Source organism: Rana temporaria, chromosome 8 (assembly GCF_905171775.1).
Source record: "Rana temporaria chromosome 8, aRanTem1.1, whole genome shotgun sequence".
NCBI lineage: Eukaryota > Metazoa > Chordata > Amphibia > Anura > Ranidae > Rana > Rana temporaria.
In genome coordinates this window covers 86700031-87276746 of record NC_053496.1, presented here as the reverse complement: position 1 = coordinate 87276746, position 576716 = coordinate 86700031, and the positions used below count along the sequence as shown (strand labels likewise).

The window sequence follows — 576716 nt, the reverse complement described above, 5'->3', positions numbered from 1 at the left end:
CTGACGACTTACGCAAACGACGTAGAATATTCTAAATTATACGCGGGAACGATGGCCATACTTAACATTGAGTACGCCACCAAATAGCAGCTTTAACTATATGCCGGAAAAAGCCGGAAAAAAATGACGTAAGAAAATGCGACGGCCGCTCGTACGTTCGTGGATTGTCGGAAATAGCTAATTTGCATACTCAACGCGGAAAACGACTGAAACGCCACCCAGCGGCCGCCGGAAAATTGCATCTTAGATCCGACGGCGTACTAAGACGTACGCCTGTCGGATCTAAGACAGATGCCGTCGTATCTGTTTGGTGGATACCAACCAAAAGATACGCGCAAAATTTGAAATTACGCGGCGTATCAACAGATACGCCGGCGTAATGTCTTTGAGGATCTGCCCCTTGGTGTTTACAAGTTAAAATCATTTTATTCGAAAATTGGAACCCCCAAACATATATTTTTTCAGACACCCTAGAGCATAAAATGGTGGTCATTGCGATACTTTGTCACACTGTATTTGCGCAGCAGTACAAGCACACGTTTTTGGGAAAAAATACACTTTTTTTAAATAAAAAAATGGGACAACAGTAAAGTTAGCCCAATGTCTTTTATATTGTAAAAGATAAATGTTACGCCGAGTAAATTTAACCCAACACGTCACGCTTCAAAATTGCGCCTGCTCGTGGAATGGCGACAAACTTTGACCCTTAATCTCTATAGGTGAGATTTTACAGGTTACCAGTTTTGAGATACAGGGGGGTCTAATGCTAGAATTATTGCTCTCCCTCTAACGATGTGTGATTTTCATAAACATCCTTTGTAATAGAAACAGAGCATGACAGAACCTCTCAAATGTGAGATCTGGGGTCAAAAACACCTCAGATCTAAGATTTACACTAAAATGCAGTAAAAAATCTAATAAAAAATGAAATGTCCCCTTTAAGACCATTGGGCAAAAGTGATGTTTGACGTCGCTTCTGCCATCCAATGGTGTGGAGCTGAGCGGGGGCCATCTTTCCATCACTCGGTATCCAGCTTGTGAGAGGACCCGATTGTCTCTGCCGTTACCTACGGCTCTGGTCAGCAGCGGAGACCCCCGATAAAAGTGATCTCGTGGCTGAGACCACTTTTATCTGAAAGCGGACTGCCCGCTGTTGAAGAGGATACTGAGGTTATGGCAGCTGTCTGCTGCCATAACAACGTTATTCCACTTCAAACAGCCGATGTACAACTGCGGTGGGCGGTCCTTAAGTGGTTAAAATGAAACAATAAAAATAAAAAAAATCTTTAAATATAGTTCTGGGGGGTCCCCTTAGTCTGCCTGTAAAGTAGCGCATATGTACAATGTATAGAACCTGCTGCAGCAAAACTGACATTTATAAATAATTTTTTTTTACGATTAAATGGATTTTCCCTGCAAGCTTTTTTTAATTGGTAAACACAGCTTGGGGAGCCAGTCTGTATGATGAGGCCACAATTTAGTGCACTTGGAACAAGATTAGAGATTTTTTGGGTAAATTCTGGTGTTTCTTTCGCAGACTGTGGATAGAACAGGTGCAGAAAAATTGGGCTTTGGGTGTTAGTGATGCCTTCACACCATAACCCTTGCTGTAAAAAAATTGAAATGTGATGCCCCCGTCACACAGTTGTGAAAAAATTGTTTTTTGGGTGGTGTTGGTGCCTTCATCCCATAACCTTCTAGAGGGACTCTTGATGAAAGCAAGAATTGGCCTTGCTGTAAAGAATTGAAATTTGATGCCCCTGTCACACAGTTGTTGGAAAAATTTATCTTTGGGTGTTGTTGGTGCCTTCACCCTGTAACTTTCTAGAGGTACTCTTAATGAAAGCAAGAATTGGCCTTTAAGAAAAAAAGAAGGTCATTTTGAAACTGATGGCTGGAACACATCTCAAAAAAATTGGGACTGGGCAACCTGGCAAAGTAAGTAATACTTATAAGAAAAAGCTGAAAGAACATTTTGCAAATAATAAAGGGTAATTGGCAACAGGTTAGTAACATGATTTGGTATAATTATAGTATTTTAGAGAGTTAGAGCATCTCAAAAGTAAAGATGGGCAGAGATTTGCCAATCTGTGAAAAGCTGTATCTAAAAATTGTCAAACAATTTCAGAATAATATATCTCAATGTAAAATTGCAAAAACTTTAAATATATGATCATCTACAGTACATAATATCATCAGAAGGTTCAGAGAATCTTGAGAAATCTCTGTGCACAAGGGACAAGGCCAAAATGCAATATTGGATGCCTGTGATCTTCCGGCACCTTAAAACCTGCAATATTCTGTAATAGACATCACTGCATGGGCTCAGGAATACTTTGGAAATCACTGGCTGAACCCAGTTTGCAGTGCCATCCAAAAGTGCAAGGCGTAAAGCTCTATCATGCAAAGAAGAAGCCATATCTGAATATGATCCAGAAACACTGCCATCTTCTCTGGGCAACAACTCATTTAAAATGGTCTGTTGCAAAGTGGAAACCTGTTCTGTGGTAAGGCAAATCAAAACTTGACAAATTTTTTGGCATCCATGGGCACCGCGCCCTCCAGACTAAAGAGGAGAGTGACCTTCCGACTTGTTATCAGCACTCCGTTCAAAAGCCTTCATCTCTGATGGTATAGTGGTGCATTAGTGTGTATGGAATGGTTTGCACATCCAGAAAGGCACCATCAATGCTGAAATGCTATTCAGGTTTTAGAGCAGCACATGCTCCCATCCAGATGATGTCTTTTTCAGGGAAGACCTTGCATATTTCAGCAGGACAGTGAAAACAGCATGGCTTGGTAGTAGAAGAGTCTGGGTGCTTAACTGGCCTGCCTGCAGTCCAGAACTTTCACTAGTTCAAAATACTTGGCACATCTTGAAATGGAAAGTAAGACAAAGAAGACTCAGGACTGTTGAACAGTTATGGCACATACCTACGATCAGACATTCCGACAACAAAACCGTGGATTTTTTTCCAACGGAATGTTGGCTCAAACTTGTCTTGCATACACACGGTCACACAAATGTTGTCGGAAATTATGGATGCCAAGAATGCGGTGACGTACAACACTACAACGAGCCAAGAAAGTTCAATGATTCCGAGCATCTGTCGAATTGATTCTGAGCATGCGTAGGATTTTTGTGCGTCGGACTTGCATACAGACGATCAGAATTGTTGTTGTCGGAAAAATTGAGAACCAGCTCTCAAACATTTGTTGTCGGAAATTCTGACAGCAAATGTCCGATGGAGCATACACACGGTCAAATTTTCCGACAACAAGCTCACATCGAACATTTGTTGTCGGAAATTTTGACCGTGTACGCGGCATTAGAATCCTATATCACGCAAGAATGTGACAACATTCCTCTCCCAAAACTCCAGAAACTGGTCTCCTCAATTCCCAGAAATTTCTTCCCAAGGTGTTGTTAAAAGAAGAGGGGGTGCTACACCATGGTAAACATGGCCCTCTCCCAACTTTTTTGAGATGTGTTGGTGCCATCAATTTCAAATTTACCTGATTTTTTTCCTAACATTGGTACATTTTCTAATTTTAAACATTTGATATGTTCTCTATTTGCTATTGTAAATAAAACATGGGTTTATGAGATTTGCAAATCATTGCATTCTGTTTTAAATAGATTTTATTAAGTATCCCCAAATTTTAGGAATTTGGTTTGGAAAGGGGGCCTATGATGTAAAGCGGGGCTGTGATGTTATGGGGAATGAGGACACTGATGTAAAGGGGGAGTGTGACGTAAAAGAAAAGTTGAGGACACTGATATAAATTGGGAAGCGGGGGACTGTGATTTAAAGGGGCGACTGAGGACATTCACATAATAGGCGTGATAGTGATTTTAAAGTGACCACTGTTATGTGAATGGAGAATTTGGGGACACTAATGTAAAGGAGGGTGGGGGGGGTGGAACTGTGATGTGAAAGGGGGACTGTAATGATAATGAGGGGGAGCTGTGATGTAAAGGATCTGAGTCATAGCCTAGACATAGGTTTAAGACCGATGCTGGAAGAAAATTTTACTGACTGGACCTCCATAAATTTCAATTCAAGCCAGGCTTCAGTTAGTTTCCTGACCAAACAACACTACAGCGTTGACACTGTGCGCATCCTATAGTGATAAAATGTCATATACCAGGTTAATAAATAAACATTAAAAGATACTTATTCCGGGAGGTATAGGGATAAACATTTCAATTGGTAGAAAATGTAACAAGTAGATTATGCGCAAAAAGTTTATCAGAGCATTGTTATCGGAGGCAGCATAGTCAGTCTAAAAAGTTGAAATCAGTGAAAGTTCCAGCTTTTTGGGGTGGTGATGGGGGATGTGCGGGTATGTTAGAATGGGAGTATGCACACAGGACTGCCGTCAATAAGGAACAGAAACCATGTTCCAATATAACAGACAAACAAGGAGAGAGGCGCCTCTGGGTGCAGTACTTAAAACAGTTTTTAAATTTAATTTTAAAAAACCACAAGACAAAATTGTACTAAAGATTCAGACTATATTCAGACTATATTGAACTCAGTCAACATCTGAAAAAGAAATTTACTGAGAAGCAATACCCAGAGAGCTTAACTGAAGATGCATTTAAACTCTATCTGAATGGAAAACCATCGAAACCCAAAAGAACTATGGACGACCATCCAGTTAGGTTCATGACCACATTCCACTACAAACACAAAAAAATGGAAAGCATATTAGTTAAACACTGGGATATCCTTTTACAGGACCCTCATCTCAAACCCATCCTTCCAGCTCGTCCGAAAATCACATATCGTAGAGCTCCCAACCTCAAAAATAAAATTGCTCCCAGCAAACTCAAACCCACTCCCGCCACATCGGTTACATCCACCCTCATACCACTAGTCGGTATGTACCAATGCCGAAAATCCCGCTGCAAAACATGTCACTTCGTTCAACATGGACAAAAAAATTTCCACACAAAAGGGAAAACATATCCTTTAAAAGACTTTTATAACTGCTCATCGGAATTTGTTGTATATGGTCTCAGCTGCCCTTGTGGCCTCCTTTACATAGGGCGAACCATACGACCCCTAAGAGAGAGGTTTGGAGAGCATAGGAGAAACATAGAAGGCGGCACAGACCCGCATAGTGTCCCCAGACACTTCACCATGCTACACCAACAATCTACCTCAGGACTCCAAGTTTGGATAATAGAACAAATTGATAAAACACTCCCCCCAGCTGAAAGATTCAAAAAACTGTGTGCTCGTGAGACATATTGGATCTACAGTTTGGACACCCTCTCGCCTGGCGGCATCAATGAAAGCATTGAAATCTCCACCATCCTATAACCACCCACCCTCTACCTACCCTTGACTAGCCCTCATCTCCCTCTCCTTCTGCCTTCCCCTTTCCCCCCCCCCCCTTTTCCACTTAACCTTATTTTTTTCCCCCCCTACTCCTCTCCCTCCCCACCCTTCTTCTTCTCTTTTGTCCCTCCTTTTCCCTATCTACCATATATTATGATCCATCTCTAATACCTTCATCACCATTTTTTACTTTCAGACCTACCTATAGTCTGGGTTAATTGGCGGGTGTTCATTCCTTATAGTCTTGACGGGTGTAAGTATCACCTTATATATCAAAAATTTGGATACCCCCCCCCCCCTTGTTCCCCGCCTCCCTCCCCTACCCCTTCCCCTCTCCTTTCCCCCCCCCCATTTCCCATCACCCTCAGTATAATATGCATTGTTTACCATATGGTTATGTATGTACCCTCCCTATATATATTTATATATGTACCCTCATCACCCGAATGTGTTTTGTTCATACCTATTTGTTCCAATCATACTAGCCCCCTTCCCCCTACACCCCATGTACATGGTTTACCCTATTGAACCATATTGTTGTTCATAATAATGTTCTTTATCCCTCGGTGTCATGGCTTCATGACCACAAAAATCTATCGTTTACCATTTTTCTTTCCCTATGTCCTCTTGCCCAATTTGCTACCATTCATGTTATAACTGCACCCTCGCAAGTCCCACCATAGCCTTCCTATCTTCACTTTTATTATTTATACTCATGTTCTCATTATTTTTCATTATTATTTTTCACTACTATTACTCCTTTTTTAACCTCCCTGGTACCAGTACCCTCAGCTCTAATAAAACACAACACCCTACTGTTGCCATAACAAAAAAAAAAACCTCCCCTCCCCCTCTCTTCCCCTCCTCTCCCCCTTTTTTTTTTTTTTCTCTCCTTTTTTTCTTCTTTCTCCCCTTTTTTTCATCTCCATACATCGTTCTGCCTTTGGCTTCCCTCCCCTTTCTTTTATTTATATACATATTTTTTATTTTTTATTCCACTTCTGTCCCGATTTTTATCTTACATATTTTTCATTCATATATATATATATATTTTTTCATTTTTTCATTTTTTTCATTTGTTTTTCATCATCAACTTTTAATTTTTCATTTTTCGTCCCGTCCCGAGATCAGCCCGCCCAGCTCTTAGTTCTAAACCTATTGCAGTCTGCTCCCGACTAGCTCCGCCCACTCCCCCGTCATACAAAGTTTAGCCCCATGCTCCGTATCAACAGCTTGAGAAAGGAATGCGGCAGCCCTGTCATTCGCGGCCAGCATTCAGAAACGCGTCGCTTTCCTGGTGACGTCATCCCCGCTCGTCCATCGGCACACACGGCTCGCAGCGCCTGCACAGGATCCCCCTGACAACCACCGCCGAAAATCAAAGACTTCACCAGCGGCAGAAGGACAGATCCCCTGCATCCCACAGCGCTGTACCAGGGACAAAGGGAAAGGACACCACCAGATGATACCTACCTACCCTCCTGAAAAATTGTTTCCACACGTTTTCGATTGACCACCAAAATGTGAGTGGCTTTTTCACTTGTGGTTTTTTAAAATTAAATTTAAAAACTGTTTTAAGTACTGCACCCAGAGGCGCCTCTCTCCTTGTTTGTCAATTGGTAGAAAATGGCTGGCACTGTGGTGCTGGTAAGGCTGCATTCTTATGTGGGCTGGAAATCCACAATCTGTAAAATAGGAAGGGAAGAGAAGAGAAGAAAAGAAAACGCTAAACTGGCATAGTGTAGCACAATTTAGTAAAATGCCATATAAAACAAATGGAACTCACAAGCAGGTGAGGGGGAGAGAGAAGATTACAATCCGCATTGGATAGTAATGAGCTGGGAGCTGTGTGGTAGTCCTTGGTAGAGAAGAAAGCCGGCTGTGGTGGGGAGCAAGATGAGCCTTGAGTCTGTGCAGGGAGATCAGCGACAGGCTGCCCTGTGTGGCCATGATGGTATCGCTGATGGAGGCATAGTTAAAGGGGTTGTAAAGGTTTGTTTTTTATTTTCTAAATAGGTTCCTTTAAGCTAGTGCATTGTTGGTTCACTTACTTTTTCCTTCCATTTCTCTTCTAAATGTTTTTTTTCTTTTTCTTTGTCTGAATTTCTCACTTCCTGTTCTTCCTCAGTAAGGTGTTCAGTAAGCTGTTCTAAATGACTTTCCAGCGCTCGGATGATGGTGGAAAGCTTACTGAGGATAAAAAAACAGGAAATTCAAACAAAGAAAAAAAAACATTTAGAAGGGAAATCGAAGGAAAAGGTAAGTGAATCAACAATGCACTAGCTTAAAGGAACCAATTTAGAAAATAAAAGACGAACCTTTACAACCCCCTTTAAGCTTCCAAAACACATCCCGATTGGCTCACACAGCGTTTGAACTCTCACTCTCAGGCCTCGTACACACGACCGAGTTTCTCGGCAAAAACCAGCAAGAAGCTTGCTGGGTTTTTTTTTTTGCCGAGGAAACCGGTCGTGTGTACACTTTTCGACGAGGAAACCGTCAAGGATCTCGTCGGGCCAAAAAGAAAGCATGTCTTCTTTTTCCTCTACGAAAATGGGAAAATTTGGCTCGAGATCCTCGGCGGCTTCACAAGGAACTCGACGAGCAAAACGATGTGTTTCGCCCGTCGAGTTCCTCGGACGTGTGTACGAGGCTTCACTCTCACTACTCCAGCTGGACACATCGTCTTTGGGCGGACACTTGATTTTTGGATATACTATCATGGCCACACAGGGCAGCCTGACGGTTCTCTCCCTACACGGACTCCAGGCTCATCGTACTCCCCACCACAGCCAGCTTTCTTCTCCACTAAGGACTATCACGCAGCTCTTAGCTCATTACTGTCCACTACAGACTGTCACCTTTTCTCTCCCACTCACCCGCTTGTGAGTTTCATTTGTTTTATATGGTATTTTACTTAATAAATTGTGCTATACTATGCCAGTTTGGCTCTTTCTTCCCTTCCCCTTCAGTTAGTTTCCAGCAGCTTACAAGCACCTGCCGTGTTTAATTAAATTTGAAGGTCTGGAATGCTGCCATTATCATGCTCTCCATAGAAAATAAGGAGGAGAGGAGCTGTGATTTCAGTGCATAGGTTAAGCTTGCTTTAAAGTTATTTTAATGCTTGTTCAGAATAGGTAAACAGTTGAACGTGTAAGGTATTGTCTGGGCACTGGTTCACTCTAAAGCTATCATCACATTAAAGGGCTAGTAAAACATAGTTGCCAACATTCTCCTAAAATTTTTAGGAACAGAGTACTATTTTAAGTAGGGGTGGGGCATTTGTTTGTAGGCATGGTCTAGCAGGATTTACAAAAATGTGGCACGCTTTGCAAAAATAGGCATGGGGGTTTATTTATGAAAGGCAAATCCACTTTGCAATACACTGCACGGATCCGAAAGATGCTGTTCGCTGGGTGGATAACCTGGGACCTCCTGACCCACAATGCCAGAACCGGCATTGTCCTCGATGAACGTGGTTTTCCTCCTTAAGCTTTTCTGTTTTTTCATTTTCAGTACTCCACCTGACTATCTGCAGAGAGGACAAACTCCTACATGTTTTCTCCCCATTATCTCTTACCTGAGGGGCTGGAGAAACCACTATGTGTCCTGATGTCTACTATCTTGACACCATTACTCCTGGATGGATATGGGAGTTGCTCTGTTGGTTATATTCTGCTATTGACTCTAGAATAATCCTACAGGGCTCAGGTTGCTTGATATCTTCTTCATTGCTTTGCAGTTTTGGTTATGGGAACAAAGCTCTCAAGTGTTTGGGTTAGGGGGCCGGGAGGGTTAGAGTTGCTTTAATTGTATTTGGGCTGTTACTTTCTTTCTTGCTATGTTTTTTTCTATTAACTGTCCAATCTGGTTGTCTTTATTTCCACTCAACATCTACAAAACCTATACAAAATAATTATTGCTCTTTATCTTATATATGCTGCTTCTGGCACACCCTACCATACTGAGGTTGCAAATCTTCATACTATGGTCACCTTTAGCACAATATAGGGATTATCCTTCACTAATACTGTGCCCGAATTGGTTATGTCTAAGTTGCGCTTGATCTCCTGGAATGTTAAGGCATTTAACCCCAAAGTCAAACGTTCATTGATGTTTGAATATCTAGCGCAACATAATCCACATGTGATCCTTCTCCGGGAAACCCAATTGCAGGGATCCTGGCTTCTTAAAAGGACCAAAATAGCTTATGCTATTCACTCTACATATTCCACCTATACCTGGGGCACCTCTATTCTAATAGCTAAATCTGCTCCAGTAACTATCAAACATATTAAACTAGATCCTGTGGGATGTTTTGTAATCATTGTACTAGAACTTCTTGGTAAACAGTACAATGACTAGTCTATATATTCCGCCACCATTTACAAAACAATTCTTTAATTGCGTGATGGGAGCAGTTTTTGAAATTGCTGAAGGCCCCCTATTAATAGCTGGTGATTACAACACAGTCCTCAATAACTCCCTTGACGGGTTTCAGTGCTCCACATTGCCCCCTTCTCCGTTCGTATCTGACTCAATTTGACTTGTGGAGGCCTGGAGATGGAAGAATGCAGATGTAAGGGAATACTCGTGCCACTCTGATTCTCACGGTACATTATCTTGTATTGACTTATGTTTTCTTTCCTCTGATGTACTTCACATGGTGAGTGATATTAAATACCTTCCCAGGGCGATATCCGACCATTCTCCTCTAATGGTGGACTTCGGTCTGGGAATCTCTACCTCCTTTCGGGTGTGGCGATTGAGTCCTCTGTGGCTGGCGGACTTAGCCGCCATGGATCAGGGACTGGTCAAAATAAAATCATATTGGGTTTCCAATGACCTGAGCGCCTCTGTTCCTGTGGTCTGGGACGCATTTAAGGCCACCATCGTGGCTCATTTGCTGCGGCTATCCAACAGGCTGATAAGATAAAATGTGGAAGGGGAGCTTTGGGTGGCAGAGGATGCCTACTGTGCACGCCCAGCTCCTGAGACCCACGCAGTCTGGCGACATAAGGCCAGAGAGTTTGACTTAGTGCTAGAGCACACCCCAAAGAAGTTGTTATCTCAAAACCAGTGGCTCTTTGAATTTGGGGACAAGAATAGTCGCCTGCTGGCTTATCTCTCTAGACCTGATTATTAGTCGTGTAACATCCCCAGAATTGGGATGAATGGTGTAATAGTGGAACAAAATAGTGATATAGCGAAGACCTTTGTTACATTTTGCACCACATTATATTCGACTAGGGCCCATTATACTATTACTAAACTGGACGATTTTTGTGTATGATATTCTGCTTCCAAAGTTGTCAGAACATCAGGTTTTGTTACTAGATGCTCCTCTGATGGCTGACAAAATAGGGGAAGGTATCCAATCCTTTTCTAGAAACAAAATGCCAGGTTTGGATGGATTCCCTATAGAATGGTATATGCAGAGAATTACTGATCCCACACTTGCTTAGAGTATATAATTATGCCCTGAAGAGAGGACAGATGCCGCTTTCTATGTCGGAGGCATTGATTGTCCTTGTTCCCAAACCCCATAATGTCCATCTTCACTGTGAATTATATCGACCGATAATCTCAGATGCAAAAATTCTGGCTAAAGTGCTAGCCCATAGACTAAATACAGGTTATACTACTAATATTGGAGCAGAACAGATGGGATTTATCCCCCGGCGAGCTACAACAATTATTGTACAACAAACCTAAGGCTAGACTGCGAGTGAATGCAGTCATATCCGACTCTTTTTTGATAAGGAGAGGTACTAGACATGGGGTGTGCTCTGTCACCACTGCTGTTTCGGGCTGGCGATAGAGCCTATTGTGGCACTGATAAGATCTATTTTGGCGGTTGTGGGCCTGACGATTGGGGGTTATAGGCTACTTCATTACAGGTAAATTATGTGACTGAACGTTTACCCAAAAAACTTAAAAATTAACTAGCCATATAACCTTATATGCTAGAGCCTGGTAACCATCTACGTAGTCTTGGAGTTTAGAGGCTGCAACAGTTTGATCTCTTTAAGCAGATTACACTTTCTCTGTTGCTTTTAATATCCTTCTTCTGACTCCCAGCTCTATTTAGGTTCCCATCTACATCATTAGTGTATTTTTTTCTATAGCTCTCAAAGATTTTCATTCGCCCTTTATCTCTAAGCCATCTAAGATTCTGGATTCCTATATCTCTTGCTATAGTTTTTAGATTTAGGAAAAAATCCTTTACTTCATTACTAGGGATGAACAAATCATTTTAAAAATAAGGTATAGTGGCCAATTTCAAACTTTTTCACTTGCCTAAATATAATTATACCAATTGTCTAACATACTGGAAATTATACAATTTATTTATTATAATGAATTGTGTGATTATGTGCAAATCTAATGCCGCGTACACACCATCACTTTATGTGATGAAAAAAAACGACACTTTCTGTGAAGTAAAAAATGACGTTTTTGAAACTTCAATTTTCAAAGACGAAGTTGCCTACACACCATCGTTTTCTCACAATGATCTTGCAAAGTGAGGTTACGTTCCACCACGTTTTACCATTGAAGCTTGCTTCATAAGTAGCTTCTGGGCATGCGTGGATGAAAAAACGTCTTAGAAAACGAAGTTTTTTGCTACACACGGTCAATTTCTGTGAAGTAAAAAGTGCACTTTTGAAAAACGACACATAAAATTGAAGCATGCTTCAATTTTTTTTGGTCGTTTTTTACAAGACATAAAACGACGTTTTCCCCCACACACAGTCAATTAAAGTGACGTTTTTAAAAACGTAATTTTTTTTCATCACATAAAGTGATGGTGTGTACGCGGCATAAGGCCCCGTACACACGGTCGGACCAAACCGATGAGACTGGCCCGTCGGACCGTTTTCATCGGTTCACCTCTGAAGTGGCTGTACAGCCTGATATGTGTACACACCATCAGTCCAAAATCCAATCGGGTCAGAACGTGGTGACGTCAAACACACGACGTGCTGAATAAAACAAAGTTCAGTGCTTCCAAGCATGCGTCGACTTGATTCTGAGCATGCACGGGTTTTGAAACGATTCTTTTCTGTACTAACCATCGGTTTGGTCCGATGGGGCAGCGGTCCATCGGTTCGGTTTTGAAGCATGTTTAGAAATTTTGGACCGAAGGAAACCAGACCGATAGCCTATACACACGGTCGGTTTGGTCCGATGAAAATGAACTTCGGTTCATTCTCATTGGACCAAACCGACCGTGTGTACGGGGCCTAAGAGACCTGTATAGAAATATGCAATTGAGCCTAAAAGTCTTACACCTTAACCACTAGCCGACCGCGCACCGTCATTATACGACGGCAGGTCGGCTCTCCTGGGCGAGAGCCCGTAGCTATACGGCGGCTCTTTGTATGAACAGAAGATCAGTGTTTCCCCTAGTGAGGCCACCCCCCCCCCACAGTAAGAACACACCCAGGCATACTTAACCCCTTCCCCGCCCCCTAGTGTTAACCCCTTCACTGCCAGTGGCATTTTTATAGTAATCCAATGCATTTTTATAGCACGGATCGCTATAAAAATGCCAATGGTCCCAAAAATGTGTCAAAAGTGTCCGAAGTGTCCGCCATAATGTCGCAATACCGAAAAAAATCGCTGATCGCCGCCATTACTAGTAAAAAAAATATATTAATTAAAATATCATAAAAATACCCCCTATTTTGTAAACGCTATAACTTTTGCGCAAACCAATCAATAAACGCTTATTGCGATTTTTTTTACGAAAAATATGTAGACGAATACGTATCGGCCTAAACTGAGGAAAAAAATGTTTTTTTATATATTTTTGGGGGATATTTATTACAGCAAAAAGTAAAAAAATATTATTTTTTTTTTAAATTGTCGCTCTATTTTTGTTTATAGCGCAAAAAATAAAAACCGCAGAGGTGATCAAATACCACCAAAAGAAAGCTCTATTTGTGGGAAAAAAAGGACGCCAATTTTGTTTGGGAGCAACGTCGCACGACCGCGCAATTGTCAGTTAAAGCGGCGCAGTCCCGAATTGCAAAAAGTCCTCTGGTCTTTGGGCAGCAATATGGTCCGGGGGTTAAGTAGTTAAACCTGAGACCCTTTCTCCCGCCCTCCTTGTACAGTTCCACCTCTTACTATATATTTCAACATTTTACTTCATTATAGCTTGTTTTTTTGTTTTTTATGGTTAATCCAGCAACACCTACCTATGCTGTTTGGACCAAGTGTATAGTGACAGCTGGTTCTGGCGTATGCTAACTTTCGTTACAACTTTCATTGAGGTTTTCTTTTCTTTTTTATACCCTTGGTATTTTGTCCCCTTTGTTTTTGGATACGAATAAACCCTCCTGTACCAAAATAAAATTTCTGGAATTTTGTTTTGTTTTCAACATTATTGTCCTTATTGTCCTCTATTGGGACACTGTAGTGTACACTGGAAACGTTCCATTGTGATCTTGTTTGCTGTCTGGTTTTTGCTAACACAATAAAGGAATTACAAAAAAAAATCAGCATAAATGAATGGTTCACCAAATTAAACTGCACATTAATCTCTTCACACTTCCCACCTGTAGGACATCATATGACATCCTATAGTTTCAGTGGTTATACCGGGACAGCTACAGGCATTTTCCCAGTATGAAAATTTTTTGGCCAGCTATGCTTTTTAATGTAAAACTAATCCTAGAGGATAGCCACTGAATTTCTTTTGCACGTGGTGGAAGGGAGTCCTCCAGCCCTGATGCCTTCCAGGTGCCTTTTAAGGCTCTCCCATCTCAAAGGGGAGCCTGGGACTGAAGCCAGCGCTTCTGCCGGCTTACCATAGAGATGATTTGAGTACTGAAATCCCTGATCATCTTTATGGTCTAAGAAACTGGAAGTGACAAGTATTTTGTCACTTAGTTTCACTCAGATATAAATATGTAGTTACTGGCTTGAGAAAGCATCTGATTAAACCGATCTTGGTTTGATCAGATGCTTAAAAGGGCAAAGGAGAGATCTGGGATCTAATAAAGTAAAGAGTACCTGTCAATGCCCATGCTATCATAAGGGATGCTTATCATTGCTTGTGATAGCAACAAAAGTGATCAACAGGCGCAATGATGAATGCATATGTAGGTCATGCACACATATGTAAATGGTGTTCACACCATACACGTGAGGTATCGCCATTAACATCAGATTGAGAGCAATAATTCTAAAACCTCCTATGTAAATACAGTATTTGTATGTCAACACAGTGTGGCCCTGTGGACATAAAATTGTACACAGTGCCTTGTCCTGTAATGGATAATATACAATCAATATATGGAGGAAAATTGACTTTAATGGCACAACAACACTCCAATTATAATTAAAATACAAAAGATTTTATTAATATACAAAACACGGATTAAAAAATATTGGTTTGTTTCCAAGTAAATCTCCCAAGGTAATGTACGCAATAGGAATCATGGGGATAATCCAAAATCTCTGAATACCCAGGGGTGTGAGTATGGGGGGCTGTGTGGGATGATAATGTCCAGTTGGGGGTCCTGCTCAACATGTTTTGCAACAAAGAGCTTCTTCAGGAGATTAGGAGTTAAAAATAAATTTTTCTAAACAAAATGAAAATAGTACAAAATAATACAATATACATAGTTGCTGCTGCAATTGGCTATGACAGTATAATATGTAATGTACTAGTGAGGCAGATGGAGGAGAGATAGGCAGCCATGCAGACTCAACTCCGTTTCCAAAGGTGAAAGTGGGGGGGTGTACCTCGGGGTGACAGCGAGGGTTGATACAAAGAGTTTCTCTTAAGAATTTATTGCAGAAAGCGTGCCCTAATACTGGGTCCCATGTACATAAATTCCGATATTATCTTAGAGTAGAAGTGGAAGGACTATACAGTCGGATAACTCCAAATACAAGGCAGAATCCTAAAAGGGGGAGGAGGGATAGGTAGTAAAATATTGCCTATAAACAAATACATAAGTAGGCAATGTAATGTGGTAATAAGCTTATAGGTATAAATGGGGAATAGATTGTTAATCTGCCTGAGCTGGGCTTTAAATTTGGTGGTTGCCTACCTTAAAGAGTAATAAATGATGGCATAGCTTAACTCTATATGAGGTGCACTTGTATGTAGTTCTAAACTGGAAACCTGTAAAGGATTTTTAAAGCGTTGCCTATAGAGATTGTTAGGTACTACAGTTGGCGCCGTTCTACAGGCATACACAATTTTAAAGCGTGACATGCTGGGTATCAATTTGCTCAGACTTATTGATGTTGAGATCAATGCTCTGTGGGAGCCAAACCATCACTTCCAGAACTCCGTTGTTCTTTACACTATACTGTAGACAGTTCTTAATGACATTAGTTGTATGTTGGGGGTCATTGTCATGCTGCAGAATACATTTTAAATGAATCACACGCCTCCCTAATGCTATGGCATGATGGATAAATATCTGCTGGTATTTCTCAGGACACCATTCATCCTGACCAAATCTCCAACTCCATTTTCAGAAATGCAGACCCAAACCTGCAAGTAACCTCTAACACACTTCACTGTTCCCTGCAGACACTGCAGACACTCTCCTGCTATAGTCAAATATTTCAAATGTTGACTCCTCAGTCCAGAGCACATGCTGGCATTTTTCTGCACCCCAGTTCCTATGTTTTTGTGCAAAGTTAAGTCGCTTATTCTTGTTTCCACAACAGAGGTATGTTTTTTTTTTGGCCATAATTCCTCCATGAAGAACTTCTGGCTCTGCTTCTGGTCAGACTTTTCCAGACAGTAGATGGGTGTACATGGGTCCCCCTGGTTTTGGCCAGCTCTGTACTGATGGCACTGCTGAACATCTTCAGATGTCAAAGGGAAGTAAGCATCTGGTGTCTTTCATCAGTTGCATTATGTTTTACTGGCGTCTATGGTCCTTAACCACTTAAGCCCCGGACCATATTGCTGCCTAAAGACCCAAGGGGTTTTTACAGTTCGGGACTGCGTCGCTTTAACAGACAATTGCGCGGTCGTGCGACGTGGCTCCCAAACAAAATTGGCGTCCTTTTTCCCCCACAAATAGAGCTTTATTTTGGTGGTATTTGATCACCTCTGCGGTTTTTATTTTTTGCTCTATAAACAAAAATAGAGCGACAATTTTGAAAAAAATTCAATATTTTTTACTTTTTGCTGTAATAAATATCCCCCAAAAACATATATACATTTTTTTTCCCTCAGTTTAGGCCGATACGTATTCTTCTACATATTTTTGGTAAAAAAAATCACAATAAGCGTTTATTGATTGGTTTGCGCAAAAGTTATAGCATCTACAAAATAGGGGATAGTTTTATGGCATCTTTATAAATATTTTTATTTTATTTTACTAGTAATGGAGGTGATCAGCAATTTTTATTGTGACTGGGACATTATGACAGAGAGATATGACCATATAGTGTGACCAAACCCCTGTATTTTTAAATATGTTCAGGTGTTTTTAACTAGCCTTGCAGGATAAATTTCATTTTTACATGTGTGCGCTATAATCTGTTTTGTATTGTTTACACATGCATCCCCCGTTCTGCCGCTCCGTGACACGATCATGGGACACCAGTGGACATCGAGTCCGCGGGTCCCACGGGCACGGTCATGGAGCTTGCGGCATGGGCGTGCGCGCGCACCCACATGGCGGCAAATTTAAAGGGATATACCTGTACGCCCATTTCCCTGTCCGTGCCATTCTGCCGACGTAAAAGTGTGTGAGCTGGTCGGCATGTGGTTAAAAGCAAAATGGAACTATTAATCGTATAAAAAAAATAACATTTAATTTCCTAACTCGAAAAATGTAAAAATGTTGGCCGCAATCTACTGATTACTATTGGAAGAATTTTATTTGCTGTTTTTTTTTCTTCATTAGACTTTATGCATGGTTAGCGGTATCCATAAAAACAATCTCCTAGACTGACTGTTTGACCTGATCTGGTGATGAAATAATGTTTCTGATTAGCCCTCAACTCTGTCCGGCAGAGGGAGCATTGAACATGTAGGTTAGAAAACCTACCCAAATTGTTACAGCACACCCCCCCCTCTTCAAATTAGCAGCGTTTACTACCAACACCAACCACTGCCCTGCTCCCTGTCTATTTACATGTACAAAAACATTCTACAGAGCAGAACATTCTTATTCATGGCCCTTTGCCCTATGTGTTTCGTCAGTCTGACGTCATCGGGAGCGTAACGGCAGGCTGCACTTCCTCCTTTATATAATAGATGGGTCTTCATGTGCGCATGCGCAGTATTTTTTATACTGATGGTCTGCGGTCTACCCACAACGTGGCTGCAGCGCAGTGCAGGCTAGCTGTACTTTTGCCATAGAATTATTTTATACAGTATCCTGTAGGTGTGGGGCACTTTCTGAAAGTGCACCACACCCACAGGTTTAACCATAAGTCTATGGCTCAGTGCAGGTAAGCTGCAGGTGCACTGCACTACACCTGCGGATCAGTTTAAAAGCAGCCCAGTAACCACTGCAGAACAGATACATCCATATATACGCTGTGATGTTAGTAATAAACTTGCTGTCCCAGGCAAAGTGCATTTGGTATCAGTCCACCTATGACAGGAGCTGGCGCTGTACAGGAAGCACTGGCTTATGCGTCTCTGCTCCGCAGTTGCTTGCTTTCGCTACCGCTGGCTTCATTCACAACACTGATGCTCTGGCGTGACAGTTAGGCAACCTGCAATCTGGGCTTGCCAACCCGCCATGCCAGAGCAGGAGGTCGTGGGCCATATCAGAGGGCTCTGCGGGCCACTGGTTGGGCACCCCTGTGTTAAGCCAAGAGTGCAGAACAGACATCTGACATTAATCTCATTATAAATCACATTTTATTTTATTGTGGAATATTTTATAACAATATACATTTGATTATTATCTCTAGGAATTAGCATAATGTGGTTCGTGATGTTAAAATAAAAGGTGACAAGCCATGATCAAAGTGACAATTTCTGAGAAATTCCATAACATAAATCAAATTCATCATATAATTGCTTCAAAATATACTGAGCAAAGCATGTATAATATAAAAGGTCACCATCAAATAAATATATAGTCAGGCCAAATTTTACATCTATAGCATATGACATGCTGTAATTGTTTCTTATAAATGCTCAGAGGAAATAACTTCAGATTAATAAAATCAGATTTATAATTGCATTGGGTTACTGCCCTTTTTACATTTTGTTATACCACTCACAGCTTTATATTCAACAAACTGAAGTAAATAAAAGCAGTGAAAAAAGCATAGGCAAATGGATTGTTCACTTTGCAATCGGTAACAGAAAAAAAGTTAATCTACAAGAAATAACATCAGTTTAGTTTCATCTATATATATATATATATATATATATATATATATATATATATATATATATATATATACAGCCCTCAAAATTTCCACTCGCCTACTAGCATTTGGCGAGTGGATTTAAGCTGGGGGCGAGTGATGACAGGGCTGCATGACCAATCTCCCTCCAATCTGTGCCAACACTTTTGGCGGCTGAAGAGGAAAGGTGCATGCTCGGGAAAAGTAGTCTGGTGAGCCGCGCACAGGCAGAGCAGTACACAGGTGCTCTACTTACAATTCTCATTAAGCCATGGGACCTAACAGTATGACCTCTCTGAGCCTGTGCCCCTCCCCCGGGCCCCCACCAATGTAGCTGGAGAGCAGAAAGTAATGAGAGAGGTGGAGGATTGCCCAAATTACCACTCCGGTGCAGCGCTCACTAAAAGTTGCCCTGACATGAGAGCGGCAGCCTTCTAGTTTGTGCAGTTTTCTTCTCCTTGTGCTCTATGTAAGTGTCCAACAGTTTAGCCTGAGCACTGTGAACAGACTGGTCTCAATGTGTGCTGTGCGCTGTCAGTGTGCGCTGTGCTATGGTGTCAATGGCTGTGCAGTTGTGTGGATCTCAGCACTGGATTGTACTCCCTCCCGCTGTGCTGCAGCTCCTCTCCTCTCTGCCAGCCTGAATAAAAGGGGGAAGTGGGGACATGCAAGCGTGGAGCCGCACACACAGGCTCCTGATGATGAGATGAATGCAAGAGAGAGAGAGGATGGATGGGAGTTGCAGAGGAGACAGCAAGAGAATGGGGAAGAGACCCAGTTCTAGTGCCCTGTCCCTCTGGTCTGCCCCCAGTGCCCTGTCCCTCTGGTCTGCCCCCAGTGCCCTGTCCCTCTGGTCTGCCCCCAGTGCCCTGTCCCTCTGGTCTGCCCCCAGTGCCCTGTCCCTCTGGTCTGCCCCTAGTGCCCTGTCCCTCTGGTCTGCCCCCAGTGCCCTGTCCCATTTTGTTAAAGTTGTTGTTGGTAATATTTAATTTTGTAACTTGATTCTGCATAAAACATTGTCGTTCCATGAGATAATCTACGAGGGCGTGTTTACGGGTGCAATTAGGCGCAGGGCAGTGTATGAATTAGGTGGGGCAACTGGTGGCGAGTAACTCTTGAGGCCTGGCTAGTAGCTCAGGACTTGAAATTTTGAGCCCTGTATATATATATATATATATATATATTCATATACATATATATATTCATATACATATATATATATATATATATATATTCATATACACACACACACAAGCTCCGCCCCCACAAAAGGGGATCAAAAAATGTCACTATATATAGTAACTTAGTGGAAAGGAGGGATATGAAAGAAAGAGGAAGGAGAAAGAAGGAAAGAAAAAGAAACCCCAACCACACCACCTACTGCGGTGAGGTTGCAATAGGTTGTGTGGTTGTTTTTCTTTCCCCCCACCCCCCCCCTTCCTTTCGCATCCCTCCTTCCCACTAAGTGACTACGAACACTAACGTTTTTTTGACCCCTTCCTGTCAGTATTTGATGTTGGTATTTCCTGTACATGGACTTTTTTCTGTTACCAATGTATACAGGAAAGCTTATGTTTCAGGCCTGAGGATACGGAAGTACTGTGAAAGGCATAGACTGAACTAGATATGAAGTACCAAGCTTTCTAGGTTTCATTTTTACTATAACACCTATCGTTGTAAACGGGACATTCTACTCCATGTTTTATATGTTTGCAGATACATTTATAATTTGTATATACAAGAAAAGCACAATAAAAAATTTAAAGCGGAGTTCTACCCTAAAAACGAACTTTCTATTAACAGCTTGCCTTTAATGTTAAAAAAAAATATCTGCCTAGTTTCTGGCCCTAGGTGGTTCAACTTCCTGTCCTAAGACCCTATTGCCTCCTAGGAAATGATGACACTCATTTCCCAGCAGTCTCTGGGCTGTACTGTGCCTAAAAATCGCCCAGCATGCACCTCTCCCTGAAAACCAGGAAGAAAAAGGAATTGGGCTTCACATGCCCACACATATGATGGATACGGCCACAACATGAGCTGGAGGATATAAGGCAAGTGTTTGCAATGATTTCTGGAACGATTGGGGAGCTATTAATATGTTTTAGGGACTATTTAATGTGATTCATTTTAGCTTGCAAAAAAAATAAAGAATTTGTCCGAAACCCCGCTTTAATGATGCTATTTTGTATGTCTTTTTACTGGATAATCCCAGGAGGGCATATTTAAAATCCAAAACACATTATATGGTTTGATATTAGTACCACTTGGGATGATGTCCCCTGGGACATATTCTACTCATATTTGGGGGTTATTTAGGAAAGGCAAATCCTCTTTGCACTACAAGTGCAAAGTGCACTTGAAATTGCACTAAAGGTGCTCTTGGAAGTGCAGTTGCTGTAAATCTGAGGGGTAGATCTGAAATGAGGGGAAGCTCTGCTGATTTTACAATTCAATCATGTGCAAGCTAAAATGCTGCTTTTTATTTTCCTTGCATGTCCCCCTCGGATCTACAGCGACTGCACTTCCATGTGCACTTTCAGTGCAATTACAAGTGCACTTTGTACTGGTAGTTTGTGCTTGTAGTGCAAAGAGGATTTGCACTACAGTTACATTGATCCCACATACTTATTGTTGTTTTTTCCTGTGCAAAGTGCAAGTTCCATTCCCAGCTGTTTTTCCTTTAATAAATCAACCCCCTTAAAGTTTTTGGGCCTGATTCACATACAAGAGCGCCGGTGTAACGTAACCCGTTTACGATACACCGCCGCAAGTTTCCAGTTTTAGTGCCCGATCCACAAAGCACTTACCTGGAAACTTGCGGCGGTGTATCGCAAATACGTCCGGCGCAAGGCGGGCCAATTCAAATGGGCGTGTGCCATTTAAATTAGGCGCGCTCCCGCGCTGGACCTACTGCGCATGCTCCGTTTTGCAATTCCCGTCGTGCTTTGCACGCAGTGACGTCATTTTTTCGAACGGCGACGCGCGTAGCGTAATTCCGTATTCCCGGACGGCTTACGCAAACGACGTTAATTTTTAAATTTCGACGCGGGAACGACGGCCATACTTTAGACAGCAATACGTTTGCTGACTAAAGTTAGGGCACCCAAAACGACGACTAACTTTGCGACGGGAAACTAGACTATCCGTCATGGATCGCCGTAACTCCTAATTTGCATACCCAACGCTGGTTTACGACGCGAACTCCCCCCAGCGGCGGCCGGGGTCCTGCATCGTAAGATCCGACAGTGTAAAACAATTACACCTGTCGGATCTTATGGATATCTATGCGTAACTGATTCTATGAATCAGTCGCATAGATAGAAACAGAGATACAACGGCGTATCAGGAGATACGCCGTCGTATCCCTTTTGTGAATCTGGCCCTTTGTACATAAGAATTGGCATATTAGAAAAATAACTGTTTTATTAGAAAAATCTTCTTTTCAGAGTGTGGGGATTATTTCTATATATGATTTATGATATACTACCACCCTCCCTAGGGCAATTTATTGAACCACCTCCTATGACTAAATGACATTGTAAAGTCAAGATATAATTGGGCCTTAAAAAGCAACTTCACCCTCCCCAGCATAGTTTTTCCCCTGCTTACCTGATGCTGTGTTCTGCACAGTAAAGGGAGGAGCAAAGTTATATTTAAGGGTGAAGTTCAGTTTTAAGTACAGCTCTCCAGGCCTGGATTTGTAGAAAGATCATAGAGATCATCCAAGTTATTTCCATATACAGTAAAACCGTGGATTGCGCGCATAATTCGTTCCAGAAACATGCTTGTAATCCAAAGCACTTGTATATAAAAGCAAATTTCTCCATAAAACATAATGGAAACTCAAATGATTCATTCCACAACCATTCATTCATAAGTCCTTCAGTTTATAGTCCTTATTAAAAAAAGATTATAGCAATGTGATCAGGTTGTGTAACCATAAAATGTCCATCCACAAATGGCAGCCTCCACAAGGGGATTAGAAGCAAAATCCAGCAGGAGCTACATTGCTAAATGTTGTAACTTCATTAAATGTAACCATATTGCGACACTTAGGCCGCGTACACACGGTCGTTCCAAACCAATTAGAATGGTCCGACGGGCCATTTCCATTGGTTCACCGCTGAAGTGGTCTGATGTGCGTACACACCATCGTTCCAAACACCGATCGGGTCAGAACGCAGTGACGTCAAACACACGACGTGCTGAATAAAACAAAGTTCAATGCTTCCAAGCATGTGTCGACTTGATTCTGAGAATGCGCGGTAGCGGTCCATCGGTTCGATTTTAAAGCATGTTTTAACATTTTGGACCGAAGGAAAACAGACCGATGGGCTATACACACGGCTGAACCTCGGTCCATTCTCATCGGTTTTGTCCGACCATGTGTACGCGGCCTTAGAGGCGCCTCTCTTCTTTTTTATACTCGGTTGTCAACATGACCTTACTTGTATATCAAGACATCGCCTGTATATCAAGTCAAAATTTATTAAAAATGTTTGCTTGTCTTGCAAAACGCTCTCAAAGCAAGTTACTCCCAAACCAAGGTTTTGCTGTATTTGTTTTACATATTTTCTGTGCAAATCTTTATGCATAGAATGTAGTTATGTTTTTTTGCCCCATGTTTTTTTTACTAATAAAGGACAATCAAAGCCCCATTGGATCCTGATGTCATCCAATGTGCTCATTTCACTGGACATTACATATTAGGTGATCTCCCTTATAGGGGTTGATGGGCAGCAGTAGCTCAGCTACAGTATATCAAAAACTATTGAATGTTTTCTAGCCTATCCGGGCTCTTATGCTTAATGTTGATCAGTTGTGATGATCTTTTAAACCATGCAGTTGCCTGCACAAATGTTTAGGAATCATTTATGTCTACAATTTGATTCTTTTAGGTGCCTTAACCTCTTGATTCTTTCTCGCTTCCTAATTCTCTCAATGTTCTTTCTGAATTTCAGTAATATAGAACCTTAAATGACTGTGCAGATAATGAAGCCGAATCTTCACCCTCATCTACTGTCTGAAATATGGTCATAGAAATCCCTTGAGTTTAGCAAAATCTTTATATCCCGCAGTCCTAGTAATTTACCCTATTTTTCTCATTTATGTTTATATCAACATAGAAATTGCACTCGCTGTACAATGGCCTTTCATTGCCAGCTATAGAAACACTGTAGCTAAGGAAATATACCTTGCAATGCTGTTCTTTTTACTATTCTTCTTCTTAAAACAAGCATTCATGTGGTTGTTTAGCAACCTGTAACATCCACATTGTAAAGGCATCTCGGTGGAGAATTCATGAGAGATTGTGAGTGCTTACTGTGCCGTCTAATTACATTATCCCTGTAATGTAGTAAATTAAAAGGGTTCTTTGATCCTAACATCCTAAAATAGATGGATAAAAAGAAAATGCTTCGGTAAAAGCTGAATACATTTATGGTGATTAATTAGAAAAGAGATGCTAATAGAGATACTAATTGTGCTTTAAAAGTAAAACATAGTTGGGAGAAATGTTTTTGTTTTTGTTTTTTGCATAAGTAATCAGAGCTTACTTAGTATGCCAGAATAGTTCATGAGGATTTGACCATGGATGGAGCAAGTCAACATATTGTTTTTTTTAAAGCGATATATTTTATTACACATTACAGTATATGGCATTTTTACTGAATGTATCACCATTGCTTCAAAATCAGTCCTTTATTATACTTGTGTATCTAAAAAAAATAGCAAACCTACTATTATTTACAGAAGCGAGTCATGAGATCTCCTATTACCAGCCCATTGCCAGCATCTAATGATTGCTCATTAGATGCCACACCTAGTCTCCACTGGCCTTCTTATACTAGCCAATAACGCAACATTAAAACTTCTGTGTTGTGTGAGGGGTTAGCTTGGTAGCGGGGTGTGTGACCCCTTGGATGGGTTCACCACACACTGAATTTCTACAGACTGGCAGTCGAAGACGGTTGAAAACAAAGTTTCTGGTTTATTTTTCCATCTTGCTGGAAAACAATTGCAAGCATTCAAACAGCATAAACAAAATTAAACATAAAAAAATCCTAGCCACTCTGGGCATCTACCTTCCACACAGGAACCTATCTATGAAGTCTAACACAGCCTACTGCTGGGTAGACAGTGCTGGTCATACAGCACACAACAATAGTCTTTTTTGATTTTTATCACACAGAAAAATCAATCCTCTTCTCACCTTTACACAAGTCTTTCTGGCACTGCTCTCCTACTCACACAGACTCAGGATATTGCAGCCAATTAGTGGTAATCTTTTGGACTTCTTATAGAGGCCTTTAATTGCCTCACTCTGAACAGCTGGAGTCTTCCAACGGCCCTTAGCCTTCCTGGCTATTTCTGCAGCCGACGCCCAATAATGATTGGTGTATTGTCTAAAGAAGGCAGAAATGTATGTTCCGTCTGTGACAACACCCACAGATTTACCTGACTTCCTGTCACAGTTGAAAAGCACTTTCAGCAGCTGATTTAATTACTAAGGCCCCAATTACACTTGTGGTTGGGGTGGTTGTAGAAAAATGCGCAGTTGAGCCACATTTTTTTTCTGCCCCAAACTGATCTCCCTTAACCTGAAAAGGCAATGGAGCGAGGTGTACATGTTCCTTGGCCACAATACTTTGCAGTACCACCTACCAAATGAGGCCCATTTGCCTCAATGGGGACACCCTGCATATGCGTGCAATGCACACAGTGCCTGCATACTAGTGCGGGAAATAAGTGGGTAAACAGGCTGCAAGTAGGCAATATAATGCTTCCTCACCACCTGTCAAAACAGGACATCACATGTGTAAACAAGACCTTTGAGTTTAAGCTGGTGCCTTGATTGCTGCCCCAGGTTTCTTGTTTCAGGGTGGCTCCTTTCTCTTGCAGCACCCTATGGAGTCACCCCTGCATGCATTAATAGAAACATAGAGCTCTACAGCCTAGCATTGCAAGGCCCGCCTCTACACCTTTATCCTGACTACTTTAATCTAAGGCCGCATGTACACGGAACACTGCTAAACGTATGTTTAGAGGCAGTTGGGCGCTTTTTTAAACTACTCCTGAACTCATTCATTGTTATCCTATGTTACCATGTACACAGTCTCGTTTATTGCCGTTTTTAGGCAGTTGCATTTAACAGCGTTTCTTTGAAAGCAAAAAAATGGGTTCAGACGCAGAAGGCTTCCACGTTTCAGACGCCAAACGTGGCTAAACGCGGCATGTAAATGCGGCAAAAACTGACGTTTTAAACGTGGGTTGCTATGGGCCTGATTTACTATGCTATGTGCGCTGCGCTGGTTCATGCGTTAATTAGTACTCCGGGTGGAGGCTTAATTGGGCGCATGAACCAGCGTAGCAGCCGGCGCATTGAAACTAATATGTAAAGCCGCGCCGAACTCCCTATAGAAGTCTATGGGAGAAATCAAAAGTGTTCATTTTAAAGGCTAATCTGCAAGTTTTGTCCTAAAAAGTGTTTGGGGACCTCAGTCCTGTCCCAGGGAACATGTATCAATGCTTTTTTTATTTTTTAAAACGGCCGTTTTTTCGGGAGCAGTGAAATTAATAATTCTTAAAGTGAAACAATAAAAGTGAAATATTCCTTTAAATTTCGTACCTAGGGGGGGTGTAATGTCAGCATGTGAAATAGCGCATTTTTCCCGCACTTAGAACTCCCCCTGCACAAAGTGACATTCAGAAGGAAAAAAGTCATTTAAAAATTCACACGCGGCTATAATGAATTGTCGGCTCTGACAATTCTAAAGGGATTCATTCATAAAACAAACAAAAAAATGTGTAGGGGTTCCCCCAAATTAAATTACCAGGCCCTTCAGGTCTGGAATGGATATTAAGGGGAACCCCGCCGTAAAAACCAAAAAAAAAAAAGACGTGCGGTTCCCGGCAAATATCCATTCCAGGCCCTTCAGGTCTGGTGTGGATTTTAAGGGGAACTCCACCCCAAATTGAAAAAAAAAATGGCGTGGAGTCCCCCTAAAAATCCACACCAGACCCTTATCCGAGCACGTTGACCTGGCCGGCCGCAGAAAAGAGGGGGGGACAGAGTGCGGCCCCCCCCCTCTCCTGAACCGCACCAGGCCACATGCCCTCAACATGGGGAGGATGTCCCCATGTTGATGGGGACAAGGGTCTCATCCCCACAACCCTTGCCCGGTGGTTGTGGGGGTATGCGGGCGGGAGGCTTATCAGAATCTGGAAGACCCCTTTAACAAAGGGGACCCCCAGATCCTGGCCCCCCCCCTATGTGAAATGGTAATGGGGTACATTGTACCTCTACCATTTCACCCCAAAAAAAATGTCAAAGTGTTAAAAATTACAGTAGCCGGTTTTTGACAAATCTTTTAATAAAATCTTCTTTTCTTCTTTCCTTCGGGTTTCTTCCGCTGCTTCTTTCTTCTCGTCCACATCTTGCCCGACGTCTTCTTCTATCTTCTCCGTCCGTCCTTCAGCCTTCTGGTCACGCATCTTGCCCGTTGTCTTGTCCTGTCTTCTTCTCCGTCCTTCCGCCAGCCTCCTCGCATCTTGTGTCTTCTCCGGTCTTCTTCTCGGTCCGCCAGCCTTCTCGTCCCCGGACCCAGCGTTTGAATTTGAATTGGGCCGTCGTGTTCCCGCTCCTGGGACCCGCCCCCCTCTGACGCCACAAGTAAACTCCTTAGAAGGTCATGTGCGTCAGAGGGGGGCGGGGTCACATGAGTGTGACACGGCGGGAACTTCTTCTCCGGGCGGCGCGATTGAAATTGAATTCCCCCGCTGTGTGACGCTCTGCGACCCCGCCCCCCTCTGACGCACATGACCTTCTAAGGAGTTTACTTGTGGCGTCAGAGGGGGGCGGGTCCCAGGAGCGGGAACACGGCGGCCCAATTCAAATTCAAACGCTGGGTCCGGGGACGAGAAGGCTGGCGGACCGAGAAGAAGACCGGAGAAGACACAAGATGCGAGGAGGCTGGCGGAAGGACGGAGAAGAAGACAGGACAAGACAACGGGCAAGATGCGTGACCAGAAGGCTGAAGGACGGACGGAGAAGATAGAAGAAGACGTCGGGCAAGATGTGGACGAGAAGACCCCGAGAAAGAAGCAGCGGAAGAAACCCGAAGGAAAGAAGAAAAGAAGATTTTATTAAAAGATTTGTCAAAAACCGGCTACTGTAATTTTTAACACTTTGACATTTTTTTGGGGGTGAAATGGTAGAGGTACAATGTACCCCATTACCATTTCACATAGGGGGGGGGCCAGGATCTGGGGGTCCCCTTTGTTAAAGGGGTCTTCCAGATTCTGATAAGCCCCCCGCCCGCATACCCCCACAACCACCGGGCAAGGGTTGTGGGGATGAGACCCTTGTCCCCATCAACATGGGGACATCCTCCCCATGTTGAGGGCATGTGGCCTGGTGCGGTTCAGGAGAGGGGGGGGCCGCACTCTGTCCCCCCCTCTTTTCTGCGGCCGGCCAGGTCAACGTGCTCGGATAAGGGTCTGGTGTGGATTTTTAGGGGGGACTCCACGCCATTTTTTTTTTCAATTTGGGGTGGAGTTCCCCTTAAAATCCACACCAGACCTGAAGGGTCTGGTATGGATATTTGGGGGGACCCCACGCCATTTTTTGGGGTTTTTTTTACGGCGGGGTTCCCCTTAATATCCATTCCAGACCTGAAGGGCCTGGTAATTTAATTTGGAGGGACCCCCTTTTTTTTTTTTTTTTTTTTTTTTAATGAGCAATGACTCTATTCTTTATAGCCATGAGTACTTTAACCACTTGCCCACCGGGTTAATTCTGGCACTTCTCTCCTTCATGTGAAAATCAAAAAATTTTTGCTAGAAAATTAATCAGAACCCCCAAACATTATATATTTTTTTTTAGCAGACATCCTAGGGAATAAAATGGCAGTCATTGCAATACTTTTTGTCACACCGTATTTGCGCAGCGGTCTTACAAGCGCACTTTTTTTGGATAAAAATCACTTTTTTGAATTAAAAAATAAGACAACAATACATTTTGCCCAATTTTTTTATATATTGTGAAAGATAATGCTACGCCGAGTAAAATGATACCCAACATGTCACGCTTAAAAATTGCGCCCGCTCGTGGCATGGCGTCAAACTTTTACCCTTTAAAAATCTCGATAGGCGACGTTTAAAAAATTCTACAGGTTGCATTTTTTGAGTTGCAGAGTAGGTCTAGGGCTAGAATTATTGCTCTCACTCTAACGATCGCGGCGATACCTCACTTGTGTGGTTTGAATACCGTTTTCATATGCGGGCGCTACTCGCGTATGCGTTTGCTTCTGTGCGCGAGCTCGTCGGGACGGGGCGCTTTAAAAAATTTTTTTTGGGTTTTCTTATTTATTTTTATTTAGTTTTATAATTTTTTACACTGAAATAAAAAAAAAAAAAAAAAATGATCAGTTTTCTTCCTATTACAAGGAATGTAAACATCCCTTGTAATAGGACTAGTGTGTGACAGGTCCTCTTTATGGAGAGAGGCGGGGTCAATAAGGCTGGAAAGCATGGTATTGAAAAAAAAAATAAAAGATCTCATGCTTTCAGCTGCAATCATGTTCGTTCACCACAGTGGTGTAGTGTATAGCACTTTGACCTAGCAGCAAAAGAGTCGTTGGTTCGAATCCCGCCTGTGACAGCATCTGCATGGAGTTTGCATGTTCTCCCTATGCCTGCGTGGGTTTCCTCCCACAATATAAAAACACGCTGTAAATCGGTTCCGGTCTAAATAAGCCCTAATATGCAGTAGTATATTTAGGTTTGGTTCTGCCCTAGGCCTGACTACATATCTGCACCTCCTAATAGAAAAATGACCCACCCCTTCCTGTCAAGGTCACACCCTGTTTTTGTATAACCCTGCCCAGTAATTTTCAGGGGACCCACACACTAGTTCTGGGGGGGCACTGGATTCCCTTAACCACTTCCATACCAGGCACTTACGCACCTTCCCGCCCAAGCCAATTTTCAGCTTTCAACACTGTCGCACTTTGAATGGCAATTGCGCGGTCATACAACACTGTACCCAAACAAAATTGGCGTCCTTTTTTCCCCACAAATAGAGCTTTCTTTTGTTGTTATTTGATCACCTCTGCGGTTTTTTTTTTTGCGCAACAACTAAAAAAAGACTGCAAATTTTGAAACAAAAAAACGTTTTTATTTTTTTAGGTTAATTTTTTTGTAAATAAGTTTTTCTCTTTCAATTACGGGCACTGATATGGCGGCACTGATGGGCACCGATGAGATGGCACTGATGGACATCGATGAGGTAGTACTGACGGGCACAGATGAGGTGGCATTGATTGGCGGCGCTGCTATGCGGCACTGATGGGCACTCATAGGCGGCACTGATGGGCACTCATGGGCGGCACAGATGGGCGGCACTTATGGGTGGCACTGATGGATACTTATGGGTGGCACAGGTGGGCACTGATAGGTGGGCACTGTGCATGGATGGGCACTGTGGGGTGGCACTGATGGACACTGTGGGGTGGCACTGATTTTCCCAGTCAGTGCCCATTTGTGGGCACTGATTGGCATCTTTTTTCTTATTTTTTATTGCTTTTTGTTTTTTTGTTCTATATTTTTTTTGTTTTTGCACACCCTGGTGGTCCAGGGTGGGCATCCCTGGTGGTCCAGTGTGGTGATCCGAGGGGGGGCTGCGCTGATAAACAATCAGCGCGAACGCCCCCTGTCAGGAGAGCCGCCGATCGGCTCTCCTATACTCGCGTCTGTCAGACGCGAGTGAGGAAGAGCCATCGATGGCTCTTCCTGTTTACATCGTGATCAGCCGTGATTGGACACGGCTGATCACGTGGTAAAGAGTCTCCGTCTCCGTGAGAGACTCTTTACCGAGATCGGAGATGCAGGGTGTCAGACTGACACCCCGCATCACCGATCGCCGCGCTGCGTGCCCCCACAGGCGCGTGCGGCATGAAATCCTGCAGGACGTCCTGTCAGGATTGTGTAACCACTTCCCGGACGTAAATCGGCCATAGGCTGGGCGGGAAGTGGTTCATTTGCATAGTTTTTCTCTCACTTCCTGTTTGGCTATGGGGCAGGAAGTGAAGGCAAATCTCCCCAATTGGACACAGATAATACAAAATAAACTGACAGGGCCTATAACCCTCCCTCACTCTATCCAAAATTAAAGAAAATAAAACTTGTTGATTATAGTTCTTGTCAGGGGCGGACTGACCATTGAGTCACTCGGGCACTGCCCGAGGGCCCCATGCCACTAGGGGGCCCCATCCGGGTTGCCAGGCTCAGTAAAACCAGGGACAGTATGTAAAAATCTGTGTTTTTTTTTGATCTGTCCCTGATATGTCCGAAAATGACATGCTTTTAATGTGAATATCCCAAGATTTTAGCTGCCCGCCTCTGCACTACCTCCTGGCGTGGTGGTCATCTGTAAGCCAGAGGGGCCCCATAATCTTCTATTGCCCAGGGGCCCCATGAGTTGTCAGTCCGCCCCTGGTTCTAGTTTAAGCACAAATTTCATAGAGTTTTATTGAGAGCCCTAAGAAAATATAACCATGCCAATAGGCCAGGATAGAGCGTTGCTAATATGTAGGAATGTGTGCGTTAGAGCACCCCACCCAATGTTAACTAAAAAATTATTAATTTGCAAATAAGTATTATCTGCTCATTTTTTTGGGGATGTCTGCACCCCTGATAGTGACAACATTTGTGAGGTGTCTTCACCCTTTCTAATTCATTCACTTCCTGTCACATAGCCAAACAGGAAGTGAGGGTAAAACCTTACTAATATCTTTTCTTGGGGACACAGAGATCAATCTAAATAGTTTCCCATTATGTAAATTGCACTCTAGCATTTTGCTGTGTACACCCCAAATTATTAGGGATCTTGGACTTTGGGGTCCATTGACTAAAGGCAAATCCACTTTGCACTACAAGTGCAAAGCAAGGAAGAAAGAAAACAAAACAACTTTGCTTCTACAGGATTGGATGTTAAAACCATCAGTGCTTCCTCTCTGATTTTCAGCAACTATGCTTGTACTGCAGAGTGGCTTTGCCTTTACTAAACCCCAAACTAAATAATCATTTGGGGCAGGGATCCTCAAACTACGGCCCTCCAGCTGTTTTAGAACTACACATCCCATGAGGCCTTGTAATGCACTGACATTCACAGACATGACTAGGCATGATGGGAATTGTAGTTCCTGAACAACTGGAGGGCCGTAGTTTGAAGACCCATGATTTGGGGTGTACACAGCAGTGCTGGAGTGCAATTTGCTTAATGGGGACACTAGTTAGATTGACCTGTGTCCCCAAGAAATGACACTGGTAGGGTTTTAACCTCACTTCCTGTTCAGCTGTGTGACAGGAAGTGAAGCCAATTTTAAGAAAAGGGACACAAAGCTCAACACAAAAATAAAAAAACACAAAGCAGGGGTTCTAACACTCACTTGGCTTCCCTCAAACACCCACAATTTGAATAGGATTGCCTTGCGCTAGATTTAAGCACAGTGCTGTAAATCAGCACGTCAAGCCTGTCCACCAATAGCAAACCCCCCCCACAGGCCATGTTTGCAGGTTTTCCTTCATCTTGCACATGTGCTTTAAAATACAGTCTGGACAGCAATTCTTGATAAGAGAAATCCCCAAAACATGTCCTGTCGGGGGTACTTGAGGGCTGAGGACCACTGCAGAATAAATAAAATACTTACCAGTTTTTGTCTTTAAAGTCATGGAGAATAAACATGGCAAACATTTCATGATTACACACCAGGAAAGAAGCTTAGACAAAAATCACACATAATTTGTTAGGCCCAAACCTAGTTCAGCTGCAGCTGTCAACATATGTAGCATGAAAAAGTAACAAAAGACAAACTTAACAATTTTAAAGTAATTTTTATTGGTCAACAAAACAAGGAAAGCAAAAAAAGACAAACAAACAAAAATACATTTCAAAATTCTAAATAACCATAGCTTCACACATTTTTCATAAAATAAGGCCACATAGACAAATACATCAAAGTGAACATCATTTAAAAATAAACCAAAACCATTGGCAAAATAAAACAAAACCCATGCAACAAACCACATTTGTGTTTAGCAACAGCATTTCTGCCAGCCTGCCCCTTCTGAGGGCAGCTGAGGACTGATCGATCCAAGCTTTTTATAACAGTGCTAGTAATGAAGCAATTGAAATCACATGAACAAATTGCAGTCTCTAGTTTGGGTGAGCTTGTAATTGGGCACACCTGCAATTAATCCAAACCACGCTCTATGAGCATCCAATGAGTGTTTTTCACCTTTTAAAAAGAAAGGATATTTTTTTTCTAAGTGTTTGAGCATGCTCAGTTCATCACACATGTAGGAACCAAGCTGCAATGGAATGAGAGCTTTTTTTTTTTTTGTTTCCCCTGATCTGATGCTTTCCAGCCTGAAGGGGAGGTGTTAAAGACAGAAGTAAACACGCACATTTAATAATCTATTTGTGTGAAAAAAAAGGTTGCCAATTTTGTTTGGGAGCCACGTCGCACGACTGCGCAATTGTCAGTTAAAGCGACGCCGCGCCGAATCACAAAAACTTGCCCGGTCATTGACCAGAAATATGGTCCGGGCTCAAGTGGTTAAAAATTAACAAAACACAAAAGTGAGCCCAATTTTTGGGGATAATGTGAAAGATGATGTTACACTGAGTAAATAGATACCTTACATGTCACGCTTTACTATTGGAAACACTCCTGCAATGGGGCCAAAATGAATTCCGTGAATATCCCCATAGGCGACCTTTTTCTTTTTTTTCCAGGTTACCAGTTTATAGTTACAAAGAAGGTCTAGTGGTAAAAGTATTGCTCTCGCTCTAACGCACGCGTCAATACCTCACATGTGTGGTTTGAACGATGTTTATATATGTGGGCGGGACTTGCGTAAGTCCCGCCCACATATGTAAAAATTATTTTTACTTTTTGCTATAATAAATATCCCCAAAAATATATATTCAAAAAACTAAAAAACCCCTCAGTTTAGGCCGATACGTATTCTACATCTTTTTGGTTCCAAAAAATCGCAAATAGCGTTTAGTGTTTGGTTTTTGCAAAAGTTATAGCGTCTACAAATTTTTTTTTTTGTTGTTTTAACTAGTTATTGGGGCGATCAGCGATTTTTATCGGTACTGCGACATTATGGCGGACACATCGAACACTTTTTTGGAACCATTGGCATTTTTCTAGCGATCAGTGCTGTAGAAAATGCATTGCTTACTCAAAAAATGCCACTGGCAGGGAAGGGGTTAACACTAGGTGCGAGGGAGGGGTTAAATATGTTCCCTGGGTGTGTTCTAACTGTAGGGGGGGGGACTGACATGTGTAAATGACAGATCGCTGTTCATGAAGGGGAACTCCAGACCCCCCAAAAAAAAATAAGGTGGGTTCCCTCCAGGTGCATACCAGGCTCTTAGGCTTGGTCTGGAACATAAGGGGTTAAACCTGCGCAAAAAAAATAGCGTGGGGTCCCCCCCAAGATCCAAACCAAGCCCTTATCCCAGGCACGCAGTCTGGTCAGACAGGAATGGGGGTGGGGACGAGCGAGCGCCCCCCTCCCTCCTGAGCCATACCAGACCACATGCCCTCAACATGGGGTAGTGTGTGCTGTGGGGGAGGGGGGCACTGCCCCCCCACCCCAAAGCACTCTTGCCCCCATGTCGATAGGGACAAGAGCCTCTTCCCGACAACCCTGGCCGTTGGTTGTCGGGGTATGCGGGCGGAGAGCTTATCAGAATCTGAGACCCCTTTAATAAAGGGGTCCCCAGATTCCGGCCCCCCACCCTATGTGAATGAGTATGGGGTACATCGTACCTCTACCCATTCACATGGGGGAAATGTAAAGTAAAAAAAACACACCACACAGAATAAAATATTTTATTAATCTGCTCCGGAGCCCCCCCTTTCTTCTTTAGCTCTCTTAGAAGGGGGGGTTTCTTCTCTCCCGATCTTCCGCCGGGACCCTGGGCTTCGGTGATTTCTGCCGGGGGAGGGCGCCATCCCTCGGTTCTCTCCGGAGCCTTCCGCCGGATGCCCCCACCCCATTTAAGCTCTTTTTCATTAGGGAGGGGCATCCGGACTTCGGGGTCTTCTGCCGGGGGATGGCGCCTATCCCCCGGTCTTTCCGGTGCCTTCCGCCAGGGTTCCGGTCTTCCTGGTCTTCTGCCGGGGGTGCGCCAACTCCCCGGTCTTTTCTCTTCTGTCTTCTCTGCTCCCTCTTCTGCCTGGCTCCCCCGCGGAGCCAGGGCTTTCTTCCGTCTTCTTTCTTCTCTCTTCCTTCTTCTGCCTGTCTCCTCCGGGAGCACAGGGCTTGTCTCCGCTGTCTTCTTCCTTCTCTTCCATTCGATGTTGACACGACGAGGTTCCGCGCTGACATGCCGTGTCAGCGGCGGGCATGGACTTATATAGGGCAATGCCACCATGTGACCTCAACCCATGTGACATCACATTCCCTGGGCATGATGGGAATGTGATGTCACATGGGTTGAGGTCACATGGTGGCATTGCCCTATATAAGTCCATGCCCACTGCTCAGACGGCATTCCAGCGCCGGACCTCGTCGTGTCAACATCGAATGGAAGAGAAGGAAGAAGACAGCGGAGACAAGCCCTGTGCTCCCGGAGGAGACAGGCAGAAGAAGGAAGAGAGAAGAAAGAAGACGGAAGAAAACCCTGGCTCCGCGGGGGAGCCAGGCAGAAGAGGGAGCAGAGAAGACAGAAGAGAAAAGACCTGGGAGTTGGCGCACCCCCGGCAGAAGACCAGGAAGACCGGAACCCTGGCGGAAGGCACCGGAAAGACCGGGGGATAGGCGCCATCCCCCGGCAGAAGACCCCAAAGTCCGGATGCCCCTCCCTAATGAAAATGAGCTTAAATGGGGTGGGGGCATCCGGCGGAAGGCTCCGGAGAGGACCGAGGGATGGCGCCCTCCCCCGGCAGAAATCACCGAAGCCCAGGGTCCCGGCGGAAGATCGGGAGAGAAGAAACCCCCCCTTCTAAGAGAGCTAAAGAAGAAAGGGGGGGCTCCGGAGCAGATTAATAAAATATTTTATTCTGTGTGGTGTGTTTTTTTTACTTTACATTTCCCCCATGTGAATGGGTAGAGGTACGATGTACCCCATACTCATTCACATAGGGTGGGGGGCCGGCATCTGGGGGCCCCCTTATTAAAGGGAGCTCGCAGATTCCGATTAGCCCCGCCCGCATACCCCGACAACCAATGGCAAGGGTTGTCGGGAAGAGGCTCTTGTCCCTATCGACATGGGGGCAAGAGTGCTGTGGGGTGGGGGGGCAGTGCCCCGCTCCCCCACAGCACACACTCCCCCATGTTGAGGGCATGCGGTCTGGTACGGCTCAGGAGGGGGGGGGCGCTCGCTCGTCCCCTCCCCCATTCCTGTCCGGGCCAGACTGCATGCTTGGGATGAGGGCTTGGTTTGGATCTGGGGGGGACCCCCGCGCCGAATCGGCGCGGGTTTAACCCCTCACGTTCCGGACCAAGCCTAAGAGCCTAATGTAGCCCTGAAGGGGGACCCGCGCCGATTTCAAGTTTGAAATTTGGCGCCGAGTTCCCCTTCAGGGCTGAAAACAGCTCGGAGATTCCCGTGCGCCGCGTCACGCAGCGCATTCACGGGTACGCCGCTTGGTATTTACCAAGATTTTCACGGCGTACTGACAAGGCGCACGGGAATCCCTGACTTTTCTCTCTGCGCATGCCCAGTATGCAAATGAACCTCCCGAGGTTCAGGCGCACTGTGCAAGCGTACGGGGATCTGTTTTCAAAAAACACTTTCCCTTTCAATTCGGCCCGCCAAACACTTCAAAACACATGTCACTTCACTTCCCCTGCATCCCCCCACCTCCCCCCCCAATAAACTCCCGCCCAAACCCCCGCAATTTACAGTTTAATGTGCCGTGCGCCAGGTCTGTACTGGTGCACAATGCACCCTCTCCTGGGCGCACGGAGCACATTAGTAACTAGGGAAATACACTGCACTAGCAGCGTATTTCTTTAGTAAATGGCCAAACGGCTGCTACTCCTGCTTTTACTCCATGAGTCATGGAGTAAAGGCTTGGTAAATCAGGCCCTATCTGTCAAGTTTATTCATTTAATAGCAGTTGTAAAAATGTCCTGTGTACATGGAGCCTAACAAACTGACTTGAGACTGTTAACTCTTTCCTGTGAAGACCAGAGGTTCAGGGAATCAGTACTGGGAGAGCAGGAGCCAGCAGCATTGAAAAGTCCTAAACTGCAAGTGTTGGGGTAAGAATTTTAGTGAATAGTTTACTGGGGAATGTTTTTATTTTCATTTTGGACAATGTGTTAAGCTTCATGATACTGTAATAGACTAATGCCCTGTACACACGATCGGTTCGTCTGATGAAAACGGATAGACCGTTTTCACCGGACGAGCCGATCGTGTGTGGGCCCCATCGTTTTTTTCCCATCGGTGAAAAAAAAATAGAACCTGTTTTAAAATTTTCTGATGGTTAAAAAAACAATAGAAAAAAACGATCGTCTGTGGGGAAATCCATCGGTCAAAAATCCACGCATGTGTTGTGTTTACACCGCTTCCAAAGCACCCCAAAAATGCTGCTTGCAGGACTTTTCAGAACGTCTTGCAAGCGCACCACTCCAGGGTCAAAAGTCACACTGAAGTTAATGGGAGGGGATTTTCAGGCGTTAGAGGCTATTTCTAATGCTAAACCGCCTGAAAAACGCTTCTGTGTAAAAGCAGCCTTACAGTTGACTTTAACATTTTCAATATTTTATCTAGCTGTAATGATACATAATCACCTGATAAATGGCTATTTATAGTCCTGCATTACTAAAAGTTAAATTTTTCAGTCTGTTTGCGCCTCCCCAAAAATTTTGAGCACCAGCCACCACTGGTTACTAGTGGAAGATTTCCTTCACTTTTTTCTTTGGTGACAACTCTAAAGTGTTTCATTTATTATAATTTTCAGTATTAATGATAGAGTTCACCAGGAAATGCAGAGTGTTAATCTATCCATCGGGGATACAGAGAAATGGGTGCAGAGGGTTCATAAACACTTGAGCTAAAAAAAAAGCTGCTTTTACAGGCGTTTGAGTTTTGTTTTTATTTTTTCTCTGTCTGTAAATGCCCCTCCATGTTAGCCTATGTGTTAGCCTATGTGTTTAGACGTTAATACATTCTAATGGCCAAAATACATTTACATTCTGGCCCATAAAGTGCACGAACACCAGACATATGAGAGTGTTTTAACGCGTACGCACAAACCCCGTTTGCTGTGTTTTTCTGCTGCTAAACTCCTGTAGGAAAAAGGGCATCATAATACAGTGTACATGTGGCCTAAATCGGACAGGTGTTCTAACGCTCTAAATTCTATATAAGACTAAAAAAAAATTGATAGCTATAGGTACACTTGATAATCAGTGGCGTCTCCAGCTTTCATATTTAGGGGGGCACATGGGGGGACAGGGACAAAAGTAGGAGGGGCCAACTATAAAATGCAATTATATATATATATATATATATATATATATATATATCCTGGGGCCCTTTACTACGATCCCACTATGGGCCCTTTCACATGTTCTGCAGTGAGCTCCCTTCCTACTATACTGGGGCCCCCCAGGGTGGCAGAAAACAAGAGATATATGTCACCAGCACACCAAGAAAATATAAGGGTCCAAAGCAGTGGGAGAACTATCAGGGTTGCAAAGGTTGTCTTGCTACCGGGCCCTGGTGTTCTGCCACAGTGGGGATCCCCAGTTGTCCTGTCCCTGCTATTTACAGCGCTGGTCTGGCGTCTGTCTCCTTGGCAGCGGCGGCAGTCTATTAGGACCTAGTGCTGGTGACATTATGGGTGCATGCAGGGGAAGGCTGGCACTATTGGTTATAGAGAGCCGAGCCCCCAGCTGGTCACCTAGCAGCAGTAATGCTGTATAACCTTCTCTGTTGACATGCTGATCGGCATGTGATCCAGGTGATGCTCCCAGTCAGATCTAATAAACACAGTATTTATTAGCATCAAGAGTACAACCACATAAATATAATCAACCGTATGATCAGCAGCCATGTGGGCTCTATGCCTGTAAAGTGTGGGCTTTGATCAATAAAATCTCTGATATTTATGACTAGGATTTGACTAAGAGCATCACCTGGATTGCATCCCGATCAGCATGTCAGAGAAGGGTACACTGCTGCTAAGCAACCTGCAGGGAGCTCAACTGTCTACAACCAATAGAGATGGGCTCGGGTGTGTTTGAAATCCCACATGCCCGATCACGCCAGGAAGCCGACACTCCACAGTGCTAATCAATGTATGGGCTGCCTAAGAGCTAAGACCAGCCATAGACAGTTTAAATCTCAGCTGGTTCAGCAGAAACTGGCTGAGATTTGAACCATTAATGAGCAGATTCTCTTATAATTATCACTAGTGGTTGCTGTATAGCAGTGTTTCTCAACTCCAGTCCTCGGGGCGCACCAACAGGTCATGTTTTCAGGATTTCCCTCAGATCAAACTGCTGTGGTAATTACTAAGGCAGTGAAACTGATAAAATCACCTGTGCACAATAATGGAAAGCCTGAAAACAAGACCTGTTGGTGCGCCCCGAGGACTGGAGTTGAGAAACACTGCTGTATAGTCACTAGTGATAATCACTGTTTGTCGGGAGAATACAATTGCTGGGCAGGAGGGATATTCCCGTCAGCAGTGTCTGTGTTGATGGGGGAATCATGCAAGTTTCTTTCCTGCAATCTGTGGATGCAGGAAAGAAATTTGCACCATATATTACCTGCCTAACTGATAGTGAAAGTAAATTGTGAATGTTTTGAAAGAACAGGAGAGGGGGAGGGAGACAGATGGGGGGGGAGAGAAGGGATGGAGATAATGTAGTTCAGTGATTACAGTGTACTGCAGTCTGCAGTGCACACACTTAAACACGGCCCAGGCTAGAATATCTGGTTGTGTGAGCGCTCGCATTATGCAGTGTCGGCGAGCACAGGGAGGGGGAGGAATCCCCCGCAGAGCTGACTGGGGATGCTCTCCCTCTCGGGGAGCAAAATACAAAAATTGCAAAAAAAAAAACATTTTTTTTTTGGGGGGCACATGGTGGGGCACAGCATGATGTTGGGGGGGTCAGGGCCCCCTCTGCCCCCCCCCTAGGGACGCCTCTGTTGATAATCCCTCAGAATGGGGTTGCTACTGCTGGAACAGATCCAGATAATATACAGTATATATGTGCTTGTGTAGATAGATAGACATAGAACGTGTTGGGCATTCAGGGCCAGATTCACAAAGGGGATACGACAGCGTATCTCTTTTTCTATCTATGCGACTGATTCATAGAATCAGTTACGCATAGATATCTCTAAGATCCGACAGGTGTAATTGTTTTACACTGTCGGATCTTAGGATGCAGTACCGCGGCCGCCACTGGGGGGGAGTTTGCGTCGCTACGTCGCCGCTAGTCTAGTTTCCCGTCGCAAGGTTAGTCGTCGTTTTAGGTGCCCTAACTTTAGTCAGCAAACGTATTGCTGTCTAAAGTATGGCCGTCGTTCCCGCATTGAAATTTAAAAATTAACGTCGTTTGCGTAACACGTCCGGGAATACGGAAGTACGCTACACGCGTCGCCGTTCGAAAAAATTACGTCACGGCGCGCAAAGCACGACGGGATTTGCAAAAGGGAGCATGCGCAGTAGGTCCGGCACGGGAGCGCGCCTAATTTAAATGGCACACGCCCATTTGAATTGGGCCGCCGCCGTAGTTTTCATCGCAAGTGCTCTGTGAATCAGGCACTTGCGATGAAAACTTGCGGCGGTGTAGCGTATCTACGATACGTTACGCCGCCGCAGTTCTATGTGAATCTGGCCCTCAGTTAGTATTGCAGAATTTAAAGAGATAACTGTTGCTCCTTTATTTGAGAAGAGTGTGCATGCATTTAGATTAATATCTATTATTCACTGAATCACACCATCCTTTCTTCAACCTAATAGGCATTAATTACCTGTCCCTCGTCTTTGTCAGTGTTTCTCGGTGTCACATTTGTCATTTGCCAAGAAACACTATCTGCTCTGAGCTATTAGCTAGACATTATTTTAACAAACGAAATGTGAGCTACAGCAACCGGACTGGTTTAGTTCAAAGGCATTTTGGCAGGGACCAAAGTGATTACACCTGCACTATTGCATAAATAGTCTTGATAATCGGGTCACATGATCAATATTTATTCACAAAAAAAAAAATATATATATATATATATAGATTAAACATTTTAAAAATATGCATTTAAGAACCCCTAAAATATTTTTCAGGTCTTGGGGAACCTTTACAAAAATGCCCCTGTTATTAGAAATAAAAAAAATAACAGACTTACTGGCTGTATCACCAGATGAATATAAAGCTGCACAATAGACTATGAAAAGAAAACAAATCCAGCCACCACATCAAGAATTGTTAAGCTGCAGTATATTATATTTTTGTTTTTGGGTTTTATTTACAAGTATAAACTGAAATCGAAGCATGCAACTAAATATATAGCTACATAAAATATTAAGCAGAGTAAAAAAATAAAATATTTCTAACACATAAAGATAATAATAATTAAAAAAAAAAACAATATAACCCATCTGTAGCCGGGTGCTTGGCTACAGAAATATAAAGGAGACATTGCACCATTCTCCTCTGGCCAGCAGGGGGAAAGCCAAAGCCAAGCAAGCCCATAGACTTTTATGCAGAGTGCTGAGAACCTTGGGACAACAGATCCCGATAGACACGGTGCTGTAGGGGGAGTGGAGCGAGGATTTTTTTTAAACTACCCAGGAAAGTTCTTCCTCTTGGTGCAGAGGAGAGAGAGAGAAGCAGAGCGCCTCTATCCAGTTATTCACCCGTCAGCAGGGAAAGGAGCTTGAGACTGAGAGTGAGCACATTCGGGGCAGCACAACACTTCCCACAACACGGACCCTGTACCTCTGAAGCATCCACTCACCCTCTTACTCATCACCGGAGGCTTTCAAGGAAAGACTGAGGAGGGCCCTTGTCTACAGTGGACATCCACAGCAGCATCCTGGGAACTGGTAAGAGGACTATCTGTCCATTATTGACCCTGCTGGTAGAGACTAGAGTTGGGCCGAACACCCCCTGGTTCGGTTTCGCTCCAGAACTCTCAAACATTGCAAAAGTTTGGACCCAAACCCTATTCAAATCTATCAGACCCAAACTAGAAAAATCAAAATTCCCCATTTTGAAGGTTTATATGCAAGTTATTGGCCATAAAAAATGGCATGGGGGCCTGGGTATTGCCCTGGGAGACATGTATCAATGCAATTTTTTTTTTAAAAATATTGTTTTTACAGGAGCTGTGATTTTAATGCTGCTTAAAGTGAAACAAAAAAGACGAAAAATTACTTTAAATATAGTGCCTGGGGGGTCCCCTTAGTCTGTCTCCAAAGTGGCGCATTTGTACTTGTAACGGTATGACCCGTGGGACCCAGAGGCTCTTGAAGGATGCGGGGTACTCCTGTGTCAGCTTCACCAATGACTCTTGTGTCTAGGGTCATCCTATGTCCACTAGGAGCATAGGATGACTGAGAACTGATATCATGGATTACATGAGATGGGACAGTAATGATAATTCATGTATTTCAGGATATCTTGAAATATTACAAGTTGTTCATTCTGAACACAACAGGTCAATAGAGTGTCTCCTTCAATGTGGAACATAGACTGTTGAGATGTTAATCACCTCCAGCTACCTGGCTGTAGTGATGAAAGCTTGCTGTGATTGCATTCTATTGTCTATTGTGTTAATTAAGCCTGGCTCCTAAGATATTTCATGGTGCTATGCTAACTAACCCTGTATTGTGTGAAAGTTCTATGGATGCTAAAATGTGTTGTGAGTTAACACACTCTAAAGGCCAGACGTCTGACTTATGTTCACTAAAGGAATGTGTATTGTGTATCAGGTGAGAATAACTTATCGCAGAGTCAGAAAGTCTGTCTAAGATGTGGATTGAGGGGGACTCGTTGGCACCCATTGTGTGATATTATGGGTGGAGTGTGTCATTTGATTACTGCAGCATGCTTTCTAACTGTAGATAAGAAACCTGAGTTTACCATTAAAGTCTGACTGTTTGGAACCAGAGAACAGAGCTGTGTCTCGTTATTCTGGGTGGAAATCCAATGGGTCCTGTCTGCTGGATTGTGGTGTGTCGGAAGCTGTCTTGGGATGGAATATCGTAACAGCGTTAACCCCTGACCGTTACAGTACTGTTCTGTGTATAGAACCTGCTGCAGCAAGACTGACATTTCTAAAGAAAAAAAATTACATTTAAATTGCTGGCAATACAATTCCATTTGTCAGCAATACGAAAAAAAATTGCACCCCCCCCCTAAAATCCATACCAGACTCTTATCCAAGCATGCAGACTGGCAGGTCGGGAAAGGGCGAGCGCCCCCTCCTGAACCATACCAGGCCACATACCCTCAACATGGGTGGGTTCTTTGGGGCTCCGCTTCCCCCACCCCAAAGTACCTTGTTACCATGTTGATGGGGGGTACCCCCTAAAATTTATACCAGACCCAAAGGACCTGGTATAGATTGGGGGACCCCCACACTGTTTTTTTTTGTTGTTTTTTTTATTGCAGAAATATGTTTTTTTTTTTTCATTCAGCTGTCAGCAGGGAAGCCTGTTGACAGCTGATGACTCATCCGTTGTTAAGGATGCAACGGTCGGCTTCCCGTTCCGCTCCTTAACCAGCTATTCACTTTGCCCTAATATAGAATGCACTGTGCAGTGCATTGTAGGGCACTCGTCGGCTGAGTTTATACCATACATATACTGTATGTGGCTTAACTGGGACTTAAGTGCAAAGACACTCTTAAAGGGCCCCAGCAATAGCTGGCAGAAGAACATCTAAAAAAACTGCCTCTCTTGTAATAACCTTCCATCCTCCTTTTCTTTTGGACAGTGCATACCCAGTCAGTCTATGACTAGCATTGCCATCAAAAATGCGCTCTGGCAATATAGTTCCAGTATTCAGTAGATTAAACATTACTACTGCTTACTGCTGCACTGGAGGTGGCCTAGCTACCGTTTATGATGATCTGGATTGCAAATGTCATCTTATACCTATCGTTTACTGTTAATCACGTAGTAGACTAAATTGTGTCATTTTGTTACCATTGTTGATCCATTTTATGCTTACCTACTTACCAACCATATTGGGTAAAATTTTAAAAGCTAACCTTTACTGCCTGGTTTGGTGCTTGGTTTAGTTACTGTCCTGGTTTTCTTTGCTATAGCACTACTGTCAGTGATTTTCTGTGATATTGTAGGCTTGTACACTCAACCTGGTGTGTCAGAGGGCCTGAAATTCTTGAGAAGGTTGAGGCAATGAACAGAGGATCCATCCTATCCAGCGGCTACTACAGGAGTTGCACTATACCTATATATGATAAATTGTGCTTCAATTGTGGCAAATCGCAACGTGCGATACTTGTTGCCCAAAAAAGGAGCAGGAGCTTCTTTTGAGTGACATCGTTATATGTTGCAATTTGCCGTGTTTGCAGCATGATTTATCACGCGATAAGCGATGCGATTGTGGTGACATTAAAAAGTAATGGCAACAAATAAGCGTCCCGCAATTTTCCCAGATTTGGAATAGCAGACAGAATCGCAGTTAGTTGGATTGCTCAGGTGTGTACTGAGCCTAAAGTAGCAGCTTACCGTCATAAAATAAATGTACAGGTAAACCTCCCCACCACTCCAAACCCAGATGTACTTACATTTAGGGTTGCTGAGGGTTGCATTCCCACAGCCACTTTAGTGAGTGGGGACTTTAAATCCCCACTCTTTTTCCTCCTCTCCATCAGCGCTTTCAGCATGGACCAGCTGGGTTCTGATTGGTCAGACAGATAATATTGACATCAACCCCTTCGCTACTGGAGGACCTGTAACCTATACCAGGTACCACACTTAACATCTGGTTGCTTGTAGCTTGTTTCTTGACTTGGTTAACCATAGCAACTATACTCCTCTTCATGTCTTGCTGAGGAGGTAACCTTTCATAGTAGTGCTACTTTATACCCCATTGTGCTTAGCACTATTGTCCAGGCATACCTCCATGAGGTCAGTCCATAATGGCATTGTCCATGGCTTGGATGTTCCCCACACTTCCCGCAGCACTCAAATTCACTGATACCACATTCTCGTACCTGCTCTGGCAGTGGCTCTTAGCTGATCCCCCTTTTTAGCACAGTTGAGCCAGCAAATACCAAAAGCCTGGAAACTGAGCTATAACACTTAAACCCTTCCCCAGCTTCTAACTAACTGAGCTGTATACACTTTTTAACCTGCCTACACGTGCATGCGTGCCCTGAATCCAGGAGAAAGGCCACCATGTACAGGTACATTGCTCGGCCTGGAGCTGCTGCCCGCCCGCAGTACAACTACTGTTGACAGGTGGGAAGTTAAACAATCCAGAAAGCTGTTCAGACAACTGCAAGGTACAACATTACAATAAAATCCCTCTTTAACTCCTTGCCAAGCGTACACACACATCCAGCCCTAATGAGGTGGGCCTTCTTTTGTGGGGCCGCATATCTGTGCTTGTGCTTAAAAACAAACAATCACATTTCTCCAACGCAGAAGCCCAGTTGTCACCAGATGTTTCTAGTCCTATACTAACAGGTGGGAGGTGGAAGGACTGGCTCTCAATCACATGATCACTGTTATAGCCTGTGATTGGCTATGACACTGATCACTCCCCTGTACTCTTTTTCCTCTGAGAGTAGATAAAGATACATTGACGAAAATTTATGGAGACTGGAGCAGCAATAATCTGGAGTAGCTGTGCATGACAACTAATCTCCTTAACTGAACAAGCCAAAGATGGAAGCTGATCATGGCTGCCAACCCCCATGATTTTTTTTTTACTGACAAACATGGAAGATTTACTGATAGAACACATTTTTTTATTGACATCCTGAAATATGACAAAAACTCCTAATTTATACTAAGACAATCGATATTTAAATAGTATAAACAATCTGTAAACATAAAAAATGCTAATAACAAGTAATCTGCCTCTTGCCTTTGCAATTAAAAGCTCAAAACGGAGTGACAAAATGTCAGCATGACTAGGATTATGAACGGCCTGGGGCACCCTGGCATAAAACAGAAAAATAATATCTGCATGTCAGATGTCAGAAGCGTGTGTGCTCTTGCTCCATCATAGCTGCTGGTTCCAGCAGCGGCATTTTCCTTGTCTGTCTGTCTGTCCACCTGCAGGGTGATTGATGTGGCCAGTCTCTGGGTGGATACCAAACCTGATTTAAGCCAGCCAAGCCGGCAGTCTCATGCTTGTGATATTGCATTTGTTATACGCTCCAAGCTCCCGGTTTGTCTGCCTGAGCTATGCTAGATTGCATGCTCTCATTTATGACCTTGGATCGCATATCGGACTACTCTCTGAATGATGCCTACGTTTTGACTATGTATTGACTTTGACTAATCTAAATTTTGCCTTAGCATTGTGTATAAGTCCTGGGGGTGACTGAATTCCAGTAGGCCTGTTTTGAATTGTGACATTATCACAAGCCTTTAAGAAAATGTGAAGATGGATTCTACACATGCTCATTTGTTTGCAGAGGAGATTTGCAAACTGACACGCCAAGCCCAGGAACTGGGCGAGTGTGTAAACGCATGTCCAGCAGTAACGCAAAAGCCCAGGGCTAACCTGCCTGACCATTTTACTGGTGACCCCCCCCCCATATGTTTTTCAACTTTAAAAATAGTTGTATGGTATACTTTAAAATTAGGCCGCACTTTTCTGGTTCTGAAGGACAGCGGATTACCCTGATTATTACATGGTTGCAGAATGACCCCCAGTCTTGAGCTTTAAGTCTCCCGTAGAAGATCCAGTCTGAGGGTTAGGTGAAGCATTTCTCAAGGCCCTGAGTTTACTCTATGATGATCCTCACCATACCCACTCAGCAAAAACCACCCTTAGGTCACTTCATCGGGATAAACACCCTTGGACGCAAAAAGGATAATTTTGGGTGTAAGGCCCCGTACACACGACCAAACATGTCCGCTGAAACTGGCCCGCAGACCAGTTTCAGCGGACATGTTCGGTCGTCTGTATGTCCGACCGGACAATTTTCCGGCGGATTGGACAGGTTTCCAGCGGACAAATGTTTCTTAGCATGCTAAGGAACATGTCCGCTGGAAGCCTGTCCGTCGGACATGTTCGGTCATCTGTACAGACTCACCGTACATGTCCGCTCGGCCCGAAAGCCCTCGCATGCGACGAAGCATTGACCTTCCAGGGCTGCGCACGTCGCCGCATCATCGTCGCGGCGACGGCGCGGCCACGTCGCCGCGTATCGTGTCCGCTCGGATTTCTGTCTGATGGTGTGTACAACCATCAGACAGAAATCTCCGAGTGGACATGTCCGCTGAAAACGGTCCGGCGGACCGTTTTCAGTGGACAGTCCGTCCGTGTGTACGAGGCCTTAGGAGTTCACTCCAAGTTTAGAGCTTTATGGACATTACCACTTGCTGATTTAAGAGCTGGTTTTGCCTATTTTTATTCAAAAGAAAGTTCAACAAATACAGTAGATTCCCTCGCAGGGGTATTTAGCATTCCAGTTCTGCTACAGAAATGAACAACATTCAGCCCACTTGGCTAATAACCGCAGCTCTCCTGCTCAGGCCTTACGCTTTAGGCCTTGGTCTGTCTCCCACAGACCGGACACTCAGCAACTTTGTGCTTATCGTTCGCAGCTTTGTGCTTAGGGTTGCCACCTGTTTTGACCCGGACAGTCTGGGTTTTGAGACATGTGCTGGGTTTACACCCGCTGGAAACCCGGGCACACATTCCACCATCATGTGGCCAGTGGCAGCGGATCTCTGGCCCCAGCCGCAAACATATGGAGAGAGGCGCCGCGCATCCCGTGCCCGCTATCACTGTCACGCAGTAACCGTGTCATTTGGTGTACATCGATGCACTCTCTGAGCCCAGCGGGTGCCCTGATTGACCGAACAGGTCATGACATGAGGGTCTGTGATTGGCACGGTGGACGCTGCTGGTCACATGTGGAGGCAGGGCTGGACTGTGGATAATCTCTCTGTCACCCCTCCTCCTCCTTTCTGATACCCCCTCCTCTCTGTCACCCCTCCCCCTCCTCCTCTCTGTCACCCCCCTCTTCCACCTTTCTGTCACCCCCTTCCTCCTGTCTCCCCCTCCTCCTCTCTGTCACCCCCCTCTTTCTCTCTGTCACCCCCCTCTTTCTCTCTGTCACCCCCCTCCTTCTCCTCTCTGTCACCCCCCTCCTCCTCCTCCTCCTCTCTGTCACCCCCCAATCCTCCTCCTCTGTCACCCCCACTCCTCCTCCTCTCTGTCACCCCCACTCCTCCTCCTCTTTGTCACCCCCTCCTGCTCTCTGTCGCCCCCCTCCTCCACCTTTCTGTTACCCCCCCTCCTCCTCTCTGTCACCCCCTTCCTCCTCTCTGTCACCCCCTTCCTCCTCTCTGTCACCCCCCTTTTCTCCTCTGTGTCACCCCTTTCCTCCTCTCTGTCACCCCTTTCCTCCTTTCTGTCACCCTTTCCTCCTCTCTGTCACCCCCTTCCCTCCTCTGTCAGCCCCCCTCTCTGTCAGCTCCCCCCTCCTCTCTGTAAGCTAATGTCCTGCAGCTGTGCGCTTTCTCTCTCCCACCCAGACGCCGGCGCTGATGCCACCAGAGACAGTGAATGGAATGCCACTATACTGGGATGCTTTTGCAGGAGAAAGCATGATATTACAGAATCCGCCCCCTAACAGGTTCACACACACATCTTTGCAGCGGCTGCTGGAAGGTAAGGTTTTTTTTGTCTCACTGTAATGGAGGTCTCTATTGGGGGGGCACAGGCACTGTCTGATATTTAATCTGTTATTTTCTTCTCTATTTGTGGGGTGCCTGTGGATTGCTTTGAATTTTTTGGGGCTTTTTTTGTAATTAAAAGGTGCTTGAAAGGGTTGTAGAATGCACAGTGCCACTTTGTGAACAGTTTGTATGGTGTTGGGTTCAGTAGAGCTGATTCAGGTTTTTGGATGGAGGTACACTGACCTACTTACAGCATCCACTGATCTTCTGACACCGTCCATTCTGATTACTACTCTCTTTGGGTAACCCCAAAAACAGGTATTTTAAAATCCTATAGCATGTACTACAAAAAAATTACTGTGCACCGCGAAAGTGTTCGGGTTTGGCTTGAAGAAAAGGTGGCAACTGGCTCCCACCTTCTGACTCCTAGGCCAGACTTACCATCTGCCAGGTTGGTGGAGCTCAGAACCTTCTTCTTATTCTTATTATTATTTAGGTACTGTACTTATAAAGGGCTACTTATATTCTTCTGGTCATTACTTAAAGCCATGAACACAGCTGACCAATTTGTGTACTGGCTGTTCACTAGACCTGGCAGGGTACTGCCCTGCTACATGGGGTTTTTGGGGGCTTTTTACTATCCTGTTTTTTTTTTTTTTTCATTTATATTTTAACAATGTTAAAAATGTTACTGTCATTGTGTTTGCTGCATCTTTAGTTTGTAAACCAGAACATCCATAGGGTTTTATGGTACCACGTAAAATGCATTGCACTGCAACCGCAGAGGTGTGAATACTGCCTTACAGGCTGTACTAACCTGCTTGATGTACTAAAAGCCTCCCCATAGCCTGTAGAAAATATGTCCCGGTTGATAGGAATGCCAGTCGTACACATGGCAATTTTCAAGCTTTCAAAAACCACCTGATGGATGACTGCAACCTACCATTAACATTTTCTGTTGAAACCCTGAAACAATCAAAGCTGCTGGTGATAGATTACCTCTCACTATGTTCATTGCAGAAGCTATCCTAGCTGACATCAAAATGCAGCGTTCAATTTGTTTTCTCTGTACCTTCTAACTTCTTAGAATCAATTCGGCATTCAAACAAGTGGATAGAAACACGGCAACATACACAAGCTGTTATTTTTACAACTGAGATGTCTCATATTTTGATTAGTGTGCCTGGTCTTTTGTGAGATTATGGTTATCTGCGCTCCATTATTTCTTCACGGTATATATTGGTAACCCTTAACTACTTCAGGGGCGGCATGTTGCACCCCCTTCCTGCCCAGGCCCTTTTTGCGTGCTGTGATGATTTGACTGACAATAACTCTATCATGCAAAACTACCCAAATTAATTTTATATAATTTTTTGAGACAGGCATATTTTTATTTTGGTGGTATTTAATAACCATTTAAATCATAATATCTAATTTTGTAACTTTTTTGGAAAAACGAAAAAGCATGCTGATATTGAGATGTTTAAAAAAATAAAATAAAGGTGTGCTTGGCTTTAAAAAGCTGGCCACTGAAGCTGTTCATTAAGTCTTCTGTTACTGATGGGAGAGATTTCCCTTGAGGATTACATTGAATTGTAATGAAATTACAATGTGTATAATGGCTAGGTCTCAAGAAATAACACTGTTTACATTAGTGATCTCTATGTGACTGACCATCACAGCGATCCCATCACACAGACCTGCTCCAATTGTCTCTGTGCTTTTAGCTGATGCTCTCCACAGTTTAAAGCTGAGCTATGGCTTGACAGTATATTTTTTTAGAGTTTTGACTCTTGAGTGTTCGCCCCTGCTAAGCCAAGGATTGACAGCTACAGATGTTAGTATTTGCAGTGCCATGCTGTTTGATAATAAACTCTGAGCCCAATAGCAATGAGCCAACAATTCAGCACTATATTACTGCTTTGTGTCAGACATAGCGTTTTCTTTGATGGCCAAAAAGCTCAATTTTAGTCTCATCAGACAAGAGCACCTTCCTCCATACATTTTGGGAGTATCCCACATGCCTTTTCGCAAACTCAAAATGTGCTATTTTGTTTTTTGCTAAAAGTAATGGCTTTCTTCTGGCCAATCTATGGAGCGTAATGCTTATTGTCCTATGTACAGATACTCCAGTCTCTGCTGTTGAACACTGCAGCTCCTCCAGGGTTACCTTAGGTCTCTGTGTTGCCTCTCTGATTAATGCCCTCCTTGCTCGGTCCGTGAGTTTTGATGTGCGGCCATCTCTTGGCAGGTTTGCTGTTGTGTCATGTTCTTTCCATTTGGTTATGATAGATTTGATGGTGCTTCTAGGGATCATCAAAGATTTTGATATTTTTTTATAACCTAACCCTGACTTGTACTTCTCAACAACATTGTCCCTTACTTGTTTGGAGAGTTCCTTGGTCTTCATGGCAGTGTTTGGTTAGTGGTGCCTCTTTCTTAGGTGTTGCAGCCTCTGGGGCCTTTCAAAAGGGGTGTATATGCAATGACAGATCATGCGACACTTAGATTGCAAAAAGGCGGACATCATTTCACTAATTAGGTGACTTCTGAAGGTAATTGGTTGCACCAGAGCTTTTTATGGGCTTCATAGTAAAGGGGGTGTAAATGTATACGCACATGCCAATTATCAGTTTTTTATTTCTGAAAAATAGTTTTATGTATATATTTTACTAATTTTATATGATCAACTTAGACTATTGTGTTTTGATCCCTCACATATAATTCAGATTAAAAAAAAACATTGAACTAAGGGCTGTAATGTAACAAAATAGGTAAAAAGCCAAAGGGTGAAATACGTTTGCAAGGCACTGTATATTACTATAGTTGGCATTTGGGAAAAGTCTTTCTTCAAAACTGTCATACCACACTTCCACAGTAAAGTACATTAATCTTTTTGTGCTTGATCTGCATGTTGGTTCTGGCTAATCTAAAGAACCAGAGTCTGTAAACAAACTATGGGGTATGAAGGAACACCACTATAAAGAGTTAACTCATAGAAAGGGTGGAGGTTTTGGGACTTTAAATGAGATGCGTTTTTAGCAGTATGCAATTAAATATATATATGGAATATAAAAAATGTTTCCATAATAGCTAGGCTCAAAGTTACCAACCAAAAAAACAGTAAACCAAATTAACCTGTCTAGCTGTATGCATTAAAAACAGAGGTTTCATTTTTTGACTAGCTGACCCAAGTTGATGTGGTCTGCCTTTTATTTGGTGGTATTTTGGTTTGGTAGGCATGTTTGGTTCCACTCTTGCATTTCTTTTGCTTTTCCAGTGCTCTTTTTTGCTAGACCAACTATAGGTAGGGGCATGGTCAGGTGATCACCTGCCCCTTATCTATTGATTAGCACTCATGTGCTCCTATTGAGGAGACTTTAAAATTCATAGTTAGGACTGCAGTACACGGAGTGCCTTGACGGGGCCTTACACAGGTATTTGTAAATTATGCAACTAAACCTCTGTTTTTAATGCATACAGCTAGACAGGTAAATTTGGTGTATTGCTTTTTTGGTTGGTAACTTTGAGCCTGGCTATTATGGACTTTTTTTTATATTACACATATATATTTAATTGCATGCTGCTAAAAACGCATCTCATTTAAAGTCCCAAAACCTCCCCCCCTTCTATCCATTTACAGGGATGGAGGCCTATGGTAGTTCTATCACATGCCTCATCTAAAGTCCCAACCTTATCCCCCCTTTTTTTAACTCAGCCAGACAACAAGAGGAGAGTAATTGTTTTGAGTAACCAAGTACAAGTTCAAGATACAAAGCAACCAGTTAGGCATGGCACCTGTTAAGGTGACAGGTCCTCCAGTAGTGAGGGGGGTCAGTATTCTGGCTCCCTCCCTAGTGGCATCCAATAGCAACTAGATCTGAACCCATGTTACAGAGATATGCTCTTTATATATTCACTGTATATTTGGTTCACCTCTATTTTCCATACACTGTATGACATTATCATTGAGGTTATTTTTTAATCACACTATTGACTATTTCTCAGTGTAGCTTTTTATGTCCTGTATTTTTTATTGGTGTTATATAACATCCTCAGTTGCAGCTTACTTTTAGAATTTAATAGCGCAGGTCTTTTCCATTTACAATAGCAATTTATGTGAATAAACATTGCTGGACGACACGATTGACAGTTGATGAACATCATGCAACATTTTTGTTTTTGTTAATTAAAGGACTTGTGAAAGTTATTATTTTTGCGTTTTAAATTTTTTCGTTGTGAATGAGTAGGGGTACTATATACCATTTACTCATTCACATGAGGGGGGGGTATCTGGTGGACCCCTATTGTTAAAGTAGGTTTCCAGATTCTGATAAGCCCCCCACCCTACAAAACACAGTAACCCCTGGGTCAGGATTGTGGAGATGAGGCCGTCGGCTTTAGTCACATGGGGACCATGTGCTATAGATATACTAACTAACCCCCATGTTTAGGGCATGTGACTTGGTATGATTTAGGAGTGGGGTTCATGCTCATCTCCCCTTTTCTGGCCAGCCATTCCCGGATAAGGGATTTTAGGGGGCCCCATGCTTTTAATTTTCTTGATTTATGCTTGGGCTTCCTTCTTTACTCTCTGACTTTCACTTAAATTAATACTTGGCCTGAAGCAGGATAAGAGTCTGGTAGATATGAATGGAATTCCCATCTGCTGTAAATATCAGTGTTGCTGTAGTAAGTTGTGTACAGTGCACATATGTGCCACTTCACAGGCAGGGTCTGGGCATCCACCAGGCATGTATTTTTTTTATAGGTGTTTATTTATTTAAATTTATTTTTCATGAAAACACAAACAATAAAACAATAATCAGAAAACATCAAACAAAACAGAAAAGACATAGGGGGTTATTTACAAAAGATCCAAGGGGGACATGCAAGGAAAAAAAAAAAAAAGCATTTTAGCTTGCACATGATTGGATGATAAAATCAGCAGAGCTTCCCATCATTTCAGATCTACCCCTCAGATTTACAGTGACTGAACTTCCAAGTGCACTTTCAGTGCAATTTCAAGTGTAGTTTGCACTTGTAGTGCAAAGTGGATTTGCCTTTCGTAAATAACCCCCATAGTCGGTAAATATCTCCAATGTACAGATTTAGAACATACAAAGGGTTAAACCAAGGATATCCCTTCCAGAGTCCACTCATTCCCAAGGAGAATAATGTAGATGGGTGGGGGAAGGAGGATGAACATCAGTGGTACCTTCCAGAAACCATGGGTGCCAAGTACCTCTCAGAAGGAAAATCAAGCACGCACACACATATTCACTCATACAACATACATACTAGCGCCATAGTCCCCTGACTGGCAAACAAATAGCGACTGGAAGCCTGAAGTAGCTAATCCCAACAGTGATTACAACCAAATATTAGAAACAATACATATATTTGAAGATAGAACTTCTCCCGAAAAGGGAGTGTTGCCATATTTTAGTAAATTTCTTAAAGCATGCCCTGTCCTTCTAAATGAATTTAAACTTGGGTAGCTCCCCATTCACAACATGATATACCCTTGAAGCTGTGGGTGGATTAGCATTGTTCCATTGTAACAAGATTACTTTACGTGCATAAACTAGTAACATAGGTAACAAAATACGAGCATGAGTCCTTGGAACAAAGTCATTTAGAATACCTAACAGTCCAACATCCGGGGGTTTGAGGTATTGGAAAATTAATTGTATGCTCAAAAAAATAAAATAAATTGCCAAAAAATCCATAGACTCTGACAATTCCAAAACATGTGAAGCAGATCTGCCTCAGCGAGTCCACATCGAGGACAATTAGCAGCAGATTCGAATCCCATTTCATCCAGTTTAGCTGGGGTATAGTGTGAATGATGAATAAACCTAAATTGGATAAATCGATCTGCTGTACTAATCATATCCTGAAAACAAACTTCAGTGGCTTCCTCCCAACACTCTTCAGAAAGCTCAGGCAGTAACAAAAGACAGGAATTCTGAAATGGTTTGGCCCCTGCCAGTTGAACACAACTATAAAAAGGTAGATACCTATTTAGTGACTACTGGATAAGATAATAAATCCTCCAGGGGATTCCGTGAACTCTAAGGTCAGAGTCCCAAACTGTATCTGGATGGCCGGGCGAAACAAAAGATATTTAGAGAAGAATGTATCATCCACACTGTGACTACCTTTTAGGGCTTCAAAGGACACAAAGATATTATTATTAACGATGTGAGAGATATAAGTAATACAATAGCGACTCCACCAGAGTGAGTCGGGATAACCATAGAGCTCAGAGAGATTGGGGTTATTCCATGAAGGGAAACGTGGCGACCCTCAGACATGTTATTTGATGGAGTTTTGCATTTTTAATGTTTCACTTTCAGCATTACTAAAATTGCTGCTCCCTCTAAATGGATTTTTCTTTACGTTTTTTGGCTGTGGTACATGTCCTCTAGGGCAGTGTAAAGCTCTCCATATATTTTTTTTTACAATGCCTTGCTTGTTAGCATGGAAAATGGCCAGAACAGATTTTTAACATTTGGCTTCTATTGACTTCAATGGGGTTTGGATTCAGGACAGAAGTTTTACTTATGTTTGCCAAACCATGCTTAAGCCAAACCCAGGTGTGTTCAGCTCATCACTAGCACCCACCTTTAAGCAGATAAGTGGTATCACTCTAAGGACCCTTTCAGACATGGCAGCTCCATCCAGCGGATCTGCCTGCTCAGCAGGGAATCTCTCCGCTGATCCCCCGCTGAGCAGGCGGATGACAGGTCATTTTCCGCTCCTCTGATGAAGAGGGGACACGGACACAGCCTACTGCTCTCCATGGGGCAGTCGGATGGAAAGGAACTATCTGTCCGTTTCCATCAGATCTGATCCTCCGAAAGCATAGGAAATGGATCCCCATCCGTTTGTTTTTAGCGGACTGGATCAGATGCCGGCGGGTGTCAGAGGACACATGTTTGCAGCTCCATAGAGAACAATAGGTGGTCTGATCGGGTCTGCCTGAAAAATGGACAGGCAAACCCGATCGGTCTGCTGGTGTGAAAGGGGTTTAAGATTAAATGTGTTTTACTGGCAAGGATAGCGCGTGAAAATAAAGGAAAAAAGCCACATCAGAGGACTGTAATATACTACACTTTTAGTGGAGGGGTTTTAGTCTGGTGCTGATGTCAACAGGCCACTTTACTTTTTAGCTTCTAGGATCAGTTCACAAGGCTATTACATGTATACATGTACTGTATGTGTGTATTTGCTATAACAGGCTCAATTTGCTAAGCTATAATGCATGTGTTATTTGCCACAACAATTATGTTTACCTCCCATTGGTTGTCATTTCTGCAGATAATGGTTCCTATGACAGTAAATGATTTTCGCAGAATAGTAAATTGAACCGCCATTGACTCTGGTATTAGCTCACCACACATGTTAAAGTCTGATTACACAGTTTCTTTTAGATTTACCAACAATATATAGTGCAAGGACCTGCTTAACCTCTTGACCACCGCCCCATGTCAAAAAGACGTCCTTTTTAAAGATGGATATCTCGGTAACGGCAGCAGCTGCTGCTATAACCGAGATATCCATCTCTTCAGTTGGCCGTCCTGTACACGATAACGGCGGTCTCCACGGCGGATTCGCCGCGAGATCGCCGTTATCGGTGGCGGAAGAGGCCCCCCCCCCTCCCGCCGCTCTCCCGCGCCCTCCGCCGCTTACCGGAGCCGTCGGTAGCGGCGGAGGCGATCGGGTTCGTTCGGCAGCTGACTGGGGTTGCGAGTGAGGGAAAAATCGCCCCCACCCGTCCCCATAGCTCTGCTGGGCGGAAGTGACGTCAACATTTTTCAATTTTTTTAATTTTTTTTAAGAGGACCTGTCATGCTTTTTTCTATTACAAGGGATGTTTGAATTCCTTGTAATAGGAATAAAAGTGATCAATTTTTTTTTTATTTCAGTGTAAAAAATTATAAACTAAATAAAAAAAAATAAGAAAACAAAAACATTTTTTTTTAAAGCGCCCCATCCCGACGAGCTCGCGCACAGAAGCGAACGCATACGCGAAAAACTGTGTTCAAACCACACAAGTGAGGTATCGCCACGATCGTTAGAGCGAGGGCAATAATTCTAGCACTAGACCTCCTCTCTAACTCAAAAAATGCAACCTGTAGAATTTTTTAAACGTCGCCTATCGAGATTTTTAAGGGTAAAAGTTTGACGTCATGCCACGAGCAGGCGCAATTTTTAAGCATGACATGTTTGGTATCATTTTACTCGGCGTAACATTATCTTTCACAATATATAAAAAAATTGGGCAAAATTAAAAAGTGCGCTTGTAAGACCCCTGCACAAATACGGTGTGACAAAAAGTATTGCAATGACTGCCATTTTATTCTCTAGGGTGTTAGAAAAAAATATATATAATGTTTGGGGGTTTTAAGCAATTTTCTAGCAAAAAAAAATGTTTTAGTCTCGTAAACACCGAATCTGAAAAACAAGCCCGGTGGAAAAGAGGTTAATTGGATACAATTTGATTAAATAGATTAGGTAGATCCTCATAATATGTTGTTTTGGTAAATCTAAAGTTGTTTGCCCAAAGATTGTATGGTCAGATTGTAACGTGTAGGGTGACCAATTGAGGTAGCTGAAGCTGTGTTTCTAGTCTCTTCCACCTGGTCTGGTTGTTATTAGAGAAAGAAAGAACAAACCCCCTAGCGGGGCTTTAAAGCCCTACAACACAATAGCAAATCATAATAGTGTGTAAATTAACAAGAGAATATTAAAAAAATTAAATACAAATTTTTATTAACAAAATAGTTAAAAACAGATAAGGCTGGTGTAAAGTAAAGCCAACATAGTGCGAATCACACAAAGGTATACAGTTCTACATATTCCAAAGATACTACGATAGACATCGTGGCAGAGAATACATGGAAAACATCCAACGTGTTTCAGAAGTTGTCTTTCCTCAGGGGTGTGTACATTAGTAGAACAGACCACTTATGTTGTCAGCAAATGGAACTTTCATACATCAGCCAAAGATGTTTAAAAAGACAGTGATAACCATCCCATTGCCAGGGAAGAGGGTAACTTGGTAGTAAATCAACACCATATGAGATCCAACAAGACCTGTCTGGGTGCATGCCAGAGGGATGGGAATGTAGATGTACAATTTGGTCTAAAGAGTAAAGCATTCAATTGCAGCCAATGGGGGGGATCCTCTCCCATAGACTGAGGGAATATTATTAGACTACACTGGGAGATTTTTTTACGAATGTTCATATGAAAATTCTCACTAGTACATTTGATAATGCTAATAGAGACTTGATGATTGTTGTTTGAAAGTACTACAAGATTTGAATTGCTGTGGACAAAAAAGTGTAGCGCTCTGATACAAAAAAAGGTATGACAATAAAATCAAAACCATGCGTGGTCAATATGCAACAATATGAAATGCACATGTATATGAAGACACAAATGTCATAACCATATATGTAAATGTCCAAAATGAACCAAGTGATGAGTGAATACAAAGTTCGAAATTGAAGAGTGAGATGAAATCTTCCAAAAATAAATGAGTGAATATAAGTGAATTTCCAAATTAAGAAATATCCCGTCACCAGTGTGAATGCAGGCTTACCGGAATGTGTGGACTCTGCGAAATGTATATTTCCAGAGTCGATCAGGATTGGTATAAACTGGAAACCACGGTGTGGAGTTACTTCAGGAAGGAGTCAGCGAATGATCTTAATACAATAACCTAGGGAGAACTGGAAGGTCTCTCGCTCAGGGAATGCAGGAGATGGTCATCCGTGTTTAAAGGTCACATGTAAACGTGGAAAAGAAAAGAGGGGATGCCATAGTGTAATACCGTCAGAAAATCAGTTTAAGTTTAATTAAAGGTTGCACTTACATGTCAGATGAGAATAAAGCGCACTTCAATATAATGATGGCAACATTGGAGTCATCCCTGACGCGTTTCGTGTAAGTACACGTTGTCAAAAGGGTACTTACACGAAACGCGTCAGGGATGACTCCAATGTTGCCATCATTATATTGAAGTGCGCTTTATTCTCATCTGACATGTAAGTGCAACCTTTAATTAAACTTAAACTGATTTTCTGACGGTATTACACTATGGCGTCCCCTCTTTTCTTTTCCACGTTTACATGTGACCTTTAAACACGGATGACCATCTCCTGCATTCCCTGAGCGAGAGACCTTCCAGTTCTCCCTAGGTTATTGTATTAAGATCATTCGCTGACTCCTTCCTGAAGTAACTCCACACCGTGGTTTCCAGTTTATACCAATCCTGATCGACTCTGGAAATATACATTTCGCAGAGTCCACACGTTCCGGTAAGCCTGCATTCACACTGGTGACGGGATATTTCTTCATTTGGAAATTCACTTATATTCACTCATTTATTTTTGGAAGATTTCATCTCACTCTTCAATTTCGAACTTTGTATTCACTCATCACTTGGTTCATTTTGGACATTTACATATATGGTTATGACATTTGTGTCTTCATATACATGTGCATTTCATATTGTTGCATATTGACCACGCATGGTTTTGATTTTATTGTCATACCTTTTTTTGTATCAGAGCGCTACACTTTTTTGTCCACATTCTTTTTTTTGCTTCTTGTTTTTCAGTAGCTGTGTATAGCAGCTTGATACATGCATATTTACCAGCGCAATAATTTACACCATAAGATTTGAATTGCTATTAACATTCAATTATGATATGAATGGAATTTCCCCTAACAAAAACCACATCCACTGTTGGAAACTTGCTTGAGAAAAATTTCTATCCTGTCTTTTGAATTTTCTCATCACTATGGATGAAAATGATCATCAATTTGACCCCACAAACAATTAGAAAATTAAACAAACTACCCAAAACATTTTTTTTTTTTAACAAAATTCTGCTCGTGTATAGGCCACCTTTACTTAAATGATGGAAAATGCAAGAGTCAAAGTGAAATTCTTCCTGTATAAAAAGAGGGAGGGAGACGCTCTGGTAGATGTGGGCACTAACATTATATACACCTGTACGTAATTCATCTCAAGCAAACAATCAGACTGTTTGTAAAATCTGGCAGTAAGATAATGCAGCATAAACACAAAACTGTGTCTCTTGGAAGGTCAGAAAATAGCCGGATGCTTAGTCATATTTCAAACCTCGAATACGATTTTCCTGCGCACTTGAGAGTTTAGCCAAGATTCTACCTCCCATTTCAGGCGTAATATACACATTCAATTACACACAACGGTACAGAGAGGCTCTCCTGCTTCTCTATATAATATTTCTTTTTTTCCCCTGTGCTCTTCAGACAGAGATTATCCCCGCTGCTTCTATGAAAGGGAATTGGTTTCCAACTTTGTATAATTTGAAGATCTGTCACTTTTACTACTTTCATTTATGTTAAATAACTGCCTGCTCTCTACACATATATGAAAATGATCGCACATATCAATGCATGCTCACAAGGGAAAATGTGCTGTGTGTTTTTCTAGGATGTTCACTAAAAGCTTAGGTAAATTCAAGAAAAACGTAGGAATACCATTTTTTTTTCTAAAATTGAAACCAGATCAATTCATAGGTTGGTAGATTATATAGAAGGAAAACTAAATTTGGGACTTTTAAATTATGCACACTGCTGAATTCGATGAAACAACTAAGGTAAACATATTTATTGATTACAAAGAGGGTATAACAAACACATGATAAAAAATCGATAGGTAAAATAGATGTGAATATCAACAAATAGAGTCTAGACAGTGTAAAATAATGCCTAATATTAGTAGTCTAGCATACATGGTAATGTATAGCAATCATAGATCACACTAAATAATTCTACCTAATACATAGTTGCAGAAATTCATCTTATAGTAGCAATAACATGATAGTAAACCTAGCGTCTGAGAACCAAGTTTGTAATGATAGCAAAATCAATATAGTAACAATAGTAGTTGATTCATTAAAATAATTTTAAAATGCAAATGGTAGACCTATACTGTGACATCTCATTATGAAGAATCTCTACGCGTTTCGTGGTTTGTACCACTCGTCAGGAGAAGATATACAGTATGAGGATGTCTATAATGGAAAAAATAGCCAAAATGATATATATTCTATTCACTCCAGCAGGTACCTCCACTTATTTCTATCCCCATTTTTACATTCCTACACTTTCCCCATGGTGCTCTTTATATATTTTTATGGTTTCTGCTTTTGCGGCCTTTTACTTTCTGCACTATTTTTCTACTCCTTACTTGATTGTCCTTTTCAATTCATCCGCTGTCACTTACTTAATTTTTATTCTTATTTTCATTTCCACAGATAATTCTGGGAATTTGATCTTACTATATAACCATTGATAATTACACATATTCCAGCTGATGTCTGGTCACCTTATACCTTCTCCAACATTGTCTGCTGGTTCTATTGCCGCGTCTCTGGTGCTAACCGCCTCCGTTCCCGGGGAGGATGCCGCCCACAGCCGCCCCTTATTATTAATACCAACCTATCTAGCCTACTACCATATTACTATGCTACTAATAGGTGAGAGTGTTTGGGACCTTTATTGCTCCCCCTCTTCCTTCTATGCATTATACATACTATATGTTATAAATATGTTGTTTACTACCAATATATCATTTTGGCTATCTTTTCCATTATAGACATCCTCATACTGTATATCTGCTCCTGACGAGTGGTACAAACCACGAAACGCGTAGAGCTTCTTCATAATGAAATGTCACAGTATAGGTCTACCATTTGCATTTTAAAATTATTTTAATGGATCAACTACTATTGTTACTATATTGATTTTGCTATCATTACAATCTCGATTCTCAGACGCTAGGTTTACTATCATGTTATTGCTACTATGAGATGAATTTCTGCAACTATGTATTAGGTAGAATTATTCAGTGTGACCTATGATTGCTATCCATTACCATGTATGATAGACTACTAATATTAGGCATTATTTTACACTGTCTAGACTCTATTTGTTGATATTCACATCTATTTTACCTATCGATTTTTTATCATGTGTTTGTTATACCCTCTTTGTAATCAATAAATATGTTTACCTTAGTTGTTTCATCGAATTCAGCAGTGTGCTTCATTTAAAAGTCCCAAATTTAGTTTTCCTTCTTCAACTTATCGGGGATGGAGGTACATACCAGGTATGGCCTCATTCTAAAAGTCCCAATTTAGCTCTAGTACAGCAATTTGCCCTTGGTAGAATACATATACATATACACACACACATACAGTATCTCAAAAAAGTGAGTACACCACCACATTTTTGTAAATATTTAATCATATCTTTTCATGTGACAACACTGAAGAAATGACACTTTGCTACAATGCAAAGTAGTGAGTGTACAGCTTGTATAACAGTGTAAATTTGCTGTCCCCTCAAAATAAATCAACACAGAGCCATTAATGTCTAAACCGCTGGCAACAAAAGTGAGTACACCCCTAAGTGAAAATGTCCAAATTGGGCCCAATTAGCCATTTTCCCTCCCTGGTGTCATGTGACTTGTTAGTGTTACAAGGTCTCAGGTGTGAATGGGGAGCAGGTGTGTTAAATTTGGTGTTATCTCTCTCACTTTCTCATACTGGTCACTGGAAGTTCAACATGGCACCTCAAGAGGATCTGAAAAAAATAATTGTTGCTCTACATAATGATGGCCTAGGTTATAAGAAGATTAGGAGGGACATGCTGAGCCTTGTCCATATCCATCTGTTTAGCGTTTCCGTTTCCATTACCATACCCTAGTAGCAGAGTGGGCCCAACTGGCTCCACACATGCACTTAACTCTTGCATTTCTGTACAGGATGGAAACCTCTGCAGCGCAAATCCATTCCTGTTGCTCTTGGAGACAAACAGCTGATAGAATAAGTGCCGAAACATCTACCTTGCCGCTAGAGGCGTTCCACCTATAACAGGTACACGCTACCAACAGGCTGCTGTAAAAGTTTTGTTGCCCTAGGCAACTGCTTGTGTCTTCACACTGCTCCATTTCATAGCACTGTCTTCATACTCCAACGTGTTTAAGAATCACTCGGTAGACTATGTGTGCCGATTACTTACATTCAGTGTTGTCAGTAACTGTGTTAAAGTAAACGCTGTTACTTTTGAGGGTAACGAGTAATCTAACTGATTACTCTTACCCTCATGGTAATGCCGTTTCCATTACTTGGGCGGCATTACCGCAATTACATCTACCGCCACAAGATGGCAGCAGAGCAGTTCAGTCTCGACATGGCCAGCTGGCGTGCTGTGATTGGGTCACGGCGGGTCATATGGCCACAGGCCTGAGCTGGCCTGTCTGTAATCGGCTGACATTGTCATTCTGTGTCTGTCAGATGAATCAGAACTGATGGTGCAGCTTCCAGACAAGATGCGGCTGGATTTGGCTATTGATGTGAATAACAACATTGTCAGCAAGGTGGTGCTCTTCCAGGTAAATGTCACATTTCATTTCCATAAAGGTTTATTTGTAGTACCAGTAGAGTCTGAGGGGGTCCTTGTAGTACTGGGTGAGCCTACAGAGATACTTTCAGAGTGGGAGAGTCTGGGGATCCTTGTTGTACCAGAAGAGCCTGGGGGATTATTTTAGTGTCAGGAGAGCCTGGGGAAATCTTTGAAATATCAGGAATGTCCAGTGGGATCCTTAGCAGAAGAGCCTGGGGAGATCCTTATAGTACCAGGAGAGTCTGGGGATCCTTGTAGTGTGGTGGATACATTCTGGCTTAGACGGTAGTGGCTTATTAAGTAATCAATGATATATAAGCTTTTAACATAATGGTATGCCACTCCGGATAAAATTAAAAAATGGTATCCGCTGACATCGGATTCATGTTGGAGATGTGAGCAAGATCAGGGCACCATTTTTCATATCTGGTGGGAGTGCCCTCGTTTGAGACCCTTTTGGGACAAGGTGTGCGAACTGATCAAAGTCATCACGGATACTACAATCTCTCTCACCCCTGCATGTTGCTTACTCCATATTGCAGACTGCTCCATGCAGCATTATAAAAAATCATTGACCAGATATCTCCTGAATGCAGCGAAAGTCTTGATTCCCAGGCATTGGAAATCAAAGGATATTCCTTCCATCCCTGAATGGCTTAGTTCCATAGGGAACATTTACCAAATGGAAGAAACCGTAGCCATTGCCAGGGAATCGTCAGAAAAATTCAACCAGATATGGTCACCTTGGGTGGCTTTCAGGTGTTCTGGTCAGTACTCACAACTCGATATGGGATGAGAGTGCGGTTCTGGCTTTGATCTGTTCTTATTTAACACTCTTTGGAATGTTGAGAGCGTAGATGGCCCGTTTGCACAGTGTCGTTCCACCCCCCCCTTTTCTTCTTTTTCTTCTTCTTCTTTTTTCTTCTTTTTTCTTTCCTAGTGTTAGCTAGTATCGGGTAGTATCCTAGGATGTGATGCTGTCCCTTTGCTTTCGTTTGTTATAAGACATAAAAATTGTATTTTCAGATATATTATGATTATGTGTTATTGTGCGGTACTTAGGTACCTTGGCTGTACTTTGTATTCTGATTTCCTTCTTTATTAAAACTTTAATGTATAAAAAAAAAAAAAAAAAAGTAATCAATGATATATAACTTAGTAATACTATACCATAATTGCATTGTAGAATATAAAAAAAAAAAGTCAGTTACTTTGCTGAGTAACTAATTACTTTTTCAGTGTAGTAACTGAGTCACTAACGCAATTACTTTTTCGGAGAAGTAATTTGTAACTGTAACTAATTACTTTTTTAAAGTAAGATGAGCAACACTGCTTACATTACACCCCTTTTAGTAACTTTAGACCAGGAAGGACAACATTTCAAATGCTTTACTTAGAAAAGTGCAAAAGGGCAACTACAGAGTCCAACATTCAAAGGCATAACTCTTCCCTAATTCCAACTACAGCCTGTGTGCTTCCCCGGCAGATCTGCAAAGGTAGTGTTTGTGTAATAATCCATCAGAGGCATCCTTCCAGGGCTGGTGTCTTCAGGGTGAAACCCCAGGTTCTGATGATTTTACATATAGGAAGTGATGAGCAACATCTTCCTGCTCCTCTTGGGTGTGGTTCTATTTTGTTATCCCTTATGTACACATCCTCAGCTTTCTGTAAGCCCTAATACTGACCCTGGGACCCCCTTGGATCTCTCAGCTCTCTAGGGGATGGGCCCCTCTTCCTTTTATATTACACAAAACCAGTGGGTCGGACCCAAACAGCCATGCAGATTTATTATAGGACAAATAAAAGTTAAGTTTTAACCCTTGGTGGTATGTCACAAAAGTGAGTACACCCCTCAAATGTTTAGAAATATCTTTTATCTTTTCATGTGACAACACTGAAGAAATTACACTTTGCTACAATGTAAAGTAGTGAGTGTACACCTTGTATAACAATGTAAATTTGCTGTCCCCTCAAAATTACTCAACACACAGCCATTAATGTCCTAAACCGATGTCAACAAAAGTGAGTACACCCCTAAGTGAAAATGTCCAAATTGGGCCCAATTAGCCATTTTCCCTCCCCGATGTCACATGACTCGTTAGTCTTACAAGGTCTCAGGTGTGAATGGGGAGCAGGTGTGTTAAATTTGGTGTTATCGCTTTCACTCTCTCATACTGGTCACTGGAAGGTCAACATGGCACCTTATGGCAATGAACTCTCTGAGGATCAAAAAAAAAAAAAAGAGTTGTTGATCTACATAAAGATGGCCTAGACGATAAGAAGATTGCCAAGACCTTGAAACTGAGCTGCAGCACAGAGGCCAAGACCATACAGTGGTTTAACAGGACAGGTTCCACTCAGAATAGGCCTTGCCATGGTCAACCAAAGAAGTTGAGTGCACGTGCTCAGCACCATATCCAGAGGTTGTCTTTGGGAAATGGACATATGAGTGCTGCCAGCATTGCTGCAGAGGTTGAAGGGGTGGGAGGGTCAGCCTATCAGTGCTCAGACCATACGCCACACACTGTATTAAATTGGTTTGCATGGCTGTCATCCCAGAAGGAAGCCTCTTCTAAAGATGATGCACAAAAAAGCAAGCAAGCAGTTTACTGAAGACAAGCAGACTAAGGACATGGATTACTGGAACCATGTTCTGTGGTCTGATAAGACCAAGATAAACTTATTTGGTTTAGATCAGTGATATGCAATTAGCAGACCTCCAGCTGTTGCAGAACTACAATTTCCATGAGGCATAGCAGGACACTGACAGCCACAAGCATGACACCCAGAAGCAAAGGCATGATGGAACTTGTAGTTTTGCAACAGCTGGAGGTCCGCTAATTGCATATCCCTGGTTTAGATGGTGTCAAGTGTGTGTGGCAATCAGGTGAGGAGTACAGACACAAGTGTGTCTTGCCTACAGTCAAGCATGGTGTTTGGAGTGTCATGGTCTGGGGCTGCATGAGTGCTGCCCACACTGGGGAGCTACAGTTCATTGAGGGAACCATGAATGACAACATGTACTGTGACATACTGAAGCAGAACATGCTCCCTTTGGAGACTTGGCCGCAGGGCAGTATTCCAACATGATAATGACCCCAAACACACCTCCAAGGTGACCACTGTCTTTCTAAAGCTGAGGGTAAAGGTGATGGACTGGCCAAGCATGTCTCCAGACCTAAGCCCTATGTGGGGCATCCTCAAATGGAAGTTGGAGGAGCACAAGGTCTCTAACATCCACCAGCTCTGTGATGTCATTATGGAGGAGTGGAAGAGGACTCCAGTCAGTGGCAACCTTTGAAGCTCTGGTAAACACCATGCCCAAGAGGGTTAAGGCAGTGCTGGAAAATAATGGTGGTCACACAAAATATTGATTCTTTGGGCCCAATTTGGACATTATCACTTAGGGGTGTACTCACTTTTGTTGCCAGCGGTTTAGACATTAATGGCTGTGTGTTGAGTTATTTTGAGGGGCAAATTTACACGGTTATACAAGCTGTACACTAACTACTTTACATTGTAGCAAAGTGTAATTTCAGTGTTTTCACATGAAAAGATATAATACAATATTCACAGAAATGTGAGGGGTGTACTCACTTTTGTGAGATACTGTGTACACGCACACATAAATACACACACTAATGGGTTGTACCACAATGTTCAGATCTGTTCTCAGATATACCTACAGTAAAAATAAGACATTGGACAGAGAAAAATGAAACTTTGAATAAGGAAGTTTCTGTATATTCTTATAAACTTGGCCCGACGCATTAAAACAGGTCAAGTGCAAGGGACTTTACTCATCAATTCCAAACAATTAGATCTGTGAAAGATCATTTTTGAACATAACAAAGACATTCCTATGCTCAGTTCATGTTGATGAGTCTGCACAAAGCATCTGAATTGTAGCTCCCATTTATCTTTGCTCACACAGCAGATAATAGGTAATCAGTCAGTCAAACTCGCAAAATATACTTGCATGTATAAACATTGTACTTCAACTGAGAATTACATTGAGGATAAAAATCATTCATAATCTTGCATAACATCAGCTTATTTTTCCACTTGTTCAAATGGTATACAATTGTATTATATGCAAGATGCTCAGTACTACATCTTTCAGAGCAATTGCTTTCTATATAATCGGTTTCTTTTGCTGGCTAACATATATATTATAGATATTAGATATTATGTATGCAATTGTTATTTGATATAATGACTGCAGTGAATATATTGTGGTTTAAAGCTTAACTCTAGGCAGAAATAAAAGACACAGATAATGCAGTTCATTTATACACAATGTAATTGTGTACATACCTCTATCTATCTGTCCATGATATCAGTCTCTTGCAGTACCTGTGTAGCACTACCCCTGTAGGAGCTGCTGGTTTAGATTTTGGGTCTACGCTCTGCCTCTCAACCCCAGAAGTTTGGCTCGAACCCTCCCTTGGCACAACTGGACCACACAATAACTGTGGAACCCACTGGCAGTTGGGAACCACAATGATATCAAACAGTGACAAAAATACAATTGAATGTTATTACCTTGAGCTGGCCACCTGTTCAAATGGTAATAGATAAGGCTCCACACAAAAATAGGATTTTTTGTACTCACCGTAAAATCCTTTTCTCTGACGTCCATGGACGGATACAGCTCCTTAAATCTAGACAAGTGGGTTATGTTCCCTGTTTACAGGAGAGGACTAGGCAGAAACATGTTGGATAATTAAATACATGTTACTTTAACAGAGTTGAACAGCCCCGCCCAGGGGGCAGTCCCTCCAGACATAACCCTCTTCCCTGCAGTATGCAGCCTCCGTTCGTAACAAGCAGTACAAACCTAAAAAGGAGGGGTGAGTGCTGTGTCCGTCCATGGACGTCAGAGAAAAGGATTTTACAGTACAAAAAATCCTATTTTCTCTTATCGTCCATGTCAAAAAGGGAGAGTGTAGCCTCAGTTAAGACTGATAAATAGTATATCAATGTGCCATCATCCAGAATATATAATTGAAAAAGTGGGACCACATGAGTATAGGGAAAAAGGCTGCTTGGGGCCTATTAACCATCAATAGTCACAGGTCAAAAAGGTGTTGGCTAGGATTTTCAAGGCACTGATAACATGACCATAGAATAGTATAAAAAATATTTATTAACATAAAACAATATACAAAATTAAAAGCATTAGGGACAAGCCCCCACAGATCAGAAAGGCAATGTAATGAAACAAAACCATCAATGTCTAATGGGTGGAGCCAGTCAGCAACCTCGACCGGTTTCGCGGTGATACCGCTTCTTCAGGAGGGTCTATAGAATACATAGAACATGTACAATAGAAACAAGCATATTACAATAGAATAACAAAAAAGCAGTACATTGTCAAAGGGATTTACGTATGCTCACCTATGCTGGTTCAATGATCAGGCATGGGCTCAAAAGAAACCTGTGGCGCACGAGGGGAATATTGTGAGAGGCTCTAATAGAGTAAAAAGAAACTTTTAATAATCTTGTTAACATGGACGAGTGACAAGGGAAAGGACCACCATGTGAAGGGATGAAGGACAACATGTGGGGATGAGGGAGTGATGAGGTGGAGAGGGGGGGAGGAAGAAAGGGAGGAAGGGGGAGGGGAGAGGAGGTGGAATGGGGGAAAGTAAAGGGGAGGAAGGGAAAAGGGGAGGGGGAGGAAGGGAAAAGGGGAGGGGGAGGAAGGGAAAAGGGGAGGGGAGGGAGGGAAGGGGAGAGGGAAAAAGGGCAAGGGGGAGGAAAGGACAAGGAAACGGATGGGGGAGGGAGGGAAGGGGAGAGGGAAAAAGGGCAAGGGGGAGGAAAGGACAAGGAAACGGATGGGGGAGGGGGAATGAGGGAAGAGAGGGGGAAAGGGGGGAGGAGCAGCTAAGTAGTTGGAAAAGACAAGCGGCCTGTGACTATTGATGGTTAAAGTGGAGTTCCACCCATAAATATAACATTACATCAGTAGTTTTAAAAAAATGTCATTAGTCCTTTAAGAATTTTTTTTTTTTTTAGATGCCTTCAAAGTGTTGTTGCTAGGCAGAATAGTTAATCTTCCCTCTTCCTGCACCTAGGTGCTTAAGCTTCCTAACCTACACCGCACAGACTCCTGGGAATGTAGTGGGTGTACCTTTCCAGGAGTCTGTGCACTCCCCAGTCTCGAAGAATCATGTGACTTGGACAGTACAGGTGCTGAAACCTGATCTGAAACCTATTACACTGCTTGTGCAGCACGGAGCATGTGCGAGATCTGCAAGGCTGAAATCCAGGAAGTCATACAGTCTGGCTTCATGATGCCCACACTTAAGATGGCCCCAGTCAATTTCTATTTTATAAAGTGTCTAAATGCTGTAACAACCTAACAAAACGGACCTTAGTTTACAGACTAACTTTACTAGAATACATTAAGCTTGTGTATTACAGGGGTATTTATATTTAAAAAGTGAAATTGTGGCCGGAACTCTGCTTTAATAGGCCCCAAGCAGCCAAGCAGCCTTTTCACATGGTCCCACTTTTTCAATCTTATCGTCCATGGACGGACACAGCTCCTTAAATCTTGAAAAGTGGGATGTCCCCAAGCAGTGTCAAAAACGAGGGGTGGGAACAGTAAAAGTAAAACCAATTGTAACTTCACCCCAAAACAAGCAGAGCTCCTCAACAGAGGAGGTGTAACAGTAAACAGCCACCTGCAAAACCTAGCAACTCACAGCAACCATGTAAAATCTGGAAAAAGTGTGAATGGACGACCAAGTCGCCGCCCCGCACACCTGTGAGACAGACGCATAATGTCGGAAAAGCACCAATTGCCCTGGTCGAAAGTGCCGTGACCGGAAAAGGGGCGCCTGCCCCCTAAGAGCATAGGTCTGTATGACAGCCTGCCTGATCCACGAGAAATGGTGGTCGACGAGACTGCCAGGCCCTTTTGTGGACCAGACACCGACACAAAAGGAGCGTCAGATCTCCGAAACGGAGCCGTAGCAGGCAGGTACACCCACAAAGCACGTACCATGTCTAAAGTAGGAAACATACTCTCCTTAGGATGCGCCGGCCGAGGAAAAAAGGATGGAAGAACAATGTCCTCATTCAGGCGAAAGGCCGAAACCACCTTCGGAAGCACCACCACGTTATCCTAATGGAGGATCAAGCATGGTGACTTAATTTTCTTGTGAAAAAAGCATGGTGACTTGCAAGGCAAGACCGCCAACTCAGAAACCCTTCTGACAGGAGTAATGGCCACTAAAAATGCCACCTTCCGAGAATCTCTCTGATGTTTCCAAAACGGAAGATTCCTGAAGAACCGAGAGCACTAGAGTCCAACCTCATGGGGAAGAGGTGAACCAAGAGGGGGAAGTATATGACAAACCCCTAGCACAAAAAGGTACCCACCAGAGAATGGGCCGCAAAAGGCCACTGACAAAAAACACAGCCAGGGCCGAAATCTGCCCCTAAACGGTGCTTAAGGCAATGTTTAGATCCATTCCAAGCTGTGAAAACAGCAGGACCCTGGACACCGAGTATGTCCCGTAAACGTCACCCCATCTCTTTGCACAAAGAGACGTAGGTCTTCTAGGTGCGATGGTAAATCCTCCTGGAAGGAGACTACCTTGCTTTCAGCATGGGTGAGATGACCAAGATGAACAGACCCCGGTCTCTTAAAGTCTGGCTTCCAACAGCCATGTCGTGCAAGCCAGCAACTGTACCACAGGAGGAAGTATGGGACTTTGAGACAGAAGGTCCTCCCGCCCTGACAACCACCAGGGTACATTGGCCACCAGACGCCCGGGATTGGTGTACCAAGGACGCCAAAGCCAATCTGGAGCGATTAGAATCATCGTGATCCCCTTGGCCTCCAGCCGAAGGAAGCAACTACAATGGAGGAAAGACATAAAGTAGCCGATACAGACCTCACAGGGCCACCAACGCATCTGACGCGTCCGTACAGGGATCACTAGACCTGGCCACGAACTCCAACACCTTGTGGTCGAGACGAGCAGCCAGGAGATCCATGCCCTGTGAGTCTCACCTCCTGGAAGGGAGCTGAAACACCTCCAAGTACAGAGACCAGTCACCCTGGTCCAGCATCTGGCGACTCCGGTAGTCCGCCTGTCAGTATACCTGATGGTAGACCAAAGCCGTGGCATTGTCTGGCTGAATCCAGATCAGGCAACCCTTCAACCTCCTCGACCACGGGGAGAGGCATAGCCTGATCGCCCAAAGTACTAGGACATTGATCGGTAGACAGGAGTCCACTAGAGTCCAGTGACCCTGGGCCGACTGGACCCGCCAGGCGCCCCCCTCAACCCATGAGGCTGGCAGGCTGCGGACTGTCGTAATCACCTTCCACTGAATGGGAAAAAACTACTTCCCGTACCGAAGAGTCGGGGATCCCAGCCACCAATTCAGAGAGACTGAGTAGGTGGCTCACCAGATCTGATGATCCAGAGACAAAAGAGATTTGTACCACTTGGACAGTGTCTCCCACTAGAAAACACGCGTGTGGAACTGGGCATACGGTACCGCCTCGAAGGAGGCTACCGACAGGCCCAGGACTGGCATGCAAAAACGGAGAAATGACCGATTGCATGAAGCAAACACCCTAACTGCAGACTGAAGTGTCTGCAATTTTTACAGGGGAAGAAAAACCTTTGCCACCGAGGAGTCCGGATCAACCCTAGGTACTCCAAACCCTGAGTCGGAACCGGGACCGACTTCAAAATGTTTAACACCCACCCAAATTTTTGGAGGATCCACAATGGCATCCTCCACTAATTCTGAGCCAGAAGCTGCTCTCAGAAAAAGGGCGTCTAAGCAGCCCATGATGGCAAAGCTTCGCTGTCCCAGCAAAGCTAGGATAAGTGCGAGCAACCTGGTGAAAACTCTTGGTGCTGGCGATAGATCAAAAGGAAGGGCCACAAACTGACAGTGGACCTCCCCAATCGCGAAGCACAGAATCTCTGTGACTTGTGCAAAATGGGACATGCATGTATGCGTCCTTGATGTCCAAGGATGCCAGAAAGTCCCCCGGATGAAGCGCAGCTACCACCGAACGAATGGATTCCGTGCAGAACTACCCTATCGTTCACAAAGGCATTTTAGGCCCTTGAAGCCCAAAATCGGATGGACCCCGTCCATCTTTGGGACCGAGAATAGATTCGCATAGAATCTCTTAAACCTCTAGTCCTGCAGGACAGGTAAAAATTACCCCGCAGCTTTGCAAGCGCCACACTGCCTCAGGGCAGACCGATGAGCCGCAAGACTCGAGGGGAAAAATCTGTTCGGTGGATAGGAAGGAACCCTATCTAATACTCCGAAGAGACCACCCCGCAGACCCACTGGTCGGCGAGCAGGGAGGTTCACCGAGCTGTGAACCTGCAAAGCCGTGCCCCCACCCAAGATACAGGCAGGGGGAGGCTACATACATTGGTGGGATAGGGTGCCGGCGTGTTTGGCTTACGCACCCAGGGACATTTCAGTCCCCCAGTTGAGCCTTTAGTCGTTCCGGGAGGGTCAACCCGCGGGCCCTGACTGACGCAAAAATATAGCTTCTGAGCGGGGACTGAAAGACCCGGCCCATGGCACGGCTCCGTTCCCCTGGTGGACTGAGGGAGGAGAGTGCTTTCACCCCCAGTGACATCCTTGATAATGTCATCCGAGGTACCAAAAAAACTCCCACCCCTGAAGGGTAAATTAGCCAGGGCATTTTAAGATGCTAGGTCAGCAGACCAGCAATTCAGCCAAATCAGGCAGTGCAAAACCACCGCCGAAACAGAGGCTCTGGACATCAAGGATTCCCAGTGTGGCATCACAGACATATAGAAGGCCCTGGACCAACTGGTCGGCCAGTCTAATAATTTTTTTTTTTTAAACTCTCCTCAAAAAGGGGAAAACCACAGGCACTGAGGAACTAAAAAGACTTCTGCTGCATTTCCCATTCCTTATAAATAATATTTTCTTTATCCATTGTTGGCCTCCCATCCTTGAAGGGAAAATCTGCCAGGGCTTTTTGTGGATGATTGGTCAGCAGACCAGCATTTCAGCCAAACAGGCGGCGCAAAATCACAGCTGAAACAGAAGCTCTGGATAGCAAGGGGGCCGCATTCAGTGTAGCATCACAGACATACACAAGGTCCAGGACCAGCTGGTCCGCCAGCCTAATAACTTCAGGAGGGAGTAGGTGCTCCTCCACAGTCTGGCGCAAAACCTTTGCCCATTCAGTGAATGTTTGAGACACCAGGGTTGCAGCCACAATACAGACCAGAGCATGGTAAACATGGAGCTGGTCAGCGCCTCGGACCTCCTATCAGTATGGTCCTTGAAGGCAGGGGTCCCTTCTATAGGGACACCTTAACCAACCGGGCAACCGGGGGGTCCACTACCTGAGGAAAAGCCCATTTATTTTCAAGGGGCTCTCCTCAAAGGGGTACCGAACCGCCATGCGCTGAGGAACTAAAAATTACTTCTGCGGCTTTTCCCATTCCTTATCAATGAACTTGTCAAAAAAGGACACATAAGGAAAAACCGTCACAGAGCGGTCTGATTTGTGTGACCCAAAAAAGACCGAGCCCATCGGTGGATGGCTCAGCTGCCCTATCCAGCATAAGGGAGTGCCTTACAGCATTAACAAGCGCACTGACAAGTGCCCTGTTCAATACTGAACCAAGTGAGGAGTCTCCCTCACAAGGTCCTGGTCCACTTCCTCCAACAACACAGAACCAGGGACCTGAGCCACAGCCAGGTCCTGGTCTGAGCCAGAGAATTCCCCAGGGATGGTGGGGGCGCTTTGCCACCTCTGGCATGTTTGGGAAAGAAGAACCAGACACTGACTTCATAACCAGACGGCTCTCAGGGACCCATTCAGACCTGAATAAAGCCCACCCTCTTTGCTGTGCTGACCGGGGGTTACCCAGGGGACTCCCCAAACACAGGAGGAGACTGTTCAGCGCCTCTGCCCACCCACAGAACACAGCATGTGTGTGGAAAAAAGCTGTGAGGTAAAATCATGAGGTAAAATCATGAGGAGATCTGTGCTGCGCGCTGTAGAAGCCAGCACTAGAGGACAAAACCACCTCCAAAAATGGCCGCCCGACACCTCAGATAGAGCAGGGCATGCCACAGTAAAATGGCCAACCGCAATAGTAAACTGCGCCATAGCCTGACCATAACAAAATGGCCACCAATGATATTTCACAATAACAGCAGACTACAAAAAAATGCCGCTGGCGCTGCCAAAATGGCGGCAAAACGCTGTGACGTGGATGAGAAGCCCTAGTGAGGCATATCTGAGTCAAACACACCCAAACAAAAATACACAGTCCCAGACACCCCACAGTCCCCTTGTGGGAAAAGGAGTCCCCAACAGGTCCACACCGACAGCGGCAGCAGAGCAATAGAGGGAAACATGACAGAGCAGGAAAAGAAGGATAGGAGGACCCCCTCACCCCAGGAATGCCCAGCCATACCAACCCGCCGAGGCGGGAAGGACTGTACTTGCCTGTCCATGCTGACGCATTCCTGATAGGCATACAACCGCAATGGAGTAGCTGTCGGCCCGGTCCACTGTGAGTGAGACAACACCACAGCCCAGTCATGTGTAGACCCTGGAGCAAAAGCTCACCGGCCACCCCAGGAGTTATGGGGTATGTCGTGGCAGACCCAGCCTCTTAGCAATGGTGTGCTCACGCTCGCTGGCCGGACTGAGGAGACTACAAGGATCTATATAGCCAGCCTGTGTCTCAGCTGACAGTTGATAGAAGATTCTCAATAAAATAAAGTAAAGAAAAGAAAATACAAATTTCCTCAGGGCGCTGGGCCCAAAGGGAGCCATACGTCCTTCTCCTTTGCTAGGCAGAAAAAAACTGAGGCTGCATGCTGCAGGAAGGAGGGTTATGTCTGGAGGGACTGTTCAACTCTGTTAAAGTTACATGTATTTGTGACAGAACCCACTGTCACTGTGTGTTTTGGAAAGGGACTGTGGGCGGGCCTGTTACCCACAGATTATGGCCCAGAATACTGGAAATACTGGAAATACTGGATATACTGGAGACCTGAAGACAAGCTGGCATTTAGATAATGTAATCCCCCCTTGTTGCTGTGTCTAATTGTCTTGGTTCATTGAACATAGACAATGGTCTGGACTGGAGACGTGTCTCCGCAGGGGATGTGTATTGAGAAGCTGCCTGCTTACCATAATCTCATTATGTTTATCTGTAGCCTGTTTCAATGTACAAATGTTCAGTTACCATTGGTTGTTCCTTGTCCCCCTCCCCTAATTGACAAGGCTAAGTTCCTAACTGTGTGTAAAACTGTATGCTTTGGATTTAATAAAGAGTTTGTGCTCTGCATGTTTAACCCTCAACACCTGTGTGGATTGTCTCGTGATTGAGGGGTTAAGGGCTGGTTATGCAGGCTGCTGGTGCGTTTGGAGGACAGGAGACACAGGTCTGGCAGATGTGCCCACCTTGGGTATTCGAGACCGGTCACAGTATTTAATTATCTAACATGTTTCTGCCTAGTCCTCTCCTGTGAACAGGAACATAACCCACTTGTCAAGATTTAAGGAGCTGTGTCCGTCCATGGACGATAAGAGAAACCTTGGTTTGAGAGCGTTTTGCAAGACATGCAAAATGTTTTAATACATTTTGCCTTGATATACAAGTGATGTCGTGATATAAGAGTAGCGTCATGTCACAACCGAGTATAAAAAAAGAAGAGAGGAGCCTCTAAGTGTAGCAATATGGTTACATTTAATGAAGGTACATTTAGCAACTTATTGCTACACTTAGAGGTGCCTCTCTTCTCTTTTATACCCTGTAAAAAAAATGCTTTGATATACAAGTGCTTTGGATTACAAGCATGTTTCTGCAACCAATTATGCTCGCAAACCAAGGTTTTACTGTAAATACAAAAAGTGTCTACCAAGACGGCACATCCACACAGATTTACAGTATAAGATACACCATGTTAAGGCAGTCCTAGAGAAAATATCAGTTTCAGTCTACAGGACATAATGGTAACTAGCCCTTTCTCCCCTGCTTGTCTTGTTTGGGCACAGCTTCCACAGTATAGAAAATTACAAGGAAAAAGGTGAAATTATGAATATAATAATGTTAATCGTAAAATCAGACCCCTAATGTCCAGCTGTAAAAAAATGTACTTCCCTAAGCAAAAAGAGAAGCTTGCTTGAAACAAGATAATTTTACTGTACATAAAAATAGCTTATTTTTTTAAGACCATAAAAGTATTATCAACATATGTTGTTTTTTTATGAGCCGTAGAAAATGATTTTTTATTATAAGTTACGCATATTTTATTTCCTGATGTGTGCTTTTTGATATTTTTTTAAATGTATTCAGATTGCTGGAAATTAAATGTACACTAAAATGTACTGAAAATAAGTCTAACCACTCTGAATATAAGTGTTAATTCCAAATAACTAAATGTGATTCTTAAAGTGACTATATCCTTTTTTTTTTTTAAATAACCCATATACATATATCCCACTATTTAATGTTCCTGTCAATAATTTTTCATGAAATTGTCTCTTATTGTGTTCTTTCACATCACAGTCCCTAGAGTGAGAAAGAAAGTGTGGCTGCGTTGCTGCTTACAGTGGGACCATGGAGAAAGAACGTAGCCACCCTATAACAGGAAAGCAGATAACAGCAGCAAAAAAAGACATAGAATGTTCTTTCGTGAGTTAATACACTAGCCAGGAGTGTCAAACTGGTGGCCCTCCAGCTATTGCGGTACTACAAGTCCAATTATGCCTCTGCCTGTGGGAATCATGCTTGTAACTGTCAGCCTTGCAATGCCTCATAGGACTTGTAGTTCTGCAACAGCTGGAGGGCTGCCAATTTGCCACATGTGCACTAGATTCTTGAATAGAATACTTTTTGTTTTTAAACCAAAATGTTTTTACTTTAAGACTAGTTAAGTTAACAATGCCGACTTGTCTACAAAGATCTACTGTCTACTGAAATTTGCCCAATTACATCAAAATGACAACACTGGCTGGCAAAATTTACCCATACGTGGGTATCTTCACCAAGCCTTAAAGAGACCTTGCTGCTTTGCCATTCATTTTAACAACAATCTACCTATACGATTATATTTCATATTTGTTATATGTGTCTGTTGTACCATGTGCTTGTATTAAAAAGTATACTATTATCTTTGCATTGCTTCCTTTGTGTGAAATTCCCAGTGATCCTGCCTGTGGGTGGGTGCAGTGGTAATAAAACACATAGTCCAGGTGGAATTAGTAGAACATTTATTGTGGTAAAGGCAAAACAAACAGTTCACAACAAACTCAGAGGGATAATAAGGACCAACCGGAAGCACCCATTAATGACAACTACGTAGCAGAGCAGGTATTAGCTGAACTGACGGCATCTGTCTGGAGGGTAAGAATGAAGCCTGGTCGTCTAGTACCCAAACAGAAAGATGCCCAAAAAGATTGCAAGCCTTAAGCTTTCCCTTCTCCTTTGGAACCTGTCCCTGCCGCTAATACTGTCCCTGACAGATGGTTGACCTGTCCCTATTATACCCACACATGAATTCATGCCAAACCCAGGGGCCAGGGACTTAAATAGACCCTGCTACACCCAAGATGGCTTACCAGAGCCACACGGGCGGCCAGCATCCAATTGGATCACTGCCCCAGTGACTCAGGAAACCATAGAGGAACCATGTTCCTTATGACTTCCTCTCCCTCTGCATTGTGGCTGCTGTTGAGCACCACCTGCAGTGGAGACAGCCGACTGCATCTGTCTACATGCCGGTCCCCCATGCTTTCCTATTTTAAACTGACCGCACTAGGCATTACCACATCCATCCCAGAGTGGTCGGTTTTCTGGCTGTGCTTGCTCTAATCCAATGGTCAGTCCTGTGCTGATGTGCACCCTTGCACTAGGAAGATCAGTGTACGTCTCTCCTTCTGCTTATGGTTGTCATGCCTCGCTGCAGTCTCCATTCCCAGCTCTCTAAGCCCCTTATGCAGCTTAAAACAGAGGTTATGTTATCACTTATAAAAATAAATAAATGATTATTCATCAAGTGTTTTTAAACATGTACACAAATGTTTCACCCTTCATTTCTATTTTAAACTGAATGGGTTGTTTTGCAAGGTGAAGGTTCACATATACTTTAACATATTTTAGGAATGTTCTTTACGTATAAATCCTCCCTTGTGTAGACCTCCATATGCCTGGAAACTGTTGCTGGGCGTCATTATTTTAAAGCAGAACCAAATGCTCCAATGCTTTTCAACCAAGGAAGCTCACATCTTTGCCATGTTGTAATCTGTTATGACATCATTTGATGGTTTGACAGCATTGGTTGCAAGCACAAGCATGCCGTGACTGAAACTTTTTTGAAACCATTAAATCGATGGGTTTCATTCCACTAAAAATGTGATGTCAGCTGCCTCAGCAGACTCCTAACTGTCACTTAAGTGACAACCTACAGTTTTCCACTTCTCCCCATCTGCAAGGTTATGCAGGGAGCTGAGGAGTGGAGGAACTGGGCCAGAACAATGAGTAATTAGACACGTTCCGAAGAGGAGAGTTAGGTCATTGCAGGAAGGAGGAAGCTGTGCTAGGAAACTGCCTAGTCAGATTTGCTAGCAAGTTCAGACGCACATTGCAAGTTAATAAAGTATTTTATGGAAGGGAAAAAGCAATACAAACAAGCACTTAATATACTCGACTCTTCTGTGATGTTATCTGCATTTTGTTAATCTGGTGACAGGGTCTATAAAGAAGATCTATACAGAGGAAGCTGTGCTAGAATGAGGCAAGCGGTACAGGGCAAGTACAAGTCACCACTTTTGCCTGTTGGCTCCCTGAAGCTGATCTTTTTACCAATACTAACAATGTTTTTTTTTATATGTGTGGAAGTGACCTTGCTGGTAGAGGCAGGGCTTTGCTTCTGCAATGTAAGAGCTGCCTGTAACTGGTAGGGTAATAATCAAAAAGCCACAGGAGATATAGAGAGAGGACAGATCTACAAAATAAATGAAGCAGAAGCAGGGAGTTGTACAGCTTTCTCTCCAGAAAATAATGCATTGGGCAGTACAGTAGTGACATCATCAAATCTCACCCCAAATCACCTGAGAATAGCAGTTAGAGACAGCCAGTGCCTTAAACTGGTAATACACTAGAACAGTGGGTTCTCAACTCCTGCCCACTAACAGGCCAGGTTTGCAAGATAACTGAAATACATCACAGGTGATATCATTTGCTGCTCAGTGATTGCAGTATTCTAGTCTGCATCTCCCCAAGGTAATACTTAAAATCCGGCCTGTTTGTGGGTCCTGGGGACAGGAGTTGAGAACCATTGCACTAGAAGAACATTCAAAGAAAAACTCTCAGTACATTTAATGGTATGAAGAATGTCATTCAAAAATAGCTAAACATTTTGATGGATTTTAACATTAAAATTTGAAATAAATGGACTTTACTGAACGAAAACCATATACACAGTTAGAAATTCATTTTGAGAAAAAAAATTGCATCACTTTGACCTCACTAAAAATTAGAAAATCGAATAAACGTTCCTAAAATTGTATCACTCTAGCGTAGAATGCAAGGCAATCTTTTGTTTAGGGTCTCACAGGCTGGGAGTTTGATTGCCCTGCCTCTGGAAGAAGCTTCCAGAACATAGGGAGGAAAATTGAAATGACCAGCCTGAATATTTATCATGGCCTATTTATCATTCTTGGAGAGAAGTGTCCAGAAGGTGATAGTCTGAAGCCATGGAGAGATTGTTCTCTCTTCCCAGGAGGGTTCTAAGCTATAAGAGGGGCTGCTGTGTATATGTTCTAGAGGCCTCAACAGTGTCAGGGCTTATGGCCTGGAGTGATCTTCCTGAGATATCTGTGGGACTTCACCATAGGGATCAGGTCTGGAGAAGATTTGTCTCCCTCACTGGACCATGTCTAGAAGAAGCTGGAAGGTGTGCAGCTAATGACCCTGAACTGATTCTTGGTGAATGTGTGTGCATTTGGCATATAAGTGCCAGAGGTAGCTTGGATTGAGTTGGATCTCACAGTACTGTTCATTCCCCTGTCCTCAGCAAAACTTGGAGTGTGAGCCTAGAGAAGGGTGTCCTCTTGTTACTAGTCAGCGTTTTGCAAGCAATACATTTCAAAAAGACATCCCATAGACTGAGCTATTGGAGCTAGAGTGTATGGACTGATGATTGTGGTGTTGGGCAGCCTTTGTACTATTAGAGAAGAAACAGCTATTACCAGCAGCCGTTGTAGGGGAAGCCCTACAAAATGAAAAACTTCAAATGAAAATCCACTAATGTATACGCAGCTTTAGATGATCTCATACTGCAGATATTTTGCTGTAAGGTTACAGATAGATATGTGCAGAAATTCAGGCAAATTAATCAATATCACAATAGGAATGTTTTTAAATGAATCCGAAATAGATTACAAAGAAACTAAATTTCATCCAAATTCAAATCTAAAAAAATCGAGAACGAATTTGAAATGTCAACATATTGCTGACTATTGCTAATTTCTTTCAAAAACTGTATGCAAGTGTACCTAAAAGAATTGATTTTAAGTCCAAAGCATATTCAAATATTGATTTCCTTTTAGATGTGTCTTCAGTTTGCTCACTCTGCATTGTTTAAATTTATAAACAAGTAAAATATATATGTAACGTTACTCCCGTAAGAGCCACAGGAATTACTGTCCAGGTCTTCCCAATTTCAGCCCCGCAGCTAGACACACAATAGGCTCATTCACTCCTTCCCCAAAGACCAATCTAAGGAATTTATTTTTCATTTTTGGAGAACTTGGATAGGGACGTGGGAAGTGGTGGGATACTCCAAGAGTAAGAACTAGGTATGACTGAGAACTTGTTTTTCTTTTTTAAGCAAGCTATAGTTAAGTCTGGACTTGTAACAAACAGTAGACTTCAGCTTAAGTCTAGAGCAAAGTTTGTCCTTTTTTAAGTGGACAAATATATATAACTATGCACCAGAGGGGTAGCTAAAGCACAAAGTCCCCAAGATATTTTAATTTCTGTACTCACAAGGCCCAAGGACAGATGGAACCTCCTTCCAAGTGATGCCCTCCAGAGATACCAGACAGATCTATGGCAGACAGTTCCCCTCAGTCAGCTTCTTCCAAGCATCAGGGTCTCAGCATTCCTCCCTCGCCTGAGGCCTCCTCAATGCAGCGTGCCCTCCTCAGGCTGGACTCCTTCACTCTGGGACAAGATCCAGGGCTCTGTGTTCTCCTTGAATAATAGTCTCCCTGCACAAGCAAGGTCCATAAAGACATAGATGAGCGAGTTTGGGGTGGAGGAACTTGGCTGGCCTGCACAGAGTCCTGCCCTCAACCTGATAGAACACCTTTAGGATAAATTAAAGCGGAGACTGCAAGCCAGGTCTTCTCATTCAATATCAGTGCCTGACCTCACAAATACGCTTCTGGAAGAATGGTTAAACATTCCCATAAACACAAACCTTGTGGACAGCCTTACCAGAAGAGATGAAGCTGTTATAGCTGCAAAGGGTGGGCTGACTCAAAACGGAACCCTACGAACTAAGACTGGGTTGCCATTAAAGTTTGTGTGCGTGTAAAGGTAGGTGTCACAATACTTTTGGTACTATAGTGTATGTTTGTCCTTGACTGTGGTCCTGAGTTTGATCTCACCAGGCACTATGCACCATGACTACACATACTGTACATACATGCACCTTATTAGTAAGCATTCCTGTGTTTGATCTTACACCAGGTACTATGTGCATTAAGTTGGGAAAGGTTTCTTCTGAATGCTCAGGATTCCTCATACTGTCGATGTAAAATGTATAGATTTCCAGTGTTTTTGTATGTTAATGTCAATTCACAGAAAATATTACGCAGGTTACATAGCTTGTTCTGCCGTTAGTTGTGAGATTCTATGAGATGTTGATTGAGGGGAGAAGAAAATAAAGCCGATTAAGAGGAAAATGGAAAATAAAATTTGTGTTTTATGGAAAAAAAATAATTGATTCATGCGAATGAGAGGATAGCAATAGTAAGATAACGATTTCATGAAAAAATAATTCCACACCTATACATTATTTATGTACTGTATGTGAATGAAATGTTTGATTGAGATCATTATTTGCAATTATTGAGATATGATTCCTACAGAATAGTAAATTTACCCTTTTGCATGAATATAAAAGTACTGGGAAGGATACAAGTGCAATTGAACCCTCACTGTTAATGAAGTCTGGCTGCATATATAGTAATCTATATATATAAAATTCAATAAAATTCAACGTGTGTGTGTGTGTGTGTGTGTATGTATGTATGTTCCAGCATCACGTCCAAACGGCTAAAGATATTAACATGAAACTTGGCACACATGTTACTTATATGTCAGCAACAAACATAGGATAGGTGGTTTAACCCTTACCCACCCCCATTTGCCATGGTCGGGGTTTTCCTTTAAAGTCCCATTCAACTCTATGGGAAATACATGTTCCTTCATAACTTCCAAACGGCTGTAGATATTTCGATAACACTTGGTCACATGTTACTTATATGTCCACTTAAACTATAGGATAGTTAATTTATCCCTTAACTACCCCCATTTGTGAGGGTCGGGGTTTTTGTTTAAAGTCCCATGCAAATCAATGGGAAATGTATGTTCCCACATAACTTCTGTACGCCTGGAGATATTTCAATAATACCTGGTACACATATTACTTATATGTCAAATAAAAATATATGACAGTTAAATTAACCCTTACCCACACCCTTATATAAAAGATGGGTATATTTATATTACTATGATTTTCCTCCCCAAAAGGTTAAGATAGCAAGACCGGCAAACGCCGGGTATTCAGCTAGTGTAGTATATAGTATTATGGAGTGTAGCATCAAAGGTTAAAATATCCATAAGATAAGATATTGTTGAGGTTCCCCTTGTCAAAAAATGCTCCAATCAACAGTGTTTTTCAAGAAGTGAGTGCGCTAATAAGTGGAGTTGAGTTTGGGGGATGTATTGGACTAATGGAGAGCCAGGCCACTGCTTTGTATGAGAGAGCCATGGTTCAACTCTCCTAAGTTTTGCTACTACAAGGTATGTTAAAAAAAAAGTTATTATTTAAACAAAAGAGCTCCATCATTATCATCATGCAATCAGACTGTATTAAAAGTTTTGATTACAAGGATTTAATTGGATTTGAAAGTGATATCAAAGGCATTTTTTTTTTTTTAATAACAACATGTCATACTTACCTGCCCTGTGCACTGGTTTTGCACAGATCAGCCCATATCCTCCTATTTTCAGGTCCCCCGCCGATGCTTCTGGCCCCTACCTCCTTTCAAGTGCCCCAATAGCAACTAGCTTGTTATGAGGGCACCTGAGCAGTCACTTCCGAGCCTGTGTCCATTCACACACGGAGCGTGGCTCGGCCACTCCCTCTCCTCATTGGCTTACTGACTGTGACTAATAGTAGCAGGTGCCGGGAGAGTCACTGTTCTCATGTACATCACTGGATCGAGATGGGGCTCAGTTAAGTATTAGGGTGGGCTGCTGCACACAGAAGGTTTTTTACCTACATGCATAGAATGCATAAAGGTAAAAAATATTGAGCCTTTACAACCACTTTAAAGCAAATCTCCAGGCAGATATAAAACACACAAATGACTGTAGATCTATTTTTATCAATAAACCATTATATGTATTTTTTGTATTAGGCAGTGTAAGTACTTGAATTTAACTTGCTGTTCGTCTTGTACCAATCCTGATGAGCAGCAGTCTGAGGGAGGGGCAGTAATGGGAGTCAATCAAATGTTTTCATAAGGAACATGCTGACAGAAAGTGAGAGCAGAGTATACAGAAGGATGACTCTATAATGGTTGATTTACTAAAACTGGAGAGTGGAAAATGTTGTGCAGCTGTGCATGGTAGCCAATCAGCTTCTAACGTCAGCTTTTACAATGAAGCTTTGACAAAAAAAAATGGAAGCTGATTGGTTTCTATGCAGAGCTGCACCAAATTTTGCACGATTCAGTTAATCAACCCCTATTAGTTTACCACTGCTTTTTTCACTGTCCAACAGCAGATTGGGGTGGATCACTTGTTGGCTTATGTTGTCTTAGTACTGGCTAAACAGAAATACAATTCTTTTGTTATGCAAAACAGAAATATATGTATTTCACCTGTGCATTTAGTGGTTTGCCTGGAGTTTAGCTTTACAAAGTTTATTTTTAATTTAGTGAACAAACAATAGCAAAAGATCTGCATGCAAATTAAATTTTTATACAAGCCAATAGATAAAACATTGCGTATGTATTAAACCATCTCACTGGTTTCTGCACCATAATAACTATCGGTGTATACAAACTTATACATGTTTATTTTAAAAAAAACGGACTTAAATATGTGATCAGCCATTGCTGACTTTTTCTTTATTTGATCTATGTTCACAGGGTCTGCAATATGTTTGATTTGTCATGGTGAGAAGTATGGCATACATTGGAAGTGCTGTGCCACGATCATGATTCCGGCGCACATTGTGGTTCGGGAACTCAAACTGAAGCAGAAAGACCACTTAAAGATGTAATTCATGTCAGTGATCACAGCACACCGCTGGAGGGCTCCGTTATATAGGCAAGTCTGTCATAATGTGTTAGTATGAAACATATTTTTACAGTTTACTACCGCTTTAACCTTCCCAGACCACGTGGTGTATACTATTCAATATAACTGCTTGATAAGTTATTTGTCCAATTCAATGTAGACACTTGCATCCAAAATCACGCAACCAAGTTCAAAAACACTGCCGCGGCTCAAGCCAGCCAGCTGGTGCATGGTGACGTCAATGACTGCTGCTCCACCCAACGCATTTCCCCAATTAAGGCATCGCCTGGGAATGGATGAGAACTATGTGAATGACCATCCGCATCTCAGTGAAAGTCACCAGAGACACAAATGTAGCTTCAAAGAAAGTTTAGATAGCTAGGTACCACCCACTTCAGAACATCTAATATAATTTATAAGTCCTGAGTTAGAGCAATACTTTTGAAACCAACACTATGTATTGTGCTGCTCTCCCTGCATGTAGGTTTAAGTACATACTTGTATAATAAATACATTTACTTTCCAATCTGGCTTCAGCGGTCAAAATGTTACTGAAACCCATACGTTTTGGAGTTTCCCCCACAAGGGTTTTAACAATTCTCTAGTCTATCCAAGGCTGAAACAAGTAAAAAAGTTATGGTCATCCTGAAGTATTTACACTTACCTTATGGGCATCATGGCTTTAAAAAAAAAAAAAAAAAAAAAACCTATGTGCAAAAATCCCACCTAGAAAATAAAGCACTGTAAAAGGTTTATGCTGAATCCTCTATGTGGAGACATAGGCTGTTGTAAGGTTCTCGTGTTACAGGGAAACACTGGACATTAAATGCAGACAGCAGCTCTCTTTCAGATATATAGCTGCTCATAAATATGAAAATATTGCTTCTCTCTCCCACAAAAGAGCTGAGCAAGGAACAATGGATTAATGGTAAGATTTTATTACTTTTGAAAAACATCAATATATGTCTATATGCTGCATTATAAGAACATTGTTACTTTTACTATACGTAGACCTTTCAATTGATAAACATGTAATGAAAATGTGAAATACAAAATATTTTTTTAGACAAGCTTTACAGATCAGTAAAAAATGTGGAACCACTGTGCAGTGCAAATGTATTTACACACTTTTTTATCTATGAACAAAAGAAGTCAAAGACACATTTTTTCTAAACAATGTTCACTTAACCACAGACCGAATTGGAAAATAGCAGATGTAGCTGAAGATAAAAAAAGCATAGATATTTTATATTTTAAGATTCTTTTTTTGCCAGTATTCTATTGTATGTCATGGCAGAAATAATGTAACTCTGAAAATAATATACCTAGCATGCAAACTTATGCTTGTACAGCTGCATACTGCTTACATCTAGATGTGTTCAAAGTTCTTGTTGTCATAAGGAAAATTAAGATAACAGGGGATTTAATGTTTAAAACTGGCAACCAATTGGACATCCACTTTCATTTTATGAAAGAAGAAATGGGTCACTATAGGCAACAACGTTTTGGGTTTTATGAGGCTTTATTTACTAAGCCATACAAAAATATATGCCAGTTTAGAGTCTCTAGTGGTTGGAAGAATTGTTTGTTAACCACTTCAGCCAAACAAATTTTTTCCTCAGTTTAGGCTTCTACATATTTTTGGTAAAATAAGCATATATTGATTGGTTTGCACATAAGTTATAGCGTTTACAAAATAGGGGATAGATTTATAGCATTTTTATTATTATTGTTTTTTTTACTAGTAATGGTGGTGATCAGCGATTTTTATCAGGACTGCGATATTGCGGTGGACAGATCGGACACTTATGACACATTTTTGGGTCCAGTAACAATTATACAGCAATCCGTGCTATAAAAATGCACTGATTACTGTATAAATGTCACCGGCAGTGAAGGGGTAAACGGTGTTCCCTAGTGTGTGTTATAACTGTGGGAGGAATGGGACTTACTAGGAGAGACGACAGATCAGTGTTTATAATCAGTATTAACACACAATCAGTCTCCTCTCCCCTGAGAAAACCAGGATCTGTGTGATCCCGGTTCTCGTTCTGTCACGAGTGATCAAGGGTGCCCGGCGGTCATCATGCCCACTAGGCACTCGCATTGGATACGGCGGCAAGCCGAGGGTGCGTGCCTCCGGTAACGCCCAGTAAGGTAACGCCATTTCGCCCAGGGAAGCCAACCTGCCGCAGTAAAACTGCGGTGGCTGGTTCGGAAGCAGTTAATATGGATTTAAAAAAATCAGGCTTTTTGAAAGTGTTCTGCAAAACAAACAGGTTCTTACCAGGTTACTGACAAAGGAGACTGAGGGAGGACAAGAGTGCTACAGTAAAGGCCCGTACACACGATCAGAAAATCGTACGTAAAATACAGATTTCGAATGTAAAATATTCTGATGGGATAAGCATGAAAATGTTTCCCGTACGATACCAGATCGTGCGATTTTCGTTTAATCAGTTGTCTTCCGAAAACACAATACAAATAAATGACAGCACATTACATCCCTTCCAAATTTTAATTCTGTCGTAAGAGAATTTTTGTTGGTAACCTCTTTTAGGTTTGATATGAGACTAGCATGCATCATTCGCCCGATAATCTCATCGCGTGTACCAGGCATAATGCCTAGATGAGAAACTAGAGCAAGAAGCTGCTGTTTTTATTTTCACTTTTTACCCATATGCATGCAGTCCCAAATTAAAGTCCTTGATGCCTGGGGCGTGGCCAGGACCAGCATGTGAAAAGACGTGTGTCTCACAGCTCCGCAGGGGGTCTGCCGAGCCGTCCCATGCAGCAGCCCAGAAGACATCAGAGTGGAGTACACTGCACACTGGCTGGCAGGGAGAGCCAGAAACTACTGCAGAGCAGCCCCCCTCCCTCCTTGCAGACACTGACAGTGAGGAACTTAATAATCCAACTCTGGCTGAAATACTTAGGGCTGTGCATGTTTGCACTCCCTCTGTGAATAACCTTAAAGAGCAATTTGGTGGGCTGAGAGAAGATGTTTCCCTGTTAAGGCAAGACCTACAAAAGATTACAGAGCGCACGACTGCAGTGAAAAGCAGAGTGAGCGAGATTGAATATAAACTCCTGCCAGCTGCTCGGGAGGCCCATGCCGCTCATCAGCTTGCCAAAGACACAAATGATAGAGCAGATGACATGGAAAATCGCCTGAGACAAAACAACATCCATATAGTTGGATTGCCTGAGAGATACCACCACTTTGTAGTATCCTGGCTGACCAAGATATTTGGAAAGGAGGCCTTATCCCCATTCTTTACAGTGGAGCTAGCGCATCGCACCAGGAGCCCCCCCAGACCCATTTTGGCTTGGCTTTTCCTGCACTACAGAGACAGAGAACGGTACTGAGAAACGCACAAGAGAAGGCCAATGTTCAAGTGAATGGGGTGAGAGTGTCGTTTTAGCGTCTGAGAGCTCTGCAGCTACCATATGCCATGCTGTACCCTGTCAAGCTAAGAGTTACAGCTGACAGACAGGCTCACTTCTTTGAATCGGCTCAGGATGCTGCCATGTGGCTGGATTGTAACAAACAGGCCCGCCTGATTCAACTACTACTAAGAGCACTCGGAGATCCGCACAAGTGCCTTACAGAAAGTTTGTTGAAAGCTCACCTATTGCCTCCTGGATTAAGCTGGTATTCCCCCTTGATCCTACCTTTACATGCCCCTTCCCTGTTCCACGTTTAGGTCTTTTTCCTTCCAAATCCCCCTGGATCCTATTCCTATGTTAGGAAGTTTATACATGTGAGGAATTTCCTTGCCTTATGCTGCTGGGAGTCATGATATTACCATGCAAACCGTGAGCTATCTTGTGAAGTAGGCAAGAAAAAATGTGTTCTCTCGTGAGAGATAATTCAAGAGCACCATGTTGGTTTCTGTTTCAAGTTCTATTACAACGGCTCGTCCTGTTGACGGCCTGGTTTTCTGTTTTTTTTTTATGCTTTGCTTATACCGAAAGCTCCGTGTACACGCTACTGCACTCTGCTGTTCTGCAATAACTGAAGTTACCGAAATAAGACGTTTGGTTCAAGCTTAATTCCCCCAACTGGAGACTGTACTGGCTGTCATTAGCCCCTTTTTTACACTTGCTACAGATCTCTCCAGGAACTGTACTGGAACTATACCTCTCTCGAAGGTCATGCATAATTTTTCTCCATGGCTGAATTACCAATAAGTTCCTGGAATGTGAGGGGCTTAGGCTCCACTTGCTTAAAAAAATATCACCCTATGATTTTATGTATGCAGGAGTTAAATTTAACTGCTGAAACTCAATGCTGCCTTAGATATGCCTGGGTGTTTGCATATTTTCTTGCATTGTCGGGTAGGAAATGTGCACTGTATTCTGATTTGTGTATATATACCTCCACCGTTTACAGTGGCGGTGCTTTGCCTACTGCTAGCTTACTTATAGGGCAAGCTGGATTTGCTGCTGCTGGTAGTGGGGGACTTTAATTGCTGGCTGAGTCCCTCCATAGACAGACACCCAAGTTTGGGGGATCTCTGCCTCATCGAGGGACTCTCCATTGCTATGACTGCGTAACGAGATGGGTTGGGTTGATATTTGGAGGCACAAAAATCCTGTAGATAAATAATTCTCCTGCTTTTCCAAAACTCACAGGACACTGTTCAGACTTGATCTTGCTGTGGGTAACCCTGCCATGCTCCCATCTGTCTTGGAATGGAGGTATAAAAACAGTATGCGGAAATACTCTTACCAAAACTTTTAACCGTGTTTAATGCGATCGTGGAACAACGGGTCTTGCCTTCCTCTTTGGCCACGGCCAATACCGTCCTCATATTGAAACCCGGAAAGGACCCTATAGAACCAGGCTCATATAGGCCCATATCTTTACTGTAGCGCCTGTGTACTTTTCAGTACAGGTGCTATGTCAAATTTAGTGGGATGAGAGAGTTATTTGATCTCATCTATGTTGATCTGTTTAAATTTGGCTGTTGCCAACCCTGAACTGTCCTGTGGGTCATTCTGTGCTCCGGAGATGTAGTTTCATCTCTGGATGGCAGGTGGGGCCAGAGGGGTCCAGGCGGAGGCGCCTTTTTCCCAGCAGCCAATCAGAGCAGTATTGAAAGAAAATAGTCTACGGATTATTCTGATCCAAGCGCTCAATGGTACCTTGAAAATTATTTAGAGCAGTAAAAAGCAGCTATTATAAAAAAGAAGTACTAAAAAGCATATGTATTATTAAAAGATATCAATAAAACATTAACAGCGCTAAAAAGCCTTTGTATCTGGCTCATGAGTCAAACCCTCATACTCTACAAACATCCAATAAATTGAATAAAATTGAGGCAGTGGGTGTGAATTGATAATGAAAATCGTCCCAAATGGGTAACTGTCACTCAAAAATTTGAACCTCGCAGAGTCCTATTTGAAAGATACGTCCAATTGACTCCTTGAATGCCAATTTGTACAATGCTGGTGGAATTCTCAGGGTGCAATCACTGGTCTCCTCAGATACTGCAAAAATCACTCTGCCGTATTCCCCTTCTCTGGTTCCCCTATTCTGGTATTGTACTCACCAGATTGTAGAAATTCTGGGCATTGTATGAATCCAATCAATACGACCAATCTCGACACTTCTCCTCAGGTGTATGATGATGGTATTCATATGGTGTGGGTGTGTAGCTCAGCAGACATGCAGGGGAGCAAAGGAGACTGGATATAGTGTAAAACCATTTTTATTTAAGTATTACAACCCCTGATACCCGCTCATGCTTACACAATATAAAAGAATAAAAGGCTTGTCATATAGGATGCTGCATCTGCTCACTCAGAAATATGGCTTTTCTTTCACCACAATATCTCCTCCGTGAGTCCCGGGTGGATGCTAGCCGCCTTGCAAGTTTGATCGTTGTGTAGCCACGCCCTGATGCGTTTCGTGATTGGTTCACGTCTTCAAAGGGCATGGATCAGAGGAGTGTTTCCCTCGCGGGGCATGCTGGGGGAGGGTATTTCTGTGGGGTTCTTAGCGGGTTCCTGGTTCCAGGTGCGGCACCCACCTTTAGGGTGTGCGCACATCATGGGCCCCCAGCGATATGGCCTACCAGGCCGGGGCGCACATGCTATGCAGAGTTCCTGACTCTGCGCCCTCATGGCCCGGAGCAAGTGATGCTGCTAAGGGGCCCCAGTGACTTACTGGGTCCCCCACCTCTATTAAGAAGATCCCAAGCGAGTTGTGCTGTTCGGTGGGGAGTCGGTCTGAGGTAAACCCGGAGGCAGGTGATCCAATAGGCCTTAGACAATCCATCGGGGATCCGGGTGACCAGACACTGACAGGTTGTATGCTGCAAACTGTCAGTCGGTGGCCCCAAGCTAACAAGCCTACCTGAGGAAGATTCAGGCGAAATTGTGTTTACTGGGAGGATTCGCTCTATCATCTATGTTCATGAGTACTGGGTCGGTGGCAGAGGCTCTTTACTAATCTTAATTCAACCAGAGCCAAGTCGGTGGCAGAGACTTGTTCCTTCCCCGAGTGACACCCTGGCTGCCAGGCCTGTGGGAGGGACCTGTCAGGAGGCACTATACCCACTCCGGCTGGAGTGGCGACGAAGCAAGATTAATCATTGGAGGCAGGACTGCTTCTTTTATCCATAGCCTGAATCTGCAAAGTTTTCTCCTTTTCACCAACCTATCCTATCTACCTCAAGTTGACTGTTGGTCATGTTTGACCCAAAATAAAGGCACAGAAACGTCAACCAATTGTCTGGACATTTCGTCATTGCTCTCATCATCGTCATTACCCCTAGACACATGACAGAGGTAACACAAAGTGATATTAAGCTCCTGGCTAAAATCCTGGCGATAAGGCTGAACGGTGCCATTAGGAGCAGTGTACACCTCGATCAGGCTGGATTTATGCCTAACAAGGAGGCTTTACCTTAACATGCAATACCCGGCAGATAATTTAGGACAGCGGGCCCTCACTGGACGATATGAAGGCCTTCGATGGCGTTGAATGGGAGCACATGTGGGAGATCCTTAGATGATTTGGGGACACGTATATCTCATGGGTATGCCTGCTGTATCACAACCCGCAGGCAGCTATTCAGGCATCTGGGACTATGTCACATGCCTTTACTCTAGGTAGGCGCACACGACAGGGGTGCCCTTTGTCACCCCTGTTGTTTACATTGGCCATAGAACCCCTAGCGATTAAGGTTTTAAATATGGAGACAAACAGGAGAAACTGATGCTATACGCAGATGACACTATTATTTTACTTGGTGATGTGGATGGCTCCCTCACAGAAGCCATGTCTACCATAGTGGAATTTGGTAGGTACTCAGGGCTTCACATTAACTGGACCAAATCCTCTCTGATGCTTATTGATGAAGGGGGGACGCCCCCACCACTAATACTGTTCCCCTGGCTACCTTGTTCAGATACTTGGGAATCCAGGTGATGCCTAAGATCCGGCAATATGGAAGATTGAATATATCCCGTTGCTACAAAGGTTTAGGGATGGAATTTACTGCTGAGAGTGGAAAATACCCCCCCACAGATTGTATATTATGGGTCTTATGTTGATGTTATTTAGAACTGTTTATAATTCCCTCTACCTTGACCAAGGCCCCTGTTCCAGCTGAAGAAAAACAGCCCCAAAGCATGATGCTGCCACCACTGTGCTTCACAGTGGGTATGGTGTTCTTTTGGTGATGTGCAGTTTTGTTTTTGCGCCAAATATATCTTTTGGAATTATGGCCTAAAAGTTCAACCTTGGTTTCATCAGACTATAACACCTTTTTCCACATGCTTTTGGGAGACTTCAGATGTGTTTTTGCAAAATTTAGCCGGGCTTGGATGTTTTTCTTTATAAGAAAAGGTTTCCGTCTTGCCACTCTACCCCATAGCCCAGACATATGAAGAATACGGAAGATTGTTGTCACATGTACTACACAGCCAGTACTTGCCAAATATTCCTGCAGCTCCTTTAACCACTTCCTTACTGGGCACATAAACCCCCTTCGTGCCCAGGCGAAATTTCAGCTTCCGGCACTGCGTCGCTTTAACTGACAATTGCGCGGTCGTGCGACGTGGCTCCCAAACAAAATTGGCGTCCTTTTTTCCCCACAAATAGAGCTTTATTTTGGTGGTATTTGATCACCTCTGCGGTTTTTATTTTTTGCGCTATAAACAAAAAAAGAGCGACAATTTAAAAAAATATATATATATTTTTTACTTGTTGCTATAATAAATATCCCAATTTAAAAAAATTCAAAAAATAAAAATTTCTCAGTTAAGGCCGATATGTATTTTTCGACGTATTTTTGTAAAAAAAAAAAAAAAATCGCAATAAGCGACTGGTTTGCGCAAACGTTATAGTGCTTAGAAAATGGGGGATAGATTTATGTTTTTTGTTTTTTGTTTTTTTTACTTGTAATGGCGGCGATTTGCGTTTTTTTTTGTCAGGGCTGCGATATTGCGACGGACGTATCGGACACTTTTGACACAATTTTGGGACCATTCACATTTATACAGCGATCAGTGCTATAAAAATGCACTAATTACTGTATAAATGTGACTGGCAGTGAAGGGGTTAACACTAGGGGGTGAGGAAGGGGTTAAATGTATTCCCTCATTGTGTTCCTACTGTGTGGGGGGAGGGGACTGACTGGGGGGAGGTGACCGATGCTGTGTCCCTATGTAAAGGGACACAGATCGGTCTCCTCTCTCCCTCACAGCACGTGGAGCTCTGTGTTTACACACAGAGCTCCACGTCCTGCTGTGTTACCGACGATCGCGAGTATCTGGCGGACATCGCGGCCGCCAGGCACTCGCATCGGCTCCCGAGCGATGCGCCGGGCACGTTGTTTCCCCGCTGCGCGCCCCCAGCGGCGCGCACAGGGAACAACAACAGCAGGACCTCCACCCGGCACTTGAGAGCCGCGCTGTGGACGTCTTTCGACCATAGCACGGATCTCAAATGGTTAATGTTGCTGTAGGCCTCTTGGCAACCTCCCTGACCAGTTTTCTTCTCATCTTTTCATAAATTTTGGAGGGACGTCCAGTTCTTGGTAATGTCACTGCTGTGCCATATTTACTCCACTTGATAATGATCGTCATAACTGTGTTACATGGTATATCTAATGTATTGAAAATTATTTTGTACCCTTCTCCTGATCCCTCTGATGCTTTTGAAGCTCTCTGCGGACCATGGCTTTTGCTGTAGGATGCGACAAAGAAAATGTCAGGAATGACCTACTAGAACCGCTGAACTTTATTTGGGGTTAGTCGGAGGCACTTTAACCACTTAAGACCCGGACCATTATGCAGGTTAAGGACCTTGCCCCTTTTTGCGATTTGGCACTGCGTCGCTTTAACTGACAATTGCGCGGTCTTGCGACGTGGCTCCCAAACAAAATTGGCGTCTTTTTTTCCCCACAAATAGAGATTTATTTCGGTGGTATTTGATCACCTCTGCGGTTTTTTATTTTTTGCACTATAAACAAAAATAAAGTGACAATTTTGAAAAAAATGCAATATTTTTTACTTTTTTGCTAGAATATTCCCCCAAAACTTTTTTTTTTCCTCAGCTTAGGCCGATACATATTCTTCTACCTATTTTTGGTAAAAAAAAAACCCGCAATAAGCGTTTATCGATTGGTTTGCGCACAATGTATAGCGTTTACAAAAAAGGGGATAGTTTTATTGCATTTTTATTAAAGCGGTGGTTCCCCCTTAAAAACAACTTTTTTTTATTCCACTGGCCCCCCACATTACAATCGAATTAAGGCTATTATTTTTTTTTTGCTGCTGTACATACCTTGATACAGCATCTTCACCCATGCATCCGGGTTGCGAGTCCCGCGGGAGTGGGCGTTCCTCACATGTGTTTGATTGACGTTTTTCGGAAAAACGAGCTCTCCCCCGTCGCGTAAGCCGCGTCACGATTGGCGAAAGGAGCCGAACGGCGATGCGCATGCGCAGTATAGCGCCGACTCGCCGTTCGGCTCCTTTCGCCAACCGTGACGCGGCTTACGCGACAGGGGGGAGCTCGTTTTTCCGAAAAACGTCAATCAAACACATGTGAGGAACGACCACTCCCGCGGGACTCGCAACCCGGATGCACGGGTGAAGATGCTGTATCAAGGTATGTACAGCAGCAAAAAAAAAATAATAGCCTTAATTCGATTGTAATGTGGGGGGCAAGTGGAATAAAAAAAAGTTGTTTTTAAGGGGGAACCACCCCTTTAATATATATTTTTTTCTACTAATGGCGATTTTTTTTTTTGTGTGACTGCGACATTATGGCGGACACATCGGACAATTTTTACACATTTTTGGGACCATTGTCATTTTCACAGCAAAAAGTTCTATAAAAATGCATTGTTTACTGTGAAAATTACAATTGCAGTTTAGGAGTTAACCACTAGGGGGCGCTGTAGGGGTTAAGTGTGACCTCATATGTGTTTCTAACTGTAGGGGGGCGGGACTGGACGTGTGACATCATTGATCCTCTTTCCCTATATCAGGGAACAGACGATCAATGACACTGCCACAACGAACAGGGAAGGTGTGTTTACACATACCTCTACCGGTTCTTCAGCTCCGGTGACCGATCGCGGGACAACGGCGGCGATCAGGTTCGCGGGTCCCGCAGCTGGGCTTAAAGAGACACGTACAGGTACGTGATTGTGACCAGCCGTGCCATTCCGCCAACGTATATCGGCGTGAAGTGGTCCTTAAGTGGTTAAATGATGGCAGGTGTGTAATGAATCCTATTTAACAGTTGAATAGTTGAATTTGATTGCCTAATTCTGAACACAGCTACATCCCCAGTTATAAAAGGGTGTGCACACTTATGCAACCACATCATTTTAGTTTTTTCGTTTTCCTCCCCCCTTAAAAGATTTCAGTTTGCTTTTCAATTGAGTTGCACAGTTTATAGGTCACATTAACCACGTAAGGACCAAGCCTCTTTTTGACACTTGTTTACAAATTAAAATAATTTTAGAAAATTACTTAGAACCCCCAAACATTATATATATATTTTTTCTAACACCCTAAAGAAGAAAATGGCAGTTGCTGCAATACTTTCGGTCACACCGTATTTGTGTACCAGTCTTGCAAGCGCACTTTTTTTGGAAAAAATACACTTTTTTTAATTAAAGAATAAGACAGTAAAGTTAGCCCAATTTTTTATATTGTGAAAATATAATGTTATGCCAAGTAAATACCTAACATGTCATGCCTCAAAATAGAGCCTGCTCGCGCAATGGAGACAACACTTTTACCCTTAAAAATGTTTATAGGCAACGTTTAAAACTTTCTACAGGCTACCAGTTTTGAGTTAGAGGCGACTAGAATTATTGCTCTCACTCTAACGATCGCGCCGATACCTCACATCTGTGGTTGGAACACAGTTTTCATATACGTGTGCTACTCACGTATACGTTCGCTTCTGCGCACAAGCTCGTCGGGACGGGGCACTTTAAATTTTTTTTTATAAAATGTTCTTATTTATTTTACTTTTTGTTTATTTAATTATTTTTTTGGAAAACTTTGTTTATTGGGTTTGGTCACATCTTGACATACATTTGCAGCGGAAGTGCAATGGTGACACAGATTTTATCATTTCAGTAGAAAACAGGAAAGAAACAATAAAAAGACAAAGTAACAGACATCAATATAACAATGTCGTTTGAGAAGAGTGTCTCTTATGTAGAGCCCACATATCCCTTGTGTTGCCATTGGCTTGTCATCTTAATGGTAGGCTTGAGTTCCCTGCCTCCAAGTAAGTAATGACCAACGGGACAGGCCACTATACACGGAGCCAGCCACCCATCCTGTATCGGCCTCCGCAGGTGATGGAGTTTGATCTTTTCCAGGTGCCACCAGACCCAAGGAGAGGGGTACCAGGACCTCCAACTATCCTCCAGCAGCCCCCCGAGGCCACTCCACACCAGGATACCTCCAGAGCTCCAGTGGGAGGTGGAACACTATCACAACCCACTTGGTCGCTAATTCCAAGGTAGGCAAACTTCATAGTACTTAACAGCTATAACAAAATAAGGGGACACAAGGTCCAGGTCCCAGTAGTATATTAAGAAAGGGGGATAGAAAAAGAGGGAAAAGAGAGATCAAGGGGGAAGAAGGAGGGGAATGAGTGGGGGGGAAGCAGGATCGTACCTTTGACCTCCTAAGAGTTTTACCGCACTCGCACTGGGCTCCCTACCACTGGGCCTCAGTGTCACTCGTCAAATCTGGGGGTGTACAACATCCTCTGTCAGTGTTCCTGCCTAAGGGGTGTAGGTTCCCCTACTACTGAGGTCGGTTGCAGTGGCCAAGAGTTGGCTCCGCTAGCACCAACAGTGTCACATCTAGGCTAGAAGGAATTTGAAAAATGGTCCGTCCACAGGAACCACATGTTGCTAAATTTATCACTGGTGCCCCTGCATGTAGCAATCCAGTCCTCCGCTTCTCTGGTCTCATTCACCCTGTGTATCCACTCCTTCCTGCTCAGAACCTGTGTTTTCTTCCAGAAGATAGGAAGTGTCCTCCAGGCTGCATTCAGTAAGTGGGCAGCGTACTTTTTTTATAGCGACTTATCGGCATGGGAGGAACGTGCAGGAGAAACTGAACCCGGAGAGAGGGGAACATCTAGCCCCAGGATTTCTTTAACCTGTTCTTTAATGTCCTTCCAGAAGGTGGGCAGTCCCACCATGTATGTAGTAATGATCCCTGGCCCCCACAGCCCCGCCAACATAACTCAGAGTTGGTAGGGTATTTCCGGGCTAGGTTAGTAGGCACCCTATACCAGTGTGACAGAATCTTGAAGTTCGTCTCTTTTGTTTTAGAGTCTATAGAGCTTGAGTGGGTAAGCTGGTTTAGGTGTGTCAGCTGGAGCTTGGTAAATTCTAGGCCCCAGTCTCTCTTAAGCCTGGATATAAATGGGCTTGGAGGCCGAGGATGAGGATCCCAATAGTTGGTAAAATTCCGATACCATATGTGGGATTGGTTCTTCCGCTATGAATAAGCCTTCAAAGTGTGTAAGCGAGGCAATGTCATGGAGCTACCATGTACCGCAAAACAGTGGTGCAATTGCCTGTACCTCCAGAAGTTCATATGAGGTCCCCCTGGTCTAAACGTCAGGGATTCAAAGGGTAGGAGTTTGCCATTCCTCAGTAATTTCCCGCAGCTAGCATTCCCATCGTCAACCTATGTTCCAAAGAAAGTCATGTGTTCCCCTGGGGGAACCAGAGGTATCCTCTCAGTGGCGCCAGCGGGGACACAGAGGGGGCCAAGTTTAGTGATCGGTTGATGCGGTCCCATGTCTTAAGAGCGTGATTCGTCAAGGGGGACGTATCCACCGACAACCCTCTGTGTTCGCGTGAGAGCCACAGGGCATAGGATAGGGTTCTTCCAGCCATATATTTCTCCATAGGTACCCAGAATTCAGACTGGGCATGAAAGCGCCAGTTCAGAATCCTCTGGAGCACTATACCTTGGTATTATCTCTGTATATCTGGTATTCCCAAACCACTGGATCGTTTCGAGTGTTTCAGAATTTTCATGGCAATACGCGGTTTCCGTGAGTTACATATGAAGTTGGTGAACATACTGCACAGTTGGGCTATAAATAGTCTAGGTAATAGGATAGGGTAGGGAGCATCTGCATATAAAACATGGTCAAGGCAGGGGAGAGCTGGATAGGCAGGATTTCAGATTTTGTGAAATTAATTTTAAAGTTTGAGAGCGTTCCGAAAAGCTGGAGTTCTTTAATTAGGACCGGCAGTGAAATTACTGGGTTTGTTAAATGGAATAAAACATTGTCAGCATAGGCTGAGAGTTTATGTTCCATGTTGCCTACTGTCAGGCCTGTGATGTCTGTGTTCATTCACACTTTATGCAGCAAGGGCTCAAATGTTAGAGTGAAAAGGAGAGGGTAGAGCGGGCACCCTTGTCTCGTACCGTTTCGGATCGAAAACCGGGTCAAGAAAATGCCATTGATTTTAACTTGTGTGCTGGGTTCCGAGTAGAGGGCTAGGATCCAGGCTAACATATTTGATCCCAATCCCAAGGTGTCCAAGATTTCACAGATGGGACCAGTTAATGCAGTCAAAAGCTTTTGTCAGCATCTGTGGATAGTATGAGGTAGGATGAGGGATCCTGCCTCTGTCTGGCCCAATGCATGAGTTGGATTGCCCAGATGGAATTGTCTCTAGCTTCATGCCAGTGATGAATCCTGTTTGGTCGGGGTGGATTATGTGAAGTATGAGGAATTTCAATCGGTTCGCCAGAATCTTCGCCAATATGTTCACATCAGTGTTCAGAAAAGATATTGGTCGATAACTCTGAGGGACAGTGGGATCTTTGCCTTCCTTGGGTATTACCGATATGTGTGCCAGTAGCACCTCTGGGGGAATGGCGGTGCCATGTGCTAGGGAGTTAATCTACCTACACATAGGGTTCAGTAGTATCGGGGAGAACGTTGCGTAGTACGCTTTAGTGAAACCGCCTGGGCATTTTCCATTGGGCAGTGATTTAATAGTTGCTTCAAGCTCTATAGTGGTGATCGGGGACTCTAGGTCTAACCATTGTTCGTCTGTCAGGGGTGGTAGGCCGTTCGTTGACAAGTAGTCTCGGATCTTAGTCAGCCTGGTTGTTCTTGCATCAAGGGTCAGGTTGGCATCTAGGTTATATAGCTCAGCATAATAGCTGCGGAACCCAGAGGCTATTTTAGATGACTGAAACACTGTTTCCCCAGAAGAGAAGCGGAGTTTCTGTACATGTCTGGGCATGTTTCATGCGTATGGCTCTTGCCAGCATATGGCTGCATTTATTGCCGTGTTCATAATATTTATGGGAGAGATGACGATATTTGCTTTCGTGTTTGGCGGTCTAGTAAGCGTGAGAGCAACTCTCTAAGCTCTATCAGTTTGTGCAAAGCCTCAGGGTGTCCCCCACCCTTATGCTTGAGTTCTGCTTGTTGGAGTGCAGCAAGTCTGTCTGTCATTCCCTTTTAAGTTTAGGGCCCAGGGAGATTAGTACACCCCGTATCACCTTATGGCCCTCCCAGATCGTCCCATAGCTAAGGTCATGTGTCAGGGCCTCTGTCGTCTTTGAAACTTCTACAGAGTCGTCCAGCAAGTTTTAGTTTAGTCGCCAGGACCAGACCCGATGGGTTCCTGAAGACAAGTCGATAGTTACAGAGACTGCGTGGTCTGAGATTGTGATGTTCTCAATGGACAAGTTCTGCAGGAGTTCCAAAGTGGGGGTGGTCTACATAGAGCAGGTCTATACATCATGCTCCTTAGAGTAGTAACTAAAGTCCCTGTCAGAGGTTTGGAGAACTCTCCAGCTATCTACTAGTCCAGAGGCCTGGAGGGATTTGGCCGCCTGTGGGATGTGTCTAGGGAGGGGTCGGGGCTTACATTGAAGTCTCCCCCAAGAATCAGGGAGTCTTCTTTAAACTCCGCCAGGTCCGCGTCGATTTCGAATTGGGGGCGCATATGGTGTGGTGGCAAAGGTGTATTTTGCACAGGCAATGGTTCCTTTCAAAAAGATGTAGCGGCCCTAAGGGTCCACCAGATCGCCCGTGTGTTGGAAAGGACATGTTTTGTGGATGGCTATCGCTTTCCCCTAGATTTGCTGACTGGGGAAGTACTGAGATACCACTGACTATACAGATGGGTGGGCAGTTTGGGTATTGACTGGTGTGTAAAGTGCGTCTCTTGTAAGAAGACAACCTGTGCTTTCAACTTCTTCAATTCCCACCATAACTTGCTACGTTTACAAGGGGAGCAAAGACCGCGAACGTTGTATGAGATTACCTTGAGATTAGCCATAGTGATGTAGTAGATCTGGCTGGTCCCATGGCGGGGTGCGAATGTTTGGATGGATCCTGAGAAAAAAAGGAAGGGGAAATAAAAAGAGAGAGACTCGGCATCCAGGCAGTGCAGTGACAGGACGCAATCGTCTCCGCCACTACTGACGGCTCTGGCAAGCGGCGGAGACGACCGTAGCATGGTGGGAGTGGGTGGGCACCTCTCCCACCACCAATAAAAGTGATTTTGCAGCGAATCTGCCGCAGAGATCACTTTTATCTGAGTTGAGCTCATCAGTCTGCTTTGTCTTCTTTCATTATCTAATCACAGAAAAGGCATGCAAGTGTTACTTAAAGCAGAGTTCCACCCAAAAATTTAACTTCCGCTTGTTGGAACCCTCCCCCCTTACGGTGTCACATTTGGCACCTTTCAGGGGGGAGGAGAAAGCAGATACCTTTGTAATAAAGGTATTTGCTTCCACTTCCGGGCATAGATCCCCACAGTAATTGTAGTGACCTACGCCACGTCCAGCGCCTACTTCGTCCCCCAGCTGTCTTCTGGGAGATGCACAGGTCCCAGAAGACAGCAGGGATCAGTGGGAACGCACAGCAGGGAACCAGGAATTAAAGCAGCAAGGCTTCACTTCCTAATTCCCTTACTAAAGATGGCGGCTGAAGCACCCGAGAGCCATGGGAGAGATCTGCATTGGGTGCTGACATTGCGGGCACCCAGAACAAGTAAATGTCCTAATATTAACCACTGGGCACTAACCGGTGTGTGGGTCCACATCTTACGGTAAGAGTACCCACCCTCATTTCTTGAGTCTTTGGATCACATCTCTCGATTTGATGTCCTCACTTCCATGTAATCAGGATCAACATACATTTTCCTGTCCCATCTGCTCCTGTACACCACTTTGCAGTTTGGAAACACCTACCCAGTGTTTAAGACTTTTCTCACATGAACTGATATATTTACATGAGATTTGTCTAGACTTTATCTTGCACAAGACCATTTGTGCTTGCACTATTCTTTCTTTACAACACTGATGTGTCACAATAATAGTGTCTTTCAGTTTTATATATACTTTTTTGTTGTGCTATATTCACTTGTATCACTGAGTCTGATGATTGACTGTTTTTATGCTGTGATATTTTCACCTTAATCACTTTAAATACCTTACGTATGTTGATCTTAACATATCCGATTCACCCCTTTAGCGCTGCACATTACACCATCCATTTCTATACAAATTCTATTTGTCTGTGCTAGCAGCTTGTTGTACTTTTTTTTACATTTTGTTCACATGTAGCAGTGCGGTAATTTCCTTCATTTTTCACATACCACAAATGACACCCCAAAAAAGATTCTCCTACTCCTCCTGAGTACGGCGATACCACATGTGTGAGACTTCAACAGCCTGGTCACATACATAGGCCGAGCATGTTCCAAGCATGACCGAGTATGGGCGAGTATGGCTGGGTACGGGTGAGTATGGCTGGGTACGGCTGGGTATCGCAGAGTATGGCATGGATAGCTGAGCATGGAGGGAGGGATGGATGGCTGGATCTGTGACTGCAATTGTCACGGAGCAGCACTGCTGCCACCGATCCCTTCCCCTCTCCTCTCACACATGATGCCGGTTTGTTTACAAGTGATCGCTCCATCATTTGACGGAGCGATCACGTGGTAAATGGCTGCTATCAACGGGCATTTACCATGATCCGTAAAGCGCCGGATCCTCTCGGACACTCCTGTGCGCGTGCCCGATTCTGGAAGGACGTCAATGTACGCCCTCCCAGAGTTATCGACCTGCCTTGTAGCCGTCATTCGGCTATGAGAGGGTCGGCAAGTGGTTAAAAGCTGCCAATTTTTAATACATTTTTTTTCGGAGGAACTCCGCTTTAAAGTGATACTAAACACACATACTGTTTAATTTACATTATCCCCTCTCTTTCTGTATGTGGATGATTATGGCACTGGAATTATTTTAATAAAAAACAGAATTAAATGTATTTTATCCATATATGCAGTTGTTTGCCTGGAGTTCAGCTTTATTGAACCCACTGTGATGTATAGATTTTTTTGGACATTTTTTGGACAATTCTTTTATATACAGTACCTTTAAATTTACAAAGTGCAAAATTTGAGTTAATTTGTCAATAAATTATCTGTTTTAGGTTTTTAGCATCACACCATATACCAGTCTTATAGACTTGACTTGAAAAAAATAAAGAAACCAGTTTACCACGAGTACAGCATTTAAAATTCTTTTTAAATTATTTATCCTTTAAGTTTTCTTCTTATTGCCTTCATAGTGTACAGCAATCTAACATAAAACACACACAGCGAGAATATTTCTTATTACTTTGCAGAAATGTGTAGACAAAGATTAGGTTCTATCCACATTCACAATAATGATATACATAAAACAATTAGTTTTATAGCATAATGTGAATCATAGAAAGAATTCATGATGGAACACTTGATTGGAATACAATTCAACTCAGTTTCAGAATAAAAAATAAAATATTGCAGGGAAGGCTGTTTTCTCCTCTCAGCTGTGGATAATATAAAATATAAAACTTTAAAATTTCCTGCACAGCTGAAAAAACAATATACAGTATATACCTCATATATGTACTTTAATATATTTTTATTCTGGAAAATCTAAAGTACATGAGCATTATCTAAAAATACAAGAATTTTAAAAATTGTTTCATTAAAAAGATCTAAATAAGCTATAAAGTAGTATGACAAACAAACCCAACTGCAAATCTTTCTTTCTTCTAGTTAAACCATCTCTGAACAAGGCCCATTTATTAAAAAACAAACTTTACATGAAGCTAAAGGGCACATGTCTGCTTTACTATCCAACAAAACATACAATGTATACACACACATATATACAGTGCCTTGAAAAAGTATTCATACCTCATTACATTTTCCACATTTTGCCATGTTACACCAAAACACGTAAACTTCTTTTATTGGCATTTTATGTGATAGACCAACACAAAGTGGCATATAATTGTGAAGTGGAAGGACAAAAAGGGCAATCTTAGAAGAAAACCTGTTAGTCTGCAAAAGACTTGAGACTGGAGCAGAGGTTCACATTCCAGCAGGACAACAAACCAAAACATACAGCCAGAGCTATAATGGAATGGTTTAGATCAAAGCATATTCATGTGTTAAAATTGACTATGCAATGTCCAGACCTAAATCCAATTGAGAATCTGTGGCAAGACTTGAAAATTGCTGTTCACAGATGCTCTTCATCCAATCTGACAAAACTTTAGCTAAATTCACTCTCTAGATGTGCAAAGCTGGTAGAGAGATACCCCAAAAGACTTGCAGCTGTAATTGCAGCAAAAGATGGTTTTACAAAGTATTGAAAAGTGTGCATGCCACACTTTTCAGATATTTATTCGTAAAAAAAATTTTTTTAAAACCATTTATCATTTTATTCCACTTCGCAAATATGTGCCACTCTGTGTTGGTCTATCACATAAACATGGAGACTTCTATTGTTAATGACCCACCTGTATATTCTGGTTAATTGGTTGTCATGCCAGCTCTCTTGCTTTTGAAAACAAATGGCCAGCGTAAAAGCCAGGCAGCCAGAATTTTTAAGAGGTGGTCCCCAATGGCAGCACTATATTTCTCTTCAGAAAGGTTAACCTTACAGGAAATTTGTGATGAAAAAATATGAGTGCTGCCATTGCTCAGCTGTCCTAAGTAGAACAGGCTCCAGGGCTTTCATTTTGACTTTTCTAACTGGTGAGTCACGGAAAAAACAAACGCAAAGTGTTAACGCCTAAATGACTAGGCTATAAAGGCAGGATCAGGTTAAGAGCCTCAGAGCCCGCACCTTAGAAGCAATTCAGCAGTGGCAGCTCCCAGCCCCCTACCCTATAAATTCCATTACATATGGTCCAAAAAAAACTACAGTCCTAGAAAACCATGTGGCCTGTCAAAAGTAAAATTGACAAAATATAATTTTTTTAGATCACAAACACAGGCAGTGTACTGCTATAAAATTGCACAGCGTAAAAAAATTACAAAGCAAAAAATATAGCTACAGCTTTCAGAGGTTCATGGAGCCTGCTCAACTGAGATTTAAGCTAAACACAGGTTACAGTTTACAGCTAATGCCGCATACACACGATCGGAATTTCCGACAACAAATGTTCGATGGGAGCTTGTTGACGGTAATTCCGACTGTGTAGGCTCCATCGGACATTTGCTGTCGGAATTTCCAACAACAAAAATTTGAGAGCTGGTTCTCAAATTTTCTGACAACAAAATTTGTTGTCGGAAATTCCGATCGTGTGTACACAATTCCAACGCACAAAATTCCATGCATGCTCGGAATCAAGCACTTGCTATTGAACTTAATTTTTCTCGGCTCGTCGTACGTCACCGCCTTCTTGACGTTCGGAAATTTCTGACATTTGTGTGACAGTGTGTATGCAAGACAAGTTTGGGCCAACATCCGTCGGGAAAAAATCCACGGTTTTGTTGTCGGAATGCATTCAATTGCAAACCCACAGAGATTGTACAAACAGATTGTAATGTGTGTCCAGCTTTAGGTCTGCCCAGAGATTTTCCAGGGTCATTGATGTGCTGAGGCCCGGCACAGTTCTTTTCTGTTATGATTAGTCCACAATTTGATTATTCCCTCTTTTTTTAAAAGGTAGAAATGCATCAAGCTTCACAAGACATTTTTCCATCATACTGGAAAGTCTTTCTGTGCAATAACAAACTCCAGCCACTGGAGACAATCATATCCAAGGAGATTAGAAATGGTCCAGTAGTTTCCAGCAGTGCTTAAAGCATGATACATTTCTTGTTAGGATTGTCACCCTGGTCATCTGCAGCATCTGATTGCTTCTTAACACTTATGCCGCGTACAGACGATCGGACATTCCGACAACAAAACCGTGGATACATTTCCGACGGATGTTGGCTCAAACTTGTCTTGCATACACACGATCACACAAATGTTGTCGGGAATTCAGCGTGACAAATGTGCTATCTCCATTACGAACGTTAGTTTTACCAGACCGAGTTGCTTCCGTCTCGTACTTGATTCAGAGCATGCGTGCAATTTTGTGCGTCGGAATTGTCTACACACAATCAGAATTTACGAGAACAGATTTTTTTGTTGGAAAATTTGAGAACCAGCTCTCAAATTTTTGTTGTCGGACAACAAATGTCCGATGGAGCCTACACATGGTCGAAATTTCCAACCAAAAGCTCCCATCGAACATTTGTTGTCGGAAATTCCGAGTGTGTACGTTGCATGAAACTGGTAAAACACCACAGTACAGGTGGTGTGAAAGACACAACTACCATTGGTAACAAATTATGTTTTTAATCATTGATGAAATCCTAGACTGGATATGTATAAAAATCTTAAATACATTACTGATGCCTAAACTAGAATGAATATGGAAAGCACTTCAATAACATACATACAAAATTGAAGCCTGGGGTATATCCGAACCCTTGGTCCACAAACAATTATATGATAGTCCAGAACTACTATTACAACTTAAAAGTAAAACATTTGATACATTTTTTAAGACAAAGTCCCATGTTTCTCTGGCCCTGTCCAATGTGGCAGGCTTAATTCTTATTTTTGGGATGCAGGTATGTTGATCTACAGAAAACCAGGCAATCACAAATTACAAATTGCGTGCTTCTCTGAAGAATGCACAAACCAGTATGCATATGATGAGAAGAATCAAAAATAAGCAGCTTGCCTGATTTGGAAAATCAAATTTGCTCATCACTGCTTAGAACCAGAACTGAATATTACAAAGGTTTAATAGAGGTTTCAAGTACATTGTAGATACTTTTATTTTGTGCCATACATTTTCATAGTCTATATAAAATACATTAGGGGCAGATGTATAACACATCTTATGAGAGGCATAGTATGCTATATTGACATTTCTGCAGCACTTGTCTTGGTTTAATCTCAGCAGTCCCGCTTTTACTCACAAACTGAATGGAATACAAGTGTGATTGGGAGATCTCCAGAGCAGGTGCATTTGCTGCGAAATTTGTTTATGTCATATTATGTTTGATTCCATTAAACCTCTTCAAGAGACCAAGCATCGATGTCCAAATATAAGAACTTTGTAATCATGAGGTTTCCTCCACTTGTTTTCCCTGAAAAACAAACAAAAACCATTAGATAACAATGATCCATCATTAAGCCTTGTGTATGTAACTAGTTTGGTAACAATCCTTGCTTATAAGCTGCAGCAGTACCACCACTGAATGTTACACCAACACCCTAGTGTCCCCAAAACTATGTCTAGGTCCAAATCATAAATGTTTTTTTAGAATGATGGTGTCCACTATAAAGTTAAATGGTCAAGATGTAAAGTTAAATGTTAATTTCCACATTGCATTTCAAATATGTCTAGCCTTTTCTTATTATTCTGAACAATCTTGAAGTTTGTACTTCTTCTTAAACCTTGAACTTTGTGGAGCTCCCCACACATTACCTTTATTGAATTCTGTGACTTGCATTGACTATGTCCTGTGCTGTGTCACAGAATTCACAGAGCCTGCCCTTTTAACTACAAAAGTTCTAAGAGGAGGGGTTTTGGGAGGGGGAGTCACTACAGGAATCACAGCTTTCAGGAAAGTAAGGCATTATGGGATATTTGGTTATTAGAAATTTAATTTGCACAGCAGAGAAGAAGCTTCAAAGCATTCAGGGAATCCAGGAAGTTGTGGGAAGAGATAGCCACCAGGCAGGCAATACTCACAACATGAAAGGAGATAAACGTATGTTGGATTGTTAAAAATAACTATTGCTTGTATGATTACAATGTTAGAAAATTAAATTGTATGCTGTGACCATAGATTTCATTTAAAAAAACAATATCCGTTAGAGTTCCCCAGAGTGTTACAGTATATGAAGCAGGTTTTCATACTTGTAACAGACCCAAAAAGTTATGGAGCATTGTTTTTATTTAAAAAGGTACATTAAAAACAGATGTAGGTAAATAGGTTTTTGATGTTGCATAAATATTTCAGGTTTTTGTATTTAGCCTGCAGTGCTTTAAGGATTTAATTTATGGTAGTTTATACATTTAAAACTCCTACACAACTGATAGTGGAGACATATAATGCTCATTATATTTCACTTGGTATCCTAGGGAATATGCCAAACCAGGATACCAAACTGGAAGTGGTCAGCCTTTACACAGTATAGTGAATTAAAAAAAAAACAGTCACTGTCTCATTATTGATATTACTACATCATATTATACATTTAATTTAACAGCTAAAGGGCCTTTCCACTGGGAACTGATATTTCAGTTACAGGTACATGCTGTTGGGCTGAACCAACCATTTGCATTTATATATATCAGGGTGTCCAGCAGGAACACCTCCATACTAGTTTCCCAACTCTGTACCACCTGCCATACAGTATCCATATTGCTTCAGCAGGGGAAGTCTCTTTTCTTGTTAACAAAGGAAACCTCTGGTCTACACGCATCAACAGAGGCAGGCCGAAGTAAGCAGGCCCCGGGCTGGCGGAGAGCGACCTGTCAGTTACTTCCTGATTCCAGGCCTAGGCAAATGATGTCATACAACCCAGGAGTCTTTGGAAAGGGAGAAGGGGTTTCTCAGCTAAGCACACCCTCCTGTCTGCATGCCTGAGCTAAGTGCAGATGGATTCCAGAAATAAAATGCTACATGAATCATCTGCCTTTACTCAAGATGGCTACGGCCAGAAATGCCAGGGGGTGTTTTTGAAAATGTTTTCTCTGCAAACATAAAGCTTGGATAGATATCACTGATCCGATCTTCTGCATACGTCCGTTTTTAACCTAGAGTCTTCAGGGAGACCTTAAACACCCCAGGCGCATACTGACCGCTGTGATTGTGGTCACTACTTCTGATACCACTGATCCGATCTTCTGCACACGTCCGGTTTTAACCTTGAGTCTTCAGGGAGACCTTAAACACCCCAGGCGCATACTGACCACTGTGATTGTGGGTCACAACTTCTGGTAAGGAGACTGCACTAACAGCTCTTTGGTGTCCCCCCCTGGTGGAAGGAGTGTATTTCTTGGTTTACCATGCAGTTTCTATATATATGAAGAATTCCTTTGGTTTATACACATTCAGTTGTGACTCATTGGGACTTCTTATATTATTATCTACAGTATATCACGTTCACTCATATATACACTTAAATAGTTTATAATTTAGTTTTACTTTCATTGTTATTTCATATATGTTTGTTTTTGGAATATTGTTCTTCATTCACGTATTTTATACATGTATGTTGTATATATTCCCAATTCCTTCATAGAAATTTTTGGGTATTACCAATATTATTTTTTTAGCACTGTACCTCATATTTAAGTACTTTATTAAATGTCACAAGAACCCGACAGCTGAGATTTCAATAAAAGCCAACTAAATATGACAACATAGAAATAAAATGTAATCCCTGTACATAAGAATGTCATAGAAGTAAATATTTCTAAATGTATTTTACAAATAGCACATGCATTTTTACCAGCACTGTTCTCAACAGGTTAAAACTCCCATAACCCCTAGCTACAAGACAAACATACAGCTTTTGTCGGAAACAAATTACTATGACATAGATATATGAATAAAAGACTTAACGTAACCGTTGACAACAAATTGATGTATAGCAACAGAAATACTGAAGGAGCTGTATGTAGTGCCTAAGAAGGCAGTTCTGGGGAGACTCCACTACATAAAAGCTTATGACAGTAATTACCACCTCTGTAATACTCAACTAAACATAGCAACAAGTATTAAGTCTAAAGTGATCTCTGCTGTCCTGTAGCTTATTGATAAGTGAGGCGTTGCTGGCCTCTCAGAGGAGTTAATCATGTTAAATACATATAGATTTGCAGCATAAATGAATAACATATTAAAATCAACTCCTATAATTGGCTTGGCTGCAATTACTAAATCACTTTATGTACTGCATATGACAGATTAAATATAGCTGTAGTTACATAACTATTCAAGCTCACTGAATCTGCTTCCTAGTGCCAAAAAGAAAATCCTAAGCAATTGTTTCTTGGGAAAAAAGAGAAAGCAATTAACCGAGAAAGTAAATGGGATAAATAACTCCTCTTTGTATATTCTAATTACGATAAAAATTATGTGGAAATGAAATATAACGGTTCTATTAATTTTATTTTTAAAAAGCTTCTAAAACTTTCTTTTTTTGTTAGCTGGCCTAAAATTAAAGTTACTCAGGTTTGCCAATGTGTTTTTAAAAAAGACACTGTGGAAGATGGTACAATTTTGAATGCCAGCTGATGCAATGTTTATCTAATTCAGCCTACAGATATACCAGACATGTTATGTCAGATCAATGCAATGTGCTTGACACTGCATTACATCTTGCTTCCTCCACAACTTTAGGTTAAGGGGCATAACAAAAGTTGTCACAACAGGGTGTACACTGTACAGGACACCGGGAATCAGGGCTGGTGCAAGAATTTTTGACACCCTAGGCGAAACCTAATTTTGCCGCCCCCCCCTGGCTCCACCCCGGACTCCACCCCCTTTGCCCTGCTTATGTATACCCTAACTTTTTAATGAAGCGCCCATCAAATACCTCCTCTCCAGCGTCCATCAAATAGTCTCAGCTGTGCCCATCAAATAGTCTCAGCTGTGCCCATCCATTTCACTTCACCTGTGCCCATCAAATACAGTCTCAGCTGTGCCCATCCATTCTGCCTCACCTGTGCCCATCCATTTCACCTCACCTGTGCCCATCAAATACAGTCTCAGCTGAGCCCATCCATTCTGTCTCACCTGTGCCCATCAAATACAGCCTCACCTGTGCCCATCAAATACAGTCTCAGCTGTGCCCATCTATTCTGCCTCAGCTGTGCCCATCAAATACAGTCTCAGCTGTGCCCATCAAATACAGCCTCATCTGTGACCATCAAATACAGCCTCATCTGTGCCCATCAAATACAGCCTCAGCTGTGCCCATCAAATACATTCTCAGCTGTGCCCATCAAATACAGCCTCATCTGTGCCCATCAAATACAGCCTCACATGTGCCCATCTATTCCGCCTCAGCTGTGCCCATCAAATACAGCCTCATCTGTGCCCATCAAATACAGCCTCATCTGTGCCCATCAAATACAGCCTCAGCTGTGCCCAAATACAGTCTCAGCTGTGCCCATCAAATACAGCCTCATCTGTGCCCATCAAATACAGCCTCACATGTGCCCATCTATTCCGCCTCAGCTGTGCCCATCTATTCCGCCTCACATGTGCCCATCAATTCCGCCTCAGCTGTGCCCATCAAATACAGTCTCAGCTGTGCCCATCAAATACAGTCTCAGCTGTGCCCATCAAATACAGTCTCAGCTGTGCCCATCAAATACAGTCTCAGCTGTGCCCATCAAATACAGTCTCAGCTGTGCCCATCAAATACAGTCTCAGCTGTGCCCATCAAATACAGTCTCAGCTGTGCCCATCAAATACAGTCTCAGCTGTGCCCATCAAATACAGTCTCAGCTGTGCCCATCAAATACAGTCCCAGCTGTGCCCATCAAATACAGTCCCAGCTGTGCCCATCAAATACAGTCCCAGCTGTGCCCATCAAATACAGTCTCACCCACGCCAATCACATACAGCCTCACCTGCGTCCATCAAATTCCACCTCACCCATGCCCATCAAATACAGCCACACCTGCGTCCGATCAATCACATCAGTGCCAATTAATGCAAATCAAGCTCTGGGGGGGGGGGCAGATATTTTAATATACACATACATTTAAAAAAAATTATTGTTACCACATACATAAGTTTTACTTTACTCACCACACCAACTTGAACGGTGAATGGTGGTGGCTGCCTGCCCTCGCACACACCACCTCTGCTGTTGTACAGTGGCACGGTGCCTCTTAAATGCTCCACCTGTCCCCCCCCCCCCAAGCCCGGGAGCCGCCAGTACCCATGATGCATCGCGCGGCATCAGGCTCCACACACTGTGACTGACAGGACTCAGGAGAGGGGGGGTGCCGGGGGGCGCTGTGCTACGGACGGTACACCTCCTCCTGTCACACACAGACTGTCAGTCATTGTGGACAGAGAGAGAGCTGAGAAGGGAGGGGCTGCTGCTGCCTCATGTCAGCCGGCTCTTTCTGCTGAAAAGGAGGATCATTGCTGGACACGGATGGACCTTTGGTGACACAGGAGAGGAGATGAGATGATGACAGTAATGGAGGGCGCCCAGGCTGGGGGGGACGACCTATCTATGCCACGTGTGATACACAGTCAGACTCACTCAGAGCAGAGAACTGGAGCCGCGCGGGGGGGATTTCTGCCTAGCGGCGCTGCTTGACATGTCAGGGCTGAGGACGCTGCCGCCTACCAGCATTTTGTGGAGGACAGTGCGGGAGTAATAGCGGTCGGGCGCCTCTAGGCGACAGTGCGCTCTAGGCGGTCGCCTAATCCGCCTAGTGGTAGCGCCGGCCCTGCCGGGAATGTGTCCTGAACAGCAGGTATATTTCCCTAATATTTGAGTTGTTGTCCCATTAAGGGGTAGAGTTTGAAGACTTGGTTGAATACTCAGGGATTCTCATCCATGCAGGGTGAGGGGTTCCAGGGTAATCCAGTTGGAAAGAGAGCATTGATTGTCAGTGCTCTCCTTATTGATTTGGTTCTTATTAGGGACCCGGAACTTCAGAGGTTCAAGGAGTTTTGGGAGGCAAGAACCTCCAAACTGACTACTACTGTTGTTCGCAAGATGAACCCTCTGGCAACGGAGATGCTGGTTGCTGAACCCCTGGCACCCTGTTATGTGAAGGAACCCTATTTCAGTACAGGGTCGAGAAATTGGCAGTGAGCCTGTGGTGTGCTTCCTTCTTATACCAGAACTACATATTGTTTTGCTTTACTTTTGGCTAAAGAAAGCTATTTAAGTATATTTGTTTTTGAGATACCAGCAAAAAGGACTACTTGCTTTTACCAACTCAGCTGTCTGATGTTCCTGGGCTACTTCATTTCACAATCAGGGAGGAATGTTTTTTTTTTACATTTTCCCCTGGCAGATAGTAAAAAACAGACATTCCAGTTCAACTCCTGAGAAACATCAAGCCCCTGATTCGTTTCATCAAACTCCACCCAAAAATATTTTGGCATCACCTAAAAAAAAGTCAAAATCTACCAGGGAGAAAAAAGCTATGTTGGGAATTTCTTGGCTTGCCAAATCATCTTTAACCACTTAAGGACCGCTCGCTGTATATATACGTCATTTTTTTCAAGATGGCTATCTCGGTAACAGCAGCAGCTGCTGCCACAACCGAGATATCCATCTCTTCAGTGAGCGGCCCTGTCAACGATAACGGTGGTCTCCGTGGCAGATTCGTCGCAAGATCACCGTTATCGGCAGCGGGAGAGGGAGGGGTCCTCTCCCCTGCTCAGCTGGGATACGAGTGAGGGCAAGATGACCCCCACCCATCCCCATAACATAGCAGGGCAGAAGTGACGTCAAAACGTCACTTCTGCCCATGCTTCTTAAAGCAATATTTTCTAGTTGTCATTTTTTTAAATGACAATTTTTTTTATTTTTTTTTTGCATTTTTGTCTAAATATGACATCTGAGTTTTTTTTGACCCCAGATCTCTAATTATTTAAGAGGACCTGTCATGCTTTTTTCTATTACAAGGGATGTTTACATCCCTTGTAATAGGAATAAAAGTGATCCATTTTTTGATTTTTTGTGTAAAAATTGTGTAAAAAATGTATAAAATAAAAATAAATAAGAAAACAAAAACATATTTTTTTTAAAAGCGCCCCGTCCCGACGAGCTTGCGCACAAAAGCGAACGCAAATGTGAGTAGCGCCTGCATATGAAAACGGTGTTCAAACCACACAAGTGAGGTATCACCGCGATCATTAGAGCGAGAGCAATAATTATAGCCTTAGACCTCTTCTATAGCTCAAAAGATGCAACCTATAGAATTTTTTAAACGTCGCCTATGGAGATTTTTAAGGGTAAACTTCTGAGGAATATACAGTGGTCAATCTCTCTGTAAAAATGTATTTGTATTATTGTTTATGTATTTATATGTCATTAAATATAATTTTTTAACATACTTCCTTGGCCTGAAAGTCTGACCATCAATGTCCACTTGCTAGATATTGTTTCTTTCCTAACTATTACTACAGATGTGGCCCATGTGAGTGCTATCCATATGTTTTTTTCTTCCCTCTTTTTCTCTCATCTATCCTTCTCCTCCCTGTTTTATTTTCCTTCCCTCCCCCTCTTTCCTCTTTTCCCCTTCTTCTCCTTCTTTGAATCAATATTATCTTTCACAATATATAAAAAAAATTGGGCTAACTTTACTGTTGTCTTATTTTTTAATACAAAAAAGTGATTTTTTTCCAAAAAAAGTGCGCTTGTAAGACCGCTGCGCAAATACGGTGTGACAAAAAGTATTGCAATGACCGCCATTTTATTCCCTAGGGTGTTAGAAAAAATATATATATAATGTTTGGGGGTTTTAAGTAATTTTCTAGCAAAAAAAAAATGTTTTAATCTTGTAAACGCCAAATCTGAAAAACAGGCTTGGTCCTTAAGTGGTTAAAGGGTCACTAAAGGATTTTTTTTTAGCTAAATAGCTTCCTTTACCTTACTGCAGTCCTGGTTTCATGTCCTCAATGTTCGTTTTTGCTTTGATGTTGCTGTAATTCCTCTCTGTTCTGGACACTTCCTGGTTGTCTGTTTCCTGATCACCACAGTACTGGGAGATTGTGATTACTGTGTGTCAGCACAATCCAGTTTAGTTTTACAAAGCATCACTGCCCTCTATTGGCTCTTTGTCTCTGTACATCAGAGAACCAGGAAACAACAGCAAAAACGAAACTAAACTGCAGGTACATTATATGATTGTTTTTTTATCTATTTTTAATCATTTTTAAAAAGAATCAGTTAACTATTATGTCTCTATACCATGTAAACAGTCATTTCAGCAACAAAAAAAAATTCCTTTAGTGACCCTTTAATAATAATAATTATGCTAGCCTTTGCCAGAGCTTTGTTCCAAGACTGTTCTGCCGCAAGTGTTTGTTATTGAACAACATACTGCAGCTTCATCAAAATCATTCCTGAAAAGTGTAAAGCCGCGTACACATCACCGTTTTTCATGACGAGAAAAATGCCATTTTTTTAATTGGTCATTTAAAAACGATCGTGTGTAGGCTCCAGAGCATTTTTCTCGACGTGAAAAATGGCCATTAAAAATTTAGAACATGCTCTATTTTTTCACGTCGTGAAAAACGGTCGTGTGTAGGCTTTAACGACGGGAAATAAAAACGTGCATGCTCAGAAGCAAGTTATGATACGGTAGTACTCGTTCTGGTAAAACTAGTGTTTGTAATGGAGATAGCACATTCGTCACGCTGTAACAGACTGAAAAGCGTGAACCATCTCTCACCAAACATTTACTAACACAAAGTCGGCAAAAGCAGCCCAAAGGGTGGCACCATCCGAATGTAACATCCCCTTTATAGTGCCGTTGTACGTGTTGTACGTCACCACGCTTTGCTCAAGCATTTTTTTTTCACAATCGTGTGTATGCAGGGCAGGCTTGACAAGAATCACGTTGAGAAAAACGTTGTTTTCTTCCATGAAATTAAAAACAGTCATGCGTACACGGCATAAAGAATGCTGCAATGTTGATCCTGGTCACAGGATCAAGTTTCTCCCAGGGTGGAGAGCCCCACACCAGGACATCTCTGACAGCAAGGACACGACATAAGTCACCTTAGAAATGTCAGTAGGGAAATGTTGCACTTGTAATCAAAAGTGGTTGTTGCACTGATTTACAAAACCTCGAGAGGCCTTGGAGTCCCCAGAGAAGCCAAAAGATGGCAGCAAGTGAAGGGAAGAAGCTGTCAGAAGCAATAGCTGTAGGTCAGTAGGTGGCAGAGGTTGGGCCAGCTGTTCAGGTGGTGCAGCAAGAAAGGCTTGGATTGGAGAAGGCCTCAAAAGCACTAAACCTTTAGAAGAGATGCTCATGGGATCCACTGATTTCTGTGAAGACCCTGACATGGTGGTTCAAGAAAACAGTCACAGATGCGAGTCCATTCTCACTAGGGAGCAGACTAAGTAACCAGGGTTTAGTTATAGCAGCTGGGGCAAGGAAGTAGCATAGGCCACAGATGAGAAACACCAGTGGAGTCTTGGAACGGCAGCATACCCAGTGGCACCCAGGAAATAGGACTCAGCATGCCCACACATTTGGCAAAGGTGGGGGCCCTTAGAAGGACCAAGGCGCACTGTCCAAGGTTTGCCTGGTGTTCACCAGAGCACCGCACAGAGGGTGAGGAGTTTTGCTGTTAACATTGCTGGTTTGTGGCTCCCTGACAGATATGGAAACAGCATATTACATATTAGTTAAAGTTGTTTAGTGGTCTCACAAATATTTAAGAATGCCTCCAAGCCTTAGACAAGGATTATACAGAACAAAGTCTAGTTACTTTTAGTTAAGTCATGTGAAAGGAATGTGTGATTGTAAACTGACCAAGTCATTGATGGGTTGGCTTAGGGGTTTTTGATTTCTTACATACAAGTCTAAATACCACTGCCTAAACTGTTATAAGTCCCCTCCAGTCTAAACCGCTGGCAACAAATGTGAGTACAAGTGAAAATGTCCAAATTGGTCCCAAAGTGTCTTAGTATTTTGTGTGGCCACCATTATTTTCCAGCACTGCCTTAACCCTTTGGGCATGGAGTTTACCAGAGCTTCATAGGTTGCCACTGGAGTCCTCTTGACAACATCATAGAGCTGGTGGATGTTAGAGACCTTGTGCTTCTCCACCTTCCGTTTGAGGATGCCCCACAGATGCTCAATAGGGTTTAGGTCTGGAGACATGCTTGGTCAGTCCATCACCTTCACATCATCTTCCTTAGCAAGGCAGTGGTCATCTTGGAGGTGTGTTTGGGGTCGTTTTGACATGACATTCCCACCACCATGCTTGACTGTAGGCAAGACACACTTGTCTTTGTACTCCTCATCTGGTTGCCGCCACACACGCTTGACACCATCTGAACCTAATAAGTTTATCTTGCTTTCATCAGACCACAGGATATGGTTCCAGTAATCCATGTCCTTAGTCAGCTTGTATTCAGCAAACTATTTGTGGGCTTTCTTGTGCATCATCTTTAGAAGAGGCTTCCTTCTGGGACAACAGCCATGCAGACCAATTTGATACAGTGTGTGGCGTATCGCCTGAGCACTGAAAGGCTGTCCCCCACCCCTTCAACCTTTGCAGTAATGCTGGCCGCACTCATATGTCTATTTCCCAAAGACAACCTCTGGATATGACGCTGAGCACGTGCACACAGCTTCTATGGTCCATTATGGCAAGCCCTGTTCTGAGAGGAATCAGTTCTGTTAAACCACAGTATGGTCTTGGCCACTGTGCTGCAGCTTAGTTTCAGAGTATTGGCAATCTTCCTATAGCCAATGCCATCTTTATGTAGAGCAACAATTCTTTTTTTCAGATCCTCAGAGAGTTCTTTGCCACGAGGTGGCAAGTTGAACTTCCAGTGACCAATATGAGAGAGTGAGAGTGATAACACCAAATTAACACACCTGCTCCCTATTCACACCTGAGAACTTGTAACACTAATGAGTCAAATGACACTGGGAGGGAAAATAGCTAATTGGGCCCAGAGGTTTAGACATTAATGGCTGTGTGTTGAGTTATTTTGAGGGGACAGCAAATATACACTGTTATACAAGCTGTACACTCGCTACTTCACATTGTCGCAAAGTGTAATTTATTCAGTGTTGTCACATAAAAAGATATAATAAATTATTTACAAAAATATGAGGGGTGTACTAACTTTTGTGAGATACTGTATCTGTAGTGTTTACTGATCTCTCTCCAAAGCCCTGTGTCTCGAGTCTTTCTGCTGCTGCTGTGCGGCAGCTGCGATCTGGTAACCGGATGTCTAAAGCACGGTCAGATTTTCGGACGACCCTTCATCCGTTTTTTGTTGCGTGCTAGTAACTAGTATTGTATGTATTCTTTCGTTTCTTAGGATTTTTTTCGTACAAAAACTGTACTATTTAAACATTGAATTCATGTATGACAACAATTTTATAGTCCGCACATCCAGCGGATCGTTCGTCGGATCACATTTTTTCTTCCGATTTTCGTTTCGTCTGTACAGGCCTCAAGACTCTGCTGTCCATCGCCAGATATGAAGGACTTTGACAAGCTTCTATGCTTTTGAATGCTTGGAAAGGAAAGTTTGATGTTCATACCAGATCCCTCAAAAAAAAGGGCTGAAAAACTCAGCTTATACTCAAGTATATACAGTAGTTAAAATTGTCTAGTGGTCTCACAAATTTTTAAGAATGCATTCAAGCCTTGGCTAATGATTATACAGGACAAAGTAGTTACTTTTAGTTAAGTCATGTGAAAGGAATGTGTGATTGTAAACTGATCAAGTCATTGAGTGGTCATTTTGCAAAAGGAGTTGAATTGGGGGTTGTTGATTCCTTACATGCAAGTCTAAATACCACTGCATAAACTGGAATAAGTTAGTCTCACACCAGAGCTGTGCATTATGCATGCGTCTGAATTTGGTCGGCCATGCTGCATAAAAGCAGGGGGACTCCATGGGGAAACAGCATCTTAAGTTAAGTATTCTTGTCATATTTTCTTTATCTGTCACTGGAGCAGAATACAGTCTGAAGTGCACAGGGTTACTGAAGCAGGATACAGGCTGGAGAGCAGAGAGTCACAGGAGGACACAGGCAGTAGTGCACAGGGTCACACTGCAACAGGATGCTGAGAACATGAGTTACAGATTGAAGAGCACAGGGATCACATCAGCAGAATACACTAGGAGACACTGGGGATCACAAGAGAAACAGGCAGACCAGAGGAGCACTAGAGATTGGTGACGAACTTCCATGAGGCACTGGAGTGTCTGGCTGTCAGTGTGTGGACTGTGTTGCTTAAATGCCAAACCACATCCCAGCTAGCCTTTTAATACAGCAACCACCTCTGTGACCTGCTGTGGTGCCAGCAGAAGCAAGAAGCCGGCAGCCCCACATAAAGGGAAAGGACCCAGTGCTGGAATGTGGAACAGGTCAGTATGAGAACTTTTAGTTCAGAAACATCTTTGTAACATGTACCTTTAATTAGGAATTACGTGCCTGACCTCACATACCGAAGCGAAGAATTTAGGAAAATAAATGTAAAGTTGCAAATATTTTCTAGGTATCACATTTAATAAAAGCAGACCATTAACTAATATCCATCGCCACCTAGTTTAAAAAAAATATATTGTCTGAGTTTTTTTTTTTTCCACTCAACTTTTACTCATGTACTGTAAGTACTGCTTGACTATTTCTCTTGATCAAGCATATCAAAATTACACTCTTAAAGAAGAATACACCATATTATTCTGGGTGGATAGGGACATTAATAATGAGCATCCGAATACCAATTTCCATACTCGACTGCATTATGAATTCTTTCAACACCTTTGTATAGACAAATCCAACAGGGAATAGTTTTATCTTACGGGGAAACATAAAAATAAATTTCAAATGTTGTTCTTCGACGCAAACAAATCCACTGGGGTGATTGATTGTTTTCTAAGGTTCTTTCTTATGTTTTATTATTCATGCCTTTAATACAAAATTAACACAAATTTGACAGGTCTCTTTAGTCTGTGTTTAGTTGCCTTACAAATCAGAGCAAGTGAAAGAACTTGTTAATTCCAATATGACTTCAAAAAGTTCAAATGTAAAATCACCCTTGCTGTGAGAACTTTACTTAAAGTTTTATTAAAGTTATTGTTTTCTAAATCACATATCAACAACATAACTTGCATGCATATGTTTTTTTTTTAATCAATTTCCTCCTTGAAGCTTCTTTTTGAACTTGCTATCTAGCCGCGCTGCTATATTGGCATTATATGTGACCCTTGTGCTACCTGGACCTAAGGAGTCCCGTAGGAGTGTCTTCTACATGGGCACTCCAGCTATGAACTACAACTGTACGTGCAGCAGTTCAGGGAGCCCATTTTTAATCCTTATTTCACATTCTCCATTACTTATCAGCATTACTTTTCAGCATTGTTCCTCAACACTCATACCTTTTTATATCTTTCTCTCACAATCTGTCCGATTTTTCTTTTCGTTTTCAATGCAATCCCCCCATTTCTCATTTATCCACCTCATCGCCTCAATCACTTGCACATGTTCACTTTCTGTCACAAACTACGGTGAACGAGAGTGAACCAGAACTGCGGTTGGGAAAAGGTTTCAATGCACTTCTCTATGTAATGTGATTTTCAGTACTGGACCCCAGGCGTCACTCTAATCAGAGAAAAAGAGTTGGGGGTTCACTACATCATTTCTCACACATACAGGAATGCATTGAGCCACTAATGGAGGAGGTATTACTACATACCTACAACCCCTAGCTTTAAAAAGGTATAAGCGAACATGTTGCGTTTTCAGGCCAGAAGCACGTATTCTATAATTAACAAGTGTCAAGCACATAGCATAAGAAAATATTGTATCCGGATATCATATGTTTGAGAGAGGCAACTGTTGGTTAAATGATTTAAGAATGTATGTCCCTAAAATATGCCACAATAGTAATATGAATCCTCAATAGCTAATCCCAAGCAAGGTGGTAGTTTAAACTTGAGCCAGGTTCAAATACAATACTTAGTAAATGCAATATGAGAACAGGGTAATTCTAGAGCAATAAATGTAACGTAGTAAAGGTACTTATCCGTTTGCAGAGCATCAGGCTTCTCAGTGATAGCAAAGTATTGTTGGCAGCAATGGGATTAGGTACTTGAGGGTCTGCTGGTGGTGGATATCTTTGGGTGTCCCCACAGCAACTGAAGTAAAAACGGCAGCGTGGACGCAGGTAGAGAATACTTAGCAGCAGTAAGCAGTAGCTTGATTGTAGCGTGGATCCGGGCTGTGGTAGTTTACTGCACAGGGTAGTTAAGCCAGTAGTTTGATGGTAGCGTGGACCGGCTATGGCCGACAATAATACAACGGCGTGTAGTGACAGCACCGTGTGTTTATAGCAGCAAAGCAATAGAGCATTGATTATGCTTGGCACTTCCGCGTTCCACGCAGAAATGCACGCGGCGCCGGGCGATGACGTCAGTGCGCGGTCGCCATATGTGTTCCACCGTGGAATGCAATACGGAGACAAAGAAGTCGTTTACACCTTCTCATTTTCACAGCCAGTAATGCACAAGTTCTACAATCCTGCCTCTGCCATTTACCTCTATGACAAAGCCCCGGAGGCAAGGTGAAACATGTCAGAGGACATGACGTGTTACGTCACCGACACGAACAGTAAGTCCGACTTCTGGAACGGAACCGTAACAGATAAGTACACTCGTAGGGCCCGAACCACACCCAGAGGATGCAAAGTGGCCTCCTCCTGGCATTTCGGCCGAGGACATAAGGATGGAAGAACAATGTCCCCATCAATGTGAAAAGCCGAAAAAACCTTAGGGAGAAAAAATGGCTGCAGGCCGCAGCACCACCTCATCCTAACGCAGTGTTTCTCAATTCCAGTCCTCAGGCCCCCCCAACAGGTCAGGTTTTCAGGATTTCCATTATTTTGCACAGGTGATTTGATCAGTTTCACTGCCTTAGTAATCACCACAGCCTTTTCATCTGAGGGAAATCCTGAAAACCTGACCTGTTGGGGGGGCCTGAGGACTGGAATTGAGAAACACTGTCCTAACGGATGACCAAGTAGGGAGCCTTGCAAGACAAGGCCGCCAGATCAGACAGACACACGTCTGATCGAAGTAATAGCTACCAGAGATAAAATCACCTTTTGTGACAATAAACAGAAAACCTCCCGAATGTCCTCAAAGGGAGCATCCCGAAGCACCGAAAGGACTAAATTCAAGTCCCATGCGGGTAATGGAGGGCGCACCGGCGGGGCCACCTGCCATACCCCCTGACCCAACGTACGCACCCAGGAGTGCGATGCCAAGGGTCGCTGCAAGTAAAACAGCCAGAGCAGAAATCTGGCTCCTAATTGTACTTAAGGCGAGAGCCTGAACCACTCCCTGCTGCAAAGACAGCAGAACCCTGTGCACCACGTACGTACGTACGTACGTACGTACGTACGTACGTACGTACGTACGAGGGTGCCATTTCATCTCCTCACACACAGAGATGTAGGCCTTCCATGTATTATGAGAAATCCTACGTGAGGTAGACTTCCGTGCACGCAGCACGGTAGAGACCACCAAGCCCCATAGGCCTCGGTCCTTCAGCCCCTGGCTCTCAACAGCCACGCCGCTAAAGCCGGTGGCTGTGAAACAGGGTGGAAGATCGGACCCTGTAACAGAAGATCAACTCCCAGGGGAAGATGCTAGGGGGCGTCTGCCACCAGACGCACAAGGTCCGCGTACCAGGAACGACATGGCCAATCTGGGGCAATCAGGATTGATAGAAGCCCTACAGCTTCCACTCTGTGCAGCAGGCGAGGAAGAAGCTTCCGAGAATTAGGCGATAGTGACCCCAAGGAGCCACCAACGCACCTGACGCGTCCGCCCACGGGCCTGTAAACCTGGCCACGAACCGTGTCGCCTACCGATAGAGACGGGACGCTAGAAGGTGGAGAGACCACTCTCCTTGGCCCAGTGTAGTGCGACTTAGGAGGTCGGCTAGCCAATTCCGTACTCCCGGAATGTACCCGGCCGATAGAGCCGGAACGGATCCTTCGGCCCACCGAAAGGACGTGCGCGTCCCCCGTCGCTGCAACAGAACTTCGTGTGCCTCCCTGATGATCAACCTACACCACGGCCGTGGCGTTGTTGGACAGGATCCTGACCGGTCGGCCCAGTAGATCCAGGGACCACCTGGCAAGGCAAAGCTTGATTGCTTGGAGCTCCAGAACGTTGATCAGTAGGCAGGACTCCACCTGAGTCCAGTGCCCCTTGGCTGACTGGGTGCCCCAAGCGCCCCTCCCCAACTGGAGAGGCTGGCATCCGTCGTGACCACTCTCCAGTGGCCTGCAGAAAAACGACTACCCGGCCCGAAGCACAGGAAACGCCAGCCACCACACCAGGGGAGACGAGATCAGATGACTCAATTGAATCTGGTAATCCAGAGATGACGGAAGCTAGTCCCAACGTGACAGCTGTTCCCTCCGAAGTACCCTGGCGTGGAATTGGGCATACGGAACCGCCTCGAAAGAGGCCACCAACGGACCCAGAACCTTCCTGCAGAATCGCAGAGATGACCGCTTCTGGGCCGGCAACTGCTGCACAGCAGATTCTGAAGTTTTTCCGTTAGGAGAAAAACACTCCCGCCCCGGCGGAATCCAGGACTAGTCCCAGGTATTCCAGTCCCTGAGACGGAACCAACCCTGATTTCAGGACAATCCAGAAACCAGCCAAACTCTCGGAGAGCCTGACACGTGATGGACACAGCTCCACCAATTCAGAGCTCGAAGAAGCTCGTAGGAGAACGTCGTCCAGACATCCCATGATAACAAACCACCCGCCGAATAGGAAGGACACCAATTGAAAATGGTTCCCCCCCGACCGCAAAGCACAGAATCTCTGGTGCTTAGAGGATATGGGAACATGCAGGTACATGTTCATGACATCCAAGGATGCCAGAAAAATCCCCCTGATGGAGTGCCGCTATTACCAAGCGAATCGACACCACCTGAAAGTTTGCACCTTGACAAAACAAACAAGGGACTTGAGGCCCAGGATTGACCGGGCCCCATCCTCCGTGGGGGGACACAAACAGAATGGAGTAAAACCCCTGAGACCGTTCCAACGAGGGAACTGGCACAATCACTCCCCCGACCAGAAGATCCTGGACAGCCCCTGACAGAGCCAACCGGCGAACGTCAGAGGCCGGAGGGAAAAAACCTGTTTGGCAGACAAGAGAGAAACTATCTTGTACCCCAAAGAAACCACTTTGCAACCCCAAAGGTCGGAGAGGAGAGACCTCCACCGAGCCACGAATGAGCGAAGTCAGTCTCCCACCCGAGACACGGACAGGAGCAGACCTTTAGGCGGAAGCAGGTATGTCCGCAGACTTGTTAGGCATGCGGTATCAGGTGCGCTGCACAGGGCGGGAAAAAAAATGCTCGGAGGTAGTCAAAGAGGGTCCTTGCACATGGCGAGGTCCCTAGCCCTTCCCAGACTGTGGGAACAGCATGCGCTTACCCCCTGTGGCATCCTCAATGATGCCATTCAGGGAAGTCCCAAAAGGACCGTTCACCCTTAAAGGCCATTCACCAAGGCCTACTTTGAGGACTAGTCCGCAGACCAGCTCTTCAGCCACACAAGGCGGTGCAGAACCACTGCATAGACGGAAACCCCGGATCATATCCATGGCGGCCTCGCAGAGAAATGTCTGACCCTGAACCAATCGTTCAGCCAGGTCCCTAGAGGACTCGGAAGCATCCCCTTCTTCCAGCTCCTGCAGCAGGAGCTTCGCCCATTCAGTCGGGGCCTGTGCCACCAGGGCCCCGGCCAGAGCCGGCCTCACCGCCGAACCCACCACCATGAAAAGGGAGCGGGCCACGGCCTCCACTCTCCTATCAGGAGAACGTGGTGGCCTTGCTCAGTCTGGACACAGGGGGGTCCACTGGCGGAGGAGAGACCTACTTTTTTTAAAAAGTGCCCCTCAAGGGGGTAATGGGTTGCAAAGTTTTTTGACAAACTTTTTGCGGTGCATCCCATTCCTTGTATAACATATTGTCCAAATAAGGAACACAAGGAAACACATTAGCGGTGCGTGGCGGTCTGCGGAACCACAAAAGGTACGGACACGGCTGGCGTCACCGCCACATCCTCTATTTTTAGAGTCTCACGCACCGCAGAAAACAAAAGCTCCAACAAATTCCTTGCCAGCAACTGACTCTGCAGCAGAGTCATCCTCACTATCCATGTGGAGTAAGCCCACAGCCTGACATAACAGAACTAGAAAACAGCAATTCTGTGTCAGAGACATCCCCAGAAGCAGGCTCAGGGAGGGGGCGCTTTTTACCCCCCATCCGGACACTAGCTGCTTCAAACCTGGCAAGAAACCCAGGACAGCCAACATAACAGATGTGGCAGGGGAAGGGGCGTTAAGGGTTAACTCAGGCATAGCTGGATAGGGAGACCTGGCCCAGGTTCCATAGTGTCAGCGCCGTGTCACCCACCCTGCAAAGCAGGACAAAAACCCCCACTGGTCACCTCCTTGCTGCTATTGCAGAGTATGGGGGCCCCTGGTACTCACCATTCCACCCGGTGCAGCGCGGCCCGAGAAGGACTAGGTGTGCTGAGAAGCCGCGCAGCGCTGTGTCTGTCTTCTCCTCAGACAGATCCGCGGTCTTTAGCAGCGCCAAAGCCGTCACACGAGGCAGACGAAAAAGCAAGATGGCCGCTGAATGCTGAAAAAACAGCATAGGACTCCACAGGAAAATGGCCGCCGAGCTATATAGAGCGGGGCTCCGGCAAAATGGTGGCCGTTGTGCAGCATTTAAAAAGACAGTGACACAGCAAATGCCAGCACAAAAAAATCACCTCACAACACACATGAACGGCCCTGTAGTGAACACCACAGCCTTCTGTAGTGACAACACACAGCCCCCGCTACACACACGGGTCCGGGTGCATATGAGCCCCAAAAAAAAACCCTCACACCTGCTACCCACAAGGGAAGGAGGGAGAGGAATAAGGGAGAGAGGAAAGCAGGGAAAAAACCCTCAGTCGACCTCCCCCGGGAACATTCCAGCCAGACCACTTACCTGAGTAAGGGGCCACTACTTACCCGTCCTGCGACTACCCGGCTGGAGGTATCCCAGACAGAACCAACGTCCATAAACGGCATGGCTGTCGGCCAGACACACTGTGACAAAGCCATAAAAGACCGGTCATATGTGTGCCCTAGAACCGATGTTCCCCGGCCGCTCCTGGAGCAACGGGGCCTGTCGTGGACATCCCAAAGCTGAGCTAAGGGCGGCACACGCTCGATGGCCGAACATCGGGGGACTACAAGAGTCGAGGACCCAGCCTGTCACCCAGTCGGCTGTTGATAGAAGAATCACAGGATTCAAAAATGCAGGAACAAAATAATAAAAGCGAGAAAAATCGCAAGAAAAAAACTCCAGAGTACAGGACTCTAGAAGTGCCTGACTCCTCTCCTGTCGTTAGGCAGAAAAAGACTGAGGCTCCTAGAGCAGGGTGTGGGTTATGCCTGGGGGAGTCACGCCCCCTGGGAGGAGCGGCACGAAAGGAAAGGTTTTAATGCTTTAAGTGCTGTTAAATTCTGCCTAAACTCTCCTGGTAGGAAGAAGCATAACCCTAATGTCAAAGAAGGCTGTGTCTGTCTATGAACGGAAGAGAAATAGCTCTAGCTCTGTCAAATTGGATGGAGAGCGTCTGGGAACAGCAATTCTCAAGTTTTGCCACAGATTCTCAATTGGATTTAGGTCTGGACTTTGTCTGGGCCATTCTAACACATGAATATGCTTTGATCTAAACCATTCCCTTGTAGCTCTGGCTATATGTTTAGGGTAGTTTGTCCTGCTGGAAGGTGAACCTCGGCCCCAGTCTCAAGTCTTTTTCAGACTAACAGGTTTTCTTCTAGGATTGTCCTGTATTTGGCTCCATCCATCTGTCTCTGCTGAAGAAAAGCATCCCTTACAACATGATGCTGCCACTACCATGTATTACAGTGGGGATTGTGTGTTTAGGGTGATGTGCAGTGTTAGTTTTTCACCACACATAGCGTTTTGCTTTTAGGCCAAAAAGTTCAATTTTGGTCTCATCTGACCAGAGCACCTTCTTCCACATGTTTGCAAACTGCAAACTGCAAATAGGACATCTTATGGCTTTTTTTCAACAATGGCTTTCTTCTTGCCACACTTCCATAAAGGCCAGATTTGTGGAGTGCACGACTAATAGTTGTCCTATTCTCCCACCTGAGAATCCCAATAAAATAAATTTATGTTTTTGGTTGTAACATGACAAAATGTGGAAAACTTCAAGGGTTATGAATACTTTTTCAAGGCACTGTACATGTTAACCACATAGACTGGATAGGGTTGAGCGCCGATTTTTTTTTTTTTAGTCCAGGGCCCCACACACACAGGCATCGCAAGTTGTACACACAGACATAATGTTGCAGCAGAGAACAAGGAATTTGCAGCTGGGTGTTTTCATTATTTTTTGACCTGGTACCAATCAGAAACATTAGTCACATCTGTTGAAGCGGATCTCCACCCTCATTTAAACTATAGCTCCATATTACTACCGCTCCTAACTAATCATGAATCGGCTATTTTTATTTTCATTAGCAAACGTGTACCTTATTTGAGCCTTGCTTTCGGTCTGCCCCCCCTCGGGTTTTTAACAGGTTTTTCTGCCGTTTCCTGCGCCGCGCTGTGCCTGCTGGGAGCCAGTGCTCTCTAATTGCAATATTCTGCTCTGTTATCAAACATCGCGCAACTTCATTGACAACAGAGACGCTCACGCCGCCGGGCACCTTCGCCAGTGCGCATGCACGAGATCGATCGGTGGATGCTGGGACAGCATCCACCGCAAATAGGAAGTAGCTCCTTGTGGGAATCAAGCGCCCAAAGCCAAGATGGCCACGGGACGAAAACGAGAATAAAAGTTTTTATTATGGACGGAAGAACAGCGGAGGGGTGGTCGGACACCGGAAACGTGAGCTTAGCACAGCAGTGCTAATACACATTTCAATAGCCCATAAAAAAAAAACGATTAAGCCGTGGGAGATCCGCTTTAAGTTAATATAAATAGAAACAAAAATCTAAAAAAATAAACAAATGAAAATAAAAAGTGGCAATGCCTCCATTGACAACGCGGTATCTTACAGCATTCGAGTACGCAGTAAGATACCTTACAGTGTTTAAAAAAAAAAAAATTAATTCACTAAACATGCCACTACTGTATTTTAGCAGTGAAACCTAATTTTAACACCGGTGGTTGTCGGCATCCTTATCAACCAGTAATTGTCATGGTTGTTAAGGAGAGGGCGGCTGCCACATTTTTAACAACCAATGAGTCAACAGAATTCCCAGCATTAAAAAATGCATGCATACCATGTTGAGGGTATGTGGCCTTGTATGGTTCAGGAGAGGGGGTGCTCGCTCACCCCCCCCCCGTTTCCTGGCCTCCATGCTTGGATGAGGGTCTGGTATGGATTTTGGGTGGACCCCATGCCGTTTTTTTTTTCAAATTTTGGCATGGGGGCAAAATCCATACCACACCTAAAGGGCCTGTATGGATTGGTGGTGGGACCCCACTCCGTTTTTTTCTTCAAATGTTTAAATGCCGGCAATTATTTTCTTTACATTCAGCTGTCGGCAGCGGGAAACCCCGCTGACAGAAGATGACTTATCGGTTGTTAAGCTGCTCCTCCCCTCCTCTTTGTTAAAGATGCAGTGTCTCCCATAGTTTATTATCTTTGGAGACAGCAGCTAACAGTATCATTTAATATGCCTTCACAGGGCAATCTTTTGAAATAATTAAAAAAACTCTATTTAATTTAACTATATCTTTAACCACCTTAATACAGGGCACTTTCACCCCCTTCCTGGCCAAGCCATTTTTCAGCTTCCAGCGCTGTCACACTTTGAATGACAATTGCACGGTCATGCAACACTGTACCCAAATGAAATGTTTATCATTGTTTCCCCACAAATAGAACTTTCTTTTGGTGGTATTTGATCACCTCTGCGGTCTTTATTTATTGCGCTATAAACAAAAGAAGAGGGACAAGTTTGAAAAAATAAAACACAATATTTTTTACTTTTTGCTATAATAAATATCCAATAAAAAAAAAAAAGACGGCGAGAGGCTCATCGTCTCGCTGTCATATGACGGCGGGTGGTGGGCTTGTGGTTAAAATACAAAATGAACTGCCTCTGAAAAGTTTTTCTTTATGTAAAAAATAAATTTCTTGCTATACAGTGGCATGGATTATTTGATTATCAAGGCTAGGTTTCTTCAATCGATTGACAGATCCTTCCCCTGGATCGACTGGCCGATCCTTCCTTCAATCGATTGATTGACTTTTTTGATCCTTCATTCCTATTATTGCTTGATCCTTTCTTCAATAAATCCTTCTTTCGATCAACCAAACCGTCCTGAGAAAAATCGACTGATCCTTCTTGCAAATGGTCGACCAATCCTTCTTTAATTGGATCCTTCATGCGATTCACAAACCAATCCTTCCTGCGATCAACCGACTGATCCTTCTTACAACCAATCCTCACTTTGATCGATTCATACATTATTCCATCAATCCTTCTTTTGATCCTACCTTGTTTCACTTGATCGGTTGATCCTTTCTTCAATTGAGCGATCCTTACTTTGAGCCTTCCTTCAACCAATCCTTCCATTGATCGATCGACCAATCTTCTTTGATCAATACATCCTTCATTCATTGCTCGATGCATTCTTCGATCGTTCCTTTCTGTGAATGACCAACCAATTATTCCTTACTTTGATCTTTTCTGCGATCGACCGACCAATACTTCCTGTAGTCGATGACTAATCCTTCCTTCAACCAATCCTTCCACTGATCGATCGACCAATCCTTACACTATGGAGCTTACTTTATTTTTCATGCTACTTTGATTATGCTGTGAGATCCTGTCTGCTGTTATTGATGTGGGGGTCGGATGGTGTTCCTGCTGATTTATCTTGCTGGTGGAGCCATTAACCCTTAGGCTCCATGCACACTGGGCTTAAAAATACGCCTGTTCTCTTGGGAGTAAAAAAAAAAAAACTCATATAGAGCATTTTTTGTACAAAGTCTAGACGAGTTTAGAAGAGTTCTGCCAGTAAGCTCCAATCAGAGACACGAACTAGAAGGTTTTTTTTTTTTCCTGCCTCTAAACATTGAGCTCAAAATATGCCTCTAAACATCCTAATGTACATGGACACATAGGATATCACTGAGTAGCTTCTACAGTCAGACACAAAACTCCTGTAGAAGCAACGTTTTTTAAGCCAGTGTGTGTGGAGCCTTAGAGCTGCAACATGCCATTACCATTATAGTCTTTGGTTATACATATCTGGTAAGCGTCTTGATCACAGTGGTGTGGAGATCACAGTGCTGTTTTTTTTAAGCACCTTGGAACATTTAAAGGAGTTCTCTGACCTAAAACTTTTAACCCCCGCTGTGCCCGGCCTGTAAAAATATACAAAATAAACTGTCACTTACCTGCCTACGATCCCCCGTTGTTCCGATATCGCCGTCCCGTTCTCCGGTCCCGGGCCCCTTCCGCTTCCTGTGTGTCGGTGACTCATAGTGCGCTCAGCCTATCAGCGGCCGCAGCAATGTCCCGTCGCGGCCGCTGATAGGCTGAGCGCACTATGAGTCACCGACACACAGGAAGCGGAAGAGACCGGGACCGGAGAACGGGACGGCGATATCGGAACAACGGGGGATCGTAGGCAGGTAAGTGAAAGTTTATTTTGTATATTTTTACAGCCCGGGCACAGCGGGGGTTAAAAGTTTTAGGTCAGAGAACTCCTTTAAGAAGGATAGTTGTACTTCATTTATTGGACACTTTTTGAATATTTATTTGGACTCATCGTCACTTTTTAATTTCATTTATTTATTTTATTGAATTTTTGTATGTATTTATATTATGTCACTAAATCAACTAAAACATATGTTTTTGCTGCCCATTTGATTATGACAAATGTGAGACAGCTGCTTCTGTTTTTAAGACTCAGAGTGTGGTAGTGCATTTGGTTTATAACTATATCTGTCAAGCTATCTGACACATACTATTGCTTCTAAACTTGGTCTGGGCATCTAACCTTAAAAAAAAAACCTCTGGTCCAAAAAAGGGTTAAAATGGTGACGCATAGATCACTAGGGAGCGTCCTTATAACCACTTATGCTTTAATACTATTTGATTTGGAGCAGTTGTCAAAATTAGTGTTACTCATACCAACGTCATGCTTCCTTTAATCTTTCACGCTGCATCATCATCTAGAATTTTCATTGGTCTCCATGGGCTGCACCTGTGCACCAGTTACTCACATTTTCCTTTGTATTATTTAGAAAAAGCCAGATGGATCAAAATTAGTTTTTTCTATGCTTTTGGACACTGACATTCTCTAAAAACAGTGTTAAACCAGACGTTAAAGTGGAGGTTCACCCAAAAAATAATTTTTTAACATTACATTCAGCCGAGTTGTCCCAATGACAATCGGCTGTTTTTTCCCCCCGTACATACCGTATTTTCACCGCCGCTTCCGGGTATGTCTTCTGCGGGACCGTCGCATACTACGCGTCACTAGTTGCCGAAAGAAGCCGAACGTCGGTGCGCAGGCGCCGTATAGAGCCACACTGACGTTCGGCTTTTTTCAGCAACTCGTGATGCGCTGTATGCGACAGTCGGAAACCTGTCAATCAGATAGGAACGCCCAGTCCCAGTCCCGCAGAAGACATACCCGGAAGCGGCAGTGAAATACGGTATGTACGGAAAAAAAACCCAACAAAAACAGCCGATTGTCATTAGGACAACTCGGCTGAATGTAATGTTAAAAATTTATTTTTAGGTGAACCCCCGCTTTAAATTTATCTTCCGATCACTGTTTTTACAAATGCTCAAGCTGTGCACAGCCACAACACTGAATGGGATATTATAATCTGTATATTAACACTTTCCTAGTCACTGAATGTTTATCCCACGTTTTTGTGATTATAGCGTATTGCAAGTTGTCATTTCATAACATTACTAACTCAGGGATGGTCACATTAATCCTTAACAACAATATTCACAAACACGAGTGGTACTTTATAACAGGGCAATAGCAATGTGCATAATGCTATTGTAGCCAATCAGAATTCACGTTAAAAAAAAAAAATATGTAATTGGTCACTATTAGAGTGCAGAGAATAACAATAATTATTTTCTATTAGAAGTGTACCCAATGTGCTTTGTTAGGTTGTAGGAATGTCACCCTTGCTCTTCTCTACCTGGTGAATCATAGACCTGGATTAGGTACGCAAAATTCACTGGCTGCTGGCTTGTTCTAAGTAGGAGGTCACAACATCAGAATAAGGGCCTGTGTGGATTGGCTTTGACCTTGTGTTGATTGCATCAGTATAACATGCCTCCGAGGAAATTTAGAATTCACTGAAAGGTGTATGCAACCTGCAGCTGACCACCTCCTTATAATGTTATATAGTTGATAAGACTGAGGTCCATTAAGTTACACCACGTGTCTATGTGTGTTATATGTGTTTGATCCAGAGGAAGGCAAAAAGAAAAACAAAACAAATAAATAACACTACAAGCATTGCTGCATCACATTGTGATCATATTGCCCCCTAAGCAGCTCTTCTCTATTAATTGTGTTGCCCTTCTCAGTATGCTAGTTCAAGGTCATCCTTTCTGTGGATTGGTAACAAAAACTGAACAATTTATTCAAGATAAGGCTAAACCAGTGTTTTAAAAGGGGTAGAATTATGGATGTATCTAATGAATTATGACCTTTGGAGCTACATTTTAAGTTAGTAAAGTTTTGTCCATACGAGAAACCGGACAAATTTCTGAAACAACCTTATGCCACAGCAGCTGTATAGAGAAAACCAGCAGGACTAGATCAGACCAGCTTGGAGTGGCAGGACTTGAATATCTAGTGCCAGGCAAAGTCCCTGTCTTCTTGCTTTTACAGAGGGAGTAGGGATATCAGCAGTAAGGCCTGATTCACACCTATGCATTTTTTGCATTTTGCACTACAGAACGTGTTCCATAGGAAACCATGTTAAATGGACGGCAAATCTGGAAAATGCAAAAAGCACTAAAAATGCATATGTGTGAATCAGGCCTAATAGGTGATTTTTTTTAATTATGAAGGTCTAGTAAAGGTTTTAAGTCCTTCCCGGACACAAGTGTTTCTGTTGCCACATATTGGTAGATGGTTAGTGAGGGTCCATCAAAATTGTTGTGCAGTATGCCTCTAGTCTTCAAGAGGTTCAGTTCCTTTTCTTTATTATAATGGAGTCAACATAGTACCTCTTGTGGCTATTCTGATGGTAGGCCGTGTGGGTTCAGTGTTCTGTGGACTCCTATAGCAGTGTCAGCTAGGTCAGGATCTCTGGTATCTTCAGGGAGATATTTTATGTAAGTTGTTACATTAAGATCTGTTTTTCTGATCCTCCATTTTGCACGTAAAGGATCTGAGGAGGGTACAGTATGTGTGTTAGATTTTTTCTTTAGGTGCTAAATCACCCGAGCATGTGATATTTGGGGTGGGGGGGTGGGTGGGTAGGGTTCATCATCTTCAATGCCATATATTAGGTGTTTTAGATAACTTTTTAGTGACGATACTTCAGATTTTAGTGCTATTGTAAGGAGTCTCTCAAACAGGTTGGTTGCAGCGAGTAGAAGAAAATGGCTGCTGTGGCCTGCTTGCCTCCACACAGTTGAATCTATGTATAGAGGAGTATTGGCTGTCAACTGTTCTTCCTGGGCTTCCAGATTGTGTCCTGGGGCTTTACTGCACTTCCCCATAAATATCTGCTGTCTCAGGCTGCTTTAAATTGTGAGCCTGGCCGTCCAACCAAGTCTATGGCCTCTGCAGTTATATACTGTTTACTTTGTTGTGCTGCAGCTGGTGTGGTGGTTGTGGAGGAGTTTTCTTTTACTTTCCATCAATCCAACACCCTTTGCTTTCACCACGTACTTGCCAACATTGCAATCAGCCCCATCCCCACCCTAGACCGTTCTGGAACTGGCATACTTTTGCTAGTGCATTATTAGACTGGAACTTTTAACTTTTTATTTAAATTGTATTCGCTTTTTTTTTTAAACAATGTGTAGAGTAGGGAGGATTAAAGCCTCTGTCCGGTTTTTATTGCTCTCTACATTCCACTCTGAAGATTTGCTATCACTTTTTATATAATGTTCACCAGGGCAGAAAGTGGCAAGAAATCTAAAACAGAAGAACAGAGATTATAGGGATGACTTGCACGCACTGGCCCTCCATTGCTGCCATTCTGGAGTTATGCGAGGCATTAACTATTTTGAATGTATTGTTACCATTCATATGTAATACTTAATATTTTTTTTTTTCATTTGTTTTTGTAGCAATACTTTATAAAAGTTATGTTATTAAACTAGTAAATAACTTGACCATGCTTTGTACTAGAATTTTTTTTAGTGTTAAATATAGAATAATTGTTAAACTTTTTATATACAGTAACACCAGGGGTTCTTAAACGTTTTAATCAAAGGGCCCAAATAATTAAATGATCATACAGGGACCCAAGAAGACAGTTATTGCAAAAAATGGCAGCAAAGCCAAACAAAGACTAATAATGACTGAATAATAAATTTCAGGTTCACTTCACCATTCCTGTTGTAGTAAGGAGATGAATGCTTCATTTTATTTCCTTCTGAAATTTTCAACTGGTGCTGGGTCTCTTCACCTCACAACCTTGTCTATATAATTCCTTCACCCCCCCCCCCCCAACTCGCATGCGCACTATTCCCTCAAACTTATCTATGCTCTCAATTATATTAGTTTAAATGTCACAGGTTTTGAGAGTGGTGGTGGTACAGGAAAAAATGTATTCACCATCATCCCAAAGAAATAAATGACCTCTGTGATAAATGATCCACATTTTTACAGGCTACTTTTTAGAACACAATAGTGTAGGATTTGAACCAAAGTGTGCCCATCACTCCCCACTGATTTTGTGCTTGGACAAACTAAGCCACATTTACAATGTAGAGATGTGGTGACCCATCACATCACCAAATCTTTGATGCACAGTTCAAGAAACACTGCAATAATCGTATTAAAATTAGGACTGCTCATACTAGAAGTAAAAAGGCTTCTTTGTGCCCCAAAACTATATATTTATTTGTTTTGGTATCAAAGTTATTTAAGGAACAGCAATAAACCTATTATGCCGCCCTAATGACTGACTTTAACCCCAGGTTTCACAAAGCTCAGGTAAAATGGACCTCTCTGGACATCTCCCTGATGGACGAGGACTGGTCAGAATTTAGTGATACGTATAAAACCTCTGTTATTGCATCCCGGGATCGCATCATACAGGTCAACATTTTCCATCAAACCCACCTCACTCCGGCTAGGTTACACAAGATGGGTCTCCTGCCCTCGGCTGCCTGTTTCCGCGGCTGTGGACGGGAGGCCGATTTCTTACACTGCTTCTAGACATGCCCGGTAGTCCAGGACTTCTGGGAAGAAGTGGGTGCTTTCATCTCATCGGCGCTAGGCCTCCCAAACATAATCCACCCCAAGAACTGTCTATTAGGTATTTTTGGTAAATTACACCTATCATCACATGCCAAGAGACTGCTCCGTATACTTTTTCTATGTTAAAAAAGCTATTTTACTGTTCTGGAAGGGCGCACAGACCTCTGAAATCCCTCTGGTTAAAACTTATTAATGACGCTATCCCACTGTATAAACTTACTTTTGAACTCCGAAAATGGAACAAAACCTTCCACAAAATTTGGGGTAGATGGTTGGCTAGTCCCCTAACCCTCTCCCAGCACTGATTGTACTACTCTTGCTTGACCATTGATGGGCCGTGCCTCAGGGATCTCTAATGTCTGGACCTCCGCTTTTGCTATATCCAGGTATTATACCTGATCCTTTTACCACTGTGTCTACTTTATATTTTGCACTGATGTCAGTTTATTTTTCCATGTTTGAGTGTATTGCCTAACGTTTAAGACCAGGTTGTCTGGTGTTTTTTTTTTTGTATGTTTTTCTGTTTGTTGGTTTGTCTTAAAAATATCTTAAAAAAAAAAAAAGGAACAGCAATAAAAATCAGACAGGTGTTCGAACACTATGCTACTCTAAACAAAACTATCACTACCACTTACAAAACTAGAAATATGAGATATTAGTAAAGTAAACGGATGGTACAATCTGCAGCTTTTAGTGCCAGACTCTGCACTATAAACTGTGATAACACAGTAAGAGTAACCTGACAGCAGGCTGTGTATATTATATTTCATTCCTCAGCGCTGTTCAGTAAACCTTATTTTGAGGACAGTTATGAGATAAAGATTTGTATACTTATTTACTTGTCTATGATCAGGGAAAATTGTTTACATCTTGCGATAAAATGTCTACAGATATATTATTTGCCAAGAACTACATTTTAGCACAAGCATGAATATTTATATACGGGGAGCTATATATATATATACATATATATATATATATATATATATATATATATATATATATATATATATATATATATATATATATATATATATATATATATATATATATACATATAACACTGTTATACATGCTTGAGACTCATCTTTAGTCTTTATTTCTGAATCTTTTCATGTGTCATGCACAATTGATGGCACTAATTGCACTGTAATCAGAATTTGAGATTTATGGTTTTCAATTGCATTTTTTCATTATTCACTAATACTGTGTTAACACACAGATTGCACTTTATTTGTTTAGAGCTGCTCTTTTTTCTTATATACTGTATAATATTATAAAATGCTAATGTGATGAAACTACCAAAATATAGAAAACTGGTCTGGTTCTGAAGAGGCAACAATAAACATATACCATATATACTCAAGTATAAGCCAAGTTTTTCAGCACATTTTTTTGTGCTGAAAATGCCCCCCTCGGCTTATACTCGAGTCACCTTTTTGCACCTGATTTTCCGGACTTTGGGGACCCGGTACCAGCTGCCAGTAGGTCCTCTGGACCCAGATCTTGGCACACATAGAGCCCCATTTCTCCTCTACAAGTGTACAAGGTTTGTTGTCTGGGCACCCTTTTCATAGACTCCCATGTTAAACGTCAGTCTAGTCATGGACACAGTGAGGCATGGGCACAGTGAGGCATGCAGATGGACACCCTAGGCTTATACTCGAATCAATACGTTTTCCCAGTATTTTGTGGTAAAATTAGGTGCCTCGGCTTATACTCGTATATACGGTAAATGAAAGAAAATACAAATATACATGAAAATAATAGTGGATCTGAACTGTTATTCTGTTTTTAAAACAAGGCATTTAAGTAAAAAATTCTCTTTAGATATAGTGATCCATTCCAGGAATATTGCACCAAAAACAATACAACTATTTAAGTTGGAGCTGTGAATTTAAACTAGGAAGCCGATGTTGTCAGAGATGTAGACACAGCAGGCTGTATGGGAGAAGTACTGACATGACACGGGCTACATGTCAAGCTGTCGTGATAATGTACCATTCTTTCTATCCGTTGATGTCTTACCTTGTTTAACAATTGGTATGCATGAGGCTGTAGGTCTTCAATGCACTCTGCAATTGGCTTATTAAGTGTTTCTGGCAGTAACAGACTCAGGAATCCTGCTGATATGCCGCTGATTCCAAATGCCATGAATGGCAGTGATGGATTAAGGGATTTCTGGAATGGAAATTGCAGAAAGAAATAGAATTCAAATCATATCATGCATACCAGTACAAAGGTTTGCTTTCGTTAACCAAGTAGGGCCCCCACAGAGCCATCGCAAAATCCCAAAATGTTAGAAACTGAGACCCAGTGAGAAATGGCAAAATGTACCTACAATAATATTCAGTATACAAGAACATACTGTAATATGTTTCTTCCAGCTGTTACTCTGTGCGTCTTCGCTAGATCAACACTGCTGGCCAAGTCTGTGAGTTCTCACACTGTTGCTCCTAGTTTAATGTAGAATTATTCCACTTCTGGTCATCACTTTCTAATACCTTATTTTATTACAAAACTGTCATTTGTTTTTTTCCTTTCTTTCAGTTGCCTAGGCTACAAAACAATAGAGGTAACCTGTGCCTCCCACATTCCTTGCTGGATATCAAAAAATGGTTGATTACCCAATGTGATCTTTATATGGGCTGTCAAATTGAAGCAGTCCATATGCTTGTTGCATTTGCGGAGTGTGGGCGTGAGAGTCTGTACCGGAATCTCATTATGCATGTCCCTTGCTCATTACCATTGCCCTTTTGAAGAGCCAAATCATGCACAACAAATACTGATGGGAATAAATGCCACACTTACCCACAACGATTGGCGTGCTGTGCAGAGTTTACAAAGCAGAGACTGAAAAAATACCTTTGTAATGAAGTTGTGCAGCAGTCTTCTCATACATCATGAATACATCAATCAGGTTATTTCTCATACCAATTAGACTGGAAAGTACCACTATTATTGAGATCAAAATAAATCTAAATTGGCTGCTGCCTATAAGATACAACTCTCACACTTAAACATAGCAGATTACAGGCATGTCCGTACCCCTGCCTTGTTTTTTGGAAACTGTAAAAGGCTAAATATTAATACGTTTATTAATTATGTCTAATATTACCTGTATTAAAAACTGTATGAAGGCTTATTTTATTATTTACTGCAATAAATACTTTTTAGGACACAAGGTAACTGCCAGGATTGACGTATAGGAGTCTATCAATATGTTTACATACGATTCACCCAACTTTCATTTATTTTTTATATAAGACAATTAGGCAAATGAGCGAACCTTGGGTGAAAGCAATGTGAATATTTGGCAAATACGTATCATATTGTTTTTATTTTAAGATAGCAAAATTCACTTAAATTACCACAGTTTCCTTTGCTATAAAAATCACCTGACCCCTCTTGTGGTGCTTTATTTAAAGTGTTACTAAACCCACAGCAGTAAAATAAGTCTATATATGCAGTAAAGCATGCCTGTTATACTTACTGTGGAACCTAAGGGGTTAATCCTGCACATTGTGTAAAAAGGCTGTTTGATCCGGTCTTCACTGATCCTGCCTTTCTTCCACAGTCCGTAAGCCATCTGCTGATAGAACAGAGCATTGGGGACACTCTGTACATGCTCAGTTTGGTGTTTATTGTTGGGGACACTCTGTACATGCTCAGTTTGGTGTTTATTGCTAGAGACTGTTTTTTTCTTCTTGGGAGTGCATGTGATCAGCACAGGGCCAAACAGCACTGTCCAGACAGAGGGCCAGGGGACCTGCAGCTTCATAGGACAATCAGGGGAGAATGAAAACTCCTCCTACACGTTTTAACCAGATAGAAGTCACAAGACTGCTATACACTGCTCATGAGAAAAGGTATTTAGCAGTTTATATTTACTAAAATAATTGCATTTCTATGTTCTCTGCACTGTGATATAGTGAATACAGGGTCCTGGGCTTAGTAACACTTTAAAGACACAAACTATGGCCATTTGGTAGTTTTAAAGTACACCTCCAACAAATGATCTAGAACAGTGGTTCTCAACCTAAGTCCTCAAGTACCCTCAACGGGCCATGTTTGCAGGTTTTCCTTTATCCTGGACAAGTGCTTTAAATCTTATTTAATGGCTTGGTACTTGAGGACTGTGTGTGTGTGTATATATATATATATATATATATATATATATATATATATATATATATATATATATATACATATATACATACACACACACACACACACACACAGTATCTCACAAAATTGAGTACACCCCCTCACATTTTTGTAATTTTCATGTGACTACACTGAAGAAATTACACTTTGCTACAATGTAAAGTAGTACGTGTACAGCATGAATAACTGTAAATGTGTTGTCCCCTCAAAATAACGCAACACACAGCCATGATTGTCTAAATCACTGGCAACAAAAGTGAGTACACCCCTAAGTGAAAATGTCCAAATTGGGCCCAAAGTGTCAATATTTTGTGTGGCCACCATTATTTTCCAGCACTGCCTTAACACTCTTGGGCATGGAGTTCACCAAATCTTCACAGGTTGCCTGGAGTGCTGGTGGATGTTGGAGACCTTGCGCTCCTCCACCTTCCGTTTAAGGATGCCCCAGAGATGCTTAATAGAGTTTAGGTCTGGAGACATGCTTGGCCAGTCCATCACCTTTATCCTCAGCTTCTTTAGCAAGGCAGTGGTGGTCCTGGAGTTGTGTTTGGGGTTGTTATCATGTTGGAATACTGCCCTGTGGCCCAGTCTCTGAAGGGAGGGTATCCTGCTCGGCTTCAGTATGTCACACTACATGTTGGCATTCATGGTTCCCTCAATGAACTACTTTACATTGTAGCAAAGTGTAATTTCTTTAGTGTTGTCACATGAAAGGATATAATAAAATTGAGGGTGTACTCACTTTTGCGAGATACTGTGTGTGTGTGTGTATATATATATATCTCTATATATCTCTATATATCTCTATATATCTATCTATTTTTTTTTTTTATATTACACACATAAAATAGTATACTAGATCCGACTTTCACATTATATTAATACACCCCTTGGCTGCACAATTATAATACTACATCCTGAGGCAGGATCCTAGCGCTGGACTTTTTGAACTCACATACTGAAATTCCCCAGGGGGCATTATTGTAGAGTCTTATGGCATCAAATAGCACTACAACCTTTGGTGGCGCAATTTTAATAATACATCCCATGACAGCACCATTTTAATACTGCATCCCGTGGACGCACCATTCAAACATGAATGCACCATTAGTTAGCAGCTTAGTCACTCAACATTATTTCAATAATATACCTATATACAATACTCATCTTATCTGGTACAAGAAGTAGTGACAGTCCTTTGCCAGTAGAGATGTTCCTTCAAAACAGTAGCACATGAGAAATCCCACAATATAGCAAATTTGTTTCATTCAACTCATTAAAGCAAAATAAGCTATTTTCAGGCAGAAGAGTTTCAGTGTAATCTTCTCCCCATGTCTAGCACATGGATACATGGAAATAGTTTGTCTGTCTGAGAGGCTGTTATATGGTTTTAACGAGCTAAAGAGGATGATTTTATTTGAAATACTGCAGGATTTGCTGTGCGCTTTTGTGAAGGAACTATTATGATTTTACATACCATGGTAGCACCATTATAATATTACATTTATTGGCAATACATCCTTCAATGACACTTTGGTTTATCTATCTTTCACTCTAACAAATGTCTACATAGGTGTGTTCCTTGTTTTATGTAAATATTAACCATTTCATGACCAGAGATCATCGATGCCCAAGTACCATATTTTGCAGCATCAGTCGGTTAACTTAACCACTTGCTGTCCCCAGGCCGTCATATGACATCCTGGGCTTTAAAGTGGGTATAGCTGAATGATGCCTGCAGCTACAGGCATCAATCAGATATCGGCTTTTTCAGCTTCCCTACACCATAAGAATGATCATAGCGGCTGGTCAGCCGATTGATCGTTCTTACGGGTGGCGAGAGGGGACGTCCCCCCTCCCTCCGGTGCTTCTACTGACTCACGGCTGCCATCGGTGAGTCTGAGGACGGATCCGTCTGCCCCGTATGTTTACCATAGAGATTTCCAGCAGACCAGATGGTCGCCAGAGTCTCTATGATCGTCGGAGGCTGGGCGCCACGCCCGCCCTCTGCATTTAAACAAATGGTGCCGCCTTGGCTGGCAAGCCAAGATCGTTTTTTTTTTTTCAGGCTTCCCAGCCTAGAGGTGAGATGTGGGGTCTTATTGACTCCATATCTCACTGTAAAGAGGACCAATCATGCCATATTCCTATTACAAGGGATGTTTACATTCCTTGTAATAGGAATAAAAGTGATCAACATTTTTTATTTTTTTTTGAAAGTGTCAAACTAAAAAAATTGAAAGTTGATTTAACAATAATTTTTTTTTTAAAGTGTCCCCTGTGTGCTCGCACGCAGACGCATACATAAGTCCCCCCCACATATGAAAATTGTGTTCAAACCACACATGTGAGGTGTCGCCACGAACGTTAGAACGAGAGCAATAATTTTGGCCCTCTGTAACTCAAAACATGTAACCAGTAAAAAAAATCAAATCGTCGCCTGTGGGGATTTTTAAGTACCAAAGTTTGCCGCCATTCCACGAGCGTGTGCAATTTTGAAACGTGACATGTTGGGTATCTATTTACTCTGCGTAACTTCATTGTCATGGATATGCAGTAGTGTTTGTCAGCTTACCTCCTCCATGTGTTCACCTTTTAGGCCAGCCACTCTCACCTGGCTGCTTAAGTAATCTCTCCTCTAGCATGGCTCCACCCCAGGCCCTATCAGGGAACTCTATATTAACCTCTGCACTGCAAGCCGGCCATGCTGATCAACAGTGTTTGTTAAGCTATTTTGTGTCTAAGTTCCTGCTTGCCGTGTGCTACGTCTGTCTCTGTTGTACCGATCTTGGTTTGTTCGACTATCCATGTCTGCTTGTGACCTTGACCCTTGGCATGTCATTTGTTTATTCTAGTATGCTAGTCGCCCCAACCTTTGGCTTATCCCCTCACTATCTCTTGTATCCCCTCTATAGCCTACTGTGAGCATGAGCTGGGAACTCTAGGGGCCGCGACCTGGATCCAGTTGCAGCCCAGTCCATTCTCACCACTAGAGGCTCTGGTGAACACCTGCTGGATCTTAGACTCTGCGCCCTGGGAAATCTTAGGCTCTAGCTCCCTGTGGGATCCCTGTTAGTGCTCCAGTGGACCTGCCTTCCTTAGCCACCCTCCGTCTGCAGCAGTTAGCCGTAGGGTGCACTAATTTAGCTGTGCACTCTTGACCCCAACGGTGTGCATCTGTCACCTGACCGCAGGTGACCGGACATTCATCTTTTACTTTATGCAAAAAATTGGGCTAACTTTACTGTTTTTTTTAACTCCTTCCTTACCGGGCCATTATAAAATTATGCCGGCAGGAACCCTCCCTCGATCCGGGTGGACGTCATATGACGTCCTTTCTTCCCGGCAATCTAGGGCTCACACAACGATGGAGGCGCGCGCACGCGGCAGCGATGGTGACCCGGCGCGCATGCCCGGCGGACGCAATGTCCGCCCTGCGCCGGTGATCACGGCAGGAGTGTGGATCTGTGTTCCCAGTAATGCTGTGTTCCCAGTAAAGAGGAACACACATCGGTCTCCTCCCCGTGTGAGTCCTCTCCCCCCTACAGTTAGAACACACTTTAGGGAACATATTAACCCCTTCAGCACCCCTAGTGTTAACCCCTTCCCTGCCAGTCACATTTACACAGTAATCAGTGCAGTTTTATAGCACTAATCGCTGTATAAATGTGAATGGTCCCAAAAACATTTCAAAAGTGTCCGATGTGTCCACCGCAGTGTCACGGCCACAATAAAAATCGCAGATCGCCACCATTACTAGTAAATATAAATAAAAATGCCATAAATCTATCACCTATTTTGTAGACGCTATAACTTTTGCGCAAACCAATCAATATACGCTTATTGCAATTTTTTTACCAAAAATATGTAGAAGAATACGTACAGTATCAGTCTAAACTGAGGGAAAAAAAATGATATTTATTAAATCAAAAAGTAAAAAATATTGTGTTTTTTTTTTTTTTTTAATTGTCGCTTTTTTTGTTTATAGCGCAAAAAATAAAAACCGCAGAGATGATCAAATACCACCAAACATAAAAATTTCATTTGGGTACAGTGTTGCATGACCGCGCAATCGCCATTCAAAGTGCAACAGCGCTGAAAACTAAAAATTGGTCTGGGCAGGAAGGGGGTGAAAATGTATGGAAGAGGTTAAAGTTTAAAACTGTTTCTCCCCCCCCCCCCAAAAAAACGCGCTTGAAAAATTGCTGCGTAAATACAGTGCAAAATAAAAAGTTGCAATGACCCGCCATTGTATTCTCTATGGTCTCTGCTTAAAAAAAAAAAAAAAATGAATGAATGAAAACTTATATAGCGCAGCACATGCGAACTTAATCGCCTCTGCGAACATACACAATGTTTGGGGGTTCTATGTAATTTTCTAGCAAAAAAATTATGATTTTTACATGTAGGAGAGAAATCTCAAAATTGGCAAGTGGTTAATGAATGAATGAAAACTTATATAGCGCGGCACATGCGAACTTAATCGCCTCTGGGCGCTTGTTGTTCCTGTCTCCTTTGGTATCAAAAGAGATGCGTTTTGATCTTTCTTCTGAATGCTAAGTGGTTCTCCTCCAACCGAATGCTGGTTGGTAAAGCATTCCATAGTCTGGGACCCTGGACCGCGAATCTCCTTTCTCCTTTGGATTTGTAGTTGGCTTTCGGTATCTGAAGAAGATTTTGATTGGTGGATCGCAAAACGCGATTGGGATTATGAGCTTTTATTTTTTTGCATAGATAATGGGGAGCATTCCCATGGATACATCTATGCGTCAGGCTGGGTTCACACTACTACACTACTTTCATCCTACTTTGCTCTGCTACATTGGTCCTACATTTATCCTACATTGGTCCTACATCCATCCTACTTTCATGAACAAGATACTACTTTGGTCCGACTTCAATGATATTCAATGGGCCTGAAGTAGGATCAATGTAGGACCAAAAGTAGTACAGGGAGCATTTTCAAAGTCGGACCGACTTGTGTAGGACGCTACAAGACGCTCTCATAGGGAAACATTGAACACAGAGCAAAGTAGGATGAAAGTAGTGTAGTAGTGTGAACCCAGCCTTAGACAGAGTGCTTTAAAAGCAATTCTGTCTTTTACTGGCAACCAATGAAGGGATCTCAGTGAAGGTGAGATTGATTCCCAGGGTTTTTTCCCAGTCACAAGTCTGGCGGCCGTATTTTGAACGACTTGCAGACGAGCGATTTGGTACTTGGGGAGTCCGAGGTAAAGGGCATTTGCATAATCCAGTCTGGAGTTTACAATTGCTAAGCAGTATTTAACCCAAAGGCAAACATTTATTATACTGCAGCTTACTAATTTTTAGATGTGGTGGTTGAATTTGATTTATTTTCTTAGGCCCCTTTCACACTGGGGCTGGAGGTGCGCTGACGGTATAGCGGCGTTTTTTTTTGCACCGATATAATGTCGGAATTGCGGCGCTATTCGGCCACTATCAGTGCGGTTTTAACCCCTGCTAGCGGCCGAAAAAGGGTTAATATAGGGACGCAGCAAAGAACTAAAACTTCAAGGGAGAAGGACATTTAAACTGGGATAGTTGGCACGTATGAGGCAGCTGCTTTGGGCCCCACAACTATGACAGGGCCCAAAGCAGCTGCCCCTTTTACCTTGCCTTAAAGACGGCCCTGCATATGCATACTTGCAACTGCACCCTAAAATATTTTTTTTCTGCTACTTCTTCTGAGTATGGTGATGCCACACGTGAGACTTCTATACAGCCTGGCCACATACAGAGGCCCAACATGCAGGGAGCACCAACAGGCGTTCTTGGAGCATAAAAAACACACATCATTTCTTGACTACCTCTTACACTTTTGAAAGCCCTGGAACACCAGGACAATGGAAACTCCCAAAAAATTACCCCATTTTGAAAAGCACACACCCCAATGTATATTCTATGGAGGATAATGAGACTTTGGGAAATGTCTTTTTTTTTACACAAGTTTTTGGAAGAAAATGAAAACGCATTTTTTCAACCAAAAAGTTGTCCATGTCTAAGATTTTTCTAACACATAGCATGTACAACATTTACACCCCAAAATATATTCTGCTACTCTTTCCGAGCATGGTGATACCACATGTGTGAAACATTTACAGTGTCTAGCCACATACAGAGGCCCAACATGCAGGGAGCACCGACACTTTTGTGAGGCACTGATGGTCACTTATGTGGCATTGATGAGGCACGGATGATCACTGATGTGGCACGGATTAGCACTGATGTGGCATGGATGAGCATGAATGAGCCATGGATGGGGATGGATGAGCCATGGATAGGGATGGAGGAGCCATGGATGGTAATTGATGAGCCATGGATGAGCCACGCATGGGGATGGATGAGCCATGCATGGGGATGGATGAGCCATGCATGGGGATGGATGGGCATGAATGAGGATGGATGAGCATGAATGAGGATGGGCACAAAACAGATTTTGTTAGTATACTTCTGCACCTAAAATTCCCCCAGATTAATAATACTGCTGTCCAAAAGTGTCTTTGTTGCTCCAACATCCAGAGTGGGGGTACTCTATTACAGGAGGTGTGTTACTGGTCAAATCACCAGGTAAAAGCAAAGTGGAAAAAAGGCCGAAAACAAATGCAGTCATCACATCTAATGACTGGTAAGCTACAATATATTTTTGGTTTAATACCACTTTAACAATAACTCTATGTACCATTCGCATATCTAAATTGTCTTTTTAAACATATCAACATTTTTTTTCTTTATATACAATTTTACATAATAACACAGATAGTATGTGTTCAGGCCATACACCTACATGGATGTCAGATTTAGAGCAGTGTCTGTGACCGTACAGCTGCCGTGTCCCAATTGACATCAATAGGACTACCTGCATGGAGATGCACGGAAGACCCGCGCATCCCCGTGTGGGTAACCATGACCCTCCACGAGTGCATGCTTTAGTATGTCCCATGTGAATGAGCACTAATAGTGCAACTGTATATGACAGTTGAACTAATAAATAGAACCGCAGTCTGAAAATGGCAGTGCCCATTTGCAGGTGGAAGTCTTTAATTTTTGTCATTGGTGCCTTCAGTCTGCATGAGATCTCTATTTCTGAGCTAACACATGATCAAGGACCACTTTGGCTTGTTCTGGATCAGAGGTGGGGACTGTGGGTGGGTGGCTGACTTTGAGTGCAGGAATACCACACAAACAGAAACCACACAAAGTGTTAACTGTTCGTTCTGAATGAGGAAACTATGGGCCAGATTCAGGTACATCTGCGGCGGTGTAACGTATCACATTTACGTTACGCAGCCGCAAGTTCTTTACGGGCAAGTGCTTGATTCACAAAGCACTTGCCTGTAAAGTTGCGGCGGCATAGCGTAAATCCCACCGGCGCAAGCCCGCCTAATTCAAATGATCCGGGTAGGGGGCGTGGATCATTTAAATTAGGCGCGTTCCCGCGCTGAACGTACTGCGCATGCTCCGTTTTGAAATTTCCTGCCGTGCTTTGGTCATTTTTTGAACGTCGACGTGAGGTACGTCCTTTCCTATTCACGAAAGACTTGCGCAAAAAAAAAAATTTAAATTTTGACGCGGGAATGACGGCCATACTTTAACATGGCAAGTCTAACTATAGGCCACAAAATAGCAGCTTTAACTATACGCCGGGAAAAGCCAACTAGCGACGACGTAAGAGAATGCGACGGCCGCGCGTACCTTCGTGGATCGCCGGAAAAAGCTAATTAGCATACCCGACGCGGAAAACGACACAAACTCCACCCAGCAGGCGCCGAAGTATTGCACCTACGATCCGAAGGCGTACGAAGCCGTACGCCTGTCGGATCGAAGCCAAAAGCCGGCATATCTTGGTTTGAGGATTCAAACTAAAGATACGACGTGGCAAATTTGAAAGTACGCCGGTGTATCAGTAGATACGCTGGCGTACTTGTACTGTGAATCTGGCCCCAAATATTCATACATCCTCGGCAGGGGCACTGTGTCAGGGAATGTTAATATATAGATTGTGAATGGAACGGGTTAAAATTTAAAAGGTTTCTTTTAAAATCTTCTCCAAATGAACTATATACCGTACATTTCATTCGGGGTAAATGGCTTTTTAGACATTTTATTGCAGAACCTTACCTGCTTCTTCTCCAAAAAAACAACGCATGTGGACCTTACCAACACTGATTGCCAAGTGGAAGGGTTTTACTTTACTATAATCACCTGATTAGGCTCATTGTTGTAATAAGAAAAAGAAGCAGCCCCAGCATTCCTCCACTCATGCAAGAGCATGAAATCTTATTGCAGAGGAGCCCAGTAATTTGACCTTAATCTTCCTGCAAATCTTTAGTCTATATCATAATTGATAGCAATTTGGTAAAATTCTGTACACAAAATACGGTTGCCATGGTTGTAGTTCGTTTTTAGGCATTTTTAGAAGGTTACAGCTGATTACAGACTGAGATGCCAGGATAAACTAAAACAAAAGTACAGTAAAACCTTGGTTTGAGAGTAACTTGGTTTGAGAGCGTTTTGCAAGACAAGCAACAGTGTTTAATACATTTTAACTTGATATACAAGCGATGTCTTGATATAAGAGTAGCGTCATGTCACAACTGAGTATAAAAAAGAAGAGAGTAGCCTCTAAGTGTAGCAATATGGTTACATTTAATGAAGGTACAACATTTAGCAACTTATTGCTACACTTAGAGGTGCCTCTCTTTTCTTTTATACCCTGTAAAAAAATGCTTTGATATACAAGTGCTTTGGATTACAAGCATGTTTATGGAACACATTATGCTTGCAAACCAAGGTTTTACTGTATAGGCTAAACAAAAATCCACTTTAAAATGTGTCTTCCCTATTGCCTCACATTTACCTGCATACAATTTAGCATAAACCACAATGTAAATATCCTATTTTGTAATTTGTCTATGTGGTCATGTGACCGCAAAGCTCTATCTCCTCTGTGTTATTGGTTGGGAACTCTCTACACCTTTGACAATGCTTAGAGCAATGGACGCTGGTGGGTGATATCACAGCTCTATGGAATTTAGTCCTGTTGTCTGTGCTCCATATTGCAGAGGAACCAGAGCTTTGCAATCAGGTGACCACATGGAAAAAGTTTGAAAGAAATTGTATTTACCCTGTGATTTGTGTTAAAATGTATGTAGCGGCCATTAGGAGGCAACGTTTTAACTGCTCCCCGCCCCTGTCATTGTAAAATGACGGATGGACAGGAAGGAACCCCATTGTTCTGGGAGAACGTTATATGATGTCCTCCCAAGAACGGGCCGCCACCGAACACAGCGGATGACTGATCACTATACCAGCCCACTGTAATGTGATCGCTGTGATCAATCACAGATATACCATAGTTTTTGAACGCTATAACTTTACTACAGACTAAATAATACACTGATTTTGGTTATTTTCACCAAAAAATACATTATTTACGTGCAAAATTTTATAACAAATGAAGAAAAACTTTTTTTTTTTTCAAAATTATTGCCATTTTTTGTTAATTTAGCAAAAAATAAAACGTGGTGAATAAATAACATCAAAAGAAAGCACTATTTGTGTGAAAAATAAATGATAGAAATTTTATATGGGTACAGTGTTGCATGACTGCGGGATTGTCATTCAACAGAGCTGAAACCTGAAAATTGGGCTGGGCAGGAAGGGAGTAAATGTACTTGATATTAAAGTATTTAAAGTAAGTGTATTGCTTATCCTTTCCTTTTACTTTCATCTTAAACCAAAAAGGTGGCTTGTGTTGCAATTATATAAATTGTTTAGGACAGCCTTTCTCAACCAAAGAAAGATCCATGGAACCCTAGATTTCCTGCAAAGGTTTCTAGGGGTTTCTTGTCACTGGGCACCAATGTAAGGAAGATTCTTCCCACTGACTATCAATGTAAGGGACATTCTTCCCACTGAACACCAATGTAAGAAAACACCTTTCTACTGACCACCAATCTACAGGAGCATTTTACTGAACAACCAATGGCAAATAATTATGTTGCATAGAGAAGCTCTGGGTGTCGAGTATGTCAGATTCAATTTTTTTTATTATGGCTATCAACTTACTGTTTACACCAGGGGTGCTTAACCTCTGATGTGGCCCTTGACGTAAAACCAGGGAAGCGGATGCGCATGCTCTGGAATAGTGGGTCTTCAAGACCAGATCATGATCAAGGGGTTGCCAACCCGCCATCCCAGAGCATCAGAGTGCATGGAGCAGGTGCCTGCAGCAGAGAAAGCAGGTGGCCCGAAGGGAGCAAGAGCCGCATAAGCCAATACTTCTGTGGAGCCGGCTCTTGTCCCAAGCAGAGTAATAAGTGCACTTCACCTGGGTCTTTTATAGTAGCCTGGAGAGTGATGCCAGCAGAAGCAGGAAGAGGAAAAGGTCAGTGTATTTAACGTCAAATACACAAATGCCATATTAGCATATTGAAAAAAGGGTTATTAGGCTGCTTTCACACTGATCCGCATGTGCAGCGCAGTCAGGGCCGCCATCAGGAATTACGGGGCCCCTCACATAGCTTCAGGCATGGGCCCCCTGGAGCAGAGAACCGGGGGGGGCCACCTCAAATTGAGAAGCGGGGGGGGCTGTGAATTGAGAAGCAGGGTAGGGCCATGAAATGGGGGGGGGTTTCCCTGGGGACCTATGGGCCCCTTACAAAAAATATATATATATATATATATATATATATATATATATATATATATATATATATATATATATGGGGGGGTAGTATATATATGGGGGGGTAGCCATCCGGGGCCCTGGGGACCTCTGGGCCCTTTAATAATAAGTAAAAATATATATAAAAAAGGGGGTTGCTATGCGGGGCCCTGGGGACCTCTGGGCCCTTTAATAAAAAGAAAAAATAAGAAATAAAAAAAAATATATAAAAAATAAAAAGGGTGGTTGCTATCCAGGGCCCTGGGGACCTCTGGGCCCTTTAATAAAAAAAAATGAAAAACATATATATTAAAAAAAATGTTTTTATTTTATTTTTTAGAAAAAAAATATTTAAAAAAAAGGGGGTTACCATCCGGGGCCCTGGGACCTCTGGGCCTATTAATAAAAATGAAAAAAATATATATCCGGGGCCCTTTAATAAAAAAAGAATGAAATTATATTAAAAAAAATGTTTTTATTAAAAAATTTTATAAAGAAATTATTTAAAAAAAAGTGGGTTACCATCCGGGCCCTGGGGACCTCTGGGCTCTTTAATAAAAATAAGAAATAAAAAAAATATATAAAAAATAAAAAGGGGGGTTGCTATCCAGGGCCCTGGGGACCTCTGGGCCCTTTAATAAAAAAAACTGAAAAAAATATATTAAAAAAAATATATATATTTTTTTTATAAAAAAATTATTAAAAAAAAAAAAAAGGGGTTTGCCATCCAGGGCCCTGGGGACCTCTGGGCCCTTTAATAAAAATAAGAAATAAAAAAATATATATAAAAAATAAAAAGGGGGGTTGCTATCCAGGGCCCTGGGGAAAAAATATATATTAAAAAAAATGTTTTTATTTTATTTTTTATAAAAAAGTTATTTAAAAAAAAGGGGGTTACCATTCGGGGCCCTGGGACCTCTGGGCCTATTAATAAAAATGAAAAAAATATATATATTAAAAAAAAAATATATAAAAAAAAAACACCTCTGGGCCCCTTACAGGTGTACTGCCTGTACCCCCCTAATGGCGGCCCTGAGCGCAGTGCACAGTGCACCTGCGGGTTAGCTACACTGAGCCATAGACTTGTATTATAAAGATAAATTGGAAGAACCGACACCGAAATCTATCCATATTCTTTATTCAGATAAAATCAAGTTACAAGGTAACTGGTGACATGTTCACAGCATAGTTACCAACATAAACAACACAGATATATGTATAAAATAAAGTGACCACTCCCATTAATTAGCAGTAAATGAGAACCACTGCTGCAAAGAGTCTCTCTAGGAATGAAAACTTGTCACACAAATGTATAAAAAGATATATATGGTGAAACACAAACATAATATACAGTACATGAAAGAAAGAAAAATTAAATAGACACAAGTTCAATAATTAAAAAAACATCAAATAAAATCATTCGACATAGATAGATCAAGACCAAGATCCCATAACAAACAAAGATCTTAACCACTTAAAGACCAATATGCTGCTAAATGACCCAAGGGGTTTTTACAATTCGGCACTGCGTTGCTTTAACAGACAATTGCGCGGTCGTGCGACGTGGCTCCCAAACAAAATTGGCGTCCTTTTTTCCCCCACAAATAGAGCTTTTTTTGGTGGTATTTGATCACCTCTGCGGTTTTTATTTTTTGCGCTATAAACAAAAATAGAGCGACAATTTTGAAAAAAATGCAATATTTTTTACTTTTTGCTATAATAAATATCCCCCAAAAACATATATAAAAAATTTTTTTTCCCTCAGTTTAGGCCGATACGTATTCTTCTACCTATTTTTGGTAAAAAAAATCGCAATAAGCGTTTATCGATTGGTTTGCGCAAAATTTATAGCGTTTACAAAATAGGGGATAGTTTTATTATTATTTTTTTTTACTACTAATGGCGGCGATCAGTGATTTTTTTCGTGACTGCGACATTATGGCGGACACTTCGGACAATTTTGACACATTTTTGGGACGATTGTCATTTTCACAGCAAAAAATGCATTTAAATTGCATTGTTTATTGTGAAAATGACAGTTGCAGTTTGGGAGTTAACCACAGGGGGCGCTGTAGGAGTTAGGGTTCACCTAGTGCAGGGATAAGCAATTAGCGGACCTCCAGCTGTTGCAGAACTACGATTCCCATGAGGCATAGCAAGACTCTGACAGCCCCAAGCATGACACCCAGAGTCAGAGGCATGATGGGACTTGTAGTTTTGCAACAGCTGGAGGTCCGCTAATTGCATATCCCTGACCTAGTGTGTGTTTACAACTGTAGGGGGGTGTGGCTGTAGGACTGACGTCATCGATCGAGTCTCCCTATAAAAGGGATCACTCGATCGATGCGCCACCACAGTGAAGCACGGGGAAGCCGTGTTTACATACGGCTCTCACCGTTCTTCAGCCCCAGGGAGCGATCGCGATGGGGCGGCTATAAACGATTAGCCGTGCCGTTGTCTCGGATTGCTCCCCGCGGGAATCCGACCGCCGCATGTAGCGCGGGGGGGGGGTCCCGATCGGACCCCAGACCCACGTCTAGGCAGGGACGTACAGGTACGCCAATGTGCCTGTACGTGCCATTCTGCCAACGTACATATACATGCGGCGGTCTGGAAGTGGTTAAAGCAAAAAAGTCAGAGAGATAGAGATAGGTGGAAGAATCACAAATTGTGGGTTAATGTATATAATAGTATTGCTAACGTTTAAAACAAATCTACATCATATCTGTAATTCATTCCAGCCGGTGTTTGCGTTTTTAAATTTAATAGCCACCAGACGAAGAAGTTTACGGTGGGTACTACCCCTCCCTAGGTGGATTTCTCACTCTCTCGAAACCATAGAAAGTAAAAGAGGACATGTCTCCAAGATGTACCTATTTAAAATGTTTAGACACATTTGACAGTCCTTTATCACTTTTGATACGAAGCGCCACGGAACTGGTCGCTTAGTCGTGTCCTAAGAGGTCTAATTGTGCAATCTACAGGATGTACACTCCACAACATACACTTCATTGGACGAGCCACAGTTCACATAATCCTGCAGAAAAATCTCCTTTCCTGTTGAGCAAGATAGCATTTTTTTTGTGTGTTTTTTACAAAAGCGACCGTGTTAAGGCTACAGGTATACGATCCATTGGTGTTTAACCATGTCCTCTCCTAACCTAATCCCAGGATTTTCGCCCGACGGCTGGAAAATCGACACCCATTTTTGACTAATGGAGAGAGATCACCATGTGTGAACAGAATAGGTAGATATTTCAAAATGATATCTTTATTTCAATTAAACTCCCCTGAGAAGGTAGTTACAAAAGTGAGGATACCATATTTCTTGCAAGATTTATGTTTTAATAGCGCAGATCTATCTCTATCTGCATCTGTAGCTATTGCTCTATTAACATCTTTAGAATTATATTTACATGCTACTAATCTCGAGGCTACTATATCGCACTCTTGAGCAAAGCTTACCTCAGTACAGCAATTCCTCCTAGCTCTTATATATTCTCCAAGTGGGACTGATCTAATTGTGTGTGCTGGTTGACAACTAGTCGCCAGCAGTACCAAATTTCCGGCACATTCCTTCCGATAAGTACGGGTGGATACAGTCCCACTTGCGGAATTGCCCTCCAAATTGATATTCAAAAAGTTGATGTCACGTATGAAGTCACAGCTAAATTCTAAGTTCAGATTACTTTTGTTAAGATACAAATTAAAAAGAGAGACATCTTCCGGGGTACCCTCCCATATAAACAGAAGGTTGTCTATAAAAGGACCATACCATTTAATATATCTGATGAAAGGGTTAGCTATGGAGGGGGGAAATTTCACCCCCATGGAGGCAACTCTACATTGAAGATAAATTATGTTATCAAATAAAAAAAGTTGTGTCTTAAAGGGTCACTAAAGGAAATTTTTTTTTTAGCTAAAATGACTGTTTACAGGGCATAGAGACATAATAGTTAACTGATTCCTTTTAAAAATGATTAAAAATAGATAAAAAAACAATCATATAATGTGCCTGCAGTGTAGTTTCGTTTTTGCTGTTGTTTGCTGGTTCTCTGATGTACAGAGAGCCACTAGAGGGCAGTCAGCCAATAGAGAGCAGTGATACTTTGTCTAAAACTCCTCAGCACCAATCCAGTTTCGTTTTACACACAGCTCCTTGATTAGTGACCACCGTGAGAAATCTCCCAGCACTGTGGTTATCAGGAAACAGGCAACCAGGCAGTGTCCAGAACAGAGAGGAATTACAGCAACATGAAAGCAAAAACGAACAATGAGCACATGAAACCAGGACTGCAGCAAGGTAAAGGAAGCTATTTAGCTAAAAAAAAAAATTCCTTTAGTGACCCTTTAAGAAATCCGCTGTCACCACAATAAACTCTGAGTATTTGTACCATTTTTCTTTCTTTCATGTAAATTATGTTTGTGTACCACCATATATATATTTTTATATATTTGTGTAACAAGTTTCCATTCCTAGAGAGACTCTTTGCAGCGGTGGTTCTCATTTACTGCTAATTATACTAATTAACAAATTGGTGGTCACAGTTTGTTTTATACACTGTATATCTATCTGTGTTGTTCATGTTGGTTACTATGCTGTGAACAAGGCTACTTGCTGAAACATGTCAGCATATACTAACTTGATTTTATCTGAATAAAGAATATGGATGGATTTCAGTGTGCAGGTTCCTCCAATTTATCTTTATTGAAGTGTTGTGACGAGTTGTGATGAGTGGGAGGTTGTCTGAACCTGAACACCTGAAGGGGAGTTACAAGTTATCAACTACTACATTGGAGGTTCTAAGGCTCCATTCACACTAATGCGTTTTTTGATGCATTTTTAAGAAATGCAGGGAAATTTTTTAACATGGTTTTCTATGGAACATAGAAAAAAAATAGAACCTGTTTTAAAATTTTCGTATGGTTAAAAAAAACGATAAAAAAAAAATGATAGAAAAAAACGATTGTCTGTGGGGAAATCCATCGGTCAAAAATCTACGCATGCTCAGAATCAAGTCGACGCATGCTCGGAAGCATTGAACTTAACCACTTGACCAGTAAACCCCCTTAATAACCAGACCAATTTTCAGCTTTCGGTGCTCTCACAATTTGAATGACAATTACTCAGTCATACAACACTGTACCCAAATGAAATTTTCATCCTTTTTTTCACACAAATAGAGCTTTCTTTTGGTGGTATTTAATCACCGTTGGGTTTTTTATTTTTTGCGCTATAAAAGAAAAAAGACTGAAAATTCTGTAAAAAAAAATAATTTTTCTTTGTTTCGGTTATAAAATTTGGCAAATTTAGTATTTTTTCTTCATTCTTTTGCATAAATGTGAAAGATGAAGTTACGCCGAGTAAATAGATACCCAACATGTCACCCTTCAAAATTGCACACGCTCGTGGAATGGCGCCAAACTTCGCTACTTAAAAATCCCCATAGACGACGTTGCAGGGTATTGTGGAGTATTGTGGGGTATTGTGGAGTATTGTGGGGTATTGCGGAGTATTGTGGGGTATTGCAGGGTATTGCAGAGTATTGCGGGGTATTGTGGGGTATTGTGGGGTATTGCGGAGTATTGCGGAGTATTGTGGGGTATTGCGGAGTATTGCGGGGTATTGCGGAGTATTGTGGGGTATTGCGGGGCATTGCGGGGCATTGCGGAGTATTGCGGGGCATTGTGGAGTATTGCGGGGCATTGTGGAGTATTGCGGGGCATTGTGGAGTATTGCGGGGCATTGTGGAGTATTGCGGGGCATTGCGGAGTATTGCGGGCATTGCAGAGTATTTTGGGGTATTGCAGAGTATTTTGGGGTATTGCACAGTGTGGGGGCATTGCAGAGTGTGGGGGCATTGCAGAGTATTTTGGGGTATTGCACAGTGTGGGGGCATTGCAGAGTGTGGGGGCATTGCAGAGTGTGGGGGCATTGCAGAGTATTGCACAGGGAGGGATCGATGGCTGGATCTGTGACTGCATGTGTCACAGATCCAGCCCGCAGCAGCAGCTGCTGCTGCTTCCGCTCTCTCTCCCCTCTCCTCTCTCACACTGTACCGTTCGGTACAGAGAGGAGAGGGAGGAACCGGCGTCATCACATGACGCCGGTTTGTTTACTAGTGATCGCTCCGTCATTGGACGGAGCGATCACGTGGTAAACCGCCGCTATCAGCGTGATCCGTGATCAGCCGGGTCCGGAGGACCCGGCGGTCACGGAGACTCCCGTGTGCGCGCGATTCTAGGAGGACGTACATTGACGCCCTCCTAGAGTTAAGCAACCGCCTTGTAGACGTATTTCGTCTATAGGGCGGTTGCTAACTGGTTAAAGTGGATGTAAACCCAATGTAGAGTATAAGATTCCCTATCATTTGTGCCCAGTCTTGCCACACAGAGTTAATCCAGCGCTGAGCAATCATCTTTTAACCACTTCCATACAGGGCACTTACGCACCTTCCCGCCCAAGCCAATTTTCAGCTTTCAGCACTGTCGCACTTTGAATGGTAATTGCGCGGTCATGCTACACTGTACCCAAACAAAATTGGCGTCTCTTTTTACCCACAAATAGAGCTTTCTTTTGGTGGTATTTGATCACCTCTGCGATTTTTTTTTTGCGCAACAACTAAAAAAAGACTGAAAATTTTGAAAAAAAATTACGTTTATTTTTTTCTGTAATTTTTTTTGTAAATAAGTAAGTTTTCTCTTTCAATTACGGGCACTGATATGGTGGCACTGATGGGCACAGATGAGATGGCACTGATGGACATCGATGAGGTAGTACTGACGGGCACAGATGAGGTGGCACTGATTGGCGGCGCTGGTATGCGGCACTGATGGGCACTCATAGGCGGCACTGATGGGCACTCATAGGCGGCACTGATGGGCACACATAGGCGGCACTGATGGGCACACACAGGCAGCACTGATGGGCACTCATAGGCGGCACTGATGGGCACTCATGGGCGGCACTGATGGGCACTCATGGGCGGCACTGGGCACTCAGGTGGCACAGATGGGCACTCATGGGCGGCACAGATGGGCACTTATGGGTGGCACAGATGGGCACTGTGGGGTGGCACTGATGGGCACTGTGGGGTGGCACTGATGGACACTGTGGGGGGGGGTGGCACCGATGCACACTGTAGGGGCGGCACTGATTTACTTATGTTGCCAGTCAGTGCCCATTTGTGGGCACTGATTGGCATTTTTTTTTTTTTCAGACTTTTTTTTTTAGACTTTTTTTGCCCCCTTTTTTTTGGGTTTGCCCTTCCCTGGTGGTCCATGTGGCGATCCAAGGGGGGGCTGTGCTGATAAACAATCAGCACAGACTGACACCCTGCAACAACGATCGCCGCGATGCGCACCCCCAGGGGTGCGCAGCGGCTTAGAATCCTGAGGACGTCATATGACGTCCAGTCAGGATTCTACAACCACTTTGCCGATGTCAATCTGTCATTGGCGGGCGGCAAGTGGTTAACCACTTCAGATCCGCGCTATAGTAAAAATACGTCTGCAGCGCGGACCTGAAGTGCCAAGTGGCCGTTTTTAAACGGCCTGTCGTTTCTCTGCTGGAAGCGCGTCCCCGCGATCGCGCTTCTGCAGAAAACTGTGTTGGCCGTGTCCCTCGGACACAGCCAATCACAGATCGTGCTGAATGGCCAATCACAGCGGCCATTCAGCACTCGATCGAGCCGTCCAATGAGAGATGATCTCAAATGTAAACATATGAGATCATCTCTCATCGCCGGCTTTCTCTCCTTACACACAGACCGCGTGTGAGGAGAGAAAGCCGTTTACAGTGTAAAAAAGTGAGTGACATAACACTACCCACAGTCCCTGCCAGTGCCACCTTACAGTGCCACCTTACAGTGCCATCAGCCAGTGCCATCAGCCAGTGCATTTATCAGTGCCACCTGCCCCTGCCATCAGTGCCACCATTTATCAGTGCCACCTGCCCCTGCCATCAGTGCCACCTGCCCCTGCCATCAGTGCCACCTGCCCCTGCCATCAGTGCCACCTGCCAAAAGTGCCACCTGCCAAAAGTGCAATCTGCCAGTGCAATCTGCCAGTGCCACCTGCCCGTGCCACCTGCCCGTGCCATCTGCCCGTGCCATCAGTGCCGTCAGCCATCAGTGCCACCTGCCGCCAGTGCCACCTGCCCGTGCCACCTGCCCGTGCCATCTTCCCGTGCCGTCAGCCATCAGTGCCACCTGCCGCCAGTGCCACCTGCCCGTGCCACCTGCCCGTGCCATCTGCCCGTGCCATCAGTGCCGTCAGCCATCAGTGCCACCTGCCATCAGTGCCACCTGCCGCCAGTGCCACCTGCCGCCAGTGCCACCTGCCGCCAGTGCCATCTGCCCGTGCCGTCAGCCATCAGTGCCACCTGCCATCAGTGCCACCTGCCATCAGTGCTACCTGCCATCTGCCATCTGCCCGTGCCATCTGCCAGTCCCATTTGCCGTCAGTGCCACCTGTCAGTGTCATCAGTGCCACGTGCCATCTTTTGTCATGGCTAAAAGATCTTTTTCAGTTACGGAGGCATACGAAATTATTGCGGCCGACGAGAGCAACGGGGAGCTCTGCGATTCGGATTCCTCCGCAAGGTCAGACGCCGGATCTGATGTTGACTATGAGCCGATAGTTAGCAGTGAAGAGGAAGAGGAGGAAGAGGAGGAAGAGGGGGAAGATGAGGAAGAGGAGGAAGAGGGGGAAGATGAGGAAGAGGAGGAAGAAGAGGAAGAAGAGGAGAAAGAGGAAGAAGAGGAAGAAGAGGAGGAAGAGGGTCCGCCCGCCAGACGAAGGCGTATTGCTAAGGAGGCAGTGCCATCCACCAGCACTGCTGTGCCATCCACCAGCACTGCTGTGCCATCCACCAGCACTGCTGTGCCATCCACCAGCACCGCTGTGCCATCCACCAGCACCGCTGTGCCATCCACCAGAACCGCAACACCTCGTCAAGCAAGGTCACGTACCAGTAGGTCCCATGCCAGCCTTCCCTATTCCCTTCAGTACCCCTTGTGGCTTCCTCCTAATTCAGGAGAAGCCAACATTCCCCCTTTCACTGCCCAGCCAGGAGTCCAAGTGGACACAGAAAATTTTGCCCCAATAGATTTTTTCAGTTTAATTTTTACTGAGGACTTGCTTTCCTCAATTGTTTCCCAGTCCAATCTCTATGCCCAACAATTTATTTCCAGTCACCCCACATCCTATTATGCCCGTCCCTTCCAATGGAGACCCCTTACAGTGGAAGAGTTTAAAATTTTTTTGGGCCTCGTATTCTGTATGGGACTAAACCACAAAAACGAAGTACGTTCATATTGGTCAAAACGCCCCATATACCACATGCCCGTCTTTTCCTCAAAAATGCCCAGGTCCAGATATCAAATGATTATGCGATTCCTACATTACAGTGACAATACCCAGTGCCCTCCCCGAGATGACCCAAATTTTGATAAACTTTATAAGATTCGGCCACTACTAGATTATTTTTCCCAAATTTTCCCCCAGTTGTTTACCCCGGACCAAAACATCTGTGTTGACGAGTCACTTGTCAAATTTTCTGGCAGGCTCGGCATAAAGCAATTTATGCCCTCCAAAAGGGCCCGCTATGGAGTGAAGCTCTACAAATTATGTGACCGTGCCACCGGATATACCTATGCCTTCAACATATATGAAGGAAAGGACAGCCAGCTACACCCCCCTAATTGCCCAGACTACATAGGAACCAGTGGGAAAATTGTTTGGCAACTCCTAAACCCGCTCATGGAGAAAGGCTACCACTTGTATGTGGACAATTTCTACACAAGTTTGCCCCTTTTCCGAAACTTGTATAGAAAGAAGACACCCGCATGCGGCACCGTACGGTCGAACCGGAAGGGCTTTCCTCAAAGCCTCGTCACCAAGAAGCTAAGAAAAGGGGAGACGGCGAGTGCACGCAATGAGGAAGTTCTGGCCGTGAAATGGAGGGACAAAAGGGATGTGTACGTGCTTTCTACCATCCACAACAATACATGCGTTACCATCAGAAGGAGGAATGGGCAAATCCAGAAACCTAAATGTATCCACGAATACAATAAGTTCATGGGGGGTGTCGATTTCAATGATCAAATGATCGAGCCCTACCTTTCCACAAGACGATCATACCAGTGGTATAAAAAAGTTTCAATTTACTTATTCAATTTGGCCATATACAACACGTACGTATTATATCGAAAATCCACTCCAAGACCCAAATCCTACCTTTACTTCCAGGAGGAAATCACCACTGCCCTTTTATACACCAGCAACCCACCAGCAACCATTCGATCCGATGTGGTAAGCCGACTCTACGAGCGCCACTTCCCAGATAAAATCCCTCCCGGACCAACAGGCCGAAATTCCCAAAAAAAATGCCGGGTGTGCTCCAAAGATGGAGTGAGAAGAGACACCCGTTTTCATTGTGCCCAATGCCCTTCCCAACCAGGCCTCTGCATAGGCGGCTGTTTCCGCCGTTATCATTCCTTACTAAATTATTAGTCACTTCCTGCCATTTACCTTTACACCCCTTATGCCTCTGCTTGCTCTGTATTTGACCCTGGCTTGTTATTTGACCACGATTCTGCCTACCGATTTTGTTTATACCTCTGCCTGATATGGAACTGACCCTGGACTGTTATTTGACCACGCTTATGCCTACCGATTCTGTTTATACCTCTGCCTGATATGGAACTGACCCTGGACTGTTATTTGACCACGCTTATGCCTACCGATTCTGTTTATACCTCTGCCTGATCTGGAACTGACCCTGGACCGTTTGACCATTCTTTTTGCCTGCCTCTTGGACTGATCTTTTACCCTGCCAGTGGACTAGTGGGATTCAAAGCACAGGGGTCTCACATGTGAGGGGCTCCAGAATTGTTTTTCTGGATGAAGAAAACTATTGTTTTTGTTTTCTCATTCTAGATTAGGGTCTGGTTGCCCGGAGGCTTCAAAGAGATTTGGGTGGGAGAAGCCTCTACCCCTGTCCCCATTCTGTCCTGAACGAGGCCCTACTTCTGCCTGCTGCCTGTAGGACCTATGCCATCATGCCTGTTGCCTGGACAATTGCATTTTCTTTTGCTGACCAAGTCCCTGCCTGCTGCCTGGACCAGTGCTATCGTCCCGTGGACAACTGCGCTACTAAAACCACAGGTACATTTTTTGTTTACCCTTTGCTTAGCATAATGTATTTTGGTGTGTAATTCTTGTCATGTGTATGCTATGTGTCCCTAGAACACCGGTTGGTCTTCCTTGCATGTTGGGCCTCTGTATGTGGTCAGGCTGTGAAAAAGTCCCACACATGTGGTATCGCCATACTCAGGAGGAGCAGCAGAATGTATTTTGGGGTGTAATTTTTGCTATGTACAGGCTATGTGTTGGCAATATCTTATAAATGGACAACTTTGCATAAAAAAATTGCGTTTTCATTTTTTTTCCACATTTTCCAGAAACGTTTGGAAAAAAATGAATCGTTCAAAAGACTCATTATGCCTCATAGATTATATGTTGGGGTGTTAGCTTTCCAAAATGGGGTCACTTTGTGGGCATTTCCATTGTCCAGGTGCTCTAGGGCCTTCAAAAGTGTAATAGGTAGTCAACAAATTAGATGTGTAATTTATGCTCCTAGAACACCTGATGGTGCTCCCTGCATATTGGGGCTCTGTATGTGGCCAGGCTGTGAAAAAGTCCCACACATGTGGTATCGCCATACTCAGGGGGAGTAGCAGAATGTATTTTGGGGTGTAATTTTTGCTATGTACAGGCTATGTGTTGGCAATATCTTATAAATGGACAACTTTGCGTAAAAAAAATGTGTTTTCATTTTTTTCCCACATTTTCCAAAAACGTTTGGAAAAAAATGAATCGTTCAAAAGACTCATTATGCCTCATAGATTATACGTTGGGGTGTTAGCTTTCCAAAATGGGGTCACTTTGTGGGCATTTCCATTGTCCAGGTGCTCCAGGGCCTTCAAAAGTGTAATAGGTAGTCAACAAGTTAGATGTGTAATTTATGCTCCTAGAACACCTGATGGTGCTCCCTGCATATTGGGGCTCTGTATGTGGCCAGGCTGTGAAAAAGTCCCACACATGTGGTATCGCCATACTCAGGGGGAGTAGCAGAATGTATTTTGGGGTGTAATTTTTGCTATGTACAGGCTATGTGTTGGCAATATCTTATAAATGGACAACTTTGCGTAAAAAAAATGTGTTTTCATTTTTTTCCCACATTTTCCAAAAACGTTTGGAAAAAAATGAATCGTTCAAAAGACTCATTATGCCTCATAGATTATACGTTGGGGTGTTAGCTTTCCAAAATGGGGTCACTTTGTGGGCATTTCCATTGTCCAGGTGCTCCAGGGCCTTCAAAAGTGTAATAGGTAGTCAACAAGTTAGATGTGTAATTTATGCTCCTAGAACACCTGATGGTGCTCCCTGCATATTGGGGCTCTGTATGTGGTCAGGCTGTAAAAAAGTCTCACACATGTGGTATCGCCATACTCAGGAGGAGTAGCAGAATGTATTTTTGGGTGTCATTTGTGGTATACACATGCCATGTGAGAGAAATAACCTATTACAATGACAATTTTGTGAGGGGGAAAAAAAAATAAAAAAAATATTCATTTTGCAAAGAATTGTGGGAAAAAATTACAACATCAAAAACCTCATCATGCATCTTACTAAATACCTTGGAATGTCTACTTTCTAAAAAGGGGTCATTTGGGGGGTATTTGTACTTTCCTGGCGTGTTCAGGGCCCCAAGAAATGAGATAGGCACCGGTACAACAGGTGTGATATTTTTTTTATGATTTGCACCATAGCTTGTAGACTCTCTAACTTTCACAAAGAGCAAATAATATCCACTAATTTGGGTTATTTTTACCAAAGACATGTAGCAGTATAAATTGTGGCCAAAATTTATGAAGAAAAATTAATATTTTGCTAAATTTTATCGCATAAACTAAGAAAAATTCATTTTTTTTCAAAATTTTCCGCCTTTTTTCATTTATAGCGCAAAAAATAAAAAGTCGAGAGGTGATCAAATACCACCAAAAGAAAGCTCTGTTTCTATGAAAAAAAGGACAAAAAATTCATTTGGATACAATGTTGTATGACTGAGTAATTAACATTCAAAGTGTGAGAGTGCTGAAAGCTGAAAATTGCTCCGGGAACGAAGGTGGTTTAAGTGCCCAGTAAGCAAGTGGTTAATGTTCAGTGAAAATGAACAGAATTCCAGATAAAAACTTGCCAAATTATAAAGTCTGTTTCTCTGTTCTTGCTTTGTGTTACAGGTTATTTACATATCTAGAGCTTGGACATGTTTATCATATGTTATGTTATGTTTATCATAATATGAGGTGATCCAAAGTTCATTGTATATTACCAGGATATGTAAATAACCTGTAACACAAAGCAAGAACAGAGAAACGGACTTTATAATTTGGCAAGTTTTTATCTGGAATTCTGTTAATTTTCACTGAACATTAAAAGAGGATTGCTCAGCGCTGGATTAACTCTGTGTGGCAAGACTGGGCACAGATGATAGGAAATCTTATACTCTACATTGTGACATCAAAAAAATAATAATTTTTTTGGGGGTTTACATCCACTTTAATTTTTCTCTGCACGTCGTTGTTTTACGTCACCGCGTTGGACACGATTGGATTTTTAACCGATGGTGTGTAGGCAAGACTGATGAAAGTCAGCTTCATCGGATATCTGATGAAAAAATCCATCGGTTCGTTTTCATCAGACGAACCGATCGTGTGTACAGGGCATTAGAGTCAGAGCGGTGCTTTTTGTGTGTTTATAGACTTCTATTATATCTTGCAGGTTTGGTGCGCTTTCAGAAAGTGCACCACACTCATAAGATATAATATAAGTCTATGGCAAATTGCAGCTAACCAGCAGGAAAGCCGCAGGTGCATTGTGCTGCACCCACTGTGCAGGTAAACTGCAGTGCATAAGTGTGAATGCAGCCTAAAGCCCTGTACACACGATCGGATATCTGATGGAATCTAATCCGATGGATTTTTTTCATCGGATATCCGATGAAGCCGACTTTCATCAGTCTTGCCTACATACCATCGGTCAAAAATCCGACCGTGTCCAACGCAGTGATGTAAAACACTACGACGTGCTGAGAAAGTTTAATACTTCCGAGCATGCGTCGACTTGATTCTGAGCATGCGTGGATTTTTGACCGATGGACTTCCACACAGACGATCTTTTTTTATCCATAGGAACATTTTAAAACATGTTCTATTTTTTTTCACAGATGGAAAACAAACCGATGGGGCCCACACATGATCGGTTTGTCCGATGAAAACGGTCCATCGGTCCATTTTCATCAGACAAACTGATCGTGTGTACAGGGCTTAGTAGAAGGCTCATGACAGTAATGGATCGTTTACATGTTACTTGTGGTTAGGGGGTGGTAAAACCCCATAGTTCATTGTGGCCCACGACTGGTTACCAGCTCACTTAGGTAGCCCTCGCTCTTCAAAAGGCTGAGCACCCCTGGTTTACTCGAATGCACCATGAAATGTATATATGTGTAATTATTGACAAGGGGTTCATGAAACCTTAACCACTTGCCGACCTCCTCATGTAGATATACGTCAGCAGAATGGCACGGACAGGCACATCAACGTACCTGTACGTGCTCTGCTTGACGTGGGTGGGGGGTCCGATCGGGACCCCCCCCCGCTACATGCGGCGGTCGGTAAGCCTCGGGGAGCGATCCGGGACGACGGCGCGGCTATTCGTTTATAGCCGCCCCGTCGCGATCGCTCCCGGAGCTGAAGAACGGGGAGAGCCGTGTGTAAACACGGCTTCCCCATGCTTCACTATGGCGGCGCATCGATCGAGTGATCCCTTTTATAGGGGAGACTCGATCGATGATGTCAGTCCTACAGCCACACCCCCCTACAGTAGTAAACACACACTAAGTGAACACTAAATGTTACAGCGCCCCCTGTGTTTAACTCCCAAACTGCAACTGTCATTTTCACAATAAAGAATGCAATTTAAATGCATTTTTTGCTGTGAAAATGACAATGGTCCCAAAAATCTGTCAAAATTGTCCGAAGTGTCCGCCATAATGTCGCAGTCACGAAAAAAATCGCTTATCGCCGCCATTAGTAGTAAAAAAAATAAAAATGCAATAAAACTATGCCCTATTTTGTAAACGCTATAAATTTTGCGCAAACCAACCGATAAACGATTATTGCGATTTTTTTTACCAAAAATAGGTAGAAGAATACGTATCGGCCTAAACTGAGGGAAAGAAAAAATGTTATATATGTTTTTGGGGGATATTTATTATAGCAAAAAGTAAAAAATATTGCATTTTTTTCAAAATTGTCGCTCTATTTTTGTTTATAGCGCAAAAAATAAAAACCGCAGAGGTCATCAAATACCACCAAAAGAAAGCTCTATTTGTGGGGAAAAAAGGACGCCAATATTGTTTGGGAGCCACGTCGCATGACCGCGCAATTGTCTGTTAAAGCGACGCAGTCCCGAACTGTAAAAACCCCTTGGGTCTTTAGGCAGCATATTGGTCTGGGGCTTAAGTGGTTAAAGAATATTTCAAGGGTTTCTCTTTGTTAAAAAGAATGAGAAAGGCAGATTTTGAGAAAGTAAAGTTCTCCTTTAAGAAAATAATATAGTCGTCTAGTAAAACTATATAGCCAAAGATATGATTTTTAATATGTGTAAACTACTGGCTGACCAATGACAAATCTGACAATAAAAGATCCCACCACTGATTTATAATTTATTGTATGGCCCCAGAGTATAAGTGAGCCTTTTTTTGCACATAGAGCATAAGAATGACTTTACTTTTTCAAAATGGCCACCGAGCCAGATTTAATAATGAAAAAAAAAACAGAAGGATTAGAGGAGCATTAAACGAATACACAGAATTTACGTTAGCTGCATGAAGCATAATGAAAACATTTGTTACACTGAGTTATAAGATTCCAGCATCTGTTGGACAACCTTAAGAAGAATGTGTCAGATTAAATGTAAAAAAGGTAATTTAGCTTTAGATAATGCAAGCTCCCTGCAAAGTCTTTATTAAAGACCTCGGGGGTCTAATTGGCAAAAATATATAAATTTAAATAGCTATTTTACTGAACTACTACAGTGAAATTAGATTATGTTGGTTAGTTAAATCCTAATTCTTAGGAAATAAGTAGATCATCCTCTGATAATCCTACTGTTAACTACAGTTTCTATCATCCAAAGACAGTTGGCGATGATAGATGGTGAGAGATTTTTGCCTTCAGGATTAAATAATACAATGTAAAGATATGTTTTAATGCTATACTGGCAAACCCTGATTGTTACACCTGTATACATGCAAAGCTACAAGAACATTACGGGCAAAAGTAGGCTATTTATCTTGGGAAGTAATTATGTTTTGAAAGGGTCTCCTAACTGCCTAAAGCAAGGCTACTTCCAAGTTATTATGAGACAATCCGCTCATCATTTATTCCTTAGTACTTTTCATGCTAATCTGGCCATGGCAAGGCACTGCCATATTTCATTTGAGCCAAGCAGAGTAAGAAGGTATGTCAGCTACCCTACACAATAATAAAGCAGAGTAATGTAAAGAGGCGCTCATAGAATAAGCTTTATTAAAAAGGTAAAATAGATATTCTTAACCCCCAAAAACAGAAGGATAATTCCTCCCAAAACTTTTTCTGGGACATTTAATGTTTGACTGCTTTGTCTATTGACGTACAATATTCTACTGGGGGGGGGGGGGGTCTTCCCACTCTCAGTTTAGTTATGACTGCTAGGGCTTGACTTGGCGCTATTCATTCTGAAATGCTACTAGGTAGTATATTCTTCATATACACCGATCAGAGGCACATTCCCTGCTGCCACCCACTGCTACAGCCCTATCATTTTAACGAAGCCCGAACAAACATCCACCAAAGAAAGGAGTGCCAGATTAAATGAAAAGAAGTACAATTTAATTTATCGGTAAGAACTTTAAAAAAATGCCAATGCATTTCAGGGCCAAAAACACCTACCCTTATTGGGGCTTCTGATAAAATAGGATTCTTGCTTTTAAAACAGAAGGCAAGAGACTCATTTTTGACACATGAGGCAAGGTACCATAGCCCAAATTCTTACCTAATTCTAGGGTAATCTATGTAAATTGTGATAAATTAAAGAAACGGTACACAGTATGTATAGGAATCAGAATGCACTCTCTACATTAGTGTTTAAAACCTTTATGCAGTGAAGCGCCCTTAAAAATTGTGCACAATGCCTGGCCACACCCGTCTGAGGGCTTGTTTACAAAACCGAGAGAGTAAGGATAACTTGCCACAAATTTGTGGCAGTGTTGAATTGTAAGTCTGTTAACTTGATGCACATTTTCACTGGCAAGTTGTACACTTACAGAGCACTTGAAGAACAAGTTCTAGTTGACACGTTTCCCAATTTGTAGCAAATTTGCTTGGCAAGTCTCTAGCAAGAACAAAGTTGCAGTAGTGAGTCGATAGCAAGAGCTCTGCAAATGTACAGCATGAAAATTTAGCCACAGTGACTCCTGTGGTGGGATGACTAGAGCACAACATAACTGAATCAGGACTTGCAGCAAACTTGCAGAATGTTTGCAAAGAAAGTTGATCTGGAGTCATGCAATGCAAACTTAATTGTGCATTAAACGTGTGAAGCCTGCCAAGTCTAACAATAACTTAGCAAGTAATTTTCAAACTTGCAGCACAATTGCTTGCTATCTGGGATGTAGGTGCGTCTGAGCTTGTACTTTTTTGCATTTTCTGTTTTTTATTAGGCTGCTCTATGCTCATGAAACATGGGGAAAAAAGTGTTGAAATGATTTTTAAATTGAGCCCCACCAAATTACATACCATGCAATTAAGTGGGCGCAAGCAAACATGCAATTGGTGGATGTGTGGGGGTACCAGCGCATCCCATTCCTCCACCAGGCTCTCTCCTCCTCTATGCTGCTATCTGTACTTTTTCTGGCAAAACTGAAAACTGTGTCCGGCCTGCTCTTAGCAAGCATTGACGTAATTGGTTGGTTGGATGCAGGTGGCTTAGACAGCTTTCACGTTTGGCAGCAAAAGTACAGACTGTACAGGATTTTGTGTCATTTTGCTACGGCACCCCTGGAGACTTTTTACGGCATCATGGACAAAAAACCCTGCTCTACATCATAAGTACTATATTCAAACTATCTTCAAGATGTTTAAATGATTTATGAGATATATCCCATGAACTGTGGTATACAATTCTGAACACCTTGAGTAGCAGGGAACACCCATTTAATGTCAGTCATTGTAAAAGAAAGTTCCATTCAGTTACTCAGTCCTACAAACGGCGGAACTGCTCCTCCAAAAATTACATCGACTGTACAGTATATGCATCTATATAACAAATTACAAAGGGGAGTGCATCCAAGAATACACCATTGTTAGCAAATGAGCCAGTGTGTAAGGCAAAACACGCTCACTTATATCCACAATGCCTATATTGCCAGATTGAACATGTGTTTCCTTACATATTAGTTCATTTCCTAGCAATGGTGTACTCTTAGATGTGCTCCCTTTTGTATTTTGTTATATGAACTGTAATATTGCAGAAATAATTATCTTAGAAAAAGTGTCCTCCATTGTAAATTAATGATACAGGTGTAGAATAGTGCTGTGCTATGCTCCATTGAAGTGAAGCATTGAAGCCACAGGAGCCCTGAGGATACACAGGTCTACAAACCCATCAAATCGTTTCCAAGCAGCAGGGGGCTCACAGCATGATTGCCAGCTTGGTGCGTCTGATAGAAAAATAATCATTATTTAGGGGATGTCAGACACATGGAGGGAGAGTGGTGAGCACAGTGTAGGGAAGCTCTATAAATGTATGTACTGCCACAGCCATTTAACTTTTAAACAGAACATACCTTTAATCTAAAAACAGCTGCTTTCAAGAGGTATACTTTTTAATTGCAATGATATAATCATCATTAAGACTAAGCGGATCACCTTTAACTTTATAAAGCACTTTGTGGGTATAATGGAAATGAAGGCTCCCCTGGCAATACACTTGTGCCGTGGGTTCTATACGTATCATCCCAAAGACAACACTCTGTATTATTCTGTGAAAACATCAACTATTGCAATAAAATGACTGCGTAATCCCATCAAAGATCAAATAAGTCAACGTGAAAGTGGGGTACATGTACTCATTTAATAATGGAGGAAATATGAATGAGTATTGTATGAATGAGTGTGATAAAAAAAGCTGTGTGCTTGATGAGTGCAAAAGGAATATGTGGTTACAAATACAATATAACAGTCTGCATAAAAAAAGAGCAAAATCTGATTGTTTTTTTCACCATTGCCTTCACTATATTGTATAGTCATTCAGTTTACTCTAAAGGCTTTTTGCCAAATGCTACTGCATCTTACAGGCAGATTTTAGTGGAGAATTCAACAACCTAATTTTCAGGTATAGATACAGTTATGCTACTGGTATAACGCTGCCTTTTTACACTCTTTCTCTTGATGGTAAGCCTAGAGGGTAGTGAAGTAGGATAATTAAGGGTATAAATAGTGTTGGAGATTTTACTCTCGGCGATCTCCAGCAAGCCTTGTGACACTGTTTTAGCCAAACCCCATAATACTACTTCTGGTCTGTTTCAGACTTGGCTTAATTTAGCAAGGCTAGCCTCCCATTTGATTAAGGTTACATGTGTTTAAACGCAATATTCCACCTCCCAAAAAAACAAAACACAAAGGCTTAAAAAAAGGGGTTCATGTATGTATTCTCTAGATGCAAACATCACTGTGACAGTGATCATCGTGATAAGATCCTCACATTATCTTTTATCATAGAAACAAGATGTTAGAAGATCACAGACCTGCCAGCACCAATTCAATTGCCCCCAAGTGCTGCATCCATTTAACAGTTCAAACCCTACCCTATAGGTAATAAAAGCAGACTCCACACATGAGTTGCTCTGCCTAGGAATACAGCTCTGTCATGGTGTTCTAGCCGATTTAAATCCCAATGGAGGCTGGCTCTTTAAAATGGGTTTATTTTTATCTTTCTCAGTGACCGGCACATAAACTTACATAACGCACACTCTTTTGGAGGGTTTTTAGTTTCAATGCCAGTATTAGGCCTCATACACACGGGCAAGAATCTCGTCAGGAAAAAAACTTTGTTTTTCCCGACGAGATTCTTGGCAAGAATCTCTTGCCTCCCGAGTGTACACACAGACCTTTCAAAAGAACCGCGTTTTCTTGAAAGGCAAAAACGCAGTGACGTCATCGCGTACGACGAGCATGCGCTCGTCACATTTGATGCCGTCGCCGCCATCTTGCTTCACCCTACATATGCCGTGGAAGCTACCGCGCATAAGTCAAAGTCATTTTGAGCGTGCGCGGGTTTCCACGGCGACAGGTTAGTATACGCACTCTCGGGTTTCTCATCGGGAAACAGGCCGACAAGAATCTCAACGAGAAAACAGAGAGCAGGTTCTCTATTTTTCTTGTTGAGATTCTGGCCAGATTTCCAGACGAGAACCCTGAAAGCCTCGTACACACACTCGGTGTGTACGAGGCTTGAGGGTCAATATTCATGGGCAGTTTTGTAATGTATTTTTAAAGGATCTAGAATACAGTGTTGAAATATTGAATGGGATAGAATGGAGACTGTTAATTTGCTGCTGGTGTTGGTTAGACTTCTCTCACCTAGGCAAGAAAATGGGGAAATGGATGTTATTTGGACAGGTAGGCACAGGCAAAAAAAATCCTGGCAGACGATCTAGCACTATAGATTGTGCTAAGTAAGTGTTTTTGTTACTGTCTGTCCCTGGAAGAGAAATTTATTATCATATTCTGCCCCTAAGATACCCTGCCACCAGGACATAATGTGAGGTTAATCTGTCCAACAAGGTCACCAACAGCTACGCTAACTGCATTGTATCTGTGGAAGAGCAGCACCGTCACACTAGACTGTTCTCTTTATTTAGAATATAAACACCTCCATAACATGGGGAGGTGTTTTGTAGTTCACATAAAATAGCTGGAAAGACAGAATTACATTGAGATTTCAGTGCAGTACATAGGAAATGTACTGGAATTTTGGCAATTTCAACAGGTATTTTTCTGTACTTACTAAACATATACTTAGTCTGAAAAAAGAAAATTAATGCAGCCATCAAGTCTAAGGACCAGTAAGCTGCAATACCTTACATTTTTGTAATTGGGTTTAGATATTCTTTAAAATAATAAGCATTTCCAGCTATAGGGTGACAACTCCCTCATTCAGTCTCCCAAATGTGCTCCTGCATTGTCACCCTGTCATGCAGGCTTCCAATGGAGACTACATGGGGCCATTTCAGCACACCCTACCCAAACATGGTCCACTCTTACCATCTGAAGCCTGCCTTGAGAAATGCCACCATCAGTGGAGTGCAAGTAGGCATGAAGTGACTGCAAAAAGACTGCAACTGGTCTGCAAGACTGAGACACAACAATGTCCATTGCAGGTTCAGGCAATATATGGCGCTCACTGCATAACCTGCCAACATGTTTACTGGACATTTAAAAAAAAAAAACAGAAAAACCCCAAAAACATATAAACATACAGTAACGTATATAAAGCAGGGGGAGTTGTTTTGTTATATTATTATTTAGGTACTTATATAGCGCCATCAATTTATGCAGCGCTTTACATATACAAGGTACATTCACATCAGTCCCTACCCTCAAGGAGCTTACAATCTAAGGTCCCTAACTCGCATTCATATACTAGGGCCAATTTAGGCAGAAGCCAATTAACCTATCAGCATGTCTTTGGATTGTGGGAGGAAACCGGAGTACCCAGAGAAAACCGACGCAGGCACGGGGAGAACATGCAAACTCCAGGCAGGTAGTGTCGTGGTTGGGATTCGAACCAGCAACCCTTTTTACTGCTAGGCGAGAGTGCTACTCACACCACTGTGCTGCCCATATGTTTTATCCTAGGCGTGTTAAAGTCAGACACTCAAATAAGAAACATTTTCAAATAAATTGTTAGAAAAATTATGTATTCTGCACTAGAAAATGGTATTTAAACAAAGTGTACTGCCAATTTGCTGCAAAAGAGATAGCATCAAGGTTAATGTTCAGTACTGGCATTTAACACTCCTAATAAGCTAAAACTTTTGTTGCATCAAGTTCAGTGAATATTCACCTACAGTGTCACATATAAGCTAAACAACAAGTGCTAAAAGCAAATAGCTTTGCATAAACAGTAGTAACAACCAATTAACGGTATGTCACCTATTAACTAATCTCACTGGCTGCTATGGGTCCTGCCACTATGTACTCAACTGCTATCTAAGCAAAACAGTCTTTTAGTTTGTATTGAAGGAGTTGTTTATATCTTTTAATGTAAGCTGTTAAAGCCTTATAAAGTATTTAAGTTGGTGTCGCGCAAATTAAATTGTGTAAGTGTGTAACATAAATATTGTACCCCCTATTATAACATAAAAATCATGAAATATATATGTAAATACAGATGAACATATACAGTTGTGCTCAAACGTTTACATACCCTATCAGAATTTATGATTTCTTGGCCATTTTTCTGAGACTATGAATGATAACACAAAAACGTTTTTTCTACTCATGGTTGGTGTTTGGCTGAAGTTATTTATTATCAATCAACTGTGTTTAGACTTTTTAACCACTTCCTTACTGGGCACTTAAACCCCTTCCTGACCAGAGGACTTTTTGCGATTCGGCACTGCGTCGCTTTAACTGACAATTGCGCGGTCGTGCGACGTGGCTCCCAAACAAAATTAACGTCCTTTTTTCCCCACAAATAGAGCTTTCTTTTGGTGGTATTTGATCACCTCTGCGGTTTTTCTTTTTTGCGCTATAAACAAAAATAGAGCGACAATTTTGAAAAAAAAAAAACTTGTTGCTATAATAAATAGCTCAATTTTTTTTTTACGTTTTTTTTTTATCCTCAGTCTAGGCCGATACGTATTCTACATATTTTTAGTAAAAAAATAAAATAAAAAATCGCAATAAGCGACTGGTTTGCGCAAAAGTTATAGCGCCTACAAAATAAGGGACAGAATTATTATTTATTTATTAATTTTTTTACTAGAAATGGCAGCGACGTTATGGCGGACACATCGGACACTTTTGACACATTTTTGGCGCCATTCACATTTATACTGCAATCAGTGCTATAAATATGCACTAATTACTGTATAAATGTGACTGGCAGGGAAGGGGTTAACACTAGGGGGTGAGGAAGGGGTTAAATGTGTACCCTAATATTAGTGTTCTAACTGTGGGGGAAGGGAGGTGACTGCGGGGGGTGACCGATCTGTGTCTCTATGTACAAGAGACACAGATCCGTCTCCTCTCTCCCCTGACAGCACCGCTGTCTGCGAGAGCCGGGAATGAGAGATGATCTCATATGTAAACATATGAGATCATCTCTCATTGGCCGCACATATCGCCTAGGAAACGGCCGCTCCGATTGGCCGTTCACGGCGATCTGTGACTGGCTGTGTCCAAGGGACACGGCCAGCACAGCAGTTCCCCGCTGCGCGCTCGGGAGCCCCCGCGGGGAACGTGCAAAGGGGCGGCCGTAAAAAGACGGCCTGTCAGAGATTGGGAGCCGCGCTGCGGCCGTACAAAGTCGTACGGCCGTCAGCAAGTGGTTAAATCATATTGGCAACATAAACTACCTATATGACCCTGATCAAAAGTTTACATACCCCAGTTCTTAATACTGTGTATTGCCCCTTTTAACATCAATGACAGCTTGAAGTATTTTGTGGTATTTGTCAATGAGGCTCTTTATCTCCTCAGATGGTAAAGCTGCCCATTCCTCTTGGCAAAAAGCCTCCAGTTCCTGAAAATTCTTGGGCTGTCTTGCATGAACTGCACATTTGAGATCTCACCAGAGTGGCTCAATAATAATGAGACCAGGAGACTAAGATGGCCACTCCAGAACCTTCACTTCACTTCCGGTCTGGAATGTCCTATGCGTTACGTCCCGGCATTGATGAAGGGGGAAAAAACAAACTAAATAAATGATGATAAGCGCTCCAGGTATGTGATAAATCACAATACAGTGTATAAACAAATGAATAAAACACAATCAAATAAAGGGAGTGAGTGACCAAACTCAAAATGTGCTGTGCGTGTCAAGAAGTCTGTGTAAGGACACCGTGAAACTCTTTGGGGGTGTCGCGTCCCCTGTGAGTCAAGAGTCACTACAATGTGCACATATGTATATAAATAATGTGAAAAAAATTATATAATAGTAATAGGTGATCTCTAAATAGATCTAAAGTAGGCAGCAATAGTGATGGTGATATGACAGTCTATTGGTGAGGATGATGGGATGTTCACATATGACAATTCCTGTATGTAAGGCAGTGATAGGGGGATCCTTATTAGTGTTGCAGTTCCCTTACCATGAAGGTGCTATATGTGCGCATATAGGGATATCCCTCAGGGTCTCCAATCGCCTATTTCCTGGGATCACTCAGTGCAGATATTTTCAACTGGTGTGTGCCTTGAAGGTGTTAATAATGTTGGTCCTCCGGGTCTCCAATTCCTTTATCTTGGGATCACTCGGTTGGTTGTAGCTGCTGCATAGCTCCAAAAGGGTCCAAATAGTGGTGTTCCAATAGGTAAAGCAATGGGATAGGGAGAAAAAAGATTGCCTCCGATTGTGTAGTGGGTTTAGGGATCCAAAAATTATTTATTAGGAACATAAAAAGCAGGTGATACAGAGGATAGCTCAGAAGACGGTTTTGTATTGCCAAACAGCGCTGGTGAATACAGTGCAGACGTGGCGTTTGAAATTACCGCCTACGTCCTGTGGCCTCCGGCTTGTGTGAGTGATTTCCTCGGTCTCGGCTTGCGACTCCCTACGGCGTTACGTCACGCACCTCGTGACTTCATCAGGGGATTGCTATTGGCTGTCGGGCCGCCGATTAAATACGCCCAAACCGGAAGTAAACAGGCTTCCATTTTCTTGTAGTCCATGTAGGTGGACAAATCTTGATTCAATGAGGATGGCTATAGGGACGTATTACCAATAATAATAATAGTAGGTACCTCGGAGTAGGCATCCCATTTGATATGTATAATAAAGTGCAGCTCTGCTGGACTTAAATTACATATATAAGATAAAATTGAGTTTAAAAATGTGCAATCTCACCGCCATCAGTGAGAGACAGTAAGGGTCGGTCATTTATATTGTAAAAAGATTACTATTTAAATAGCGACAAACATATAATTAATTTTAACCGGTGAATGGTGCAATACAATAAAAATGCTGTTACTGTCGGGAAGGACAGTAATCAATAATTTAATAAATGGTATAAAATTAAAATTAAAAGTAAATTGGTTAAAATTATCATAGAGGGCAATATATAGCATATGTTGAGGTATATTACTCACATAGTGATAAATAGTTGTTCAAGTATCTCATGCCCAGATGTGCAAATGGAAGAGAATTGCCTCGATGAGGTCATACTTATTTTAATTGATATATAATGGTAAAGGCGTATATAGGGATGGGAGTCGTAAGTGAGTGGGAGTCATAGGTGATAGGTTATAGTTCTTGCTGGGAAGTTGGCTAGTAAACACATAAGGACTTATGTCTCGTCGTGTGAGGGATCCTAGCTCCAAGTAATGGATGTAATGTTAATGGTGAAAGACCATATATCTTTCCAACTGAGTAAGAGAGGTGTGGTAGATGTATGGAATAGGGGGGGGGGGGGGGTGGGGGGAGGGGGGCCCCACATCGCCATCCCACATCCATTGACTCCACATGACCATATGGTACCCATAGGTACACTGATCCCTATAACGTAAGCTCAACCGACACTCCCACAAGCCTAAGTCCATCAGGACCAATTGAGTGACATATAAAAATAAGATAAAATGAAATCACAATAGACATATATCAGTACATATAGAAAATACTGTATAGTGCTGAAGTGCAGAATGAGGCTATAAAATGGTCTAAAAATTGTTTAAAAAGCAATTTAAGTCAAAGTCCACATTCATTCCTCCTGGGGTAAGTGTGTTTAATGTATGTATCCAGCGTGACTCTTTCTGACTAATGACACGTATTTTATGGCTCCCTCTCCATGATGCTTTATATTTTTCTATGCCCCAAAATTGCAGCATAGTGGGGTCCTGGTTGTGCACCTTTGCAAAATGGCGTGAAACGCTGTGTTTGGGGTAGCCTTTGGTTATGTTACGTACATGCTCTTCCATTCTAAATTTTAATTTCCTTTTCGTCCTGCCCACATATTGCAGGTTGCAACTACATTGGAGCACATAGATGACACCCTCTGTGTGACAACCAATGAAGTCTCTGATTTGGTGAGTTTGTCCTGTTTTAGTGCCACTGAATTCTAGTCGTTTGCCTTGAAAAGGCTTTGCATGTCTACAAGCAAAGCAATTTCTGCACGGGTAGAATCCTTTTCCTTCAAAGAATGAGAACATAGGTTTGGGGGGCGAGGCTATTACCGATTTCACCAGTATATCTCTTAAGGTGGGGGCCCGTTTGTAAATGACTTTGGGTTTATTTGGGAGGATTGTCTGAAGGTCTTTATCGCCCAATAAGACATGCCAGTGTCGTTGGATGAGTTTCTTGATTTCTCTATGTTGTACATTGTAATCTAATATAAGACATGGTGCCGCATTGTTCGGCAGTTCTTGCTTGGCTGTCTTATTCTCCAGCATATGATTTATGTCCAGTTTTTGTACATCCCTTACTTGTTCTTTTAGCCAGGATGTGTCATACCCTTTATCTTCAAATCTTTTCCCAATGAATAGGGCCTGCTCACTGAAGTCTTCTTCCTTGGTGCAGTTTCTTTTGAGCCTGACTAGTTGACCTTTCGGGATATTGTAAAGCCATGGTTTGTGATGGCAACTTTCTACCGACAGATAGCTGTTAGTGTCAACCGTCTTGAAGTAGGTTTTGGTGATAATTTTATTACCCTCCAGTGTTATATTTAAATCCAAAAAGTCCACTCCTTTGGTGTCTATTTTCCAGACCAGTTTGATGTTCTTCTCATTATTATTCAAACTATCCATGAATTTCTCCAAACTCTCTTTGCTGCCATTCCAAAGAATGATAACGTCATCTATATACCTTTTATACAGTATAAGCTCTACCGGCATATGTTGGTAGACGGCCGATTCTTCCCATTGGGCCATAAAGGCATTGGCTATGCTGGGGGCGAACTTAGCGCCCATAGCTATGCCTATGGCCTGCTTATAATAGGTCTGGTTGTGCCAGAAATAGTTAAATTTGAGGCAAAACTCCAAGCATTTGATCAAATACTTGCGTTGTTGGCACATCAAGTTGCTGTGTTTGCGTAGTAGCCACTTGGTAGCATGGCATGCATCATGATGGCCTACAATGGTATAAAGCGACGCAACGTCAGCTGTGGCAAGTATGGTAGTTCCTTCTGCCACAGGGATGGTAGCTAGAAGTTGCAGAATGTGCTTAGTGTCTTTTAGGTAAGCACGCGTGTTTTGTACTGGTGTTTGAATAAAAAAGTCAATATATTGGCCCATCCTAGATGTAAGTGATTCGATGCCATTTACTATGGGTCTTCCAGGCGGATTATCTTTGGATTTATGTATTTTTGGCACTGTGTATATTACTGGAGTTCTACAACATTCAGGTACAAGGTATTTGGCCTCTTTTTTGTTCAAGATATTTCTTTTGACACCTAGGTTCACCACCAGTTTTAATTCCTTTTTGTATGTGTTGGTGGGATTGCCTGGTAATTTGATATAAGTCTCTTCATCAGACAATTGGCGGTCTATTTCTCCCAAGTACTGTGCTTTAGTCTGAATGACTATTGCTCCCCCTTTGTCCGCCGGGCGGATAACCACATCTCTCTTTTCTGTAAGTGATTTGATTCCCTTTTTTATGTGTGTCGGATCATATTTCTTTTTGACTTCCAATGTTTCCAGGTCTGCAAGGACTAGCCTTTTGAAGACCTCTATGTGATGGTTGTCTGACACCTGTGGGTTGAAGGTAGAGTTGTTGCGTAACGTACTATGTGTTACGTCGTTGCTTGGTGGCTGCTGTATGGAATGTGGAAGTTTATCGTTAAGGAAATATTTTTTCATGTTGAGCTTTCTAATGTATTTTCGAATTCCAATATACGTGTCGAATTTATTCAGATTTTTGATAGGTGCATGTTTGAGACCACGATCCAGAACTGCTAGTTCTTCAACTGTCAGTTCAGTGGGGGTTAAGTTTACCACGTTCTCTCCTCGTCTTTTCTTTTTCTTTTGTTGTCCCTTTCCTGCTCTGTTTCCCCTCTTTTTTCTGGACTTGGTCTTGTTGTGTTTTCTTGTGTCTGTCTCCTGGGGGAGCAGTGGGGATCTTGCATTGATCTCCGTGGAGAGTGATCTCTCCTTTCCCTGTCTAAAAAAGAGGACCGTGGTGCTGTATGTTGGTAATAATCATGACCTAATCGTGAATCTTCATAATGCTGGTCTTGTTGTCCTCTAAGTGGTTCAAATCTATTGTGAACCATAGTAGGGGTTCTGTTGTACCCCCCATAGTATTCAGATGACTGTGGAGGTCCTCTGATGGGGTTACCATAGTAGTCATACATTTGTGATGGAGGGGGTCCTCTATAATATCCTCCATATGGTTCCTGCACTGGAGGAGGAGGGCCTCTATTGTCTCTAGGATTTCTTTCATTGTGTTGTCCGTTATTATAAGGTTTTTTGTTATTCGGCTTCTTATACGGTTTTTTCCATTGTTTTTTGGGTGTATGGTATACATATTGCCCACTGTTTTGATTTTCATACTGTGTTCTGGTATTGTCCCTGTATGCTGTTTGTTCCTCCCACCTTGGAGGTGGTCGCATTTGTAATCCTATGGGGTCTTGGATTCTCACTACTTTCACTGGTGTTGATTGTGTGGAATTAGACTGGGCCGATTCTGTTTTCAATTGCCATTTAAAAACACGGTCGGTTTTGTAATCTGCCACGTCTCTTTGGAATTTTTTAATTTTACGCTGTTGTACCTCCAGATCTTTCGCCACCAAATCCTTGTTTAGTAGTGTGGAAAGTTTCTGGAAGTCACTAGACTCTTTATGGGGGTCTAGTTTGGTTTTGATGTCTTCAATTTGCTGTTGCACTATCCTTAGTTTCTTTTGCTTCCTTTTCAATAAAAACTTAACCCCTTCTACACTCCTATTATTAAAAAATTCGAACCATTCGTCCAGTGATTCTTTATCATCAAGCCCATCATTGGGTGGCATATCCCATCTGACTCGCCTAGGTGCTATGTTGTCTTTTATATATTGGTCGAAGGTGTGTATGTCCCACCACAGGGATACCTTTTTTTCCATCAGATGTCCCAATTTTCTAATGAGACTATCTAGATCTGTGTTCAGTGTCATATTGCGTGTATTAAATACCTCTTCTAAATTTACATTTCTGTTCTCTATGAAAGTAAAAACTTCCATCGTGGCAGCAAGGGATGTGTAAGTGAATAACCAGTAAATAATAAATAATAAATTCCACTGCGCTACTGTGAGTAAACAGAATAATGAAAAAGTGGTGTGCAAATAATACCTGAGGCAGCTATATCTAATAGTGTTCACATAACACAATGAGAAAAAACAAACTAAATAAATGATGATAAGCGCTCCAGGTATGTGATAAATCACAATACAGTGTATAAACAAATGAATAAAACACAATCAAATAAAGGGAGTGAGTGACCAAACTCAAAATGTGCTGTGCGTGTCAAGAAGTCTGTGTAAGGACACCGTGAAACTCTTTGGGGGTGTCGCGTCCCCTGTGAGTCAAGAGTCACTACAATGTGCACATATGTATATAAATAATGTGAAAAAAATTATATAATAGTAATAGGTGATCTCTAAATAGATCTAAAGTAGGCAGCAATAGTGATGGTGATATGACAGTCTATTGGTGAGGATGATGGGATGTTCACATATGACAATTCCTGTATGTAAGGCAGTGATAGGGGGATCCTTATTAGTGTTGCAGTTCCCTTACCATGAAGGTGCTATATGTGCGCATATAGGGATATCCCTCAGGGTCTCCAATCGCCTATTTCCTGGGATCACTCAGTGCAGATATTTTCAACTGGTGTGTGCCTTGAAGGTGTTAATAATGTTGGTCCTCCGGGTCTCCAATTCCTTTATCTTGGGATCACTCGGTTGGCTGTAGCTGCTGCATAGCTCCAAAAGGGTCCAAATAGTGGTGTTCCAATAGGTAAAGCAATGGGATAGGGAGAAAAAAGATTGCCTCCGATTGTGTAGTGGGTTTAGGGATCCAAAAATTATTTATTAGGAACATAAAAAGCAGGTGATACAGAGGATAGCTCAGAAGACGGTTTTGTATTGCCAAACAGCGCTGGTGAATACAGTGCAGACGTGGCGTTTGAAATTACCGCCTACGTCCTGTGGCCTCCGGCTTGTGTGAGTGATTTCCTCGGTCTCGGCTTGCGACTCCCTACGGCGTTACGTCACGCACCTCGTGACTTCATCAGGGGATTGCTATTGGCTGTCGGGCCGCCGATTAAATACGCCCAAACCGGAAGTAAACAGGCTTCCATTTTCTTGTAGTCCATGTAGGTGGACAAATCTTGATTCAATGAGGATGGCTATAGGGACGTATTACCAATAATAATAATAGTAGGTACCTCGGAGTAGGCATCCCATTTGATATGTATAATAAAGTGCAGCTCTGCTGGACTTAAATTACATATATAAGATAAAATTGAGTTTAAAAATGTGCAATCTCACCACCATCAGTGAGAGACAGTAAGGGTCGGTCATTTATATTGTAAAAAGATTACTATTTAAATAGCGACAAACATATAATTAATTTTAACCGGTGAATGGTGCAATACAATAAAAATGCTGTTACTGTCGGGAAGGACAGTAATCAATAATTTAATAAATGGTATAAAATTAAAATTAAAAGTAAATTGGTTAAAATTATCATAGAGGGCAATATATAGCATATGTTGAGGTATATTACTCACATAGTGATAAATAGTTGTTCAAGTATCTCATGCCCAGATGTGCAAATGGAAGAGAATTGCCTCGATGAGGTCATACTTATTTTAATTGATATATAATGGTAAAGGCGTATATAGGGATGGGAGTCGTAAGTGAGTGGGAGTCATAGGTGATAGGTTATAGTTCTTGCTGGGAAGTTGGCTAGTAAACACATAAGGACTTATGTCTCGTCGTGTGAGGGATCCTAGCTCCAAGTAATGGATGTAATGTTAATGGTGAAAGACCATATATCTTTCCAACTGAGTAAGAGAGGTGTGGTAGATGTATGGAATAGGGGGGGGGGGGGGGGGGGGGGGGGGGGGGGGGGGGGGGGGGGGCCCCACATCGCCATCCCACATCCATTGACTCCACATGACCATATGGTACCCATAGGTACACTGATCCCTATAACGTAAGCTCAACCGACACTCCCACAAGCCTAAGTCCATCAGGACCAATTGAGTGACATATAAAAATAAGATAAAATGAAATCACAATAGACATATATCAGTACATATAGAAAATACTGTATAGTGCTGAAGTGCAGAATGAGGCTATAAAATGGTCTAAAAATTGTTTAAAAAGCAATTTAAGTCAAAGTCCACATTCATTCCTCCTGGGGTAAGTGTGTTTAATGTATGTATCCAGCGTGACTCTTTCTGACTAATGACACGTATTTTATGGCTCCCTCTCCATGATGCTTTATATTTTTCTATGCCCCAAAATTGCAGCATAGTGGGGTCCTGGTTGTGCACCTTTGCAAAATGGCGTGAAACGCTGTGTTTGGGGTAGCCTTTGGTTATGTTACGTACATGCTCTTCCATTCTAAATTTTAATTTCCTTTTCGTCCTGCCCACATATTGCAGGTTGCAACTACATTGGAGCACATAGATGACACCCTCTGTGTGACAACCAATGAAGTCTCTGATTTGGTGAGTTTGTCCTGTTTTAGTGCCACTGAATTCTAGTCGTTTGCCTTGAAAAGGCTTTGCATGTCTACAAGCAAAGCAATTTCTGCACGGGTAGAATCCTTTTCCTTCAAAGAATGAGAACATAGGTTTGGGGGGCGAGGCTATTACCGATTTCACCAGTATATCTCTTAAGGTGGGGGCCCGTTTGTAAATGACTTTGGGTTTATTTGGGAGGATTGTCTGAAGGTCTTTATCGCCCAATAAGACATGCCAGTGTCGTTGGATGAGTTTCTTGATTTCTCTATGTTGTACATTGTAATCTAATATAAGACATGGTGCCGCATTGTTCGGCAGTTCTTGCTTGGCTGTCTTATTCTCCAGCATATGATTTCTGTCCAGTTTTTGTACATCCCTTACTTGTTCTTTTAGCCAGGATGTGTCATACCCTTTATCTTCAAATCTTTTCCCAATGAATAGGGCCTGCTCACTGAAGTCTTCTTCCTTGGTGCAGTTTCTTTTGAGCCTGACTAGTTGACCTTTCGGGATATTGTAAAGCCATGGTTTGTGATGGCAACTTTCTACCGACAGATAGCTGTTAGTGTCAACCGTCTTGAAGTAGGTTTTGGTGATAATTTTATTACCCTCCAGTGTTATATTTAAATCCAAAAAGTCCACTCCTTTGGTGTCTATTTTCCAGACCAGTTTGATGTTCTTCTCATTATTATTCAAACTATCCATGAATTTCTCCAAACTCTCTTTGCTGCCATTCCAAAGAATGATAACGTCATCTATATACCTTTTATACAGTATAAGCTCTACCGGCATATGTTGGTAGACGGCCGATTCTTCCCATTGGGCCATAAAGGCATTGGCTATGCTGGGGGCGAACTTAGCGCCCATAGCTATGCCTATGGCCTGCTTATAATAGGTCTGGTTGTGCCAGAAATAGTTAAATTTGAGGCAAAACTCCAAGCATTTGATCAAATACTTGCGTTGTTGGCACATCAAGTTGCTGTGTTTGCGTAGTAGCCACTTGGTAGCATGGCATGCATCATGATGGCCTACAATGGTATAAAGCGACGCAACGTCAGCTGTGGCAAGTATGGTAGTTCCTTCTGCCACAGGGATGGTAGCTAGAAGTTGCAGAATGTGCTTAGTGTCTTTTAGGTAAGCACGCGTGTTTTGTACTGGTGTTTGAATAAAAAAGTCAATATATTGGCCCATCCTAGATGTAAGTGATTCGATGCCATTTACTATGGGTCTTCCAGGCGGATTATCTTTGGATTTATGTATTTTTGGCACTGTGTATATTACTGGAGTTCTACAACATTCAGGTACAAGGTATTTGGCCTCTTTTTTGTTCAAGATATTTCTTTTGACACCTAGGTTCACCACCAGTTTTAATTCCTTTTTGTATGTGTTGGTGGGATTGCCTGGTAATTTGATATAAGTCTCTTCATCAGACAATTGGCGGTCTATTTCTCCCAAGTACTGTGCTTTAGTCTGAATGACTATTGCTCCCCCTTTGTCCGCCGGGCGGATAACCACATCTCTCTTTTCTGTAAGTGATTTGATTCCCTTTTTTATGTGTGTCGGATCATATTTCTTTTTGACTTCCAATGTTTCCAGGTCTGCAAGGACTAGCCTTTTGAAGACCTCTATGTGATGGTTGTCTGACACCTGTGGGTTGAAGGTAGAGTTGTTGCGTAACGTACTATGTGTTACGTCGTTGCTTGGTGGCTGCTGTATGGAATGTGGAAGTTTATCGTTAAGGAAATATTTTTTCATGTTGAGCTTTCTAATGTATTTTCGAATTCCAATATACGTGTCGAATTTATTCAGATTTTTGATAGGTGCATGTTTGAGACCACGATCCAGAACTGCTAGTTCTTCAACTGTCAGTTCAGTGGGGGTTAAGTTTACCACGTTCTCTCCTCGTCTTTTCTTTTTCTTTTGTTGTCCCTTTCCTGCTCTGTTTCCCCTCTTTTTTCTGGACTTGGTCTTGTTGTGTTTTCTTGTGTCTGTCTCCTGGGGGAGCAGTGGGGATCTTGCATTGATCTCCGTGGAGAGTGATCTCTCCTTTCCCTGTCTAAAAAAGAGGACCGTGGTGCTGTATGTTGGTAATAATCATGACCTAATCGTGAATCTTCATAATGCTGGTCTTGTTGTCCTCTAAGTGGTTCAAATCTATTGTGAACCATAGTAGGGGTTCTGTTGTACCCCCCATAGTATTCAGATGACTGTGGAGGTCCTCTGATGGGGTTACCATAGTAGTCATACATTTGTGATGGAGGGGGTCCTCTATAATATCCTCCATATGGTTCCTGCACTGGAGGAGGAGGGCCTCTATTGTCTCTAGGATTTCTTTCATTGTGTTGTCCGTTATTATAAGGTTTTTTGTTATTCGGCTTCTTATACGGTTTTTTCCATTGTTTTTTGGGTGTATGGTATACATATTGCCCACTGTTTTGATTTTCATACTGTGTTCTGGTATTGTCCCTGTATGCTGTTTGTTCCTCCCACCTTGGAGGTGGTCGCATTTGTAATCCTATGGGGTCTTGGATTCTCACTACTTTCACTGGTGTTGATTGTGTGGAATTAGACTGGGCCGATTCTGTTTTCAATTGCCATTTAAAAACACGGTCGGTTTTGTAATCTGCCACGTCTCTTTGGAATTTTTTAATTTTACGCTGTTGTACCTCCAGATCTTTCGCCACCAAATCCTTGTTTAGTAGTGTGGAAAGTTTCTGGAAGTCACTAGACTCTTTATGGGGGTCTAGTTTGGTTTTGATGTCTTCAATTTGCTGTTGCACTATCCTTAGTTTCTTTTGCTTCCTTTTCAATAAAAACTTAACCCCTTCTACACTCCTATTATTAAAAAATTCGAACCATTCGTCCAGTGATTCTTTATCATCAAGCCCATCATTGGGTGGCATATCCCATCTGACTCGCCTAGGTGCTATGTTGTCTTTTATATATTGGTCGAAGGTGTGTATGTCCCACCACAGGGATACCTTTTTTTCCATCAGATGTCCCAATTTTCTAATGAGACTATCTAGATCTGTGTTCAGTGTCATATTGCGTGTATTAAATACCTCTTCTAAATTTACATTTCTGTTCTCTATGAAAGTAAAAACTTCCATCGTGGCAGCAAGGGATGTGTAAGTGAATAACCAGTAAATAATAAATAATAAATTCCACTGCGCTACTGTGAGTAAACAGAATAATGAAAAAGTGGTGTGCAAATAATACCTGAGGCAGCTATATCTAATAGTGTTCACATAACACAATGAGAAAAAACAAACTAAATAAATGATGATAAGCGCTCCAGGTATGTGATAAATCACAATACAGTGTATAAACAAATGAATAAAACACAATCAAATAAAGGGAGTGAGTGACCAAACTCAAAATGTGCTGTGCGTGTCAAGAAGTCTGTGTAAGGACACCGTGAAACTCTTTGGGGGTGTCGCGTCCCCTGTGAGTCAAGAGTCACTACAATGTGCACATATGTATATAAATAATGTGAAAAAAATTATATAATAGTAATAGGTGATCTCTAAATAGATCTAAAGTAGGCAGCAATAGTGATGGTGATATGACAGTCTATTGGTGAGGATGATGGGATGTTCACATATGACAATTCCTGTATGTAAGGCAGTGATAGGGGGATCCTTATTAGTGTTGCAGTTCCCTTACCATGAAGGTGCTATATGTGCGCATATAGGGATATCCCTCAGGGTCTCCAATCGCCTATTTCCTGGGATCACTCAGTGCAGATATTTTCAACTGGTGTGTGCCTTGAAGGTGTTAATAATGTTGGTCCTCCGGGTCTCCAATTCCTTTATCTTGGGATCACTCGGTTGGCTGTAGCTGCTGCATAGCTCCAAAAGGGTCCAAATAGTGGTGTTCCAATAGGTAAAGCAATGGGATAGGGAGAAAAAAGATTGCCTCCGATTGTGTAGTGGGTTTAGGGATCCAAAAATTATTTATTAGGAACATAAAAAGCAGGTGATACAGAGGATAGCTCAGAAGACGGTTTTGTATTGCCAAACAGCGCTGGTGAATACAGTGCAGACGTGGCGTTTGAAATTACCGGCCTACGTCCTGTGGCCTCCGGCTTGTGTGAGTGATTTCCTCGGTCTCGGCTTGCGACTCCCTACGGCGTTACGTCACGCACCTCGTGACTTCATCAGGGGATTGCTATTGGCTGTCGGGCCGCCGATTAAATACGCCCAAACCGGAAGTAAACAGGCTTCCATTTTCTTGTAGTCCATGTAGGTGGACAAATCTTGATTCAATGAGGATGGCTATAGGGACGTATTACCAATAATAATAATAGTAGGTACCTCGGAGTAGGCATCCCATTTGATATGTATAATAAAGTGCAGCTCTGCTGGACTTAAATTACATATATAAGATAAAATTGAGTTTAAAAATGTGCAATCTCACCGCCATCAGTGAGAGACAGTAAGGGTCGGTCATTTATATTGTAAAAAGATTACTATTTAAATAGCGACAAACATATAATTAATTTTAACCGGTGAATGGTGCAATACAATAAAAATGCTGTTACTGTCGGGAAGGACAGTAATCAATAATTTAATAAATGGTATAAAATTAAAATTAAAAGTAAATTGGTTAAAATTATCATAGAGGGCAATATATAGCATATGTTGAGGTATATTACTCACATAGTGATAAATAGTTGTTCAAGTATCTCATGCCCAGATGTGCAAATGGAAGAGAATTGCCTCGATGAGGTCATACTTATTTTAATTGATATATAATGGTAAAGGCGTATATAGGGATGGGAGTCGTAAGTGAGTGGGAGTCATAGGTGATAGGTTATAGTTCTTGCTGGGAAGTTGGCTAGTAAACACATAAGGACTTATGTCTCGTCGTGTGAGGGATCCTAGCTCCAAGTAATGGATGTAATGTTAATGGTGAAAGACCATATATCTTTCCAACTGAGTAAGAGAGGTGTGGTAGATGTATGGAATAGGGGGGGGGGGGGGGTGGGGGGGGGGGGGGGGCCCCACATCGCCATCCCACATCCATTGACTCCACATGACCATATGGTACCCATAGGTACACTGATCCCTATAACGTAAGCTCAACCGACACTCCCACAAGCCTAAGTCCATCAGGACCAATTGAGTGACATATAAAAATAAGATAAAATGAAATCACAATAGACATATATCAGTACATATAGAAAATACTGTATAGTGCTGAAGTGCAGAATGAGGCTATAAAATGGTCTAAAAATTGTTTAAAAAGCAATTTAAGTCAAAGTCCACATTCATTCCTCCTGGGGTAAGTGTGTTTAATGTATGTATCCAGCGTGACTCTTTCTGACTAATGACACGTATTTTATGGCTCCCTCTCCATGATGCTTTATATTTTTCTATGCCCCAAAATTGCAGCATAGTGGGGTCCTGGTTGTGCACCTTTGCAAAATGGCGTGAAACGCTGTGTTTGGGGTAGCCTTTGGTTATGTTACGTACATGCTCTTCCATTCTAAATTTTAATTTCCTTTTCGTCCTGCCCACATATTGCAGGTTGCAACTACATTGGAGCACATAGATGACACCCTCTGTGTGACAACCAATGAAGTCTCTGATTTGGTGAGTTTGTCCTGTTTTAGTGCCACTGAATTCTAGTCGTTTGCCTTGAAAAGGCTTTGCATGTCTACAAGCAAAGCAATTTCTGCACGGGTAGAATCCTTTTCCTTCAAAGAATGAGAACATAGGTTTGGGGGGCGAGGCTATTACCGATTTCACCAGTATATCTCTTAAGGTGGGGGCCCGTTTGTAAATGACTTTGGGTTTATTTGGGAGGATTGTCTGAAGGTCTTTATCGCCCAATAAGACATGCCAGTGTCGTTGGATGAGTTTCTTGATTTCTCTATGTTGTACATTGTAATCTAATATAAGACATGGTGCCGCATTGTTCGGCAGTTCTTGCTTGGCTGTCTTATTCTCCAGCATATGATTTCTGTCCAGTTTTTGTACATCCCTTACTTGTTCTTTTAGCCAGGATGTGTCATACCCTTTATCTTCAAATCTTTTCCCAATGAATAGGGCCTGCTCACTGAAGTCTTCTTCCTTGGTGCAGTTTCTTTTGAGCCTGACTAGTTGACCTTTCGGGATATTGTAAAGCCATGGTTTGTGATGGCAACTTTCTACCGACAGATAGCTGTTAGTGTCAACCGTCTTGAAGTAGGTTTTGGTGATAATTTTATTACCCTCCAGTGTTATATTTAAATCCAAAAAGTCCACTCCTTTGGTGTCTATTTTCCAGACCAGTTTGATGTTCTTCTCATTATTATTCAAACTATCCATGAATTTCTCCAAACTCTCTTTGCTGCCATTCCAAAGAATGATAACGTCATCTATATACCTTTTATACAGTATAAGCTCTACCGGCATATGTTGGTAGACGGCCGATTCTTCCCATTGGGCCATAAAGGCATTGGCTATGCTGGGGGCGAACTTAGCGCCCATAGCTATGCCTATGGCCTGCTTATAATAGGTCTGGTTGTGCCAGAAATAGTTAAATTTGAGGCAAAACTCCAAGCATTTGATCAAATACTTGCGTTGTTGGCACATCAAGTTGCTGTGTTTGCGTAGTAGCCACTTGGTAGCATGGCATGCATCATGATGGCCTACAATGGTATAAAGCGACGCAACGTCAGCTGTGGCAAGTATGGTAGTTCCTTCTGCCACAGGGATGGTAGCTAGAAGTTGCAGAATGTGCTTAGTGTCTTTTAGGTAAGCACGCGTGTTTTGTACTGGTGTTTGAATAAAAAAGTCAATATATTGGCCCATCCTAGATGTAAGTGATTCGATGCCATTTACTATGGGTCTTCCAGGCGGATTATCTTTGGATTTATGTATTTTTGGCACTGTGTATATTACTGGAGTTCTACAACATTCAGGTACAAGGTATTTGGCCTCTTTTTTGTTCAAGATATTTCTTTTGACACCTAGGTTCACCACCAGTTTTAATTCCTTTTTGTATGTGTTGGTGGGATTGCCTGGTAATTTGATATAAGTCTCTTCATCAGACAATTGGCGGTCTATTTCTCCCAAGTACTGTGCTTTAGTCTGAATGACTATTGCTCCCCCTTTGTCCGCCGGGCGGATAACCACATCTCTCTTTTCTGTAAGTGATTTGATTCCCTTTTTTATGTGTGTCGGATCATATTTCTTTTTGACTTCCAATGTTTCCAGGTCTGCAAGGACTAGCCTTTTGAAGACCTCTATGTGATGGTTGTCTGACACCTGTGGGTTGAAGGTAGAGTTGTTGCGTAACGTACTATGTGTTACGTCGTTGCTTGGTGGCTGCTGTATGGAATGTGGAAGTTTATCGTTAAGGAAATATTTTTTCATGTTGAGCTTTCTAATGTATTTTCAAATTCCAATATACGTGTCGAATTTATTCAGATTTTTGATAGGTGCATGTTTGAGACCACGATCCAGAACTGCTAGTTCTTCAACTGTCAGTTCAGTGGGGGTTAAGTTTACCACGTTCTCTCCTCGTCTTTTCTTTTTCTTTTGTTGTCCCTTTCCTGCTCTGTTTCCCCTCTTTTTTCTGGACTTGGTCTTGTTGTGTTTTCTTGTGTCTGTCTCCTGGGGGAGCAGTGGGGATCTTGCATTGATCTCCGTGGAGAGTGATCTCTCCTTTCCCTGTCTAAAAAAGAGGACCGTGGTGCTGTATGTTGGTAATAATCATGACCTAATCGTGAATCTTCATAATGCTGGTCTTGTTGTCCTCTAAGTGGTTCAAATCTATTGTGAACCATAGTAGGGGTTCTGTTGTACCCCCCATAGTATTCAGATGACTGTGGAGGTCCTCTGATGGGGTTACCATAGTAGTCATACATTTGTGATGGAGGGGGTCCTCTATAATATCCTCCATATGGTTCCTGCACTGGAGGAGGAGGGCCTCTATTGTCTCTAGGATTTCTTTCATTGTGTTGTCCGTTATTATAAGGTTTTTTGTTATTCGGCTTCTTATACGGTTTTTTCCATTGTTTTTTGGGTGTATGGTATACATATTGCCCACTGTTTTGATTTTCATACTGTGTTCTGGTATTGTCCCTGTATGCTGTTTGTTCCTCCCACCTTGGAGGTGGTCGCATTTGTAATCCTATGGGGTCTTGGATTCTCACTACTTTCACTGGTGTTGATTGTGTGGAATTAGACTGGGCCGATTCTGTTTTCAATTGCCATTTAAAAACACGGTCGGTTTTGTAATCTGCCACGTCTCTTTGGAATTTTTTAATTTTACGCTGTTGTACCTCCAGATCTTTCGCCACCAAATCCTTGTTTAGTAGTGTGGAAAGTTTCTGGAAGTCACTAGACTCTTTATGGGGGTCTAGTTTGGTTTTGATGTCTTCAATTTGCTGTTGCACTATCCTTAGTTTCTTTTGCTTCCTTTTCAATAAAAACTTAACCCCTTCTACACTCCTATTATTAAAAAATTCGAACCATTCGTCCAGTGATTCTTTATCATCAAGCCCATCATTGGGTGGCATATCCCATCTGACTCGCCTAGGTGCTATGTTGTCTTTTATATATTGGTCGAAGGTGTGTATGTCCCACCACAGGGATACCTTTTTTTCCATCAGATGTCCCAATTTTCTAATGAGACTATCTAGATCTGTGTTCAGTGTCATATTGCGTGTATTAAATACCTCTTCTAAATTTACATTTCTGTTCTCTATGAAAGTAAAAACTTCCATCGTGGCAGCAAGGGATGTGTAAGTGAATAACCAGTAAATAATAAATAATAAATTCCACTGCGCTACTGTGAGTAAACAGAATAATGAAAAAGTGGTGTGCAAATAATACCTGAGGCAGCTATATCTAATAGTGTTCACATAACACAATGAGAAAAAACAAACTAAATAAATGATGATAAGCGCTCCAGGTATGTGATAAATCACAATACAGTGTATAAACAAATGAATAAAACACAATCAAATAAAGGGAGTGAGTGACCAAACTCAAAATGTGCTGTGCGTGTCAAGAAGTCTGTGTAAGGACACCGTGAAACTCTTTGGGGGTGTCGCGTCCCCTGTGAGTCAAGAGTCACTACAATGTGCACATATGTATATAAATAATGTGAAAAAAATTATATAATAGTAATAGGTGATCTCTAAATAGATCTAAAGTAGGCAGCAATAGTGATGGTGATATGACAGTCTATTGGTGAGGATGATGGGATGTTCACATATGACAATTCCTGTATGTAAGGCAGTGATAGGGGGATCCTTATTAGTGTTGCAGTTCCCTTACCATGAAGGTGCTATATGTGCGCATATAGGGATATCCCTCAGGGTCTCCAATCGCCTATTTCCTGGGATCACTCAGTGCAGATATTTTCAACTGGTGTGTGCCTTGAAGGTGTTAATAATGTTGGTCCTCCGGGTCTCCAATTCCTTTATCTTGGGATCACTCGGTTGGCTGTAGCTGCTGCATAGCTCCAAAAGGGTCCAAATAGTGGTGTTCCAATAGGTAAAGCAATGGGATAGGGAGAAAAAAGATTGCCTCCGATTGTGTAGTGGGTTTAGGGATCCAAAAATTATTTATTAGGAACATAAAAAGCAGGTGATACAGAGGATAGCTCAGAAGACGGTTTTGTATTGCCAAACAGCGCTGGTGAATACAGTGCAGACGTGGCGTTTGAAATTACCGCCTACGTCCTGTGGCCTCCGGCTTGTGTGAGTGATTTCCTCGGTCTCGGCTTGCGACTCCCTACGGCGTTACGTCACGCACCTCGTGACTTCATCAGGGGATTGCTATTGGCTGTCGGGCCGCCGATTAAATACGCCCAAACCGGAAGTAAACAGGCTTCCATTTTCTTGTAGTCCATGTAGGTGGACAAATCTTGATTCAATGAGGATGGCTATAGGGACGTATTACCAATAATAATAATAGTAGGTACCTCGGAGTAGGCATCCCATTTGATATGTATAATAAAGTGCAGCTCTGCTGGACTTAAATTACATATATAAGATAAAATTGAGTTTAAAAATGTGCAATCTCACCGCCATCAGTGAGAGACAGTAAGGGTCGGTCATTTATATTGTAAAAAGATTACTATTTAAATAGCGACAAACATATAATTAATTTTAACCGGTGAATGGTGCAATACAATAAAAATGCTGTTACTGTCGGGAAGGACAGTAATCAATAATTTAATAAATGGTATAAAATTAAAATTAAAAGTAAATTGGTTAAAATTATCATAGAGGGCAATATATAGCATATGTTGAGGTATATTACTCACATAGTGATAAATAGTTGTTCAAGTATCTCATGCCCAGATGTGCAAATGGAAGAGAATTGCCTCGATGAGGTCATACTTATTTTAATTGATATATAATGGTAAAGGCGTATATAGGGATGGGAGTCGTAAGTGAGTGGGAGTCATAGGTGATAGGTTATAGTTCTTGCTGGGAAGTTGGCTAGTAAACACATAAGGACTTATGTCTCGTCGTGTGAGGGATCCTAGCTCCAAGTAATGGATGTAATGTTAATGGTGAAAGACCATATATCTTTCCAACTGAGTAAGAGAGGTGTGGTAGATGTATGGAATAGGGGGGGGGGGGGTGTGGGGGGGAGGGGGGGGGGGGGGGGGGGCCCCACATCGCCATCCCACATCCATTGACTCCACATGACCATATGGTACCCATAGGTACACTGATCCCTATAACGTAAGCTCAACCGACACTCCCACAAGCCTAAGTCCATCAGGACCAATTGAGTGACATATAAAAATAAGATAAAATGAAATCACAATAGACATATATCAGTACATATAGAAAATACTGTATAGTGCTGAAGTGCAGAATGAGGCTATAAAATGGTCTAAAAATTGTTTAAAAAGCAATTTAAGTCAAAGTCCACATTCATTCCTCCTGGGGTAAGTGTGTTTAATGTATGTATCCAGCGTGACTCTTTCTGACTAATGACACGTATTTTATGGCTCCCTCTCCATGATGCTTTATATTTTTCTATGCCCCAAAATTGCAGCATAGTGGGGTCCTGGTTGTGCACCTTTGCAAAATGGCGTGAAACGCTGTGTTTGGGGTAGCCTTTGGTTATGTTACGTACATGCTCTTCCATTCTAAATTTTAATTTCCTTTTCGTCCTGCCCACATATTGCAGGTTGCAACTACATTGGAGCACATAGATGACACCCTCTGTGTGACAACCAATGAAGTCTCTGATTTGGTGAGTTTGTCCTGTTTTAGTGCCACTGAATTCTAGTCGTTTGCCTTGAAAAGGCTTTGCATGTCTACAAGCAAAGCAATTTCTGCACGGGTAGAATCCTTTTCCTTCAAAGAATGAGAACATAGGTTTGGGGGGCGAGGCTATTACCGATTTCACCAGTATATCTCTTAAGGTGGGGGCCCGTTTGTAAATGACTTTGGGTTTATTTGGGAGGATTGTCTGAAGGTCTTTATCGCCCAATAAGACATGCCAGTGTCGTTGGATGAGTTTCTTGATTTCTCTATGTTGTACATTGTAATCTAATATAAGACATGGTGCCGCATTGTTCGGCAGTTCTTGCTTGGCTGTCTTATTCTCCAGCATATGATTTCTGTCCAGTTTTTGTACATCCCTTACTTGTTCTTTTAGCCAGGATGTGTCATACCCTTTATCTTCAAATCTTTTCCCAATGAATAGGGCCTGCTCACTGAAGTCTTCTTCCTTGGTGCAGTTTCTTTTGAGCCTGACTAGTTGACCTTTCGGGATATTGTAAAGCCATGGTTTGTGATGGCAACTTTCTACCGACAGATAGCTGTTAGTGTCAACCGTCTTGAAGTAGGTTTTGGTGATAATTTTATTACCCTCCAGTGTTATATTTAAATCCAAAAAGTCCACTCCTTTGGTGTCTATTTTCCAGACCAGTTTGATGTTCTTCTCATTATTATTCAAACTATCCATGAATTTCTCCAAACTCTCTTTGCTGCCATTCCAAAGAATGATAACGTCATCTATATACCTTTTATACAGTATAAGCTCTACCGGCATATGTTGGTAGACGGCCGATTCTTCCCATTGGGCCATAAAGGCATTGGCTATGCTGGGGGCGAACTTAGCGCCCATAGCTATGCCTATGGCCTGCTTATAATAGGTCTGGTTGTGCCAGAAATAGTTAAATTTGAGGCAAAACTCCAAGCATTTGATCAAATACTTGCGTTGTTGGCACATCAAGTTGCTGTGTTTGCGTAGTAGCCACTTGGTAGCATGGCATGCATCATGATGGCCTACAATGGTATAAAGCGACGCAACGTCAGCTGTGGCAAGTATGGTAGTTCCTTCTGCCACAGGGATGGTAGCTAGAAGTTGCAGAATGTGCTTAGTGTCTTTTAGGTAAGCACGCGTGTTTTGTACTGGTGTTTGAATAAAAAAGTCAATATATTGGCCCATCCTAGATGTAAGTGATTCGATGCCATTTACTATGGGTCTTCCAGGCGGATTATCTTTGGATTTATGTATTTTTGGCACTGTGTATATTACTGGAGTTCTACAACATTCAGGTACAAGGTATTTGGCCTCTTTTTTGTTCAAGATATTTCTTTTGACACCTAGGTTCACCACCAGTTTTAATTCCTTTTTGTATGTGTTGGTGGGATTGCCTGGTAATTTGATATAAGTCTCTTCATCAGACAATTGGCGGTCTATTTCTCCCAAGTACTGTGCTTTAGTCTGAATGACTATTGCTCCCCCTTTGTCCGCCGGGCGGATAACCACATCTCTCTTTTCTGTAAGTGATTTGATTCCCTTTTTTATGTGTGTCGGATCATATTTCTTTTTGACTTCCAATGTTTCCAGGTCTGCAAGGACTAGCCTTTTGAAGACCTCTATGTGATGGTTGTCTGACACCTGTGGGTTGAAGGTAGAGTTGTTGCGTAACGTACTATGTGTTACGTCGTTGCTTGGTGGCTGCTGTATGGAATGTGGAAATTTATCGTTAAGGAAATATTTTTTCATGTTGAGCTTTCTAATGTATTTTCGAATTCCAATATACGTGTCGAATTTATTCAGATTTTTGATAGGTGCATGTTTGAGACCACGATCCAGAACTGCTAGTTCTTCAACTGTCAGTTCAGTGGGGGTTAAGTTTACCACGTTCTCTCCTCGTCTTTTCTTTTTCTTTTGTTGTCCCTTTCCTGCTCTGTTTCCCCTCTTTTTTCTGGACTTGGTCTTGTTGTGTTTTCTTGTGTCTGTCTCCTGGGGGAGCAGTGGGGATCTTGCATTGATCTCCGTGGAGAGTGATCTCTCCTTTCCCTGTCTAAAAAAGAGGACCGTGGTGCTGTATGTTGGTAATAATCATGACCTAATCGTGAATCTTCATAATGCTGGTCTTGTTGTCCTCTAAGTGGTTCAAATCTATTGTGAACCATAGTAGGGGTTCTGTTGTACCCCCCATAGTATTCAGATGACTGTGGAGGTCCTCTGATGGGGTTACCATAGTAGTCATACATTTGTGATGGAGGGGGTCCTCTATAATATCCTCCATATGGTTCCTGCACTGGAGGAGGAGGGCCTCTATTGTCTCTAGGATTTCTTTCATTGTGTTGTCCGTTATTATAAGGTTTTTTGTTATTCGGCTTCTTATACGGTTTTTTCCATTGTTTTTTGGGTGTATGGTATACATATTGCCCACTGTTTTGATTTTCATACTGTGTTCTGGTATTGTCCCTGTATGCTGTTTGTTCCTCCCACCTTGGAGGTGGTCGCATTTGTAATCCTATGGGGTCTTGGATTCTCACTACTTTCACTGGTGTTGATTGTGTGGAATTAGACTGGGCCGATTCTGTTTTCAATTGCCATTTAAAAACACGGTCGGTTTTGTAATCTGCCACGTCTCTTTGGAATTTTTTAATTTTACGCTGTTGTACCTCCAGATCTTTCGCCACCAAATCCTTGTTTAGTAGTGTGGAAAGTTTCTGGAAGTCACTAGACTCTTTATGGGGGTCTAGTTTGGTTTTGATGTCTTCAATTTGCTGTTGCACTATCCTTAGTTTCTTTTGCTTCCTTTTCAATAAAAACTTAACCCCTTCTACACTCCTATTATTAAAAAATTCGAACCATTCGTCCAGTGATTCTTTATCATCAAGCCCATCATTGGGTGGCATATCCCATCTGACTCGCCTAGGTGCTATGTTGTCTTTTATATATTGGTCGAAGGTGTGTATGTCCCACCACAGGGATACCTTTTTTTCCATCAGATGTCCCAATTTTCTAATGAGACTATCTAGATCTGTGTTCAGTGTCATATTGCGTGTATTAAATACCTCTTCTAAATTTACATTTCTGTTCTCTATGAAAGTAAAAACTTCCATCGTGGCAGCAAGGGATGTGTAAGTGAATAACCAGTAAATAATAAATAATAAATTCCACTGCGCTACTGTGAGTAAACAGAATAGGGGGATCCTTATTAGTGTTGCAGTTCCCTTACCATGAAGGTGCTATATGTGCGCATATAGGGATATCCCTCAGGGTCTCCAATCGCCTATTTCCTGGGATCACTCAGTGCAGATATTTTCAACTGGTGTGTGCCTTGAAGGTGTTAATAATGTTGGTCCTCCGGGTCTCCAATTCCTTTATCTTGGGATCACTCGGTTGGCTGTAGCTGCTGCATAGCTCCAAAAGGGTCCAAATAGTGGTGTTCCAATAGGTAAAGCAATGGGATAGGGAGAAAAAAGATTGCCTCCGATTGTGTAGTGGGTTTAGGGATCCAAAAATTATTTATTAGGAACATAAAAAGCAGGTGATACAGAGGATAGCTCAGAAGACGGTTTTGTATTGCCAAACAGCGCTGGTGAATACAGTGCAGACGTGGCGTTTGAAATTACCGCCTACGTCCTGTGAAAAACTTAACCCTTCTACTGGAGTAAACAGAATAATGAAAAAGTGGTGTGCAAATAATACCTGAGGCAGCTATATCTAATATTAAAATAAGTATGACCTCATCGAGGCAATTCTCTTCCATTTGCACATCTGGGCATGAGATACTTGAACAACTATTTATCACTATGTGAGTAATATACCTCAACATATGCTATATATTGCCCTCTATGATAATTTTAACCAATTTACTTTTAATTTTAATTTTATACCATTTATTAAATTATTGATTACTGTCCTTCCCGACAGTAACAGCATTTTTATTGTATTGCACCATTCACCGGTTAAAATTAATTATATGTTTGTCGCTATTTAAATAGTAATCTTTTTACAATATAAATGACCGACCCTTACTGTCTCTCACTGATGGCGGTGAGATTGCACATTTTTAAACTCAATTTTATCTTATATATGTAATTTAAGTCCAGCAGAGCTGCACTTTATTATACATATCAAATGGGATGCCTACTCCGAGGTACCTACTATTATTATTATTGGTAATACGTCCCTATAGCCATCCTCATTGAATCAAGATTTGTCCACCTACATGGACTACAAGAAAATGGAAGCCTGTTTACTTCCGGTTTGGGCGTATTTAATCGGCGGCCCGACAGCCAATAGCAATCCCCTGATGAAGTCACGAGGTGCGTGACGTAACGCCGTAGGGAGTCGCAAGCCGAGACCGAGGAAATCACTCACACAAGCCGGAGGCCACAGGACGTAGGCGGTAATTTCAAACGCCACGTCTGCACTGTATTCACCAGCGCTGTTTGGCAATACAAAACCGTCTTCTGAGCTATCCTCTGTATCACCTGCTTTTTATGTTCCTAATAAATAATTTTTGGATCCCTAAACCCACTACACAATCGGAGGCAATCTTTTTTCTCCCTATCCCATTGCTTTACCTATTGGAACACCACTATTTGGACCCTTTTGGAGCTATGCAGCAGCTACAGCCAACCGAGTGATCCCAAGATAAAGGAATTGGAGACCCGGAGGACCAACATTATTAACACCTTCAAGGCACACACCAGTTGAAAATATCTGCACTGAGTGATCCCAGGAAATAGGCGATTGGAGACCCTGAGGGATATCCCTATATGCGCACATATAGCACCTTCATGGTAAGGGAACTGCAACACTAATAAGGATCCCCCTATCACTGCCTTACATACAGGAATTGTCATATGTGAACATCCCATCATCCTCACCAATAGACTGTCATATCACCATCACTATTGCTGCCTACTTTAGATCTATTTAGAGATCACCTATTACTATTATATAATTTTTTTCACATTATTTATATACATATGTGCACATTGTAGTGACTCTTGACTCACAGGGGACGCGACACCCCCAAAGAGTTTCACGGTGTCCTTACACAGACTTCTTGACACGCACAGCACATTTTGAGTTTGGTCACTCACTCCCTTTATTTGATTGTGTTTTATTCATTTGTTTATACACTGTATTGTGATTTATCACATACCTGGAGCGCTTATCATCATTTATTTAGTTTGTTTTTTCTCATTGTGTTATGTGAACACTATTAGATATAGCTGCCTCAGGTATTATTTGCACACCACTTTTTCATTATTCTGTTTACTCACAGTAGCGCAGTGGAATTTATTATTTATTATTGATGAAGGGGGGCTGATGAAGTCCTGTGACATGACGCAACGTGTAGGTAATTCCAGGCCAGAAGTGATACACAGTACAGAGCAGTTTTTATTGTAAGAGAAACTATTTTAATACATTTTGTTACTTGGAGGAATATCTTCTTTTATTCTAATATATGGAGCTAGCATGTGAGATGGAGTTTTAAAGGGACCAGTATCAAAAATTATTGGCACACTCCTGGAATATCTGGAACGAATCCAAGAGTGATGCACACCATCTTTTATACTACACATAAGGCTTATTTATTGCCGCCCGAAGCACGCATATATACGTCTGTAGAATGGCACGGGCAGCCAAAAGGATGTGTATATATACGTCCCCTTTAAGAAGCGGTTATTGCACATGCACCGCGATCTCCGTGAGCCTGCCCGGAATTGATCACTGCGTGCATATCCACGATCGTCTCACGGAGAGATAAAACGGGGAGAGGTTAGTTTAAACAAAACATCTCCCCGTTCTGCCTAGTGACACTGTCACTGATCGTGTTCCCTGTCATCGGGAACAACGATCAGTGACATGTCACAGCAAGCCACGCCCCCTACAGTAAGAATCACTCCCTAGGGAACACTTAACCCCTTAGGGCCCCCTAGTAGTTAACCCCTGCACTGCCAGTGTCATTTTCACAGTACACCGTGCATTTTTATAGCACTGATCGCTGTAAAAATGACAATGGTTTTAAAAATGTGTCAAAAGTGTACAATATGTCCGCCATAATGTCCCAGTCACGATAATAAATCACTGATCGCCACCATTACTAGTAAAAAAAATATTAAAAGAATGCTATAAAACTAGCCCCTATTTTGTAGACGTTATGACTTTTGCGCAAACCAATCAATAAACACTTATTGCGATTTTTTTTTTACCAACAATATGTAGAAGAATACGTATTGGCCTAAACTGAGGAAAAAAAATATTTTTATATATTTTTTGGGGATATGTATTACAACAAAAAGGAAAAAATTATTGCATTTTTTTTTCAAAATTATCGCTTTATTTTTGTTTATAGCGCAAAAAATAAAAACCGCAGGGTGATCAAATACCACCAAATGAAAGCTCTATTTGTGGGGAAAAAAAAGAACGCAAATTTTGTTTGGGAGTCGCAGGGCCGTGCAATTGTCAGTTAGGCCCCTTTCACATTGGGGAATTTTTCGAGCGTTATTCGAGCGAAGCCTCATCTGCAATCCCAATGTGAAAGCCAGAGTGCTTTCAGAGCCCTTTCACACTGTCAGCGCCCGAAAAATGCTGGTAAAGCACCGCTAAGACCCTAACATTTTAGGGCATTTTTGCAGTGCCTTCGTGTGAAAGGGCAAGGTGTTTTTACAGCGCTTTCAATTCAATTTCAATAGAGAGGGGTGTTTTTGGAGCGTTTTTTTCCGGCGCCCAAAAGCTGCTACAAAGATGCTGCTTGCAGGACTCGGTGTGAAAGGGTCCATTGAGATGCATGGAGAGCGTTTTATGAGCGTTTTAATAGCGCTATTTTTAACGCTAAAACGCGGTAAAACCGTTTCAGTGTGAAAGGGGTCTTAAAGCGATGCAGTGCTGAGTCGTAAAAAGTGGCCTGTTCATTTAGCAACAAAATGGTCCGGGGCTTAAGTGATTAAGGTCAGAGTTCTGGGAGCACAAAGGTGGCACGAGGAGGTGGAAGCACACCAATCTTTTTTATATGCACGAAAGCAGCACTTCAACTGGAGATTAATGATTTATATTTGTAAAGAAAAGGAAAAGTTTGTGCGCAACCAAATGGAACAATGAATATTGTGTGAAAGTGTCCTTATTCCGATGAAGGAATACACATACGACAAAAAACAATAATTGGTGAAAAAAGGTCCTTAGGATATCACACCGATGCAAAGGTTTATAACAGGACTCAGTCCTCTGTCTAATGACAAGGTTGATGCAGGTATCCTCAACTTAGAAGCATAAGCAAAAATCAAACCAGCTTCGGCTCAGGCCGATCAGCTGGGGGCGTGGTGACGTCAGCAGCTATTGCTCCACCCGACGCTGCGTTTCTCCCTATTGGGCATCGACAGGGAAGAAGGATGCTTCTAAGTTGATACTCCGTAACTCATGAAGCTTTTTAGATCAGTTCTTTTTCCATCGAGTGGAATAAAGTGAAAGTTTTTACCAAATTACTGCACTATGAAGCGCTTTTTTTCCTCTCTACCCACATGTTCCCATACCATCCCCTGAGGCTGATCCCACTCCCTGAGAGATCTACAGGAGACGAAAGTTTTTTCTTTGGATTACCAGCGGAGGAGCAGACCAGGAGGGATTGTACTGAACCTGCTGAGGACATCTTTGTGCTGAGCCCTTTCGATCCCCGTGGGGATCTGACGGATCTGGTAAGCGGCCATTTATTACATTTGTCCGTGGAATTGTGTTGAGGATACCTGCATCAACCTTGTCATTAGACAGAGGACTGAGTCCTGTTATAAACCTTTGCATCTGTGTGATATCCTAAGGACCTTTTTTCACCAATTATTAGTTTTTGTCGTATGTGTATTCCTTCATCGGAATAAGGACAACTTTCACACAATATTCATTGTTTCATTTGGTTGCGCACAAACTTTTCCTTTTCTTTACATATATCGCAAGCCCAATATTTAGGCTTTTTTTTAGTTAAGTGCAGCACCTTCATTTTATTTAATCATATTTATTTACACATTTTTATAATTTTACATTTGCACTTTGTCTTGATGGGGATAGCGCGGATTGCCCATGCTATATAGCGATTATATTTGACACGTCACTGTAGAAAAATTGACTATTTATTATAATTTGTTTTATTACAAGCATAATGGACTGCGTTATGTAAATCACATTATATATGTTCATTTGCATGTACATATCTATTTAATGAATTTATGTTATAATAGTGGGTACAATATTTATGTTACACACTTACACAAGTTATTTTGCGCAACACCAACTTACATTGCTTATAGTTTGTGGGAACATAACAGATGGATGCAGCAGATTGTTTGTATTAATATTTATTTCAAGAATATTCACACAGTCACCAACAAACCACATTTTTATCACTGCATAGATATGTTATCCTCAGTTGGGTAGCGCAGAGGTACACACACACCTTTTTAGCTATTGAAGTCTTGTTTTGTTTTTCTTTTTTTTAAATAACAAACATGTCATACTTACCCAGATCCTCCTCTTCTCAGGTCCCACTCCAGCGCTCCTGGCTGCTCCCTCCTGCTGGGTGTCCCCAGAGCAAGCAGCTTGCTCTGGGGGCACCCAAGCAGGCGTGCTCCAGACCCGCAGCTCTAGAAAGTGTAGCTAATAGACATTAGCCTATTTTGAAAAGGGACCTGATCGTAGCCCAAATATTTCCAAAACATCCGAAATTTATATACAGACGCCCATCAAATCTAATGCCCCGTACACACGGTCGCTTTATGTGATGTAAAAAAACAACGTTTTTAAAAACTTCATTTTAAATGACTGCGTGTGGGGAAAACTTTGTTTTATGTCTTCTGAAAAACGACAAAAAAAAAATTGAAGCATGCTTCAATTTTTTGTGTCGTTTTTCCCAAACGTCGTTTTTTGTGTCATAAAAAATGACCGTGTGTAGTTTAAAACAACGTTTTTAAACCCGCGCATGCTCAGAAGCAAGTTAGGACGCGAGTTTGAATGGAACAGAGTGCCGTCATACGTGCTGAACGTAACCGCGCTTTGCTAGAGCTTTTGGAAAAAACGATGGTGTGTATGCTACATCGTTTTTGAAAATGAAGTTTGGAAAACGTAGTTTTTTTTCATCACATAAAACGTAGTTTTTTTCTGTCACAAAAAACGACCGTCTGTACGCAGCATTAGAGATAAAATTGTGAAAAGTATCCCGATCCCCCCCAAAAAGATGGTCAGGTGTTTTTTTTTTTACAAATTTGGCAAATGCTTGAACTGTAGTATGTGCAAAAAGAAGCTCACACATTTTCAATCAAACACTTTGGGGTCAATATATGAAATCTCCAAATGTATTAAGTGTAGAAGTTCACATGTCACCTACCTATTGGAATGTGACTGTGGGTTACAATAAGTGGGTAGAACTACAAGAGAATTAAGAGTCAGAGTAACATGTCAAAAAAAGGTAAACAAGAGAGAGGAGATGCTATTAATCACATCAGGATACTGCTATTGAGATGCCTTTAGGGAGATGTGTGATTGGCCCCAAATTTATACTGCAGCAAGACAACGACCCCACACATACAGCCAATGTCATTAAGAACTATCTTCAGCATAAAGAATAAAAGAGTGATAGTTTGGCACCCACAGAGTACTGATCTTGACATCATCGGGTCTATTGCCACAAAGTTGGGAGCATGATATCCTCCAAAATATCTTGGTATGCTGATGCCTTAAAAGTTTCCTTCAATGGAACTAAGGGGCCAACCCCAGCCCCTGAAAAACAACCCCACACCATAATCCCCCCTCCACCAAATGATTTGGAGGGGTAGCCCAATACTTTTGGCAATATAGTGTGGATGAGCGAGTTTGGGGTGTAGAAACTTGATTGGCCTGCACAGAGTCTTGACCTTAACCCAATAGAACACCTTTGGGATGAATTATAGCGGAAAATGCGAGCCATGCCTTCTCGTCCAACAGTGACTGACCTCACAAACGCGCTTCTGGAAGAATGGTTAAACCTTGTGGACAGCGTTCCCAGAGGAGTTGAAGCTGTTATAGCTTCCTGGGGTTAGCCAACTCAATATTGAACCCTACAGACTAAGACTGGGATGCCATTAAAGTTCATGTGCCCCAATACTTGGCAATATAGTGCATATATGTAAACCGTTGAAAACGTTTTCCCTTAAAACAAATCTGTGCCTTGCCCTTTCAGGTAAAATTGTTTTGCTTTAACCCCTCCCCCAAGCAGTATACCCTTTATTTCACTCCACTGATACTACATTCAGCACCAGGAAGCAAAGAAAATACTCAGTACTTACAGAATCAGCACTGTTAAATGGGGAGCCAATATCATTCTAAGCTACTGTACAACTGTATAGACTTGTAGATTACAATTTGCATTTACTTTAGCTAATCAGAGTAAACAGAAAAAAATAAAAATAAATCAACATTCCCTCTAGTGTCTGCTATTGGTAGCAGATTCTAGACTGGGCATTTACAGTACAGTATTATCTTAAACAGGGATCTCCAAACTTTATAAATCAGGGGTCTCCAAACTTTATAAAGAAAGGGCCAGTTTACGGTCATTCAGACTTTAGGGGGGCCAGACTTTGCACAGCAGGGAGCAAACAATGCCCGATCTTTGGTATTGGAGGAGAAATAGTTGGTGTTGGGGGGGGGGGGGGGGGGGGGGGGAATAGTGCCCCAGCATTGGTGTCAGTGGAAGGAATGGTGACCCATTGTTGGTGTCAGTGGCAGGAAGAATTCCTCAAGGGCCACAGTTTGGAGACCACTGTTCTAAAAAAAAGGGCAAGTTTACTGTTCTTCAGACTTTAGGGTGGCCAATGGGAGTAGAAAATGTTCTGATGTCAGTGGGAGTAAACAATTCCACCTTTTGTATTAGGGGGAGGAATAGTGTTGCAGTGCTGGTGTCAGTGGAAGCAATAGTGCCCCATCGTTGGTGTCAGTCAAAGGAATAGTGACCCATTGTTAGTATCAGTGGAAGGAAAAGTGTCTACAGGTTAAATTTCACTTTAATCTTGAACCAAATCATGTATAACTGCATATGACAGGTCCACTTTAACCCATGGACATCCATTAAGGTCTTGATTTAGTAAAAAAAAAAAAAAAAACAATCATCACCTAATATAGTTAATATAAAGAGCAACCTTGCAGGGAGCCCAGGGGCTACATCTGTGCTATATAAAAAGCACACGCAAGTACATATAAACCATAAAGACAAGGAAAATATGTTTCTTTGTAGATGATAAAGCAAAGTGGCAGCCAACTGTGCTTTTTTTTTTCTGTGCTGTGTGAAAATCTCTTTAAGGAGATGAGAAAAGTTTGTTGTGGAAGTAAAAACATTTCAGACTTGGGCAGAAATTGGGTATTAAGAAAGGAATAAAAATATGTTTTTTTACATTAATATTGTGAGCCAAACCTGGGATGTTGTAATATGCCACTAATCCAATAAAGAGCAGTGTTTTGTGCCTTACAAGGGAACAGAAGTGACAACAACAAAAAAACAGTCTGCTGCATTTGATCTCCTTCCTTGTCACCTGTCAGAGATGATTTTGATCATACTCTGTTGTCATTTTAGTCAGAAAGACTTGGTTAGATACATGAATCAGCAGAGATTAGCAGATATCCTGGTGTGTGCAGCAATATGCTATTCAGACAAAACATCTGCACAATATGCAGTTTCCATCGATGATCTCTGATTCATATAGAACTGTAAAGCTCTAAAACTACATTAGCTTCATACAGCTTCAGTTTTGGCACATTTTGTTTCCATTTTTCATTTGGCGGTTTACAATTTTATCAACAAATATATAAATATATATATTTTATTTACTAATTCTTAACCACTTAACCCCCGGACCATATTGCTGGTCAAAGACCAGAGCACTTTTTGCGATTCGGCACTGCGTCGCTTTAACTGACAATTGCGCGGTCGTGCGACGTGGCTCCCAAACAAAATTGGCGTCCTTTTTTCCCACAAATAGAGCTTTCTTTTGGTGGTATTTGATCACCTCTGCGGTTTTTACTTTTTGCGCTCTAAACAAAAATAGAGCGACAATTTAAAAAAAAAAAAATATTTTTTACTTTTTGCTATAATAAATATCCCCCAAAAATATATAAAAAACTATTTTTTTCCTCAGTTTAGGGCGATACGTATTCTTCTACATATTTTTAGTAAAAAAAAATCGCAATAAACGTTTATTGATTGGTTTGCACAAAAGTAATAGCGTTTACAAAATAGGGGGTAGTTTTATGGCATTTTTGTAAATATTTTTTTTTTACTAGTAATGGCGGCGATCAACGATTTTTTTCCGGTACTGTGACATTCTGGCAGACGCTTCGGACATTTTTTTTTTAAAGTGTATTTTGTGCGTGTACTCGAGAGAGGAGCCGGACTGCAGGAGTTGGGAGTAGGCAGGCCTCCCCCAGAGGCAATCTGCCACCTTTCTCCATGCCCCGGGTGGCAATGGCGGGTGTGTGAGGGGGTCCTCCCACACAGCCCGCCCTACCTGCTCCGCTTTGAAGCCCAACGGGGCAGAGGGACTCCCTATAAGGGAGTGAGAGGATTTGCCCGCTCAACCAGCCCCGTTAGTCCTTCGCCTCTATTTTTAGAGACCGCGTGGTCAAAGTGCGTGCATGTTAACCCAATTTTGAGTGCGTGTAAGTGTGGTGGTTTTTGTGGGAGGGGGCTGGGCGTACTAAGCGCAGGCTTAGCTCGAATAGCACACCCACCGGGAGCCGGGCTGAGACCACCAAACTCAATTCACATGTAGCCGAGACCGGGATCCGAACCCCTAGCTGCAGAGGTGAATGGCTTGTCAGCGCAGTGCCAATCGTGTTGAGCCACCGCAGCTCCTCACGCTTCGGACATTTTTGACACATTTTTGGGACCATTGGCATTTTTATAGCGATCAGTGCTATAAAAATGCATTGGATTACAATAAAAACTCCACTGGCAGGGAAGGGGTTAACACTAGGGGGCGGGGAAGGGGTTAATTAAGTATGTTCCCTGGGTGTGTTCTAACTGTAGGGGGGTGGCCTCACTAGGGGAAATGACTGATCGCTGTTCATACATTGTATGAACAGACGGTCAGGCATTTCTCCCGACAGGACTGGGAGCTGTGTGTTTACACACACAGCTCCTGGTCCCCGCTCTGTAACAAGCAATCGCGGGTGGCCGGCGGCGATCGCGCCTGCCAGAGTTAGGGATGAGCGGGGGGCCACTAATGACCCTCTGTCTAGCACAGGGCCAGTCAGCACTGTCTAATCGCATGCACCCCCCCAAAAAAAAAAACAGTCTAGCAATAAATATGGAGTGCCTCCAAGGCTCTGTACTATCAGCAGATGGATTGGGGACAGTAAAATAAGGGAGGGATCAGAGAAGACAGGATAAAACAGCCTTTTTACACATTGCAGAGAATTACCCCATAGGTTCCCCAGTAAGTATAACGTGCATTCTTTACTGCATATACAGACTGATTTCACTGCTGTGGGTTTAGTAGCACTTTAATGTGCTGGAATACAAAGCAATGTGGCATTAAGGCACCTAGAGCTGCTGGCTATCCAACATGAGCAGTGCAGCCTGGTCAACGTTCTACTTTTATGAAAGTAAATGACTCATTAGATGCAAGCCCTGATAGTATGGAAAGTGAAAGCCAAAAAGCCTATATGTTCTCATACTACACTGCGCTGACAGTGAGTGCGGCAGTTGTAACCTATGGAGATTTTTTAAGGGTAAATATTTGTCGCCATTCCACGAGCGGGCGCAATTTTGAAGCGTGACATGTTGGATATCAATTTACTCGGCATAACATTATCTTTCACAATATAAAAAAAAATTGGGCTAACTTTAGTGTTGACTTATTTTTTTAATTAAACAAATTGCGCTTGTAAGACCGCTGCGCAAATACGGTGTGACAAAGTATTGCACCGACCGCCATTTTATTCTCTAAGGTGTTAGAAAAAACATGTATAATGTTTGGGGGTTCTAAGTAATTTTCTAGCAAAAAAAATGTTTTTAACTTGTAAACAACAAATCTCAGAAAGAGGCTCGTCCTTAAGTGGTTAATGGAAATGTTTGATTATTTGTTTTTATGTAAGTTCTAGCCACAATAAAAGGTCATTTTGCAATGATATAACTGCTCTAAGCTATTAGATTCTCCCCAATGGAGTTTGCCTCTTAGGTTGGGATTGCGCCACAGGAATGGATGGAGGCTGCAGGGTAAAGGTGATAGTAGGTGTGGTCAGTGATTAAATATTGATCAAAAGAGGAGAGATTGTAATTCAAATTTGTAAATTCTGTATAAAACTGTATTCTATTTTGTACGTTTGCCTATGTATTGCACACTGCACTCATTGGGCCAGATTCACGTAGAATTCCGGCGGCGTAACGTATACCATTTACGTTACACCGCCGCAAGTTTTCAGCGCAAGTGCCTGTAAACTTGCGGCGGCGTAACGTAAATCCGTCCGGCGCAAGCCCGCCTAATTCAAATGGGGCGCGTATCATTTAAATTAGGCACGTTCCCGCGCCGAACGTACTGCGCATGCTTCATTTTGCAATTTCCCGCCGTGCTTTGCGCGAAATGACGTCGCACTGGCGTAATTTTTTGAAAGGCGACGTGCGTTACGTCCTTTCCTATTCCCGTACGACTTGCGCAAAAACAAAAAAAAATCGACGCGGGAACGACGGCCATACTTTAACATGGCTAGTCTAAATATAAGCCATTGAAATAGCATACGTAACTTTACGACGGGAAAAGCCGATGTTAGAGAATGCGACGAGCGCGCATAGCTTTGTGGATTGCAGTAAACAGCTAATTGGCATTCCCGACGCGGAAAACGACGCAAACTCCACCCAGTGGGCGCCGAAGTATTGCATCCTAAGATCCGACAGGCGTACGAAGCCGTACGCCTGTCGGATCTTAGCCAAATGCCGTCGTATCTTTGTTTGAGAATTCAAAATAAAGATACGACGCGGCAAATTTGAAAGTACGCCGGCGTGTCAGTAGATACGCCGGCGTACTCTCACTGTGAATCTGGCCCATTGTGCGGACGACACTAATAATGTTTTGATTACTTGTGTGCATTATTTTGAGTCCTGATTAGAATTTTAGCTGGCCTATGTAATATCCTTGTTACTATAAAAGTACAATTGTAATAATAATGTGCTACCTACGTAAACATGTGTATAAAAAAGACTTCAATTGTGCCGAATAAACAGAACAGTTATTTGGGAAGATGCTGCATGTATCTTTTGTGTCTGTTCTCTACTGCAGTAGTTATTAATTTGGAACCACTAATCAATATGAGGATAGGAGTTGCCTATATATAACATTTCGAGAAAAGAGAGCTTTGTAAGATAGGAATACTATGACAGCTAGGTTTCTCAGTCTTTGCATCATGATCTGACCTATATTCTGTAAAGCAGATAATGACTTTAAAGCCTCGTTGTTGTATTTACCTTGCATTATTTATTCATGTGCTTCTCCTCTGAGTAGGGCAGATGGAATGACCCGTGACTACAGCTGGTTGCTTGTGATCAGCATAGTGCAGTGCAGTCACCAGCTCAAAAACAGCTGAGCCCATATTCATGCCAATAAAAGGTGTGTTCTTGTACTGCAGCATGACAATGTGTGCATCCTCTCCACTTTGGCAGCAAAATGTTCGACAGTTTAAACAGTTCATCCAATCTTTCCATCTGCAGATAGTTTGGACTGCAAAACCATTTAGGTAACCATTTAAATTTCTATTGGAGCAAACTGTAAGCCATCATCACACTTCTCTATTTCTGTATCTAGTATAAAGTGCTTTGCATTGCTCAGCCACAAGAAATGTCGGTGTGCCTTAACCACTTAAGACCCGGACCAATATGCAGGTTAAGGACCTGGCCCCTTTTTGCAAATCAGCACTGCGTCGCTTTAACTGACAATTGCGCGGTCATGCAACATGGCTCCCAAACAAAATTGGCGTCCTTTTTTTCCCACAAATAGAGCTTTCTTTTGGTGGTATTTTATCACCTCTGCGGTTTTTCTTTTTTGCGCTATAAACAAAAATAGAGCGACAATCTTGAAAAAAAATGCAATATTTTTTTACTTTTTGCTATAATAAATATCCCCAAAAAATATATAAAAAAAATATTTTTTCCTCAGTTAAGGCCCATATGTATTCTTCTACTTATTTTTGCTTAAAAAAAAAATCGCAAGCGTTTGATTATTTTGCGCAAAAGTTATAGTGTTTACAAAATAGGGGATAGTTTTATGGCATTTTTATTAATTTTTTTTTTACTACTTTTTTTTCGTGACTGCAACATTATGGCGGACACATCGGACACTTTTGACAGATTTTTGGGACCATTGTCATTTCCACAGCGAAAAGTGCTATAAAAATGCACTGTTACTGTGAAAATGACAATGGCAGTAAAGAAGTTAACCACTAGGGGGCCCTAAGGGGTTAAGTGTGTCCTAAGGGAGTGATTCTTACTGTAGGGGGTGTGGCTGGACTTCACTGGGAACAGGGAACAGACGATCAGTGACACTGCCACAGAGAAGAATGGGAAAGGTGTGTTTACACTCACCTCTCACCGTTCTTCAGCTCCTCTGACCCGATCGCGGGACACTGGCGGCGATTGGGTCCGCGGGTCCCACGGGCGCGGTCACAGAGCTTCGCGAGCGCACCGGCGCGTGACCCACGGCTGGGCTCTTAAAGGGCAACGTGCCATTCTGCCGACGTATATCGGCGTTAGGCGGTCCTTAAGTGGTTAAAAAGATAAAAAAATAAAATAAATCTCCTGTAACAGTCCTCAATTAGGATGTCATTTGACATGTCTAATACAGAGGGATCTTATGCACTTGTTTGCTATAGTTCTAAGGGATCTGTGGGATTAGAAGTACACTGCTGCAAGTAAAGAGGGAATTTCAGCCGCATTTCTACCTTTATTCTACACCACTTGGTAGATTGGGTTCTTGGTTCCTCTGCTTCGATTCAGAGAATGACCTGAGTCACTAACACACCAGGTTAAAGGAGGAGGATATTGCACTACTATTACTAACACAAATATAAATAACCTGCACACACTACAGTTCAGTATCAGGAACACAAAACAGACTGGTTAGCAATAAGACGGATTGGCTTGATGGGAAACATGTAGTGTTTGGAGAAGTAAGGCCCCTTTCACACTGAGGCGGGAGCCACGGTGGCTGTATAGCGCCGCTAAAAATAGCGGCGCTATACAGTCAGATTTGCTGCGGGATTCGGCCCCTTGGGGGGGCGGTATTAACCTCCGCTAGCAGCCGATAAAGGGTTAATACCGCCCGCAATGCGCCTCTGCGGGCGGTATTGCCGCGGTTTCCCATTGCTTTAAATGGGGAGAAGCGGTATACATACCGCTCCTCTCACCGCTTCAAAGATGCTGCTGACAGGAGATTTTTTTTTTCTCCTGCCAGCGCATCGCCTCAGTGTGAAAGCCCTCTGGCTTTCACATTGAGGTTGCTGGGCAGGAGGTTTAGAAAGAGTCGACAGACATTGGAGGGGAGGAAATTATATCCGACACATTAGCCAAAGAGAATCTTTTTGGGTCTTTGAGGCTAAAGTTCTTACCCCTGAAGGACTTAACGTTGACTTTGATCTAAATTGTTTTATATCAAATAAATAGGTTTATTCATTTTGAGAAAAGAATTTTAAAATTAATTTTAAAATTTTAATTCTTTGTCTAAATATTTTGTGTATTTTATGCATAACATATGGATGATTTTTTGTGTATATATAGATTTGTATTTTGTTAATATGTATTAATTTGTGTCTCTGGACATTTTTATCTAAATTATTTTAATTGTTGTGGGTTCTAAGGACGGTATCGAGCAATTTTCCATTGAATTGACTCAGGAATATTTGAACTGATTTATTTAAAATATATATACTTTTTGACCACAAGATGGCGAAAGTCGTCTCTATCATCTAATGCTGTTTGTCGACCTCTGTAGGAGAACAATAAAGTTGCCCATCAACAGAACGTGACGCTGGACGTGCCACCCTGCGTGTTCACGTTTTGTTGTAGGGAGGTCTCCTTGACAACAGCAGTATACTTATAGGCGAGCGAGCGTGCGATGCTTCAGGCTCCACCCTGCTGAGGAAGTTGTAAAACGCAACGCGGCCGGGGATAGGAGCCGGAAGTTTATGTCGCTCGCTGCCCTCCTGAGAGCCTAAGAATTCGTCCACAAGATTCGATGCCCTGTCTGCGTCCTGTAATGCCTTATGTTACTGGCTAAATGTGAGCAGCCTGTGTTTTATACATTTAATAAATATCCTTGTCCAGCGGAAAGCTCTTAGATTTATGATTTCTTCCTACATGTTCGGGTCCATGTGCATGGCTGATATATGAGGAACAGAAATACCATCTTGCTTCCTGGTCTCCTTGTTTACATACCTGCTCATTCGACCATCTGGTAAAACAGTGGTCTATTGCTGAGGTGAGAGTATCCATCTCTACTGGTGGAGGGATCACTCATAAGTTTGGTGTGTTTATTATCACTTGGTGAAGAATCCTAAGAAATGGCATATTGGATCTCTAATCCTTTTTGACTTTTTTGATAATTTATTCATATTTATTTACACAATATTGGTTTTGCGCTGCACTGTTTTCTATTTTGTATCATTTCTGGATTTTGTGAATGTCCTTTTAGTGTTCAGCTAGCATACCGGTGAAATCAAACCACAAGGTTTTTCACATTTATTTATAATTTATAATTATTAGTATATTATTATATTAATTTATCACATTTTATGGTCTTTATTTTTGCGCTGATTGCACCCCTGTTTTTTCTAACCAATCTGAAAAGGCCCAAGTGCTATATGCACTTTGTCCCTTGGGGAAATAAATACAAATAAAGAGAGTTGTTTGTTAACCTCCCTGGCGGTATGATTCTGTCTGGAATTACGTACCAAAAGCGGTACAATTATTTTGCAAGGAAATTTGGTTATTTGTACTGTAGGCCTGTAATTTTTAGGAATAACTCACTTAAATCTGACCAAACAAGAATCTTGTAGGCATCCCGGGTATGACATTTAAAAAAAAAAAAAAATGATAAATTATAATATAATAAATAATTATAAATAATTATAATAAATAATAATATAATTATAATAAAAATTATTCAATAATGTAATCAACTCAAAATCACTGAAATTTGCTCAGTTGCAGAATTGTCGCTGTCATTATTTTTTTTTTTATGACGAATTTCCCCACAAATCGCTATCGCACATTTCTGCAAGTGATTATAATTTATTATCGCTGTTTTCTAGCTGATCTAAAACCATTTTTGACATAAAGGGACACTTTTGGACAATCTACAGTTTGCAGGCAGAAAGAACAGTTTTTATTATATAAAAGTACATGCAGGGCACTGGGCAGACCACTAGGGACAAGGGGGGTGTGTATTTTTTACATACAGTACTGTAATCTATAAGATTACAGTATACTGTATGTATTGTGTTTGTTTATTTTTTGAATTTGGCGCCGTTCTCCGCCCCCGTGCGTCGTAACGTCGCAGGGAACGGAGATCGGCGGCACACGGGGAGACTGTGAATCGAGCGAGGAGGACCCGCTCGCTCACACAGCGGGGTGGCATCGCTGGATCCAGGGACAAGGTAAGTAACTTGCCTGTGGATCCAGCGAGAAGGTAAGCCGCGCCGCTGCACACTCTGCACGTCCACCCCGAGCGTGACTCGGGGATACCGATCCTAACATTGAAAACCAACCCCGAGTCACGCTCGGGTTTACCGCTAAGGGGGTTAAAACCCGGGGGAAATTTTTATATTTTTGCACACATTAATATTTGCATTTTTTGCTAGAAATTACTGTAAACTCCCAAAAAGTATATTTTTTTCTGAAAGCAGAAACCGTATAATAAAATTGTGGTAGTTGCACAATAATTGCTAGGGTTGTTTATCAAACATATATTTTTAGGAAAAAATGCACTAAAGTGAATATTAGTGAGAACAAACACAATGGGGTTTATTTACTAAAGGCAAATCCACTTTGCACTGCAAGTGCACTTGGAAGTGCAGTCGCTGTAGAGCTGAGGGTCACATGCAAGGAAAATAATAAACAGCATTTTTGCCTGTACATGATTGGATGATAAATTCAGCAGAGCTTCCCCGGATTTCAGATCTTCACCTCAGATTTACTGCGACTGCACTTCCAAGTGCACTCGTAGTACAGAGGGAATTTGTCCTTAGTTAATCAACCCCAATATTTGTTAAAATGTAAAAGATGGGGTGACATTGATTAAATAGATATCAAACATGTCTAGTCTTAAAACTGCAGACATCCATGACTGCACGCATATGCACACAACACCTGTGCATCTCGTGCGGACAAAGACGGCCCTTCCCAAGGGTGTAGCCTTAGATACACCTGCGTGAATGAGGCCTAAATAAGAAATTAAAGAATCTTTCCCTCTTAAAGAACAGCTTTAATATTAGGCTTGTTGGAAGCATCAACCTTGATTTGTCCTTTTGTTGACATATCTATGTTCATTTTCAAGCATTAACACTTTTGTGTTAATTTTTTCAAATGCATGCTTTTGAGACTCCCACGGAAAGTACATTTTCTTTAAAAACACCCTGCAGTGATAAAGCATCAGCAAGACATGGAATTAATTTTACCAGGGAATTAGCCATTCCAAGAAATATTTCCAGCTCTGATAGGATTTAGGTGGTCTCACTCCAATTGGATCTGGATTAGTTTTTAGGCTTTCTGATAACACCTGTTCAATGCACTTGATTTCACTTGATTATGTATTCTTTTTCTGAAATGAATGAAACTTCTTTTCTCCCTGGATCCTTTAATCCCTTCATGACCGCAAAACACAATTATACGGCATCCAGGAAGTGGGCTTTATTTCTGGATGCCACATACAGTATATGTATTCTTGTGTTTGTGCTGGAAGCATGCTCGAACGCATGCCCCCCCTAACTGAGGCCAAGCTGTCGGACACAGCTCAGAGTTTTCTACAAATGATTGGGAGCCAGTAAAACTGTCTCTCAGTGATCACTGTGATTAGCCAATCTGTGATTGACAGTGTAATGTCACACCCCAGGGTTTTTTCGCCTTCTCTAAAGAAAAAAAGATACATTGTATCTTTTCCTCCTTGCTAGAGGAGAATTCTGTAGGGGAAAAAAATATTAAAGCGGATGTGCCACTAAAACAATATATTAAAAGCTAGCAGCTACAAATACTGCAGCTGCTGACTTTTAATATAAGGACACTTACCTGTCCTGGAGTCCAGCGGTGATCGCAGCAGAGGATGAGCCGATCGCTCGTCACCCTGCTGCTCCCCCCTCCATCCACGGTGAGGGAACCAGGAAGTGAAGCGCTGCGGCTTCACTGCCCGGTTCCCTACGGCGCATGCGCGAGTCGCGCTGCGCCCGCCGATTGGCTCACACGCTGTGTGCTGGGAGCCGAGTGTTCCCAGCACACAACGGGCGACAGACGGGATGTGACGGAATGCCCGTCTTTCGCCCGTAGCGTGTGGCCGGAAGTGGGTGCAAATACCTGTCTTTAGACAGGTGTCTGCACCCCCCTCCCCCCTGAAAGGTGTCAAATGTGACACCGGAGGGGGGGAGGGTTCCGATCAGCGGGACTCCACTTTAGGGTGGAGGACCGCTTTAACTAGATCTGAACTTAATCTAGTTTAGTGAGTGTTAGTTTCAGTGTAATGCCCGGTACACACGATCCGATTATCGGACGAATGATCGTCCATTTTTTTTGTATGCTAATCTCACGTAGAATCTGATGAGTTTACTAAAGTCACGAAAATTCTGTACGGCAGAATAAAAAATAGTGATGTCATGTGTTATAATGCATTTGTATTCCATTTTCGAACGACAGCTGTACTGATTAAACGAAAATCGTACGATCTGGCATCATACGAAAAAAAATTCAGTCCATGTTCGATAGAATAAAAATCGGATGAACTGTCCTGATCGGCTCTCGGAAGCTCTGTACTAACGATCCGATTATCGTACGATCGTTTTCGAAAGCGGTATTTTTCGTACGATTTTCGGATCGTGTGTACGGGGCTTAGGTGTGAGTGGCAGTGACAGAGTGACAGCGTGTCAGTTAGTGGCAGTGTAGGTGTCAGTGTCATTGGTCAGTGTTAGTTTCAGTTAGAGGTTCAGTGTTTTCTAGCTGAGAAAAAGAGGTTATATACCGTACTTAGTGTCAGTGTGTTAAACGATAAGTTCATCTTTGCAAAAAATATAATAAATGCACATTTTTTGAATGTAAAAAAAAAAAATGTTTTATTATGTTTTGGTAATGGACCTGTAAAGCATTGCGCCTAAGTTTTTAGTAGAACGTGAGTGTAATGCTACGGTCCTGCAGACCATCTGTGTATCTGTCTGGCCATACCTCTGATACAGCCAGGCAGTTATACTGTCAAAGCATGAATGAACTACAACAGAGCTCAACAGCGCCATCATAGTTGATTGAGAACTACAAGCCGAAAGCCGCAAAGGCTGTCGGACCTTGACGTTTTCCCATTCGCAGCACACTGTGAATGGATAATGAGGGTATGCGAGCTACATGTATATGTATTCTGCTACATGTTTTTGGTAAAAAATCCTAATAAGCGTATACTGATTGGTTTACGCAAATGTTATAGAGTCTACAAATTATGGGATATATTTATGGATTCTTTTTTATACTAGTAACGTTGGCGATCAGCAACTGATGGTGGGCATAGGGTTTCTGACGCGGCAGACATTCTGACACTTTTGACACTAATACAGTGATCAGTGCTAAAAATATAGACTGACTGTACTAATGACACTGGCTGGGAAGGGGTTAAACATCTAGGGCGATCAAAGGGTTAACGGTGTGCCTAGCCAGTGTTTTTGTGTACTTGGTGTGCTGCTTTGCAGAGAGACAGGATTGTCCCTTTCAAAACTACCCGTTCTCTGTATTTTACTATGATTAGGTGGGATGACATAAAGTCCCGGTACCCACAGATCAGCTTTTGCTGCCAATTATCACAGCAGAAGCGGGGCGCGCGAGTCCCCTGCAGACGGAAATGTAAAATCATGTATTATACTGTGTGTGTGTGTGTGTGTGTATGTATGTATATGTGTATATATATATATATATATATATATATATATATGTGTGTGTGATTCTGTCCACAGCTGTCCCCTGTAGCAGTAAAAGTGCTATAGGGCAGTCAGCAAGTGGTTAAACAATAAGCTGGATCAATCAATAATAGGTGTAGCTCTGACAGCTAGGTTTATACAGTAGGACAGCCCTCAAAATTTACACTCGCCTGCTCGCATTTTGCGAGTACATTTTGAGGGCTGGCAAGTGTGGGCTGCCTGGGAGCAGGGGGGGGTGAGCGAGGAGAGAAGAGTCGCCGCCGCCTCGTTGTTCAAAGCGCAGGGAACATAACAGCTTCCAATTCAATAGCTGTGTTCCCCGCTGCAAGCCGTCATATACAGCCCCTCCCCCCTCGTCCGGGAAACTTTGATAGACAGATCACCCGTCCCAGGATTGGAAGGGTGATCTGTCCATCAAAGTTTCCTCCATAGCACATATCCATAGTACAGGGCACTCCTATAATCCAGTGATAATGAATGGGGACACACAGGGGACACTCGCCGCCCACTCCCCGGCACTCAGCCCGGCTGTCCTGTCTCTTCTCCCCGCACAGCGATCCGCTCATCAGTCTCCCCCTCGCCCTGCCATGAAACAATCCAATTGCTATGGAAGCTGTGGGCAGGGCGAAGGGGAGGGATTCCTGTCTTTGATTGGCTCTCCAGTGTTCTGCACTGACACGCTTTTATTCAGGTGGAGCTGGTGCAATATAATAAACTATTGTGTGACCTCTGTACTCCCCGACCAGGAGATGGACGGACTTAGGGGGGCGAGGGCGATGGACAGGGAGAGGTGATAGAGAGTGAGGGGGAACAACTGGGGGGTAGAGAGAGTGAGGGGGACAGCTGGAGGGTATAGAGAGTGAGGGTGACAGCTGAAGGGTATAGAGAGTGAGGGGGACAGCTGAAGGGGGTATAGAGAGTGAGGGGGACAGCTGGAGGGTATAGAGAGTGAGGGGGATAGTTGAAGGGGGTATAGAGAGTGAGGGGGTATAGAGAGTGAGGGGGACAGCTGGAGGGGGTATAGAGTAAGGGGGACAGCTGGAGGGGGTATAGAGAGTGAGGGGGACAGCTTGGACGGGTAATCGGTCTATCAAAGTTTCCCAGACAAGGGGGGAGGGGCTGTATATGACGGCTCACAGCTATTGAATTGAAAGCTGTTATGTTCCCTGAGCTTTGAACAACCAACCTCCTCTCTCTTACCCAGCACAGGTAGGCTGCAATGGGGACATGTGGCTGCAATGGGGACACGTGGCTGCATTGGTAGACATGGGCAGGCTGCATTTTTGGGCACGGATAAAGTTGTTGATAATATTTATTTTTATAACTTAATTCTGCATAAAACATTTAAGTGTCATTTCATGAGATTATTTATAAAGGGCGTGACTAGGGGCGGGACATGATAGGGGTTGGGCGGGGCAACTGGTGGCGAGTACGCCTTGAGGCCTGGCAAGTAGCTCAGGACTTAAATTTTGAGCCCTGCAGTAGGATATCCAGAAAAATATGCATTATTACACTAAAATTTTAAGACACTGAAGATTGCAATTTCCTTTTTCTTTAATGGTCAAAAGGGAATTATTAATGCTGTGGTATAAAAAATAAGTGAGTGTAAAAATTCATCAAAGATAGTCACTGCATCTTCAATGTGGAAGTCAATAAAATATGCTTTTATCTTTTTTGCACTAGTGAATTACATGTAGAGTGTATCGGAAGAAAATCCTCTTGTCTGAAAGGATGAGTTGAAAACAAACTTCAGACATGAAAAGCTCCTACCTGACCAATAGATTTAATGTGGGTGTCTTACTTTAATGATGCTTAATTTGTGGATGCCTTCAATGTTTCAGATGAAAAATCACTGCTCAGACTTTTCAATAAAAAGAAATGCAGTCCGGCATAAAACAAATCAATTCACTTAATATCACACCACAGGCTTCTAAATTGTATTTAAAATATATCTGAAGTCTTCAGGTCTGTGTTGACAAGCTGTAAACGCATTAAATATACATTTCATAAAAAAAGAGTCCTGAGTTACTAAAACACCTGTTTGAATTTCCTTTTTGGCAAATACCTTCCACAAAGACATCACGCTCAAAACACAAGGGAATGTAACACACATATAAACATCAACACAAACTACTGATGGTAAATTATACTGACAAGGACTCGTACAAATCACCTACAAAATTGCTTATGCCTGAGTCCTAGTCATGAAATCACTGTATCACGTTCCAAAGTGATCTCTTGCCAAAAGCAGTGTGCATGGCACATCTGGTAATGTTTTCTCCCAGCTTTCATTATCTACATTAATGGCAGAAATATTTCAAATTATATAGTGATGTAAACTGTAGGATGCCAAGTGCTCGATTGATTTACCCATCCATTTCTTCCACATCAGACAGATTAATACTTGGATCCGAAGGAAGGATAGAAATGTTTTTTCTTTCATGGAAAAACACAATTGATGGTAAAGCCCCATTTACAGTGAGGGGGTAAAAAGTGTTTGATCCCCTACTGATTTTGTACGTTTGCCCACTGACAAAGAAATGATCAGTCTATAATTTTAATAGTAGGTTTATTTTAACAGTGAGAGACAGAATGACAACAAAAATATCCAGAAAAACACATTTAAAAAAAATTATTATTGATTTGCATTTTGAGGAGTGAAATAACTATTTGATCCCCTATCATTCAGAAAGATTTATGGCTTCCAGGTGTCTTCTATACAGGTAACAAGCTGAGATTAGGAGCACTCCCTTTAGGACACCTGTCCACAGAAGCAATCAATCAGATTCCAATCTCTACACCACGGCCAAGACCAAAGAGCTGTCCAAGGATGCCTGGGACAAGATTGTAGACCTACACAAGGCTGGAATGGGCTACAAGACCATCACCAAGCAGCTTGGTGAGAGGGTGACAACAGTTGGTGCGATTATTTGCAAATGGAGGAAACACAAAATAACTGTCGCTCTTCCTCTGTCTGGGGCTCCATGCAAGGTCTCACCTCATGAAGTTTCAATGATCATGAGAACGGTGAGGAATCAGCCCAGAACCACACAGGAGAATCTTGTCAATGATCTCAAGGCAGCTTGGACCATAGTCACCCGAAAACAATTGGTAACCCACTACGCTGCGAAGGACTGAAATCCTGCAGCGCCCACAAGGTTTCTCCGCTCAAGAAAGCACATGTACAGGCCTGTCTGATGTTTGCTAATGAACAGCTGAATGATTCAGAGGAGAACTGAGTGAAAGTGTTGTGGTCAGATGAGACCAAAATGTAGGTCTTTGGCATCAACTCAGCTTGCCGTGTTTGGAGGTGGAGGAATGCTCTCTATGACGCCAAGAACACCATCCCCACCGTCGAACATGGAGGTGGAAATATTACACTTTGGGGGTGTTTTTCTGCTAAGGGGATAGGACAACTTAACCGCATCAAAGAGACGATGGATGGGGTCATGTATCGTCAAATCTTGAGCGAGAACCTCTTTCCCTCAGCCAGGGCATTGAAAATGGGTCGTGGATGGGTATTACAGCATGGCAATGATCCAAAACACACAGCCAAGGCAACAAAGTAGTGGCTCAAGAAGAAGCACATTAAGGTCCTGGAGTGGCCGAGCCAGTCTCCAGACCTTAATCCCATAGAAAAAATGTGGATGGAGCTGAAGGTTCGAGTTACCAAACGTCAGCCTCGCCATTCGCTACCACGGCTGTCAATAAAAATCAGTCAGCCAATTAGGGGAGACAGGTGGCAGGACTGGGTCAGGCATTCGTAACTGAATGGATACACGGAGCTCTGACTCGGCTTGGGTGCCCCGATAGAAAGCTGCTGACTGAGGGGGCACTAGGAGGGAGGAGCCAGGAGCAGCAAAGAGAGACCCGAGGAGAATCCGGCCTGCTCTGTGCAAAACCAACTGCATAGGGGAGGTAAGTATAACATGTTTATTTAAAGAAAAAAAAACAAGACTTTACAATCACTTTAACCACTTGCCGACCACCCGCCACAGTTTTACTGTAGCAACATGGCTCGGCTGGGCGAAACAACGTTAGGATACATCGCTTCGTCCTGTGGCCACTAGAGGTGTGCGCGCGCTCGCCCCCGGTGCCAATGAAAGTGCTCGGCGGGTGTAATGACCGCCGGGCACCCGCGATTGCTCATGAAGGAGCGAGAACCAGGAGCTGTGTGTTTACACACACATTTCTTCTTTCAGGGGAGAAATGACTGATCGTCTGTTCATACAATGTATGAACAGCGATCTGTCATTTCCCCTAGTCAGTCCCATCCCCCCTTCAGTTAGAACACACCTAGGGAACATAATTAACCCCTTCACTGCCAGTGACATTTTTACAGTAATCAGTGCAGTGCTCTGATCGCTGTAAAAAATGCCAATGGTCCCAAAAATGTGTCAAAAGTGTCTGATATGTCCGCCATTATAATGTCACAGTCAAATCGCAGATCACCGCCATTACTAGTAAAATCATAATAAAAATGCCAAAATTCTATCCCCTATTTTGAATCAATATATGCTTAATGCGATTTTTTACCAAAAAATATGTAGAAGAATACATGTCAGCCTAAACCTAAAGAATCTTTTTTTTTTTTTTTTAATTGGGCTATTTATTATAGCAAAAAGTAAAAGATATTGTGTTGTTTTCAAATTTGTCACTGTTCTTTTGTTTATAGCGCAAAAAATAAAAACCGCAGAGATGATCAAATACCACCAAAAAGAAAGCTCTATTTGTGGGGAAAAAAGGACGCAAATTTTGTTTGGGTACAACGTCGCACGACCGCGCAATTGTCAGTTAAAGCAACGCAGTGCCAAATTGTAAAAAGAGCTCTGGTCTGGAAGGGGGTAAAATCTTCTGGGGCTGAAGCGGTTAATGACTTGGAGTGGGACAAAATCTCTCCCGAGATGTGCAAACCTGGTGGCCAACTACAAAAAACATCTGACCTCTGATTGTCAACAAGGGTTTTGCCACCAAGTACAAAGTCATATTTTGCGAAGGGGTCAAATAATTATTTCACTCATTAAAATGCAAATCAATTTATAACTGGATATTTTTGTTGTGTGGCAGAGCGAGGCTCTGTTCCTATGAAAATGGGGTTAAAGTGGACACAGAGTCTGCATATCGGAGGACTACAAAGTATAGAGTTTAAATAGAGAAAACTGCTCTGGCAGTTTTTTCCAGGTTTTGCTAATTCCGTATGGGACTCTGTAGTTTGGAGATTCCTCAGAGCCTTGGGTGGGACGGGATCTCCGACCCTGTGTCCGGGTCTTGTGGACAGCCACCAGTGTGTGTGCCCAGGTGCACACAGCCCATATAATGAGGGTCTGGTAAAAGCAGAAAGTGGAGTTGGAGCAGTGGCTGCTAGTGAGAGAATCTCTGTGTGAGGCTAGATGCTGTGTGCGTCCAGGGAGCCAGAAGCTGTGTGCATTGAAGGGCTTCAAGCTGTGTGCATTGAAGGAGCCCAAAGACTGTATGCACCAAGACTGTGGGCCTGGAGGATCTGGTGGTTTGAGGTAGCAGTACCTATAGCAGCAATGCTGTTGAAGAGTAGCCAGGTGGGCTTGTATTTTTCATTTATGTCTGAATGACGTTTAAACCCCTGCGTGGGATTCCTAAGTGGACTTGTTTTATTTGTTTTTTTTTTCATTTAATAAATGTGGGCTACTAGGCCCTTAACTATAAATGCCTGTCTGATGTGGACTCACTACAGAAAATGCATCTATCACTGAGCTGAACAATCCCCTATGTCACAGTTGTTAACCACTTAACGCCCGCCGCACGCCTATTTACGTCCACAGAATGGCACGTATAGGCAGATGGGCGTATATATACGTCCCTGCCTTCTAGCGGGTCGGGGGTCCGATCGGGACCCCCCCCCGCTGCGTGCGGCTTACCTCGGGGAGCGATCCGGGACGACGGCGCCGCTATTCGTTTATAGCCGCCCCGTCGCGATCGCTCCCCGGAGCTGAAGAACGGGGAGAGCCAAATGTAAACACGGCTTCCCCGTGCTTCACTGTGGCGGCATATCGATCGAATGATCCCTTTTATAGGGAGACTCGATCGATGACGTCAGACCTACAGCCACACCCCCCTACTGTTGTAAACACACACTAAGTGAACACTAACTCCTACAGCGCCCCCTGTGGTTAACTCCCAAACTGCAACTGTAATTTTCACAATAAAGAATGCATTTTAAATGCATTTTTTGCTGTGAAAATGACAATGGTCCCAAAAATGTGTTCAAATTGTTCGAAGTGTTCGCCATAATGTCGCAGTCACGAAAAAAATCGCTGATCGCCGCCAATAGTAGTAAATTTTTTTTTAATAAAAATGCAATAAAACTATCCCCTATTTTGTTAACGCTATAAATATAAAAATAGGTAGAAGAATACGTATCGGCCTAAACTGAGGAAAAAAATTAAATTTTATATATGTTTTTGGGGGATATTTATTATAGCAAAAAGTAAAAAATATTGCATTTTTTTCAAAATTGACGCTCTATTTTTGTTTATAGCGCAAAAAATAAAAACCGCAGAGGTGATCAAATACCACCAAAAGAAAGCTCTATTTGTGGGGAAAAAAAGGACACCAATTTTGTTTGGGAGCCACGTCGCACGACCGCGGAATTGTCTGTTAAAGCGACGCAGTGCCGAATCGCAAAACCTGGCTTGGGCATTTAGCTGCCTAAAGGTCGGGGGCTTAACCGGTTAATCTGTCTCTCACTGATAAAATAAACCTACCATTAAAACTATAGATTGATCATTTCTTTGTCAGTGGTCAAACGTACAAAATCAGCAGGGGATCAAATACTTTTTTCCCTCACTGTAATAGCTAATTTATAAGGACATACAGCAATGCCCTAACAACAATCATATAAATAAACCAATAAATGAATCAACTGATAAAAAAAAAGGAGACACCTTTGCAATCACAGCAAATTAAAAAAAGGCTAAGCATAAGTATAAAGTTCAGTAATCTCTAGCCCAGGAATAAATACCCTTTTTTCACACACTATTCCATTTTAAGTTGGTCAAAGGTAATGCTAAATAGTTGCTATAGGTCACTAAAGATGGCAGTTTCTCTTTGAGCTGTCTTTTATGGTTATCTGTTTATAAATTGGTTCACATTGATGCAGGATTGAAATTGTGTGAGTTCAGCTGAACGATTTCATTTCCACACGTCAGTCCGACGATTTCAAACACATCTGTGCAGTTTCCTGCAGAGAGGTTGATTGAAATAGCACCTGAAATCGCCAAAAGTAGTACCGAAACTACCTTTGGGAATTGGTGCGCCAATTCAGACGGTTTCATTGCGGGCAATACCCGCCGATTTGGCATACGATTTGACATGTCAAATCGCATGAACGTGAACCAGGGCTAAAGCTCAATTCCAGGGAAAACACAAATACTCCCTTTCCATTCGGGGTTGAATGCTAGTCTAGAGGACTGTAAAAAGCACTTTAACACAACGGTCCCTTGTAGCCTCTTCTCTGCCACTCATAGGCCTTCTGACATCATCAAGACCAATGCAGAGCCCAAAGTGCTGTGCTGGATATGAGGAAGCCAAGGGACAGTCCACTGCTGGAGCATAGTAAAGGAGTAAAGAAGAGAACTGACTTCAGAAAGAGCAGAAGATCGTTCGAGTAAAAGTGCCTTTCGTAGTCCTCTAGACATAAACATGGATTTAACCCTTGCAGTGCGGGAGAAGCACCACTGCAAGGAAGCATTCTTGTTTTTCCCAAAATTTATATTTAAGTAATTTAAAAAATATGTAGTTTCTGCAATAAACTGGTAATGAATGTATTCTATAAAAGAGGCATCATATCTAAATTGGCTTCCGTGTGTGCAAATCCCGACCTTTAGCTGGTAAATCTTTGGGCAGAATGAACAGGATAAATTGCTATGCCTTTTTTTACACCAGGCAACTTCATGTGTGTACACACCTGATTCTATTATTTGTAGGCCACCCTAAAGTTCAGGATGCCCTGATATGTAAATATTGACCAGCATTATTGATGCCTATGGCCAGCCCCCCCACTGCATCTTGGTGCTAGTTAGTAAGGCCATCCGTCACAGTAGAAGGCCAATGATGTGCAGGGCAGTGCTACCAACTACAGAAGGTGGTGATATTTGTATTTCAGAATATGGGAATATTCTTAAAGTGTTACTAAACCCAGGACTCTGCATTTCACTGCTAAAAATCTTTTCTCATTAGCAGTATATACTGTAGCAGTCTTATGACTTAATTTAGTGTCCAGCCGAGCACTGGTTTAAGTTTGTAGGAGGCGTTTTCATTCTCCTCTGACTGTCCTATGAGACTGCGTGGCCCCTGACCCTGGGTCTAGACAGTGCTAATTGGCCCTGTGCTGATCACATGCCTCACCCCCCCACAAAAAACTCTCTAGCAACAAACAAACAAACTGTTTCCAAGACTCTGTACTATCAGCAGATGGATTGGGGACAGTAAAAGAAGAGGGGGGGGGGACCAGAGAAGACAGGATCAAAAGGCCTTTTTTTACACATTGCGGAGGGTTAACCTCTTAGGTTCCACATGGAGTATAACGCGCATGCTTTACTGCATATACAGAATGATTTTACTGTTGTGGGTTTAGTAACACTTTAAGGTGCTAGAAAACAAAGCAATGTGGCATTAAGGCACCTGGAGCTGCTGACTATTTCACATGAGCAGTGCAGCCTGGTCAACGTTCTACTTTTATGAAAGTAAATCGCTTGTTAGATCAAAGCTCTGATAGGATGTATAGGGAAAGTGAAAACCAAAAAGCCTATGGGGTAGATTCATGTAGATCCGCGTATCTTTGCGGCGGCGTAACGTATCCGATTTACGCTACGCCTCCGCAACTTAGACGGGCAAGTGCTGTATTCTCAAAGCACTTGCTCCGTAAGTTGCGGTGGCGTAGCGTAAATCGGCCGGCGTAAGCCCGCCTAATTCAAATGTGGGACAGGGGGGCGTGTTTTATGTTAATGTTCTGTGACCCGACGTGATTGACGTTTTTCCCGAACGGCGCATGCGCCGTCCGTGGAATTTCCCAGTATGTATTGCTCCTAATATGCCGCAAGGACGTCATTGGTTTCAACGTGAACGTAAATGACGTCCAGCCCCATTCACGGACGACTTACGCAAACGACTTAACTTTTTCAAATTGTGACGCGGGAACGACGGCCCTAGCCCCTATCGGCCAGCGTAAATATGCAGTTACGATCCGATGGCGTAAGAGACTTACGCCTGTCGGATCTAAGGGAAATCTATGCGTAACTGATTCTATGAATCAGGCGCATAGATACGACGGCCTATCTGGAGATACGCTGTCGTATCTCCACTGAGAATCTGGCCCTATGTGTTCTCATACTACACTGCACTGACAGTGAGTGGGGCAGCTGGGGAATACACACGTTGGAGACTCCAAGTAGACAGCAAGGGAAGTGAAGAAGAGATGAGACACAGGAACCTACTCCCCTCCAGACCCACACAACTCCTGTGTCTCAGCTCTCCTTCCCTGTCCTTGCTGTATACTATCAGAGTATACAACATCTGTATTCCCCAACTGCCCAGCCCATGGTCAATGCAACCTTTTTTTGATACCTGCTGAAATATGCTATGCACTAGCCAAGGGGATAAAGTATTTACTGTGAGGGGTGCAGATTCATTCTCTGCTTTATCCAAACGGTTTTGCTAAAATCCATCCTGAAAAAAAACGATTTAATACTGGCTACTTGGTATGAAAAAACATTGTTTAACCTTTGTGGTCTAAATCCATTTTATTATGTTAAAAAACAGGCAAGATGTGTTGCTGCTTGCTCATTCATAAGTGGCTGGTATTTTAACCATACACCATATTTTTACAGATAAATAATAATTTCATATTTCTGACCTTCACGTTATTACAATGACCTTTTCTCAGTTTTTTTAAACATTAAATCATTTACTAAATATTTATTTTCTCACACAAGTGTATGCTTTTGTATTTAGTAGGTAGAGTGCTGTGCATCCACTTTAGTGAGGAAATGTATGTTTATCTATCAAGCATTTATTATCTTATCAGTGTGAGGATCATGGATATATGTAAGATTCACTCCGCATTTATTTAATCGATTCTGCCTCTGAAACGTAAAACCTCAAAGTCTGTATGGATACATATTTGTTTGCTTCCCAAATTTATTATCCATAAATGTAGGATCTTATGGTACAGACAGTCCCAAATGTAATCTTTGACTTTGCAAATTTTCCATTTGAAGGTGCCCTCAAACAACATGTGCCTGCCATATTACAGTATATGTGCTCTGAAACTGCTGGCATTTGTAAGAGGCAGAACTTGACAGACAATTGTTTTTTCAACTTATTTAAACAATGAACCCTAGTACATTTATATATTTCAGATTGCTTTCTATTTTAAAAAAGTCGAAAAAAAAAGATGAATTCTTACCATGGATGGTACAAAAGGGGCAAGAATACCACCAAATCTGCATGCCATGGCACACACACCCAAGCCAGCATTTCTGAAAGGATAAAAAAAAAACAATATTGCAGCATTATAAAAATAATGACCACTTCTGAAGAATTTTGTTTTATTTTGGATACAGTGAGAAAAGAGAATAAGTTAAAACTTCCATCAGGTTTTTAGTATTGTCTGTATATCCCTTGTCTCACTTTTATGGCACTGTCTTGTTTGTAAGGCTACTGTTAAACCTCAGATGTTTTAATTCCATCTCTCTACTAAAAAAGGGGCTTATGTCAGTGACTGTTCTCTGTTCAAGATTACTCCTCATGGTGTCCCTGTGTTACCAGGGCAAGAAGCGAGGGGAATTTTTCCTACGATGAAGCACTCCTGTGACCCATTTTGCCCTGATGTCACTGCCATCAGTCGGGGCAGCGCGTCATCCCAACTTCCAAGCCTGGATCGCCAGCTGCCCTGATTGATGTCTCAGGGTTTCAGCAAGCTGCTGAGAGAGCCTCTCCCCACCCCTCCACTGCTCCAATGAGCGCTGAGAAGTAGAGCAGAAGCGATGCTGACTGTCTGCTCGGGGAGGAGTGAGAACTGAGCCATCGGCAGTGTTCGGTGGCTCGGTTACAGTGCAGAGACACCGGGGGACAGATGCAGCATCAGTCTGATGCTGCATCCACCAAGGTAAGTATGATTAGGGAAAACAAATATATATCAGACTTCTCTTAAAGGGGAGTTCCAGCCTTTTTTTAAGTTTATTAAAAGTCAGCAGCTAAAAAAAGTGTAGCTGCTGGCTTTTAATAAACAGACACTTACCTGCTCCACGGCTCCAGCGACGCGCCGGCCGGGGCTCCGCTCCTCGCCCCCCTCGCCAGCCGGCGTCTTCATTCCTAGTGTGGGCACCCGGCAGAGACAGCTTTCGGCTTCACGGCCGGGCACCCACTGCGCATGCGATTGGACAGGCGATCGCCTACAGGGAGGGGCTGCAAGAACGCGATTAAGCTAATCGCCTTTCCAGCCCCTCGGCGGAAGGAGGAAGTGGGACAGGAAGTCCCCTTCTCCTGAAGCCCTCACTCCCCCCCCAAAAAAATGACATGCCAAATGTGGCATGTAAGGGGGCGAGGAGTGGGTTAAGCGGAAGTTCCATTTTTAGGTGGAACTCCGCTTTAAGCGCTTTCCAGAGGTTCTAAGTCTTCCCATTCTGGCCAAAACAGAAACAAAAAATATTGCACCCCCACTTTTATCAAGTTTATCCAATTTAACCTACTACTTCTATGGTCATGATTGCAATAAAATGCAAGACAAGTCATGGAGACCCAATAAAAAATAAAAGAACAGCCAGCGGCGGAGCACAACAGAATAGCTACATACAAATATTTCCACAAAGACAGTTCCTGCAGTTTGACAGTATGATACAGACATGTGTAAGTGGGAGTGAAATTAGAAGTAACAATGCAAATCAGGATAAGGCAATCAATATTTGTCATAGCTGACATGATAATATTCCCAGTCATACTTATAAAACACATTTACAATCTTGAGCTGGTATGGCAAGAAATAAAGATGTTCTCTGATCACAAGCCTACAGTTTTGCCCTCTGCCTGGGTCACAGTGGGCTCTTGATAATCGCAACATTTAAAGCTGTAGTGAAATTTTCTGAATGACTGTTAGCACTGCTCATTAACATCCATTTTCTTTTAGATCCCACAACCATTGTAAATCACATTTAAGGACTGCCATAATGAAAATGTAAAAAAAAAAAAAAAACCCTGTCATGGGAGAAATGGATGGACACAGCTGACCTCATTCTGAAAATGCCAGATACTTTTGTGGCAGTGTTCTAAATCTCTATACATTATACAGGTCAATCAATCTGACTGTACTAAACTTAAAGCATTGGCCATGACAACCAGGCAACTAGCATTTATTTTTATGAAAGTAAACCCTTTAACAATAAAACAGTTGTTTCCAGTGCTTCTTCCATGTTTCTCAGATGGAAGGTATATATGGATTTTGCCAGCTATCTGGATTAACTGTTTCTTGCCCACATCCCTAGTATAGCCAATGAACAGAAAGGGGTTCCTCAAAAGTTGGGTTTTTAACGGCCAGAAACAGTGGGTATAATACAAAAGTACAACGTTTATTGTGAAAAATAGAAAATAATAAAATGAATCAATAACAAGCACATATCACATATGATGGTATGAAATGGAACCAGAGGATAACCTATCGGTCATCTGCCTATGTGTATAGGACAGACGATATTCCAACGCGATTCAACACAAATAGTGACGGTCTTATTCAGGCATGAGGTAGCATGCTACCCATGGGAGACGCTACTTGCACACTGCACTGCTGCACTACAAAAATGATAGAACACCACAGTCCGATATAAGATGTTTCTACTTGGATTGGCATAATACCTGTAACCAATGTTCCATCTTCAGCTTTCTCCCTAGCCCTGATGCTTGTGTGCATGCTGCATTCAGCAAAAACATCTTTAATTGTATTCATACCAGTCTGTGGCTATATTGGTGCATGTCATCACGCTTACACCCAGAGATTTTATATACTCCATGTACTTAAGATCTTAGGAGTCACCACCAAGAATCACCTGTCCTTCATTTTGACTTGGCCCGGTCTGGGTTCTGGGGTCCCGTCTGACGGTGCTGTCTCACCTTACTTGTTGGCAAATTTTTTAGCGATTTTTGTCTTGCGCCTGAGCTATGACTTCTAATCCTTGAATCATCAGCACATGGGATTAATTTTGAGAAATTTGGAACTGCATAACCCTCCCAGAAGAAGACATTCACCATTTCTGTTAAAACACATTGGATTCTCTTCTGTTCTATACCCTCAGGCAGTTGACCAATAGATTATCCTCTGGTTCCATTCAATGCCATCATATGTAATGTTATGTACTTGTTTTTATTGATTCATTTTACAAATTTTTCAATTTTTCACAATAAACTTTGTACTTTTGTATTATACCCACTGTTTCTTGTCCGTTAAAATCCAAACTTTTGAGGAACCCCTTTCTTTTGATTCTCAGATGGAAGGTGTCCTTTAAAGGCAAAATGGATGTGAACCAATCCAATCCAAAACACACAAAGAGAACCTCTTTACCTTGTCATAAGCACAAATTAATGACTGCCTTTCAGTAAATATAGATCTCTGTATCTTTATTTTCATTTACTTTCATTTATTCTTTTGTGCTCTTTGTGTACACTTTCCATACTTCCTACTTTAGAAGGTCCTTCTGCCCAAAGATGCTGGTTTAATTGCTTTTGGCATAAAAATTTGTGCCAAAAGGAATTTAACTGTAGAGTTTGCTCATTGTGAGGGCATCAGGACAAAAGTGCAGTGGGGCGAAAATGCAAAGTTTGAACGGTAATAGTTTGAAAACAGCAGGAGTTTGGAGACAGCCAACTGTCTTTGGTTAGTGCTTGTGTTTTTTTAAATGCCTGGTCTAGTTCAGTGCAATACTTGCTTGACATTTGTTTTTCGTGGTACTTGGTAACAATGCTTGTCTCAATTTGTTTTGCCAAAAGTAGCTTTTGCATCGGATGTTGCAAACCAGGCAAGTTTTGTGGATAAGACTCCTAAAAGTAGAAGTCATCTTGTTGGCGATTCAACTGTACCTGAACCTGGTTCTGCTGTCAGGAGAGGTAAAAGGTGCATTTTAAATATTGTTAAGAACGCTAGTGAAGAGTGCATTGTTGCTGTTGTTGTGCACCTTGGCACAAATCATCTGTTTCAGAATGATTTGCAATAGAAGTTTCAGAATTTGAGACAGGATTTTCACCAGTTAGGGTGCACTGAAAAAATTGGTGCAAAGCTGAAGGTTTTGGTTATGTTAGCCATGATGCTAGCAGGTGGGCTGATATTGAGCTAAACAAAAGAGCTTGTTTAAAGCTTTATATAAATAATTCACTCATAAGATAAAGTAAATGTGTACAAAAATCTTTAGCAAAAACAACTTTTATACAGCTTTTTATTAATACACAGAGTCTGTAATACTATTGCTGTATCAAGTACAACCCAATTGATTTCATGTTGCTGCATGTTGTTACTCTGTTGGAGAAACATGACAGCTACCAAAGGATCAAATAGACCAATTTGACCACTAGACCAATTTGAAATTTATATCAAATGAAAATCGTCCATCTGCACAAGAATCCAAAAAATGAACTATAAGATTCTAACCAGCTGGACGCCTCAGCTCCTGCATAAATTCTTCCCTACCACAACTGATAAATAATGGCGTGTCTAAAGGATAAAGGAACATTTCTCCATATCTTTTGGTCATGCCCACTGTTGCTCCATTTCTGGACAACTATAGAGACGACCACACAAAATTTCACTGATCACACAATTAAAAAAGATACAGCTTTCTTCCTGCTTCACGCTTCCACGGTCCCGGCACGATCTTACAAGAAATCCATTGTGAGGCACCTACTTAATGCAGCAAAATCTTGCATTCCGGCTACCTGGAAACAAACCACGCCTCCATCCGTTGGATTGTGGTTGCGTAAAGTGGAGGAAATTAAACACCTGGAAGACCTGGTGCTTACAGTCCAGAATAAACAAGAAAAACACTCTAAAGCTTGGAGGCTGTGGAACTTATACATATATTCCAATGAAGGGCAATCCTTGCTGAACTCTTAATAGACTTCTCGGCGTCGTCCCAACACGGGCTGACGGTGGCAGTGTATTCATCACCCCCGTGCCGAACATACCCCTTCCCCCCTCTTCTTTCCTTTTTCCCTCTGGTCTCGCTTTCCCCCTCCTTTTTCTTTCTTTTCCTTTTGCTACTCCTAATTTTTTCTCTTTCTTTTTTCCTCCCTCGCTCTTTCCATCTGTGGTTTCCTCGACCGATGGTCTTATAATAAGTCGTGGGAGGCATACTTTCAAATTTTACCAGTGTACAAATACAGGAAAGACAGGGTAGGGAGGTGGAGTTGCCATATACAGTATTTAAAAAAATAGCATAAGGCTAGCATTAAATAAAGAAAAAAAAAATAATACTTGAAACCCTCTAGGTCTGCCTTCTAACCAGAGAGGCATATTTCCTTAGAACTGGTGTAGTATACAGATTCCTAGGACAGACTGAAGATTATGATAACTTGTTGATTGACAAGATAATCCAAGTAACAATGAAGATAGAGGTTTTATTATGGGTGATGTTAACATGTCTGGTATCAACTGGAATTCTCAAACTGCAATTACAAGCAGGAGCACTGAATGGGGTTTTCTCTGAAATAGTTAGTAAAAAGCCTAACCCGGGGTGATCACATTTAAACTTAGTACTGACAAATGGGAATCGATTGTCCGATGTTGAACTCCAAGAAAATCTGGGTTATAGTGATCACCTACGTTTTGAAATTAAAATAGGAACTGAAAATTATAATACAAAAACAAAATATTTGGATATCAAAAGGATAGTTTTTGCTAAAAATATATCTTGATTTTAGCAAGGCATTTGATACAGTACCAAAACAATGTTCAGAACTCATCAGCTGTGTCAGTTATCTCTTCATACATAGTCAGAATCGATAGGAATAGTTAATAATTAGATTTTGTGTGTGAGTGTGTTCTAGGCTCTTCATCAATAATAAAACAAGATATTAGTGCCGATTTCAGTATACTGCCAATTAATGCTAAAATTGAACTCCAGGCACAGATATTCTTAAATTAACATAAGGCTATGTTCACCTTCTGAAGGTTTAAAATGGTTATAGACCCTTACATATAACAACAAGTTGCGTGACTAGCCTCAGGCGATACACAGAGATAAAACAAATCCTCATACACACGTTGTAACTGTTTAACTGTAATCTTTCAATTCAAACAGTCCCCGATTTATCTGGGAATTATGGGGAACGGAGGGAGTACTTTTTTTTGCAAATTCTGAAGGAGATAGTTATGGGGATAGAGAGAGAGGGGAATCTCCCCCTCTCGAAAATAAAGATAAATAGACATGGGTAAGAGGGGCATAGATTTGTTTATATAGGGGTAATGAAATTCACACAAAGATATATAGATATATATATATGTATATCTATCTATATATATATATATATATATATATATATATATATTTTATTTTTTTATTTTTTTTTGCACAATTCGAAGGAGGAAAGTAATGGGGTCGGGGAGATGAGAACCTCTCCCCCCCTCGAAAGTAAAGATTAAATAGACATGGATAAGAGGGGGGTATAGACTGGGGGGTAAAGTTATTCACATAAGATGTATATGTGTGTACATGTATATATGTACCCACATATATGCACCCACATATATGCACATTACTTTATTTACCCCCCCCCTTTTTTTTTTGCGAGCTGGGGATGGGGGAATAGGCCTGCTTCCATGTTCCTCCTCTTCTTTTTTCTCTTGTCTATTATCTAGATTGCCCAGAAGAAATTAAGAGTGCTTCGGTATAGATTCATTTTTAAGTGCACGTTAACTACTTAACCCCCGGAACATATTGCTGCCCAAAGACCAGAGGACTTTTTGCGATTCGGGACTGCGCCGCTTTAACTGACAATTGCGCGGTCGTGCGACGTGGCTCCCAAACAAAATTGGCGTCCTTTTTTTCCCACAAATAGAGCTTTCTTTTGGTGGTATTTGATCACCTCTGCGGTTTTTATTTTTTGCGCTATAAACAAAAATAGAGCGACAATTTTAAAAAAAAATAATATTTTTTACTTTTTGCTGTAATAAATATCCCCCAAAAATATATAAAAAAACTTTTTTTTTCCTCAGTTTAGGCCGATACGTATTCTTCTACATATTTTTCGTTAAAAAAATCGCAATAAGCGTTTATTGATTGGTTTGCGCAAAAGTTATAGCGTTTACAAAATAGTGGGTATTTTTATGGCATTTTTATTAATATTTTTTTTACTAGTAATGGCGGCGATCAGCGATTTTTTTTTCGGTATTGCGACATTATGGCGGACACTTCGGACATTTTTGACACATTTTTGGGACCATTGGCATTTTTATAGCGATCAGTGCTATAAAAATGCATTAGATTACTATAAAAATGCCACTGGCAGTGAAGGGGTTAACACTAGGGGGCGGGGAAGGGGTTAAGTATGCCTGGGTGTGTTCTTACTGTGGGGGGGGGGGGTGGCCTCACTAGGGGAAACACTGATTTTCTGTTCATACATTGTATGAACAGAAAATCAGCATTTCCCCTGCTGACAGGAACGAGAGCTGTGTGTTTACACACACAGCTCCCGTTCCCCGCTCTGTACCGAGCGATCGCGTGTGCCCGGCGGCGATCGCGCCCGCCGGGCACACGCACGGGAGTCGGGGGCGAGCGCGCGCGCGCGCCTCCGGCGGCGCGCACGCGCCCCCTAGTGGCGGCTATACGATAGGACATATAGCTACGGGCTCTCGCCCAGGAGAGCCGACCTGCCGCCGTATAATGACGGTGCACGGTCGGCTAGTGGTTAACCACTTCAGCCCCGGACCATATTGCTGATCAATGACCGGGCCCCTTTTTGCGATTCGGCACTGCATCACTTTAACTGACAATAGCGCGGTCGTGCGTTGTGGCTCCCAAACAAAATTGGCGTCCTTTTTTTCCCACAAATAGAGCTTTCTTTTGGTGGTATTTGATCACCTCTGCGATTTTTTTTTTTTGCGCTATAAACAAAAATAAAGCGACAATTTTGAAGAAAAAATGAATATTTTTTTCTTTTTGCTGTAATAAATATCCCCAAAAAAATATAAAAACACTATTTTTTTCCTCAGTTTAGGCCGATACGTATTTTTCTACATATTTTTCATTAAAAAAAAATCGCAATAAGCGTTTATTGATTGGTTTGCACAAAAGTTGTAGTGTCTACAAAATATGGCATAGTTTTATGGCATATTTATTAATATTTTTTTTTACTAGTAATGGTGGCAATCAGCGATTTTTTTCGGTACTGCGACATTATAGCGAACACTTCGGACACTTTTGACAAATTTTTGGGACCACTGGCATTTTTATAGCGATAAGTGCTATAAAAATGCATTGATTGCTATAAAAATGCCACTGGCAGGGAAGGGGGTAACACTAGGGGGCGGGGAAGGGGTTAAGTATGTTCCCTGGGTGTGTTCTAACTGAAGGGGGGGTGGACTGACTGAGGGAAATGTCTGATCGCTGTTCATGCATTTCTCCCCTGACAGGACCGGGAGTTGTGTGTTTACACACACTCAGCTCCCGGTCCTTGCTCTGTAACGAGCGTTTGCGGGTGCCCGGCGGCGATCGTGCCCGTCGGGGGTGCGCGTGTGCGCCTCCGGCGGCGCGCCCCCTATTGGCTGCTCGGCGAGATGACGTATAACTACGTGATCTCGCCCAGCAGAGCCGACCTGCCGCCGTATAACTGCGGCGGCTGGTCGGCAAGCAGTTAAAGGATGGATCTATTCATGTACCTATATGTCTTTTTTATGTGTATTGTGAGAATGTTTTGTATTTTTATGAATGATTTGCAAATTGTTTTGCAAAGTATGTAAGATTTTTATCTGTAAAAACATTTATAAAAACTATTCAAACAAAACAAACATTTTACACAGAATCTCTGAAAAGTGGGGAGTGGGTATCTGAAGTATCTAACTGCAGAGCTCAATGAGGAGAGCTCTGAGCCCTGATTGGAGGAAAATGGATACACTCCCCTCCTCACAGTATACAGGAACATGCACAGCTGTGGCTCTCAATCACAAGTAGAGAAAATCTGTCAGAAGGAACTTATGCAGATAACAGAGGAACAAGGTGGCAGAGAGAAATCACACTCGGGGCTTTTGATAGAGACATGTACACAGTATAGAAGGATATGCTTTGTTTATATTTCATGACCTAGACTTGGAGCAGATGAAAAAGGGGTACGTCCAATTAATTTTCTAAAAAACACATTCTTATTCTTTACTAACAGCAAACAGGTTACAGGGCTTTGAATTGGGTTGCTGCCTATAGTTCAGCTTTAAGCTGGACAAAGTAGAAAATGTAGCAACAAACAGAGACATATCAGAAACATAAAAATAACAGTGTGAACCACTTAGGTGTTTAAACGTACTCTATACAGGCAATTGAATGTTAGCTGAACTGAAACAGCCTTTCCTGTATACTTTGATCATAGTAGCAAATCACAGAGAAAGGATAACAAGTACATTTATAATCTTATTGCCTTGGGTCAAGAATTTTGTGGTTAGAGGGGAAAACACAACAATCCACTTTATTGGGCAAGTCAATACACAGCTGATTGCAGCTTATAAATTCGCTAGGTCCATCAGAGAAGGAAGAGGCACACAGTGCCTTCATACCTTAAAGAATAATTTTACTTTTGTACAATAAATAAGATCAGTGGATGTCACAGTAGATATGATGTCATCATCAAGCTGCCAGTAGAGAACTGGCAAGCAGTACTTAAATCCTCCTGGTGCCCCAGTCTGAATCAGTTCCTCCTTTTATTACAGCATTTAGTAACGCTCTGGCACACAGCCAACCTGATCAAATAAATTGCATTCTAGAAAGTCACTGAATGCTTCTATTATCACACATATCTGATTACAACCATTTATAGAAAAAAAAAACATGGGAAATAAAGGTCATTGTCAGCACCATTTTAATGAGCTGAGGAACGTGTTGCCTCTGTATGAATGAATGTTATTAATATTCCTATGCATCGTTTTATTCCTCTGTGGACACAGTAATCTCGTTTTAAGAAAAATCCAGGGCACCTGAGACATGAAGTTGAGTAGCGCTAAATCTTTTATCTGGTCTTCACAAGACTCTGCATCAATATGCGGAGAAATAAATCTACACTAATACCATCACGTACAGCACTCAAGCCAACCTCAGCAATGACAGCTCAGGGTAAGGGAATACAATAAATTAGCCAGAAAAAAATAAAGCTAAGGTACTACACACTCATACAGAGAGAAAATCTTCTTCAATCCACAAATAAAGAAAAAGCAGGACAGCATTAATTAAATAAGTATTAACATATCTTTGTAAAAGATAAATCATTGTGTCTTTCGAAAGGCAAAGAAAATCTATATGACATCAATTTTCATGCCAGTTTTGTGCGGAAAATTAACTCTGACCGTTTCTTTAAACCCAGTTTCAGCTATTTTACAGACATAATCAATAAAAGTGCCTTAGATATACCAGCTTTAATGGAGACTCCAGAAGCCCATTGGTAGAGATACTAAAATCTAAAACATTCTTATCGCTAAGCCCAATTTTAAAGTAACAGTTTCCACACTCGACAACCCTTTAGCTTAAATTATCACCCACTGCGTCCTCTTCTTCACAGAGTCTCTGCGTTGATTGGATAGATTGATAGCAGCGCAGCCATTGGATCCCGCTGCTCTTCAATCAAATCCAACGACGCGGTCGCCGGGGGGCAGGGCCGAGTCATACACTCGGCGGTTATGGAGGCCGACTGTATAACGCGGGAGTGCGCCCGCAAGGTAACCCCTTCGGGAGAGAGCTTCCCTGAGGGGCTTAGCTATTGCAGGGAGGAGCTACTAGAGCCGCTGTGGGACCCCAGAAGTGGACAATCGGGGCCACTCTGTGCAAAACGAACTGCACAGTGGAGGCAAGTATGACATGTTTGTTATTTGAAAAATAAGTTAATTAACCTTTACAAACCCTTTAAGCAGTTTCAGTAATGTCCTTAAAGGGGTGTTCCAGTCATTTTTAATGTTTATTTAAAGTCAGCAGCTACAAAAAGTGTAGCTGCTGGCTTTTAATAAACATACACTCACCTGCTCCACGTTACAGCAACGCGCCTGCCGGGGCTCCGCTCCTCTCCACCCCTCTCTCCAGCCGGCGTCTTAATTCTAAGTGTGGGCACCCGGCCGCGACAGCTTTCGGCTTCACGGCCAGGCACCCACTGCGCATTCGTGAGCGGTGCTGCGCCATCTGATTGGACAGGCGATCGCCTGGGACCTGTCACTTGTCCCAGGCGATCGCCTACAGGGAGGGGCTGCCAACAGACGATTAGACTATTGGCCTTAGCAGCCCCTCGGCAGAAGGAGGAAGTGGGACAGGAAGTCCCACTCCATTTGGCATGTAAGGGGGCGAGGAATGGATTAAGCGGAAGTTCCACTTTTGGATGGAACTCCGCTTTAAAAAGCATCCTTTAGCTTTAGTTTGAGGATATTAATAGGAGTGCTGCAGTACCACTTGAAACTTGTTTAAAGCCTGCTAGCAGTTTTTTTTAACGCGTCAGTCAGCAGTTTTATTAACATCAATGTTTAACCACTTAAGGACCAGCCGCCACAGTTATACTGCGGCAGGTTGGCTCCCCTGGGCAAATCGCCATAGCTGTACGTCAGTCGCTTTAAGAGCCTGCGATTAGGAAGCCGATGCACGTGTCGTGGCAGAGATGTCCGCCGGGCACCCGGTATCGCTCCTAAAAGACACAGAATGGAGATCTGTAAACAGACAGATCTCCTTTCTGTCAGGGGAGAGGAGACAGATCTGCTGTTCATACTGGTTATGAACAGCAACTGGTCTCCTCCTCCAGGCAGTCCCACCCACCACAGTTACAAAACTCTCCCTAGAACACACATTTAACCCCTTGATCGCCCCCCTAGTGTTAACCCCTTCCCTGCCAGCAACATTTATACAGTAATCAGTGGCTGTTTTTAGCTCTAATCGCCGTATAAATGTCAATGGTCCCAAAAAAGTGTACAAAAAAGTGTCCGATCCAATGTCGCATTCCTGTTAAAAATTGCCAATCACTGCCATTACTACAAAAAAAATAATAGTAATAAAAATGCCATAAATCTATCCACTATTTTGTAGATGCTATAACTTTTGCGCAAACCAATCAATATACGTTCATTATGATCTTTTACCAAAGATATGTAGAAGAATACATATCAGCCTAAACCGAGGAAGAAATTAGTTTTTTTAAACCATTTTTGGGGATATTTATTGTGGCCAAAAGTAAACAAATATATATATATTTGTTTTTAAAATTGTGGGCCTTTTTTTGGTTATAGCGCAAAAAATAAAAATCCTTGGGCACATCTGCGCTTATGCCATACTGGTTGAAGCATTGAAGTTCTGCTTTAACCAAAACTGTGACAGCAAATGGTAATTTTGTACTTTGTAAAGTTAAAGTGTTATTGCACCAACATATTTAACAATTTAAAGGATAAGCTCACCTTAAGAACATGGTATATGTTACACCCGTATTTAGGATGTAACATGTCACATATTCCAGCTCGTGCCCCGCTCACCCCCCCCCCCCCCCCCAACCTCACTCCTCCTACTACTGTGACAGCAGGGGGGATCCTCTCCATGTACCCGCAGTCTCATTTTAAAAACAGAACCGCTGTGTGTGGCTCTGCCTATTGGCGGGAGAGTGTGCAGAAACCTGACACTACACCTGCGATCCACTGATCGTGGGTACAATGCTTTGCAGGCATCAGTAGGGAAAAAAAATGCACTTTCATCTCTGAATTTTACCTATAGGTAAGCCTTTAATAAAGCCTACTTATAGGTAGTGTAAATATCTCTTAAATGTGCACCGTTTAGGAGTTATTTACTGTATATGCAGCCAGTGACATCACTGGTGCATGCTCTCTGAAGGAACAACCACCCGGGCCATTCCTTCAGAACCCTGTGCTGTAAATGGGCTAGTCCTACTCGCATGCGCGGGAGTGACGTCATTGTGGCACTGGCCAGTCACAGAGCTGGAATCTGCGAACCCTGAAGCAAGACTGATGGGGCGCCTGCAGCTCTGACATCTCGTCACTGGAATGCTTTATTTAAGGTAAGTTTAACATGCATACTAGCACATTATAACTTTACCTTGCAGGCTACAAAAGAAAAAACATCCAGCGGTTTACAACCGCTTTAAAGGCGAACTTAGCCTTTAATTCGCCAATAAATTAACTATTTTGGTAGTGATCTTAAATTAATGAAGAGTCGTTACTGGGCAACTGTAAAATATAGTTTATTCAGCAATTTTATGCTTTTTTTTGCCATTTTAAATTTAAACAATCTGGTGAGCAGTTAATTTGATCTATTTTTCTATTGCTATTTACCCTAAAAAGTTAGGTTTGAATTATAACTCACCTTAACCACTTCATTACTGGGCACTTAAACCCCCTTCGTGCCCAGACCAATTTTCAGCTTTCAGCGCTGACGCATTTTGAATGACAATTGCGCGGTCATACAACACTGTACCCAAATTATATTTTTATAATTTTTTTCCCACAAATAGAGCTTTCTTTTGGTGGTATTTGATCATCTATGCGATTTTTATTTTTTGTGCTATAAACAAAAAAAAGACAGAAAATTTGGGGAAAAAAACACAATATTTTTTACTTTATGTTATAATAATATCCCAATTTAAAAAAAAAAAAAAAGTTTTCCTCGGTTTAGGCCGATACGTATTCTTCTAAATTGTTTTGTTAAAAAAAAAAAAATCGCAATAAGCGAATTTGATCGGTTTGCACAAAAGATATAGCACCTACAAAATAGGGGATAGATTTAGGATTTATTTTTTTATTTTTTACTAGTAATGGCGGCGTTCTGCGATTTTTTTTTTGTCAGGCCTGCGATATTGCGACGGACATATCGGACACTTTTGACACAAATTTGGGACCATTCAAATTTATACAGCGATCAGTGCTATAAAAATGCACTAATTACTGTATAAATGTGACTGGCAGGGAAGGGGTTAACACTAGGGGGTGAGGAAGGGGTTAAATGTATTCCCTGGGTGTGTTCTAACTGTGTGGGGGGAGGGGACTGACTGGGGGAGGTGACCGATGCTGTGTCCCTATGTACAAGAAAAAAAGATCGGTCTCCTCTCTCCCTGACAGGATGTGGAGTTCTGTGTTTACACACAGAGCTCTACGTCCCTGCTGTCACCGCCGATCGCGTGTATCCAGCGGACATCGCCGCCGCCAGGTACACGCATCGGCTTCCCAGCGATGCGCCGGCACAGTGTTTACCCGCTGCGCGCCCCCCAGCGGCGCGCGCGGGTAATGCACAGAAAAAAAGACGTCCAAAGACGTCCACTCGGCACTTGAGAGCCGTGCTGTGGACCTCTTTTGTCTATAGCGCAGATCTCAAGTGGTTAATAGCCATAAAACTAGTCTGACTTAAGGGGAAATTTTGTAGTAGATTTGGCACAGTCATTTTATTTTAATAGATAAAATATATTATCCAATTAAAAATGATCATATGTGTGAATGATCTGCTACAAATCATGTTATGTATGGGCAACATTAGTGCCTGCCTCTTTACCCTGCTCTCCCAGATATACAGCAGCTTCTGAAATAAGGTATTTGCTCAGGATATTCAGAAGTAGAGTAAAAAGTTGAATAGTGCATTTGCATAAGCACCTTATGAAGCATACTATAAAACTTCACTGATGGATGCTCACCTCTTTAGTTAAGCACAAGTATACTATAAAAAGGAACAAGGTTGTGATGAACCTAGGACTATGTCCACCGTCAATGCTTCCTCTGTCCAGAACCAGCACTATCCAAGACTCTTTAGGCCACCCAGTCACCAGACAACACCAGTCTTGAATGGCAAACAACAAACTGATTTATTATCACACATGGACACAACAGATACAGTAAAATAACTGAGACTCTTGACCCCCCCACCCTTGGAAAACAGGGCGGGTTAAACTGTCCAATGACAATAGACACATAGGTCAGGTGTGTTCAAACTTCTCATCAGTAAACAGTCTTATCAGCAGGGGGGCTGCTGGAGGATTCCCCCTCCCTCTTTTCTCTGAAAACACACTTAAACATCCCATAATATTTGAGGCAGACAGCCACACCCCAAACAATCACAGCAAAGAGTCCACAATAGCATGAGACAACACACAATATATACATATATACAACATTGAGTCTGAACAGCACAGATCATAGTGGGGTTCTCATTCACCCTGTGCCCCTATTAGAGACACAGGGTGATTTAAAAATAAGAGGGCCTGGGGAAGCTGGACACTGAGTTTCCAGAGCTCTCCAAGGTAAGCTGAGTAGCACAAAACCCCCCACCCAAAGTGACCCCTGTCACAAATACAGAAAAATATATTGTTACCTGCAAAAGCCTTGCTTGAGTAGACATCCACAAGTACTGGGACTGCTGCTGGGTGGGGCCATAAGGTCTGTTTCTCCTGCCTTGGGTAATGGCTGATAAATGGCACTATCCAGTCTGCTGGAAGATGCTAAAGCTGCCAATTAACCACTTTACTGGTTTTACATTTGAGAGCTCCCCTTTTCCTCTTGCAGCAGAGAAAGGAAGGAAGAAAAAAAAAAGAATAAGACCATAAGGAGGTAGGCAGCAGCAGTAGATTTATGGTGGGGGGGGGGGGGGGGGTTTAAAAATGTTTGTTGCAGGATAGTTTATCCAACTCTCACCTCCCTTCGCTACTATAGATCTGATCTTCATCCTTTTGCTGTAATGCCTGTATATTAACACCTTCACCTTCTCTATCCTGCACTATACCCCTATCATCTCTACCTTACCTCTGTGTGGGACCTTACCATTAAACCCTTCACCTCCTTCTCCCTCGGTGTACATTAATGATGCATCACCAATCTCCGTGCTCTAGACCCCTTTCACACTGAGGCAGTTTTCAGGCATTTTAACATTAGAAATAGCGCTTGAAAACCACCTCCCATTCATTTCAGTGTGACTTTTCACACTGGGGTGGTGCGCTTGTCGGACGTTGGGAAAAGTCCTGCAAGCAACATCTTTGGGGCAGTTTAGGAGCACTGTATACAGCACTCCCAAAATACCCTGCCTATTGAAATGAATGGCCAGCACTTCCACAGCGCTTAAAAAGCACTTCGGAAGTGCTGCAATAAAGGGAGATTTAAATCCCTTCTTTGGCCACTAGCGGAGGTTAAAAGCACCCCGCTAGTGGCTGAAAAGCGCCACTTCAACCTTGGGAACCCCCCTTTAAAATGAGCAGCGCTTTACCACTAACGCTCGGTTGGCCCCAGTGTGAAAGGGGTCTCCTCAATATCAGCATGTTTCATCATTCTCAAAAAAACTGACAAAAATGTAATCACCCTGGGGATCTATTTTCCAAAAAGTGGTAATTTCAGGGCATATGAACCATCTTAGCATTTTTATATAATAGGCCATTACAATATATGTAAACTCTCACCTTGTAAAACAATCCATTCCGTTTCAAATAGAAATGAAAGGCAAAAAAAGTGTGTGTGTGTGTGTGTGTGTGTGTGTGTATATGTGTATATATATATATATATATATATATATATATATATATATATATATATATATATATATATATATATATATATATATATATATATATATATATATATATATATATATATATATATATATATATATAAAAAAAGCATTATAAATACTACCCACACCTTTTTTTTTTATACGCGATTACATACCTTCTGTTCTCAGCTGCACAAAAAGTCCAGAGAGCTTATTGAGTAGAAACAGCAGCACACTGGTCTTCCCAATGAATGGCTGTGCAGAAGGGGGGTGTTAGGACAAGTCTGATCATTGGAGGAGAGTAGGCTGAGTTCTCATCATAAATGGAAACAGAAAACAGAAAATTCCACGCCATCAATAGTAAGCAGCTCACACTACCAATGGACAATGGTGGAATACAAAACAAACATAAAACGCGTAGCGCATACAACTAATAGATCACCCAATGAAAGGATGAATAAACAGTGCATCAAACAAATAGTGTAATAGTCTCAATGCCTCTGAATGAAGTGCAGTAAAGAAATCCACCACCGATCATTGAAAGGAAGGCTTACCAGAGATACTGTAGCCTAATGGACATATGCCCAGAGGGTCAGTAAAGCAGGGTATAAACCACTCTCAGGCCTGGATCATCGGCTGCAATTCTCACGGAGATGTCTCGCACGTCAATCAGAGAGGAACCCAGGGATCGAATCGGGAAAAAGGTCGCTTCCAGGGGTACCCAATGTGGGCCAAAATTTAAACCAATATGTAGAGATGTAGGAGAAGAAGAGAAAGGCACATAGCGTAATACTGAAAGGTACCAATGTTTAATGTAGGTAAAAACACTTACATTATAATAGGTGATCAGCTCTTTCAAATGTACAAAGTGGCAGCGGTGGAGTCACCCAGCGCGTTTCGCATCAAATAGTGCATCGTCCAGACGCTACCCATGGAAGTCGACCTTTACTTTATTTCTTTACTGCACTTCATTCCGAGGTATTGGGACTATTATCACTAATTTTCATCACATACATTTATTTAGATTTTATCCAGTGTCTATACATATACATCACTTTTGTGGTTGATATATTGTCATCATCATTTTTTCACTATTTGTTTGATGCACTGTTTATTCATCCTTTTATTGGGTGATCTATTAATTTTATGTGCTACACTTTTTATGTTTGTTTTGAGTTCTCAGCATAGCCAGACCACTGACCACGCTATGATGGATGTGCTCTCATGCCTACTGTGGTCAGTTTTTAAAAGGGAAAGCAGAGGGACTGGCAGAATAACTAAGTATTTCACACAAAGGAAACAATACAAACAGAACAGTTACATTTTTTCATACAAGTACATGGTACAGCAGGCACAGATCAGGAATATGAAATGCTGGGTTTACAAATTCTTTAAATAGCAGAAGAAAGCTCTGTCTAAAAAAAGACATGCAATTATTTTGGGTACAGTGTTGCATGACCAAATACTTGTCAGGCAAACTTTCAGAGCGCTGAAAACTGAAACATGGTCTGGTAATGAAGGAGAATATACAGGGAAGTACTCAAGTGGTTAAGAACATTTTACATTTTCTTTTGTTAACCAGTTAAGAACCACCCTATAAGAGATTTACTGCTACAGGGTGGCCCTCCTATGCAGTATCACACCTGCCGATTGTCGGGCAGAAACACAGAACAGAACTCTACTTATGTAAACAAGGCAGATCTTTGTTCTGACCGGGGAAGGGATGGATTTTGTCCATTACTTCCCTGAATAAACATAGCACACACAGTACAGTAAAACACTGGCTAGTCCCACAGTTAACCCTCTGATCTCCCTAGATGTTTAACCCCTCCCCAGCCAGTGTCATTAGTACAGTGACAGTGCATATTTTTAGCAGTGATCATTTTATTAGTGTCACTGGTTCCCACAAAGTGTCAGTTAGTGTCCGACTGTTCACCGCAATATGACAGTCCCACTATAAATTGCTGATCGCCGCCAAAAACTATAGTTGTAGACGCCAACATTTTTGTGCAAACCAATCACTATACGCTTATTGGTAATTTTATTTTTTTTACCAAAAATATGTAGCATAATACATATTGGCCTAAATTTATGAAGAAATTTGATTTTTTTTTCAAGTCTTTTATTGGATATGTTTAATAGCCAAAAGTAAACAATATTGTGTTTTTTTTTTTTTCAAACTTGATGGTTTCTGTTTTTAGCGCAAGTAATTTAGAATGCAGAGATGATCATAATACCACCAAAAGAAAGCTCTATTTGTGTGAAAAAAATATTTTATTTGCGATTTGGGTACAACATCGCATGACCGCACAATTTTCAGTCAAAGTAACGCAGCGCCGTATTGCAAAAAAAAAATTGCCTGGTCATGAAGGGGGGTTAAATTTCTTCTGGAGGTCAAGTGGTTACACTCTGACCACCTTTTGTTTTATGAATTTGGGCACTTGATAGGACAGCCTTACAGCCTGGTACTTATGCTCTGACAGGGTGAGGATGCAAGTAAATAATCAAGCAAACCCTTAACTGTAAAGCCTCATACACATGATCGGACTTCCATCAGACTTTTACGTGGATTTTGCTCCGAAGGGCGTTGTCCTTTGTATGCATACACATAGCAGGACTTTTTCAGCCAACAAACACGAACGTAGTGACGTAACTACATGGTTTTTCTGCTCTTTACTGCCACCCTTTACTGCCACTTTTTCAGCCAACAAACACGAACGTAGTGACGGAACTACATGGTTTTTCTGCTCTTTACTGCCACCCTTTGGGCGACTTCTGTTATTGTTGTCTGATCTTTAGCATTGGTTCTGAGCATGCATGTTTGTATTTGGACTTTAATCCAATGTACACACGATCGGATTAGCCAGAAAGTTTGTCTGTTCTAACAGTGAACATTTGTCCGATGAAAAAAGCGAAAAAGTTTGTCCGATGGAGCATACACGAGGTCGGATTATCCGCAAAAACAGGTCCAGACAACTTTGTTTGAAAAGTTTGGAGACCCCTGTGATAGACCAACACAAAGTGGCACATAATTGTGAAGTGGAAGGTAAATGATAAATGGTTTTCAATATTTTTTACAAATAAATATCTGAAAAGTGTGGCATGCATTTGTATTCAGCCCCCTTTCACACGGGGCGGATCAGTAATGATCTGCCTCCGTATGCTCAGCGGGGATCGCTCCGTTGATCCCCGCTGAGCCGTCGGATTACAGGGCGGTCCCCGCACACTGTGCAGGAACCGCCCTGTCTTTTCTGCGCTCTCCCCTATGGGGGGGGGGGGATCAGATGAACACGCACCGTATGTCCGTGTTCATCCGATCCGCAGACAGAAGTAAAAATAGGGTTTTCTTCTGTCTGCAAAATCGGATCATTGCGGAGGCGGACGAGATCGGTTGTCAGCGGATGTTCATCTGCTGACACCCGCAATCTCATAGGGACCAATGTATGTCCCTTTTTCATCCGCAAACGGATGGATGAAAAAGCGGACATACGCAGGTGTGAAAGGGGCCTAACTCTGATACCCCTAACTAAAATCTAGTGTAACCAATTGCCTTCAAAAGTCACCTAATTAGTAGATAGAGTTCACCTGTGTGTAATTTAATCTCAGTATAAATACAGCCATTCTGTGAAGCCATCAGAGGTTTATCTCTCCAAGCCAACTACAGGGCAATCTTAGAATAAAACCTGTTAGTCGGCAAAAGATTTGAGACTGGGACAGCGGTTCACCTTCCAGCAGGACAAGGACCCTAAAAATACAGCCAGAGCTACAAAAGGAATGCTTTGGGATATGCAATTAGCGGACCTCCAGATGTTGCAAAACTACAAATCCCATCATGCCTCTGGGTGTCATGCTCATGGCTGTCAGAGCCTTGCTATGCCTCATGGGATTTGTAGTTCTGCAACAGCTGGAGGTCCGCTAATTGCATATCCCCACTTAGATCAAAGCATATTCATGTGTTAGAATGACCCAGTCAAAGTCCAAACCCAAATCCAATTGAGAATCTGTGGAAAGACTTGAAAATTGTTGTTCACAGACGCTCTCCATCCAATCGGACAGAGCTTGAGCTATTTTTTGCAAAGAATGGGAAAACATTTCACTCTCTAGATGTGTAAAGCTAGTAGATGCAAAAAACGAAACAAGAAACAGCGCCAAAGACATTAATCTTCTTCTGGGGTCCATGAACTCCGGCTCTGTGACTGGCCAGAGTCGCATGCACGTGTGAGCCGCCTTTAACGGCATGACCCCATTCACAAAACGGCACGCTCAATACGCCTGCGCCGTTGTCTAGACATCGGTGCTGTTATTTTTGCAAATATCTCCTAAACCGTGTAGGTTTAGGACAGGGCTCGACAAATCCCGGTCGCCAGTTTGCCATGGCGACTATAATTATTTTTTTTTGGTGAGCTGGCGCCATCTGGTGGTGAGCCGTTGGTATTACAAGTTATTACCACCAGATGTGTAAGCTGGCACCATCTGGTGGTGGCCGTTGGTATTACAAGTTAAGCATTACAAGTTAAACAGCAATTCTAATGTAATTTTTCACTATTTTCACTGCCATCTTCTTCCCTCTAATTAGAACCCCCAAACATTATATATATTTTTTATCCTAACACCCTAGAGAATAAAATGGCGATCGTTGCAATACTTTCTGTCACGTCGTATTTGCGCAGCGGTCTTACAAGCGCACCTTTTTGGGAAAAAATTACACTTTTTTTAATTAAAAAATAAGACAACAGTAAAGTTATCCCCATTTTTTTAATATTATGAAAGATAATGTTACGCCAAGGAAATTGATACCCAACATGTCACGCTTCAAAATTACATTCGCTTGTGGAATGGCGACAAACTTTTACCCTTTAAAATCTCCATAGGTTACATAGTTAGTCAGGTTGAAAAAAGACACAAGTCCATCCAGTTCAACCACAAAAAACAAAAAAACAAAATAAAAAACACAGTAAAATCCTATACACCCAACTCCATACCCACAGTTGATCCAGAGGAAGGCAAAAAACCCCAGCGGAGCATGATCCAATTTGCTACAGCAGGGGAAAAAATTCCTTCCTGATCCCCCGAGAGGCAATCGGATTTACCCTGGATCAACTATACCTACAAATCTTAGTACTCAGTTATATTCTGTACATTTAGGAAAGAATCCAGACCTTTCTTAAAGCAATCTACTGAGCTGGCCAAAACCACCTCTGGAGGGAGTCTGTTCCACATTTTCACAGCTCTTACTGTGAAAAAACCTTTCCGTATTTGGAGGTGAAATCTCTTTTCCTCTAGACGTAAAGAGTGCCCCCTTGTCCTCAGTGATGACCGTAAAGTGAATAACTCAACACCAAGTTCACTGTATGGACCTCTTATATATTTGTACATGTTGATCATATCCCCCCTTATTCTCCTCTTCTCAAGAGAGAATAAATTCAGTTCCTCTAATCTTTCCTCATAGCTGAGCTCCTCCATGCCTCTTATCAGTTTGGTTGCCCTTCTCTGCACTTTCTCCAGTTCTCCGATATCCTTTTTGAGAACTGGTGCCCAAAACTGAACTGCATATTCCAGATGAGGTCTTACTAATGATTTGTACAGGTGACGTTTAAAAAATTCTACAGGTTGCATGTTTTGAGTTACAGAGGAGGTCTAGGGCTAGAATTATTGCTCTCGCTCTACCAATCGCGGCGATACCTCACATGTGTGGTTTGAACACTGTTTACATATGCAGGCGCTGCTCAGGTATGTTTGCGCTTCTGCGCGCAAGCTCGTCGGGACGGGGCGCGTTTTCTGGCTCCTAACTTTTTTAGCTGGCTCCTAGGGGGTTATCCTCGAAAGAGATACTCCGACTTAACTGCTGTTCAGTCTGTGTGTAACTTTGGAAACGATCCTCAAAAGGCTTTTTCCAAAGTTAGACAGAAGATCCGGCATGTGTAATTGAATTACACTGCCGAATCTTAGGATGCAGTACCGCATCCGCCGCTGGGGGCATTTCGAGTCGAAATGCCGTTGCTAGTATGCAAATTAGCACTTAAGGCGATCCACAAAGCTTTCTAGCTTCCTTTTTGCGCCGTAAGTGTTATTTTGCAAGTGTAAAATTAGGGCTCGTTCTACAAAGTGTAAACTAGTCACACCTTGTAAAAGCCCATTTCAGCGACGGCATTTGGTATGCTTTCCCGAGGGAGAACTCCACGGCAATTTGTAAAAAACAAAACCGGCATGGGTTCCCCCCCAGGAGCATACCAGGCCCTTAGGTCTGGTATGGGTTGTAAGGGGACCCCCCCTACGCCGAAAAATCGACGTAGGGGTCCCCCTACAATCCATACCAGACCCGTATCCAAAGCACGCTACCCGGCCGGCCAGGAAGGGAGTGGGGACGAGCGAGCGCCCCCCCCCCTCCTGAGCCGTGCCAGGCCGCGTGCCCTCAACATGGGGGGGTTGGGTGCTCTGGGGCAGGGGGGCGCACTGCGGGCCCCCCCACCCCAGAGCACCCTGTCCCCATGTTGATGAGGACAGGACCTCTTCCCGACAACCCTTGCCATTGGTTGTCGGGGTATGCGGGCGGGGGCTTATCGGAATCTGGGAGTCCCCTTTAATAAGGGGGCCCCCAGATACCGGCCCCCCACCCTAAGTGAATGGATATGGGGTACATCGTACCCCTATCCATTCACCTGGAGGCAAAAAGTAAAAGTTAATAAACACACAACACAAGGCTTTTTAAAATATTTTATTATTCTGCTCCGGACGCCCCCCCTGTCTTCGTTATTAGCTCTTTTACCAGGGGGGGCTTCTTCTTCCGCTCTCCGGGGGTCTTCCACTCTCCGGGGGTCTTCCGCTCTCCGGGGGGGCTTCTCCGGACTCCGGGGGGCTTCTTCCATCTTCTCCCCTCTTCCGCTCTTGACTCGGCGAACCCCGGTTCTTCTGCAGCTCTCCGGTGCCTTCTTCTTCAGCGCTGGCTGCCTGCTATGTTTGTGTGTTAGCTCGATTTCAAACAGGCAGCCAGCGCGGTCTTCTGTGGCGTCAGGGTCTTCTGTTCTTCTCTCTTCGGATGTTGCCTCGTCGCCTGTTGTCGCTGTAATGATGGAAGCGCGCCTTGCATCCCATTTATATAGGCATCACCGTCCCATCATGCTCCGGCAGGTACCCACGTGGTGGGTGCCTACCCACGACAACAGGCGACGAGGCAACATCCGAAGAGAGAAGAACAGAAGACCCTGACGCCACAGAAGACCGCGCTGGCTGCCTGTTTGAAATCGAGCTAACACACAAACATAGCAGGCAGCCAGCGCTGAAGAAGAAGGCACCGGAGAGCTGCAGAAGAACCGGGGTTCGCCGAGTCAAGAGCGGAAGAGGGGAGAAGATGGAAGAAGCCCCCCGGAGTCCGGAGAAGCCCCCCCGGAGAGCGGAAGACCCCCGGAGAGTGGAAGACCCCCGGAGAGCGGAAGAAGAAGCCCCCCCTGGTAAAAGAGCTAATAACGAAGACAGGGGGGGCGTCCGGAGCAGAATAATAAAATATTTTAAAAAGCCTTGTGTTGTGTGTTTATTAACTTTTACTTTTTGCCTCCAGGTGAATGGATAGGGGTACGATGTACCCCATATCCATTCACTTAGGGTGGGGGGCCGGTATCTGGGGGCCCCCTTATTAAAGGGGACTCCCAGATTCCGATAAGCCCCCGCCCGCATACCCCGACAACCAATGGCAAGGGTTGTCGGGAAGAGGTCCTGTCCTCATCAACATGGGGACAGGGTGCTCTGGGGTGGGGGGGCCCGCAGTGCGCCCCCCTGCCCCAGAGCACCCAACCCCCCCATGTTGAGGGCACGCGGCCTGGCACGGCTCAGGAGGGGGGGGGGCGCTCGCTCGTCCTCACTCCCTTCCTGGCCGGCCGGGTAGCGTGCTTTGGATACGGGTCTGGTATGGATTGTAGGGGGACCCCCTACGTCAATTTTTCGGCGTGGGGGGGTCTCCTTACAACCCATGCCAGACCTAAGGGCCTGGTATGCTCCTGGGGGGTGAACCCATGCCGGTTTTTTCTTTGAAAATTGGCATGGAGTTCTCCCTCAGGAATGCATGCCGCTGTCATTTTTTTTTTTTCCCCGACGCAACTCGGCGTAACGTAACTTCGCGCATGCGCAGTACGGCCGGCGCGGGAGCGCGCCTCATTTAAATGGGACTCGCCCCATTTGAATAGGAACGCCTTGCGCCGGCGGAATTTTAGTTACACAGCCTGAAATTTCTAGATAAGTGCTTTGTGGATCAGGCACTTAGGTAGAAACTTTAAGGCAGTGTAACTTAAATTGGATTTTTTAAGTTACGTCAGGTTTTTGTGGATCTGGCCCCTAGATTCCAAGCAAATTTATCAAACCCTGGTTTAGGAGATATTTGTTGCACCTATAGGTAAGCCTTAATCTAGGCTTACCTGTAGGTATAAGTGGTATGTAAGGGTTTACAACCACTTTAATACTAGTTAAACACTAAGGCCCCGTACACACGACCGGATCGATCCGCTGGGATTGATCCGCGGATCAGTTCCAGCAGATAGATCCGGTCGTGTGTACGGCCTAGCGAACATTTCCCGGCGGATAAAAATCCAGCCGACGGATTCCCAGCGGATAAAAATTTCTTAGCATGCCAAGAAATCTATCCGCTGGAATCCAGTCCAGCGGACTGATCCGGTCGTCTGTACAGACTCACCGGATCAGTCCGTCCGCTCCCATCCCTCGCATGCGTCGTAATGATTCGACGCATGCGTGGAAGTATTTACCTTCCAGCGTCGCGCATGTTGCCGCGTCATCGTCGAGGCGACGGCGCAACACGTCACCGCGGATGTATTCCGTGGGGATTTCGATCTGATGGTGTGTACAGCCATCAGATCCAAATCCGCCAGAGGATTTATCCGCTGGAAACGGTCCGGTGGACCGTTTCCAGCGGATATCCTCTCGTATGTACAAGGCCTAAGAAAAATCCTGCTATCTTGTGATAATGGATAGCTTGCAACACATGCAAATCAAATCAATACACCCAATGATTATTATGCTATTGCTAGCAATATTATCCTAACATATAACAATGTGTAAATCAAATGTATAAACAAATAAAATGTCCTATAAATCAACAAAAATGTCAGCACAATAATATTTGAAAACCCACATTTTGTGCAAACAAATTTCTCATGCGTGAATATAGTGCTCACATCCAAAAAAACTATATATTCAAAATTAAAATTGCATATATACAATATGTTTCTCAATCTCAAAAATATAGTTCATAAATAATGTGCAAAGTAACAAATAATGAAATTCATTATTGCATTTACTGAAAGCTGGTTGAGACATACCCGTAAAAACTTACAGCTGTAATTGCAGTGAAAGGTGGTTCTACAAAATATTTACTCGGGGGCTGAATACAAATGCATGCCACACTTTTCAGATATTTATTTGTAAAAAAAAAGTTGAAAACCATTTATCACTTTCCTTTCACTTCACAATTGTGTGATACTTTGCGTTGGTCTATCACATAAAATACATTTATGTTTTTGGTTGTAACATGACAAAATGTGTGTAGCGGGGTCACACTATCATGGACTACTGATATAACTAGAGCTCCAGTGGGGATTCAGGCTATTTGTATATATATGTTGATATCTTTTCAGAAGCCATGCATTGTGGGATTGGAAGTAACGGGAGATATGGACTCCATTGACAATTAGTAGGAATAGACTACATTTCCCACAATGCCCTGCCTTCTTGGAGCACATGACACCTCCGCACAGACTTATGGGGGAGGTTACTTAAAGGGAAGGAGGAGCAGACTTCGCTCTCTCGGGACCTGCATCTTCTCCTCTGCGGAGCTGTGGAGAGCAGCACAGCCGAGCCGTTAGGCCTGAAGCCTGGGCCTGGATCCACCGGAAGACCAACCATCCGGAGGGAAGCAAGACCAAGGGTGCCCAGCTCGTGTTCCAGGAGACCGGAGAAGCTCGCCAGCTGACAATCGTAACAGTGGAGAGCCTGATACCGGAGACCGTGTGTTGCGGAGCAGTGACTGATCGGAGCGTCTTTGTGAAGAACCCAGGCGGATCGGCCTGGTCGGGTGAGAGGGCACATGCCCAAATTTCAACCCCCACTTCAGCTGATAACTTAGTGTTACTCCATAAACCGGAGCCACATATTTGATCTCTAACTGAACCATAGAGGCTTAACAAGCTGAGAGTTATACCCGCAGAGTTGACTGACACTGACAAGAGATCAGTTCATCAGCATTGCTGTTCGTCACACCCTGTTTGACTGAGTTTATCCCCTCTTTTATCCTTTTGGATTACAATTTAAAAGTGCACCAATGGCTGCAACATAGACTTTGTTCTCAGGAGACATTTGGGAGCTGTTTGAGCCAGGCCTGGCAAAGAGTTTTACATTAGCTGTTCTGCTGGAATGCCCGCTAGGGGGAGCCCGCGAGCAAAGACTGCTTAGATTAATTCATACTTGGCAATATTACCCTTGCAGAGTCATTTTATATTAATACCTATGTATAGTTGACCTGTTTAAACCCCTTTACCAGTAAAGTTATTCTTTTGGTTTGAATATATTCATTGTGTGAGGTGTGTTTACTCTTAGGAGCCGTCAACTGGAAAAGGAAACAATATTACTGTATTATCATTGCATGTTTTATGAATGCTATTGTGGCCCCAGCGAAGTAGGGGTCACACTACTATTGCATTTTATCTGGTGTGCCAAGGGAGGGTTCGAGACAGTTAAAAGGGGGTTAATCAATTAATGAGAGTAGATCCAAATTCTAACCAGCGGCTCCTGAGGGGGTAGCGCTACACGTGCAAAATGTCAAAACCATTCACACTATATTCAATTATACTGGAGAGAAAAAAAGACTATCCAGAGGGCCTGTCTAGGCATTAGGCTGGGTTCACATTATTGCGAATTGGATGCGTGTTCCCAACATCCAATTCACAATAGCAGGAGATTTTGACCGCCTCTCTATGGTGCCGGTTCACATATCTCCACTGCGGAGCCCTGTGCGTCTTTTGGTCTGTTTCAGGTCTGAATTCAGCCAAACATTCTGGCTGAAATCGGACCTGAAAGAATGAACCAGGACGCACCGGACCTCTGCTGGGAGCCGCATGTGGCTGAACCCAGACTTAAACAGTAGTGATATTTACAACCAGATTAACATTAGTGATGGTAAAATATCTGTCATAAAATATAGAAAGTAAGGAGTGAAGGGGGTTAGAAGAACAAAAAAGGGGGAAGGAATAAACCAAGGTGAAAGATGTATGCGAAAGTGAAAGAAGTCCTAGGGTGTAGAGGAGAAGCCAAGAAACCACATGGACCGGAGTTGTGAGGATAGAGGAACGTGTACGTATGTCGCCCACGGTTCCCAAGTCCGTTCAAACATACTGACAATACTAACAATTCTAGCAACCTTCTCACGAATCAAGAAATGTTGTGTTTGAAGCCCCGTACACACGATCGGACCTTTGTCTGACCAAAATCACATTGGAATTCCATCGGAGTAAAATAGAACATGTTCTCTATCAAAACTCAGATGGAATTTATTGGAATTTCAGATGGAATTACTCCGACGGGGCATACACGCGGTCGGAATTTCCAATTGAAAAAGTCTGTCTGACTTTTTCCATCGGAAATTCCGATCGTATGTACGGGGCATAAGTCCTTGAAAGCATACTGAAGGTGTCTTCCATGCTCCTTCTATAGTGCTTTTAGCGGCTAGTGGGATCAGATAAACTAAAGTAAAATACATTTAACATAATTTGTTGTGTTTGATTTCCACATAATAAATCTAATTTATTGTGCCATTTCTCCAGTCCTAGCCAGATCATGCTTCTAAATTTCCATAAGCTCTTTGTGTAAGTCTAATACAATCTTTACAAACCATAAACTAGACAGTGCAGTTTCAGATAATGAACAATGCAATTTATATAAATTCCTCCAGCAGTTTCTGTGGGATTCCTACAGCTACACTGGTTTAAATCTACAATCCCCCACCAAAAACTGTCCTTTGAGAAATGATGTGAGTGCTGTTATAGGTGATAGGGGCATTGGCGTGTAAACTTCATTTGGACTGATGTGACTGGTTCCATGTACTCTGTAAAGCAGTGCCCAATATCCTTGTGCTATAAACATTCAAGAAATGAAGAAAAAAAAGGGCATTTTCAAGGACACATTTTGAAAATTCAGAGCTGCTGGCAATAAAAGAACATTGACAACATCGTATTACAAAACAATAAATGGCTTTCTAAGAATGTAAACATCGGCGATTCAGTACAATATTAACAGGCAGTTGTTCTTTGTCTTTAGAGTCATGGCATTATGGCTTACAGCTAACAAAAGCCGGGAAATTACACATTACTATTCATGAAGGCAATGTTGTGCAGTAGAACTACTTTTCTGGGAACTTCATCATTAGCCGACTTCACTGTATTGACAAAAGTGGGGAAAGAATGTGGGAATGGTGCAATGGGGGAATAAATAGGAATCCAGGAAGGAGCCTAGGATACAAGGATTATCAGAAGTTAGAAACATTACAAATGAGAGGAGTAAGTTGATCACTGAAAGAGTAATGTCTTGTACACAATATTCACAACGAGAAAACTGCCATTTTTTATATTGGTAGTGAAAACTGGTCGTGTGTATGCTCCCTAGCAGTTTTCTAGACGAAAAAACTGCCCGCAAAAAATTTAAAACCAGCTCTCTTTTTTCTTGTCGTGTTTCCCGTCAGTCTTTTTCTCGTCATGAAAACCGGTCGCGTGTATGCTTTTCAGAGGGGAAAAAAAACACGCATGCCCAGAATCAAGTATGCAGCCCAAAGGGTGGCGCCATTTGAAAGGTACTTCCCCTTTATAGTCCCGTTGTACGTGTTGTACATCACCGCGCTTTGGTCGGAAGTTATTTTGCATGAACGTTTGTATGCAAGTCAGGCTGGAGCGGAATCACGTCGGGAAAAACGTTGTTTTCTTTCCTGCTGAAAAAAATGGTCGTGTGTATGAGGCATTAGAAAGTTTTATGCTAAGTATCAAGCTAAAACTGCGGTTTGTATTTTTCACAGAGGGAATTCAATCGCTATTTTGATTGTTCCAAATCAGTTAAGACATAAAAAAAAGTTTTTCTTTGAAAAAAAAAAAATTACTTAAAAAGGGACACTAAAGGTTCAGTTAAAAAAATAACAAACATATCATACTTACCTCCACTGTGCAGTTAGTTTTGCACAGAGTGGCCCTGATCGCCCTCTTCTGGGGTCCCCCGACGGCTGTCTCAGCTCCTCCCCACTCTCTCCCGAGGAGGTTACCTTGCGGGCACGCTTCCGTGTTATTAACTCAGCGTGCATAGCTACGCTGCTATCAATCTATCCAATGAGGAGCTGATCAGCCATTGAGAGAATGATGCGCCCACGGAGATTTGGGGTTTAGGTAAGCAAAATACAAAGCTTTACAACCCCTTTAAAGCAGACCTTCACTTTTCCGATGAAGATCCAACTGTGCCTCATGGGATAAGTATGTCACATATCCCAAGAGGCATGATCTTTAATTGAAGAACAGGAGGAGGGGCAGGCTTTTTTGCACATCATCAAGAGTTGAAATTGAGCTGAAATCGGACCTGAAACAGTGAATGGAGACACACCACACTCCTGCTGTAAACCGCTGCATGCTGTAGTATCAACCCAGCCTTAAAGTGGTTGTAAAGGTTTGCATTTTTTTTCAAATAACAAACATCGTCCCCTGCTGGGGTCCCCCGGAGGCTCTTTCGGCTCCTCTCCGCCTTAGATAACCCCCTCTGGGAAGCACTCTCCCAAGGGGGTTACCTTGCGGGCGCGCTCCCGAGTCCTGCATAGGATGCATTAAGGTGAAAAAAACATGAATCTTTACAACCCCTTTAAGGACTGCATATCACATGTTACCTTGCGGCCTAAAAAAAATTGAAAGTGACAGGCTTCACAGTTACAAGAGCAGACAAATGCGGGCCTCAGTTTTAGGTTTTGGAGGCCAAAGTACAAAAGCAGAGTCTGCAGGTGGCCGCATTGAAAGAAACCAGCGGAGCTTTCAAGGAAAAGTATGGCAATGATGATCGCTTCTCTAAAGAGGGGTCTGTAACTAAAAGTGATGTGCGGAATGTTGCAAGGAGTGAGGTTATTTCCTATGCTGCAGCAGTGGCCGCACTTGTCCCGAGGGTGAGTAGGGACAGTTATTCTGCGATCACTAGGAGTGATGTGAGTGATGTGAGTGAAGGTCAGGCCAATCTGACTCCAACTGGTAGCTCCTTTAAATGCCGCAATGTGGTCCAATTGAGGTGGACTGGAGAAGCCCCCCCTCCCCCCAAATAGGAGAGATGTGGTGGACTGTATTCTGGGGATGGGTTTTAAAGCGGAGGAGATTTTTGCCCTTATCAGCCCAATTGGGTCACATGAGTATGACCTCTCCTTTGTCAAGGTGGAAGGATTGGATGTCTTTTGGGAGAGGTATGAGCAGAGGTGGAAGGAGTCCCAAGATGAGCAGGTTTGTCATGCAAAGTATTCTATCCATTATACAAAAACATCACCATTTTAGTACGTAACCAGTCCATTCCTGCTGCGGACCTGGTTGGGGAGATATGCGGATGTCCAAGCCCCCTTGAGCAAAGCTGTAGATGACAGGAGGATGGACAGTGTTACTAAAACTGCATGTCACGGGTAATGTTGTTAAGCACATCCCTTCATCTGCCTTTAAAGGGTCGTGACAGGATTAGTACTTTTTATGCAGGAAATGTAAAGGATTTTGCACAGGAGAGCCATTCTGCCACAGTTTATCTGCGTGAGCCGGTCGGGAACCAGTTAAGCATTGAACAGACAGTACGGGTTACACATTTAAGCGAGGCAGTTGTGAGAGCAGGATTGTTTTTTAAGGGGGACTCTGCCTTTTAGGCTCCTGAGTGTCACATGGTGGAGTTCTCTGATCACCTTATGCTGTCTGCTATTCTCAATGCTTCAGATATGCAACCTAAAGAATAGGATATTTGGAGGATGAATGTGGCTCTGCTGGATGATGAGGAGGCAAGACAATCTTTTGAGTAACGTTTCTAATTTTTTCAAATGGTTGAACTGCGTAGATCTCTAAATGTAGCCTAATGCAAATGATCTGATATAATAAAGCAGCCACCCAGAATTACTGCTTTGTATGTCTACAGTGCTTTATTTTGTTCCTGCTGTGCTATGGCAATGGAGAAATTGCATATAGACCATATTTTTTTTTAATGATCCATATGTATTAAAGGCAACAGTCAACAACGAGCATCTAATAATTTGAATCTCCACTCCTGAATTAGTCAAGTATTACTGAATGTTTCCTGTAATGCCTCGAACACATGATCGTTAATTCTGACAGCAAAAGTCCGATGTGAGCTTTTGAATGGAAATTTCGACCGTGTGTATGCTCCATTGGACTTTTGCTGTTGGAATTTCCGCCAACAAAAGATTAAGAGCTGGTTCTCAAATTTTACGACGGAAAAAATTCCTATCGGAAAATCAGATCATCTGAAGCAATTCCGACACGCATAATTCTGCTATATGCTCGGAAACAATTTGACTCATGCTCGGAAGCATTGAGTTTCATTTTCTCGGCTCGTCGTAGTGGAACAAAACCAAGACCAAGCGATCTAAATACAATATGCCTCCATGATCTTTTTTGGGGGGGGGGGTAATTCCCCCCGCTGAGACTGTTGCTCTTCACACTGAACAATTTATATGCGGGTCGAGGACATACTACTTTTTGGACATGCTGTCTCTCGCCCCCAGTTACTTAACCTTGGCGGGCGTCCAGGGATTTAGCCATGATGCTGTTTAGTATTACTTGAACCAGGGCTTAGTTATTTGAAGTTTAAGTGGGCAATGCCTCATAATGGCGCTTCCTGTACCTCCTGTACAATTAAACTCGGCCTACATTTCAGTAATCCCTAAGCCAGAGGAAGTAGGAAATTATAGACCTATATCCCTTATAAACTACGACAAATAAATGACCAAGATTCTTGCGAACCGCATGGCTTCTTTTAGCAGTCTCTACATTCACAAGGACCAAGTGGGTTTTATTCCCGGAAGACAAGGCCCTGACCAAATCAGGAGAGCGATTGACATGATCTCCCTCCTGTCAGGTTGGGATGGAGGACCAAACCAAAAGGGTATGCCATTGTCAACAGACTTCCAGAAGGCTTTTGATTCAGTCTCCTGGTCCCATCTTTTTTCGTTAATACATCATTGGGGTTTTGGTCAGAACTTCATGGGACTACTGAGAGACCTTTACTCTTCTCCAGAAGCACGGATCAGACTACAGGGCTTATACTCTGAACCCATCAAAATAACTATAGGCACACATCAGGGTTGTCCATTAATCTTCGCCATAGAAACACTGGCAATAGCCATCCGCTCACACTGGGACATTAATGGGGTCAAATGTGGAAACCAAATCCAGCCTTTTCGCTGATGATCTCTTACTCTTCATTACCTCCCTGGTCACTTCACGAACTAATATCTGCAAGCTCCTAGATGATATTTTACTAAAGTTTCAGGCCATCGAGTAAACCTTACTAAATTCCAAGCTATAAATATCTCTCTCCAGACTTCAACTGTAGGACAACTGAAAGACTCCTTTAAATTTGAATGGAGTGACTCGTCCAATCGATACCTAGGAATAAATCTCACATCCAAGATGGAACAGCTTTACACAGCCAACTACCCACCGATATTCCAGAAACTGGAGTCAGACCTTAAAACGTGGGCACAACAGGCGCTCTCATGGTGTGGAAGAGTCAACTATATTAAACCTAGACTCCTTTATCTCTTCCGCTCACTCTCAATCCCAATCAACAAGAAACACCTAAAATCTTTTTACGGGTAAAGTAATCCAATTTGTCTGGGGAAGACTGGGTAACGTTTCTCACAGAGGATGTAGTTTAGGATTAGATCTCGAGGAGGTCTAGGGCTACCAAACCTACTATGGTACTACCAAGAAGGTAGATTAGGACAACGATCAACTGTTTACTCTAGGTTGGAGAAACAAGATTGGGTCCAAATAAAAAGACAAGCTGTCCCCACTTACAGTGGGGATCGAAAGTTTGGGCACCCCAGGTAAAAATTTGTATTATGTGCATAACGAAGCCAAGGAAAGATGGAAAAATCTCCAAAAGGCATCAAATTACAGATTAGACATTCTTATAATATGTCAAAAAAAAGTTAGATTTTATTTCCATCATTTACACTTTCAAAATTACAGAAAACAAAAAAATGTCATCTGCAAAAGTTTGGGCACCCTGCAGAGTTAATATCTTGTACTGCCCCCTTTGGCAAGTATCACAGCTCGTAAATGCTTTTTGCAGCCAGCCAAGAGTCTTTCAATTCTTGTTTGAGGTATCTCTGCCCATTCTTTCTTACAAAAGTCTTCCAGTTCTTTGGGATTTCTGGGCTGTCTGTCACCCACTGCTCTTTTAAAGTCTATCCATAGATTTTCAATTATGTTGAGGTCAGGAGATTGTGAAGGCCATGGCAAATCCTTCAGTTTACGCCTCTTGATGTAATCCCCTGTGGATTTTGAGGTGTGTTTAGGATCATTATCCATTTGTAGAAGCCATCCTCTCTTTAACTTCAGCTTTTTCACAGATGGCATCAAGTTACCATCCAAAATTTGCTGAAATTTTATTGAATCCATTTTCCTTCTACTCGTGAAATGTTCCCTGTGCCACTGGCTGCAATACAACCCCAAAGCATGATTGATCCACCCCCATGCTTAACAGTTGGACAGAGGTTCTTTTCATTAAATTCTGTGCCCTTTCTTCTCCAAACGTACCTTTGCTCATTCCGGCCAAAATGTTATATTTTAACCTCATCGGTCCACAGAACTTGTTTCCAAAATGCATTAGGCTTGTCTATATGTTCATTTGCAAAGTTCAAACGCTGATTTTTGTGGGGGGGCGTAGAAGAGGTTTTCTTCTGATGATTCTTCCATGAAGACCATATTTGTACAAGTATCTCTTTATAGTGGAATAGTGTACCACAACTCCAGTGTCTGCCAGATCTTTCTGGAGGGATCGTGCAGTCAAATGTGGGTTTTGAATTGCTTTCTCACAATCCTGCGAGCTGTTCTGTCTGATATTTTTCTTGGTCTTCCAGATCTTGCTTTAACTTCCACTGTTCCTGATGACTGCCATTTCTGAATTACATTCCGAACAGAGAATATTGACATCTGAAAACACTTTGCTATCTTCTTATAGCCTTCTCCAGCTTTGTGAGCGTCAACTATTTTCAGTTTCAGTTTTCTAGACAACTGCTTAGAAGAACCCATCGTGCTGATTGTTAGGGCAAGGTCAGATGAGTCTGGGCATTTAAAACCATTGAGATTGACATCACCTGGTCTTCCCAGACGATGATTGAGAAGAATCCATGACACTGGCAGGTCTCAGCTTTGCAAAGGGGGCAGTGCATGCGATAAATTCTGCAGGGTCCCCAAACTTTTGCAGACGCCATTTTTTTGTTTTCTGTAATTTTGAAAGTGTAAATGATGGAAATAAAATCTAACTTTTTTTGACATATTATAAGAATGTCTAATCTGTAATTTGATGCCTTTTGGAGATTTTTCCATCTTTCCTTGGCTTCGTTATGCACATTAATACAAATTTTTACCTGGGGTGCCCAAATTTCGATCCCCACTGTACACGTTACACTATCTACTTTGGTGCTCCCCGAAGGACCGGCCTCCGATTATGTCCCTTACTCTATCCCACGCTATATCTCTATGGGATAAACTAAAAAAATCTTCCCTCTTTAGTCTCTGACACTCAGCCCCTAGCTCACATTTTCAACAATCCAAGATTTATTCCAGGATTGGACATTGGGGCTTTTAAATGGTGGCTGGATAAGGGAAATTTACCCCATTGGCCACTTTTTCTCCTCATCTAGACCTATCTCACTCACACACTGCATTAACAAACTGGAATTACCAAACTGAGCGATTTAGTTTCTATCAAATCTCACACTTTCTACACACATTATGGACGAACGAACCCGACCCACTGATATTCATGCCATACGAGCAATGGTGTGACCAGGCCACGGAGCAGAGGGGGGTATCTCATTATTTTATTTGTCACTGTCGATAAACACCACTAATATATGATAGCTTGGGAAAGTGACCTCCAGGAACATTGGGACGTGAAGGATTGGCATTATGTTTTCTTCAGATCCTTCAAAGGTATATGCAATACTTCCTTAATAGAAACAAGCCTGAAGGTCATTACAAGGTGGTATCCATTCCCAACAAAACTCACCAGTATCTTCCCTTCCTCCTCCCCTCTATGCTTTAGAGGCTGCCAAATGCTGGACCACGTGTGATAGCAATGCCCGAAAATTTGGGATTATTGGAACAAAATCTTTTACCTCATCCGTAAAGTCAAGAGATGTTCGGTCCCCAAATCTCCATCAGTCAATTTCCCCATCCCAAAAATTCCAAAATATAGCCAAAAACATTTTTTTTTATTCTATTAGGGGCCAAGATATCAATAGCCAAAGCCTGGAAACAACCAAGAATTTTCATTCTGGCCACTAAGAGGAAAATCTCTTGGATAATGTCTCAAGAGAAAATGGTAAGCACCATACAGGATTCAGTTAAACAACTCGAAACAACATGGGAACTGTGGGCACAACACGTGGGTTGCCCATTGACTTCAGGAGTCATCAAAATGACAATGGAGGGCTTGTTCTGGGGGATTTGGCTTTTCCTGTAGTCTTCAGAATCCTTTTCTTCTATTCTCTTTTTCCTTTATTTATCAAAAATAGCTATGACATATTAATAGGGCCCGAGGGCTCTGAGATTCTCTCTACTTGCCAACTTTCAGTAAATATAATAACAAATTTGTAACTCAAGTTAGATTAGCTTTACATTTAAGATGGATTCTCAATGCTCTGAGAGAGTAGTGATAGGGCCGAGAAATGGTCATCCCAGTGGGAGAAAGTTAAAGTGGGCGAAGTGGCCAACTTTCCCAAGGACATTTAGTTCCCAATAGGGGTGTCAGGGGAGGTGGCTTCTACCGCTTATTTCATACTAGATTATATCCTTTGTGTTAATGGAATTACTGAAGCCATTACATACTGTTATTGCTGTTTTTCTTGCCTATAATGTACCTCAAAACTGGACTGAGATAGGCTTTGTCATGTTTGCTGATGTACCAACTTCTTTTGTTGAAAATCAATAAAACTTTTGAAAAAAAAAATGTTGATGTTAATTGTTTACCCAAAATACTGTGTCACCAAAAGCATGTGGACATAATTCCAAATTATTGTGTTCAGGTACAAAAAGCCAGGTCCACAAATACATGGTCTGATGAGCTTGGTGTCAGGGAACACCAGTGACTTGCACAAACCCGGACCTTAATCCAATTAAACACCTTTTAAATGAACTGGAATGCCAAATGATAGCCAGGTCTTCCTATTCAACATCCGTACCTTGCCGCACAAATTCCACTAGCAAAATGCATGGAGGGAGAAGGTAATTTTATATTAATGCCCATGGTTTTTGGAATGGAATGTCCAATAGGTTCATATAGGTGCGCTAGCACGGTGTCCACAAATGTTTGCCTTTGATGACGGTGACTTGTCGTTAAGGTTTCCCTATCGAGATGGTTTCTGTTAGGACTGCGCAGGCGCAATTCTTGCCAACGGAAATCTCCGAACCTCGGCTGGCATCCAGGCTCATTCTTTAACATCCCCGGGGATTGGAGGATGTTAAAAAAAAGAGCCAGGAGGCTGAGCGAAGCGAGGACGTGAGGCCGACTGGCCACTTTCCTCAAATTCCACGTCGCCCTGGATGCCGGCTGCGGTTCGGAGATTTCCGTCGGCAAGGATTGCGCCTGCGCAGTCCTTACAGGAACCATCTCGATACCCGGAACCATATCGTCAGATCATCAGGACGTTATTTAGCCAATAAAAGACTGACTTTTGCACAAAAATATAAGTAGTATAAATGTATTATACTGAAGACTCCTTGCACCTTCCTAGACCTTTTTCACATGGAAAAGTTTTTAACTGTCTAAGTGGAAAACCTATCAATAGTGTGTTCTCTCCAACTTTGCTTTTGATTAAACAATACCAGCCTAGCATGTACTGTATAGAACAGACACCTAGAAAACATATATTTACCACAATAAGGTAAAAAATATTGTAGCTCACAAAAAAGTGTGTATACGTGCCCTTACTTATGCAGCTTAAAGCAGAACTAAACTCTCTCATTCAACATTAACTATTATGTATCCTTATGCTGCTAGCATTAGTAAATAGATGGGAATGTACATTATATTTACTTGTTTTAACCTTTTGCTTCTTGGTTTCTGGCAAAGGCCTCGTACACACACACGGTTTTCTCGGCAAGAACCTTTTTGCAGAGAAAACCGTGCGCGTGTATGGTTTCTCGTTCGTAAAACTGGCAGGAATCTCGACGAGAAAAATAGAGAAGCTGCTCTCTGTTTTCTCGTCGGGATTCTCGGCAGTGTTTTCCTGCCGAGAAAACCGAGCGTGTGTATATGCTTACCTGTCCCCGGTAAGCCCGCGCATGCTCGATGAGACTTTGATGCATGCGCGGTAGCTTACAAGGGCAGTGTAGGGTGTAGCAAGATGGTGGCGACGGCATCGAATGTGACGAGCGCCTGCTCGTCGTAGTCGATGACGTCACCGCGTTCTCACCATTCAAAAGAACGGCGGTTCTTTTGAATGGCCTGTGTGTACACTCGCAAGCAGGAAAGCTTGCAAGGAATCTCGTCAGGAAAACCAATGTTTTTTTCCTGATGAGATTCCCGGCCGTGTGTACAGGGCTTTAGGCCAAAATTTTGTCATCTCAGGAGTCCTCATGGGCATTTTTTTCTTTTATCTGGAGGGGCTTTCTCAGCTAAGCACACCCTCCTGCTTGCATGCCTGAGCTAAGGGCAGATAGAATCCAGGCAGTAAATGCTACATGAATCATCTGCCGTTACTTAAAATGGCCATGGCTAGAAATGCTAAGGAGGGTGTTTTTCAAAGTAATTTCTCAACAAAATAAAGCATGAAGGCATAGATGTATGGGTGAGTTTGCTTTGAGTATTAAAAATGAATTAAACAGAATTTTCAGTTTGTGGTTCTCAGATATAGTTAGGTTCACTTTTAACATACTTCACCATTGCTTTACAGATGCATATTAGCTCAGTTACACAGGGAAAAAAGGTTTGCTTGACTGAATCCAGAGGGGAGCAGACTACAAGGAAAGGGTTAATTATGTGGCTAAAGGTCTTGCCTTCTATCAAAGTATTTGAAAATGTAACAAGACATCATTAGCAGCTAAAAAAATTTAAATTTCTACATAGATTTTATTATATTGAAAAGCCAGAATGTGTTCCCTCTTTCAGAAAAAAACACTCTCCAAACATTCATTATCTTTAATATTCAGTTACAGAACACGCAACATTAAGAGACTTTCCAACAACGCAAGGCATTAGCGAAAAGGCTTTCTCCACCTGGAGTACATATGGCAATAAATTACAGAATAATATCAAATTAAGTGTAGTGAAAAAGAAAAGATTGTCTCATTATACTAATGATTGCTAAAATAAAAGGTCATATAATGGTATAAATTGTAACGCACAGCCCATAAGTGGCAATAATGTAACAATGGTAGAAGGCTCCTTGGATACAGAACCTTGCAGAAAATCTGATAATTATAATTAAACTTTGGGGCTGTCAAGATTTTTCGGCAAAATGAATAAAGACACATCTCCAGCAATAGCTCAGAACTGCAGAAGACAAGTTGAAAATAGAGAAATGTAATGAGCCACGGAACAATTATGCTCACATTGTTTTAGAACCCTTTTTAGACATTCCTTCGCATTACAATTCTGACAGTATATATCGACTGCAAGAAGAACTGATGTTTCACTGCTGGCATTAAGTGACAAACAGCGCTTTGCATTTCTGTACAAAGATACTTAGAATCCTAAAGACTAGCAAAAAAACATCTTACTACATTATCGTTGGGAAATAAGAAGCCTGAAAAGCCATTCAGCTGAAGTGTTAGGAACATTGCTGTCTGGGAAAACAAACTTTCTGCACCCTTTGTGTAGTCGTACAGAAAGTATATTCTTCCCATACCATCTCCTGACACGATTTATGTTCTCAGTAGACTGAAGCAGAACTGCTTACTTGTAATTGTGCCCACAGTTGGATTTTCTAAATGTTTGTGATGCATTTCCAAATTTCACCAGAAGATGGAGAAGTGAGCAAAGTCTAATGTTGCCTCTCCCAGTCCATGTAAAATGGGAAAATGGGAAATCTAAAAGAAAACTGCAACACAGAGGGGTAAGATATCCTAACATTGAAGAAGACTAGAGCTTTGTGGTAATGTTTTGTGGATCAGCTTCCAAAAAAAGATTCACGGTCTCTGCAACGCAAAACACGAAGCAGGTTTGGTCTGTATAGAAGTACATTACCAAAAGTATTGGGACGCCTGCCTTTGTGCACAGTCATGTTGGAACAGGGAGGGGTTATCGCCAAACTGTTCCCACAAAGTTGGGAGCATGAAATTGTCCAAAATGTCTTGGGATGCTGACACCTTAAGAGTTCCCTTCACTAGAACTGAGGGGCCAAGCCCAGTCCCTAAAAAACAACCCCACGCCATAATCCTTCTCCACCAAATGATTTTGTACCAGCGCACAAAGCAAGGTCCATAAAGACATGGATAAGTGAGTTTGGGGTGGAGGAATGTGACTGGCCTGCACAGAGTCCCGACCTCAACCCGATGGAACAACTTTGTGATGAATTAGAGAAGAGACTGAGAGCCAGGCCTTCTCGCCCACATCAGTGCCTGACCTCACAAATGTGCTTCTGAAAGAATGGTCAAACATTCCCATGGACACACTCCTAAGACCCCTTCACACTGGCGCTTTAGCGCTAAAAATAGTGCCTGTAAAGCGCCTGAAAAAAGCCTCAGCTGCAAACCCAGTGTGAAAGCCCGAGTGCTTTCACACTGGGGTGCTGCGCTGGCAGGGCATCAAGAAAAGTCCTGCCAGCAGCTTCTTTGCAGTGCTTTAAAGCGTCCCTGCCCATTGAAATGAATGGGCAGTGCTGCCGAACCGCCGGCAAAGTGCCACTACAGCAGCACTTTGCATGCACTTTTAACCCTTTTCCGGCTGCTAGCAGGGTTAAAAGCACCCCGCTAGCAGCCGAAATGTGCCACAAAAATTACAGTAATGTGCAGCTAAAAATAGCAAAGCCGGGCACTTTCAGTGTGAAAGCAGCCTAAACCTTGTGGACAGCTTTCCCAGAAAAGTTGAAGCTGTTATAGCTGCAAAGGGTGGGCCAACTCAATATTGAACCCTACGGACGAAGACTCAGATGCCATTTAAGTTCATGTGCGTGTTAAAGCAGGCGTCACAATACTTTTGTTATTATAGTGTATATGAGACCTCCAGAACAACAAGCAATAGCAGTCACAGTCTGGTTCCCAGGCTCTGAGCAACAAATGCAGCCTGAGTGACTGAAGAAAGACCACAAATCTGTTCATCATATCAAAGTCAAAACAAATGACACGTGTGTCTTACTCACACAGGCTTCAGCTTTTACAACAGCAGTGTGTAAAGCAAGCTTTTTCTAATCTTTTGGTAAAATTTTCAAAGCATTTGAGAAGCTTTTGGAAAGCTACAGTTTTGTTAAAGTCTTTCACCACCTCCCTACCATCTGTTGCACTAAAACAGCCACTGGGGGGCACAGTTATACTAAATTGATGAATTAAAATGTAATTTCCTTCACCGTTGTGCACATATCTTGCGTGCACACAATACAATGATCCCGCCATCAGAAGAGAATATAGGCTAAAGGCACCATACCCATCGTACCCACCTCCCCTCTGTGATTTAGGAAACCGGAGGTGACAACGATTTTGTCACTTCTGGTTTTGGTGTGTCGTTTACAAGTCGTTGGACTCCAGATCTCTCCGTAAAGCGTACTGGTTGCTGCCCATGCATCACAATAAAGTTAATTAAAGAAAAAAAAATTTAAGGGACAAATGTAAAAAAAAATGTTTTAAATAAATAAATGTTTTTTTTTTTTAAATGCCCCCGTCCTTCTGTGCTCACACACACAAATGCAAACGTATACATAGGTCACACATATGTAAACGGTGATCGCACCAACATGGGAGAGCAGAGTGAGAGCAATAGTTCTAGTGCCGGACCTCCTGCGTAACTCTAAACTGGTAAACTGTGAAGGCATTTAAAGCGTTACCTACTTGTTTGGTACCGTAGTTTGTTTTCATTCCATGGGCATGTACAATTTTAAAGTGTGACATGTTTGTTATCTATTTATTTGGCATAACGTCATATTTTACATTTTACAAACAAATTGGGCATTGTATTGCGTTTGTGTGCGCTAATATTCATTAATGTATATTTTCTCCTGAAAACTTGCTCTTTAACCACTTCCATACCGGGCACTTACGCCCCTTCCTGCCCAAGCCAATTTTCAGCTTTCAGCACTGTCGCACTTTGAATGACAATTGCGCGGTCGTGCTACACTGTACCCAAACAATTTTTTTATCATTTTGTTCCCACAAGTAGAGCTTTCTTTTGGTGGTATTTGATCACCTCTGCGGTTTTAATTTTTTGCGCTATAAACAAAAGAAGAGTGACAATTTTAAAAAAAAAACACTATTTTTTACTTTTTTATTTAATAAATATCACAATTTTTTTTTAAAAAAACGTTTTTTTTTCCTCAGTTTAGGCCGATATGTATTCTTCTACATATTTTTGGTAAAAAAAATCGCAATGATCATATATTGATTGGTTTGCGCAAAAGTTATAGCGTTTACAAAATAGCTGATAGATTTATGGCATTTTTATTTTATTAATTTTTTTACTAGTATTGGCGGCGATTTGCGTTTTTTTTACTGTCACCGTGACATTGCGGCGAACACATCGGACACTTTTGACACGTTTTTGGCGCCATTCACATTTATACAGCGATTAATGCGATAAATATGCACTAATTACTGTATAAATGTGACTGGCATTCAAGGGGTTAACACTAGGGGGTGAGGGAGGGGTTAATATGTATACCTAAATTGTGTTCTAACTGTGGGGGAAGGGGGGTGACTGGGGGAGGTGACCGATCTATGTCCCTATGTACAAGGGACACAGATCGGTCTCCTCTCTCCCCTAAAAGGACGTGGAGCTCTGTGTTTACACACAGAGCTCCACGTCTTGTCCCTGTAGCCGCCGATTCCGAGTGCCTGGCGGACATCGCGACCGTCAGGCACGCGCATCGGCATCTCGGGGACGCGCCGGGCGCGCGCGCGCCGCCGGAGCGCCCCCCAGTGGCCGCAAGAATACAGGACGTCAATTGACGTCCTGTTGAATTTTCAGAGTCACCGTGGAGCCGTCATTTGACGATGGCCCGGTGCTCTAGTGGTTAAAATTGGCTGTGCAAATATCATGCAACATATAAAATCGCAACAACCACCATTTTCATTTCTAGGATCATTGCTTTAAAAAAACATAAAATGTTTGGGGGTTTTAAGTAATTTTCTGTCAAAAAAGGCACATTTTTTTTCATGTATGTGAGAAATGTCAGAATTGGCCTGGTGGTCAAATGGTTAAAAATAAAACCCAGTGTTTATTAAAAAAAAACACCAAAAGAAAGCTATATCTTTCTCAAAAGTGATCTAAAGTTCCCTGCCCAAGAAGAATGGCGGAATTGGCTTCCCAGACCTCTTTAAACATTATCATGCGGGTCCATATGTCGCGCACATTAGACTGGATCAAACATAAGTCGGAAGAGGTCTGGGTAGGCCTGGGACAAGATAGGTCACCACTCCCTCTGCTTCTCCCGCTAGAGGTGAAAATTCACTCCATGATAGGTAACACTGTAGCAGTACTGACCAAAATGGGCTGCCTAAGGTCCGATCCACAGACATTTACTCCAATGTCCCCGATAATAGGTGAACAGGAATTTATTGCGGGATTGGAGGATACAAGATTCAAAGATCTTCTTTTGACCAACTAATTCCGAATTTTCTGATGGGAGGCAGATGGCAGTCCATTTTGGAGATCAAGGCCATGACCCCCCCCATTAGATTTACGGATGAGCCATGCAAATATGCCATTTCTTAACTACCATCAGATTAAATAGAGCGAGCCACAGTACGATTACTCAGTTCAAGCTGTTTTGTTCACAGACTTTCCCTATGAGTCACAGGCTCTCAACATCCTACGCTCTGCATTACAAACCACCTGAGGACTTTGTTCCTCCCTTCCTTCAGAAATGGGAGCATGATTTATATTTGATCTCGACTCCCACGCAGAAAGACTGGGCCCTTTACTTGCTCATCTGTCCAGCAGATAATAGGAGGCAGGATACACACTGCTGACTCACTGGTATAGGACCCCTGCACTTCTCCCACTGTATCTCTGTTAAATGGATATATATGTGTAGCGCTTAAACAATGTTAATCATGATGAAAAGCATTGAAATAAATAAATGTCAATAAATATATCATTCAAACAAATGACCATAAAAAACAAATTTACATCAACTGTATGTCAACTGACAAAAATATTGGATATCTAACAAAAGTCCATATATGATGAAGATCCACCAAGAGAATGAGTGAGAAGTATCAAAACATCAAATAAGTGACTTCTTCCATGTGTAGAATTAACCCGCCACCAGAAAGAATGCAGGCTTACCAGAACTATTGGACTTAAAGCGGAGGTTCACCCTAAAACAATTATATACCATTCCAACCAGCATACTGCCGACATGTACAGTATGCCGTTTTTTTTTTTTTTTCGCTGTACATACCTTTTTATACTTTTTTCTTTTCAGACTCCCGCAGGGAATAGGCGTTCCTATGAAGAGGCGTAAATGATTGATGTGCGGCCAAGGCGCGTCGCGCGCTCCGAAAATAGCCGGACTGGGACTCGGCTATATACGGCGCCTGCGCAGTCAGCTCCTAGTCTGTGCACAGGCGCCGTATAGCGCCGAGTCCCAGTCCGGCTATTTTCAGAACGCGTGACGTGCCTTAGCCGCACGTCAATCATCTACGCCTCTTCATAGGAACGCCTATTCCCCGCGGGAGTCTGAAAAGAAAAAGAAGTATAAAACGGTATGTATAGCGAAAAAGAATAAAAACAGCATACTGTACATGTCGGCAGTATGCTGGTTGGAATGGTATATCATTGTTTTAGGGTGAACCTCCGCTTTAATGGGACATATGTCACCGAAAGTCAAAACTGGCTTGTAAAGACTATCATCATAAACGATCGATGGAAGGATCGTGGGGTTTAGACGGACATCATAGCCTCTGCTGGGCAGAAAATGGAATATGGCCAGACCTGTGATGGAGAGAGGTGTATCCGGGCTGGTTTCTCAAAGGATGTCAATGGTATATAGAGATGGAAAAGAAAAATGGCCACATAGCGTAATCTTGTTTAAATAAAAAGAAGATTTATTGCAGCTATTGCACTTACATGTAGCTGGAATATCACACGCTTGTATATACAAGTGGGGCAGCAGTGGAGTCCAAGAACCTGGCACATTGCTACATATCTTTTGGCCGTGCCCTTGCATACAACCCTAGCAGATGGCTGATAAGCTTACTGATCTATCTCTGGAGATGCACCCTGACACAATCCTACTAAACATCACCCCACTCTCAAGACATAGGTACATGAAATCCCTCCTGATCCACTTGCTTAATGTAGCCATGGTTTGCAACCCACACAAATGGAAACACACTGACCCTCCATCGGTTGGTCAATGGATAGCTGTTTATACAAGTACATATAAGGGAGTGGACAGAAACACTCAGCTGTCAAGCCCCTATCATATCTCTGCATAGCATGAGTTTTTATTTTAGCGAGGGGGGAGGTGTTTTGGAGCATTTTCACTCATCACACATAGGGCAGCCCATCCACCTACACACAGCAATCACCAAAAAGAAGCTTCAGAACTTTTTTTTTAGCATAGAGATTGTACAAGAGGAAACACCCATCTAGCTTATCACTCTGTATCCAATCAGGCAGGCCCTTGCACTACATAATTGATGTCAGATTTAAGGGAGACTGCACAATCAGATTGTATAGTGTATGGCAACCTTAATACACCTAAAATTACTAGTTGCGCTATCAGTGCCATTAATTGTTAACAACATACCAAACACAGAAGCAAACACACGTTTTAGCATGTAAAAAAACGAACGGCAAACGCTGCAAAATGCACAGTAAAAAGCCTGCAACCCACAAAACGCCAACATGTCCCATAAGCCACATATAGCACAGCCCATTTAAATCAACAAGCTGCCCTATGAGTGTCACAGGAAAAACGAGACACAAAATGTGCGCTCCCACTATGCTAGATGTGAATGGGGTCTGAAAGTGAAATTGGTGCGTTAACACAAGAACAATGAAGCTCCATTCACATGTGTGTTTCCTTGCATTTCAGAAATGCGCTGCACCAAAAATTGCAGTAAAAAACGCACCAAGCTCCATTCTAAAAAAAAGTTCTGAAGCTTCTTTGGGGTGATTGCTGTGTGTATGACAGCATATTCAGGTGGATGGGCTGCCCTATGTGTGATGAGTGAAAATGCTCAAAAAAAAACTAAAAGCGCACGTGGGAATGCAAGTTCGTGCTATGCACAGATGTGAATGGGGGTTGACAGCTGAGTTTCTGTCCACTCCCTTATATGTCCTTGTATAAAGACGGCCATACTCTATGCAATCTGATTGTATATTGTGTATTTAGGGCCAGTTCACACCAGACACAGTTCCGTGCGCATCTTATCTGCACTAAATATGCATGCACAATGTTTTCCATGTATTCCAATGGCTCTAGTTCACACCATGCAGTCAGTTTCCGGTGCAGAAACTGACTGCATGGTGTGAAAACGACAAAAGCAAAGGAAGAAAGGCGCACCAGCCTAGTGTGTTACCATTGACGGGTTTAATCAAATAAAATGATAGTAGAAACTACTTACAAGAGAACTGACATGGAAGGCTTAACAGCAACGTTAAAATGGATACCCCTCAAACCACACTCCAAGATAGGGGGGGATGTAGAGGTGTGTCACTGCCGGCTGACACGTTTCGAGGCGTCAAGGGCCTCTTCATCAGAGCTCAGCAGTGCAGACCCTTCCACATACACACCTTTATACACAAGTGAATACAAGCAGGCAGCCAACACCATCCGCCGGCCACGGGGCACCTCCCAGGGGCCGTCCGGACTCCTCCCGAAGGGGATGGACAGTACTGAGTCTCACACCAATTAGAAAGAAGGGGGGGGGGGTGGTGAAGGGGGAGGGAAGGGGGCGGGGGAGGAAACAGAGGGGGAGGGGACATGATGACAGACAGATAGATAAATAAATATAGCTATTTCATAGTGATAATATTAAATGAGAGTAAAAATATATATAAAAGTAGCTGAACTGGTAGATATAAAACTAAATAGACAGTACTACCATGAGGGCTGATGGATGTCAGCCCAAAGAGTGTATGGTAAAAACAATAATAGCCCCTGACATACGCATCACCAGGTGAGCTAAGAAAGCGGGTGGTAAGGAAGTCACGACACAGGGTATAGGAGGCCTAAAGCTGTACTTACAATTAAGTTGTGACGGTTGGGCCAAAGTGATCAGAGGATCCCTGATCCTCCAGACCGAAGTGATGAACTAGAGCCAACTAGAGCCATTGTAATACATGCATTTTGCATGCATGCATTTTGTGCAGAAAAAAGCACACGGAACTGAACGAAACTGCGTCTGGTGTGAACTGGCCCTTAATGAGAAGAGTGATCACTGATTGATTGCATTTAAGTTAAAAAAACATGCAGCTGGGAGTGGGAGGGTGGATGATGCAGGGTGTGTGCTAATGAGATCAGCCGGTCAACTCCACTCCTTCCTGTTTCATGATCTACAGTCTATAAAGAAGTAATACAGAAGCAATAGATACGTTTTAAAATCATATGGAGGACAGTAAGGTACGTGTTGATATATTTTATGGAAAGCCATATTCATCTCTTAGCCTAGTCAATTTACATCCTTTTTATTATCGTTTCATCCACTCCTCTCTCCAACCACTATTCTGGCTTATTTGTTGTGTAGATATTTATCCTCTTTTATTACTTTCATCTTCAAGATCCACCTACTTCATCAGGATACTGTAATATCTGCTCCCCTACACTCCCTCAAGCATTTCAGATCTGAACTCTGATATATACCAGATACATGACAGGTTCATTAGCAGCTACTGAGTGCATTTTTAATACTGATACTGATTTATAATGAAAAATACATAACCCACCAGTCCCTTTAAAGATCTAATATGCCTTTTTATATTTAAACTCTATGATCATACAATTAGGTTCCAGTTACACCCTGTGAACTGAAAACGATCCGTGAGTGGTATGCCAAACCTGGGGAGAAAATGTATTCTGACTAAAGGGTATTATCATTAACTGCCTTTGAACCAATCATATATATCAGGAGACCATAGAATACTATACATAGGTATTATAGTACATGGCTGAGCCTATGGTAAATGAATATCGTTAGCAGCCCTTAATTATAAAATTAAAAGATTACTAAACCCACAACAGTGAAATCAGCCTGTACATGCAGTAATGCATGTTTGTATTACTCACTGTAAAACCTAAGGGGTTAATCATCTGCATTGTATAAAAAAGGCTGTTTGATCCTGTATGCACAGATTCTCATCTTCTTCCACTGACTCCAAAACAGGTCCGGATAAAACAGTAAGGCCCCTTTCACACTGGGGCTAAAAATAGCGGCGCTATACCGTCAGATTTGCCGCGGGATTCGGCCGCTAGCGGTGCGGTATTAACCCCCGCTAGCCGCTAGCGGTGCGGTATTAACCCCTGCTGGCGGCCGATAAAGGGTTAATACCGCCCGCAATGCGCAGTTTCCCATTGTTTTAAGTATTGCCGCAGTTTCCCAATGTTTTAAATGGGAAGGAGTGGTGAAGGAGCGGTATACACGCCGCTCCTCTCACCGCTCCAAAGATGCTTCTGGCAGGAGATTTTTTTTCTCTCCCGCCAGCGCATCGCCTCAGTGTGAAAGCCCTCGGGCTTTCACATTGAGTATGCAGTGCAAGAGTTTTTCAGGCGGTATAGCAGCGCTATTTTTAGCGCTGTACCGCCTGAAAAACTCCTCAGTGTAAAAGGGGTCTTACTGGAGTTTTTTTTTTTCCCTTGGGAGAGTGCATGTGATCAGCACAGGGCCGATCAGCACTGTCCAGACAGAGGGTCAGGGGTCCTGAATCCTGATTGGACAGCCAGTGCAGTATGAAAACTGCAGGCACTGATAGAAGTCACAAATTTGCCATATACAGTACTGCTGATGAGAAAGGGTATTGAGCAGTCTATTTACTAAAATAATTGAATGTCCATGTTCTGTGTACTGTGGGAGACCAGATAGTGAATTCAAGGTCTTATGTTTAATTACACTTTAAGACTGTACACATTTAATGCGGAGAAGAGAAATAGGGTACACCCATAGATACCACTTTCAATGCCCAGTTACTAGTACAGTACAACCACAATTAGCTATAAAGATCAGCATTAGCAGTGCCTGAAAGTCAGTAAAATCTGGTTTTGAAACTAATTTACAGCCTGTCGAAATATGTAAATATTTGAATGTCCATAATCTGGCCGCGGTTACACTTTAGGCCAAATAGGAGAATTTTGGCTTTACAATTGGAAGAAAAGTTGAATACCCAGTCCTTTTGTGCTAGCAGGGCAAGATATAAAGTGCAAATTGTCTTTTACCAACACGGAATCAGCTAAAGCAGCCCCAAGGGTGGCGTCATCTGCATGGAACTTCCCCTTTATAGTGCCGTTGTACGTGTTGTACGTCACCGCGCTTTGCTAGAGCATTTTTAAAAAACGATGGTGTGTGGGCAACGTCGTTTTAATGATGAAGTTGGAAAAACTTTGTTTTTTCTACATGCCGAAAAACATTGTTTTTTTTCATGCCGAAAAATGATCGTGTGTACGCGGCATTAGTCCTTATAGCCCAAAATAAACAGGACAAACATTCTAAGGCATGGAGGCTCTGGAACATATTTATTCCATCCGATGAAGGTGTATCCCTATTGGGGTCAGGAGGAACGAATCACTGCGACAACTATTAAGTGGGACGACTAATTCACCTCCTCCAGGTCCGCACCTCTACCCTTTCCTTACCTAGCCTCCCCCACCTCCCCCTTTTTTCTTTTTCTCCCTTTTTCTCTTTTCATTCTTTTTTTTTTTTCCCCTTATTTCTTCCTCGACCTATTCCTGGCCGGGTCTCGGTCAGTTCACTGAAACCTCTAATCATGGGGAGGTAGTGACCTTACCCACTTTTGGATTTAAAATACCAAGTTATGAGTCATACAATGTGATAGTTAATCATAGGGTTGTCTCAATACCACTTTTTTAGGACCGAGTACAAGTACCGATACTTTTTTTCATGTACTCGCCGATACCGATTACCGATACTTTTTTTTAAATGCAGCCATGTCTCCCCCCAAATGCAGCTCTCCTAAATTCAGACTTGTCTGTGTCTCCCCCCCAAATGCAGCCTTGTGTAGGTCTCATCCCCCCCGCCGTCTAGTTGTTCGGCGCTCAGGGAACATAACAGCTTTCATTTGAATAGCTGTGTGTTCCCCGCCGCGCGTCGTCATATATAGCCCCTCCCCCTTGTCCAAGCACTTTGATAGACAGATCACCCGTCCAATCCTGGGACGGGTGGTCTGTCTATCAAAGTGCCCGGACAAGGGGGAGGGGCTATGACGACACGCGGCGGGGAACACACAGCTATTCAAATGAAAGCTGTTATGTTCCCTGAGCGCCGAACAACTAGACGGCGGCAGCGGCAGCAGCTCTCCTCCAGTGGTATGTTATACATACCCGAGGACTGCTCTGCTCTCCGCCTTCCTCTCCCACCTTCGGATCCCGCCTCCTCTCCGCCTTCGGATCCCGCCTCCTCTCTGTCTCCTCTCCGACCGCTCTACGCCCCCACTCAGGAGGAAAAAAAATAAAGTATCGGGGGAAGCATCGGGAGCATTTGCGCAAGTACTCGTGCAAATGCTCAGTATCGGCCCCGATACCGATACTAGTATCGGTATCGGGACAACCCTAGTTAATGATATTGCAGATTACATTGTTATTACTGATAGACATTGGTCAAGTTAGATATATAGGCCTGCTGCTATCAAAACAATTACTCATGTATGTTTGTAGTTGTGGTTGTCACTGAACTGTACCGGCTCTGTCTTGTTTAAAAAAAAACAGTAAAAAATTTCATATTTGAAAATAATTAATTTTTAAGTCGATGCAAGATTAGTATCTAAGCAATTTAACTAATGTCACAAAACACAGAATGAACCTAATAATCTGCAACTGATTCATGGATTCTCTGTTCTGCAGCCTAATAGCAGGAACCACCTGGACAACACTCAACTAATTCTGACATCTCAGGTCCGTTAAAGTGACTCTTGAATTAAATGAGCTTCTCTCATAATTGTCATACGGCAGTAAGATTTTCCATAAACAAAGCAATTATTTTTTATATTAGGAGTCCACATTCACCATTAGTAACTATAGCACATGGACATGCAGTTGACAGATGGTAATCAGCAAGATGAGGTTTATACCAGAGCAGTGAACACATTAGCACAATAGTCCTTCAGAATAGCTCCCTATTCCCATTCAGTATTTGTACTGGGATAGGAGAATTCGTAAACAAAATGTTTTTCCAACAGTACAAGGTATTTAAAGCTGAACTCTAGCCTATTCAATCGTGCACAGTTGTACAGGCTCCTCTCTGGAACTAAAAATACTTGGTCTGATCTCACTGCATGCTGTGAACTTCTCACAGTGTGCATTAAGACCCCTTTCACACTGAAGCGCTTTACAGGCGCTATAGCACTAAAAATAGCAAAGCGCCTCTCCTGTCACTCCAATGTGAAAGCCTGAGTGCTTTCACACTGGAGCGGTGAGTTGGCAGGACATAAAAAAAAGTCCTGCAAGCAGCTTCTTTGAGGCGCTTTAGGAGCGATGTATACACCGCTCCTAAAGCGCCCCTGCCCATTAAGATCAATGGGCATTGCCAAAGCTTTTAACCCTTTTCTGGCCGCTAGCAGTGTGAAAGGACTCTAAAAGCTGCAGCAGGACAGAGCCTGCCTCCTATCCTAGCTAGAGAACATACAGTACATATTACACTGGTTTATTTTGTTTGGGTTGGCTTTAGGGCCAAAACAACTAATCGGTTAATTGACAACTAATCAATTATGAAAATAGTCAACAATTTTTCTAATCGATTTATCAGTCAGCCGAATAGTTGGATTGCATACAGAGTTAATTATTTATTTACATATCCGGAAATACAGTTAAGCACACATACAGATCAGTACACCATCCATTACATATCAGCAAGTGTCTGAGAACTTGTGAATGTGTGAGGAGCAATACCTCATGGGACATGTGGTCCTGGGCAGGAAGTGGTTCTAAAAGCATACTTTTTTTTTTTACCTTGCTATGAGGGGGCACTCTATACTATACTTTGCAGCCTGCTATTGGGGCACTCTGAAGGCAGGAGGAGTCGGACGAGGAGAATCAGGGCTGCTCTGTGCAAAACCATTACACAGAGCAGGCAAGTATGACAGGTTTGTTGTTTTTAAAAAAAATCTATTTAAAGACGGTGTACAAGGAAGATCAGCATCTGAAACCAGAGAAAGGGGGAGGCTGATAGACTGGAGGTAATAGAAGGCATTACAATTACATTTAACTACTTGCCGACCAGCCGCCGCAGTTATACGGCGGCAGGTCGGCTTCCCTGCGCGAGAGCACGTAGCTCTACGTCACCTCGCGAAGCGGCCACTAGGGGCGCGTGCGCGCCCCCCGCTCGTCCCTGATCCCGACGCGCGTGCCCGCGATCGCTTGTTACAGAGCGAGGACCGGGAGCTGTGTGTGTAAATGTATGAACCGTGATCAGTCATTTCCCCATGTCAGTCCACCCCCCCTACAGTTCGAACACACCCAGGGAACATACTTAACCCCTTCCCCGCCCCCTAGTGTTAACCCCTTCTTTGCCAGTGGCATTTTTCTAGTAATCCAATGCATTTTTATAGCACTGATCGCTATAAAAATGCCAATGGTCCCAAAAATGTGTCAAAAGTGTCCGAAGTTTCCGCCATAATGTCTCAGTACCGGAAAAAAACGCTAATCACCGCCATTACTAGTAAAAAAAAATATTAATAAAAATGCCATAAAACTACCCCCTATTTTGTAAACGCTATAACTTTTGCGCAAACCAAACGTTTATTGCAATTTTTTTTTACGAAAAATATGTAGAAGAATACGTATCGGCCTAAACTGAGGAAAAAAATGTTTTTTTATATATTTTTGGGGGATATTTATTATAGAAAAAAGTAAAAAATATATATATTTTTTTAAATTGTTGATCTATTTTTGTTTATAGCACAAAAACTAAAAACCACAGAGGTGATCAAATACCACCAAAAGAAAGCTCTATTTGTGTGGAAAAAAGGACGCCAATTTTGTTTGGGAGCCACGTCGCACAACCGCACAATTGTCCGTTAAAGCAACGCAGTGCCGAATCGCAAAAAGTGCTCTGGTCTTTGACCAGTAATATGGTCCGGGGGTTAAGTGGTTAAAGTAAACATTTACCAGCATTGTGCATTATATTTAAAATGATCATATCAATGAAAAAAGTCTCTGCTTTTAGTACTACTTTTAATAGAAAAGATTTATATCTCCCTTCCACCTTTTAAACAGCGTCATGTCCATATATCCTACTGTTTCACAGTATGGACCCCTTATAATAGCGATTATCTGCTCTCTCTGTACTATACAGGGCTCATGTTCGTTTTTTAATCCCATGATGACAGGTGATACAAAAAAAAGCATACTGCTGCTACTAAACGTCTTGGTTCACACCTTCCCTTTTTTGGTGCTTTTTTCAGTAATGCACTACAGATCAATTAACAAGGTTTCCTATGGGACACGTTCATATCTATGTTTTTTTGAAAAGAGTCAATTACTTTTTAGAAAATGGTGCTCGTTTGGTTCAATAGACTTCAATGAAAAAGAATGTAGTGTGTTTTTGCAGTAATTAGCGTTTTTTAATCTGTCCAACAATAAATTGGCCCAAAAAAAAAAAGAAAGCATAAAAAATGCAAAATGCTAAATTGCAGCAAAATCGCGTGTTCAAAAACGCACAGCACAAAGCACTGCACAAATGGATTAAAAGCAAACTGCATAGGTGTGAACTCAACGGCGGATCCAGGGGGGGGGGCAACAGGGAAATTGCCCTGGGACGTCCTCGGCTTTGTGAGGAGATATCTGAATGATGCCTGCAGCTACAGGCATCATTCAGATATCACCGTCTTCAGCCGCAGATTCTGTGCACGATAAGAATGATCAAAGCGCCGATCCCGCCGCTCGATCGTTCTTATAGGCAGCGGGAGGGGACTCCCCCCCTCCCGCCATCCGGTGCTTCTCCGGGCTCTCCCGTGCCATCGGGGGCCCAGAGAGCGAATCGGTCGGCGCTGCTGGAAAGCATAGAGATGACTGGTGACCAGATGGTCACCAGTCATCTCTATGACCGTCGGAGGCCCGGGTGCGACGTTGACGTCACGCCCGGTACCCGGAAGTAAACAAAGCCGCAATCGCGGCTGTCGGCATGTGATCAGTGATTTTTTTTTCACCGATTTCATGCTTGTAAGCCTGGAGGAGAGATGTGGGGTCTTATTGACCCCACATCTCTCCATAAAGAGGATTTGTCACACTAATTCCTATTACAAGGGGTGTAGGGATATGCCCTCCAGCTCTTGCAAAACTACAAGTCCCATCATGCCACTGACTCTGGGTGTCATACTTGTGACTGTTTGAGTCTTTCTATGCCTCATGGGACTTGTAGTTCTGCAACAGCTGGAGGTCCGCTAATTGCATATCCCTGCTCTAGTGCATGGCAACCAAAGAAGTTGATGCGTTTTTACATTTCATTTTATACTAAGAAAAATTCCACAACACTTCTTTTCAGTTATTTCAAGTATGTATAGTAGTACTATAACAAAATATTACAAAGCTTTCATGGGTGAAAAATAAAACATTTCAAATAACAATGATTCAGCAGAAGGTTAATAGTAAGCATTTGTACAGTTTTTGACATTTTATCATTTCAAAGTGCTACATTGTAATAAACAATTAATTATAAATACATTTCCTAATTCACGCAGAAACCCAGTAATTATTATTACATTGCTGCAGAGTACTTAACACATCACAATTTCCAGCTTCATTTTAAGGATTTACATATACTTATCCCAATCATTTTAAAGTTATTTCAAAGAATTAGTTCAACTTCTGCTTGAGGGCTTTCACAAGTACCTGAAAGCTTTGATTAATTGGGACCTTTCATCATCTTCAAGATTTCAGTCACATTAAAAAAAAAGTGCAGTTTTTCATCAGAAAGAAGAAATCCTCATCAACCTCACCATATTGTGGCCTGGTTATAATAACATATGGATAGTTTACAGAGGTTCGGTTGGGAACCTACAGGACTCTGCTAGTCTTCCCTGTGATGCCTAGCTTCTCCAGGTTGTCGCACATTGCTTTTACCATTAAAGTGCACTAGTTGTTTTATAGCAAAAATATAGCTGCAAAAGAAGAAAGAAAGGAGCTTGATGTTTACCCCTATTCTGAAGGTGTTATTGTGTTTTGGAAAGTAACATTAAAGTGCATCTAAAGTCAAAACCTTTATTTAATTTTGGACCGAATAGGTAATGGTTTAAACCCCTTTTAATTTTTTTGCCATCTATGTCCCATTGGACAGAATCAGCTTCAATTTCTGTACCATAGACATAACAGGAAGCAAGAGAAAATCTCTTTAAAATAAGGTAAACCCACCTTCGTTATTACCAAAAGATTTCCCCTGTATTGCAGTTTGAGTGACAACTCAATTTTGTCGCCACCTTTTTTAGTCCTAGTGAAAATGGTCACCAAGGCATAGAGAAAGAGTAAAACTGCCCAGTGGGAACATAGATGGCAATAAATATCTGGCAGAGGTCCTTGTCTTTCTTTAACTGATTCTTAACCACCACACTATAGTTAAAAGACAGCGCTGCTTTTCAGTTCTGGGAGGACATCCATGGACGGCCTCCCACATGCATTGGGCATGCTCTGTGACCGCTTTGTCCTTTGGACACAGCTGATCCCAGATCAGGGGAAAGGGTCAATCACAGCAGCCCTTTACCACATGATCAGCTGTGTGTGATCACAGCTGGTCACATGTAAAAAGACAGCCAATTATCAGCATTCCTTTCCTCACACGCTCTCCGACAGGCCAAAGTGAGTACATTGTTTACACTGATAATCAGGGTACTCATGATCAGTGCCCTGATTATCAGTGCAGCCCCATCAGTGCCTCCTCATTAGTGTCCATCAGTGCAGCTTATCAGTGCTGTCTTATTAGTGCACATCAGTGTTAATCGGTGCAGCCTAATCAGTAAAGAAGAAAAATCACTTATTTGCAACATTTCAGAACAGAAACTAGGAAAAACTTTTTCTCCAAACTTTTTGATATTTTTTCATTTGTTTAGCAAAAAATAAAAAACACAGTGCTGATGAAATACCACCAAAAGAGAGCTCTATTGGTCTCCAAAAAATTATACAAATTTCATTTGCATACAGTGTTGCATAACCGCGCAGTTGTCTTTCAAAATGCAAAATTCAGCACTGAAAGCTAAAAATTGTCCTGGGCAGGAAGGGGGTGAAAGTGCCTGATATTAAAGTGGTTAAACTATCCAAAACGAAACAAAAAAAAAAAGTTTTGCCTTTAGATACACTTCAATCAGTGTCTTGTATAGTCTACCACTTTGCATATGTATTTACCACTACAACTCTAGGAAGGATGTCTGTTGGGATGGCAGTGAAGAACAGCTGGCATTGGTGCCACAGAGAAGGACATGGATGAAAAAAAGAGAGCTAAAACTAGGTGGCAAGACTCGCATCACAACAGCATAAATATTGAAGCCTAAGGTAGAGAGCATGGGCTGTTGCCATAGCAGGCAAAAAAGACTTCAATACTCCACAGCTATAACCAGTGATATTGTTCCCAATGGCAGAATAAGGAGGGGTGTTTTGGAGGTTAAACTATCATTACAAAAAATTTCCACAAAGCATAAGCCAAAGAAGGAGGGGACAAATGGGAAGGATGGCCTAAAAAAGTAATCGGTGTCAAGAAAAATGTCCCTAAGTGAGTTATGCTAGTAATTAGAAACAAAGAACAAGACACATGCCTAAGAATTTGTGAACTGAAATGACAGGCATACTATGTGCACTAAAAAAAGAAAATAGATGCAGCTATGTACATATACAGTATATGAACCATCATTTTTATAAACCAAGGATCGTTTTTATTCAGTTTAGGAACTGCAAGCATTATAGCATGTAATCAATCTGGAATGAAAATGTAACCTATCAAACCTCAACTTAAACAGCTTTTATTTAAAACAAAAATTTATTATAATACTAAACTTAAATGAGTGTCGCTGTGTGCATTTGTGTTAATCTGGCCTATTAGTACTTCTGTGCTGTGAAGAAATGCCTTCTAAAAGAAAACGGTGTTGTGTAGAAATGCTGAGAAATGTGTACTACCTCCTAGGTTCCAAAAGTGGGCCTGGTGGTCACCTGGAGGGAACAATTCATTGTAAAATTGGCCTGGAGGAAGCCTGTATAAATTCAGTATTGGGAGTTTACTGTCACAGGAGCCACATGAGAGGACACAAGCTGGAAATTAAAGCGGAGGTTCACCCTAAATCTTATGTATTGCTTAATCTGACTATTTTGGTGTGTCTTTAAACAAATCGCTTTCTATTCTTTGGTATATTAATCCACTACCTTAGATCTGGAGTGTAAAGCTGTCACTTCCTGGTTCTCCTCCCGCGGGAGGGGGCGTTTCGCTTGATCTCCCTGCGCTGCAATGTCTCCTGGGAGCTCAGCGTCATGCTTCCCAGGAGAGACGATTCAGCCTGCATTTTGACAAATCTCGCGTGATTTTACTCGTAATCCGGGAAGTATTTGGTTGTGGGCTTCACAGTGCCCACAAGCAAGATGGATACAGGACAGAGGTTTTTATAAATACTTATTTACGGTCAAATTCCGATGCTTAGGGCTAGAAAAATAAGACACGTGAGTACAATGCTAATTGTATTAAGAGCAGTAGATGCAAAAAAAAAACCCCTGCTTTAAGAGACCTATTTTGGCTATAAAATATGTTAAGTGTTCTTAAGCTAAATGTCCTCTATAGTATTGCAGTTTTGGAAGTTATATAACATGCCTACTAACCATAGTACAATACAGTTTAGATATTTTTTTAAGTATTTACTATAGACATTGTCAGAGTGGCCACTAAAAAATAACTAAAAAAGGACAAATTGAAATTTGAGTAAGTTTAAGAGTAAGTGAAGCAAGAGAAATTTGTAGGATATCATTGCTGACTTCTATAATATGCTAGCTCCTTGACTATTACCAGCCATACAATTCTGCAGATTAGAGTTCTGACTTCACTTTACCTTTACATGCTGCATTTTTGCTCCGGGTTAGAGATTTCAAGCATTTAGACCTTTGGATCTGCATGACAGCCAGAAAACTAGCATTTCCTGGAAGAGGTCAGCAATGGCAGCCCCTATATCTCTCTTAGCACAAATTGTCTTTAAAAATAGATCTACATTTTTTTTTTTTTGGGGGGTAGAGCGGAGAACTTCTTTTGTCTTTTCGCTGATTGTGGCACAATTGAGAAAATAATAATAAATCTAAATTGTACACAATACATAAGGATCTTCATTGAGTGCTTGCAGCAGCAAATAATTACACCATCACAATTAGTAGTATTAAACGAAGGCCGTCCGCACACCTCACACTTCACAAGTAAATAGTTTATATTGCGTTCAGGCAGGAGTAAAGCCAAAGTAGTAAATCATAATGGAATACTACATTTTCAGGGTGGATGCCTTTCTCAAGGTACAGACATAGAGAGAAGGGACTAAAAATCCTCTACAGATCAAGAAACCCAAACAGCAAGGTACACCCAATGGGACATTCATTAGATTTTAAACCCTGTATGCAAATGAAAAGTAAAGTATAGGCAGTTTAACCACTTCAACACCAAGGACGTCATTTGAGGTCCTTGACTTTGTGCGGTGATATCTGAATGATGCCTGCGTACCCGGAAGTAAACAAAGCCACAATCGCGGCTGTCAGCATGAGATCTCTTGCTTTCCAGCCTGGAGGAGAGATGTGGGGTCTTATTGACCCCGCATCTCTCCATAAAGAGGACCTGTCACAATATATTCATATTACAAGGGATGTTTACATTCCTTGTAATAGGAATAAAAGTGATAAAAAAGAAAATGTAAAAAAAAAAAAAACAACATTTTTTTTTAAACGCGATCAGAAGCAAACACGCATGTAAGTCCCGCCCACACATGTAAATGGCGTTCAAACCCCACATGTGAGTTATCGCTGCGTGCGTTAGAGCGTGTGCAACAATTCTACACCTTCTCTGTAACTCGAAAATATTAACCTGTAAAAAAATGTAAAGCGTCGCCTATGGAGATTTTTAAGTACTGAAATTTGGTGTCATTCCATGAGTGTGCAGAATTTACAAATTACAAAAAATTGGGCTAACTTTACTGTTTTGTTATTTTTTAATTCCCCCAAAAAAAGGCGTTTGAAAAATGATTGCGCAAATACTGTGCGAGATAAAAAGTTGCAATGACCGCCATTTTATTCCCTAGGGTGTCCGCTAATAACATTATATAACGTTGGGGGGTTCTGACTAATTTTCAAGCAAAAAAATGATGATTTTTAAATGAAGGAAAGAAGTGCCAGAATAGGGCCGGTATTGAAGTGGTTAAAAAAAAATATATATATATATATATATATATATATATATATATATATATATATATATATATGAGAGAGAGAGAGACCGCTTAATAAGGAATATAAGCAGGGTCTTATTTGGAATTGGTATGTCAGGACCCAGAACTGAACCTGCAACCTCTGCTGGGTCTGGCAGTATCTCTTCTTGCTGAGCCACCTGACATGCTGCGCAGCTCCCTGCCTGATTCCTTAGACAACATACAATTGGGCTTCGGAAGATCTATATCTATCATAATATAAACAATAACATAAAACTAGAGGGCAGCATCCTAACATAATAGCACATACAATACCAACACAAAACCTTAAATATGCCCTACTTGTGTTAATTAACATACCTCAAACAAAAATGTATTTGCAACAATAAAATAATGAACAGTATCTCACAAAAGTGAGTACACCCCTCACATTTTTGTAAATATTTAATGTTATCTTTTCATGTGACAACACTGAAGAAATGACACTTTGCTACAATGTAAAGTAGTGAGTCTACAGCTTGTATAACAGTGTAAATTTGCTGTCCCCTCAAAATAATTTAGCACACAGCTATTAATGTCTAAACCGCTGGCAACAAAAGTGAGTACACCCCTAAGTGACAAAGTACAAATTGGGCCAAATTAGCAATTTTCCCTCCCCGGTGTCATGTGACTCGTTAGTGTTACAAGGTCTCATGTGTGAATGGGGAGCATGTGTGTTAAATTTGCTGCTATCGCTCTCACTCTCTCATATTGGTGACTGGAAGTTCAACATGGCACCTCATGGCAAAGAACTCTGAGTATCTGAAAACAATTAAATAAAATGTTGCCCTAAATAAAGATGGCTTAGGCTATAGGAAGATTGCCAAGACCCTGAAACAGCTGCAGCACCGAGGCCAAAACCATACAGCGGTTTACCAGGACAGGTTCCACTCAGAACAGGCCTCGCCATGGTCAAAGAAGTTGAGTGCACGTGCTCAGCGCCATATCCAGGAGTTGTCTTTGGGAAATAGACCTATGAGTGCTGCCAGCATTGATGCAGAGGTTGAAGGGATGGGGGGTCAGCCTGTCAGTGTTCAGACCATACGCTGCACACTGCATCAAATTGGTTTGCATGGCTGTCATCCCAGAAGGAAGCCTCTTCTAAAGATGATGCACAAAAAAGCCTGCAAGCAGTTTGCTGAAGACAAGCAGACTAAGGGCATGGATTACTGGAACCATGTCATGTGGACTGATGAGACCAAGGTAAACATATTTGGTTCAGATGATGTCAAGCGTGTGTGGCGGCAACCAAGTGAGGAGTACAAAGACAGGAGTGTCTTGCCTACAGTCAAGCATGGTGGTGGGAGTGTCATGGTCTGGGGCTGCATGAGTTCTGCCAGCACTGGGGCTCTACAGTTCATTGAGGGATCCATGAATGCCAACATGTACTGGGACATACTGCAAAGGAGCATGATCCCCTGCCTTCGGATCTGGGCTGTGGGGCAGTATTCCAACATGAAAACGACCCCAAACACACCTCCAATACGACCACTGCCCTGCTAAAGAAGCTGAGGGTAAAGGCGATGGACTGGCCAAGCATGTCCCCAGACCTAAACCCTATTGAGCATCTGTGAGGCATCCTCAAAGTGAAGCCGGAGGAGCGCAAGGTGTCCAACATCCACCAGCTCCGTCATGTCGTCATGGACGAGTGCTCCAGTGGAAACCTCTGAAGCTCTGGTGAACTCCATGCCCAAGAGGGTTAAGGCAGTGCTGGAAAATAATGGTGGCCACACAAAAATTTACACTTTGGGCCCAATTTGGACATTTTCACAAAGGGGTGTACTCACTTTTTTTGCCAGCGGTTTAGACATTAATGGCTGTGTGTTAAGTTATTTTAAGGGGACAGCAAATTTACACTGTTATACAAGCTGTACACTCACTACTTTACATTGTAGAAAAGTCTAATTTCTTCAGTGTTGTCACATGAAAAGATATAATAAAATATTTACAAAAATGTGAGGGGTGCACTTACTTTTGAAAGATAATGTATATAATTTTATTTCATCCAAATTTTTAAAACATCAAATCTTTCCCTATATAAAACAGATCACATACAAATAATCCAAACTACAATCATAAGTACATAATACATTAATTTAGAAACCTCAGACTGTACAATGCATTAGTCATGCATGTATTAGTATACATGTTTCGCAGAGTTACGGCTTCAAATGCTAAAAGAACTTTTATGAGACAATACTGAGTTTATAAAATCAATACAATATGCTTATGTAAAACGATCACCTTGTAAAACAACCCATTCAGTTTAAAATAGAAATGAAAGGCAAACATTATTGTAAAGATATAAAAAAACATTAAAAATAAATGTTTCTCTTTTTTATAAAGGATTACATTCCCTCTCAGCTGCATTAGAGCAGGTGGAAGGAGAAGCAGCAGCACACTGAGCTTCCCAGTGAAAGGCTGTGCAGCAGGGGCATGTCAGGACAAGTCTGATCATTGGAGGCGAGCACATCGAGTTCCTAGCATAGCTAAATAACTGACCGCCTGTGTGCTCTCCTGCTTAGTGTGGTCAGTTGTAATTAGGAAAGCAGAGAGTCTGGCAGAAACACCAGGAATTTCATATAAAGGATACAATACAAAGAACAGGAGACTTTCTCATACAAGTACATGGTACAGCAGGCACATATCAGGAATATGAAGTGTTGGGGTAACAAACGCTTTAAGGTTAGGGTATCCATCTCTAGAGGACTTTTTTTCACTTGATCAATGGCCATACCCTTTTATTCGTGACTTTATTATTTAGTTGTGATGAAATTATTGAATGTCACTTTTATGTTTTTGATGCATCTTCTTAAACTGGACCTTCACTCAGACTAGACTTCCTCCTTTTTGACTCATGCTCCCCATAAACAATTGAATTATTTTTTCTAAATAAATACTTGTTTTACTTCCTGTATAACTACCTTGGCAAGCATGACTGATAAATCTTAATATCTTGGCATGTTCTGCGCATGCGCAGATACACGTAGGGTCTTAGGAGCTAAATGAGACCTTTGGCATGTCTGCAAATTCGTGAATTTCTGAAATTCCACCATGCTGCTTTTCTCTTCTGGTCCCAAAGACTGGAAGAAACCTACTGCTTTATGGCCATGCCTGTGGGATTTTGCATTGGTAGACCTCACTAGAGATCCCTGACATATCTGAGCATGTACAGGACATTGTTCCAAGATGGTGGAGCTGGAAGAAGGACAACGTTGGATTCCATGGACTAGTAAGCATGTTTTTTTTTCATATTTTCATACAGGAGCAATAACTAGGGATACAAATTTAGTCAGACAAGGTGGAGTTCCTGTTTATGGGGAACAATAGTTTTTCTAATGTACAGTATACAAGAGCACTTAAGCAGATATACTATTCAGTGGTGGTATTTACAGTATTGAGAGATCCTGCATGGTTTGCTGCTATGCGAATAATAAAAAAATAAAAAAGTCTTTACAAATGGGTTTTGAAAATATTAGAATTATGCAAGGAAACGTTACTGAGCAAGCCAGCCCAGACATTTATTTTACTGGCCAACAAGAAGCTCTCAATCTGGCTAGCAGATAAAAGAATAACTCGGACATGTTTTGGATGCACCCAGGCCTCTTTTATCTTTGTTGTGCCTAGTATGTCTTTGGAGAGTCGTGCAGGAGGCATTCATGGAAGATGCCAAAACCCACTTCAAAACCTGTTCTAGAATTTGAAGAAGATGCAGTTCCTCTAAACTTCAACATTCTTAATCCTTGCAAGAAGTAAAAGCATCCTATGAAGCAGTTTAAAGGGGTTGTAAAGGCAGAAGGATTGTTTTTAATGCATTCTATACATTAAGATAAAAAGCCTTGTGTGCAGCAGCCCCCCTCACACTTACCTGAGGTCCCTCTCTGTCCAGCAATGTCCACAAGTGTCTAAGCTAGGCATCACTGAATGGCAGACCGCGGTCCGATTCCGGCTCCAGTAGCCATTTTACCCGGACCGCAGCCTCGCCAAATAGTTGCCTGTGTGTCCCACTCCTCTCCCCGCCGCTAACTCACCTGCCTGCCTGCTGCTATGTTCACAGCATGGCAGGCGCGCCACACACGGGTAGGTCTGTCCCTTCGGTTTCGGATCGCCTGTCTTACTTAAATAAAATGAGAAGTGCAGCTGCTCTGGACAAAGGGTGGGACTTTTTAAGTTAAGAAGCAAGTGATTGGTTGCTATGCAGCACGGCGGGCCCAGCAATCAATCACTCACCTTTAACTTGAAAAGTCCCGCCCATTGTCCAGAGCGGTGCGCTGCACGTCTTGTGTGAAAAAGGTAGAGCTCTCTGGAGAGGGGGAAGTGCTGTGCTGTTATGAGGACAGGAGTCTGCTATCTAGGGGGGTCTGTGATGGGCGGCAGTCTGTGATGGGGGGACCAGTCTGTGATGGGGGGGACCAGTCTGTGATGGGGGGGACCAGTCTGTGATGGGGGGACCAGTCTGTGATGGGGGGACCAGTCTGTGATGGGGAGATCCAATCTGTGATGGGGGGGACCAGTCTGTGATGGGGAGATCCAGTCTGTGATGGGGGTCTGAGATGAGGGGGCCTGTGACGTGCAAAGGAGGCTGCGATGTGGAGGATATCATGTGGAGTCATAGCACCAATATGACACTCAGACCTCCGCTAGGATAAACATTTTCTGACCAGACCCCCGTGAATTTTAATTCACTACCCCAGCTTCAAAGCATAGGTGACGATACAGATGATGATCTCTAAACTACAAGTCTTGTCTAAAAAAACTATCCCACACATCCTATATAATATTGAGAAAACTAGTCTTTGATACAGTCTGTTTTTCCATATCATGCTCCAAATTTCCAACATCTATAAGCAGGATCCTTAGCTACCTCAACTCCTTCACAGTCACATCCAAAACCTATGGTTTATGTAACAATCGCACAGAGCAATCACTATGTAAAATATAATGAGAGAAAGCATGCTGCGCAGCTGTGACAAGGAAATTATGACCACTCACAGTCGTACAACGGTCTCAATCAGTCTCTCCTGTGTATTACATCAGATGGCCTGTCTCCAGTATGAACAGTAAATTCCCAGGTGTACGTAGGCGACAAATGAAAAACACAGGCCAGTGTAGGCATTCTTTCCCAGGGTGCACATTAATGTGACAGTTTAATGTGTAAACATCCATATTTCACACCACACATGCTTTAACCATTCATGTAAACATATTCAAACAAAATAAAAATGCAGATAAAAAGTAATCACCCCTGTAATATTTGTTCCTCCACATGTAATATTTCCACAGATGCACACTGCATGTAAATGGTCCTTGACACTTAAAGTGGGTGTTAACCCACAAATGTATCTTTACATAATCCTCTCTGTTTTTTTATGTAATGGCCCCCATTGACTGTGTTTTATAAAAATAATGCTGTATATATCCCTTGTTTACAGAGTGCTGATCTGCGCTCATTGACCCGCCACCTATCTCCTCTCTCAGCCCGACAGATGCAGTGGGCGGGGCCGGGGACCACTGACGTCAGTCAGGAGGGGAGGAGGAGAGAGGCAGCCTCGTCCGATGCATCTGTCGGGCCGAGAGAGGAGATAGGCAGCGGGTCAATGAGTGCAGATCACGCTCTGTAAACAAGGTATATACAGCATTATTTTTTATAAAGCACAGTCATTGGAAGCAATTACATTAAAAAAAACAGAGGATTATATTAAAAATAAACAGTAATTTGAGGAGCAGGATGGGAGGGGGCGGCACAGACATAGAGCTGACAGGCAGAGAGGGGAGGGAGGAGAGGATGGAGGAGAGGACTCAGGAGACACAGAGGGCTGTGGATGACAGAGGCATGTATGCTGACAACAGTGTCAGGGCACAGCAGCCATGATATATTGGGGTCAGTGTATGGGGAAGGGAGATAGAAAGCAGGATCAGCCAGGTATTACACAGGGGGACAAATGACACAGCACAAGCACTGTGCTGTATAACATGCTTTAAAAGAGCAGGATCTTTATTTTTTATTTTTTTGGGTTAACAAACACTTTAATGTACCAGGAGTATGGAAATCCATGCACCTGCATTTAAAAAGATAATATTCCCTCCAAAGCCGGAATTATTTACTCTTGATGAAAGGAAACTGTACAATATATAAAATGATTACAAAGTTATATTTAAACTGATGCAGGGAAATTACTTACCTGCTGAATGGCTGTAATTTTCTACCTGCCATTCATCTTCTGCATTGTCTGGTCCTGCCAACTAAACCCCTGAATGTTGTTACTATCCTCATCTTGTGAAAAGCAGGTTTCTAGTACTATTCTATTCCTAAGTCCTCTGCAGCGTCTCTTAAAGGGTCACTAAAGGAATTTTTTTTTTTTTAGCTAAATAGCTTCCTTTACCTTACTGCAGTCCTGGTTTCATGTCCTCATTGCTTTTTTTTGCTCTGATGTTGCTGTAAAACTGCTCTGTTCTGGACACTTCCTGGTTGTCTGGCTCCGTATGAAAAAAGTCATGGGAGAGTTTAGTTTCGTTTTCCTAGCCATGACTCTCTATGGCACTGTCCAGCACAGAGGCATAAAATAACATGCAAAGACTAAACTCGTTTCAGTTTCGTTTTTGCATCTAAGAGGCACATTATATGATTGATTTTTATCTATTTTTAATCGTTTTTAAAAGGAATCATTTAACTATTATGTCTCTATAACCTGTAAACAGTCATTTCAGCAAAACATTTTTTTCCTTTAGTGATCCTTTAAGTGCATGGAAGAAGTACGCTGCAGTACACAAAATGATGTGAAACTAAAGTCTTTACTCCCGCCCAAAAAACAGGGTGTAAGAGAGAGAAGGTTGATAGAACAAAATACAGATAATGTATTTTCCGATTACAGGGAGCCAAAGCGCAGCAGATCTGCAAATTAATCTCGAAACTCTGTGCTCTGTCACCTTACTTGACACTTATACAAGTCTTGAAGAAATATCCTCCACCGCAAGCTCGATCTTAGTGTACAGTATGTGTCATCTGCATGATCCTCAAAGATAAATGCGATTAGTATTTTGGGTTCATCATTACCCACGTGTCTACCAGTTTGTAGATCTGACAAAGGCATGCACCCTAATCTCTCTAAACCTAACCCATTATTTAAAAAATTGGATTTGTGAATTTTTAGACACTAATAGCCAGATTCAGGGAGATGTGCCTAACGTTAGGCAGGCGTAGCGTATCTCATATACGCTACGCCGCCTAAGTTATGGCGGCGTAGCATTAAGCGTAAGCACGCCTAATTCAAATTGTGAAGAGGTGAGCGTGTTTTATGCTAATGAATCGTGACCCGCCGTGATTGACGTTTTGAACGAACGGCGCATGCGCCGTCCGTGGACGTATCCCAGTGCGCATGCTCCAAATTACGCCGCGAAGACTCATTGGTTTCGACGTGAACGTAAATTACGCCCAGCCCCATTTACGGACGACTTACACAAACGACGTAAAAATTCAAAAATTCGACGCGGTTCCGACGTCCATACTTAACATCTTTTTGGTGGTTTATCTTTACGCCTGAAAACGCCTTACGTAAACGGCGTATCTTTACTGCGACGGGCGAGCATACGTTCGTGAATAGGCGTATCTCGCTGATTTACATATTCTAGGCGCGAGTCACTGTCAGGGGCAGGCGAACCTTAATAATCGTTATGTTAATGGCCGCTTCCTGTATATGGATTCATTGGGTAGTGTTCCGTCACTTCCTCAATGCCGCAATATTTCCTGGGAGCTTTTGTCATTGTTCCCAGGAGACATTGAGGAGGTCCACTGCGAGTTATCGTGGGATTTAAAGAACTTGCTTAAAGTTCTTTCTAAATCCCGCAATAACTCGCAGCAGACCTCCGCAATGTCTCCTGGGAACAAAGACAAAAGCTCCCTGGAGATATTGCGGCATCAAGGAAGTGACGCAATACCCGCACACTACCCGATGAATCCATATACAGGAAGCAGCCAGTAACATAACAGATTACTAAGGTACAGTGGATTGGGGAAAAAAAAAAACATGCGGTTTAGTAATTATGCATATGAGCATATCATTTTTTTTTTTGGTGGGGGAGTGGATCTTGGGTGGGAGTTCCCACACTTTTTTCCCCAGGACTTGACCCCTGTGTACATTGCAAGGAGTATAACAAACTTTGTTGCAGATTCCTACCTTTTGTTATTCTGAAGAAATCCATGTGTGTTTCTCTGTGCCTCTGTTCTGAGTAGGTCTAATGGGAATGGTTTCATAATTAACTGTCAGGTGTTGAGCACTAATGAGGAAATCTGCTGAGACTGCATCTCTTTAGACGGGTTCCTATTGAAAGTATCTCTCAAAAAATTATATTTCCGTTGCAAGGGATGCCTGAAATCTGACTTGAATCTTAGGCAGACTTCTGGAAAAAAATGGTGAGTCAATCACAAAAGCAGGAAATTATGTTTCTGGGGAGTGGTCAGTACACATTCTGTGTACAGAAAACTCCAGTTAGCCATAATGCAATGCATTCTCAGAAAATTACATTAGCTGCAGATTGAAAAGGAAAAGTAATTTTTAAAAACATTCCATTACAAAATGATTAGTGTCGCAATTATATGCGCTATATTATTTTTTCTTTATTTGCTATTTTTTTTCCCCATGAAAGTGGAGCTACCCTTTAAGGAAGTGCTGTCAAGTTGACCACATTCGTTTTGCAGGTTGTTCTCTTCTGTTTAAAAAAATATAGGAACTAATAGGTTCCAAACCCAAGCAAATCAAACAGCAAAAAAAAAAAAAAAAAAGACGACAAAAAAAGAGCTGTGTGTTGTAAAGTGTAAAAAAAAACTATAACGTGAAAACAAACAAACAAAGGAACCGTGCTCTTATATCATAAATTACATAGCAAAATAGTGAATAAACAAATAAATCAATACAGCACATTTAAAATATAAAAAAATACATAATAATTGGGAAGCCTATGTATATATCCCAATAATGTCCTCAGTGAGTATAGTATTCAAAACTCCAGTGTTGCCATATAGTGCAGTATTTCAAATCATGTATTTAAAAAAGAGGGTTGTATTGGTCATACGTCAAAGAAGACAGATCAGCATGTATTGTATAGGAATCGCAGCTCCACCTGGATTCCCCTGATGACGTCAGACATAGACTGACAAAACAGTGTTAGGTGGTGTTATGTAATTTATGATATAAGAAGCGTGTGGTTCCTTTGTTTCCTTTACCTTCTCTTTGCTTCAACTTTTCTAACCATAATTGTCTTTTCCATTGAGTTGGAACTTCTCATAATGTATCCAAAATAAGACAGCTTCACTCCAGTCATTTGGGCTTCTCGTGAAAGGTAGGACTTGTTTTGTTTGTGTTCTTTGCCAACACCAAAGTTCAAAGGTAGCAATACTTTTCCTGTCGTGTTACTTCATTGTCTGGATTTCACATCCATAGAGAATGACAGAAAATACCATAGCCTGAACAATTTCGAGCTTTGCACTTATTGACACATCAGTACTTTTGTAGATCTTTCATCCTTGCTTTTCTAAGGGCTATTCTGAGTCGTATTTCTTGACTGCTGGATCCTTTGTTGTTAATAATTGATCCAAAGAGGTAAAAGCTGTCTATTATTTCTAGGTCTTTACCATCAACTTCAAAGTTAGCTGTCCTTCTTGTTGTCGTAAACCTTAGTTTTCTTGATAATAGCTGAAGTTCCATCTTTTCACTTTGTTCTTTAACTTTCTCTAGGAGACTCTTGAGGCCTTACTATTTTCAGCTACATACACAGTGGCATGGCTCCATGAGTATATTGAAGATTCAAGACACTTCAACCAATTTTGAACCATCTATCTTCTAGTCTTGCAGCAGAACAGGTACACTTTCCTTTGCCACAGAGACTCATCCTATTAAAAGTCTATGCTCCACTCTGACACCTCTAATACCAACATACTCATATCTCACAGATCAATAGACAATCAAATGTTTAATTCCTGGCCATAATTAGGTAGGACTTTCAAATTCAGTTGTACCATAGGGTTGAGGCGAACCTGCTCGTTTGTGGTTCTTGTGAACTAATGCAGGATCCCACCATGCCAAATGCTTTGTAATCATAAGGGCCACTGAATTTAGGGCAGTTGGCTTAGAAGAGCCAATAGTAGGGGCTTTATTACAGGCCTCAACAAAATCTGGGCGCCAGGTCGCAATTGCGACAAGAAATTGCGACCTGGCGCACAACAAGAGTAAATTTATCCCAATTTTTATTTTTTTAATATTGTGAAAGATAATGTTACGCCGAGTAAATTGATACCCAACATGTCACGCTTCAAAATTGCGTCCGCTAGTGGAATGTCGACAAACTTTTACCCTTTAAAATCTCCATAGGCGACGTTTAAAAAATTCTACAAGTTGCATGTTTAGAGTTACAGAGAAGATCTAGGGCTAGAATTATTGCTCTTGCTCTAACGATCGCGGCGATACCTCATATGTGTGGTTTGAATACCGTTTACATATGCGGGCGCTACTCACAAATGTGTTCGCTTCTGCGCGCAAGCTTGGCGGGACGGGCGCGTATTCTGGCTCCTAACTTTCTTAGCTGGCTCCTAGATTCCAAGCAAATTTGTCAAACCCTGCTTTATTATGTGCCATTCCCCTCACTAAGGGTAGGCACAGAGCAACCATAGTGTCCGTGTATTGAAAGTTATTGCAAGGAGAAGATAGGGGAACTGACAAAACTACATAGGGAATTAATAAAGTGGTATTAAACCCAAAAGCACACATTAATTATTTTGCAGCTTACCCATTCTTAGTGTGATGGCTGAATTAATGTTATTATTTATGTTATCGCTCTATTTTCAACTGGTGATCCACCCAGAAGGTCTGTTTTTTTCCAAAGAACAAGCTCTCCAGCAGCATTTATCGGTTTACATGGATGCCATTTAACAATGGTGGGGGTGCTTAAAAAATGCCCAGCTTTTATTTATTCATGAAAAACCTTTATCCCAAAAGGAAAAAATGTTTGTTGTAACTGATTATAAAGTGTAAGTTGGAGTTTGGCTTCAATTTGTTAGTATTTAAATATGCTAATACATTTAATACTCCCCCTCCTTCCCAACTGACAATTCTGCTGTCTGATGTGCCTCATTCATTCAGAGTGGTGTTTCGCTAATACAAGAGTTGTGCTACTGGCCAGATCTTCAGGTGAAAACAGAGAGGAAAAAGCCAAAGAAAAGAAAACTGATGCAGGCGCCACTTCTAATGATTGGTAAGCTGCAACATTTTTGGTTTTGGGTTTCATACCGCTTTAAGATCAGTTAGGAAATTATACCTCAATCCTGACTCCTAGCTGTTTGTGCACCAGGCAATGGTTTTGCACAGAGCAGCCCCAATCCTCTTCTTTTTGGGTCCCTGGCCAGCGCTCCTGGCTCCTTCCCCTCGAGTAGTGCCCCCCAGAGAAAGCCACTTGCATGCTTGCTCTCAAGGTGCTGCTCTATGCATACATAAGACACATAAAGCCACCCCCCTCTCCACATTGGCTTACTCACTGGCAGAGATTGACAGCTGTGGGAGCCAATGGGCTGTTAGTCAATGAGGAGAGGGCAGTCGAGTTCTCTCCTGCACATTGCTGGATCGAGAGGGAGCTCAGGTGAGTATAAGGGGGGCTGTGAGGGAAGCAGCACACAGGTTTTTTACCTTCAGGTAAAAAACCTTCAGCCTTTACAACCACTTTAAGGGAAACTTTGCATTGTTTAATTTTTTCATTACTATATTCAAACTGCAATGAATTATATTGGGGTGTTATTTAAAGGTTTTTCCTCCTCAAAGTTGTATGAAACAACCCTCTTCCCACTGCACAGTATTTTTTTTTTGTACAATTTTATATGTTCCCCATGGCTCTCCATATGCCCTTTTTCGACAACAACTTGTCTATTAGCCCTAAAAATTTCCAGATCTAACAAGATTCACTTTCTATAGATTTTAATAGGGTTTAAAGAGAAGTTAAGGTTTTACAGATATTAACCACTTCCCACCTGCCCGACGATTTTTTACGGCCACAATGTGGCTCTAAAATGCCGGGAGGCCGTCTATATACGGCCTCCAGCCACTGGGGGGCGCGCACGCCCGCCGCGTCACTCAGGTGCCGATGCGCGTGCCTGGCGGCTATGATGTCCGCCAGGCTCCCACGATCAGCAGTCACAGACACAGGGACTTGGATCTCTGTGTGTAAACACAGAGATCCACGTCCTGTCAGGGAGAGGAGACCGATGGTTGTGTCCCTTGTATATAGGGATAACCATCGGTCACCTTCCCCAGTCAGTCCCCTCCCCCCACAGTAAGAATCACCTAGCAGGGCACACATTAACCCCTTCCTCGCCCCTAGTGTTAACCCCTTCCCTGCCAGTCACATTTATACAGTAATCAGTGCAGATTTATAGCACTGTTCGCTGTATGAATGTTAATGGTCCCAAAAATGTGTCAAAAGAGTCCGATGTAATATCGCAGTCCATTACTAGTAAAAAAAAAAAAAAAATGTCATAATTCTATCCCCTATTTTGTAGGCGCTATAACGTTTGTGCAAAAGAATCACTATGCGCTTATTTTTTTTTTATTATTGAATATTTATTATAGCAAAAAGTAAACAATTGTGTTTTTTTTTCAAAATTGTCGCTCTATTCTTGTTTATATCGCAAAAAATAAAGACCGCAGAGATGATCAAATACCACCAAAAGAAAGCTCTATTTGTAGGAAAAAAAAGATGTCAATTTTGTTTGGAAGCCATGTCGCACGACCGTGCAATTGTCATTCAAAGGGTGACAGTGCTGAAAGCTGAAATTTTGCCTGGGTAGGAAGGGGGTTTATGTGCCCAGTAAGCAAGTGGATAAAGACTTATTGACATGGCTGTTTGTGGCCAAACACCACAAAGTTCAACACATTTCTGGAATGGGTACAGCCAAGTGCTTCACATTAGTTTTACACATAAACAATTACCCACAGTTAGGGACAGATGAGCTCCCCAGGATGCCTACAGAGCCACTCATCTGTCTTTAAAGTTTTTCAACGATTACACGTGAACAGCCACAGACAATGACAGTTGACAGTTTCCTGTACACAGCTAATCACAAAAAAATATGCTGATTTTGGCGTTGTGAGGTCATGAACATCCACGTGAATAATCCCTAACCATAGTAAGGAAAATGTATATAGACCTCTATGCAATCCCTTTATAATAGACAATCATGAAGAAAGGATGGAATAGGTAGGGGGGAAATTGTTATGATCCCTATACTACAAACATAACACCCAAGATTATAAAGCAGTACCAATATAATGTGCAATGTTTTTTTGACATGATAAAATATTCATAATTGTTTCCAGTTAGGAGGTAATTGCAGTTGGCTAGCAAATGTGTGCTATTATGTGCACTGTAATTGAAATGCCTGAATCCATACTAAAGAAATAGCGCTAGATATATGCTGAATATTCCACCAAGAAGACCCATTTCAAAATCAATACTTTTAAAGCAAAACAATCATTTTAATTGCATACAGAAAATCTGACCGTGAATAACATTTTTACATCAGATACAGCAAAAGCAAAATGGCACAATATTCAACATGTTGTGGAGGGACCATCATTTAAAAGTACAGATGAATGGACACCTAAAATTCTGCTCTGCAAGCAGTATTCTTCATTTCACAGTCCGGTCTGCAGTGTTGAGAGTCAACAGTTGATTGTTTTTTTTTTCTCTCCCACTTCTCTATAGTGAAACAAACCCACCAAGCCAGGACTACGGTTATAGCAGAAGAGTGACCCTATTATGTTAATCTTAGCCCTTATGAAAGTCTATATTAGACCTGTTTCTCAAAGATGAGGCACCCCAAAAAACTGTGCTGACCTGGTACTGCCCCAATGTTTAACAGCTCAGGGCAACTACACACTTCTGGTGTCTAAGAAGTAAAGTGAGAATAGGGTAAGAGCGTTTAGGGCAACAGGATTTTGTAAAATATCTAATGCAACTATGTAATAGAGATGAGATGAGCTTAAAGGGTCACTATAGGATTTTTTTTTTTTTTTAGCTAAATAGCTTCCTTTACCTTACTGCAGTCCTGGTTTCATGTCCTCGTTGCTCGTTTTTGCTTTGATGTTGCTGTAATTCCCCTGTGTTCTGGACACTTCCTGGTTGTCGGTTTCCTGATCACCACAGTACTAGGAGATTTCTCACTGTGGTGACTAATCAAGGAGGTGTGATTACTGTGTGTCAGCACCAATCCAGTTTCGTTTTACAAAGCATCACTGCCCTCTATTGGCTCTTTGTCTCTGTACATCAGAGAACCAGGAAACAACAGAAAAAAAGAAACTAAACTGTAGGTACATTATATGATTTGGTTTTTATCTATCTTTAATCACTTTTAAAGGGAATCCGTTAACTATTATGTCTCTATACCCTGTAAACAGTCATTTGAGCTAAAACATTTTTTTCCTTTAGTGACCCTTTAAGTTTAGATATTCAAACAACCATCCAAACATTGATTGGGACCCACCTCCCCTGGTTGTGGACAGAATGCTGCTAGCCCAAATAGCATATATGGAAAAAGGAAAAATTACTCCCAAGGGCCTATACATAGCTTGCAATTAAATAACTACTTGTATTTATAAAAATATATTGTTTCATTGTTTTTATAAAAAGAGTTTATCTTACATCAAATTGCATCAAAAAACAATATCATAGGATTGGGGAAGGAAACATACATATACAAAAAAGAACAACAACAAGAGCTCTGGTGTACAATATTTTTTTCAAAATGGATGTCCAAATATGACAATGACAGTATGCAATTCACCACAGTGGATTGCCGTTAAGTTAACACCAACGCGTTTCAATCTTAATGTTGTATATGATATTCTTCAGGGGGTGAAATATGAATATATATATATATTGTATCAAATACACACCATTAGTGTTCATTATGTTAATTTAGAGACAACCTGTATACACAGGAATCCCAGATATTAAAATAAATCCTACCTTGGGTGAAAACTGAATATTTATAACCAGAGTAAATTACAAAAAACATCACACCAGGATATTCTCATGAGAATCAATCAGCCAAGGGATGGGCAGGGAGTTCAGTTCTATCTGCAAGAGGTCACACGTAATTATTAGGCGTGCAGGGGTACGGAGAGGAGGCAACCGCACATATATAGTACACCGATGCATAGAGAAGTACATGAGTTTGCCTACAGCTACATGACCAATTGCTGTATATCAGTTGGATTCAAAGAAAAGGTTGCATTAAAAAAATTGTATATCACTGGTATAATTACCTTATTTAGCCTTATATAGGTATCAGGGATGGTATGTCTCCTTGCTTTGCATCAGGAATGGTATATCAAGCTTATCCAGCAGGAATGAGCGGTAGTCAGATTATATATTCATCACAGAGATCAAGGTGACTAACTGTCTTTATATCTATATACTGCATTCAGAAGATATGTGTATATATATATTTATAAGTGAGTGAAATTAATTAGCCAAAAGGGCCAAGACATCTGCCTCAAGCCTAATGGTCAACGAGCCCTTTATCCAAAGAACGGAGAAGATTATATAAGATTTTACTTACTACAAGCTGTTTTTGCCACAAAGTTCTCTCCTGCAGTGATCCAATCTGTTGTCCGTTTGGAAGTGATGGTATGCTCTGCCGAGAACTGCCAGCTAGCACGATCGAGCACAAACCTTTTACATGCCGGGGACCGCAAACACCCGCCGATCTCGGGGGAGCAACGGGGACCTGAAATCACCCACTATTTTCGACGGCAGCACGCCGCTTTGTTCCGCCGCGATGTCCAAGATGGCTTCGTCGCGTACCACTCCGGCAAGGCACAGCTGGTACAAGTAAGAAGGGCGCTCAAGTGGGGGCTGCTGAGGCTGAGTAATTGTCCCCGCAGATGGACAGGCCGCCCTCTCCTTTTCTGTCCCCTGTGATTCTGCACTCAGACCCGCAGTCTGGCTCACACGGGAGGGATGGACGGACTTGGGGATGGCTCCCTCCGGGACATTGTTGCAGGCCTGCCTACTAAGCAGGATCTGCAGGACATGGCAGCCTCCATTGTTAATGCTCTAACAAGGGAGCTGCATGATCTTCGCCAGAAGGTGGACACAGTAGAGGAGAGAGTTACAGTCCTGGAGTCCATCACCTCTACCACTAATGCACGCATCACTAGCCTAGAGACAGAGCATAAGGCCTTCTGTCGCCATCTTGTGGAAGTTCAGCTGCGGCTGGACGACGGCAAGAACAGGAGCAGACGCTACCATGAGGCCAGACCTCCGGGTCACTGTGGTGGCTATCTTGAACCAGATCCTGGGCAAGGCCCCGACCTTAGAGTTGGAGCTGGACAAGGCCCATCGTATGCCTGGCCCTAGGGCTCTGCAGCCGTCATCTCAGGATCCCGCAGCCGCGGACCAACCGCGGGATGTCCTTTGCAGAGTTCACTTTTTCTCCGTTAAAGAGGAAATCCTTCGCTTGGCCTGGGAGAAAGGCCCGATTGACTTTGACGGGGCTCAGATTCGGGTTTACCCTGATGTCTCCAGGCGATCACCGGACCAGCTCCCCGGCCTGTTGAGCTTCCTCAATAAGCCTGCAGTGAGTGTCCCTAACTGGTTCGACTACCTGCTTACCCAGGAGGCTTTGGGTCCACCTCTGCCGAGGCGGCAGCGAGTCAGACGACCCCGCTCCCAGAATTGAGGCTGAAAGATCTCATCCGGGGACCTCCGAGGCTTGACTCCTTCCCCTTTTCAAGACACTGGTAAGACGCTGCTGTTGATGTTCCTGTGGACTACCCCTGGGCTGCCTTGTTTAGTGTTTAATTTTTTAATTCCCTGAAGCACCTGGATTTTATCAACGTTGTCTTCCTGGGCCATTTCAGCCAGTACTTTTGCCTGTCTCGGCACACCTGCTACTTACCTTTGCTACTGGACTTCGCCCATGGGGGGGCTTTTCTATGTTGACTGGGGGGGAACTTAATTGCCTTACAATTTATGGTATGGGTTACGGCCTGATTGTTGCTGCAGTTTTGTGTGCCTCTCTCCTCTGCCTACCTGCTAGGTAGTTGGTGTTAGGGGAGTTGGAGGTGCTTGACAGGACCCTGCGGAGGGGTACCCAGCTGTGCTACACTAGGCCTTTCGTAGTCCCGACTGGCCGTCCACAGTCTGGCCCTCTGGGTGCCGCCGCCGCAGGGGATCTCTGTCGTATGGGCGGCCTCTGCGGTCTTGCGACTTCTGCTCCCCTCCCCTCCGCTATATGGTGGGTGGGGGGTTATTGGGACCTGTCCGACAGCAAAGGCTCTTTGTAGTAGTTACTCGAGAATTGGCCCTGGTGTTTCTTTTGTTTTTGGTTTGAATCCTATGTTATGTCTTAACAATGTAGTTTATGTTTTCTTGGGCGTGCTGGCGCTTGGTTCTGGTGCTCCGGGGTGGGGTGCTGGGTTTCGATGCGCCTGCCACCCTGTAGGGCCGGCTGCCCGTGCGGGGTCTCGCTGGGCTGCTGCACCCTCCCTCAGAGTGCCGTCACTGTGCGTTCCCGAGAAATGATGCTCAATCTTTCAGCTCAGGTTATGGTCCTTGATATGTCTTGTTTCACTGTCATTTTGTTTGCTCTCATGTTATTTATCATATGGTTCTTTCTGCTCTCCCCCTTGCATCTCCACATGCCTAGTTTAGTGTCTTTATTGACCTACTATTGCTATATTTTTAGCTATGCTTACTGTTCCACCCACCCCCCGTTAGGGCGGAACTTTGTGAGGGCACCTTGCGTGCCTAACACGGGACCACTGATTTTTCGTGTCTGAAACCGCTATACTCCCCCTCTCTCCTACCTTCTCTCACTCCGCCTCCTTGTTTCCTTTCCCTTCCCCCCCCCCCTCTTTTTTTTCTCTCTCTCTCTTCTCGTCCTCCGACCAGGGGGTACCCTCGGAGTAGGGGCTTCTCCGCATATTCGTTGAGGGCCCTCCCTGCCTTTTTTGCGGCACTTTGGGTCTCCTCAAGGTCACCTCCCTCCCGACTTGCGCAAAGGCAAGACTCAAGTGGCCTTCTTGCAAGAAACCCACTTTCGTGGTGATAGTATTCCCAAATTGACAAATGGAGCCTTTCCGGGGGCCTACCATAGCATCTCTCTGATCTCCAAATCTAAGAGGGTTAGCATCTTACTGGCTAAATCGGTGCCGTGGACTTTTGAGGCGCTGTGGACGGATGCTCAGGGTTGATTTCTTCTACTGAAGGGGACAGTGTTTGATGTGCGTGTCACTTTTGTCAACGTATATTTCCCTATGTGGACCATCCGCAATTTCTGCAGGGACTCCTTCCTGAGCTCCTGGAGTTTGCGGAGGGAATGCTTATTTTCGGTGGAGACCTTAATTTTGCGATGAACCTGTCGCTTCATGTCTCGCGCGGAGCCTCCCACCTCTTTTATTCACGGCTGAGGCGCTTAAAGGTGGATTTTCACACTCTGTGGCTGGTGGATCCCTGGCGGGTGCTTAATCCTCAGGAGCGGGACTACGCTTTTTTTTCTCAGGTCCACCTCTCTTACACACGACTGGATTACCTGCTGTTGTCGCATAAAGATCTCACTAGAGTGGTGTTCGCCTTCATCGACGTGATGTTGTTCTCGGACCATGCACCGGTCCACTTGATGCTCCAACTGAGCCCAGTGTCCCGCTCTCCTTTGTCCGATGGAGCGTACACACGGTCGGATTTTTTTGAAAACCTGCTCATTTTGAAGTTTGCTGTCAAAAAGTCAGACCGTGTGTATGGGTCTTAAGTAGTGAAAGACATAAACAAACCAATGCAGAGCAGACACGAACATGCCATCCACCCACTCCGCTCATTGTGGCCCGTGACCAGTTAACCAAGTGGCTTAAGTGGCCCTCGCTATTGAAAAGGTCAGGCACCCCTGATGCAAGATCAACTCTTTATAAAAACAATATATTTTTATGAATAAAAGTAGTTATTTACTTGCAAGCTGCGTATAGGCCCTTGGGAGTAATTTTTCCTTTTACCATCCAAACATTTAACTGAGGAGCTGAACGTCTTGAATAATAGACACATCACTACTGCCATTATACATGACAGATTCCCGCTGTCAATGGTTGTTAAAGATGCTGGCAGGTGCAGGCATCACCAAGTCCTTAAAGCGGAGTTCCTACTAAAAAAAAAAATATTAAAATTCAGCAGCTACAAATACTGCAGCTGCTGACTTTTAATAATCAGACAATTACCTGTCCCAGGGTCCAGTGATGAGAGGGAACAAAGCCCAGCTAGTTTCCCCCTTCTCTCTGCGGCGCCGGAATTGTCACTGTGGGCGCCCAGCTGTGGCTTTACAGCCGGGCACACACTGCGCATGCGCGAGCCGCGCTGGGCACCGTGACTGGCTGAGCAATCATTTGGGAACTGTGATGTGTGGCAGATGATTGCCAAGAGATAGGGGGGAGAGGTAGACTTCATTCTGGCACTGCGGTGCCCCAGGAGGAAGTGGGAGCTGGACCCCTCTAAAAAGAGGTTTTCTGCCCCCCCCCCCAAAAAATGACATGCCAAATGTGGCATGTCAGGGGTTCACCTTCCCTTGAAACGGAAGTTACATTTTTGGGTGAAACTCCGCTTTAACAACTAGTGATGTTACTTGTCTCATTATCCTACCAGGTCTGGTATTATTTTTAAGGGATACCCCATGCAAAAAAAAAAGGAAAAATAGTGTGAAGTTTCCCCTCGCCCCCCCCAAAAAAAATCCGCACCAGACCCTTATCCAAGCCAGCAGCTGGCAGGCTAAGAAGGGGGGGGGGTGAAACCCCTGGCAGAGCACCTTTTCTTCATGTTGAAGATAAACAAGGGCCTCTTCCCACAACCCTGGCCCAGAAGTCGATGAGCTTGTTGGAATCTGCAAGCCCCTTTAACATTAAGGAGGCATATAGATACTGGCATTCCCATGTGAATAAGTAATGCCGCCACACACGGTCGGAATTTCCAATGAAAAAAGTCTGACAGAATATTTTCATTGGATATTCCGACCGTGTGTATGCCCCATCAGACTTTTTCAACTAAAGCCGCGTACAGGCGACCATTTTTAATTTCCTAGAAAAAACAAAGTTTTTCTCGACGCGATTCTTGTCAAGCCTGCCTTGCATACATATGATCCTGAAAAAAAAATGCTTGAGCAAAGCACGGTGATGTACAACACGTACGACGGCACTATAAAGGGGAAGTTCCATTCAGATGGCGCCACTCTTTGGGCTGCTTTTGCTGATTTATTGTAAGTAAAAGTTTGGTGAGAGCCGATTTACGCTTTTCAGTCTGTTACAGCATGACGAATGTGCTATCTCCATTACAAACGCTAGTTTTACCAGAACGAGTGCTACCGTCTTATAACTTACTTCTGAGCATGCACGTTTTTTCCCCGTCATTAAAGCCTACACACGACCGTTTTTCACGACGTGAAAAATGACAACGTGAAAAACGATGAGAAAAATTAGAGCATGTTCTAAATTTTTAATGGCCATTTTTCACGTCGAGAAAAATGCTCTGGAGCCTACACACGATAGTTTTTAAAGACCATTTAAAAAAAACGTCATGAAAAACGGTCGTGTGTACGTGGCTTTAAAAAGAGAACATTCTCTTTTTTTTTCCGGAATTTCCGTTCGTCTGTATGGAATTCTGACGGAGAAAAAATTGAAAATGTAACTTAATTTTTCTAGGCTCAACGTAGTGTTGTACGTCACCGCGTTTTTGACGGTCGAAATTTGGTGTGTCCGTGTGTATGCAAGACAGCTTGAGCGGAATTCTGTCAGAAAAACCCGTCTGAGTTTATTCCGACAGAAAAAACAGTCGTGTGTAAAAATCAGATTACATACCGTATTTTCCGGCGTATAAGACGACTTTCTGGATGCAAAAACATGCATCCAAAGTCGGGGGTCGTCTTATACGCCGGGTACGGTCTCAGTACTCACTTTTTTTCCCCAGCGCTGACAGTCTCCCATGCTGCGATCGCGATCGTGAAGGATTTCAAAGCCGCGCCTTCACTGCAGAGTGTTCTGTGATAGGAGGAACAAAAATCTTCCCAGCAGCGCCTCTGTTCTTTGTTCCTCCTATCACAGATGCCTTCTCATCCTCGGATGAGATGAGAAGACGTCCGTGATAGGCAGAAAACATAACAGAGGCGCTGCTGGGAAGATTTTTGTTCCTCCTATCACAGAACACGCTGCAGTGAAGGCGCGGCTTTGAAATCATTCGCGATCGCAGCATGGGAGACTGTCAGCGCTGGGGAAAAAAAGTGAGTGTTATTGCAATGGGGGGGGGGGGGGGCAACAAGTTCAGGCACAGTGGGGGCAAGTGATGGCAATGTGGGGGCATGTAATGGCACAATGGCAATGTGAGGGGCAAGTGATGGCAATGTGGGGGCATGTAATGGCACAATGGCAATGTGGGGGCATGTAATGGCACAGTGGCAATGTGGGGGCATGTAATGGCAATGTGGGGGCATGTAATGGCACAGTGGCACAGTCTGGGCATGTAATGTAATGGCACAGTCTGGGCATGTAATGTAATGGCACAGTGAGTAATGTAATGGCACAGTGAGTAATGTAATGGCACAGTCTGGGCATGTAATGTAATGGCACAGTGAGTAATGTAATGGCACAGTCTGGGCATGTAATGTAATGGCACAGTGAGGAATGTAATGGCACAGTCTGGGCATGTAATGTAATGGCACAGTGAGGAATGTAATGTAATGGCACAGTGAGATTTGAAAAAGCCTGTTCCTGTCAGCGGTTCTGGCTCCCCCTCAGCTTCCAGAAAGACTAGTAAGAAGGGGGTAGTCTTATACAGTGAGTATATCCCAAAATCAAAATTTTTCCTGGAAAATTAGGGGGTCGTCTTATACGCCGGAAAATACGGTATATGTTTGTTCCTGTTGCTTCATTCACACCAAACGTTTATATACAAAGAGGTGGTGTCTCCTGTGTGACATCATTAACTACAGTGCATCCGGAAAGTATTCACAGTGCTTCACTTCCAAAATGCATTAAATTCATTATTTTCTTCAAAACTCTACAAACAATACCCCATAATGACAACGTGAAAGAAGTTTGCTTGAAATCTTTGCAAATGTATTAACAATTTAAAACAAATCCCATTCACAGCCTTTGCTCACAGCCTTTGCTTGAACCCGATTGAACAGAGATGTTCAATCGGGTTCAAGTCTGGGCTCTGGCTGCGCCACTCAAGGACATTTACGTAGCCACTCCTTTGTGATCTTGGCTGTGTGCTTAGGGTCGTTGTCCTGTTGGAAGATAAACCTTCACTCCAATCTGAGGTCCAGAGCGCTCTGGAGAAAGTTTTCATCAAGGATGCCTCTGTACATTGCTGCATTCATCTTTCCCTCAATCCTGACTAGTCTCCCAGTTCCTGGTGCTGAAAAACATCCCCACAGCTTGATGCTGTCACCACCATGTTTTACTGTAGGGATTGTATTGGCCAGGTGATGAGCCGTGCCAGGTTTCCTCCAGACATGACGTTTGCTATACAGGCCAAAAAGTTCAATCTTTGTTTCATCAGACCAGAGGAATTTGTTTCTCATGGTCAGAGTCCTTCAGGTGCCTTTTGGCAAACTCCAGGGGGCTGTCATGTGCCTTTTACTAAGGAGCCGCTTCCGTCTGGCCACTGTACCATATAGGCCTGATTGGTGGAGTGCTGCAGAGATGGTTGTTCTTCTGGAAGGTTCTCCTCCCTCCACAGAGAAATGCTGGCGCTCTGTCAGAGTGTCCACTAGGTTGGTCACTTCCCTGACTAAGGTCCTTCTCTCCGAATCGGTCAGTTTGGCCGGGTGGCCTGCTCTAGGAAGAATCCTGGTGGTTCCAAACTTCTTCCATTTGCAGATGACGTTACCACTGTGCTCATTGGGACCTTCAATGCTGCAGACATTTTTCTGTACCCTTCCCAGATATGTGCCTTGATACAATCCTGCCTCGGAGGTCTACAGACAATTCCTTGGACTTCATGGCTTGGTTTGTGCTCCGATATGCACTATTAATTGTAGGACCTTATATAGACAGGTGTGTGCCTTTCCAAATCATGTCTAATCAACTGAATATATCACAGGTGGACTCCAATCAAGTTGTAGAAAGATCTAAGGCTGGGTTCACACTTGTCCGACAAACGGTCCTACATTGGGAGCTCATGTAGCATGACGTGTGAAAATCAATGTTTCCCTATGAGAGCTGTCTTAACTGGTCCTGCACAAGTCGGTCCGACTTTGAAAATGCTCCCTGTACTACTTTGGTCCTACATTAATCCTACTTCAGCCCATTGAATATCATTGAAGTCGGACCAAAGTAGGAGCCTTGTCCTAACCATCCGACTTTTGACATCTGACATGTGATTACAGCACCAGTAAAAGGAATTTATCTCACTCTGGGATTGTTTTGATTGGTCAAAGAACAAGTCAGACTATCACAAAGTCGGATCAAAGTAGTATCCTGTTCATGAAAGTAGGATGGATGTAGGACCAATGTAGGATCAATGTAGGACCAATGTAGGACCGATGTAGCAGCGCAATCAAGGATGATCAGTGGAAACAGGTTGCACCTGAGCTCAATTTTGAGTGTCATAGAAAAGGCTGTGAATACTTATGTACATGCGATTTTTTTATTTTGAATACATTTGCAAAGATTTCAAACAAACTCCGTTCACTTTGTCATTGTGGGGTATTGTTTGCAGAATTTTGAGGAAAATAATGAATTTAATCAATTTTGAAATAAGGCTGTAACATAACAAAATGTGGAAAAAGTGAAGAGCTGTGAATACTTTCTGGATGCATTGTATATATGGACACGACTATTCTATGCATGCTCCTCCTTGGTGGAGACTTGCTTTGCTATGAAATGCTGATGAGCACACACAGGATCTAAAATATGTTTTTCATGCATTGGGGCACCAAGGAAATATGTATGTATTTACCAAAAATTATAATTTCTTACATTGTGTAAAAAAAATTTTTACACAACTTAAAATAGTGCGTTGCTTTATTAGTAACATTTACAGCTTTACAGAATAGGCCCTTTTTAATCTACAGGTTATAAAGCCCAAAACAAAAGCCAATTTGTCACAGATAAAAAACAAAAACACTTATTACTTATTCTTTGTGAAATATGTAAAAGGATAACAGACTGTTAAAGGAAAGATTCACACTGGGTCAGGTGTGCTTAGATCATATTCTTAGGTCTCTTCTTTAAAAGGGGAAGCATATTTTGACATATACATAACAGACGACTCTTTCTTAGAAACTCAGAGGCAATATACCTTGGTGCAGTTCCCCTGGAAATTAAAATTCAACTTCTGTAGCTTCAAACCTTTAGCTAGAAGGCCATTTACCCTCATTAATTCTGGAACCAGACAGCATCAAAGCAATCCAACTTCATCAATAAATTAGGTGAAGATGTAAGAGGGTGACTTACAGTGGCTCGAAATCTAACTCCTTCAATAAATTAGATAATTACGTGAGAGTGTCTCACAAGGATAGCATATTCAAATATGGAATACCTATCCCATAATTTAAATAATTTTAATATTTCAGATTCTCTTCAACTGAAAAATTGCTTGAAAAAAATGTAATGCACATATAATTAGCTAGAAAAAAAAAATATATAAACTTGCAATTAATACAGTATCTACCCTTTTAAAGCAAACCTGTCACAAACCTAGAAAAACATACTGTATATTCAGAGATTACTATTGATTAATACCATACTGTATGTCAAATCTACTGGCAGATCCAGAAGGAAGCTGAAGTTATATGCAAAAATCCACTTTTCCAGTACTTTCTAGTACTGGCACCATGTATTTCCTCATACCAAGTCTTCCTTTTGGATGCCTTATTGACCAAAGAAAGACGCTAGAAGGTAGAAGGGGCAAAGTCAAGGTTAACTGTTACAGAAAAGTTTGCTTAAAACTACACCTGACTAACTACAAAGAAACAATTTTAACAAGTATTACTCGCTGATGGTGTCCTCTGATCATTCATTTTTTTCTGATATGCTCACTTTGAATTGTTGAGATTTGCAGGTGATTTCGAGTATTTTGTTGGTCCATCCAAAGTTGCTAGCTCACTTTTGGAAGGACAGCCTCAGGAAGAAGCTTCAGACTGCTAACAGCTTTTCTCTCCCTTCAGCTGCAGGCTTGTCCAGCATCATGTATGGAGAATCCAGAAGGGGGAGCATGATTACAGAGTTATTATAAACTTAAATGGGATAAACTTTAGACGTACAGTAAGTGTAAAGTTATGTTCATATAGCTGCCTTCTACTCTGTTTCTGCATGTTTAGATAAAATAAAAAATAGGGGGAGGTGGTAAAGAGATGGAGAGCAGAGAAGGCAAGCATCGAGAACTGTTCTTTATACAGCAATTTATTTTCCAACCACAGTGAGCCTGCCATAAAAGGACATTAGAGCAAGCTCTAAGAAAAATCGCAGCATGTTACTTTATGCACATAGCCAAAGGCTGGAGCTCTGATCTCAGGGGAAGATATTCTTTCCAACATGTCTGAAAGTTCTTAGTAGCTGGCATGTGAGTTATCATTATTACAGAGTATACAGTCCAGTCTAGTAACTTAGTATTTTGAATTCTCCAACTACAGATACTGCATTAAATTCAAAGTCTATAAAATGTCTGCATGTGCAGCATACAAACATATGGGACCTTAGTGCACTCTTAAATAAGGATGTAATAAATGATTATAGCATATATTTCTTTGCACTTGGGCACAGATATCATAAATCACCATGAGGCATTTAAAGAGGAAGTAATTGGAAAGAGAACCCTCAAACATAATTTAAATAAGTAGGGTGAAAGCATTGAGCTACCCAAAATCGTTTTAAGGCCTTTATCATGGTTCCTGTAAGATGCCTCTCTTGTGGAAAGAACATGTGAGGGCTATGAGTTTTTAGTAATGCAAACATGTATGTCCACTTCAATTTTAAGTTTAAGCTGCAGATGGTTCATGACATAATAGTGATCTTAGACCAGGGGGAGTCAAGGCTTTGAGAGGTGAAGATCTACCTGATCAAAGATCATCGGGGTTCGACTCTCTTATTTTTTTAAGATATTAACTAGCCAGGCCTAGTAAGGAAAACATAGAAAAATATGATAAAACAAATATCACTATAAACTTGTACAATCTTAGAAGTGGACAGTGTCAGTTAGTAGAGCAGTGGGCAGTGTTAATTAGGGCAGTAGACGGTTTCAGTAGATCTTTATTATTTTATTCTTTACAAAATAACACAGGGAGCATAAGGGCACCGGGCAGCCAAAAGAGGAGGAATGGGGACAGGAGGGGCGGGAAGGGTGACATTTTCTGGCATAGATCTCCTTTCCTCCTGCAGCTGAGAAAGGGCGATCTGTACTGTTCAAGTTTCGGGGGTCGGCAATGATGGATCACAGCCTATCTGTCACCTATGCTCGATCAACGGGTAGATTGCGATCGATGCGTTGACGATTCCTGCCTTATACTTACCAATAAGTACATAATGGGCTGTAGGAGAACACACACATTTTACAATCTATTACGGTGAAGTAATAGGGGAGCAAGTGCGGACTCAAGCAATCAAACATCAATTCTTAATCCGTGAAAAGATTACGTATCAACACCGTAATGTTCTGAAAATGTTTTACTCAATGTGGCAACCATGGTTAAACACTCCAGGACTGGCTCCCCTTCAGTTGGTGAGGGATAGACTGCTGCAAATGTGATGTGCCCCCTGGAAGGATGGGTGACACGGGCAAATTGCTGTGGTCAATGGAGGTGATGGGATGCGGGGGGGGGGGGGGTTGTGGCATATGGTCTTCTCCTATGAATATATTTGTTGGTTAAGCCAATACCGGCGAGATATATCTGCTGTTAATTTTCTTTTTTAGTTTGATTTTTTGTTTTGGCTCTGTTCTCATCCCCTATGTTTATTATCTCTTAATGCTGACGAGGAATACAGACTAGTTCCATATTTCCATTGCATGTAATCTGTAGGACAGTGGAGTTATACATAATGCCCTTTATCACCCTGTTTTTGGTTGTTTGTACCCTCATACATTGTTTTTTTCCTGTATTTGCACACCTCAGATTGTGGGTCAATATTGTCCGTTTTATAGTTGCTCCTTACTGTCCCCCCCCCCTTTTTTGTATTGAAATTACTATTGGACTGTCTGTATATTTGATTTGTATGTGTCTTCTTTCTCTCCAATAAACTTGTTTTTGATTTAAAAAAAAAAAACATGAATTCTTATAAAGAAACTGAAAGAATGTATGCATTTTGCCTTCTTAAATCCTACCTAAAATACACTGATCCTGATCATTGACACCTGATCTTTGCCCCAACCTTTGACTCTCACATCATGACTTTTGACCCCAACTTGTTATAAACGTATTATTTATACATGCTTCTTTGTTTACCTTTTTCTCCTCTTGTTGTTTTCTCAGTCCATCCGATGAGAATGGTCTGACGGACCGTTTACATCGGTTCACTGCTGAAGCAGACTGATGGTCTGATGTGCGTACACACCATCGTTTCCATAACCGATCCGGTCAGAACGCGGTGACGTAAAACACATGACGTGCTGAAAAAAATGAAGTTCAATGCTTCCAAGCATGCGTTGACTTGATTCTGAGCATGCGCAGGTTTGGAACCGATGCTTTTGCGTACTAACCATCGGTTTTGATTATTCTCATATGGATATTGTGGGGAATTCACAAAAAAATGAAGGCTACAGACACTGTATAAAGGCTGAGCCTGGCCTTTTCAAATCCCTGATGAAGACAATGGACCAGAGGACAAAAACAGCTTTAGAAATCCACTGTCACCCTCTCCATAAAATATTGAGTTCTATCTAAATGGTAGCTAAAGCCAAGAACTAAAATATTTTACAGATGACTAGATGTTGAAGCTGTATGTAGTTTTCTATTTCTTTACCTGCTTTCCTACAAGTAACACACTTTCTGTCCTAGAGTGACAACAAATACTTGCTGTGCTGCAACTATTAAACAGCAGCATTGTCACCCTAGGACAGGTATTTTGTAGCACTTATCAAACAGATAAAACAGAGATCTTTCAGTGCAATATTTAACAAACCAAAAGGAAGAAAATAGCAGCTCTTTGTTAGGATTCACAAACACTTTAAAACCAGTAAATCGGCAGAATGAGGTGTTTAGCTATTATGACAGTACAAAGGTGCATTTCACATCCTAATGTGTTCTGTTTTGTCTGATGACTACCTTGCAGATCAATTTTCATATTTCATACCCATGAAATCACAAACAACGAGTATCATAGAGACTTAAATATAAGCTACATGTGTAAGAGCATAGCATGCCTACATTCCACCTTTTATGAGCTGAACAAGACACCTAATAAACCACCAAAAAACGAAGAGATGGAAAATAGCACTTGCAATGTTTACCAACCTTCAAGCTGCCTGGAATAATGTTACCCAGATATGTCATTTTGTGGCATTATTGATAAGAGTAAAAGCACATTACATGAAAGGTCAAAGAGGATGTTTGCCATGTGCAATCTGCATCAACTTGACAATGGTATAATTATACCAAAATCTGATAAATACGAAAGAAGCAGAAGGTTTTCAAAGCTGTGCACCGTATAGAACACAATACATTTACTGTGCTTTGCAAAAGGATTCACCTCCTTGGCCACTCAAAAAGCTCTAATGCAACCTATTTATTTTGGAAATTAATTGGCCAAATTCAAAGCAGAAACTCTGTCTGAATGACAATTGGTTTGCTAAGCACTGTTTATCACATTTGTTTCAATATTTTTTTTCTTTGTTGCTAGCTTAATTTTGTAGACAGGAAGTGGCTACAAAGAGGTTGTGGATTTACTGCGGCCTCTTTGTAGCCACTTCTCCTCAACAACAGTCACTCCATCAATGGCTTCATGGCATTTCAGGATATTTGTGCTAGACTCCATTCACACTTGTAGGACTCCAAAGTTGCGCCAAATTTGGAGTGCAACTTTCATGCAACTTTGGCTTTAACCAGAGATAATGGACAACTGTTGCACACAAGTTGCATTGTATAACATTCAGGTATGACTTTCATGCAACTTCTGAGTGTTAACATTAGAGTCTATGGCCCTCAAGTTGCATGGAAGTCGGACCAAAGCAGTGCATAAACTACTTTGAAGTTGCTGCAAATCTATATTTGGGAAAACATGAATGGTTATAAATGGAAAACACGGGGAATGACTTAAAATAGTGGATAGGATATGTCCGTACTACCAAAGAGGAGGGGAGGGAGGGGTTGAGGTTAGGAGGGCGAGGGGTAGAGGTTAGGAGGGGGAGGGGTAGAGGTTAGGAGGGGGAGGGGGAGAAGGAGGGGGGAGAGAAAAGAGAAGTGGAAAGGGAGGGGAAAGATAGGAAGGGAATACTGCTGCAACACTGAAGGTGTATCAAACCCAAAAAATTGTTGTAATAAATAAGTAGTGCTGCGCTGTGTGATAGGGTAGATGAATTAAAGAAAAGACAGTTGCTATAACTGATATGTGAACATCAAAGAAAACATAATACTTGCTGATATTGGTGCTACAAAGGACATCCAATCAAAAATACAGAGTGCTCAGTGATATTAAATTGAAGAATACACTGATATATAGTAGCAAAACTAAAACAACACACATAGGTGATAATAAGAGATTGCATCAGTGTCCATGCAGAAAAACTGCAAAAACGAATGCCGTTTAGAAGATCAAAATATCAAAAAAGCAAACAACAATAAAGTGCTGGTGCTTATGCCGAAATATTCAGCGTGAAGGTGGTGCAGAGAAGGAATTCCAATATCCTTTTGAAGTTTTAATGAGGGTGTCCCCTTACCTTACTGCTGTAAGGTAACAGCATGTATATTATAGCCAACGATGTTCCAGTTGTTTCAGAATGTAGTATGTTTTCCAGTGAACTGTTCACTGGGACATACTACATTCTGAAACGACTGGAACATCGTTGGCTATAATATACATGCTGTTACCTTACAGCAGTAATGTAGTCTCTGTTGGAAGCCCGTGCAAAAAGATGACAATGGCCCACAATTAAGAAACACTGACAGAGCGCTGATACCCCAGAGATGTCTAAAAAAGTAACTTCATGGGAGACAAGCCAAGTGGTATTTTAACCACTTCCGGACCGGCCGCAGTCATTATACGTCGGTACTTTGGAGAGGAATACCGTTGTTATGGCAGCAGCTAGCTACCATAACCCTGATATCCTCTTCTTTCAGATAAAAGTGGTCTCTGAAGCAGATTCGCCACGAGATCACTTTTATTGGCCGCTTACTGGAAACTGTTGGTAGCAGCGGAGGCGATCAGGTCCTCTCCTTTGCTTGGTATGGAGATGAGTGAGGGGAAGGCATTTTTTTTATTGCATTTTTGTGTAAATATATGATCTGAGGGGCGTGGCCGGATGTGAAGACAGCAGGACGTGCTTTCTGTGAGCTCCGTGCCTATCCTGAAAAACTATCCTAGAATCGGAACTATCGGGCCTGATTTTCGGTACGATCGGTACCGGATTAGGTGCAGGTGATCCTGGACATGAGAAGGGGGGCCTCCAGACCGGGGGAAGCAAGCCCAGAAGAGCCAGCGTGGGACCCGCTCTACACGCGGCCCAGACACGAGTCCCGCCGCCGCCATCTTGCCCTCCCCTCCTCTCACTAAGAAGGAGAGACAGCGCGCTGCGAGGATGGCATCTGCGGCAGCGGCGATCACAGGATCTGACTCCGGCTCTGAGGGCTCGCAGGCAGCCTCTCCATCGGCCTCACCGGCCCCAGATGCGACCCAGGAGGCTATCACTCGTCCCATCCTGGAAGCCATTACGGCCAGCAAGGCGGCAGTGATGGTAAGCATAGATCATCTTACCTCTGAGTGCACGCTGATTAGGCATGATCTGGATAAGTTCCGAGGGAGGCTTACTGCAGCTGAAGACAGAATCTCTGAGGTGGAGGATGTGTCTCACTCACATGGCAATCAATTGGCTGAATTGCAATCAATGGTGAAGTCGCTGCAAAGCAGAGCTGAAGATGCAGAAGACAGGCAGAGAAGGAACAACGTGAGGGTGGTTGGACTGCCGGAAGGGGTTGAGGGAGGGCACTCAGCAACCTTCGCAGAACAATTCTTTAAGGACCTGCTTGAACTGGGTGAGCTCCCTCCTACATATGTGGTGGAAAGGGCTCATCGGGTGCCCCTCGGCAGGCGTCCCCCAGGAAACTATCCCAGACCTTTCCTGGTGAGGTTCCTCAATTATCGGGACCGGGACATGATTTTGGCTGCCTCACGCAAACGCCCAGAGCTAAAATTTCAAAACACCAAGGTGATGCTGTTCCCCGACTTCTCGGCGGAGACCCAGAGGAAGAGGCGATCATTTAATGAGGTACGAAGGAGGCTGCGGGAGAGAAATATTCCGTACAGTATGCTGTATCCAAGCAAGCTGCGTGTGCAACACAAAGAGGTGGTCAAGTTCTTTGATTCTCCACTGGAAGCATCTGACTGGCTTGATCGGAATCCGTGAGGTGGGCTCGAGGTCGGAGGGGTACAAGCAGCAAGTTTCAACACTCAACATGCCTTGTTCTGTGGTCCGGAGGATGGATGACATGGTTTTTGCTTCTGTTTTGATATTTTCGTTCAATTTTTGTCATTCACTGCTGGGTGCTTGGTTCTGAGCATTTTGATACGAATTTTTTATTTTTTTTTGAACACTAGATGGCACTCCTGCACTGTACAGTTTGGTCTGGAGGCTCTTCTCATTTCTCATTGCCCATTTCTAATTTTTTTTACCTTTTATATTGGGAATTTTTCTTTTGTATATTTGATGATCCTCTCTGGTTACATGATACCCGATTAGACACTCCTGCCTAAAGGTGCGGAGCTTACAGTTCTGGCAAGACAGTTTCCCTTCTAAATTTTTTTTTTTTTGGTTTGGGAACTGCTGAACAATTGAACGAACGGTAATTTTTCTCAAGATTGTTTTCTCCTCCACTTTTGTTTTAGTTTAGTGGGGGGGGTTCAGGTTATCGGGACTTAAGCCGCATACCGGGAAATGTTATCTGGTATAATGGCAGGGGGGGGTGGTTTGGGGTATGGCTATACTAAGGGGGGGTTTTTTTGCTCAGCTTCTCGCTCTCTATCTATGGGGTTTGCCCATCCCGTGAGGGGGTCCTGTAATGCCTCCCTGTTTCATGTATATGACCTGTCTATGAGACGGGCGGGCCTGGTCTTCCCACTGTGTACACTGTATGAATATGGCTAATTTAATTAAGGTGGTTTCCTGGAACGTACGGGGCCTCAACAGTAAGTTTAAGAGGGCCTCGGTGTTCCAGTACTTGAAACAGGTAAGGCCACATATTGTCCTCCTGCAGGAGACTCACCTGGATGGCAACAGAATACTTGCCTTGCGGAGACCATGGATCCAGAAGGCCTTCCATGCCACTTATTCCACCTTTGCTAGAGGGGTGGGGGTCCTTATTAGTAAATCGGTCCCCTGCACTATTCACCACGTGGTCTCCGATCCGGGGGGGCGGTATGTGGCCCTGGTATTAGATATCTCTTACTGCAAATTGGTGTTGGTGAATGTCTACCTACCCCCACCATTTAATGTACAATGTTTGTATGATTTGCTGGTTAAGCTGGCCCCTTACACACACCTCCCACTTTTAATTATGGGAGATTTCAATGCTACCTTAGACGCATTGGATTCCTCCAATGTGGGTAGATTGGGCTCGGCTGATCTAGTTGCCTGGGCTTCGGTGGCTGGGCTGTCTGAGATGTGGAGGGCGAAGAACCCTAGTGCTCGGTGCTTTTCTCATCTCTCGCAGACACACCGCTCATCAGCCAGGATAGATTTTGCATTCGGTAGTCCTCTGGTGCTGTCATGGGTGAGGGACATTGCTTACCTGGCGGGGGGGTTGTCTGACCATAACCCTCTTTCTGTCTCCCTGGCCCTCTCTTCCGGGAGGGAGTCCAGGGGATGGAGACTTTCACCTGGGTGGCTTCAAAACGACACAGTAAACGCTCATCTGATGGAAAAGGTTCTGGAGTATTGGGATACCAATCCTGAGTCTGCTGATCCTCCTATAGTGTGGGACGCCTTTAAGGCGGTAGTGAGGGGAGAATGTATTTCTGCAATCAAAAAAGAGAGGAAGGAACAACAGGCGGAGGTTCAGTTGTTGCAGGACAGAGAGAGGGAGTGCGCAGACCATAATGCCAGTAACCCGTCTGCTTCCACGTATACGGCTTTGTTAGAAGCCCAAAGACAGCTCACTCTGCACTTTAACAATCTGGCACATACAGAAGCGAAACACAGGGCTGATACTCAATTTGCGGAGGGGGATAAGAACGGGAAGCTCCTAGCGAATTTAGTAGCTGATTCTCGACAACTTGCGAATATCCCGGTTATTCGGCGTAGGGACGGAAGTCTGGCTAGTGACCCCAGTGACATACTTGCTGAGTTCCAGGATTTTTTTTGTGCCTTATATTCACCCATCCCTTCCTATGACAAATCGGCGCTGAAGTCATTGTTGGGGGGTCTCTCCATTCCGAGACTCTCTGATGATGACCGGGGGGCCTTGGAGGCTGAGATCACTAAAAAGGAGGTGATGGCGGCAATCTTCGCTTTTCCCCCCCATAAGGCTCCGGGTCCCGACGGTTTTCCGGCGGATTTTTATAAGGCGTATGCGGATCAGATAGCACCCAGACTTACTGCCCTGCTCTCATATTGTGTACAAAATCAGCAACTGCCTAAATCCATGTTAGATGCATATATGATTTTGCTTCTCAAGCCAGGCAAAGACCCTCTGGAATGCGCATCATATCGGCCGATAGCCTTACTCAATATGGATTTAAAAATCCTTACGAAGGTTCTGGCCAGGAGACTGGCAGGCGTTATCCCTTCTCTGGTAAATATAGACCAGACGGGGTTCATGCCTGGTAAATCTACTGACACCAATCTTAGAAGACTGTTTACACACATGCAGATTCCAAATGTAGCCTCTCCCACTAGGATAGTAGTGTCTATTGACATTGAGAAGGCTTTCGACTCCATTGACTGGCATTACATGCAGGCAGTCTTGGAGGAAATGGGTTTCGGCCCAACTTTTCGAAAGTGGATCTTGATGCTCTACAGCAACCCCAGAACGGCGGTTCGTATAGGACCTCATACTTCCTCATTTTTCCACATAGGTAGGGGGACTCGGCAGGGCTGTCCTCTATCGCCCTTTTTATTTGCACTCATGATGGAGCCTATTGCAATTGCATTGAGAGCGGCTGGGGAGGTGAAGGCGCTCAGGGTGGGGTCCATAGATGAGTGTCTGGCATTATATGCGGATGACATGTTGCTTTTTTTGCAAGATCCCAGGGAATCACTGGAGGCAGCGCTATGCATTTTAAATACGTTTTCGCAATTTTCCGGGTTGAAAGTGAATTGGACCAAATCGTCCATCTTGCCGCTGGACGCTGGGGCCGGGGACGTTGCGGACCCGGCCTTACCGTTGCAGTGGGTTACACAGCTCACATATCTCGGGGTCAAGATTACGGCGAGGGTGGAGGACTATATGCCCCTGAATCTGGCCCCGCTCCTGATTTTCTTTAAACAAAAGATACAGGCCTGGCAGAGACTCCCTTTATCACTCATAGGTCGAATTAACTTGCTTAAAATGAAAATTCTCCCAGTCATACTGTACTTTTTAAGGAATGCTCCCATCTGGATCCCCAAATCCTTTTTTAAGAAGCTTGATGGGCTCACAAGTACATTTTTGTGGGCACCCAAGCAGCCCAGAATAGGTTTGAAGACTCTACAGGAACCCTGGGGAGAGGGGGGGTTAGCTTTGCCAGACTGGAAGAAATACTATTTGGCAGGACAGATGGTATTTGTTCATCGGTGGTTAACATCGGACGAGGGGGACTCGGCCACGGTGTTGGAAGCGGCGCACTTGGGTTCGTACGAAACTCTGCGGTTCGCCATTCATAGGGGAGTTAAGATGGATCTTCCACTTACGGTTTCTATGCGGGCCTCGATTAAGGCATGGGAGGCTGCGGTAGATCTAGCAAACCCCAGTTATAGGGGCTTGTCTCCATCCACTCCACTATGGATGAACCCTAAATTATCGCACTTCTATTCTTTCGACGATCCTATGGGCTGGGCGACGAGGGGTATCAAGACACTCAAAGATGTCACGATGGATGGAGAGTTGCTTACCTTCGACCAACTTAAGGCTAGGCATGATCTGCCAAATAATCAGCTGTTTCGATATCTTCAATTGCGTCATGCGTTCAAATCTCAATTTAAAGTATTGTCCATAGAGTCGGTTCCATCGAGATTGGAGGAGATGCTCTCCACAGAGGATCTTCCCAAGACTCTGTCGGTTTCATATAAGAAGTTATTCGCCACAAGTCCAGGGGCGGTCGTTAGGTGCAGGGACAAGTGGGTGAGTGAGGTGCCCGATATCCAGGGGGAGGACTGGGATGAAATGTGGACACATCCATTCCAGCATCTGGTGGCAGCCAGAGACAGATTAATCCACTTTAAGTTTCTGCACAGGAGCTACTATACGCCAGCCAGGCTGGCGACTATTTACCCATCGGTGCCGGCTGAGTGCTGGAGGTGCACCTTTGCTCCTGCAGCGGCGGAGCATGTGTTTTGGAGCTGCCCTCGGATCAAGCAGTTTTGGTCGGAGGTCACCTCTTGTATCTCAGCAGTATTGTTGACCCCTGTTCCGACGACAATTACGGTATGTTTACTGGGATTAGTGGAGGAGGTGGTGCCATCCAGGGCTCATCGGACACTGCTAAACATCCTTTTGTTTTATGGAAGGAAAGCCATCCTGTTAAAATGGCGCAAACCGGAGGCACCTGAATTGCGCTTTTGGAAGGGCCTGGTCAATTCAATGATGCCTTACTATAAGGCGACTTACCTTTCCAGGGGTTGTGGGAAAAAATTTGACAAGGTATGGCAGGCTTGGTATAACTCTGACTTGACTGTCGGTTAAGGCCTGATGGCAGATATGGGTCGCCTCATGAACTTCACCATTTTAGATACTGGGTAAAATCGGGTGATGTGGGGTGACGTGATTGAATCCGGGAGAGGAATGGGAGGCGGAACACCTGTCAAAAGTCTGGTGGTCTCATGGGAGGGAGAGTGGGAGCTGAGCAAAAAGGGTGGGGGGGGTGGGGGGCTAGGGTGTTATGTTAACTTAGTAGCGGGGTGTGTAAGTCGGCCATGTTGGCCTTTCACCGGCCCAGTGTTGTGCTGGGGCGGCTGCCTTTTTATTTTATGTTGTTGTTTTTCTTTTTTTGTGTTATATAAACTGTCAAAATCAATAAAAAGAATTTTACAAAAAAAATATATGATCTGAGGTCTTTTTGACCGCAGATCTCATATTTAAGAGGTCCTGTCATGCCATGCACAGAAGCAAACACATACGTGAGCAGCGCCCACACATGAAAATTATGTTCAAACCACACGTGAGGTAACCGTGATCGGTAGAGCGAGAGCAATAATTCTAGCCCTAGACCTCCTCTGTAACGCAAAACATGCATCCGGTAAATTTTTTTAAACGTTGCCGATGAAGTTTGTCGCCATTTCTTAAGCGCAATTTTGAAACGTGACATGTTGGGTATCAATTTACTCGGCGTAACGTTATCTTTCACAATATAAAACAAATTGGGCCAACTCTACTGCTGCGCAAATATGGTGTGACAGAAAGTATTGCAACCACCTCCATTTTATTCTCTGGGGCAGGGATATGCAATTAGCGGACCTCCAGCTGTTGCAAAACTACAAGTCCCATCATGCCTCTGCCTCTGGATGTCATGCTTTTGGCTGCCGGGGTCTTGCTATGCCTCATGGGACTTGCAGTTCTGCAACAGCTGGAGGTCTGCTAATTGCAGATCCCTGCTCTAGGGTGTTAGAAAAAAATATATATAATGATTGGGGGTTCTAGCAAAAAAATATGTTTTTAACTTGTAAACACCAAATTTCATAAAGAGGCTCAGTCCTTAAGTGGTTAAAGAAATCTGAAGATTTAAAGATATTTAAAAAAAAAAATACACTAACAAGTTAAAGCTAAAATTTAGCCATACAAAAAATAAAAAAATAAAAAAATATTCCCTGTAGCTTTAGTTGAGAAAACTTACCTGTATTATAGTATGTCCCACAATGTGCAGGCAGCTGGATCCTGTAGAAACGGTCTGTGCAGGGATGCCCTGTCCTCTGTCTCTGCAATTTTGGTGCTATGGGAGTTAAGAGTTTCAGGTCTTTTGTGAAGCTGCTGTGAAAAATTCCTCGTCAATTACCCACCCCTCAGGCCTGGTTCACACCTATGCATTTTTTGTGCGTTTTCAGTTTTACAGAAACACACTACAGTCCATTTAACATGGTTTCCTATGGGTCAGGTTCACATCTATGCATTTTATGGAAAGGACTGTTTTCTAGTTTTTGGTTCCATAGACTTCAATGGATCAAACACGTGTATTGAAAAAACGCAAACTGCACCTGGAATATGCAAACTGCAACCTGCATAGGTGTGAACCAGACCTTATACTTCCACCTCTATTGAGCAGCTTTCTTTTTTTTTTTTTTTTTGCACTGCCTGTAACACTATCAGTGTTACAGGCCATGAAAGCAATGAATGATTGGAAAAAAGATTGAGGAGGGGACGGGGACCCACCTGGAGCTTTTTTTCACAACAGCTCCACAGAAGACCTGAATCTATTAACACCTGAAATTCAGAGACAGGATGAGGACAGGGTATCTTTGCAGTGAACTTTTTTTCAGGATCCAGATGCCTGCACAAAATGGGACAGATTTTTTTTTTAATAAATACAAATCATGGCCGCAATCAGATATACAGATAGAAACTTGATGCCGATGATTTGCAAGTCATAGGCAATCGTACATCAAATACAGAAACAACATGGGACATATTTTTTTACAGGTAGGCTTGCTTACTAAAGTAAAAAGAAAATAATTTTGCGCTAGGCCCTGGTGCTATCGTGAACAGCTGCAACACAAATCCTAGAATACTGTATAAATAAACTACATCCAAAAATGGTGCGCTGTTCCTTTAAGTGATATACAAATGTGGATATTATATATAAATATAACACAATGCAAATTGTGTACTGTACAAAAAACACAAAAACAAAGTGCAAGTGCTGATATACTACGCAAACATGCAATAAGTGACAAAAACTCAACATGGGATGCAAACAGTTCAATGAAATATATACGTGACAAGTTAAATTTAAAGTCCATCAAAAAATTGTGTCACTGTAATAAAGTGCCAAGTACTGAACATTCCAATGTCACTCCAAACAGTGCTCCAGTGTAAGAAAAGTCATGCTCCTTGATGCAACAATTAGCCATTTACCAAATGGAATAGATCTCCATCACAGAGATCAAACACAGCCTGTAATCACTCTCCACAGCAAATGCTTCCCAGTAAGCGTGTCTCCACAGCCGTTTCTCAGCGGTGTAAACCACGCTTTGGGTGAGATGCACTCATCACCGAAGATGTATGTAATGTGAACAGGTAGAAGCCCCATAGCGTAAATCGGTTTGACAAGTTTATTAAATAAAAAGATTTACACTTACAGTGAGGCACAGAAAAACAAGCAGTATTGTAAGCCGGCCACGGTGTCACCCATCCTACCAGCCACAATGACGTCACATGTGCACTCCACTCAACATGTTCTCTTCAGCATGCACTGCAAAAAATGGACTGAATTTTTCTGTGCTTGAGCGTGTTATAACTCGTTCATTTTGAATGGATTGCCTAACTCAATGGAATGAAGCTAAATGCATGAATATGAATGCTATTGTGCAGTCCTCTAGAAGTGTCCGAGGCCCAGGCCTGAGACCCTCTATGATTTTTAAGTTGGCCATGGCTGTCTTATTAGTAGTTTTTTGAGATGTTAGCATTGAAAAACAAAGTCAGAGAGGCCCTTGATTCAAGAAAAAAAAAGTCTACAACAATCAAGACATTAAAGCAAGTGACTAAGGGCCAGATCCTCAAAAGGGATACGCCGGCGTAACTGCTGTTACGCCGTCGTATCCCTGTTCCTAACTATGGAACTGATCCACAGAATTAGTTTTCCATAGTTAGGAAGAAGATCCGGCATGTGTAAGGGACTTACACTGCCGGATCTTAGGATGCAGTACCGCATCCACCGCTGGGGGCATTTCGTGTCGAAATGCCGCCTCGGGTATGCAAATTAGCACTTACGGAGATCCACAAAGCTTTTCAGCTTCGTTTTTTCTCCGTAAGTTTTAGTTTGCAAACGCAAAATTAGGGCTGCTTTTACAAAGTGTAAACTGTTTACACCTTGTAAAAACAGACCCTTCTGTCCAGCGACGCGATTTTTTTTTTGATTTGAATTTTTTATTTTTTTGCGCCGTATCTTTTTTTTTTCCCCGACGCAACTTTATTGACCCGTCGCAATCCACAAAGCTCGGCGTAACGTAATTTCGCGCTATGCACGTCGGGAAAATGACGTCACGAGCATGCGCAGTACGGCCGACGCGGGAGCGCGCCAAATTTAAATGGGAATCGCCCCCATGAAAATAGGAACGCCTTGCGCCGGCGGAATTTAAGTTACACAGCCCAAAATTTCTAGGTAAGTGCTTTGTGGATCGGGCACTTAGGTAGAAATTTTAAGGCAGTGTAACTTAAATGGAAAAAATTAAGTTACGCCGGATCTTTGTGGATTACCCCCTAAGTAACAAGGAAAAAAATTCACGGGGACAGAACATCCTGATGATCTAACACAGCTCACAGAGCGTCTGCCAGGAGTCTTACCAGGTCGGTGGACCTCATTTGCCTTGGCCAGTCTGAAGCAAGGAGGAGCACTGGAATGCCCTCTATCTGAACCCTGAAAATACATTTCAGGGAAGGAATAGAATAGCAGAAAAGGCACCAACATGAAGACAAGAAGTCATACCCTAGTTTGTAGTCCTGGAATACCACCTCCTAAAGTGTCAGAAATTCAAGTTGTCCAAGCATACCTTCAGAGAGGGCATAGTAGTCGACATTGAGTAACAGATCTGCAGAGGTATCCAAACCCAAACCAGAAAGTCCAGCATGTCAGTGTCAGATCCAGAAGAGGAGGAAAATTAAGTAAATACTCATGGGTCAGAAAAAGTCTCCAACAGACAGCTAAACAAGACCAGATGCAGCCTCCTTCACAAAGACAAAACAGGGCCAAGTCCTGAGGTGTGTTTGCATTCATAGAGCAACTCCACTTCTGTTAGCCAGAGATAGAAGTACATGCTCATCAGAACAAGCTAGAGTTTAAGACATGCAGCAGTCTTGTGGTAAGGTCATGTGCACTAAACCTTAATTCTTGATTGTAATCCAACTGTATGGCAATTTAAAATCAAATGCTGATTGACACATCGAGTGTCAGAGGGGACAGTCAGGGAACTGACATTGTTCTAGCATGAAGTGCAGTTTAAACACACCTGCTCCAAAGTTGCTTTTAAAAACTATTTGCAACACAACTTTTAAGTCTGTTTGCGCCAGAATGATGATAGAAAAGTCTGAGTATGGCTCAGTGTGGAGATAAGAAAAGCATATAGTACAGATGCTATGTGATGCAGTTATGGCTGTACAAACCACAATACTGCAGGCAGGCAATTAAATCCCCATAAATAGGGAGCTGTAGTGCTGGAGATAAGCTCCCTAAAGTGCTAAAAGTCACAGCCTGCATCTACAGTGGATATAAAAAGTCTACACACCCCTGGTAAAATGTCAGGTTTCTGTGATGTAAAAATTAGACAAAGCTAAATCATTTCAAAACTTTTCCCACCGATAATGTGACCTAGGAACTATACAACTCAGTTAAACAACAAACTGAAATGTTTTAGGTGGAGGGAAGTAAACATAAAACAATTAAATAATATGGTTGCCTAAGTGTGCACACCCTTAAACTCCCGTATATACTCGAGTACAAGCCGAGTTTTTTAGCACATTTGTGTGCAAAGTTTGTTGTCCGGGGGACCTACGGCCGGGAGCACCGATTTTTCAAATCCGGGCACCGATTCCCTAGACTCCCATGTTAAACGGTAATTTCTCCAGTAACTTTGGGGACCCGGTACTGGCCGACATTAGGTCCCCTGCAAACTTGGCACACGTGTAGCCCCATTTCTCCTCTACAAGTGTGCAAAGTTTGTCTGGGGAACCTATGGCTGGGGAGCATCGATTTTTCAAAGCCGGCCACCACTTCTATATACTCCCATGTTAAATGCAATTCTAGTCTTGAACACAGTGAGGTATGGGCACAGTGAGGCATGCAGATGGACACCCTAGGCTTATACTCGATTCAATAAGTTTTCCCAGTTGTTTGTGGTAAAATTAAGTGCCTCGGCTTATATTCGGGTCGACTTATACTCGAGTATATACGGTAATACTTTGTTGAAGCACCTTTTGATTTTATTACAGCACTCTCTTTTTGGGTATGAGTCTATCAGCATGGCACATCTTGACTTGTCAATATTTGCACACTCTTCTTTGCAAAAACACTCCAAATTAGGGTGACCACATTTCCAAACTGCAATTCAGGGACACCCCCCTCCCTTCCCAAAAATCAGCTTGTGCTGTAACAAATCACAGCACAGTGATTGGACACAAGAGGTGGGATTTATGATTTCTCCAATCACAAGCAAGGGGTCGGGGATTGTGCTTCTCCAGACATTCCCAACCAGCACAAGTACTGTCAGTGAGTAAAGCAGTGACGTGGCAGCCTTTTTTGGGGGTATCAGATTGGCCCAGAGGGTGGCTGTGTCAGTTTCATTCCGGGACACTGTATTGTCCTGAAATGAAGGTGCCCAGGACAGACCTGTAAAATGTGGGACTGTCCCGGGCAATCAGGGACACGTGGTTACCCTACTCCAAATCTGTCAATTTGCGAGGGGGAACCTGTGCCCTGCCCTCTTCAGATCACCAAACAGATTTTAATCGGATTCAGGTATGGGCTCTGGCTGGGCCATTCTAAAACTTTAATCTTCTTCTGGTGAAGTCATTCCTTTGTTGATTTGGATGTATGCTTTGGGTAATTTTCATGCTGAAAGATGAAGTTCCTCTTCATGTACAGCTTTCTAGCAGAAGCCTGAAGATTTTGTGCCAATATTGACTGGTATTTGGAACTGTTCATAATTCTCTCTACCTTGACCAAGGCCTGTGTTCCAGCTAAAGAAAACAGATCTAAATCCAATTGAGAATCTGTGGCAAGACTTGAAAATTGCTGTTCACAGACACTCTCCAACCAATCTATCAGAACGGTCTGCTTATATACAGATTTTTATTTTAACGTCACAAAATATTTCAGATGTTTTTTTCACACACATTTAATAGCATGCTGGAGAATGTGGGCACTGTTAGCACCTGAATGATGGTATCACATCAATTTTGCTGTGATCCTGGAATCGCAGGCAGAATCATGTGATTCTGCCCATGAATCCAATACGCAAAAGTGTGAATAGGGCAAATTAAAGACAAGTAATCATAGCAAACAGTTGTACTAAGTTTACACGGTGCCATTGTAAAACTTGCATGAGCTCAAAGTGTTTAAATGAACTTTGTCACTTTGCGTGTTTACATTTTCTTAAAACCTATGTGCCGTCAAAAAAAAAAAAATCAGCACAATGGACATAACTTACATACAGTAGGCTGTATTGCTTGTGTCGATTCCTCTTCTTTCAGTAGTAATCCTCCTTTGACCTGCCCCCTCACTCCCAACTATACCTGCCCTTTCTGCCTAGATGCTTCCTTCATGCAACATGATCTATGAATGGAGTCCTTCATTCTTAGATTTACTTCTGTCAGGTGGGGGAGTAGCAGTGGAGGGCATGGAAGCATACACAGACTCTCATTCAGTCTGTAAGATAAACTGAAAAATAAACAGCACAAATGAACGAATCTCCTGCTGCTTGTTATGGTATTCTGATAGCCAGCACCTGTGGCTGTCAGAATACCCAAACAATACCGACTTCTGATTGGCTGATGTCACTGTTTAGCTCCTTCAGGCTGGGTTCACACCACTGTGAATTGGATGCGGGTCCCCCACATCCAATTCGCAATAGCAAGAGATTTTGACTGGCTCTCTTTGGAGCCAGTTCACATATATCCGCAGTGGGTCCGGTGCAATTTTCACAAAAACGCTGTGCGTCTTTTGGTCCCTTTCAGGTCCGAATTCAGCCCAAGATTCGAGCTGAAATCGGACCTGAAATGGGGAACAACGACGTCTCAAGCTGTGTAATGTCAACAGGACCACCAATGGATCGAATTAAGACTGTTCCATAAAATAGCCAGCTTTAGCCAGGACAAATAAAACATGTTAGCAATAAAGAATATTTACATTTCCATCAACAAATACGGAACTAATGTATACTTGGCTATTTACATTTGCATACACTTTAATCTGTACTTGTCCAATACTTGCTAACTTTTTACTCAGAAAAAGCCAAGAAAATTAATTGCCAATTAAAACAAATGTAGAATCTCTGAAAGCAGTAAAGGTCATAGAGGCTGTAATCATGTCTGCAGATCCTTTCTATTCCCTGCCATTAAACAAGTTGTTCAACCTTTCATAAGAGGATATCCAAACACTAAAGGGTGATTTGTCTATCTAGAAATATCTATGATAGCAGACAGCCTGAGTGGAATGCTTGATTAAGAGGAACAAGCTTCCAAATTAACGTTTATACGGCTTCCTAATTGCTGCAACATAAATTAGGAAGACATAAGGATTTTCTCTAAGCAGCATGTTGTGTTTGAGCAATGAATTTTAAAGTTGCTGACTCTCCACTGCCTGGCTTGCTTTAAGTTTCTTGTAACAGAGAGATCTCATTCCAATGTAAATTGTGATTCAAGTCAATACCAATTTATGCCACATCTAAAGAGTTACAAAGAGCAGACGACTGGCACTGTGTCTGGATCCAATACAACATTATGTACATTATGGTACGGCACAAATAGAAATACCTTACTTCATTATTTATTTGCTTTTGCAACATGTTTTATGTTGTGCTTTATAGGCACTGCATAATGAGACAGGAATTAAACCAATGGCAGATAGAGCTGCAGGATTGCTGTTTAATGGTTCAAGGCAATACAGACACAAGCAGAGGAGAGAGGTGCCGTGCCAAGTAATATATGATACTACTGTTAGGGCATAGAAGATTAAAACCGAGATATGCTATTTTCATTTTATTCTGAGAAAACATGATTCAAACTAAACTTATGGAAATCTACTACTGCTACAATAACTTTTGTTATAATATAAATACTACAAAATCACAGGTTTTCCGATTCGAAAAGTTATTTTATATTTAGTAAATGTATTTCTAATATTTAGAACAAAAACATTTTCAATAAATTGTATGCCATATATTAGCAAACATGTTAACAAGACATCGAAATAAGTACAGAGCTGTACAGAGTATTACATAACAGAACTCATAACTAGCAGGCAGATAGTAAGCCTTATGCCGCGTACACACGATCAGGCCAAATCTCATCGGAATTCCGACGAAATTCCGGAGAAAAATAGAATATGTTCTATATCTAAACTCCAATGGAATTCATCGGAATTTCCGATGAAAAAACTCAGATGGGGCTACACATGATCGGAATATCCGATGGAAAAAGTCAGTCTGACTTTTTCCATCAGAATTTCCGATCGTGTGTACAAGGCATTAGGGCTGGTTTACAATTGCTTTAAAACAAGGCTTCGGACACACTTTCTTAAAGCTCTCTGAACCCCAGTCAAAGCTCCTTTCACTAAATAAAATGGTTAGCATACAGTCCTGTTTACACCTGCTTTTGCTTGGTGCTTCGATGAAGCTTTGGTGGGGCTTTGGTGGAGCTTTAATGGGACTTCAGTGGGGCTACAAGAGAGCTTTGCCATAGACTTCTATTACGCTTTAACCACTTCAGCCCCGGGCTATTTGGCTTCCCAAAGACCAGAGCACTTTTTGCGATTCGGCACTGCGTCGCTTTAACAGACAATTGCTCGGACGTGGCTCTCAGACAAAATTTACGTCCTTTTTTCCCCACAAATAGAGCTTTCTTTTGGTGGTATTTGAACACCTCTGCAGTTTTTATTGTTTGCGCTATAAACAAAAAAAAGGGCCACAATTTTGAAAAAAAGCAACATTTTTTACTTTTTGCCATAATAAATATCCCCAAAAAATATATCCTCAGTATCCGCCGATATTTATTCTTCTACATATTTTTGGTAAATAAAATCACAATAAGCGTTTGATTGGTTTGCGCAAAAGTTATAGCGTCTACAAAATAGGGGACAGTTTTATGGCATTTTTATTAACTTTTTTTTTTTTTTACTCGTAATGGCGGCAATCAGCAATTTTCATCATGACTGCGACATTATGGCGGACACATGGGACACTTTTGACGCCATTTTGGGACCATTTATACAGAGATCAGTGCTATAAAAATGCATTGATTACTGTGTAAATGACACTGGCAGTGAAGGGGTTAACCAGTAGGGGAAAATGAAGGGGTTAAGTGTGTCCTAGGCATGTGTTCTAACTGTAGGGGGGATGGGCTACGTGTGACATGACACTGATCACCGCTCCCGATCACAGGGATCTGTGATCAGTGTCCTGTCACTAGGCAGAACAGGGAAATGCTTGTTTACATCAGCATTGTTTACATCATGATTCTCCGTTGCAAAATAGCTCAATCTCTGTCAGATTAGATGGAGAGTGTCTGAACAGCAATGTTCAAGTCTTGCCACAGATTCTCAATTGGATTTAGGTCTGGACATTGACTGGGCCATTCTAACACATTAATGAATATGCGTTGATCTAAACCATTCCATTGTAGCTCTGGTTGTAGGTTTAGGGTTGTTGTCCTGCTGAAAGGTGAACCTCCGCCCCAGTCTCAAGTCTTTTGCAGACTCTGAGGCCGCGTACACACGGTCGATCCATCCGATGAGAATGGTCCGACGGACCGTTTTCATCAGTTCACCGCTGAAGCAGACTGATGGTCTGATGTGCGTACACACCATCAGTTCAAAAACAGATCGGGTCAGAACGCGGTGACGTAAAACACACAACGTGCTGAAAAAAGCATTCTCCCATCCTTAATGCTGCGTACACACGATAATTTTTCGGCTTGTAAAAAAGGACGTTTTTCAGCCTCTCGAAAAAACAAAGTTTTTTCCAACTTCATCATTAAAACAACGGTGCCCACACACGATCGTGAAAAAAAAATGCTCTAGCAAAGCGTGGTGACGTACAACACGTACAACGGCACTATAAAGGGGAAGTTCCATGCGGATGACGCCACCCTTGGGGATGCTTTTGCTGATTTCGTGTTTGTAATAGACGATACACGCTTTTCTGTCTGTTACAGCGTGATGAATGTGCTTACTCCATTACGAATGGTAGTTTTATCAGAACGAGCGCTCCCGTCTCATAACTTGCTTCTAAGCATGCGCAGGTTTTTCATGTCGTTAAAGCCCACACACGATCATTTTTTACAACCCAAAAAACAACATTGTTTAAACTCTTGTTAAAAAATAGAGCCTGTTCGAAAAAAAATGCTCTGAAGCCCACACACGATCGTTTCAAATGACATTTTTAAAAAACACAGGGCCAGATTCACAGATAAAATACGCCGACATATCTACTGATAAGCCGGCGTATTTTCAAATTTCCCGAGTCGTATCTTCAGTTTGAATCCTCAAACCAAGATACGACGGCATTTGGGTAAGATCCGACAGGCGTACGGCTTCGTACGCCTTCGGATCTTAGGATGCAATACTTCGGCGCCTGCTGGGTGGAGTTCGTGTCGTTTTCCGCGTCGGGTATGCTAATTGGCTGTTTACGGCGATCCACGAAGGTACGCACGGTCGTCGAATTCTCTTACGTCGTCGCTAGTCGGCTTTTCCCGGCGTAAAGGTAAGGATGCCATTTCAATGGCTTATATTTAGACTAGCCATGTTAAAGTATGGCTGTCATTCCCGCGTCGAATTTCAAATTTTTTTTTTTTGCGTAAGTTGTCCGTGAATAGGAAAGGACGTAAGGCACGTCGCTGTTCGGTGCGACGTCATTTTGCGCAAAGCACGGCGGGAAATTTCAAAACGGAGCATGCGCAGTACACGTTCAGCGCGGGAACGCGCCTAATTTAAATGATAGACGCCCCATTTGAATTAGGCGGGCTTGCGCCGGACGGATTTACGTTACGCCGCCGCAAGTTTACAGGCAAGTGCTTTGTGAATCAAGCACTTGCCCGTAAAACTTGCGGCGGTGTAACGTAAATGTGATATGTTACGCCGCCGCGGATTTACGCGATTCTACCTGAATCTGGCCCACAGTTTTTTACAACACGAAAAATGATTGTGTGTACGCGGCATAAGACTTCTGGGATGGATGACATAACTTGCCTAGAAAAGAAACCAGGAAGTAACTAAAGAAATGTAAAAAAGTTTAAAACAAGTAAATGTGATATATCGTATTTTCCGGCGTATACGACGACTTTTTAACCCATGAAATTCTTCTTAAAAGTCGGGGGTCGTCTTATACGCCGGTAACCCAACATATGCAGACCGCGGCCATCCATTTTTCAAAAGCTGCGCCTCCTCCTTTTGCCGTTCCGTGATAGGCAGAACACTCAGCTTCCCAACAGAGCATCTGTTCAGTGTTCCGCCTATCACGGATGCCCTCTCATCCTCGGACGAGAGGGCATCCGTCATAGGTGGAACACTGAACATGTCTCCTGGGAAGCTGAGTGTTCTGCCTATCATGGAACAGCACAAGGAGGAGGTGCGGCTTTTGAAAATGGACGGCTGCGGTCTGACAGATTCTGCATGTCAGAGATAAGGTAAGGGATCGTCGAGACATGCAATGGCACAGTGAGGTATGCAGTGGCACAGTGAGGTATGCAGTGACACAGTGAGGCATGCAATGGTGCACAGTGAGGCATGTATTGGTGCACAGTGAGGCATGTATTGGTGCACAGTGAGGCATGTAATGGCACAGTGAGACATGTAATGGTGGCACAGTGAGGCATGTAATGGCACAGTGAGGCATGTAATGGTGGCACAGTCTGGCATGTAATGGTGGCACAGTCTGGCATGTAATGGCACAGTGAGGTGAGGCGAGGCATGACTAGTAGGAAGGGGGTCGTCTTATACGGTGAGTATATCCAAAACTAAAATCTTAGCTGGAAAATTAGGGGGTCGTCTTATACGCCGGAAAATACAGTACTTTCCTGTCTATGTAATAATGTTAGCAGCATGAGGATTGAAAACAATCAATGTTGATTGGCAGAGTGAAGTTCCACTTTAAGGTGTAATGTAAATAGGCAACATGTTTTGCAATAAATTACACTATTAAATACATTTTAATTACATCACACATGTATATATAGTAAAGTGACTTTCCACTAATACGAACTATATCATAGAACTTTGATAAGGAAACAACACTCAGGCTGCTATAAACATCATAGTAAACAAGGTTTTTATGAATAAAGCACAGCCAGCTTATAATGCTAAGTAAATTTCTAAACTCCTAATACATTACAGCACACGTTTCAAACACAAGACCCAGAGATATAACTGGTCCTTTGAGGGCAACCATAATGCTGATGCAGCCCACGATGAAATTGAGTTTGACACCCACTGCATTAGAGGATACTGTCTGTAAATCTTGTTATTATTACCATTTTAGTGCAGTGAAGGATATTACAGTAATCCAGTATTATCTTTAATACAGATCTAACACATTTCAAATAACTAAATATGGCACAAGTCTGAGTTACCTCTTTTTGTCATGATTAAAAACACAATACTACTAAACTGTTTCATGTGACCCAAAGTAAAGATCATATGTTCGCTGATGATAATCATTGTGGGTGTGTCATCAGAGACTGAAGAAACTGTATTCTATAAACCTCTTAAGGACCAGTCGCCGTCACTATACAGTGGCAGGTTGGCTCTCCTGGGCGAATTGACGTAGGTGTACGTTGGCCGCCTTAGGAACATTTGGGGGGCCGCCGGAGTCGATGTACCTTGACCAGCGGCCGCGATGTCCGCCGGCCACCCGCAATCGCTCCACAGAGAGCCAGAATGGGAATCTGTCAATGTAAACAGACAGATCCCCGTTCTGACAGGGAAGAAGAGACAGATCTTCTGTTCCTAGTAATTAGGAACAGCAATCTCTCTCCTCCTCCAGTCAGTCCCATGCCCCCCAGAGTTAGAAACACCTCCCAGGGAACACATTTATTTATTTTGATCTTCACTACCAGTGACATTTACACAGTGATCAGTGCATTTTTATAGCACTGATCACTGTATAAATGTCTATGGTCCCAAAAATTGGTAAAAGTGTCTGATCTGTCCACCGCAATGATGCAGTCCTGCTAAAAATTGCAGATTGCTGCCATCACTAGTAAATAAAAAAAAAAAGGATAAAAATACCATAAAATCTATCCCCTATTTTGTAGACATTATAACTTTTGTGCAAACAAATAAATATGCGCTCATTGTGATTTTTTTTACCAAAAATATGTAAAATACATACATATTGGCTTAAATTTCTTCAAAATTGTCGCTCCTTTTTTGTTAATAGTGCAAAAAATAAAAACCGCAGAGGTGATCAAATACCACCAAACGTAAGCTCTATTTGTGGGGGAAAAAAAGGACGTCAATTTTGTTTCGGTAAAATGTTGCAGGACTGCGCAATTGTCAGCTAAAGCATTGCAGTGCCGAATCGCAAAATAAAACCTAATCGTTAAGGGGGCAAATCCTTTCCGGTTCTTAAGTGGTTAAATTAGGCAGACCCTGTCTGGAAGAGATGAAGTAATACAAGGCACAACCACAAACCATAGCCTACATCTGTAAAAATTATTGCTCTTTTGTTGGAAATATATTTACTACAAATACATAAAACCAAGGTTTATAAAACATTAAGGGCTCTTTCACACATAGGGCCTGATTTACCAAGCCTTTACTCCATGACTCATGGAGTAAAAGCAGGAGTAGCAGCCGTTTGGTGATTTACTAAAGAAATACGCTGCTAGTGCAGTGTATTTCCCTAGTTACTAATGTGCTCCGTGCGCCCAGGAGAGGGTGCATTGTGCACCAGTACAGACCTGGCGCACGGCACATTAAACTATAAATTGCGGGGGTTTGGGCGGGAGTTTATTAAGGGGGGAGGTGGGGGGATGCAGGGGAAGTGAAGTGACATGTGTTTTGAAGTGTTTGGCGGGCCGAATTGAAAGGGAAAGTGTTTTTTGAAAACAGATCCCCGTACGCTTGCACAGTGCGCCTGAACCTCGGGAGGTTCATTTGCATACTGGGCATGCGCAGAGAGAAAAGTCAGGGATTCCCGTGCGCCTTGTCAGTACGCCGTGAAAATCTTGGTAAATACCAAGCGGCGTACCCGTGAATGCGCTGCGTGACGCGGCGCACGGGAATCTCCGAGCTGTTTTCAGCCCTGAAGGGGAACTCGGCGCCAAATTTCAAACTTGAAATCGGCGCGGGTCCCCCTTCAGGGCTACATTAGGCTCTTAGGCTTGGTCCGGAACGTGAGGGGTTAAACCCGCGCCGATTCGGCGCGGGGGTCCCCCCCAGATCCAAACCAAGCCCTCATCCCAAGCATGCAGTCTGGCCCGGACAGGAATGGGGGAGGGGACGAGCGAGCGGCCCCCCCCCTCCTGAGCCGTACCAGACCGCATGCCCTCAACATGGGGGAGTGTGTGCTGTGGGGGAGGGGGGCACTGCCCCCCCACCCCACAGCACTCTTGCCCCCATGTCGATAGGGACAAGAGCCTCTTCCCGACAACCCTTGCCATTGGTTGTCGGGGTATGCGGGCGGGGCTAATCGGAATCTGTGAGCTCCCTTTAATAAGGGGGCCCCCAGATGCCGGCCCCCCACCCTATGTGAATGAGTATGGGGTACATCGTACCTCTACCCATTCACATGGGGGAAATGTAAAGTAAAAAAAAAACACCACACAGAATAAAATATTTTATTAATCTGCTCCGGAGCCCCCCCTTTCTTCTTTAGCTCTCTTAGAAGGGGGGGTTTCTTCTCTCCCGATCTTCCGCCGGGACCCTGGGCTTCGGTGATTTCTGCCGGGGGAGGGCGCCATCCCTCGGTCCTCTCCGGAGCCTTCCGCCGGATGCCCCCACCCCATTTAAGCTCTTTTTCATTAGGGAGGGGCATCCGGACTTCGGGGTCTTCTGCCGGGGGATGGCGCCTATCCCCCGGTCTTTCCGGTGCCTTCCGCCAGGGTTCCGGTCTTCCTGGTCTTCTGCCGGGGGTGCGCCAACTCCCCGGTCTTTTCTCTTCTGTCTTCTCTGCTCCCTCTTCTGCCTGGCTCCCCCGCGGAGCCAGGGCTTTCTTCCGTCTTCTTTATTCTCCCTTCCTTCTTCTGCCTGTCTCCTCCGCGGAGCACAGGGCTTGTCTCCGCTGTCTTCTCCCTTCTCTTCCATTGGATGTTGACACGACGAGGTCCGGCGCTGGAATGCCGTCTGAGCAGTGGGCATGGACTTATATAGGGCAATGCCACCATGTGACCTCAACCCATGTGACATCACATTCCCATCATGCCCAGGGAATGTGATGTCACATGGGTTGAGGTCACATGGTGGCATTACCCTATATAAGTCCATGCCCGCCGCTGACACGGCATGTCAGCGCGGAACCTCGTCGTGTCAACATCCAATGGAAGAGAAGGAAAGAAGGAAGAAGACAGCGGAGACAAGCCCTGGGCTCCCGGAGGAGACAGGCAGAAGAAGGAAGAGAGAAGAAAGAAGACGGAAGAAAGCCCTGGCTCCGCGGGGGAGCCAGGCAGAAGAGGGAGCAGAGAAGACAGAAGAGAAAAGACCGGGGAGTTGGCGCACCCCCGGCAGAAGACCAGGAAGACCGGAACCCTGGCGGAAGGCACCGGAAAGACCGGGGGATAGGCGCCATCCCCCGGCAGAAGACCCCGAAGTCCGGATGCCCCTCCCTAATGAAAAAGAGCTTAAATGGGGTGGGGGCATCCGGCGGAAGGCTCCGGAGAGGACCGAGGGATGGCGCCCTCCCCCGGCAGAAATCACCGAAGCCCAGGGTCCCGGCGGAAGATCGGGAGAGAAGAAACCCCCCCTTCTAAGAGAGCTAAAGAAGAAAGGGGGGGCTCCGGAGCAGATTAATAAAATATTTTATTCTGTGTGGTGTTTTTTTTTTACTTTACATTTCCCCCATGTGAATGGGTAGAGGTACGATGTACCCCATACTCATTCACATAGGGTGGGGGGCCGGAATCTGGGGACCCCTTTATTAAAGGGGTCTCTCAGATTCTGATAAGCTCTCCGCCCGCATACCCCGACAACCAACGGCCAGGGTTGTCGGGAAGAGGCTCTTGTCCCTATCGACATGGGGGCAAGAGTGCTTTGGGGTGGGGGGGGCAGTGCCCCCCTCCCCCACAGCACACACTCCCCCATGTTGAGGGCATGTGGTCTGGTATGGCTCAGGAGGGAGGGGGGCGCTCGCTCGTCCCCACCCCCATTCCTGTCTGACCAGACTGCGTGCCTGGGATAAGGGCTTGGTTTGGATCTTGGGGGGGGGCCCACGCTATTTTTTTGGGCCCCGGTTTAACCCCTTATGTTCCAGACGAAGCCTAAGCCTGGTATGCACCTGGAGGGAACCCACCTTATTTTTTTTGGGGGGGTCTGGAGTTCCCCTTCATGAACAGCGATCTGTCATTTACACATGTCAGTCCCATCCCCCCCCCCCTACAGTTAGAACACACCCAGGGAACATATTTAACCCCTCCCTCGCACCTAGTGTTAACCCCTTCCCTGCCAGTGGCATTTTTTGAGTAAGCAATGCATTTTTTACAGCACTGATCGCTAGAAAAATGCCAATGGTTCCAAAAAAGTGTTCGATGTGTCCGCCATAATGTCGCAGTACCGATAAAAATCGCTGATCGCCCCAATAACTAGTTAAAACAACAAAAAAAATAAATTTGTAGACGCTATACCTTTTGCAAAAACCAAACACTAAACGCTATTTGCGAATTTTTGGAACCAAAAAGATGTAGAATACGTATCGGCCTAAACTGAGGGGTTTTTTAGTTTTTTGAATATATATTTTTGGGGATATTTATTATAGCAAAAAGTAAAAATATTTTTTACATATGTGGGCGGGACTTACGCAAGTCCCGCCCACATATATAAACATCGTTCAAACCACACATGTGAGGTATTGACGCGTGCGTTAGAGCGAGAGCAATACTTTTACCACTAGACTTTCTTTGTAACTATAAACTGGTAACATGGAAAAAAATATAAAAGGTCGCCTATGGGGATATTCACGGAATTCATTTTGGCCCCATTGCAGGAGTGTTTCCAATAGTAAAGCGTGACATGTAAGGTATCTATTTACTCAGTGTAACATCATCTTTCACATTATCCCCAAAAATTGGGCTCACTTTTGTGTTTTGTTAAATTTTAACCACTTGAGCCCGGACCATATTTCTGGTCAATGACCGGGCAAGTTTTTGTGATTCGGCGCGGCGTCGCTTTAACTGACAATTGCGCAGTCGTGCGACGTGGCTCCCAAACAAAATTGGCAACCTTTTTTTTCACACAAATAGATTATTAAATGTGCGTGTTTACTTCTGTCTTTAACACCTCCCCTTCAGGCTGGAAAGCATCAGATCAGGGGAAACAAAAACAAAAAAGCTCTCATTCCATTGCAGCTTGGTTCCTACATGTGTGATGAACTGAGCATGCTCAAACACTTAGAAAAAAAATATCCTTTCTTTTTAAAAGGTGAAAAACACTCATTGGATGCTCATAGAGCGTGGTTTGGATTAATTGCAGGTGTGCCCAATTACAAGCTCACCCAAACTAGAGACTGCAATTTGTTCATGTGATTCCAATTGCTTCATTACTAGCACTGTTATAAAAAGCTTGGATCGATCAGTCCTCAGCTGCCCTCAGAAGGGGCAGGCTGGCAGAAATGCTGTTGCTAAACACAAATGTGGTTTGTTGCATGGGTTTTGTTTTATTTTGCCAATGGTTTTGGTTTATTTTTAAATAATGTTCACTTTGATGTATTTGTCTATGTGGCCTTATTTTATGAAAAATGTGTAAAGCTATGGTTAATTAGAATTTTGAAATGTATTTTTGTTTGTCTTTTTTTGCTTTCCTTGTTTTGTTGACCAATAAAAATTACTTTAAAATTGTTAAGTTTGTCTTTTGTTACTTTTTCATGCTACATATGTTGACAGCTGCAGCTGAACTAGGTTTGGGCCTAACAAATTATGTGTGATTTTTGTCTAAGCTTCTTTCCTGGTGTGTAATCATGAAATGTTTGCCATGTTTATTCTCCCTGACTTTAAAGACAAAAACTGGTAAGTATTTTATTTATTCTGCAGTGGTCCTCAGCCCTCAAGTACCCCCGACAGGACATGTTTTGGGGATTTCTCTTATCAAGAATTGCTGTCCAGACTATTTTAAAGCACATGTGCAAGATGAAGGAAAACCTGCAAACATGGCCTGTGGGGGGGGGGGGGGTTTGCTATTGGTGGACAGGCTTGACGTGCTGATTTACAGCACTGTGCTTAAATCTAGCGCAAGGCAATCCTATTCAAATTGTGGGTGTTTGAGGGAAGCCAAGTGAGTGTTAGAACCCCTGCTTTGTGTTTTTTTATTTTTGTGTTGAGCTTTGTGTCCCTTTTCTTAAAATTGGCTTCACTTCCTGTCACACAGCTGAACAGGAAGTGAGGTTAAAACCCTACCAGTGTCATTTCTTGGGGACACCGGTCAATCTAACTAGTGTCCCCATTAAGCAAATTGCACTCCAGCACTGCTGTGTACACCCCAAATCATGGGTCTTCAAACTACGGCCCTCCAGTTGTTCAGGAACTACAATTCCCATCATGCCTAGTCATGTCTGTGAATGTCAGTGCATTACAAGGCCTCATGGGATGTGTATTTCTACAACAGCTGGAGGGCCGTAGTTTGAGGATCCCTGCCCCAAATGATTATTTAGTTTGGGGTTTAGTAAAGGCAAAGCCACTCTGCAGTACAAGCATAGTTGCTGAAAATCAGAGAGGAAGCACTGATGGTTTTAACATCCAATCCTGTAGAAGCAAAGTTGTTTTGTTTTCTTTCTTCCTTGCTTTGCACTTGTAGGAGTGGATTTGCCTTTAGTAAATGGACCCCAAAGTCCAAGATCCCTAATAATTTGGGGTGTACACAGCAAAATGCTAGAGTGCAATTTACATAATGGGAAACTATTTAGATTGATCTGTGTCCACAAGAAAATATATTAGTAAGGTTTTACCCTCACTTCCTGTTTGGCTATGTGACAGGAAGTGAATGAATTAGAAAGGGTGAAGACACCTCACAAATGTTGTCACTATCAGGGGTGCAGACATCCCCAAAAAAATGAGCAGATAATACTTATTTGCAAATTAATAATTTTTTAGTTAACATTGGGTGGGGTGCTCTAACACACACATTCCTACATATTAGCAACGCTCTATCCTGGCCTATTGGCATGGTTATATTTTCTTAGGGCTCTCAATAAAACTCTATGAAATTTGTGCTTAAACTAGAACCAGGGGCGGACTGACAACTCATGGGGCCCCCGGGCAATAGAAGATTATGGGGCCCCTCTGGCTTACAGATGACCACCACGCCAGGAGGTAGTGCAGAGGCGGGCAGCTAAAATCTTGGGATATTCACATTAAAAGCATGTCATTTTCGGACATATCAGGGACAGATCTAAAAAAAACACAGATTTTTACATACTGTCCCTGGTTTTACTGAGCCTGGCAACCCGGATGGGGCCCCCTAGTGGCATGGGGCCCTCGGGCAGTGCCCGAGTGACTCAATGGTCAGTCCGCCCCTGACAAGAACTATAATCAACAAGTTTTATTTTCTTTCATTTTGGATAGAGTGAGGGAGGGTTATAGGCCCTGTCAGTTTATTTTGTATTATCTGTGTCCAATTGGGGAGATTTGCCTTCACTTCCTGCCCCATAGCCAAACAGGAAGTGAGAGAAAAACTATGCAAATTAACCACTTCCCGCCCAGCCTATGGCCGATTTACGTCCGGGAAGTGGTTACACAATCCTGACAGGACGTCCTGCAGGATTTCATGCCGCACGCGCCTGTGGGGGCACGCAGCGCGGCGATCGGTGATGCGGGGTGTCAGTCTGACACCCTGCATCTCCGATCTCGGTAAAGAGTCTCTCACGGAGACGGAGACTCTTTACCACGTGATCAGCCGTGTCCAATCACGGCTGATCACGATGTAAACAGGAAGAGCCATCGATGGCTCTTCCTCACTCGCGTCTTACAGACGCGAGTATAGGAGAGCCGATCGGCGGCTCTCCTGACAGGGGGCGTTCGCGCTGATTGTTTATCAGCGCAGCCCCCCCTCGGATCACCACACTGGACCACCAGGGATGCCCACCCTGGACCACCAGGGTGTGCAAAAACAAAAAAAATATAGAACAAAAAAACAAAAAGCATTAAAAAATAAGAAAAAAGATGCCAATCAGTGCCCACAAATGGGCACTGACTGGGAAAATCAGTGCCACCCCACAGTGCCCATCCATGCACAGTGCCCACCTATCAGTGCCCACCTGTGCCACCCATAAGTATCCATCAGTGCCACCCATAAGTGCCGCCCATAAGTATCCATCAGTGCCACCCATAAGTGCCGCCCATCTGTGCCGCCCATGAGTGCCCATCAGTGCCGCCTATGAGTGCCCATCAGTGCCGCATAGCAGCGCCGCCAATCAATGCCACCTCATCTGTGCCGTCAGTACTACCTCATCGATGTCCATCAGTGCCATCTCATCGGGGCCCATCAGTGCCGCCATATCAGTGCCCGTAATTGAAAGAGAAAAACTTATTTACAAAAAAATTAACCTAAAAAAAGAAAAAGGTTTTTTTGTTTCAAAATTTGCAGTCTTTTTTTAGTTGTTGCGCAAAAAAAAAACGCAGAGGTGATCAAATAACAACAAAAGAAAGCTCTATTTGTGGGGAAAAAAGGACGCCAATTTTGTTTGGGTACAGTGTTGTATGACCGCGCAATTGCCATTCAAAGTGCGACAGTGTTGAAAGCTGAAAATTGGCTTGGGCGGGAAGGTGCGTAAGTGCCTGGTATGGAAGTGGTTAAGGGAATCCAGTGCCCCCCCAGAACTAGTGTGTGGGTCCCCTGAAAATTACTGGGCGGGGTTATACAAAAACAGGGTGTGACCTTGACAGGAAGGGGTGGGTCATTTTTCTATTAGGAGGTGCAGATATGTAGTCAGGCCTAGGGCAGAACCAAACCTTAATATACTACTGCATATTAGGGCTTATTTAGACCGGAACCGATTTACAGCGTGTTTTTATATTGTGGGAGGAAACCCACGCAGGCACAGGGAGAACATGCAAACTCCATGCAGATGCTGTCACGGGCGGGATTCGAACCAACGACTCTTTTGCTGCTAGGTCAAAGTGCTATACACTACACCACTGTGGTGAACGAACATGATTGCAGCTGAAAGCATGAGATCTTTTTTTTTTTTTTCAATACCATGCTTTCCAGCCTTATTGACCCCGCCTCTCTCCATAAAGAGGACCTGTCACACACTAGTCCTATTACAAGGGATGTTTACATTCCTTGTAATAGGAAGAAAACTGATAATTTTTTTTTTATTTTTTTATTTCAGTGTAAAACATTATAAAACTAAATAAAAATAAATAAGAAAACCCCAAAAAAAAATTTTAAAGCGCCCCGTCGCGACGAGCTCGCGCACAGAAGCAAACGCATACGCGAGTAGCGCCCGCATATGAAAACAGTATTCAAACCACACAAGTGAGGTATCGCCGCGATCGTTAGAGTGAGAGCAATAATTCTAGCCCTAGACCTACTCTGCAACTCAAAAAATGCAACCTGTAGAATTTTTTAAACGTCGCCTATCGAGTTTTTTAAAGGGTAAAAGTTTGACGCCATGCCACGAGCGGGCGCAATTTTTAAGCGTGACATGTTGGGTATCATTTTACTCGGCGTAACATTATCTTTCACAATATAGAAAAAAATTGGGCAAAATGTATTGTTGTCTTATTTTTTAATTCAAAAAAGTGATTTTTATCCAAAAAAAGTGCGCTTGTAAGACCGCTGCGCAAATACGGTGTGACAAAAAGTATTGCAATGACTGCCATTTTATTCCCTAGGATGTCTGCTAAAAAAAAATATATAATGTTTGGGGGTTCTGATTAATTTTCTAGCCAAAAAATTGTGATTTTCACATGAAGGAGAGAAGTGCCAGAATTAACCCGGTGGGCAAGTGGTTAAAGTACTCATGGCTATAAAGAATAGAGTCATTGCTCATTAAAAAAAAAAAAAAAAAGGGGGTCCCTCCAAATTAAATTACCAGGCCCTTCAGGTCTGGAATGGATATTAAGGGGAACCCCGCCGTAAAAACCCCCAAAAAAAAAGACGTGCGGTTCCCGGCAAATATCCATTCCAGACCCTTCAGGTCTGGTGTGGATTTTAAGGGGAACTCCACCCCAAATTGAAAAAAAAAATGGCGTGGAGTCCCCCTAAAAATCCACACCAGACCCTTATCCGAGCACGTTGACCTGGCCGGCCGCAGAAAAGAGGGGGGGACAGAGTGCGGCCCCCCCCCTCTCCTGAACCGCACCAGGCCACATGCCCTCAACATGGGGAGGATGTCCCCATGTTGATGGGGACAAGGGTCTCATCCCCACAACCCTTGCCCGGTGGTTGTGGGGGTATGCGGGCGGGAGGCTTATCAGAATCTGGAAGACCCCTTTAACAAAGGGGACCCCCAGATCCTGGCCCCCCCCCTATGTGAAATGGTAATGGGGTACATTGTACCTCTACCATTTCACCCCAAAAAAAATGTCAAAGTGATAAAAATGACAGTAGCCGGTTTTTGACAAATCTTTTAATAAAGTCTTCTTTTCTTCTTTCCTTCGGGGTTCTTCCGCTGCTTCTTCTCGTCCACATCTTGCCCGACATCTTCTTCTATCTTCTCCGTCCGTCCTTCCGCCTTCTGGTACCGCATCTTGCCCGTTGTCTTCTCCGTCCGCCTCCTCGTCCGCATCTTGGGTCTTCTGCGGTCTTCTTCTCGGTCCGCCACCTTCTCGTCCCCTGCGTTTGAATTGTAATTGGCCGCCGTTTTCCCGCTCCTGGGACCCGCCCCCCTCTGACGCCACAAGTAAACTCCTTAGAAGGTCATGTGCGTCAGAGGGGGGCGGGGTCGCAGAGCGTCACACAGCGGGGGAATTCAATTTCAATCGCGCCGCCCGGAGAAGAAGTTCCCGCCGTGTCACACTCATGTGACCCCGCCCCCCTCTGACGCACATGACCTTCTAAGGAGTTTACTTGTGGCGTCAGAGGGGGGCGGGTCCCAGGAGCGGGAAAACGGCGGCCAATTACAATTCAAACGCAGGGGACGAGAAGGTGGCGGACCGAGAAGAAGACCGCAGAAGACCCAAGATGCGGACGAGGAGGCGGACGGAGAAGACAACGGGCAAGATGCGGTACCAGAAGGCGGAAGGACGGACGGAGAAGATAGAAGAAGATGTCGGGCAAGATGTGGACGAGAAGAAGCAGCGGAAGAACCCCGAAGGAAAGAAGAAAAGAAGACTTTATTAAAAGATTTGTCAAAAACCGGCTACTGTCATTTTTATCACTTTGACATTTTTTTTGGGGTGAAATGGTAGAGGTACAATGTACCCCATTACCATTTCACACAGGGGGGGGGTCAGGATCTGGGGGTCCCCTTTGTTAAAGGGGTCTTCCAGATTCTGATAAACCTCCCGCCCGCATACCCCCACAACCACCGGGCAAGGGTTGTGGGGATGAGACCCTTGTCCCCATCAACATGGGGACATCCTCCCCATGTTGAGGGCATGTGGCCTGGTGCGGTTCAGGAGAGGGGGGGGGCCGCACTCTGTCCCCCCCTCTTTTCTGCGGCCGGCCAGGTCAACGTGCTCGGATAAGGGTCTGGTGTGGATTTTTAGGGTGACTCCACGCCATTTTTTTTTTCAATTTGGGGTGGAGTTCCCCTTAAAATCCACACCAGACCTGAAGGGTCTGGAATGGATATTTGCCGGGAACCGCACGTCTTTTTTTTTTTTTTTTTTTACGGCGGGGTTCCCCTTAATATCCATTCCAGACCTGAAGGGCCTGGTAATTTAATTTGGGGGAACCCCTACACATTTTTTTGTTTGTTTTATGAATGAATCCCTTTAGAATTGTCAGAGCCGACAATTCATTATAGCCGCGTGTGAATTTTTAAATGACTTTTTTCCTTCAGAATGTCACTTTGTGCAGGGGGAGTTCTAAGTGCGGGAAAAATGCGCTATTTCACATGCTGACATTACACCCCCCCTAGGTACGAAATTTAAAGGAATATTTCACTTTTATTGTTTCACTTTAAGAATTATTAATTTCACTGCTCCCGAAAAAACGGCCGTTTTAAAAAATAAAAAAAGCATTGATACATGTTCCCTGGGGCAGAACTGAGGTCCCCAAACACTTTTTAGGACAAAACTTGCAGATTAGCCTTTAAAATGAACACTTTTGATTTCTCCCATAGACTTCTATAGGGAGTTCGGCGCGGCTTTACATATTAGTTTCAATGCGCCGGCTGCTACGCTGGTTCATGCGCCTGATTAAGCCTCCACCCGGAGTACTAATTAATGCATGAACCAGCGCAGCGCACATAGCTTAGTAAATCAGGCCCATAGTGTCCATTTTTCACAGACTTCGTTTGCTCGGCGTTGATCCCCACTGAGTCGGCGGATGACAGGTCCGTATCTCTGCTCACTGTGGAGAGACTGACCTGTCAAATCTCCGTTATGGGGGATCGGATGTCCATTTTTATCCGATCCACCAGACAGATGGAAAATAGGGTTTCCATCTGTCTGAATTTAGCGGAGTGGATTGGAAGTCAGCGGACATGTCACCATTGACATCTGTCGTTCTATAGAACTGTATGGAGTGTCTGTTCAGGTCCGCCTAAAAAACTGACAGGCGGACCTGAACGGTCTTGCATGTGTGAAAGGGGCCTTAGGGGCCTTTAACACATACGGATTATTTGTCTGTTTTTCATCCATCCGTTGATGGATGGAAAATGGACATCAACGCATTCCTATGGAATAACGGATGACAATGGATGATCGTCTATTTTGATCCGTTTCCATCAACAACTGTTTTTTTGAGCGGATGAAAGCTCTATTTTTCATCTGTTAAAAAAACGATCAGACGAAAAACGGATGTTAACTGACAAGTTGTCAGTGTTTCATCCGTTTTTTCATTGGTAGTGAATGTAAAAAAAAAACTGATGAAAAACGGATGTGCTGAACTGATGAAATGAAAGGTCCATATGTGTGAAAGGACCTTAAAGGTTATAATTATACATCATGAACTTATCACTTCCAAAATCTCCAAAATGGCATAGAACTGCCCTTAGCATGCAAAGATTGCCAGGCTATGAACATTAAAACATTTATATGGGCCGGCTTCTAGGACCTATGCCTCACCTTAGGTTGCTCTGGCGCAGATTGTCTTGGGCACATAGCCTGAGCTTGGAAAGGTCTCTTTTGACCTCCTTCCTGTATAACTCCAGGATGCCTGCTGGTCTTACTCATCAGATGTCTTCACTTTGGGCAACACGAGACCTGTTCCACTTTGGCCACCTGGTGGACCCTATATCACGCAAAATGCTATCATTCTCTGACCTCCAAAAGAAATTTGATCTGCCTCGCCAGGTGTTTTTTGGGTACTTGCAAAAACGACACTACGCACAATCCACAATCTCCAAATTCCGAAAAGCTGGTATTAGAGGGACATGCACTCCGAGGTCTGATATCAGACATATATGAGCTGCTAAACTCTTACTCCATCCCCACTTGTGGTAAGCATGCGTATATGCTCCGCTAGGAAAAGGTGCTAGGGAGGAGATCCCAGAGGCGACATGGCAGACGATCTGGTCTCAGGCAGCAAAAAGCTCTTTCTGCACACTATACAAGGAGAACGCCTACAAAATTCTCTATTTTTGGTACCCGACACCAGATGTACTCCACACTATCTATCCCTTCTGCTCAGATAGGTGTTGGCGCTGTCAGAGAGCCAAGGGGACCCTGTACCATATCTACTGGACCTGCCCCAAGATAGTGCCATTTTGGACGGAAACACAGCTGTTGTTGTCCCGTCTCTTGGGAGTACCAGTTCCCAGGACCCCAAAATTATTTTTACTAGGGGTTTCACCCCTACAAATTCCCAAGTGTTCCAAAAAATTGCTTAGACATGTTTTGACGGCTGCAAGACGCCTGGTTGCTCTCCATTGGAAGCGACAATCCCCTCCTTCCCAGGTGGATCTGTATACAAGGATAAAAGACATAGAGCTGATGGAAAAAATTACAGCCAGATTGCAGGATAGATTCGAAATGCATGACAGTGGCACCGGCGAGAGGACCAGCCCTGAGCTAAGGGCCGAGCCCCCCTACCTCATCCCCCCTATTTTTCTTTTATCTTCTGTTTATTTTATTTTCTTATTTTATTATATTTTCTCTTTTGCCCCTTCTTTTCTCTCTTTCTTTTTGTTTTATTTTTTCTCTCTGTGAATTTTGATGTGGTTTTCGGCAGACTTTATTTTAGGCTCAGTAGTTTCTATGTGGAGTCAGCAAGCTCCCCCTGCTGTCTGCTTTGTGATTTACTGTTCTTTGATATACACTGGCTATGCTGCTGTTATGCTGAAGTCTCTGTATCACAGTGTCAACTTGCGATTAATAAAAACTGTTATTTGAAAAAAAAAAAAAAAAAAAACATTTATAGATTCTTAACAAGCAGTAAAGAAGCTGTGAAACAAGCCCTCAGTGACCTCTGTAGTTGCATGTACTGCTGAGAAAATAACACTCAAAGTTTACAGAAAAAGCACTGAAGTCATTCAAGTCCGCTCTCAGAAACTCAGCTCATCTTGCCTCCACCCTCAGAGCCCTTTGTGTTTACAGTAAAATGTAATAAGGGATAGAAGGCCGCCAAACCCCTGCTAGGAGTTAAGACCACAGCTAGCCCCCCCCCCCTTCATTGTATAGCTGTAAATTTGTGGATAAATTAACTGGAGTGGAATTGTAGTACAAAAAAAGGTGGACAGATAGGATTTTTAATGCAGAAAAGACATACCATATTTCTTCTGTATTAAAGTTGCTTATCTGCCTGTCCACACTGCGCAGCTCAATGTAGAATTTCGGCAATAGGGAGATGATTGAACTCCCGCACATGTGCAAGAGCTTCCAGAAGCCATTGGGCTGAAGATGTCAGAAGTCAGCGGGAAGCTCAGAGACATTGCAGTGCTGGAGAGAAGGCAAGTTCATCTTCACTTAAACAGTGCCCCTGCAGCCCCAGAGGCCAGTAAGGGCTTGTTTCAAAGCTCATATTCTGCTTGTTGCTGTTGAAGAATATGTAAATATTTGAATATCTATAGCCTGGCTACAGTTCCACTTAAGAGTTGTTCTATGGCCATGAGCACTCAACTCCTGCCAACATTTCAACATTTTTAAATGAAAACGTATAATATAACCCAGTATTCAAGCTGCACAAAAATAGCCAAATGTGCCCAACCACGCCCCAGTTTATACCAAACAAGTGAGAATTACCTTACTACTGTAGGATAGAGTTCAGAAGTGTAGATGTAAACAACATTAAAGGCAGCACTGACAGAAAGCTTCCCAAGTAAGGCAAGGATGGCTGGATTAAGAAACAAACCTAAAAGAATAAAAAATAAATAAAGAATTTATAAATAAAATCTGTCAGAACAGCAAGGTGTGTACGTGGTGAATGTGACAATACGAATTTGCTGTATGCATTATGATGTAAAATGTATCATTTAACAATTTAATATTACCCCCCCCCCCCCCCCACAAAAAAAAATGAACAGGCTCAGATTAATGAATGAGATTTTTTGGTTTTGGTTTCTAATTTAAAAATGTTCTACCTATCCCCACTGAAATCAGCAATGCACACTAGATATCAGAATACTTTAATTAATTCTAAAGGGAAATTATTGATATATCGGATAGCATTGTCATAGCAACAGTGTTGTAAGTGTGCGGTAGAGAAATATACCTAATTTTAATCAGACTGTGTATAAAAGACTATTCCCCCCCCTTTTTTTTTTTGCTTTTTCTCTCCTGAAGCACAAACTAATTTCTGAATGGTATAGCCACGCCCAAAATTATTGCTACCCTTTTACAAAAAAAAAGTACCTAAACATTTCTCTGAAATAAACTGAAACTGACAAAAGTAATTGGTATCCATTGTTGTTTATTTCATATGTAATAAAAAAAATTACTTTGATTTTAATTCAACAGAATATTTTAAAGAATAAAAAACAGACTAAGCATTTGTCTTTCCAAAAAGCTCCAGTTTTGCCTCCTTTGTTAACCTTCCTGGCGGTATTCCCAAGTCTGGCTCGGGGTGGAATTCCAGTACCATAACCGGTATCGCATTGAAGGATCCAGGCAAAGTTACTTACCTTGTCCCCTGGATCCTGCAATGTCTTACCGCTGTGTTAGCGAGCTCCTCCTCTCGATTCACACACCCTTTGTCACTAGTTGTCTGTCCAGTGCCCTGCATGCGCTTTTATATAATAAAGACTTTTTTCTTCTTGGAAACTGGAGATAGTCCAAAGCAACCAAAAAGTGTCTGTTTATGTCAAAAGCGGTTTTAGACCAGCTAGAAAACGGCGATAATCATTTAGAATCACTTGCAGAATTGAGCGACACTAAAAGTAATGACAGCGACAATTCTGCAACTGAGCAAATTTCTGTGTTTTTGATTTGATTACATTATTGATTATTTTTTATTATATTATTTGTTATAATTATTTATAGTTATTAGATTATAATTTATGATTTTGTGTTTCAAACTTTATCATATCTGGGATGTCTACTAGACTCTTGTTTGGACAGATTTAAGTGAGTTATTCCTAAGAATTGCAGGCCTACAATATAAAACGCCAAATTTCCATGCAAAATAATTGTACCGCTTTCAGCACCTAAAATCCAACATAATCATACCGCCAGGGAGGTTAAAAGGACATTCTCCTGGAAGCATTGTGGCTTGTCAATATATATTTTAACAAGTTCCAATCTGGCTTTTACATGTTTTTCTTTTTGTTTCTGGTTCAATTAACTTTTATTAAAAATGGAAATATAGTGTACATTGTATCATTTTGGATATACGGAAAGAGTATAAGTCAATGGTCTTACAATTCAATCTAACTTACACATTTTAAAACCAATGCATAATCATGTAAATCTTCAACCTACAGAATGAGATACTTTCTTGAAATCCTTCTAATTAGGGTAATAATGAAATATCTGAACACTATGCAACCAAAAATCAAAAAACAGAAAACGGCAGTGGGTCTATGTTTTTCCTTCAACAGTAGAGTGCTCCTGGGTCTTCTTCCTCTGAGCCCGCCCATAGATCAAATAAGCACATCCTTTTAGATGCAATCACCACCTGTTTACAATTCAACTTTTTAGCTATCGAGACTACCTGGGGCCATTTTATCTTCCCTATTCCTTTGCTCTTTTCTGCCTTCGACTTCTTTTTTTTTCTTTCTTACAGCCTTATTTTTGTATCAGCATAACAGCCAGGCTATGAGCATTTTGAAAATAAGAGAGATTAATTATGTGCTAATGACTACATTGGATGGCACAGCACAATCTAAAGAAGCCTCCCATTACATAACAATTGACAATCTCGTTTGTAACTGGGCATTTTTTTTCTATAAAAATGGTGGAATATGTGTGGTAGGGGAGTTTATTAGGATTTTAGGTATTTTATTGTTAAAAAGTATATGCTAATAAATTTGTTTCCGTTTATATTACAGTAATGGAAGAAGTGGATTAGTCTTCATAAATTCCTGTTCATAGACATACCGTATATACTCGAGTATAAGCCGAGTTTTTCAGCCTGATCTCCCGGAATTTGGGGATCCTCTACAAGTGTGCAAAGTTTGTTGTACGGGGGACCTACGTCCCGGGGAGCACCGATTTTTCAAATCCGGGCACCCCTTCCATAGACTCCCATGGTAAACTGTAATTTCTCCAGTGAGTTTGGGGACCCGGTACCGGCCAGGCGTAGGTCCTCTGAACCCAGGAATTTGGCACACATGTAGCCCCATTTCTCCTCTACAAGAGTGCACAGGTTGTCTGGGGGACCTATGGCTAGGGAGCAACGATTTTTCAAAGCCGGGCACCCCTTCCATAGACTCCCATGTTAAACATCAGTCTAGTCATGGACACAGTGAGGCATGGACACAGTGAGGCATGGACACAGTGAGGCATGCACATTGACACAGTGAGGCATGCAGATGGACACAGTGAGGCATGCAGATGGACACCCTAGGCTTATACTCGAGTCAATAAGTTTTCCCTTTTTTGTGGTAAAATTAGGTGCCTTGGCTTATATTCGGGTCAGCTTATACTCGAGTATATACGGTATGGAGGGTTTTCTACATTTATGTACTTAAAAGTAACCTTGTTCTTTTAATTAAGTAAAATCTACTTTTTTTATATATAGATTTTAAATAGATGGATCAAGGAAAAGAAAATGAGTTTTAAGGCATAGACACATTTTCCCAAAATCTAGATATCAGCTCCAAAAAGTTAAGAGCCAGAAATCCTCTATTAAGTGTCCACCAGGTGCTCCAGTATCCTAACAGTGCTAATTGCCCAGTAAATGAAAATCATTTTGGAAAAGTAATTGTTTATCCAGTAGAATTCTAATCCATGTCTGCTTTTTTATTCTCATACATAAATTGATTACTGCACATTTCATAGATAACAGTTATCCAGTCAAAGCATAAACTAAAGTTATCATTTACAATTTATACTGTTTTGCCTGCATATTTAAGCATTAAAATCAGCCATTTTAGAAAAGAGAATTACCTGGACAAAAATAGACAAGGTAAGATTTTTTCAATGGAAATAAATGAGACAGTGCTGTGTGCATTTGAAGTTATATAATCCCTGCTTATAAAAGTGACAGCACCAATTTAAAACTTTGTGTAAAAGCATGCCAAGCCATTAAAAAAACAGACAAAATGTCAAGATTATTATTTGTCCTCCAAGATCATCTTGACCATTGTGTGATGCTGGGACAGACTAATCCACTTATCTACCATTATAAACATATTGGCTAATATAAAAAGGTCACAAAACCAAGACTGCTACAAGAAAAAAGAGGTAATTAGGAGATACAAATTAATGGTAAATTATCTTCTTCTTTCTCATATTTTGCCATGGCAACAGTAACTAGTAGAAACCAAATAGTCTAGAAATTATTTGTGTGCAGGTAATTGTAAAACATCTTGAAGCAATTTTTACTGAACCTTGTGCAGAATCATAAATATTAAGTCAGACATGCTCTAAAAAAAGAAGAGAATGCAAGACAGCAGCTTGGAACATGTCTTCAGCACAGCTGTCATAATTCACTATACAGCGGATCACTATGGCTTAGGTTCAATGGTCTTTAACAAGCTAGCAAGTTCCCTTTTCTTTCAACTTTGTTTCCTTGAATAATGCATTACCTTTGATATGATTTTCATTACCTTTCTGGAAGTACATGACTCCTGTCTGATTTAATGATTCATGCCTCTCATATCAGGTAAACCTTAAGGGGGCCGATCTGATCCAAGAGTTTCATTTATGGATTTCCCCACAAAACAGGACAATAAGAAGTACATCAAAATTACAACACCAAAAGGCTTCAAAGCTGCATTGACATGCAATGAAAATTTTGTAATATACACTTTATTGTAAAAAGTATTGTAACGCCTGCCTTTACACGCACATGAACTTTAATGGCAATCCAGTCTTAGTCTGTAGGGTTCAAAATTGAGTTAGCCCACCCTTTGCTAGAACAGCTTCAACTTTTCTGGGAAGGCTGTCTGCAAGGTTTAGGTGTGTGTGTATATTGGAATGTTTGACCATTCTTCCAGAAGCGCATTTGTGAGGTCAGGCACTGATGTTGAACAAGAAGGCCTGGCTCGCGGTCTCCACTCTATCGGGTTAAGGTCAGGACTCTGTGCAGGCCAGTCAATCACCCCAAACTCGCTCATTCATGTCTTTATGGACCTTGGTTTGTGCACTGCTGCGCAGTCATACTGAAACAGGAAAGGGGTCATCCTCAACTGTTCCCACAAAGTTGGAAGCATGAAATTGTTCAAAATGTCTTGGTATGCTGACACCTTTAGCGTTCCCTTCACTGGAACCAACAGGCCAAACCCAACCACTAAAAAAACAACCCCACACCATAATCCCCCCTCCACCAAATGATTTGGAGGGGTGGCCCAATACTTTTGCAATATAGTGTAGATGAGTGATTTCGGGGTGGAGGTCCTGACCTCAACCTGATAGGACACAATTGGGATGAATTAAAGTGGAGACTGCAAGCCAGGCCTTCTCAGCCAACCTCAGTGCCTGACCTCACAAATGCGCTTCTGGAAGAATGGTCAAACATTCCAATAGATACACTCCTAAACCTTGTGGACAGCCTTTAGAAGAGTTGAAGTTGTTATGGCTGCAAAGTGTGGCCCAGCTCAATATTGAACCCTACTGACTAAGACTGGGATGCCATTAAAGTTCATGTGCGTGTAAAGTCAGGTGTCGCAATACTTTTGATAATATGGTATATATCAAAACAGCAGATTTGCAAAGTCAGATCTATCAAAATGGCCCAGATTTACCAAACATTCTGATTTAAATATGACTTATTATGATTGAGGATAGGTTAGAACGTGTGGAGATTCCTTCAAAGACAGTGATGCGTTTATTGTATCACAGTCATTCTCCAACTGGCCAGATGGCTTAACATTGTTTACAGGCAATGACACATCTGCCAGTGCTCGCACACAGGGCTGCCAGGTCCTGCCACAATGCTCCTAACAACTCGCTTGACAGGTGACTGTGTCACACATTGCAGTAGTCACTTTTCTCTTTCTCCATAGGCAAGCTGTAAAATCTCTATGGGACCAATGTTAAAGCAGAAGGAAATGGTGGTCATCACCCCCTAGGAACAGTAAAACAACCTCAAGCTAAAGCAATGTATAGATTGGTTGCCTCACTTGCTAAAATCGCTGCCTGGACAGATACTCTAATAAAAGCAACAATCATAAAAAAAAACGCAAAAAAAATATCGAATTTTACGAAACAAACTTCCAAATATCAGGTTATTTTTGTTGTTACCATAACATACGTATTGTCTTGGCTTGTGCTTCATCGTGTGCAAAGGAGGAGGAGGAGGAGGAGAAGAAGAGATCATACTGGCGCAAAGAAGGTGGGGACAGTGGGATTGTAAGGAGAGGAGACAGCAAAGACTGGCATATAGGCCTTGAATAGCATAAATACGTAGACCTGGCATAGAGAATTACATTAATATACACTGTATGTTTATATTTTTATATATACTTTTTTTTTTTTTTTTTTTTTTTTTCAGACAAACCTACACCGGACACTTTATTGGGTATACTTTGCTAGTACCGGGTTTGTCCCCCATTTGCCTTCAGAACTGCCTTCATTCTTCGTGGCATAGATTCAGCAAGGTGTTGGAAACATTCCTCAGAGATTTTCATATTGACATGATAGCATCACGCAGTTTCTGCAGATTGATCCATGATGTGAATCTCCCATTTCACATTCTAAAGGTGCTCTATTGGATTGAGATCTGGTTACTGTAGAGGCCATTGGAGTAGAGTGAACTCATTGTCATGTTCAAGAAACCAGCTTGAAATGATTTGAGCTTTGTGACATGGTGCATACTAAGGGGCCCAAAGTGTGCCAATAAAATATCCCCCCATACCATTATACCACTACCAACACCAGTCTGAACCGTTGATACAAGGCAGGATGGATCCATGCTTTCATGTTGCTTATGTCAAATTCTGACCCTACCATCTGAATGTCGAAGCTGAAATTGAGACTCATCAGACCAGGCAATGTTTTTCCAATCTTCTATTGTCCTATTTTGGTGAGCATGTGTGAAGTGTAGCCTCGGTTTCCAATTCTTAGCTGACAGGAGTGGCACTCGTGTGGTCTTCTGCTGCTGCAGCCCATCTGCTCCAAAGTTCGATGTGTTGTGCATTCGGAGATGGTATTCTGCACACCTTGCTTGTAAAAAGTTTTTTTTTGAGCTACTGTTGCCTTTCTATCATCTCAAACCAGTCTGCCCATTCTCCTGACATTAATAAGGCATTTTCGTCAATACAGCTGCCGCTCAGTGTATATTTTCTCTTTTTTGGACCATCCTTCGTAAATCCTAGAGATGGTTGTGCATAAAAATCTTAGTAGTTCGGAAGTTTTTTAAATATTCAGACCAGCCTGTCTGGCACAAACCGTGCCACATTGTAGTCACATAAATTCCCTTTTCTTCCCCATTCTGATGCTCTGTTTAAACTTCAGCAAGTCATCTTCACCACATCTAGATGCCTAAATGCACGGACTTGCTGCCATGTGATTGGCAACTTCTGCTACCAAGTAATTGAACACGTGTACCCAATAAAGTGTCTGGTGTGTGTGTGTGTATATATATATATATATATATATATATATATATATATATATATATATATATATACACATATACACACACACACACACACACACACACACACCGTTTATCTTCTTTTTGGGTGATTGGTGTATATCCTGCTGAGGGGAAGAAGCGTCTGTGAGCTGGAAAGGAGATTACGCACGCTTTGTGGTCCAGCGGGCCTTTGGGCTCTGGCGAGTGAGTATTTGCATTATTGGTGGTGGAGTGCGTTTTCTCTTGGAATCCTATAAAGATGCACGGTGGATTGGAATCATTTAATTAACGTGCAAGGATTTGGAAATGGTCACAGTTGAATAAGGACTTCACCCTGCATATTTTAACAGCACGTTTTTATTTTTGATATGTATATGAACCAAACTATCACTGATAGAACACTGGTATTAATATTTGGAATCTTTTTCACAGCATCTTTGTGAAATATTTGAGCAGATTTTTTTGTGCATTTTATTTGTACGTTTTTTGTTTTTGGTATTGCACAATTGTGAAAATCACAATATTTCAACTTTTGAATGTATTTGCACTGATATAACACTGGTATGAACGAAAATGTTTTTTTCACAGCATCTTTGTGGAATTTTCTGTGCACCTTTTTTGTGCGTTTTTTTGTGCATTTTTTGTTTGTTTTTGGTGTTGCACAATAGTGATTATCACAGTGGGTGTTATCTTTTTTACAACGCACATGGCAACAATTTTAGGATGCAGTTAGTTTAATTAACGCCTATTATTGTGATTCATACTTAAAGGGGCAGCGGTCACATGCATTTATATGGGGTTGGAGCCTTTTATATTTTGGAATATATGCATACAGACACATATTCTTGTATACACACACACGTTAGTTTAGACTACATATTTTATTAGCCTCCAAGTACAACTAACATGTCAAATATGTCTCCTGGAGACATATTTGGTCAGGTATGCCATCCTATTGACCATGGTGGGTATGTGTTGAGGGGGAGTGGGGAGCAAACGCGGTTGAGCAGAAGATGGCAAAATTATTATGGACTATAGGGAATAGAGGCAAAGCAAGAACTGAGTGTGGACACTGCAGCAAAATAGGGAAGGCAGAATGGCAGCTGATCAGAGGCTGAGGGGGGCAAAAGGGCAATTGATTGAGAACTAGAGGGATATAAAGGAGGCAGAGCAGAAGCTGCAGACAGCAGGCAATGGAAGGGAAAGAGAATTTGCAGTTGATCATGGAACTTCAGGAAGAGAAGATCGATAAAAAGGTGACTGCTAGGAGGAAAAAATAGAGTGCTCAACACAACTGCTCATAAAGGACTGCATAAGAGAGAAGAGGAACTGTAAGGTTTGACTGCTTATAGAGGATAAAGGCAACTGAGTAGAAGCGTTATGGGAAAGCGTGTATTTTTTTTCTTTGCTTTTAATGTTTCACATAGCTAATGATGTCTAAAGTTAAAAACATACACCAGGATCTCCAGGCAAATATTAGATTCCATCGATTTTAGATCCACATCTCTATATCTTAAATGCTTTACTACTTCCCACCCAGCCTATAACAATATGATGGAAGGACGGGCCTCTCGTCGATCCGGGTGGATGTCATATGACGTCCTCCTGGATGGGGCCGTCCAGTGGTGCCATCTGTCAGCCAATTAATGATCAGTGTACCAGCTCGCTGCCAATACCTTCCGACCAATCACAGTAGGTCACATCAGTAGGTCACATGACAGTTGTAAACAATGGATGACTTAATTTCTAGTCATCCATGGTGTACACTTGTGTTGCTAGCTGTGATTGGTCAGTGTGTTCACATGGTAAAGACAGGGCTAATCACAGCCCATGTGTACCATGTGATTATCACAGCTAATCACAGCTAATCAAAACAAAACAAACTGAATGTATCTGTTTCATTCAGTAAAATACTTGCTTATAGCAATGTAATGCACTGCTATTAGCAATCATAATGTGTTAATCCTGATCAATACCCCAGAGTAGTACAATGTTTCTATGGTAACGTTATATTGCTCTGGTCACAATGTGTTAAAAAAAAATTTTTTCTCATACTGTCACCAGTCAGTTTCCTTGATCACCGCCACACAAGTTATATGATAATGCTGTACTGCACTGCTGACATTATATTAAAAAAAAAAATTGAAAACTTTTTTTTTTTATTCAATTTCTTAATTTTCCTAAAAAAAACTGTGATGAAAAATGACGAAAAAAAAATAAACTTCAAAAACTTGCCATGGTCTTACTAAATATCTGGGACTGTCTATTTTCCAAAAAGGGGTCATTTGGGGGTATTTGTACTGTCCTGGCATTTTCAGGCCTTTAAGAATAGGGTTAATTTCACCAACATTTTTTTAGCAGCATACACTTTGACCTAAATTTATGAATAATAATTATTTATTTTCAAAATTTTAAAACAAAAACGCGTTTGTTTTTTTCCTAAATGTTCAGTATTTTTATGTTTATTATTTAGCAAAAAAGTTAAAAACCCAGTGGGGTGACTGAATACCACCAAAAGAAAGCTTTTTAGGGTAAAAATGCCCAGTATTGAAGTGGTTAAGCATGTTGTAAAGTAAACTGGACCTTTTATCCAATAAAATGTGCTCGGTGCTGGTGACCACGGCTGGTCACTCAGATCTGGGCCCTGCTCTATGCACTTTGTTTCAGAAGAAACAAAAGACAAATAAATAAATAAATATATTATATATATATATATATATATATATAAAATAAGGTAGGTATTTGGCACTTCTCAAACGCCAACATCTACAATAAAGTATGTAAAACCAAGAAATATGTAACACCTCCTATCAGGACAGCTGCTAGCACTGATCACGTCTCATGAAATATTTATGGGGGAAATGTTGCACTATCTGGATGTTAGCGTTAGTACCTTGATTCAATGACACTAAATAAAAAATGTGTTGACGTGCAATAAAAGTTTTTTTACCACGCGTGTGATCACAGCATCATAAACCTTATAATCCACATTTGTGTTGAAATGTACATTTGCACATTCGCACAGCATTTCCCCTATAAATATCTACAATAAAGTACTTTTTTAACCAGTTATAATGCGGCAGGTTGGCTCGGCAGCGCAAATCGCGACCAAGCCAAAAATATGTAGCCAATATGTAGCCAAATATACGTAGCAGAATACAAATTGGCCTTTTTTGGAAATGTTTTACTGCAGAAAGTAAAAAAAATAAAATATCGAAAAATTGAATTGGCCCTCTTTTTTTGTTTATAGCTTAAAAAGTAGAACAAACACAGAGGTGACAAAATATCACCAAAAGAAAGCTTTATTTGTGGGAAAAAAAGAAGGACATCAATTTTGTTTGGGTACAGCATTGCATGACCACGCAATTGCAATTGCGACGCAGTGCCGTATCATATTGTATAAAATGGCCTGGTCATTAAGGGGGTAAATCCATCCAGGGCTGAAGATGTTAAAACAAACATTGTTTATGATAAAAACGGTATTTCTTCTTTTAATATTACTCAGAGTGTGAAAGTAAAAGATACAGGTATGTGTTGATTCTACATACACAAATGTGTCTGATTATTTAGCAACATTCTCTGGTGAAGAATAAATCACTGTCATTTAACCACTTATCCCCCGGACCATATTGCTGGCCAAAGACCAGAGCACTTTTTGCGATTCGGCACTGCATCGATTTAACTGACAATTGCGCGGTCGTGCGACGTGGCTTCCAAACAAAATTGGCGTTTATTTTTCCCCACAAATAGAGCTTTCTTTTGGTGGTATTTGATCACCTCTGCGGTTTTTAGTTTTTGCGCTATAAACAAAAATAGAGTGACAATTTTGAAAAAAATGAATATTTTTTACTTTTTGCTATAATAAATATCCCCCAAAAATATATATAAAAAAAAATTTCCTCAGTTTAGGCCGATACGTATTCTTCTACATATTTTTCGTTTAAAAAAAAATCGCAATAAGCGTTTATTGATTGGTTTGCGCAAAAGTTATAGCATTTACAAAATAGGGGGTATTTTTATTAATATTTTTTTTTACTAGTAATGGCGGCGATCAGTGATTTTTTTTCGGTACTGCGACATTATGGCGGACACTTCTGACACATTTTTGGGACCATTGGCATTTTTATAGCGATCAGTGCTATAAAAATGCATTGGATTACTATAAAAATGCCACTGGCAGTGAAGGGGTTAACACTAGGGGGCGGGGAAGGGGTTAAGTATGTTCCCTGGGTGTGTTCTAACTGTAGGGGGGTGGCCTCACTAGGGGAAATGACCGATCTTCTGTTCATACATTGTATGAACAGAAGATCAGAATTTCTCTCCCTGACAGGACCGGGAGCTGTGTGTTTACACACACACAGCTCCCGGTCCCCGCTCTAACGAGCGATCGCGTGTATCCGGCGATGATCGTGCACGGGAGTCGGGGGCACACTAGTGGCCTGCGCGAGAGCCGACGTATAGCTACGGGCTCTCACGCAGGGGAGCCAACCTGCCGCCGTAAAATGACGGCGGCTGGTTGGCAAGTAGTTAAAACACATGGAAGATTCACCTGCAGAGAATGTCTGCATAATGTCTCTATGCTTCTCTGCTTTATAACTTTACACCCAAAGTGTTAATAGGTATGTGTCCGCCAAAAAAAATAAAACTTTTTAACAGAGCAACTATTATTTCCAAAGCCAAGACAGCATCACAATAGTGTAAGGAAATATATTTATGACACAGCAAAAAGTTTGCGAATCCTTTTGAACCCATTTTCAGGATTTCTGCATAAACTACTCCTAATGTGAAGTGATCTTTTTGTGAGTCACAATAATGAAAAGGGAACATCTTATGTAACAAATAACAGAAAAAAAACATTTTAAACTGTATTCTCTTTTTAAGACAAAGATTTAAACAGGTTAGGTAACCGATGAAAAAAAAGAGTGAACTTCCAAGATAATGACATCTTGAAACGTGTTCCATTTAGTCCAGGTGTAGGTCTGACCTTCACTGACATACAATCGAAAATTTCGCAATTATAGTTACCTGCTCTTCACTACAGTCGTCTGTTAAAGAGCAATATGCCAAGATCAAAAGAGATTTCAGGGGACCTCTGAGAAAGAACCGCTGAAGCTCATAAAACTGGAAAAGGTTACACAAGGATTAACCTCTATCAGTCCACAATCAGGTAAAAAGCTAATTTTAACATTTAGCACCACTACCAACATTCTGTTTAGTAAGTGTCCTTCAAACGATCAGTAAAAAAGATACAACATATGCTGTACAATCAAAGCATAACTACATTTCAATGCTGTCCTTCTTTCAGGCCTTTGTTTTTTTAGGTCAGATTGGAGTCCACAGAAGGCCTAATTTTTCTCGGCTCGTCGTAGTGTTTGTATGCCACCGCGTTTTGGATGGTCGGAATTTGGTGTGTATGCAAGACAGCTTGAACAGAATTCCATCAGAAAAATCAGTCAGAGTTTATCCCGACGAAAATTCCGATGTCAACATCATCAGAGATGGATGTGTGCACAAGTGTACAGTGCAGGTGCAGAAACGTTTGGGCTAGGGTTTAGTTATGCTGTAGACAACTATCAAAGCCCCAACATCTAAGGCTCTGAAAGCACCACAAGAAAAAAATTTACCACTAAAGCCCCGGACCATTTGGCTGGTCAAAGACCAGAGCACTTTTTGCGATTCGGCACTGCATCGTTTTAACTGGCAATTGCGCAGTAGTGCGACATGGCTTTTAAACAAACTTGACATCCTTTTGCCACCAATTTTTTGGTGATATTTGATCACCTCTTTTATTTTTTGCGCTATAAACAAAAATAGAGCGACAATTTTGAAAAAAAAAAAAAATATTTTGTACTTTTTGCTATAATAAAGGTCGATATGCATTCTTCTACATATTTTTGTTATAAAAAAAAAAAATCGCAATAAGCGTATATTTATTGGTTTGTGGAAAAGTTCTAGCGTCCAAAAAATAGGGGATAGTTTTTGGCATTTTTATTATTATTTATTTTTTTACTAGTAATGGCAGCAATCTGCAATTGTTATCGTGACTGCGACTTTATGGCAAACACATTGGACACTTGACACATTTTTGGGACCATTGTCATTTTTACAGTGCTATAAAAATGCACCGATTACTGTGAAAATGACACTGGCAGTGAAGGGGTTAACCACTAGGTGGCGCTGAAGGGGTTAAGTGTGTCCTAGGGAGTGAGTCTGATGCCGCGTACACACGGTCGTTTTTCGGCATGAAAAAAAACCCAAAGTTTTTCAGCATGTCCAGAAAACGAAGTTTTTCCAACTTCATCATTAAAAACGACGTTGCCCACACACCATCGTTTAAAAAAAATGATGAACAAATCGCGGTGACGTACAACATGTACGACGGCCCTCTGAAGGGGAAGTTCTATTCGCCTTTGGGCTGCTTTTAGCTGATTCCTTGTTAGTAAAAGACTGCGCTTTTTTGTCTGTTACAGCATCATGAATGTGCTTACTCCATTATGAATGATAGTTTTACCAGAACGAGGGCTCCTGTCTCATAACTCGCTTCTGGGCATGCGCGTGTTTAAAACGTTGTTTTAGCACACACACAATCATTTTTTACAACCCGAAAAACAACATTTTAAAAAACTACGTTAAAAAATGCAGCATGTTCGAATTTTTTTTTGGTCGTTTTTCAGAAGCCGAAAAACGATGTGAATCCCACACACGATGATTTTAAATGACGTTTTTAAAAACGTCGTTTTTTTCATGATGAAAAACGACTGTGTGTACGCAGCATGACTGTTAGGGGCAGGAGCTACCAGTGACACGTCACTAATCACTGTTCCCGATCACAGGGAACATTGGATCAGTGACACATCAGTAGGCAGAACTGTTCTGCCTTTGCCGAACCGCAATCGCGGGCCGTCCAGGAACATTGAGTTCCCAGGACCTGCAAACGCACTCACGAGGCATGCGGCGGGCAAATTTAAAGGGATGTACAGGTATGTCCATTTGCCTGCCCGTGCCATTGTGTAGACGTACATGTGCGTGCGGCGGTCGCTATGTGGTTAAACAAGGCAGGCGTACTACTTACTATAAAAATATGGTTTGCCTGTCCCAAGTCTACTAAAGACCACCTGAGTACTGTATACAGCATTATTGTGCAAGATTGTGTATAATATATTTCTGTAAATCCACAATCAAGCTGGCTATTGACCGATAAGATGAAGTGCTGTCTTGAGTATGATCAGAAATGAAAAGATGGATCCTGAATCAGAAAAGACCAAGTAAGGCTTAGGCTGGGTTCACATATATGCGAATAGGATGAGGGTTTCTCCACATCCAATTCGCATGACATGTGAGTGTGACCAGCTCTCAATGGAGTCGGTGCACACAGGTCCGGACGGCTGTGGACCGGATTGTAGAAGGGTCCTGTGCGTGTTTGGGTCAGGCTCAGGTGTGAATTCAGGCAAAAATTTGGACCTGAATCACACAATTTAAAAAAAAAAAACACATTTGACCCCAAAAACCCAAACCACCGGCGACCCATAACAGGCCTAAATGTCTTCTCCAAGGTAAGGGAGAAAGAAGTTGTACAACATCTACAACATCATTTAGACACCCATAAATTACTCGATCCGCTTCAAATCGGGTTTCCGTCCAGGTCACGGGACAGAAACAGCACTACTCAAAATATGGGATGACGCTCTCGAGGCCGCAGATGAAGGAGAATCCTGTCTTCTGGTACTTTTGGACCCAAGTACTGTTTTTGACACTGTAGACCACAAATTATTACTGACTCGGCTAGCTGAAGTAGCCGGAGTCGCGGAAGGTGATTTATCCTGGTTCTCCTCCTTTTTGGAAAACCGATCACAAATAGTGAAACTGGGGCCTTTCACGTCTTAAGAACGCACGGCGTCATGCAGAGTCCCTCAGGGATCCCCTTTGTCGCCTGTTCTGTTCAATATCTATCTCCGCCCTCTTTTTGAAATCATCAGTAACCAGAAGTTACTTTACCACTCTTATGCAGATGACACACAACTGTATTTTCGCATATACAATAAAAAGGATAAATGCCTTACTATGATACAGAACTGGATGACAAAGAGTTATGCTAAACTCAACACCTCAAAAACAGAACTTCTCCCGTTTTCACGCCAACCAAAAAAATCATCCCGCAACAACATGGACACCCTGCCCATTCTGGGGAAAACCATCACCCCCAGCACCAAAGTCAAAAGCCTCTGAGTCATTTTCGACACTAGCATGACAATGGATGCACAAATAGAGTCAGTGGTCAGTGGATCGTACCATCTGCTGCGCCTACTACACAGACTCACTCCCTTTATCCCAAAAGAAGACATAGCAGTCGTGGTGGGAACAATTATCAACTCCAGACTTGACTATGCAAATGCCCTCTATCTCGGACTCCCCAAATACCAAATCACTCGTCTGCAAGTTGTTCAAAATACGGCCGCTCGACTAGTGACTGGCAAAAAAACATGGGAATCAATCTCACCTTCTCTGAGATCCCTTCATTGGCTGCCAGTAAAAGACAGAATCACTTTCAAGGCACTCTGCCTAACGCATAAGTGTATCCAAGGAAAAGCCCCCCAATATCTATGCGAAAAACTAAGCTCACAACCCCAATCGCGTTCTGCGATCCACCAACCAAAATCTACTCCAGATACCCAAAGCCAGATACAAGTCCAAAAGAAGAACGAAGATTTGCAGTCCAAGGACCCAGACTGTGGAACGCTCTACCAACCACCATCCGATTGGAGGGGAACCACTTGGTCTTTAGGAGAAAGATCAAAACCTATCTCAAAAAGTTTACTCAGGAATGGATACTAAGCGCCCAGAGGTGATTCAGTTCGCATGTGTTGCGCTATATAAGTTTTTCACTCACTCACTCATCAATGCCTTAATATATCTTAGCGTGTTATAATATGAAAATTAGCATCTATACACACACACACACACACACACACACACACACACACACACACACACATATATATATATATATATATATATATATATATATATATATATATATAGAGCTAATTTTCAGATTATTAACACGCCAAGATATATTTAGGCATTGCTATTCACTTTTCTTTGCCAGTCATTTTTGTTTTGTTATTTAAAACTATACAATTTGAATTTGACACAGCAGCGCAGCACATATATTTTATATATCTGGCAAGTACTGGCTGTGTGGTATATGTGACAACAATCTCCCATATTTTCCATATGTAGTAGAGTGGCAAGCCTTTTCTTATAAAGAAAAACATCCAAGCCCGGCTAAATTTTGCAAAAACACATTTAAAGTCTCACAAAGGCATGTGGGGAAATGTGTTATGGTCTGATGAAACCAAGGTTGAACTTTTTGGCCATAATTCCAAAAGATATGTTTTGCGCAAAAACAATACTGCACATCACCAAAAAAAACAAAAAAAACAGCATACCCACAGTCAAGCATGGTGGTGGCAACATCATGTTTTTCGGCTGTTTTTCTTCAGCTGGAACAGGGGCTTAGTCAAGGTAGAGGGAATTATGAACAGTTCCAAATACCAGTCAATATTGGCACAAAACCTTCAGGCTTCTGCTAGAAAGCTGAACGTGAAGCCAAACTTCATCTTTCAGCATGACAACGACCCAAAAGCATACATCCGAATCAACAAAGGAATGGCTTCAACAAAAGAAGATTAAAGGAGATGCCCTCACAATGGGATAGATTCGGAGTGTTTTTGTAAAGACGAGTGGGCAAATATTGGCGAGTCAAGATGTGCCATGCTGATAGACCTATACTCAAAAAGACTGAGTGCTGTAATAAAATCAAAAGGTGCTTCAACAAAGTATTAGTTTAAGGGTTTGCACACTTATGCAACCATATTATGTTAGTTTTTTATTTCTACTTCCCTCCACCAAAAAGATTTCAGTTTGTTGTTCAATTGAGTTGTACAGTTTATAGGTCACATTAAAAGGTGGAAAAAGTTATGAAATGATTTATCTGTCTAATTTTTTCACATCACAGAAACCTGAAATGTTTTTATATTTCCACTGTAGCTGCCAGGGAAAAAACAAAAGGTGATGCCATTAAGTGCCAATATGAGTCTGTTGGAGTTGCTAACATCATATCAAAGATGGTGATGCCCAGTAGCAGTCTCTCGGCTTTTGAACAACATGCACCAAATAGTTTAAATGCACATAAAATTGTTGTTGAAATGTATGGTCCAGGTCCCTTTAACCCTATCTTGGCGGTAAACCCGAGCGTGACTCGGGGTTGGTTTTCCATGTTAGGATCGGTATCCCCGAGTCACGCTCGGGGTGGACGTGCAGAGTGTGCAGCGGCGCAGCTTACCTTCTTGCTGGATCCACAGGCAAGTTACTTACCTTGTCCCTGGATCCAGCGATGCCACCCCGCTGTGTGAGCGAGCAGGACCTCCTCGCTCGATTCACAGTGTACCCGTGTGCCGCCGATCTCCGTTCCCTGCGACGTTACGACGCACGGGAGCGGAGACCGGCGCCAAATTCAAAAAAGTAAACAAACACATTACATACAGTATACTGTAATCTTATAGATTACAGTACTGTATGTAAAAAATACACACCCCCCTTGTCCCTAGTGGTCTGCCCAGTGCCCTACATGTACTTTTATATAATAAAAAATGTTCTTTCTGCCTAAAAACTGTAGATTGTCCAAAAGTGTCCCTTTATGTCAAAAATGGTTTTAGATCAGCTAGAAAACAGCGATAATAAATTATAATCACTTGCAGAAATGTGCGATAGCGATTTGTGGGGAAATTCGTCATAAAAAAAAAAATAATGACAGCGACAATTCTGCAACTGAGCAAATTTCAGTGATTTTGAGTTGATTACATTATTGAATAATTTTTATTGTAATTATATTATTATTTGTTATAATTATTTATAATTATTTATTATATTATAATTTATAATTTTGTTTTAAAAAAAAAATCATACCCGGGATGCCTACAAGACTCTTGCTTGGTCAGATTTAAGTGAGTTATTTCTAAAAATTACAGGCCTACAGTATAAAACTCCAAATTTCCTTGCAAAATAATTGTACCGCTTTTGGTACGTAATTCCAGACAGAATCATACCGCCAGGGAGGTTAATAACATTTGCTGCCATACCATACATAGGGGTCAATTCACAAAGAGAAACGTTATTGGTTTCCTTCAGTTGTTAAATTACCGCCCCTTATTTAAGGCTAGCAAACATAGTCGTTATGGTTTTCAACTGACTCCTTATCCAATCGTTATGCTAACTACTCAAGAGTTATTTTAACGTCCCAAATCGTAATAATAAAGTCTAAGATCATTAAATAACGCTGGAGAGATGCATTCTGGGAGCAGAATGGGAGGAGAAAAGCTGCATGTGGAAAAGAGCAGATGCAGAGAGAGAGAGAGAGAGAGAGACACACAAGCAAGACACACATGAAGATTGAGCATGTGATGTGCATAACTTCTCTGTGTGCGTTTTTTCTAAAGCCATGTGTATTTCCTCATACAGAGAATAAATCACCTGGGTTTCAGAAAAGTCACCCAAAATAGTACGTGAACGAAATACACGTTTATAAATCTGAACAACATTCTAATGTGTTCTTCTTCGCCTCTGGATAATTTTAAGTTTAAATAGAGCATGGTTCCATCTTGCCCAAAACTACTAAAAACTTCACTACACTACAAAAATCGCCAAAGGCTTCCGCTAACAACTAAATATCGCCAGGGAAATGTCATAAAGACACCCTGAGGCAGGTGCTATGTAACGATTGCTTAACGATTGATAAATGTCCAAAAAATCTTTGCGAATTGCACTTCTGTACATATTTAACGATTTGACTTGTTAAAACAACGATCGAATCCTTATACAACGACCCACACCTTAAAATATCGGTTCCGTGTAGTGAAACGTTATTTGATGATTTTTCAAAGCGTTAAATCGTTTAGTGAATTGAACTAGCTTCAATAATGTGCAAAATCGTTAAAATAACAACCGGAATCTGTAAATAAAGCTTTGTGAATTGACCCCATAGTATCTATGTTAAAAAGGTATTGTTATTGCTGGAAAAACTAAAACACTGCATACCAAACTTCATCCCAGCTTTGAAGTACAGTAGAGGCAGTATAATGATGTGCAACTGGTTTGCTGCCTCATACATTTGAAATCTGGTGCTCATATATTTTCCTACTTTTCGAGTCAATGACGCAGAACTATATATAAGGAAAATGGGGGCAAATCCACAAAAGAGATACTCCGGCGTAAGCCGTCGTATCTCTGGTTCTAACTTTGGAACTGATCCTCAGAAGCAGTTTTCCTAAGTTAGGCAGAAGATCCGACATCTGTAAGGGACTTACACTGCCGGATCTTAGGATGCAGTACCGCATCCGCCACTGGGGGCATTTCGAGTCGAAATGCCTCTGTTAGTATGCAAATTAGCACTTAGGGCGATCCTCAAAGCTTTTGTGCCTAGTTTTTTCGCCGTAAGTGTTAGTTTGCCTGGTGTAAAACTAGGGCTGCTTTTACAAAGTGTAAAGTTAGTCACACCTTGTAAAGGCCCATTCAAGCGACGGCATTTGGTATGCATTCCCGAGGGAGAACTCCACGGCAATTTGTAAATTCCAAACCGGCATGGGTTCCCCCCCAGGAGCATACCAGGCCCTTAGGTCTGTTATGGGTTGTAAGGAGCCCCCCCCTCCGCCGAAAAATTGACGTAGGGGGTCCCCCTACAATCCATACCAGACCCGTATCCAAAGCACGCTACCCGGCCGGCCAGGAAAGGAGTGGGGACGAGCGAGCGCCCCCCCCCCCTCCTGAGCCGTGCCAGGCCGCGTGCCCTCAACATTTTATTATTCTGCTCCGGACGCCCCCCCTGTCTTCGTTATTAGCTCTTTTACCAGGGGGGGCTTCTTCTTCCACTCTCCGGGGGTCTTCTCCGCTCTCCGGGGGGGGTTTCTGCTTCCGCTCTCTGGGGGGGGCTTCTCCGGACTCCGGGGGGCTTCTTCCATCTTCTCCCCTCTTCCGCTCTTGACTCGGCGAACCCCGGTTCTTCTGCAGCTCTCCGGTGCCTTCTTCTTCAGCGCTGGCTGCCTGCTATGTTTGTGTGTTAGCTCGATTTCTAACAAGGGGACTCCCAGATTCCGATAAGCCTCCGCCCGCAGACCCCGACAACCAATGGCAAGGGTTGTCGGGAAGAGGTCCTGTCCTCATCAACATGGGGACAGGGTGCTCTGGGGTGGGGGGGCCCGCAGTGCGCCCCCCTGCCCCAGAGCACCCAACCCCCCCATGTTGAGGGCATGCGGCCTGGCACGGCTCAGGAGGGGGGGGGCGCTCGCTCGTCCCCACTCCCTTCCTGGCTGGCCGGGTAGCGTGCTTTGGATACGGGTCTGGTATGGATTGTAGGGGGACCCCCTACGTCAATTTTTCGGCGGAGGGGGGGTCTCCTTACAACCCATAACAGACCTAAGGGCCTGGTATGCTCCTGGGGGGGGAACCCATGCCGTTTTTTTCATTGAAAATTGGCATGGAGTTCTCCCTCAGGAATGCATGCCGAGCGACGCTGTCATTTTTTTTAATAATTATTTGTTTTCCCGGCGCGTCTTTTTTTCACCCGTCGCAACTTTAGTGTCCCGTCGCAATCCACAAAGCCGCCCGGCGTCAATTACGTTCGCGCGATGCACGTCGGGAAAATGACGTCACACGCATGCGCAGTACGGCCGGCGCGGGAGCGCGCCTCATTTAAATTGTCAACGCCCCCCGGAGAGGAGGAACGCCTTACGACGGCGGCACTTAACTTACACTGCTTGAAATTTTTACGTAAGTGCTTTGAGGATCAGGCACTTAAGTTACACTGACTTAAAGTTTTTACCTAACTGCTGAAAGTTAAGTTACGCCGCCTGGCTGAGGATTTGGCCCTCGGTATCCACCATATTTCTCTTGTGACAAGTTTACTTTAAAGAAGACGTTCTACAGGTGGGTCTACATTGAGATAGATGTGATGAATTTTAAAATCCAGGAAAGTGAATAAATTGGACAATAATTGTTTTGAAAAGTTCTTCTAAGTTCTTCTAAATACAGCATGTTTGTTATTTTAGAAGGAAAAAAAATTACTTTACATATGCTTTAATCTTGGCATCAGTTATTCTTGGAAACATCTGTCTCAAATAATGATAACCTTCACCTTTCTTGTTCATTGCCGACAACATTTTTATCAGTCCAAGTTTTATTGGAAGCGGAGATACAATTATATTATTTGGGTTAACAAGTGGTTCAAGTGTCATGTTTTTTCTGTCCTGAACAAAGTTTTTTCAGAATGGCCATTTCTTTTGAATGTAATGCAACTCGCTTACATTGGTGTATCCAGGCTGCATTCCAAACAGCATAGTCGCTACTTTTAGATCTCCACAGATATTCCAGTTGTACTTGGTGTACTGGATGTGCTTCATGACAGTTTTATGTTTTCATATGTTTCTTTCATGTATGCAGCATAGCCAACAGGTACTGAAGGGTTTAAATTGCCATTGTGTAGCAAGATGGCCTTAAGGCTTAACATTAAATAAAGAGACACCATTCTAATTCATCATGGTCGCAACTCAAAACTGTGAACAAGCTGTCAATGTCAGAACAGAAAACAAGGTTGTCAACCTGTACAAAGAAATGTGTTAAATCATCTTGGAGGTTTTGAAAGATAGAAATGTTTGTACCTGATGAAAGCAAACCTTATCCTTGCAGTCTTGAACCCACTAGTTCTGCTTCTGACAAAGATCATTAATTTCTGACCGTGTCATGAGATGAGGTTCACCAGACACTCATACAATTCAAAATCCTGATCATTGTCCATGTCTGTGCTTGGCTGGTGTATTGCAGCATATTCGTCTGTTTCGTCTAAGCTCCATTTCTCTGGTGGCTTTGGTTTTGACAGATTGTACTCATATGGCACTGGTCTCAAGACTGAAGACAGATTGGGTTATTATATATATTTCTTATTTTTAACAGAGAAACCAGCAACATTTGCTAGACAGAAGTAAACCATTCTTTTCATCAGTAGAGCAAATGGCCCTGACTTCCAAGTTCCTCTAAGCCAAGCTCTAAGATCAACGGCAAATCTTGGCCAATAAATGTGAGAAACCCAGGACTTGTCTTGATCACCAATTTTACAAAGTCCAGTTTATATGATTTCTTAACAAGGCCAGTCATGGTGTGTTTTTAAGGCTTAAGCGTGTACTCGCCACAAATGTAGCAGAATGTATTATGGCTGTTCCAAACTGGCGAGGGAATTCTGCTGTCACCAAGCATCCTATAGGAAGTCTATAACTGGTTTAACTTGTTATGTAAATTACATGTACATAGACCATGCTATGCCTTGAAAAAAATCGCATTAAAAATGTATAGGTAATGATATCATCGAAATGAGCAACATTTGTGCATGAGAGCGCCTTTTATAGCCTTTTCAGGCAGCATGAATCCAGCCTAAGCATGCCTAGACATTCCCAAACCATACCAGTTACCAAAATGCAAGCCTGGACATGCATGAGCTACACAAAGCATATTATATTATAACGCAGAAGAAAATGAATAAAAACTTAAAATTATATATATATATATATATATATATATATATATATATATATATATATATATATATATATATATATATATATATATGAGAAACAGAGGGTTTCTATAAAAGTGTATGTGACAAAGTAGGAATCAGGTTATTTTCATGATTATATACAGCAAATCATACACAATAGCCTAATGTGCAGTACAAAAACATTAAAAAATTGCAGAAAAATAATAATAAACGTGTGTCAGCATAAAGCTATAAAGACAAACATCAGTGCCACTTAATGCCAAATCTGTGGTAGTGCATGCCATTGTGACACCACTAAAACACAAATGTCCAAAAAAATATACGCAACACGTATTGGGTATATTGCAGCAAACCCGCAAATACACCCGTTAGCACATTTTTACACATAGGAATGTAGGGGACTAAAATATATATTTTCGTGATTAGTAACCATAAATGTGTTCAGGAAGCTAAATATTTTCTGTCCAGAGAAAGCAATATAAAAGTTGCACAAACACCCTATTTGCTAGCATATGACTGTACAGTAAGCTTGTAGGTTGAGCAGTACTGGAGGATTCAAAACCAGTCTCTAAGAGTGCCAGGTTCAAGACCATAGGCGGAGGATAGCAAGCATTACAGAAATGTAAATACAAGCGTCACCTAAAATTTACTTTTTTTACCTTTGGTAATATTGTGCAACATAAAAAATTGGAACTACCACTATTTTATTCTCTAGGGCATGGGTCTTCAAACTATGGCCCTTCAGTTGTTCAGAAAACAACAATTCCCATCATGCCCAGTCATGTCTGTGAATGTCAGAGTTTTACAATGGCTCATGGGATGTGTAGTTCCGCAACAGCTGGAGGGCCGTAGTTTGAGGATCCCTGCTCTAGGGCTACAAACTACAAGTCCCATCATGCCTGAGGGAGTCATGCTTGTAACTGTCAGCCTTGCAATGCTTCATGGGACTTGTAGTTTTGCAACAGCTGGAGGGCTCTAGGGTGTCTGCTTTCAGAAAATATCTGAAAAAAACACAAAAACGGCTCTGGTTGTGAAAGGGTTAAAGGCTAAGTTCATGTAACATGCTCCACCCATAAGATGTTAGTTAAAAAAACTGGCTCCTAACTTATTTAGCTGGCTCCTAGATTCAAAGCAAGTTTGTCAAGCTCTGGACTAAAATATGACTACAACTAAAATGATATTCTAGTAAAAAGACTATGACTAAAACTAACATTTTTATTTGAGGTCAAATTTAACAGTGGAACATGTGAAGTTGACCATTTTTATGTAGCGGGCACTTTCAATTTCTTTGAAAACCTTTTTCAGCACACTATACTTAAAAACGCTGTATAAAGTACATTTATGACATGCCAATTTAAAATCCTATATTGAATACCTTTGTTATCAAAAAGTATAGATAGCAAAGAACATCATCCGATAAGCAAATTAGGAAATCGAAAAAACTGGCGTTATTTAATCTTAAGAATTCAGGCCTTGTAAGAGGACTGTTAGAATGCATCCGGCGTGCACACGTGCTCATGCACATACGCACGGGCAACGTCAGATTCTCACACGCGCCAATGCGCATCGCACGGCGTGCACGCGCAGGAGCGTGCCCCTAGCCACAATTGGCGCTAGATGGCCTATTTAAAGGATGTCCTGACTTCTGACAAGTGCTGACTGGTCTTCAGCTGTGTCCTGATAATATGAACTCTGTTAAACCTGGCTTGAGTCCTGTTAATGAACCTTGGCTTTCCTTGAACCTGCTTTTGGACTCTGATTACTGGTTCCTGATCCTGGCTTCCCATCTGACCTTGCTCCTGCCTATGCCTTGTTACCTCGCTGCCCGCTTGTTATTGAACCCGGCTATCCCTGTGACCTTGCTCCTGTCTCCTGCTTGTCTCAACACTGTCTCTGAGTGCCTGTGCTGGCTATCCATCCTATCAGCTTTCCTGGGTCTAGCTCCTTACCGGATGCTTTGCCTGCACCTCCAAGCCTGCACCTCCACTCACAAGTGCACGCAACACCTACAGGCACACGTGTTCCTCCTCACTCTAGCCACCATCTGTTCCACCTTCAGTGGGGATTGGGTTGGAGATACAAGGGAGGCCGACCTTGTCAGTCCAGACTCCTACCAGGTACGTCACAGTACCAGTGAGCCACAGATGGAGTCTGAAAGGGAGGCCTCTCCACCATAGGACATTTACAGAACTATTTCTGCGCCATCAAATATTGTGCAGAAGTTACAAGAGAATCTTTGTCGCATGGAAGAGCGACTTCCGTATGAGGGGAATGTCGCAGCAGCCTGTGCTCCTCTCACAGTCTTAGATTCTTCTACTCAAACAGAGTCCGGCCTGTTTCGTGAGGCCACTCCCCCTCCAAAATCCAAGGTGCCTATCCCCGAGCGATTTTCCGGAGATCGCAAGAAGTTTCGCACTTTCCAGAATTCCTGTGAACTATCCTTTTCCCTGTTACCCCGAACCTTTGCATCAGAGGACATCAAGGTGGGGTTTATTATTACTCTACTACTGAACGAACCACTTTCCTGGGCTCATCATCTTCGGGAACAACATGACCATGTTCCGACAGCCACGGATTCATTCTTCTCAGCTATGGCTCAGTTATACGCCAATCGCTTCTGCCAGCAAACTGCCGAATCCATGCTTGGCATATTACAGCAAGGTCCAAGGCCTGTTGAGGATTATGTAACTGACTTTCGTGTTTGGAGCGCAGATACCAAATGGAATCACTCTGCACTTCGCCACCAGACTAGGACTTTCTAACACCTTAAAGGACGAACTTGGCAGAGTGGGAATACCAGCATCCCTGGAAGATCTGAATAACTTAACTATTCAGATCGATCAGCGATTATGAGAAAGACAATCTGAAAAATCTAATGGAACTCTTTCTGTGGCTTCAAGGCCAAACGCCTCTGCTCCCCCATCTGTTGCTCGCTCCAGAAGGAAGGAACAGCATAAGGTACCTCATAGTAGTTTTCAAAGATCACCTCTTTCTTCTGCTGAATGTCCTTGTCGATTACAGGGCAATCTGTGTATCTACTGCGGGGAAGCTGGTCACTTTATACAGACTTTCCCGGCAAAAACCTGCAGGACTTTTTCCCCGTCAGCCTCATATGAGGCATCTCCCTAGGAAGGATCGGTGACATGTCTCTCTTTCCATCATACTCCAGTTTTCCGAAAAGACAGTTTCAGTACTTGCAATCATAGACTCTGGGGCCTGTAGCTGTTTTGTGGACTCTTTTGCTTCTCTTCATTAGCTGCCTATGTGTACCAAGAGGCAAGGGTTTCATATCCATCTGGCTGACGGTTCCTGCATTAAATCAGGCCCAGTTACTCAAGAGAGACTTTACCTATTCTCTGCCAGACTTCTTCAGGCCATAGCGAACTCCTCCATTTGGATGTCATAGCTTCCCCCATGTTCCCTGTCATCCTTGGCATCCTGTGGTTGAAGGCAAATAACCCTCACATTAATTGGCTTACCAGAGACATCTCTTTCTCATCCAACTACTGCCAGACGCACTGCCTTCAGAAAAGGACTGCCGACTCCACATCCCTTCTGGGTACCCATCCTGACCATGAAACCTCTAAATTAAACCCTGCTGCCTATCATGAATATCTGGACGTGTTTAACAAGAAGGGTGCAGACACTCTTCCACCTCATAGGACATATGAGTGTCCCATTGAACTTTTACCGTGAGCTGAGATCCTGTTTGGTCGGATTTATCCTCTCTCTGAGCCTGAACTGGAAGCCCTGCGTACTTATAATCGACGAGAGTCTTGAAAAACAGTTCATCCAGCCTTCCACTTCACCAGCAGGTGCTGGTATTTTCTTTGTTGAAAAGAAGGATCATACTTTGAGGCACTGTGTGTACTATCACGACCTTAATAGGGTCACTGTCAAGAATCGGTATCCCCTCCCTCTGATCCCTGAACTTTTCTAGAGGCTGCGAGGAGCACGAGTCTTCTCCAAATTGGACTTGAGAAGTGCTTATAATCTTGTCAGAATTAGGAAGGGAGATGAATGGAAGACGGCCTTCCAGACACGCTTTGGCCATTTTGAGCATCTAGTCATGCCATTCGGAATCTGCATTGCTCCAGCCACATTCCAGCATCTGGTGAATGATATTTTTCGGGACTTTCTTGATTTATACGTTATTGTGTATTTGGATGACATCCTTATATTCTTTGAATCTTTAGAATCCCATCGGACGTATGTAAAGAAAGTATTGGGTCGGCTGCGGGAACACCGCCTTTACGGAAAAGCCGAAAAAATGCGACTTTGAAAGACAAATTGTACATTTCCTAGGACTTGTCATCTCTGCAGAGGGTATCTCCATGGACTCTCAGAAAGTCACTTCCGTCTTGGAATGGCCTGCTCCTGCAGACAGAAAAGCTGTACAGAGGTTTGTGGGGTTTTCCAACTTTTATAGAAAATGTATCAAGGACTTTTCTGGCATCAATACTCCTATTACTCAGTTAATGAAACAGCATGTTCTCTTCCGATGGACCCCAGAAGCCCAGACAGTGTTTGAACAGTTTAAAGCTTTATTCACTTCAGCTCCCATCTTGAAGCACCCTGATCCATCCTTAGCCTATGTTTTGGAGGTAGATGCCTCGGAAAATGCAGTAGGGGCTATATTATCCCAACGCCAAGGTCCCAAGTCATTGCTCCACCTTGTGGCCTTCTCTAAAAAAAAAAAATCCTTCCGAAAGGAACTATGATGTTTGTGACCGAGAGCTACTGGCTATGAAGGCCGCGCTTGAAGAATAGCGTTACCTCTTAGAGGGTGCGTCTCACCCAATCCTCATCTTCACGGACCACAAGAATCTAGAATATTTGAAGACGGCTAAGCGACTATGACCCCGGCAGGCAAGGTGGGCACTTTTCTTCTCTCGTTTCATATAACTCACCGCCCTGGCTCAGTGATCCAGTTGTATCCTCGGAGCCTGATACTATTCTACCAGCCAAGAATTATTTCCTTCTTCAGGAAGATCTGATGTCACAAATAAGAACAGATGTGGTAAACCAACCGCCTTCCAAAGACCTGGCTCTTCAACTAAGGGATGGCCTGTACTTTCATAAGAAGCAAATCTTTATCCCGGAGCAATTCAGACTTGCCATGCTCAGGCGATGTCATGATCACCCCCTAGCGGGTCACTTTGGGATTCACAAGATGGCCAATTTGATCTCCCGTACATTCTGGTGGCCAAACTTGATGCAGGACTGCAAGAAATATGTAAGATCTTGTGTTTCATGCCTTCGGAATAAGACAGAGAGAGCCAGAACTCGGGGTCTACTTGAGCCCCTCCCTGTATCTGAGAAACCATGGAGCATGATCTCCATGGATTTCATCGTAGAACTTCCCCCATCTGAAAACTTTACCACCATTTTTGTCGTGGTTGATCGCCTGACCAAGATGGCTCATTTTGTACCCCTACAAGGCCCTCCTTCTGCCACAGAGACTGCCTCAACTTTTATCAAGGAGATTGTAAGGTTACGTGGCATCCCTGACAGCATCGTCTCTGACCAAGGGGTGCAATTCACTTCTAGATTTTGGAGGGCCTTATGTGAAGCTTTGAACATTGAACTCTGCCTCTCCACAGCATATCATCCACAAACAAATGGACAGACTGAAAGGGTTAACCAAACCCTTGAACAGTACTTACGGTGCTTCTCCTCTTTTGCACAGGATGATTGGCTATCACTTCTCCCACTTGCAGAATTTTCATACAATAATTCCATCCATTTAGCAACCAAACAATCACCTTTTTTTCGCCAATTATGGGTACCACCCTTCTTTCTTGCCTGAGCTGCCCATTGAATCTTCTGTACCTGCTGTACAAGACCGATTAAACTTCCTTGATACCAATAACCAATTACTATAGGATACAATCTCAAAGACCCAGGCAAATAATAAAACTTTTTTCAACAAAATGAAAAGAGGCAATTTAAATCTTGAACCAGGAGACAGGGTCTGGCTTTCCACAGCGTACTTGAAACTAAGCTGCCCCTCAAGGAAACTTGGTCTAAAATTGTTGGGGTCTTTCCAGTCAAAAGATAGATGAATGCAGTAGCATTTGAATTAGTGTTACCAAAGAACTTGAAAATCCACCCTGTATTTCATGCTTCTCTGTTGAAAGCTACAGTGCCAAATCCATTTCCAGGTCGGACTTTTGAAACCCCTGCTCCGCTACTTATTAAAGGGAATGAGGAATTTGAGGTAGAAGCTGTGTTGGACTGTAATAAGAGGGGTAACCAAACAATTCCTCATCAAATGGAAAGGCTACTGGCCGGAAGAAAATTCTTGGGAACCAGCTTCAGATGTGCATGCTTTAAGACTGGTGCAAGCCTTTTTCCAATGCCACCCAGAAAAAAGTGCATTGAAGGGCATCCGGAGGCTGCCCCGTAAGGGGGGGACGATGTAAAAGGACTGTTAGAATGCATCCGGTGTGCACACGTGCAACGGCAGATTCTCACACGCGTCAATCCACATCGTACGACGTGCATGAGCGTGCCCCAAGCCACAATTGGCGCCAGACGGCCTATTTAAAGGATGTCCTGACTTCTAACAAGTGCTGACTGGTCTTCAGCTGTGTCCTGATAATCTGAACTCTGTTCAACCTATCTTAATTCCTGTTGCTGAACCTTGGCTTTCCTTTACCCTGCTTTTGGACTTTGATTACTTTGATTACTGGTTACTGATCCTGGCTTCCCATCTGACCTTGCTCCTGCCTATGCCTTGTTACTTTGTTGCCCACCTGTTATCCAACCTGGCTATCCCTGTGACCTTGCTCCTGTCTCCTGCTTGGCTCAACGCTGTCTCAGAGTGCCCATGCTGGCTATGCATCCTATCAGCTTTCCTGGGTCCAGCTCCTTACCGGATGCTTTGCCTGCACCTCCACTTACAAGTTCTGCATGCAACACCTACAGGCACTCGTGTTCCTCCTCACCCTAGCCACCATCTGTTCCATCTTCAGTGGGGCTTCGGTTGGAAATACAAGGGAGGCCGACCTCATCATTCCAGACTCCTACCAGGTACGTGACAGGCCTCCTCTATCAAAAACCATAGGATTTTAGAGATGGGGACAGCCAGCCAGCTTTTTTTTAAGGCTAACAATTCTTAATTTACAGGGAGTCCCCGAATTCCTAACATCCAACTTGCGAACGACTCCTACTTACGAAAAGGCAGGCCGCGTGGCCACTTTCCGGCGGCGGGCACATTCGACGGAACCTTTTAGACGGCGGGCACATTCGACGGGACCTTTTAGACGGCGGGCGCATTCGACGGAACATCGGAAAACGATGCATCTGCCGTTCTGCGCATGCTGTTCCAACTTACGAACATATTTGACATAAGAAAAAAACTACAGTCCCTAACCCGTTCGTAACTCAGGGACTGCTTGTATAAGCCTGATAGAAAACCAAATAATTTGATTTAGAAATTATACTTAGGCTCGGTTTCAGTTCTGAGTTAGACATGGCAAGCTGCAAGAAAAAGTTTGATTTCTCACTTGTACATTTAAATGCAGAACTGTGTGACACCGAGGCAGACTTGCCATCAAAGGCCAATAGGTTAATGAAGATGTGACCTAGAAATACACCTTCAACAATGAAGGTTTTGCTAATGACTTTAGGGAGAAAGCTGGGAAGCCATTAACAATGCAAATCCATTTATAGTTAAAAATAAATAGATGTAATCACTACACAAGAGGTGTGAGAGAATACCATTAAAGCATGGTCAATTAAGTCATTAAATAAGGTATACATAGTCCAGTACGCTATTCATTTTTCTTCAGATTTACACATAGTTTTATAATTTTTGTATTCATACTCTTCTGTATGCTTTTAAACTCCTGTGACTCATAGAAAATAGCAGCACACAGGAAAACAATTATCCTTCAGTGTGTGATGTCTGTCATTCTATGGGCACATCGGAAATGTGTCCCTTATCAGCGTTCAACAAAATACATAAAGTACATGAGCTCTGGCTGTGTATTATTCCAGATAGCAAAATTACAAAAGGGCAATAGACTTCCCCATTACATCTAACACTATATTATCAAGGTGAAAGGAGTGTTTCTGCTAGTACCGACAGCCAGGAGAAAATGACTAATTTTCATTAAAACTGAATTGCCAGCCAGAAGCACAAAGGTTTCAGAATATCCATAAGACTTTTGTTAAAGGTACAGCCAGCTGAACATTCTCAGTTGGGCTGCAAGACCTAGATTGTCAAATACTCTCTTAGAAGTACATTTGTATTATTGATTGATAAAGAGGTTGGAATGCTTGCAGTAAGAACAGCTATCTGCCATTTATATTTTCTTCATTCTGGAGTGTGCTGACCTTTCTGCATCAAAAAAAAACACAGGCTATATTATAATCAAAGTGTTTTTTTTACAAAGGTAAAAGGCGTGTGTTATTAAATGTTGCCAGTATACCATTCATGGAAAAGGAGCACACTCGTTTTCTTAACCAATTCAGAACCAGGCACTTTCGCCCCTTCCTGCCCAGGACAATTTTCAGCTTTCAGTGCTGTCGCTCTTTGAATGACAATTGCGCGGCCATGCAAACTACATTTTAATACTCCTCTTCCCACAAAAAGAGCTTTCTTTTTGTGGTATTCGATCACCACTGGGTTTTTAGGGGGAAAAAATAAAAATTGTCTTTGTTTTGATTATAACATTTTGTTTTCTCCTTCACTGACGAGCACTAATGAGACGGCACTGATATATAGAATTGATGGGCACCAATAGGTGCACTGACAGGAGGCACTGATGAGGTTCTAACAGGTGTTACTGTAGGCCACTGATTGGCAATGTGATGGGCACTGACTGGCACTTTATTGGGCACGGACAGGCAATCCTGAGGGGGCACTGACTGATATCTGTGGTGGCAAATCTGATGGGGCTGTGCTGATAATCAATGTGCTGATTATCAGCACAGACCCCCCCACTATCATGGAGAGCCGCCGACCGTTTGTCCCTGTCAGCACAAACCGAGAAATGTCCTGATTCACGCGATGATTAGCTGTGATTGGTCACAGCTCATCACGTGCTAAGAAGCCTCTGTCACCAATTAATAAAGCATCCATGTACTTTTTTTGGTAAAAATATTAAAGCTTTTCATTAAATCTACAGTCACTTACCTTTCTTGTCCTAATCCACATTTCCAGATGTTTCCATTAGTAATGTCTTTCTTTCTTACAGACTGTAGGTCATGACACAGGAAGGATTTGACCATCTGACCTCATTAGCACACACCCTGCATCATCCACCCATTCCCTGGTTCACGTTTTTTTTTAATGAAATGCAATCAGTGATCACCCTTCTCACTAAATACACAATATACAATCATATTGTATAGTGTATGGCCATGTTTATACACCTAAAATTACTAGTTGCGCTTTCAGTTCCAATAATTGTTAACGGCACACCAAACACAAAAGCAAACACGTTTTGCCATGTAAAAAAAAAAAAAAAAAAAAATGCTGCAAAACACACAATAAAAAAACACGCAACCCACAAAACGCCATTAACTACATGTAGTGCAGCCAATTGAAATCAACAGGCTGCCCTATGCGTGTCACAGGAAAAAACGAGACACAAAATGTGCGCTCCCACTATGCTAGATGTGAATGGGTCCTGAAAGTGAAATTGGTGCAGTAACACAAGAACAATGAGGCTCCATTCACATCTGTTCTTTTCCTTGCATTTCAGAAATGTGCTGCACCATAAAAATCGCAGTAAAAAAAAAAAAAAAAGATACCAAGCTCCACTCTAAAAAAAAAAAAAAAAGTTCTGAAGCTTTTTCGGGGCGATTGTTGTGTGTAAGGCAGCCCATTCATGTGGATGGGCTGCCCTATGTGCGATGAGTGAAAATGCTCCAAAACACTTCCCCACCTTTCTAAAAAAAAATGCATGTGGGAATGCGAGTTCCCGCTATTCAGAGTTGTGAACGGGGCTTGACGGCTGAGTGGTTCTGTCCACTTCCTCCTATGTACTTGGAGTGAGTGGGTGGATGATGCAGGGTGTGTGCTAATGAGGTTAGCTGGTCAACTCAATCCTGTGTCATGACCTGATCAGTCTGATCAGGAAGAAAGACATTACTAATGGAAACTTCTGGAAACATGGATTAGGACAAGAAAAGTAAGCGACTATAAATTTCATGGAAAGCTTTTACATTTTTGCAAAAAAGTACATGAATGCTATATTGGTGCATTATATTTCATCTAACCAGGAGCAACTTTTATTGCACATCTTCCCTTCTAACTATCCAATAGAAAATAGACATCATTCAAAACCAGCAGCTTCCCCTAGGAAACTCTTTATTGCAGCGATCACCAATAATATTAATGTAAGGATAGGGGGTTGCATTAAAAGACATGTCATTTAAGATATATTTGTAAATATGGTTTAAAAAAATTGTAGTTTCTTCTATGGTATTGCATGTTCACATATAAAATCTGAATACAACAAATAAAATAATGATCATAGGATAATATAAATATAACGTATGCAGCTTTCTACTCAATCATTAGAAATGCAGTGGAGCAATACAATTAAAGTGGAAGTAAACCCTCCTATCTTTTTCAGCCAAGGAAGCAGCCATCTTGGCCTTTGTTTAATCTTCAACTGCCATGAAGCTGCACATGTGATTAGTTATGACACCAGCCATTGGATGGTTTGACAGTTTGGTTGAGAGCACAACCAATGTGCAGTTAGCATTCCCGGCATGCCGGGAATTTTAACATTTTTTTTAAGTTTTACATCGATGGGTTTACTTCCGCTTTAAGAAAAAAACCTTCCTCAGTTTCACTGATGTATTAGTTTGCCGTATATAAGTAACCAATAGAATCATCCTTGAGGCTCAGATCATGACTTACAGCATAAGTCAATCATATCCATTTTAAACCTCAACTAAAGCTTAGTGAATATTAACACTTTCCCTACCGAGTCATTGTAAAATGACGTCGGCGGGAACCAGCCCTCCCTCAGAGTGGACGTCAAATGACGTCCTTCTATTCGTGGGCGGCTAGGGGGCGTGCGCGCCCCCGCCGCATTGCTCGGGACCCGGTGTGTGTGCAGATCCATGTCCTGTCAGCGGTGAGGAGACCGATGTGTGTTCCCAGTACAGAGGAACACACATCGGTCTCCTCCGCTTGTGAGTCCCCTTGTGAGTCCCCCTCCCCCTACAGTTAGAACACACTTTAGGGAACATATTAACCCCTTCCTCGCCCCCTAGTGTTAACCCCTTCCCTGCTAGTCACATTTACACAGTAATCAGTGCAGTTTTATAGCACTAATGGCTGTATAAATGTGAATGTTCCCAAAAATGTGTCAAAAGTGTCCGATATGTCTGCCGCAATGTCATGGTCACAATAAAAATTGCAAATCGCCGCCATTACTAGTAAAAAAAATTAAAATAAATAAAAATGGCAAAATTCTATTCCCTATTTTGTAGATGGTAGAACTTTTGCGCAAACCGATCAAATACGCTTATTGCGATTTTTTTTTACCAAAAATATGTAGAAGAATACGTATCGGTCTAAACTGAGGATTTTTTTTTTTTTTTTAATTATAATATTTATTAAATCAAAAAGTAAAAGATAGTGGGCCAGATTCAGGTAGGGAGCGCGTAACTCTGTGCGGGCGTAGCGTATCCTATTTACGCTACGCCTCTGCAACTTTGACAGGCAAGTGTATTATTCACAAAGCACTTGCTCCGTAAGTTGCGGCGGCGTAGCGTAAATTGGCCGGCGTAAGCCCGCCTAATTCAAATGATGTGGGCGTGTTTTATGTAAAATCATCGTGACCCCACGTAAATGACGCTTTTTACGAGCATGCGCCGTCCGTGAACGTATCCCAGTGCGCATGCTCCAAATTAAGCCGCAAATGGTCAATGCTTTCGACGTGAACGCAAATTACGCACACCCCTATTCGCGATCGACTTACGCAAACAACGTAATCGACGGAAAATTTGACGCTGGCCCGACGTCCATACTTAACATTGGCTACGCCTCATATAGCAGGGGTAACTTTAAGCCGGAAAAAGCCTTACGTAAACGGCGTATCTGTACTGCAATGGCCGGGCGTACGTTCGTGAATAGGCGTATCTAGCTGATTTACATATTCTAGGCGTAAATCAGCGTACACGCCCCTAGCGGCCAGCATAAATATGCAGTTAAGATACAACGGCGTAGGAGACTTACGCCCGTCGTATCTTAGCAATATTTAAGCATATCTCAGCTTGAGAATATGCTTAAATATACAAAGGCGGGGATTTGGACTTACGACAGCTTATCTACTGATACGCCCGTCGTAAGTCTACCTGAATCTGGCCCAGTGTTTTTTTTTCAAAATTGTCGCTCTTCTTTTGTTTATAGCGCAAAAATAAAAACCACAGAGGTGATCAGATACCACCAAAAGAAAGCTCTATTTGTGGGGAAAAAAGGGCGTCAATTTTGTTTGGGAGCCAGGTCGCACAATTCTCATTCAAAGTGCGACAGTGCTGAAATCTAAAAATTGGTCTGGGCAGGAAGGGGTGAAAATGCCCTGTATAGAAGTAGTTAAAGGGTAAAAATCATGAAAATATTACATCTATATTTTACACAGAGATGGTTGCTCTGCCTAATGGCTCTAAGTTGTATCTAAAACCTAATTTTAGCATGGAAAGTGGTGGAAGCTTTTGCCATACTTGCAGAACATGGAATACTTCTTCAGTAAGCAGACATTTTTTTTTTCTTCAGACTCTGGGAAACCACTGATATTCTAATTACTATGCAGGTGTGCTGGAGCATCCGACTTCATTATCGACATCATACAGACACATACAGAGAGTGGACCAAGTGTCACCATGCACCACAGTTAGTGAACACAAATTATATGATACTGAATGCATTTTCACCAACACCTCTACTTATGCGCCCATACATGTGTGAATCATTGAAGATTCTGGGGGAGCAGTTACCTCTGGAGATTTGGCAAATTATATGGTCACAAGCTTCTAGGAGCTCTATTTCTACCCTCCTGCACAACATATACTCAACAATTAAACCATACTTGGAAACGGGTGATTTCTTGATTTCTCTACCACCAAAAGACATTTCTAAACCAGCTAACATGTTGCATATACTAATGGCAGTGAGACCCTTAACTAGCAAAGCATTAATCTCCCATTCCTTGTAGATCTATACACGAATAGTCGTCAAGTCAAAACACTGGAACATCTCACAGCTGTGGCACTTTACAGAAAATGCTACATAAACCCTCTGTGGTCTGTAAAACCATCTGGTTGAACAGACTGGTCATATCAACTCTTTATTATCTCTCTTATTATTCCCTTTATTACTTATTTTATTTTTCTTACTTTGCACTATCTGGCCTTTTTAGGCACTTATACATTCTTGACACTACCGAACACTGACCTTTTGGAGGAGGGAGGGGGTGGGGGTCTGCGCAGGATGTCACACAGCTAGACCAGGCTGGGGAAAGATCACAACCATATGGTCGGGGTCCACCCCGCAGCCTTATTCGGCACTTGAGCCAGCTGTTCCCACCCCCTCGACAGCCCAGAAAAAAAGGGGGCAGAGCAGATAGCGGGGAAGAGCAGACCGACAGTCACCAGCACTCTGCTCAGAACGATAGGAAGAACTGAGCAATCAGCAGTGTTTGATCATTTAGGGCCAGATTCACGTAGAAGTGCGGCGGCGTAACGTATCGTAGATACGTTACACCGCCGCAAGTTTTCATCGCAAGTGCCTGATTCACAAAGCACTTGCAATGCCCGCGTAATTCAAATGGGCGTGTGCCATTTAAATTAGTAGCGCTCCCGCCCCGGACCTACTGCGCATGCTCCGTTTCGAAATTCCCGCCGTGCTTTGCGCGAAGTGACGTCATTTTTTCGAACGGCGATGACGTGCGAAGCGTACTTTCGTATTCCCGGACGTTTTACGCAAGACAAAAAAATGTTTTATTTCGACGCGGGAACGACGGCCATACTTTAAACAGCACATACGTGTGCTGTCTAAAGTTAGGGCAGGTCAAACGACGCCTAAAATTGCGACGGGAAACTATACTAGCGCCGACGTACCAAACAATTACACCTGTCGGATCTTAGGGCTATCTATGCGTAACTGATTCTATGAATCAGTCGCATAGATACTCTGAGAGATACGACGGAGTATCTGAGATACTCCGTCGTATCTCCACTGTGAATCTGGCCCATAGTTCTTACCCTTAGAAACAGCGGGAACAGACACTGCATCCACCTAGGTAAGTATGATTAAAAAAAAAAATCCATACTTTTTTAAATGCTAGAAAAGAAGTATAAATATTTTGCAGGCCAGTGTGTTCCATAGTTTAAGTGCTGCCTTTCATCACACAGCAGCACTTTCAGCTTTTGGCACAACTTCACACTTTCTTGGATAACCTTACCAGTTTGCTAATTTGTTAACTGAAGTTGTACTTTACAACACAAAATTTTATTTTTTTCATTTATTATACATATTTTTAGCTGATTTTTCCTCCCCGAATTCCCCTTCAGCTCATACAGATACATAGAAGATGTCTATAAAAGACACAGCAAATTCCAAAAGGACGTTACCGAGATCAAAACTTTGATATCAGACATTTCCTAATCAAATCGCTTGTTTAATTAATGTGATCAGAAATTATGAGCACTACTTTAAATAACAAGAAAAATATGTCAAAATCCAAGGCTAAAGCAGATACAGATCTGTTACAGCTTCTTAAAATATTGAGCGGAGAAAGTAATAATCTGCAAATAAATTAGCTACTCAGAAGAAATGGATCACTGGGAATTGGTTATAAAAAAAATCACCACAGAACTATAGGCTGCTGAAAACAGTGTTACAGAGGGAAGCTGAATAATATTGTATAATAATGATAACCAATGCCCCAGTTATATCCAACATCCGGTCTAATTTTAGAAGCCAAGCTCCTTAACCACTTAAGCCCCGGACCATTTTGCTGGCCAATGACCGGGCCACTTTTTGTGATTCGGCACTGCGTCGCTTTAACTGACATTTGCATGGTCGTGCGACGTGGCTCCCAAACAAAATGTACGTCTTTTATCCCCCCATAAATGGAGCTTTCTTTTTGTGGTATTTGATCACATTTGCGGTTTTTATTTTTTGCGCTATAAACAAAGATACAGCGACAATTTTGAAAAAAATGCAATATTTTTTACTATAATAAATATCCAAAAAAAAATTTCCTCAGTTTAGGCCTATACGTATTCTTCTACATATTTTTGCTAAAAAAAAAATCGCAATAAGCATATATTGATTAGTTTGCGCAAAAGTTATAGCATCTACAAAATAGAGGATAGAATTATGGCATTTTTATTATTATTTATTTTTGTACTAGTAATGGCGGCAATCTGCGATTTTTATCATGACTGCGACATTATGGCAGACACATCGGACACTTTTGACAAATTTTTGGGACCATTGTCAATTTTACAGCAATCAGTGCTATAAAAATGCACTGATTACTGTGAAAATGACACTGGCAGTGAAGGGGTTAACCACTAGGTGGTGCTGAAGGGGTTAAGTGTGCCCTAGGGAGTGCTTCTAACTGTAGGGGGGGTGGGCTGTGTGTGACATGACAGTAATCACAGCTTCCAATTACAGGAAGCTGTCATCACTGTCCTGTCACTAGGAAGACGGGGGAAATGCTTGTTTACATAAGCATTTCCCCATTCTTCCTCACCGAGACATGATCGCAGGTATGCCCACGAACATAGAATCCCCGGGACCCGCGGTCGGAGTCATGGAGCTTGTGGCGGGTGCACGCGCGTCCATAATGCCGCTTCTTAAAGGGGACGTATATATACGTCCTTTTCCCTGTCGTGCCACTTATTGCAGGCGTATATCTGCGTGCAGCGGTCGGCAAGCAGTTAAAATGTGCCCGTTCTTTTAAATATGGCTAAATGTAGTGGCAAACAATTTACTTGAGAAAGAAGTATTTTACAGGGGTCTCAAACAATATGTCACAATACAAGATCTTTTGGAGGTCACACAAGTATAATAATTTATTGAGGTTGCCCTCCCAAATATTGACCATACCAAAAAATTGCAAAAAACAACCGGGCTTTTACATTGGTACCCCAGGAAAGTATTACCATATAACTTCATACAAATATAAAATTGGCAAAACTTTATTACAAATGTGTAAATTTCCAATGTTATAGAATCTAGCATGTCTATTGTATTCAAATGTAAGCATTGGTCTACACGTTTCATGAGCTGTTCGCATCATTAGGGCCACCAATATGTTAAGATATAACCAGATAAAACCATCTATAATGAGGCAAATGTACAAAATATTACAGATCTGTCAAAAATACCAATAATTCAGCGTATTACAAAATGGGACAAAGTAAAAAAAAAAAAAAAAACACAACAAACATTATCAAAATATGCAAAAACCATGTTCATGATGCCAGACTGTGGTAAAGCATCAGGGTGCAGGAGAGGAAGCACATAACATCCTTATAGCGTTTACCCAAAAGTAGAGGATCCAATAAAGGGTATTAACAGGACACACTAATTATTACCTATAATAACTCACTTTGATGGGAAAACAGTAAATAATTAACCAAGGGTAATTTCACTCCAAACTGTCCCCGTTTGTCATAGCATAAAAACGATTAGCAATGTACTTTCAAATTTAGGCCCCTTTCACACTTATGCGACTTGTCCTGCGACGTTGCATGACAAGTCATACCCCATACTGTTTTCTGATCTTTGAAGAAACAAGCATTTAGGATTCATGAACTGCAGGATTTTCCACAGACTGAATGAGATTTTTTCGAACCTGCCATGTCTGGGAACACATTTGTTCATCTCAACCCTAAAATGATCTAAAAGGAAATGATAGCCGCTACAGAGCAGTTCTGTCTTGGTTTTATTGCTGTCTATGTCCTCTCTGCCGAGATACTGCTCACTACCTGGCCGAGTGACATCCTAGGAAAGGGGAAAATCTCTCCAAAAGGAAAACAGATGGCAATAAAATACTAAGGTAATGTTCTAACCCGTCCTTCTGCTATCCAAAGCTAAAAAGTAAAATGTATAATAATATCAGAATTTCTACTTCTCAACAGAAGACAATGTCAACAGAAATCTGACATATCAGTACTAATTGTCGATTACAGGTTGAAATGTATACTCATCCAAGAACCCATGACATTTAGAAGAATGACACTGAATCTCAAGAGCAGTAAATATAAAGTTTAATGAGACCATCTGCCTATCATTGAATCTGAAGATGACAGTAGTGGTTGTAAGGGGTACCTGAATATTCTAGGGGATCTCAGCAAAAAACAGGTATCTAAAAAAGGTCAGCATCTATCCAATTTCATATTATTACTTTTGAATGGAGCAAAAAGCTTCTACCCTCACAATCTTTTTAAAATACCCTATACATCTCTTTTTACCTTACACATACTGTACCTCTTTATGTGAATTCTTCAGAGCAGGTCTATGACCTCACAGGTGCTTCCTCTTCCATCTCTGTGCCAGAAGGTGGTCCTTCCTCCTGGACTGAGTGGAGCACATCCAATGATATGTGAGCAGCGTTCAGTTCAGGAGTACTGTAATCCATGAGAACCTGGGCCCACAGGTAGTGGAATGAATGCCATTGGTTGCCATTCAACCCAGAAGATGAATATCACTAGACTGTGGCAAGTATTGTAGCAAGAGTTTTTTTTTTTTATGCTTTAAAATTAGTTTAAATACATTTTAATGTGCTGGAGTATCACTTTAGGATATGGTTCCCACCAATAAATAATACAATGAATGTGCAATTATCCCAAGAGTTAAACTAGAAATAAATACATTTTATTTATCACAGTAACATGCTACATTAGCAATCGAATCACTATATATCACAGGGGGAGAGAGAAACCACTGGACTTCCACTTTGCAAACCTAAAACCTACGGTTACCATTACATTTTTACAAAAGGACTGATGTGTTGCTCTCCTCCCTTTTCCTCCAGAACTACTCATTTTAATCAGACTGCCTGACCAAATTCGTAATATTTCTAGTAGTTTCTTTCTCTAAGCGTTAGGAGTTAAAAAAAAAAAAAAAAAGACTGTCTAAAATAACTACACAATGCACAGTTTTGTATGAGATCATCACTAGCTTTTAATCTCTTTCGTGTAGTCGTGCTCTACACTATACATTATGGCCTTTGCTAAGGAACTATGGCTTTGACAGCACATGAATTCAGATGAAATTATGGTTTTCCCATACACTGCTTTGGGTGACTGGCATGCCTTTTTTTTTCCTTTATCATGGAGAAAGACATTCAATTTATGTACACCAAGTCATTTTATCATCTGCAGAGCTGCTCATCCAGGCGTTCCACGGACGACATGTTAAGTATGGACCACTGTGCTTGTTGAGGACAGAAGTGGTTTTTAAATGGCTCTGCAAGGTTATCTATTCATAAGTCTGGGGAAGTCAATGTCAACACAGCTGTTACAAGGTTTATTGCTAAAAAGGAAATGCTTCCTATTTAAATGTGCCACATACTGCATTTTCTTCCTGTAAATATTTATAAAAAAAAAAAAAAAAAACTGTTGTCTAAAATGAACCTTGTTGCTGAAAGGCAGATACATTTAACATCGTAGGAAATTAAAAATGTATACCAAGTTATTGGATGCTATAGCAAAAATACAAGGCAAGACCACAGTGCACTACAGCGGCCAAACATGTATGAACAATTGCAAAAAAAAAATGTAAAGTGCCAATATGAAATTAAAATGTATTTATAAAACAACAAATGTGATGTCATCAAACATTGAGGTCTGTCTTTTGGGTACATGGGGGAAGGGGGCACACACAGAAAAGGCTCAGAAAAAATACTGGTGTTTGAAAATGTTGAAATGACTGGGACAACTGGGCTAGGTAACTATATTCAAAGTGGTGGTGATGAAAGGATAAGCGCACTAAAAAATACATTTACCTTTTTAGGACCCATTTACACCTATGTGTATGAATATTGGCATTCTATGCATTGCCTTTCCTCAGTTATTTCCTTATGAGCCCTTAACTACTGTAGCTTCAACAGAAGAACATGACACAATTTTTGGCCATCACATCACATGTTCACAAATAGCTGGAGGAGACCTCAAATCTTCAGTTTTACACAGTTATTAATCATTTTCTTTTTTATTTCTATCCTGTGTGTGTAAAATTCAGGGTTGCTTGAAAATCCCACCCTACACAGGAAATACACCCTCTTTCCCCATTTCTCAAAATTCCAAAACAAAAAGAAAACATTACATAGGCTTAATTAATTAGAATACAATTATTTCTATACTTATACATTGATACAAACTCATTCATAATGAATGGAATTCTTTCTTTTGACGGTTTTACTGAGCATCAAAAACATATGTCTTATGTGACATGAAACAGCACCACAATTCATAGATTTTATTCTCAAATTAATAGTAATCTTTTATGCACTTGAAAAGGTTTTGAATAAAGCCCTAGCTGACAACAAGGAGTGAAATCACCAAGGCTGGATCCACACCCATGCATTCCCAGGCCTCCCCGCACCTTGCAGATCCGCACCACAGAACGTGTTCCATAGGAAACCATAGGAAACCATGGTAAAGCAACTGTAGTGCAAATCTGCAAAAAGCACCAAAAAAGCACAGGTGTGAATCAGGCCCAAATGAAGATTTGTCAACAATCCACTTCCCACCTTTAGCGGTGGCGAGAGTTCCCAAACTTCAAATCTTAGAAAGTATGATTTTACCTAAAGAGTAGATCAGGCTTGGAATAGACTTCCAGCAAAGGTAGTGAGTCAGTCAACAGTAAGTGGATTCGAACTTGGGACAAACAGATGTTACCAACAAAAATAAAAAACATATGAATTGAAAAAAATTATTAAAAATAAATGTATAAATTAAAAAAAAAAAAAAAAAAAAATAATAGGCAGACTTGATGGGTCGACCACTTTGGCCCAGATTCTCAAAAGAGATACGACGGCGCATCTCCAGATACACCATCGTATCTCTGCCTAGCGCCGTCGTATCTATGCGACTGATTCTTAGAATCAGTTACGCATAGATATCCCTTAGATCCGACAGGCGTAAGTCTCTTACGCCGTCGGATCTTAACTGCAATTTGTTTTTGCCCGCTAGGTGGTGCTTCTGTCGATTTCCCCGTCGAGTATGCTAATTAGCTAGATACGCGAATTCCCGAACGTACGCGCGGCCGAGGCAGTAAAGTTACGACGTTTACGTTAGGCTTTTCCCGGCGTAAAGTTGCCCCTGGGTCTATGAGGCGCAGTCAATGTTAAGTATGGCCATCGTTCCCGCGTCGAAAATTTAAAAAGTTAGGTTGTTTGCGTAAGTCGTCCGTGAATGGTGCTGGACATAATTTACGTTCACGTCAAAACCAATGACGTCCTTGCGACGTCATTTAGAGCAATGCTAGCTGGGATTTTTTATGGACGGCTCATGCGCAGTTCGATCGGCGCGGGGACGCACATCGATTAAATGATACACGCCTCCTACCCGCCAAATTTGAATTCCGCCGGGTGATTTACGTTACGCCGCCGCAACTTACACCGCAAGTGCTTTGTGAATAAAGCATTTGCCTGAAAAACTTGCGACGGCGTAACGTGAATCAGATACGTTACACCCCCGCCCAAATTTACGCCCATCTACGAGAATCTGGGCCTATGTCTTTTTTCTGCCGTCACTCTTTTATGTTCAATAGAGACTCCTAATGACACGCTGTCACGCAAAATGGCGTTGAGCAGAGCAGAATTGCTAGAGGTCCTACAACCACTCCAAGCTGGACTGGCGGCTTTTTATCTTAGTGTACCAAGTGACATTTGATATCTAGTTTTATGTGGATGTTTTTAATCTGTACATGCATTTGGGATCATCATTAAATACTGAGAATTTTTCTTGCATCTGGTGGTTTCTTGTGGATTTGAATGTGTTGCAAACCCCTGGTGGAGTGGAGAAGTACAGTTGTCGTTTTTAACAGTGGTAGAGAAAGATGGATTGTGAAGGATATTTCAAAAGTGCATATTGCTGTTCTATCTATAGACAGTGGTAAGCTTGTGATCTTCCTACAGGTGGCAGATAAACACATTGGGGGTTATTTACAAAAGGAAAATCCACTTTGCACTACAAGTGCAAACTACAAGTGCAAAGTGCACTTGAAATTGCACTGTAAGTGCACTTGGAAGTGCAGTCACTGTAAATCGGAGGGGAAACTCTGAAATGAGGGGAAGCTCTGCTGATTTTATCATCCAATCATGTGCAAGCTAAAATGCTGTTTTTTATTTTCCTTGCATGTCCCCCTTGGATCTACAGCGACTGCACTTCCAAGTGCACTTTGCACTTGTAGTTTGCACTTGTAGTGCAAAGTGGATTTGCCTTTCGTAAATAACCCCCAGTGAGTTTCTTCATGTCTGGTAAATATGTAAACAGAAGTCATCAGGATTCACTATTTGCTCACTGGCCACATGTGATACTTCATCATCGCAATAACTTGTTTTTCTTTATGGACACCTTTATTTTTATGGTAGATGATGCAGCAGTCTCTCATGAGTTCTTTCACTTTCAGTGATGTTGACCAGGTCCTTCACTGCCCTGGATCTAGCATGCACATGAAGCATACTTACAGAGGGGATAGGGGAGAATAAGAGAGCCCGAAGGCGAATTGTGGCATGAGCCTAAAGGCGGTGGAGGTAAAATAAATCATAAGGCGTGCTGTGCTCTGAGCTGAAAACACTTCTGATTCCTGCACTGTGCACATTATTTAATCTGACCCCTGCTTGCTGTGCGCTACCCATTCCTTAACCCTGTATATTACATAGACCTGACATCTTCACTGTGTACATTACGTACACCTGACCCTTACACTTTGTACATTACACACACATGGCCCCTGCATTCTGTGTGTTACCCAATCCTGACCCTTGCATTCTTCGATATACATACTCCTGAGACCTGCACTCTGTACATTACATACATCTGACCATCTGTACGTAGGCTTGTTTTAAGTCCCTCCCCACTGTTATAACAATTTTGCCACACTCACAATTCGCTGGGGCACACTACATGCGCTACCTCATTCCTCACCTTCTTTTTTCAAGTTTTGGGATGTCCACTAGACAAACCATATTGTAGTTTAACCACTTAAGGATGGATTTGCCCCCTTAATTACCAGGCTATTTAACTGGGAACAGAAGATCGCTAACCAGTCCCCTGTCAAAACAGGGATCCGCTTGTTTACACTGGCAGTTCCCCGTTCTGCCTGTACTTGGCGATCGCAAGTCGCCAGCGGACATAGAGTCTGCCCAACCCATGTGCATGCTCCCAGATACCCATACAGGAATAGCGATTCGCGCAGCTCTGCCAACCTGCCACAGTAAATGTACGTAAGCTTGTCGGCGAGCGGAACCACTCCCTGAAATAAAAAAAAAAAGGGATTTGCTCCTCTGGATTGCATTAGATGACAGTTACCATCAGACAAAAGGAATTTTGAGTTACCTGTATTTTCCATATCTTCAGGTGCAGTACAGGACACAGACTTCAGGTGATTGAACACTTTGTTGAACACGTTCCCCGGGCATACTCCTATAACTCCACCCCACTCACATACTCTGTTGTTTTAGGAAACAATGCAGAGTACCATAGCAATAGAGGGGTGGGTGGCCTGTGTCCACGACTGAACTCCAAGATATGGAATTTACAGGTAAGTCAAAATTCCAATTATCTTAATCTCGAAAGCAATGAATCAGAGGTGTGGGCAACAAGGCAATCTAACTCAGAGCACAGCTGAAATAACTTTGCACCCTAAGGGGCAGATCCACAAAGATCTGCCCCGGCGCAGCGTATCTGAGATACGCTATGCCGCAGTAACTTACTTTTGTTTGCGTCGAATCCAGAAGGAATTCACGCCGTAAGTTACAGCGGCGTAGTCTATCTCTCGCGGCGTAATGGCGCATAATTCAAATCGGTGAGTAGGGGGCGCGTTTCATTTAAATGAAGCGCGTCCCCGCGCCAAAGGAACTGCGCATGCGCCGTCCCTAAATTTCCCGCCATGCATTGCGCTAAATGACGTCGCAAGGACGTCATTGTTTTGACGTGGACGTAAATTACGGCCAATCCCGATTCACGGGCGACTTACGCAATCAAAATTTTTTTTTTTTAATTATACGCGGGAACGGCGGCCATACTTAACATTGCGTACGCCACCAAAAAGCAGCTTTAACTATACGCCAGAAAAAGCCGACTAGAGACGACATAAAAGAATGCAAAGGCCGCTCGTACGTTCGTGTATCGTCGGAAATAGCTAATTTGCATACTCAACGCGGATTACAACGGGAACGCCACCCAGCGGACGCCGAAGAATTGCATCTTAGATCCGAAGACGTACGCCTGTCGGATCTAACCCAGATGCCGTCATATCTTGTTTTGAGGATTCAAAACAAAGATACGACGCGGGAAATTTGAAAGTACGCCGGCGTATCAGTAGATACGCCGGCGTACTCTCTTTGTGGATCTGCCCCAAAGTTTGCATCCACATTGGACTAGACATCCATCTGGTAAAACTTGGAGAAAGTAAGTATTACCGAAGACCAGGTGGCAGCTATAGAAATTTGGGCAACAGATAATTGATATCGGCAAATGAAACTCCAAACAATGTGGTGGAGTGAGCATGTATAGGTACTGGAGGTACTTTAACTTTGAGAGAATAAGCCCTCGCAATAAATTGTCCTATGCTTCTGTACGTATGGCTTTTAAGTCCCTCCCCACTGTTATAACAATTTTACCACACTCACAATTCGCTGGGGCACACTGCATGCGACACCTCATTCCTCACCTTCTTTTTTGGAACGTCCACTAGACAAACTATATTGTAGTTTAACCACTTAAGGATGGATTTGCCCCCTAATGACCAGGCTTTTTTTTTTACGATACAGCACTGCATCGCTTTAACTGACAATTGCGTGGTCGTGCAACGCTATACCCAAACAAAATTGACAAACCTTTTTTTTCCCCACAAATAGAGCTTTCTTTTGGTGGCATTTGATCACCTCTGCGTTTTTTTATTTTTTGCGCTTGCAAAAAATTGCCCTATGCTTCTAGCAATAGTGTACTTAGAAGCAGGGGGACCTTTATGAGAGACTGTTGGCAATACAAATAGTCTGTCAGATAGAAGCTGTGGTTGTCAGAAATCCTGACAACTCTGATCATGTCCAGACAATGGACAGCACTTTCTTTGGGGTGGTCACAATTTTATCCTTGAAACACCTTAAAAAAGGTGCAATGGGGAAAATAAAAGGTCAACATCGAAAATTCAAAGACAAAGGTTTCTGGAATAAAATAAATAAGGCCAAAATCTGCCTCAACTCATTCACTTTAAAATAGAAATGAAAGGCAAAACATTTGTGTATAGATATAAAAAAAAACATTATAACTAAATGTTTTCCCTTTTTTATAAGTGATCACATTCTCCCTGTTCTCAGCTGCATACAAGCTGGGGGAGGAGAAGCAGGGCACGGAGCTTCCCAGTAAATGGCTGTACAGCGGGGGCGTGTCAGGACAAGTCTGATTGGAAGATCGTAAGAAAATCGCGATCTCGATTCACCCGCGATTTTCGGGTGTGGCCATAGGAAAGTCCCCGGCTTCAGCCAAGCTCCGGAGCGGCGGCCATCTTGGTACACTCGGCGGCTGTCTCATCAGGAAGTGACGTTTCCTCGCCGCCATCTTGCTCCCCCCCACACTCCTGCACAGTAATGATAGTGAGAAGGGGGCAAACGGACATCTTGTTACACCCAACAGTTATTTTCAACACAAAACGGAGCTTATGTGCTTAAATACAGTGGGGCAGATCCACAAAAGGATTACGCCGGCGTATCTACTGATACGCCGGCGTAATTTTTAATTTCCCGCGTCGTATCCATTTTGTATCCACAAAACAAGATACGACGGCATCTGGGCTCGATCCGACAGGCATACGTCTTAGTATGCCGTCGGATCTAAGCTGCCCTTTTTTTGGCGGCCGATAGGTGGCGTTCCCGTCGAAATCTGCGTTGAGTATGCAAATTAGCTATTTACGGCGATCCACAAACGTACGTCGGCCCGGCGCATTTTTTTCCGTCGTTTGCGTTCGGCTTTTTCCGGCGTATAGTTAAAGCTGCTATATGGTGGCGTACTCAATGTTAAGTATGGCCGTCGTTCCCGCGTACAATTTTAAATTTGTGTAAGTCGTTCGCAAATAGGAATTTGCGTAGAATGACGTCACCGTCGTAAGCATTGGCTTGTTCCGGTTAAATTTCGAGCATGCGCACTGGGATACCCCCACGGCATGCGCAGTTTAAAAAAAACGTTTACGTCGGGGTCACAACGTATTTACATAAAACACGCCCCCATTACATCCATTTGAATTCCACGCCCTTACGCCGCAAGAGATACACTACGCCGCCGTAACTTACGGCGAGAATTCGTTGAGGATTCAAAGCAAAACAAAGTAAGTTACAGGGGCGTAATGTATCTTAGATACGCTACGCCCGGCGCATTAATGCGCTGTTGTACGAGGATCTACCCCAGGATATGTAAATCTGACGGACTGTTTACATGTAAATTTTAAAAGCAGCAGCAAACCTTACTTGCTAATGTGACAGAACACCTCAGATTTTCACATTTAGTTAAATCTGAAAATCAGAGGTGTTCTTTCACATTAGCATGTATGCAAGATCAGCAGGTTTGCTGCGGCTTTTAAAATTTAACATGTAAACAGTCCGTCAGATTTACATATACTGTATTTAAGCACATAAGCTCAGGTTTGTGTTGAAAATAACTTTAAATAAATCAATTTTTGAGAATCGCGATCTTCATTCTATACAAAAGAATCGCGATTCTCATTTTTCCCAGAATAGTGCAGCTCTAGTAGAGAGTACACTGAGAACCGACCACTGTGTGCTCTCGACGCATGCGTGGAATTCCTTATATGACAGCGTCACGCACGTCGCCGCGTCATCATCGCGGCGACGGCGCGACACGTCACCGCGGACGGAATTCCGCGGGGATTTTGATCTCATGGTTAGTACAACCATGAGATCAAAATCCGCCAGAGGATTTATCCGTGGAAACGGTCCCCCGGACCGTTTTCGCAGATAAATCCTCTCGTGTGTACCCGGCCTTAGTGGTTTTATGACTATGTCATGTTATTTTATATTAATACATTTTGTATTTTCTTAAACCTTGTGTTGTGTATGCTCACCCAATTACAGACACATCATCTCCATAAAGTCGTATTCTATACTGAGTAAGCAATTGCCTGCTCAGATTTTGCCTTCTTTTCATTTTAAACGCTTCCTATTTGTCATACTTCCATTCAGCTTATCCTCTGGCCCCAGACTATTTACAAAGGCGCTTGCACTTCTATTCGCCCTCTTGCATGTTTTTTTTTTGAGGGTTTACTTCCACTTTAAGCGTTTGTTACCTCAATACTTCATATTCCTGATATGTGCCTGCTGTAACATGCACTTGTATGAGAAAGAATCCAGTTCTCTTTGTATTGCTTCCTTTGTGTAAAATGTCTGGTGTTCCTGCTAGTCCCCTTGCTTTCCTATTAAAAACTGACCACAATAAGCAGGAGAGCACACAGTGGTCGGTTCTCAGTGTACTCTCTACTAGAGCTGCACTATTCTGGGAAAAATGAGAATCGATATTCTTTTGTATAGAATGAAGATCGCGATTCTCAAAAATGTATTTATTTAAAGTTATTTTCAACACAAACCTGAGCTTATGTGCTTAAATACAGTATATGTAAATCTGACGGACTGTTTACATGTTAAATTTTAAAAGCAGCAGCAAACCTGCTGATCTTGCATACATGCTAATGTGAAAGAACACCTCTGATTTTCAGATTTAACTAAATGTGAAAATCGGAGGCGTTCTGTCACATTAGCAAGTAAGGTTTGCTGCTGCTTTTAAAATTTACATGTAAACAGTCCGTCAGATTTACATATACTGGGGTAGATCCTCGTACAACAGCGCATTAATGCGCCGGGCGTAGCGTATCTAAGATACACTACGCCCCTGTAACTTACTTTGTTTTGCTTTGAATCCTCAACGAATTCTCGCCGTAAGTTACGGCGGCGTAGTGTATCTCTTGCGGTGAAGGGCGCGGAATTCAAATGGATGTAACGGGGGCGTGTTTTATGTAAATACGTTGTGACCCGACGTAAACGTTTTTTTTAAACTGCGCATGCAGTGGGGGTATCCCAGTGCGCATGCTCGAAATTTAACCGGAACAAGCCAATGCTTACGACGGTGACGTCATTCTACGCAAATTCCTATTCGCGAACGACTTACGCAAATTTAAAATTGTACAAGGGAACGACGGCCATACTTAACATTGTGTACGCCACCATATAGCAGCTTTAACTATACGCCGGAAAAAGCCGAACGCAAACGACAGAAAAAAATGCGCCGGGCCGACGTACGTTCGTGGATCGCCGTAAATAGCCAATTTGCATAATCAACGCAGATTTCGACGGGAACGCCACCTAGCGGCCGCCGAAAAATTGCAGCTTAGATCCGACGGCATACTAAGACGTACGCCCGTCGGATCGAGCCCAGATGCCATTGTATCTTGTTTTGTGGATACAAAACAAAGATACGACGCAGGAAATGTAAAATTACGCCGGTGTATGAGTAGATACGCCGGCGTAATCCTTTTGTGGATCTGCCCCACTGTATTTAAGCACATAAGCTCCGTTTTGTGTTGAAAATAACTGTTGGGTGTAACAAGATGTCCGTTTGCCCCCTTCTCACTATCATTACTGTGTGGGGTGGAGCAAGATGGCGGCGAGGAAACGTCACTTCCTGATGAGACAGCCGCCGGGTGTACCAAGATGGCCGCCGCTCCGGAGCTTGGCTGAAGCCGGGGACTTTCCTATGGCCACACCCGAAATCGCGGGTGAATCGAGATCGCGATTTTCTTACGATCTTCCAATCAGACTTGTCCTGACACGCCCCCGCTGTACAGCCATTTACTGGGAAGCTCCGTGTCCTGCTTCTCCTCCCCCAGCTTGTATGCAGCTGAGAACAGGGAGAATGTGATCACTTATAAAAAGGGAAAACATTTAGTTATAATGTTTTTTTTTTATATCTATACACCTGGTAGTTTAGAGGAGAGTGATTTGGCGTGGTGGGATGTTTGCTTGATGGCTCTTGATCATGTTAACCACCTTGTACCATAGCATTTTTGTGCTGTGCAGCTCCACAAGTGTTTAATTGTCTGTTGCTTTTAAACCCATGTCTGTGTTAGTTACAGGGATTTTCTATCACTTTCTGTCCTGACAGGAATGGAGGAGAAATCTCCCCAATAAAGATTAGGACAACAATAAAAACCTGACAGAAATTCTATTCAGTCAAAGTTTTGTCTAAAACAAAATAAAAAAAATTTGGTAGGATCTGGCTTACAACAAAGACCATGTACCTTGTAACCTGTAGTAGCTTTGTAATAAGCTTTAGCAACTTGTGTTTAAAGGCAGAAAGCATGCATTAGCTTATTGCAACACATGGTATACAGTTTGTTCTGAAGTATTGCAGTGACATCCATTTTGATAGCACCCCAATGCACGAAGACAATGCACATGCTTTGCAATGGGCTGCAATGCATTACAACACACCATTGTGCGTTGTGGCAAAAATGTTGTAAAGTCTGATTTTTGGAAAGTTTTGGTGCCTTAGAGCAGTGGTTCTCAACCTTACTAGTGCTGTGATAACAGTTCCCAATTTGTGGGGACACCTAACAGTAAAATTATTTTCGTAGAGTCGGTTGTCAGCAACTAAGGCAAGACAAGTAATTTGCACCCCTAACCCATGGACATTTAGCACTCCCTTCCACTTGGACAGTATTAAAACCCCTTATGGCACATTTTAGTATGTACCACTTTCTTTGTTCTTTCTTTCTTTCTTTCTTTCTTTCTTTCTTTCTTTCTTTCTCTTTTATCTCTCGCTATCCTAATTTCTTGTTTTTTCCCCCCCATCCCTCTCTCTAGCGGTCTTTTTTTGTGTTCTCATTCTTTCTCTCCATTTTCTTTGTTCCACCCCCTGTTTTCCTTCCCCTTCCATGTAATCTCTATTTTTATTCCTTCTCTTACTCCTTGGCCTTGCATCAGTCATGATGATTTAAGAGGACCTTAGAACGCCCAAGTGCAGAGGATCAGGTAAGTAAAAGTGCTCCTCTAGACATTTATTGAGCAGTTAACCCTTGCAGTGCGAGCACAGCCTCACTGCAAATGAGGACTTTTAGTTTTATGAAGTTTGGCTTTAACGTGTGTGCGTTTTTTTTTCTTCTTCATTGTCACTAATGTTTGCACTAGATACAGTACATACTGTACTAAGGGGCAATTTATGATATTTCAGTTATGGTTGATTGCTGCTTACATTGCGATCTTTCTAAAGGAAGCATAGTCATAAACAGGCCTGACAAGATATCTGGTTTGTAACCTTTTCCATGGAGTTTCAATATTCCAACAGCAGCCAGAGTCCCAGTTCATCTCAGTGATGGGGCATGAGTGTCAAATTTTAGGTGCAGTAACCTATCTGCTTTGGGAGATATAAGACGTTTTGTGGATGGATAGGTTAACACCTTCGCACCCCCTCCTGGTTGCCCTGTAACTGGGTCTTGACGCCAGCAGGTAGGGCAAACTTCCCAATCCTGTGCTTTCTGTGATTGGCTGTCACAGTGGTCACATAAGCAGGAGATGGCTGTCTCTGACAGTTAGGTCAACTGCACAGTGAGCGGCTCTCAACACAGAAACCTTGGCTGCCATTAAAGCATATTTGCCGCATGTGGGTGTTAAGACCCACCCTCCCTGCCCCTGCACACTTGCGTTACATTGTCGGAAAGATGTTAAGGAATGTACTTAAAACAAAATGATCAGTTTAAAGCTACATTTTTTAAGGGACTTTGTCAACAAGTTAAATTACCTTGTCATACAGTGCAGGACACAGGCTGGATATTCATATACCCTGGTTGTAGGCTGCTACCTTTTGGTGAGTAGACACTGGCAAAAGCTTTGCTGAGCAAGCTCCTCAGGTGTACTCGTATACCCCTAATGTACCCTGGTTGTCCTTTAGGTTTTTGACCTCTTCTTCCCATGAGGATATTTTCAATGCTTAACCAGTTTTCTGGGCCCTTTATTTAATTTTGGATTCTTCAATCTACTCTCCTCTGCCTTCTACTACAACTATAGAAGTAGTGCTTTTGGATTGGTGTAACCCCAGTGATATTTTAGAAATCATACCTGGGCCCCATGCTGGACAGCCTGTAGTGTGGTTTTGGGCATTAGATCCTGCTTGGGCATTCATTGTGGCAACAAGTGTAGTTAGCTGCAGGTACAGGTAAAAGTCTGTGGTCCATTGTTATGGTTCCCAGACCCTGATGACCCCTATGGAGGTATGCCCACCGTGACTCGTAATACTTTGATCCCAAAGGGAAATTATTGCAACTCGAGGCACAAAGACCACACAGGATCACAACAATGAACAGATCAAGACATAACATTTCCAATAGCATCCAATATCACCAAATAAAACAAATTAAAACCACTAATAAACATCCATACAATTACAATACAACATAGAATAAATAACACAGAATAGAAAAAATTTAAATAATGCACCACTATCATAATGTGAGACAATCGCTTCCTATTTTGGAATAGATGTGTTTGGACAGTTTCCAGAACAGATAAGGTACTCCAGTCCTTTAGATTATTAAAATGAAAAGAAGGGAAAAACTGAGCAGGCAATTGCTTACGCAGTATAGAATAGTACTTTATGGAGATGATGTGTCTGTAATTGGGTGAGCATACACAACAAAAGGTTTAAGAAAATACTTCCAAAATCCTCTCAACACAGGATTCAGATTCAGCACCCGGATCAGCTTCTTGTAAGCTTAGAACCGACAGGCATCATTCAGCCTTTCAGTAATAGTGCATCCTTCGATGAAGTTCAAGGCCTCTCCTGAGATACCAGCCTCATGCTCGGTGCTCTCCAAGACAGGTTCTTCATCAAGTGGCTTCCTCCCTCCAGGACGGAGGGCACAGGACCACTCTGCAAACGTAGACCCAGTCTGACTACCGGGCCTACTTGGTAGATCACAACCCTGGACCAACGTGGTCCTGGAGCCAGGAACACGGACACTCACCCCCAGCCAGGAGGGCCACACATGGGGGGTGGTGGGACGACAGACCAGGATCGACGACCCCGGGCCAATGGCATCTGTCCCTTAAGTACTCCTCCCCAGCATGCACAGTGGGACGATCAACTCCCACTGATTGGCTGCCGAAGGGGAACGCCCAAAACGCCTTGACCAAACTGTTGCCACCCTTGGCCCGGGGTGGTAACGGCACCCCAGACAACAATAGTGGTCACTCACAGTACAGCCATGGCTGAAACAGAGACCCAAATTTGGAAAGAATCATACGGTCTGAGTCAACTTACTCTCAGACTACCCTCTAAACTTAAAGCAGCGCCGGCTAAAAAAGTAGCAGACCGCTATATACATATATATATATATATATATAGTTGGATATTCCACCTATAATATGGAAACGTTGATGGGACACATACATATTAATTTTGTGTCCATAAACTGGTAGGTTATGTTCTTTTAATAGGAACATCTGCTATATTTATTTCTTCTTTTTTCGTTCTGTCTATGTTTAGAAATATTTATATAAATGTATCTTATTTTACAGATACAAGTCTATTTATATTGGAGAAGCCAATATTCCTTTGACATATTTGGAGTTATGTGTCTGTCTTGAATAAGAACAATCACTAATTGATTACATGTGATATTTTGATACATATGTGTGTATATATATATATATATATATATATATATATATATATATATATATATATATATATATATATATATACACACACACACACACACACACACACACACACACACGCACACACACACAGTGGTTGCATTTTGTAAGGTTCTGACAATGCACGAAAGTCGTGTGAAACGCGTCACCTACTTCCTCCTGTCTGTATACCATTGATTGCTGTTGCTTTTATTTGTCTCCAGAATAAACTGTAATTACATAGTTTATGAAAGTGCGGCCATCCTTTGTTTTCACTGCTATGACTGACAAGTCATTGAAAAAAAAAATCTTGCGCCAAACCATATATATACGTCGTCACAACTTCACGAAACGTACGTCGAGGCTTACAGGTCACGCTCGACCCACGTACTTCCTGGTCCCGCTGGCTCTCCCTTTCCAGAGGGTTGGAACGCACGCCATCGCGGCTCTGCAGGCTCCATTGGCGGCGTCGGGATTACATCTCCTCTCCCCATACAACTACACGTCTTCAACCTCAGTGCCAGGGCTAGGCACCCCTTCAAGTAAGAGGCTATTTGGCGTTTGTTCTTCTGTTTTATCCAAATAAAACATTATTATTCTATGGCGAATTTCTTTTTCTTGTTTTAATACTTCATGTGGCTTGGAGTGTGGCGGTATCAAGACTGCGAGATCATAGCCTGGAAATCTATCTTTACTTTGCTTATGTGACCCCTTTTTAACTAAAGCGGTCCATTATTTGCGGTAAGGTGCCATCCATGAGCACTTTTGGTGGTCTGTCTCTATGTTGGTGAAGGTGGAATATCTTCTATCTATTAACATTGAGGATCCACTTTATATTATATATACATGGACTTTCTTTTTGGCACAATTTTCACCAATCTCTTAAAGGACTTTTTGTGCACTATTATTAATTGATTTTTCAACATTGCGTATAATTAATTATGTATGGTCACTATTAATCACATTCAACTGCTTAATTTTTTTTTTATTTACATTCACTCATTTATACATAGGTCATCCCCTTCCCCTTTGTTTGCATAATCAACTATTTTAGTGTTATGAACACTCATGAGCTAGCGCCTCTCAATTTCTATTTCACTGACAAGTCATTACATACTCTCAGTCATGATGCTGTAATAAAGTATGACATCATGAATTTATCTAGGTGGTATAGACCTAGGATAGGGAACAAGCATGCTCAAACTATCTGATCACTGGGAAGACAAGGGGAAGGATGGATTGCAACCATCTACAGCTTCAGCAAGTAGAATGTTCTTTAGAAAACTTTTAACAGTAATTTGGTAATTTTGGCTAAACAAATAAAAAAAAAATGCATTCAAATCAGGCTTTCAGAAAAAACATCCTGCAGAATATTAATAGTAACCCGCCCAGTCTGTCTGACTATCTCCTACTCTGTCCACTTTTAGATGATCTCTGAAAACCCTTCTCATTAGAGAAGCCCATTCTGCCCCCACCTAACAACTGTACTTTAAATTTTCTCCTTTCCTGCTCATCCCCAACTGTTATTACCTTTTGTATCACTTGACCCTCCCCTCCTAGATTGTAAGCTTTAACGAGCAGGACCCTCCAATTCCTACAGTGTTAAATTGAATTGTAACGGTACTGTCTGTCCTCATGTTGTAAATCGCTCTGCAAACCTGTATAAATCCTGTATAATAATAGTAACCTTATAAAGAAATACGTTCTTATTCTGTCTTTTCTAATACCAGGAGAGTCAAGTTAGTTTTCAGTAGGAAGTATAGGAAATATAAAAAAAAGGGAGAGAGGGGCAGCAAGCCGCCAAGAGTGTAATACTAGAGACCAATGGAGCCAGCAGGAGCGGCCACTAAAATTCCACCAAGACCTGGGATATGCATTTCACGCCCTCTTCCTAAATACTTCATGTACCAAACTGCTGTGTGGATCATTCCTGTTCAGTAAACTCAAATACCTAGGAGTTCTCTAAGGCCTCGTACAGACGACCGGATCTATCCGCTGGGATTGATCCGCGGATCAGTTCCAGCGGACAAATCCGGTCGTCTGTACAGCCTAGCGGATATTTATCCGTGGAGATTCGTCCAGCCGATCGATTTCAAGCGGATAGAAATTTCTTAGCATGCTAAGAAATCTATCCGCTTGAATCGTGTCCAGCGGATTTATCCGGTCGTCTGTACAGACTCACCGGATCAATCCGTCCGCTCCCATCCCTCGCATGCGTCGTAATGATTCGACGCATGCGTGGAAGTAGTTACCATCCAGCGTCGCGCACGTCGCCGCGTCATCGTCGCGGCGACGGCGCGGCGACGGCGCGACACGTCACCGCGGATGTATTCCGCGCGGATTTCGATCTGATGGTGTGTACAGCCATCAGATCCAAATCCGCCAGAGGATTTATCCACTGGAAACGGTCCGGCGGACCGTTTCCAGCGGATATCCTCTGGTGTGTACGAGGCCTTAGGGTTAATATTGTAATATAAAAATAAAGCTAAATGCAAAGCAAATGTGAAATATGTTGAGAAGCCATACCAGAATTTTGGGCAAAATTAATAAAAATGGCAATTTTACATGCAAGTATAAGAAATATACAGTATATTTCTTTCATGTCGATCCCAACTGTGCGTATTTCTTAATCTTAAGGCATACCTGTAACAAAACCTACACTCTATTAGCCTGCTTTCTTCACTCTGTAACATTACTAGGGTGAAAGCAAAGGGAACTAACCAAGGGAGTATGCAGATAGAAGTCCAGTCACCTTGCACAAAGAAAGATAACAGGAGTGAACGATCTTTATTAACAGAAACTCTTGCAAAGTGCAGAAGTTCTTCATGCAAAATTACTGCACAGAACTTTGAGAAATTAGCAAAATTAAAATAAGAATATACATGTCTCTTGAATTTAGGCATAATTTGTTTAGCTCAGCAGTCAGGTATAAGGACAGATATAAAAAAAATTCTGAACACCTTAACCATTTAAAAGTCCCAAGGAACGGAAAAATATTACAAATGTACAGTGAGTGATGTTTACAAGATACTGGTTTGCCTTCTCACTTAATTTCTACTTACTGTTATTTTCTGGTAAAAACATTGTAAATATACAGGCAAGTCCAGCAAACATTAGAAAGCCAGCTGTGGATTTTCCTCGTCCAGACCTGAAAAAAAAAATTCAGGCCCATTAGTAATCAGATGGTTAAGACAAAGATAATGTACAAAGCAGAATGACTGCTAGCAAACAAACACGTCAACCTATTAAAAATAAATATATTCAATTATTTTTCACTTCTGTGAGATATTCTTTACAAACTGCTACCTATCTTATTTAATAAGACCGCGTATACCGTAGTAAAGCTGACCATACGGCAGGAGGAATTTTGTTCGAATTTTCTTTCAAAATTCTGAAAATTATTCATCAGAGCATTATATTTTGTCATGATGGAGTAGAATAATTTAGTTCAAAAGCCCTACGGCGCTTCCGTAGATTTCCGCATCTAATATGCTAATGAGCTAGATACGCCGATTCACAAACATACTTGCGCCCGTCGGATTTAGCTACGCCGTTTACGTAAGGCGTATGTCCGGCGTAAGTTTACACCTCATAAAGCAGGGGTAAGTCATGTTAAGGTATGGACGTCGGAACAGCGTCGTATTTTACGTCGTTTGCGCAAGTCGTACGTGAATGGGGCTGGACTTAGTTAAGCTTCAAGGCGATAAAGCATTGAGCCGAAATATCTTAGGGAGTATTTGCGACGTGATTCTGAGCATGCACCGTTCGATCGAACATGGATTTACATGGGGTCACGCTTCATTACAATACAACACGCCCACCGCCTTGTTACTTTGAATTACGCGGGCTTACGCCGGCCCATTTACGATACGCCGACGTAACTTTGGGAGCAAGTGGTTTCTGAATACAGTACTTGCCTCTCAAAGTTACGTCGGCGTAGCGCATAGGAGATGCGTTACACACGCTCAAAGATACGACAATGTATCTGAATCGCGGCCATTGTGTACAGAAAGCATAGACAACTCATTTTACACAGTTTTCAGATTCTGTCTTGCAAACTCAAGATGGTCAACACATATTATGGAAGTGCAGGCTGACTGTCAAGAAGCTGTTAGCTGGCTTCATTAGGCCTCATGCACCATGAATGTAGCTGCATGTTATTTACAGTGGATATGCACACAAGGGTGTTTATATGCATAGTAAGGGGGCATAAAAAAAATTGCCCCAAACCTGCGCAGGTTATCATCATTTTGTATGTGCATACGCGCATAAATTCATCTGACCACACATATATTATTTTAATTGTCAGAATAAATTACTATTCTGGCCAGTAGTATACACGCATACATACACGTTAGATGCATTTTTTTCTGCCAATTTCTGGCAGAAAAAAAAAGCCAGCATATTTGGAGCATTACTGTGTGCATGGGGCCTTAAAAAGTTTTAAGAAATGTTTCAAGCAGTGCTGAAGTTTACTGAAAAAAAATGCAAGAGGGTATGCTTAGCTGAGAAACCCATCCTCCTCTCTTGAAGACTCCTGAAATGTATGACATCATTTTCCTAGTCTTGGAAACCAGAAAGCAACTGAAGAAACAAAACAAGCAAATATTATATACTTTCCTATCTATTCACTAATGTTAGCAGCATAAGAATTATAAATAGTCGCCTATAGACCTTTTCTGTTGTAAGAGGTCTATTTATGAAGGTGAGTGGTGTAGCCAAGCAGATTTGGCCGCGCACCTTGTGACTATTGCCTAATACTGTATGTGTTGGGTATCTAACTGAAGATAGAATTTGAAGATATTTTTGAATGATATGGACTTTTGTGTTTTGGGACTATTATATGAATATACTGTATGACACGCATCTTTATTAGGGCTGCGGAAATTAACGATTAATTGTTCGATTAATCGTTAATTTCTTTGATCGACTAAAATAATTTTGATCGACGATCCGCGGAGTGAGCTCCGCGGTCTCGCCGATAGGAAAGGCCGCGGCTTCGGCCTAGCTCTGGAGCCGCGGCCATCTTGGTCCACCCGGTGGCAACCAAGTAGCGGCGCGCTGACGTCATCATCACCCGCCCGCCTGCTTGTATATTCCCCGCAGGTGTATAGAAAAGCATGGGGGCAGATATGTATAGAAAAGCATGGGGGCAGATATGTATAGAAAAGCATGGGGGCAGATATGTATAGAAAAGCATGGGGGCAGATATGTATAGAAAAGCATGGGGGCAGATATGTATAGAAAAGCATGGGGGCAGATGTGTATAGAAAAGCATGGGGGCAGATGTGTATATGAAAGCATGGGGGCAGATGTGTATAGAAAAGCATGGGGGCAGATGTGTATAGAAAAGCATGGGGGCAGATGTGTATAGAAAAGCATGGGGGCGGATGTGTATAGAAAAGCATCTGCCCCATGCTTTAATATACACATCTGCCCCCATACTGCAAGAATAGACACATCTGCCCCCATGCTGTAATAGACACATCTGCCCCCATGCTGTAATAGACACATCTGCCCCCATACTTTAATATACACATCTGCCCCCATATTTTAATATACACATCTGCCCCCATACTGCAAGAATATACACATCTGCCCCCATGCTGTAATAGACACATCTGCCCCCATGCTTTAATATACACATCTGCCCCCATACTGCAAAAATATACACATCTGCCCCCATGTTGTAATGTACACATGGGGCAGATGTGTATATTCTTGCAGTATGGGGGCAAATGTGTATATTCTTGCAGTATGGGGGCAAACTGTATATTACAGCATGGGGGCAAATGTGTGTATATTACAGCATGGGGGCAGACAATACTTTGCGTACCGGCAACATCTGTTCCGTGCGAAAGACTGTTTAGTTCATCAGGGGTATATTGTGAATAAAATGCGATCATGTCTGCTTCCAGAAAATGTTAACACTCTGGTATGTCTGCGTGACTGGCTAAAGTGATGCCTACTATAAAGTGACTGACAGTCAATATATCAGATACGTTTTATGTTTTATATGTTATACGTTTTCTACGTTTTTCTTAAAGTTTAATAACAAAAAAATTCTTACGTCAGTGCTACAGTTTGAATTTATTTGTGTGAACAGTTAAGTCATGGATTGTGGAAACTAAGTAGTGTCGGGTGATTGTATATAGTGTATACCACATTTACCACTGACTAATGCAGAGTTGCAATGCAAGGAGATCAGCTAAAAGTAGTTGTATCTGTATGTGCGTTAATTAATCGAAATTAGTCGATAAATCGATTTTAAAAAAAAATGATTAATCGAACACAAAATTTTTAATCAGTAACAGCCCTAATCTTCATGTTTTGCCATGTTTAAGGTATAGGCATTCATTGTGTTATTAGTGCTGCACTGTTATTTTGTTTTGACGTTTGAACTTTGGTGTGAACTACTTTCCAGTGCTGGCTACCTTTAATTACTTATGATATTGGGGCTAGGCATAATTACTCACACACTTTTTCTTGTATTACAATCCTTAATATAATCCTTAGTATTAAATGTATCCCTAAAGAGCCAATGTTTACCTGACAAAGTGTCAAAAGAAAAACATTTCTTGATCCAATATCCAATAGTTTAAAGTGTGCATTCATCTTTTCAGAATATATAAAAAGGTGAAGTTGACGCGCTGACGTCATCGTCCACTGGACGGGTTGTCTGCACGCCGGTCGACTTTAATTTTACGTTTTTATTGTCTTTTACAAGTCAGGTTTTTGTAAGTGTATCGGCCTTATTTATATTAAATGCATACATACAATATTATGCTATGCGAGTCCTTTCTTTTTTGGATTATGAATGAGGATCTCCGTGATTACTGAAGTGACAATTCCCAATTCCCAGTCTGGTTTTCTTATACTTACCTTTCATTGGTGTGAGCAACATTGTCCAGGAGTCTGACCGCTGATAGGCTTTGTACAGCCTGGGTTCTGGTAAGCAGGCTTTTTATCTGGTGGAGATGCACCTCTGGTGGAGGTTCCCATTCCCAGCACTTATATATAAAAATATATATATAAAAATGCGTGATCCAACTACTAATGATCGATCACCCAAGGAAAGAAGAAATCACTTCCGTGAGAAAACATGCCACCAAATTGAATATAAGGAGGCTTACCAGAACACATGGACCCAATTCAGCTTATACTAAATGGGTCCAACGGGCAATGGTGTCTCAAAACCTAGTTATGGACGTTCCACTCCAATCTTCTCGAACAATGTATGTTGCTGGGGAGATTACCAACCACCACCAAAACCAATGTAGTAATAAATATAGATATACAGGGCCTTTCAGAATCAGAAGTGGAATCTTCTCATCAATACTCCTTATCCTTCAGCACTGTTGTGTGGTTGAATTATATTTTTCTGTTCTTTGGCATCTGTAGGGAAGGATCTTTGGGAGGCGCTTCTATTTCTCTGCCGATATAAGCTCTCTTCAGTGTAAATCTGTGTCTGGCCAGCCCCAATTGGTGCTTGAATGTGATGGATTCCTATGACAGAGATCAGACTCGCTGTGTGAATATAATTACTGATGTAGATATTACTCTCTCAGCTTTCTCACATCCATGTGCTTCAGAAAGATTTAGACTCGGGTGATTCAAAGACCACAGCATTAGATTACTACCATAGACCTTCAGCCTGCTTGTCTTGCATTAATTATCGGCTTGCATGTTTCGAATGAATGAAAATTAATATATTGTGTTAATATAACGCAGCAAAATTCGCAGCAAAACTGGCGTTTTTAAACGCCGGTTTTAGCCTTTAAAAACGTGTTTAGCAGAGTTTGCACCGGCGTCCCGTGTGCATGGGGCCTTAGGGTCCTAGAGGGCAGGGACTGATGTGAATGTACAATGTATGTGCAAAGCTCTGCGTATATTGACGGCGCTACAAAATAATAATGATATCAAATATAAAATGCCAGGTGACGTGGCCAGGTGACGTGGCAGGTGACACGGCCTGGTGACGTGGCAAGTGGACAATCCACAACTTGTGGCAGGTGACGTGGCAAGCGACGTGGCCAGGTGATGTGGCAAGTGAACAATCCACAATTTGTGGCAGGTGACGTAGTCAGGGGACAATCCACAACTTGTGGCCAGGTGACGTGCCAGGTGATGTGGCATGGTGACATGGCCAGGTGACATGGCAAGTGGACAATCCGCAACTTGTGGCAGGTGACGTGGCAAGTGGACAATCCACAATTTGTGGCAGGTGACGTGGCCAGGTGATTTGGCAAGTGGATAATCCACAACTTGTGGCCAGGTGACATGGCAAGTGGGCAATCCACAACTTGTGGCAGGTGTCGTGGTCAGGTGACGTGGCAAGTGGACAATCCACAACTTGTGGCAGGTGACGTGGCCAGGTGATGTGGCGAGTGGACAATCCACAACTTGTGGCAGGTGACATGGCAAGTGGGCAATCCACAACTTGTGGCAGGTGACGTGGTCAGTGGACAATCCACAACTTGTGTCCAGGTGACGTGCCAGGTGATGTGAACATGTGACGTGGCAGGTGACATGGCCAGGTGACGTGGCAAGTGGACAATCCACAACTTGTGGCAGGTGACGTGGCAAGTGGACAATCCACAACTTGTGGCAGGTGACATGGCCAAATGATTTGGCAAGTGGATAATCCACAACTTGTGGCAGGTGACGTGGCCAGGTGACATGGCCAGGTGACGTGGCAGGTGGACAATCCACAACTTGTGGCAGGTGACGTGGCCAGGTGACATGGCCAGGTGACGTGGCAGGTGGACAATCCACAACTTGTGGCAGGTGTCGTGGCCAGTTGACGTGGCAGGTAATGTGGCCAGTGGACAATCCACAACTTGTGGCCAGGTGACGTGGCAAGTGACTTGGCCAGGTGACATGGCAAGTGGACAATCCACAAATTGTGGCAAGTGACGTGGCCAGGTGATATGGCCAGTGGACAATCCACAACTTGTGGCAGGTGGCATGGCCCGGTGACGTGGCAGGTGACGTGGCAAGTGGACAATTCATAACTTGTGGCAGGTGACGTGGCAAGTGGACAATCCGCAGCTTGTGGCAGGTGATGTGGCAAGTGACACGGTAAATACAAGTACACTGCTGCTCTCTCAGCTGCTACTCACTCTGGTCTCACAAAATGTCTGAAATGGTTAAATAATACTGTTTTTTGAGCTTAGGGAGGGTCTTATGATGTTTTTTAACTAAATGCTTATAAACGCAAACGCGGCAAAATGGGCGTTTTTAGCCTTTAAAAACGTGCGTTCAGCAGACTTTGCATCAGCGTCCCGTGTGCATGGGGCCCTAGGCTCCTAGAGGGTAGGGACTGATGTCAATGTACAATGTATGTGCAAAGCACTGCATATATTGACGGCGCTACCAAATAATAATAATAATAATAATAATAATATCATCAAATATAAAATGCCAGAATAAACAAAAAAGGAAGACATATGGGCACATAAACCCATTGTGGTCTAGATCTGTAAAAGGAAGAACACTTGTATAAATCCCTAACCACTAATAATAAAATTCTATGAAAAACCATTAAAGTTCATTATATTACATACAAAAACATAAAAGCCCATAAGGTATAAAAGACTACAGAACATAACATTTTAATTAATCGTGCGGCCCCCATCATCACTGAACTATGGATGAGAAGGTTTAAAAAGGCATAATGAAGTCATGACACATGCGTTGAGATAGAGCAGACATTATAGCACTTGCACTGAGATTAAACAGCACTCCAGAATATTAGTAATGCTGGAATAAAGCCTAAATTATTGGTATATAATATATGAATTTTGTATCATGGGGGGGTTATTTACAAAAGGCATCCACTTTGCACCACAAGGGCAAACTACAAGTGCAAAGTGCACTTAAAATTGCACTGAAAGTGCACTTGGAAGTGAAGTAGGGGTAGATCTGAAATGAAGGGAAGCTCAGCTGATTTTATAATCCAATCATGTGCAGGCCAAAACTCACTTTTTTTATTTTCCTTGCATGTCCCCCTCGGATCTACAGCTAATGCACTTCCAAGTGCACTTGTAGTGCAAAGTGGATTTGCCTTTAGTAAATAACCCCCATGGTTTAAAAAAATGTCCCACTTAAAGTGGAGGTCCACGCAAAAAGTGAACCTCCGCTTTTCAGAACTCTCCCCCCTCCGGTGTCACATTTGGCATACAGGTATTTGCACCCACTATATGTGATGTACACTACATAGGATTTACTGTATGCTCAGATCAGCAGATAATAATAGCAGTTCTAAACTAAATGACTCAATGTCCCGTTATTCCATACTCACCAAGACTTCTCAATAAAAAATAGGCAGAGAGGGAATGCTGGAACTTCCACAAGGCCAGACAACGCCACATTCAAATAGAGATTGCCTTTTAGATCCCCAGCGTTTAAGGTCAAGCCATAATACACCAGACTGCAGACATACCTTGAAAAAACACATCATTATTGCTGTTGAAAGGTTTACAGATTTCAAGGGCTGCTTTCATGAAAGCCAATTTATCAGGAAGGCACTCAAACAATAAAGAATGGATGGGGTGAAAATAATGCTGTTTCTTCTTCTGTTACCTAGGAAGTCCCTGATCTATTAGTAACATGTTCCCCCAACATCAAACAGGGAAAATAAAAAAGTATTTAAAAACACATTATATAGCATGTAATTTTTTAAAACGCATAAGTTGTATACTGGATAAATTAAAAGCATGCATTAAAAAATATCTACATATGATCACTGAGAAAAACACATAGGCCCGGATTCACATACATTGGCGCATATTTATGCGGGCGTAGCGTATCCAATATACGTTACGCCGACGCAGCGCACAGATGCAAGCACTGGATTCACAAAGCACTCGCTCCCACTCGCTCTTAAAGATACGCTGGGTTTCCTCGGCGTAAGCCAGCGTAGGTGGAAGTGGGTGTGAGCCATGCTAATAAGGCGTTGCCCCATGCAAATGATGGATTGAGTGTCAAAGATACGAATAACTTACGGCGCATGCGCCGTCCCGAGGACGCCTCCCAGTGCGCATGCGCAGAATCACGTCGGAAATACTCCCTAAGATACGACGGATCACTGCCTACGACATGAACAAACCTACGCCTAGCCCTATTCACGTACTACGTAAGCGACAAAAGATACGACGGCTTGTGTTCCCTGGTCCATATCTTTGCATGAGTTGCGCCTCCTATATGGGGAATAACTTTACGCCGGACGTACGACTTAACGCAAAACGCGTATATTATGCGCCGGGCGCAACTACGTTCCTGAATCGGCGTATCTCCCTCATTTGCATATGAAAATCTATGGGAGTGGCAAATGTGAACAGCGTAAATATGCGCCCACGATACGACGGAGTTGGAAAGTTACGTCGGTCGGATAAGGCCTATTTTCAGGCGTATCTCAGTTTATGGGCACGGCGCATAGATACGACGGCGCATACTTACACTTACGCGGCGTATCTGGAGAAACGTCGGCGTAAGTGCTTTGTGAATCCGGACCATAATGTAACACTAGGATTTGTCAGCCTAGCTAAAAGAGGAACTCCAGGAATAAACACAACTTTATAAACTCTTAGCTGTAAAAGAAAAAAAAAAGTTACCTCTTGACAGGTTTGTTAAATTGTAAATAGAATTACATACAATTTGCATATGCCAGAAAGGAACACGTTTCTCAACATTTACACACATGCAAATCGGTCCAGCAAAATCCAAATCATAAAACAATGCACTGGGAGCGCTCAAAATGGTCAGCTTTAATTCATATGCTTTAACAGTTTTTTCAAAAATAAAAAAAATAAATTGAAGTAGCTGCTTAATCACTTCAACCCTGGAAGGATTTGAACCCTTAATGACCAGGGCACCTTTTTCAATTTGGCACTGTTCGGTAGTTGTTCGGTCATGCATAGAGCTTTCTTTTGTTGGTATTTTATCACCTCTGGGATTTTTATTTTTTTGCGATTTAAATGAAAAAAATAAAACGACAGAAAATGTTGAATGAAAATTATGGGTCAGATTCACGTAGAACTTCGGCGGCGTAACATATCCCATTTACGTTACACCGCCGCAAGTTTTCAGAGCAAGTGCTTGATTCACAAAGCACTTGCCTGTAAACTTGCGGCGGCGTAACGTAAATCCGTCCGGCGCAAGCCCGCCTAATTCAAATGGGGCGTGTATCATTTAAATTAGGTGCGTTCCCGTGCCGAGCGTACTGCGCATGCTCCGTTTTGTAATTTCCCACCGTGCTTTGCGCGAAATGACGTCGCACTGACGTCATTTTTTGAACGGCGACGTGCGTTACGTCCTTTCCTATTCCCGTACGACTTACGCAAAAAAAATAAAAAATTCAAAATTCGACGCGGGAACGACGGCCATACTTTAACAGGGCTAGTCTAAATATAAGCCATTAAAATAGCATGCGTAACTTTACGACGGGAAAAGCCGACGTAAGAGAATGCAACGAGCGCGCGTAGCTTCGTGGATCGCCGTAAACAGCTAATTAGCATACCCGACGCGGAAAACGACGCAAACTCCACCCAGCGGGCGCCGAAGTATTGCATCCTAAGATCCGAAGGCGTACGAAGCCGTACGCCTGTCGGATCTTAGCCAAATGCCGTCGTATCTTTGTTTGAGAATTCAAAATAAAGATACGACGCGGCAAATTTGAAAGTACGCCAGAGTATCAGTAGATACGCCGGCATACTCTCACTGTGAATCTGGCCCTATATTTTCTACTTCTTCTTAGAAAAAAAATACAATAAACTCAATTTTAGTCATACTTTTAGGGCAAAATGTATTCAGCCACAGGTCTTGGGGAATTTATTTTCAATAAGTGTATATTTATTGGTTTGCGCAAAAGTTATGGTACATGTTATGAAATTTACGCAGCTTTCAGTTTATGGCTACCTATCTCATTTATTGAGGTGCTAAAATGGCAGGGCAGTACACCCCCCCCCCCCCCCAAATGAGCCCATTTTGGAAAGTAGATAACCCCAAGAAAATTTCTAATACCCTGTACACACGATCAGTTCATCCGATGAAAATGGTCCGATGGACCGTTTTCATCGGACGAACCGATCGTGTGTGGGCCCCATCAATTTTTTTTCCCCCCATCGGTGAAAAAAAATAGAACCTGTTTTAAAATTTTCTGATGGTTAAAAAAAACGATCGTCTGTGGGGAAATCCATCGGTCAAAAATCCACGCATGCTCAGAATCAAGTCGACGCATGCTCGGATACATTGAACTTAATTTTTCTCTGCACGTCGTTGTGTTTTACGTCACCGCGTTTGACACGATCGGATTTTTAACTGATGGTGTGTAGGCAAGACTGATGAAAGTCAGCTTCATCCGATATCTGATGAAAAAAATCCATCAGTCCGTTTTCATCGGATGAACCGATCGTGTGTACGTGGCATAAGAGGCATGTTAAGGACATTAAATTTTTTTTTTTGTCACACGTGACAAATGACAAAAAACAATATATAACATTTTTACACAAAGTTGTCACTGAAATGGTATATTGCTCACACATACCATGGGTATACAGTTTTTTTTTTAAAAAGTGAGTACACCCCTCACATTTTTATAAATATTTTATTATATCTTTTCATGTGACAACACTGAAGGAATGATACTTTGCTACAAAGTAACTTAGTGAGTGTTCAGCTTGCTGTCCTCTCAAAATAACTCAACAGCCATTAATGTTTAAATTGCTGGCAACAAAAGTGAGTACACCTCTAAGTGAAAATGTCAGAATTGGGCCCTATTATTTCCCTCCCCGGTGTCATGTGACTCATTAGTGTTTCAAGATCTCAGGTGTGAATGGGGAGCAGGTGTGTTAAATTTGGTGTTATCGCTCTCAATCTTGAATACTGGTCATTGGATGTTCAACATGGTACCTTATGGCAAAGAACTCTCTGAGTATCTGAAAAAAAGAATTGTTGCTCTACATAAAGATGGCTAGGCTATAAGAAGATTGTCAAGACACTGAAACTGAGCTGCAGCATGGTTGCCAAGACCATACAGTTTAACAGGACATGTTTTTTACTCAGGACAGGCCTCGCAATAGTTGACCAAAGAAGTTACTTACATATACCCACTGAAGAGACTAGTGTAAGGGGATACACTAAGATGAAACAACATAAGTTGTACCTAGTTATCTGCAGCCCTCTCTTCTTTACAGCCTCCTAAAGCTGGGTATACACAGGAAGTTTTATTTTCGTTCAACCCAGCAGGTTGAATCACAGATCACTGTATTAACATGCCTGTTGTTAGTGTGGCGATCTCCCCGCTGCCCCATCCCACCAGATTACAGTGATCAGCACTCGCAGCCACTGTCTGCAAGCACTGATTGGATGCTATTTTTAACAGCATGGTCTCACGACCGGCTTCTGTCGGACATTGATCGATACACACAGGCTCAAAGTCGGCTGGTATCTACCAAACCGTTTTCACCCATTTTTGGGCACATGTTTGCTTAAAGTGCACACATTAAAGGCTTCATAGCAGTGGAAGGGGAAATCAGAGAGAAATTACGCTCAGTGCTTTGGATGGAGGCATGTAAACACATAGAATGATATGCATTTTTATTTTCAAAAGTTTACAACTACTTTAAAAAGTGTTAGCTGGAGTTACACTTTACATTGTATTTTTGCTTACTTAGAGATTTAAATGATTTCACACAAGATTTACAAATTTTTCTAAGTTGATCGATTGGAAAAATGCATGAATTCTCACTCAGACCGCCCGAGCGTTAGCATCTCTTTACCGGCGCTGTCCTGGCGGGAGTGGGGCGCTTTTAACCCCAAAGAAGGGGTTAACAAGCGGTTAAAAGCGACTGAAAAGCGGCACTGCCGAAGCACCCCTGCCATTTGATTTCACCCCACCCCAAATATGCTGCTTGCAGGGCTTTTTTTTTCGGTCCTGCAAGCGCACCATCTCAGTGTGAAAGCACTCAGGCTTTCACACTGGGGAGGCTTGAGAGACGCTTTCCATGTGCCATTTTTAGCACTAAACCGCATGAAAAGTGCCTTTAGTGTGAAAGGGGTCTAACTGATGTATAAATCCTGTATGAAAACATTTAAAAGTGATACTAAACATAGAAGTGTTAATTTCCCTGTTCTTTGGCATCTGCAGAGACACATTTCTGGGAGGGACTTCTGTTACTGCAGTATGAGTCTGTCTGCACAGCCCTGATTGGTGCTCTGCCAGTTACACAACTAAAAACAAGTTTCAAAACAGCAATTCAAATTAAATGATAAAATATCAAAAAAATGTTTTACAACTCTCTAAATTTTTTTATTGAACATCGAAAAAAAAATCAAGTATATTTTCTGTGCATGAATATGGTGTAGGCAGGGTCAAAAATTATTGACACTAGCTTTCATTTTGCTCAGACAGCATCTGTTTACTTTTTCTTTACAGGTTTTTCTTTACATTCTTTTTTACTTTACAGGTATCAATAATTACATTTGATAAATTTAATACAGATTTATATTAAAACTAAGCTTTTTTGTGAGTTTCTTAGTGAATGTAATTAATCAGCATAGTATATCCCACCCCTACAGTGTTTAGCAATAGGAGGACATGGAGGAGTAGGGATAAAGGAAGTGTCATATACCAATGTTTATACGTCCACATGTGTGGCTCTATACCAGGGGTCTCCAAAATGTGGCCCGAGGGCCAGCTGCGGCCCTTTGCTAGCCTTTATCCAGCCCTCAGGGCTTTATTCCTCCCACTGATATAAGGCACTGTTCTTCCCACTGACTCCAACAAGGGGGCAGTTTTTCTTCCACAGATACCAATGATGAGATACAATTACTCCTACTAATAGGGGCACTACTCCTTATCCTACTGATCGCAAACTATGAGGCCAAATTTATTCTCACCAATGCTGGGCCCGGGGCTTTTTCTGCCCCCGCTGGCCACAATCCGGCCCTCCTAAAGGCTGAAGAACAATAAACTGGCCTTTTGTTTGAAAAGTTTGGAGACCCCTGCTCTATACTCATGTAGACTGCATAGATAAGAAAAAGGAAGAAATTAAGAACTTAGAAGGAAACTGAAACTAGAGCATGCACAGTAGATGACAATAGTTATACAGTGGTGTACACAATCTCAGGTTGAAGAGGAGACACAGATAAGATGGGAGGAGAAACTGAAGGCAGGATCAGCCAAGTATATTTCACTCTACACAAAAAAAATGGTTTAGTAGTTTTGTGAGTATGCACTCTGGTATATAGCATGTAATGTGAGTTTTTCATAGTCTGAGTTTAACAAACTTGAATTCCTTCTAAAACACAATTTCTATCCTGAAATTTTTCCACGGGGTGAAAATGCTGCTGTGCCATGTCTACAGAACAAGTTGTTACTTGGTTAACCACATGCTAACTGCCTTCTGTAGATTTACTGCTACAGGGCGGCTCGGCTGTGCAGAATCACATAAATATATGTGATTTGCATTTTCCATGCACGCCCCCCTGGCTGTGCGGTCATTCGCTACAGCACAAGCCGAACAGCGGGTCCCAGCCAATGATCGGTTGATCAGTCCTCTTGTTTTTGTCCTCGTCTCGTACGTTTCACTGTCTGGGGTTGTAAATCTGTATATTCGATTTTCCCCTTTGGGCCGTTTTGTTTTTTTCACTTTTTTTGGGGCCCGGTACCTCCCCCTGGTCCCCTCCTTGATCTAAAAAAATATTTTTTTCGGTAGATCAGGTTCACTTTCTGACGATGTATATGCTGATGGATTGGCTTTGGGTTTAGAGCCCCGCCCTTTACGTGATCTACTTCGTCCTCTCTGTACAGTAGGATCAAAAATGTATTCTTTCTCCCAATCTGCTAGATTTTGTCTAAATCTTTCCTGTTTATTTATTTTCAGTGTCTTTTGTGTTCTCTCAACCTCTTTTTTTAGCAGGTCATTACTCTTTTCAAAGTTGGCATCAGTTTTAAATGGTTCTAATGCACGCACACTATTGTCAATTTCTATTTTGATTTCTTCCAATTGGAGAAGTTCCTCATCAACAATCATTTGTAGAGTCTCTAATCCTCGAGCCAGACATCTCTTTTTCCACAGTTCCAAGAAGCGTGGAGTATGTAGGTGGCCGGCAGGGATTATTCGTTCTCAAAAGCCCTGTACACACGATCGGTTTTGTCTGATGAAAACGGAACAATGAACCATTTTCATCAGACAAACCAATCGTGTGTGGGCCCCATCGGTTTGTTTTCCATCGGTGAAAAAAAATAGAACAAGTTTTAAAATTTTCCTATGGATAAAAAAACGATAGAAAAAAAACGATTGTCTGTGTGGAAGTCCATCGGTCAAAAATCCACGCATGCTCAGAATCAAGTCGATGCATGCTGGGAAGCATTGAACTTAATTTTTCTCAGCACGTTGTAGTGTTTTACGCCACCGCATTGGACACGGTCGGATTTTTGACTGATGGTGTGTAGGCAAAACTGATGAAAGTCAGCTTCATCAGATATCCGACAAAAAAATCCATCGGATTAGATTCCATCAGATATCCGATCATGTGTACAGGGCTTAAGACCCCTCGGGATGATTTTATGTTCTATATGGGATGTGAGAGATGAAATATCCCATTTACGGTTTAAGTATTTAATAGTGATTTTATGATTTTAGAAAAGTTTTTTCAAAAGTTTTTTCAAAGAGTCATCACTCTCCTCAGACACCAAGTGGTCACACGAGAATGCTGAGCTGATCTCCTGTTCAATTCCCTCATCTAAGAGGTATGCTATAATCAGTGATCCTAGCTAGGGTTAAATTCCATATATATGTATGGCAATTGATGCCTTAAAGGGGTTGTAAAGGAAAACATTTTTTTTCATAATAAGCATCCTTTACCTGCAGACATTCCTCTTTTCACTTCTTCATTGTTCGTTTTTGCTCAGAAGTTGCTCTATTTCTTCTCTGTTCACTTCCTGCTTGTCTGATTTTACTGACCACCGTGATGGGAGGCTTTACTGCGGTGGTCAGTAACGTGCTCACCCCCTCCTGGGAACTAGATCTGTGTGGCAGGACGCTCTCTACGTGTTAGAGACTTCAAGGAGGTGTGAATTACTGGGCGTGCCGCAATTCATATGAACGATGCAAACCAGGAAGTGAATGAGAGAACAGAAACTAGAACGCCGGAGGTGATATTGATGAAGGAATTTAATAGCTATTTACTCGTTTTTTAACAGAATCATTACACTATTCTGTCTGTCTACCTTGCAGACATTAATTTTAAGCAAATTTTTTTTTTCCTTTAGTGACCCTTTAAGGAAACAAAAATAGAACCACAGTACTTACTTATTGTGCATAATGAAGCCAAGGAAAGATTGACAAATCTCCAAAAGGCATCAAATTACAGAATAGACATTCTTATAATATGTCAAAAAAAGTTAGATTTTATTTCCATCATTTACACTTTCAAAATTACAGAAAACAAAAAAAGGCATCTGCAAAAGTTTGGGCACCCTGCAGAATTTATAGCATGCACTGCCCCCTTTGCAAAGCTGAGACCTGCCAGTGTCATGGATTGTTCTCAATCATCGTATGGGAAGACCAGGTGATGTCAATCTCAAAGGTTTTAAATGCCTGGACTCATTTGACCTTGCCCCAACAATCAGCACCATGGGTTCTTCTAAGCAGTTGTCTAGAAAACAAACTGAAAATAGTTGACGCTCACAAAGCTGGAGAAGGCTATAAGAAGATAGCAAAGAGTTTTCAGATGTCAATATCCTCTGTTCGGAATGTAATTAAGAAATGGCAGTCATCAAGAACAGTGGAAGTTAAAGCAAGATCTGGAAGACCAAGAAACATATCAGACAGAACAGTTTGCAGGATTGTGAGAAAAGCAATTCAAAACCCACATTTGACTGCACAATCCCTCCAGAAAGATCTGGGAGACACTGGAGTTGTGGTACACTATTCCACTATAAAGAGATACTTGTACAAATATGGTCTTCATGGAAGACTCATCAGAAGAAAACATCTTCTACGTCCTCACCACAAAAATCAGCGTTTGAACTTTGCAAATGAACATATAGACAAGCCTGATGCATTTTGGAAACAAGTTTTGTGGACTGATGAGGTTAAAAATATAACTTTTTGCCCGGAATGAGCAAAGGTACTGTAACGCTACCCCCGCAGGAGCCGCTGGTTGTTTGTGGGATCGGCGTATTGAGTTACCTTGCAGGGTGTCTAGGGGTGAAACTAGCGAGTTGAGGCATTGAGCGAAGGTCCAGTCATCAATTGGGTTTTCTTTAATGCTTTATTCCAAGGCCCAACATGGCCAACATCAACATAAGACAAGACAGGAAAGGTTGATGAAGCATGAGAACAACTTTAGTATCAGGCCTTGGATATGAAGAAGAGCAGTCCTGCTCTTAGTAATAATAAGATCAGTTCGTCGCCACTCTAGCCACAGTGGGTAAAGTGCCCCCGAACAGACCTCTGCCACAAGCCTGGCAGCCGAAGTGTCACTTGCAAATCGCTGGGAGGAACAGACCTCTGCCACAGGCCTGACTCTGGACCTCTGCCACAGGCCTAGCGATTTAGGGTGCAATAATTGGATTGAGCGAATTCTCCCAGTAAATTCAGTTAAAGCCACCAGTTGACAGCTGCAATATACCTGTCAGTATCGTGGTGACCAGATCCCCGATGGTTCGTTCAGGCCTCCTGAATAACCTCTCTCCGGGTTCTCCCTGAGCCGATTCCCCACCGCACAGCTCTCAGCTTAGGATCCTCTTAGCAAAGGTTGGGACCCAGCAAGTCACTGGGGCCCCTTTCCGCATCAGGATGGAGCTCCGCATGGTGCGCAACTCCGGCCAGGTAGGCTATGGTGGCGGGGTCCATAGATGTGCGCACCCTGAAGGTGGATGCCGCACCTGGAACTCGGACCCGGCGAAAAGGACCTAGAATCAATGGCGTCTGCCCAGATATACCCTTCCCCAGCACGCCCAGCGAGGAAAAACTCCTCTAATTGGCTGCTGGGCAAAAGTGGCTCTGCCAGAACCCCTCTAGCGCCAACTGCCGCCCAGAGGTGGAAACGCACCCCTGAAACGCAGACCGACCTACAAGCTAGTTCTGAAAGGACAGCAGCCCTGCAATTTAACAAATTGTGAATGGGAGCAAAATAACTCTCCCATTCCCCACTAACTTTAGCGTAGTGCCCATACTGAAAGTAAGGGGGCGCTACAGTAAGTTTGGAGAAGGGCACAGAATTTAATGAAAAGAACCTCTGTCCAACTGTTAAGCATAGGGGTGGATCAATCATGCTTTGGGGTTGTATTGCAGCCAGTGGCACAGGGAACATTTCACGAGTAGAAGGAAAAATGGATTCAATAAAATTTCAGCAAATTTTGGATGGTAACTTGATGCCATCTGTGAAAAAGCTGAAGTTAAAGAGAGGATGGCTTCTACAAATGGATAATGATCCTAAACACACCTCAAAATCCACGGGGGATTACATCAAGAGGCGTAAACTGAAGGTTTTGCCATGGCCTTCACAATCTCCTGACCTCAACATAATTGAAAATCTATGGATAGACCTTAAAAAGAGCAGTGCGTGACAGACAGCCCAGAAATCTCAAAGAACTGGAAGACTTTTGTAAGGAAGAATTGGCAAAGATACCTTAAACAAGAATTGAAAGACTCTTGGCTGGCTACAAAAAGCATTTACAAGCTGTGATACTTGCCAAAATAAGTGGCAGTACAAAATTAACTCTGCAGGGTGCCCAAACTTTTGCAGATGCCATTTTTTTGTTTTCTGTGATTTTGAAAGTGTAAATGATGGAAATAAAATCTAACTTTTTTTTACATATTATAAGAATGTCTAATCTGTAATTTGATGCCTTTTGGAGATTTGTCCATCTTTCCTTGGCTTTGTTATGCACATTAATACAATTTTTTACCTGGGGTGCCCAAACTTTCGATCCCCACTGTAGATCAAAACCAGTTGCAGTTCACTATTGCTCCATGGATCGTCCTCCAAGGGTTATCATTAGTACAAAGACAGTGTACAGCCATGGCCAAAAGTTTTGAGAATTGGATCTTTTTGTCAGATGTTACTATGATGTTACTATGGTATACTGAAGTGCTACAACCATTTCATTAGTGTCAAAAATAGGATTTTATGCTCACCGTAAAATCTCTTTCTCCGAGTTCATGGACGGACACAGCCTTAATCTTGACTTAGTGGGTATTAGTATTCCTATTGGAGTTGCCTAGGCAGAAACTTATATAAAAGGTTAACTTATCATACACACCCTATAGCTCCGCCCAGGGGGCGGGCCCTCTGGGTATAACCCCTCTCTCTGCATCTTGCAGATCAGTTCATCAAAAAGTAGTACAAACATAAAAAGGAGGGGAGGGTGCTGTGTCCGTTCATGAACTCTGAGAAAGAGATTTTACGGTGAGCATAAAATCCTATTTTCTCTTTCGTTCATGGACGGACACAGCCTTAATTTTGACTCAGTGGGACGTCCCAAGGCAGTGTCAAAAAATGAGGGGTGGAAACAGCAAAAAAATTAAACTTCACCCCAAAACAGAGCTCCTCCACTGAGGAGTTGTAACTCTAAACATCCGCCTGTAAAACTTTGCGGCCGAAGACGCATCCGAAGATGCACTCACATCAACTTGTAAAGTTTAGTGAAAGTGTGACCGAGCGACCAGGTCGCCGCCTTACACACCTGGGAAACAGACACTAGATGTCAGAAAACCCAAGAGGCACCATTGCGCTGGTCGAATGCATCGTGATAGGGAGGCGCCGGACCCTTTATGGCGTAAGCCTGATCAGGATCTGTTGGGTCCACCTCGAAATGGTGGCCGATGAGACAGCTGGGCCCTTCTTGGGACCAGCCACCGAAACAAACAGTGAGTCTGAACTCCGGGACGGAGCAGTAACAGACAAGTATCTTCTCGGAGCTCGGACAGCGTCCGAGGAATGCCACGTCGTCTTCTTAGGATTCGACGGATGAGGACACAAGTATGGCAGTACAACGTCTTCCTTGAGATGGAAGGTCGAAATGACCTTAGGAAGAAAAAAGGCTGTGGATGCAGCACCACCTTATCCTTGTGGAAGATCAATAGGGAGCGGCCGGGAGACGCGGTACAGCCCCCCCTTGGCTCCATGTGAGCAACACCTCCAGCGCTGGGCGACTACAAGAAAATGGCCGCCGTAGTGCATATAGACCCCAGAAATATGGCCGCCGAGCTCTGAGTAGAGGCCAACAGTGTGGCTACAAGAAAATGGCAGCCAGGTATACAAACAATCCAGCATGGTCACAGAAAAAATGGTCGCCAGACACACGGCAGCAGAATCTCTTATGCAGCTCTCTACATTGAAAGAGGGAAGCAGCAGCTGACAACATGGACACAAGTAAGCAATATCTATGCACTTATACTTTATATTGGTTCTCAGGTGGAGCTCCCCAGGGCAACCCCCACCTCAGCAGTCTAGGGAGGAGGGAAGGGGAAGGAGAGGAGAAGGGAAATATATAGAGCCCTTTACTCACCTCTCCAGGGATGCCCAGCTCTGTTTTCTTGCCGAAGCAAGGTAGTAGTACTTACCCTCCTGTGATTTTATGCTGGAGCATCCTGGACAGTGCATCTTCCGCATGGTAACGGGGATGACTGTTGGCCAGTATACTGCAACTCGGCCGGGTAGACCGGTCTTTATGCAAGCCCTGGAGCGCATAGCTCACCGGCCACCTGTAGAGCAACGGACATGTCGTGGACGACCCAGCGCGCAGCTACGGTCGGCACACGCTCGATGGCCGAAACTGGGAAGAATACAAGGATCTAGGATCCAGCCTGTCGCCCAGTCGGCAGTTGATCGCAGGAAAAAATAAAAAATCCAGAATCTTGAACTAACAGCCTTCAAGCCATGGGCCTGAAGGGAGCCATGTCTTCCCCTGAAACTAGGCAGAAAAAAAATGATCTGCGAGATGCAGAGAGAGGGGTTATACCCAGAGGGCCCGCCCCCTGGGCGGGGCTATAGGGTGTGTATGATAAGTTAACCTTTTGTATAAGTTTCTGCCTAGTCAACTCCTAACGGAGGGCTAATACCCACTAAGTCAAGATTAAGGCTGTGTCTGTCCATGAACTAAAAGAGAAAGTATTTTATTGGCAATTACATAAAGCTTATGCAAAGAGCCAATATTTGCAGTGTTGACCCTTCTTTTTCAAGACCTTTGCAATTCACCCTGGCATGTGGTCTCTCAACTTATGGGCCACATCCTGAATGATGGCAGCCCATTCTTGCATAATCAATGCTTGGAGTTTGTCGGAATTTGTTTTTTTTTTTTGTTCAGCCGCCTTGAGGATTGACCACATGTTCTCAGTGGGATTAAGGTCTGGGGACCCGTTTTGTTCCCTAAGCCATAGTTATCAATTTAGCCTTATGGCAAGGATGTTTTTGTACCATTCTTTATTCGTGGCAAAATTGGGAGTGAGCCCACTCCCTTGGCAGAAAAGCAACCACACACATGAATGGTCTCAGGATGCTTTACTGTTGGCATGACACAGGACTGATGGTAGCGCTCACCTTTTCTTCCCTGGACAATGTGTTTTTTCCAGATGCCCCATACAATCGGAAAGGGGATTCAGAGAAAATTACTTTACCCCAGTCCACAGCAGTTCAATCTCTGTACCTTTTGCAGAATATCAGTGTGTCCCTGGTGTTTTTCCTGGGGAGAAGTGGCTTCTTTCCTGCCCTACTCGACACCAGGCCATCCTCCAAAAGTCTTTGTATCACTGTGCATGCCGATGTACTCACACCTGCCTGCTGTCATTCCTAAACAAACTCTCTACTGGTGATGCCTCAATCCCGCAGCTGAATCAACTGTAGGAGACAGGCCTGCCACTTGCTGGACTTTCTTGGGCAACTGAAGCCTCTTTAGGCCTCGTACACACGGACGGACAGTCCACTGAAAACGGTCCGCCCGGAGATTTCTGTCTGATGGTTGTACACACCATCAGACAGAAATCCGCGCGTAAACAATACGCGGGGATGTGGCCGCGCCGTCGCCACGACGATGACGCGGCGACGTGGGCGGCCATGGAAGTTCAAAGCTTCCACGCATGCGTCGAATCAGTACGACGCATGCGAGGGATGGCGGCCGATCGGACGTGTCCGGTGAGTCTGTACAGACGACCGAACACGTCCGACGGACAGTTTTCCAGCGGACAGGTTTCTTAGCATGCTAAGAAATTTTTGTCCGCTGGAAACTGTCCGATCCGCCGGACAATTGTCCGGTCGGGCCTACACACGACCGAACATGTCTGCTGAAACTGGTCCGTCGGACCAGTTTCAGCGGACAGATCCGGTCGTGTGTACGGGGCCTTACAAATGCAGTGGAAATGTTTTTTATAGGATTAAGTTCATTTTCATGGCAAAGAGGGACTTGGCAATTTGCAAATACTCCAGAATGTTATGAAGTGATCAGATGAATTGCAGTTCATTGCAATCATAAAAACTGGGGGAGAAGACTTTGTGAAAATTAATATTTGTGTCATTCTCAAAACTTTTGGCCACGGCTGTATATTATTAGCACTGATCACTGTATTAGTATCACTGGTGATGTCAGTGTCAGTTAATTTGTTTACCCCCCAGCGTCAGTTAGTCAGATTGTCCACAGCACAACTGCAGTCCCATTATAAGTAGTTGATCACCGCCATTAGTAGCTTAAAAATAAATGAAAACTCCAGTATACATCCCATCGTTAGTAGACACTAACTTTCATGCAAACCATGATACATACATTTTGGCCTAAATTTATAAAAAAAATATAAAAAATTATTGGATATGTTTTATATCAGCAAGTAAAAAAGATATTTTTTTTTTTACATTTTTGGTCTTTTTTCATTTAAATCGCAAAAAAGAAAAAACCCAGTGGTGATACCACTAAAAGAAAGCTCCGTTTGTAGGAAAAAAAGGTGTGGTCATGAAGGGGGTAAAATCTTTTGGTGCTGAAGTGGTTAAAGTAGTCAAATATAATGGATCTATAGGTTGTCAAACTAGGTTACATAAATCATACAGTATGTCATTTTTTATTTTGCCCTTAAATGTTAACCTATTAATTCCTGGAGCCATTGAGTACACCACAGTAATCTTACTCCAAGTGCTCCAACTATAGTTGACCTTTCGTTAACATAACAGATGCATAACAGATGCATGGATAAATAAAAATACCCTCTGTAAGAGAGTTAATGTCACTGCACTTGTATAATGCCACAGGAAATTTAAATGAATCCCATTTCTTCAAGGCATACTGAAAATTATAATTCAAAAAGACTATTGATAGTCAGCCACTTTCCTGTAAAAAAGAGAATGGAGGATTGGGGCTGCTTAGCTCACACTTCAAAAGCAGTCATGAAGGGGGGCAGTCATCAAATGATCAATGACAACTTAATTATTAATACAATAGAAAAAAAGTAAGTTTCCCTCTCTCCAGTTTTAAGATCATCAGTGACATCATTGATCTTGTACAAGTCTGATTTTTTTATTGTTCTGTCTAGTTCAAACATGCACCCAAAGGTTCTGTGGTTTAACTTTTCTGGGCATGTTACTTCTTTACCACTTTCTATTTACAAATACATGGAACATTTTCTTCTGATTTGGTCCCTAGTGCTGTAGTTTTTTTCCTCTACCTCTTGAAATCTGCAGCTTGTATGGCAATTTTCTGCTCTGACAAAATTATTAAAAATGCATTCAAATTGTTTTTGTTACTTGAATGCCCTCCTTCAGAGCTCACATTATATCTGGAATAAGAATTGTTCACAAGTTATTATGATTAAAGGATTACCAGCTCCAGGCTAAAAGCAAAGATGTAAAACGCATCTTAAATATAAAGACAACTCTTCAGAGATAAATCTTGTCGTTCTAAATTATGCGACTTGACGATTCACAAGACGCAGCACATACTCGGTGTACTTTTCTTCTGCAGAGTAATTGTCATCATAATGAGTACTTTGATGAAGAGCCATTTGAAAGAAAATGTTGGTGACAGCTGAGATGGAGGCTTCCATTCGGCAGCACTCTGTGTCATTGTCCCCGCTGCCCTAATATGCCAACATGCTGATCTGCCACATTTGATCTTCCAATGGCGTCTCAAACCAGGTTTACTCTAAATTCTCAACACTCAATGCACATACTTTAAAACAATGCATATTACGAAAAAGTACAATTCTCTTGAAATAACTTCCTTAAAAAATAACCTTTAAGTCACCCGAGTCTTTGTTAGTCTGTTAAAATCGCCAGTGTTGTTAAAAGCTTCTTAAAAGCAGAGATCCAGGCTTTTTATGTTTATTAAAAGTCAGCAGCTACAAAAAGTGTAGCTGCTGACTTTTATTAAACAGCCACTCACAAGGGAGCTGCGGTGGCTCAACGCGATTGGCACTGCACTGACAAGCCATTCACCTCTGCAGCTAGAGGTTCGGATCCTGGTCTCGGCTTCATGTGAATTGAGTTTGGTGGTCTCAGCCCGACTCCCGGTGGGTGTGCTATGCAAGGTAAGCCTGTGCTTAGTACGCCCACCCCCCTCCCACAAAAACCACCACACCTACACACGCACTCTAAATTGGGTTAACACACGCACTTTGACCACGCGGTCTCTAAAGAGAGGCGAAGGACTAATGGGGCTGGTTGAGTGGGCTAATCCTCTCACTCCCTTATAGGGAGTCCCTCTGCCCCGTTGGGCTTCAAAGCGGAGCAGGTAGGGCGGGCTGTGTGGGAGGACCCCCTCACACACCCGCCATTGCCACCCGGGGCATGGAGAAAGGTGGCAGATTGCCTCTGGGGGAGGCCTGCCTACTCCCAACTCCTGCAGTCCGGCTCCTCTCTCGAGTACACGCACAAAATACACTTTAAAAAAAAAAAAAAAAAAAAAAGCCACTCACCTGTCCCATGGTCCAGCGATGCGTCACTCCTCTCCCCGCACGAGTCACACTGCGCCATCGGAGTAAACAGGCGATCTTCTGTCACGTGTGCCAGGAAATCGTCTAGAGGGAGGGGCCGCCTAGGGCGGGAGGCGGCCCGTAGGCAGAAGAAGGAAGTCCCACTTCTACAAAGCCCCCACTCCCCTCCCCACCCAAAAAAAAGAATTACATGCCAAACGTGGCATGTAAGAGGGCAAGGAGTGCTTGAAGCGGAAATTCCACTTTTGGGTGGAACTCTGATTTAATTCATCATCATGCCACCGTATGTGATTTACTGTCTGCCCATACAGTGTCTACTTATTTCAAACTCTTATGACTGCACAGTGATAGCCTTATTAGACAAATTGAAGCATATATAAACCCTAAAACCAAATTGTAATATATTGCAGCTTACGAGTCCTTATGTGTCGGCGTTCTATCGAATAGTGCCGTTTGTCGGATATTGCCTCCGATGACCTGCACAGTATGTAACGTCATTCCAGCTAATCTCCCCATCATCTGGCATGATGTCAATAGTGCGCATGCGCCGATCGTTGGAGGCATTACCCGGCGATCAGCAAAGCCCTTAGGGTGAATCTAGTTGTCACATTCTGCCTTGCTCTTTCTGCACATGCAGCGAGACATCACTGATCACATCACATGCAAAATATCTGCAATATCCGACAGAACACAGCACTTTTCTGATCATCAGATAATGCCTCAGACGGTCTGCGCATGCGTAGTGTTGACGTCACGCCAAGAGATCAGCTGGAATGACATTACATCCTGTGCATGCGCAGATCGTCTAAGACATTATCCAATGAGATGTACTATTCTGAAAGAACACCGGAAGCATTCGTTTTTCTTTAAAGCTTTTTTTCCATCTCTTGGTTTGCTTCGTAAGTCTGTTGTTTTTTAATTCCTTTAACCTCTTGCTGACTGTATAACTTAGATGTACTGTATGGTGGCAAGGCGGCCTGGTAAGTGATCTGACACTTCTAGGTAGGGGGCACACACACGCTGCCAGCGACCCAGCCGCGCTGTGATTGTGCACAGCAGATGTTGATCACTGGGTGCTGACCAATTGATTACCACCAGCACCCAGCGATTGTCATCCATTTACACAGTACAGAGCTCTATGTAAACAAGGCAAAGCCCCATCCTGTCAGCAGGGAAGTAATAGATCTTCTTTCCCTGCAGGGAATAAAATCCATTACTTCCATATATATATATATATATATATATATATATATATATATATATATATATATATATATATATATATATATATATATATATATATATATTCATTGTTTTTATCAAGTTACAAAATGCAAAGTGAGTGAACAGAAGAAAAATCTAAATCAAATTAATATTTGATGTGGCTACCCTTTGGCTTCAAACCATCATCAATTTTTTTAGGTATACAGAGTTCTTGTGCACAGTTTTTTTTTTTTAAGGAACTCATCAGGTAGGTTGTTTCAAACATTTTGGAGAACTAACCACACATCTTCTGTGGATGTAGGCCACCTCAAATCCTTCTGTCTTTTCATGTAATCCCAGACAAATGAGATGTTGAGATCCAGGCTCTGTGGGAGCCAAACTATCACTTCCAGGACTCCTTGTTCTTTACGCTGAAGATAGTTCTTTGGCTGTAGACATTGGCTGTATGTTTGGGGCCATTGTCCTGCTGCAGAATACATTTGGGGTCAATCACATGCTTCCCTGATGGTATGGCATGATGGATAAGTATCTGCCTGTATTTCTCAGCATTTAGGACACCATTGATTCAAATCTCCAATTTCATTTGCAGAAATACAGCTCCAACCTTGCAAGGAGCCTCCACCGTGCTTTACTGTTCCTTGCAGACACTCATTATTGTACTGCTCCCAAGCCCTTCAGCAAACAAACTGCCTCCTGCTACAGCCAAATATTTAAACTTTTGACTCATCAGTCCAAAGCACCTGCTGCCATTTTTCTGCACCCCAGTTCCAATGTTTTGATTCATATTTGAGTCACTTAGCCTTGTTTCCACATCAGCGATATGGCTTTTTGGCCGCAATTCTTCCACAAAGACTACTTCTGGCCAGACATCTCCAGACAGTAGATGGATGTACCTGGGTTCCACTGGTATCTGCCAGTTCTGTGCTGATGGGCACTGCTGGACATCTTCCGATGTCGAAGGGAAGTAAGCATGACGTGTCTTTCATCTGCGTCTACGGTCCTTAACATTGCCAATGGAATCCTCACTCAATGCTGAGACATTCAGGCAGATATTTATCCCTCATGCCATACCATTAGGGAGGCATGAAATTGGCACCAAATTTATTCTGAATCAGGACAACGACCCCAAACATACAGCCAATATTAGGAACTATATTCAGCATAAAGAACAAGGAGTCCTTGAAATGATGGTTTGGACCCCTGAGAGCCTTGACCTCAACATCGAGTCTGTCTGGGATCACATGAAGAGATAGAAGAATTTGAAGCAGCCTACTTCCACAGAAGAGCTGTGGTTAGTTCTCCAAGATGTTTGGAACAACCTACCTGCCAAATTCCTTCAAAAACTGTGTCCAAGTGTATCTAGACGAATTGATGCTGGTTTGAAGTCAAAGGGTATATTGATTTGATTTGGATCTTTCTTCTGTTCCTTTAGCTTGCATTTTGAATATTGATAAAAATAAACAGTTACATGTTTTTGCAAGCATTTTAACTTTAAAGCATTTCTTCACACCTGCCTAAAACTTTTGCACAGTACTGTATATCTCCATTCTGACAGTAGTCATCTGTAAGGCTCCATGAACAATGGAGCTGATAAACTGCAGTTTATTGGAATTTGGGTGTTTTTTTTTTTTTAAAGCTCATAAACTCCACTCTATGTTAACCTATGTGTCCATGCACACATGGACGTTTTTCAGCTTTAAAAAGCAATGGAGTTTATGGGGTTTTTCTGAACGCCTGAAAATCGCGTTCAAAGTGCAGTTTTTGACCTCAAAACGCAGATAAACGCAAAAAATCGCTAATTAAAGCTCAAAAACATGCATTTTTTAGCGTTGTAAAACATTGAAAAAAAAAAAAAACACATAAAAACGCTAACGCTGAAAAACGCTAAAAAAACACTAACGCTATTGCAAAAAAGTTGAAAGACTCCCTGCAAAGCTACTGGGGTTTTTATAACATTATTTTAGCGTCCAGTGTGCATGAAGCCTTAGACTATAATTGTAAGCTCTCTAAAACCAACACTGGGTGCAGGAGTGCAGAAGTACATCAGTGCTCTGGCTTTTTTCCCCAGTGTAAGACCGCATTTAAAATAAACACAACTACAAAATCGGACAACTTTATACGTGTCCTAGTTCATTTTGAAGTGGTGCAGAAAAACACAAAATATTTTGCACAGCTATGGTGCTTACCAAGCCATTATGACCAACAGGTAAGCATATGGAATGCTTTGTACATAAAATGGTCCATTTATCTTGGAACATTATCATCCCTAAATTTGGTTTTAAAGTTTTGTACTTCATGTGTTTTGTTAGTTTTTTTCCCCATTTTTCATTGTAAACTTGGCTTGGAAAATCCATGCTGAGTTGCTAACCTTCTTTATTCTCAAAAGCGATGTCAATGAGACCTTGTAAATTTAATACATTTAATCAAAAAAAAACTGTCTGTCCTCTTGAGGTATGGAAGATGCTTTTACTCGAACTGTCATTCTGCCAAAATTAGAAATCAGCATATATGATCAACCAAAAATTAAAAAAACTGGACATTTTTACTAGTTAACCTTTAAGAAAGGCTGGTGAGGTAACAAGCATATTGGCGGAATTGATCTTTTTTGAATTATAGTCACTAGTTGGTAGACATAGCAACCATCTGAAGCAAATCTATTACCCACACTATCAATTAAGGCAAAGCATTACCTTGTATCTAATAGAGTTATATTTTATATGGCAGCTCAATTTCCTTTGTGTCGGGCAGGCCAGTAATCAGCATCCTAGTCACACATAAGTCCATGTTAAGGCTGCAATATGCTTTAAAAAGCTGTCCGAACATTACGCCCTTACGAATAGAGTTGCTGAGATACACTTTGCTTACTTGGTTATGTACTGTATTATATCTTCCTTGACTTGTAATCATTTAAAGTTTATGGGCTCTTCTCTTAGCATGATCTCATAGCCAGTCTCTTAAAAGGCTGATTTAAACGTAACATAATTCACAGCTTTAATCTAGCTTAGGATATAAAAGAGCGAAAAGGGAGTATCTAGCGGTCCCATTACATATTGTCAACAACGAAAGATAAGAGCCATTAATAAAACGCCCTACTTAATGCTGGTTGCGAAAAACAAGAACAAAGATAATAGCCTTCACAAAATTAAATACATGCTTTTTATTTTATTGACCCTTAAATACAGCCAATGTCTTGCAGTAACACTTCTTGTATCCATCCACCACGTCAGTTATGTCTAAGGGGTTAACATTCCAATTAACCTGCCTCTATTAAGTAGAATTACCCAGTAATGTTATAGTCATAATTAACCAGAATGAACAGGTGACGGAAAATGGCTTAAATATATCAGTAATTGGGGGTCTGTAACTCATGTATAGACCAACCTATGCCAATAGCTTAATGCATTCAGACGATGGGTTACAAGTAAAAAATAGGTGCTTTGGATTTCACTTTTATTACTACAAATGAATTGAAATGTAAAAATCTAAATTAAGAAATGTTTTTTTTTTCTGCTACAAATTAAAAGCTAAAAAAAAAAAAAAAAACAATTTCATTGATAGTGGGTTGCAGTAAATGGTTTTCCGGAAGCAAGATGATCTGCATCATTGGCGACATACGCCTAAGCCTCCTGTAATAGTAAATCAGTTCATTTTACTTGCCAGAACAATTAAATGCTTTTAGAAGAAAAAAAAAGTAATTTATGAATTAAGACAGAAGGCAGACAATTTCACAGTTAGAAAGGCGCAGGAGACCTGATACAGACAAGTACAGATAGTTTTGTTTGATGTAAAGCTTTTATGTCCATTAGACAAGCCAGCTTAGCACCTGAGCTACTGTAAATCCTGAACAAGGAAACAAAGTTATTGAAATGTCATAAATCAGAGTGCATAATACAAGAATAAGTGCAGCTTTGCTCATTCCTGCTGGCTAATTGTGAGCTAACCTAGGGACTATGCTGGGGAAGTTTTCTGCTTTTATAACGTCATAAGCACTGTAAGTGCATGGAACTTTATCAGAAAACAGAAGGAAATCTGACAGGTCTGATCCCAGTACAGTATTCAGAAGGACTGCAAGTGAGGTGATAAATGTGAACCATTATACCTGTAAACTGGACATGCCTGGATAAATTATAGTGTATGTCCAGCCAAAAACTTTTTTGTTTTGTTTTAGAAAGAGTGGGGGAGGATTAAAAGCCATATCCTCTCCTGCTGACTATCCTTTTTTTTTTGACAGGAAGTGAAGGGAAATATGCAACAGTGACAGAAATTTAGATCTGACTGGGGTTCTAGTCTTCCCACGTCTTCTGGGTGAACCTACTGTACATTTTAAAGAAAAGTGAGAAAGTATTTTTTTTTTTTTTAAAGTGAACAAAGTCAAACAAAAATGTATATGTCAGTTATAACCATGAAGGATAATCTCCTAGTCTTTAGGCTATGCAAAATTGTGCAATGTGACCTGTTGTATTCTTCTTATATTCCAAAGTCAAATACAACCGCAAATAATTGTTTGAAGAACTCTCCCTGCCGGAGTAACTAAAACACAAATGATCGTACAGTAGGGTTTTGTCATTTAAGCTAGGTGACCCAAAACTTACCCCAAAATGAATACAGCACAACCCAAGGCAAGCCTCAGTTAGGTGCATTTACATGTCTGGATTTAGCAGAAATGTGAAGGTGCTTGGAGTTGTAAAACCCCCAAAATGTCTATTGGCAGTCATGTATAATGGGTATCTAAATCTATGTGAGTTAGCTTTGAGATAAGATTAGAGGATCAGCATATTATATCAGCTGTATTTTGTTTTTATCAATAGTGCTGCCCAGCTACTACCCAAAAACCATAGTATGCACCTGTTTCTTGAGGTTTTAGTTGTTATTCTATGTAAAAAAAATAAAAATGGTTTTCATATTTTTTGTTGTTTTAGGTAAACAGTGATCGCAGGTATGCTGCGTAGAAGAAGGTGTTTTTAACTGTTTTTATTTATGTTAGGAAAACAATTTTGGGTTGTATAATTACCACTTGCGGACCGCCCGCCCCCAGTGTACTGTGAATGGGTGGCCTGCGCAGTCAAAGCGACGTACCTGCATGCAGCTTTTGGGTTTAGGTCACGCTCATGTGTACCAACTCCCTCCGTGATTGTACACAGTGGGAGTCTGTCAGCAATCCTGGCCAATGATTCATTGCCGACACCTGCTGATCGGTCTGTGTTACATAGTCGGTAAGGCTGAAAAAAGACAATAGTCCATCCAGTTCAACCTGTGTAGGTGCATGTATAAGTGTCTATGATGATTTCCCATATCCCTGTATGTTGTTTCCTTTAAGGCCTTGTACACACGTCCAGACATGTCCGATGAAAACGGTCCGCAGACCGTTTTCATCAGACATGTCTGCTGGGAGGTTTTGGTCTGATGTGTGTACACACCATCAGACCAAATTCCCCGCGGACAGAAAACGCGGTGACGTGGCGACGACGATGACGCGGCGACGTGCGCGACCCAGGAAGTTCAATGCTTCCACGCATGCGTCGAATCAATTCGACGCATGCGCGGGATTTCGGGCCAGCGAACATGTCCGATGAGTCGTACTAACCATCGGACATGTCCGACGGACAGGCTTCCAGCGGACAAGTTTCTTAGCATGCTAAGAAACTTTTGTCCACTGGAAACCTGTCCGCTAGGCCGGAAAACTGTCCGGTAGGCTCTACACACGGTCGGAAATGTTCGGTCGTGTGTACAAGGCCTAAGATGTATATCTAAGAGTCTTTTAAATATTTCCATACTCTCTGCATCCACCACCAATTGTGGGAGAGTGTTCCACATCTTTATTGCCCTAACAGTGAAGAACCCCCTACGCAGTTTAAGGTTAAACCGCTTCTCCTCCAGTCTCATTGTGTGACCCTGTATCCTTTTACACTCCCTAGGACTAAATAATTTATTTCCTATAATATCAATGGTCTCATGCACTGATCAAAAATAAACATTAACAGCGCTTAGTTATAAGCCTAACGTGCTTAAACTATAAATAAATGTGTCACCACATCCTGCTAATCTAAAGATTATAGGTAATAAATAAAACCATAAAACTTCAAACAGTCCTTGATGGCTTTAAAACCCTATAAAGCCTCAGAATCAATCACAAAAAGTCCTTGATAAAATTAAAATCAAATCAAAGCTCCTCAGACAATGATGTATGTCTGGTAAAATAGATGCACAGTCTCACAGTGATCTTCTAAATGTCCTATAGCCAAAAGGAGAACTTTAAGATACACTTCTGTAATGACTGTAATGATGCAGGCATTTGACACGTGGGGATCCCCCAAAAAAACCTCACTCACCAGACCGATGTCATCAAAGGGCATGTAACGCTGTCTCTCTGTCTGTAATGGATCACAGTGCAGCTAGATCTCTCCTGGTCCTTCTATTATCGTCTGGTGGGCTTTGTTAATGCTCAAATGGATGCATTCATATGTAAAAGACAAGAGGGAGACTCCACATAGTGTAACACAGTTTAATGTTAAAAACGTAAAGCTCTCTTCAATGATATGCTTACAGCTAGTCAATTCAAATATGGCGCTGTCTCAATCTGTGGCTTGCAGACTCTCACTTGGTGTAGCTGCCTGGGGATTCCTCCTCCCGACGCCGTGAGCCCCGGGATTCCGCTTGCCTGATTGGACAGTTGGATCACGTGGCCACGCCCTGACGCGTTTCGTGATTGGATGTCACGTCTTCAGAGGGCGTGGCCACGTATCGTGAGCCAACTCTATATAAAGCGCCGTATCATTCAAGCCGTCCGCCCTCTCAGTGACGTCGGCGGAATATCTAATGAGTGCCGGGGACGCCCTATGCTAATTGCTGCTAGTAGTCAGACATAGCTGACGTCAATTACTATGCCTGCAATTACGATACTCGAGTGCCCATTGTTTAGCCCAATGTCAAACACTCTGCGCCCCCGGTGGTCAATGCTTATAGTACACTTATTCAGTAATAAGCCTAACGTGCATTTCTACCAATATGAAGGTGTTATCAACACAGGCTGGCATGGACTAGGTACTTTTCAAGCCTGGAGATACCCCCCATTAAAAGAGCACGCCACGCTGTACCTGAATAGCAAAAAAACATTGCCTATCTCATACTATGGATAAAAAAATATATACAATGCATATTATAACATTATTACAAAAGCATGTATACTCAATCTTATACTATTCAACTCTCCGTTGAAACAAATATAAAAGTACAATTGTCTCTTAAAATATAAAATCTAATCTATTTAAAATAACCCATTAAAATATGTCTAAAAACAGGACTTTAAAGTAGATTTAAAAATGGGCAATGTAACGTCAATCTCCTACCAAATCAGGACGGCTGCCATCAAATATATTCATCTCTTTATCAGCTATTGTGTTAATTTGGTATAACCTCTTGACCTGACCATTACTTGTCACAGGTCTTGACTACACTTAGTGTCCGAAAATGCAGTATCATGTCCTTGATCTATATTGTCATACAGCAGGGCAAGGTGAAAAATGATATATTAATTTAAATTAAAATCAAAATAAATGAATATCCATGGTTTTATATATTTAATGGTTACTAATAAAACAATTGAGGTCTAGTTCTATATTTAACCCCTTTGGGCTTAAAGTATTGGTCAGGAATATCCATTTAGTTTCTGACTTGGAAATTTCCCGTACCATATTGGCCCCTCTCCACTTCGGATGTATTTTATCCACTCCCCAAAATTTTAAACCTATGGGGTCCCGGTCATGTTTTTTAAGGAAATGCAACGACACACTATGGTCCTCATAGCCTGTCTTGATGTTATATATATGTTCAGACACTCTTTTCCCTAGAGTGCGTTTGGTGCGCCCAATATACATGAGGCCACATGGGCACTCCAAAGCGTAAACTACGTGTGTAGACGCACAAGTAATGCATTCCTTGATCTGGAACTGCCTCCCATTGGCTGTGGAGGTGAAGCTCGTTAGGCCTCGTAAGTGGGTAGATACCTGTTGGCATGCTTTGCAACGACGACACGCATGGAAACCTTTTTGGTCCCAGAACATCTGCAATGTTTTAGGTTGATCCAGTACCTTTTTGACCACCTGATCCCCAAATGATGGGGTCTTCCTATAAATGAAGGTTGGTGTTTCAGGTAACGTTGGTTTCAGAGTTTCCTGAAGATATTCTCCACTGCCCTATATTGCTCATGATATTGGGATATAAATCCCCATTCATGCTTCTGATTCGGGTCTTTAATTTTTGGTTGTAATAGTGACTCCTGGGAGTTTTTCCCAACATCATCTCTGATCAACTCTAATGAGTCACCTTTATACCCCTTTTCCATGAAGCGTTCAGCAATTAGGGATGATTGTGTCATATAGTCTTTGTCATGTGTACAGTTACGGCGTATGCGTAAAAATTGGCCTTTTGGAATATTCCTCAGCCAATGAGGATGATGTCCACTCTGCACAGGTATATAGCTGTTCCTGTCTGTACTTTTGAAATATGCTTTAGTGGTTAATTTGTCATCCTCCTTCATAACTGTTACATCAAGATAATGTATTTGCTCTATATCCCAGTTGAATTCTAATTTGATATTATTTGTATTGGTATTAAGCCAAAATGAGAAATTCTTCAAAAACTCTTCAGAACCCTGCCATACTATAAATAAGTCATCTATATATCTGGTGTAGAAAATTAATTCCTTGTGTTTATTTTTGTATATCCATTTATCCTCCCATTCACTCATAAAGAGGTTCGCAAGGCTAGGAGCGAACTTGGCTCCCATGGCTACTCCCGTCTTTTGACTGTAAAATTCTCCTGCATACCAGAAATAATTTTTTGATAAGCAAAATTCCAATATCATTTTCAAGAATTTCTTCTGAATGTATGGTATGCTACCCATATTTGGTGACATACGTTTTTTGGCTAGTGCAAAAAAACTTATTAGTCAACTCCCATTGTTGCGCTGGGCCAGTACTAATAGCTTGATTTCTATCGGGCATTTTTACTGATTTTTACTTGACTCTATACTTTTTATTAACCCTTAGCGAACATGGATTCCATTAATTTCCTCAGTAATCGCCTCCTTAATATGGATTCCATTTTTACCAATGATGGAGGAGGGGAAGATGATTTGGATTTTAATATTTTATTGAGCACGTTAAGTAATACGCTTGAAAAACAGGTACGCACCTGGTGGGACATTGCCACATTCGAGCATTACTTAAAAGAAAATATTATCATGCGCAGTTTGAGATGGGAAGTCAGCCCCCAGGATGGTTTAGACGATGCAGAATCAACTTCGGAGTGGCTGGACTTCTTCAATGGGGTGGGTTTCAAACTGCAGCAATTAGTATTGAGACGCAAAAAAAGAAAAATTACCTTGCTTGAAAAAAAGATCTCTGAGATAAAGGAGAAATTGGACCCTATTAAAGGTACTACTTTAGCCATAAATTTTGACAATGAAATTAAGAAAAAGTTAGAAAAGGTGGATAAAGAAACGCAGAAGAAAAAAAATCAAAAAATACAGACGAGATTTTAATGATTTTAATAAAGGGGAGATTTACTTATGGCAGAGCGTTACCAATAGCGCACCCCCCATAAATCTATCCTCCACAGATCCACCACAGAGGGGCAATAATCCTCAAAATTTAGGTAGACCCATGTTTGGGCAATCTGTAGACCCAATATCACAGGGGTCACAGAAACAACCACCCAAACCCCAACGGGGTAGAGGAAATAACAGAACAGCCCAGAGAGGTAGAGATCAGGGACATTTGAATTATGTCCAACATGATATTCAATACGATACCCAAACAAATGGGGCATATGTAGTGAATACACATAATAGGTTTGATCCTTTGTCAATGCAGGACAATAGGGACAACATAAATAATGGACCTCCCCCTCGCCCGGTTTCTTTTTTAGGGAGGGGCAAGAGGGGAGCCGGCCGAGGCAGGGGACGAGGCAGCAGACCTTGGAGGGGGCGCCCGCAGCAACCATACAACCAGAATACCTCGCAGGAATGGTGGAACCCTCCCCAATGGCAGGAATACCACAGCCCTGTCAGACAGTCAAACATGCAGCACGTAGAGGCTGCAGATCAGGGAGAAGGATCCACCAGAAAAAGGCCAAGACAAACCGAGTGAGTGGTATATATAATCTCTCCACTATCACTTTATCGCAAAAAGAAACAAATATTCTCAATGCAGGCCTTAAGTGTGCTTCAACAAAACCTATGAACAAATTTGACGTGTATATAGATATACACAAATTTGTGAGAAAGATGAATATGAAGAGATACTTTTTATCTAATACAGGCACTGCTTACAAAACAAAACCTAAAGAAACTATTGGAATAGATAGTGGACTTAGGAATAGGTCTCTTTTCAACCCACTGCAACAGGCTAATCACCAGATAGAAGTTTTTAAACAAATGGTTTTAAAGGATTTAGAAGATCTTCCGATCAAAAACAATCTTAACCCTAGACATATAAGAGAAGGCATGAAGTCATTGGAAGCAAGGAAAGAAGTGATTATACGCCCGGCAGACAAAGGCGGTGGGGTGGTAATAATGGACAAAACTTTTTACCACACTCAACTCCAAAAAATGCTTAATGATGAGGCAACCTACAGACACCTTCCAAAGGATCCAACTAAAGAATATAGGATTGAACTTCGAAATTTAGTGGATTATGGCTACTATATGCGAGTCATAACCAAAAAAGAAAAAGCGTTTCTATGTCCCAGCTTTAACCGTATTCCAACCATTTATACGGTTCCTAAAATTCACAAGCATGCAGTGACTCCCCCAGCAAGGCCTATAGTCAATGGCATCGAATCTGTTACTTCACGAGTAGGACAATATCTGGATCACTTCTTGCAGATCAGTGTACAAAGCACTAAAGCTTATTTAAAAGACACTACTAGCTTCATACGCAAACTGGGAGAAGTCAGTTTATCCAAAGAGATTGACACTTTCCTTGTAACGGCTGACGTATCAGCGTTATACACTAATATACAACACGACGATGCGCTATTGGCACTTAATTGGGCCTTATGTCAACGGGAAGATGTACCATACATTCAGAAGAAATTCTTGAAAATGATATTGGAATTTTGCTTATCAAAAAATTATTTCTGGTATGCAGGAGAATTTTACAGTCAAAAGACGGGAGTAGCCATGGGAGCCAAGTTCGCTCCTAGCCTTGCGAACCTCTTTATGAGTGAATGGGAGGATAAATGGATATACAAAAATAAACGCAAGGAATTAATTTTCTACACCAGATATATAGATGACTTATTTATAGTATGGCAGGGTTCTGAAGAGTCTTTGAAGGATTTCTCATTTTGGCTTAATACCAATACAAATAATATCAAATTAGAATTCAACTGGGATATAGAGCAAATACATTATCTTGATGTAACAGTTATGAAGGAGGATGACAAATTAACCACTAAAGCATATTTCAAAAGTACAGACAGGAACAGCTATATACCTGTGCAGAGTGGACATCATCCTCATTGGCTGAGGAATATTCCAAAAGGCCAATTTTTACGCATATGCCGTAACTGTACACATGACAAAGACTATATGACACAATCATCCCTAATTGCTGAACGCTTCATGGAAAAGGGGTATAAAGGTGACTCATTAGAGTTGATCAGAGATGATGTTGGGAAAAACTCCCAGGAGTCACTATTACAACCAAAAATTAAAGACCCGAATCAGAAGCATGAATGGGGATTTATATCCCAATATCATGAGCAATATAGGGCAGTGGAGAATATCTTCAGGAAACACTGGAACATCTTAACGATGGACAAAACTCTGAAACCAACGTTACCTGAAACACCAACCTTCATTTATAGGAAGGCCCCATCATTTGGGGATCAGGTGGTCAAAAAGGTACTGGATCAACCTAAAACATTGCAGATGTTCTGGGACCAAAAAGGTTTCCATGCGTGTCGTCGTTGCAAAGCATGCCAACAGGTATCTACCCACCTACGAGGCCTAATGAGCTTCACCTCCACAGCCAATGGGAGGCAGTTCCAGATCAAGGAATGCATTACTTGTGCGTCTACACACGTAGTTTACGCTTTGGAGTGCCCATGTGGCCTCATGTATATTGGGCGCACCAAACGCACTCTAGGGAAAAGAGTGTCTGAACATATATATAACATCAAGACAGGCTATGAGGACCATAGTGTGTCGTTGCATCTCCTTAAAAAACATGACCGGGACCCCATAGGTTTAAAATTTTGGGGAGTGGATAAAATACATCCGAAGTGGAGAGGGGCCAATATGGTACGGGAAATTTCCAAGTCAGACACGAAATGGATATTCCTGACCAATACTTTAAGCCCAAAGGGGTTAAATATAGAACTAGACCTCAATTGTTTTATTAGTAACCATTAAATATATAAAACCATGGATATTCATTTATTTTGATTTTGATTTTAATTTAAATTAATATATCATTTTTCACCTTGCCCTGCTGTATGACAATATAGATCAAGGACATGATACTGCATTTTCGGACACTAAGTGTAGTCAAGACCTGTGACAAGTAATGGTCAGGTCAAGAGGTTATACCAAATTAGCACAATAGCTGATAAAGAGATGAATATATTTGATGGCAGCCGTCCTGATTTGGTAGGAGATTGACGTTACATTGCCCATTTTTAAATCTACTTTAAAGTCCTGTTTTTAGACATATTTTAATGGGTTATTTTAAATAGATTAGATTTTATATTTTAAGAGACAATTGTACTTTTATATTTGTTTCAACGGAGAGTTGAATAGTATAAGATTGAGTATGCATGCTTTTGTAATAATGTTATAATATGCATTGTATATATTTTTTTATCCATAGTATGAGATAGGCAATGCTTTTTTGCTATTCAGGTACAGCGTGGCGTGCTCTTTTAATGGGGGGGTATCTCCAGGCTTGAAAAGTACCTAGTCCATGCCAGCCTGTGTTGATAACACCTTCATATTGGTAGAAATGCACGTTAGGCTTATTACTGAATAAGTGTACTATAAGCATTGACCACCGGGGGCGCAGAGTGTTTGACATTGGGCTAAACAATGGGCACTCGAGTATCGTAATTGCAGGCATAGTAATTGACGTCAGCTATGTCTGACTACTAGCAGCAATTAGCATAGGGCGTCCCTGGCACTCATTAGATATTCCGCCGACGTCACTGAGAGGGCGGACGGCTTGAATGATACAGCGCTTTATATAGAGTTGGCTCACGATACGTGGCCACGCCCTCTGAAGACGTGACATCCAATCACGAAACGCGTCAGGGCGTGGCCACGTGATCCAACTGTCCAATCAGGCAAGCGGAATCCCGGGACTCATGGCGTCGGGAGGAGGAATCCCCAGGCAGCTACACCAAGTGAGAGTCTGCAAGCCACAGATTGAGACAGCGCCATATTTGAATTGACTAGCTGTAAGCATATCATTGAAGAGAGCTTTACGTTTTTAACATTAAACTGTGTTACACTATGTGGAGTCTCCCTCTTGTCTTTTACATATGAATGCATCCATTTGAGCATTAACAAAGCCCACCAGACAATAATAGAAGGACCAGGAGAGATCTAGCTGCACTGTGATCCATTACAGACAGAGAGACAGCGTTACATGCCCTTTGATGACATCGGTCTGGTGAGTGAGGTTTTTTTGGGGGATCCCCACGTGTCAAATGCCTGCATCATTACAGTCATTACAGAAGTGTATCTTAAAGTTCTCCTTTTGGCTATAGGACATTTAGAAGATCACTGTGAGACTGTGCATCTATTTTACCAGACATACATCATTGTCTGAGGAGCTTTGATTTGATTTTAATTTTATCAAGGACTTTTTGTGATTGATTCTGAGGCTTTATAGGGTTTTAAAGCCATCAAGGACTGTTTGAAGTTTTATGGTTTTATTTATTACCTATAATCTTTAGATTAGCAGGATGTGGTGACACATTTATTTATAGTTTAAGCACGTTAGGCTTATAACTAAGCGCTGTTAATGTTTATTTTTGATCAGTGCATGAGACCATTGATATTATAGGCATACTTGAATTAATGAACCGTTTATATATAATAGCTGCTAAACTGCTACCCATATTTGGTGACATACGTTTTTTTGCACTAGCCAAAAAACGTATTAGTCAACTCCCATTGTTGCGCTGGGCCAGTACTAATAGCTTGATTTCTATCGGGCATTTTTACTGATTTTTACTTGAGTTTATTTCCTATGCTGGGATCCCCATTGAGATATATTTGTAGATCGATCCCATGTCCCCTTTCAAGTGTCTTTTCTCCAGCAAATAAAATTTAGTGTTTGAAGTCATTCCTCGCAATTTAGGTCCTCCAGTCCCCTTATTAGTTTTGGTGCCTCTCTCCAGCACATCCCTTCGGAAGACTGGTGACCGGAACTGAACGGAAAACTCCAGATGAGGTCTGACCAGAACTTTATAGAGTGGCAGAATTGTAGTTTTGTCCGTAGAGTATATCCCCTTTTTTATGCATGCTAATATTCTGCTTGCTTTGGTACCAGTAGATGCAGCTTGGCACTGCATGTTGTTGCTCAATCTGTCATATATTAGCACCCCTAGATACTTCTCCATCCTTGATTCTCCCAGCTGTTCTGCACATTGTAAAAAATGCCATTAATGTTTTTTGCCCCCAAGTGCAATACTTTACATTTCTCCAAACTAAACCTCATTTGCCATTTGTCTGCCCACTCTTTTATTAAGTTTAGGTCTTTCTGCAAAATGTCCTGATGCAAGTTTATTACTCTGCTTATCTGTGTGTCATCTGAAAAGACTAATGCCGCGTACACACGATCACTTTTTGTGATGAAAAAAATTTAATTTTTCCAACTTCATCATTAAAAATGATGTTGCCCACACACCATCGTTTTTGAAAAATGATGAAAAAGCGACGGTACTCTAAAGGGGAAGTTCTATTTGCCTTGAGGCTGCTTTTAGCTGGTTACTTGTTAGTAAAAGACGATTTGTGCTTTTTTGTCTGTTACAGTGTGATGAATGTGCTTACTCCATTATGAATGGTAGTTTTACTTGCTTCTGGGCATGTGTGGGTTTAAAACGTCGTTTTTGCCCACACACGATCATTTTTTACGACACAAAAAATGACATTTTAAAAAAAATGACATAAAAAATTGAAGCATGTTCGAATTTTTTTTTGGTCGTTTTCAGAAGACAAAAAATGATGTTTAGCCCACACACGATCATTTTAAATGACTTTTTTTAAAATGTCATTTTTTTTCATCACAAAAAGTGATCAGTGTACGGGGCATGAGACTAAACTAGCTATCCCATACTATATATCATTTATGAATATGTTGAATAGAATTGGTCCCAAGACAGAACCTTGAGGTACATCCCTCACCACTCCAGACCAGTCTGAGTACATGTTATTTATCACTACCCTTTGGACCCGTCCCTGTAACCAGTTTTTACCCAAGCACACACCCTATGGTCCAAGACTGCTAACCTCAGCTTGTAAATTAAGCATTTTTGGGGGACTGTATCAAATGCTTTTGCAAAGTCCAGATACACCACATCCACAGGCCTCCCTCTATCTAGATGGTTGCTTACTTCCTCGTAGAATGTTAGCAGACTGGTCTGGCAGGAACGGCCTCTCATAAACTCATGCTGAATACCACTAATAATATTCTTCTTCTCAGTAAAGCTTTGGATATAATAGCTAATCATCCCCTCCAATAATTTGTGTGCAAACAGAACTGTGCCAACAGGCCCAACAAGTATAACAGACCCAGCTTCAAAATGCTGCAGCAAGAAACCCTAATTGGGTGTCCATGCATAGGAGTGGCCCAGTGTTGCAGAGCCATTCAAATTGCTTTGAGCTCCAGGGTTTAGACGTGGAGCCAGGAAACATGGTCATAAGCGACTGGAACACTCTGCCCTTGCTTTAAAGGCTGGCATCTGTTTGTATCACTTTCCAGTGAAGAGGAAGGAAAGACACTCTACAAATCTGGCTTTTATTGAAGAACGGCAAGAAGAAAGCCATTGTTGAAGGAAATCAATAAGAGATCCAATTTGCAGTTTGTGAGAAGACATGTGGGGGACACAGCAAACATGTGGAAGAAGGTGCTCAATGAGACCAACATTTTTACTTTTTGGCCTAAAATTAAAACGCTATGTGTGGCAGAAAAAAAAACACTGCATATCACCCTGAACACATCATCCCCATAATGGTAGTGGTGAAACATGGGGGTGGCAGCATCATGTTGTGGGGATGCTTTTCTTCAGCAGGGAAAGGAAAGCTGGTCAGAGTTGATGGAAAGATGGATGGAGCCAAATACAGGGCAATGTTAGAAGAAAGCCTGCTAGAGTCTGCAAAAGACTTGGGACTGGGGTGAGGATCACCTTCCAGCAGAACAACAACCCTACACATACAGTCAGAGCTACAATGGAATAGTTTAGATTAAAGCATATTCATGTGTTAAAATGGCCCAGTCAAAGTCTAGACTTACATCCAATTGAGAATCTGTGACAAGGACTTGAAAATTGCTGTTCACAGATATTCTCCATCCAATCTGACAGAGCTTCAGCTATTTTGCAAAGAAGAATAGGGAAATATTTCACTCTAGATGTGCAACGCTGGTAGAGATATTCCCAAAAAGGCTTACATAGTTAGTCAGGTTGAAAAAAGACACAAGTCCATCTAGTTCAGCCATAAAAATAAATAAAATTAAAAATATTATACAATCCCTTATACCCAATTCTATACCCACAGTTGATCCAGAGGAAGGCGAAAAACCCCAGCAAAGCATGATCCAATTTGCTACAGCAGGGGAAAAAAATCCTTCCTGATCCCCAGAGAGGCATTCGGATTTTCCCTGGATCAACTCTACATATAAATGTTAGTACCCAGTTAAATTATGTACATTTAGGAAAGAATCCAGGCCTTTTTTAAAGCAATCTACTGAGCTGGCCAGAACCACCTCTGGAGAGAGTCTATTCCACATTTTCACAGCTCTTACTGTGAAGAAACCTTTCCGTATTTGGAAATGAAATCTCTTTCCCTCTGTGTTGACCGTAAAGTGAATAACTCAACACCAATTTCACTATATGGACCCCTTATATATTTGTAAATGTTGATTATATCCCCCCTTAATCTTCTTTTCTCAAGATTGAATCAATTCAGTTCCTCTAATCTTTCCTCATAGCTGAGCTCCTCCATGCCTCCATGCCTCAGTTTGGTTGCCCTTCTCTGCACTTTCTCCAGTTCCCCAATATCCTTTTTTGAGAACCGGTCAAAATTGAACTGCATATTCCAGATAAGGTCTTACTAATGATTTGTACAGGGGAAACATTCTCTCTCTCTCTCTCTCTCTCTGGAGTCCATACCTCTCTTAATACAAGAAAGGACTTTGCTCGATTTGGAAACCGCAGCTTGGCATTACATGCTATTATTGAGTTTATGATCTACCAAAACCCCAATTTCTTCTCCACTATGGACAATTGTACTTCCCCTAGTATGTATGATGCATGCATATTCTTAGCCCCCAAGTGCATAACTTTACATTTATCCTCATCTGTCACATAGTCGCCCAATTAGACAGAGCATTGAGGTTGGCTTGCAAATTGGAGACATCCTGTAAGGACGTTTTTCCACTGCATAGCTTAGTGTCATCTGCAAAAACAGAAATGTTACTTTTGATTCCAGACCCAATATCATTTATAAAGATATTAAAAAGTAAGTGTCCCAGCACTGAACCTTGAGGTACACCACTGATAACCTTCGACCATTCAGAGTAAGAATCATTTACCAAAACTCTCTGAATTTGGCCTTTTAGCCAGTTTTCTATCCATTTACAAACTGATATTTCCAAGCCTGTAGATATTACCTTACACATTAGCTGTGTGTGGGGAACTGTATCGAATGCTTTTGCAAAATCCAAGTATACCACATCCACAGCCACCCCTCTGTCCAAAGTTTTACTTACCTCTTCATAAAAAATCTGGTTTGTTTGACAACTTCTGTCTTACATGCATCCATGCTGTCTGTTGCATAAAATATATTTTTCCAGCAAAAATTTGTCTATGTGGTCTTTTATTAAGCTCTCCAATATCTTCCCAACTATAGAAGTTAAACCAACAGGTCCATAGCTACATGGTAAAGACTTTGTTCCCTTTTTAAAGCTAGGCACCACATTGCACCAATCCAGTGGTACTATTCCCATCATTAATGAGTCCCTAATAATTTGATACAATGGCTTTAAAATTACAGAGCTCAATTCTTTTAGGATCCGTGGGTGGAGGCCATCTGGTCCAGGTGCTTTATCCACCTTTATTATGTCTAAATATTTCTGGACCATATCACTTTTGAGCCATTGTGGATCATTTGGGGCTGTGTCACTACCACCCCCATTTTGCACATGAGCTCCCCCATGCTCCTTTGTATACACAGAGCTAAGGAAAGTCTTTAATAAATTTGCCTTCTTTTTGTCCCCAATCACCCACTCTAGATTATTTTGTAAAGGTCCTACATGCTCAGACCTGACCTTTTTACTAATAATATATTTGAAGAATTTGTTTGTTCGTTTTGAGTTTTTGCATCCTTGATTTCCTTTTCACATATCCTGTTATATTCTTTGTAACATTTAAACAACACTAGTGTTCCTTCATTTTTATATTTTTTTAAAGCGCTTTTCTTATTTATAGCTTTTTTAACTTTGACCGTGAGCCACATAGGTTTTAATTTTAACCTTTTAAATGTATTGCCCATGGGAATATACTTTGCAGTGAGGTCCCAAACAGTCTTTTTGAATAATTCACATTTCTGTTCTGAGTTTATCGATGCCAATATTGCCTCCCAGTCTAAGTCCTGGAGAGCAGCCCTCATCCTTGTAAATTTTTCTCTCTTGAAGTTAAATGGTTTTATCTTTCCCGTATGTGTTTTTTGCCTACAGCTAACATCAAATACAATCATGTTATGGTCACTGCTACCCAGGTGTTCCTTTATCTGAATATTGGTAATAAGCTCTGCATGGTTTGAGATTACCAGGTCCAACAGAGCATCATTCCTAGTTGGGGCCTCAATAAACTGGACCATACATTTGTCCTGTAATAGGTTTATAGATTTTTGCTGTTTAACTGTCCCAGCAGTGCCATTACGCCAGTCAATTTCTAGGTAGTTAAAATCTTCCATTATTATCACCGTTTCAGCCCTTGCAGCCCTTTCCATCTGTGCAAGGAGCCGAGTCTCCACCTCCTCATTAACATTGGGTGGTCTTTAACAAACTCCAATGATTAACTTTGTAGAGCAGTCGCTGTAGATCTGAGGGGAAGATCTAAAATGAGGGGTAGCTCTGCTGATATCATCCAATCATGTGCAAGTTGCAATGCTGTTTTCTTTCCCCTTGCATGTCCCCCTCAGATCTACAGCGACTGCACTTCCAAGTGCACTTGTAGTGCAAAGTGGATTTGCCTTTAGTAAATAAACCCCTATATGTACTGTGTATGTATGTATGTATGCATGTACTGTGTATGTATGCATGTACTGTGTATGTATGTATGTACTGTGTATGTATGTATGTATGTATGTACTGTGTAATATATATATATATATATATATATATTACTGTGTATGTATATACATTTTTCCCAAAAAATTACAACTTCAAAAAAACTCGCAACGCCTCTTACTAAATCCCTCACACTGTCTACTTCTCAAAAAAGGGGCAATTTGGGGGGTATTTGTACTATCTTGGCATTTTAAGGGGCTCAAGAAATTAGATCAGCCATCAGTACACTAGAACTGATAATTTTTCAAGTATATACATACCAGTGGCGGCTGGTGCTCAAAATTATTGGGGGGGACGCAAACAAATAAAAAAAAAAAACATCAATTGTTGCCACTGTGCCATCAAACGCAGCCACTGTGCCACCAAATGCAGCCCCTTTGCCATCAAATGCAGCCACTATGCCATCAAATGCAGCCACTATGCCATCAAATGCAGCCACTGTCCCATCACACGCAGCCACTGTGCCATCACACGCAGCCACTGTGCCATCAATTGTTGCCACTGTGCCCATCAAACGCAGCCACTGTGCCATTGTAGCCACTGTGCCATTAAACGCAGCCCCTGTGCCATTAAACTCAGCCCCTGTGCCATCAAATGCAGCCCCTGTGCCATCAATTGTTGCCACTGTGCCCATCAAACGCAGCTACTGTGCCATCAAACGCAGCCCCTGTGCCATTAAACGCAGCCCCTGTGCCATCAAATGCAGCCACTGTGCCATCAAATGCAGCCACTGTGCCCATCAATTGCCGCCAGATTGCCCATAAAATGCAGCCAGTTTGCCCTATAAAATGCCACCAGATTGCCCACCCGCCCAGCACTTACCTTTCTCGGGTCAGCCATCCTCCTCTACGATCCCTTAATGTCTTCTCCCGCCCTCGATGTCGCTTCAGCCAATCGAGTGACCGATAATCAGACCCGGTATACCTGATTGCCTGAGACGCGTGTCAGTGTTAACCAGGGAACGCACACCCTGTGCGCCCTCTGGTTAACCATTTGGAAGTCGATTAGAGCCCACAGGCTGTAATTGGGAAGCGTATCAGAGCCAGCGGCTCTGATAGACACTTCCAAAACACACCCACCGCTGTTATTCAGATGGCCGGCGCTCAACAGGGGGCAGACCACCTCAATAGTGTGCAGCAGCGGCGACAAAACATGGATTCATGCAATGCATGAATTTATGTATTGTTAAATGACGGTGCAGGAGAGAGGGGGCGACACTCCTGCGCCCACTATGGATGCACTGATACATACACACCATAGTTAGTAGATGCTATAACTTCCGCACAAACCAATATACATTTATTGGGATCTTTTTTTTTTTAGCAGACATGTAGCAGAATACATTTTGGCATAAATTTATGAAGAAATTCGATATTTCGATTTTTTTTTACTGGATATATTTTATAACAGAAAGTAGAAAATATAACTATTTAAATCAGATTTTTTTTGTTTAGTTTATATAGCAGTGATTAAATACCATCAAAAGAAAGATCTACTGTATTTGTGTGAAAAAATGACAAATTTTATTTACATACAATGTTCCATGACCGCGCAATTGCCAGTTAAAGTTGCACAGTACAGAACAGCAAAAAATGACCTAGTCGTGAATGAAATAAAACCTTCTGAAAAGCTAAAGGGGTTGACTGTACCACATACAGTATATTCAAATAGAAAAAGCATGCATATACAATTTATTTTGTACATACCAGATATACATCAGAAGGACTGTTCTCCAGCAAAGCACTCGATATTTCACCAAATCAAAGACACTGTGTGTTGAGTCACCACTTAAAGTTCTGTTACATTCCTTTAATTTCAATGTAGGAAATTCTTTCCCATTGCCGCGAGCTATCTGGCGCAGTACTTCTTCTGCTTTGTCTGTATAACCATGGGAGTATAACCATCTTGGAGATTCAGGGAGTAAACTAAAAACACAAAACAACAAGTGTCACTTTTCTTCACATGCATGTAAATGTGTGTGTGTGTTAACATGATGTGTGTAGCACAAGGATACAGGAGGACATCCAGATGTACAGAATTTCTCGCTGTATAACTGATTTATTGCATCTCCATTCTACCATTATGTTCTATAAACTCGGATTGAATGTAAGCGATTCAGAGAGTGATTGGATTACCAAAACCAGACAAAAACATTGTCACAATTTCAATAAGACCTTTTCATTAAGTTATCATACACTGCTTAGGCCTCACGGAGAACTGGACGTTATGTCCACCAACGTGTTTAGGCATGTCAAGCACTTTGGCATTAAAGCATAATTACAATTTTGGAAACATGTTACATGTTCCACCTGTTTTTAGGGGGGAACATCTAACATGTTCCCACTCCTGCAGCCTATCGCTCTCTTCTTTGGGACGAGCGAGCCGGGGATCTTTCCCCCACACCCACTGTCTTTTTTACCTTCTTTATAAAGAACGCAGCTGTGCCAGGCTCCTCCACTCTTCAGCAAACTAGCAAACCATGGAGGACTTAAAGTGGAAGTAAACCTCTGTTTGACTTTCAACTGCCATGGTGTTTCACATGTGATCAGTTATGACACCAGCCATTGGCTGGTTTGGCAGTTTGGTTGATAGCACAACCAACGGGACACTTGCATTCCCACCACGTGCCGGAAATGTAATGTTTTTTGAAACTGGCAAATCGATGGGTTTAATTCCGCTTTAACAAGACTTTCAAATAACTCTGCAGTTCTTACTACACATGTACTGTACATTATCAATGTGTTGGTTTATTCAGGAAAAGGATATGGGGGGTCTTGATTTTCAGAGACGAGAACAAGAATGTTATGCATCTCATCTCCTTGTTTAAGCATAACATTACTTTTCTATACTCTTTTTGTTCACTCAGTTGTGTGAAACTGACATGTAACTGAATGCAGAGAGGGAGAGAGAGAGGAGCTGTCAAATTCAGCGATGTCGGGGGTGGGTGGGACACACAAGCTTTCAAACACCAGCCAATGATTTGGCTGTTTAAGAAGGGGGCGGGGCCACATACATGTATCGACCCATCCAGATCCTATCGGCTGGTGTTTGATAGCTGCTGGGTCTCGCCCACCCCCAGACATCAACGCTCAATTTTGACAGCTCCTCTCTCTCTTCATTTATTTACATGTCAGTTTAACACACTGCCGCACTGCTCTGCCAACAGTGTGTGTAGAAGGGAGGAGGAAAATGGGCAGGGTGCAGTCAGTGTTAAAAAAATCAGCCTAATTTGGATAATGATCGACCGATGACGATTTTTTAAAAATGTCATCGACCTCTAACTTGATGAGCACTGCATTCATTTAGAATTGCTACTACATTCATTTAGCCAGATATTGATGTGTTAGTTTATCAATAGCAGTGTCAATTATTGCACTAGTTTTATGGTGCCCTCTTTTAATTTTATAATAAAAATTACAAAAGAACTGAAGTGTCATTACTCAGATACATTATCTATATCAGTGATCGTTAACTTGTGATCTGCCCTGACTTTTTCTGCTTGATTGTTGTTAAAGTATTTTATGTGTGGTTCAAGACACATCCTCTTCTGCAAATGTGTCCAGAAAGGTCAAAAGTTTGGACCCCCCTGCTGTAAAGATGTGTATACTTACCTATTCCCTGGATGCACTGGTCTGGATACATGACCGGCTCCCAGCACTGCCTTTAGGGGGGGGGCGGGAGGATAGATTGACGACAACAGATGGAATGCCTGGGCGGTGACGTCACCCATAGACTTACTATGGAGCATTGTTGTCGGCTGTCCCTCATCTCCCCTGAAACCGTTGCTGGGAGACAATCATGGGACCAGACCGGAGCACCCGGGTAATTATACACATCTTTCCTGTAGGGCTGCAACTAAGGATTATTTTCATAATCGATTAGTTGGCCGATTATTGTTTTGATTAATCGGATAATAGCCTTAAAAAAAAAAAAAAGAATTAATTTTTTTTGGGCCAATTTGTTGTTGGGCAGATTACAAAACACAAATTGCCGCAAAAACACATTACATGCTTTTCTGCAGCTTCTCCATTGAAGTATATTGAACCAAAAAAAAGAAAATAGCACCGTTTTGCATTTCCAAATATGCAGCAGCTGAAAAAAAATCATGGATGTAAACCATGTAAATGAACTGTAGTGTGTTTCTGCAAAAAACAGAGGTGTGAACCCAGCCGAGATGTTTAGTAATATAATGTGGTTAAAAAAAAACAAAAATAAGTACAAAAAGAGCAAATAATCGCTACTGTTAGGCCTTGTACACACGACCGGTCCATCCAATGAGAATGGTCCGACGGACCGTTTTCATCGGTTCACCGCTGAAGTGGCCTGATAGTCTGATGGGCGTACACACCATCAGTTCAAAATCCGATCAGGGGAGAACACAGTGACGTAAAACACACGACGTGCTGAAAAAAACAAAGTTTAATGCTTCCAAGCATGCGTCGACTTGATTCTGAGCATGCGCGGGTTTTGAACAGATGCTTTTGTGTACTAACCATCGGTTTGGCCCGATCGGTCAGCGGTCCATCGGTTCGATTTTAAAGCATGTTTTAACATTTTGGACTGAAGGACAACAGATCGATGGGCTATACACATGGTCGGTTTGGACCGATGAAACTGAACCTCGGGTCCATTCTTATCGGTTTTGTCCGACCATGTGTACGTGGCCTTAGGGGTTAATTTTTTTAATGTGGGACAGTGAAAGGAATATTTACAGTAGCAATTTGCTTTTTTGTAATATAAAAGGGCTAATTTTTCCTTTTTTTAACCCCATTATGTTACTGGCCGATTAGTCGATTATGAAAATTGTAATAGATTAATTTCATAATCGATTAGTTGTCGATTAATCGATTACCGTATTTATCGGCGCATAACACGCACTTTTTCCCCCTTAAAATCGTGGGGAAATCGTGGGTGCGTGTTATACGCCGATCCCCGCTTTTTCTGAGTGCCGCCGACATAAACAGAGCTGAGCCGATCGTACAGCTGTTTCTGAGCGCCGCCGACATAGACGGAGCCGAGCCGATCGTACTGTGTACTCGGTTAGGCTTGGCTACGCTCGCAGTCACGCACTGTCCCGCCGAGAGAAGCCGAATACACAGGAAATACGGCTCTGTATAGCTCGGCTGAGGCGTTAAATTTAAAAATACATAATGCTGCAATTTTGGGAAAGGTGCAGATGGACAATTATAAGGCTGGATGGACTCATCCATTTGTGCAAGGCTGCAGATGGATGCTGGGCAAGGCTGCTGATGGATGCTGGGCAAGGCTGCTGATGGATGCTGGGCAAGGCTGCTGATGGATGCTGGGCAAGGCTGCTGATGGATGCTGGGCAAGGCTGCTGATGGATGCTGGGCAAGACAGCAGATGGACACTGAGAAGGCTGCATTGATGGGCATTTAAAATGTAAGTTTTTTTTCCTTAAACTTCCCTTCTAAGCTTGGGGTGCTTGTTATACGCCCATAAATACGGTAGTTGTTTCATCCCTACTTTCCTGTACAGGCTATATAGTACACAACTTATAATGTGGGTGGGGGCAGGTTTAAGATTAGACCAGACCTACACTTTTAGCTCATGCTGTGGCCTAGTTGCTTGAGGTCCTGAATTTTAAACCCAACATGAGCCAGAACTTGAGCAGGTTTCCTGCTGGGTAATCCAATTTGTTACCACAAAAAACATACTGATAAATTCATCAGCTAATATGGCTGAAATCTGGATTAACAAATCGGTCTATTTCATCCAGATCTGTGCAGTAATTTGGCATCAAACAACTTCACTTCACTTTTCCTTGTGCCCAAGTTTCCTATGATAAAGGATGCTCACTGTGGGCTTGCCAGATCCCATCACAGCCCTGTTTTCAATCACTGCTGCTTCTACGAGGTAATATCCGGGTTTGCAAAGGCATTTGGTGCACACAAAGTGGATTTCTATTGCAAAATAAATTTAAATTAATGCTGATGTGTCCAGAGCTCAGCTTTACAGCTAACATGTTATTTCTATATGCAGGGCAAAGCAACAGGCATGTTTTATTACTCCCCTCTCAAACAGTATACTGTATATGCAACCTTCCCTTAATTGCTTCAATGTTTCAATTAGCCACTATGGACAAGAAAATCAAGCCCTTTTCTGATTCACGTTAAAGCTTACACAGGGTTAAGACACTCTCCGTGCCCCATGTGACAGCAATGGGCCAATCACAAAGCACTAGAGTTGCCACACCAAAGAAAGGGAAATCCCTCAATGAACAGCAGCTCCCCAGAGCCGCAGCACTCATGCAGCCCCAGACCATGACACTCCCACCACCTTGCTTGACTGTAGGCAAGACACACTCGTCTTTGTACTCCTCACACTAACTTTACTGACACATGGGATAGCGGCAGGAGGGGAGGGGTGGTTTTTTTTTTTATCAGCTCACACACTAGGAAGTGACAGGGAGGGAGAGCAGTGGGATGACAGAGGCACGTCAAGTGACAACGGTATCATTGATCAGCGGCCACGATTACAATGGTCAGCACACTAAGGGGAACACAGGAACAGACTAGATCAACCAGGTATATTACAACATAGAATGGGACAAATGTCAGCGCACAAGCACTATGAGGTTTAACATGCTTTAAGAGAACAGGCCCTTTTTTTTCTTTTCTTTTTTTTGGAGTTACAACCTCTTTAAGCGCCTAAAAACAAAGACAAATTGGAATGTAAAGCTGTGTGGAACATACAGCTAATATTTCGTTTTACTAAACAGAACATTAAAATGCCCCTAAACTATAATCTTTAAGCCGTTTTCTAGAGAAGGAATCACATACTAAGCCATGTGGAAACAAGCTTGCTGTGTGACCAATGTTTCATAACACTACATGTCTATTTAACAGAAACATTATTTAGACTTTTTCAATAAAACAAAAAAAACAAAGAAGGGGCCAATAAGCAACCAATCATAATTTACCTTTCACTGGTTTGATGAGAGCAGAAGAAAGTCTAGTGCTTACTTTCTGCTTACTGCACCATGGCTTTGCTTTCATACACCGTTGAATGAATAAGCCAGGATTTGTTCTGTAGAGAGAAGGTGAACCAAGGTGTTGACAGTCAAGTGTGAAGGTGGCAGAAAAGCTTGCATTCTCCAGTCAAAAATGGCAGCTTAACATTACCAGCCAGATAAGACAAGACAACAAAGTCTCTTGCCTTAGGGATCAATGAATACACTTGATTTAAATGAACCCAGATCAGAGGAAACGTTCTACCACATCAAGGAAAAAAAAACCTGAAAAATGACTATGTTCTCAAACATAAATAAACAAAATGTCAAACAGATGAAATATTTTGTTCCATCTTTACTGTTTCTGTATACATACAACTCCAATTTCCATAAAAACAAAACAAAAAAAGGGAAAACAGTTGCAGCATAACAAAAAAAATGCATGAAGCAGCTGTCAGCTAACTTGGCAGTTATTGCTGTTTCCTGTGTACAATTATTTATACAAATGTTTCATTTTCTGCAAGAGTGCCTCTTTGTTTGGATGTTACAATATTTAAATGAGTACTGAAATAGCAGGTTTAATATGAGCAATGCTTAAATCATATATAAATCCAAAAGCAAGAATAAAGTATATTGCATTTTATAAATTCTTAAATGTGGTGGCTTCATTGGTTCTCTTTTTTAGGCTTTTCCCCGTTATTTTCACCTGGTGATTCAGCCAGTATATGTTATTTTTCAACTTCCTTCTGTTCAGCAAAACAGACAAACCATTTAAAATTCACATCCAGATGGGAGCAGGGTCCTCGGGAGGCAAGGGGACCGTCGGCATGATTTACCCAGTAGGCATCTAGGAGAAATCTCACTGTGGAGACAGCACAACTGGTGCCATTATATTTTAATCATTGACGATAGTGCTCTGAATGGATTGATGCTCAACACTGCCAGACCGCATTTGGAATATATGTTGCAGCTATTAACATTTATCTGTTATATCCCCATGTTTGGACCACAGAAGGTCGTTGGATATGCTCTCCTACTCTCCTTGTTTGTTTCATCCTTGTTGGGTATTATTCCTGCCTCTGGCTCCATTTTTGTCTCCCCATAACCCAGACTGACTTGACAAACTCACCCAATTTAAATTGTCAGCATTTGGTCAGATGAAGAGATTTGTAGCCCTGGGGAAATGGATTGTGACAAAGAAACTTGTAGGAAATACCTCCATTTTCCTGACTATTGCCTTAATTGTTTTATATGAGGTTTTGTGGGATTTCTGTCCCTACCGTTTGTATAATATGTAATGTTTTGTAATAAAAATTTTAATTTTTTATACTATATATGTAATTTGTGAAAATGTTATACTGAGAGGCCATCCTTGAACACCCGTAATTCTTTTAGTGTTGGTTAACTCAAGTTACAGTTTTTAACTGAAATTCAGCCATAAATGGGTTGTAAAGGTATTTTTTTCCCCCTAAATAGCTTCCTTTTACTTAGTGCAGTCCTCCTTCACTTACCTCATCCTTCAATTATGCTTTTAAATGTCCTTATTTCTTATAAGAAATCCTCACTTCCTGTTCTTCTGTCTGTAACTCCACACAGTAATGCAACACTTTCTCCCTGGTGTGGAGAAAGCCTCTTGAGGTGGGAGGGGGCGAGCAGGAGTGTCAGGATGCCCACTAACACACAGCTTCTTTCTCTATCTGCAAAGTAGATAGCGTCCTGACCCTCCTGCTCGCCCCCTCAAGAGGCTTTCTCCACACCAGGGAGAAAGTGTTGCATTACTGTGTTTAGTTACAGACAGAAGAACAGGAAGTGAGGATTTCTCAGAAGAAATAAGGACATTTAAAAGCAAAATCGAAGGATGAGGTAAGTGAAGGAGGACTGCACTAAGGTAAAGGAAGCTATTTAGGGAAAACATTTTTTACCTTTACAACCCCTTTAAGTAAAAACAAAAAAAAATATTAAAATCTGCTATAAAACTTTTATTAACTTTTAGTTTAAACCTATTAGTCCGAATTAACTCCTTATTTCCCTGCTGATTATTTTTTTTCCTTCTAGTCAACAATATTATATATAAGCCCCCTGACCCATTGATATTCATCTTGCCAGCACTCTTCCAATGTTTCTGGTGACAATACTGGTGCTCCTGGCTATGAAGGAACGTGTGATCTTCTATGTGAATCGAGCAGCCAATCGCTATGCCAAAGCACTGTTACATGGCAGAGGGAGTGACACTGCCATCCCACAGATTCAACACCAGGGGTTTTAGTGTCAGCTGTGACAGAGGCAATGACTATCAGCAAGTCAAGGTGAGGCCCCATTGCAAAGGCACGGTAACTATGACCTAAATGGACAAGGGACAGGGTATCTTTAGAGCGGCATTAACCTCCCAAAAATAAGTTAGTTCCACTTTAACACTCCATGCCCTCATCAAGCAGAATTGTAGGTAATTTTCAACCCCACCCTCTAACGTCATTCCAGACTTGGTCTGAATGACGTGTACCAAGTCCAGCTACTCCATTACATCTCCCAGGAGGCCGTGAGATGGGCACACAAAGGGGGAGGCACTCCAGTAGGCAATCGGAGGTCGGGGGAGGTCAAGCACATCTGCATAATTGCTGGAGGAGCCAGAAGAGGCAACCTGCTGAAAATGACCAAAGGTGGAGCGCAGGACCCACTCTATGGCACTTGAACAGTGGATCACAGCAGGAAAACACTGGGTTTGCTGTGAAGGTATGTGTTTTGAAGAGCACTACAGCAAGGAAGTTGAGTACAGCCATAAGCTATGCAAAACCAATAATGGCATTTTCTTACAATAATATCTAAATGTATAGACTCTAAAACACAGGTGTCAAACACAAGGCCCGCAGGCCGAATACGGCCCTCCAGGCCATTTCATGTGGCCCTCGCACCTCTCCTGCAGATGCAGGAGAGCTCCAGCCCTCCTCCAGACCCTTACTTTCTGCTTTTAAGCAATGCATCCATCTTCTTCCCAGCCGCAGCATAAGGAAAGGGGGGTGCACTGTGATGTAAGGGAGGGTGGGGGATTCAACTTCTGATGGTGGGGTGGCTCTTGACATCTAATGTAAGGGGGATGCGCTGGTGATCTAATCTTACAGATACAACTGTATCTGTATGATACAATCATAATGCTGATGCGGCCAACAATGAAATTGAGTTTGACACCCCTGCTCTAAAAGCAAACAAAACAAAATGTTCATTCCAGTAATTAATCAGACTGCTTGAAAATATTTTTTTCTTCTGTTTAGCAAAATTGGAAACAGCTGATTTAGAGCCATCAGAGATCAAACTTGATGGATATAAAACTCTTGTCAAAGCTATAAATTATGTAAAATTAAATCATTAAATAATGTAACTTACAAAGAAAGGAGGAAAAAGAAAACACCTGGAGTGTTGGCCACAAATGCAAGTGTTCTCCAGTCTCGAATGTAATAGCCCAACAAGGCATAAATAGCTATGCCAACAGCAAAAGTGAGATTAGTTAAGGAACCTAGAAAAGAAAAACACAACTGTGAAACATACTATAAATACTCTCCATAACATTGCATTATATGCCAATAATTCACATTCCACTACCTTGAATCCTCTCAAACAAAAAATGTATTCCACTCAAAACCTAAAATTATGTGAGTGGAATTACAACATATGTTTTCTAGTTTTGAACAGAACATGGAAGGGTTAGAATGTCTGTCACATTTCCCCACTATACATTAGCCTTTATACTAGAGCAGATGACCATTTTCACAGAGACAGAAGGTAAATAGAAATCTAAATTTTGAAATCTCTCACAGGACAAGGTGTTGCGAGAAACCTTCAAAAGAGTATATATCTGTATTGGTGGGACATTCCCTCACTTCTGCTTATGTTTCTGGGTCCATACACAAGGGCAAATCTTCCTAAAGACCTCTTACCCTTTTCCACTATACCCAATGCTAAATAAAACAGGATTATTATTAATACTATTTACTATTAAGCCTTCTATTGGAGTTCATTAAGGGACACAGGATAGACATAGTTCTGAAATGCTTGGGTTATAATGTTGCCTACAGGTGCTGTTAAGCAACCTGCAACACTGTTAGCCAGAATAACCCCTCCTACTCCCATCATGCTTCAGTTTTATGCATAAACAGTACTAGGCATGGTCAAAATAAAAAGGTGTGGGACTTGTATCCCTTGTATCCCTGCCAAGTTAAAAATTCTGTTTTCTCAGATTCTCATTAAGGGACACAAAAGGTAACATTGATACATTCAGGCAATACAGCAAAACAATGTCAATATGCCAACAACAACAGTATAAATTGGGGCTACTTGCAGCTTAAAGAGCTGGGTGAAGGACCTAATGTCTAAATTCTGCATCAGCTGAGGCCTGACCACCTGATACAACTTGTGAACAAAAGACCAAGTGGACAGCCTTGCATATCTGGGAAATAGATGCCTGATGTTCAAAAGACCAAAAAATGGCTTACGGATCCTGTGAAGTGTGCCTTGACAGGAAAGGACATATCCTTGTTGTTAAGCCCATAAAACGTGAATGATGAGCTGCCTAAGCCACTTGGCAATTTTTGAACAAGAGAGGCTGATGAATGAAAAAAGATCTGACATTTGAGATTGCTCAGGGCCAAATGTCAATGCAATCCAGATTGGAGAAGGTCTGGTCCCGCTGATAATCTCCAGTTTAGGACAGACCGGAACAGAAATGGATTTAAGGGGCTGATTCAAAGGAAGGCTACCCCCAAGCCCAGAACCCTAATGCGGATTTGGAGGGCTGGACAAATCCTGATCTGTAAAGTCTGAACTTAGGAAAGTAAGGTCAGTTGTTCGTGTCAGTTATGACGAAGGCCTCATAGGCTCAAACGCATCAACTGCGTTTGTACACTGTGGTTTTTGAATAAAAAATACGATTTTTTAACCACTTAAGGACTCCTTCACGCCGATATACGTCAGCAGAATGGCACGGCTGGGCACATCAACGTATAGGTACGTTGCTCTTTAAGCCCAGCCGTGGGGTCGCAGGCGTGCTCCCGCGACCCGGTCCGAAGCACCGTGACCATGGGACTCGCGGACCCGATCGCCGCTGGAGTCTCGCGGACCCGATCGCCGCTGGAGTCCCGCGATTGGTCCCCAGAGCTGAAGAACGGGGAGAGCCATGTGTAAACACGGCTTCCCCGTTCTTCACTGTGGCGCTGTCATCGATCGTGTCATCCCTTTTATAGGGGGACACAATCGATGACGTCACACCTACAGCCACACCCCCCTACAGTTGTAAACACACTTCAGGGAACACATAACCCCATCAGCGCCCCCCTGTGGTTAACTCCCAAACTGCAACTGTCATTTTCACAATAAACAATGCATTTTAAATGCATTTTTTGCTGTGAAAATGACAATGGTCCCAAAAATGTGTAAAAATTGTCCGAAGTGTCCGCCATAATGTCGCAGTCACGAAAAAAAAAACGCTGATCGCCGCCATTAGTAGTAAAAAAAAAAAAAAATTATAAAAATGCAATAAAAGTACCCCCTATTTTGTAAACGCTATACATTTTGCGCAAACCAACTGATAAACGCTTATTGCGATTTTTTTTACCAAAAATAGGTAGAAGAATACGTATTGGCCTAAACTGAAGAAAAACATTTTTTTAATATATATTTTTGGGAGATATTTATTATAGCAAAAAGTAAAAAATATTGCATTTTTTTTAAAAATTTTCGCTCTATTTTTGTTTATAGCGCAAAAAATAAAAACTGCAGAGGTGATAAAATACCACCAAAAAAAAGCTCTATTTGTGGGGGGAAAAAGGACGCCAATTTTGTTTGGGAGCCACTTTGCACGACCGTGCAATTGTCAGTTCGCAAAAAAGGGCAAGGTCCTTTAGCTGCATTTTGGTCCGGGTCTTAAGTGGTTAAGAGCAACAAGTGGTGTGCATATCATCTCTCTGCAAGGTCAGTTGTTTGTCTTGTGGAAGGAAATTCTGGACTGAGCTGCATCTAAAAGATCAAGATGCTCTAAGTCATAAGGAGTTCCAGCATTACACTAACTTTTGAAAGCTCTCTAGAGTCTCTTTTGGACATTGGCCAACAAAGTCAGAGCTGACGGTTCTCTCAGGAAAAGCTCATCCAAATATCCCAAAATGGGTGTGCCCTGTAAAAACAGCTGAGAAAACACAGTGACTAGCATCTTGGTGAATACGGATGTAGTGGAAAAACCAAAAGGGAAGGGATAAAAAAGTGGGAGATTTACTAAAACTGGTGCACACAGAATCTGGTGCAGCTGTGCATAGTAACCAGTGTTGCATGCCCACAGCAAAACGCAGGTAGCATTGATGCGCTGGAAAAATGAGGACATGCAAGTAAGCATCCTTGATGTCCACCAAGGAGAGACAATCCCCACATCCACAGGAAATGTACAACAAACCTGGTAGATTCCATGCAGAATGTGTACATGTGAATGAAGAATGCTTAGATACAGAATGGGGTGTAGAAGTAGAAACCTGGCAATAACATCCTAAGATAGGAGTTTAGTCAAGGTAGTACAGAGGTCTATTAGACAATGCAGAGATGTTGGAAAATGTAACAACATAAATCTAGACAGGTGCATAGAGTGTATCTTCAGCTTGTAGCCCCTGGATACTACCTCTATGATTTACTTCGAGCAGTGGGTATCAACTCATACTGTGGATGTCTTCCTCACAGGTTTGGAAGGTTCTAGGAGTCCAAAGTTTTAAACTTGGACTTAGAGTTCTTGGAGAACAAAAATAACTTTACTTTGCCTCAAAAATAGGAGGTTTTCCAGTGTGATGCTTTAGTTTCTTTACACGCTTGGACCCCCGGCCATTGTAAATTGACGGTCACAAGGTGGCTCTACAATGCAGGGAGGACGTCTATTGATGTCCTCGGCTCCTCCTGCCACTGGGGGGCGTGCGAGCGCCACCAGCGGCACGCACCCGCCGCATCCCTGAGGTACCGATGCATGTGCCTGGCAGCCGCGATGTCCGCCGGGTACCCGCGATCGGCCATTACACAGACAAGGACGTGGATCTCTGTGTGTAAACACAGAGATCCATGTCCTGTCAGGGAGAGGAGACCGATGCTGTGTCCCTTGTACATAGGGACACAGATTGGTCAACTCCACCCAGTCAGTCACCTCCCCCCACAGTTAGAATCACTCCTAGGGAACACATTTAACCCCTTCCCCACCCCCTAGTGGTTAACCCCTTCCCTGCCAGTCACATTTATACAGTAATAAAAAATAAATCGCAGATCGCCGCCATTACTAATAATAATAAAAAATCATAATTCTGTCCCCTATTTTGTAGGCGCTATAAATTTTGCGCAAACCAATCACTATACGCTTATTGCGGGTTTTTTTTACTAAAAATATGTAGAATCGGCCTAAACTGAGAAAAAAATAGTTTTTATTTTAAATTGTCGCTCTTTTTCTGTTGATAGCGCAAAAAAAAAATGGCAGAGATGATCAATTACCACCAAAAGAAAACTCTATTTGTGGGGGAAAAAAAGACGTCAATTTTGTTTGGGAGCCACGTCGCACGACCGCGCAATTGTCAGTTAAATCGACGCAGTGCCGAAAGCTGAAATTTCGCCTGGGCAGGAAAGGGGTATATGTGCCCAGTAAACAAGTGGTTAGGAATAAAGATTTCACCAAAAAAACACAAGGGTCAATTCAAGTTACTGTCCTTTGTGCCGATTCAAAAAAAAAGAAACTATATTAAGTTTAAAAATTGTATTTTAAGGTTTAGACATTCTTTAACTTTTCACAAAGGTAGACATCATAGTGATCATGATGTATGTCAACTTTAAGGCTTCATTTCCACTGACGTTTTTACAGCCACTTTTCTGAGTGTTTTTTGCAGCTTAAAACGACTCTCCATGTTAGTCTATGGTTTCATGCCCACCATGACGTTTTTGAGCTGTAGATGGCTGAGCGTTTTTAAAATGCAAAAAAAAACAAAAAACAGGACCAGTGCGTTCTGAAGCTTCAGCGTTAGAGCTGTAAAGATGTCAGAGGCCGGCAAAAGTGATTTAACGAGGCTTAACGCTGTGTTAAGCCTCGTCCTGCATTTCTTTCTCTATTCAAAATCAATGGTTCCCTACGTGAATAAGTATGGGGTACATCGTACCCCTACCCATTCACCGGGAGGAAAAGTGTCAATAAAATAAAAACAAAACACAGGTTTTTTAAATAACTTATTAGCCAGCTTCGGGGGTCTTCTGCCTTCGGGGTCTTCTCTGCTCTCCCCGGTTCTTCTTCCGCTCTCCGGTTCCTTCATCGGGGCTGGCCGCTGCTATCTTCTTGCAGCTCTTTTACTAGCAGCTGCCAGCCCGCTCCGGTCTTCCTCGTCGCCTTGTGCCTTCTTCTTCCAATGTTGCCACGACGCTCCCTCCCGCTGTAATGCCGGGTGTGCGGTGCATGATGATTTATATAGGCCTCTTATGACGTTACAGTCCCAGGTGGTGTCGTGTATTATTGACACTTTTCCTCCCGGTAAATAGTTAGGAGTACGATGTACCCCATACTCATTCACGTAGGGTGGGGGGCCGGGATCTGGGGGCCCCCTTATTAAAGGGGGCTCCCAGATTCCGATAAGCCCCCTGCCTGCAGACCCCGACAACCAACGGCCAGGGTTGTCGGAAAGAGATCACTCGTCCCCACCCACATATTCCTGACCGGGCAGCATGTTCGTATAAGGGCTGGTATGGATTTTGGGGGAACCCCCACGCCTTTTTTCGGCGTAGGTGTTCACCTTAAAATCCATACCAGACCGAAGGGTCTGGCATACCAGACCAAAGGGTCTGGTATCATCCTGGGGGGGAACCTCACGCAAAAAATTTTTTAATCTGCGCAGGGTTCCCCTTCAAGATTCTCTGCACACCAGTCGCACCGCAAGTTGGATCATCTTGATCCGACTTCTGGTGCGATCTCTATTCAAATCAATGGGCTCCGATAGGGAATCATTGATTTTGAATAGAAAACAGAAAAACGCGGCTGAAAACTAGCGCGGCAAAACGTGCATTGAATTCAATGCAAAACGTGGAAAAAATCGCGTTAAAAACACTGCGTCTGTACTAGCTTTACAGCCCGTTTTTTAAAGCGTCCATGGAAAATTAAGCCTAATTATTAAGAAACAGGCTATCCAAAACAAACACATTACATTACTAATCTGCTAGTTTGCTAGTATACTTTCCTTCCACAAATCAAAACACAATCAACTGCCCTTTGTTTGATAATGTGTCAAGATAGAGAGAATAGGAAGAAAGGGACAAGCGCCACAATGAGGAATATGAACTGTTGGTTGGGAAGGGGAAGAGTAGGAGCAGATAAAGCTGTAAACATTACCTTTTGTGTTAGAATTGTTTTTTTTTTCTTTCAAGAGTAGAATTTTTGCCAAGGGTAAACATCACAAACTGCCTGCTATACAAATGTTTAGAGAGAAAAGCATCTCTGATTTAATTTCAGGGTTTTTGGCTCTGACCTCATGCCTAAGCCCAGAAACTTTTCAATGAATAATTTATTGAGAGCGAAGTGCCTTAGTAGCCCAGTCAAGACATTATTATTGGACAGGGATATGGCAGTTGGTGGAGCTTAGTTTTGAAGTCAATGGAAGTCAAGGAAAGTAAGAAGTCTGTCTCAAAGTGAAGCAAAGGCATGTCTATCTGCTCTATAAACACGCAACTCTTGACTTACACAAGAGATACAACAGTTGTTATAAATGAAATAAAATAAACATAATGACGCTAATCAAGAACCAAATTTAAATATTCACTAAATAATATGAAGAGTATCAAACATTAAGCTACCAATAAAGAGACAATATTCAAAACATGTAAGCTTTTGAAAAGGTTAATGCAAAGAGGAAAATAGTTAATTCAAATAAATAGCATGATTAAAAGTTAAATGTCAGTTTTCTTGCCTGGTTATAACACATCCATAACTAATTAGAATAGTAAAGAATGTGGGTGTGTGTGAGTGTGTTGAGTGAAGGGTTCTGTATCTAATAGGTATTTCCACTTTTCGTTATGTATCAATGATAAGGGGCCCAGTGTGGTCCACTTGAGTTTCCCTGGAGCAAATGTTGAACTTGTCCCTCCGTTGAGGGACTAGGGTACTTACTCTCGGGGGGGGGGGGGGGGGGATAAGTTTGATAAGTGATTGTTGAATTCTGTGTCATTTTATGCTGATGCGGTTACAATTACTGTGCCTTTTAATGATTGTAATTGCAGAAAACTAATAAACAAAGTTTTAAAAAAGAATAGTAAATAAAGTGATTGAGAGACAAAGTTACAGAAAATATATACATCTTGTAACCGTTAATAGTTAAAAACAACTACAGCAAGCAAGAATAGCACATGCAGAAAATACTAAAAGAAAAATAAACATGAATTTAATTGCGATTCCCAAATGTATAACACTAATAGGAACCATAACAAATAGGAAACCTAAAGAGTACTCACAGCCAAATGTATTGGTAACCATTCATGTTTTCCAAGAAAATTCAAATTTGCCATGAAATAGGCTGAAAAAAGTTAATGGTAGCAAGTAAATATCCTGCCAGCGTCTCTCTTGGCATCTCTTGCCCAGTGCTGGGATACAGACAGAGGGAATGGAGCTAGCAGAACTGAGTGGTCTAGTGGATAGGTTATTTATGCCACTATACATGGTCCTTGGTGTATAATGTGTTTTTAATTGATTTTTAATAAATATTGGGTTACACTATGGATGTGTCTTCCCTCATTTCTATATGATTAAATGCTCAGGGATATCCTTTGGAAAGGGTAAATAATCTGCATGTAGGAGTGAAAGACCTGGTTTTGGACCTTTCCTAACAAGTGCATCTGACCATCTGTGTCCTCTGCATGGTGGTGGACTGTGCACATCGGGTGGAACTTGGATGAATTATTATTTTGGAATGTAGACAGAGAGGAATATACAACTTCGGTTTGATACAGAGACTGATTTGTTGAGAATCTTCACATTTCACAGCAGTGAAGTTTCCACTTACTGTTTATGAACTGTTTTAGACTTTATAAAAGATTTTGTGAGGTAGTGCCTTTTATCATTTTTTGTTTCACCATTTAATGTATATATTAAATAATTCTGAGTGAACAAAATAGCAGAGCTAAGTTCAGTGAATGAACAAAAGTAAATATGTAAATAAAATATTTAAAGTAGCTGCTTTAGGGTTCTTTTCAGTTTATTCTTTGGCGCAATGGGGTGTGAGAAGGTAGAAGGGCGCCTTTATATTCCTTTTTTCACCATTTATTATTATTATTTAATGTATATAGCAAAAATAGCTGCAGGCCGGGTACATGTTTGGGTGAGTTTATCACATATTAAAAGAATAAGTTCACCTTTTGTAGCATGGTACACCTGTATTTAGGGTGCATCATTAAGTACCCCCCAGTCACCCCTCATGACCGTGGGTGGGATTCCTCTCCCCTGCTTTTTTAAAACCATGGTTTTGCTTTGCACAAAACGTTATATTGTGACGCTACATGAACTTACCAGTTAATGCCCAGTATGATTTTCCTACATACTCTTGTGTTAAAACAAAAGACACCAAGGCCATTCCACCATTCATTATCCCAACAAATAATCGTGATGCAGCAAAAAGGCCATAGCTTGGAGCCAAAGCTGTTAGGTAACCAAAGATGACATCAAATAAGAGACCTATGAACATAGAAAATAATGGCTGCATAAATTACCAAACTGATAGAATACATAAAAAAAAAAAATTTTTAAAGAACCATACAAAATACAGTATTACAGATGCAAAATATATGATGGAAAAAAAAATGACCAAAGCCATCAATATCTATAATAAAGAAAAAATGGTTGCCCTCACCAAAGTAGTGGCAGATGAAAGATAAAAAAAAACTTTCCCCAAATATAAAGAAAAAATGGCACTGTGTTGACAAACAATTGTTAGAATCAAGAGTAACTATGCAGAGTAATAAGCAATTACAACACAAACAATCCCATAACTAGTGCATAAATTAATAGTATTGCCACAAAGTGCTCATATAAGTGTAAAAAAAAAAAAAACACAAAAAAATGTCATATATGTCAACAACCATAAAAGCCTGGATTCAGCTTGCATAAACTCATTACAGTGAAACATGTGCAAACGTTCACAGTGAACCAACTGGACATACTGTACTCAGAGAGGTCAAAACGGGCAGATTCCCTTTCAGTCAGCTAGGAAACCTTCAGTCACAGCCAGCTTCAGGAAGAGAGTACTATGTTGCCATTCAGAGAAAAAAAACAAATAGACCATAGTGCTTTCCATATAAATTTTAAAACCACATAAATGTATTGTAATGTACCTGTAATGTTTGCTTTCATTTTGTAAACTGCTGCACAAAACTGCTGGCGCTATATAAATCCTGTATTATTATAATAACAATAATAATAAATTTAAAATGTACTCGCATATAAATAAATCAAGATTGCATTCTACAAAGACGCCAAGGAGCAGGTGTTCTCCCCACAGCTCCCCGCTCCAACAAGATCAGGCTGATAGCCCAGGTTTCACTCCAGTAAGGTCGGACTGCTGTGGGAACGATACTCCTGTGTCAATGTGTGAGCTCCTACACACTCCATCTTACGTGTTACGTTGTTTGACTTTATCATCGGACGTGGGGCGCCAGGAGTGGATCATATTTATAGCCTGTCAGTCCGCCCAGCTAATTGGATCCCCAGCTGTCAGCCGGGTCTCTCACAATCACACATACAAGCCAGCCGGGTGAGCAGATCGATCTAAAGGCTGTGTGCTCTTGACAGACATTATTGTTAACCGCTTCCCGACCACCGCATGCCAATATACGTCGGCAGAATGGCACGGGCAGGCAAATGGGCGTACCTGTACAACCGTTTAAATTTGCCGCCCAGGGGGCGCGCGAGCGCGCTCGCCGTGTGCCTTGTGAGTGCGTTTGCGGGTCCCGGGAACTCGATGTTCCCGGGTGGCTGGCGACTGCGGTCGGGAGAGGAAGAACAGGGAGATGCCAAATGTAAACACGGCATTTCCCTGTTCTTCCTAGTGACAGGACAGTGATCTCTGCTTCCTCTGATCGGGAGCAGAGATCACTGATGTGTCACTCGTAGCCATGCCCCTCACAGTTAGAATCACTCCCTAGGACACACTGAACCCCTTTATTGCCCCTAGTGGTTAACTCCTTCACTGCCAGTGTCATTTTTACAGTAATCAGTGCATTTTTATAGCACTGATCACTGTATAAATGACAATGGTTGCAAAAATGTGTCAAACGCGTCCGCCATAAAGTCGCAGTCACGATAAAAATAGCAGATCGCTGCCATTACTAGCATTTTACCAAAAATATGTAGAAGAATACATATCAGCCTAATCTGATGAAATTTTTTTTTTTTTTTTGGGGATATTATAGCAAAAAGTAAAAGATAGTGTTTGTTTGTTTTTAATTTATGCTCTTTTGTTTATAGCGCAAAAAAAAAAAAAAAATCGCAGAGATGATCAAATACCACCAAAAGAAAGCTCTATGTGTGGGGAAAAAAAGGGCGTCAGATTTGTTTGGGAGCCATGTCGCACGACCGCGCAATTGTCAAGTAAAACCACGCAGTGCCGAATCGCAAAAACTGGCCCGTTATTTGGCAGCCAAATGGTCCGGGGCTGAAGTGGTTAAATAAATAAAAAAACAGTGGGATATTGTTTTATGTTTTTTTTATTTAGTTAACATCAATATTTCACTTTATTGAGTTTATCCAAGATAAATCCAAGCTTTTGGTTGTGGTTGTTGATCTTTTTTGTGGTTTTTACACTTATATGAGCACTTTGTGGCACTATTGTGACTATTATTGACTCATGCACTAGCTTTGTGATCGTTTGCCTTGTAACTGCTATTAATTTGGCATAGCTATTCATTGATTTTAATGGTTGTTTGTCTGTGTGGTACAATATTTTCTTGTATAAATATCTAAAACACATCTATTTATTTGTGCCTCTAAATCTTTCTGTTGCCATAGATCCCTTTATATATCTCTTTACGTATGTAAAGAAATGCAACATACGCTATATGTCTCTTTTCAATCGATGCAAGGTGAAGTGAAGTTATGTGTTCTTGTGACATTGATTGCTTAGTTTGTTTCATTAAAATCCCAAGGGGGAGGAATAAACACCCTGCATTTCACATACATGTTTCCATAGTAATGGGAAGCACCCTCACACAGATACTTTTCATAATACTGTAGGGTACTATCATGATTGCAAAGAAAAACTATTTAGGCTAAATTTAGTAAGATGAAGGATTTATTTTAACCCCATTCTATTTAATTCTGTAACAGTGTACTTGTTCCTTTGACATACAGAGGTATCACATAAGTGAGGAATAGTCGTTGTGTCACATGCAAGCCTTCATTTTCATGAATAATTTTATCTTGAGAAGTACTATTTTATCACCACCACAAATGGCAAATGTTTCTGCGAACACTACCAGACACTTCCCTAAAACTCACAGTTAATCCTAACCTGAAGCTAATGTTATTCTATAGCCAGTGTGATAACCTTTGCGAATTGACTTTTGCAGTCAAAAGGATGTATTCACATCACAAAAACTGCTAAAGAGTATAATTATCCTGCTGGAGACGCATTGTTTATGGAACAAGAAGCACCTATGTGGACAACCTACCTATTAAATATACCGGCCTTCTTCCCAGTTTATCAGACAATGGTCCAAACAAAATGTTCCCAATGAGGAGACCGGCAAATAACAATGACGATGCCAAGTTAACCTTGTAGGCTTGATGCTGAATTAGGTTCCACTGTGGAAAAAAAAAAAAATATATGACATTTATTCATCACAAGTTACAGACAACCACTTTTGTGCTGTTATACTGTACATACATTACAAGCATTCTATGAAACTTTTAAAACTGATGAAAAAACATCATTAAATTAAACAAAGACACAAATGAATCTAGCTCTGTGTTTAATATTACATCTTTGAATGGATTTTTAAATGCAAACACCTTAACCACTTGACCACCAGGCACGTAAACCCACTTAATAACCAGACCAATTTTCAGCTTTCGGTGCTCTCACAATTTGAATGACAATTACTTAGTCATACAACATTGTACCCAAATTAAATTTTCGTCATTTTTTTCACACAAATAGAGCTTTCTTTTGGTGGTATTTAATCACCGTTGGGTTTTTTGTTTTTTGCGCTATAGGGGAAAAAATACTGAAAATTCTGTAAAAAAAAAAATGAATTTTTCGTTGTTATAAAATTTAGCAAATTTAGTATTTTTTTTTTTCATTCTTTTGCATAAATGTGAAAGATGAAGTTACGCCGAGTAAATAGATACCCAACATGTCACCCTTCAAAATTGCACACGCTCGTGGAATGGCGCCAAACTTCGCTACTTAAAAATCCCCATAGGCAACGTTGCAGGATATTGTGGGGTATTGCAGAGTATTGTGGGGTATTGCAGAGTAGTGTGGGGTATTGAAGAGTAGTGTGGGGTATTGCAGAGTAGTGTGGGGTATTGCAGAGTATTGTCTTAGTATGGGGCAGGGATGGCTGAGCAGGGATGGATGGCTGGATCTGTGACTGCAGTTGTCACAGATCCAGCCCACAGCACGCGTGCTGCATCCGCTCTCTCCTTCCCCCTCTCCTCTCACACTGTACCGTTCGGTACAGAGAGGGGAGGGAGGAACCAGCGTCATCACATGACGCCGGTTTGTTTACAAGTGGTCGCTCCGTCATTTGACGGAGTGATCACGTGGTAAACCGCCGTAATCCATGATGCGCCGGGTCCTCTGGACCCGGCGGTCACGGACATTCCCGTGTGCGCGCCCCAGAGGGCGAGTGGGAGCCCCAGAGTTAAGCAACCGCCTTGTAGACGTATATCGTCTATAGGGCGGTGAGTAACTGGTTAAAGCCCAAGTTTAAAAAAAAATAAAAAGCACTCTTTGCTCTCTCGCCACCCCCCTTCCTTCACAGAAGCTGTACTATAGCTTCCTTCCATGAAAAGCACTTTAATGCCTCGTACACACAAACGTTTTTCTCAGCAGGAAAAAAAAAAACTATGTTTTTTCCAACGGGATTACTCTCAAGCCTGCCTTGCATACACACGTTTAGGCCAAATACCGCCCGTCCAAAGCGCGGTGACATACACCACAAACGACGGGACTATAAAGGGGAAGTTCCATTCAAACAGTGCCACCCTTTGGGCTGCTTTTGCTGATCCTTGTGTTAGTAAAAGTTTGGTGAGAGATGATTCGCGCTTTTCAGTCCATTACAGCGTGAGGAATGTGCTATCTCCATTCTGAATGCCAGTTTTACCAGAAGAAGCACTCCCGTCACATACTTGATTCTGAGCATGCGCGTTTTTTTCCTCTTGGGAAAGCATACACACGACTGGTTTTCCCGACGGGAAGACGTCTGCCGGGAAAAAAAGAAAAAAAAATGTTCTTTTCCTGCAGTTTTAACATCGGGAAAACTGCGATGGAGCATAGCTTGTCATGGAAGTTTTCCAGACGGGAAAACCGATTGTGTGTACAAGCAGGGCTTTTTTTCAGGGGGACCTTGGGGGAACTCAGTTCCACCACCTTTGGCTCAGACCCTTTGGTGCCTGCTCACCACAATCACTTGTAAACACAGAAGTCTGGTTTCTGTGTTTACAAGTGACAGCTCTGCACTCTGTGTGTAACCCCCCCTGAACTCTGCACTCTGTATGTAATGCAATCCTGGTATTTAATGCCCCTTTAACTACTTAACCCCCGGACCATATTGCTGGTCAAAGACCAGAGCACTTTTTGCGATTCGGGACTGCGACGCTTTAACTGACAATTGCGCGGTCGTGCGACGTGGCTCCCAAACAAAATTGGCGTCCTTTTTTTCCCACAAATAGAGCTTTATTTTGGTGGTATTTGATCACCTCTGCAGTTTTTATTTTTTGCGCCATAAACAAAAATAGAGAGACAATTTTGAAAAAAAATAATATTTTTTACATTTTGCTGTAATAAATATCCCCCAAAAATATATAAAAAAAAAAATTTTTCCCTTAGTTTAGGCCGATACGTATTCTTCTACATATTTTTCATAAAAAAATCGCAATAAGCGTTTATTGATTGGTTTGCGCAAAAGTTATAGCGTTTACAAAATAGGGGGTATTTTTATGGCATTTTTATTAATATATTTTTTTTACTAGTAATGGCGGTGATCAGCGATTTTTTTTCGTTACTGCGACATTATGGCGGACACTTCGGACACTTTTGACAAATTTTTGGGACCATTGGCATTTTTATAGCGATCAGTGCTATAAAAATGCATTAGATTACTATAAAAATGCCACTGGCAGTGAAGGGGTTAACACTAGGGGGCGGGGAAGGGGTTAAGTATGTCCCTTGTGTGTTCTTACTGTGGGGGGGGGGGTGGCCTCACTAGGGGAAACACTGATCTTCTGTTCATACATTGTATGAACAGAAAATCAGCATTTCCCCCGCTGACAGGACCGAGAGCTGTGTGTTTACACACACAGCTCCCGGTCCCCGCTCTGTAACGAGCGATCGCGTGTGCCCGGCGGCGATCGCTCGAAGAGCGGACGTATAGCTACGGGCTCTCGCCCAGGAGAGCCGACCTGCCGCCGTATAATGACGGTGGCTGGTCGGCTAGTGGTTAAGACCCTTTTACTGTTTGTGAAATCTGAACAAGGTCGTGGTTGAGTTCCTGCACCTATTTTCTGAGAAAAAAAGCTCTGTGTACAAGGCATATGAACGGAGGACGGGAAGATGAATGAATGAAAGATCCACTTTTCATTGAAGGAAACTTTAAAGGAGTTCTCTAAGCTAAAACTTTTAACCCCCGCTGTGCCCGGGCTGTAAAACTATACAAAATAAACTTTCACTTACCTGCCTACGATCCCCCGTTGTTCCGATATCGCCGTCCCGTTCTCCGGTCCCGGTCTGTTCCACTTCCTGCGGGTCGGTGACTCACAGTGCGCTCAGCCCATCAGCGGCCGCAGCAATGTCCCGTCGCGGCCGCTGATAGGCTGAGCGCACTGTGAGTCACCGACCCGCAGGAAGTGGAACAGACCGGGACCGGAGAACGGGACGGCGATATCGGAACAACGGGGGATCGTAGGCAGGTAAGTGAAAGTTTATTTTGTATAGTTTTACAGCCCGGGCACAGCGGGGGTTAAAAGTTTTAGCTTGGAGAACTCCTTTAATACAGCTTCTATGAATGGAGTGTGGTGGAAAGGTTAGTCAGCACTCTTGACAAATGCCTATCACAGGTCCAGCTGCTATTAACCCCTGCAGCACCAGCATATTACTGCTGTGAAGGTGTGTGGGCAGAGGACAAAAGATTTTAGAGACACTGGCATAACAGACACTTAACTGCAGGTATTGTTCCTTGTGCTGATGCCAAGGCTCCGATCACACAGAAAAGCTTCAGGGAGAAGAGAACAGTGATGAAGCCTAGTGTAATGAGGAGTCAAGTATGTGATAAAGCCTCTTCTGCAACCCCCTGGACTTAACAAGCATTTAATCCATGAAATGTGGGGATCCCACTGCAAGGTTTTTTTCTTTTGATCCCAAAGTTAGGCTTTAATTTGACTCGGTATCAGTCTCTTGTATTGTGAGGAAACCGGAGGAAAGTCATTCAGATGTGCTACTGTACCTCCAAGTAAAGGTCAAAACGACCTGTGCAACTCTCAGGAATGGATGAACAGAAATTCAAATCCTTTTGGCAGAAAAACAGCTCCTTTATATGTATTTCATGTGTATTTTAAGTTCAGCTTAAAATACATTTGTTTGCCTTACCTTGTAATGATGCGCTGCAGTATTGGCTTATTAATTCCTCTATGGCCATGTACTATTTCACCTACAGCGCCTTGAAAAAGTATTCATACCTCTTAAAATTTTCCAAATTTTGTCATGTAAATTTATTTTATTGGGATTTTATGTGATAGACCAACACAAACACAAAGTGGCACATAATTGTGAGGTGAAAGGAAAATAATAAATGGTTTTCAAAATATTTTACAAATAAATATCTGAAAAGTGTGGCGTGCATTTGTATTCAGCCTCACTCAATACTTTTTAGACCCACCTTTCCCTGCAACTACAGCTGCAAGTCTTTTTGGGGATGTCTCTACCAGCTTTGCACATCTAGAGAGTGACATTTTTGCCTATTCTTTACAAAATAGCTCAAGCTCTGTCAGATTGGATGGATAGCGTCTGTGAACAGCAATTTTGAAGTCTTGCCACAGATTCTCAATTGGTCTGAACTTTGACTGGGCCATTCTAAGGCCTCGTACAGACGAGGGGATCTCCGCTGGAAACGGTCCGCCGGACCGTTTCCAGCGGAGATTCCTCCTCCGGATTTTGATCCGATGGCTTGTACACACCATCGCATTAAAATCCGCGCGGAATACATCCGCGGTGACGTCGCGCCGTGACGATGACGCGGCGACGTGCGCGACTCTGGAAGGTAAGTACTTCCACGCATGCGTCGAATCATTAGGACGCATGCGAGGGAGGGGAGCGGACGGATTGATCCGGTGAGTCTGTACAGACGACCGGATCAATCCGCTGGACACGATTCAAGCGGATAGATTTCTTAGCATGCTAAGAAATTTCTATCCGCTTGAAATCGATCGCCTGGACAAATCTCCGCGGATAAATATTCGCTAGGCCGTACAGACGACCGGATTTGTCCGCTGGAACTGATCCGCGGATCAATCCCAGCGGATAGATCCGGTCGTGTGTACGAGGCCTAACAAATGAATATGCTTTGATCTAAACCATTCCATTGTAGCTCTGGCTGTATGTTTAGGGTCATTTTCCTGCTGGAAGTAAAAACCTCCGCCCCAGTCACAAGTTTTTTGCAGACTCAAACAGGTTTTCTTTTAAGATTGCCCTGTATTTGGCTCCATCCATCTTCCCATCAAATTTGACCAGCTTCCCTATCCCTGCTGAAGAAAAGCATCCCCACAACATGATGCTGCCACCAGCATGTTTCGCAGTGAGGATGGTGTGTTCAGGGTGATGTGCAGTGTTAGTTTTCCACCACACTAATGCTTTTAAAATTTTGGTTTCATCTGACCAGAGCACCTTCTTCCACATGTTTGCTGTGTCCCCCACAATGCTTCTCGCAAACTGGACTTCTTATGGCTTTCTTCTTGCCACTCTTCTATAAAGGCCAGATTTGTGGAGTGCACGACTAATGCCACTTACACACGGTCGTTTTTTTGTGATGAAAAAAAAACCGTAATTTTTTAGCATGAAAAAAAAAAAACGATGTTTTTCAAACTTCAAATAGTAAATATATTGCGCTAATCCTAAAATAGAATGTACTTAGGCAGCCAACACAACAAAGGAAAATTGTGAAAATAAATGAAAAATACAGTGTAGCGCCAATAGAAGACCCACTAGTGCAGTTGATCTATAATAACAGAAAAACCCTAAGTCATGTGTCTATCCAAAAATGGACCTTGCCCACCATGAAATGGGTGCACTAACTATAATAGGGTGACCTGTATATAGTATAAGTGGACAAATATATGTCCGCAATGTGTAGGCAGTGACGCCCTTACATGTGCAAGAATAAATACAATAACTGTGATACAATAATTTGTAGAAGGCAATAGCCAAAACAATTGGGGTGAAAGTACCGTATTTATCGGCGTATACCGCGCACTTTTTTGCCCTGAAAATCAGGGCAAAATCGTGGGTGCGCAGTATACGCCAATACCCGCTTTCCCGCGCCGAGTTTTGAATACTGCGCCGACATATACCGAGCGCAGTACACTCGGGTATAGTCGGGCAGTCTCGGCTCCTTCCGCGCTCACGTCCTGGACGTACAGGACGTCAGCGCGAGAGTTACCGAGCATTGCCGACAATACACGAGTGTACTGCGCTCTGTATATGTCGGCGCAGTATTCAAACTCGGCGCGGGAAACGAGCGGGGAGGACGCGAGGACGCCGCAGAAGGACGCCGGACCCGACGAAGAAGACACCCGAAGCCGCAGACGGACGCCGGACCCGACGAAGAGGACACCCGAAGCCGCAGAAGGACGCCGGACCCGACGAAGAGGACACCCGAAGCCGCAGGCGGACGCCGGACAAGACGAGGCCGTCGATGGACGCCACGCAAGACACCAAAACTGTAAGTACAAAAAAAACTTTTTTTCCACAGGATTCGGGGCAACTTTAGGGGTGCGTGGTATAGGCGGGAGCGCGTTATACCGCGATAAATACGGTAACCAGTATTAACAGTATAGTTGCCAAGGTGAATCCACACCACGCATGTGAACGTGCGATTCAAATGTCACAAGAGGGACGGCTAAAACAATCCCAATATAACAAGAAATGGTATACAAAAAAAGAGTGCTTCCCCAGTGGTAAATATACTTCTCTGCGACAGTGTATGAACCACAAATACACAGGCCCTGATCCCAGGTACCTATGTATTGCTATTAGATTGAAACAATGAAAAGTCATAAAATGGCAAAATAAATATAAACGGTCATATATAGCAATGTTGAACCTCATATACACTTGAGGGATGCAATTAACCACCCCAGCTATGAATTGCTGTTTGATATAAGTCCCAAGAATAAAGAATATATCATAAGTCCATACACCTTGATGATAGTATGAGTATGAAATTCCTTCCTGATGGACTTGGGTAGAAATATATACTTGAAGGAACAATTTCCAACATGCTTGAAAATAGGTTAAAATGAGGTACTCTTACCAGACGTGGTGGACCCGCAGCCCACCGTACGATGGGGGGGGTCTTAAAGGCTTGTATGGGCCTTTAAGATGAATTGAACAGTGCTCTGTGAGATGTTCAAAGCTTGGAATATTTTTGTTTAACCTAACCCTGCTATAAACTTCTCCACAACTTTATCCCTGACCTGTCTGGTGTGTATGCATACTTTTTCAAGGCACTGTAGCTGGTCCCTAATTATGAGAGGGACAGGAAACCGCCTTGCCATTTTTTCTGTGTCGCATCATGAATGTGGGGTGCTAATCTCTTCAAGCTGGGTGTCCACATAGAGTAGGTGTGATGGTCATGTATGCTTACAATTTTGACCAAATACTGTAATTTTACTTTTGACTTTTCCATTACAGCAAGTATACTTTTACACAGTTTTGTTACGGTATTAAATATACAGATTAATAGATTCACCCTTAGAAGAAGCAAAACCTTGGAAGCATATTTTAAAGTTGTAATTTAAAAACACACACACCTGGAAGATTCAACTGCAGATAGTGTTTGGTGAATGGCAGATTTACTGCTTTAAAAATATGTCCCTTAAAAGGGTTGTAAAGTCAGAGTTTTTTTTATCTTAATGCATTCTATGCAATAAGATAAAAAGCCCTCTATGTACAGAAGCCCTCCTCGGCCCCCCTAATACTTACCTGAGCCCCATCTTTGTTCAGCGATGTCAATGAATCTCTCGGCCGTCCAGGACTCTCCCTCCTGATTGGCTAACTGACTTTGACAGCAGGGGGAGCAAATCAGGAGGGAGAGTGGGCGGGGTCAAACAGCAGCTCTGTGTCTGAATGTACACACGGAGCTGTGACTCAGCTTGGGTGCGCCTACAACAAGCTGTGGGGGCACTCCACAGGAGGGAGGGGCCAGGAGTACAGAAGAGGCACCCAAGAAGGGGAGGTAAGTATACCATGTCTGTTATTTTTTTTTATTTTTTTTAAACAAGACTTTACAATCACTTTAGTTCAAAAAATATTTATATTTAACTGATCTCTTACACATCTAAATAAAACATTGACTATACATGAGAATTTGCAAAAAATTCCTCTTTGGGACTTTAACGCAGCATAAATGTAACATGTAACACACCTTTATTAATATATATATATATATATATATATATATATATATATATATACACACACACACACACACACACACACACACACATATATATATATATATATATATATATATATATATATATATATATATTGCATCAAACAAATAGACCGAAATCTGGATCAAAAAATTATAAAACAGCGCTAAAAAAAGATGAAGTCCAAAAATCACATAAATAAATAAATAATGGATAGATGAATGATGAAAGTCCCAAAGTGGTTTGTCAGAACACAGTTCAGAAAGTGGTAAGTGCTTCTAGGGTTGGAATAGTAGTGCACCCTACACCAGCTCCCAATCTTCACCACAAAAGTGAGGCACACTCCCCCTCTGGGGTTCACACTCACCAGATGACTGAATAAACTGAGCCTTGTATACAAATTCCTCCTGTTTAGAACTCCGACATCACTCCAGAAGCAGCAAGGGTTAATTTCCACTCACAGTCCATATAAAACACAAAGGCACTGACATAGTGTAATTCTGCTTTAATTCGATAAAACCTGTGTACCAACAACCCGCTTCCTATCTACGTACAATGTATCAACTTGCAAAGAACATAAAAGAGTAGTCACCGCTCTCCTCTGAACACAGGGGCCGCGCTTGTGCTGAATGCACAGTGCAGGAGATACCTTTCATGGTTACAATGAGGCAGCGGTGGAACTCACTCCTCTCACTTCCTGGTTATGCCGTCGCAGTCAGGCCCTGACGCGTTTCGTCACTTCCGACTTCAACAGAGGGCGTGGCTACTCGGCATCATTGAAAACTATTTATCATCCCTCCTCCGCGGCCATTGGATCAGACGATACTGCCCGCCCACTCCCATTGGTGCATTAGAGAGCGGAAGACAGGCAGGACGTCAGCCGTGTCAAGTCACAGGGATAATTAGAAATAGTCATTTTAGAGACTGCACATAAAATTTAAACAGCAATTACATATTATAATTTCGGCACATTTGCATAATTTAGTCATGCTACTCGGTGACATTATATGGAAAAGAGCCTTCTTTACATAGAAACTGTCTAGCTGTAAAAACATTGGGCCAGATCCAGAGAGAATTGGATCCGCGCAGTGTATCAGAGATACGCTACGCCGCCGTACCTTACCTGGCGGAATTTCGAATCCTCAACGATTTTGCGCCGTAAGTTACGGCGGCGTAGTGCATTTCTGGCGGCGGAATTCAAATCGGCGATCAGGGGGCGGGTTTCATTTAAATAAATCGCGTCCCCGCGCCGAATGAACTGCGCAAGCGTCGTCCAGAAATTTCCCGCCGTGCTTTGCGCGAAAGGACGTCGCAACAACGTCATTTTTGAACTTAGACGTGAGTTACGTCCATCCCTATTCACGGACGACTTACGCGAAAAAAAAATCTAATTTCGACGCGGGAACGATGGCCATACTTAACATGGCAAGTCTATCTATATGCCGCAAAATACTAACTATACGCCGGAAAAAGCAGACTACAGACGACGTTAGAAAATGCGACGGCCGCGCGTATGTTTGTGGATCGTCGTAAATCGCTAATTTGCATACCCGACACGGAAAACGACGCAAACTCCACCCAGTGGGCGCCGAAGTATTGCATCTAAGATCCGAAGGCGTACAAAGCCGTACGCCTGTCGGATCTTACCCAAATGCCGCCGTATCTTGGTTTGAGGATTCAAACTAAAGATACGACGCGGGAAATTTGAAAGTATGCCGGCGTATCAGTAGATACGCTGGCGTACTTGCTCTGTGAATCTGGCCCATTGTATTCAGTATCTGCCGGGAGTTAAACGTCAGAGGGTGTTAGTATGAATCCAAAATAACGGAAAACATAGATAAAACATCAGCAATTAGGGTACAAGCCTAGGATTAGCGGAATAGACCACATATCAACAACGACTGTGTGCATTTAAACCTTAGAGCAAACACATGTTTGCAATACATATATAGATACATACCTAAATGTATAATCTCATATACATAAGTATATAAATATAAAAATAAGTGAATAAATGGAAGAGGAAAAAAAGGGGAAACAAACGAAGCTCAAATAGAGACGAGTAAACAACTCGAGAAATTCATGTCCGCAAAGGACTACTGAATGTATATGATATAAATAAATAAATAATATAAATAAGTCATGAAGGTTAAAAGGAAACTGGTATTAAATACTATCCTCCTTTATTCCTTATATGGCACCGATACTTTTTAATACATTTTAAACATGCTTTTGGTGTTTTTTATTATATAATTTGCGGACATGAATTTCTCGAGTTGTTTACTCGTATCTATTTGAGCTTCGTTTGCTTCCCCTCTTTTTCCTCTTCCATTTATTCACTTATTTTTATATTTATATACTTATGTTTATGAGATTATACATTTAGGTATGTATCTGAAAACATGTGTTTGCTCTAAGGTTTAAATGCACACAGTCGTTCCATTCAGTATATGAATAGTTGGGGTACTCAGTAATGATATGCGGTCTATACCGCTAATCCTAGGCTTATACCCTAATTGCTGATGTTTTATCTATGTTTTCCGTTATTTTGGATTCATACTGACACCCTCTGACATTTAACTCCGGCAGATACTGAATACAATGTTTTTACATCTAGACAGTTTCTATGTAAAGAAGGCTCTTTTCCATATAATGTCACTGAGTAGCATGACTAAATTATGCAAATGTGCCGAATTATAATATGTAATTGCTGTTTAAATTTTATGTGCAGTCTCTAAAATGACAATTTCTAATTATCCCTGTGACTTGACACGGCTGAAGTCCTGCCTGTCTTCCGCTCTCTAATGCACCAATGGGAGTGGGCGGACAGTATTGTCTGATCCAATGGCCGCGGAGGAGGGATGATAAATAGTTTTCAATGATGCCGAGTAGCCACGCCCTCTGTTGCAGTCTGAAGTGACAAAACGCATCAAGGCGTGGCTACGACGGTGTAACCAGGAAATGAGGAGTGCGTTCCACCGCTGACTCATCGTAACCAGGAAAGGTATCTCCTGCACTGTGCATTCAGCACAAGCGCGGCCCCTGTGTTCAGAGGAGAGCGGTGACTACTCTTTTTTATGTTTTTTGCAAGTTGATACATTGTACGTAGATAGGAAGTGGGTTGTTGGTACACAGGTTTCATCTACCGTATTTATCGGCGTATACCGCGCACTATTTTGCCCTAAAAATCAGGGCAAATCGTGGGTGCGCGGTATACGCCGATACCCGCTTTTCCGCGCTGAATTTGAATACTGCGCCAGCATATACCGAGCACAGTACACTTGTGTATCTTCGGGCAGTTTCGGCGACTCTCGCGCTGACGTCCTGGACGTACAGGACGTCACCACGAAAGTAGCCGAGCCTGCCCGACGATACACAAGTGTACTGCGCTCGGTATATGTCGGCGCAGTATTCAAACTCGGCGCGGGAAACGAGCGGAGAGGACGCGAGGACGCCGCAGAAGGACGCCGGACCCGACCAAGAGGACACCCGAAGCCGCAGACTGACGCCGGACCCGACGAGGCCGCCGCGGAAGACACCAAAACTGTAAGTACAAAAAATCTTTTTTTCACAGGAATCCGGGTCAAGTTTAGGGGTGCGCGCTATACGCGGGAGCGTGCTATACCCCGGTAAATATGGTAATTAAAGCAGAATTACACTATGTCAGTGCCTTTGTGTTTTAGATGGACCGTGAGTGGAAATGAACCCTTGCTGCTTCTGGAGTGATGTTGGAGGTCTAAACAGGAGGAATTTGTATACAAGGCTCAGATTATTCAGTCATCTGGTGAGTGTGAACCCCAGAAGGGGGGTGTGCCTCACTTTTGTGGTGAAGATTGGGAGCTGGTGTAGGGTGCACTACTATTCCAACCCTAGAAGCACTTACCACTTTCTGAACTGTGTTCTAACAAAGCACTTTGGGACTTTCATCATTCATCTATTATTTATTTATGTGATTTTGGACTTCATCTTTTCTTGTTTTTGATCCAGATTTGGGTCTATTTGTTTGATACATTTTTATGCTTTTTGATAGACGAGTTCTCATTTATTTTAAACAGCTGCTGCAACTTTTATCATATCATACGGATTGGTATTTGATATTGATTTATTTATTTATTATATGATTATTTCTATACTCCATTAGTGGAACCTCATCAACAGTTAAGTTATTTTCTTTGGCGCCGGGAAGTGCACTTTGGGTCCCCTTGTTTTAGTGTGCACTATATATATATATACACATATACACACACACACACACACACACACACACACATATACACATACATACATACACACATACACATATATATATATATATATATATATATATACCGTATTTATCGGCGTATACTGCGCACTTTTTTGCCCTGAAAATCAGAGCAAAATCGTGGGTGCGCGATATACGCCGATACCCGCTTCCCGCACGAGTTTGAACCACTGCGCCGGCATATACCGAGCGCAGTACACTCGGGTATAGTCGGGCAGGCTTGGCTCCTCTTGCGGTCACGTCCTGGACGTACAGGGCGCACAGAACATGACCGCGAGAGGAGCCGAGCCTGCCCGACTATACCCGAGTGTACTGCGCTCGGTATATGCCGGCCCGGTGGTTCAAACTCAGTGCGGGACGCAGGGATCGAGCAGGCAGGACACCACGATGGCCGCAGAAGGACGCCGGACCCGACGAGGAGGACACCACCGAAGCCGCAGATGGACGCCGGACCCGACGAAGCCGCCAATGGACGCCGCGCAAGACACCAAAATTAAGTACTAAAATGTTTTTTTACAGGAATGCGGGTCCACTTTAGGGCCCTGACAATACCAAATATAAATCTATTGTCTTGAACAATTCATACATCCAAGAACCTATAATAATAATTATGGAGAATAGAGGGGGCTGCTTTATGTATTCTCCATAATTATTATTATTATTATAGGTTATTGGATGTATGAATTGTTCAAGACAATAGATTTATATTTGGTATTGTCAGGGCTATTTAAGTTTTTTTTAATACTCACATGATGTCTTTTTGAAGACATTTTTGTACAATAAAAAATACTTTTCAATATATTAACCAATTTTCAACGTTATCACGCTTTGAATGACAATTGCGCAGACATGTAACACTGTAGAAATTTTTATAATTTTTTTACACACAAATAGAGCTTTCTTTTGGTGGGATTTAATCACCCCTGGTTTTTTTTATTTTTTGCCAAATGGAAGAAGACCAATAGTGTTGAAAAAAAAAACATTTATCTTAGTTTCTGTTACAAAATGTTGCAAATATGTAATCTTTCTCCTTCACTGATGTGCGCTAATGAAGCTGCACTGATTGGCTGTACTCATAGGCTGCACTGATGAAGCAGCACTGGTGGGCACTGATGAGGAGGCACTGATAGATGGCATTGATAGGCACCACTAATGGGGACTGTTGGAGCCGCACTGATAATCAGGAAATTAATGATCGGTGCCTGGGTTATCAGTGTAGATGTCCCCTTTCACACTTACCATCTCTCCGCTCCACTGTGACTGATAACCGGCAAGTGTTTACATTGTGATCAGCTGTGAATGGAGCAATGGCCCTCAGCGGTATCCGAAGGACACAGTGATCACAGAGCATGCTGCAGCAGGCGCATGGGGAGGGGGGCGGGGTGTGGTTCTGGGAGGACATCAATAGACGCTCCCAGAACTGGATGACTGCACTGTAGCCGTCATTCGGCTATAGCACGGTCGGCAAGTGGTTAAGGTGTGTTACATTTTAACTGCGTTAAAGTCCCAAGGGGGCATTTTTGTTAATCCTTATGGTTTGGTGATGAGCAGTTGTTACTTATTGTAATTCCATTGTAACAGCTTTTTAAAACTGATTTTAGTTAAAAACAAACAAAAAAAAAACCACAGGAAATGTTTGAAGTTACTTTATTCCCTGTCGTCCTTCGATACTTTAAATTTTCAAAAGTTTGTAAGGACATATGCTATGCTGTTTGGTATTATTCCTCTTACTTTGTTGTTGTATATTAAGTTCAGTGAAGAAAAAGTGAAAATAAAACACACAGGGCTAACAACCAACCAACACCCAGGAAATTAGAAAAGAATGCATCCAACGTCTGTGTGAAGGAGTCCTAACAATACAGATCTAGGTGGAACGGAAACAGACTGCACAAAAGTGGTTTAGACCTTATTCTAATGCCACGTGCAGACGGTCGTTTTTTGTGATGAAAAAAAACGACGTTTTAAATCATGAAATAAAACAACGTTTTTGAAACTTCATTTTCAAAAACGACGTTGCCTACACACCATCGTTTTTTTCACAATGCTCTAGCAAAGCGAGGTTACGTTCACCACTTTTTTCCATTGAAGCTCGCTTCATAACTAGCTTCTGGGCATGCGCGGGTTTAAAAACAGCGTTTTAAACGTCGTTTTTTGCCACACACGGTCAATTTCTGTGAAACAAAAAACGACGTTTTGAAAAACGACACAAAAAATTCAAGCATGTTCGATTTTTTTTTTTTTGTCGTTTTTTTGAAGACATAAAACGACGTTTTGCCCACACACGATCATTTTAAATGACGTTTATTTAAACTTTGTTTTTTTTTATCACAAAAAACGACCGTCTGTACGCGGCATAAGGGGATTATGTCGTTTATCTGAAGATTTATAAACTCATCTTGAACATCTCAATAATTAAAAGATAATTAAATAAGATAATAATAATAATATAATTATATGTCTCATGTTATCACTCCCTGTAGCCAATTTCCGCTGCAGTGTATGCATATGATGGGCAGACAGCTCAATCACAGAAGTTTCAATTCTGCTTTCATTGCAAGCATTTCGCCAGCTGAAATACCTCAATGGACATTATTATCTCCTAATCACAAACTGTAAATCAAAAAGAGAACCGTTTAAGCGAGTTTTATAGCTGCAGAATAGGATGCAAGAAAGGTAATGGATAGATGGAAGATAGCAATATAAATGGGTCTCTGGAGTGGCTGGCACTATTGTATTGTATTGAATCACATACTACCAACCTGAAATCCTACTTTAATAACATGTGAGGAGCCTTGATGTGCATTAACCCACACCAGCCAATGAGATTTCACTATTCTACCTGAACTAAATTATCTAAGCTTTAGTTCCACATTTGAGTAAGGGTTCTGTTATACATAGAGTAAATGTACAATATGATCGTTTACCCTATTCTTTAACTTTTTTTTGACCCCTGCAATATTTTTTTGTGTCAAGTTTTTTTAAAAGTGCACACTTGATTTCTGCACACTTGTTGGAGATATGCATGGAGCTGTAAATTGAAAACAATTCTTTATTAATATGTCCATACCTATACGATCTGACTCTACAATTTCTGTGTCCTTTAGATTTTCCATATTAAATATTATAGGGGCAAAACAAAAAACAATCCTTTGTATATTTGTATCTAATCACACATGCCATCATATTACATACATTTTTTTTAGATCTAAAAGGAAAATTGTACAAATTTACATTGTATAGTGTAAAGCAGGTGTGCCCAACCAGTGGCCCGAGGGCCACATATGGCCCGAGGAGCCCTCTGATGTGGCCTGCGACCTCCTGCTCTGGGATGGAATAGAATACTGTTATTAAAGGTCAGTTTATTACTAAAATCACAGGGCATAGCTGTTCTGCAGTGGTTACTGGGCTGCTTTTAACCTGACCTGCAGATTCAGAGCAGTGCACTTGCAGGTTACCTGCATGAGCCACACACTTCTGTTATTACCTGTGAGTTTGGTGAGCTTTCTGAAAGTGCGCCAAACCTGCAGACTATAATAGAAAGTTTTGCAAAGTCGATTGGTAAACCGCAGCGCATCAGTGTGAAAGCAGCCTTGGGCCCCTATTCACACGGCCAGTTTACATTTAGATGTAAATTAACTTACATGTGACCCGCCATCCACCCGCTCCGTTTACTGTGGCCCGTGACCGGTTACCAAGTCACTTAAGTGGCCCTCACGCTTCAAAAGGTTGGGCACCCCTGGTGTAAAGTCACTGTAGTAATTGGCATTGCATAAAGACCCCACTATAGTGATATGGGGTCATAAATTCTAGCTTGAACCCACTGGTTAAGGAAATTAACTAGTATTATAATATTACTATTAGTATTTATAAAACTTATAAGTTGGGTTAAATCTTGTATTTTGTATAGAGCAGCAGTTTTGCAAAAGCATGCATAACTTGCAAGAGCAGCATAATTTGCAGAATACTGGTATATTTGGAGCCACTGTCTGGGGTCCTTTTTCCTGTGCAGACATTGGTACATGGAAGTGAAACCTTGTGACTATGTGCTATAGCACTTGTGTTGATTCTTATCAACCACTTAACCCCCGGACCATATTGCTGGTCAAAGACCAGGGCACTTATTGCTATTCGGCACTGCGTCACTATAACTGACAATTGTGCGGTCGTGCGACGTGGCTCCCAAACAAAATTGGCGCCCTTTTTTTCCCCACAAATAGAGCTTTCTTTTGGTGGTATTTGATCAACAATTTTGAAAAAAATGAATCGCAATAAACGTTTATTGATTGGTTTGCGCAAAAGTTATAGCGTTTACAAAATAGGGGGTAGTTTTATGGCATTTTTATTAATATTTTTCTTTTACTAGTAATGGCGGCGATCAGCGATTTTTTTCGGTACTGCGACATTATGGCGGACACTTCGGAAACTTTTGACACATTTTTGGGACCATTGGCATCTTTATAGCGATCAGTGCTATAAAAATGCATTGGATTACTATAAAAATGCCACTGGCAGGTAAGGGGTTAACACTAGGGGGTGGAGAAGGGGTTAAGTATGTTCCCTGGGTGTGTTCTAACTGTAGGGGGGGTGGCCTCACTAGGGTAAATGACTGATCGCTGTTCATACATTGCATGAGCAGACGGTCAGGCATTTCTCCCCCGACAGGACCGGGAGCTGTGCGTTTACACACACAGCTCCCGATCCTCGCTCTGTAACGAGCAATTGCGGGTGCCCAGCGGCGATCGTGCCCGCCGGGCACATGCACGGGAGTCGGGGACGAGCGGGGGCCACGCACGCACCCCTAGTGGCCGCTTAGAGAGCCGACGTAGAGCTACGGGCTCTCGCGCAGGGGAGCTGACCTACCGCCGTATAACTGCGGCGGCTGGTCGGCAAGTCGTTAATAAAGAAACTGTCAGCCACATTGAGAGGGTGAAAACTGATGTCGGCCATCTTAAGAGTGCAAAATGTCTACTGTATAAATGATAAAATGTATACCCATTGTACTAACCACTCCCCCTTTTATGATTGGGCTACGATAATGACTATATAATGTCTACCCCTGCAAAAGAGTAAATAGATTTCATTTTGAGCGCAATGCGGTCTTGTCTTTTTTCTTGCGTTTGAAGAAATCTCTCAGTACTGATCCTGTATCTTTTGGGTGTGGCAATTGGGTTATTTATCCAAGCTGGTCTGAGGGGGTAGAGGTACTACCCGTTTTCATTTTCTTACAGTTGGAGGCACTGCTGAGATACAAATTCCGACTGGTAAACAGGAGGATCTGCATCGATTACTGCTGATGAGTAGACATTTTTTGTCTTAATTCTGACAGATTGTTTAGTTGCCGCAGTGTTGATGGGAGACCTTAGGTTGTTTTAAAATTTAAATTTAAGAGGGGAAACCCAGACCAGGCTGTTAGAAGAGGCTGTGGGGAGCCTGCTGTGGCTTGCTGTTGGCAAGGCCGTTTTGAAAAGTAGCTACTACAAAAGGGTACAGAGGTACACGGAAAAAAAAACAAAAAAATTTTGCTAATCTTGCTTCTTCCTTTCTGTCGTGTAACAGTATAAGGCAATATTTGTTGTGTGGTATGCAGTCCTCTTTCCACTGTGTTTTGTTGTTCAGAAAAAGGGACAAATTAAAGGGGTTGCAATGTTAGTTTTTTATTTTCTAAATAGGTTCCTTTAAGCTAGTTTATTAACTTAGAGTAAAGTAAAATTGTTTATGTCCAGGTACTTGGTGAGTATTTATGCATATTCATCATAAGTTTGTTAAAGGTTTCTTTGAAGAGAAAACGGTATAGTATTTGAATATGATATGGTGTCTCCCCTTTGCCAGTATTTTGTTTATAGAGCTTTAGAATTATGAGTGTTTGATTCTGCTTGGAAGATGTGAAATTTGATTGGAATACGTGTTTTGTTAACATGTTCTGGTAACTCTGTGGAGAAAGAAAAGAATAGTGTTTTGAAGTTTGAAAAGGCATGTATTGTAGATGGGAGGGGGATGTTATGTAAGGGAATGTTCGCAGAACACCCTGTTTTGTGATGAGAGTAGTAAGTGAGAGTTAAAGGTGTTTTAATTAAAATATCCTACCTGTAGAGGGTTACGTAAGTGATGTTTAGAAGGTCAAAAGAGATTTGAGTTATTTGGTAATTAAAGGTTTCCATCGTACAAGCCGATTTCAGAGCAGTTTTTACAGAAATGACAAGAGGAAAAAAATTGAAGGAAAGTACCTAAGAGGAAGTCCGGCAGTCAGAAATTGTTTTGACATTTAAAGAGGGACGTGTGTACCGGCATGGCTTACCGAGCCTGAAAAATCTTTCATGATTGCTGTAGCAAAATGCGCAGATATTCATTGTCATCTTATTGATTATGAAGTATCTTTGAGGAAATGATTTTAGAGGAATAGTGGGATAGGAGGTTCTAGGCAGTTAAGGAAATTAACGCAGAAAGAGATTTTGTTTAAAATACAGAAGGTAAAGTGTCATGGGCCAAGGTTTAAAATTTGGATTATCAGTATGTTAAAATAAGGATTTTTGTGTAAACGTACCTTGATTATTGTTTGTTGATGTTTTTGAGGTTGGAACCCCTGTTGATAGCACCCCACCTCCTGCAAGGAATGGCCCCTGGTGGTGGGGTCTCGTGAGATTTTGCGGGATTAGGTACCAGAGATTCAGAGAGATACTGAGATGGTCGGTTTATTGGGCAGTGATAAAATTGTCGCTGATGGGTACGCTGATGGGGGGGGACATGGTTACTGATATGGGGGGTCTAGATGGGATGGAGGGAAGGAAAGCAAGAGATCTTCCTCCTTCCCCCTCGAATTCCCCCCCCCCCCCGGTTCTCTATTAGCGTCCCGATTCTCCACCTCTGGGCTGGTAAAGCTGGGGGTGTGGGTTCTGACATGGATCACCGGTGGAGTGCTGAGATCGCATCTTCATGGACTGGCCGTTTTTCTGGGTGTCAGTCGTGAAGTGTTAAAGATGTAATGTTGTTTATCCATAAATGTTTTGTTTGTTGCTGATGATCAGATATATTTGCAAAGGTGGGAGGCCTTTGGGTTTGGGTAAAACTTTCTGTTTTGAGTTCCTTTAGGTCCATTTGAGTCCCGGGATAGAAGAAACTAAAAGTGTTTAAGTTTCGTTGAAGTTCTGCTATAATACTGGATTTAAAAAGGGTGTTTAGTTAAATATGTTGAATCTATATAATGAAGACCTTTGCTGAGAAACATTTTTATTCCTGCATGCTTTACTTATGTTTGAGTCAATGAAGAAGAATATTATTCTTAATACCCTAAATGGTTAAGGCCACCTATCAGTGTCGCCTATCAGAGCCCATTAGTGCCGCCTATCAGTGCCCATTAGTGCCGCCTATCAGTGCTGAATATGAGTGCCACCTATCAGTGTCCATCAGTGATGCATATGAGTGCCACCTATCAGTGTCAGTCAGTGCTGCATATTAGTGCCTCACCATCAGTGCAGCCTCATCAATGCTCGTCAGTGAAGGAGAAAACGTACTTTTCTACAAAATTTTATAACAGAATTTTTTTTTAAAATGTCTTTTTTCATTTGTTTAGCACAAAAATAAAAAACCCAGTGGTTATCAAATACCAACCAAAAGAAATCTCTATTTGTGGGAATTTTTTTTTATAAAAATTGTTTGTTTGGGTACAGTGTTGCATGACCGCGCAATTGTCATTCAAAATGCAACAGCGCTGAAAGCTGAAAATTGGCCTGGGCAGGAAGGGGGGTGAAAGTTCCTTGTATTGAAGTGGTTAAGCATCAATATGGTTGAACAGCAAACAAGCAAAGCATTTGCAATGAGCCCCAATCATGGGCACTGTGTACAGATAGTTCAAACCTTGCTGAATGGCAAGGAACATTTAGACACATCAGCTTTTAGTGCCTGCTTTCAAACACGTTGATACTTTAAAACACTGACATACAATTGGCAAGGTTCACTTTCAATGGATAAGTGCATTTTAAATTTACTTATCCTCTTATGCTCCCGTCTCCTTGCCCAGCACTTTGAACATAGACTATACAAGCTGCAGTGCACTTTTCATTGATGTTAATGGAGGCCGTGGCACGCATGCATCAGTATAGCTCAGAGGATTTCTAAAGATTTCACCTCTAGGCTGTGCAGTGTTCAAAAGAACACCCAGTGAGGATCTATATACACAGAAACATTATAAGTAAATATAACATATGTTCAAAATGCCTAGCGGAAAGGAGGGGTGAAAAGGTTAAATACACTAAAAGTCCACCTAAAGCATATACATCATTAAACTACTTCCATGTAAAATACATTGAAAACAATATTGACATCCATATAAACTGTATCAGCACATGTGGTTTATCTATGACTTTTTTTCTAACGCAGGAAGGAGAACTTACACACTTGAACTGTCACTTAGCATGTACCTTCTTGACATTTATGGAAGTAATGGATTGTGAGATGTAATATCAGATCTGAACATTTCTAACAAGGCAGAGACAACATGACCTGTGGCATACCACAGGCTTTATTCCTAAACCTGCAGCATCACTTGTCTCTGCTAAGAGCGCCATATCCAGAAATATTATCACATGTCACAATATCGCTCGCTTTACTAAAGATGAAAAACTTGCATTCATTATTAATGGATGGAAATGTTTCCTTGTGATTTCAACACCCTCTTCACAAAAACTTTATTAGGTGAAAAAGCTGCATTAAAAGGACTAGTACATTGCATTATCCAGCAGGCATCCTCCCATATTTCATGGAATGTAAGTTTAAAGATAATATACGAATACTTGTATTTTAATAAACACCTGATTTGGTGGCAGGCAGCAGAGAGTATTCTATACACCCTTTGTATGGCAAATCTTATATCTTCGAGAGAATTGGTACTAGATTGGTCAAAGTAAAGCTATCGTAGGATAAGTGTGGGGGCTGACATCTTCTAACTTACCGTATATACAGTACCTGTCGCCGAGAATGTGTTTTTAGCACGACAGCATCGTGCTGATTCTCGGCGACAGGGTGCCGACATCTCGCACTCGCTGGAATAGTAAAAGCACATTCCAGCAATCGCGTCATAGAAGCGACGGGAGATCCGACTTGGATTCCCACCAATTCTACACGTGTGCGGCGTTTGTTATGAATCCTGAGGGGGAACTCCCCGCCGGATTTTAAGTAAAAATCCGGCATGGGTTTCCCCCTCAGGAGCATACCGGGCCCTTAGGTCTGGTATGGGCTATCCGGGGGTCTTCTTCTATGTTCGCCGCTCTCCGCTGTTGACTCGGCGCACCCCGGTTCTTCCTCCCGCTGTTCGGTGCCTTCTCCTTCAGGGCTGAACGTCTTCTTCTTCTTCTGTGCTGTGACGTCTTCTTCTTCTGCCTTCTCCCGATGTTGACACGTCGCCTCTTCTCGCTGCAATGACAGGTGCGCGGTTTGCATCTGACTTATATAGGCCTCACAGTCCCATCATGCTCCGGTACCTACCCACGTGGGTAGGTATCACATGGGTAGGTACCAGAGCATGATGGGACTGTGAGGCCTATATAAGTCAGATGCAAACCGCGCACCTGTCATTGCAGCGAGAAGAGGCGACGTGTCAACATCGGGAGAAGGCTGAAGAAGAAGAAGACGTCACAGCACAGAAGAAGAAGAAAACGTTCAGGCCTGAAGGAGAAGGCACCGGACAGCGGGAGGAAGAACCGGGGTGCGCCGAGTCAACAGCGGAGAGCGGCTAACATAGAAGAAGACCCCCGGAGAGTGGAGAAGACCCCCCGGATAGCGGAGAAGACCCCCCTAGATAGCGGAAGAAGAAGCCCCCCCCTGAGAAGCACACACCACCCCCCGCCGAAGACGTCAGAGGAAACCCGCCGGGGGGTGGGCGCTTTTATAAAAGCGACCCCCCCGGCGGTGGAAGAGAACCAGACGGCGGCGAAGAAGAGTGGCCCCCACCCGAAGACGTCAAAGAAGAAGCCCCCCCTGCAGAAAGAGCTAAAGAAGACAGGGGGTGCCTCCGGAGCAGACTAATAAATTTTAAAAACCCTTTTGTCGTGTTTATTAACTTTAACATTTTTCCTCCAGGTGAATGGGTAGGGGTACGATGTACCCCATATACATTCACTTAGGGTGGGGGGCCGGTATCTGGGGGCCCCCTTATTAAAGGGGGCTCCCAGATTCGGATAAGCCTCCCACCCGCATACCCCGACAACCAACGGCCAGGGTTGTCGGGAAGGGGCCCTGTCCTCATCAACATGGGGACAGGGTGCTCTGGGGTGGGGGCCCGCAGTGCGCCCCCCTGCCCCAGAGCACCCAACCCCCCCATGTTGAGGGCATGCAGCCTGGTACGGCTCAGGAGGGGGGGGGCGCTCGCTCGTCCCCACTCCTTTCCTGGCTGGCCGGGTAGCGTGCTTTGGATACGGGTCTGGTATGGATTGTAGGGGGACCCCCTACGCCATTTTTTCGCCGTAGGGGGGGGGTCTCCTTACAACCCATACCAGACCTAAGGGCCCGGTATGCTCCTGAGGGGGGAACCCATGCCGGATTTTTATTTAAAATCCGGCGGGGAGTCCCCCCTCAGGATTCATAACAAACGCCGCACACGTGTAGAACTGGCGGGAATCCAAGTCGGATCTCCCGTCGCTTCTATGACGGCTTTGTCTCCATCGCGGCAAGCCATCGGCGCTGGCTCCCGCGATGGGGCTCGTAGGTGGTCAATCTCGCCGTGAAAGGGAGCGAGATTGACACAATATCGCGGTCACCTACTGTACTCGGGTATAAGCCGACCCGAATATAAGCCGAGGCACCTAATTTTACCACAAAAAAAATGGGAAAAAGTATCGACTCGAGTATAAGCCTAGGGTGTCCATCTGCATGCCTGACTGTGTCCATGTGCATGCCTCACTGTGTCCATGCCTCACTGTGTCCATGACTAGACTGACGTTTAACATGGGAGTCTATGGCAGGGTTGCACAGTTTGAAAAATCAGTGGTTCCCAGCCGTAGGTCTCCCAGACAACAAACTTTGTACACTTGTAGAGGAGAAATGGGGCATTTTCAGCACAAATAAATGTGCTGAAAAACTTGGCTTATACTCGAGTATATACGGTACTTCTGAAAGTGCTAGTTGTTTAAATCACTGACCCCCCAAAAGTAACCCTATCGGGAGAGTCAGAAGAATAGCTGTATGTAGACGAGACTAATATGACAGCCAAGCAACATGCAAATTTAGGAAAAGAGGTTAGTGGTAAACAGTATCCTCCATTGTTATTCCACAATAGTTTTTTTTTTTAAACACTTTTTTTTGCTATTTATGAGTTTACTACTTTAAAACGGACACTTGCGCAGTCATGCAACACTGTACGTAAATGTTATTTATATAATTTTATTCACACAAATAGATCTTTCTTTTGGGGGTATTAGATTACCACTGTGTTTTTAATTTTTTGCTATATAAATGAAAAAAAAAAAAACTAAAATTGTGAAAAAACAAAAAAAAAACATATACAATCAATCAAAAAAAATGATCTACAGCCTACATTTCATTGCTCGAGGTCGTAAAAAAATTCCAGGACAGTACAATAAGAGGCATGGTGAGTTTGTCTAAATTTTTGGGGAAATTAATTAAATAAATCTTTTTTTTATTTTTCATTTACATACTGTCATCAGTGCAGTACAGCGGCAGCATATGACTGGTGTAGTGATGATCAGAAATACTGACTGTTGACAATATGCAAAAAAAAAAAAATTGTACATCCTGGCACGGATTCACAAAGCACTTAAGCCGACGTATCTCGATATACGCCGCGTAAGTATGCGACGTCGTATCTGTGCGCCGTGCCCACAGAACTAGATACGCCTGAAAATAGGCCTCATCCGAACGACGTAACTTTCCTACGCCGGCGTATCGTCGGCGCATATTTACGCTGGCCGCCTCATTGCAAATATGCAAATGAGGGAGATACGTCGATTCACGAACATAGTTGCGCCCGGGGCATAATATACGCGATTTGCGTAAGGCTTACGTCCGGCGTATAGTTATTCCCCATCTATGAGGCACAACTCATGCAAAGGTATGGACCAGGGAACAGCCGTCGTAGTTTACGTAGTAGTACGTGAATAAGGCTGGGCGTAGGTTACGTTCACGCCGTAGGCAGTGATTCGACGTATCTTAGGCAGTTGTTTCGACGGGATTCTGCACATGCACACTGGGATGCGGCCACGGGATGGCACATGCGCCGTACATTATTCGTATCTTTATGACGCTCAGTCCATCATTTACATGGGGTCACGCCTCATTAGCATGGCTCACGCCCACTTCCACCTACGCTGGCTTACGCCAAGGAAACCCAGCGTAGATTTGGGGGCGAGTGCTTTGTGAATACTGTGCTTGGTGCTCTGCGATACGCCGCCGTAGCCTAAAAAAGATACGCTACGCCGGCAAAAATATGCGCCAATGTATGTGAATCCAGGCCCCTGTCATTAGAGCAGTTCAACGTCACCATAGCTACACTTTTATTGCTTATACAGCAATGATCACTGTATAAGCAATAATTTTAGCTGTCATAAATGGGTTAACATTCGTGAACAGCTTCCTTATGGTTGTAATGGCTACATCTCATCACATGGTACAGGTGGCCAGGTACCATGTAATTGCTTTGGGCCAATCACAAATCACAGCCATAAGCAAGCTGTTCATGAATTGAAAGTTATTCATGACAGTTTGTTTACATTGTTATCATGTGATCACTATGACTAATCATAGCGACCACAACTGGAGTATCCAAAAGTAAAAGGTGTTCATTGCCAATATAAAGGAAGCTAAAACAGCACTGAATAATATTCACAGTAAAGTACCAAGAAATATCTGAATACTAGACTTTTACAAAAATTTCATGGACAGCTGAAAACCTGTGGCATTTTAACTAATGAACACAGGGCATCAATTGGGGTCAGAAACCCAGGGCCGTAGATAAGGGAGCACCGCGGTGGGCTGGGTTGATCGGGAGCTGTCAGACATCACAGAGGAAGAGGAGAGCTGCGGATCGCAGAGAGGTATTGCCCGCTGTTAAAAATTACATTGAAATTTCCTCCGCTCTGCTCGCCTCCTCCTGACCCAGCGCCTGTGATAGACAACACGTCCCAGCATTGGACCCGCATTCTGTCTATCACAGGCGTGGGGCCAGGAGGAGGCGGGGCTGTGTGAGCGAGCAGAGCGGAGAAAATTTCAATGTAAGTTCTAACAGCGAGTAATACCACTCTGCGATCCGCAGCTCTCCTCTTCCTCCGTGATCTCTGACAGCTCTCGATCAACCCAGCCCACCGCGGGCAGTGCTCGCCCCCCCCACTCCCAGGCGATCCGCGGCTCTCTTCTTGCTCCGTGATCTGACAGCTCCTGATCAACCCAGCCCACCGCGGTGCTCGCCCCCCACTCCCAGGCGATCCGCGGCTCTCCTCTTCATCCTGTCATGTTCTGGCCGCCAATGGGGGGGCACAAGGACTCCGCAATGGGGGGGGGGCACAAAGACTCCGCAATGGGGGGGGGCACAAGGACTCCGCAATGGGGGGGGCACAAGGACTCCGCAATGGGGGGGGGGCACAAGGACTCCGCAATCGGGGGGGCACAAGGAATCCGCAATGGGGGGGGGGGCACAAGGAATCCGCAATGGGGGGGGCACAAGGACTCCGCAATGGGGGGCACAATGAGTTTGCAAAGAGGGCACAGTGGGGCTGCATTGATGAGCACAGGTGAGGCTGTGCTGAGGGGAACTGATAAAGTTGTTGTTAATATTTATATCTGTAACTTAATTCGGCATAAAACATTTAAGTGTTATTTCATGAGATAATTTATGAGGGTGCGTGATTAGCGGCAGAATTAGGGGCGGAGCAGTGTAGGGATTGGGTTGGGCAACTGATGGCTAGTAACCCTTGAGGCCTGGCTAGTGGCTCAAGACTTGAAATTTTGAGCCCTGATGTATAGTATTACTTATTGTTTTATACATTCACACCAAAAATAAGAAAACGTGTAAAGGATTAAGAGGTCTATTTAAAAATGTTCTCACACAAGATTCCTATAACTTTCACACGGGATTCCTAAATTTTTGTATTCGGATTCAATTGGAAAAATGCGTGAAACCCAAGTGAAAAATTGTACGAATCCAATGTGAAAACATTTATAAATAGACCCGTAAGCTAATTTTTTGGGTTCCTTAATCTTTTTTTTTGCTTACTCTTTACTAAATCAAACCCTATATTAGAAAAAATTTGGAGAATGCAAATAACCAAACACCATAATGTGGCAATGGTAAGTGTAATGCCGCGTACACGATCAGAATTTCCGATGAAAATTTATCGAAAATTCTGATCGTGTGTGGGCCCCATCAGACTTTTTTCCGATGGTGTTTAGAAATGGAAAATAAAAAAAAAAAAACGATAGGAAATTTCTTATCGTCTGTGTGCAACTCTGACAGAGAAAAAACCCACGCATGCTCAGAATCAAATCGACATGCTCGGAAGCATTGAACTTAATTTTCTCAGCTCATCGTAGTGTTTTACGTCACCGCGTTTTGGATGGTCGGAATTTGGTCTGACAGCGTGTATGCAAGACAGCTTGAACGGAATTCCGACTAAAAATTCCATCGGATTTTAGGCCATCTGAAATTCCGATCCTGTGTACGGGGCATTAGATAGATTACAGCACATAAAACAAAGTTAAATGTAGAGTTTTCCTTTAGCACTGATGGAACACAAAGGAACACAGACACAATACTAGCTCATGCAGTACATTTATACCGGATAACAAAATGATAAGGCTAAGAAATTAACAATTTGGAAATTACATTTCTTATCTACTATGCTCCCTTCAAGCATTCAGAATGATACTTGCCTCAGATACTATGGAGGTGAAGTTGTTTGCATATCGGACATGCTTGATAAAGTCTTCATCACCGAGGCCTTCTTCCTTATCAATCTGATATTCTGGTACAGCGCCCACAATGACAATCAGCATTGATTGAAAAGCCACATACACCTAACAGCAGCAACAAAACCAAATCATCAGTTAAAAGGGACAATGTAATTTTTTATCTACTTCTGTATTAAAAATATTAATATAACTTTTATAAAGCTTAAGTTTGGCAGTTTTTTTTTAAATCTTTATTTATTGTTTTTATTTTTTTTTCTTACAAACAGTGCCTTAAAAAAAGTATTCACACCCGTTGAATTTTTCCACATTTTGTCATGTTACAACCAAAAATGTACAGTGTAAATGTGTTTTATTGGGTTTTTTATGTGATAGACCAACACAAAGTGGCGCATAATTGTCAAGTAAAAGAAAAATTATAAATGGTTTTAATTTTTTTTACAAATAAATATCTGGAAAGTGTGGCGTGCATTTGTATTCAGCCCCCTAACTAAAATCTAGTGGAACCAATTGTCTTCAGAAGTCACCTAATTAGTAGAGTCTACCTGTGTGTAATTTAATCTCAGAGGTTTGTTAAAAAACCTTAATGAACAAACAGCATCACGAAGGCCAGGGAACACACCAGACAGGTCAAGGATACATTGGTGGAGAAGTTTAAAGTAGGGTTAGGGTATAAAAAGATGTCCCAAGCTTTGAACTTTTTTACAGGGCTCCATCATCCAAAAATTGAAAGAGTATGGTGCAACTGCATGGCCATTCACCTAAACCAACAGGCTGGGCAAGGAGAGCATTAATCAGAGAAACAGTCAAGAGGCCCATGGTAACTCTTGAGGAGCTGCATAGATCTACAGCTCAGGTTAGAGAATCTGTCCACATGACAACTCCACAAATCTGGCCTTTCTGGAACAGTGCCAAGAAGAAAGCCATTGTTGAAAGAAAGCCATAAGACGTCCCGTATGCAGATTGTGAGGAGCCATGTGGGGTACACAGCAAACATGATGAAGAAGATGGTCAGGTCAAATGAGACCAAAATTTAACTTTTTGGTCTAAAAGTAAAACGAACACTGCACATCACTCTGAACACACCATCCCCACCGTGAAGCATGGTGGTGGCATCATCATGCTGTCGGGATACTTTTCTTCAGCAGGGACAAGAAAGCTGATCAGCGTTGATGTGAAGATCGATGGAGCCAACTACAGGGCAATCTTAGAAGAAAACCTGTTACAGTGTGCATAAGACTTGAGGCAGCAATTCACCTTCCAGCAGGACAATGACCTCAAACATACAGCCACAATGGCTCACAATGGCTCAAAGATCAAAGCATATTCATGTGTTAGAATAGCCCAGTCAAAGTCCAGACAAAGCTTGAGCTCTTTTGCAAAAGAAAAATTGGCAAAATTGGCAGTCTGTAGATGTGCAAAGCTGGTAGAGACATACCAAAAAAGACTTGCAGCTATAATTGCAGAGAAAGGTGGTTCTACAAAATATTTACTCAGGAGGGTTGAATACAAATGCACACCACACTTTTCAGATATTCATATGTAAAAAAAAAAAAAATTGAAAACCATTTATCATTTTCCTCCCACTTCACAATTATGTGCCACTTTGTGTTGGGCTATCACATAAAATCCCGGTTCACATATCTCCGCTGCGACTCTGATGCGAATTTGCACAGGGGTCCTGTGTGCGTCTTTTCAGGTCTAAATTCAGCCAAAAATTCAGGTTGAAATCAGACCTGAAACAGTGAATGGGGATGCACCGGACCCCTGCTGTGAGCCGCATTCGAAGACCGTGTAAACCCAGCCTGAAAGATTAGTGAATACAGTTTACAATTGCCCAATCATACATCTGATAGGCACTAGGAGGCATGGATTCAAGGTTAAAAGGTGTAGACTTATAATCCGCTAGAGCTCCTTTGCTCGCCTTTGGGCTACTACTGAAATAGGCCCAAGGTGTCCAAATGACAAAAAATAAAAATAAAGAGGGAAACAAAAAGGAGGGGGAAGGGTGAGAGTGGGATAAGAGTTGTGGCAAAGGTAGGTTGGAAGGTGTGGCTGGCGATTGAAAATTCAATGGTTAACCTGGAAACAGAAGCCCTGCAGCATGTTACAGGACCAGAAGATGTGGAGCATGGTACTCTACTCCTCTAGGGATCGCCAGAAGAGCAGTACACACTGGCCCAGATTCAGAGAGCAATTGCGTCTGCGTAACCATAGCTACGCAGCGCAATTGCTTACTTGCGCCGGCGTTTCGAATGCTCCTGATTCAGGAACCTCGATACGCCAACTGCAGCCTAAGATATGCCTGGCATAAGGCTCTTATGCCGTCATATCTTAGGCTGCATTCTTACGCAGGCCGCTAGGTGGCGTTCCGGTAGTGGTCAGCGTATAGTATGCAAATTGCATACTAACGCCGATTCACTACCCTACGCGAGCCCTGCGTACGCAGTTTACGTCGTTTGCGTACGTCGGGTTTTGCGTAAGGCTGCCCCTGCTATTAGCAGGCGCAGCCAATGCTAAGTATACCCGTCGTTCCCTCGTCGCGAAATTTAAAAATTACGTCGTTTGCGTAAGTGAATCGTGAATGGCACTGGACGCCATTCAGGTTCACTTTGAAGCAAATGACGTCCTTGCGACGTCATTTATCGCAATGCACGTCGGGAAAGTTTCCTGAGGGAGCATGCGCACTACGCTCGGCGCGGGAACGCGCCTAATTTAAATGATCCACGCCCCCTACGGGATCATTTAAATTACGCGCCCTTACGCCGGGCAGTTTTCGGAGCGCACATGCAATTTACGGAGCTACTGCTCCGTGAATCAAGCGTAGCGCAGGAAATTTACAGAGGCGCAGCGGCAAACCGGTGCGCCGCGCCTCCGTAAAAAAAAAAGGGCAGAGCTACCTGAATCTACCCCACTGTGGGTATATCTTTTGGAGGGCTTTAGATACCATACACCACCTAGAAAGGATTTTGCATCTCTTAAACACTGCATGAAACCGACACCTTGTGGGTCATTTGTAGCATTCTGTCACACATTTATCAGTAAAGGAAGTGTAGAGGTCTCCCACTATAGAAGATATTTAGGAGGTGTTGGATTTGGTGGGGGAGGACATTATGTGGTATGGCTGAGATAGAGTGTGGAATCATCTCTTCATCCAGACATAGTATTTCAAATTCCAATGGGTTGGGCAGCATTGTTGCCATTCCCCAGTTGTGGGCGATAACATTTTGTGGAAGAGGAAATTCAAACATTTTGGCTAGGGACAGCCAAATACCATCCTGGAAAATGGGCATCACCCTATGTCACCATGTCATAGTTTAGGTCTGCTTTTTGTGGAATGGTACGACAGCATTACTGCACCTCTGTTATTGTTATGAGAGTTAGTAAACAGAGCTTTTCGTGATTTCAGCCCCTGGGGACTGGACAAGCTGGACTTTGTTTGCATGGCTACAAAAATGCCAAGAGCAAAGCCCAAATGCCCATTCATATTATCTTTTATACATAATAGGTCCATCCTATTCCATAGCAATTCACAGTAGAATATAAAGCAAACATAAATTAATATTTAACAGTAAAGACTAATGCTGCCGGAAAAATTGAACATTTGCTGTCAGAATTTCCGACAGCAAAAATTTGAGAGCTGGTTCTCAAATTTTCAGACAACAAGTTTTGTTGTCGGAAATTCCGATTGTGTGTTCACAATTCCGACGCACAAAATTCCACGCATGCTCGGAATCAAGCAGAAGAGCCGCACTGCCTATCGAACTTCATTTTTCTTGGCTCGTCATACGTCTTGTACGTCACCGCGTTCTTGACGTTTGGAATTTCCAACATTTGTGTGACCGTGTGTATGCAAGAGACGTTTCAGCCAACATCCGTCGGAAAAAAATCCACGGTTTTGTCGTCGGAATGTCCGATTGTCTGTACGTGGCATAAGAGTTAACAAAAGGACTGGATGGTCCTGCATGTTAGAATTAACAATAAAATATGACCAGTGTGCAATATAAAAAAAATACCCTTAGGATTTCTAATACAATTTATTTTCCAATGAAGGACACAGTAATTATACTTTTTTTTTTTTTTTTTTTTTTAATAGTCAGATTATACTGCCACATTACAGGAGGTTGAGATTCTGGCAAACAAATGTAGCAGCAGGAGCCATTGGCTCCCATTGATATCAATCACAGCCAGTGAGGAGGGAGGGGGAGAGAGAGGGTCGAGACACCCTTAGCACCGCTTGCTATGGGAGCACTCATGTGTGCTCGCTCTCATGCCAACTCTGTGTGTCCATATGACACGCAGAACGTGTGTCATATGGACACACAGAGTTAGCATGAGAGCGAGCACACATGAGTGCTCCCATAGCAAGCAGCTTGCTATGGGGGCACTTGGTGGAGGGTGGAGGAGCCAGGAGCGCTGGCAGGGGACACGAGAAAAGAGGAGGATTGGGGCTGCTCTGTGCAAAACCACTGCACAGAGCAGGAAAGCATGACAGGCATGCCATTTCTTTTTTTATATCTGAGCGTTTACAATCACTTTAAATAGTTAGCAGGTCCAAAAGCAGCCCAGACGAGGACTAATCGATCCAACAGATGTGGAGATCATACTACAAAAGTGTCTGGAATTATAAAGACCTGATCGAAGGAAAGATGAAGAAAGGCCAACAAATATAGAAATTGCCACAACCAATGGAAGGACACCATGAATCAACCTTGTGTCCCAGACCAGACCAGAAAATCATCTGCAAGGCCAAAAAAAAAAAAAATGCTACCTGAAGTATTTATGGGCCCCAATCAGTGCAGCGATCCAACAAAAAATAGGTGGAACAGCATATTACCCAAACAAGAGAAAAGTAGTCCAACAACTAATGTAGTCAACTAAAACACAAATGTTTCCTCGGCCAAGTCCCAGAGAAGAAGGAATCCTAAGGCCCCTTTCATACTGTCAGTTTTCACGGCGGACCTGAACAGGCGCTCAATGCTTGTCTATGGAGCATCGGATGTCAGCGAGGACCATGTCCGCTGACATCTGATCCAATCCGATCAAATCAGACATATGGCGATACGTCGCCATCCGTCCTGGTGGATCGAATCGGGTGAGATCTGATGAAAACGGACATGCTGTCCGTTTTCGTCCGATCTCTCCATAGCAAGCAGCGGAGCTCGACAAGCCCCTCCCCGCTCAGTGTGCAGAGAGGGATCCGCCGGCTCAGTGGAGATCAATGGAGAAATGTCCCGCTGAGCTGGTGGGCGCCACTGATGGATCTGTCCCTGTGTGTTTAATAGCAAAAAAATAAATAAAAAAATCAGACAACTTCAGAAAAGGCTTAAAGTGGTTCTAAAGGCAGAAGGTTTTGAATACAATGTATTAGGATAAAAATACGGTGCCATTTCCTGGCTTTAATCCAGGCAAAAAAAAGAAAAAATATTTCCAAGTCCTGCAATTGAAGTTCCCGAAGCTGGCTTCCAGGGGCTCAACAGTGCTGAGATACAAGACTCAAGACCATTAGGTCCCGCTGAACTGGGAGTGTTTAAGAAGTGACCTCCGCAAGACTCGTTATGTCGATGTTACAAGCCCAACCCGGGCTAATTCGGCTAACACTATTATTATCAGTGCTACCACATTTCTTGCAAGATGTGGGAGAAGTCGAAACCGAGGGAAGCGTTGAATAAGGGAGAACTGGTCCCTAAGGCGTTACCAGTGCAACTGTTTCACTATCTGCCAGTGTTCATCCACCAGTAGGTGGCGTATAACCTATAAAGTAATTATTATGGTTGCTCTGTGTCCCGTGATGTACGATAAAGAAAAACTTTGTGCGCAGCAGCCCTCCTCAGCCCCCATAATACTTACCTGAGCCCCATCTCGATCCAACGATGTCTCAGCTGTCTGGGACTCTCCCTCCTCATTGGCTGAAACAGCAGTGAAGGGCCATTGGCTCCAATCAAAGTCATTGAGCCAATGAGGAGACAAAGGGGGTGGGACCAAGCTGCAGTTCCGTGCCTGAATGGACACACAGAGCAGAGGCTCGGGTGCCCCCACATCAAGCTGCTTGCTTTGGGGGCACTCAGCAGGAGGGAGGGGCCAGGAGCACCAGTGATCCATGTGATAACAATGGATGTTACATGATAGGTTTTCTCTTAAAGCGGTACCAAACCCTTTTATCCATTACAACAAGGAAGCTGCCATCTTAGCCTCGGTTTGATCTGAAGTTGCCATGGTGCTACACATATGATCAGTTATGACATCAGTAATTTGATGGCTTGACCGTTCAGTTGAGAGTATATGCAACTGTAGTAGTTAGCATTCAAGACATACCCTGACTAATGCCTCGTACACACGATCAGTTTTCCCGACAAGAAAAGTGTGATGCGAGCCTTTTGTCAGGAATTACGACCGTGTGTATGCTCCATCACACCTTTTCTCTGAGAATTCCTGCCAAGAAAATATTGAGAACAAGATCTCAATTTTTCATGACAGGAAAAATTCCTATCGGGAATCGCGGGCATCTGTATGCAATTACGACGCGAAAAAAAACATGCATGTTCAGAATCAAGCAGAAGAGCCAAACTGCCTATTGAACTTCAATGATCTCGGCTCGTCGTACGCGTTGTACATCACCGTGTTCTTGACATTCAGAATTTCAGCCAAGATTTACATTTCCCTGCAGAAAAAAAAACACGGTTTTCCTGTCGGAAAAACTGATCGTGTGTACAGGGCATACAGTAGGTGTTTGTGATATTGTGCTTTTAGCACGACAGCGTCGCGCTGATACTCGGCGACAGGGTGCCGAGATCTCGCCGACATCTCACACTCACTGGAATAGTGACAGCACATCCCAGCAAGCGCGTCATAGAAGCGACGGGAGATCCGACTTGGATTCCCGCCAATTCTACACGTGTGCGGCGTTTGTTATGAATCCTGAGGGGGAAGTCCCCGCCGGATTTTAAATAAAAATCCGGCATGGGTCCCCCCCTCAGGAGCATACCGGGCCCTTAGGTCTGTTATGGGTTGTAAGGAGAGCCCCCCTACGCCGAAAAAAACGGCGTAGGGGGTCCCCCTACAATCCATACCAGACCCGTATCCAAAGCACGCTACCCGGCCAGCCAGGAAGGGAGTGGGGACGAGCGAGCGCCCCCCCCCCTCCTGAGCCGTACCAGGCTGCATGCCCTCAACATGGGGGGGGGTTGGGTGCTCTGGGGCAGTGTATTAAAATATTTTATTTTTCTGCTCCGGAGGCCGCCCCCTGTCTTGTCGGGAAGGGGCCCTGTCCTCATCAACATGGGGACAGGGTGCTCTGAGGTGGGGGGGCCGCAGTGCGCCCCCCTGCCCCAGAGCACCCAACCCCCCCCATGTTGAGGGCATGCAGCCTGGTACGGCTCAGGAGGGGGGGGGGCGCTCGCTCGTCCCCACTCCCTTCCTGGCTGGCCGGGTAGCGTGCTTTGGATACGGGTCTGGTATGGATTGTAGGGGGACCCCCTACGCCGTTTTTTCCGGCATAGGGGGGCTCTCCTTACAACCCATAACAGACCTAAGGGCCCGGTATGCTCCTGAGGGGGGGACCCATGCCGGATTTTTATTTAAAATCCGGCGGGGACTTCCCCCTCAGGATTCATAACAAACGCCGCACACGTGTAGAATTGGCGGGAATCCAAGTCGGATCTCCCGTCGATTCTATGACGGCTCTGTCTCCATCGCGGCAAGCCAGCTCGACGCTGGCTCCCGCGATGGGGCTCGTAGGTGCTCAATCTCGCCGAGAAAGAGAGCGAGATTGACACAAAATCGGGTTCACCTACTGTAACTGTTTTTGGAAACAGTTAAATTGATGGGTTTAATTCCGCTTTAAAGGGGTACCCATGGATGTGAGAGAGCCCTCTCAGTCAAAATTCTAATTGAGAGAAAATGGAAAGTAAAGCTCTCTACACTTTCTCAATAGGCCGGCTGCCGCAAGTGCTGAACTACCGGCTGAGTTCCCCAAGGCAAACTCTGCAGGAAGTGGGAGCGGGTATCTGTCAAAACCAGGTACTTGCTCCCCCTTTTCCCCCACAAGGTGCCCAATGTGAAATGGGACGCTGAGCTTCCTCTTGAATGGAGCTCAGCTTTAAGAATAGGGCACAATTTTGTTTTTCTTACTACATGTGAGTACATAAAATTGTACAAGTGTTGACAGCACACTGGAGAGTCAGACATAAAGTGCAGTGTTCTGGGTCTCCAGAGGTCAGACACTCCCCTTGCACAGTTCTCAACAGTACCCTAATGCACAGTAATAAACAATGCTGCTTAGGAAGTATGAGCATGGTTGATTGAAGCACTGTGCAGAGCTAGAGATCAAGACCTTTGTGCTTGGTGTGAGGCCCCGTACACACGACCGAGTTTCTCGGCAGAATTCAGTCAGAAACTCGATCGAAGCTGGATTCTGCCGAGAAACTCGGTCGTGTGTACACTTTTCAGCGAGGAAGCCGACGAGGAACTCGTCGGGCCGAAAAGAGAACATGTTCTCCATTTCCTCGTTGTTCAATGAGGAAAGTCGGCCCGCCGAGATCCTCGGCGGCTTCCACACTGAACTCGACGAGGAACTCGATGTGTTTGGCACGTCGAGTTCCTCGGACGTGTGTACGGGGCCTGAGAGCAGTGGCCCAGCTCTCCAGATTACTGCTCACACAGGGCAGCTTCTACAGTTCTAAATCATGAACATATGGCAAGAATAAAAAAAATGCCATATTAGGCTTTAAAATTGAATACAGACGTAAAGGCAAATGCAATCTAATAGACACTACTGCCAACATCAAAATAGGCCATGGAAACACAACAGGGTTTATGTTTATTGTTCTCTGCATTTTTTCTTTTTTTTAAGTAGCAAAACAATTTCATAAACACTGTTATTTGGTCTTCAATTTTGCTTAATTATACACTCCTCGCCTGACCTAACTTGATTGCTTAATTATATCTTATTGTGTGAGAAACACAATCATATTGTGAATTGCGTTAACTGTGCTAACCCGATGGTATGTCTTCTCTTGTTGTTCTAGAACAATTCTACATTATTATTTTTCCTAAAACAAGGTTAAAGCAAATTGGAATCAGATAACCAGTGTTGCTTTCCATTGAAAAGTTCATCTTCACTTTGAAATATGGTGCCTTAAAATGTTCTACTTTACCTATAGAATTATCATAACCCTCCCTAAAGTTCATGATAAAACCAAAAAGAATAAAAAACTTTCACTCTGTCACAACTAAGCCGCCCTAGTCACAGCTTAATAAGGAACTTCATATATTATTTGATGTTCCAATCTCCATGGGGTACAAAGTACAATGTAGCACTTTGTCCTATCTTTGTAGGAGCTGTAGAAGCCAAAATCCATCATGTGATAGCATGTCCAGACTTTGCCCATCAATTTCCTACCAAGATACCTTTGTGCCAGAAAATAGGCACTAATACATGGAAGTGTGTTTTAAAGTGTTTGTTACCCCAGCATATTCCTGATATGTCCTTGCTGTACCATGTACTTGTATGAGAACGTATCCTGTTCGCTTTGTATTGCTTTCTTTGTGTGAAATCCCTGGAGTTCCTGCCAGTCCCCCTGCTTTCCTATTAAAAACTGACCACACTAAGCAGGAGCGCAAAGTGTGGTCAGTTCTCTAGCTATGCTGGGAGCTCAGCCTGCTCGCCTCCACTGATCAGCCTTCTGAGACCCCCTGCACAACCATTGACTGAAAATTTCAGTGTGCTGCTGCTTTGCCTCCCCCCAGCTCCTATGCAGCTGAGAACAGAGGGAATGTGATTACTTATAAAAAAAAAAAAAAAGGGGTAGAAAGGGTATTTATCATGTATTTTTAGATCTTTGCACAAATGTTTTATTTTAGTTTTAAACTGAATGGGTTTTACAAGGTGATCGTTTTTCAAACTTTAATTAGGTTTTATGGTGAATGTTGCTTACAATAAATTGTAAGCTATGGCAGATATTTTGGTCTTTGTATGTTTTTGGGCTAGGTGATGAGAAAAAAAAAAAAAAAAGAGTGCCCTTTCTAACCAATAGTGAACAGGGCACCTAATCATTTGGCGCAAGGGGTACAGAGTGGCCTGGCATCTATGCAGAGCCTATATTGATCTTCTTTCACAAAGAGGTCATATATATTTGGTAAATGAGCATTCTACATCTGGTGAAGAGTAAGTTCTTAGGTGGACAAGGAGACTTGTAGCTATATTCAGAGAGACTTAGTCTGAATTTGCGTCGGCGCCAATTTAAGCGTATTCTGGTAACCAGATACGCTTAAATTAGGCTCAGATACGAGCGGCGTAAGTGTCTTACACCGTCGTATCCTAAAGTGTAATTTTTAGGCTGACCGCTAGGTGGCGCTTCCATTGCGGTCGGCTTAGAATATGTAAATCACTAGATACGCCTATTCACGAACGTACGCCCGGCCGACGCAGTACAGATACGCCGTTTACGTAACGCATTATCAGGCCTAAAGTTATTCCATCAAATAGCTGGAATAGTAATGTTAAGTATGGCTGCCGTTCCCACGTCAAAAATTTTACGTCGTTTGCGTAAGTCGTCCGTGAGTAGGGTTTTACAACATTTACGTCCACGTCACCTAGCAGGCAAGTACTTTGTGAATCATGTACTTGCCTCGCCAACTTACGGCGGCGTAGTGTAAACACGATACGCTACGCCGCCGCAAAGTTAGGACGCCCTTTCTGAATCTAGCTATTGGAGTTTATTTCAGTCACTGATTACTGTTTTGTGTGAAGAACACTGGGATTAAAGCTTTAAGGCTATATAGACATTGTTATCAGGATATAAAGTGTGATGGACATTTATAAGTGCTATGTAGTAAAGGTATCTGTGTGATTAGACACAAAATAAATGGATGTCAAAGCAGAACTCTAGGCAGATATATATAATACACAATTTAATGCAGCTCAGAAGATATTACTACATCATGAAATATATTTCTTTTTTTGGCAAGAAGAGCAAGTACCTGGATTAGACTTGGTATCAACTTCTTACAATCCCTGTATCATATAGCAGGCATGTGAGATGAAGCCGTTATAAAAGGTGCCAATCGATTCATAGACTGACAAGAAGCATACTGTTAGGAAGGGAAAAGCAAAGTAAAAAAAGAGGAGCTCATCTCTGTCCTATTTCTCTTTTTTACTGTCCAAATCACAGATTAGTGCAGATCCAGAATGATCTGGGCTCAGAATAAGTTGGTTGAATGATGCTCCGAGGACATCCATCGAAAAAAAAAAAAAAAAAAAAAAAAAGAAGAAGAAGAAGTAGGGGAATACTACAGGGAAACATTTAGACTGAATGTGAATATCACTGCAAAAGCTGGTTTTGTTTTTTTAAACCTCTTATTTCGCTATTCACTTTCATCCTAATACTGTCTGGAGTTCTGCTTTAACTGCTTAAGGTCCGCCCTATAGCAGTTTTACTGCTACAGGATGGAACCTCTCCACTGGATCACACATTTATACAGTATATATATATATATATACACAGTACAGACCAAAAGTTTGGACACACCTTCTCATTCAAAGAGTTTTCTTTATTTTCATGACTATGAAAATTGTAGATTCACACCGAAGGCATCAAAACTATGAATGAACACATGTGGAATTATACATAACAAAGTGTGAAACAACTGCAAATATATTTCATATTCTAGGTTCTTCAAAGTAGCCACCTTTTGCTTTGATTACTGCTTGGCACACTCTTGGCATTCTCTTGATGAGCTTCAAGAGGTATTCACCTGGCGCAGCACCCCATCACTCTCCTTCTTGGTCAAATAGCCCTTACACAGCCTGGAGGTGTGTTTGGGGTCATTGCCCTGTTGAAAAATAAGTGATGGTCCAACTAAACGCAAACCGGATGGAATAGCATGCCGCTGCAAGATGATGTGGTAGCCATGCTGGTTCAGTATGCCTTCACTTTTGAATAAATCCCCAACAGTGTCACCAGCAAAGCACCCCCACACCATTACACCTCCTCCTCCATGCTTCACGGTGGGAACCAGGCATGTAGAGTCCATCCGTTCACCTTTTCTGCGTTGCACAATGACACGGGGGTTGGAACCAAAGATCTCAAGTTTGGACTCATCAGACCAAAGCACAGATTTCCACTGGTCTAATGTCCATTCCTTGTGTTCTTTAGCCCAAACAAGTCTCTTCTGCTTGTTGCCTTTCTTTAGCAGTGGTTTCCTAGCAGATATTCTACCATGAAGGCCTGATTCACACAGTCTCCTCTTAACAGTTCTAGAGATGTGTCTGCTGCAAAAGGTGGCTACTTTGAAGAACCTAGAATATGAAATCTATTTTCAGTTGTTTCACACTTTTATGTTATGTATAATTCCACATGTGTTAATTCATAGTTTTGATGCCTTTAGTGTGAATCTACAATTTTCATAGTCATGAAAATAAAGAAAACTCTTTGAATGAGAAGGTGTGTCCAAACTTTTGGTCTGTAATATATATATATATATATATATATATATATATATATATATATATATTTTTTTTTTTTACACACACACACACACACACACACACACAAACACACACTCCGGCTCTTCCAGGTAGCTGACGTGAATGCCGGCTCGCTCCCACTGTGATTATACACAGTGGGAGCTGATCGGCGGCCACTCAATATCTGCCAGCACCTGTCGATCCTTTGGTACAGAGGGAGAACAACGATCTGCCTATGTAAAGAAGGCAGATCGCAGTTCTGTTAATAGGGAAGACAAGTATCCATGTCTTCCCCTAGTGAAAAAACCTCCCATAGTATAAAAAATAAAAAAATAAAACACTGGCTAGGCACACATTTAACCCGTTGATCGCCCCTGATGTTAACCCCTTACCAGCTAGTGTCATTAGTACAGTGACAGTGCATATTTGTTAGCACTGATCACTGTATTAGTGGCACTGGTCTCGGCTAGTGTCAGAATGTCTGTCACAATATCGCAGTCCCCGCTATAAGTCGCCGATCGCTGCCACAACTAGAAATAAATAAAAATATCCCATCATTTGTAGATGCTATAACTTTTGTGCAAACCAATCAATATACACTTATTGGGATTTTTATAAACCAAAAATATGTAGCAAAAAATACACATTGGCCTATATTGATGAAGAAATTAGATTTTTTTCCATTTTTTTGGATATGTTTTTAGTAGAAAGTAAAAAATGTTGTTGTTTTTTTCAAATTTGTCAGTTTTTTTTTTGTTTATAGCGCAAAAAAAAAAACACGCATTGGTGATCAAATACCAGCAAAAGAAAGCCCTATTTGGGAGATTATCACAAAAAAAATGGCCTGGTAATGAAGGGGGCAAATCTTCCAGAGGAGAAGTAGTTAATGAAGGTTAAATGGTCTTTATAAATGTAAAGGAGGTTGTACAAAGATTGTAGCGTCACACTGTAAGCTATGTGGTAAAATTGTAATATTACATTTTATCTTGTTCTGGCAATTGCGACGTTGTAAAACCAAAAATATCACTTTGCAGCTTTGCCTATTTACCCATCTAGCATTGCTACGATATGATCATAAATGATCCAATGAGTTTAAACTCAGTTACTAAAAGCTCATACACTTTTACACAAAGCAGCCAAAAGTAGTTGAAGCAGATTTGTAAGTTTTTTTTGCAGACTACGTGGAAGTATGCCTGGTACCTTTTGTATTGTAATGCACCTTCTCCATCTCCATATCGTGCTCCTATTTTGTCACCCTACTACACAGGCTTCTGATGTATAATACAAGTGGCCGTATTACACACAATAAGAAGACACAGGGGGTTATTTACTAAAGGTAAACCCACTTCGTGCTACAAGTGCAAAGTGCACTTGGAAGTGCAGTCGCTGTAGATCCGAGGGGGACATGCAAGGAAATTAAAAAGCAGCATTTTAGCTTGCACATAATTGGATGATAAAATCAGCAGAGCTTCCCCTCATTTCAGATCTATCCCTCGGATCTACAGCGACTGCACTCCCAAGTGCACTTCGCACTTGTAGTGCAAAGTGGATTTGTCTTTCGTAAATAACCCCCATAGTCCAAAGTTGTCACTCTCAGGAAAATGCAGCCATCCCCAGCAGCACGATTCCCTTTTATCCCTTAATCTTGGTCTTAAAAAGAGTCCTCCTTGACACAATGGTGGTAGAAAATGCTGGGCTAACAGGCAAGCTTAGGATTGCATATATACTGTATAAGCAGCAGACACACACACACACACACACACACACAGGGGTGATAAATAGGCGACAGTGATCAATCATGATCCTACCACCAGCCTTACATTTGTGATCCTTCCAAATAAAAATAAAAAAAAACACAGCGTACCAGCTGCTTTGTTATAAACAAATAATAATAAAAAAAAAGACTTACCACCTGAAAGCAACAAATATCATTATCAGTAAAATGGAATACACAGGATCCAGAAAATAATTGAACAGTTTTAAACAATGTCCATTGTATCATAAAAGAATTTCAGCTTACAAGGCAAACTTAAATCTTCCCTAGCAATCTGCAACACGCACGTTAGTACCTACAGTTTAATGATCATTCCTCAAGGGAAAAAAAAAAGACTTAAATAAGCGTACAGCTCAGCACAATAGTTTGATTTTTTTTTAAAAAAAAAATGTATTCATATCCATATACACTAAAAGAAAAATAACTAACACAACAACCATGAGCATACACAGCAGATAATATTAATTATACAACACACCAAGGTAATGTTAAAATACTATAGCTAAAATTAGTGCAGTAACAGACAAACAACAATTAGAATGATAAATATTCATTCACCATTATGAAGTACAAACTGCCAATTTGCTGAGGGCATGCCTTGGCACTGAAGACCTTTTCTCACTGGAATGGTCACCTGAATTTTAGTGCATCATATGATTATGTCATATACAAAAATAAAATAAAAAAGGAGGGCTGTTTTTTTATCCTCATGAAGGGTGCAATATAGACAGCAATTAAGGGATACATGGATAAATTAACTTGGCATTCAAAGACCAGTTACTTCAATTCAGCCTATTTTCCACATGTAAACTCCACTTAAGAAGAAAAATGAAAGTGCAATGGAGCTTTCAGTTTAGAACAGGTAAATACATTCCCAACACATCAAAACAAAAAAAAAATGTACAGTCTTACAGCTCTTTCTATTTAAAAAGAAGCCACGACCGGGATTCCCAACGGGAAAAAGGTCCGTCGGAAATCCCGAGGGGAAAACCGAGAACCTGCTCTTTCCCCCGTACAGACGTTTGGTTTTCCTGTCGGGAAAACTCAGATGAGAGCTTATCCTCAGGAATCCCGACTGTGTGTATGCTCCATCAGAGTTTTTCCTCACAGGAAAATGGCCAAAAATGGCCGTTTTCCGCCGGGAAAGAGTCCACCGGGAATCCCGGCTGAAAAAAAAAGCAGGTTCTCTTTTTTTTGTCCAGCGTTTTTTGGGCAGTTTTCCCGTCAGAAAAACTGCAAGGAGCATACCCTTCTCCTCGCAGTTTTCCCATCTGGAAACCCGGACGTGTGTACGGGGCATAAGGCTCCATGTTGTTTTGCCGAAGCTCCTAAACTCAACTCCATAAAAGCCTAAGTGCCAATATACACATAGGCTTTTAGCAGAGTTTAGGAGTAGTGATGAGCTCCGGCATGTTCGCACAGTGCACGTGCAGAGCCCGCCAGGGAGTCTGCACGGCGATGCGCTAATCACAAGCAGGGAGACATATTCCCGATGCTCTAGTGCAGAGATCGGGAAATGTCTCCCTGCCTGTGGTTAGCGCAGCACCGTGCAGACTTCCTGGCGGGCTCTGCACGTGCACTGTGCGAACACGCCGGAGCTCATCCCTATTTAGGAGATTCTGTAGTTAGGTGAGGTTCAACCTCCCTCTCCTAAAAGCAGAAGAATGTTCAGGATAGGAATCTGTTGACTGCCAGCCTCAGGAAAACGCAGCAAAACCGTGGTGCCAAGATGCAGTTGCTCTCTTCTGTGGAAGGAATAGTCCAACACAAGTCAGAGCTAGAGCCCTCCAATCAGCAAGGTGTACGAGCTCCAATTTAGCAAAAAGACCAGTGCTTGACCAGTAATGATCCTTCATTGCAGCACATTGGCAATTGAAAATAAATGGCAAAGCACTGATGTAATGTATAGATATGAATTGCCTAAGGCAGTGGTTTGCCTGCCTTTTCATTTTTACTACTTGGATATAAGGGGTATCATGTGCTTCTATCAATTTTAGCAAAAAAGAGAAAACAAAAAGCAATAAAGACCTTCATTCTACAGTTTAACCTTTGATCTCTGGTTTCTGGGATTTTTCCAACCCTTCAAGCAACCATTATCCACATTTTAACTTCAAATTCAGGTTGCAGACAGGACGGATAATTTTTACATTTTGTATATTAGGTTCCACTTCACCATATTTGTAGAAAAGACTGGATATCTGCTGAACATGTGTGCATCATTTCATATTCAAAACGGGGGAGGATTTCATAAGTAACAGGAAAATAGAACGGTACATAGTGTGTGTGGGCCATCAAATTGCCGAAAATGAATTATGACGTTTATTACCATTCAGCCAAGATTGGATGCATTATAAATATTAATCTGGTAATAAGTGGTGCAATAATACATACCTTAACCTAAACGTTGAACCTTGGCCTACATTGGCAAGGTCATTTATAACCCTTTCAAATAAATTTAATGACTGACATTTACTAGACTCTGAGAATATACAGAAGAAATTAGTGTGTCACCTCTGATCTTTGCATAATCAATTAACTATGGGCTTATTTGCATAATGCACACTTTCTTTCATTGGAAGGAACAATACTGGAGAACGCTAATGAAAATGGCTCTGGATTAGCACAATTCCCAAACACCATTATGTAGCAATCCAGCTACCTTTAACACCCTATCAATATAAAAAAAGGCTGCATTTAGCCATACACAAGCCATACAGCCTATGATTATTACCGGTGATATCCATACAAACGACCACACTAGCTAATAAAGGATATACATTTCACAAGTAAATTAAATACTCATCTTGGTAAGAAATGAAGACCAGCAAAAAATACACGCACAGTTAAAATACTTGTGTCCTTCATTCTAAAAGGGGAAGTTCCGCTTTATACCCCTCCCCCTTCTTCTGTTAGCACTTATTGGTGGGGGAGGGGGCAGGTTACCCGGTTTTGACAGGTACCCACTCCCACTTCCATTTGGATCTCTGTGGCGATCCACCGGAAATTCCACCCCCCCCCCCAAACCCAAGAAGGGGTTTGGGTGAGCACAGCGCTGGGCCTCTGGACAGATAAGAATCCTTTTATTAAAAGTCAGCAGCTACAATGTTTAAAGTTGCTGACTTTAACGGACAATTGCGTGGTCATGCAACACTGTACACAAATAAACTAATCTCCTTTTTTTCCCCCAAAAAATAGAGCTTTCTTTTGGGGTATTTGATCATCTCTGTGGTTTTTATTTTTTGCGCTTTAATAAAAAAAAAAAAAAAAAAAACGAAAATTTGGGGAAAAAAACAACTATATTTTTTACTTTCTGCTATGAAACACATCCAATAAAAAAAAAAAACTATAAAAAAAAAAAATATATCAAATTTCTTCATCAATTTAGGCCACTATGTATTCTGCTACATATTTTTGTTAAAAAAAATCCCAATAAGCGTATATTAATTGGTTTGCTCAAAAGTTATAGCGTCTAAAATCGATAAGATTTTTTATGCAGATTTAAATTTTTTACCATTAATGGCAGTGATCAGCGACTTATAGCAGGACTGCGACATTGCAGCAGACAAATCGGACACTAAACGACACGTTTTTGGGGACCAGTGACACTAAAAAGAAATTGCACTGTCACTGTACCGACAGTGGCAAAGAAGGGGTTAACTTTAGGGGCGATCAAAGGGTTAAATTTGTCCCTAGGGAGTGCTTCCTATCTGTGTGGGGGATCGCTGTCTTCCCTTGTCACAGAACGGTGATCTGTTTTGTTTACACATTTGGCGGGTTCCGGCCGAGTCTCGACGTATATATACACACTGCGGGGTGGCGGCTTTCCTGCACGAAATCACGTACCTTAAAAGATTTCGCTCTTCTGGGTCTGCACTTCGCCAGCGACCAGCTCCCGCTGTGATTGGGCACAGCAGGAGCTGGTCACTGGCGGAGTGCAGACCCAGAAGAGCAAAATCACAAACAGATACAGAGAGCCGCCGTCCCACAGTATATGTACGTGGGACGGTTGGCAATTGGTTAAAAGCTTTAATTTTTAATAAAATTCTTCATATGTGTATACCTCCGTAGGTGACAGGTTGCACCAAAACACAAGGCCCCCCCCCCCTCCAGGTGACAGGCTGCACACACCACCCCTTTCCCTAGAGGAAAAAGGCTGTACACTTCCTCCATGGAGGCAACAGGTTGCACACAGCCAATCCCCCCCTTCCCCAGAGATAACAGCTTTTACACCCCCCCCCCCCCCCCCAGAGGTAACAGGCAGCACCAAACCAAACACCTCATGGGTTGCCAGTCCCTGGCACCAGGAAAGTTGGGGACCGCTGCTTTAGTAGATCAGCCTCTGCATTAGTTTGGTGAAGAAATATTCAAGGAAGAACTCCAGTTCTCAGTATATGTCTCCGGATATGTTCCGAGTACCCACTGAATGAATAATGCCTCAACAAAGATGGCTCTAGGTTTCGAAAACCGCAGATGAAGTCAGTTTTACACATTGCTGAGCATGCGATGTGCATAAAGCAGAACTACACTGTTTCTGAGTACCATAAAAACAAAACCAGCTATTTAATTGAATTTTAATATTCAGAGCAAAGTCATCCATCCAGTCTTGTCTCCATGCTTTACTTTGCTGAGAAATCACTTTGAAAAACATCCCCTAGCATTTTTGCCCTTAGCCAACTTGAGTAAAGGGCAAATTATTAATGTAGCATTTACTTCCTGGAATCCATCTGCCCTTGGGCCAGGCTTACAGGCAGAAGGGTCTAAATAGCAGAGAAAACCCCTCTTTTCTTCCTGGATGACATCAGTTTGCCTAGGCCTGGAAACCAGGAAGTAACTAAAAATAAAAAAACTGTTAAAAACAAGTAAATATAACATGCTTTCCGTTCCAGTAATGCTAGTAGCATACGGATTAAAAAAAAGTTACTATTGTGAATGTTATTATTGATGAATCTATTCAAGCCAACGTTTCACATTGTAAACTGTCATGGATATGAATATGCTTTAAATGTTGACTGTTAAAGTGGTAGCCTTTAAAAAAAACAAAAGAAAACCTGCAAGACAATGGCACAATGTGCTAGTATGCATCACATACTAGCACATTATGAAAAGCTTACCTTAGAACGAAGCCCTCCAGCACCATGCTGTCACCACTGATAAGGCTTTCATCTTCACCCGGTCTTCCTTCCTGGGTTTGCGTGCTCCAGTTGTCTGATTGGCCGATCCGCGGAGGGTGAGTGACAACCGTGGTACAGAACTCTAAAAGGGACAGCACAGGTATGCGCCCCTTCAGAGCACATGGGCCAGCGACGTCACAGGCTGCATGCAGTGTGAATATCTCCTTAACAGTGCAAGTTTAGGAGATATTCACTGTACTTACAGATGAGCCCAAATATAGGTACAAGTAAAAAAATATATATACATACCGTATTTTCCGGCATATAAGACGACTTATACGCCGGTGACAGTCTCCATGCTTGCGAGCGGCCATGATTTAAAAGCCGCTCCTTCTTCTCAGCGTGTCCTGTGATGGGCGGAACACAAATCTTCCCAGCAGCGCCTCTGTTCTCTGTTCCTCCTATGACAGATGCCTTCGCATCCTCGGACGAGAGGATGTCCATGATAGGCGGAACACAGAACAGAGGCGCTGCTGGGAAAATTTGTGTTCCGCCTATCACAGGACACGCTGAGAAGAAGGCGCGGCTTTCAAATCATGGACGCTCGCAGCACGGAGACTGTCACTGGCCTGGAAACAAATCAGCAAAACGTGAGTGATGGCACTGTTGGCACAGTGGGGGCAAGTGATGGCACAGTGGGGGCAAGTGATGGCACAGTGGGGGCAAGTAATGTAATGGCACAGTGAGATTTGAAAAAAGCCTGTTTCTGTCAGCGGTTCCGGCTACCCCTCAGCTTCCAGAAAGACTAGTAGGAAGGGGGTAGTCTTATATGGCGAGTATATCCCAAAACCAACATTTTTCCTGGAAAATTAGGGGGTCGTCTTATACGCCAGCAAATACGGTATGTATTTTACTACCACTTTAAATGACTTTAGTTTATATATGGTACAGCATGTTTACCTGAGTGGAAGCCAATAAAGAACAAAATATATATATATATATATATATATATATATATATATATATATATATATATATATATAAAAACATATTATAGGGCTAGGTCCACTTTAAAATTTCACAGAGCTGGCTTTAAAAAAGTTAGAAAGGGAGTTTTATATAAGTTTAATTTTTAAGCACATTGGGAAACAACACTTTCAGATCTTGTCAGCGAAACATAGCAACTTTTTGTTTGCTGTCACTGATCATAACACCGTGAATGTATTTGTAGAGCTTCAGGAAAAGGGAGCAGAGGTTCTAAAGAAACTGCAAAGATAATGAGTGAAGGGGGAGGGGGGGCGCCCAAGTCTCCTTTTACGAGATATATGAAAAGGAGAAGAAATGCAACCATTAAAATGCTTACGCTGGCCTACAACTTGGAAGTAAAACAAAAAACAAACAATCGGGTTATCCTTAAAAGGTATTTTCTCAAGCAATATTTATGTATAATGCGTCAAATCTGTGAGATGATTTTCATCATTGATGGAGACAAGAAGGCACACAATAGGTCAGTGCTAGAGAATGTAAAAAATGTAAGCGGTAGTAAACTGTGCATTTTATCCTGTACCTATAGGTAAGCTAATAAGGTTGACCTGTTGGCAGGGATGCTGTTAGAAATCACAGGGCCCCGTACGGCTTAACTGGCAGGCCCCCCTCGAAACATAGCAAATCAATATTTTCACAAAAATAAATAAAAAAATACACTAAAATCATGATTGGATTTCAGTCTCCAAATGGATGAGGCACCGACCCATATAGACTGTGAATCCTATAACCAGCAAAGCCTGTGTCTGCTGAACCTTGGGGTTTACAGCGCCAGCTCATTAAAAGAATTCCTCTGAAAGTCAAGAAACAAAGAAAAGTTTTTTGAGTGACTCCAGCTGGTCCCCATTACCCTATTAAGGGTTGCTGTCTGCCTGAACTGAGCTGTTCTCAGATGTGTGTTGGATCTTCGCGATTTCCCTACATGGTTGAAACACCTTTATCGGAGTCACCTTCGGCTGAGGAATACCAGGCTCCTTGACCTTACCTTCAGTTGACGTCTTCTGGACACCAGGGAGGTGTATTCCACCTCTTTTTGGATCTTTGCTGACAGTCCCGTTGAACAGCTGGTTGGGTACCGTAAGCTCTATTGACCTGTTGTCGTATGACAGTCGGGTCCAACAGTTCCGGTAAGCACATTCATAATTACATCTTACATCTGAAGATCTTCGTTGGGATGGTTCATTCAATCTCATGAAATCTTTATTATGTTATTTACTCACGATGGACAATTTATCACGTTGAATTTCTACATGGACTGATTGTTTTAATGTGGATTGGACATTATTAACTTCATGGTTATACCATGTTAAGTATATATTATGTGGTGTTTTTTCACATTACACCAATACGTATCGCTACACATTCCCTTTTTTTTAGGGTTTCCTGTTGTTATTTTGGGGTAGCGCAATCATTTTACACTTACATTAACCATAACAGAGAACCTACGTGAATTAGCCTTTTTTTTATTAAAATAGGTTTTTTTATAATCTTTAAACTTTTTTTATAATTACATTTTTTTTTATTTTACAATTTAAAAAAAATGTTTCTACAATTTGTTATTTTAGTACGAAACAGGTAAGCCGTCAGCGCTGTGGGGAGGCAGTGCAGTGCCACACAGGGGGGTTTAGAAGAGGGCAGAACAGGGTGGGGGATCGGTCTCTGGGAAGCAAGTACAGGAACAAGGGTAGGGTATCAGTCTGTGGGAAGCAATTACAGGAACAATGCCCTGTGTCTCTCCCTGCTGCAGCTGAAAGCTGACAGGAGGGAGAGAAATTGTCTTTCAGCTGCTGCTGTCTGGGCCCCCTACAGGAGGACTGGTGACCCCCCCCCCCCCCCCCAAATCAGCAGCCCTGCCTGTTGGTACAATGATTTTCTCCTTCTAAACATGCACAGTTTAGGAGATATTCCAATGTATAGCTGCCAGTGACGACACCAGCGCATGCACGCTGATCTCGCTCTCTTAATGGATGGAGCCCGTGAACAAAGAATGAAGACCGGATGTAGATGGAATTACTGTCAGCGATGACAGGGATCGGTTTTATAACATGGAAAATGACTAAGCCGCAATAAGTAATGGGAACCTTTTCAATTAAGATTCACAGACATGTTTCCCCAAGTCCTCCAGGTATCTTGAGTTATGCGTTTTCTTTTATTTTCTGGCAATGAGGCAAAAGGGAAAGCCCCAAAGATAAGCTATATTATTGACCCCTAGGGGCAGCTAAGAACAGTCTTAAGAGCCATTTTTGCAGCAAAATTTCAACATCTTAAACAAGAAACATCAGGACCACTGCTCCATCAAATTCCAGATCTGGAAAATCTTTTTTTAAATATCATTTTCTTTCTCTTTGCACTAGGTAATACATCTGTAAATTATTCAAACAAGACTGAAGTCTGTAAGCTCTGTGAAAATATATGAGGGGATTCAGAGCACCACAAACCAGAGTTTATACAAATTGGATGATTCTTACTAGATTGCTGACTTGGGTGTCAGGGACACGCCACACCTTCAAGAGATTTCTGAATTGCATTTCTAAAGTTTCTCCTGCTAGAATGTTTGAGGCCCCGTACTCACGACCAAACATGTCTGCTGAAACTGGTCCGCAGACCAGTTTCAGCAGACATGTTTGGCCGTGTGTTGGCCCGAGCGGACCATTTTCGGGCGGATCGGACAGGTTTCCAGCGGACAACTGTTTCCTGGCATTGCTTTAAAACAGTCCGCTGGAAACCTGTCCACCCGGACATGTACGGTTGTCTGTACAGACCTACCGTACATGTCCTGCCGCCCGCCATCCCTCGCATGCGTCGAATGACTTCGACGCATGCGTGGAAGCATTTTAAAGGCGGGCCGCCCACGTCGCCGCGTCATTGTCGCATCGACGCGGCGACACCGCGGACACGCCCCGCGTATTGTTTACGCGCGGACTTCTGTTCGATGGTGTGTATAGCCATCGAACAGAAGTCCCCGGGCAGTCGCCGGCCAGACATGTCCGATGGAAACGGTCTGCAGACCGTTTATCGGACATGTCCTGCCGTGAGTACAAGGCCTGAGTCTTTTCACTTATGCAGGATACATCGATTTACTGCCTCACCACAATTCAGAGATCATTTCAGAATGGCCTGTTTGATTCCATACGTATTTCTGCAATACAAGAATACAAGAGTGTAACCATTCCATTTTAGTTTTAATATGTGCACCATCCATTCCTTAAAAAGGATGGGTCTTTTTGGAAAAACACATATTTCCAAATCATTTCAGTTGCAGGGAGGCCACAGGCACTTTCCCCCGTTACTGTCTCACCATACTTATACTGCATTGTGGCTCTGGGTGGTGGCGTCCATCTTGGTAGAGAAAGGGCTTTAGAAACAGAAAAGTAAAAGTAATGGCAGAAAAAAAGACCAAGTGGTCCATCGTGTCTGCCCATTTATTTTTTGAATGCTTGTCTTTTTTTGGGGTATTTTTTGATAACAGTTAGGTGGATTCAGAGACGCCGCCGCAACTTTAAGGCAGCGTAGCGTATCGTATTTACGCTACGCCACCTTAAGTCAGAGAGGCAAGTACTGTATTCACAAAGTACTTGTCTTCTAACTTACGGCGGCGTAGCGTAAATAGCGCCGGCGTAAGCACGCCTAATTCAAATTAGGATGAGGGGGCTTGTTTTATGTTAATAGGGGGTGACCTGACGTGATTGACGTTTTTTTACGAACGGCGCATGCGCTGTCCGTGTACATATCCCAGTGTGCATTGCGCCAAAGTACGCCGCAAGGACGTATTGGTTTCGACGTGAACGTAATATACGTCCAGCCCTATTCACGGACGACTTACGCAAACGACGTAAAATTTTAAAATTTCGACGCGGGAATGACGGCCATACTTAACATTGACTAGTCCAGCTATTTGATGGAATAACTTTACGCCTGAAAACGCCTTACGTAAATGGCGTATGTTTACTGCGACAGGCGCACGTACGTTCATGAATAGGCGTATTTAGTCATTTACATATTCTATGCCGAACTCAACGGAAGCGCCACCTAGCGGCCAGCCTAAATATTGCACCCTAAGATACGACGGCGCAGGCTGTCGTATCTTAGCTAGGTTTAAGTATATCTCAGTTTGAGAATACACTTAAATTTAGGACGGCGCAGATCCCGAGTTAGGTCGGCGTATCTACTGATACGCCGGCCTAACTCCCTCTGAATCTAGCTATTTGAGTATACAGTTGTATTCAAAATTATTCAACCCCCACTGAAATTGATTGTTTTGGCCAGTTTGACATTGATTTTGATAATTCAGTCATCCTGCTTACAATTAAATCAAAGAGGCACGTGTAGGTCAGACAAATATAACATAACATTTATAATGAAATAACCACAAATGTCTTTTCTGTGCTCACATCATTATCAGTTTTATTCAACCCCCAAGTGACATTCAATCTCAGTACAACATCCTTTTACAGTTATAACAGCTTTTAAACATGAAGCATAGCTTGACACAAGTGTCTTGCAGCGATCTACGGGTATCTTCGCCCATTCGTCATGGGCAAAAGCCTCCAGTTTAGTCACATTCTTAGGCTTGCGCACTGCAACTGCTTTCTTTAAGTCCCACCAGAGGTTCTCAATCGGATTTAAGTCTGGTGACTGCGATGGCCACTCCAAAATGTTCCAGCCTTTAATCTGCAACCATGCTCTAGTGGACTTGGAGGTATGCTTGGGATCATTGTCCTGTTGAAAGGTCCAACGTCTCCCAAGCCTCAGGTTTGTGACGGACTGCATCACAATGTTATCCACTATCTCCTGGTACTGAAGAGTATTCATGGTACCTTGCACACGCTGAAGCTTCCCTGTACCTGCAGAAGCAAAACAGCCCCAAAGCATGATTGACCCCCCGCCATGCTTCACAGTAGGCAAGGTGTTCTTTTCATCATAGGCCTTGTTCTTCCTCCTCCAAACATAGCGTTGATCCATGGGCCCAAACAGTTCTAATTTTGTTTCATCAGTCCAGGGCTGTGGAGTCGGTAGATAAATGTTCCGACTCCTCAGTTTTATGTACTTCCGACTCCGACTCCGACTCCTCTGTATTAATATGCAAATGTATTTTACACATTCCTTGAGGGAAAGAGACGCAACCTACCACAGGACTACTGGCTGGGAAGCCAACAGTCTACTGTATTGCACAGTTTAAAGCGGAGTTCCACCCACAATTTCACTTTTTAAATACAAAAATACTCCTGTAATACACAAGCTTAATGTATTCTAGTAAAGTTAGTCTGTAAACTAAGGTCCGTTTTGTTAGGTTGTTACAGCATTTAGATAGTTTAAAAATCTAGAAATAGACCGTGGCCATCTTAAGTGTGGACATCATGAAGCCAGACTGTATGACTTCCTGGATTTCAGCTTTGCATATCTCGCACATGCTCAGTGCACAAGCAATGTAATAGGTTTCAGTCAGGTTTGCAAGGACTACTGGGAAACATGATGCCTATCCCAGAAACCCTTGCAAATAGCCTAGGCAAATAAGGAGGAGGAAGTAATGAAGGACTACAAAATAAAGGTATTTACAAGCAACAAATTAAATAAAAATTGTCCATTCTGAACACTATGAGATTAGAGCATGCAGCACAGACAAACATAAAAAAATGGGTGGAACTCCACTTTAAGCAAAAGACAAACACAATGAAAACAAATCTGCTGCTGAAGATAGGGCAGTGGGAGGATCCAGGAAGGGGCATTTATTCTAAAACATGATTTTCCTAGGAGAATCCCATAGTCATGTTTAAAGTTTAAGCTAAAAATCGGAGTTTACAAGTTTTTATAGCCTTAGCTAAATGACAGCAGTTTTTCCAATGGTTTACAGCTTCAGTCTTGAACTATTGGCCCTCCATTCCCTTCACTTATACAAGTGTCTCACTCTCTAGTCCTGCAAAAAAACATATTTATTTAATCCCTTATCAGTGAGAGGCTAGGTTACACATGGACGCTGCGTTCCCTGTAAAAGCAGAACACAACACTATGGAAAGTATAAGTATTGCAGCTCCTAATTGTGCGTTGCGTGCCATATAGTGAAGCACATGAAAAGCATGCTTCTTCACGGTTACTTAATGTGTTCGTTTTGCGGTTACGTGAGGCACTGCATGCATTGGTCTTTATTCTTACAGTAGAGAAGTCATTAATTATAACTTTTTGTGAATTGGGACATTTAAACTTGCTTTTTTTTTTTTTATTCCAATCTAAATTTAGTAGGAGTCGGAGTCGGAGTCGGTGCATTGTTTGCCGACTCCGACTCCAGGTACCCAAAATTTCCCCCGACTCCGACTCCGACTCCGACTCCGACTCCACAGCCCTGCATCAGTCCACAGAACACAATCCCAAAACTTCTGTGGTTTGTCCACATGACTTTTGGCGTACTGCAGTTGACTCTTCTTATTCTTTGGAGACAGCAAGGGGGTGCGCCTGGGAGTTCTGGCATGGAGGCCTTCATTACGCAGTGTGCGCCATATTGTCTGAGCAGAAACTTCAGTACCCACATCTGACAAATCTTTTCTCAGTTCCTCAGCAGTCACGCGGGGACTTTTCTCCATTCTACGCTTCAGGTAGCGCACAGCAGTTAAAGTCAGCATCTTCTTTCTGCCACGACCAGGTAGCGTTTCAACAGTGCCCTTTGCCTTGAATTTGTGAATGATGCTTCCTATGGTGTCTCTTGGTTTAACATCTTTGCAATCTTCTTATAGCCATTGCCCTTCCTGTGAAGAGTAATCACCTCTTCTCTTGTCTTCCTGGACCATTCTCTTGACTTCACCATGTTTGTAACCACACCAGTAAATGTCTAGAAAAAGCCGAGTATCACAGTCATTTTAAAGCTGCCTAATTGGTGCTTATTAGGCTTTATTGCTGCTCCCTGACATCCACAGGTGTTTTCAATACCTAATTGAAAACACTTCAATGAACCTCTGTTCTTCAGAGTGGTAGTCTTTAAGGGGTTGAAGAATTGTGTAAATGAAGAATTCACAAAAGAAACATTGACTACTGTATTACAAAACCAATTGATGTAATTTTAGTTGCATATGGTTCTTTAAGAAGTCCTTGTAGGATTTCATTCTGAATACAATTACAAATGTACACTAAATTCCCTAAAACCCTTTACAGCATTGGGGGGTTGAATAATTTTGAACACAACTGTAGAGCTGTTTGTCCCATGCATGTCTGAAACCACTTACTTTGCTTACTTTTGTTAGAGCTTTTAGAAAGGAGAACACTGTGACATCACCAGATCTCACTCCAATTTTCCAGAGATTAGTAGTCAGAGGCAGCAATGCCTGTGAGGCACACTGAAGATATACAGCTATGAAACTGTAGCCATTACTAAAGCCAGTACTACAGCTTCTATCAATGAAAAGGATTAGACGGTCTTGCCCTTTTCATTTGTATTTCATTTTTCATTCATATAAGCTGTAGTATCGGCTTCTATGAATGGAGGAGTTGGGCAGAAAGGGCGGACATAATCAGGCACTTTTGACGAATGCAAATGACAGCTCCCTCAGCTTTATTAACCCCCTCTGCACCATAAGACTATGGTGGTGGGGGTATGGGTGGGACTGATGGAACAAAATTTAAAAAAACCAGAAACTAGCAACACAAGGTGCACAGCGCATAAATAGTAAGCTGCGTTACTTGTGCTGATGTTTGTGTTTTTTTATTTTTAGCCCATTTAGGCTTCAAGTAGCAATACACTGATTTCCATGGAGGCAGTTTTCAGCAAGGTGTTGAAACCCCTCGCTAACAACTGATCAAAAACTCACAATCAGCCCCAGCCCAAGACTTGACATCTCTGAATGACTTGAAATATTGATTAGCACCTCAAGTATTTGTCATTTTCTATCAAAAATCCCTGTAAAGTTGTATAGCTTTTCCGTGCTCTGTGTTTTTATGGCTTTAAGTAAGGATTCCTATAAAATGTCTAACAGACGCTGCCAAATTGTCAAACAGAACAGATATTTTGATCTTCACTTTAAAGTCAGTGTTGCTCTGCAGGATTTTATTTTTCTCCCCATTTTATCGAGATTGTCGAGCCGACCTTTAAGTTTGGTTGGAATGCTCCCTAGAGGCTTTGGCAGGCTACGTCCCAAAAAACACATAAAACTGTCAGTATTCACGGCTGGAAATTTCCACTGGGCAAAAAAAATAAAAGAAGAGTATGTCTGCACATATTAACTAGTTTTATCTTGGGATCTGTTTTTTTTGTCATTTTTTACAAATTCCAAGCAGCATAAAATGTGTACTAGCACCTGGCAAAATCAATCCATGTAATCCATCTTTACATCTCTGCAAAACCAATTGAGACTACCAAATGGCAAGGAGGAAATGTCTGTATTACAGCCGTTTCATTCGACACCCAGTCACCAATAATATGCAATATGCATTACAATTTAGATCTCTGGCAGCAGCATTTTTGCAGAAAAAACGTTTTGACGCCTGTAACACATTTTTGCATATTTAAGTGCATCAAGCGCTTGGGTGTTATTTTTATTTCATGGGCCAGAATAACAATTTATTCTGCCCACTGAAATGAATTAATGCTCAAGTGCTAAACGCACATTTAGAGTGTTTACGTGCATCAAGAGTTTTTCTGGCAAAACTCTGCTGCTCCTGGACGCGCTTACTGGGGTTTTTTACTTTAAAGCGGAGTTCCACCCATATAAAAGTCAACAGCTACAAAAGGTGTAGCTGCCGACTTTTAATAATCGGCCACTCGCCTGTCCCACGGTCCAGCGATGTGGGCGAATGAAGCTTCGATCCTCTCCCTCTTCTCTCCGTGAAGCTGGCATTCTGAATGCGGGCGCCCCGGCTTTACCATCGTCTACTGTATCTCTGATATTCCCATTGCAAAATCTGATCACTACACTGTCACTGGGAGTCCTTTCTAGGCACCCCCCCCCCTTTCCCAGACTCTTAAATGCCCCCTCTTCTTTTCCACCAATCAATCTCCCAATTTGACTCCTTTATACTCTGCTGATGGGGATGATCATTCCCATACCTCTTCCCACTCCCGTCAACTCTACTCACCCCACTTTTTCCTCTCTTTCACAATCCCTCTCCCATCCCCCTTTACGGTTCTCTCTTTATATACCAGCATACTTACATATATAGGATAGGATATGATATAATATATATCCTTATATCTCCATATCCTATCTACTCAGTTATTCGCGCAAGACTAAGTCATCCACTTCTACACATCCCCCATATCCGCCATAGGGGAAAGTAGGAGGTGTCTTAGCTGTGTTTCTGTATATGGGCAATCGGCATTGCACCCGTCTCCCCTGTGATCAAATGTATCTTGTACCAAGTATGTATATATATATATATATATATATATATATATATATATATATATATATATATATATATATATATATATATATTCTTTGTATCTTAGACATTATCCTCCTGATGAAGCGGTAACATGCCGCAAAACATGTAGATGACCATATGTCCTGTGAGGACCTACTACACCTTTTTCTCCATCTTGGAGTACACCAAGTATCAGCATACCTGTATAAATATTCCTATATTTTATATTATCTTGTTTTGAACGTTGAAATATGATGTTCTTGTCTGTTTGGATCATGTTTTTATCTATGTGTATAATTAAAATAGGAATTTTATTCAAATATGTATGTTGTCCCATTGGTACAGAGATAGTTCATTTCTTTATTGGAGACTAGCTTGGGGAACTGTCCCTGTCCCCAACTCTGTTACATACCTGGTGTTATGGTAAAATGGGGCTACCGACTTTTACCATGTGAAACTTTTGCTGTCTATGGCTATGTAACCTTTATAATTTTGTAAAATTCATGCTATACATGGGCGTAATAATTGCTTAACACTAAACATGTTCCTTTCCTGTGACTCAGAAAGCATTCAAGAAAAAGCATCAGAATGACAACCGAAGAACTAGAATTTTCTAAAAAAGAAGCATGAACTAGAAACCAGAAGTTTTTAAAATATATGTCAACCTTAAAGTAGTTCCAAAGCCTTAAGGTTTTTCACCTTAATGAATGCAGTCCGATCAGATCCAGCAATGTGCACGAGTGCAGCGGCTCCAGGCGCTGACTCTCTCTTAATTGGACAGATTGATAGTAGCAGAAGCCATTGGTCATAAGCCAGAGCAGGTAAGTATAGGCATGCTTTTTATTTTTATTTTTTTAAAGCATGGTTTAAAACCACTTTAACAATTTTCACATTAGAGCTGTACTTTAATTTTGTATTATATATCTCTAGTGCTTAAACAATGCCATGTGTGGTTTGCATGTTACCTGATAACAAGATATAACAAATTCAACAAAATTAGTCAGGAAGCGCCATGAGCAGAGAGCTGTGATAGTTCAAATGCAACTGGTTACCCAACTACTGAACTCAGTATTTTAAACGGTTTCCTTTCTCTGTATTGAAAAACGTTTAATAAAATTGTTATTTATAAAAAAAAATTAAGTTATCTTAAAGCCCAGGTTAGAAACTCGCTTTCAAAACAGGTCTATTAAAAATAGACTGCTTCATCTCTAAATTTATACCAGTGCTACTTGGGCTCAATTGGCTGGGATTAACAGAGTGATTAGAACATAGAACCTTGTACTGTAGTTTACAAAAGATTAGATATGGGGGTTTACAGATTCATCAGAAAGGATGAAAATCCCTTCACTTGGCGATTTATAGGGCTATAAAATCTTGTTTCCAGGGGTATATTACATGTTCCTTGCCAACAGCTGTAGTGCATGCATAAGAATAGCACCAAGGTGACTGGAAGACTAAGCTGTAGGCTTTTTGTCAGCATGACATGGCTCCAACCTCAAAAACCCACTAAAATCAATTTGCACTTGAACAGTTTCCAATGAAAGTAAGGTGGATCATCAAAAGCACATAACAAGAATATACATTTGCTGAAGAGGTCAACTATAAACAATTGGTTCTGACTTGTATGTTTAATCTCAGTAGAGCATGAAGTGAGACATCAATAAATACGTCATTAGATACAAAAGAATGTCTCTAAAGCTAACCTGCCATCCTGCCCTCTGACTATACTTTTGGTTTTACTATGCATGGTTTTTACCTCAGTCCACGGCCCAAAAAATATTGCTACTCTCAAGTTTTCAGGCAAGCTGCGGCTGGGTGCACATCCTGTAGACCAAGGCCTCATAAAGCGGCACCACAGTCAAATTTTGTGGTGCCCAAAAAAATTAACACCATAATAACCCTCCTATGCTTTACTGTAAAACAATCCTCATTAGGGATAAAAAATTAGGACATGCCAACATATACTGGTCTGCAAAAAGGTGGTAAATGTATGACCCCCAATATAAAAAAAGATCAAGAAACTGTGAATCTATGTTCTAGTCTAAATTACAGCATTTTGGCTGGATATGTTTACACCAATGTCAGTTACAATTTTTGTCCTTAGCGAGGAGAAAGCTGGCCTGAATTCCAGCAAATTGTGTTAAGTAGAACTGGGTTATGGGAGAAATATTGTATATATTTCACTCATTTCTATGCCACAGATCTTCTATGCCAAGCGAAAATCTGTGTACCACTGACTACCTATAGGTGTCTTTTATGATCACCATTAGAGGTCGACCGATATGGGTTTTTCTCTGGCCGATGCCGATATTTAGAAGTCGGGGCAGCCGATGGCCGATATATGAGGCCGATTTTTGCGGCCGATATTTTGGGCCGATTTTTGGATTGGGATGCATTGTGGAGGAGGATGGATGGTGCTGGGTGTGGGTGGGAGATGCGTTGTGGAGGGGGAAAGATGGTGCTGGCTGTGCCTGGGGGATGCATTGTGGAGGGGGGTGGATGAATGGTGCTGGGCGTGGGTGGGGGATGCGTTGTGGAGGGGGAAAGATGGTGCTGGCTGTGCATGGGGGATGTGTTGTGGAGGGGGATAGATGGATGGTGCTGGGCGTGGGTTGGGGATGCGTTGTGGAGGGGGATAGATGGATGGTGCTGGCGGTGGATGTGTTGTGGAGGGGGATGGATGGATGGATGGATGGATGATGCTGGCCGTGGGTGGGGGATGCGTTGTGGAGGGGGATGGCTGGATGTTGCTGGCCTTGGAGGGGGGGATGCGTTGTGGAGGGGAAGAGATGGATGGTGCTGGCTGTGGATGGAGGGAAGGGGGTGGATGGATGGAGCTGGCCCTGGGTGGGGAATGCATTGTGGAGGGGGATGGAGGGATGGAGCTGGCCGTGGGTGGAGGATGCATTGTGGAGGGGGGTGGATGGATGGAGCTGGCCGTGGGTGGGGGATGCATTGTGAAGGGGGATGGATGGATGGAGCTGGCCATGGGTGGGGGATGCATTGTGAAGGGGGATGGATGGATGGAGCTGGCCGTGGGTGGGGGATGTATTGTGAAGGGGGATGGATGGATGCAGCTGGCCGTGGGTGGGGGATGCATTGTGAAGGGGGATGGATGGATGGATGGAGCTGGCCGTGGGTGGGGGATGTATTGTGAAGGGGGATGGATGGATGCAGCTGGCCGTGGGTGGGGGATGTATTGTGAAGGGGGATGGATGGAGCTGGCCGTGGGTGGGAGATGCTTTGTAGAGGGGGGTGGATGGATGGAGCTGGCCGTGGGTGGGGATGGATATATATATATAAAATGAGTGTGTATACAGGAGAGGGGTGTGCTCTAACATGTACACACTGTTCCCTCCAGCACTGCCCATTGGATGACACCTGTGAGCTCCCACGTGAGTTGGAGTACTATGTACAATCACTAGAGAGCCGAGGCACCTATCAGAGATGATAGGAATACTGTACATTACCCCAGTCTCCAGCAGCACGAGAAATGAATCCTTCAGCCACGCTGCTGGTAGCCTGCGCGCCGGCCCCGCCCCCCCCCCTACCTCGGCGGGCTGTTGCAGAAAGCAAACTTGTCACAAGCCCGAGCAGCTGCAGTAGTTGTCTGCGCGAAGAGATCACAAAAGCTTCCTGCATGCTGGGACGGTGGCGGGATTACTGAACATGGGCTCTAGGCTATGGCTCCAGCCGTAGGGGGGGGCGGGGCCGGCGCGCAGGCTACCAGCAGCGTGGCTGAAGGATTCATTTCTCGTGCTGCTGTAGGTGGAGCGGGGTTTAGCGCGGCATTCAAAAATCGGCCGATTTTTTTACAATAATCGGCCGATGCCGATTTCTTAAAAACGGCCAAATATCGGCCGATATATCGGTCGACCTCTAATCACCATGTTATTCAGATGATTACTGAATAGGGAGACTTTTTTTTTTAATGGGAACTCTGATCTGTAAATCACCCCTGACTAACCAATCTTGAGGGATTGATAGGGCTGGTTGAATTTTTCCAACCCATCAATATTCTTTCTCCAAGACAAGGTCAATCCATGATTTTGCCAAGATCCCCATCGTATGCCTGTCTATCGTGTCAGCGATCACACATCACCGATGGGGTCATCGCCACCGCCGGTCATGCGCATTGGCTCCCACATGCCTGCTCTAGCTGTTTAAAGGGCCGAAGTACAGCTATGGCGATTTGCAGGAGAGAGCAGACCTGCCGCAGTAGAATGACAGCGACCGGCTAGCTAGTAGCTAAATAACTATTAGAGGTTATTTAATTCCAAATTTAATTCCAAATCGGATCCTTGGTTTTTATATAGGTGTTAAAAGTTACTAGAAACGTAAATCAAAAGATGAAGACGATCAAATGATGATTGCTGCCATTATTGTGTTGTGTACTGATATCACAAAAAGACAATAGAAGTAAGGGTTAATAAAGCGCCATCATCAACCTTAATTATTGCACAATGATCCAATATGTAGACAATTATAGTGATCCAATATGTAAACAATTATATTAATATCCAGTGAACCTGGTTGTCACGTGTCTAGTGATGTAATGAGTAAGGAGGAGCCATCAACCTCAGTGCTGTGTGAGAACGGACAGCTAAGTGAGGAGCTCTGTTATGCAACTGACCTTCCCTATATGAGATCATATTCCGGGGGATGTGTGAGTGCAACTGTGTTACAATTACACATAGGTTGTTCCCAGTTCATTGATTTGCGTAATGAGTTTTGTCACTTTTCTTTTTGAGCAATACGGGTCTATGAAGGATTGAAAGCAATCTATCACATCATTGGAGACTCTAATCCTAATCATTTGGGTATCGTTGTCCTGATTTTAAATTTTCCCCAAGGAGTGGTGTCTGACTTTTTTCTTAAAATGGAGGTTCACCCTAAAAACGATTTTTTAACAGAGCCAGAATAGTAAGGGCATATACTTTCGGCAGGTTTTTTTTTTTCTTCGTACTTACCTTTATATTTGGATTTGGTCCAGGGCTTCCGCGTTCTGATGACTCCGGGACTCGGCGTTCCTATCCCTGCGGGACTGGGCGTTCCTATCCTTCGGTTCGATGATTGACGGCGTGTGAAACAGGTGACCTGTCGCACAACGCGCGTCACCAGATGTCCGGAAATAGCCGAGCTGCAAGTCGGCACTATACGGCGCCTGCGCCCGCCGTGTAGAGCTGACTGCGCAGGCGCCGTATAGTGCCGACTCGCAGTTTGGCTATTTCCCGACATCTGGTGACGCGCGTTGTGCGACAGGTCACCTGTTTCACAAGCCGTCAATCATCGAACGGAAGGATAGGAACGCCCAGTCCCGCAGTCATCGGAACCCGGAAGCCCTGGACAAAAACAGAATATAAAAAGGTATGTACGGAGAAAAAAAAAAAAAACCTGCCAAAAGTAAATGCCATTACTATGCTGGCTCTGCTAGATGTAATATTACATATTTTTTTGGGGGTGAACCCCCGCTTTAAACATTAATAGATATTTGGAAAGCACTTTCATTTACTTTCAGAACCACTTTATTTATTCATTTATTTTAGTGGAGGTTCACTGGATATTAATATAGTTGTTTACATATTGGATCACTGTGCAATAATTAAGGGTGATGAAAGCGCTTTATTAACCCTTACTACTATTGGTTTTTATATAGACTTCCAAATTCTGACCTATCTGAATTATCTTGTCCTTGAACAATTTCATGATGTGGTCGTTTTTTCTGCGTGCAGTGCCTTGTTATTGAGTTAATGGAAGTTCCTTTTTCTTTTTTAATTGGTTCCAATACCAATTTTGTGCCTTACTTTATTAATCCTCTGTTTTATATTTTTTGAGAAGTAAGAGATTATTATATATAATCTTATATGATGACTGTACACAACTTTAGTGATGTCCCACACCTGTTACTGCTCATTTTCTAAGGTAAACTTTCTTTAAAGTGGAGTTCCACCCAAAAGTGGAACTTCCGCATAATCTACTCCTTGCCCCCTTACATGCCACTTTTGGCATGTAATTTTTTTTTGGGGGGGGGGGGGAGTGGGGGCTTCAGGAGGAGTGGGACATCCTGTCCCACTTCCTCCTTCCGCCCAGGGGCCGCTAAGGCGATACATCATATCGCCTTTTGGTGGCCCCTCCCTGTAGTCGATCGCCTGGGACACGTGACAGGTTCCAGGCGATCGCCTGACCAATCACAGGGTGCAGCGCCGCTCACGCATGCGCAGTGAGTGCCCGGCCGTGAAGCCGAAAGCTGTCACGGCTGGGTGCCCACACTAACAATGAGGACACCGGCCGGAGAGGAGCGGCGCTCCGGTCGGCGCGTCGCTGGACCGTGGAGCAGGCAAGTGTCTGTTTATTAAAAGCCAGCAGCTACACTTTTTGTAGCTGCTGACTTTTAATAAACATTAAAAACGCCTGGAACTCCCCTTTGATAAAAGTTTGTATTGAAAACTGGAGAGTGCAAAAATCTGATGCAGCTCTGCATAGAAACCAATCAGCTTCCAGTCCTTTTTGTCAAAACTTAAATGAACACGCTGAAGTTAGAAGCCGATTGGCTACCAAGCCCAGCTACACCAGATTTTGCACTCTCCAGTTTTAGCAAATCAACACCACTGTCTCACTATTGAGCCGTATGTGCTTTTAGGTGCAATAGATTGCAAATAAATCAGATTAAAGTGGAGATTCAGGGGAAAAAAAAAGACCTCAGTCACAAACAATTGAAGTACCAACCCCCACCCTCTTTTTTGGGGATATTTATTTCTTCTTTTTGCCATCTTTTTTGATTTTTTTTTGCGTTTTCTTCAGGACTTCCATCCCATGTCACCGCTGCAAGGTGCGTCACTTCCATGGTTCTATCCTTTAATATTCAACATTCAGAGCCAAAGACCAAAATGAGACTACAGTTTTGCACTGCAAAGTTGCATAACAAATATGTTATTGTATGTTATTCCAATTTATAGCATAGTGAATAAAATTCCTTCCTTTCTCTCTCTGAAAACATCTGCCATAGAGTTATTATATGTATAGCATTATGCATTCCATTTTTCCATCAGTAACCCAAAACATGATTGTGAAATGCCAATCCTTCATTTAACATAATGCAACACATTTGATGCTATAGACTCATTGTGAATGGTGTTAAATTACATTTTATGAAAAGACACTGTGCAAACACAGCAGAATCTTTTGTTCTACTCTTTACTTTTTGGAGCAGAGTGTACTTTCAATTTATAATGTAAGAGCTCGTCAGACAAAGTATCTATCTAGGGAGAGCAATGAGCACAAAACCATTCTGCTTCATTTACAAATCATTCATAAAAAAAGATTACTTCTCAAAGGTCTACTTGGATTTAAGAGGCTGAACGACTCATTTATACTCAGCAAAAGATTTGCATTCATATGGTATGTTTGTTTTCTTAGTAGATGGTCATTTTGCCTTAAAGAGGAGTTCCACCCAAAAATGGAACTTCCTCTTAACCCACTCCTCTCGCCTGGGACACGTGACAGGTCCCAGGCGATCGCCTGTCCAATCAAACAGTGCAGCGCCGCGCGCGCAGTGCCGCTCGCGCATGCGCAGTGGGTGCCCGGCAGCAGTGCACCTGCGCCCTTCCCAGCTGTACTTCCCCCTCACCACATTCTGGAAGACATTTCCCCTAAGAGTCCTGAATGACAGGGCAATGCCTAAACCAGCTAACCTTACCCTGCTGATATAGCAGATAGACAGCCAAACACCAGGAGCCCTGGGGACGCATATGCCTCAGATAGAAATCTGCTGTGTGTGTCCCTTAATTGTGCTGCACTGCCAGCACTGTTGCCACAGAAAGCCTGCAAACACAACCAGCTTATTTCCACTACTTAAAATGGCTGCCGGCCCTGCCTCCTCAATGTATTTTGGGGTCTTACCGTGCAAACGTCTTCCCGCCAATTACCAGATTACAGAGACAATGAGCCAGCAAAAGAAAAACAGCCTGTCAGGAGAATTACTGGCTTGCTCACAGCTTCACCAGCAATACATAGTGACACAGAGGCCAACACACTGTCCCCAGTAGTCCGACAAGGAAGACTCTAGGAAAACTGACAATGATCCCCACTCACTTACCCATTTCCTGCTGCAGTACCCAGCCAGAGGGCCACAGATCCATCCTTCACCCATCAGGGCTGGCTCTGTCACAGGACGCCTTCAGAGACTCAATCCTCTAACATTCGGGGTTCACTGCCCTGGACTTGTACACTACCCTACTGCAAACACCTTGGTCTGTACCAAACTACACAGGGTTCCTTAACCCAGGTTTCAGCACTGAAAGGCTGCATTAAGGAAATCTTCTCAAAAACTTCCATCTTCATCGTATTGGGGCCTGTGTACCATCTATTTCAGCATCCCAGCTATATGGATCCGGCCAGTCTCCTGATCCCTGCCAAAACCACTTGAGAAGTTTGGCAATACCATACAGATAGCTGAACTACAGTGCCCATAACCGCAAGACACTGGTGAAAAAACTGAGCTACATCCTTAAAAGTAGTGGTTATATAGGGGAGGATTTCCTTTCTGTTTGTTTTTGCCAGTGTCTATTCACCTTTAGGTGGCGCATAACCCAGGTAGTCATGATTTATAGCCCGATTTGGGTCTTGCGATGTACGATAAAGAAATAGTGGTTATGGTAATTTGCACAGCGTTTTGTCAAATGCAAATTTATGGGGGGAAAAAAATACACTTTTGATTTAATCTTAGTGCACACAAACACAATATAATACCAATTATTTCTAAAATATAAAAGGTGATGTTACACCATGCTAATAGATAGATAACATAGTTGCATAGATAGTCACGTTGAAAAACGACAAGTTCATCTAGTTCAACCATAAAACAAATAAAATAAAAATCATATCATACAATCCAATATACCCAATTCTATACCCACAGTTGATCCAGAGGAAGTCAAAAAACCCCAGCAAAGCATGATCCCATGTGCTACAGCAGGGGAAAAAATTCCTTCCTGATCCCCCGAGAGGCAATAGGATTTTCCCTGGATCAACTTTACTTATAAATGTTAGTTATATTATATACATTTAGGAAAGTATCCAGGCCTTTAACACAATCTACTGAGCTGGCCAGAACCACCTCTGGAAGTATTCTATTCCACATTTTCACAGCCTACTGCTACACATATCGTGCTTTAAAATTGTACACGCCCATGGAATACCAATAAACGTCAGCACTTAAAAAATCTGTATAGGGGACGCTTTAAAAGCCTTTACGGGTTACCAGTTGAAAGTTAAACAGGAGGGTCTGGTGCTGGAATTATTGCTCTCACTCTGTCATGGCAATATCTCACATGTGTGGCTTGATTACCATTTACATAAGCATACAGGATATTCGTATAAGTTTTCATTTCCATGTGAGAACAGGGAGGACGTAGGCACATTACATTTTTTTTTTTTATTATTTAAATGTATGTTTTTCACGCCCTTTCATTTTTTTTTACTTTATTGCCATCATAAAGGATTGTTGTTAATCCTTTGTGATAGCAATATAGTATTAAAGGAAATTTTTTTCATAATAAGCATCCTGCAGACATTCCTCTTTTCACTTCCTCATTGTTCGTTTTTGCTCAGAAGTTGCTCTATTTCTTCTTTGTTCTGTTCACTTCCTGCTTGTCTGATTGTTACTCACCACCGTGAAGGGAGGCTTTACTGTGGTGGTCAGTGACGTGCTCGACCCCTCCTGGGAACTACATCTGTGCGGCAGGACGCTCTCTACGTGTTAGAGACTTCAAGGAGGTGTGAATTACTGGGCGTGCCGCAATGCATACTGAGAAATTTAGTTTTTACATGAACGAGCGCCGCAAACCAGGAAGTGAATGGGAGAACAGAAACTAGAACGCCGGAGGTGATAGAGATGAAGGAATTTAATAGGTATTTACTCGTTTTTTAACAGAATCATTACACTATTCTGTCTGTCTACCTTGCAGACATTAATTTTAGGCAAAAATGTTTTATCCTTTACAACTCCTTTAACTTTGTGATAACATAGGCAGTGACAATAACTCTTTACTAGAAGATCTAGGGTCTATTAGACCCTCTGCCCTCAACAGCATCTGCTCAAACTGTGATTGGTTTGATCAGCTGCTTTACAAGCCAGTAACAGCTTGTAAGCAACAAACCGAAAGTGGAAGTGACAAAACCCTTTGTCGTTTCCTGTTTTATACACAATAGAGATGATCAGGGAATGGAAGTTCTTCCTTCATCTCTATTGTGTGCCGATCCGACCGGCCACTTCAGTTTAGGGCTCCCTGGTTGAGCAGGAGAGCCCAGGAAGATTGAGGGCCATGGTGGGGAGGACAACAACCTTTTGTGAAAGCCACAAAGTCATGCAGTGGCTGTATAGCCACTCAGATCACTTTTACATGAAAAAGAGCATTGCGGCCTCTAAAAAAAAAAAAAACACATACTAGGATTATGGCTGCAGCAGCACCCATGGTAGAACCATTAAAATCTGAGAACATACGGGTATGTCCATTTGCAGAAAGTGGGTAATATAATTTAGAGTGGTGTTAAAAATGATCTACTCCGGTTGCAACAATCACTAAATATGCCACGTTCCTTATTGTTCAGTTTTATATCTACAACTTACCAGTACTTATTATGCCAATTTACCATAAACTGAATATACATTTTTTAGCAGGGGTTCCTCGAGACCTTAAAAATATTTCAAGGGTTCCTCTGGTGTAAAAAGGTTAAAAGACTGGTCTACTAGTTAAGAGTTAAACAGGGGGTCTAGTGCTAGAATGATCGCTCTTACTCTGATGTTCGAGGCAATATCTCTCGTGTGGTCCGATTACAATTAACATATGCAAGCGGGACCTACATATGAGTTTGCACTTCCACGTGAACACAGAGGACATGAGCACGTTAATTTTTTTCTAATTTTATTGTAAATGGTGTTTTTCACTCTGTCTCTTCATTTAATTTTATTGAATTTATTCACTTTATTGCTATCACAAGGAATGAATATCAGGCAGTGAAAGATATTCTTTACTAAGAGACCTGGGGTCTATCCCATAGACCAGGCATTTCCAAAGTCTGGCCTGCGGTCCGGTTTTAAACGGCCCGTCTGAATCACACTGGTGTGCCATCAGAGGTTCTCAGGTGTGCCGCAGGATCAGGGAAGAGAAGGACTGTCAGATGAGCCTGATCTCCTGATCCCCTGTCGAACTGTACATCGGCACTGTGAGAAGCTCTGTCAGCCTCAAAAGTGAAAGTAAAGTGCAGGGGACTGTGCTGTGCTCTCTGCTTCCCCCTACAGTGCAGTAACCAGCTGAATGAGGAAACTGGAAGGTACAGTACTGTGCTAGAAGCTAGATTAGTTTTAAAAGGGCTTTATACATGTGTCTGTGCATGTGAGTGTATAAAGTATGTGTGTGCATGTGTCGGTATGTCTGTGCATGTGTCTGTATGTCTGTGCATGTTTCTGTATGTTACTTTTAATCATGACCCCCCCCCCCCCCCCAATCTTATACCATCAGAACTGCTTTTGTAGGGCTTGTTTGTGATAGCAGCCAGGACTGCTGCTCCTCTGAAAAGCAATCCATGCACAGATAGCTTTTCAGAGGCATTTGACAGGCGGTAAAGAGGCATTATGTTGCCTCCTCACCACCTGTTTTAAGCCTGCAAATGCAGCATCACTATACTGCAACCGTAGTTGCAGTGCAGCCCCATTCACCCTGGGTATACCCCCTGCTGCAGCCACAGCATGTGTACACCCCAGCTGCAGCCTCTGCAGCTAAAGGGGGAGAAGTTGGGGGTGGTAAAAACAACTGAACCATGTGGTTTTACAGCCCCTCCGACCTGACATATGAACAAGCCCTTGGTTGAGTGCATTCCTGGCAATGGTGGGTGCATTCCTGGCAATTGGTGGGTGCTGCATTCTTGGCAATAGGGGGTCGGCAGATGGGCACTGACCCTTATTTTGCTTCACAGTTCTTTATTTGAAGTTTACGTTTTTTTTTCCTGAAACGTCCCTCTTAAAGTGAAGGTGCTTGTTATAAGCCAATAAATACGGTATATCCAAATAATATGCCTGAGCTCATCTCTTTACTCACACACAGCCACAAAGGCAAGAGAATTCTTGTTGGGCAGTGTATTAGTGCTCGGACGAACACACTTAGCCCGAATATTAATGGTTCAAAGAATGTCAGGCAAAATGGTCGGCCCTCACGCATGTTCACTTCATCAAATCTGGCCCTCTTTGAAAAAAGTTTGGACACCCCTGCTATAGACCTTTAATTATATTTCAAGGGTTCCTCTGGTGTAAAAAAAATTGAAAGAATGGTCAATGAATAATTATTTAGCCCTCATATAGGCTGATTTGGTTACCAGCAGTGGTAAGGTGGCAGCAATACAGTGATAAGGAATCATCTGTATTCTTAAATCATTGCTAAGCTTACTGTTTATTGAAATTTATTGAGCAATTTTGTATATCCCGGAGCCATACATATTCCTATAAGTCAGGAAAAGATGTAAGTCAGCTGAAGACAGCAGGATTCTGTCCACCACAGGATTCAAGCAGGAGAGCTCGGTTTTTCGTTTCTAACCAGTTTTAACATATTTCACAGCTCAGAAACTTGAAACAGACTTGAATTTTAATAGAGCTCATCCTTAAGCTTTCTTGAGTTAACAGATAGCAAGGTTTTTGTCAACTAAACTTCTTATGCAACAACTGTATTTCTAGTACTACCAGTGATGGGGTGCCATTCAGAATGAATGGCAGCCCTGCGCTTTTTGCAGAGCAGTGTGCTTTCACTGCGCATGGTTGTGGGTAATGCTGCGATATCCACAGCCACATGCGGAAGTGTGAACCTAGCCTTCAAGTGTATATTTTGTTTTGCTTTGGATAGAACGTGAAGGGGCTAGCACCCTTGTCAGGTATGCAGGGTTATGTGTGACCTCATGTCATTACAACTGTAGGGGGGTGTGGCTGTAGGTGTGACGTCATCGACTGTGTATCCCTATAAGAGGGATCACACTATCGATGACGCCGCCACAGTGAAGAACACAGTTTACACACAGCTCTCCCCGTTCTTCAGCTCTGGGGACCGATCGCAGGACTCCAGTGGCGATCGGGTCTGCGGGTCCCGCGGTCCCGGAGCTTCAGTAATGATTCGCCTTGTGAAGCTCCGCTTGCTCAGCGGGGATCGCTCCGTTGATCCCCGCTGAGCCGGCGGATGACAGGGCAGTCTCCGCACACTGTGCAGGGACCGCCCTGTCTTTTCTCCGCTCTCCCCTGTGGGGGGGATCAGATGAACACGGACCATCTGTCCGTGTTCACCCGATCCGATAGACGGATGGAAAAGTAGGTTTTTCCTCCGTCACACTTTGGCGGATTGGAGCGGGGGGATGTCAGCGGGCATGTCACCGTGACATCCTCGGCTCCATAGAGGAGCACGGAACGCCCGTTCAGGTCCGCCTAAAAAACTGGCAGGCGGACCTGAACAGACCGCTCGTGTGAAAGTATATATTTATTGGTTTGCGCAAAAGTTATAGTATCTACAAAATAGGGGATACATTTATTTGTATTATTATATTTTTTTTTACTAGTAATGGCGGCGATCTTACATTTTTATTGTGACTGACATTGTGGCGGACATATCGGACACCTTTGACACTATTTTGGGACCATTCACATTTATACAGCGATTACTGCTATAAAAATGCACTGATTACTGTATAAATGTCACTGGCACGGAAAGGGTTAACACTAAGGGGAAATCAAGGGGTTAACTGTGTTACCTAGGGAGTGATTCTAACTGTAGGGGGAGGGGACTCACAAGGGGAGGTGACCCATCAGTGTTCCTCTGTTCTAGGAACACACCATCGGTCTCCTCTCACCTGACAGGACGTGGATCTGTGTGTTTACACACACACAGATCCACGGTCCTGCTCTGTTATCAGGCAATCGCGGGGGCCCAGCGGACATCGCACGCCCCCTATACGCCCGGGACATCATATGACGCCTGCCCAGGATGGGAGATCCCTCCTGCGGACGTCATATATCTATGGGCGTGGTTACAGTGTTTCTAAAGAGATAGATAGATAGATAGATAGATAGATAGATAGATAGATAGATAGATAGATAGATAGATAGATAGATAGATAGGATATTTTAGAGATGGGCAATTTTGGCCCCAAAAAAATATCAGCGAATAGAAAAAAAAAAAAAAAACTCGATTCACATTGATGGACACCGCGCCTAAGGAGCTTCGGCCAGGATTTTTTAGACAAGGCCGCGGCTTCGGGCTAGTCCATGGAAAAAAAATTTGATTTGGTCAAAATCAGAAACAATTTGACCTCCCAACTCGATTCAAGTCCATTACTTCCCCAGCCCTAATATATATAACAAACATGTTATACTTACAGTACCTGCTCTATGCAATGGTTTTATACAAAGCAGACCAATCCTCATCTTTTTGGGTCCCCTGCCGGCAGTCCTAGCTCTTCTATCTTTGCTGAGTGCCCCCAATAGCAAGTCTCCTGCTATGAAGCACCTGAGCAGGTTTGCTCCCAAACCGCACTGTGTGTGTCCATTCAGCCCCCCGCTCTATACTCTTTGGCTAACTGGCTATGAATGACAGCAGCGGGAGCCAATCAGGAGAAGAGAGGGGCCCCAGAGAGCCATTGCTCTTGTGTGCATCGCTGGATCGTGATAGGGCCTAGGTAAGTATAAAGGGGAGGGGGGCTGCACCCAGAAGATTTTTTTACTTTAATGCATGAATGCATTAAGGTAAAACACCTTGAACCTCTTTAAAACCACTTTAACCATTGCCTTCTTTATCCAAAACTAACTAAAAAAGTTTTGGCTTTACAAATACACTACAACAGTGCACTTCATTTTTTAGAGTGACAGTTATAGAGTGTTGCATCTAAAACCAAGCAAAGTAGATTATTGCAAACAGCTGTTATTAAGATTTGCAAACCATCTTGTTATTTCTGAAAATAAAAGCTGCCACAAAACGCTTTCATACTTTAGTCGAGATAGCCAATTATCCCGACGGGGTTGCAAATACTCAAGCCTCGCAGGAACTCCTATCTGAACTGTATAATAATCTAGCAAATGCTGAGGTGACAAAGCAAAGAATGAACATTAAAATCAAATGGAATCATTTATTCCTGAAATACAAAAGAGACTGAGAAGATATTTTTAACAACAATGCAAGTCTCTCCATCAAGCAGTGATCAACTAGTTATATGTTCTTCATCAGGGTCTACCTGTCTCCAACTAAATTAGCGCAGACTGTTTGAGAAAAACCCTGTCCCAAATGTACACACATAGCAACAATCACACTTGCATATAGCGTATTAAGGTACTTTTGAGACTTTTTTGGCACTTTTTTTCATGCGTTTAAGCGTGAATCACCATAAAGGAGCTTATTTGGGGCAAGATCACACATTTTTGGCCCCATAGATTTGTTATTGGTACACCTTCATGTTTTTTCGCAAGCCTCCATTGAAGTCAATGGAATGAACGACACCTTATTCCGCTTTAAAAGTAGTTTGTGTACCATTTAGCATTTCAGGCATTGAGCTGCTGGCACCTGAACACTCCAAGTAGAACAAGGACAATTTCAAAGCGCAGGATTTTGGTTGTAGAGCATTTTGGAGCTTTAACTTTCAAGCTACAAAGTGTCACGTGTGAATAAAAGCCAATATAGGCTTAAGCTGGGTTGGCAAGGGCACGCATTTTCATGATTATTCATTGCTACAGAGAGATGTTGGACAAAACTGTGAGGCCTAGTTCACACACGCGGCCAGTGGGCAGTACAAACAGGCACCAGAGCCTCTGTTTTACTGCCCACTGACCTGGCAGAAGAACATGAACAGGGAGGTGACATGGGCTGGCAGGCATTAGACTGGAGGGTACCTGATGGACAGCAGAATCTGGGTAATCGTCAAGCCAGCTTCGGGGAAAGAAGAGAAGTAGAGAGAGCACCTTCAGGTAGGGGCACTAAGAAAGGAGGGTACCAATGCCAGACTAACAAAAAATGGCAGTATTGCTCGAAGCCACCACTGAACACAATCCTAAATCCAGCCGTTTCAGGCACCTAGCTGTGAGCTGCTGTCACTACTCCCGTCAGCCTATATATGGCGCAGTACATGATCCATTATTGTGTGTGGCAAAAGACAGGCATGCCCACAAAGCAAGGAGGCAGTGGCAGCTTAAAGTGGAGTTCCACACATTTTTTTATGTTTGTCTGTGCTGCATGCCCTAATCTCATAGTGTTCAGAATGGACACTTTTTATTTATTTTGTTGCTTGTAAATACCTTTATTTTGTAGTCCTTCATTACTTCCTCCTCCTTATTAGCCTAGGCTATTAAGTCACAAGGCTATTCGCAAGGGTTTCTGGGATAGGCATCATGTATCCCAGTAGTCCTTGCAAATAGCCTATTTGCATAGAGAAGGGGCGGCAACTTCCTCTGACACTCCCATTGCTATGGAAACCTGACTGAAACCTATTACACCGCTTGTGCAGCACTGAGCATGTGCAAGATCTGCAAGGCTGAAATCCAGGAAGTCATACAGTCTGGCTTCATGATGCCCACACTTAAGATGGCCACGGTCTATTTCTAGATTATAAACTAACTAAATGCTCTAACAACCTAACAAAACGGACCTTAGTTTACAGACTAACTTTACTAGACTACATTAAGCTTGTGTATTACAGGGGTATTTATATTTAAAAAGTTAAATTGTGGGTGGAACTCCCCTTTAACTCAGAAATAGATACGCCTAAAGATCAAGCTTCTATCAGGCGAACACCAGAGAATCAGAAAGGAAATAAAGAAAGGTTTTTCTTCGAAAATATATTCATTTTTTTACAGCTGGCGATTGGCTGTTCAGTAAAAGTGATTAGGGCAGCTCTACAGCCACCCCATCACTTTTAAGTTAAGGGCTGCCCCCTTGTGAGAGCAAAGTTAAAATAAAATAAAAATAAAAGAAATTAGGAAAAAGTAAAAAAATCAAAAATAAAAGAATAAAAAAAATAAAAATGGAGAAGCGAATCTCCGGCACACATACACACAAAAACAAATGCACGTATATGTAAAAAGAGCGACTGCACCACATGTGAGGTATTGCAATAATTCCAGGGACATAATTCATGATTACACTGATAACTGAATGCTTTTAAAACGTCACCTATGTTGAATTTAAGAAATGTGTTGCCCTTTCATGGGTGCACGCAATTTTGAGTCTTGACATGACATGCAAAAATGCTGATTTTAAGGTGTGTGAAAAAAGATAAAATTGGCAATTGATCCGCAAGCCAAGTCCACCTTTCCAAAAATGCTTGGCTTCTGATGCTTCTGGGAGGCTTATGCAACACCCTGGTGCCTTCTGTCATAGCCGGTGCATTGCCACGAAATGAGATTTGCCATCGGATGAGATGGTCCGCCTCCATCACATCCTATTGGCTCACTCCTGTCACGTGACATATTTAAACGTCAAGTATCGACGCGAACATCAGTCTCAGCTAGGCTATCATAGGGAGAGGATCTCCTCTCCCTGTGATAGCTGAAGCTGCACGGAGCTGGTGCACGGAGCTATTTGCGCACTACTACTTTACCTGCACCCGATGCTCTACTTTCTGTTCCCCGTTCCCTGAGCCTTAACGGGGGACGGGGAGTAGAGCTGCGGGCGCGGGGTGTAGTTAGCACTAGCGGGAGGCAAGCTGACAGCGCCATCGGGCATTGGGATCCCGATAGCGCTGTGGATCTATCGCGCTCGCGGGGAGGCATGACAGCGCTATCGGGCAGAGGGATCCCGATATCGCTGTAGATCCCGAAGTGACATTGTAATGAAGGAGAACATTTATTAGCCTGACATTGTAATAAAGGAGAACATTTATTAGCCTAGTAAATGTATGAGCTTCTGTGGCCCGATTCCGCTCTCGGAATCGGGCCACAGAGGCCATGTGAGCTCCGTGCAGCTTCAGCTATCACAGGGAGAGGAGATCCTCTCCCTATGATAGCCTAGCTGAGACTGATGTTCGCGTCGATACTTGACGTTTAAATATGTCACGTGACAGGAGTGAGCCAATAGGATGTGATGGAGGCGGACCATCTCATCCGATGGCAAATCTCATTTCGTGGCAATGCACCGGCCACCCAGAATCCTGACATGATGTACTTGTGCAATAGGGGGTGTTTTCTGGATCAATTCCCTTTTAAAGCCACTTGTTCCGTGTAGTCCAGGGGGCACATTTTCCATGGAAAAAAAAAAAACTATATAGAGAGACATTTGGAAAGAAACTTGCCATTACCGACCTCCTTCTAAAAATACTAGTTGCCTGGCTGTGTCTGACTTTGATATTTCCTGAAACCCTGACACAGAACAAGCATGCAGAACAGAACCCAGTGTGCATATTAGTGTCAGATGTCCCTTCACATGCCATCAGATAAGATACAGCTGCGTGACAGTGTACATTACACCCACTGCTGCTTTGGTTCTTTCACCGCCATCCGCCATCTCACATAACTAACGCCTTCTGCTGGCTGACACCCATGTATGAAAAATCCAACACAGCCCATCTACTTCATGCCAGATGTAATCTTCATAGCAGTTTAACCACATTGACATTCTGCACTATTCAGATGTCTAATGTCAATGGCCAGCTTGTAAATGCAGGAAGGAGAAGGGGCTGTCTACAAGATAGAATAATCACATATCAATCTGCGCACATTAGTGACAGAACAATCCTGATGCCATTACAAAGTGAAAGCTAACAGCTAAAACAAAGGGGTAAATGTACATGACTTGCAAGTAAAAGGAAGATTTTGTCCAAGAAAGAGTGGGTCTGCTCCACTCATCTGCTTGATTGTAGATTTATTAACAGCTCAAGTGGCACAGACAGTCATGAATATGGAAACCTTGACCCGTATCACGCCTAAAAGTGTTTACTCAAAAAGAGGAAAGTAAGTACGGTCATGTTCAAAACACGGCAAGGTCTTCATACTAATGACTGGCTGCGCCCTCTCAGCTGTTAACCTGCAATCAAGCAGATGGGCAACATGGGACTACTTATTTGGGGATATTTATTTTGAGCACTGGGATCCAGCAATGTCCAGGAGTTCTGATCTACAACTGCCAAGGTGGATAGCATATGCCAGGCAAAGAGAAATCTGAAATCATTGCTACCTAATACATTAAAATCAGTTTAAGCCCTGGTTCACACTGGGTACGATTTGGAACGATTTGAGATGCGATTTGACATGTCAAATCGCATCTCAAATCGGCGGCATTTGCCGGCAATGGCACTGTCCTAATCAGTGCGACGCCGCATCTGCGATTTCAAAAAGTAGTTCCTGTACTACTTTTTGCGATTTCGGGCCGCGGTTTACATTAAATTGCGGCCGAAATCGCGGCAAAATCGCGGCAAAATCGCGGCCGTGAAATCGCAGCAGTGTGAACCTAGGCTAAAAGTAGTTGTAAATCTTCAGTTTATTTTATTTTTTATAAAAATAACAAACATGTTATACTTACCTGCTCTGTGCAATAGTTTTGCACAGAGCAGCCCGGATCCTCTTCTTCTGTGGTCACCTGCCGGCGCTTCAAGCCCCTCCTCTTCATTGAGTGCCCCCATAGAAAGCTGCTTTCCCTGGAGGCACCCGTGCAGGCTCACTCCCGAGTCCTGCTGCTGCATCAATTGACACGGACAGCGGGACCCAGCCCCGCCCACTGCTCCTATGTCACAGGATTTTATTGACAGCAGTGGAAGCCAATGGCCCCTGCTGCTATCAATCTGTCCAATGAGGAGCGAGACAGCGGCTGAAGCCACTGCGTTCATACACATCGCTGAATCGGATTGGGCGAAGGTAGAAAAGGGGGGGGGGGGTCTGGGGGGGAGCTGCAGTACAAAAGGTTTTTCACCTTAATGCATAGAATGCATTAAGGTGAAAAATGTTATGCTTTAGAACCACTTTAAGTGCTGCTTCACACCTAGAATCGCACAGTAATGCTCTCTGCATTCCTGTGCAAAGCAATGTTCAACCCATTCATTCAAATGGGTGGAAATCACACTGGGTCACACCAAAAGTAGTGAAGGCGCTACTTTGCAACTAGATCACATGGTACTACAGTACCATGTGATCTAGTGCAGGCAAACGCACTGCATATGTGATCTGCATTTGCAGTGTTGTCAGTAATCTATAGACATTCGCAGAAGATCACACACCCAGTGCGCTTTGAACAAGGTGCAAGATGCCAATTTATAGGAGTCCTGTCATTATTGGAATTTGGCGTGCATACCACTTTATAGGGGTCTTGTTAGGGTTTTCCCGATACCACTTTTAAGGCTGAGTACAAGTACAGATACCTTTTTTCCAAGTACTCACCAATACCGATTCTCAATACTTTTTTTTAACGTTATGTGTCAGTGGTACTAATATGCAGCACTGATGGGCACTGATAGGTGACACTGATGAGGCGTGGACTGTCTCAGTAGATTTTATTTTTTATTTTTTTTACAATTTTTTTTATTTTTGTATTATTTTTTACAATGCTTTTTTTTTGGGGGGGGGGGGGGGTGGACAGTCGGTGTTTATTTTATTTTTTATAATTTTACTTTAGAATATTTATTTATGACAAGGTTTCCTTTTTTTTGTTTGTTTGTTTGTTTGGTGAGATAATAGACATGGAAAGGGACTGAGGACAGAGATTCCCCAGTCTCTTTCTTTGTAGCCTCAGCTGCACTGAAAATGAATGGACAGGAGACAGCGGCTCCTCTCCATTCATAAACTGAAGCATCATAAACACAGTTTACAATGCTCAGTTATGAATGGGCAGTCAGTGATCACTGACTCTGTGCAGTCGGAAAAGGAAAGAGCCAGTAAATTACAGATTTACTGGCTCCTTCCTCCGCTCTCTATTATGACTGATCAGGAAGGAGCCAGTAAATTACAGATTTACTGGCTCCTTCCTTCGCTCTCCATTCTGACAGATCTGGGATGGGGGGACCGGAGGAGCACACGGAGGGGGAGTGGAGGAGGAGGGGGGGGTGGAGGAGCACACAGAAGGGACCGGAAGAGGATGGGGGGGGGGGTCAGAGTTATAATCACCACTGATCTCCCTGTGTGCGTCTCCTCTTCCCTCCGCGCCTTTCAGCTGCTTTATTAAAAGTCACACAGGGAGATTAGATTGGTGATTGTAACTTTAATGACACTGCACTGATTGTTCCTGAGTGTCCAGGTATAGGACTAGGCATCAGGAGCATTTGCACAAGTACAAATACTCAGTATCAGGACCAATACCAATATCTTATCGGGATAACCCTAGGTCCTGTCATTAGAGGAATTTGGTGAGCACAGCACTTTATAGGGGTTCTGTCATTATAGGAATTTGGTGAGCACAGCACTTTATAGGGGTCCTGTCATTATAGGAATTTGGTGAGCACAGCACTTTATAGGGGTCCTGTCATTATAGGAATTTGGTGAGCACAGCACTTTATAGGGGTCCTGTCATTATAGGAATTTGGGGAGCACAGCACTTTATAGGGGTCCTGTCATTATAGGAATTTGGTGAGCACAGCACTTTATAGGGGTCCTGTCATTATAGGAATTTGGGGAGCACAGCACTTTATAGGGGTCCTGTCATTATAGGAATTTGGTGAGCACAGCACTTTATAGGGGTCCTGTCATTATAGGAATTTGGGGAGCACAGCACTTTATAGGGGTCCTGTCATTATAGGAATTTGGTGAGCACAGCACTTTATAGGGGTCCTGTCATTATAGGAATTTGGTATACACAGCACTTTATAGGGGTCCTGTCATTATAGGTATTTGGTATACACAGCACTTTATAGGAGTCCCGTCATTATAGGAATTTGGTGAGCACAGCACTTTATAGGGGTCCTGTCATTATAGGAATTTGGTGAGCACAGCACTTTATAGGGGTCCTGTCATTATAGGAATTTGGGGAGCACAGCACTTTATAGGGGTCCTGTCATTATAGGAATTTGGGGAGCACAGCACTTTATAGGGGTCCTGTGATTATAGGGATTTGGTGAGCACAGCACTTTATAGGGGTCCCGTCATTATAGGAATTTGGTGAGCACAGCACTTTATAGGGGTCCTGTCATTATAGGAATTTGGTGAGCACAGCGCTTTATAGGGGTCCTGTCATTATAGGAATTTGGTGAGCACAGCACTTTATAGGGGTCCCATCATTGTAGGAATTTGGGGAGCACAGCACTTTATAGAGATGGGAAATCCACCTGCACACGCCTTCACTGAGTTTGTACGTCAGTCCAGGTGGGTGATGGGGCGTTTCTGGTCTGATCCTCAGCTAAGATGAGGATGAGATGTCAGAGACTGGCAGTGTTGTCACCTGTCAGGTATCCTCCACATATGGTATACCTCTCACACTGAGGTTACTACAGGACAATGGGGATGTCTCCCTTACACCTTTCTGTCCCACTGGGGGGTAAACAGCTGGCAAGAGGTTCTGCAGCAGCAGGCACTGCCTGTCACAACTCTGAGTGGGATTATGAATGTCTATGAATATGTCAGGTCCAGGCTCCCTCTACACAGCACACCCAGACATATCATCCCCCTCAATTACAGCACCGACCTGCAGCAGCACTAGGAAGCCGGTCAGCCGCTTCTGATAGCAGCCGAATTCCCCGACTGACAGGAAAGCCTCATCCAGGTCCATGTGTCACTATCACATCCCTCCGGGCAGCATGTTTACGGTAATTTCTGACGTCACGCTCGGGCAGAATGACGTGGCAGCGCCACAAGTAAGCCCTTGTACGAGCCGTGCGCTCAAAGCCTCGCTTTGGTAAGCTCAGTGACGCTCTGTTGTGCCTCATGTGTCAGAGTACTTCTGCTTTTGGACGTCTGTGTTCTCTGATTGGCTTAAAATTTAGATCGCTTCTGGTAACGCCCACTAGTTTGTGAGGAAAACTTTTGAAGCAGGTTTCGTTGGTAGTCGCTGCTGAAATTTGGATTGGTTATGTGCTGTGTTATTATGTAAGTACAGTGCCATTCATGTTCAGTGGCACCTAATGCACACTTCCATTACATGTGCACTACTCCACACTACAATGCACAGTAACACACTATGGTACACTGCGTCCGATAATATGGCAACCAAATTGACCAATTTCTAGTTCATTGTGGTACATTGGCAGCCTATAGAAATAAATAATACGGTGCAGGAAACGCCATCATCCTTGTGCATTTCCTGCACCGCATTCCAATTGCTCTGGCCTTGCAATCCACTGCAGGTGTCGATACAAATTTAAAGTAGAGCTATAAACGAAACCTTTTTTTCTTTTTCATTTTGGATAGAGTAAGGCTGCTTTCACATTGAGGCGTGCAGCTGCGGTGACGGTATAGCCGCGCTATTTGTAGCGCGGCTATACCGTCGTATTTACCGCGATATTCGGGCGCTAGAGGTGAGGTTTTAACCCCCGCTAGCGGTCGAAAAAAGGTTCAATACCGCAGTATTACCGCGCTTTCCCATTGATTTCAATGGGAAGGCGCGGTGAACACACCGCTCCTATACCGCGGTAAAGATGCGGCTAGCAGGACTTTTGGAGCGTTCCTGCTAGCGCACCGCTTCAATGTGAAAGCCTTCGGGCTTTCACATTGAACACTACAGGGCAGGTTTTTTCATGCGGTGTAGCAGCGCTATTTTTAGCGCTGTACCGCATGAAAAACGCCTCAATGTGAAAGGGGCCTAAGGCTGGATTCACACCTATGCAGTTTTAGTGCATTTTGCAGATTTGCACTACAGAACGTGTTCCATAGGAACTGGATGGACTTGATGGACTTGTGTCTTTTTTCAACTTGACTAACTATGTAACTATGAAACCATGTTAAATGGACTGTAGTTCCAATCTGCAAAAAGCACTAAAACTGCATAGGTGTGAATCCAGCCTAAGGGCCCTTTCACACTGGTGCGTTTTTGCCACGTTTTCGCAGTAAAAATAGCACTATTAAAACGCTCCCTATGACCCTCTCCATTGAAATGAATTAAAATCGCGGTGTTCTACCGCAAATTTTTAACGCTATGTTTTTACAGCGGTTTTTAATTCATTTCAATGGAGGGGGCATGGGGAGCGTTTTATGGGCGTTTTAATAGCGCTATTTTTACCGCGAAAACGCTGGAAAAACGCACCAGTGTGAAAGGGCCCTTAGGGATGGTTATAACCCCAGTCTGGTTATTTTTTTTGCTATCTGTGTCCCATTGCAGAGATTTCCCTTCACTTCCTGTCCCATAGCCAAACAGGAAGTGAGAGAAAATCCTTGCAAGTTAAGGGAATTCCTTGGGGACCCCCAGGTCACAAGAATTAGTGTCCCCATTGGAATATTTCCCCTCTATTACTTTTCTGGGGAAAACCCAAATTTGGGGATTTTCTTTTACTTTCACTTTCAATTCAATTATAATGTTAAACAGGACAAATAGAGAGGAGGAATCTCCCTAACGGAAGCACAGACAGCGATAAAGACTGACAAACGTTCTAATCCCTCTTCAGCTTGGCGCACCCTTTCTTTAACACCGGTTGGATGGGTAAATCTGATAAAAATTGTGTACTTACCCAAGTTCCTATACTATTTTTGAAACTCAACCCCTCCCCCTCCGTATCCCCAAATCCATCTTTAGGAGACTAGATAACATTGTGGTGTATTTTGTGTGGGCTGGACAAACCCCTCGGGTTGCATGCAAGACCCCATACCTCCCGCTCTCCAGTGGTGGTTTGGCACTTCCAATTGTATTATTGGGCAGCGGTGTTGGTCACTTTGATGGGGGTTTTCCCAGCCCAGGCAGAATCCAGCAGTGACTTTGGAGGCGGTCAACCTGGGTTCCTATGCGGCCCTCAGCAACTTAGCCTTTGGAGGCTTTAAAGCTCATCCTTCAGTGACGGGACCCATGAAAGTGACGATACGGATCTGGAACCACGCCCAGGCTATATATAAGACATGTTTCCCCACATACACCTTTATATAGAAACCCTCTGCTTCGGCACTTATAAGTGATCCCTGATCCATCTATCTGGGCTAGGCGGGGGATCATCACTTTAATCAAACAGCCTTTGTGCCCATCATGTGCAGCCTCTATGCCCATCAAATCCAGCCTGTGCCAATCATATGCAGCCTCTGTGCCCATCCAATGCAGCCTGTGCCCTTCAAATGCAGCCCCTCTGTGCCTATCATATGCAGCATGTGCCTATCATATGCAGCATGTGCCCATCATATGTAGTCTCTGTGCCCATCATAATTAGCCTCTGTGACCCCCCCCCCCCAGCTCGCCGTCTGACTGGCACACGCTTACCCCATCCTGGTGGCGAGTCAAGCAGCGGATGTGGGCGGCGAGCTGTGTGACATGCCATTTAGGTGAGGATATTCGATCCACGCCTCCTGATTGGCTGAGAGGTAGTTCAGTGTTAGAAATACTGTCTACACTGTCTACGCCAGTGGTTCTCAACTTGGGGGTCAAATGATGATTTGCCAGGGGTCACCATATCCTGGGCTGTTCCTGAAGCCCACACTGCTCTCCCAGTCTTTTTGCAGCCACCCAGAAGGGCTGTCCCTGGAGCCTGTGGACACCCAGCTAGGCTGTTCCTGGAGCCCACAGCCACCCACTCAGCCTTTTTGCAGCCGCCCATTCAGTTTGCGGCATGGCTTGGGGGCAGAGACTAGAGGTCAGCTGACTGGTGAGGAATGTGAAGTGGGAGGGGCTGGAGGAGACCCTATCTCTTATTTTCAGCATAGGTGTCACTGCTACGAAACACCACAAAGTCAGAGACACAGTGAGTAACACTACTAAAAACAACTGTCACTGCCCGAAACCCATGACTGGTCTTCACAGCAAAGAGCATTAGAAGGGCGGATGCCTGTCAACAAACACACAGAATAACCAAGCTCCACTTACAAACCAATCAGCAACCAACCAAATTCACCTGTCTAACAGTGCGTTAAAAACAGGGGTTTAGTTGCACGCATTTGCAAATACATGCGTAAGCTGCAGGCCCCGTCAAGGCTCTCTGTGTACTGCAGTCCTAACTCTAAAATTTTAAGTCTCCTCAGTGGAAGCACATGTATGCTGATGGATAGATAAAGGGCAGATGACTGGAGGTGACAGTGAGTAACACTACCTGTGATTATAGTTGCCATTAAAAGTCCCCACTACAGTTCTCAGATCATCAGGTGACCTTGATCAGGAGCACCTAAGTTGGCTGATCAGAACTCCCCCCAACATTGCCACTAACCCCAACTCCCCGCCAGCACTGCCACTCGTCCCATTCTCCCCACCCTCCACCAAGGAGTAAGAGAAGGAATAATGTAAGGGAGAGGAAAAGAGGGGGAGCAACAAAGAAAAAGGGAGAGAAAGAATAAGAGAAAGAACAAGAAATACGGTTAGAGAGAGGGATGGGGGAAAAAACAAGAAATTAGGATAGACAGAGATAAAAGGGAAAGTAAGGAGAACAAAGAGAAAGAGTGGTACATCCTAAAATGTACCAGAAGGGGTTTTAATACTGTACGAGTGGAAGGGACTCAGGGAGCGCTAAATGTCTATGGGTTGGGGGTGCAAATTCCTTTTCCCCAGTCGTCTTCCAAGTCAGCCCTTGAGAGATGGAGCTCCTCCTCACAATTAGGAAACACGTTGCCCATAATTCTTTTCCTCCCTTTAAGAGTCGGTCCCTCAGGTCCCTGGTCAGTCTTAGTGTTTCCTCCGTCCGGAGGAGACATGTTGCCAGAGGACCTGAGGGGGCTCCATCTCTCAAGGGCTGGCCAGGGCAGGGGTCCAGCTGGGACAGCATTGTGTGTAAAAGCTGCGGGCGCAGCCATACACAAAGAACGAGCAGGGGAGCCTCAGAGCGGCAGGGGGTCAGGTGACCTTGCCAGGAGCCGTGCAGCGTGGGCGGAGGAGGACGGTGTATGGCCACGGGCAACCCTCGATGTGCAGAGGTGTCCCGGTTTGGGAATTCTTCTGTGCCCAGGCGTGGAGTAGGTGCCATTTCCTCATCCCCTTGGCGGCTTCGGCGGGGGGGCGTGTTCCTTCAGCTGATGCCGCTTGACCCGGAAGACGCATGCGCGTCAATTCCGGGGAGGGGTTACGTCATCGGCGTGCGCCGGGGAGCTGGTCATTCCCCTTAAAGGCGCGGGAATTTCAAACAGGCCGGCGGTGCTATACATGTGGATACGGCTGCAGGACGCCACAGTGTGCCAGGATGCTGGAAGAGGATGACATATCGTCGGGCCAGGCTCCAGGAGGCGAAAGCACCAGCAGGATGCAGGTAGGCACCAGTGTGGTGGCCTTTGTATTTGTTTATGTGGGACAGCAGCTAGATGGTGGTGGCACTAGCTTAGCTGGGGCTCACAGGGGTAGTGTCATCGGGTGTGCACTAGAAATGATGGTGGAATGTAGTCTCACCGCCATGGGGCCCCTGTGTTTGTCTTTTGTACAGGTGAAAACACCAAAAGAGCCAAAGCCCATTCCCAAAAAGCGGTGTGCTAAGTGTAATACCAAGATGCCTGTGGAATACACTGAACCGCTATGCCAGACTTGCATGGACAAGCTGGTACAAAAACAATCTGACGCAGTTTATGCAAACATTTTTGGATCCGTGAGGAAAGATATGGCGAACACCTTTAAGGATCTCAAAAAATTTATCTCAGAAGTTAAAACCCCAGTAGTTCCTTCTGGAAGTCCCTCTCCCATGGCTTCTCCCAGATCTGAAGTCGCATCAGGGTCGCATGAGTCTGTGAGGGAGCGAGCAGGCAGCAGCGCAACTAGCGTTTTGGCCAGTGATGACTCTGAACCAGAACAAGAGGAGGGGGGTGAAGAAAGAAGGAAGGCACCCAATTATAAATTGTCGCTGGAAAAGGTGGATGATTTACTTGGGGCCATTTATGAAACCCTAGAAATCGAACACGAAAGGGAGGAACCTTCCAAACATGATCTAATGTATCAGGGTCTGAGGAAGAAAAATTCCAAGGTGTTCCCAGTGCATCAGGTGATGTCAGACACAGTGATAAATGAGTGGAAAGATCCATTGAAAGAAACATTCTTTGCAGCAAGCCACAAAAAACGTTTCCCTTTTAGTGACAATCCTAAAGAAGTGTGGAACAAAAATCCAAAACTGGATGCGCCACTTTCAAAAGTGTCAAAAAATTCTGCATTGGCCTTTGAAGACATGGGGCACTTAAAAGAAGCTATGGACAAGAAGGGGGGTATTATCCTTAAAAGAGCCTGGGAAACAAGTGTTGCTAGCTTAAAACCTGCGCTAGCTACCACCTGTGTGGCAAGAAACATGGAATTCTGGCTAACCTAGTTACAAGAACATATAAAAAATGGCACACCTAGAGAGGAAATCTTGCAAACACTTCCAGTACTCTCTAAAGCTGTGGGTTATATTGCAGATGCTTCTGCAGAATCCGTAAAACTGGCAGCAAGGTCAGGTGGACTAGCTGTCGCAGCCAGGCGTGCGATTTGGATGAAGACCTGGACAGGTGACGCTGCATCCAAAAACAGACTTTGCAACTTGCCTTTCACAGGAGACTTGCTATTCGGGTCAGGCCTAGATGAGGCTTTGGAACGAACAGCAGATAGAAAGAAGTCCTTTCCTACGGAAAAGCGAAAATTTCCACAAAAAAGATTTTTTCAGGGGAAAAGAAATCGACCACAAGAAGGGAAAAAAGAGTACCCAAAGAAGAATTGGACAGGCCAAAAGGGAAACCAAAAGAGTAACCCACTCTTTGGCGCTGCTAACACAGCCACCAAACAATGACAACCAGATGCCAGTAGGGGGGAGATTGGCTGCCTTCCTACCACAGTGGCAAAAGGTGACAGCCAATCAATTTATTTTGGAAATAATTACAAAAGGTTACTCGCTGGAGTTTAGTTGTCATCCTCCAGAGAGATTCCTATTGACGAAGCTTCCCAGAGATTCGGAAAAAGCAAAAGCTCTACCTCTGTTGCTGGGGGAAATGGTGGATCAAAATGTCCTTATCCCAGTTCCAGAGAAGGAAAAAAGAAAGGGTTTTTACTCTCACGTATTCATAGTCAAGAAGCCCTCCGGGAAGTTCCGTCTAATACTGAATCTCAAACCTTTGAATCAATCGATTCAATACAAAAAATTCCGCATGGAATCCATTTTTTCTGTCAAGAACATTCTGCAACCAGAAACATTCATGGCGACCATGGATCTCAGGGACGCATATCTTCACATTCCAATCAGAGAAGAATCCCAGAGATACCTAAGGTTAGCTGTAGAAATAGACGGGAAGGAATACCACTTTCAAAGCAGAGCTCTTCCGTTCGGGCTGTCCTCATCACCGAGGATATTCACCAAAGTGTTGGCAGAGGTTCTAGCCCCTCTAAGGTTAAAAAAGATGACAGTAATTCCTTATCTAGACGACCTACTGTTCGCAGCTCCATCAGAAGCACAGCTGATAAGGAATCTCAACGAAGCTCAACGGTGGTTGAAATCCCTGGGTTGGATCCTAAACTTGGAAAAGTCAAACCTTTGTCCCACCCAAAACATTCGGTTCCTGGGATATCTGCTCAGTTCCACAGAACAGAAAACATTTCTTCCACAGGAAAAAATTCAAAACCTCATCACGAGGGTAGGTTCCATTCAGAACAATCTACCGATCACAATCAGAGAACTGATGTCGGTCCTGGGACTGATGACGTCATCAATTCCGGCAGTCCAATGGGCAAAATTTCACCTAAGACCTCTTCAGATTTTCCTCTTAAAAAATCAAAGAGGAGATCTGGACAGATCCGTGCTGCTCCCAACCCCAGTAAAAAGATCGCTATGGTGGTGGAGAACCCACACAAATCTAAACCAGGGTCTGGATTGGTCGTTTCAAATATCCCAGAAGTTGACCACAGATGCGAGCAGTTGGGGTTGGGGAGCTCACCTGGCAGGACAGCCTGCTCAGGGGAGATGGTCCCCAGAGGAAGCCAAACAATCCTCAAATTGGAGGGAACTCATGGCGATAGCCAAAGCCATAGAGGTTTTTCAGACCCAGCTGAGAAGTCATCACGTCTTGGTACTCTCGGACAATGCCACAGCAGTGGCTTATCTAAACAAACAAGGGGGCACAAGAAGTCTTTCCCTGAGTTACATCTCCAACCAGATATGCCGGTGGGCAGAAGGGAACTTACTTTCACTAAGTGCAGTTCACCTAAAAGGGGAGGACAACCAAGTGGCGGATTTCCTCAGCCGCCAGGAGATCTCCCAGGAGGAATGGGTATTGCATCCAGAGGTGTTCAAAGAGATTACAGTCCGCTGGGGAGTCCCAAGCATAGACCTATTTGCCTCGCGGAAGAATGCTCAGGTGAAGTATTTCTTCTTGCTAAACCAGCAAGACCAACCACTGGGAATAGATGCTCTCCAGAACCCCTGGAACTTCAAAATGTGCTATGCCTTCCCTCCAGTTCATCTGATCCCAAGAGTGATAAAAAAGTTTCTACAAGAACAAACGAAACTCATACTAGTGGCACCATACTGGCCCAAGAGAGCCTGGTTCTCTCAGCTCCTCAATCTCTCAGCAGAAGAACCATGGCTTCTACCTCACAGGACAGACCTGATGTGTCGGGGTCCGTTAACCGGCCTAAAACAAGAACATTTCAAGTGGGCGGCCTGGTTACTGAAGAGGACCTCTTGAGATCAAAGGGACTCTCAGAAAGGGTAGTAACAACGCTTCTGAGTGCCAGGAAGCCAAACACCAGAGCCATCTATAGGAAGGTTTGGAGAAAATTCAACAGTTGGTGCACGGAGAATCAAAGACAGAGAATGGACACTCCAACTGTCCTTGAGTTTTTACAACAAGGCACGGATAAGGGACTAGCGCTTAGTACGCTGAAGGTGCAGGTGGCAGCACTTTCAGTGTACCTAGAAAGGACACTACAAAAGGACCCATTGGTCTCTCGGTTTTGCAGAGCATTGGCAAAACATAAAAAACCCAAAATTAAAAATTGTCCCACATGGGATCTATCGGTGGTGCTTAGGGGGATCATCAAAAATCCATTTAAAACCACTTCAAGAAACATCCTTGGGATTACTAACCTTAAAGACGTTTTTTTTGTGGCCATTACCACGGCAAGAAGAATTGAAGAAATTCAAGCCTTATAAGTAAAAGAACCTTTTTTAAAGATCTATGATGATAGAATAGTTCTTCAAACTGATCCGGGATTTGTGCCAAAAGTGGCATCAATTTTTCACAAGTCCCAGGATATTGTGTTACCTTCTTTTTGTACTTCTCCAAAAAACGACAAGGAACAAAATTTAAGTTTTCTAGACGTCAGACGGTGTCTACTTCAATATCTAGAAGTAACCAATGAGTTTAGATTATCAGATAATTTATTTGTTTTGTATGCCGGCCAACAAAAGGGCAAACAGGCGTCCAAAAATACGATCGCCAGATGGATTAAGGCAGCTATCCTGGAGTGCTACAGTGTGATGGAAAAAACACCTCCAGAAGATCTTAAAGCTCACTCTACAAGGGCTTCAGCAGCCTCATGGGCAGAAAAAGCAGGGGCCACTCCAGAACAAATATGCAAAGCTGCAACATGGTCAAGATTTTCGACTTTTGTACAACATTACAGGCTGGATCTGATTTCCAGCCAGGACCAGGCTTTTGGGAAGAAAGTCCTCCAGGCTGTTGTCCCGCCCTAGATCTGGTGAGTTCTTGATTATCCTCTCAAGGGCTGACTTGGAAGACGACTGGGGAAAAAGCAGAGTTAGATTCTTACCGGTAACTCTGTTTCCAGTAGTCTTCCAAGGCAGCACGATCCCACCCTTGAATGTCTAACCTTGTGGGGTTGTGTTGTGTATTCTATATCATTTCAGATTCCGGCCTTCGGTTCTCGGGGATGACTGACCAGGGACCTGAGGGACCGCCTCTTAAAGGGAGGAAAATAATTATGGGCAACGTGTTTCCTAATTGTGAGGAGGAGCTCCATCTCTCAAGGGCTGCCTTGGAAGACTACTGGAAACAGAGTTACCGGTAAGAATCTAACTCTGCTTTTTCTTGCCTTGGGTGCTGACAACCCACGCTACGAAAATAATTTTACTGCTAGGGGTCCCCACAACTTGGAAAATGTTATCAAGGGGTCACAGCACTAGGAAGGTTGAGAACCACTGGTCTAAGCTGTCTACACCTGGGTGGACCGCGCTTGCAGTCCACCTTTTTTGAAGCCTATGGCTCTAATCCGGTGCTTCAAAAAAACACCTCCACCACTGGAATTCAGGCACCCAGTGTCCGAAAAGGGTCTGGATGCCAGAATAGGGGGTGGCTACAGCAGCCATGGATAGATTCATGCAATGTATGAAATTATCAATTCTACACAGAGGGGGATGGCTGGAGAGAGGGGGCGGCGCCCGTGACTCCTTAATGGACGCACCACCACTGGTCCAACCACGTGATCCCATGTGTCAGCCAACAGCAGCTGCAGAGGAGAGACCGTTTGAAAATGACTGGTAAAGCCTGGAGCAATAATGTCACCCATATGCTCCTATGGCCCATGCATTGTTAGTATTCCCTCCCCTCCCGTGCAGCTGTCACTGACTGACACAGGGAGGCAGATCACATGATCAGACCAGGGTAATTTTTCACTTAAAATATTTGTTTTTGACTGGTACCCATATGCTCCTATGGCCCATGCATTGTTAGTATTCCCTCCCCTCCCGTGCAGCTGTCACTGACTGACACAGGGAGGCAGATCACATGATCAGACCAGGGTAATTTTTCACTTAAAATATTTGTTTTTGACTGGTACGACACCTCTGCTTAGCAATCACACGCAATACAGTTGCCTTCCCAAAGCAACATGGGGGTTCAATCCTTGCTGCAGCATGCGTGCAACCCCTTCTGGCTGCCTTTGCAGCTTGGGGGGGGCGTGTTTTTTTTACTGCCCCCATCCCAACCAGTGTAAAAAAGACTGCTGTTATGAATATGCACTGTCAGTTCAAGTATTGTCCAACTTCACCAGAGAATTAGGCACATCGATAGAGGAGTAACCACATAACTTTGTGTGCTGGGCACAGAGTTGGTAATATTAATACCTCCCCAACATAGGTGTGCACAGCTTATTGCATTAGGGTGTGCACTCCAAAGCCACACATGCGTGTGTGTGTGTGCATGTGTGTGTATTTTTATATATATATATATATATATATATATATATATATATATATATATATACTGACAGTGTCAGTAGGGAAGAGATTGGTGTCAGTAGGGCAGCAAACATTGTCAGTAGGGCAGTGAATAGTGTGAGTAGTTTTTATTTATTTATTTATTTATTTTTTACATTTTTATTTTTATTTTTTATGAGTGATTTGGTGAAATATCAGGGGTCTAAACAGGGGGACTCTGCACCGCACAGGGTGATTAGGGTATGCCCAGGCATACCTGGCACACCCTGTGCGCACGCCTATGCTCCCCAATATGTTTTTAGTTTTATCCACTTATTGTCAGCCGGTAGTACAAATCTATTAGTCCTTTTTAAAATCGCTTTCCGTTTTTCCCCCAGTGTATAATATTGTCCCCACCCCCAAGAAAACAGTCCCCATTCCCAGTCTTCTCTGCACATCAGAAATATGGGTAAAAAGATCTTTCAACCGTGGTAAAAGGTTCTAAATCTTTTCATTCTGCTCTCAGCATTTGCTGTATCCTTTCCAAATCCTTCTGCTTGAAGCACCACTTCTATCAGGCTCCTTATAAGATCACACCTGCCTGTAAACTCCACTGATGCCAGTTATATCTTACTGATTGTACCAGTCTATCAGTTTGGAAAAACACAAGTGTTCATTAAAAAATCTCTCAAACTGTGCCAGTACTTACTGCCAGCGAGTCATCTCGAGTAATATGTCAGCGCACCCTACATGCTAAATGTAATGATTGGATTGCAAAATGGTATAAACGATAGCTGACATGTACATTTCACTAATACTGAATTTCAAGAAATTTTTTACATGTTTTTTGAGGTACTAAAAAAAAAAAAAAAAACACACATACCTCCATACTGCAACATCGATGGGATGTTACAGCTGTACCACGTTGGCTCTAAAACCGAGAACTAAGCAACCACATGACCACTGTTCACTCCGGTCTTCCTAGAGCAGACGGTCTCTGCTCTCTGTTTTGCCCTTCCAGGACTAACTGGATCGCCAGGCTGATGAGGGGCGAGCGAAGCTGGCTCTGGCTGAAAGCTGTAAATTTAGGCAGTTGGGTGGATCCTGACATTATTGTTGGGACCTTCCAAAATCTGGTACTGCACTGTGACATTAGCGTGCTTCAGCTGTCGGCTGATTCTGGGTCATAGGATGCAGAACTAAGTGAGAAAAGAAGTATGGCCAAAAAAGTATTTACCATAATTCTTTTTTTTGACTAGCCCAATGCATTATTTTTAAAGCCGAACTCCAGGAAAAAAAATCATCATCTACCACCATCACTCCCACCTAATCTGCCAGTTCCTTGTTTTCGTGCATAAGACATCGCTATCGACTCAATTATGCACAAAAAATAGGAACTGGGGTGCAGGAAAATGGTAGCAGTTCTGGATTGATGAGTCAAAATTTGAGATATTAGGCTGTAGCAGGAGGCAGTTTGAAGGGCTGGAGAGCGGTACAATAATGAGTGTCTGCAGGCAACAGTGAAGCATGGTGGAGGTTCCTTGCAAGTTTGGGGCTGCATTTCTGCAAATGGTGTTGGAGATTTGGTCAGGATCAATGGTGTTCCTAATGCTGAGAAATGCAGGCAGATACTTATCCATCATGCAATACCAGGCTATTTGGAGGAGACTGCAGGGTAGCCTCTTGACTACTGACTATGGACCCTAGCTTTTTAAGGGGCTATATTATTTGAGAGGTGTGTGCCTGGGGGACCTTTGGAGTGCTTTTGCTTCAGATTTGGGTCCATGTCTCCCCAAAAACACACAGACTCTGGGAACCTAGGACCTGGATACAGATTTGGGGCCTCTGTGCCCAAATCAGCATTGATTGCTTCAACCCCCCTTCTAGACTCTAAGCACAATAATATAATCAGCTTCAAACAACCTGATGCTGGTGTCTGCTGCTGTTTTTTGTAATCTGTGTATTAAAGTGGTGGTAAAATTAGTGCTTCCTAATCAGTACCACCTAAACAGTGCCCATAAGTACCACTTTATCAGTGCCCATCAGTACCGCCTCATCGGTGCACTCAATAAAGGAGAAAATTACTTACAAAATTTACTGACAGAAACAAAGAAAAACTCTTTTTTTTTCATCTGTCTTTTTTTTTTGTAAAGAATAATAATCCCACCAGTGATTAAATACCACCAAAATAAAGCTCTATTTTTGTGAAGAAAAAGATAAAAAGTTAATAAAAAAAAAGATAAAAAAAAAATTGGGTACAGTGTTGCATGACCGCGCAATTGTCATTCAAAGTGTGATCACGCTGAAAGCTGAAAAATGGCCTGGGCAGGAAGGGGGTGAAAGTGCCCTGTATTGAGGTGGTTAAGGTGTCTCTCTCTCTCCCCTGCCCCACATACATGATCAGTGGCCGCCCTGCCACAGTAAATGTATCTGTTACGTGATCAGTACTTCCTTGTAGGGTGCACACGCGCACCTGCTGCCCCGGCTGTACTGTGATTTGTTACAGCACAAGCTGATCAGCGGGTCCCGACAAATGATTGATCGCCAGGATAGAGTGATTGGCTCTGTGATTCATGGAAGAGAGCTCTGTGTTTTTAAACCACACATAGCTCTATACACTTACAGGCAGTCTTACTGTTTTTTCCCCCTGAAAAGCAGACAAGATCGCTTAGTAAAAGCAGTATATATTAAACTTATTGGGCACATGTTAACCACAGAAAACAAAAAACTCCTGCGCACGAGTGGATTTATCCAACAGTCAATGTTCCATGGGAAAAATGCCAATTCATAGATGGGGATGGATGGGGAATATCCTGGTAGCAAACAAAAGAAAAGAGAAGAAAAAGGCGCACCAGCCTAGTGTGTTATCGTTGACAATTTAATAGAATAAAAATTGAATAAAAAACTACTCACAAGGAGAGCAACATAGTAGGCTTATCGACAACGCTGTGATGGATATCCCTCACCACACTCCAAATAGGGGGGATTAAAGGTGTGTCACTGCCGGCTAACGCGTTTCGAGGCTACAAGGACCTCTTCATCAGAGCCCAGCAGTCTGATGTAAACCCCCTCCTAATGAGGAACTGAAACTAAAGGCATGTAGAAGCCTTCCCCTGTCATAAATTGGTAGAATAAATATTATTTAAATTAAAATCCTTCCAGGTCTGTTGTATTTTCTGCACCACTTCCCGGTCTGGATACCGAATTCGGTCTTTAAACAGTTTAACTCCCAACTGTCCTCTTTTCTGTGGGGTACACGCCTCCCTTTCACTTGGCGATACTGTGTAGACCGTGGACTCAGGGGGGTCTGGCCAGTCTCAATTTATATGCCTGTTATCTCGCAGCTCTCCTTACTCACGCCCATAACTGGTTAATCTCGGATGATTATAATGCGTTGGTGGTGCAGCTGTTGTTGGTTTCTACGAGGCTTTAGGCTCGATTCACATATATGCATGCTGCTTTTGAGTGTTTCTGCAGTGCTTTTTGCTTTGCTTGCCGTGTTTTTGGACACAAAATTTTACATCGATTTTACCGCGATTTGCATTTTTTTTTTAAACTGTATATAGCTGGTTGCTAAGGAGGGAGCCAGGAAGCAGGCCGCCGCATCCTTAACAACCGATGAATCATCAGCTGTCAGGTGGCTTCCCACTGAATGTAAAAAAAAAGAATTGCCGGCTAAATAAAAAATCGAGGAAAAAAAACAGTGTGGAGTCCCCCCCAGGTCCATACCAGGCTCTTGGGTCTAGTATGGATTCGGAGGAGACACCACCATGCCAAAATTTAAGAAAAAAAGGCGTTTGGCCCCCCCAAAATCCATACCAGACCCTTATCTGAGCATGCAGCCCGGCAGGTCACGAAAGGGAGGGGATGAGCGAGCAGCCCCCCTCCTGAACCATACCTGGCCGCATGCCCTCAACATGAGGGGATGGGTGCTGTGGGGCAGGGGGGGCTCTGCGCCTCCCACACCAAAGCACCTTGCCTCCATGTTGATGGGGACATGACCCTCTTGTCTGGGTCTGGGGGCGGGGGGCTTATCGTAATCTGGAAGCCCCCCCCAGATCCCAGACCCCCCCCATGTGAATGAGTATGGGGTACATTGTACCCCTACCCATTCACCCAAAAAAAGTAGTGTAGTGTTAAAAAATACAGTAGACAGTTTTTGACAAGTCTTTTATTAAAAATATATTCTTCTTCTCCACTTTTTTCTCTGGTCTTCCTCTATCTTCTCCCACATCTTCACCCTCTGGTCTTCTCCTTCTCCCCCCGCTTCTTCCGCTCTTCTTCTTACGTCACCCAGAGGCCACGTCCCCTTGTGACATCACCGGGGCATGATGGGTCTGTGATGTCACAAGGGGTGTGGCCCTTGTGGGTCGTCGGCGGGAGTTGAAGAAGAACACCGGGCAAAGAAGAAAGAAGAAGAGCGGAGGAAGAAGCAGGGGGAGAAGAAGACCAGAGGATGAAGATGTGGGAGAAGATAGAGGAAGACCGGGGGAAGAAGTGGAGAAGAAGAAGATATTTTTAATAAAAGACTTATCAAAAACTGTCTACTGTATTTTTGCCCCCCTTAGCAACCAGCTATATACAGTGTAAAAAAAACGCTAAATTGCAAAGATTTAAATTTTGATTAGTGGAGCTCTTCTTTAAAGCAGAACTTCAGGCGAAAAACTGAACTGACACTTTAAATACATTTATGTGAATTGCTTTATCTGTCAAAAGATTCAAAAGGTAATTTACTGTACTTAGTATGAAAAAAAGAATATGCAGGCACCACATTTTAGGACTGGTAAGCTGCAAAATATAAAAATGTTGTTCTTGGGCTTAAATATTGTTTAACTACTGCATTGGTTTGATTGTGAGCTGCTGAAGAAATGTATTTTGGTTATTGCCAAAAAGGAGGTGATTGTCTTTAACAATGACCATGATCTTGTCATTAGGATATGGCCTGGTTAAAAGTTGTGTGTGTGTTAAATAGGGCTATCTGTATTTATTAATATAAATTAGATGATGATGAGAAATCTTAAGCCTCGTACACACGATCAGTCCATCCGATGAGAACGGTCTGATGGACCGTTGTCATAGGTTAACCGATAAAGCTGACTGATGGTCTGTCGTGCCTACACACCATCGGTTAAAAAAACGATCGTGTCAGAACGCAGTGACGTAAAACACAACAACGTGCTGAAAAAAACGAAATTCAATGCTTCCAAGCATGCGTCGACTTGATTCTGAGCATGCGTGGATTTTTAACCGATGGTTGTGCCTACTAACGATCGTTTTTTTGCATCGGTTAGGAATCCATACTGTAGGTTAAATTTAAAGCAAGTTGGCTTTTTTTTAACCTATGGTTAAATAACCAATGGGGCCCACACACGATCGGGTTGGACCGATGAAAATGGTCCATCAGACCGTTGTCCTCTGGTTAACCTATCGTGTGTACGCAGCCTTAGAGGACTAGTGAAGAAATCCAGAACATTCCTAAAGGTTCACAAAACTTCTCTAGATTGCAGGCACTGGGATTCACAACCATATATCGGGACCAAATAGTGCTAGGGTATTCTGAAATCCTTTCCTTTTATTATATCTACAGTGCATACCTTTATCAGTAACACTTCAGTGTATGTGAAGAAATGTCACCAGCACACCAAGGATTTCTCAAAATTCTCAAAAACTTTTTTTATCGCGGTCACACTGTAAACATATGGCAACATTTTGGAGCCACACAGGGTCCCTGCGTCAAGCAAGTGACAAAGTGCAGTGCATGTCAACACATATTTAACACCACCACCAATCAGTGAAGGCATTTACGATTGTTCTGTTATTGTTATGCTGGTGATATTTCTTCATTCCAAGCATTACATTTCTCCAATTGTAATGCCCTGTACACACGATCGGTTCGTCTGATGAAAACGGTCCGATGGATGACCGATCATGTGTGTCCCATAGTTTTTTTTCCCATCAATGAAAAAAAAATACAACCTGTTTTAAAAATTTCTGATGGTTAAAAAAAACGATAGAAAAAAACGATCGTCTGTGGGGAAATCCATCGGTCAAAAATCCATGCATGCTCAGAATTAAGTCGACACATGCTCTGAAGCATTGAGCTTAATTTTTCTCTGCACGTCATTGTGTTTTACGTCACGGCGTTGGACACGATCGGATTTTTAACTGATGGTGTGTAGGCAAGACTGATGAAAGTCAGCTTCATCGGATATCTGAAGAAAAAATCCATTAGTACGTTTTCATCGGATGAACCGATCGTGTGTACTTGGCATAAGGCTTGGATGGTGTGCTGGTGACTTTTCTTCACTTGGATGATCTACTGTTCCCAGCCTGTGATCATTACAGCACCCAGTATTACCAAATGCAGTGAAACCTCGGATTGCGAGTAACGCTGTTAACAAACGTTTCGCAACACAAGCTTTTTTTTTTTTTTTTTTTTTTTTTAATCCTGACTAAGTTTGAGAGAGTTGTCTCACAAAACGAGCATGTAAACCAGGGGGATATCACAACTGGTCGAAGCCTTGTGCCACACAGTTTGTGTCTGATGGTGTGGTCCATGGCAGTACTGTCAACAAAAATGAGGAAGCTCCTATGTGCCTCTTACAGCCTTTATCAACGTCAATTGCAGCCTCACGGTGCCCATCAAACGCAGCCACTGTGCCCATCAAACGCAGCCAGTATTACTAAATAAAGTGGAACCTCGGATTGCGAGTAACGCGGTTAACGAGCGTTTCGCAATACAAGCTTTTTTTTTTCAAAATCCTGACTCAGTTTGCGAGTGTTGCCTTACAAAACGAAACAGGATTCAAGCCTCTGCGGTGTGCAGTACTGCATTTGGCCAGAGGTGCGGGGGCACTGGTGACACTCGGAGCTGTTCAGAGCCGTTCAGAAATACTCAAACACTCGGAAATACTCAGTTCCCGACTGTTTCCGAGCCTTTCTGAGGGTTTCCGACTTCATCAGATTGGTCTCCGAGTATTTCTGAGTCTCTCCGGCGCCCCCACCTCTGGCCACATGCGGTATTGCATGCAATAGAAGTCAATGCGGAACAAATTATCTTTGTTTCCATTGGCTTTTAAGGGGAAGCTCGCTTTGCTATGCGAGGGCTTTGGATTACAAGCATTCTCCTGGAACAGATTATGCTCATAATCCAAGGTTCCACTGTAGCCATTTTTAGGAATGTGTATATTGGGAAAATTGCATTTACACTTTATTGTATGTCTCTTAACATTGTAATACATCAAAATGGGAGAAATTTGAGGGCTACCCAAACCCGCACAATAGTGTCTTTTAAAATGCGTATTTTTTTTTTTTTATAAAAACAATTACACAAAAAAAACTGTAGAATTTTTGTGTGATTTAAATTCTGCCTAAAACATCAATCATGTTCTTCATTTTTTTTTCAACATCATTGATCCTTAGCTTTATCATATCTAAATCCCAATTGCACACCAATATGTCCTGGATGAGGATGTGTGCACTTGCACTGGTGAAACGAGTATCTTCATCCACATCACCTAAAATAAAAAAACATACCATGTATTATAAATATGCAGGCATGCATGTATTTAAAAAAAAAAATAGGGAAAGGGGCGAGGCTAAAGATATATACCATGAATGGTTAATTTAATCACATGTAGTTCAGTCCCCCAACTGCATATACAAAAAATATTTCAATTATTAATGAGAAATAGAGCCACCTCCCAAACCCCCTGGAGGCTCGAGCCAACAAGAAAGGGGAAAGAGGAAGAAGGAAGGGAAGACTGCAGCCCGAAAGACTACCTAAATACGGTGTACTTCGCAGGTAATGCTGAATTAACATGAGGGGTCAGCTATCTAGAATAATCTCCACTGAAGGTCCATTAAGTGAATGGAAACAGACAAGCTGATTTTACTTCCTGTATTACCTGAAGCTGTGGTATCAGATACTGACCTGTTGTGGTCACTATTTCTGCCACTTCATACAGCTCTTCTCCCTGCACTTCCTCAGGTTGTGGTGTGCTGAGTTCTCCTTCTTTATGAGGTGTGGGGTTCCTGGTGTCCTCATATTTCCTCCCCTATGAGAATGAAACAAAAGGTATACTTAGCACACAGATATTTGAAGCTTAAGACAAGATTTTTTTTCCCTTACCAAAGCAAGAATACTTACCTTTTTTGGACAAGTTCAAAACATGGAGACACCCCAAGTATCCACTGGAGCACCTGTGTGGGACACCCAAAAAAGGTTGTTCTGGTGTCCCACGCTAATGTTTCTGAGTCCAGATGTGTAAACAGCTGCTAAGGGTCCTCTCCTTACACTGAATCAAGTTTGCATTTCATGCTAGTTACAAACACATCTAGACAACAATGTACTAAACTTCTTTTAATACAAATAGTCATGACCAAATGTAGTTAACCTGTATCTGCCAAAAACATTGTATTTAGTGGGCAACCGAACAATGTTTACAACGACCGATTACTGTGCCCACGAACCTGAAAGTTGCCATTTTAAACTGTACAGCAGTAAAGAAAAGCACACAGAGAAACATGAAAGTAATAATTATAATAGAAACACAGGACAAATACTTACTTTTTAGAAGCAGTTTCCTGATCCTTCTGTACTGATCGTACACCCTCAATTTCATGTCTGACCAGCATTTCCTCAATTACTCCTTGGATCATTGTACCCCCAAATTCCTGTGCAGACTTTTTACAACTTTACTCATGATCTTGGCCTTTCTCACATTTGGGTTGGGGTACGATCCATACTTCCCATCATTGTTGGTCCTCTTTAAGATGTCCACCATCTCTACAAAGGACATATTTGAGGCCTTATATCTCCTCCTGGATTGGGACGTTTCTGGCTCAGGGCTTTCCTCCTCGTTACTGGTATTATTACGCACCTGCTGTGACTCGGCCATATGCTCTCCCACTGCGCTGAAAGAGAAGTGGCTGGGAATATACTAAGAATGTCAGGGGCGGGCGAAGTTTCACGCATGCGCAATGTATATAAAGCTAACACGTGTGTGTCGTACCTACGATCTGTGAGCGGACGAAGGGGTAACGGAAGCGCTAACGAAGGTAACATTTTAACTTGGGGCATCAGTGGCCTATACTGCTTCTAGATTGAGGCCTATATTGGGATAATATTAGGAGAGTTTAGTCTGACATTAGTATTTTTGTCTTGTGTTTTGTCTTACAGAGAAAATGAATAAATTCAAGGACCCGAATTTCATGAGCCAGTTTATAGACAAAGAGCTGCCCTGTTTGTGGCAGGTTAAACACAAATTATATAAAAACAAACCAGCTAGGAAGGCAGCGATGGAGAAATTGCTGGAATTTGTGAAGACGCAGGTCCCCACGGCAGACATCTCTTTTTTGCAAACCAAAATTGGTAGCTTGAGGAGCACATATAAGAAGGAGTGGAATAAAGTCCTGGATTCCCTAAAATCAGGAGCAGCAGCAGAAGACATTTATGTACCCAGTCCGTGGTACAGAATGCGTTTTCTGTCATACCAGACTGAAACCAGGACATTACTTTCAACTCTTCTTTCCACCCCAGCTGAGATTTACGATGACCAACCTGGGTCTTCCAACCAGGAAGAAACCGAGGAGCCCAGCTTGAGCCAGGTATAGTATTTTTCTACATATTTATTGTCCTAAAATTAATGATGTTAACTAGATGTTATTATTGATAACAAATGTATGATTTAACAAAAAGTGTTTTACATATCAATAGACAGTAGTGGCCAAAAATGATTGGGACAAGAATGAAAACTGCTGGGGTCAGAATGATAGTCTTTTCAAATTAATTTATAAGATGAAAACAATCAGCGCCAAAAATATATAGTAAGTACCGTGCTACTAATTACTGAGTTAATAACCTATTATAAACGTGCACAGCTGCTAAACATTCTGAGTGATACACAACACTGGTTGAAAAATTTAAATAAATAAATGAAGCGCTATGTATATAAACCTTTTAATAATAAACTAAAATGCATATACCGTATTTATCGCGGTATTGCGCTCCGGAGTATAGCGCGCACCCCTAAAGTGGACCCGCATTCCTGTAAAAAAAACATTTTAGTACTTACAGTTTTGGTGTCTTGCGCGGCGTCCATCGGCGGCCTCGTCGGGTCCGGCATCCGTCTGCGGCTTCGGTGGTGTCCTCCTCGTCAGGTCCGGCGTCCTTCTGCGGTGTCCTTCCTGCTCGATCCCCGCGCCGAGTTTGAACCACAGCGCCGGCATATACCGAGCGCAGTACACTCGGGTATAGTCGGGCAGGCTCGGCTCCTCTCGCGGTCATGTCCTGTACGTCCAGGACCTCTTAAATGTGAGATCTGGGGTCAAAAAGTCCTCAGATCTCACATTTACACTAAAATGCAATAAAAAAACTTAAAATAAAATAAATGTTTTTTTACAAAAAAAATCTCCCTTTAAGACCATTTGACATCGCTTCCGCCATCCAATGTTATGGAGCCGAGTGGGGGCCATCTTTCCCTCACTTGGCTCCAGGCCTGTCAGCGTGGAGGACGTGATTGTCTCCGCTGCTACCGACAGCTCCAGTAAACGGCGGAGGTACACCTCTCCAGCCACCAGATAAAAGTGATCTTGCGGTGAATCCTCCACAGAGACCACTTTTATCTGAAAGCGGACCACCCGCTGTTGAAGTGGATTCCCGGGTTATGGCATTAAACAGCCTATGTACAACGACAGCGGGTGGTCCAGAAGTAGATAAATATATTTTCTGCTTTACCTATAGATTTATCCAATTCTTTTTTTAATGTGAACCAGAAATCAGTGAAGATTCGCTTAGTTTTAGGGAACATCTAGAACTGTGCCTAAGAAGTTTTATGAAAATGTACGCATATGTATTTAGAGAGGAACTACAGTGCATCTGAGCGCCACAAAACAAAAATGCTATTTAATTCATTTTTAATATTCAAAGCAAGCTGTTTATCCATGCTCCATTTGGCTGAACAATCGCTTTGAAAAACACTCCCTAGAATTTATGGTTAGGTTATGGCCAACTTGAGTAGGGGCAGATAATTCCCACAGCATTTATGTCCTGCAGTCCATCTGCCCTTAGCTCAGGCATGCAGACAGGAAGGTGTGCCCAGCTGAGAAAAGCCATCCCCCCTCCTGAACACTCTTGGGATATATGACATAATTTTCCTAGGCATGAAAACCAAAAAGTAACTAGAGAAATGCAATGAAGAGAAGTTTAAACAAGTAAATATAAAATACTTTCATATGTATTCCCTAATAAATATGCAGCATACAGATTAGGAATGCGGGTGATGGCAGTGAGCAGTGGGACCTTGCAACGGTTCAGAGAGCGGCTCCTGTGTCCACCATACGTGTTCTCCCCTCTTCCTTATAGGCATCTGTCACGGTCTCTGCCCCTCCTTGTCCCTTACACCTCAGAGAGCTGTTACCCGTTGTGACCGTTTGGGGTGTGGTTGTATTGCATTGTTTGTGTCTGTCTGCCTTGGAAGAAATGTATATTATGGGATGGATGTCCATGTGGAGGGAGGGGGGACTCCTCCAGTAGCCCCCCCTGCTGATAAGCTTGAATACACCTGACCTGTGTGTCTATTGTCATTGGACAGTTTAACCCGCCCTGAATCCAAGGGTGGGATGGAAGTGTCTCTGAGGCATTTATCTGTTGAAACATGTGCTGGAAGAAAGGCAGTTTCTTGTTGGCCATCCCGCCTCCTGCTTTCTACATGACCTGTCTGTGTGGTCCTAGGCTACGGCCAGCGACTACAGACCAACCCCTTTGTCCTGATTTTCCCTGGCTGTGTGCCATCCTGAGAGTGGATTATTCCTGTGATCGCCCGCACTGTGAGTAGAACAAACTCTTTCTTGTGTGTCCAAGACTGGGCACGGACTATCCCTACTTGCCAGAAGTCTGTTATTTCTCTTGTTTGGCCAGCCTGGCATGGATTACCTTGTACCAAAACGGACCTGCCTGATGAAGGAGCACGCATGCTCTGAACGCGCGCTCCTCCCCACTCCCTCTCCATTTGGAATTGAGGTGTCCAGCTGCCCCATAGCAGATTCTGAGAACCAGGAAGCGCTGGGAGCCACCAGCACAGCCGGGAACATCAGCTGCCTCTCCACCTGCGATCCACCTGCGATCCTACATGTGCTGTGATCTCTACGATCTTGTAAAGTCTGAATTGTCTTTCCTATATTAAAAATGTTTTAACATTGCTGCACTTAGATGGCACTGCTCCCTTTTGTATGTTACTGTCTGCAGAGCCCCTTCTAGCTTGCTATGAGCCGTCAGCCATCCACATACCTCCCAACATTATAAAAGTCCACTGCGGGACAGTTGTTGAGCGGGGGGGGCGAAGATGTTTGTTGAGCGGGGGGGGAATCGAAGTTGTTGAGCGCGGGGGTTGAAGTTGTTGAGCGCGGGGGTCGAGGTTGTTTAGCGGGGGGGAAGACGAAGTGGATGCCTCTCACCTTTGCACAGAGTGTCTCCTCCCTCAGCAGTCATCGACGCGCTGCTACGGTTCCTCCTCCAGCAGTACTGCCCATTCAGCTACGCCCACCTCCTCCAATAGTACGGCTGCCGTTCAGCTCCGCCCGCCTCCTCCTACAGTACAGCTGCCATTCAGCTCCGCCCGCCTCCTCCTATAGGCTGCCATTCAGCTCCACCCACCTCCTCCAGCAGTAATGCCCATTCAGCTCCGCCCGCCTCCTCGTACAGTACTGAGCGGGGGGGGGGGGGGTGAGCTTGGATCCTCTCAGTGCGTGAAATGTAACCCTTTTGCGGGACTGCGGGAATATGTAGTCAGTGCAGGATAATCCCGCAGAATCCGTGCTTGTTGGGAGGTATGCATCCACAGTCAGACTATCTGTGACCACCAACACACCCTGTGCTGCATTTGAACTTTCATACATGAACTTCCTGCTATCGAGAGCTATTTAATTGCCCATTCTCTTTATCGAGCTGACAGAGCGCACTTGACTTGTATATGAAGTGATATGATAATTTCTTTGCCCATTTACCAAGTACCGTATTTATCGGCGTATATCGCGCACTTTTTTGCCCTGAAAATCAGGGCAAAATCGTGGGTGGGTGATATACGCCGATACCCGCGCCGAGTTTTGAA

At 42.6% G+C, this 576716-nt stretch overlaps 1 protein-coding gene across 3 annotated transcripts; it reads right to left on the bottom strand.

The window, feature by feature from the left end:
• Nucleotides 1-105845: 105845 nt before the first annotated feature.
• LOC120947131 (solute carrier family 22 member 15-like) lies at nt 105846-553334 on the bottom strand. 3 transcript variants are annotated; one of them, XM_040362147.1, is made up of 12 exons: nt 553080-553334; nt 500691-500834; nt 473356-473488; nt 470201-470365; nt 462043-462172; nt 453398-453616; nt 414267-414407; nt 407026-407111; nt 349516-349624; nt 226523-226595; nt 136819-136971; nt 105846-106664 (listed from the first exon to the last, which is right to left on the bottom strand). In XM_040362147.1, exons 1-12 carry the CDS (start codon nt 553161-553163, stop codon nt 106638-106640), a joined length of 1464 nt encoding a protein of 487 aa, XP_040218081.1. In that variant the 5' UTR covers nt 553164-553334; the 3' UTR covers nt 105846-106637. The 3 variants fall into 3 exon arrangements, with proteins under 3 accessions (XP_040218081.1, XP_040218084.1, XP_040218083.1); XM_040362150.1 differs by lacking the exon at nt 136819-136971; XM_040362149.1 differs by lacking the exon at nt 500691-500834.
• Nucleotides 553335-576716: the final 23382 nt, after the last annotated feature.

Excerpts from the sequence above, each read along its gene's own strand:
- LOC120947131 (XM_040362147.1), bottom strand. The coding sequence starts at position 553,163 with ATGGACCTGGATGAGGCTTTCCTGTCAGTCGGGGAATTCGGCTGCTAT. Across the intron at positions 500,835-553,079 it reads GCTTCCTAGTGCTGCTGCAG|GTGTATGTGGCTTTTCAATC; the intron begins GTCGGTGCTGTA and ends TGCTGCTGTTAG. Across the intron at positions 106,665-136,818 it reads CATACCAATTGTTAAACAAG|GGAAAACAAGTGGAGGAAAC; the intron begins GTAAGACATCAA and ends TTTGTTTTTCAG.